Source organism: Microcebus murinus, chromosome 1 (genome assembly GCF_040939455.1).
Source record: "Microcebus murinus isolate Inina chromosome 1, M.murinus_Inina_mat1.0, whole genome shotgun sequence".
Lineage (NCBI taxonomy): Eukaryota > Metazoa > Chordata > Mammalia > Primates > Cheirogaleidae > Microcebus > Microcebus murinus.
The window spans coordinates 66728207-67183828 of NC_134104.1; the positions used below are offsets into that span (position 1 = coordinate 66728207).

General features: G+C 42.0%; 4 protein-coding genes and 1 long non-coding RNA gene across 8 annotated transcripts; 1 reads left to right on the forward strand and 4 right to left on the reverse strand.

Annotated features, from left to right (window-relative positions):
- Positions 1 to 365: 365 nt before the first annotated feature.
- On the reverse strand, positions 366 to 13876 carry MUC13 (mucin 13, cell surface associated). The gene is made up of 10 exons (XM_012780438.3): positions 13804 to 13876; positions 12461 to 12567; positions 10456 to 10508; positions 7300 to 7463; positions 6246 to 6365; positions 5772 to 5901; positions 5093 to 5130; positions 3453 to 3537; positions 1395 to 1593; positions 366 to 452 (listed from the first exon to the last, which is right to left on the reverse strand). The coding sequence occupies exons 2-9, from the start codon at positions 12539 to 12541 to the stop codon at positions 1395 to 1397; spliced, it is 870 nt and encodes a 289-aa protein (XP_012635892.3). The 5' UTR covers positions 12542 to 12567; positions 13804 to 13876; the 3' UTR covers positions 366 to 452.
- Positions 1509 to 5776, forward strand: LOC142870617 (uncharacterized). Of its 2 annotated transcripts, none has more exons than XR_012918979.1 (3): positions 1509 to 1640; positions 3379 to 3653; positions 5294 to 5776. It is a non-coding gene; the product is annotated as an uncharacterized LOC142870617 (long non-coding RNA). The 2 variants fall into 2 exon arrangements; XR_012918978.1 differs by lacking the exon at positions 5294 to 5776 and adding an exon at positions 4369 to 4680.
- Positions 13877 to 37202: 23326 nt separating the features above from the next.
- HEG1 (heart development protein with EGF like domains 1) lies at positions 37203 to 113819 on the reverse strand. The gene is made up of 18 exons (XM_012780436.3): positions 113483 to 113819; positions 88733 to 89026; positions 86716 to 87012; positions 80904 to 81242; positions 79662 to 79997; positions 76007 to 76270; positions 73935 to 75278; positions 71592 to 71708; positions 70846 to 70965; positions 67422 to 67525; positions 64731 to 64789; positions 64324 to 64484; positions 60480 to 60614; positions 55431 to 55473; positions 55274 to 55311; positions 45372 to 45459; positions 40550 to 40724; positions 37203 to 38194 (listed from the first exon to the last, which is right to left on the reverse strand). The coding sequence occupies exons 1-18, from the start codon at positions 113802 to 113804 to the stop codon at positions 38045 to 38047; spliced, it is 4386 nt and encodes a 1461-aa protein (XP_012635890.3). The 5' UTR covers positions 113805 to 113819; the 3' UTR covers positions 37203 to 38044.
- An 18897-nt stretch (positions 113820 to 132716) lies between these two features.
- SLC12A8 (solute carrier family 12 member 8) lies at positions 132717 to 257236 on the reverse strand. Its single transcript, XM_012780430.3, has 13 exons — positions 257101 to 257236; positions 239300 to 239446; positions 235369 to 235560; positions 227800 to 228031; positions 188202 to 188315; positions 174633 to 174720; positions 172881 to 172968; positions 165415 to 165561; positions 160136 to 160781; positions 144099 to 144196; positions 143428 to 143545; positions 137360 to 137420; positions 132717 to 133202 (listed from the first exon to the last, which is right to left on the reverse strand). Exons 1-13 carry the CDS (start codon positions 257140 to 257142, stop codon positions 133040 to 133042), a joined length of 2136 nt encoding a protein of 711 aa, XP_012635884.2. The 5' UTR covers positions 257143 to 257236; the 3' UTR covers positions 132717 to 133039.
- Positions 257237 to 268451: 11215 nt separating this feature from the next.
- On the reverse strand, positions 268452 to 402991 carry ZNF148 (zinc finger protein 148). 3 transcript variants are annotated; one of them, XM_012780425.2, is made up of 9 exons: positions 402768 to 402991; positions 363467 to 363547; positions 357076 to 357211; positions 346206 to 346554; positions 321332 to 321457; positions 311613 to 311736; positions 310210 to 310293; positions 277029 to 277147; positions 268452 to 276763 (listed from the first exon to the last, which is right to left on the reverse strand). In XM_012780425.2, exons 4-9 carry the CDS (start codon positions 346536 to 346538, stop codon positions 275165 to 275167), a joined length of 2385 nt encoding a protein of 794 aa, XP_012635879.1. In that variant the 5' UTR covers positions 346539 to 346554; positions 357076 to 357211; positions 363467 to 363547; positions 402768 to 402991; the 3' UTR covers positions 268452 to 275164. The 3 variants fall into 3 exon arrangements, with proteins under 3 accessions (XP_012635879.1, XP_012635880.1, XP_012635881.1); XM_012780426.3 differs by lacking the exon at positions 402768 to 402991 and adding an exon at positions 401900 to 402431; XM_012780427.3 differs by lacking the exon at positions 402768 to 402991 and adding an exon at positions 387308 to 387581.
- Positions 402992 to 455622: the final 52631 nt, after the last annotated feature.

Genomic DNA, 455622 nt, shown 5'->3' on the forward strand with positions numbered 1-455622 from the left:
ATGGTATCTCTTTTCATCCCCTGCGACCTCCGCAGCTGATGTATAAGAGTCTCCCCAGAGAATTATGTCACTCATCTGTAGCCTATCCCCTCAAGAGCAATAATCTCCCAAGAGTGAATGTGCTGGGGAACTTCTCTCTAGATCAGAAGTGGTTATTGTTGCTTCACCAGGAAAAAAAGCCCAACCATGGTCTTAGTACTTTGTACTGATTGGATAAAATCTGCTATCTTACAAGTGCTGCTAGCATCTGTGTGCATTCAGGTTCACAGATACTTATTGAGCAAGCAAGCTATATTCATTGCAAACATGCACAACTTCCATTTGGAGAGGCTGCAGATGTCGGAGGCCACACCGTCACTGGGGCTCACTTCTCCATCAGTCTTTCTGAACACTCAAAATAACAGCTTGTAGGTTAGGTTGGGGGCCATAGAGGGGTCCACATTTTTACCATTCTAGACAGAAAGGAAGTGAGAGATAAAACTCTTAGAAAAGAAATACTCCAACAGAAGTATATGAAAAAATTTAGATTCATAAATAATCATTATTAATTAACATTATTTGTCTTCAGCTTTCAACTCTGTTCTTCCTATCATTTCTCTCCTCACCTCTCTGTTGTTCCCTGTCTCTTCCTGGCCCCTTCCTCATCTTCCTTCACCGTCTTCCTTCTTTCCATCTCAGTTGCCTTGTCACTCTTCCCCCAAGAGTCGCTTACAGGCTTGCTCCTTTCAACATTTCATTCAAATCACACTAAGCAGTGCCAGCTATGACTATCCCATACAAACCCAGTGGGGACAAGCTATTCTCCACAAAAGTTATCCCAAGGGAAATAAGGCCTAACTCGCCTTGTGTCTTTAGCAATGGATCAAGTTGCCTTGAAACCTGGGAGGAGGAGAGGAGAGAGCTGCCTTCACACAGCCTGCTGGAAAAGGCCCCTACAGAACTGTGTTTATATTCAACGTCCTGCCCTGGGCCTGCCCAGGACTTTCGTCCTTAAACAGCCTGGGAAGTGTCACCACAATTCCTGGAATCATAGCCATAGAAGTCGATAATCTAAAGGGAACGTAAGGGCATCTAACTTAAGCTGCTTTTTTTTTTTCAACAGATGAGAAAATAGAATACCAGAGAAATTAAGTGATGTGTTTAAATGTCACATCCATGGATGGGGACCAAGCCATGGCTATTTACAATAGCAGGGAGCTTCCTCCTTGCTCTTTCTCTTTCATTTGAAAGGAGGGGGGGAGGAGAAAAGAATAGAAAAGAAAGGAAAAGAAAAGAAAAAGAAGAGAAAGAAAAAAGTCTTCGGGGCTCCTGGATTGAAGATACAACTGCCAGGTCCCTGTTCTGCCCTGAGGTATTTCACCCTGCAAAGCCACACACAAAACCCAGAGACTCACCTAATAGTCAGGGTGGGGTATATTTGACTGGACGTAAGGATTTGGTGTCAGGCTGTCTTTGGAGGTTGCTACCCTGATTTTAGGGAAGAGGCTCCCCTCTGCTCCTAGATTGCTGAAACCTGAAGGCCGCAGTTGCAGATTTTGAAAGTCTTCCTCAATCAAGTTCTGTTCTTCAATATTATTCTTTTTGTTCTTTGATCTGCAATCAGTAACAGGAATTAGGCAGAAAGTTCCTTGAAGTAAATGGTAAGGTTCTTTTTTCAAAAAATGTTTTGAAATTTTGAAATATTAACATTTCTGAACCAATTAAGAATAAGTCGCAGGCCTGATATCCCACTACCCCTAATACTTTGTTATTTTATTCAGTGCCGATTCCTTGAGTTGAAGGACAGTCCCCTCATGAGCTCCACGTAATGACAAAAGCAGGATGTTAATGCTGCTCCAGCATGACCATCTAAATCCACTGGACTTATTCATATTTTGCTAATAATGTTACTAAGTGTGCTTTTGAATTTATATGGAAATGATAATAGAAATCAAAGAGAGAAGATGACTTGTGATACAGTTTTTCATTCCATCAAAGTCAGCCTCCACAGAATCACCCCAGTGAGTAAAATGAGTTCAAGGTATAAAGGTCTTGAATGGAGAAATAGGGCTTCCTGGGACCTCTGTGGCCCTCAAGGATCTCAAGTGTAAATATTCAAAGCCAAGTGGAAGTACTTGCAGGTGAGGGAGGCATCTGCCCCCAAGTAACCCTGGTGAGGACCCTCCTTCCTTGCTGGCCCACAGGCCTGGGCCTGCCCCTGTAGTACCCTGGGCTTGGGAGGGAAGTGGGGCTGGCTGCTTCTGTGATGCCCACAGGGCACTCCCAGGGTGAGTCACCTGTGCCTCAGGCACAGCAGAAATGTCACTCTCCCTGGGACCCTGAGGGCCCACACCCTTGTCCAAGGTGACTGAGGAGAGGCTTTCCTTCCCTTTGAATTGGGCAAGAAAATTACAATTCTTGGTGTGTTCCCAAGAATCCCAAATCTGTAGCTGGGCTAAGAGCAAACCCGGCTGTGCAGCAGGAAGGAGGACCTGGACACATGGCTGTCCCAGTGTCTCAAGGTTCTATAACAACTCTTGAGAGCCCTGAAGACCCAGGACAGTCAGCTAGTCTCCCTAAGAAAGAGGAGACAGTCTTGATCCCGGAATGTTCTGACTCTTTTCCTGAAAAAGGGAACTTGGAGTGATGCAGACACTCATATTCCAGTTCTTAGCTTTGCTTCCTTATAATTCTCTGGAAAGTGTTAATATTATAGTGGACAAATACCTATTTTATTAAAATGTAATATATGAGCTAAATGTTAGAAAAAACTAGCTTGCTTTTTATGAAAGTGGATCCCCACGTGGCCCATTTTGAATAAAAAAGAGATAATAGCATTCACCTCCTTATTAATGGGGGAACATTAGCTTTCCTAAGTATGTGTTGCAAAAATGAATGGGCACTATTCCCCCTCCCTTCAGGGAAGAGACCTTAAGGCAACTTTAAGAGGTAACATTTCCACCCAGGGGAACCTGCTGAGGTTGATTTTAGACCCATTGCAGCAGGGTCCTGAGCAAGCAGGGGAGTGACCTGATAAAACTTGTTTCTGAGATCAGTGGAGTTAAACACTGTTAGCAAAGAGTTTTTAATAATGTAAGGAAATGGTTGCTATGTCATTTTATAGTGTTAAGCAAAAATAAACCTCAACAAACAATTTTAAAAGCACAAAGGATACAAAATTACATATATAATATTTTAAAAGATAGGAAAAAATCTGGAAGGATATATGTCAAAATGGTAGTTTCCTCAGGGGGGTGGGTTTTATGGGTGATTTTTTATTCTCTTCCTCTACACATTTCTCTATTTTCTCTATTTTCTTCCGTGATCATGTACCGTTTATATAATCGGAAGAAAATTAAGGTAAGAAAAGCTTCCCCTTATTTCCCTTCTCTTGCCCAGGAAGAGCTGGGGGTGTTTGGAAGCTAGAGTGTCATGCTGGAACCGGGACAGGGACACTTGCACCCCATACGTACGTTGCTGTGATGATCAAGGCAATCACCATGCTGAGTATAAGGACGCCAGCGATGACACCCACTATGGTGAGGATCAGCTGAAATTCTGGAAGGGAAAAGAAAAGAGGAGAGATGGCTCAGCGCCCAGCGGTCCACTGCCCAGGGACCCCCCACTGTGAGGATACTCAGGCTCTGGTCTCCGGCCCTCCAGGGCCAGGTGGGGTAGGTGGCTTATTTCCTTTAGCACCCTGTCCCCACACTCCTAGACTGTGTTTTCAGAACACCATCAGAAGGGGCAGGCTTGCCAGATTAATGACCGCAAATCCCAGGGAGGAGGCCGATAGAAGCAGGGTCTTCCTGAGCTTTGTGGGCAGTGGGCCCACAACCCAGGTCCACAGCTCCCTTACTGAGAAGCTAGGGGAATGGGTTGGAGTTAAACTGGTCACTAATAGAGGAGCCAGGTGACAGCTTGATGACATCAGAGAGGGAAGAGTCTGCAGTTCACTATCACCCATTCTCCTCCTCTGCTCTGACTAGGGCTATTGACTCTTGAAATGTGGCTGTGAGATGGCCGGTAAGTGTAACATACACACCGGATTCTAAAAAAATAAAAGTGAAATAATTTATTAATAATTCTTAGATTGATTACATGTTGAAATGATATTTTGGATATATTGGGTTAAATATAACATGTTCTTAAAATTGACTTCACTTGTATCTTTTTACTTTTAAAAATTTATTTGGAATTTTAAAAATTTCAAATGAGATAGATAGCTCACATGATATTTCTGTCAGACAACACTGCTCTACACCTTTTTGTTTCTCCCCGCTGTGTGACTCCCACAAAGGCCACCTCCAACCTCGATTCCCAGGGCCATAGACTGTGACATCTGGGAAAGACCTCAAAGTTCACTGGTTCAAACCTCTCATCTTACAGGTATGGAAACTGAAAGCCCAGAAGGAAGAAAAGACCTAGCAAATCCTTCCTTGCAAAAAAATACATTAGAAATGGAAGGCATCTCTCATTGCTCACTGTCTTAGTGGCTGGAGGGAAGGCTGACAGCAGTATTCCCTTTGACTTGGATCATTAATCTTTATTTACTTCATTATGTAAATTTTAAAATAGAAAATAATTTAAAAGTTAAAGTTAGTATTATCCCAGTCTAGTGGAGGTGGGGCATGGGAGGGAAAGAAACAACTGGATTTGCAGTAGCGCATCCCAAACCAGTAAATAGCTCTGAGACGAAAAGATTTGAGTATTTAAATGTCTGTTTTTTACGTCTGCTTTCCCACAACCACCAAAAATTTTTTAATGTCTTGGTCATTTATCGTTTCTAGTAGCAGATGATACATGTTTAAGCTAGTGTAGGAAATCAACGTAATGCTAGGACGCTCTTCTCTAGTCTGGAGCAAGTCCAGAGGCTCCAGCCCACTCCTTGGACCGAGTTCTATCATTTTCTATGACAGACCTGCTGCTGCCCGTAGCCTCAGGGTGAGCATGGGTGGCATGTCCCAGAACACAAACTGCGAGCAGATCATCTCTCCCTCTTTACGAAGGAAGCCAGAGACTTTGGGGGACTGGATAGGATTTTGAATGTGGTCAATGTTCATTTCTCAGATGTCTGATAACTTGTTTATAAGAGCAAGACTTCTATACTCACGGTCTTGGCAGTCGAGGCCACTGTAGCCAAATGCACACCTAAAATATAGTGAGTGAGAAGAAACCATGTTAACAAGCCCCTGTGGGGAGCATGTCAGAGTTCCCACCCCGATCTCCATTTCTTCTTTTCCATCCTTCTTTCATCCTGTCCTCCCCTGCTCCTCGTCTTTCTCTTGTCTTTCTTACCCTCCCATTCTTCCAGGAGAGCACCTTCCATGGGGCTCTGGGAGGATGAGTGGGGTGTACAATCCCATGTGGGCTCACTTGCTGCTGATGGAACATTCCACCCTCTGAGCTCCAGGAAGAGTCAGCAAATCGGGCGACGCTGAACCCAAGAGGCACGGGACCCTCTCAGGCCGTGACGCCACATGGCTCTGCCACTTACTTGCTGCCCTGCGAGCTGGAGCATGTTATTGCCATTCGGTTTCAGTTTCCCCACCTGAAAAGGGGGAACTAATACATTCCGGACGGTGTTGTTGTGTGATGGATGTCACCTAGTGTGGTTCCTGGCACGTGGAGAAGGCTCGAAAACTGTTCATGATGATGATGATGATGCTGTCTACCTACCGCCCCACGCCAGCTTACCAACTTCCTGACTGTAAACCCGTATGTGTGCTGCAAGCTCTGCCCTTTTCGCCTAGCTCCAGCTACGCAGAGACAAAAATGGTGATTTCTCTTACGGTTGGCAGTTCCCATCATCATCTTCCTTGTAGCCGGGCACGCACGCACACTCGGGGGCCCCACCTTCCTTCTTTATCAAGCACTGCCTGTGCTCTCCGGCGCAGTTGTCAGGACATTTTGGACTGGAGGCTTCAAAACAGAGTGATTTCTTTGTGAAGAAACAATCTCTTCCACCCCAAAGTGATATGTAACAGAATATAATTTCTTTTGCATTTCTTGTTCAAGGTACAGTGAGGTGCTCGTCTCCTCTGCACGTGACATGCCTCCCCCCCTCCCCCTGCCCCAGTAAGCTGCCTCACCAGCTCCTAGCCAAGGTGTCTCAGTCCCGGTCTGTACATCTAATGCCAAAATTCACATCACTCGGGCTCCGAAATACATGTAGATACTCAAGCAGTAAAGTTTGTATTTTGCAAATGCAAAAAGAGAGAAAATAGGAGTTGTGAAGAACGTTAAGAAGCAGGTGGAATACTTACCAAAGCAGAAAGCAACTTGTGGGTTAGGTCTTTCCCACTCGGGTTTGCATTTGCATGCCAAACTATTGACACAGCCATCTTCAGCCTCCTCACAACCATAATAACTACACCGATTTTGCCCTGGGAAGCACAAATAATTACAAAATATACTCAGCAAAACAGTATTAACAAAGCACCCCACTCCATTGTTGTTACGCTTTGCATTTTAATAAGTTTTGGGATTTAACAAATGAATATCTGAGATTCTGAAATCCATGCCTTTCCATATCCATGTCCTTTGGTGGGGCCCTTCCACGCTGTGCTTGGTCATGTGAATTGCTTTAGCCATTAGGATAGTCGTACATGTGATGTAAGCAGAGACTTGAGAAACAACTACTGCTCTTGGAACCCTTTGGACTGGGCTGCTGGAGGCTGAGAGACCACGTGGAACAGAGACAACCTGCCCAGCTGAGCCATCTGAGAGCAGTCAGCCTTCAGCTGACCCAGTTAGTGGCTGATGGTTAAGTGAGCCCCACAGAGATCAGTCAGCCTGGCCTAGATCAGCAGACTATCCGGTGAGCCCAGCCAAAATTCTAATCCATAGAATTATGGGGTTGCAATAAATCAATGGTGGTTGGTTTAGGCCACTAAGTTTTGGGGTGGTTTGTAGCACAGCAAATGCGAATTGTTACAGCTACACTGTGGGCTGTGTATCAGCCTAAAGGGGGAATTAGTATAAGTGAAACTTTCTACAATCATCTGTGAAACTATAACTTGCTGTAAAGCCCTCTTGCTTTTCCTTTCTTTATCTGTCCCTGTCCAGCAATGATTTGTGTGGTCAGTTCCTTCCAAGAGAAGAACAAAAGTCAGTTTGATGACTTGGAGATGGGTAGAAAGGAGTAGAAGGCAAGTGAGAGAGGAAAGGGCAGAAGAATGGATTGGTTAAAAGGAAATTTGGAGGCACCTGTCAAGGCACTTAGACAGTTCTTGCCCCCTTCTCACATAGAATGGAAAGGTTGACAAAAGGGGAGGTAGGTCTTTAGTTAAACTTTGAATAAAGTTATTTAATACTTACCAACATAATTTGTAAAGTTTGTGCCATTAGCTGCATTTTGAATTAAAATAGACACGCTCTCCTCAGTTTCACTTGTATTTAGTGGCAAAATGTTCACTATTGTTACAGTAACAACCTTGTCACTGGCGCGCATTTCAGATCTTGCTGATGGAGAAGCAGATATGCTAAAAATGAAATGAATCTGTCACTTGATAAATTGAACTGAAGGGTCAACAAATAGGTCTTATAACCTCCCATACTCCCCCAAATCCCAGCCCTCACCCTGACCCATGTCCTGTCTCCACAATTGGGGCCCACAATATGGAAGCCCGGGGCTACACAAAGGTGGCAATTTAAAGGCCCAGAGATTTCTATTCATTGTGTATTCAGGGAAACCTGTGGTAAACACAATGTCTTGTTGGATGCTTAGGGAAATTGTGAATAAATCATTTTTAGGATCTGGGAACCCGGAGCTAATCACAAGTAGAACAGTAATATCAGAAACAGTAAGTTGTCACTTTCTGCTGGACAGCAAGATTAGGTGTCCTGCTGAGCTGTGAAATCTCAGACTCCGTTCCTCCCTGTGCACGGGGAGAGCAGTGACCAACCATACAGAGCCTGGGTCATTCCCAGGAAGGGCCAGGAATTCAGTATCAGCTTTAAAGTGGGCACGTGATCCGGCCTGGACACACAACCCAGAGGAGGATTGAAACAAAGGGGGGACAGGGGTGTGCGTGGGAAACGTGGGCACATCACACCAAAGCAGATCATCAAATACCAGTGCCTGCTTGCAAGACATTGTAGTGGTCTCTCTTCCTCCCTAATCAGCACTGCCCCTTCCAGCCCTAAGTACGCTGCGCCAAGCTGTCATTATTTAATCGTCCAAAAGGAATCAGGTGATAAAACACTGAGGGAATAAAAAAGGGACTTTAAAATACTTTCCCGATTGGTGACTCTGTGCTTTTAAGCCTCAGACTATATTTTTGTTGTCCAGATTTTTTTCTATACTCCATTTTGAATATCTTCCGGAACCTGAAATCATAGCTAATCTATTTAGGAAGTGTTCACAGCTGTGCAGGGCCCTCAATTGAGAAAATCCAAAACGTGAACCCAATTCTATTTTTAGAAACAATTGCCTCAAAAAGGAGTCCAAAAACATGAAATAGGCTTCAGAATTTTAATTTACAAATTTTCTGCCATAATTCATTCATGACAGGATGGAGTGGGGGTGGCAGTGGAATGTACAGGGCAGTGAGAAAGGGGCACTTAATATAAATTATCCCATATTGGTTGAAGTCTATGGCATCATTTTGCACCAGGGCTGGGATAGAAAATGCCATCCATAATGCATTTGTTCAAAGAACCTATTAACTCATACTCTAATTCAAGGGGCAAGGCATTACACCTGTGAAACAGCTGAAGGACACAATGGAGCCACTATGTACTTGAGTATAAATGACTAAAGGGCTAGACTTGGAGTTATGATACAAGATCTAGGGCCAAGCCTGCCTCTGTCTTTTGTGGCCCAAGACCTGTCATAGTATCTCTGAGTCTCCTCCTCTGTCCAAAAAGAGGTTGGGAGAGAGAAATTCTGAGGGTCCTTCCAATTCCAACATTTTTACAGTAGCTAAAAGACCTTAGGGATTCAGAGGGGGAAATAACATTGGGTTGGCACCTAAGAAATTCCTTCCTAGGTGAGAACCAGGTCCACGGGCCCCACAGTTGTCTCTCCATGACCCTGAGCTCACAGGTAAAGGTTGACCTCTAAACACCCCAGACTCCTGTTTAGTAACTCCTTAAGAATAAAAGGAGTGCCATCGTTTTGGGGACCCCCCCCCAAATGATATTATAGGACCAGCTCTTCCTCTTACTGCCGGGTCTTATGTTCCAGAAAGAGAACAGATTGGTGTTGAAATTGACTATGTACCAGGCACTGTGTGCAAGGAACCTTCCAAAGCTTATCTCAGTTATTGCTCACAAGGGACCAGAGAAGTTGATCAGATTATCCTAATTACACAGATGAGGTAACAAAGGCTCAGAGAAGATAGAACTCCTGCCTGGTCACACAGCAGGTAGGTGCCAAGGCCAGGCTTCAAGCGCAGGTGTGGCTGACTCCACCCCACCTCACGGTTCCTGTTTCACCCCCTACACATGAACTGGCTGTGGTCCACTAAGCCAAACCTAATCCCCAGGAGCAGGTCCCAGCACTCCAGCAGCTGTAGGCCTCCTGCTTCAGAGCCTCTGCGTGGGGGCCCAGCCTCTCTGCTTGCTGCCTGCCCCTCACCAGGCAGACTTGCCTCTTGGCTGCCATCAGGCTCGCCCTTCACTTAAGACCAAGCTCAACACTCACCACCTTTAGGAGGCCTTTCGTGAAATTTTTAACATGTATATATGTGTGTGTGTGTTATATATTTTTTACATATATATTCTTTATCTTATTCCACAAAGGATTTGACATAGCTTATAAGGATACATATAATAGTAAAACTTAAAACACAAAGACTACATCAGGGCTGCTTTTGCTACGTAACTCCATTCATCTTAGAGCATTCTTTCCCCAGCCTCAGTACTCGTGTGTTCAGGTGCTTCAGAGAAGGCTGAGATGGAATCGCTAACTTCTCGAGAATCTTCTGCCTCTTTATGTCCCTAAATAGCACCCAGCACTTGTCATCACATATTGAAGTGCTTGATGAATGCTTGTTCTTACTAAAGAAAGAGCTCACCACTGGCCCTTCAGTAGCCAAGGGTGTGATTTGGATGTTCTCGTTCCCTTCACTCCCCTCATAGGAAGAGATGACTGTGAACCGTTCAATCTCTGGGCCTCCCGGAATGCACTTTCCAGGGGTTGACTAGGTGAGGTGTAGCTAAAGGTGAGGTGTAGATAAAACCAAACAAGCTGAGCCAGACAATGCACATGTGCACAAGTTGCTAAGTAGCCAATCACAGACAACATCTTGCCCTCCCCAGGCCACCCTTGCCCCTCCAGGCCAGAGTTGTTGTGACATCAGAGACAAGGCCAAGGCACACAGTCCTTTCTGCAGTGCTTAGCCTGACCACCCCTTCTTGATTTGTGACTTGCCATAGGGGCCTTGAGTGTTAACATGGGGAACTCAAGAGAAGACCAGAAGTTAGGCACACCTCTCCCCAAAGGACCCCATTGGTCCTTAGCATACTTACCTTACATTAAGAATTATAGTCTGCCCATAAGATGTGTTAAATATATTCTTAAACTGTGGAGGAGAACAGATTTAACAACAAGTTAAAAAATAATTTTAAAAAGTGATACTCTATCCAAATTTTGACATAAATTTCTAAATTCATTTATATAAATATACATGGTTCATCACAACAAATTACTTATTCTTAACATCCAGTCTAACACCTTTCAGTAATCTTTGCTATAAAATAGTAAGAGTCTGATATAAGTCAGAATTATCCAGAAAAAAGATGGAAACCTAAATCACTCAGCCAAATCAATTATCATATTCCTAAAAATAAGGTGATTAACTTATTAAGTTTGTCTTAAGTCTTGCAAATTCGTCGGTCTTATTTATATGTGTGTCTCATGCATTCATCAATTTACCCGAGGAGCATTTATTTAATTACCTACCTTGCCCAAGGCGTTAGGCTATGGGACTTGGAGAGGACAGAGACGGGCAGACCCAGCCCTGTGATCAAGCAGGGCAACCATATCATGAAGGCAAGAGAAGTGCCATAAAAAGACAAGAGCTACCACGGAAGCTCAAAGAAATGCTCTTCCAGTTGCAGAGAATGAGAGAGGGCTTCACACAGGAGATGGGCTGTAAGGCACTTCCGTAGGCAGTGCCAGGACAGGGAGTGGAAGAAGGAACAGCACATGCTAGTGTTCAGAGGCCGTGTGGCTCAGAAGGGGGCAGGCTGAATTGGGAAGAATACCTAAAGTCGAATTTTTCCACTTGTCAGCTTTTGTGTAAGTTAATTTCTTTGAATTTTGCTTTTCCTATTGGAAAACTTGAGATAGCAGTAACTCTCACCACGTAGGGCTATCATGTGTAGAAAATGAGACGGGGTATATGAGCCATGGCTTTGTGAGCGGGAAGGCTCTCCAGCACAGGCGGATCTCACTAGGCCGTGGTTGTGTTCTAAAAACAGAGACAACTCTAGATTCCTACAGGGGAGTGGGCAGAGGTAAAGCTGGGACCTCTGGCAGGTTTGAGGTGGAGGTGGGTTGGAGGCCCCAATTACAGCATAAGTCCTTTGACGCCAAGAACAGGGGTTTCTCATTCTTATGACACAATCTGCCCCCCACCCCCCCCATCCCATTCCCCCATCCCCACGCCATACCACTTAGCACAGGGCACTCCCCAGGAAATACTCAACAAAACTGGTTAATTGAGGACTGAGTGAATTAAATGTGAAAGATATGATCATGGCTCCGGACAGGTGTCTTCCTCTTTTGGGGCCTCAATCTCCACATTTATTAGATAAGAATGCTGAGCTGGGTTGGTACAACCTTTTCATAATCTATGACTTTTTATTGTTTTTCTGTCCATTGGGACTGACATTTTAAAAGATTGTGGCAACCAATAGCATTAAAAAGATGTTAAATTTAAATTAAAGAGAAATGTCTCTCTAAGTCTAGTCAAATTCAAATAAATGTGATGCCCTAGTAAGCCAGATCAGCCTTATAACAAGGATATGGGCCAGGCACGGTGGCTCACTCCTGTAATCCTAGCACTCTGGGAGGCCAAGGCGGGAGGATCACTTGAGCTCAGGGGTTCGAGACCAGCCAGAGCAAGAACGAGACCTTGTCTCTACTAAAAATAGGAAAAAATTAGCCAGGTGTAGTAGCACACACCTATAGTCCTAGCTACTTGGGAGGCTGAGGCAGGATGATCCCTCGAGCCCAGGAGTTTGAGGTTGCTGTGAGCTAGGCTGACGCCAAGACACTCTAACCCGGGCGACAGAGTGAGATTGTGTCTCAAAAAGAAGAAATTATTGGATTTAGAAGGTATAAGTTGAATTCCTTCACCTGGGGTGCTCAGGGCAGCTGCTGCTTACCATCCAGTAAGAGTGCATTTCAGCATGCGGAGCACTGGTATGACCGTACCGACGTGCACCACCGGAAGCCCCGCTCTACGCTCCGCAGCCCAGCGTCAGAACAAAGAATACTCACACAGAAGGAAAGCTGGAAAGTACTTACGAAGTGAACAACTTCAGTATGCAAGCCTTGATAGTTCTCAGAATGTTCTTCTTCCAAGCCAAGCGTTTCTGATACTTTCATTGAAATCTTCCCAGGGAACGTCTTTCCTGAAAGTCAAGCAGAATCTTTTCTGTACTACTCAAGGAGAGTCATTCCGGTTTGTTCTAATACATAAATTAATTTTTAGAATTCTCAACATTATATGATGACACTACAAGAAATCTGGAAATGTGAAAAGTGTTCTCCATTCCTAACACAACCATCTTCGTTTTGGTATATTTCTTCTAGCTCTTTCTTTCTATTCACATTGTTATAATCCTACATTTATGCCATGTTTCTTTTTTTATTTATTATGGCATAATAGACATTTTCCCAAATCATTGCCTACTCTTTATAACCATCATTTTTTCTTTTTTAAAGATGAGGTCTTACTATGTCACCCAGGCTGGAATGTGGTGGCTATTCACAGGGGTCATCATAGAGTACCACATCCTTCAACTCCTGGGCTCAAGCAATACTCTTGCCTCAGCCTCCCAAGTAGCTGGGACTACAGGTGCGTGCCACCATGCCCAACTTTTAAAAACCATCATTTTTAAAGGCTGCATAATATTCTAGGAAGTATACGTCTCCTTCAGTGATATAGTCATTTTTTTGTTGTTGGACTTAGCACTTTTAATTCTTTAAAAGGAAAAGAAAAATGTTGCAGTGAACACCTTCATGCACAAACCTTTCTTCTATATTTGGGGTCATTTACTTATAGTAGATCCCCAGAAGTGAGGTTATTCGCACTAAAAATATGAGCACTTCAGGGGCTTTTTGTATATCCCTAACTCCTGTTATCAATAAAATACATTTGTTTCTTGTACAATTGGTCTGCTCTGGCAGGGGGAATATTTCTCATTCATAAAGCAGAAAAGAGATTATAACAGAAGGTCAGGTCTTGAACCTTCATTGCACCCAGTGATCTAATCAAAAAGTATCATGCCAAGACAGTCTCAATTTGCTCCTAAGATCTATCTGTAGAGCCAAGAGGCTCTTATGTCTCTAAAAGTGGGGTTTGCTGTTATGGAGCAAGCAGATCCTGTGACAGGGAACTGAACCAAAGTCAGAAGCCCAGGCTCCCAGGCCTGGGTGGCTGTGTGATCTCAGGCATATCACCTTATTCTGCCTCAGTTTCCGCTGCTAATAGCACTTATCTCTACTTTGTTGGCCTTTGTTGCCTCTATATTTTCTTCTACTTGTAGTATTCTGAAATCTCTTTTTGTCATCGTTTTAAGTTTTCTATTCCACTTTTGGTATGAGATACAAAGAAAGCTGTGCCACACTCATCCCTTATGACTTACCTTTCAAACACTCAGGAGAGTGGTAGTAATACCCTTCTAAACACAGGCAGAAATGGCTATCATGCAGCTCAACACATGCAGAGCCACCTGCACAGGGATTATCTTGGCAAGGTCTCCTGGTACCTTAGATGGAGTAGAAAGAAATTAGAAATCCACAAAAATGACAACAAACAACACCTAGAAATCTATTTTTCAATCTTCATGCCTCCCTCCTGGGCAATGTCCACTCCTTGGCTGTGTTAACTCCAGAGCACACCCTTAGAAGAGCTAGAAGTAAATACATGCTTCCTTACGTCTGCAGGGAGTTTGTTGCTGAAATTTTGGAGGCAGGTCAGGAGTTCAAAGTCAGGTCAGTGTGCCAGAGCGAGATCCTGTCTCCAAAATCAAAGCAAAACAAAACAAAAGAAGAAAAATATGAAGGGTCACCCCTCTGACTTGGTGTAAACCAGTCTGCTAAGTAAAGTAAATGGCTTTTAAAAAACAGCCTCAGCCACATTGCAAGGATGATTTGGAAAATCTGAGAGAAGAGACTGAATGTAGCTCCTCTCTGGAGACCCCAGACAAGTAACTCTTGGTGTGCTTTCTCTTCAGCAACGCAGGGCAGACTTGTCCATTTGTTCTGAGGCCAGGGATTGAATAAGTCACAGGGAGTTACAGTTGAAAGGGGTTTTGGTGGCTATTTAGTTCAGTCACACCTTATTACGAAGGAGTTACTTGTAGCCAGGAGGGAAATGACTTGCCTCCCGCCCCACAGTTAGTGAGTGGGAGGGCCAGCACGCAAGAGAGTGCTCCGAGAGGCCTGGCTCTGAGAGAAGTGTCCGAGGAAGCAGAAATGCCTTTGAAAAGCTCCCCTTCCTGACTCCAGTAGAGCTGATGGTGTAGCTGTGTCCCATTTGAATGCACCTTCAGAGTGGCCCTTCCAAACAGGAAAGATTGGGGCCCTGAGTCTTAGATGCAGGCTCTGAACACCAGTTGCTTAACCATCTGTTTCTTAGGTCTATCCAAGAACACCGGGAAGCTATCAGAAGTAAGTATATGGGGACATCGACTTGCTCTTTGACTTTGGGCAAGTCACCTCCCTTACGGGGTTTCCGTTTACTCATCTGAGAGTGACAGGGTTTATCTAGACTCTCGGCCTCTAAAGTTTGAGGAACCTTCTAGACCAGGGGTTGGCAAACTGTGGGTCACAGGTTATGTCTGACCAACCTTCTGTTTTTGTAAATAAAATTTTATTGGAACATAGCCAGGTTCATTCATTTATATATTGATGATAGCTGCTTTCATGTAAAATAACAGGGTGCAATAGGTGCAACAGAGACCCTATGTGGACCACAAAGGCATTTGGCCTTTATTGATAAAGTTTGCCGACCCTTGTTCTAAACCAAGCTTGGGGAAATGAAGCAAGTGGTTTCTGTATTGATAATTTCTGCTTGAGATCAATTGGCATCTCCTAGATAGTATCCCCCAAACATCTGTCCTTTGGATAATGGTTCTGGCCATGCCTAGGACTCTTTGAGCCCTGCCATTATTTGGCTTTTTATCTCTCAGGCTCAAGTTCCATGACTTCGGCTCAAATTCCAAATTGTGATCAGCCACCATCTTAACCTCAGGGTAGAGCTGACTTTTTCCTTAGGTAGGCAAGACCCAGAGAGCAAGATCACTGGGGCTGGAGAGTCAGTGCTTATTTGGACCTAGTCTTCTCAGAGAAGCTGAAACTATTTCCAGAAATCCCCTAGGGAGAGGGAACCTGTAGAGGTAGCTTTGACAAAGTCCAAGTTCATATTAAATATTCCATATCTGGCAAAGAGCTTGAGGAAGGAAGGGTGGGAAGGAAAAGAGAACAGAATGGAATGGAGGGTAATCTCAGGGTCTCTGCCATCACTCCTAGCCTTTGTGACTCAGAGTTTACATCTACCCTTCCCATCCAAGGAGACCTTGGGCCTCTTCATACCCACTCTCTTACCCTACCAGAACATATTCACTTACCCTCCTCCACATTGTTATTTTCCTGCCTCAAAGTGAGGCATGTTTGAGGGAATCACTCTTACCTGTGGTACCAGGATTTGAAGTGCTGGTGGAAATCACTGGTGATTGAGAGTCCCTGGAAGTAATCACTAGGGAATTGTTGTTTGTGGTGGTGTTCGTTTCACTGCCACTTTGTGTTGGTAGAGGAGAGACAACTGACATACTATTTGTAGATGAAGCGGTGATCATGCTGTCTGTGGTTGACTCATTTTCTGCAGGAATGGGTGTAGGAGTTATGGAGGGACCGACTGCACTGGCTGGGGAGGGAGCAGAGGCAGTAGTTACAACAGCAGTTACAGGGGAAGAAGATATAACGGTAGTTTCAGGGGAACCAGTTCCAGTAGCTGTGGCAGTATTGATTGTAGAACTAGATGCAGGTTCAGTGCTTGGAGAACTAGATGCAGGTTCAGTGCTTGGAGAACTAGATGCAGGTTCAGTGCTTGGAGAACTAGATGCAGGTTCAGTGCTTGGAGAACTAGATGCAGGTTCAGTGCTTGAAAAGACAGTACTTGTGTCTTGGCCTGTGGCTGAAGGAACAAAAATAACAAGTTTCAGAAGACAGCACATTGAATAAATAATGGAAGTTACTATTACTTGATACTAAATAGCACCCAACTCATTCTTTTCCGGAAAAATGAATATATATGACTACTTATAAACACACAAAAAACCCCCACAATGAATGCAATTAAAAATTAAACATACAAAAATGGAAAAATGTTATTGAAAAATATGACAAATAAAGACTTAATATTTATTAAGTTGAATACCAAAAAGTGATGTCATTTATGCCTGTAGTTGCAGAACTGTTATTCTGGGTTTAATATGCTAGAGAGAGTCCTCAGGGAAGACAACTGAATGCCACAAGGTGGCGCTGTCACCACCCAGTTGTGGACTTCTACACTTAAAGCATAACTAACACTCCTGTCCAGGGAACATCTGTAGCTGCTCTATTCAAAGCCAGCTGAAAGTCACAGTAAAATGCCTTTCTTTCAGATGGAAGAGCTTCAATATTATAAGATTTTTTTTTCAGTAACTACTTTTGCAAAGGTCGTTGCACTCAATGTGCTATGCAAGGCATTGGCGGGGGCGGAGTGGGGTGGAGTGGGGTGGGTCGAGGGGACATGTTAAGGTCTACAAGAAGATACATCCTGCCCTTGGTTGCTAAGAATCTGAGGTGGAACTCATTTTTGAAATAGTAATTCCTTACACACACCTGTAAAACCCTTAACATTCCATAGAAAAAGAAATTTTTTTCCCCAACCACCAACCTTAATAGCCACCAAACTGGCAAGAGTAGTATATCTGAAGGGGGGAGTGGTTGATAAGTTGGGGACTGGTGGAGGGGAGGGAAGATCAAGATGCTCACGTTTTATTTCATACACATCTGTATTATTTGAATTTGTTACAATGAGTCTGCATTACTTGTATGACTTTTTAAATGCAGAAGAACAAAATAAAACTGCAGTTTGAAAATTGGATACCAGTGCAGACATGAGAAAAAAGTGTCTAGGGTAATTGGCTGTTGAGCCCCTACTACATGCCAGGCAGGATTCCCTGAACATCACACACTTTGTCTCATGTCACTTTCTTGGTTACTCTTTAGTATGAGGATTTTCCTCTATTATTACCTAGGGAGAAACTGAAAGGCAGAGACACCCACAGCTGGTAAGTGGTGACACACCATTTGAATCCTTGTGGCCTCACCACAAAGCCCGTGCTTTGCTCCCCGTATTCAGAGAGCTCTTTGCTTCTTGCCCCTGGGTTCTCTGGGCCAAGGAACATCCTCTCCACTCCCATAAGTCACCTTGAGACTCAATGGTTCCTCATGCCATGATCTCCATCCATCTCCCCATCCCTCCCAATCAAACTTCCCCTTTCCAGAGCCCTTCTTTTCTTCTATTTTACAGAAGTCAAGCCTTTTCTGATAGTAGGTCCTGAAAGTCATACAAACCTTACTAGTTCTTACTTGGTCCTGAAGGCATGGCCATGACATCTGCCCCCAGAGTGGGCAGAGAAGATCTGCTGAGTCCTGCCGCTACTACGAGGACAGTCTTCCCCAACCTTCCCCCTCACAGGAGCCTTGAACTCTTGGACTCAAGCGATCCTCTTGCCTCAGCCTCCCGAATAGCTAGGATGACAGGCGTGCACCCACCAGGCCAGCTAATTTCTTATTTTTTGTAGAGACAGGGTCTCACTATGTACCCAGACTGGCCTCAAGCAATCCTCCTTCCTCAGGCTTCCACAGCGCTGGGATTACAGGCATGAGTCACCGTGCTCAGCCTTACTAAGTTCTTATCTGGCCCAAAGTCTTAGTCCATAGACCCTTTCTGCTACTGCTCTCCCTTCCCCATCACAGTGTCAGACACAGCCAGTGTCTTTGGGCTGAGCTGGAGAGGAAACTTCATTTAGAAGATTAGAAGAATTAAAATTTAAAATGTTCCTTACCCAAGTTTACAAAAAGGAGAGCGAGAAGAATGAGATGAATGAAGGCTTTCATTGTGGCTGTTCTTGCTTGGTAATCCAAGGAGGAAATGATTTCTCTCCCCAGCTACCTTTAGTTTTAACTCTCTTTCAGGTACAAAGTCCAGTCATTATTTGACGTCAAAGCAGCGAAAGGCAATTAGTAGTTAGGATTAGGTCATGTACCATAGGTCTCTTCTGGGATTTTGAGATAGAAGAGGTGAACCTGGCCATATGGATTATTTTTCTAACTCAAAGTCCAAAATAACTTAGGGCATTCCACATGTCCTTGTAGAGTTGGTGGTGGGTGAGTTTGGTTAATCTCTTGATACCCCAGACATGCCCAAGCTGCCTCCCTTTAGGAGGTCCCCCTTCCTTTAAACACTCAATAAGAGTCTGCGCTCTACCCAACTTCATCTGAGTGCAGGAGCCCACTTCCCCCAGCTGCGGCTCTGAGGATCTCTGAAGAGTACTGACGGCCTTCCCCATACTGTCTGTTGCTTGACTTTGTCACCTTATGTCACAGACCACCACTCTGGGCCTCTCAGATGGTCACTTCCACCAACTTCATGATCACATCTCCAAGCTTCTGGGGCTCTCCACATATCACTCTGCCTGGACACAGTGCCCCAGTAATGCTCCCAAACACAGTCAACGTCAGATTGTGGCCTTTAACTTAGCTTCACTGAGGGCGTGGGGGTGGGCAGTCAAGGGGGGCGGAAAATACAGCACAGGAAAGGGACAGATTTGAAGCAGACAGTCCGACCCCTGCGTCCCTGGTTGGTCATGGGCCATGTCCCCCCCCACCTCCCAGTCCCCTTACTCACCCACTTGTTCCTCTCCCCATGTTTCAGGAACCAGCTTTATGCCCCTGTAAGGGTCTTCCTAATCCAGCCCTCCCTCCTTAAAGTCCAGGGCTCCGACCCTCCCTGAGTCCAGGCCCACGCAGAGGAATAAAGCCAATAACACCTGGTAAGTTATGGCCAGAGTTTTAACTCTGACCTTAGTGAAAACGAGAAGTTTTTAAAATATTTTTACCCATCATATTAGCTTCTTATTGTCCCAACGTCTCCGTTCAAGAATAGGAGTGGGGGTTTGTTCTTAGATAGCTGAGAGGTCCATTTAAATATTTTTCTGGAGCAAAGACGCTCTAAGGCCCATCAGGTTGCGCTGTGTTACTCTCAGCTTGAATGGCTCCTGGCACCAGGATTTAAACAAAGGTCTGTTTTTATTTATTTCTCTTTTCTTTTCAAACTAACTCTATTGAGATATGATTTATATCAATAAAGTGTGTCCATATAAAGTGTACAAGCTAGCAAGCTTCACTTGATGTATATACACCTGTAACCTCTGTTAGGACTGAGATACAGGACGTTCTGACAAACCTAGAAGTTTCCTCTTGCCCATTTGTGGTGAGGTCTCTCCCTCCACCTCAGCCCCAGGCAACAACTGACCCACTTCCTATCACTGTAGATTAGTTTGCACTTCCTAAAATTTTATATAAATGGAATCATAACAGATGTACTGTTTTTGTTTTGTTTTGCTTTTTGACCTGCTTTCTTTTACTGAGCAAAATCATTTTCAGATTCATCCATGTTATGTGCATTAATAATTTGTTTCTTCTTATTTCTGAACAGTATTTCATTGTATGGATGTACCATGGTTTATCAATATTATGAAGACTGACAATACTAAGTGTTGGCAAGGATAGGGAGCAACTAGAACTCATATATATTGCTGATGTGAACTTAAAATGGTATAACTTAGGAAAACCACTGGACAATTTATGAAAAAGTTAAACAAATATCATATAATGCACCCATTTCATTCTAAATGTATAGCCATTCTGTAGGGAAGGGGCTCCCAACGTACGATGAGTTGTATAATTATTTCATTCTATATTACAATGTAATAATAATAGAAATAACATGCACAATAAATGTAATGCACTTGAATCATCCCAAAACCATCCTCCCCTGCCACTGGGCCCCCCTTCACCTGCTGCTGCACCTCCTTCCATGGAAAAATTGTCTTCCATGAAGATGGTCCCTGGTGCCAAAAAGGTTGGGGACCCCGGCTACAGGACATGTAGTGGCATCTCACTTTGGTTTTAATTTGCACCTCCTGATGACAAATGAAGTTGAGCATCTTTTCATGTGCTTATTAGCCACTCATATCTCTTCTCTTATAAAGTACTTTTTCAAATAATTTGCCCATTTTTAAATTGAGTTGGTCGTCTTGTTTTCAAGTTGCAAGAGTTCTTTATATTTGTCTTGCAAATATTTTCTCCCTTTCTCCCATTTTTATACGGCCTTTTCAACCTACTGTGTTCGCTTTACAAAAGGCTAGCCAGGATCATGCCCGTCATGATAATATTATTCACTAAAGAGAAAATATAATTAGTAAGTAAATATATGGGGAAAATATTCAACTTTTTACTCATTTTACAAACATGTTACTGCTAAAACACAAATAAGATAATATTCTACAACTTTCAAACACGTGTACATTGATAATATCCAACTCTGATGAGGGGGCAAATAATTGAATATGCTCACAATGCTCCATTGCTTCAAAATGCAACTTGGCAACAGATAATTAAGAGCCATAAAAAGGTTCTTACCCTTTGCCTGAGAAATTTACTTCTTTCTGGGACTTTATCCTAAGGAATACTTTCAAATGAAGGAGAATTATATGTATAAATATGTTTGCTGCAGTATTACATAGAGTGTAAAACATTAAAAACAACTCATATTTTATAGAATAAAAAATTAAAATCAACAACAGAAGATTAAATTTCATGACTGGCCTTGCTGAGAGGTCTGACTGCATCACACAAAGTATCATGTTGAAACCATGCACCGCAATGAGGAAAAGTGCACGATCTACCATGATAGCATGTGGGAAGGGCAGGGTTCTCGGCATCTCTCTAATTATGTAAAAACAATGTGCCTTTATAAAGATAAATGCTACAAGGAAACATGGACAAGCAAATATGGTTTGGTTTGTTGGGCGGCAGGAATGTGTTGAGAACCCTCATGGAGATTTCCTCTTCTCACATTCACGATGCAAATGGCTTAAAGGTTCAAATGCCAACATATAGACTTGTTTTCATGGGAGAGGCGTTTCAAAACACCTTGGCCTTCAAAAGAAACAGGCATTCGGTTTTTCGAGTCTTGGCTTGTAAAATTTCATAGTTGCTTATCTACCCACCCTGAGTTTAGTCAGCTGTAAAAAAATATGTCTTTCACGTCCTGAGAGATGTTATGGGCATTTTAATTGTATTTTATTATCAATCTTCCAGAATAAAACTTTTGGAGAAGTTTTAGAAGGGGCTTTCCCCAGGAAGTAATTAGACTTCTCACTGACTTCCTCCTCCATTCCCCAAGCAGGATCAGGGGAGGTTTGACTGAGGTCAGAAAGCTCTCGTGGTAGCCACACATTGAAATTCAGATCAGGAAGTGAGAGGTTCTAGAAGGTACAACACCGCCCTCAGGGATGCTAGCACCAGGCCTGGACTTGTTGCTCTTTGCGAGGGAAATTAAGGACAACGGATAGGAGTTGGCTTGCACCTGTTTGGGGTCTGCAGTTGTTTCTGGTTTGCACCTTCCAACCTTCCCTGGTGCTGCTATTCCTAAAATGGGAGCTGATGCAACTAGGGCAACGGTTCTCAAAATGTGTTCCCCAGATCAGCAGCACCAGCAGGACTCGGGAACTCTGTAGAAATGCATATTCTCAGGCCCCAGCCCAGACCTACTGATCAGCAACCTGCATGTTGACAAGCCTCCAGCTGTCTGTGATGGTGCCCTGAGGGCCACCACGCTGGTGGCACACAAGACGATTTTACGTGTCCATGGACACTGCCTTAGGTAACGTAGGTTCACTTAGAAGGGAAGGTTATGCTTTCTCAAATTTATTTCAGTCATTCTGATTACACAAGGAAAAAACCTCATTTTATCGCTAGTCTGTCTTTAGCTGCGCTCCAATGCTTGCGTATTTCTCTTTACAAGGAAGAGAGATCGGGCCTTGGGCACAGAGCCATTGGCAATCAGAGATACCAACCTAGAATCTAATAATACTTTATTTTTATAGTATTTATTTTATGAGTACTTTATGGCAAAGGAAAATCATTTTTTTTTATTTGAGGCATTGACATCAAGTGTATTTTAAAATAAATTCATTTAGTTCTTAAAAAAAACAATTTCAAGAAAAATATGATGTAAGGAAGAGTAGAAGACGATATAGGGTTTGTCAAGGATTGTGAGTGTGACACGAAATTGACTACGGTTCGGGAAAACACTGTGCTCAGGCACCTCGCTCGGTGGATGGCAAGGAAGAGAGCTTCCAAAGTGTGGCAGTGGGGGAAGCAGACAGGGACGTCAACTGAAAAAGAAATAAGAATTTCCAACCACATGAAAAACATCACACTGGACTAGTAAAAGAGGAAATTGAACAAAGCCAAAGCTATTGTTCTCAATAAACTCTGAACTTTCTCTGATCAACTTTAATGCAGTAGCAGCCCATTCCTGGAAAGTACCCCCCTCCCCAAAGCTGACTGTCAGTCTTGGGAGAACATAATGATATTTAAATAGATCTTCAAGCTGGGCATGTTGATGCTCTAGCTACTTGAGGGGCTGAGATGGGAGGATCGCTTGAGCCCAGGAACTGGAGTCCAGCCTGAGCAAAATGGTGAGACCTTGTCTCCAAGTAAATAAATAAGTAAATATACGTAGACATTCAAAGATTAAACTCAACTTGCAACTATTCCAATAATCTTTAACCAGACAGTCTATGTTATTGTTATCGTTTCAAGTCACCTATCCAATGACTCTTTTAAGAGGAAATCTTTGGTTTGGCTTTCTCAGGAGCCCTTTTCTTCATGGCAAATTTGACTTTGACACATACTCATAAGGAACGCCTGAGAGCCTGCTGTAGCGCTAGGAATCCATTGGACACCGCGACATTGAGGCTATGTAACTGGCAAAGATGACGAGAATGACAATGCTTACTCTTGGCAATGGCGTGCGGGCCACGTACACTGTGGTTGGGGGTGGGTATGTGAACAGCCTTTGCAGGGAGAGAAATTTGGCAATATGTATCATAAAACTTGAAAAATGGACATATCCCTTTACTCAGCAATTCAATTCCAGGAATGTATCTAAGGAAATAGCTAGACATGCTCAAAGACGATTTGTACAAATAGAGCATCATTATTTTTCACAGAAAAAAATTTAAAACTATATAAATGTCTAAAAGTTGGGGCTTAGTCAAGACAGAATTGGTGAGTTCATGAGAGGAATATTACGTAGTCATTAAAACTCAGCTTATGGTTGATAACAAAGGAAAATTTCAATGATACTGTAGATGACTAAGTATAAATAAACTACAAACCAATACATATAGTGAGATGCTATACTTGGATGCCACCAGCCAATGTTGAATTTCTATTCCTTCCTTCATTCAAATGCTTTAGAGCAGCTACAAGTGACAGACACTGTTCTGGGCTCTGGGGATATTAATGGCAATGAACTAAAGACAGTATTCCTGCCATAATAATGCTGCACAAAGCGCTTTTACGAAGGACACATTCAGGGTATGTTGAGAACATGTATAACAGGAAAACCTTACCTTGAAACACTCTGCAATGTGCACCCAATAAGAACAGCACCCAGCAGAGGTGGGCACACAGTAGGCACTCAATAAATAGCCCTTGACTAACTTGTTCTGGGAGCAAATATCCCAATATCAGCAGTACCCTGGTCAGCAGCTGCCAAGCAGTCAGGACCAGAAACCACCCCACCCCTGAGGCCAGACCTGGCTTCCTAGCGAGACTCTCCCTGTCTATATGGTGACGCCTCTCCCTTGCAAGTTAGCCTTGCTCAAACAGAATTTGTATTTGCCTGTACTGTTTGCGCACTTCAAATCACCTCCCTGCCCCAGAAAGCTCCTTTAGCGTTAGGAGGTGGAGGGTGAGAAGGGGAAGGTGGGGCTGGGGCAATACTGTCTACAGGACTTCTCTCCAGAAGCGATCATGTCCTGGTTCCTGCTGAGTAAATAACCTGCCCTGTAAATATTTGTAGTGTCTTGAAAAATATCTCCATAGCTTCCAATAACGCCTTCTTAGAAGCTGATGTAATATGCAGGCTCATGAATTGAAAAAGTACCAACGGGGTACAGCCTGTGGGATGCTTGTCTCCCCTGAAAAAAACCTTAATTTTTCAATAGAAATGCCTTGAAACTCTTACAGAGCTGGTATCCCTGGGCAGCGTCCCCATATGGGCCAAGTATGGAGGAGAAAGAATTGTCGTCGTTTTCCCCAATACCCTAACCCAGGGGATTAAGAGTGAGCTGAATACCACATCATAGTCACTAGAATGGTTATCAACAAAATGGATAATTGCAAGTGTTGGTGAGCATGGGGAGAAATTGGAACTCTCATACATTGCTATTAATAGTAAGAATGCAGAATGGTACAGCCAATCTGCAAAACAGTACGACGGTTCCTCAAAAAGTTAGACGAAGAGTTACCATATGACCTAGCAATTCCATCCCTAAATATATACCCAAGAGAAATGAAAACACGCCCACACAAAAATTCATATATGAATGTTCATAGCAGCATTATTCATAATAGCCAAAAGGTAGAAACAACCCAATGTCCATCAACTGACAAGTGGATAAACAAACTGTAGTATGTCCATGCAATGGAACACAGATGCTCCTTGACTTACAATGGGGTTATGTTCCAATAAATCCATGATAATTTGAAAATATTTTAAGTAAAAAATGCACTTAATACTCCTAACCTACCAAACAACATAGCTTAGCTTAGTCTACCTTAAACATGTTCAGAAAACTTACATGCTTGGTCGACATCATCTAATAGAAAGCCTATTTTATAATAAAATATTGAATATCTCATATAATTTGTTGAACATTGTACTGAAAGTGAAAAACAGAATGACTGTATGAGTACTATTGTAAAGTCAAAAGATCGTAAGTTAAACCATTGAAAGTCAGAGAGCATTTGTATTATTTGACCATAAAAAGGAGTAAAGTATTTATACATGCTATAGCATGGATGAACCTTGAAAATACTATAATAAATTAAAGAAGCCAGACCACAAGCCAGTAAAAGACTACAATCCATTTATTTTTTTATTTTGAGACAGTCTCACTCTGTCACCCCAGGTAGAATGCAGTGGCATCATCATAGCTCACTGCAACCTCAAACTCCTGGGCTCATGTGATCTTCCTGCCTCTGCCTCCTGAGTAGCTGGGACTATAGGTGCATGCCACCATCCCTGGCTAATTTGTTCTATTTCTTTCCTTTTTTTTTGGTAGAGATGAGGTCTAGCTCTTGCTCAGGCTAGTCTCAAACTCCTGATCTCAAACAGTCCTCCAGCCACGGCCTCTCAGAGTGCTAGGATTACAGGTATGAGCCATTGGACCCAGCCTACAATCCATTTATTCATGTATTAGATGTCCAGAATAAGAAAACCTATAGAAACAAAAAAGTAGATTAGCACTTTCCTTGGGGGTACAGGGGATATGTGAGAATTGGGGTGTGATGGCTAAGAAGTACGACTTTCCTACTGATCTGATGGAAATGTTCTAAAATTGATTGTGGTAACGATTGTAGTGTTGCATTGAATTTACACTTGATCCTAGTCAAAAGGCCAAGAATCAATGATGCATTGAATTTAAAAAAGTGAATTGTATGGTCTATGAATTATATCTCAATAAAGCTGTTGCCAAAAAAAAATAATAAGAAGAAAAACATTTAAAAAAAAAAAGGTGAACTGGGATTGATTTAGTGGAAACCCCTCTGGGCATCCCTGCTGAAAAGCATCCTGAGGACTGACAGAGGAACGGGTGCTCTCTCTAACTCCCTAGAATGACCACAAGATTTGACCTCCATGAGGAAATCACAAACCACCATCCTGCAGAGCTCTTTCCTGGTGCTGGTTGAATATTACAAGACATCTATTGTCTCCTTTTTAACTCAACTCTGAGAGAAGTCAGTTCTATGAGCAAGTATTTACAGACTAAAAAGTTGGCTCATGGGTAAGTTAAGTCACAAGGGGTTATGTGTCAGAAATGGGACTGAATTCCAGGTTTCAAAGGCCATGCTCTACTCACCGTACCACACTGTTTCTATTTCATCAGCCACTTGCCTATGTCTGCCCCACATCCCTGCCTACGTCCTCTCGCCAGGCCTTCTCACGGTCGCTGGTGACTTCCACCTGCGTGATGGGGTTCTGTCTTGTCAGTCAGCATAGCTGGCTTGCTGGCCTGCCTCTCCCATACGCTCCTGTAGCTCACATGCTTTTATGACACACACTTCAGTGCCTACGTGTGCCCTGGAAAGCATAATAAACTGGATGATCTAGGCACTGGACTCTTATTCCAATCCTTCCATGAACCAGCTATGTAATCTTGGGACATTTTTTGCCCTGTATGATCTCTGGTTTCCTTATCTGTAAAATAGGAGTGGGGGTGAGCGATACCATCATTCCCAACCTCGTTTTTAGTTTCGGCCTTCCCTGAGTCAATCGATTTCCACCATGATTTACTACTCACATATCACCACATCCTCTTATCAGTAAGAGAAGCTATTGCTGCTGATAAGGACAGAGAGGCAGGGACCCTGAACCTTGTCTTAAGGTATGTGACGCAGTAGTCTATTAATAAACATACCATTCCTGAAATGACAATTGGTTGGCATATTCACAAGGACATTTAAGAAAAAATTAACAAAGTGGCCAAACTGATAGTCACCCAAATGCACAAACTAAAAAGGGTAGAGAATGGGTCATTATGGAATGGTGAGGGGCTGAAATGAAAGCCAGTTTTTACAAACATTTAATAAGCTTCTACTGTATGATAACAGAAGGGTAAGTACGATACAAAAAAAAAAAATAGATAAGTAAGACGGAGGTTTCTGCTTTTAGGAGTCCACAGTCTAGTGGTTGAGGACTGAGACGTTAATAATAGAAATTTAAGAATAATAAGAATTTAGGAATCAACAGTATCAAAGTCAGTGAGCCTTTTGACCTACCTGCCATCGTAGAGAAGTAGGCTGGGAAAATTGCTGTATGGTGATGCCTATCCAGCAGGAGACAGGCCCAGCAAACATTAATGGCGTCAGAGTTCCATTGTTATTGAAGGTGAACTTGACCTAGTTCTTTGGACATAGGCATAGTGTTGCTGGGTCAGTGTAAATCAACATTTTTATGGCTCTTAGTAAATTTTGACAGATTTCAAAAGATTTTATAATTCACTCAACCACCCATGATCTTTGTGAGAAAAACTTTTCTGCCACACTCTCATCAACATTGAGTTTTGTTAATTTAATAGGTGAAAGGGGGCCTGGGCACGGTGGCTCACGCCTGTAAACCTAGCACTCTGGGAGACTGAGGCGGGCGGATTGCTCGAGGTCAGGAGTTCAAAACCAGCCTGAGCAAAAGCGAGACCCCATCTCCATTAAAAATAGAAAGAAATCAACTGGTCTACTAAAAATATATAGAAAAAATTAGCCAGGCATGGTGGTGTTTGCCTGTAGTCCCAGCTACTCGGGAGGCTGAGGCAGAAGGATCACTTGAGCCCAGGAGTTTGAGGTTGCTGTGAGCTAGGCTGACACCATGGCACTCTAGCCCAGGCAAAAAATAGGTGAAAGGAATTTGGTTTGATTCACACTGGTCACAAGAGAGGCAGCTTGGAGTGGACAGATGCTGGTCTTTGGAGCCTGACAGTTACGGGTTCACGTCCAGCTTTGCCAAGTGACCTTGGTCAACAAACTACCCAACCCTTCTGATGCTCACGTTTCCTCATTTATAACATGGAGATTATGCTATTCAACAACTATGACTGCAAGGAGGAAATAAAAACCCATGGGCCCCAGCCGGTACCTTCCTTCCTCTTCAGCCATAAGTGAGGGCTAACATTATCATACACGTATCTACTTGCCTTTCCTCCTTTGTCCATCATCTGTGTGCGTCCTTTGTCCATGTATCTATTGGGACCTTTGTGGTTTTCTTTTCTTTTTCTTTTTATCACTAATTTGTATGAGTTTTTTAACACCAAGCAATGTTAGCCTTCTATCTGTCATATTTTCTGTGAATCCTTAGTTTGTTTTTAAAATAGTTTTCTTTGCACATGGTTTATATACATACATTTTTTTATAACATCAACTCTATTCCTATTTAAGCTAAGAACTGAGTAGTGTCTGTTTAAATTGGATGAGGGGTACCTTCTCTGAGATTTTAGAATTTTATATAAATATATTTTGATGAATTAGCAGAGGCTTTGAATAAGTAAGGAATCATTTACCATAATTTTCAAGTGTTCTTGGGATTCTTTTGGTCTGTGGATCACCAAGCTTTGCAAGGGATGTGTGGGAGGTGTAGGGGCTAGTGACCGCCTTGCCTGAGGCTGCTCTGCGTATCTGCCTGCCCTTCCTGCAGCTGGGGCCTCCCCCACCATGAAGAAGTCTGAGTTCAACCTGATTCTGCCTTCTTGAAAGGGACTCTTTTTTTTATTAAAGGGTGGGAGGTTGTAAGGAGGGGTGTTCAGTTGCCTTGCTTGTTTTTGTTGAGATGGAGTCTCACTCACTGCCCTGCTTAGAGTGCAGTGGCGTCATTGTAGCTCTCTGCAACCTCCACCTCCTGGGCTCTAAAAGATCCTCCTGCCTCAGCCTCCAGGGTAGCTGGGACTACAGGCACTTGCCACAACGCCCAGCTGGGTTTTTTCCCTGTTTCTTTTTGGTAGAGATGGGGTCTCACTTTTGCTTAGGCTGATCTCAAACTCCTGAGGTCAAGCGATCCTCCCACCTCGGCCTCCCAGAGTGCTAGCATTACAGGTGTGAGCCACCACACCCGGCCTAGAGGACGTTTTTATAACCCAAAAAAGTAGAAAGGACATTATCTCACAATGAGATAGCATTTAAATTGAATACATTTTGCTTTTTGAAAGACTCCCTTTTTATTTTTATACATTTTCCCTCAGCCCAGTAATAACTTCTTTCTGAATGAGCACACCTCCGCAGGCAGGACTTGCAAACTGTTGGTCTGGGTGACCTACTAAAAAGCCATCCAAGTGTCTCACTCTATGGTACTATATGAGTAATGGTAAAAGTTGCTTTTATTTTAAGATGATTATAACTCAGTCCCTTGATCTTTAGAAAAGAATTAGCCTCAATGCAAGACGTGAACCAGCCAACAAGGAAGTGAGGGATAGGATATTCCACGTTGAGAGTAATAATGCTGTAGAGACAGGAAAGGTGGACCTTGTTTCTTGATTACCCTACTAATCACCAGGCTAAATATAGATCAAGTTCTACACAGATTATAAAAATATGATGCATTGTCCAATACAGCTCATTTTACTGATGATAACAGTATCACGGTTCTGATGCCTTATAACAGGATTTGCACAACTCTCCAGTAAGCCGGAGAGAAGGGTAGAGGAATTAATATCCTAGTTTTTATGTATATGTAGCAAGAAGGCTGCTTCAAGTATGCCTAGCCCCGAGCCTAACACACACTCATGTCTGCTTCATCTCAGGACCAGAGCCCCAGATGGGTTCCATCATTTAGAAACACTTCAGAGACATCTATAATTTATCCCTTTAATATACCTCTAAATTAGGTATTATCATTACTTCTATGTTACAGAGGAGGAAACTAATGATAGGACTGGTTGAGAAATTCATCAAGGTCCCACAGCTAATAAGCAGTAGAGGTGAGTTTCAAATCTAGGTCATTCTGGTTCAAAAGTCCATCCATATCACAAAGCTTCACAGAACAGATTTGGCAAATATTAGCCAAGCAGTAAGTATTTCTTTTTTTTTCTTTATTTATTTCGGCATATTATGGGGGTACAGATTTTAAGGTTTCAATAAATGCCCATTTAAGCAGTAAGTATTTCTGATCTGAATTCTTGAGGAAAACGTTGACACCTTAATTGAAGAATTTTAATGATAATCGTAAATGTTCCAGCCATTGAACTAGTCATCAAGCAATTCACATGAATGGTAGTAGCTAATGTTATTTTTAGAGAGCTGTACTGGTCAGGGTCAGCTAAATAATGCTGCAGTAACAAGTGACTCCTCAATCTCAGTGCTTTACCACAACAAAATTTATTTCCCATTCATGTCCAACCCTGGTCAGTGAGGGCTATGTTCATCTTAGGCACTCCGGCCGTTCCATCCCAGCACATACTGCTGTGACTGCCGAGTTAAGAGAAGTGAATATCACACGCTGGCTCTTAAAGCATCTTCCCTGAAGTGACACATTTCACTTCCACTCACAATTTTTTGGCCAAAGCAAGTCATATGGCCACACTCCAAAGAGGTTGGGTAGTTCATCCCACCATAAGCCTGGAAGGAAGAAAGCTGGAACTATTTGTAAACAGCAGAAATCCCCTTCCCTACTTCCAGGCAACCACTCATCTATTTTTTGTCCCTATAGTTTTATCTTTTCCAAATGCAATCACATAGTATATAACATTTTGTGTCCAGTTCTCCTCACTTAGCACAACACTTTTGAGATTCATCCATATTGTTGCCTGTTGCAATAGTTTGTTCCTTTTAATTCCTGGTGGTATTTCATTACATGGTTGTTCCACAGTTCCTCCGGTGAAGGGCTTTCTAGTGTATCTTTAAAGTGTTTTCTTCACAAATGCCTGCTTGAGCTTAACTACAAGAGATCTTTGCTAAGGGTTCCTGTTCAGTTGTATGTCATAGCTATATATTTCTTCACCAACAGCTGGTCATCCGCTTGTGGCTCTAAGAGGGGCTAGATCTCTAGGACCTTTAATTTTAATATATTTATTTTTTTTGGCTGACTCATCTACCTATTTACTCACTCTTTGTTTTAGTGAATGCCTACTAGGTGCCAGGCACTGAGCATATAATGTTGAACAGGACAGTGTTGGTTCCTATCCCTGCAGAATTTATGATTTTGAACCCATTAATCCCTTCATGATGCTGGGAGCAAGTTAGAGAAGGATTAGTGTGGAAATGACAAGAACACTTTGACAACAAGTTCAAGGTCTTCAGGGGCAGTTACCAGCAAATCAGCATGGCAATGACATATTAATTCTGCAACTGTCTTTCCTTCTTTTGAGAACAGATGGGCCCTATTGAAGAGAACCAGTATATGTGTTGTTTTTTCATGGTTTATGAAGCGTTTTCATTTGAGTTCTCCCTTTTAATCCTCCCAACAATTCTATGAGGCAAAAATTATTGTCTCCACTTTACAGATCAAGACACTGAGGCTCAGAGAGCTGGGCATGACATCATGATCTGGGAAAAACAGCACAAAATTGTTGGAAAGTGTCATCATACCAGCTGATGGTGCTGCAAGTTTTTATGAGGTCAATAAAACTCGACAAAAATATCTTTATTCCTGGCACCTCTCTTGTATCTTTCTGACCTGATGTTCCTGCTCGCCGTGCCAGGTGGCTGCTGTGGTCCACTCCTGGGAATCGAAAGCTCTCGCAGCTGTTCAATATCCAGCGTGGGAGGACTCTGCCCCGGTCTGCATCGGGCCTCCCGCCTTCGAGTACTTCCCAAGCAACCAGAAAGCGGCTCACTGTACATTGCTGAATTTTTTTCAGTCCAGGAATCCAAAAATACTTTTTAGACCTTCCATAGCTGGCAAATCAAATCCGGAGGTGGGGATCAGCATTGCCAGGTCAGAGGCACAAGTAGGATGAGCACTCAGGCCAGCTCCTCGGGTGTATCGGAAGTTCCTCCTATTTCAGGTTAAAAACAATCAGCTGGGTGCAGCACTACTCACAAAAGCCAAGATACAGAAACGACCAAAGTACCCATCGACAGAGGAATGGATAAAGAAATTGCGGTACACATATGCAACAGACTGTTAATTCAGATTTTAAAAAGGAGATACTGCCATTTCCAACAGTAGGGTCAATAAGGAACAAGGACAACAAAGAGGACATTATGAAATACGCTAGTCACAGAAAGACAAACACTATATGATCTTACTCATATGTGGAATCTAAAAATAGTTGATGCATTTCCATAAAAAAAATAAAGTAAAAAGAAAAAAAGAAAAATATTTGAATACTGAGAAACACAGTGGAATGGTGGGAGAAGGAAATGGGGAAAAGTAGGAAAAAGGGTACAAATTTGCCATTTTGTAGGATGAATAATTCTAGAGAGCTAATGTATATAGCATGAGTACTATAGTTAATAATAGTTTATTATATACTGGAAAAAAAATTTTTTTGAGCAGAACCTCACTGTGTTGCCTGGGCTAGAGTGCCATGGCATCAGCCTAGCTCACAGCAACCTCAAACTCCTGGGCTTAAGCGATCCTCCTGCCTTAGCCTCCCAAGTAGCTGGGACTCCAGGTGTGTACCACCATGCCCAGCTAATTTTTTTTTTCTATGTTTAGTTGTCCAGCTAATTTCTTTCTATTTTTAGTAGAGACAGGGTCTTGCTCTTGCTGAGGCCAGTCTTGAACTCCTGACCTGAAGTGATCCTCCCACCTTGGCCTTCCAGAGTGTTAGGCTTATAGGTGTGAGTCACGGGGCCGGGCCTATACTAAAAATTTGCTAAGACAGTAGGTGTGAGGTGGTCTTGCCATACACAGACACACACACAAAGGTAACTATATGAGATGATGGCTATATTAATTTGCTTGACTACAGTAACCATTTCACTATGTATATTAAAACATTATGTTGTACAACTTAAACATACAATTTCAAAAATAAAATAAAAAAAACAAACCAAAAAACCGAGTGCCAGGGAAGAGAAGGGCTGGAAAGGATGTGATGTTTATAATGCGTGGCGAGATGAGCAGAGCAAGAAAGTGTTCAGTAAAGGGCTCCTGTTAAGACTGCAGCCGGGCTTGTTAGCAGGTGTCTTGGCAGGCTGAGTGGGAGGAGGAGCCAGGTCAGAACAGGAGAGGGCTGCTGGTCATCTCCATTCAGAAATGTCTGATGGGGCCAGGCGTGGTGGCTCACGCCTGTAATCCTAGCACTCTGGGAGGCCGAGGCTGGCAGATGGCTCAAGGTCAGGAGTTTGAGACCAGCCTGAGCAAGAGAGAGACCCCTGTCTCTACTAAAAATAGAAAGAAATTAATTGACCAACTAAAAAATATATGTATGTAAAATTAGCCAGACATGGTGGTGCGTGCCTGGTAGTCCCAGCTACTTGGGAGGCTGAGGCAGGAGGCTCGCTTGAGCTCAGGAGTTAGAGGTTGCTGTGAGCTAGGCTGACGCCACGGCACGCTAGCCTGGCAACAGAGTGAGACTCTGTCTCAAAAAAAAAACCCACAAAAAAACAAAAAAAGAAATGTCTGATGGGCTGCAACCCTGATCAAAGCTGCCAAAATATCACCTTCATGCTCCAAGCTGCCATTACTGGCCTCCTCCAGTGCCCAGGTTTTTGCCATAAATCATATGAGAGGCCCATTCGCCCCCACCGAGGCACCCAAGGAAGCAATTGACTTCCTTGGCCACTGCAAGTGTGAGGTCCATGGCCCGTTGTCTTCAAGTTCCACAGACCCTGCCCACCAAAGCACAGATATGCTTCTTTTCCTTTCTCCTCCAAGACATGAAGAGTTGGCATGGAGTGTTAGCAGGAGGCACTCAGGAGGAAATCTTCAGTGTCTGAACTGGTTATTTATGCTCTCCAATTCATGTAAACAAAAGCAGGTGTCACATCCGTGTCAGGCTGTGCATCATTTCGGTCTCTCCGTCCATCCACCCATCCATCTGTCCACCATCAAAAGTTTATTTCCTCACTGCTGGGCACTGAGGATGTGGAAATGACTTAGTCTCCACACTTGCCACGTGGAAATTCACTGTACAGTTCCACTGTTTAAGGAATGCCCTCCTGGAAAGTAACTTGCACTTTTCTAGTTTGCTCGTTATTAAGAGAAAAACACACAATGAAAATGATATTAATTTTATTGCATCATTTTACTGACTAGAACGCCAGACTTATAGTGGATATAAGTATAAAAATAACCAAATTCTTACAAATAATACTTTGCTGCTACAGTACTGAATAATTAGTGGAGGTTGCAATTATAATACAACTTTAAATAACATTCTCGTAATGGATTTAACACAATCCACCATGGGCTAAGGTTTAGAGGTTTACAAAGAGAAATCCAGGACAATGTGAAAACTCAAAAAGTTCATATTCCAGCTATATGCTTCATTTAACTGTAAATCCAGCAACACAGACACTAACAAAACTTAGAGCAACTCACAATGAAACAATCATTTTCTTTTTGGAACAGGCCAAGGTAATACAGAAAGGTGAGTGAATAGGATTAGCTTCCCAGGTAGAACTGGTTCCATCCACCCCTGCCCTATCCCATCCTCCCTAACCAAGAACTCTACACTGAAGTCTACCACAACCCCTCTCAAATAAAACCAGAATCTTTTATGCAAATTCCTTGAGATGTCCTCTTTGAAAATGCCCAGGGGACAAAGCCAATCTGGGACCAATCTCCTTTTATTTTTATTTTTTTCCCATCTTCTTTTAGACCTAAATGATCCCTTTGGTTTTCATGGGCTTTCTGTGAGCAGTTTACACCATATATGATGGAGTATAACACTATTGAAGATACTTTAGTACAACAAATTAATTGGCATTTACTACTTTAATGTTCCTACTATTTTAGTCAGTTCCCTTCCTTGGGAATTTGAGAAAAGAAGAAGAAGAAAAGGACACATACCCAAAGGCAAACACTATAAAACCATATCTCTGTTTCCAAAAACACTCGTGAGAACCTCAGAATGACACTTTGTCAAGAAGGAAATGAAATGTCCTTCCTAATACCTACAAAAGCTTTCAGATAGAAAAAACAGCTGACACTAAAGGTAATTTTAAATAAAATATAAAACACCAAACTACTGAACTTTGCATTTTTCCTCTGTGCAAAGAAGTGCTCTAGTCTTGAAGCCAGTGTATTTTAGAAATATGGATTGAAACCCTAGTTTGGAGTGTGTTTAGGTTACACTTAGCCAAGGGCAGGTGGGCTGTCCAGCTTTACCTCTCCAGGCAAAGCTAAACAGAGTCACAGGGTACCTGGGCACTTCGATAGTGGGCAACACGGCTTTCCCTTCCTCCCACCTTCCCCCAGCTGTAGGGTCCCACGGCTGGACCACGGCACTTCTGCACACATGAACGACCCATTCCAGGTGTGCCGGCTGACAACGAACACTGTGTCCGAGTGGAGAGACTGCCTGTGGTGTGTGTCCAGGTGTCCAGTCCTGCTCTGCAGCCCACGGGCTGCCAGCTGTTTCCCCGTGGCCCAGGCAGGACCCTGCTGGCGTCAGGAACCCTGAGCGGGAGCGAAGCCAACCTCTCCCTTCCTCGCCCAAGGCGGGCAGCGAGCACTGGGTCAGGCATGCCTTTCTCAAGCCTCGTTACAGCTTTCGCCACCCTCATAGGCCTCCTGGAAATAGCAGTCACTGTGTGAACCGACGTTGCAGGTGCCTCCCTTTTTCTCAGTTAAAACAACGACAGCAACAAAATAAAACACTCTTAATCCACTCCATATGGACACAACTCATGAACAGGAAAGCATTCTTGGAACTTATGAGACACTCTTTTCTGAACTTTGGGATCCTTCCCAAGAATGCTTTTGAGACAGAACACTCATTTCGTGGAGCTTAGAGCCCTGGGCCCGACAGAGGAGACGACTCGTCAGCTGCGATGTGTGCTGAGGGTAGGGACGGGTGTGCCAGGGGTAGCCTCCCTCCATGGCTCTTCCCACAGCTGTGGCTCGGGGGTGAGCAGGGCCGAGCCGCAAAGCAGGGCCATCTCACCAGGGACCCCAGTCCACTGGCTCAGGTGAGCGGATGCGGGAGCTTGGAGCTCTCCATTAGATGCAAGGCAGCTAGGCACAAAGGGGCCGTCGGTTGTACAGAGAGAGATGTGAGACCAAAGATTTAAAAGAGGTGATGCTTTGAAACTTTAAGTTAGCATCTGCTGACAAAAACAGAGTTGTTTTTATATTTACCTCATGAGATGAATGTAATTTAGCTACTAAAATGCACCGCACCTGACCAGTGCCCCTGCTATAGCAGGGTGACAGTGAGTTGTGGAGACCATGGGACACAAGTTCATATTTAAAACCAATGAGACAAGAATTGCATAAGAATGAGAACTGACATATGTTTTGAAGAGATTAGAGAACCTTGAAGAAACAGCCATGCCCAGGGCAGAATTGTCCCCCACGGCTGCACCGTTTCCAGAAATGCACGTGCCACAGCTCCCGGCTTCAGGGTGAGGACAATCCTTTTACCTCTGTGTTCCCTTCACTTCATCCAAAACTGCGCTGTTCCAAAAGCAGGCGAATGAACACGGTTCCACAGGACCCAAGTCACAGGCATCATAAATAAGACGCGTGGCATTTCCTTCCCAAAGGCAAACTCTCAGATCTCTGACTGGCCAGAGTCCTGTGTTCTCCAACGCTGACTTGAATTCTAACTCTGTTTCTGGTGAGCACTGCACAGTAGCATAGAGCAGTACAAATGACTGGGTGAGAAAAAATAAGTTATTTCTTCAATGAATAAATAGCTGTGAGTGGTTGAAAGTTTGCATGGAGTCTGTGAATGAGATGATGGATACAAGATGCCGCACTAGCAGGTAGGCAGGCTCACCTGCGGCTCTATCTCAGCCCCCTCCTCTTCCTTAGCATTCAGGCAGCTTCCCAAAGCACTGGTGATGCAAGAAATCTGACTTGCCTATTCAGCCTATTCCTCTAGCCACGTGCAGCTGCAGGGACTACATCAAGCTGCTCTTCCTGCATTCAGCTTTACATTTCTACTTCATACCCAGCAGCCTCTGGCTTCAACGATGGCGGCCAGGGTCCCACGCCCCAGTCAATGCCCTCTCGGATGAAAAGTGCACCGCTGTCTGCAGTGCCAGCTGCCAACCTGCCTGCTGGGCCTCACTGCGGGGCAGCTGGATGCATCTAACTAAAACTGAATGTAAGTTGTTTTGCCCCAATCCAGACTTGTTTGAAAAAATGAGATTTAACTGCAAATAGAAAAAAAAGTCTTAAATAAATGTGTCACCTTGACTAAAAAAAAAAAATAAGTTGGAGTGGTGTGCTGTGCCTCACAAATTTCAATTTCTCATTTTGTGGGTTGGCCTAGAAACTGTCGCATGAGACAACCTAGATACATATTAAAATACTGTACGTTCAGCGGCAGCCTCTTCAAACCTTAGTGGCATGTTCATTATCATCTGTTGTTTGACACACAGGTAGGGAAATAACTAATAAGCCGATATTTTGCTGTAAATCAATCACCAAATTGTGGCCTATGGGAGTGTCTCAGGAAAGGAAGCCTTCTTTCTGGAACAGTTGTGAAACAAATCCAAAAGGAAACCTCTCTACCCAATTTACTAAAGTGCAAACTAAGGAAAAGCGGGTCCTTGCAGTGATACCTAGTGGTCTGCCCTGGCTGTTGGTTGCCGGGTGCCAGCGCCTTGGTTCAGTCACTCAGAGACACTCTCTTGGTACTGGCCCACATTCACATTCACAGTAACAACGGAGGTGCCAAAGGAGCAGCCTGCGGTTCCACATCCATCTGTCCCCTCCACTGTAGCCAAGTCCCTCACACCTGTCCCCGTTTCTGCTTGCCACTCAAGTGTGCTCCGACAAGTCCTGGGAGCAGCCTCCTGGCGCAGTCCTCTGAGCCACCGAGGTCCCTGGTCACTGCTCAGAGCAATGGGCCCCTTTCTCTCCTGAACTTAAAAGTAGTCTCTTCTTCTGCTCTCGTCGCTGATGAAAGACGGGTTATACTGTCCGGGGAAGATGCATGAATGCCGGGATCCTGGCAATCCAGTGTAGGCTGGGTAGAGTCCATTTCGTTCAAGTTCAGGATTCCTCACACTTGTCGGCTGGATGCCAAAGAGAAAAGAAGAAAAGTCCATTTACTATTCTTGTGTTTAAATTTAAGCATTAAAGTCCAGTGACTTTAGACCGGCATAGCAAAAGACCTGAGTTTATCCTGTATCACGTTGTTCTACTAATTATTATCTTAATATTTTAAAGTAGCTTTCTCTGTGGAGCACAACTGGCTTTAAATCCTCCCCAGCATTTAATGAAAGGCTACTCTCCCTGCTACTGCGCAGAAGGCAACTGTCACAAATGGGGACTGACTTTTGCAAGGCCCCATGGCCACCTTGCTGGAGGTGGAGTTAGGATCCCAAACCCGGAGGCCAACAGCAAACGTTAGGTGTCTCTAACCAAATACTAGATTAGTGGGTCATGAACCACCTCTCTGATCTGCCAAAAAAATCTCCCTGGGAGTAACAGGGGCTACTTCCAGGAGGCCCTCAGGTGGTGGCACCAGCGGTTAATGCTTTCCTGGCAGAAATGAAACATGAGATCTTGCATATTACGAACGTGAACCCCGAGGGAGCCCAATGTGAGAATTACCCGCAGAGCTCACTGCAAGGAACAGCTGTCCAGTCAGGTGACAGCTCCATGCCCTGAGCTTAGCCTCTGCCTCTATTGCTGCTCAGCCTACTAGTTTCGAAATAAAGATGGCATTCATTTAAGTTCTTGGCAATATCTATTTAAGGCACCTCTTTAGCTAATGCCATGGAAACACCCAGTGCAGCTGGGTCCCGCTTGCTGCTAGGGATCACACTGCGCTGGGGCCAGGAGCCCCTGGCAAAGGATGTGTGTGTGCAGACGCACCTGGCTCAATACCTGCCTGGTTATAGCTTCAGTCTTACAGAAAAAGACCGTCCTGATAAACAGAAAAAAGCAAGGCCTATGCAGAAATACCAACGGAAACATTTTCCCTAGAACTAAGCTTATGGCTCTGTCTATGTTTATCTTTCCCCTTATTTATAACGTTTTCTTCTTCCTGCAGGTTCCAATTTTTCAAAGAGTCTATTGAAGCAAACATGTCCTTAACATAAGCAAACTCGCCCCTCCCATCCAAAGTCTGAATCCTCATGGTTAATTCCCATAGCAACCAAAGGGATTGTGGTTCCTGTAACAAGAGTCTAGTGCCATTAAGTCCCCCGGGGGCAAGGTTTCACATTTATTGCTATTCCTGAAACAGCTGCACACGGCGCGAGAGGTCACCTGACATCTGTTGATTTTTCAGCTCCGATACCCTCGCTGTGTTTGCTTCATGGCCGACCTGGTGTGATGTGAGATGAAGGGGCAGCACACAGGGACACAACGTGGGCTAAATCCAGTGTGGGTTCCAGGTGGTCTCCTGTCTCTACAAATGATGCAGTCCGGGCTGGACACAGCAAATTACCAAACACCTACTGAGCATATCATCTTCTGAACCTCTGAGAAGTGTGCAGGACGGAACTGAATCGTTCTCTTTATACCTTTTTCCAATCCCCCAGTTTTATTTTATTTTATTAATCTTTTTCTTTTCTTTTCCACTATTAAGCATCAGTGGCAAAATCCCCCAGTTTTAACTACCTAACCACACGAGGCAATCATGGCAGACAGGAGATAAAAATGAAAGGGCCAAGGGCAAAATAGCACTAAACTCTTTCTCTACCTTTCAAGTTCCAATCCTACAACTTAAATGCAAATTCAGTGACAAGAGCGTTATTGCTGCAACCCCATAAAGTAATGTGCCCTATGGAAATACCCACTGCACCTCTATATCTGTCGAAGGAGGAGAAGGGGGAGGCTTCTCCTAATGACTGACCCAGAGACCAGGTGAGGGAGAAGACGAGCATTTATTTACCAGTGAGGCTCAGAGGGCAGGGTTTAAATTTTGAGCCTGGAACAAAGAGTGGAACGGTCCTTTATACATTTACACACAGTTATAATACAGTTATCTCTATTCCTAGTGGGGGCAGGGTCCTGAGCAGGCAGTGGTCAGGCATGTACTTTGGCCTTGAGTTCTTATCTTTCTGGTGTAGGCCTGCTCTTTGTAAGTTACAGAAGTCATCAAGTAAGTTAGCAGTTTTACAACCTAAACCCAGAATTTTTACAACTTTAGTCCCTACTACAGAGTTTCCATAAATTTTTTTTCTATTTCACAGGGGCTGGGAAATAGAACACATCACCACTAGCACACATCACCACTGAAAACTACCATGCAAATAATCGTTAGCGTGTTGAATGTTAAAATATGTAAATAAGAGGCTCATGCCGCCATTCTCTGGAACGCTTAGCTAACTGTAATGCTTTTGCTACAACAGGACACAATCCTTTACTTCTCAGAGGCAAGCGGAGCCCTGAGGTTGCTGCGGCGCAGGGATACACACCGAGTAATACACATCCGTCATCTGGAGCAGGTTTTTGGTGCTTCCGTTCTCGTGCATCTCAATAGCTTCTCGGCCCCAGTCTTGAGAGCGTGGGTTCTTGGGGTACTCAGCGTAGGGGGACATTTGGAAATCTCCACTTTTGAAGATGAGTTTGCTTATATCATTTTTATTCTTTCTATGGGGTAAAAAATATTTGAAAAGTTTAATGGATAAGTTCCGTAACGAAGTGATATCTAAGAAAGCAACAGCGATTATTTTATAACATAAATTAGACTGAAAGCTACCGTTATTTTTTTTTTTTGTAGCTTCCCACTGGGAAGTGTTATTATTGTTGTTATTATTTTTAGTATTTCCCTAAAACAAGTGAAAATGCAGTTAGACGCAAAAAAAAGATGTGAAAAGTCTTCCAACCCCAAAGGGCCAGATTGTCAGCGGCAGGGGACAAGAGCAGCTGCGACGGAGCCGACTTAGAGCCGTGTGTGGGCAGAGACCACTGTGTCTGAGGGTGGCTGGGGGAACAAGTCTTAAATTCACAGACTGCTGGAGCCAGAAGGGCCCTTAGAGTTCTAGTCCAACGGTTCTCAACTCGCCCAAGTGGCAGAATCTACGTGGGAAGAGTCTGGGTCTCACCTGGATACACGGAATTAGGAGCTCTGGGGATGGGGCAGCCCTGGCTCAGTGAAGAGACCTGACTTGTCCCAGGGAGCCCTTTTGCTACTAGCAAAGCTGGGACTCGATCGCAGGCCTTCCAACTCCCAGGCAGTACCCCTTCTACTATAGGAAGCTACCTCACAAATCATAGAAGCAGGGCAGCTCGTTTGCAGAAAAGCCCACTTATTTATATATCTATACACATTCTCATTTCAGCAGGTCAGAGAACCCCTGCTTGTGAGATTTCACTGACTGGAAATTGTTGGAATATGTGTTCTTCACCTATCTGAAAACCTAGGACCAGAAATCTTATTTTATTTTTATTTTATCGTATTATGGGGGTACAAGTGTTAAGGTTACGTATATTGCCCATGCCCCCCTCCCCCCTCGAGTAAGAGCTTCAAGTATGTCCATCCCCCAAACGTTGCACATCTTACTTGTTGTGGTTGTATATACCCATCCCCTCCTCCCCCATCTTACCCTCCCGACACCTGATAAATGTTACTCCTATATGTCCACTTAGGTGTTGATCCGTTAATACCAATTTGCTAGTGAGTATATGTGGTGCTGGTTTCTCCATTCTTGAGATATTTCACTTAGTAGAATGGGTTCCAGCTCTATCCAGGAATATACAAGAGGTGAGTAGTACTCCATGGTATACATATACCACATTTTATTAATCCACTCATGAATTGATGGGCACTTGGGTTGTTTCCACAGCTTTGCAATTGTGAATTATACTGCTATAAACATTCAAGTGCAGGTGTCTTTTTCATAAAGTGACTTTTGATCTTTTGGGTAGATGCCCAGTAGTGTAATTGCTGGATCAAATGGTAGATCTACTTGTATCGCTTTGAGGCACCTCCATATTGCTTTCCACAGAGGTTGAACTAGTTTGCAGTCCCACCAGCAGTATAGGAGTGTTCCTCTCTCTCCGCATCCACGCCAGCATTTGTTGTTTCGGGACTTTTTGATAAAGGCCATTCTCACTGGAGTTACATGATATCTCATTGTGGTTTTGACTTGCATTTCCCTGATGATTAGAGATGTTGAATATTTTTTCATGTTTGTTGGCCATTATTCTGTCTTCTTTTGAGAAGTTTCTGTTCATGTACTTTGCCCATTTTTTGATAGGGTTGTTTGATTTTTTCTTGCTGATTTTCCTGAGTTCTAAATAGATTCTAGTTATCAGCCCTTTATCAGATGTGTAGCTTGCAAAAATTTTCTCCCATTCTGTGGGTGTCTGTTTGCTCTCTTGACAGTTTCTTTGGCTGTGCAGAAGCTTTTTAATTTGATCAGGTACCATTGGTTTATTTTTGTTGCTGTTATGTTGCCTTTGGGGTCTTCTTCCTAAATTCTTTACCTAGGCCAATGTCTAGAAGAGTATTTCCAACATTTTCCTCTAGAATTCTAATAGTTTCACACCTAAGGTTCAATTCAAGTCTGTTACCCAGTGTGAGTTGATTTTTGTGAGAGGTGAAAGGTGTGGGTCTTGTTTCAGTCTTCTACATGTGGCTATCCAGTTTTCCCAGCACCATTTATTGAATAATAATTCTTTTCCCCAGTGTATGTTTTTGTCTGCTTTGTCGAAGATTAGTTGGCTATATGAGGATGGTTTTATATCTGGGTTCTCTGTTCTGTTCCACTGGAAGGACCAGAAATTTTAAATTATATTGCCACTGGTAATATAATCTGAAGTTTTTTCCTTCTACCTCTCTTACCTATAAATAGATTTTCTAGGGCAGGCACAAAATGACTCAGGGTCATGAAACCAAATGTCCAGTATGTGGCTTCGGCATTGGCCCTTTGTAGACCTTTGGAGCAGACCCGGCACTGTGTTGCTTCCTGGAGGGGTGGGACCGTCCCATCTCAGTAACCCTCCTCTGAAGTAAGGTTCTTTCCCTAAGTGGCTGCCCCACCTGGCAGAGAACACGTAGCAAATACGAGGCTCATGTCCCTTTGAACACTTTGGTGTTGTCCCTCTAGGTAACTCCTCCTAGCCTCATGCTCAGAAGTTTATTTCCACTCAGTTTATCTTTGCTGATTTGATGGTAATTTAGTAAAGTATAGGCAAAGGCCTGCCTTCCCGACCAGGCAGTTAGGGCCTTCTTGGAGACAGAGGATATCTTAAAATGTCCTTCAAGTCAGTGGTGGAAGAGATAACTCACTATTTTGTTAGGTTCCCGCCATCTGTTATGTCCAGGTAATTCTGCGCTTTATTATCATCTAAAGCAGAGGTCATAATCTTCCCTTATCTGAATAGATAATCACAGGGGAGGGGGATCAATTCCCTCCTTTCTCCTCCTTCCCCAATAGAAAACTAATCCCACCGGCTTCCTGCAAGCCTAGAGCCAAGTGTCCTGCCATCCCACCCCATGTTGCTGGTGCAGCTTCCCTGCTGCTGAAATACTTCAGGCAACCCCTTTCATCTTTTGTATTCTGTCTGCTTCTCTTTCTCTCTATGCATAGCTTTACTGAGAAATAATTCACATACCATACGGTTCACCCACTGAATGATTTTTTAGCATATTCAGAGTTGTGCAACCATCATCACAATCAATTTTAGCACAGTTTCATCACCCCCAAAAGAAACCCCATATCCCTTAACTACCACCCCCTATGCTCCCCCTCTTCCTCCCACCATCCTCCACCCAAGCCCTAGGCAACCATTAATCTACTTTCCATCTCCATTAGATTTGTCTGTTTCAGATTTGTCTAATTCATATAAATGGAATCACACAATCAATAGGTGGTCTTTTGTGACTGGCTTGTTTCCCTTAGTACATTTTCAAGGTTCATTCATGTTGTAGCATGTATCAGCACTTCATTTTGTGGCTGAATAATATTCCATGTATGGATAGATCACATTCTGTTTACCCATTCATCAGCTGATAAGACATTGAGATTGTTTTCACCTTTTGGCGATTATGAATAATGTTGCTATGAACATTCATGTAACGTTTTTGTGTGGATATACATTTTCATTTCTCTTGGGTATATACCTAAGGGTGGAAGGGCTAGGTCAAATGGTGACTCTATATTTAACTTTCAAACTGTTTCGAAGTGGTCTCACCATTTTACATTCCCGCCAGTAGTATGTGAGGGTTCTAATTTTTCCATATCCTCACCAACAGTTGTTATTTTCTGGTGTTTGGTTTTTGTGAGCCATCCTAGTGAGTGTGAAGCGATATCTCATAGTGGTTTTGATTTGCATTTCCCTGATGACTAATGACAGTTGAGCATACTGTTATGTGTGCTATAGTTTAAATATGGTTTGCCTGTCCCCACCAAATCTCATGCTGAAATTTAATTCCCGGTGTGGATGTGTTGGGAGGTGGGCTAGTGGGAGGTGTCTGGATCATGAGGGCGGGTCTCTCATGAATACATTGATGCCTGCCCTTAGGGGTGAGTGAGTTGAGCTCTGTGAGCTCCTGAGAGCTGGTTGTTAGAAAGAGCCTCCCACTTCTCTTCCCCTCTCCCACCAGGAGGCTCCCCTTCGCCTCTACCATGAGGCAGCCTGAAGCTCTCACCAGATGCAAAAGTCCGATTTCAAACTTTCCAGCCATCAGACTCGTGACCCAAATAAACTTTCTTTCTTTATAAATGACCAAGCCTCAGGTATGCCTTTATTGCAACACTAAATGGACTAAGACAGTGTGCTCACTGGCCATTTGACCATCTTCTTTAGAGAAACATCTATTCAAGTCCTTTGCCCATTTTTAAAGTAGGCTGTCTTTTTATTATGGAGTTGTAAGAGCCCTTTTTATATTCTAGATACAAGTCCCTTTTTAGGCATATGATTTGCAAATAATCTCTTTCTTTCTGTGGATTGTCTTTTCACTTTCTTGATAGTGTCCTTTGGAGTACAAAAGTTTTTCATTTTGATGTCGCCCAATTTATCTCTTTTTTTATTTTGTTGCTTGTGCTTTTGAGCATTCTTTTTAAATAAAGAAAATAAAGTTCCATTTACTTCCCTTCTCTTTCCCCACATGTACCAACTATAATGAATGTCCCTTTTGTCTTTTTTTATAATGGTTTGGTCACACATCATGATTTAATACTGTAAACCACTTCAAGTATTCTTTAAAAGAGTTAAAATTCTTTAAAAGAGTTGACCCTCACATAGCACGGGCAAAGAAACAGGATTAGAGTTTGAATTCTCATCACTTACCTGCAGCAGGTGACTATCAGTGCAATGCCCAGGATAAGCAGAAGCCCTCCTCCTGCTGCTGCAATCACCACGGTGATAAGCTGATAGGCTAAACGTTTGAAACAAGCAAAAGATGTGGATTGTAAAAGGCAGTGAAGGAATAAGTGAACACTAGAGAATGGTCTCCCCTCCACTCTATAGCCACTAACCACCCTGTCTCCCTGGGGCCTCACTTCCCACTTCCTGGTCTCTGGCAAGGATCCTCATGGCTACTTCACATTCTCTCCCCCTTTTCAGCCCCTCCTAGAGTGGTGGCTCCTAAATTCCACCTTCAAGTCAGCTACTGATGACATTTTCACCAATCCATGGTTAAAAACAGAACAATAAAGATGAACAATGAGTTTTTCAAAAACTTAATTTGTTCCTTTTTAGTTAGCTGTTCTATAGTCTAAGATTTTTGTCTTTCCTACTTTTTTCTCTCACTTAAGATGGGTGCCTTTTTCATGTATAAATTATGCATCAGTAATAATTTGATTTTTAAAACTTGATTTTTAAAAAAGCAATGGAAAAAACACAGAACCTTTTCTTGGCCACGTCCCACCTTTTGGTGTTGACTGTGGTTTACTTTTTTGAATTGATGGAGACAGTAGATATAAAAATTCTTGATTCAGTTTTACGTCCTTACTTGATAAAATAAAAAGGAGGTAATCCTAGTTAGACTCCCTGGTTCTATAGGAAACATACTTGTCAGTTAAGTCCAGAGCCCAGAAATCACTGCATGAACCATGCTAGGGACTAAGTTTCTTCATAAACATACATTGAATTCAGTTAACAGAAATTAACCATGATATAATCAGGTATACATTATACGTAATAAGTAATATTAAAAGTTTTAATTAATCGGTTTCATACCTGTGTATTCTGGCAAAATCATATTTCAGTACATTCTATTAAAAATTCAGATTTTTTTGTTGTTGTGGATATATAATTAAAACTGTGTTCTTATAATATTCAGTATGCAAGGCCAATAAGCAGGTTTTGTCTAGTAGATTAAGACTGGACACATGCTTTCTAGGCCTTCAGCTAAACTCCAAGGATAAGGTACAGAGTTGATACTCTCACCCCCTTCTCACTCAACTTCGGGACCATCAGGTGTTTACTAGGAGTGAAGATGGGTAGCCGGCAGACTGGGGCAGACTGGGAGCAGACTGGGGCAGACTGGGGCAGACTGGGAGCAGACTGGGGCAGACTGGGGCAGACTGGGGCAGACTGGGAGCAGACTGGGGCAGACTGGGGCAGACTGGGAGCAGACTGGGGCAGCCTGGGGCAGACTGGGGCAGACCGGGCAGACTGGAGCAGACCGGGCAGACTAGGAGCAGACTGGGAGCAGACTGTGGCAGACTGAGGCAGACTGGGAGCAGACACAATCTAGGCTATCCTTTTATTTCAATAACTACCACAGAAACCTGATGCTGTGAAAACCACCAGTATTAAGATATACAGGAAACAAACTCAAGCCATGGAACAAACTTATTCTCTGCCTCACCTCATGACACATGCATTTGGAAGTTTCATTTAACAAAAGTGATGACAAAAGACAGATCTCTGGAACTTATACACTTTTCTTCATTGTCAGTGACCTGAACTACCATCATCTCTCATCAGGACAACCACAACTGCCCCCAACTCATCTCCCTGTGCCCAATCTTGTCCGCTTATTATAGAAAAAATATCTGATCTTGCCATTTCCCTGTTTAAAAAGGCTGCAATGGGTCCCTTTGTTCCTAGATGAAGACCAAAGTCTGCTTATTTCTCCACACCAAGTTAAACTTTCCCACTTCCAGCAAAACAAGCACGCATCTGTTATAGAAGTGACCCCGGCTGCAGGTGGATAAGGCTCCTTTTTGTTTGTGTGTGTATATGTGTGTGTATGTGTGTGTGTGTGTGTGTGTGTTTTGAGACATAGTCAGTGCTCTGTCACCTGGAGCTAGAGTGCCATGGTGTCAGCCTAGCTCACAGTAACCTTAAACTCCTGAGCTAAAGGGATCCTCCTGCCTCAGCCTCCTGAGTAGCAGGGACTACAGACATGTGCTACCATGTCCGGCTATTTTTTTCTATTTTTAGTCATCTGGCTAATTTTTCTTTTTTTAGTAGAGACAGGGTCTTGCTCTTGCTCAGGTTGGTCTTGAACTCCTGAGCTCAAGCAGTTCTCCCACCTCAGCCTCCCAGAGTGCTAGGATTACAGGTGTGAGCCACCGCGCCCAGCTCAGGCTCCTCTTTGGAACAGGCAGTTTTTTCTAAAAAGAGACACAGACAGTGTAGACCAGTGCTGCTAACTGTGGGCAAGGAGCAGTTTTTGTTTGCTTGGGCTTTTAGATATCCTCTTAAAATAAAGAAGATAAAGTCCCACTTGTTCCCCTCATCTTTCCCCACAGGAACAAACTATCATGAATTTTGCTTTCTCCTTTCGAAAAGGAGTTGACTGTGGACTGATACATTTATAAAATACTATTTTTTTAAAGGTTTCCAAGCTTGGATGTCACCGTCATGTCAAATAAATATAAACATTTCTAAGTGCTTACTCTCAGTTCCTGTGCAACCTTGTCCCAACAGCTCACTCTGAGTAGCGCTGGTGTGGGCTGGTGCTGTGCAAACTCTCGTGTGCGTCTCAGGCACCTGGAAGCCTTTTTGAAACACAGATTCCTGGTCCCCAATCTAAGAGATTTGGGTCAGTGGGTTTGGGCAGGGGCTCAGAAGTTGCCTTTCTAGCAGGCTTCCAGGGGACAGGGACGCTGCCAGCCTGCGCTCTAGACTGTGCGTAGCACTGGTGGAGGTTACACAAGAGAGAAAAAACACTGGCCAGAAACCAGGAGACCACCCAGCACACAAGCAGAAAGAGGATGGGAGGGAATCCACCAAAACGTTCACTGAAGTTAGTGCTGCCTTGGGTAATGGCTTACTAACTTTTACTTTCTCCTTTGTGCTTTTCTGTACACCCCAAATTTTATTTATGTTTTTACATATGCACATGCATACACACTCCTCCTCTAGAAATCGTGTGTGTATACATATTTTTAAAAGAGTTTATTTGATGTTATTTGGCAGCCACGTCACTGGAAACTTATATAAGCTTATGGACAACATCACCCACAGAGCTCTTTAAAATCATTCAACAACTGACCTTTTGAACTTAAGTACTGACTTAGATTTATTATGATGTAGAAGTACATGGGGTTTGAATCAATACCCACCATAATGTTTATTAGCTTCATAGGTGCTTTGAATATCTATTAGGGTGAGACAGAAGGCACTGTCACCTTAGGCTTATCTGTCCTATCCTTTCTGGTTTGAAAAGATTTTCCAGAATGAAGAACTCAGAATTCTTAGTCCTACTTTCTCTTTGATATTTGTTGACATTTCCATCTTTCTCAAGTAGTGGCTCTATGTTTCCCTTATTCTTCATAGCTTGACACTGTTGTCACCACTGTTAGCATTGTTCATCAAACCAACAACCCATTTCTGGGCCTTAGCCTTTCTTATGAGCTAATCTGTCTTTGCTGATATTCTTTTTTTTTTTTTTTTTTGAGACAGAGTCTCACTTTGTTGCCCAGGCTAGAGTGAGTGCTGTGGCGTCAGCCTGGCTCACAGCAACCTCAATCTCCAGGGCTCAGTGATCCTACTGCCTCAGCCTTCAGAGTAGCTGGGACTACAGGCATGCGCCACTATGCCCGGCTAATTTTTTGTATATATATATTTTTAGTTGGTCAATTAATTTATTTCTATTTTTGGTAGAGACGGGGTCTCGCTCAGGCTGGTTTCGAACTCCTGACCTTGAGCAATCCGCCCGCCTCGGCCTCCCAAAGTGCTAGGATTACAGGCGTGAGCCACCACGCCCGGCCTGCTGATATTCTTATTTGGATGAAATCTACTGGACTATCTGCTCAGCCAGCCCCATTCTGGGAACGGTGCATCCCTTATCACCTGCAGTTGGGGGAGGTCATGCTTGTACATATATGTAACACCATCCCCTGACCACGGCTGATTAGTCCAGGAATAAACACATAATCCAAACTGGATCAATTAGTTCCTTCCCAGGAATCTCCAACTGGGAAAGAGAGAGCCTTCTCTTTCAAAATGGCTGGACTTAGGACACACCCTCAACAGCTGCGTGGTGATCCTGTTTTCCATTGTGTGGTCTGGGCAGGAAAGAAAGGCTGTGTACAGACACACAGCAAAGGGCAGAGATGAGATATGAAGGCGGAGTCATGTTTACAAGGGCTTTGAAAAGAAGCTGCCCCCTCCAGTTGCTGAAGTTCCCTACAACTCCCTGAGTCCTGCCATTCCTGACGCTGGAATTCCACGACACACCCAGGATCCTTCCAGTAAACTCTCTTTGTTGCTTAAGCCAGTGAGGCTTCTTTACTTAGCAACCATTACACCTCCCACTACAACCCTGGGCTACATTATAGACCTTTCTAGGTAGCCACATTCCTTTTATTCTAAAATTCATTCAGGCCAGTAATCCTAGCACTCTGGGAGGCCGAGGCAGGAGGATCGCTTGAGGTCAGGAGTTCGAGACCAGCCTGAGCAAGAGTGAGACCCCATCTCTACTAAAAGTAGAAAAAAATTAGCTGGGCATGGTGACATGCACCCGTAGTCCCAGCTACTTGGGAGGCTGAAGCAGTAGGATCTCTTAAGCCCAGGAGTTTGAGGTTGCAGTGAGCTAGGCTGACGCCACAGCACTCCGGGTGGGGCAATAGAGAGAAACTGTTTCCAAAAAAAAATTATTTAGTTCTCTCCGTTTTTTCCCTCACTGAGCTCATTAGTAATGTGTGATTAGAATTTTGCCTTTTAAATATTTCCATCCCCCTTCCATCTCTGTTCATAGCATTCTTTTTTTTCATCTGTACCTTCTGAAACTTGCCTTTCTCAAGTCTATAGGTTGTATGGGGACATACCCAGTGCCCACTGTCTCCACTATGACAATTTCCCACACAACTCTGTCACTTTCTCTTGGGGTTCCGTCCCCTCCATCTAACCAAACAGCTTTCCTAGTAGGAGGATCAGACACAGGGCAGCGGTCCCTTCTCCCCTGTCCCTGCTTCCCTTCTGTTCTGACACAAGGGGAGGCCAGTCAAGACTGAGTAAAACGACCACTTTTAGCTGAATGAGATTTGCAGCTGACTTTTGGATAATTACTTCTCTCTCTTTCCTCCTAAGCAGTTTAGTGCCATCCTCCCGGATGTTTGTCCTGAGTGACGGCTGCCAACTCACAGCATTGCCACTGGTCTGAATCTTTTTATAGTTCAGTGGGACAACAGGGCAAACACAATTAAAAGATGCTTTATACACCTGCTGCCAGGCAGTGGGCTGGGCTGGAAGACAGTGTGGAATGGTGTTTAAGTGGAATGTTCTGGTTTCATCAGAAGAAGACTGTAAATGAGGAAGACAGGCTCTAAATCCTTGCTGGCCATGCTGGGAGGCTGGTGGGGAAGCAGTATGAAGGGACGTAGAACCTTTGGATAGAAAGCATGACCTACAGAAAGGACGTGCAGTGAATGTGAAAGAGGGATGGATAACAATGTCTACAGCCAGGAAAAAGTACTCTGGGAAAATTATGTGAGTTCTAGAATCACAAAGTGACAGTAGTCATAAAACAGAAAAATGACTTAGATGATGAGAATATTAAAAAACAAGATTTTAAAAGGTAATAAGAGGGGAATGGTTGAGCAATTATGTCCATAGAGTAGAATTCCACAGAATGATCAAAAGTGACTTAAAAATTATGCAAATGAAAACATTTCACAGTTTACTAGGCTTAAAAGCAGGTTGCAAAACAGTATATTCAGTGAGATCCAATTTCTCTTAAAAAGATACACACATACATAGCTTTAGAAAAATATATAATACCAATGCTTCTCACACTTTAACATGCATATAAATCTGCACATTAGCAAATTTATGGGTGAGTCTGGTTAAAATTTAGATTCTAATTCTGTAGGTCTGGGGTGAGGAGGCCTGAAATCACATATTTCCAACAAGCTGAGAGATGGTCCTGATACTGCGGGGCCCACGGACACACTCACTAGGAGGGAAACATGACTTTTAATGGCTGATGAGATTGTTTACTTCTATTCTTCTCTTCACATATAGCTATTTTTAAATTAATTTTGTTTAAAATAAGGAAAATTAATGGGCATGTATTATTTTGTTGTAAAACAAAATTAATTTATTTTAAAAAGAGAAAACAAGTGAAGCAAACCAAAGTGTCACGAAAGATATTATAAGACTGTGAGGAGGAACCGACATAAAATTCAGGCAACAGAGGAAAAGTGCAAGCCTAAGAAAAGGAGGGGAGGGACAAGCTGAGGAGATGGACTTGTCTGACAACAGATTTGTAAAAGAGTTCTGGGGCCTTGTGGTAAATGGTTTAAGACAGAATTGTTGGTATCTGGGGTATAAACAGAGAAATATTTTGCATGGGAAGAAAATAAAAGGCGAACAGGGATAAGACAGGTGCGGACCTGAGCTGCCAGGGCTGGGGCACTTCCTCGGGGACCAGACTTGAGAGAAGGGCTTGTCTCACCCTTTCTAGGGATTATTCTCCCTGAGGAGGGAGGACTAAAATCTGTGCACAAGCAGAAAGTTAGTAGGAACTTTTAGAAAGGCAGGATGCAAGTTATGCTGAATCCAGAATGTCCTGGAGTTGGATGACTACAAGGAATGTAGGAGTGAGAAAACCGCAAGCCCATGCGCTCGGCTGGACAAACCTGGCCTCTCCGCCTCCCTGGACTTGGGCAGAGTGTGTGCCCCAAGAAGCCTGTGTAGAGAAGAAGCATTTTTGCCTATGAAACATCTGCGTCACAGCCTGTGACAGCATCACAGGAAGGCACCTACTTTCATTGGCGGCAATGGCAGAAGTAACAGTGTGGGTGGTCAGAGACCCGCCATTTGCACAAAGCGTGGCATGATGAGTCACAGGCCCCCAAGGCGCTATCACATAGATGGGGTTGAGATTAAGGCATTCCCACCTCCTTAACCAACACCCAGGGCTGGGCCCAGACCTCAGAGAAAGGCAGGTGGCAAGTGCTAAATATTATCAGCCACTGCTAATTGCTTTGCAACACTAAAACTAATACAGCTATCAAAATCATAAAATGACATACATTCACATACCATCACAGAATCAACAGAAGTTTAACCAGAAGCTGCCATTTACAAAAGGTAGCCAGGAGCTAACCAGGCAGACAGGTGTCTGCCCTCTGCTGGACACAATGACAGTGACTTGGACACACAGAGGAAAAGGAAGGCTCAGGGATCAGAGAGAAAGCTTGGCTATTTCCAGGATTCCACAAACATAATGGGAAGGACTTTTTCCCCAACATGAGAACCTACAGAATAGTCAATGGATGTAAGAGCATAGCATCTCCAGACATAGTAGTGTTTAATGCTCTCTGGAGAAGGAATCACAATGTCACTTAGAATAACGCACTGTAGCTCGTGCCCCTTTCCTTCAACACCCCCGTCCTTTATTTTTTTATTTTTTGAGACAGAGTCTTATTCTGTAGCTCTGGGTAGAATGCAGTTGCATCATCACAGCTCACTGCGACGTCAAACTTCTGGGCTCAGGCAATCCTCCTGCCTCAGACTCCCATGTAGCTGGGACTACAGGTGCATGCCACCACGCCCGGCTAATTTTTTTCTATTTTTAGCAGAGACGGGGTCTCACTCTTGCTCAGGCTGGTCTTGAACTCCTGAGTTCAAGCAATCCTCCCGCCTCAGCCTCTCAGAGTGCTAGGATTACAGGCGTGAGCCACCGCGCCCAGCCTCTTTCAATCCTTTATAGACTCATTTTGCTTCTGTGGAACATTCTTCCGTTCATTGAGAAATATGAAGCACTTTTTAATAAAACTTATTTAGAGAGCCATTTGGCTAAAGCAGGTTTAAAGTACTACTGGCTCATTCTGTGAGAGGCCCCAGGAGGACCGAGCAGACAGAACAGATCACAACCCCAGGGCACACACAGAGAACAGGGCTGGCCGTGTCTCCACACTCCCCACCTGTCCCGCTCGCTCTCTCTGCCATGCGATAGGACTGCATTCGGGTAAGTTTCCTGTACGTATAATACAGCTCTGCTGTACTTTGAGCCTCCCTCCCTCCCTCACATTATTCTTAATCCATGCTCCAAGAAATTATCTAAGCCTCTCTGTCTTCAATACTTAGAATACTTTAGGATAAGGTTCTCAGGCTTGTGATGCAACCACTACTGTTAGCCCTAAAATCGTCCCTTCTGAAAGACTACCATACAGTCCTAGTAGCCAGCATTTTGGGAACTAGTCTCGAATATCTCAAATTTTTGTCTGATTATTCCGCCTCCTTTTCTACATTGAAAAGTTCCAGGTTTTTTTCAGTCTATTTTTGTGCGCAGGCTACTCTATTCTCAGACTAGTTTAAGAACTCTCTATGGCTCGGTTCTGGTTTTTTTTTTTTTTTTTTTTTTTGAGACAGAGTCTCGCTTTGTTGCCCAGGCTAGAGTGAGTGCCGTGGCGTCAGCCTAGCTCACAGCAACCTCAATCTCCTGGGCTCGAGTGATCCTTCTGCCTCAGCCTCCCGGGTAGCTTGGACTACAGGCATGCGCCACCATGCCCGGCTAATTTTTTATATATATATCAGTTGGCCAATTAATTTCTTTCTATTTATAGTAGAGACGGGGTCTCGCTCTTGCTCAGGCTGGTTTTGAACTCCTGACCTTGAGCAATCCGCCCGCCTCGGCCTCCCAAGAGCTAGGATTACAGGCGTGAGCCACAGCGCCCGGCCATCGGTTCTGGTTTTGAGTGAAGAACGAGATTCACACTAGAAAGTGAACACGCTCAATTCTACATGCCAGGCAGCCCCTTTAAAGCACAGCTATCCTCCTGAACACGAAAGCATGAAGACACTGAACCCAGCTGAGAAACTGGCTTGTCTAAATAGTGCTTTTTAGAAAATGACGTGTACTGCTATCCAGACTATTTTACATAAGCCAAATCTCCAAAACACCCAAACCTACCCTTTTAAGCATTTAATTTCTAAGGTGTCAATATAAGAAAATATCAGTGCAAGCCATCTTAAATGAGTCACAACTGCTTTTCTCAACTGAATTAGGTGTGAAACACACCACACAGACCCTCCAACACTCGCACTGGAGCAGATGACTCTCGAGTCTGTCTCTGGCCTTGGCCGTGGCTGGACTGGACTGGAAGTCTCTGAGCTGTCCCCACATTCCTCTCTGTCTGGTCTACCCTCCTCACTGCAGCCCGAACTGCTTTCCTTGATCAAACTGCATTCCTGCTCTAAGACTCCCACTAGCTCCCCAACAGTTACTGATGAGAGTCTAAACTCCTCAGCCTGGTGATCCAAACCCTAACAGTTCAGTCCCCACATAATCTGCCAGTCCTAGCCCTCCACTCTCCACCTCCTCTCCTTCTATACTCCAGCCACACCCACTTACAAACTGTCCCCAGAGCACCATGGGCCATGGCTGCCTCAGGACCTTTGTTTAGGTTGCTCCTTCTGCCTGGGATGTCCTTCTGCTCCCATACCTGCCAGTCAGAGTCCTCCCAAACCTCCCTCCAATTCTATCCCCTCCAAGAAGCAATGCCGGTTGACTTGCCACTCTCTGTGGGGCAGGTCCCTGCCTCACCCCTCCTGCATGATTTATCACAGTAATGCTCCACACATAGCAGGGCTCCTTAGGAATGTACATCTCCCCTCCTAGACGTTGAGCCCCTGGAGAGCCCCAATCAAGTCCTTGTCTTTGTTTTCCCCATGCCATCCTGCACAGGACCCAAGGAGACAGTAGGTGTGAACTGAGGGGACTGACACCCATGCACTGACACAGGCCAGCCCCTGCCCAGAACAACGCTCCACTTTTGCACACTTACGGTTTCCACAGTTGAGACCACCAAGGCCGAATGGGCAACTGCAAATCAAGAAAGAAAGAAAAAATATCTCAAAAGAAATAACTGAGGCAATTTACCCAAGTAATTCCTAAGTAAGCTTTGTAAGGAATTCATCAGAATAAATGAACATGGAGCCTACCTCATACAGGTTTCATTTTCAAGCCTATATCCATCTTCACACGCTGAAAGAAAGAAAGAAAACCCATGAATGTGTCTATTTACTTCCCATGGCCCAAATTCACAATTCATTAAGTGTCAGCCATCCTAAAAGTCCATAAGAATATTCTAGAACCAGAAGACTACAAATAGCTTTAGAATTATCTATAACCTGACCTACATACTGTTGCCAGCTCAACTCTTCACCTTATCAACAGACTTTTCTTAACCTCTTTGTAGTTCTCAATTTCCCATCTATAAAAAGAGGACAATAATATTACTATCTTCTAGTTTCTTGGAGGGTATTAAGTAAAATAAGACACGCAAAATGGCTGAGCATAAGCCTGGTACATGGCAACCACTAAATAAATGTTTGTAGCTGTGATTACTATCCAACAAATGCAATTCTTTTTGGAAGTTCTCTGTAGATGAAGACTGTCACCTGGGGAACATTGGTCCATACACACACAGACAAATGCTTCACCTTCTTTGACATAAATCAAGGGTTTAACCTGACCTTGGCCCTCTTCTATGAGGAGGTGGGAGCTGTGGGTGACACCCTCTGGGGCACGGTACCCAGGTTTTCGTGGGAGAATGCTCACCCTGTAGTCTGTGTGTGTGTTGGGGGGAATTCTGGACGTATCTAGATATGTGTTAATGGGCACTTTGCCCAAGAACATAACTCTGAGCCCTCTGGCGGTGCTGCTCACAGAACACCACTTCACTGAAGCAGCTGCAGCCCAGCCATTCCCCTGGATCAGCAGCTCCAAAATTTATGTGATCACAGAACATTTTCAACACTGCAATAAGAGGACAGAGGACCATGAGCTATAATGCATGCTTGGATGAAAGCAGATAATGGAAAACGGCCTTGTAGACAAATTCCTTGCTGCAAGGCATGATAATTTGATTCAGGATTAATGTACAATATACATTGCATAGAAGATCACAGATGAGAAAAGGTACAGAGCGTGGAGCCACCATCCCTGAACAGATGGCAGACACACCAGTGGCCAGTCATGAGGGCCAGTAGCGCAGGTAGCTGGCGGGGGGTCGGGGGAGGGGGGGATGGGGTTGGGGGAGGGGCGCATGCCGGGTAGCAGAGTCCCCAGGCCTCTCACAGACTTGCTGGAGTTTCCTATTGCAGACTTGTGCTTGATAACATTCACCATGTAGATGTGTTTAGTACTCTTCCTCCACTTTCTCAATGTTAGAAGCTAAATGTTTCTGGCATTATCTTACTGTCATAGGCCATCTATTAACCTATCACTAGAGCTTTGTGGAACACAGTTTGGAAAACACTGTTCCAAACAATCTGTAATTTATCTCACAGCAGATTTTCATAGAGCTATGAACCTTGGCTGCACCGTTTTGGCTCCACTGAATCACTTTTCCTGAGTTCCACGCTCTGGCATTAAGCGCTATTTGTTATAGAAAGCAGCCACGGGAAAGTCCCCACAGTATTTATTGCAGGATGTCACAGACCACGTTGCCACAATACCACTCAGCAACCTCGTGATGAGGATGCCCAGAGAAATGTCTCTCGGGCCCAGTGCCTGGAAATACAGGCATGTCCCCAAACAACCGTACTTTCTTCTATGGACCCAGATCCCCAATCTTCACAATCACGTTTCTTTCCTTGCCTCTGTTTCCAGGAAGCTCAGAACTTGAATGAGTGGCCTGCCCTTAGCCACACGCAGGACCTTAGGGTGTATCTTTCTGCATATTCACTTTCCTTGGGGCCTCAACAAAACAGCTTATTTGTCCTTCGACTCAATTTACCTTTTAAATATTTTAAAATCTTATTTTATTATGTGAATTTTTACTAAGTGCTTCAAATCCTTTATGCAACAAGGTGGAGTATAACTGTATCCCATTTGGGGAAGGAGCAACGAGGCCCCATCTCCCAATCTTTGACACCTCTGAGTTCTCTGCTGGCCTCACTCAGGTAGGGCCTTCTTTAAGGAAGCAGCTGAGCGCTCCTGCCTTTCCTTGGCAGGCAAGGAAAGCACCATGTCCCACAACCCTTCTCCCTCTGTGTGGCTCTGCCTCAGCATGAGGGTCATAGGAGTCTGAGAAGCCATCCCTAGATGGTCCATGGGTGGCTCAGGCTGCAGGGCAGCTACCCGGGGACTGGGTGATTCTCCAGTGACTCATCTCCACCCATCCCAGCACCAAGGCAGGCTGATGTCACACCAATCTGTTCTATTCTGAACACTCCTTCCTGGAAATGTTTTTACATCAAATCTACCCACCCAACATCAGTTCTCATCTGCTGGTGGGAGAGTTTTCCTCCTTGGCTGTCGTCCAGCTAGACACAAGGTCCATCTGTTGTCCTGCCTGCGAGCTGATGGGTTGGGCTGTTTTCATTTAGCTTCAGAAGTGGCTTGACTCCCTGATGTGATGTAATGATATTTCTCTGTGGTTAATGGGCTCATTCAGTCATTCATCTATGATGGCGTGCTACCGCGTGCCTGGCGCTGTTCTAGGGCAACCTTGTCAGCGAGCAGCTCCTGCGCTCCTTCGGATCTGACACTCGCCTCTCACCCTAGAGGGCCTCTGCCCACACAGCACTGAGGACGAAATGAATGTGACAACAGCTAGTATATATGCCCAAACTGTGCCTCCCTGCTGCTATGGGACACAAGCAAATTCAAGTCTTCTGAACTTAAAAAAAAAAAAGTAAATGGTAGCATAGTAAAAGCTCTTTGTTCCATTGCAGGAAACCAAGTCAAAACATGCCATTCTCTCCCTCCATTACTTGCTGCTATATAATCCATTTATCCATTCAATAGACATCTGTTGAACCCCACATGTGCTAAGCACTATTCTGGACAGTTCTGCCTGCTCTCAAAGCACCAGCAGTCTGGAAAGAAAGAGACATGCAAACAGATTGTTAGAATTCATCCCGTGACTGCCTGATGGAAGGAAGCTACGAGGCCTGTGGGAAGGACACCTACTTTAATTTTATATGCAGTTTTGAAAGTCTGGTAAAGACACTGGAAAGACATTTTATGTGAGGAACCAAACATGCAAGCACATGTGTGTGTGTATAACACAACAGAGAACAACATCAAGACTTTCTAATGCATAGCTTGAATTGCAGTGATTTATAAAAAACATACACACACCTCTATCCTTTATTTATACAGAGGATTGAGCCCTGGTTTGAGGTGTCCTAAGGGGCTATCATTTTAAATATCCCTGTGCTCCAACACCGACGGCCAGAAGATGTCACTGCTAAATCAGGACCGAGCCAACGGGGCTGAAGCCCAAGAAGCTCCAGAAGCCATTCATCAGAGGCCCGATGGCCGCAAATACTGCTGAGAATGGGCTTCCCAGGGCCTCGGCAACAAGCCCAAAAACTAATCAAGGTTTCCTTATGCTGCTTCTTGGGTCACTATTTTATAAACATAAAGCTGCTAGTGTCTGTGTCATTGCATTTGGTAAATCTTCGACAGCTCTGCTATTGCTATGTATAAGCCTGTAAGTGACAGGCTTATGAAATTGCTGACTTGGAAATAGAAGGAAGTGGCTCAGGCCAGGCAGAAGCAAAGGTAGCAGGATGATTCTTGAGGCACCATTCACAAGGACCACCGCACCACCGTGCTATGCTCCGGCCCACCTTGAGAGCCCTCCCGCCAGCTGCACAGCACCCCAACACGCATGGATTTTAGCCCAGTCACCCTCCTACATGAAGCTGAGTTCTACCCCCCTTCCTAAGAGGAGTGAGGAATACTTGGCATTAAACCAGATAAGCTAGGATTAGGAAGCATCCTCTCTTTGTAGCAAAGCAGTGGTCTGGCACGGCGCTGAGAAACGCTGTGTACCAGTCGCGGGTCAGCACTGGTGCCCAGGACAACATTGGCCTCCTCTTCAAAACCCATCCGAGGTCCCGCCTGGAGAGCAGACAACGTGCGCTTGAAAAGAACTTCGTGTCTAAAACCTAACAAAGCCAGAGGGTCTGAAGCTCAGGGTAACAGTGCTGCCCTGAAATGTGCTTTCATCGTCTGATGGAATGAGTCCTCTAATAGGAAGTCCTGACAGAAATAAGTGGCATGTCACTCCAGTATATGATTTTTACTCAGATTCCAGTAACATCCAGCGACATCTGTCACCAGCAAGGTTTTGACTGAGCAGGAAACCTGTGCCATCCACATTCTAATGGGGGCGATACTTAAAGCTACACAGCCTTTCTATCTCCAGTTGTTCTGGTGATCACAAACTGCCGTGGTCTTCTGTAAGCCAGGGCACACCATGCTCTGCACCTGAGTCGATCTGACTTTAAAGCAGTATGCTTGGACTGCACTCATCGAGCAGTTGTTATTTCAAACAGAATGACTTTAAACCTCACCTAAAAGACTGCAGAATTAGATTCCTGCTCTCAAACACTTCATGAAAACTTTAAAACTACAACTCATTAATTGAACAGCAGCCTGGGTAAACTACAAGCACAAACGTGGACAGCTTACAAAGTACCTCTATATACACTGCCTTCTTTAACCTCAGCATATCCAGTGAGGTATCATTATACCCATTTCACAGACTGGGACACTGGGGCTCAGAGAAATGAAGTGACTTGCTGAGACGACACAGGACCAGTACAGCAGAGCAGGCTCTGACTTGGGTCTTCCGAGCCTTGGTCAAACTCACTGTCTACTGAGTCACAGATGCCTCTAAGAGATGCGGGCCTGACTCCACGCTGGTATTTCCACTTTAAAAGATGAGCAGATAAGAGATAAAACTTTGGGAATTAAAACAATAATTTTCCTAACTTCCTCTAAGTGAAAACGGAGAAGGCATTGCTGCCAAGGCATTCCATCCTCTTTTCTCTTCCTTTGGACTTGACTGGCCAGCCCTGCAGTGCCCCAGTCAGAGATAATGCGGTTATTCCAAGGAGATAATGTATTCAATCCTGCCAGGGGCAAGGTAAGAAGAACCAGTCACCCCGCTTTAGGGGAGTCACAGCTAGAGCAGAGAGAAAGAGAGTGCTGGGCAGAGTCCCCGGACGGGGGACAGAACCCGTGGCTACCTCGGCAGGAGTGGTCCATCTTGTTGAACTGGAAGTAGCCCGACTTGCACTGGCACAGGGCCACGCCGTCCAGGTCGGTGCAGATGGAGGTCTCTCTGTCACACTCAGGGCTCTTCCGCTTGCACAAGCTGCCCGCTGGAGTGGAAAGACAAGGCAGTGAAATAAAGCAAAACCTCCTCCACTTCAAACCTAAGACACATGAACTTTCTATTTCAAGAGGCTCCGAGAACGGTTTTCCAAAAAGTCCTCTCGGAGGCCCATTCTGCACCGTATTCCGCCACTCTTTCCCCGGTCGGCACCGGACTTGCTAGTGAGAAAACCGTGCACAGTGTTCCCCATTGAAAACACCCTTGCAACACACTGTGGGCCAAGAACCAAAGTGGGAACAAACAGGGCACCGTCCCCTGCTCTGGCACTTGCTGCAAACACAGCCCTTGATGGTGTGGTGTCTTCTGTACCTTTGCACAAAAGGACTGCAGGGGGAAGATCAGCATAGACTCAGAAAATATGATGATGCTCTTAGGAGGCTGAGAGATGGAGCAAGAACCACCAGAGCTGACCAGACCTGTCTCAAATGACAGTGTCTCAGCTCTGTGCATCCGGGTCCCGAAAGGGACCAGGCACCGCTCTTTGTGGCCAGCAGCTTGCGTATGACGAGGAGGTATATGAAAGACAATCCGCTTGCCCAGCCCTGTAGGGTAATTATCTGGCTGTCCCCATCACTACATCGATGGTTTCCTGAGACTTCTTTATCTCTATGCCTTCAGCGCTTTGCATAGAGACCGGCTAGTACATGTGTCAGCCCTCTAGTCACCGGGCAACTACCAAGAGAAACAGAGGTGGGCAGAGAAGGAGCCTGTCTTTCAGCCTTGCTACCTTGTTCACTTTAGGGTTTATTCATTTCATGGGTGAAAAAGAATCATTTCATTGTTATCAAAACGCATCATTGTTGGGCACGTGGCTCTTTATGAAGATGTATACAGCAGACACAATGAGGGTGCATATATTACCATCTAAGATGGGCCCTACATGTAAATGGAGTACACAGACAATAGAACAAAAGTGTGAAGCCAACTGGACAGTGACCAGTAACTGCTTCACAGCCATGGCCAGAGCAAGGCAAGACAGGTACCTGCTGCTGCTGGGAGGACAGGGCAGGTTCAGAACGGGGAGGAGGCTGCACTGGGAAGGGCCATGTGTATGCCATGCGGGGAGGAATGACTGCTGGTTTTCCAGGCACGGTCTCCCCCTCTCACCTTAAGGAAGATACCAACCTATTCGGAAACCAGGAGCCAGCTCTTAACACTGCAAAACTGCCCCTGCCCAGGCAGGTTCTAGTGATGCGAGCTGACACCCCACACAGGGCTCCTGACGTGCACCCCCTTTTGTACATTCTGAGCCAGCAGAGAGCCTGGTTGCAGGAGGTAAGCTTAGGACACGGCTTCAGTTCTCAATGCCGAATTTCCTGCCTTTATCAGTGGAAGCTGGCATGCAAAATCAGGACTCCATTTGTGTGTGTGACAGAATTTCCTTTGTTTATTGTAAAAAGTTTGTATTTAGGGGAGAAAAATTAAAACTGGAAAATCTCACCAGGCAAACACTGCAAAACGGGCACCAGGGAGGTGGTGAACTTCCACAATCCCTCATCTACACGCTTTGAAGGCTCTGCCAGACCTCAAGCCTTAATAGAAAGAAATGCCTCCAGGACAAAAACCTGTCCAGGCTGACACTAGCCTTGTCCGGTGGCCAGCCTGAGTTGCCTGGTTTGATTAGATATTTTCTGGAAGCCAATCTCACGTTTTCCTTCCATCACTCTTCTGAAGCAAGCCTTTCCTGCACAGAAGCAGATCCACGCGAAAGCATCGAAAGCTGGCCCTGCCTCTGCCGTGGAAGGGCTGCTACCCTAAACATTCTCAAAGAACATTTTATCATCAGTCCACCAAACAGAAGCACAAATAATCCCATTTTCACATTAAGCCTGGCGATGTGATTTTTCTATACTCACAGTTCCCATGGTCTTTCCTGGGCATAACATCCGCCAAAGCAGACAATGAGAATCTAAGTAAATCTAAAGCTGAGACATTCTGGGGGGATTTCCAAAGGCTCTAAACCTCTGCAGATGACAAGAGCTGCAGTTCTCTGAAAGGCCAGGAAGTGGACATTTTGGGAATGAAAGGGAGACACCTCTCCTTTCCCTTGGCCTTGTCTAGAACAGCCCAGTGCTGCCCACACATTGAAAACTGTCAAGCCCAGCTCCCTGGCACTCAGAAAGGTTAGTGATAGACCACACTGGGTTTATTGGCAAAATCTCAAGAATTGGGAGGAAAAAGTGGGAAGTTAGCCTGTTTCCAGCCAGTATGCACAGCTGTCTTTGTTCTCAAGGGCTCTTAAAGGAGAAGTAAGAATGGGGACCTCCAGAGCAAGCAAGGATGACAGGAGCATTCCCAGAAGCCACATCCAAGCGGTCCAGAGAATGGAGGTCTGAGGGTGGGCAGGGCTGCTGTGAGCAGCCACTGTCAAATCCAAATATCTGGCCACTTGATTTGCAAGGCATGAATGTATTTACCAGAGACAAAAATGTAATCTGATACAATGCTGATCACATAGAAGGTACTCCATAACTATATAGTGAATTGAAAGGTACTCTTCCTACATCACTGGGGAGGAAAAATTGGTACCCTTGAATCCCTGGCAAGAGTAACAGAAAAGGAAAGAGCCTCAAAGTTTTGAGCATGATATAATGGGACATGAACTTGCTAATTAACTCACCCATCAATAGCAACTTCAACTCCAGAAAGTTTTACTCTTTTTTCCCAAATTAATAAGTGGCCCTTAAATGGACCAACCTCTGGTATTTATTCCAGAGTAAAAGGATAACTACCCGGCTCCCAAGCTCTGCAACATACAGGCCCACTCAAGAAGGCTCTCTAGACCAGCACTTCCAAAACCCCGACCCACTGGGAATGTTGTAGATTTACCAGCAGATATAGTGCCAGAACCTAACGCCTTCAACTTATAGCCAGCATCTGGATGCCAGATGGGGAGGTTCCAACTAGATCCTACAACCTTTGCCAGCCCGAGTTGTGTAGTAAAATGAGCCAACTTTGATCACGTATGATGCAGCAACTGGGACAAGCTCCCTTTGCAAAAAGCACTTCAGATTCCAGCACAGTCTTCCAATCCCACAGGAGCAACTTCCCCTCTAAGACCTGAATCTGCCTTCTGAACTTGCCTCTAATTCTCTTTCATTTGCCTCCCACTAGATGCATTGCAGAAGCTTTGGCAAAACAGACAAAGCAAGAATAAGAAAGGGAAAATCAACACTAACCACTGGGAGCACTCTGGCCCACCTTCCTCTAGTCCTGTTTCTGTGCATTTGTAATTTACAAACAAACAAACTAAAAACACTGTAGTGTGTGTAATACTGCACATGCTTTCTTACTCAATAGTACATCATGATCAAGGTTTTGGGGTCACTGACAAGTATGTACATTCTGTGGGTGCATTTCTCTCTCCCCAAAGACAGCAGGAAATTCTCAAGGGAAAGAAGAGGGATTTCTGCTTTGTTACATCAGCTCCCACAGACCTCCTCCTCCCACACCAACACTGGATAGAAGAAACAGAAGGAGCCACATGCCGAGGACCAGGGGCCTCAGGGCTGTGTGTGCACAGGACTCTGTGTGCCCGCACACATGCCCAAAGGAGCACACACATGAAGGCCTTCTGCCTAACACCTGTCTCAAAGGTAGGCTCTGTGATGAGCTTTCCTGGGCCCAAACGCTGGATGTCTAGGTTTGTGCCTAACTGCATGGGCAGGCGTCCTCCCAGAAGTCCTTTCTCTTACCTCTGAAGATCCGTCTCTGAGATCCCAGGAGCTGGCAGATCTCAGCGGAGGACCTGCAGGAGTTGACACATTTCTGTATCCCATCAGCCAGGTCAAACAGTGTCACATTGGAGGCCATGGAAAAGGTTGTTTGCAGTGAGATCGCCACCACGTTGGACTCCCTATGGGCAAAGTGCGTGGGTTTTTTAATGGTCCTAAAATGACATGTGGGTCCCAGGGCTTTTAGAAAATGAGTGTCACTGCCATTCTCCAGTGAGGGGATGGGACAGCAAGAATGTCCCGTGACCTTGGCCCTGGGTCACCCAGTGGCTTGGTCAAAACAGGGCCTAGTTTTGTTGCTATCACCCATGTTAGAAAAGCCGCCCTTTCCATACAGTGACTCACAAGCAAATGTAATTGTTACTTACCTAGAAGCATGAACTGTGGATCGGATATAACCAGGTAACGTGGAAAAACACACATTTAACTGAAAGGAAGAACAAGTCTGTTGTTAACTGTGAGTTAGACAAAAGCCTTGGACCTAGAACCAATTTCCTATTTTCAGGATTAAACAGGCATTTTGCAGCCATCAGGTTATCAGCAGGCGCTTCACACAGAAGTGGTGTCCTTTTATTTGTTCTCTTAAATGCCTTTCTGTTGTTCATGAGTACAAAGGGAAAGAGTTAGAGAGTAAATCAGTGCGGGAAATCTTAGCAGGAAATGATGTTCAGAACAGCACCCTTGGATGCTAAACATCTTCAAAGCAGCAGATCTCGTCTAAGGCCCAGGGTTTCAAAAAACTCAGAGGCAACTGTTTATTTGGACTTTGCATAGTGAACAAGCTTCCTTGAAATGGCTCAGTTCCTTTCAGCTGCCCCAGGTTTAATAGGCCCTACACAGACCCCTCGCAACCTTCCACAAGTTGACCTAACTCAAATACAGGTCTTCTTCAAAAAGCTCCTCTGTGGAAAATCACATTACGTGGTCAAGAGCCCTTTTGCTGAGGGCTCTCCCTGCGTTCGCCTTGGGCCCTGGGAGAATGCAGAAAAGCCCTCCACATCACAAAGCATCCTGCCTGCCTCCTTGCTCCCCTCCGTAATGGGGGCTCCAGGTTCCTCTATGGAGCAGAGGGTCTCAATGCCTTGTCCAATGCAGGCCCATCTGTCTCCAAAGCCTGCTGTGTCTCAGAGACATCCCACTCTCCAGGAGATGGAGACAAACGTGAGACATCATCAAACCCTTTTTGGCTTTGTATGGAATTATTTTATGGTCTAATAGCAAGGATTTATTATTGTTGTTCTATTATGAACTTGCTTTTCCAATTATTGGTAAAGAGTAACGTCTTGGGAAAGACCATTTCAGTGGCTTCCCCAGTCCCTGTTTAAATCTTCCCTATTTCTTGGAGGCTAGTGCATCACATCACCAATAAATTATACGTTGATGCTGGGCCAAAAATAACAAGTCAGGTAAGTCACTAAGCACTGTGCAATGGGAAGGGCTGCACCTCTGTACCACGACCTGAGAAGGAAATATCTACCTACCACAGGACCGAGAGGCAGCCGTGGTGGGGTGACAAGGTGAAGGATTAATAGACATAAACCCTGCTGGGTAATAGATAATTTAAACTTGCCCAAAGAGAGGTCAGGCCTTTGCCTTTGGCTCCTGAGAGGTAATCTCTAAGCCCTTGGAATGTCCTGCCTAATAAAAATGATGTGATTTATGGTGGGGGCCTTTGGTAACATACTATCAGCTCAACCCCTAGAGGGGACAGAGAAAGGTCAGCCATATGGGCAGTCAACCATGTCTACATGACAGAGCCCCAGTAAAGGTTCTAGATGCCAAGGCTCAGGTGAGCTTCCATGGTTGGCAACATATTGTCACACACTGTGGCCGAGAGGAGTTAGCACGGTCCATGACTCCATGGGGAGACAACTGGAAGCTCTGCATTTGGAACCTTCCTGGACTCTGCCCTGTGCACCTCTTTCCTTGGCTGATTTTAACCTGCAGACTTTCACTGTAATAAGCCGTAGCCATAAGCATAACAGCTTTCCATACCTTCTGTGACTCCTTCTAGTGCCTTACTGAAACTGAGCGTGGTCTTGGGGATCCCCGAACTTGCAATTGATGTCAGTAGTGAGGGTGGTCTAACGAGCTGTTCTCCAGCTTTGCACCTGCTCTGTGTGAACTCAGGCAGTGCCACTAACTTCCAGATCCGCCCAGTTTTCTATGTGCACAGGCGTTGGCAATACCTCCTACGGGAGTGCACCAATCAGCACAGCTCCCGTCACAGGGTGGACGCTCAGCAGATACAGAAATAGAATTGGAATCTGTATTTTACACAAATGAAATCCATAGCCCTACAGAAATGTATAACTCTTGCATGATATACTAACTCTTACCCATAAAGAACAAGTAAAATTGAAATCAGAAATCAATTAATCTCTAAAACTTATTTTAACGGCAAATTTCAATTTTCTGAATACCAAATCTCTGACTCCAGTAGCAGTCGAGAAGCAAAATTTATTATCTGCGCTTCCATTTTCATCTCTTCTTTCTTCCTCTCCATTTTTCTTTTTGTTTTTTTATTTTTCTAATAAAAAGCAAGTAAAGAGGGTAAGAAGCAGAATCAGGCCCCTCGATAAACTATGCGGTGGAGTCTGAAGCCCTAGATAATCAGGATTAACTGCTACACATTAGACATTCCCTTGAGGAAGAGTATCATTCTCCCCAAGCTCTGAAACAGAGGGAGAGAGTCACACATTGTGCCAACAACAGAGGGGGCGGAAGGATTTTCCAGGTCCTTCCTCTTCACCAACAGCTCTTACCGGTGCATGTCATCTATGTGTCTGTTTTGCACATGGAAAAGAAACACCAAGACACAGATAAAGACTGCACCTGAGGGCACATTTGAAGAAACACTTCTACTGGGTATCACTAGTTCTCAATACCTCTCTTCTATTTCTGAAAGGCTTTTTATTTTACCGTGAAGTTTCCCTTCCAACATAATAGAAGTGAAGAGTTCAGGAGATATAGCTGACCCCTAGGTGGTCCCCAACTTGGGATGAAATCTGTTCTAGAAAACAAAGGACTAGCATGAAGATGCCTTTCAGGAAACCTACCGTTTTGGTGATTTCTTTTTCAACTTCATGTAGATCTGAATGTTTTTCCACGGTAGTATTAAGAAAAGCTCTCTTTAATTTAAACTCTGTCACGAAGGTTCTAACTGAAAATGAAAATGTAGCCCGTTAGACCACACAACAGATGAGGCTGTGTGTTTGCAAATCTCTGGAGTATCCAGCTTTACTCCCCCTCACAGGACAATCTCTGTGCATTTCCTTCTCCTTGAGGAAGGAGTCTGTCTTTCCCTCTTGTAGGTTCCTCTCTAGCAAAGTGGTCATCTACTGGGCTGAGCTGAAAGCTCAGACTGAGCAGATCTTTGGAGGGGAGACTCCAAGAGTCTTCTGTGTATGTGCAAGGGCTGCCGAGAGAAGGAGCCTTCTTGACATCTCTGGAGTGTCCAGCAAAGCTGTGACAAAGGACAAAGAAAGCTGGTTTAAACAATATAATCCTAGGAGTGGGCAAGGGAGGTGTAGTGCCAGACACTAAAAATGCTCACCAGGCCTCTGTCTAAGGCTTCAGACAGAGGAAAGCTCTTGCTCTCCGTAGTCTTTAAGCAAGTTATACCCTCAATTTCAGGGGGTGCTTTGGTTTCCTAGAGCCATCCCCATCCAAACCCCATTCCTCTTGCTCAGCGTAAATGTCCTAATTCACCGATAAAAGAGTCTCCCAGCAGTTGTCTGCATCCTAAGAAAGATCACCCAGGCTCTCAAGGGCCAAAATTTAGCATTCAGGCTCACGTGTGTCTATCTTCAAAGCTCTTTTTGCCTCTATACTGTCTGTGCCCCAGGAAGTCTGATATTCTGAGGACTACCAGGGGGCTGTGGAGCAAGGTTCCAAACATTCGTCATGGGCCCATACTCCCGGGGCTGCCAGACTCCACAGATTATAAGCCATGTAATGAAAACAACCCATATTCAAGCCGCTGTTAGGTTCAGAAATGAAAGAAAGCAGCCCCATTGGCAAGGCCCATTTCACTCATAAAATAAAATCCTAGTTAACACCAATTTGTGCTGATTGGGCCCCAGGGGAATGGGACTTACAATGCAAAGGCAACCAAAAATTAGTGCAGCATGCTTTATATCTGCTCTTATCTTCCTTTATATTAAATTCTTATCTTTCCCTCTGGACAGAAAAAAAAAAAACCCCTACTCAAAACACAGAAGTCCATGAAGCTGCTCTTTCATGGAAAGCTTGCATGCTGAATTAAGAAAAAGGCCCACAAATGAGCCAGGGAAAACATTTAACATCTTATACTTACTGTCTAAAGCCCTTAATCCTTATTTAACATCTTTTTGCTTGTTCTACAGTTCAGTGAAGCCAGCTGCTTAGGACTCTTTCTGAGCAGCAGGGAGTTCTTTGAAAACATTCTTGGCCAAATGAAAGCATTTCAGCATGCTCTAATTTGCATGTTCCTCTGATGTTTATGAACAATGAAGCTAAATGACTTGAAAAGGGAGCGATGATTGTTAAAGATAGAGCTGCTCTCCTCCTGATCCCTGCTACCTGTGGGACACTGCATACAGGCTTCCAGAACACTCGCCCTTCTTCATTTTCACATCGCATGTATCTAGGTTTACACTCAGCCTCTCTGTATAGAAACACACCTTGTAAATGTCAGGTGCCCAGATCTCTTCTGAATCAGGTCAGCAAATGTGGCCTCTGCTTTCAGCGTGAATATGAGAATGCATCAGTCTCCTCCCCAAACCCTGCACTCTCTCTAGGCAGGGTATATTTGAAGACATTTACACCTTCATGCCTGCAGTTACATCATTTGGCTTTAAGTCAAATTTTTACTTCAAATGTACCTATTGATTTCCCTATGCTACCTAAACGATTTTCGGGAGGGGAAGATCCATAATTATAACTTTGCATTCAGAGTAGTTTATTGCTTTCATTGCTTTCAATTCTGGCCCAAAAGTTTGAAGACTAATGTTAAATGATACCTCCCATCTGGACAGTTCTTTACCACTTTCAGAGCTTGCTCAAATACACTGCTTTATTTGAGCCTCACAATATCCCTGTGGGATGCAGAACAGCTGGTAATCGGATTTTACAGCTGAGGAAACTGAGGCTCAGGAGCCATGTGCTGTGGTGGTGGCCCTGGAGCTGGAGGCAAGTCATTGGAGTCCTGGGCAAATGTACTTTCCACAATGCTTCAAAACAGAATCATTTCCATCTTCTCTGTTCTTAAACTGAAAACTCCTGGCTTATTTCTTATAGAGTTTGGCTAAATGGAGTAGGTTACCCAAATGCAAATATATTATTAGAGTAAGAGGAATTCTTGATTTTGAGTGATGTCTATGTTTCTAGATTCTCCTTTTTAAAATGATGTTTTAACTTGATCCTTGCATTTTAAACAATTTTCAAAATTCTACCATTATTTTAGGAGGGTACCAACCTTCTGAAAAAGTCACTTCAGTCTACAGGTAAATAGCACTTTCAAAAGACACAGATAATTGCTCTCTCAAAAATACTTACCAAACACTTTTTGTGTGGTAAGTATCGCTGGGCAATTTAAGATCATTCAAAGGTGAGTCATTTTACCTGCCAGTCTCCTTATTCAGCTTAGAAACTCTATTTTTCAGTTTTAATTTCTTCAACAAGTTAGATACTAAACTTGGCATTCCAACAAGGGTCATACCCTGCATGCAGGAAAGCTATTATGATTAACACATTATTGTGGAACAGGGAGAGCTGTGGGTTGGATACCAGGCCTCTCATCAACCAATTACATAAGCTTGGCCACTAAGCACCTTGTCGGGGCCTTGGTTTTCATTTCCTTCGTTTGTTTTTAACCTGTAAAATGGAGATTATATTTAAAATCAACCAGCTTTATGAATCTGTCAAATTAGGGAACAAAATATGACAAATTGTGTGGTATAATCATGCCAGCAGCTTTGTTAAAATTATCTGTCTGTGGACAAGAACATGAATATCATTTTCAAAAATTAAAAGAATGTGTGGATGTGGTAGGACAATCAGGATTTTGTTCTTTCTTTTCTCCCCCTGAACTGTTTTTCTTTACTATGTAATCAGAATATCCTTTTGATATATTTGTTTTCTAAGTGCAGGGTGGAATAGTTAGGCAAATAATGTTATGCACAAATGATGGCATATTACACAGTCATTAAAATGTTTGGATAATATTTTTAATAACACAGGAAAATGTTTAAGATATAAAGTTTCTACAAATATCATATGATTTCAACTATGTAAAAATATGGTGCACATCAAAAAATTGTAAAGTAAGGTGCTGTATCTCTGAATATTGGAATAACAGGCAATGTCTTCCATTTCCTTCTATATTCCTTAAGTTTATACCTTGGACAAATACTGATTTCGAGTAGGGAGAAAAACGGTAAATGTTACTTTGTAAAATATAGTGTGGTACAGAAAAATTCCAAGACAGACTAACTCTCTTACCCAAATTGCATATTCCTTTTTCCAACTGGTACCCAACTGGGCATCTGCAGATAAAGGATCCCTGAGTATTGTTGCACATGGCCAGGGGCGGGCAGGGGTTCGAGAGGCATTCGTTCACATCTGCAAAGGACAGAGAGCAAGACCACACTGAATCTGCAGCAGGCAGCAACACCATAATCTCGTGCAGTAAGTATTCACTAAGGACCAAATGGCTCTAGGTGAAGTGGGGCCTCAAGGATGAGTAGGAGACCACCCTGCCCTCAAGGGGCTGACCATCTACTGAGGGTGGAGGCAGCCATACAAACAACTACCTATAAATAGAAGGCAGGATTTCGATGCAAAGAGAAAATAGATTTTGATGAAGGGGAGAATTAAGGACTGTTTGAAATAACATCTGGACTATGACTAGGAGGACTTTGATAAACAGATTTGGGTGGGTGGGAGATTCTAGGCTGAGGCGCTCACACATTAAAGGCCGGGGGTAGGAAATGCAGGGGTCCTTAGGGAGCTGTGGGTGGTCCAGTGTGGCAGGAGTATAAAGAGCCGGAGGAATGGGGCCAGATTAGGAAGTCTGTGAGTGCCACACAGCAGTACCTGTCGCTATCCTGCAGACAATACACATGCATGCTAATTCTCAAGGACACGGGAAATTAACTAAAAAATCTTATTCTTCTACATTGTGGAGGAAAAAGGAGTTTATTGGATAACCCAATGTGTAGACCACAGGACACGACTCTTTCTCTTACCCACACTGCAGTCGTCCCCTTGCCAGGAAGGCGAGCACACACATCGGTAGCCACGACTGGCAGGGTCCACGATGCATTGGCCGTTATGAAGACAAGGGTTGGTGGCACAGCTGCTGACTAAAACACATTCCAGGAACGAAGCAGTTAACCACACAGGAGCTATAAAGGCAGCTCTCAGCAAATATTTAATTCCCCCATCTAATATTTGATGATTGTTTATTTCTGTTAACTTGCCCTGCAAGGCCACACTACTAAAATAGGAAGGGTTCCTGAGAGGTGCAGAGGACGAGTGCAGTGGGACGGGGCACTGGTACTACTTTGTGTCCATATGTAAGTGGCAGACAACTGCGTCCCTGAAGGCAAGAACTGACTCAAATCAAGTGCTGCTTACAGGTTGCTCAGTTCGGGACTGATGATTACACTGCCTTTGTGATACGTAGAAAATTCTACTTGAATTAAAAACACACATTAAGGCGCAATAGAATCTCTGATCAACTCACCCTTCCTGCTACAAGGTTTACGTGTGTGTGTGTGTGTGTGTACATGCACATTTTGTCTTTCCTCTTGGACTTTTTTTATCAAAACCATTGCATCCTTTATCCAAAACTTTTCCAAATTTAAATGGGCCTCCACATGCTGTCCATCCTTTAGAAAATGATCAGAGTTGAGCACTACAATGCCCTCTCTTTATATAACATAAAAATGGGCCCTACCTGAATTCATCTATGCCCTCATGACAAACACACTTCAGTGTCATCTTGGATTCCCAGCTCCCAAGGGCAGTGACCACAACTCTGTAGTGCTCTATATAAGTGGCAGCTTCACACTCCAGTTATGTAATAATTGCTTCATAAAGGTGAAAAGCTACAACATAACTGCATTATGTGCAAGGAGTAAATCAATGGTAGCACAAGAAAAAGAAGGTGGAAATCAAGAGTCCTCACTCAAAAAAAAAAAAAAAAAAAAAAACTCTGAAAACAAACAACCTAAACCTAAAGGCGGTATTCCTGTTCTTCACTGCTACTTTAAATATTACCTAAAATCACCTATGTAAGCACAGCACCTATATAATCAAATACTGTACCCATGGAACAAAAATATGTAACAGCCGGTGGATCTGCTCCTAATACTCGCTATAGTTATCACTGGAATGGCGATCAGGCTTTACAGAAGACTTGTGACTTCTTTTTTTTTTTTTTTTTTTTTTTCTCTTTTAGATAGAAGCTCGAGTGTGAAACTTGTGACTTCTGTTTCATCTAGTATTGGAACATACTTGCCCTCTTAAGATGAAGGCTGTGAGCTTTGAAGCAAGGCCCCCAAGCATCCCTGAAGAGGGGTGCACCTTCCCCTTCCCAGAGGTGCTCAGATCAGTATCACAAAGGGGCACTGTGGGGCTGGCAGTGAGTGGTAGAGCCCAGGTGACTGAGGCTGACTAGCGGGAACTGTGCCATCCCCTGAGCTCTCTGCTCTAGGCACTACAGAGCACCTTTCTTCTTTCCTTCTTCCTTAAGATGCCAGTCTCCATGTCACCCCTTCTCCAATAGCAGTTTTGCTTTCCTGGGTCTGGACAAGCCCAAAGTGCAATTTGAACATGACATCAAGAGATATACCATCCTACTTCCTTCTGCCATTCCTTCAGTGACAAAGGATCATTCGATGGCTTTCTTTCCTTGCGCCAGCAGCTTCAACATGGCTATAAAGATAACCCCTCAGTGCAATGTGAAGGCGCCCCAGTCATGCAGACGTGGGGGGAAAGGTGAGCTCATGTCTTCCTATTTCCTGGTCCTCCACCCCCATTCATCAACTAGCACCATACTCTCTGGGAGATAAGGAGCTTGGGCTTCCCTGGATCTGGAGAAGCCTTCTGACCCCAAGAAGGCCTTGGTGACTGCAGTGCCAGCTGACTGACTCAGGAGCGCTGGGCTCTGATCGGGAGCAGGCACCCAAATCCGTCCCTTGTCTCAGACAGGCCACCAGCTTCCTTACTTTGCCACCTACACCCCCCATCCTGCATCACTGCTCTAGCCTCAGAGGGGTTCCAGGCCTGCTTGGAAAAGCTCTTGCAACCCCAGGGCATTCAAAGCTACCCTGCACTATGAACTGACGTCACACACTGCCAAAGCATCCTTTCCTCTTTCTTCAGGAAGAATTATGTAACTGCAGGGCGAAAAAATTAGGTCCACTGTGACCTTCTTGTATGCTTTAAGTGTTTCAAGAGGAAGCATTTTAGGTCACAAAACACACTCTTTCAAGCACACACTCACAGGAACCCTGAGCCCCATGCAGCTCTCGTCCTGGGTGAGACCCAGCAGCCAACATGTGCTTGTGAGACTGCCATTTTACCTGAGGCCGAAGACGACAATGCTGTGGGGGACCAGGTGCTGCTCTGAACAGCAAAGGTGGCAGATTTAGGAGGCAACACTTCAGCCGTGGAAACATCTGTGGTTTGGGGAGAAGGAGACGTTCTGAGGAAATGTGAAGCCGGGCTATGCTCTTCTATAACGCCAAGCCTTGTGGTCGGTTCTTCTGCTGACGTGAGTACACTGGCCAGAGGGATCGATCCGGTGGTAGTGTCTACATGCACTTGGTTCCTCTTTGTGCTGACAGCGCTGTCTGTGGAGATTTGTGGCCCTAGGATTTCAGGATAGGTCGGCAAGAACTGCTTTCCAGCTGTAGTCTGCACAGCTACAGGGCCAGTGATCAGAGATGCTGTGCTTGATGGGGTGCCAGGAGTGGTCATGGGAGGTTGAGAGATCTCGAGAGCAGTGGCTGTCAAAGCTGGAGACACGGGGGCTAAGCTTGGGCTCGTGGCTGGAAGGGTTTGCTCTGTGGAGGACTCTGTTAAGGCTGGAGGTAAAGGGACCTCCGAAGGAGACCTCACTGTCACAGCTTTGGTGGGCTCGGTGGTCAGGGACACCACGCTCAGTGACTTTGACTCCGTAACAGTTTTCTCTTGGTGTGAGGCGCTCTGGTTCTTAGCGCCTGCTGTCTGGCTACTGTGGAGTGTTGCCACAGAGGCTGCCGCTGTCGACATCTGAACTGAAGTCAAAGGAGTCCCCCTTGCCCTGGGCAGGACTGAGGAAGAAGATGAATGCGTCAAGGTTGTTTGTGAGACAGAAAGTGGGGCAGGGGTAGACACTGCCAAGGATGTTAGCAAAGGTGAGGGTGAGGAAGACCAAGGTGGAGATGCGTCAGAAGTAGACTTCAGCAGGTACACAGAGGCCCTGGTTGATGGTAAGGCTGATGAGAACAACTGGTGGGACTGTGACACTGAGGGCAGAGGCAAAGGAGACCCTGAAGAAGAAGAAGAGTCACCAACCGACGGAGCATCAGTGTCTAGAACAACCAAAGTGTTTGGCATATTAATGGTGGATGTGTAGGATGGAAGGTTGGATGTACGCATGACCAGTGACTCAGTGGAAGGCTGAGTGTACCCCCCATCATAGGATGAGATGTTACTTCTTTCAGTCTGAGCATGAGAAGAGGAAGAATAGTCTGAATGTGAAGACGTTACGTAAGAGGTCGAGCTCTCCCTGATGTCCGAGGATGAAGTGTTATCTGTAATGGATAGTAATGTCCGTTCTCCTTTGGTGAAAGTAGATGAAATGTAAGTGTGGTCTGTGTGGCCACTGGAAGTCCTTTGTTCAGTGTCCGTGCCACTCACTTGATTGTAGCTAATTCCAGTGACTACAAAGGGAAAAGCCAAAGTCAGGTCAAGTAAACAAACAAGAAATCTCTGAAACACACAATATAAAACAGATTTTCAATGTCCTATCCATGAACTTAAGTGGGTGAAACTTTCTTTGGAGAGGTGGTTTCCAGTGGCGAGTGCTCTGAACAGAGACAGACAGTGTGGCCAAACAGGAGTGGTCAGTGTCTGCTCTGAGCCAACTGACCTCCTGTGAGAAGCAGCAGTGGCTTCTCACAGGAAATGGTAATAAAAGAGAAGTGGGGACCACAGGCCTAAAAATAGGGAATAGCTCCAAATTCCTTCCACATGCCTTTTTTGGTAAAAAACAAATTGGTATCTGAGAAGCTCTTAAGACCCCCAATAAAATAACTGTTATGCCTAAATGGAAAAAGGAAAACCCTCCTAACTTTCCATTCTGCATAATGAGGTATTTCTTTCCCAGGAGATTGGCCTTAGCCACAAAGTGGCTGGTCCCCTTTATTTTAATCCTCCCAGCAGACAGCTCCCAAATGCCTCAGGTGATTGTGGGGGTTGAATGGGTGGAGGGGGATTTTGGAGAGGGCTGTTTGCCTTCCTGAGGTGGGAGAACCTAGAAAGTTCTCCTCATAAAGAGCTTGTAAGACACTTTGTGGGTGGATCGCCAAATTAATCATACTAGGACTTTGAGTAAATGGGCAGATGAGGTGAAGGGACGCGTTAAGGGGCTCTGCGGAAGACACACCACCTCCGAGGGCGCGCGAGGCGGCCAGCGACTGCGACACCAGGCCCGCGCCATCGGTGGCGTTCTGGCGCGGAGTGGCGCTGTCCGGTCCGGCAGAGCTCCCCACCTCCGGCGAAGAGGCGCGGGTGCTGGCGTTGGTGGCGGCGAGAGACCGCAGCGTGCGCTCCGCGACTCCAGCCAGAGTGGCCGAGGTGTACGCGCTGCGAGGGGGAGCCCCGGGCGTCCCGTCCTCCACGTCGTCGTCATCGTCGCGGCTGTCTTCTGGGGCTGTAGGAGGAGTAGAAGGGGACAGTGAGGGATAAGTGCTGGGGTGGAGCGGCAGCACCGCACCGAGCCTCCCCCTGGGCTGTGGGGACAGGCGCTTCCCTGTGCTCTCCGCCCTTTGTCTGATGTGAGTTGCTGTCGCACATGAGCGGTGACTGAAACCTCAGCAGGCGCCGCCTATCAGCACATCTGTTGGGGCAACTGAATTTATGGGAAGGCTTATTGCCTCAGAAAACAGGATCCATACTGGATTTCCGCCTGGTGATATACACAAGAAATATTTGTGTCAGGGAAATCGGCAGGCAAAAGACTAACAACACTTTAGGCGCTTTAGAAGTTCGCACAGGGCCCCGTGGGGGCACAAGTCCTCCTTGGAAGCCCCTACTTCCTGGCAGGACCAGAGATCCGTGAACGCTCCTCATTCTCAGTCCATACATGGACAGAGAAACCCACATATGGTCAGGGGTGAAAGGTGGGCTTGTTTTTTATTTTACTTTCTCTTTTTTAAATGCATTTGTTTTATTTTATTGATGGGGTGAAACAGGGAAGTTGACACATGAATAAATATCCTTTTCCTCCTTTTTGGGGTATATATTTTGTGCTATAAACCTAAAGAATCTTAGAAATATCTTAGATCGTTAGATTATCAAATAAACCCCTTCTTTTCAGAAGTGACAAAAATGAGGTCCCATTCGTCTTGGCCTAAATACGTCATAATCTGGCTGTATGAGGAAATAGACTCTTCTCCGGTTCTTGTTCCTACACCCAGCCCAGACTAGCCCTTGATATCCTATGGGCACACTATTTTTTTTTTTTTTTTTTTGAGACAGAGTCTCACTTTGTTGCCCTGGCTAGAGTGCTGTGGTGTCAGCTTAGCTCACAGCAACCTCAAACTCCTGGGCTCAAGCGATCCTTCTGCCTCAGCCTCCCAAGTAGATGGGACTATAGGCATGCGCCACCATGCCCAGCTAATTTTTTCTATATGGGCACACTTTGATGGAAAACAGATGTAAAGTTGAGAGTTGGGTAAATTAATTTCAGGATGGGTGCCAATTAATGGAGTTACCGGAATGAGCATGGGGACAGGACACACAGTGACCTCAAGTAGCACTGAGAAACCCAGGAATAGAGACAGCCAGGCTGCAGAGCTTGCGAGACGTACAGAGAGAGCCCACCAGGAGATGCTTGGGAGCAGGTATATCTAAGCATGATTTCTCTAGTAAAAAGACAAAGGCCTCGGATAGGGAGATCTTACACGATCTGTTCAATAAAATTTAGGCAAACAGCCACAGCAGGGTTACAGGCTGAACAAAGTGGAGAGTCACGGCCTCCAAGCAGAAGGGCTGAATCTGAACACAGAAAAAAGAACAGACTGAGAGCTCTGAAAGGCTGGATTGCAGAATCAGTCAGCTTTGGGCGGTTCCAAGGAAACGAGATAAAGCTTTGTGTTAATCCACAGTGAGATGGTTTCAGGAATGAGGCTACTCCTTATCTACCTCTTTATAATTGCACTCCGAGAGCTGATCACAATGAAATCCCATTTTCCACAGGAACTGACTGAGTATTAACTGCAGAGAGGAAGGGTACTGTGATGCGAAAGGGAAAAGCTGCTGAACCTGAGATCCTGGTTTGAGAAGGTAAAAATCCTGAGCCTCACCGTGGGGAGGGTGGAAATTATTCCTTTTGTTTAGGAGATAGATAGTGTGTTTTCCAGGCACAGGCATAAAAGAGTATAAATAGCCCTTACCTGTATGTGTGGTATTCTCTCATGATAAACATATGCTTTTGTACATCACGTGGGTAGTAATAATATGCTAATCTTCCTCATCAAATAGGATTCTCATATGGGGGAAATGGAGCTGCTATTATTAGTGGTGGAGAGGTAAGAATTTAAACCTATTAAAAGCTTAAATGATAAGTTACTGCATTTTTGCTTTAGTCAGAATACATTTTACATTGATAAGCCTGCTGAGAATTATTTTTGAAAATTACCCAACAGCATTATTAAAACAGAACATCAAAAGAAAAGTTTTCTCAAATTGATAAATTGGACTTCATAAAAATTAAAAACTTTTGTGCTACAAATGATACCATCAAGAAAGTGAAAAGACAACCCACAAAACTGTCTGCAAATTATATATCTGATAAAGGACTAGGATTTAGAATATACAAGGGACTCTTACCACTCAATAATAAAAAGACAACCCATTTTAAAATAGTGAAAAGATTTGAATAGACATATTCAAAGAAGATATACAAATGGCCAATAAGCACATGAAAAGCTGCTCAGCATTGTTAGTCAGCTGGGAAATGCAAGTCAAAACCACAATGAGATACCCTTCACACCCACTAGAATGGCTATAATCAAAGAAGATGGACAAGTACAAGTGTGGGTAAAGATGTGGAGACACTGGAACACTTGTATGTTGCTGATTGGAATTTAAAATGGTGTAGTCATTTGGAAAACAGTTTGGCAGGTCCTTAAAAGGTTAAAAATAGAACCACCCTATAATCTGAAAACTCCAAAAGAACTGAAAATATATGTCCTGAATGTTCACAACTACATTATTCATAATAGCCAACAGGTGGGAACTACACAAACGTCCATCAATTGATAAAAGTATAAACAAAATGTGGTATATCCATACCATGGAATATTATTCAGTCATAAAAAGGAATGAAATAGTGATACATGCTACAACATAGATGAACTTTGAGAACACGATGCTAAGGGAAAGACATAAAAGATCACACATTGTATAATTTCATTTATAGCAAATATCTAGAATGGGCAAATCCACAGAAACAGAAAGTAAATTACTGGTTGCCAGGAGCTGGGAGGAGAGCAGAATGGGAAGTGACTGCTGATGAGTATGGGGTTTCTTTTTGGGGTAATGAAAATGTTCTGAAATTAGATAGCAGTGATGATTGCACAACTTGTGAATATACAAAAAAAACACTGAATTTACACTTTAAATGTACACATTCTATAGAATGTGAATTATAACTCAATAATGCTGCTAAAAGAAAGGGAGAATTTCTTTTAATGAATGCCCAGACAACTACTCAAAAGAAGGTGATATTTTCACCTTTCAGAAGCTCTGTGATTGAGGTCAGTATGGGGCTGTGGGTTGGGCTACAGGGCCAGAGAAGTCCCTGAGCTTTTGGGAAGAGGAGGCAGCAGCAACAGTTTCTTGGAGATGTACCAGAAAAAAAACTGGGGATATACAGGAATATCTGCATCAACCAGCTAGAAGAATGGCTTAGTGATAATGACACTAGAGGAGCCTGGAGAGTTACTTCGTCGGTGCCTGGTCTTAATGTGCCTCAGATGGCATAAGCATCTCAAGTCTCTCCCCGCTCTGTGGTACAGTTCTGTGAAATGAAAACTTACTCGAACGTTCTCCACGTGGTGCCGAAGAATCCAGGCTTTCTGAAGAAGACGTGGACAATGACTCTGAGTAACTGCTATGACCCAACACTGTGCTACTTCCTCTGGACTGGGGAGCAGAGTCCGAGACCTGGCTCAAAACGGAAGTGTTCACAACTTCGGGATACGAAGCAGAGCTTCCCGTGGCATCTGCAAATGTCCTGCTGTTGGTGAGGAACCAGCGTGCAGTGCTCTCTCCACTTCTGGTGGATGGGACTGACCCGGACATGGACTCAGTCTGAGACACAGCACTTCCATTTTCTGCCTCAGAGCTGCTGGCCGGTTGATGTCCTCCCAAGGCTGTAAGGTACCATTGGAAACAAATGCCATTACGTGGATATGAAAGAGATCCCTCAACAACTAAGCAGCCAGTCCTCTTAACTGAAAAGAGGAACTTTGCCAAGGAATCTTGTACAGTATTTATTGTGTGTATAATCTGACATGCACTATCATATTCTAAGTAATTACTTCAAAACTCTTGGGTGGTAGCAAAATAAAAGTTGGTGAACAGGGGACCTTTTGAACAGCATGTGCAAGTGGCAGAGTAACTTACAGGCTGTGTGTTTTATTCTTTCCCATAAAAAGTGGTCAAGGGAGTATGTCATTATGTCCAGCAAATATGAAGTGCATAAATATAGTGCCTAGGCAAAACACTTTTCCAAAACATTTTTAGTATTAATACAGATTATTCTAATTCCAAAGTATAGCAAAAAAAAAAAAAAATCAACTATAGGGAGTAAATCAAACCATGAATTTGGGAACTACATTGATATCTGCACAATTATGTGTAAAGATGATTTGTACACAAAACAATGGAAGCTAGGTTTAGAGAGTGGGCTGGCTCTCACTTTGAAGACAATGCTGTAGAGTGAAAAGAAGATGGAAACAACCACGAGAGCCCCGGGGCTGCAATCTCAACTCTGCTGAGTGAGCCAAATGGCCATGCATGCATTACTCAACCCCTCTGAGCCTCAGCTTCTTCACTGTAAAAAAGCAGGAGGAATAACACCCATCTGACTAACTTCACAATGTTCTCGTAAGGATGAGCATCCAAATGCAATCATGTGGTATGCCACATAAGGAGCTGGTGTCATCAAAGAGCGTGCTTTTCTTTGGAGATTACAAATGGTCTTGAAGACATTTCCCTGAGAAAATTCAACTCTTTTCATATGTCCCTAATAGATCAAGAAAAGATGGACTACTTACTTAGGGAATCATTTTGCCAATGTGAAGATGGAAGTCCCAGTTTATTTTCTGGGGAGGGCTCAATGGATTCCTCAGCACTTGAATTCCCAGTTACTTGACTGTTCCTTCTCGATTCCACTGCAGAGAGTGAAGAGTGCATTGAGGCTGAAGTTGTGGCAGTCTTAGAGTCCTCAGGGAAGCCCTTTGTCTCGTTTGTAGGTCCCAGACTGAGAGTTAAAGACCGGAGCATCCTTGGGACACTATCAGTGAATGTGGCGGCAACATGCGTACTCTTTGTCTGACTGACCGAGGAGCTCTGGAGACCAGTGGAGTTGTTAAGCTCCTCCATACTTCCAGAAGCTATAACAGAAGAAGATAATGCTTCAAAACTACTCAGGAGTTTAAGAAAACCAGGAATATATCTAGGTACAAATGATGTCTACTACATTTTGGTGGCTAAGTCTAAATACTGCAGAGCTAAGATAGATGCAAACATTTGTGTGTATTTACACATGTATGAGCAACCAGGACATACTCTCACTCTCTCCTCACTAGCTCTAACTGTCATAGAGCTAAGTGGAAATGCAGTGAGGTCTTCACCAGGCACAATGAAAACCTTATATTCAACTAAAAGGAAAATAGGAGAAAGCAAGGCAAATACTTACTTGCCTTGGTTTTTATAGAGGAAGATGAAAACTTCTGCTGAATTCTACATTATAGATTAAACAGGAGAGGCCATGGCGATAAGGTTTTTGTCACTGTTTTGTTTTATTTTGGCAGTGCAACGCTTTTGTCCAAATGCTATGATAGATTAAAATCTTATACATAAATGAATAAAAATGGGGCTGCTGCAGGATGCCCAGGCCCCAGGTCACCACTGAGGATGCCTAGGGTTTTACAGAATATAGTTGGGACACTAATGGCCTAGAACAATAATTCCCAGCCTTGTCACTATCAAAGGCTCCTTATTACTCCTCACTTCATGGCCACCATAAACTTTATGTTTTAAAAGACTATTCATCAAACTGCATTTATTAAGTAACAGAACTTCTAAGCCAGCAGGAAACATTCATGATTACCCCATGAATTTGATTTAATCCCATCCAAAAGCAAACAGGCTTCATTATTGTAGTTAGTCTCATTAAGCTTTAGAGTAGCTTTGAAATCTACATGCTCCAATGGGGCCCCAGGAGATCAAGCACTCCAGGAACAATTTTTCTAAGCAATGGATGGCAACCATTGGGTAATTGTCAAGAACCTCAAGAAGTGAATTATACACCATTGGTCAAAATGCATAGTCTGCTCTGCACAAGCATGGGTGGCTCACTCATGGCTGCCTTAAGCAAGAACTTTCCATAGCATACCCTGAGAACTGACCTCCAGAAGGGTATATTAAAATCTTCATTCCAAACAGGAATAAACTGCAGGAAAGCTTGGTGAATGGAAAGAAACATGGTGGGTAAGAAGACTAAAGGCAGTGTTTGGGTAAGAAGTGGTGGGTAAGAAAACAAAAGAGAGTGTTTTTTTCCTTTTTAAGCTAAAAATAATAAAAAGTACTCTACACCTATATAGTAAAAGCCTTTGAGCTATTAATTATGACCCAGAAAATGGAAAAAGGAGGTTGTCATTATAAATAGTTTCTTGAAGATCAGCCTTATATGCAATCTGACCAAAAGCGCAAATAAATTTTAAATATATATATAGAGAGAGTGTGCACACAGGAAACAAAAGTTTCCTCTTATTCTTGTGCAAAACCATAGAACCAGCTATACCTAAAACATAGCCTGAAGCTCTGGTCCCTGGACTTCAGTAAAGACAAAATGAAGATGCAGGCAATTCACAAAACTATTAATTGGAAGGAAAGAATAGAAAGACCTGGACACAAAAATAGAATCCTAGACCACCCAAACTCACCCTTACTTAAAAACAAAAAAACAAAACAAAACAAGCCAACAAAAAACACTTTAGTATTTAAAAAAAGGAAAGCATAGTAGATATGCCCCAAATCCTCACTCAACCACTTAGCCTCTCAGGCCTACCTTCATGAGAGTTATTATCTATTTCCACCAAATTCCAGCCTCATCAGATCAATAGATATTCTTTCAAAACAATTTTGTTCCCAGTAAACTGCATTATTTCACCCATTCAATGTACCCATCAAAACACAATGGTGATTATATCAGGTTCAGCCTGGATGACCCAGGCCTGTCCACCTCTGGTGGTTTTAGCAGAAATGGTCACAGAAATACAATCCCAAAAGTCACAAATGCTGAAAGTCATGACAGGAAAATGGCTGTTTTTCCCAGAATCTGAGAGCTCTGTAGAACACTACTTCTTCATCTCATTGTCTCATTTCATCCTTATCATCATTATAAAAAGCTACCGTTCATTTACTAACCAGGCATTGTGCTAAGTACTTTAAATACGAATCTCATTTAATCCTCATAGTAAAGCTATGAAATGTGTGTGAATACTTCTGTAGACTTGGAAGTAGAGGAAATGTTTGGTCAAATAATCTACAGTCACCACTTATATTACTCAGTGAGCACCTGCTAAATAAATCTAAGGGGAAATGTACCATGTTTTTAACCAAAAAACCAGCATGCCCTTCCGTGCTCATTTCTACTCCTGAAGGAACCATTCAAAAATGGAGGGACCATCCATCTGGGAACAGAAATAAGCCACGTTTCTATTCTTTATAACGGGAGGTGGAAAGAATGCCTACTCATCTGGTTAAAGTACAGAGGTCACTCTTCCAATCACTGGAAGCTGGGGTATACATCAGAATGTTCAACCTAGACTTGACTGCTATCCAGAACTTGCCAAAAGTACAGCTGAAGCAGCTGATATTTGAGAAACATATGCTAAATCTCCAATCTTCTGAGTTATTTATGGTCTCTCTCTTTACAAAGGGAAATCACCACAAAGCAATTTCCCTGGACCACATTAGCTTAGCTGTCCACAGAAATACTTTTACAAGTTGAGACCCATTATTATACCCTCAGCTACTATTGAGATCTATATGAAATATCACCTTTGAAAGAACATTAGCATAATTTCCACAAAGCAGCAATTGAAGGCATTTTCCATTATGATCCTCAACATTTCTTATTATAAATAGTGCTGTTGGAATTTACTGCCCCACGACACTTATGCCTATGGATGAATTGTGTGCTTGCTTTATCTGCCAACAATCGCATGCCACACCCAGTTTCCCTTTGTGCCCTGGTTTCCAGGAAGCTCAGTGCTAAATTTAGTGCTCAATTGTAGCCACTCTCACACAGTTCAACATACACATATCTCTTTCCACCTTTAAAAGAGAGCTTTTCCCCCTGTTTGTTGCTTTATTTCCACCCCCTCCCCCAATGATCAAATCATACATGGTCATTATAGAAAATATGGAAAGATATAAAGAGCTAGAAAAATCATTTCAAATGGTTTCTGATCTCTTTTTTTTAAATCTAATTTTGTTGCCTGGGCCTATATCTGTTTTAACACTGTAAGGCATACAATGTATTTTTGGAAGCAGCTAACTCCTGATACCCCAGCCTCAGGAGAGGCTGTACAGTTGTGCTGCAGGCGTGTTTCTGGGCAGCGGAGTGAGGAGTGGAAGGAGGCGCAGAACACGAAGGCTGGATGTGTGTGGAGTAGCAGACGCTGGAACTAGGAAGGGCCTTTCAGATCAACGGGTCAAATCCTCCTCGTCCCTGTGCCAGCCTCTTAGCTGTCATCCTCGTGTTCACCAGCGAGGAGCCTCACCAGTCTGATGGGTCTTGTGCCAGGCTTCTCACTGGGTCATGTTTACCAGTGGATGGCGGAGCCAAGTGCCAAAAGGCACGAGCCCCCACTGCCCTCCCTCTTCACTTCTGTCTTTGCAGAGCTGGCCCAGCAGGCCAGGTCGACTCCGGGTCTGCCTCTGGCGGGTCCTGCTGGCTCTTGCCAGAGTGCCAGAGCTCCTGTATCATGAAGTGAGAAAGGGACGGTGGCAGGTGCTAGCGCAGCTTTAACAATAAAGCACAACTTCGCTTCCCATGTGGCTTCAGGTCCTTGCGCAGTATCCTCTGCATCCCACGGCAGGAGGGGAGGCTGGAGGCTGGATTCAGATGTCCGTGGCTGCCTGGCGACAACCCCCTTTCACAGCACTCAGAGCCCTCTCCAGTATGTGAGAGGGTGGCGGGACTCTACCTAGAACAGCACACCCCATTCGCTAAAAAGGGAGATAAATGCTCCATAAAAGACACAAGGAATGGGAAAGATATGGTGGAACTCTCCAACAAGTAAAAGTATGAGGTTCTAAAAGGACAAATGCTCAAAGAGTTCAAGGGATATATATATATTTTTTTTTAGTGTTGAAAAATATAGGTGAATACAGAGTCAAGTGCAATAAAATTGGAAACATAGGATGATTTTCAAATTTACCACAGTAGTACGTTGAATTTAAATTATAAATATTAAATGACCCTAACCAGAATTAAAGTATAGCTTCCTAGAAAATGCTTCATTTCCACCCTTCAGTAAAGTTGATTGTAAATCACTGAACCACAGAACTTTGGAGCAGGAAAGGATCACAGCTTTTATCCAATCCAACCAATGTTTATGAATAATCTTAAAAAGCAATCTTCTAAAAACATAAATCATAGATTGTATCCATATGCAGTCAGCAGGAAACTGTATACAGAGCATACGGAAGAGGAATTGGCTGCTTTAAATAGACATTCCAGAAAGGACCTTTGGGTTCAGTTTTCGCTTTGATGACATAAACCCAAACTCTGAGACTTACAAAGTACTTCTAAAAAGCTCTGACCTATAAAAATTTTGAAATGGCAATTTCTGAAGCAATCTAACCTCTATGTCTCAAGAATATTTCCAACCTTCTCTACGCGGCTCCCTATCACGCAAGGAAGAAAACACAAGCAGCACACACAGACTCTGAATGGAACCTCAGAGAAGAGGAAAGATTAGCAGAGTTTCCAGCACTCTCTTTGGCCCAGGGCAGGAAGTCCCCTGTTTGGCCACATGCTAATCCTCATTTCTTATCAGCTGCACCTTGTCCTGGCATGGTGGGGGACCTAAGAGAATTAACAGACACAGCCTGTGTCCTAACGAAGATTACAATCTGTCTGGGCAGAGTCATTAGATGACCTGGTATGACAAGGTGTATATAGCACAGAGGACCAGAGAGTTGAAGAAAGGCTCATGGAAGTGGAATACTTGAGCTGAGACTCAACTGATGAGTAAGAATTAGAATGGCAGAGAGAAGAGACCGCTCCACCTGCAATTCCTAACATCATGCCCTGCAAACTCCTGCACTGTGTAGATTATTATTTTTTTTCAAAATGATGCCTAGAAAAATTTATACCCATGTTTCTTTGACATTGAAGGAAACATTTTTGCAATAATAAAGACATAAAAATCTAACTCCTAATCAAATGGTACAGTGCTCACCATTTCATGCACCCCAATGTGTGGCCTAATGTGTAAGAATATACACTAACAACGCTTAGTCTTTGTTGCATGTGTGTATGGGGGCGGGAGACAGGGAAGCAGGCAGTGGTGAACCAAAGGCCTAGGCCTAGGCCACAGAACAACTATTATTTTTCTTCTTATACCATTAAAGAAAACATATTTTAAATATGAACTTCAATACTGAAATGAACTGTGTAGGTTACGTGTACTTGTACCCCAAATGCTTGGCTTTAGAGGAATGACACCTTTGCTTAATGTCTTTTCCCTTTATCCTCTATGACCAGTAGGTAACTAGCCAGCTATCCACATCCATCTGTGTCCACTGTAAGTGACTTTGCAGTGGTAAGCTGGGGACAGGAGTACTTACAGGAGGAATGGTCCAAGGGAGGGGAGGAAGCTGGGGTCCTGGAGAAATGCAGCAGGGAGAGATCTGGTCCCAAGGAATTTCTCCTGGACAGCGTGGCTGGTTCTCTGGGCTCCAAGGCAGAGAGAGGGGACGGGCTCAAAACTGAGGTTGTAGCCACTTGGGTGTGCACAGTGACTTCTTCTGAGAGCCCTGTCCCCCTCTCCAGTGAGCCCTGGGATGGTCCACTCTTCGTGTGAAAAGGAGCAGTTCTTCCTTTGGACCCTGAGCTACCGGCCAGCAGGTGATGCCTTTCCAAGCCTGAAAGCAGACAGCAACAATTAAAATTCCACCAGCAGACCTCAAAATGTCTTCATGTGCTTTTAGTGAGCTCAACTTTGACTTCTATAAAATATATAGACATAAGAAGAAATTAGGAGCAGTAAGTCATGCAATGAAAAACGAACCCCTGAAAGGGGAACCACAAACCAAGACAAAGATTGTGTTCAGATCTCATAAAGACTTTGCATTTTGTAGTAAAATTAACAGGAAAGGGGCACATTGGTGCTAAATTTCAGACAACATAGAATCAGAGGTCAGTGTCTGATCATCATGATCCATTACCCACATCCCACAAAGCTGGTCCCAGAATTTATCTGAATTCAACATAAAATTCCCAACATCTAGATGACCAATAAAACCAGGCAACAGCAAGGTAGTTTGTGAGCTCTGTAGCTGTCACTCATGAATGCAATACGAAATACTTTCATATGTATCCTTTACAGAATCGAATCCCCCAACCAGACCTCCCTTCACTAGGACATGGAACCACGGTGTCATCTTCGACCACTTCATTCTCTACTGTCGGGCCATCACCACGTCCTGTCCACTTTCCTTTGTGAAGTCTCATTACCAATCCGTTCCTCTCCAGCCTGTGGCTGCCAGGCTATACCTCAGCACCTGCTGTCTGGATTTCTGTGTCTGCCTGAGTGGTTCCCTGACTCCCAGTTCCCTTCATCCTCCCACTCCATACAGACAGCTTGTACCTGCCTGCCAGGATGATCCTCCCCAAATTCATGTTAGTCATGTCCCTCCCTTGTTCAAAACCTTCAGTGAGTCTTCCCACTGCACTAGATCTAAACTGCCTGGTTTCCAAAGTCCTCCATGACTGTCCCTAACCCCATGCACACAACTGTCCCCCCTCCTCCTCCTCTACTCTGTGGGCAACTTATGCCTTCCCCAAGGCAGGCTGCTGGCCTTGCCACCCACAGAGGCCACACCTGTCTTTCTCTCCTCTGTACCTTCACTCACATTGCTCAGGCATTCCAATCCTCAGCCGCCTCTGCCACCTGGCTCAGATACACAGATGTGGGCTCTAATCCCAGTGATGCAACCTGTTTGCTGTTTGACCTACACACATTGGGTTAATTAACTTCTTTGAGCTTCTGCTTCCAAATTTCTAAAATGATGATATCATGACTTTGTGGGCTTGCATAAGGATTGAGAGGACAGACTTGGGAGTATGTAGTAGGTACCTAATCAGTGCTAGTTTTCTCTGTCTTCTCTTCCTCAATCAAATCGTACCCATCAAGCCCCAACCCCTTCTAGAAATTCTTTGTTAAAAACAGCAAACCACCAAGCTGTGAAGACCAGAGCAAGAACAACCATTTGAGCCACATCCACATAAACAAACCCCAAGCCTGGTTTCTTTCCCAGCAATGCATCCCACCAGACCTGGTGCCTCTGAGATAGCAGCGTGTGGCAGGATCCCTGGGGGACGGGGAGGTTTGGATTCCGATTGGCCATGGATCACAGATGCTGCAGGATCAGCCAGACTGCTCAGCAAATCTGCACTCTCACCTGGGCTGTACTTACAAGCAGGCCACAGATGGGGCCTAAGTCACAGGTGTGACCCACCCAGCCCAGGACCCTTGGATGGACACAATGGCTTCCAGAGCTAGGGGGAGGAGGAATGGCAGAAATTTTGTTTTCCAGGACTGAACAAACTTGAATGAAATGAGTGTCACCAGCACAAACTCACCCAAGGTGTTGCTCTGGGAAGTCAGGGCCGTTGCCCTCTCAGGCAAGCGCCCAACAGGTGAAATGGTGAAGTTTATTCTACTTGAAGAGTCATTTCTTCCTCCAGCATCTGCTGTTTCAGTTCGTAGAGTGAGGTTTTCTGGGGCATCCGAAGAAGCATGGTTCTTTCTAGAGGTCTGAACCATCACACCCTCTTTGGAGGCCACTGTCGAAGAGTCCTTTTGATTCTGATAGGAGGTGATGTTTTCTGTGCGGGGTTCAGTGTTGTTTTCTGGCCAATGGTTCCTTATGGTGGCTGAAATAAGAAAAGGCATCAGGGAGGAAAGAAAAGTAAGCCTTCAGAAAAGACACCATGAGATACATCGGTAGAGAGTGGATTTAAGTAAAATAATTTCATCTTTCTTTTCCTCTACATTAATTATTCTTGCAATTCAATGGAAGAAGTTATGAAGCAACAACACAATCTAGTGTGTGGAATAAATATGAAAATCCATAGAAAGAGACCAACATGGGGCTGAAGGAGGAGCATGTGAAACTCTGGCACCTGGGCAGGCTCGGAGAGGGGCATGGAGGAGGAAGGTCAGGTATGAGCAGAGGGGAGGGGGCACCTCAGAGGTGCCAAGGTTGTGAACCGTGCCTTCTGTGGAGGCAGAAAGGTAAAAGCTGGCAGCCCCTAATCCTGACACCTGCTCTTGCAGGCAGGAGGCGGAGCATGCTCAATTAGGGTACAACATGAAGGATTTGGCAATGTTACTAAAACTTTTCTAATATAAATAGGTTTGACTCAGTAATTCCATCTTCTTTGAATTTATCTAAAGGAAATATTCAATAATGTGGATGAAGATTTAGCTGCATAGATGTTCATTACAGCATTGTTTACAACAGCAGAAGGAAGGAAGGGAGGAAGGAAGGAGGTACGAATGAACTTAAAAATCCTACAGTAGGATATTAATTAAGTCAGTTACAGTATACAGTATTCACATGAAAGGACACTATGTGGTCATTAAAATGATGCTATAAAATAAAGCTATTCTACAGATATTGAATTAAAACAGCAGGCTTCAAAACAGAATTTAGATTTAATGATCTTATTTTGTGAAAAAATTAATAATAATAATAGCAAGCTGTACATGGTGGCACATGCCTTTACTCAGAACACTGAGGTGGGAGGATCACATGAGCCCAAGAGTTCAAGACCAGGCTGGGCAACATAGCAAGACCCCATCTCTAAAAACAATGACAATCTTAAAAAGAATAATAATAATAGTAAACGTGTGTGTGTGTGTGTGTGTGCGCACCAAACACTGAGGTAAGCACCTACATGTATTCATTTAATCCATACACAAAATCAGAGCTAGGTGCTCTTATTCTCCCCATTTAAGTAGGAAGCAAAGGAGGCATGGAGGGTAGGGGGAGGTCATGTACCTTGCCCAAGTCACAAGGTCAAACAGCAGGAGGGCCAGGACTACCCCAAGGAGTCTGCTCCAAACCCAAGCCCCTCCCTCTCAGCTGTGCTCAGCTGGGCAGATTAAACATAGGAGAGGAGTGTTATTTCCAAGTCAGGGGTGCTGAGGAAATGCTGTTCTTCAGTATGGACTGTTAAACTTGGGACTGAATGTGTTTATATTAGTCGGAAAATATATTTAAATGATAATTTACTTTCATAACATCCAAGATGATGGCAAAGAGGGTATTAGTTAAAAACATTCTGAGGATAAAGTTAAAGTTGGGGTAAAACTGGATGCTTAGGAAATCATCTATAACGTCACTTGTCAAGACAGGAGGTTCAGAGTTAGAACAGGTGGGTGGGAGGCCCCAAATCCAACCCAAGAAACCTGCCCTGTTACTCTGGGAAGTCTGTACACAGTGTGGCCACAGGCTATACGGCAAGGCTGGGCTTCTTCTGGGGCACTGGGCCCTGCAAGGCAACACTGAAATCCCACAGTATTCTACAGACGCTGTCCTCTCCATGCAAATCCACACTAAGATGGAAGCAAATATGAAACACGTGTGCTAATTGAGGGGCACTGAGTTTAATGAGTTCCCAGAGAGAGCAAGGATGAGGACAAGGACAATTTGAAATTATGGCTGATTACATGGCTTCTTGAAAAATCCATTTTTACTGTCCCCATTTGGGAATGATATTTCTCTTCCTGCTTAGAATTAGGGGCTATGGGCACTGTTGAGAAACCTCCATGGGGATGAATGAAATCATTTCTATTTATGAGTCAGGCAAAAATGGCAAACCATCTGACAAGTGGAGGCTGCAGACAGAACCTACAGTTTATATCTAAATCTCTCTCTCTCTCTCTCTCTCTCTCTCTCTCTCTCTCTCACGCACACACACACAGAACAAGTTATCTTTTAGATCAGTGCTGCCTAAGAAATAAAGTGAAGCACAAACACAATCCACAAATGTAACTTCAAATTTTCGAGTAGCCACATTTTTAAAATTAAAAAGGTGCCATTAACCTTAATAAATATTTTACTTAATTCAATATATCTAAAGTATTATCATTTCAATAGGTAATTGATATAAAAATATGAGATTTTCTATTCCTTTTTGGTATTAAGCCTTTAAAATCCAGTGAGTATTTTACTAGCCACATTTCAAGAGCGGCGTAAACACACATGGCTAGTGGCTGTTTCACCAGGCCTTGCAGGTATGTGTCAACGGGGCTGAACATTTCCCCACTCTGGCCCACTCCTAGCAGAAGCAATGGCTCACTTATCTGGGGTTCAGGGTGGTGATGATTATAAAAACTTCCATAAGAGATTCTGACAAACTTTCCTAAGGGAATCATTTCCTCCCCAAATCCCTTGAGAACTGCTGTTTTTGTGCCCCCTATTCTGTTTCCTGTGGGTGATAATTAACAGAGGCTTCCTGGAAGAGGAGGGACATTGCCCAGCATCTGGGCTTCTCCCAGGCCCAGGGCCAGACATGCAAGGCCCACACTCAGCTAGAAATGGGATGTGCAAGGGATGTTTCCAGGGGAGCCACAAAGTCCCTATGTTCGACTTGGGGCCCTGGGGTTACAGACAGCAGTGACCGGTGGGGCATGCTCCCGTTTGTTCTTCCTCACTGAGCTGCAAAGGCAGGCTGGCCTCCTCCTGGGAGGAGGTGAAAAGGTTTGAGGATGCTTTTTCTGTCCTCACAGTTAACTGGGCACAATGAGAGAAATCATTCTCAAAGGAAGCCAGAAAAAAAGCGATTGTAGGGAGATAGACGGGACTCAAAAACCTATGCACCAATGCTGGCAAGCCATGAGCAAAGGGAAGGTAATGAACTTAGCTCCATTATAGCTTAAGACAAGGGTGAGACTCAGCCATTGGTGAGAATGGCTGGGCCTCTGAAGAAGCAGCAATGTCTCATTCTTCAGGGCATAGGAGTGGAAGTCCCAGACCCCAGTCAGCTCAAGGAATTCCACTGCAGTCTCTAAGTGAAAAAAAAAAAAAAAAATGGCCACACACAGAAAGGACATGGCTCACAGTGGACCACGCTCTCTCCTTGGAGGGTTAACTGAAGATGTAAGAAAGAAAAAATGCACACTATAAAGAAAACTAAAAGGCAGACAATAGTCCTGCAGTATCCTCAATAACCCTGCCACTATAAACAACTAAAAGTGCTGAACAAAGTATTTTTTTAAAAAAATTCTAAATGCATTGCTGAGCTGGCAAGTAAGTATAGAATCAAGTCTTCTGAGGCCAAAAATGAACCATGAGCAGGAATTCAGAGAGTGAGCTAATGATGAAGCTGGGGGCACTTGTTCAACATTTATGACCTTGAACTTTGGTGCTGATGGCCACAGAGATCCAGGAGATGGAAGACAAACTCTCGAGGAGGGAGTCCAGAAGGAAACCACTATGTAAAGCTGGGATGCCAAAGGACCAAAGCAAATGGAAACAAACCTGCCCCACACAAGGAAATCTAGCCCTTTAATCTTGGTTTTAGGTGAAAGAAAAAAATAAATCTCACTGAAGAACCATAAAGCTAGCCCTTGTGTGGTTGTGCAGGACAAATTCACATTACATATATGGTCTAAACCTCAAGCTGAGGATGTATTTAACAGTGGTCCTGAACCTTGCAAATATACTAAAAACCACTGAATTATACACTTTAAAAGAATGAACTTTATAGTATGTAAATTATATCTCAAATATATACACACACACATCCTACTAATAATAGGCATAGGGGAGAAGTGGTCCAGGTGAATAGTACCTCCAAGTACCTGGTGGAAATATACAAATGTTCTCTAGATGAACATATCTTCAACCCAAATTTAAATTTAAATTATCATTTATCAATAAAATTCTAAGGAATAAGAGACAAGAGTCAAAATTCATAAAATATATAAGGAAACATGACATTCACGGGCAGAAGTCAGCAAATTAGGCAAGCAAAGACTTCAAATACTGGAATTATCAAAGAATGTAAATGTATAAAACTACATTAGAAAAAATAAGAGCAAAAGAGACTATAAATAATGACCAAAATATGTTAAAGAAACCTATATGGAAATTCTAGAAATGAAAAAATATGTTAATTGAAATTAAGAAATCCAACAGATGATAAGACATGGCTAATGTAAGAATTAGGAATTAGAAAACAGATGACAAGAGAATGACCAAAATGAGATTAAGAAAAAATATAAAATAGAGTTTAAGAGACAAGGAAGAGGCTGGGCATGGTGACTCACGGCTGTAATTCTAGCACTCTGGGAGGCCGAGGTGGGCGGATTGCTCTATGTTGGGAGTTCAAAACCAGCCTGAGCGAGAACCCATCTCTACTAAAAATAGAAAGAAATTAATTGACCAACTAAAAATATATATACAAAAAATTGGCTGGGCATGGTGGCACATGCCTGTAGTCCCTGCTACGTAGGAGGCTGAGGCAGAAGGATCGCTTGAGCCCATGAGATTGAGGTTGCTGTGAGCTAGACTGATGGCACGGCACTCACTCTAGCCTGGGCAACAAAGTGAGACTCTGTCTCAAAAAAAAAAAAAAAAAAAAAGAGAGACAAGGAAGATAGAGGGAGAAAGCCAAACACACACCTAATTAGAGCTCTAGGAGAAGACAGAGAAAAGAGAAGTGGCAATATTCAAAAAAGAAATGACTGAGAATTTTCCAGAATTGATAAAAAGCATGAATCTTCAGACCAAGAAAGCTCATCATATCCTTAGGAGGCTAAATAAAAAAGAAATATATACCCATATCATAGGGAAACTGCAGAAAACCACAGACTAAGACTAGGTCGTAAAAGCAACCAGAGGGGGAAAATATGACAAATCATCTACAGAAGAAGACAATTAGATTTACAGCTGACTTCTCAATGCAACAATGGAAGCCAAAAGACAGTGGGTAAGTATTTTCAATTAGATGAGAGAGAAAACTGGAATTGTATACTCAGCAAAACTATCTTTTAAAGACATCTTGAGACTATCAAATAAAAACATCTTTAGTCAAAATTGAGTTTATCATCCACCTCCACTAAAGAAAATTATAGCAAATTTATTTCAAACAGAAAAAAATCCTAGATGAAAGATATAAGATACCAGAAGATATAATGAGGAAAAAAAGTTAAATATGTGAATAAATCTAAAGAAGTAATGACAGTATTATCTCATTTGCAGGATTAATAAAACAAAATGGAACAAATCCTGGATAACAATAGTGCATAAGTATGGGGAGGGATGATTAGAACCATCAGTGGTTGCATAGAAGGGTAACTTTGAGTTGTGTGAAAATGCATTTAAAGTACCTCTCTAAATTTAATTAAATTAAAATGCATTTAAAGTAACTCTCTAAATCTAGAAATTGTGTATTACTTCCAAACTGGTAGGATTTAGGATGATATAAAATTTCCATAGAGAGAAATCAATAAATATTGTCTAAAAACAAAAACAAATCAATAAATAGGAACATGGGCACATTATTTAGAGAAGTAGAAAAAATTACTAAAAGAATCAGTTAAAAAGGTTGAAAGTGGTTGATTCTGGAGAACAGAAAATGATGATGATGGGTGGACAGGGTTCTTATAACAGCCTTATAGAACCTACCGGATCTTGAAACTATACATAAGTCTGATAAAAATAAAAACGAAACTTTTAAAAAGTTGGATGACAAACAGGAGTAAATGTCTGCAGTGCCTGATAAACTTCGGCACCCATAATAGATGAAGAACTCTTTCAAATCCCTAAGATGTACACAAAGAACATGAATGGGCAATTCACAAAAGGAAATAATACATGAAAGTATTGTTGGGAAGCAAAGAAGTACAAAACCAAACTAGAAAATACCTTTTAAATTATTTATTTATGGTTGCCTCTCAAATTGGTAAAGATCTGATGTCATTGTAGGTACTTTCATACAATGTGGGTAAGAATATAACTGCCACAGTCTTTCTGGCAAGAAATTTAGCAATCCATTGCAAAAGTCTTAAAAATAGGCATATATTTTGACCCAAGAATTCCATTTCTGGAAATTAGTTCTAAGGAAATTATTAAGGAAATGTGCAAAGTTTTAGGTATAAGGAAGTTTATTACAGCATTGTTTATAATAATGAAAATTGGAAACAACCTAAATTTCTACAATAGGGAGTTTGTTAATAATTATGGGACAACATTTCAAAGGGCTGACCAAAATATATCACTATATAACTTTAGTTATGTATCATGCTCACCATATATTGTTAAGTACAAACATAAATTATAAAATGATATATACTGTATGATCCCATGTTATTAAAAATATACTTAGGCCTGGTGTGGTGGCTCACACCTGTAACCCCAGGACTTTGGGAGGTCAAAGGAGTAGAACTGCTTGAGGCCAGGAATTTGAGACCAGCCTGAGCAACATGAGACTCCATCTCTACAATAAACAGAAAAATTAGCTGCGCATGGTGGCACGCACCTGTAGTCCCAGCTACTTCAGAGGCTGAGGCAGGTGGATCTCTTGAGCCCAGCAGTTTGAAATTGCAGTGAGCTATGATGATGCCACTGCACTCTAGCCCAGGGAACAGAGGGAAACCCTGTCTCAAAATAAATAAATAAATGTATACATACATATATGTATGTGTGTGTATATGTGTATGTGTGCACATGTGTTTCCTAAGAAAAAGAACAAAAATGGTTGGCATTTTGGTAAAAGGATTCCAGGTCTGGGAACCTGGAGAAGCCACTTTCTAATGGGCTTTCTTTGGTCCCCAGACTGCCCCTAAGGTAGGTGGAGTCTGTAAACCTTAAATATAAAGTTGGCTCATGCAAATTGCTAATAATGAAGTATGTAGGTTGGGACTCCAGCGACATTTCTGAAACATAACATAACATAAGCATGTGAATGGCTTTGGCTGCACAGTTGAAGGACTGATGAATTTACTTGTGTCTGGGCTGCTTGGCCCCTTACCACTCTGACTAAGTCGTGACCATAACCGGTCAAAGACAGGTGCCAGTGACTATTATCTCCAGAGCAGCTGGAGACAAGACACACCCTTGGTCAGTGCTGCCGCTGTTAGGCCCTGCTGACCTCAGACACCTGCCTTCTTGTGGTTACATCTCCACTGTCTTTCTCCTTATTCAGTGAGTGCCACAGTGGCCTGAGAAACTATTACCTTTAGTGTCCCCTCTTTACCTAGGGACCTCTCCCTGTCTTCCCCAGGGACGCAGGAGGCAACATTAAAAAGTTGTTTGTTTTACCCATACATTCTGAATCTGTGTTTCTATATAAAGGTTCTCTCACCTAGAAGGAAATGGAGCTTTCTGCTCTATGCCTGGATCTAGAAATTCAGTTCTTGCCAAGAGAGGCTTACTTGATAAGAGCGGGTAATGCGCAGACCATGGTTAAAGTCAGACTGTCTGCCTTAGACTTCCGGCTCCACCAGTTACATGCCCTATGACCTTAGGCAAGATACATTTCTCTGTGACTTGCTTCCCATTTGTAAAATGGGGATAATAACAGTACCTGCCTCACTGAGTTGTTGTGAAGATTAATAGAGCACAGACAGGTAAGAGCTTAGAATAGTACCTGGTACATGGCGAGTGCTATATATGTTACAGCTATCAGATGGATTTAGGATTATCAACTTTTAACAAGTAGATTTGTGGATGAACTTGGCAGGCACATACAATCTAGGCTCAGTCTCCTAATCCTTTTTCAGGTGGTGGATCAGAGCTGACACCAGAGCTGGCCCAGGCTCCCAGGCCCTCGTCGAAGCTAGAAGTCCACTCTGATTAAAAAACTGAGGCTAGCCCGGTGGCTCCTGGGCAGCTTGTGCCCCAGTGAGTTCCACTCCATGACACTCTCCTAGGAGGCACAGGGAGAACTTCGTGGACGCAGGGTAAGACCTGTGATCACCTCTGGCATGGCAAGCTCCTCATGTCACTGGCCTGGGGTCCCAAAAGAACAATATCCCTCTGCCCCCTACTGCACTCTGGTGCCCCTCTATTTCTTTTATTGCCTATGAACTCTTCCTTAGAAAAGGGACTAACAAACCACACAGGCTGGGGCAAGCGGCACCCCTAGCTCACCCCCTTCCCACTCAAGGTCTTGTTTGATCATGAACATCTAAGTGCTTCGTGTTGTATCTCAGGGAGGACAATGGGTCAAATGCTAAAATATTTGCTGAAGTCCAAAGATTAATCCTATTTGAAGCCCTGAGTCACTTGGGGCCCCTGCAGATAAATTCTGTTTGCAGTGTGGCTTCCTATTCAACACCTGTGTAAACCCCAAATAGGGGAGTAATTCAGAGAAACCACGTTACCACTGAATCCTACGAAGGGCTGAGTGGGGACCTACCACATGCAGGGGAAGGTATCAAAGAACCTGCTCTTGGTCTTGGAGGAGGAAATGGCCCTGGAGACATGGAAAGAACAGATGCCTCAGGCTTCGGGGCCTGGGCCAAGTGGGGAGTGAGAAGGGGCTCTGTCCCATCAGACGTTCACGGGGCATCCTCTGGGGCAGGAGCGGCACCTGGAGGCCCAGCAGAAGCTGATGTTGCTCACCTCACCCAGGCCAGCTCCCCAGATGGTCAGAGATAACTCTTCAAACTCCAACAACCACGACAACTGAGCCACACTAACCATCCTCATATTGGAGATTGAATATCCCATTTCTCAGGTACCTTTTGAGCTGGAAATATCATCCTTCCCTCTGCACTCAGCCCCCAGTGTCAGGCCATAATTTGCGCTTGTACCATGAATGGAGATTAAATTAACAAGAGAGTTTTATTGCTTTGCCTGGTTTTTTTTTTTTTTTTTATCCCTAGTTGACAACTTCCACTGCTGTAGCGTCTTAATGTTCCAAAACATCTGTTTGTGAACGAGTATCATCAGGGACGCTAGCACATCCCAGGAATAGGCTTTCCTAATTAGCAGCTGCTACAGAGTCGACTCCTTGCCACCCCCACCCCCACCCCCCACCCGCCGGTGATTTGGGGTTTTTCAACTTGCACTGTTTCTGAGCAGTGGAGTGGGAGTGCACAGCAAGTGTGCCCTGTCATCCGAAGAGGCAATTTCCTCCCAGTGGGCCACCCCACCCCCACACCTCTCCATGCACCGCTGCAGCGCGCCCAATGCCAAGTGCTGCCGGCTACAAGCTTGTGCTTCTGGGCACAAAGTGGAAAAGTGAGCCCTTATTTTCATTTCCCTCCATTTGGATTCAGGTCTCAGTAACATCTATTCAGTGCTCACCACATGCTAAACGTTTTCACATGCATTATCTCATCTGATGCTCATGACGGCCCTATCAAGTGGGCATTATTATCCTCACATGGCAAATGGGGAAACTGAGGGGCAGAAAGATTCAGTGATTGTTCCAGGCCCCACACTTAGCAGCAGCAGAGACACAGTCTGAACCTAGCTCTCGTCCCATCACACTCTAGCATATTCCGTGAGGCTTTCAGGTACTGGCGGGAAAGAGCACAGTCAAATGAGTCCCCCCCCCACCCAAAAGTCAAACCTCAGCCTTAAACACAACTGCACTGACCTTGTTTCTCCCTCAGAGAAATGCAACGGTGCCTATCACGTCGGCTTTGGAATCAGACAGGCTGCGTTTGACAACAGCTGCATGTTATTAGCTAGAAGACTGAGCAAGAGGACTTCTAAATCAGCCTCTAACTCAGAGATGATTTGTATGCATAAGGAAAAGAATGATAATAAAGAGAGAGTAGAGCCAGAACAGAGAACGAGTCTGAGGAATTAGAAAAGTCTGTTTTCGAAATGTGAAGTTTGGAGTGATGTCATAACTTCCAAGTGAAAACGTCCGGAAGGCATTCAAAGATTTGGCATTGTTGCTCAGGAGGAAGGACAGAAGACGGCATGTGAAGGGCAAATCAAGGGTTAAGGACTGATTTTAGGGAAAATTTGCATATGGAAGGAGGAGAAAGAGCCAGTGACAGGGAAAAAAGGATGGCAAAGGAATGACAGGAGGAAATTAAAAGCAGGAGCCAGTGAAAAGGAAGGCAGTGAGTGCCAAGAGGCAGTGGAGACCATGGACAAAAAGGCCATGCCCTAGTCAGTAAAATCTCTAGGCTTTTCCAGGGTGTCGTTTGGTAGATGGAAGGTGGAGGTCCCATTGCAAGGGGTAAGGCTCAGGAGGGAGAGGCTCTGGACCTGTAAGACGAGATCCCCAGCTGCAGAATCCCTGTCCCTGCCTCCCCTTAGAGCTCTCCCAGCATTCTCACCTTGGGGACTGGTGGGGTTGGTGCCTTGTATCCACACTGTTGTAGGTACTAGCAATAGACTCTTTTATACTTATAGAGTGGGTTTGTGATTTTTAAAGATTTTTCCTAAAATTCAATTGCTCATACAGGTAAGGGAGAAAATAGATTTTTTTTAAAAGAGAGACTTCCAGCTCCCTCCCTTTTTCATTCCCTGCTAGTATGATGGATGGACGGCGCAGACTGAAGAAGGGAAGATCAGAGGTACTTTCCATGAGAATGAAATTACGCTTCTATTCTGAGGTCAAATTAAGAAATCCCACACATTTTACAATCTGCAATGCAGTTTTTATAGGATAATTTGGGGGCTGGGGAGCTAAATTATCTTTTTAGATCCTGACATTCTGAGTGGCAGGCAGGAGGGTTAATTCTTGCTCTATTTTACAGAACTGAAAACTGAGGCTTGGTAATGAAGTCTCCGCCCCAGGTTGACCCAGAAAATAGGTGGCAGAGCAGAGACCAGAGCCCAGCTCTTTAATTCTGGTGTCTTTCCTAATTAACCCACTGAAATGGAAACCAGTGAGACTGAGAAGACAGAAGCGTAGCCGGCTCTTCCCAAACAAATTTATGGCGTGCGGCATGTGTCACTAGCTAACATCCATGCTGCTCTACATCATTCATTGTTGGCTGGGTTGTCTTTGACACCCCCATTCCTCCCCAGCAGTGACCACAACTACCCTTGGGACCATACCAATCAAGTAGTCTCAACTTCAAGAAGGAGAGAAACAGTTTCAAATCCACTAAACAATCGGTGAGTGCCATTTATGAATCCAAAAACTATTCACTTTCACACCTATTAGGCTGGCTGTTATCAAAAAAGAAGAAAAGAAAATAACAAGAGTTGGCGAGGATGTGGAGAGATTAGAACCTTTGCCCATTGCTGGTGAGAATGTAAAATGGCACAGCCGCTGTGGAAAACAGCATGACAGTTCCTCAAAAACTTAAACAGAGTTATCGGGTGATCCAGCAATTTCACTTCTGGGTGTATAGCCAAAAGAATTGAAAGCAGGGACTTAAGCAGACACTTGTACACCCACATTCATAGCAGCAGCATTATTCACAATAGCCAAATGATGAAAACAACCCAAGTGTCTATCAGTGGTGACTGTACAAACAAAATGTGGTCTATACATACAATACTATTCATAAGACTTAATATTATTCAGTCTTAAAAATGAGTGAAATTCTAACATATGCTACAACATGGGGAAACGCTGAAAACATCACAGTAAGTGAAATAAGCCAGACACAAAAGAACAAATATTGTATAATTCCACTTTTACAAGGTACCAAGAATAGGCAAAATCATAGAGATGGGAAGTAGAAAAAAGGTTGTCAGGGCTAGGGGCAGGGAGAGCTGGAGGGTTGTTACTCAATGAATTTCTATTTGGGATGACGAAAAATCTCTAGAAAAAGATGGTGGTGATGGTTGTAACAACACTGTTATTGTACTTAATACCACTAAATTGTATATTTAAAAATGGCTAAAATGGTAAATTTCATGTTATGTATATTTAACCACAATAAAAAATATATATTTACTGAGTGCTAACCACAGGCAAGACGTCGTGAGGGTTATGGAGGTTGAATCAGGTACAGAATCTGCCTCAAGTAGCTTGCTGCTTCCAGGAGAGCTGAACCTAAAATAAATCACTATGATGTCCCTGGGGTGTGAGAAGTGGCCCTGAGCAGCGGAGATTATGCCCTGGGAGTTTGGAAAGTGCAAGGCTGGGACTAGAAACCTGTGGCCTCCTCTAGCAGGCCTCTTGGCCTCAGGCCTTTCCCTCAAGCATCCTCCAAATGAGGGGGATTTCAGGCCGGATGGCCGGTGCTGGGGTATTCTCTGGCGCAGGCAGGAACCCCGGGGTGTGGGGGAAAGTGGCCGTAACCTCCCAGAAAGGCAGCCGCCCACTCGGTGAGGCCACTCTGGGCTGTGTTTTGAAACGCTGCTGCGGATGTAATGATTTTGGGTGGAGGACGTTTAGGAGCCAAATTAGTTTGTGTGAACAAAAGACTCAGCTCTGACTCTGGACTGTCCAGGCCTCTCAGGGACTTTCGTTTCCTTCCTTGTTCTTACTCTGAAAGGAGCAGCCCTAAGAAAAACCATACACAGTCAGAAGTGTTTGGACTTGAGGGCCAATGATCAGGTTTTAAAAAAGCTTCCCCGTGACAGCTCTAGTGATGAAGGGCATGAAGTCTGCAGCGCATATTCCCCTCCGCTCCCTGGGAGGGGCCGGCTTTGTTCTGCAGGCGTCCTCTGGGGAGAAAGGCCCAAGGGAGGGGCCGGCCTGCGCTGCTGAGTGGGTCAGCCTTCCAGAAATAGAGCTGGCCCTGAGCTGGCCTCTGGGCATGGAGTGGGGGATGCAGGAGTGAGAGATGAAAGACCTGGATGTGACCTCAAGCTCTTTGCTTTAAAAATAATTCTACAGGCTAAGAAAAAAAAAGAGAAAAAGCCCTAGGGTCAAAGGTCAGAAGATGCCCATTCAGTTAAATCTGTGAACACAAAGGCTTTCTGTGGGGGAGGGTCTCCCTTGTTTCTAGGGCGCACCTGACCTGGCTGCCTCCATTTTCTCTGCCCGTCCAGTCCTCTGAAGAGGTGGCTCTTTGGCCACGGGGCCAACTGCCCGCGCCCGGCCTGCTCGCCCCGGCCCAGGCAGGGCGCAGGAGGGGAGCAGGCCCGTGCCGCCCGCGTCTCCCGTGCTGTCACCATAACTGCGCTCACACCCGAGAGGAAGCAGGCGGCCGGGCTCCACCAAAGGAGACCAGCCAGGTTAGCGAAACAATGCAGGGGCAAGGAAAAACATCCTGGTTCTGAGGAGGAAGAGGGGGGAGCTCGGGGCCAGGAGGGGCAGGAAGGAGGGCCTGCGAGGGCGGCGGAACGCTCCCGCCAGCGACTCCCACAGTTCCACAGGTCATTTTCGCCACAAGCCAAGGCGAAGTGGCCCAGGACTCTGAGGAAATCACAGAAACATCGTCTGTCTGGACCGTTTGCGACCTCTGTCAGAAAAGGGACACAGCGGATGATGTCTGGGCACAGAGGCTCTGCGGCCGCCGCCGCTAGCGAGCCGGGGCCGGAGGGGGCCAGCAAGTAAAATCTAGTTAAAAGAGAGAAATTAAAAGTTTGCTGAATATGCTTTTTAAATTAAGATTGGGCAATCTGACGCTCTATTCAAATATAACCAATATTTTTTTAAAAACTCAGTTGTGTACCATAACCGGTTAAGAAAAAGAAATAGAAGAAGAAGAAAAGTAGGAGGCTAAAAAGAGAAATAAAAACAAAAAGAACTAAAGTTAGGGAACTTAAAAAAAAAACAAAACACTAGAGCAGGGTAATAAGTATTATTATTGTTATTATTGTAGGCACAACGTATGTAGCGTTTGCTCCACGCCAGGCACTGCGCCAGACATTTCACACGGGTCCTCTAGGTCCCTCCTCGTGACAGCCTTGTGAGGTGTCGTGTTATCATCCAGCTTTTCTGGTAAGGGAACTCTGGTGTAGAGAGATTAAGTGATTTGCTCAAGGTTACACAGCGAATAGGAGAATCAGACCCAAACCCAGGTCTGTCTGATTCCAAAGAAAATCCAATTTAAAAAAATACAGCAATTGGGAAAGAGTGCAAGCTAAGAAAGAGCAAAACTAAGATGGAGCTACAGCGAAATGGGAACTTGTGCTGAATGCAGAGGCCAGAAAGGCTGGAGGCAGCTTCCTCCACGTGGCCCGGCGACGCCTCACTAAGGACACTGGGATCCAAACCGCAGTTTCGTGACACAAACGGGATAGGACATCTTGATGTCCTATGGAGTCCACTGTCCAGATGTGGTTCGGTGTTCTGGCAGGATTCAGAAGAAAGGCAGGAAGAGAGGATGGGAGGCAGAGGAGAGAGAAGAGTTGACAGTGATTAATGTGAGTGAGAAAAGGTAAAAAAAGGTGGCAAGAGGCAAAGATGATTGCGGTTCTGACTGTGTGAATGGGAGATTAATAAGCAAGCAAAGAAAGGTCACGTTTGGGGGAGGGAGGAGTGACATGTTGGCGTGTATAACTATTACCTGTCGGTTTAAAGTGAAGCTCATTAAACACGTGAGAATGACTGGCAGATGGCAGAAGGCACAGAACTGGATTGTAGTTCTGGGACTCACCCACGCAGAGAAAACAGAGGAACCCACACGCCGTCTCCCTCCAAGCCTCTGCCCTGCAGTCCTCCCTACCTAGACCGTCCTGCTCCCTTCCCCTGGGCCTCCTGGCAAAATCTGATCTTTCCTCACAAGACGACTCTCTCCCTCTGGACTGTTGTTTTAGCTCGTTATACAATTCTAACTTATTTGATCACATTCCCAGGTCTGTGGCTCATAGGAGGCGCTCCATAAATGGTCATAAAACCGAGCTGAAGGTCAGAGGCCAAGGGTGGAGCTGTGAAGAACGTCCCACTTGGCGAGAGGGAGAGGAGGCAGAAAAGTTAGTCCTGGCAGCCAGAGACAGGTGAGAGAACAAGGAGATAGAGGACTGAAAAAGGCTGCTGACGTCCTCCCTTTCCCCACCTCCTCTGCAAAGTTCTGCTCTTCCATGTCTACCTAGTTCACGAAGCCCCGCCTCACTCCAAGTAATAACAATGCCCGGGTATTCGGGGAGTGTTAATGACTAACAGGCACACAGCACGCGAGTGTTCACAAAGCACATGCATGTGGTTTAGTTCAGCTCCTCTTTACCACAACACGATGAGACTGACGGCACAGTTACTATCTCCATTTTACAGACGTGGATGCAGATATAGAGGTCGGGTGACTTGGCCAAGGTCAGAATCAGTTCACTGTATTGTGACTGAAATCACTTGCTATGTCACATTCACAAGCATTTTCACAATCATCCTCCAAAGCCTTGTGAGGAGCAGGATAGTCATTATTATCCTCACTTTTAACATGAGGAAATTAAGGCCCAGGGACATTAGACAGCTGTCCAGTGTCACATAGCTGGAAAGCAGAAAGGGTTAAGAGCAAAAGTCCTCCGACCCCCTCAGAGCGTGCGAGCCCCGCTGGCGTCTCTCTCCCGTGACTCTGCCAACACTAGACAGCAGCACTCCATTACCACAAGGCACGACTACACTATAAATACTTCTTAACAAACCACAAGAATTCACCTACCCAAGTGGTCTGAGCCTCTTCAAAGAGCCCCATTTAAGACAATACTTATCCTAACAATGCTGTTATTGCTCAAACAACTTTCTACAATTTTCAACAGAGCCTGTAGAATATTCTCTTGAGTTTCCTGAATAATGATACATTTCCATCCCAGGATAATGAATTTGGATTATTTTGGAAACAAACAAAAATTCAAAGCCCAGTCTGATGAATGAAGCGGGAGACTGAGCTAGGCGACCCCATTCTGGATCGAGGAGGAGGTCTGATTGCAAAGAAACCCCAGCACATTGCTCATGGGACCCACACAGTCTCTGACGGTGGCTCCCGGCTCCCTCCAACACTCAAAGTGTGTGTGGATAACCCCAAAGGTTCTCATCGGATGGAGAACTCATTGACCACAGAGGTCCAAGTAATACTGATTTTCAAAGGCTTTGGATTTTGCAGTCACATACTGTTTTTATTCTATCCTAATCGCTTCAATGTGTTCATCGGTCTCCTCAGATGATCATATGTGAGGATTGCTGCACTTAGTTAGTATTTCTGACTTCACCTCTTCCAACCTGGCTCCTTCCGCTCTGTGTTTGAGGCTAAGGATGGAGAGAGTTCTAGGGACACCAAGGGGTGAGGTTGGTAGGGGTCCAGAATGGGGAGGACCAGGTAACAGAGGTCCCTGGAACATGGACTTGAGCCCTTTGCAGGGTGCTTGTCTCCTGTCCAATAAAATGCCTGGAGGGCCAGGTGGGAGTAGGGGATTGTCATCAACACAACAGCAGTGTAAACAGGCCTTGGTCTCAGTAGCATCATCATGGGTAGTACTGATGGGGCTCTCCTGCCTAGGCACTGAGCATTCTGCTTTATGGGGGTCATGCTGCATTTACAGTCTCTGAGCAGGGTTCTTTCTATCAAAAGCCCATTTGACAGATGAGAAACCAATAGCACAGAGAGGCTTAATGACCTACAAAGGTCCCACAGCTGGCAAGTGGCACTGTTGGGGTTTGAACTCAGGCTGTCTGACCCCCCAAGCTAGGAACCCTCCTCCCCAGGGCTGTGACTGCAAAGCCAGCAGGGCTCTCATCCACACCCAGGCAAAAGACAATCCTAGGAAAAGTCTCACCACACCACATGGCAGCAATAAATGTCACGATGGCCCAAGAGGCTGTAGGAGTGAAGCTTGTCCCCAAGTTGAAGCTGTTTCTATCTCCTCCTACCACTCAGGGAAGGAAAATAGAGTGGTTTTCAATTCTAGCCTAGCATGTGATAATCACTAGTCACGGCCTTGCACAAGGAACATCCCTCCAGATGACAACCAGGCGTCTCTCCATACTCTTGCCTTCCTCCAATTTGACTGCTTCAGTTCCAAAGTGGAACTCCAGGGCCACCCGTAGAGCTTGGCCTTGGCCTCTGCCCTCTTCTTGTCACGCATCTTCCTCCCTGGTCTTCATCTCCCAACTTATCAGAGACACTACGGAGAACTTGTCCTCTTATTAAATCCATCTGTGCCTCCAGCAGCCAAGTTCCTTCTCCACCCACACAGAGAGATGGGGACTCCTGTCACTCAAGATCTCCAGTGACGTCAGAGCCTCCCCCCAAGTCCCTCCCAGGAATTGGGACCACAGTCGTGCCTGCCTGCCATGCCATCTTACCTGCAAGCTTTCCTCAAAAACTTGTACATGACAAGAAAGCCAGACTGCTACCATGAAGTTCAAGTACCTCAGAGCTAAAATGTTAGGCAAAAGGAAACTGTCCATTTTTAATAGCCTCTGTGGACTTAGCAGATGGTCTTTCCAACTCCTTACGAGACCTTGTAACCAGAGCCGCACACCATGTGGTGGCACGGCTCCTGCCACAGCCCCTCCACAGCGCACAGAAGAAAATCTGACCTCCTTACTGTGGTGCTCATGTCCCCACGTGATCCAGCCACTGTGGCCCTCTTCCTTCCCAATCCTGAGACAAGGCAAGCTCAGTCCTGCCTTAGGGCACTTGCTCTGGCTACTCCCTCTGCCTGGAAGGCTCTTGCTGCTACAGGCAGGGGGACACCATGTGCCAAGTTTCCAAGACAGGAATGAGTGTGGCATGTATGAAAAACTGTCTAGCAAGTGGGAAGTAGAGCAAGAGAAGGCTAGAGAGGTGGCAGGTCCTGCGGACCTTGTATTCCAACTCAGAGGTCTGGATTTTATTCTAAGCACAATGCAAAGCTCTTGGGGAGTTTTAAGCCTGAGAGTGAGGTGACCCAAATTACACTTTAAGAAGATCACTCTGGCTGCTGTGAGCATGGATTAGAGGGAGAGTGTGAGTGGACACAGGAAGAAGAGAAAAGAGTAGTGGAGAGGAAGAGGGCGGAGACATGATATATTTTGGAAACAGAAACAACTGGAATTGCAGGGGGAAAAAGGGATGTAGAGGAGGAATAAAACAGAGGAATGGAAGGTGGCTTCCAGGCATCTGGTTTAAGTAAGTAGGTGGATGGTGTTGCCAATTCCTGACATGGGAGGAGTCGGGAGTCAATACAGGTTTCGGAGAGAGAATCAAAGATTCTGGTTCTCTGTGATTTTCCTCTTTCATTTCACTGTCAAACTTTGCCACAGGGAGGTCAGCGTCTGCTGTCTTCCATGCCTACACATGCAGGCAGGCTTCTCCCTGCACTCGTCAGAGTCCCTGCTAAACAGGTCAGAATCAGACCCAATAGCCTTTCCTCAGGCCTCATTCTCCCCATCTCCCTTTTCTTCTGAACTTGGATAGTACCCGGAGGAGAGGACAAGTTGAGACGGAAACACGCTCACTCACGTGTAACTTCACAGTCTGCTGCACACACTGCGCACTGCATTGAGCTCTTCTGCCAGTGCACGGCCAGGCCCCCCACCACCCCCACCTCTCACTGCGCCTTCAGGCCAGGCCGGCGCCTTGGCTGGCACCTCTTCCTCCCCACCGTCTACACTGGATGTTCTCCACCCAGGGAGCTGATTTCCTCTTCCTCCATGGCTTCCACTACTGCCCCCCAGGCTGAACCTGGCGCTGGCCCCTCGTTCAGTTCCACATTCTCAGCTGTCCACAGAATACTTCCACTGGGGCATGCTGCCGAATGTACACTGAAAGGCTGAAACTGAAGCAGTCATCCCCACAGCCATGCTGTCCCCAGCCTCCTGTCTTACTCTTTTAAACGGCCCTTGCATCTCTCCCTGCCAATGTCCACTACCCGCTTTCAACCCCATGCTCTGTCCTCAGTCTTTTCCTCCCAATGCATCAACATGGCACCCACCAGCAGCCCAGTATCCTGAAACTCCCAGGCTGTAGCAAGGGCAGACGCATGTGGCTCATCTGTGAGGCCACACGCCAAGCACAAATGAACAATGAACAAGCAAACCACACAGATCCCTCTGCAAAAGCCAGCAGGGTCCCATCAACATGGATGGGATGAAAACAAGCACCTTAAACAGGCCCCTAAAGTCCTCCAAAGTCAGCCCGACTCCTCCTTTCCATGCTTGTCATCAATGACCATAGTTCATTTGGAGCCTAACTAGTCTCAACTCCTCTCTTCCAGCCTTCCTGGCTGGTGATCACCTCCATTTCAAAAAGCCTTGAGCTTTTCAATATGTGGGATTTTGCTGATGCCAATAACCCCCCACCTCTCTGTCTCTGCACATTCCAGTCAACTTTCCAAAGCTTAATCAACTCCTCCCTTCCCGCTGAAGGCTCCCTGAACTATCCAGATCCTGGCAGCCCCTACCTCTGCACCCTGCAGCTCATCCCTACTCACACCTTTCCTCTGGTTGGCATGATCCCGTGGCATTTCTTCAGTTGCGAATCACTGATACACCATGATTTCACTTTTTACAATGTTGATGTCTGTGCTCCAACAAGACTGCATGCTCCCTGGGGGCGCACTGCAGCCTCCACCTCACCTGGCACAGTGCTTCCCACAGACGTCCTCGGTAAATGTCTCCTAATACCCAAATCAGTTAACTGTGTCACCAACAGAGATATCCACTGCAATCCAACAGAAGAGCGAAAAAACAGGATAGAAATGTCTTTGTTTCTGTCTACACAAGATGAATGGTGAGTGAGTAGAGGAGGGCCTAGACATTAAAAGAAAGTAATTTTTTTTATTTCAGTATATTATGGGGATGCAAATGTTTGTTTACATATATTGCCTTTGCCCCACCTGAGTCAGAGCTTCAAGCGTGTCCATCCCCCAGACAGTACACACCACACCCAGTAGGTGTGAATATACCCATCCCCTCCTCCCCCCACCCCATCTACCCAACACCCAGAAGAAAGTAATTTTACAGCAACTGAATGGGGTAGCACTTAACCTCTCCCCTGTTGAAAGGGTATTAATAACAACTGCCTCATAACATCAGCCACTGGCCCCAGTTCCCAGGAGAGAGCCCATTAAGAGAGCCAACAATTCATTTCGGTCTGGTTGATAATTAATGTAGCAGCCTCTGGCATCAACAACCTATGGATTGACATAGGAATGGGCATAATTTACAATCTCTGTATAAAATACCATTTTATACATGTACAAAGACTTATGGTCTTTTCTCAGGTAATTTCCAAAAAAAAATGTGGGGGATCTCCACACTGCAGGTTGTCCGCATGGCCACTGCTGTCTCCCCAACTCCTCCCCTATCCTGGTCCTGGCCTCTACTCTCTACAAAAAGGCAAGAGCAAGGAGCTGAGGAAGAGAGGAAAAACAATTTTGACCTGGAGAGGATGTTAAAGATCTAGGACAAGTGTCACTCCATTTTATAGTAAGAAAACTGAGACCAGGACATTGTGGAATGAGCAAATGGATTTGGTCTAAATCCATTTAAATCCTGCCTCCTTCATTTACTGTGTGATCTAACCTGTCCAGGTTTCCATATCCTCAACTATAAAGGGGAAATAATATCCTTCACAAGACTGTTTGGAGGGTTAATTGGGATAAGAAATGCAAAAGCGTTGACCACATACAGTGCTCAAATGCTAGGGAGTCAAAAGTGGGACCAAAACTAGTGTCCTTCCTTGTTGCCTCTCTAGCATTCTTGGAAGAGAGGGACATTCATAACAGCCGAAACCTCCTGTTCATACAAAAAGGACGCTTGGGACAGAGGGAAGCCACTGAAGAAGGCAGTAAGTGCCTAACGAAACCGCAGCTGCCATCTGTTCTTCGCTTTCTTTCCAAGTGTCCCTGGACAAGGACAAGTTAACTCCAGGAGCACTGTTTCCAGCCAGCTGGGCAGGGCTGCTACAGGCAAGAGGATCACTGGGAGGGCAGAGACTGCTTCCCCAGCCTCCAGGATTAGGATGCAGTAACTGCCCAGCTGGACAGCAGACACCTTGCAGCCTTCCAATATCCACCCATGCAGCTCTCGGGCAGAAAATATCAGTTTAGCATTTGCACACACGCCAAGGGTGGCAATAAAAGGGTTCTTGCAAGGTTAAAAGGATGTGGCTTTTAAACAAACGCTTACCACAGAGAGTCCCTTTCCCTACACCCCTCCTATTTGGGGCACCCTCCATCAAAGCAAGCAGGCTTCTCAGGAATCCCCCTCCACCATCACACAGCCTCAGCCAGTAGAGAGGTGGCCCTGTTCCTGGGGTAAACCCACTCTCCCCTCCCTAGGGGCTGCCTCTTGCCCAGCCCGGGGCTCCACTGCACCTTGTAATGTTCTTTTAGCAGCCAAGCTAAATGACGAAGTTGGCCCACAAAGCCAGAGCAATTCAGGCGACAGCTATTTAACAGCTCAGAAGGGGCTGGGCTCAGAGCACTTCCTTTCCTCTAGGGAGCTGCATTTTTCTAAGATTATTATTTCTTGGGCTGGCTGCTCAGCTACTTAGCGTCATTTCCCCTTTGGGTGGGAAAGTTCTTTCCTTCTGCATTGATTTTCATTATGATTTAAGCTTTTTTTCCCCCTCTCATCTGTAAATCTCACAATTACAGCATGGTCTATCTATCACAAAATCAAGGCATATAAACGTAACACCAGCTTAGAACTGTGGCTCAGAACCCCTGAGTAGTAGACAAATACATGCAGAAAAAGAAAACCTCTAGGTCTCAGCATCCTATCATCACTGGCTGAAGTCCCAGCCATAAACGTCAGAGGAACAGCCAGCAGGGTGGCAGGTGGGCAAAAAGGCTTAACAATGGCTATACAAACAGGGGGCTGTTCTCCAGGGCTGTACAGTCTAATACAGGCAAGCAGCCCACAAATAGAAACAAATGCTGTTACTTACCAGTGAGAACCTTGAACTCTGCCAGGGGTAAGAGAAGGGCTAGAACTGGACCATGGGGAATAAAAGGACATCTGTGGCCCCTGCTGCTGACACCAGTGTATTTGGAAGCCACAATGGCTGGCACTGACTACCAGCATCCCCGCAGCAAGAAGGAGCTGCAGGCAGCTTCTCTGTCAATCAATGGGGCATGTTATTTGTAAGACTCAGGGCTCATTACCAGCAGTAGCGCATACCTCCCCAAACATAAACGTTGATGCAGAGCCTGGAGGACCATCTGTCAGGGGTGCTGGAGAGGGCAGGCATCTGCATGGGACAGGGTGGACTAAAGGACCTCTGGAGGCCCTTTCTGCACTGAGACTTTGCTGCCTTGTGAATAAGTGATAGTACGTAGTGATACATGGTAGTCAATCAAAAAGGGCCAGAGACAATCCTCAGAGGCTCACTGAAATTACCTAATGCTGGTTTTCTTTTTTGTTGTTTCTTTTTTACCCCTAAGTGACACTGTTTGAAACAAGCCCGTACAAGAAACAAGCACAAGTCATGCCTAGATCCTTAGTCATTTTAGCAGCTTCCAGCAGTTTTCAACAGGTAATTGATATCATCACTTCTAATCTCATCTTTCTAACATCCCAGCCGAGATCGGGCCTTAGAGCAGCTGAAAAGCAGGCACTGGCTGGGCGGTCTCTCTGGGGGCACCGGCAGATCAGGAGAGCCCACCTTGGGTAAGAGATCTGTACTATGCTGGCTCTTCCTTAACTGCTTTCTGGAACTCTCACCTGCATTCCTCCCAGTGCCTCACCCATCTGCAGCCTCCATCACACTCACCTCCCCAAATGAATCAAACTGGAAAGGTCACAAAGCCAAGTACTAGCGGTGTCACCTGCCACACCTGTCACTTAAGGCCCCAGTTCTTACCTGCTGAGTCCCCTAAGCCAGTTGCCTCCGATGTCCCTCTCTGTAACACCTACCTCTCCATGATCTATGGGAGTCCCTAGCCATAAAGGAGACTCATGTGCCAGCCGCATCTGGCCAGGGTCCTGGCAAGTCAGCGTCCCTCCCACTTAAGCCCTAAGGACAAGATCTGGGCCCCTCAGCTGAGAAAGCCTGAATACCAGCCAGAGAAACCTGCCTTCGGTTCCTGGGTATTTCCTCTGAAATGTCCTTAGTTCCCTGCACTCCACTTTCTATTTAGAAAAACTCACGCTATAATATACAGCATTCCCCGGTTACTTCTCTGGTTTGAGAGTGTCAGGAAATGTTCTCTTTTATGTTTTTGAGTCCTTCCTGAGGAACTTAGCAAAACAACATATGCTGTAAGGAATCTAAAGTCAGAATCACTCTGGGTCGTGTCTCTTGTCTTTGGAAGCTTCTTTCTCCTCTCCGTTTTCTTATTGTTCCTCAGTTTCTCAATCTTATGCCAATGATTCAGAAATTCATAAGGATAAGGCATTTTGTAATGAATAGTGTTGAATACGTTGGAATTGGAGTTTTTACCAGGACACCGGATTTAAAAACAAACCAAACCAAAAAAATACTTGTTCTTATTTAATTCTAGGAAGCACCTCTAGGTTGGCTGAAGCAAGCTAATTCATATACTAAGTTTGTGTGATACAAGAAACTTAAGTGAATTGTGAATTAGGCAGACAAAATCTTCTCAGCCTTCACCTGAATGCCAAATCGATGTCCAGCGTTGCAAGCAAGCTAACTTCTCCTGGAAAACCCAGAGAGTGCGAATGCCCCGTGTCACTCACAGGAAGGCAAAGGCTAACACCACCAGGCTGCTGACTTAGTTCAAAGCACTTTCCACTTATTTTTACTTTCATTTTGTCACATCATCACTAGGAGGCTAGAAGAAACTGGGATCATCACTTCCATTTCACAGATGGAGAAAGTGAGATCAAAAGAGATATTTCCAAGGTCATAATGGTATTATGGTTAGAATTCCACTGAGTCCTTGGTATTTTCTTCCAGACCAAAAGAAGGAACTGCACACAAAGGTAGCAGAGAGAGGAGGTCCGTTCCCTGCTCTGACTGGGACAGGCTGTGGCTGTGCAGGGAGCAGCAGGTCACTGGGAAAGGAGAGGGAAATGGTAAGGGTCCCGTGTCAGCCTTTGCAGAACTGGGTTTAACCTTGCACCCTCCACCTCACCCCCAGTTCCTCTGCTTTTAGAGTTGAACCAGTGCAGCATTTTGTTTCAAACTACTTACATCCTTTGTCCTTTACAAAATCCTCAGTGCTAGAGCCCTTAAAAAATTAGTTACTTATATTTGAAATTCAGGTTCTGCACCTGGACTGTATCTGTGGGGAAAACAGAATGAAATTGGGGAAAGGCGGCCAGATGTTGTCACCTCCCAGGCAGGAGAGGTGTATTTGGAAGGTCTTTTTTCCCTTCCTTTTCTTATTTTTTAAGAGGGGTGGGAAGGGTACAGGGCACTTCGTGGGAGGAGATAAGTTTTCTTCCAAAGGGCGGACAGGGAAACGGGATGGTCACACCCCTCAGTCCCGCCACCAAGGAAAGAGTCCCTCCCTACCAGCCCACCCGCAGGGTCCCACCCGCGCCGGCCAAGCGGAGCCCCCACTCGGGGTGGCGCGGCGCGCAGGGGCCTACGGCTGGGGCTGCAGCCCGGGGCGCGCCCACGCCCCCAGCCCCACGCTCGCTCGGCGCCGCTCCCCGACTCTCACTCACCCGCGCTCCCGCCTTGGGCTGCGGGGCCCGAGGGTCCCCACCGTGTCGCGGCGCCCGGCCCGGGGGCCGTCTGGCTGGGGCCGGGGGTCGCGGGCCCGCGGCGCTCCCGGGGCGGTGGCGGCTGCGGCTGCGGCTCGCGCTCCGGGCCGCGCTCAGGCAGCGGCGCCGGCCCCGCGCGGGCGAGGGGCGCCGGGCGAGGCGCGCGGGGGCTCGGGGAGGGCGGCTGGCCCTGCGTCCCGGGGGCCGCCGGCGGCGGCAGCAGCAGCGGCAGCAGCAGCAGCAGGAGCGGCGGCGGCCACCGCGAGGCGCGCGGCGAGGCCATGGTGGCGGCGCCCGCCCGCGCTCACATGCCCGGCGCGCGGGGCGGGCGCGGGGCGGCCGCGGGTGCGAGGCGAGCGGGCGGCGGGTGCGGCGCGGGGCCGGGGCAGTGAGCGGAGTGCCGCTGCGAGCGCGCTCCCCGCCTCAAAAGTTGTGGGAGCCGCGGGAGGGCGGCCGGGGGCCGGGCGGGCGCGGTGCAGGCGGCCAGCGGCGCCGCTACATGCTAATTAGCCCGGGCGGGTCGCTGGCGGGCGGGCGGGCGGCTCCTCCTCGGGTTGACATCACCCGCCCTGCGCGGCAGGCCCGGGGGCGGGGAGAGGGCAGGAACCGCGCTGGGGCCGGGCGCCTGGAGAGCGGCCCGGCCTGGGACAGCGGGATGAGGTCAACACAGCCACGGCGCAACTTTTGTCACACACACACTCCCCATAGCATTGCTTTGCCTTTGGGAGAAAAACTAGAAAAACCGAGTCTTCCGAATCAGGAAACACTTTGCCAACTCCTAAATGCACAATGACGGGCAGGGGTGGGGGTGGGGGTGAGGGCGATGGGGAGGAAGCAGGTCCTGGGGGAACGTGATTGGTACTAACTAGATTATCCCAAGTGCTTTGGTAGGAAAGAGAAGAGGAGCCTGGTCCCCTGTCCTTACTGATTTGAAGGGCCTCGCCACCAACACCCCTTCTCCAGGCCCCAGGGCTGGTGATGAGCTTGCTTTTGCCAAGCCTAACACCTCACACTCTGGCCAAAGCGAGGATCCTTGTACTCCCCTACGCCCTTTCAAGCTTGGATTCCATTCCCATCAGACCACTGCCTTTGGCTCACACCAGAGTTCTGCAGAGATGTCACCGCCAGGACACCCAGACAGGCCGCAGGGAAAAGAAAACTGTGAATTCAGGCAGGCTAGGGCAAACTCCTAATCAGGAAGAGGGCTGCAGATTGCAAATTAAACAAAATGATGCATGGAGATCCCTGAATTTTAAATGGAAACTTTCCTGGGAGAGATTCAAAGGTTTAGTGTAAACAAATTTTCTTGTTAAATTAAGTTTTGTTTATGTCCATGTCCCCTCCCCTCTCAGTAAATAAATAATACAGTGTCTAAATTTTAGGACTGCAAGCCTCTTAGGTTTATAAGTGAAGAAAGATGGGCTCAAGTTGGGAAAATAACTTTTGAAAGATTCTGAAGCTAGACCCAAAGATTAAATGATTTATCTGTGCATGACCCTGTGGCATTATTAATTCTTGTCCTCTAATTCAGAATTTGCAATAATTCAGACAATGTCTCAACTGAAATGAATACTGGAGCTCCTTGGGGATTTCATCAGTTCTGTTGGGGACTAAATGCCTGTGAAAATACGAGTACGGACCTCACTTTCAGGCTTGTCTCCCCATCCCATATCTCTGCTCCTCTCTGTTTCTCTGTCTTCAGATCTCTATAACCCCATCCAGAGGAATGACCACATCATGGTGTCCAGGGCAGCTGCAGATGGGCCTGGGCCCACTTTCTGGTGACTCAGTACAAGTGAGTCATTTGGCAGAAACCGTAAGGAATGCTATGTATAAATAAGCTCACCTTAAATGAGGGAGTGAGGAGTAAAGATCTGGTTTTATTTTGTTTTGTTTTTAAAGAACTACAAAACAAACCCAACTTTTCAGTGCTCTCATCCAGAACTTCCAGGTCTCTCCAAGAAAGTACCAAAAAATAATCGCCCTATAAGTACTCGGTTTGCTCTCATGGCCCTCGCTCAACTTCTCTGGATGCTGCTCTCACATTAACAGGCAGTACTGCACAGCTGCCCAGACCCAGCCAGACAAGCCTCAGCAAGCCAAGACACTGTGCTCACAGGCTCTGGTCCCTGCCACTCCTTCCCTTCCACAGAGATCATTTCTCATAGCTCTGGTTGCCTCCCTGGGAAACCAGGAAGGTTTAAGGGTCGAATGACCCTTACAGGCTTCCTGTGTGAATTCAGAGATCCCATTACAGAATCTGCCTTTCCTACCAAGGCCCAAGGAACAAATATGCACCTGCTGCCTCCCCTCCCCTATAAGCACAGGTTTATCTCTCTCTAATTTTCTCTCCACCTTCTAAGAGAAATGACCAAGTTCAGGGTAACGGCCAGCTGGGTAGATGGGGAGACACAGGGAGAACCTGGGAAGATTATCATAGAGTAGATGGATCCCAGCACTTCTTCCTCTCCTCCTAGGGCAGAACTTGAGAAAGCCTCAAGAGAGAGTTGGAGGCAGTATTGAACCTCAGAGAGAATAGTCAACTTGGTCTTTGAGCCCTTGTTTCTTTTCCTGACCTCACCACTATTTAATTGTGCAATCTAGGCCTCATTTTCCTATCTGTAAAGCAAAGATGAGCAAAGATCTGACACAGCAGCAAGGAGGTTTGAAATAGATATCCCTCATCCAGGTACTAGTCAGGCCCAATCTTGCTTAGCTTCTGAGATCAGAAAAGATCGTGAACATTCAGGATGCTGTGGCCATAGATTAAAACATGTCTAAGGACTTTTGTAGTGTTTCCTTCCCAGGGATATGAAAATGTGGACAAGATTCTTGATCATCTCAGATGGCTTAAAAGATGTCCTGTCTGAAACTAAGAGGATATATCAGAAAGCTTCTCAGATCCATTCCAGCCCTGGCAATCTAATTGATCTAGAATGAAATAGGTGAGAAGCCAATTCAGAATAAATTCCTGGACTCAGTGAGTTAATAGGCAGGTACTGCTCCAGAGGTGGGAGTGGGGGCACTCCAAAGTGGTTGACAGTGAACTCGGTACAGAGCCCAGGGTCTTTGCCATTTGATACTTCATGTAGTCATAGTTTTTGTGAGGGCTTTCTTGCCTCTACTTGTGTTAGTTAGATTAGGCTTAGGCTAGGCTGTAGTAACAAACAGGCCCCCCAGATTGCAGTAGATTAACACCATAGATGTTAAATTCTTGTTCACTTAACAGCCTTAGACCCTGATGTCAGACCAATGGGACAGCTTCTCCACACAGTCTTTTCTGGATCCACACTATGGTGACTCAGCCATGCTCTAATGTATGGCTTCCAAAGTAGCTCTGGTATCCAAGACGTGAAAAGAACATGGAGATGTGAGAGAGAAAGGTGTTGGTGGGCCAGGCCTGGAAGTGGCATGCCTCACTTCCTCTACATGCCACTGCAGAGAACATGGTTACGTGACTCACCAAACTGCAAAGAAGGCTGGGAAATGTTGTCTAGCCACATAGGCAAAGAAGGGGAGAAGGGATTTGGGTAGACAGCTAAAAATCTCTGCCCTACTTCTTGACATCAGCAGAGTAGAGAAAGAAAGGGAGAGTAAAGGAGATTCATCTCTCTGGCTTCAGTTTTCTCCTTCATAAAGGTGTTGAATCAGATGATCTCTGAGGGCCCATCTACTATTAGGTTATTAACATAACATTGAGGGGTTGGAAGGGGCGATGAAATATCCTTCTGCACCAAAATAGACCAGCTGTGCGGGTCCTGCTGCAGCACACCCTCTACTTGCGAGCCTTCCTCTACCAACTGGTCTGACTTGACTGGTGGACCCTACAGAGAAGACCTTGGGTTTCCTCTAAGTTCTGTTTCTAAGCTGTTCTCATTCCTTGGCCAAGTCAAGTGATCTCTATTGACCTCAGTTCCCTTAGCTGTCTAGTGGCAAGAAAAATCATTACCCTTTGCTGCCTCTCGGGGTTGGTCTGAGGATATGATGAGATCACTGTCCAGAAGGCACCCGGAGCAATTCTGACAAGGGCTCTGCATGGTGCCTGCACTGCAGCCAGAGCTTTTATCACACTGCGTTCCAAACAGGACCCAAATTATGTCCAGTTCCTGAGGATGGTGCCACTGCAGGATTTGTGGCAGTGTAGGTTGGCATTGCCATGGCTGGGATACAGTGCTGACTGCATAGCAGTAATATCCCAGGATACTCAGGATTCTGGTGATGAGGGGTTCCTGAGGGCTGACACCTCAGTCAGCAGACACCTGGACTTGGCTTCATCTAGGGAAAGGTGAGCAGGCCCAGCACCACTGTCTCCTCTGAGGGTCAGGCCTGCTCCTCTGGTATGTGCTTATCACCCTGGTCCACCCTGGGTCTGATTACTCTTCCTCTCATCTGCTTGTCCCCTCCTACCCACCACCTGTGAGCTGCTTTCTGGAAAGTTCTGTGCCTTATTCATCTTTGTATTCCCAGAACCCAACTTAGGAATTTTTTTCTTTTATTCAGTCATTCAACAAATATTTACTAAGTGACTATTCTGTGCCTGGCACTTTGCTGGGTGTTTGGCGAGTATCTGGCATCATAGAGTTTAAAGGTTTGGGGGAGACAGACAGTAATAAAAAGAGCATAAATGTAAACTCATCACTGTGGAAGTGCCCTAGAATAGAGCACTCAGGAAGGTGTGCTGGGCTTCCCTGTGGACATGAGATTGAGCCATGACCTGACAGCTATGTAGGCTACTAACCAGGCAAGGGACGATGGAGACAGGAAGTGCAAAGGCTCTGAGGCAGGAGGGATTGGGATAAATGTTATATAAAGGACTGGAAGAAAACCAATGTAGCTGGAACAGAGAATGAGGAGTGTAGAAGGAGGTGAGGCTGGAGATTTAACCAAATCAGGCAGACCTAACAGCTCATTTTAAGGATTTTTACTTTTTTAAGAGTTTAGAGAAGACAATGGAAGGTTTTAAGTAGGAAAGGTGGAGTATGGTGAGCATGGAGAGGAGGAGGAGTAAAGGGTGAGGAGTGCTGTGGTTTATGATTGGAAATCATCATTCTAACTATGACAAGAGGAACAACTGAGAAGGAAATAAGAGTTGATGCTTGGACTCTTGGAGTCCATGAGGGAAATGATAACTAGCTCTTGGACAAGAATAATAGAAGTGAGTTCATAGGAGAATATGGAGTTGAGAGATTATAGGAGATAAAAAGCCAGAAGATATGTTGATGAGGAGGAGAGAGAGAGGGGTTAACGATTCTTTAGTTTCTCTTCAGGAGGCTGAGGTGGGAGGATCACTTGAGCCCAGGAGTTCAAGACCAGCCTGAGCAACATAGCAAAACCCTGTTTCCACAAAAAGAATGTTTTAATTATCCGGGCACAGTGGTGCACATCTGTAGTGCCAGCTACCAGGGAGGCAGAGGCAAGAGGATCATTTGAGCCCAGGAGTTTGAGGTTGCAGTAAGTTGCAATCATGCCACTGCACTCCAGCCTGGGTGACAGAGTGAGACCCCATCTCAAAAACGACAAAAAAAGATTTCTTGAGTTTCCGGTTTGCATGATTGGATGGATGGTGGTACCATTCTCAAGGAGAGGGAACAGGGCAAGCGAACTAGGTCTTTGAAGTCAAGGTGGTTGACTTGGTCTGGGACATAGGTCGGGGGTGACTTCAAGATATCCAAATGGCAATGTCAAGTATGCAATTGAATCTGCATCCTTGGAGCTGAGGGGAGAAGTTCAAGTTTAAGGTTCAGATTTGAAAACAAGGGATTGAGCTCACAGAGGGCAGAGAGTACTATAGTCAGAGAAGAGAACCTGAAGGTGAGCTCTGAGGAACACAACACGAAATGGCTGGGAGAGGAGGTGGAGGCAGGAAGAAGACCAGTAAGGAGCCACAGAGAGACAGGAGGAACCCAAGAGAAGGTCATGTCACCAGGGCAAAGGGAAGGAGATCCTGGTTCACCGTATGCAATGCTGCTGAAGGGTTACATAAGGTATAGACTGAAAATAGCCTTTGGTTTTAGCAACATGAAGTCACCGGTGACAGTAAGAAGCATAATATTGGTGGAGTGTTTGGGGAGCATTGGGAGGACTGAGAGGTGGAGATAACTTTTGAAGAGATATTGGCTGTGAAGGGGGAGGGTGAGTTAGGATAGTAAGTACAGGGGAAGAAGGAGTAGGGGAGTTTTGTTTTTAGGAAAGAATTTGAACTGGCTAGTGTCTGCGTGGGAGGAAGAAAGTCAAAGCTCTATGAACGATGGTGGACAGGTTAGGTCTCTGAGAAGCAGGAGGGGTTAGAGCCCAGGTGGAGGGACCGGCCTTTCGAGGAGGGAAAGAGGAGCATGGTACAGTGAGGGGGTCTGGACTTCTGCCTGAGGGCTTCAGTTTTCTTTGTAAAGTAGGGGACGAACTACACTGTTTGCTAAGACTGAAGGGCATGGGGGGCGGGCCTGAGGGATTTGACATTTTGGGGACCATGAATGATTACTTTCCTAGGGCTGCCATAACAAGTCACCACAAACGTGGTGGCTTAAAACAACAGAAACTTATCCTCCCGCTGTGCAGGGGGCTAGATCAAATTCTGAAATCAAGATGTCAGCAGATCCTTACTCCCTCTGTAGGTTCCAGGAGAAAATTCTTTCTTGCCTCTTCCTAGCCTCTGGTGATGGTCGGCAGTCCTTCGTGTCCCTTGGCTTATAGTCTCAGCCTCTATCATCACGTGGCCTTCTTCCCTCCATGTGCATGTGTCTTCACGTGGTCTTCTTATAAGGCCACCGTTTTTTGGATTTAGGGCCCACTATAATCCAGTACGATCTCATTTGAATTACATCTGCAAAGACTCTATTTTCAAATAAGGTCACATTCACAGATACCAGGGGTTATAGAACATGAACATGTCTTTGGGGGATATCATGCTACCCACCACAGCTAAGATGTTTAGAAATAGCTGTAGAGGCCGGGCGCGGTGGCTCACGCCTGTAATCCTAGCTCTCTGGGAGGCCGAGGCGGGCGGATTGCTCAAGGTCAGGAGTTCAAAACCAGCCTGAGCAAGAGCGAGACCCCGTCTCTACTATAAATAGAAAGAAACTAATGGGCCAACTGATATATATATAAAAAATTAGCCGGGCATGGTGGCGCATGCCTGTAGTCCCAGCTACTCGGGAGGCTGAGACAGAAGGATCGCTCGAGCCCAGGAGTTTGAGGTTGCTGTGAGCTAGGCTGACGCCACGGCACTCACACTAGCCTGGGCAACAAAGCGAGACTCTGTCTCAAAAAAATAAAAATAAAAAAAAAAGAAATAGCTGTAGACAGTGAGAGCAATCTCCTAGCACGCCCAGCTTGCCGTGGGCCCGCAGAGGCTGGCAAAGTGAACCAGCAGCAGAGCGTGTCCTGCAGCATTGCTGTTCCCCGCCTTGCTCCTCTCTGCTCACCCTCGCCCTTGGCCAGAGCCGGGCACCTCAGCCCTCTCCTGCTGGAGTAGGTTTCCCTCCCACCAGGAACAAGACTCCTGACCTCTCTTGACTCCTCCTCCCTTCTTGCCTCAAACTCCATCTCTGCGTCCCATTCGGTCCCTTTCTCTGCTCAGAGATACGTGAAGCACCTCTGCAGACAGGCACTGCTGAGCTAGCCCCACAGCGTCAGGGCTGTGATAAAAGAGACAGAATTCCAGCCCTCCATGGGACACTTGCTACATCTGCACTGTTTTGTTACAAGCTCCAGTAAGCACAGTGTCTTAGGACTGTCACCAAAGAACTAAAGGAATAAACTCATTTCCCTATTTTTTACTCTCTGGAAGAAAGAAGCCTTATTGTTGCCTTTCTGGAATGGCAGCAGTGGTCTTATTTTGCCCAGGCTGAGTTCGGGTGCTTGCTGGACACCAGGCCTAGGAGTCCTTGCTGCTTCTCCACCCGCTGGTGCTGGGCTCGGGGCCCCACAGGGCCAAGGTGAGAATGTAAACACTGCAGTCCCTCTGGAAACTGGCTGGGACCTCCTCCAAGGAGGAAGGGTTGCTCATGGCTTGGCCAGGCTCCCAAGCATCATGTACAGCAACCCTTAGCTCCAACTTACACAGCTTGGGGTGGGTCCTCGAATGACCTTCCGTTTCTTGTCTGCTCATCTGAGAGGACCATTCCATTCCAAACAACATTCCTCCGATAAAATCGGTTACACACTGTAAACGTCAATGAGCCAGGAACATTCTCCAGCGCAACAGGATTCTGATAACGAAGTCCTATTTTGCAAAACCTTCCAGCGTGAAACATCCTCCCCAGAGCAGCCAGGGAAATTCCTGGGATGCCACGACACTGGGCAAAGTGTCCAGGGCCCCAGGGAAGAAGCAGAAAGCCCAGAGATGAAGTTCCCATCATGGGCAGAGGGACCTGACTTTTCAGTCATCTTTTCATCCAAGTATTTGTTGACTGATTTCATTGAATCCATCAGTCAACAAATATTTGTTGATCACCTCCCAAGTGCCAGGTCCTGATGGAGTCACTGGGAATGCAATGTCTCCATGTGACTGCATATTTCCCCGACTTTCACAAAGCAGTGATAACTTCCTCTTTTCACATGGTCCACGGTCCACATTACCAATCAGGTGCAGTGTCTACACCTTCGCATCTAAACCAGACCCTCCCATCCTCTCCCTTGCCACGCCAACCCACCCACTTGCTCCACATCCCCTTGGGCTCCTGTGTGCCACTCTCTGTTTACAGGTGTCTCCTCCATGGGCCGGTTTCTGGTTATCTCGGTCTCTACTTTCCTCCAAGTGTCACTTTGTGTCACTGAATGCCTCCCAGCCCACCCACTCCTTGACCTCACCATCGGTCTCTCTCCTTTCTGTTCATGCTTTTTCTTCCAATCAGTTCATCCCCCAATTTTTTTTCCTTCCTTTTTCTGTTTCTTCTCCTTAATTGAGTATTTACACAGAAATAAATACATTTTTCTTAGATTTGTGGAATATATTTTCCCATTCTCTGGTTTTTATTTTTAAAATTGGTTGAAAAATATTTGTACTCTTTTGTGTTGTCTGAATTTCTTATAAGAGCATGTGCAATTATCTAAAACTTTTACTAAAATATGATGCCCATGGGAAAAAAGCACACATGTAGTGCCAAAAACGTGCCATGCAGAGCTCAATAAATTCCACTCCCTGAACATGTGTAGCCACATCTCTGATTGAAAGACACTCATGTTCCCTTCCAGGTATTCTCACCCACATGGGTCACCACTGCCCTGACTTCTTTCAGCATAGATTAGTGTCCTTTGATAAGAGACAAAATTCCTGGTTTTGTATTTTGTATAAATAAGATGCTGTAATATGGATAGTGTCTAGCTTCTAGCACTGAACATTCTGAGAGTGAACCTCATTCACCTGTTGCAGGGCACTAGACTCTTCATTCTCCTTGCTAGATAGCAGCAGTTGCGGGGCTATCCCACAATTTATTTTCCCTCCTGTTGTTAATGGACATTGAGTAGTTTCCATTAGCAGCCATTACAAATACTGCTGCAATTAACATTCATGTACATGCCTTTGGATGGCATGTATTACTGTTATAATCAGGAAAGAGAAAAAGAAAAACTATGTCTATTTGGAAAGATGGAGGTGGCCAAGTGGGGTGTTCTCTTAAAAGGCCTCTGGAGTAGGAGACAGAGCACACAAGTCCTTGTTCTGACTTCTCTATTCTATTCTCTAGTTCTACAACTTTGGGCCAATCAGTTAACCTCAGTGAGTCTCAGTTTTCTTACCTGCAAAACATGGCCAGTAATGCCTGCCATTGGTAGCTGTTGCCACTTCACAGGGTAACTGTGACAATCAAACATTAATAAGATATGGATATGAGAAAAAAAGTCTTCCTGTCATGCAAAAAATAAGATATTGCTATTATTTCTTTTATTAAAGAAAAATTAACAGCAACATTATGATGCTCTTGATTTACCTGTTTTAAAGTTTTGAAGCCATGGCTTTCCTTAGACAAATGATGTCCCCAATCCCTGACCCGCTTTGGCAATAAAAGAGAAATGTCTCAAAATGCCCTGTTTCCAATGTGGGAACACGGGGCCTGGACCATCTTTTGCCCCTTCCAGGTGGCCCTTGGCTCACGGCAGCTGGGGGCTCCTGGTCTAGACAAGCAACAGAAAAACCCACCGACTGTTTGAGTTGTAGGGACCGCAGGGGCAGGCCCAGGCCCCTCAAGGGGAGGGATGTGCCCACAGAGGACACACAGAAAGCCAGGTCTGGACTCATCTTTAGACACCAGCTCGTGCCCCGTCCACTACCACACGCTGTCACCCCTAGTAGGAGAGGACCTGACCAGCGTGTGGGACAGGAAACAGGCTCCACGTCTCAGAGCGGGTCTCAGACTCGGCGCTCTCTGCCAGCACGGCATCGTTTGTTGGTTTAGGGAAGCTGCTGCTGTCCACAAACTAGGAAGACAAGCCAGGCACCTTCCCACCCAAGTTCTTTCTCCTCATCCAACCCAAACAAACCTAGTGTTCTGAGGCTCACGCCTGAAGGGTGGCGTTTCCTCAGGCCTCACCAGCACAGTGTCTACAAGGGGACACCTCCAGCAGCCAGCCCCAGATCCTCCAGGAGCTCCCACAACCCTGCAGCCCTGCGCCCGGTGCCCTGGGGGATGCAAAGCTGCAGGGTCCTGCCCGTGGGGCACAGATGGGCAGGGAGAGAGGTACACCCCAGATAACAGGGAGCGACGCAGGGAGGGATCTGCAGCTCAGGAGGGCTCTGGCCATGAGCAACATGTGCAGAGGGGTTCTGAGGAGGAGCTCCTGAGAGCCCCCTGAGGAAATGGGGAATGAAAAAGAGCCTTGAGGGGGTAGGGGGGCAGGTATATACATACAAAATGAGTGAGATGTACACCATCTGGGGGATGGTCATGCTGGAAACTCAGACTTGTGAGGGGAGTGGGGGAAAGGGCATTTATTGAAACCCTAAAATCTGTACCCCCATAATATGCTGAAATAAAAAATAAATAAAAAAGAAAAAAGAAAAAGAGCCTTGAAAACTAGACATGAGGCTAGTGATTCTCAGCCCCGGCTGGACCTTAGAATTGCCAGGGGAGCTTTTGCAAAATGCCAGTGCCTGGAATCCACCCACTAAATCAGAATCTCCAGTCTTGGGGCCTGGGCATCAGGATTCTTTAATAGCTCCCCACGGGGCTGTAATGTGCAGCCACATCTGAAAAGCACTGCCTGAAACTTAAAGCAGTGGGACACAGAGCCTCAGCGTAGGCATTCAGCAGTGGAGGGACACGCTCAAATGGTCGCTCAGGAGACACTTACTGAGCACCTACCTATTGTGTACCAGCAGGCACTGTGCCAGGCTCTGGGTATGCAAAGATGAGGAAAATATATATGGTCCCTGCCCTTGACTAGCCAACAGATAGATTTATATGGTCTCTGCCCTTGACTAGCCAACGGGAGAAAAGACAGACCCGTAAGTACATCTAATATAAGGAAAATTATTTTATATAAGTATGAACCAAGTGCTTGCTCTAAGGACATTGAAATTTTCTGGGGAAAGCTTTCTTAGAGAGGTGACATTAGAACCCTTTCCTGAAAGATGTTTAGGAGTTTCCCAAGCAAAGAAAACAGAGGAGACCGTTCTAGATGGAAGAAACAAGTGCTGAGTCCTAACATAGGGAATACTGGGAGAGGCCAATGCCCAGGGACTGGACTCTGTTCAAGTTCTCAGTATTTGAAAAATGAGGTAGGGAGGGCAAATTAGAAAGGAGAGAGGCAGGGAGGGGGCCAGTTAGGAGTCACCGTAGTGTTTCAGATGTGAGGTGATGAAGGCTGTGCCCGAGGAACCACCAGTGGGACTGAGGAAGGGAGCAACACTAGAGAGATTTCCAAAAAAGGCAACGGGATTTGGAAACAGAACGGATAGAAAGGAAGAGAGCAAGGCAAAAGTGGCCCCATAGCAACTAATTTGAGACAGGAAGATAAGTCGGCACTAGCGAAGAGGAGGATGCTGGGTAGACTACTTAAATTTCAATGAACTCTGAGACCTCCAAGTGGAGACGTATCCAAAGGGCTCGCTGAAGGGCAGGAGTCAGACTGTAGAAGGCCAGGAGAGAGAGTGGGCTATCTAGGCATGAACCGTCCATACCAGGCATTTGCAGGGGAGGAAGAGACAACAGGGATGGCCCCTGAAAGGTCAGGCACTGTGGTATTTGCCAGGACTGACCTGTGTGTAGGTGGGGACAGGAAGAAGAAGGGGGACCAGGGGTGGCCGGGGAGTGAGGGCCATGGGGCGCAGAAGCGTGGCATCCAACAAAGGGAAAGCGTTCACCCTTAGGGAGGACAGGCACTTCTTAACCTAGAGACAGATGTTTGAGAAAACTCATCCCCAAGGGCATAGATCTTTTCTGAAGTGCACAGATCAAAATCTTCTAAAGCAGGGCTGAGTAAACTTTTTCTATAAAGGGCCAGACAGTAAATATTTTAGGCTTTGTGGGCCATGTGGCCTGTCTCAACAGAACTCTGTGCTGTGGCGTGCACACAGCCACAGACAATACATAAGCGAATGGGTGTGCTGTGTTCCAATAAAACTCTATTTTCAAAAACAGGCAGTGATTTTAAATGGTTAATTTTGTTATGTGGATTTCATCTCAGTGCAGACAGAAACAGGCCATGGGCTTGATGCGGCCCACGGGGCTGTGGTTTGCCAACACCTGCGGCAGGGCAGGGCGTGGGGCAGGAGGCGGGGCAGGGAAAGGAGGAGTGTTAGGGGTCCCACGAGAGAAGGCAAGGTCTGGGCTGCTTCCACGGGGACCGGGAACAGCGACCAGTGAATGAGCTGAGTTCAGATTTGGCCGTACCACTTACTAGCTATGAGGCCTTGAGTAAATTACTTATCCCAAGCCTCAGTGTCCTCATCTATAAAATGGGGGAGGTAACAGTCTTTGGGTCATTGCATTGCTCTGAGGATCAAATGAGACAATGAATATGCATCTAGCATAAGGTTCAATAAAAATTTTCTTATTTAGTTTTTCGGAATTGACTATGAATTTTAGGACTCCCGAAGTCACCATGAGCAGGGGGTCCAGGCAGGACATGGAGCCCAGGCACCTGGAGAGGTGAGACATAGCACAGTGAGCAGTGAATGAATGTGAAGGCCTAGGACATTACATACACTACTATAGACTTTGTAAACACTGTACATTAGGCTACCTGAGATTTATGAAAAAAATTTTCTTTCTTTAATAACTTAACCTTAGCTTACTATGGCCTTTTAACTTTATAAACTTTTTAATTTTTTTGAGTTTTTGACTCTTCTGTGTTAACACTTAGCTTAAAACACAAACACTATTTGTACAGCTATGCAAAAATCTTTTCTTTATATCCTTATTCTATAAGCTTTTTTATATTTTTAATTTTTTTATTTATTTAACATTTTAAACTCTTTTGTTCAAAACAAAGACAAACACATTAGCCTGGGCGTACACAGGCTCAGGCTCATCAATGTCACTGTCTTCCACCTCCACATCTTGTCCCACTGGAAGGTCTTCAGAGGCAATGACAGGCGTGGAGCTGGCATCTCCTGTGATAGCAATGCCTCCTGCTGGGACACCTCCTGAAGGACCAGCCTCAGGCTGTTTTATAGTTAACTCTTTTTTTTTTAATAAGTAAAAGGAGGACACTCTAAAATAACTATGAAAAGAATAGTATCGCAAATACATAAACCAGTAACAGTCGTTTATTAGCATTATCAAGTATTACATCCTTACATAACTGCTGTACTTTGATACGACTGGCAGTGCAGTAGGTTTACACCAGCATCACCACACACACACACACACACACACACACACACACACACACACACGTACGTGAGCAACGTGCGGTGCTGTGGCATTACAGCAGCTACCACGCCAGTAGGGGATAAGAATTTTTCAGCTCCACTATAATCTGATGGGATTATAAACCACTGTTGTATATGTGGTCTCTCATTGACTAAAACGTCATTATATGGCACATTTAGATTTATTATCTGAATAAATATTGTTCCTTCGAAAACAGCACCTTGGGAGGCCTCACACAATTATTCCAATGACACTGTCAATCCTCAAATGTGTTGTCCCGGGGTCTCACCTTTGAAATTTGCCTCCATCATCAGTTTATTCTATGGCCACACCTCATTTCTGACCCAAAGAAGATGAATTAGCTTGATTGGTCCCCTTATTCCCAGACTCGGGTCCAAATGAGTCCTGTAAGCACCAGAAATGCACTCTCAAAGGATTGCTGTGTATTAGAATATTCAAAGGCTCTGAAGAGAGTATTGAAAAATGGAATTCCATGCATGATTTGCAGAGTGGCAGAATACTTGGATGGAGTGTGATCTAGCCCAGGAGACAGCTCTGAAGGCACGAACCTACTCAGATCAGGAGACTGGCTCCTTTTCCATCAGTAGAGAACTGAACCCAGCTGTTCTCATCCTGCAGCGCAGTGGCAGGGACGGGCCAGAGGCCCACCACACCCAGTCGTCTTCTTCCTGAGCACACAGCTGGCCTGTGTTTCCCAGCCTGCCTTTCAACTAGGTAGACTAGGAGTCTAGTTCTGGCCAAGGAAATGCGGGAGAAAGTGATATGAGCCCTTTGGCCTGGGCCCCTAAAACCTCCCTGGGCTCCCCCAGGTGTCTGTCTCTTCTCTCACCTGCCAGCTGGACGCTGAGAATTCAGGGGAAGATGCTGAGGGCACAGAAGATGTTTAAGCTACTAAACTGAAGGAGCCCCGGTCCCTAAATGACAGTGTAAAGCAGAACCCCTCCCTCCTTTCCAACCTGTGTTAGAATGTAGCATGAGCTAGAAATACATTTACAGGGTCAAGGCACTGAGATCTGGGGGCTGCTTGTTACAGCAATAAGTCTCTGACTGTTACAAGCACACAGAGTCACACTGAGCTGCCCGTGTGAGAAGCGGCTTGATCAATATAGAAATTGACAAGCATTTGGAGCATTTGCCCTCGTGACTTTCAGTTTGGGGCTCATATTTGAAACCAGTGCTGTTTTCTCCATCATCAGCCTCTTAATACACATGGTATATGTCACATCTCGCAGATCAGAACTCATCGAGCCCTCCTGCTGACTGCTGGGTATGACTGCTAATCCTTGGAAACGCCACCTGCCCTCAGAGCTTCCCGAAGCCAATCTGATGTACACCACATGGCCCGTGTTTTAAGCCAGGCTTCACATTTGGTGAGTCCAGCTTTTTAATACAGCGCCTTCTCTTAACAGAAACAGGAGAGTGCACACACACACAAACACACACGTGCACTGGTGTGGTTTTTTTTTAACATAATAAAACAGAAAAATCTCAGCTGTCCATTATTTTAGAGACTTCCATTTAGAGAACCGCTCTGCCTCTTTTAGAGGGTGGCTGCAGACCCCTCACCTCAGTGAATGGTGGTGCCACTGCGTCCCCCTCCCCCAGCCCATCGGAGCCAGGGAACAGGGGCGGGGGCCAGCCTTGCTGCTGCGGGGCGGGCTGCATTCCCGGGAGCATAGCCAGGGAGGGACCCCTGATGCTGGTAGGTCTTTCTCGCCATCTGCTTTGCCTTTTGCTTGAATGTGACCTTCTCCCAAGAAGATACCTCGTCAAGGGTCAGGGGCCTAAGCCTCTCCTTCCTGCCTCAGACAGACAAACTGGCATCTGTTTCTGCTTGCGAGCCTCTCAAAGGAGCCCAGGTGCACCACCAAGGTGCATGGACGCTGAGCAGTGCTGAGTAGTGCAAACCGTGTGGAATAACCCCAAGCCCCTGCACCAACACCGCTGATCCCCACCTCTCAAGTGTCTTTGTGGACCTGGAGGGGACCAGGCACAAAAAAGAGTGCATTATTTGTTCTGGAGTACACCTTAGTTCAAGAGACCTGGAGAATGAGGTAGGTTTTTCTGGTGTTTAAGAAAAATTTCTAAGCCTCCAGGAAGGGAGGGAGAGGGCTGACTGGAGCAGAGATATAGGGAGGTGGCCAAATGAACCTGATAGGCTGAGGGGGTGGGACAGGGGCAGGCAGGGGGAACTCTCACTCTGATGCGGGCATGAAGGTTTCCTGCCCTCAGGGAGTAGGGCTCCACCATGCCCTACTGAAATTGCAGGTTGGCAGGTGCCAAGAAGCGCTGCAGTTCTCGTGGTTTGGGGTTTTTTATTCTTACTGTGTTGCTTGCAGTAAGCGACATGGAACCAGCAGGGGTGGTAGGAGAACATGTTTAAGACACTCCCCTGCACCCCTAGCGCACACCCCCTCTTTATCGCCTCCAAAAAAATGTGAGTTTCATTTTATTTAGTACTCACACTCCACGTGGAGGCAGGTAGGAATTATAATTCCCATTTTACAGAGAAGGAAACCAAAGCTCAAGGAGATGAAGACGCCTGCCCAAGATCACAGAGCTAGTAAGTGGTAGAGCCAGGGTTCCAACAGAGATTTCTTTCCTTCCTCCAATCCCATGAATGTGAGACTACACCCACCTACTCCCTCTAATGTGAACCCACTTAAAAGTAAAGGTAGGAAGAATTGTCCGGCTGAAGGTGAGCCTGCTCTCTCCGGCTTGGGTCCTTCTGCCTCCTGTGTCTTTGTCTATCTCATTCCCTCGGTTCAGAGCCTTCCTATACGCTCTCACCAATGGTCCACAACCTGCTTCCTCCAAGAAGATTCCTGGATTTCTTCCCCACTCGTCTTCCCAGCACTCGTGGATCCATCCAGCAGCGCCACCGTACACTTGCATTTACTGCACTCCAGCCCTCTCGTGTGTGCTGCTCCCCAGCCCGAGTCAGGTGTGGCTGGCAGAAGGATGCCCCTGCAAAGACAGCTGGGTCCTCATCCCCAGAACCTGTGAAGATGTCACTTACGGGGCAAAGGGGCTGTGCGGATGTGATCGGGTGAAGGATTTTGAGACGGGGAGGTCATGCTGGAGGAGCCACCAAAGCAGAAGAGGGAGGCAGGAGGGCGGGAGAGGGACATGTGATGCAGGAGCAGGGGGGGAGGAGGTGTGGCTGCTGACCGCTGGCTTTGGAGACAAAAAGAGCCTGAGCAAGGAATGCGAGCACTTCCAGAAGCAGGAACAAGTGAGAAACAGATGCCCACTAGACCTTTCAGAAGACTGCAGCCCTGTCCATGCCTTGACTTTAGCCCAGTGAGACCCATTTTAGATTTCTGACCTCTAGAAGTACAAAAAAATAGTGCGTGTTGTTTGAAGCCACTAAATGTGTGGTAGTTTGTTACAGCAGCAATAGGAAAGTGATACATCAGGACCGCGTGTGCCATTCATTTTGTTCCTGCCTCCACGCCGCCCCCACAACCCGCTCCAGCAGCTCCGGGCACAACTGGAGCTCTGCTTACTCCATGGGTTCCTCAGCCTCTGCCCCTGCTGGCCTAGTCTCAGCGGGGGACCTCAGCTCCCGCAGAGCAGGGAGAGCAGAAACAATAACGCACTTACCAGGGAAGGAGCAGATCTGAAGCTGGATTTTCCCTGGGCCTAGATCATGCAACCTTATTTTTTTTTTTTTTAATAAAGCCCTATGAAATTTTGAGGATGGATTTTTATCATTCTTCAGACTTCCCTCCTCATACTCTAGGTACACAGGGTGATGGTTCCTAGCCCTGAGTTTAAGAATGCTCTGGGACTGGGCTGTACTCATCCTGAAACTTTGAGGGAGATACCTTATAAGTCTGTGTATACCTGAATGGTCTGTGATAATGTTTTTATATTATAAAGCTCTGAGATTGGTGAGGTGTACAGACTCAGATGAGGTGGTTCCAGGTACCTATCTACAAAGTTATGAGTATAGTGTCTCCAGCCATGGATGGATGCATGATGGATGGATGGATGGATAGATAGGTAGATCAATGGATGGGTGGATGGATCAATGATGGGTGAGTGTGTAGATGGGGGATGGATCATCGGATGGATCAATCTTTAGACAGCTTGGCCTCAGGGGAGACATTCATGGTCCCAGGTGGTCTGATACAATCCTGACTCATTCAGATATTATCACCTACAACTGTGGACTCCTTGGTAAAACTTTTAGGCCAGGAATATGCCTCTCAGAAAATGTTGCTAGTCTCAGTGTCATATATACCAACTGTGCTGACATTTTGGAGCATCCTTTAGATAATTAAGAATGATCCAGTGTCTGAATGATCCAGTGACATGCATGTTTTGTCTTTCTGACAACCTATATATGCTACTGACCTTTGTCAATATACAGGCTACATATAACACCTCTTAATGTGCAACCTCAGATCCTCTCTGCCTCACCTGTCTCTGGGGCTGAGGCCACTTGTTCCACCTCAACTGCCACTGCAACAACCAGGTCTGGGTGGGCTCCAGCCAGTGTCTGTGTGCTGCAGAATCACTAGGCATTCGTGCATGTGCGAATCACAGTTGTAGGGGTGGTTAATGCCCACTGGAAGCTAACCTTTGATTATGAGAAACAGAAACCAGTAGATGAGCTCTGATCCTTTCCTACATCTGATGTTCCTGTAGGCTCTCAGAAGATCCTTTCCCTGGAGAGCAAGCATCTAGTTGCATGTGACATTCAGTGGTTGCTAACCCTCCCTCCTGCTTCACTCCTCCTCTCCCCCTCCTTCCTCCCTGATGCACTCTCCAACACAGCGGTAGCTCAGAAACTTCTGCTGCCCAGGGAACCCCGGCCAAGACCTGATTAATACTACTATTTACACACTCTAGCTGCAGTTAAATACAAAATTTTGGGAATTTCTCCTGTGGATATACTTTACGCTTGTACATATGTACAAGAGTATTCACTGCAGAACTGATTGTAATAGCAAAAGATTGGAAAGAATCCAAATGCTCATCATTGTGGAACTGGTGAAATAAGCTATAGCACATATACACAATGAAAAATAACAAGGAAACTGCATATGTATGGATATGGAAATGTCTCCAAGACAGATTGTTAAGGGGAAAAAGCAAGGTGCAGAACACGTGTAAAACATGCTACCTTTTGTGTATAAAAAGAGGCAGATAAGAATCCACATTCCTATTTGCTTGTATATTCATAAAGAAATGCAGGAAGTCTGCGTGAGAACAGTGGTCATCTCTGGGCCAGGGGACAGGAACTGAGCAGATGGGGAACAAGGATGGGAGGAGACTTTTCACTCTCTATGTGATTATATGTTGGGCTTTTGAAGCACATGAGTGTATTATTTATTAAAAAATAAATAAAATGATACAATATAAAATAAGCATTTATTGTGGCCCTCAGAACAAGCAATCCGGTTCTGGCTCTCCACACCTGATAGGTGGTCCTGGTGGCCCACGTGGAGCTCTTCAGACTGGGTGTGGTGTTGCAGAGCCACCGCCACTCCAATGTCACCCTGGGTGGGCCATGGTGCTCCAGACCACAGCGCAGGTTGGTCTGCGCTGTCCAGAGCAGCAGTGGGAAGGCGGGCCCTGAGGTTCCTGCCGAGGAGAAGCAGCTCCCCGACAGTTGCGGGACTTGGCTCCACTGTGCACAGGACAGCGCCCAAAGAGGCAGGTCCCAGCGCTGCGGCTAGTACTGAGGCATCAGCTGTTCCGGACTCACGAGGGAGGAGTGGTGGTAGCGGTCCCGGGTGGCAAAGTCCGCGTTCTCCTGGGTGAGCTGCGTCATCGCCATGTCAACCTTGGCCAGGGACGGTGCCAAAATTATCTGCTCCTGGGGGGACCGCAAGCTCCTACAGCAACAGACACACAGAGGACGGTGAGAGGAGAAGAACAAGTGGAGGCTGGAGAGGGGAGATGAGTCTACTCAGAATAGAGAAATTATTTGCAAAAATGTCAGTTGTCTTAATTATTCAACATGTATTTAGATGTTTAAAACATAATCATTGAAAGCTATATTTACAAGTTTATGAGCTAAAAAGTGTGAGAAATACTAAGTATCAAATAAAATGAGGAGAGTGCTATCTACTCTTCTTAAGTAGAAAAGTATGAAACTACCTACCTGATAGGAGGTAACCCACAAAGAGGGATTTTGCCTTCCAAGTGATGTCATGTTAGGGCTCTGTCTCTGTAGCTTCTCCTTTTCTTTCTTTTTTTTGAGACAGAATCTGGCTCTGTCACCCCAGGTAGAGTGCAGTGGCACATCGTAGCTCACTATAACCTCAAATTCCTGGGCTCAAGTGATCCTCCTACCTCAGCCTCCCAAGTAGAGCTGGGACAATAAGCGTGTGCCATGACACCTGGCTAATTTTTCTTTTCTTTTTTTTCTTTTTTTGTTTTTAGTAGAGACAGGGTCTCACTCTTGCTCAGGCTGGTCTTGAATCCCTGAGCTTGAGCGATCCTCCAGCCTTGGCCTCCCAAAGTGCTAGGATTACAGGTGTGAGCCACCATGCTAGGCCTTTCTTGCTTTTTTGTCAAATGAAATAACAGAATGGAAAGACTGCAAAACTGAGAAGAGTGAAAAGAGAAACCTTTTTGATTCATTGGAAAGACAGTTGTATGGGGAATGACTTCCAGAGCTAAGGTGTATGTGGCAAGCCACTAAGAGGGAAACTGCAGAGGCTTTTCCCACAAAGGTGGCCTCAAGACAAAGAGCAAGTCCATCTAGATCCCATTGTCACTGCAGTCTCTGCATACAGCTGGAGTTGGAATAAAGTGGTGAGGAAATGCTAGGATACAGGGAACGTGCTGGAGGCAGAATGGAGCGAGGAGAGCTCAGAGTGGCAGTCAGGGCAGCCACAGAAGACAGCCCCAGGCACTGCTCTGACCATAATAAGCTTAGTGGCCTCTGGAAGCCTCTCTGCCTCCTTTTGCCTCCATGTTCTTATCGCTCCACACTTCTTCCCGCCCCAGCAGTCTGTGTTAGGTCCTGAGTCACAACTTAGGCATGGATTCCTCTTAACAATTTTACTTTGAAAGAATCATCTACTTTACTAGTAGTTAAGGTTCAATTGTTTAAATAAGGAATATATTTGAGAATTTTTAAAAGGTGGAAATCTAATGTTCTAAATCTGTGGAAGTTAGCAGAAAGCTTCCACTGACTCTGGCAAAACGTCTTTCTTGCTCTTTGAGTTTGGATCACATGACCAAGGCTTTATAGCCATTTGTTGAGAACACATCTATTAATAAATCATATAGCTTGAGGGTTTCTGAGAACTCAATTAACTTCTATAAAGGTTGTGTCTCCAAAAAGAAAGGTTAGAAAGTGACAAAAATACCATACCAGTCAATGTGTAAATGTTTTTGCCAATGTATCATATCTTTTTATTTTGTTTTTGCTAATTCTTTTTTTTTTTTTTTTTTTAGGTGAAACCATGACATGCTTCTGAGTTTGGGGACATCATATACTTCACTGTCTAGTCTAGAACAGCTTAAAAATACTCATCTGAACAGTTGCTAGGGCTTCAGGAGAGAAAGCCTTCTCAACGTCAGGTTTAACTTCACACAGTTACTGGGGACGGTAGGTATATCAGAGAAAGTAACCCAGCCAGATTCTTCTACCCAAACACACTCTACATTTGTTGTCATCTTTGGTTTTGAAGGGTTTTTGGGGCTATAGTTGGTAGGGGTAAGGGGGCTCAAAACGACAAAGTAGGCCGGGCGCTGTGGCTCACGCCTGTAATCCTAGCTCTTGGGAGGCCGAGGCGGGCGGATTGCTCAAGGTCAGGAGTTCAAAACCAGCCTGAGCAAGAGCGAGACCCCGTCTCTACTATAAATAGAAAGAAATTAATTGGCCAACTGATATATATATAAAAAAAAAATTAGCCGGGCATGGTGGCACATGCCTGTAGTCCCAGCTACTTGGGAGGCTGAGGCAGAAGGATCACTCGAGCCCAGGAGTTTGAGGTTGCTGTGAGCTAGGCTGGCGCCATGGCACTCACTCTAGCCTGGGCAACAAAGCGAGACTCTGTCTCAAAAAAAAAAAAAAAAAAACGACAAAGTAGAAAATGCACATTGGTTAATAATGATTATTAATCAATAAATGTGATGAATAATAATACTTACTGTGATTATTAATCACAATAGTGACTTATTTTAAAATTCTCTATTTTTAAATAAATCACCATTTCTTAGTCCTTTCACTCTCCTGAGTAACCATCCCAAAATACCTCCCAGCAGCCACAGCAAGGCCAGCAAGTTTGATGCTGATGTAGCTGAGAACTCTGTCCCCCATTTCATAGCCCACAGAACCTGGGACTTATGTCATGAATGGTGTGGACTAGGTTCCATTCCAGCCAAAGTACTGTCCTTTTCTAAGAATAATCTCCTCCTAATACATTCTTCTTCCTGCAGAGCATTGCAGTGACCTTTGAGGTGAAATCCCAGGGATTCAGAGTACAGCATAAGGAGTGGTGACCCTCTATGGCCATTTTTAGGCTTTAAAACCAGAAATGACTAAAAATATCCCTGTAAACCAGGCAAGGCCAAATATTATCTCCCACACACCACTCGCAGCTGCAGAATCTGTGGGCAGCTTCTACACAGAATCTGTTTCCACTTAAACTCTACTTGCCCTCAGGACTAGGTTGCAGGGGAAAGGAGGTCAGTGTAGGTGTGTCGTGACCAGGGTCGCCCAACCTTGTGCCTCAGACTGATGAGAGGCAGAGCGGTCACCCACCCTGCTACAGCTCCACACAGGACACGGGGCGCAGCCAGCCCAGGCAGCTGACGGAGTTCTCTCCGCACGCCCTGCCGGGCCTCTCCCCCGTTGGCTTCTATAGTTCTTGCTCCTTCTTCTCTTCACCCCAAGCTCTAGCCCCACAGTCCTATTTCCTGTAGTGCCGGCAGTGCTTGTGAAGAGCTGTCTTAAAAAGGATTCTGGGGAACGGGAATTATTGTTTAATGGGGATAGAGCTTCAGTTTGGGGAAATGAAAGGCTTCTGGAGATGGGTAGTGGTGATGGTTGCACAATAACATGAACGTACTTAATGTCACTGAACTCTATAGTCAGAAATGGTTAAGATGGTAAATCTTACATTCTGTGTATTTTACCACAATAAAAAAAAATGAAGGGAAAAGAAAGGATTCTGAACTGGTATCTGGGATCAATGGGAAAGGGTCCCCCGATCCATAGCAGTGTCTGGGCTCGGGAGGTGGAAATACTGGCAAGTGCAAAGCTGACATGTAGTTTCAAAAACAAACCAAAAAAATAAAACCAAATAAACACTGGGTTGGGTTCTGCCTGGATTTTCCCTGTCCTGCAGAGTTGGCTCCGTGCTGATTTTCAAATGGACAGAGGGGTGGGAGCCATTCCCCCACATCCGGAGGCCTTACAAGGCGAGGAAGCATCAGCACTGCAGGACTCAGGGAGAAGGACAGGGACTGTGGCACCGAGAGATGTCGCCCTCGGAGATGTCGGCCATGAGACCTCCTCCTGCCCCGCAGGAAGGTTTGCTCCCTCGCCCTGGGTGTCTGGACACGGATCCCACAGAGATCTCTACTTTATCTCTGTGCTTGGCCTTGGCACAGTCACATCAACTATTAAATACCTCTGACTCGAGATGGAAGAATGTGTGTCCTGGCTTTACATTTCCTTTGGGCTTTAATCTTGTGCGTGATTGTGTAGTGATGCCAATGTGGCTTAGACTGTAAACTCACTGAGAGTGGCTCTCTTGACCTATCGCCCCGGCAATCAGATGTTAAATAAAGCTCACGATGACTGAGGATAAGAAGGAATGAGGACATGAGCCAGAGGGAGCGTCTGCTGAGCTGAAGCTGGGGGCTGGGTGGGGTGGGGGACAGAGAGGGGCAACATCTGAGTCTCCTGGCGGGTCCCAGTTGTCAGGCGCCCACACCACAAGCCAGGCCCAAGCCTGGTCAGGAATGGGGCACTCCTAGCACCTCCCTGGACGCTCATCCGTCCTGCTACTGGCCCCAGATTGGGACAGACCTGCAGGAGGGGATCAGAAGAGACCTCATCCACCGGAAAAAGCTGAAGTTGGAAGCTGATCCTGCAGAGAAGACATACACATACATATTCATGAAGGCTCTACATATGTATCTATAATTTCAGATTTAAGACAGTGAACTCCTACCCTGTGTACCACCCCCCACAGAATTAGCACAATTTTTTTTTCCTTTTTCAGTCTAACCAAACAACGTTCCTTGTAATACTCCGTAACAGCAGCCTACAATGGACTTTGCACCCAAGTGTACTTTTCAAAAATTTATTTCTAAACTCCAAACTCCCTCAAAAGAAACTAGATAAAGTGCTATGAAGAAAAATGCAGAGAACTTGCTCACTTCAGTCTTAGGAAAAAAAAATGTTTGATGATGTTTTCTCTTAGATTCACACTGATATGTGTTGGACACATGCTATAAAATCCCCTACTAGACCATACACTCCTTGAGAATAAGGAACATTTTTTTTCATCTTTGTAATCCTCAAGTACTTCACAGGATCTGGTACTTAGGAAGTTTCCAATAGGTGTGAAATGAATCAAATAGATCAACATGCAGGAATGTTAGAGCTGAATTTTGAAGTGAGACCGTTGTTGATACTAGCCAAATAATCTTGATACCAACTTGAATAGGGTTTATCAATCTTTTTTAGAAACCCGTCCCTAAGGTCAACAACATGCAGCTGATAATGTGGGTTTACTCAGTATCTTTTAGGGTTCTTATGGTTCAAGGGAGGATAAATTTTAGATCTGCTTTAATACCTGCAATTGCCAAGAAAAGATTCCTAATATATTTTGAGATTGTCAGAAGGAAGAAAATAAGCATAAGCATTTTATTAACTGACCCTACTTAAGTTTGATCATTTAGATTCTAATCACCTAAATTTTAGATAGACATTAGTATGAAATTTGATTTCATACTTTCCTGTGAATAGATTTCTGGTAAGTATTTAAATTTTTTAAGATCAAATTTTTCAAGAGAAATTCAGAAGCCATCACTGAAATAATTACTACATTAATGAAAATATATTCTATCCATGAAATTAGCTGATATAAAGATCTCTTCTAAGCATTACTGTATCTCTAAATCATTATTTTTAATGTGCATGGCTTGAAATGTTTCAAGTACATTTCAAAAATATACATCAGACTGTTCTAATTCTGAAGAACTTTTTTTTTTTTTTTTTTTTGAGACAGAGTCTCACTTTATTGCCCAGGCTAGAGTGAGTACCGTGGCGTCAGCCTGGCTCACAGCAACCTCAATCTCCTGGGCTCAGCGATCCTACTGCCTCAGCCTCCCGAGTAGCTGGGACTACAGGCATGCACCATCATGCCCGGCTAATTTTTTGTATATATATTTTTAGTTGGTCAATTAATTTCTTTTTATGTTTGGTAGAGACGGGGTCTCGCTCAGGCTGGTTTCGAACTCCTGACCTTGAGCCATCCGCCCGGCTCGGCCTCCCAAAGTGCTAGGATTACAGGCGTGAGCCACCACGCCCGGCCTAATTCTGAAGAACTTTTTTAGTTTGCCTAAATTATTACGGTCCATCTGATTTAGTTAGAACTTGAAACTAATTGATTTATTTTAAATTGGGGCATCAGAAAAATTTGCTGAAAAGGGCTTTGTAATGTATTTTTTAAACAGCTTGAGGAACAATTGATGTACAAAAAACTGTGTATTGACTACATTTTCTTATTTTCTGTAATCTTGATGCTCTGGCATTTCAGGCCTTTTCTTGCTCTGTCACCCAGGCTGTAGTGCAGTGGTGTCATCATAGCTCGCTGCAGCCTCTAACTCCTGGACTCAAATGATCCTCTTCAGCCTTCTGAGTAGCTGGGACTACAGATGTGGACCACCATATCCAGCTAATTTTTAAATCTTTTGTAAAGACAGGGTCTTGTCTAGGCTGGTCATGAACTTCTAGCCTCAAGCGATCCTCTCACCTCATCTTCCCAAAGTGCTAAGATTACAAGCATGAGCCACTGTGCCAGGCCTAAATGCATTTTCAACGTGGGATGTTTTTTACTTAATATAGGTTTATTGGTACATAACACCATCGTAAGTTGAGGAGCATCCGTATTTAAAGTGTACAGTTTGGTCTGTGTTGACCTATATACATATTCACTGTGAAACCATCATACAAGCAAGATAATGAACATATCTATCACCTCCAAAAGTTTCCCCAAGCCACTTCATAAGATCTGCCTCCCATGTATCCCCACCCCACCCCATCCAAAAGCATCCACTGATCTACAGTCACTGTAGGTTAATTTACATTTTCAATAACTATGCATATATTTTACAAAATAATATACTATGCACCCTTTTTGTGTGGTTTCTTTCACTTGGTATAATTATTTTAAGATTCACCCATGTATCAATAGCTCATTCTCTTTTACTATTACGTGTATTGTATGGATATACCACAATTTATTTATAGAGTCACCTGTGCATGGACATTTGGGTTGTGCCCAGTTTGGAGCTATTATAAATTATTATGTTATGATTATTCATGTACATGTTTTTGTATGGCAATATGCTTTCAGTTCTCTTGGGCAAATACCCAGGAGTGCAATGGCTGGGTCATATAGCAGGTATACATTTAACTTTTTAACAAACTGCCCAACCATTTTACAAAGTGGCTGTATCATTTTACATTCCCACCAGCAGTATATATAGTTCTAGTCGCTCTACGTCCTTGCCAATACATAGTATGGTTAGTATGTTTAATTTTAGTCATTCTAATAGGTGTTTAGTAGTACCCTACTGTGGTTTTAATTTCCCTAATGACTAATGCTATTGAGCATCTTTTCATGTGCATATTTGTCTTTCATGTGTCTTCTTTAGTGACGTTTATTTAAAACTTTTACCTGTTTGTTTTTTCTTTTCTTATTGGGTTTTGAGAGTTTTTATGTATTCTGAATGCAAGTCCTTTATCAGATGTATGATCTGCTAATATTTTTCTCATGGTCTCTGACTTGTCTTTACAGCGTTTTTGTTTTTTTTTTTTTTTGCTTGTCTTTTATATTATTAGTGTTTTTTTAAGATCAGAAGTCCTTAATTTTGATGAAGTCCAATTTATCAATTTTTTTTCCTGCTTCTGGTGTTATATCTAAGAAATCTTTGCCTAACTCACAGTCACTAAAATTTTCTCTTATATTTTCTTTTAGATATTTTATAGTTTTAGATTTTACATTTAGTTCTAATATCCATTTTAAGTTTTTTCATGGTATGATATATTAATTGAAGTTTACCTTTTGACTATGGATGTTCAATTGTTCCACTGTCATTTGTAGTAAACACTATTCTTTCCTCCCACTGAATTGCCTTTGCATCTTTTTTGAAAAGCAATTAACCATTTATGTATGGGTCAAATTCTGAACTGTCTACTGTCCATTGACTTACTTGTCTAGCTTGTTAGACAAGACATCACACTGTCTTGGTGCCTTGAGCTTTATAATCAATTTTAAAATCAGAAAGTGCAAGTCTTACAACTTTGTTCTTCTTTTACAAAGTTAGTTGAACTATTCTAGGTCCTTTGCATTTCCATATAACTATTTTAGAATCTGCTTGACAATTTCTACAAAAAGGGAAATTGAGATTTTGACTGGGATTGAGTTGAATTTATATAACAATTTGGAAACAATTGGCATTTTAAGAATATTGAGTCTTCCAATTAATGAATATCTCTTCATTTATTTCTTTAATTTAGTCTTTATTTCCTTGTTCAAAATGTTTTGTAGTTTTCCTTTTCTCATCTGTAAACATGGTAAATTACACTGATTAATCTCAGATGTTAAAACAACTTTTCATTGCTGAGACAAACCCACTTGGTCATGATGTATTATTCTTTTTATATATTATTAAATTCAATTTGTTAAAATTCTTTTAAGACTTTGTGCATCTATATTTATAAGATATGTCAGTATGTTGTTTTTCAAAGGGTTTAGGCCTAAAGTTTTCTTTGTGAGAAGGTTTCTAATGACCAATTTAATTTGTTAATAGATTACCCGAATAGCCCTATATCTATTTCTTCTTGAGTGAGCTTTGGTAGTCTGTACATTTCATGCAATTTGTCCAATTAATCTAAGTTGTCAAATTTATTGACATAAAGCTATTTATAATATTCCTTTATTTCATTTTTAATATCTGTAGAATCTCTAGTGATGTCATCTCATTCATTCTTGGTATTGGTAATTTGTGCCTCCTTTTATTCCGATCAGTTTGGCTAGAGGTTTATCAATTTTATTGATCTTCTCATGTAACCAGTTTATTGTTGCATTGGCATTCTCTATTTTTTTTTCGTTCTATATTTTTATGATTTCTATGCTGATCTTTATGGTTTCTTTTTTCTTCTTATTTTAGATTTAATTTGTACTTCTTTTTCTAGTTTCTTAAGTTGGAAGCTGGGGTCACTGATTTGAGAACTCTCTTCTTTCTTTTTTTTTTTTTTTGAGACAGAGTCTTGCTCTTGCTCTGCTGCTCAGACTGGCATGCAGTGGCACTATCATAGCTCACTGCAACCTCAAACTCTTGAGCTCAAATTGTCCTTCTGCCTCAGTCTCCCCAGTAGCTGGGACTGTAGGAGTGAGTAAACTATGCCTGGCTTCTTCTTTTCCAATATAAGCATTTGCTACTGTAGATTTCCTTTATATACTAAGTTAGCTATATCCTATAATTTTGATATGTTGTATTTTCATTTTTATTCAATTCAAAATGATTTATAATTTCATTTCTGCTTTCTTTTTTGAACCATGGGTTATTTGGTTTCTGTAGGTTTTTCTAATGTTATTTTGTATTCTTTAGTTTCTAAAAAGTTGGGTATTTTCTGATATTTTTCTGTTGTTTACTTTTAACTACTTCTCCTTTTGGTCAGAAAACATTGTTTGTTCTTAAATTGACTTGAATATCTTTTAACTTATTGAAACATTTTTTATGTCCTAGAATATGATCTATCCTGGTAAATGTTTCATGTATGCCTAAAAAGAACATATATTCTGCTCTTGTTGGGTGCAGTGTTCTATAAACGTCAGGTCAGGTTTGTTGCTAGCATTATTCAAGTCTTCTATAGCCTTACTGATTTTATGCCTACTTGTTTTATCAATTATTGGGAGAGAGATTTTGAAATTTCTGACTGTGATTGTGAACTTTTCTATTTCTTCTTGTAGTCTATCAGGTTTTGCTTTATGTAGTTCAATGTTCTGTTTTAAAGTGTCTGTTAAGCTTCATTGTGTCCTCCTGATGAATTTTCCCTTTATCTTTATAAAATGACCATCTTTATCCTTGTAACATTTTCTCTAAAATCACTTTGTCTGATGTTAACATAGCCACTCTAGCTTTCTTTTGATTAGTATTAGCCTGGTATATCTTTTTCCATCCTTTTACTTTTAACCTGTTTGTATCTTTATAGTTAAAAGAGGCAGCATATAATTGGATCATGCTTTTTTTATTCAATCTGACAATCTTTGACATTTGCTTTAGACCATCTATATTTAGTATGATTATTAATATGATTAGGTTTATATATATAAACCCTATATATGCCATATATATTAAACCATCTTGCTATTTTTTTGTTTGTCTCATATGTCCTTTAATATCTTTTTCTGCTTTATTGTGATTTGAGTACTTTCTCATTCAACTTCACCTCCTTTATTGGCTTAGCTATAATTCTTTGTTGTGTTATTTCAGTGGTTGATTTAGGGTTTATAGTATACACCCTAAACTTACCACAATCTATGTTTGGGTGATGTTATAGTACTTAATATATATTACAAGAAACTTATAACAGTATACTTCCATTTCATTCCTTAAAGCTAGCTCTTGTTCTATTGTCCATTTTATTTCTACATGTCTTATAAACCTTACAATAAGTTATGATTTTTCATTGTAATCATTTATGTGTATGTCACAGTTCTCTTTCCAGACTATAAACTACTTGAAATTGGGATTCATATCTGAGTCTGTGTTGGCATGTAATAGGTGTTCAAAACTTTTTTTTTCAATGAATGCTAAAGAGAAGGAGGGAAGTGGTGGCAAAATGGCTCTGCTGCTTACCAAGGGGAAGCCCTGGACTGGCCCGGCCAATGTAGAAATACACAATGGCAGCAACACCCATGCTAACCAGGGTATAGACCCACTGGATCACAAACATGATGAGAAGGGACCCAACAGCCTGTAGAAACAGAGTAGGAAAGGCAAGTCACCTAATGGCTTTCTGCATGGTAGGCAAGCCATAGGCTAGGGCCTTATGAAACAGTAGTCCCTCTCATAAATTTCTAATGAGTGTAAAAGTCTTAATAATTGACATTCACTCATAATTTAAAGAACCTCACTTAAGCAGATATTTGGGAAGATACCCTCCAAAAGTTACCCTTTAACCAAAGCTATCAACAAATAGATATTCTATCCTAACTCCTTGTCCCATTGCTCTCTACAAGAAATAAATAGGATGAAATTATGCTAATTTGGTGGGCCTAGAAATTTAGTAACACAGAGGTTATCAGAGGCTATTAATTATTTAAAAAGTAAATCACTGGTTAAAATAAGTGGTTCATTAAATAAATGTAATCTTGCCATTAATATGTCTCATCTAAATTCTAATGCAACAAGTAATTAAATTATATTGCTTCTAATTAAGCTCTCCTCTTTCCTTCCCCCACCAAGCTGACAAATCTCCACCTGAATTATGTCCTAAGGACAATCAAAATCAAGATGAAGTTACTCACCCCCAACAGGGAGACCCAGGGGTTACACATGTGGCTGTAGAAAGAAGTTGGTCTCCTCTGGATATCTTGTTCCTGGAGCCTGGACTTCAGGAAGAAATCTAAAAAATAAATTAGCCAAATCCTTGGCTATCAATTTGCTAACAGACTGTCTTCTGTTTTTATGAGCAAATATTTACGAGCTCCTCTTCCCCAATTTTGTAGCTTAGCTTAAGAGACAACTGCTAGTACTTGCTTTGGAGAAGGAAGAAAAAAGTGTTTAAGGCCTCCCACCAGCCAAGGATCTGAGAAAGAAGGCAAGGGAAGAGCAGAGAGGAGAAGAAAGCTCCTCTAAAACCCACTGCATGTCTGCCCAGGTCTGTTGCCTGGGGAATGGGAACTTGAGCTCTCCCGTCTTTTTTAGACATAAGTGGTAGAGGGGGAAATTGGGCATCAGGTGTTCTTGGCTCCCAGGTGTGACGACTCGGACCGTTGGGGCACACTGGTTTCTTTCTAACTGTGGGATGGTCTTTGCTACCTTCTGGCTATGAAGGTTGCTCAGGTTAGCCCTGTCTCGGGTGTAAACCATAAGTGATGAAGGAGAGAGAGAGAGGGAGGGAGAATAGCTCCTCCATTCCTTCTTCTGGCAGTTAAGGTGGCTGAGGGGAAAAGGCTCGGACAATAAACAAATGTGTGGCTCCGCCTTGTCCTCCACGGATTTCAGGCACATCCAAGCTTCTCAACTCTGCCTTCCTGGTTTACAGCTGGTTCCAGAAACGCTCAATTTAGCCATGAAAATGCATCTAGATTGTTTAACGATATGGTCTAATTACCATGAACACAACAATAGCATTTCAAACAAATGACATGTTGGATTAATTTTGCTGTATGTTTTTGCTTCATTTCAACACTAAACCTTCAGGTGTCCTCAGCCTTCATCGTTTGTTGCTCAGGAAACGTGGTTGACAGCTCCCTAACTGGCGCTTTCTCTGTTCTCCAATACCAAATTGCTGCTTTGGCCAAACTGCCTTGACTCCGCCAGCTCCTCCCTCTTCACTACGTGTCCAGACCTCGTCTCATATGCCAGTCTCCTCCCCCCTCTTAGTCACTTCTGAGATTTTCTTGGCCCCTAGAAGGTAGCTGGGTCCTGCTTCTCATGGATCCTCTAGCCCTCTGCTTGTCCAGCTCTTACTCACTGCTCAGATAGCACTTCCTCATAGAAATCAGCCCCACAACAAAATCTAAATGCATTCTCTCATGACCTGTTTCTTTTCCTTCATAGCACTTACCATTATTTGTAGGTGTATATTTATTTATGTGTCTTTATGCCCACTGGATAATGTGCTTTATGAGGGCAGGGTCCACACCCATCTTGAGTGTGGGGCTTGGCATGCAGTGGGCAGTATTCCTGGTCCAAGCCTTCCATCTTCTCTAGTCACTGTGGCTTCATGACCTGGCCCCTCTGAAGTGCAGGCCATCAGAGTAGTTCACGCCCTCTCCTTTATCATTAAAGTCCTTTACCAGCTTGTGGTCAGCCTCCCCCCCCCCCCCATTAAAGATTTCAGCCCCTGGCTCACCATCTTTCTATCACCACCCATCATCATTCTGGTGACTACACAGTGACTTCTACATAAACAACTCATTCAATGCCCTGCTTTTGCAGTTCCCTGAAATCCTCACTCCAACAATCTTTTCTTTTATTCATTTAAACCATCAACTCTCTTAGCCATACTTGAGGTTTGTCATTACCAATAAACTTACACTTCCTAAATCATAATTTTAAGCAATCTACTCTCATCCCACAACCTCCTTTAAAAAAATTATTTTTTAGCTCTTGTGCTCTTCTGTTCCTCACTCCAACTATTCATAGGTCTATAGAAGGACTGTCAGACAACTTGCCCTACTGTGTTCTTGCTTTCCATCACCTACCTCCTGTTTTCACTACTCTCTTACCAAGCTTAGGTCCCATGGTTATCAGCATTCCCTTGCATATGCGTCTGCTTTCACACTTCAGCATCCCTCAGCAGTCTCATACCCAGGCAACTAATTCTCCTACTGTCAGATATAACGCATCTACAAGCTCTCCTCTCCAAGAGAACTTCGTAGCCTCTCATGGCCAAATCTGCCGACTCACTTGCATCTGTACACTCTGTTCTGCCTTCCCTCCTTTTACAGCCGGTGAGCAGCCCTGCTCCTACCTAAGGCCTGTCCCTGCCCTTGTGCCCTGGATCCCAGCCCCTCTGGCCTGTTCAAGGACACTGCTCTCACATCATCAATTTTTCTGTCCCCTACTGAATCATTTCCATCAAACACACACTGTAATTTCTTCCACCTAAATGACTCTAGGTCACCCCCCCCCCGTTATTGCCCTATTTCTTTGTCTCCCTTACAGTAAACTTCCTCAAAAGAATTGCTATGCAATCTCTATGTCCTGTTATTTCCTCAACCCACTCTCAAGATTGTAGATACCATTCCACTAGAACTACTCTAACTAAAGTTGACAGTCATTTTGAATGTTTTCAAATTAAATGGTCAACTCCCAGTCCTCATCCCACTTGACCTTTCAGACAGCATCTGACACACACGGTCACTTCCTCCTTGAAATACTTTCCTCTCTAAAGCGCTTCACTTTACTGGTTTCTCTCCTATCTCACTGCCCACTTCTTCTCGGTCTCCTCTTGCTGGCTCACCTCCTCCTTCCAACCTGAAAATATTGCAGTATCCCAACATCTGGTCCTCAGCATTCTTCTTTTTTGCATATGTGCCCACTCCTAAGAGATCTCATCTAGTCCATGGCTTTACATACTGTTGATATGCTGATAACTCCAAGCTTACATCATCCTCGACCTCTCTCTTGAACTTAAGTTTTGAATATCTCATTGTTTTCTCAATATTTCCCTTTAGTTGACTAGGAAGCACCTCAAACTTAACATAATTAAAACAGAAATCTATCCCCCAAGTCTTCTTCATCTGAGTGACACCACCATGTACACAAACATGTAAGTGAATCCTGACTCCTCTCTTTCTCTCACACCTGCATCTATCCTATCAGTAATCCTGTTGATTCTACCATCAAAATATATCCTGAATATGATCACCCCTCACCAACTCCCTGGCTCTCATCCTTGTCTAAGCCACCTTCATCTTTCATCCACTTCCTACAGTAGGCTCCTGTGGTACAGACCACAGCTATGGTACTTTCCCAGGATTTCTTGCAGGTGGGTGTGGCCATGTGGCTAAATTCTCACTAACAGAAATGGTGAGTGCCACTTCTGGGCCAATGTCTTTAAGAGAACGGATGCCTCTCCTCCATGCACCTTCTCCTTCCTCTTCCTGAAATCTGGTAACTCAGTTTCAACTTTCTTTGCACATGACAAGGTCCTAGGGGAAGGTGAAATCGCACAAATGGAAAGAGCCCTGAGTCAATGTATGGAAGAGAGTTCCCATTGATTCGAAGCCCCCTTCCTAGGCTGTTAAAGCAAGTGAGAAATAAATTTACATTGTGTTTGAGCTACTGCACTTTTGGTTGCTACTACAGTTTAGCCTACCCTAATTAATACACCCCCAAATTGGCTTTGGTTCTCTATCGCTGTAAGACATTCCTCTCAAAGCCAGTGATGTTCTGGTAGGCCGAGGCGGGAAGATCACTCAAGGTCAGGAGTTTGAAACCAGCCTGAGCAAGAGCAAGACCCTGTCTCTACTAAAAAAATAGAAAGAAATTAATTGGCCAACTAAACATATATAGAAAAAATTAGCCAGGCATGGTGGCACATGCCTGTAGTCCCAGCTACTTGGGAGGCTGAAGCAGAAGGATCACTTGAGCCCAGGAGTTTGAGGTTGCTGTGAGCTAGGCTGACGCCATGGCACTCACTCTAGCCTGGGCAACAGAGTGAGACTCAGTCTCAAAAAAAAAAGCCAGTGATGTTCTTAAAGCCTGAATCTGATCACACTGCAGCACTAGCTAGAACCTTCGTGGCCTCTGTCACACACACAGTGGGCTGCATGGCCCTACACAGCACTGTCCCTCTTCCTCACTGGATTCCTCTCCGACCATTCTCCCTGGGCTCACTACTCTCCAGTCACCACCAGACCTCTGCTGTTCTTGGAACCTGCCCATTCAATTCCTATCTGTACCTTCATACATGTCATTTCCTTTACCTGGAACTTGTCACCTTTCTACATGGCTCACTGCTTCATGCAATTCAGTTCTCCATTAAAATATTCTCTTCCCAGCAAGTTCTTTTCAGATCTGATCTGAAATAGTGCCCCTTCCCCACCCTGGTCTCTCTCAATCCCATCACCCCACTTTATTATTCTTCATAACACTAATCACTATTGACATTACAGTATATATTTGCTTGTTTGTTGTGTATCTTCCCCTACTAGGATGTAAACTATGACAGCAAAGACCTTCTATTTCTATTCAGCATGTTCCCCCAGCACTTAGAATAGTGTCTGGAATATAGGAGATGCTCTATACCTGTGGTTGAATGAATAAATAAATCATCCTAGCCCCTAAGAAGTCTTTGTCCTCTCAACATCAATTCGCATTCATAATGTGCTTCCAACTATTATACTATCTTTTTTATATATTTATACCTGGAGGGCAAGGACCATCTTTTATATTCTAAATACCAGCTCTAGGCATTTAGAAGTTTGTATACAGGAAGTGCTTGGTAAAAATCTTCTTATTAATTGTGGATTAAAATAAAGTCTGCCAAGATTTATGATTGATCTAAATGGATGGCTCTATTGCTCTTTTTAAAGAAGGAATTGTTATGATTGCCATTAATTAAATTGCATAATTTTAACGTGCCCAATGTATGAAGTTTTTTAAATCACAGGCTTAGTAAAATATGGTTGGCCATTAAGAGAGAACACTGTTGGTTAAGAACTTATATTTTTGCCTCTCTGAGATTTGCCAAATGTTAAGTTCACCCCTTCACAACATTTGATCTTCTACAACATCAGTTATATTGAACCTAAAGGAATTGTGTGTGTGTTTTCTGAGAAACTTGAGAAGTGGTAGAAAGGGATTTGTTCACCAGGCAAGCACAATGTAGTTTTACACATCAGCAATGCAAGGGGGAATTTATGTGAGGATGCTCAATGGCTTAAAAGAGGTACAACACAGACAGACAATTATTCATAATTCCAAATAGCTGTGGTTTCAAAACCCGTCCAAAATGACTAAAGGAATTTTTTCTCTTGTCTAGGATTTTGCTGGAAGAAGCAATTCTTACAAACTTGTGGGGGATGGGAGGACAGTTTCTTATGCTTGAAATACTAGGCAGTAATAATCAGGAAGGCAACTTTCTTAAGCCTCTGGTCGTAAAACAAACAAAATCATGCATCGTGCATGTTAAAAAATATCAAATATAATAAACATAATGCATACTAGTAAATTGACTTTTAAAATTTAGTGATGTGTCTAACAAGTTCTATGTTCACAAAACTCATGCAGATATAAACACTTTAAGCATGAAGGGGGAAAACCAATTGAGTGAATTTTTAAAATCATGAATCGAGGTAATTCTATACAAATTATTTAAAATAAACATTAAACCCACTCTGAAAATCTAGTCCATGTCTTTGTCAGAATAAATAAACACATAATTCTAATTATAATGTATAAACTGGGAATGTGTAATGTTATAATCCACAAAGAATCATGTTTAAAATCCATGTGGTATTTTATCATGTTGATACTACAATTTGCTCAACCACTTTCCAAATACTGGGCATTTTAGTTATTCCTAATTTGTCAATAGCACAAACAATGCAGCTATGATAATCTGGTATACATTTTTTGGTTTGTCATTCAGTTTTGGGTTTTTTATTTTTAATATACAATTCCCCCAAATACATTTACTAAATCATGGCAATTAAACAGTTTTATATATCTTGTTACATCTCGAAAAGTCATTCTCCAGAAGGAATGAACCAGAGGGCTTTCCAGCTTTGGCAATATGAATAGGTCAGTGTATCTTCTTCACAAAACAATATGCATAAAACTAGACAAACTAGTCAAAAACAGCCACTTCAGGGCTCCAGAAATTTACCAAATGGAGACAACACATTGAGAAGCATTTATTTTTCAAAAACTGCTAGAGCTGAGACAGCAAGAGTCATGGTCTTCTAGCTGGGCTGCTCCCAGCCCTGCCCCAGTCCTCAGCAGTGTGGAGCCCGTCAGAAACCAGCAGTTTTGCTGTTGGGCGAGAGGTAGGTAAACTTGATTTGAAGCTGGGGGAAAAGCCTGTGGCTTTATAAGCTAAATATGGAGAGCACAATAGAAAAATGAACTGGGAGGTCGGGTGTGGTGGCTCACGCTTGTAATCCTAGCACTCTGGGAGGCCAAGGCGGGCAGATGGCTCAAGGTCAGGAGTTTGAAACCAGCCCGGTCAAGAGCAAGACCCCGTCTCTACTATAAATACAAAGAAATTAATTGGCCAACTAAAATATATTAAAAAAAAATTAGCCGGGCATGGTGGCGCATGCCCGTAGTCCCAGTTACTTGGGAGGCTGAGGCAGGAGGATCACCTGAGCCCAGGAGTTTGAGGTTGCTGTGAGCTAGGCTGACACCATGGCACTCTACCCAGGGCAACAGAGTGAGACTCTGTTTCAAAAAAAAGAAAAGAAAAGAAAAGAAAAATGAACAGGGAAAATCCTCAGCTTTGCTAGACTGAGGGTGCACACCCAGGTAGAGCGAGTAGTAGACCAACAGGAAGTTAATGGAGGAGATCTTGAAAATGAGGGAGCCGTAGAAGGACTAGATAACTTCGCCACATTTCCCTAGATGACTGGAAAACTATGCCTACACCTGGAGCAACCTGAGAGAGCATGGCAAAAAGTAAAGCCAGGGGAGACTGGAAACTAATGGGCTGCAACCTTGACTGTGAGTCCCAGGATCTTCGCACAGATCCATGGGCAGAGAGCAGAAGCCGTATGTGCTGTGCAGATATAGGGCAACCTCCCAGGAAGCCAAGCTAAAAAAAATAAAAATAAGAATAAAAAACTGACTAAAGACCTCAGCAGCCACAGGAAAGACAGATTCCACAGTTCAGATCCAGGAAATATTACTACAGCAAACAAATGAAAACTCAGAAATATACATCAAAATCCAGAGTTGCTATGATAGATCATGTGACATTGCCCAGTTGTCAAGCAAAAATTACAAGATATGCAAAGAAATAGGAAACTATGACCCATGCTCAGGGGGAAAAAAATCCATCAGAGGAAACTGATTGAGTAGGCCCAGATGTTGGATTTAGTAAGCAAAGACTTCAAAGCAGCTATTATAAACATGTTCAAAGAATTAAAGAAAACTATAACCTCAATTACTTAAGGAAAATAGGACGGCAATGATGTTAAAAATCAGTAATTGTCAACAGAGAAATATAAACTATAAAAACATGAAAATTCTACAATGAAAAGGCACAAAAAAATAAATTAAAAATTTACTAGATGGGCTCAATAGCAGATCTGAGATGGCAGAAGAAGGAATCAGTGAACTTGAAGATATGAATTATCCAAAGTGAAGAGCAGAGGGGGAAAGGTGGAAGACAAAGGAAGAAAGCCTCAGAGATGTGTGGGACAATGTCAAGTGCACCAACAAATGTGTAATGGGAGTCCCAGAGGGATAGGAGAAAAAGAAAGGGCAGAAAAATTATTTGAAGAAATAATGGCCAAAGACTTCCCAAATCTGATGAAAAACCTTAATCGACAGGTCCAAGAGGAATTAATCAACTGATGTTGCCTCCAGCGGTGTGCACATATACCTAGTTATCACAGATCTACTATTTTCTATTTAAATTCTTATAGCTTAATAGATATGCAATGATATCTTAAAGGTTGTGTAATTTGTGTTCATTTAACCAATACCATGGCCTAGTTCAAAACAGACATTCATAGCAAGCAGCATACACTTTGTGTAGTGGTTACGGGCACGGGTTCTAAAGTCAGATAGACCTGGGTTGAAATTCTGACTGTCTCACATCCTGAACAAGCGTCCAAGTTCTCTAAGCCTCAGTTTTATCATCTGTAAAAAGACGATAACAATGCCTAACTCTGGGCTTCGATGAAACAATCCATATTAAATGCTTAGTTCAGTGCCAAGCACATAGGACAGGCTGAATAAATGCTGGCTTTTTAGCTACTAACAATATTTAACACTTAACAATAAAAGCTTTTTTGTGGAATGGACATGAATGAGTCTGGGCATTGATTTTTCAAATGTAAACTGCATAACCATCTCTCTTGACCTCTTTTTAGTAAAATCTGGATTTTGACCTTCCTGTTTTTAAAAATAATATGCTTTGGAAGGTATGCTTTTATCAGTTGTGTTTGTCAGAATAATTGTTTCCTTCTGTGACACTGTGTTGTGCAAATGTTTTTTATTTCTATTTAATCAGATCCTTTTTGACTTTGATGATGTCTACAATTGTCAGAAATATCTCTCTTGCACAGCTGTTATGAATAAGGAATTTGTGTGTATATAAGGTATAAAATATAGCCCCGAGTTAATTTTTAAACCCATTTATTCTCAAGAATATTTATTCAATTGTGATTTGATTCTTACTATTTTATGGCATCTGGTTTGTCAAATATTAGGTTCTTATAATAGTTTAACTCTTTCTATTCTAGTGAATAGATTAAAAGCTGATCAATGTTTCAGTTTCTTAGCCATTATGTGTTCAATTGCTCATCAATTTAACTAGGCTTTACTAAGAGTTTGCTACATTCTGTGTGCTGTGTGGGAGGGTTTGATAAATACCAAGGTGAAAAGGCGTGGTTTGTGACTCAAGGAAGCTCACAGTCTTGTGGCAAAGGAATGAAACTAATACTTATTTTCCTTAAGAGAGACAAATAGGCTTGAAGACAAATGCGTAAACAAATGTGATATAAACATGGGATAATAGTTTATATTTCTAGTATGAATCCAATGTTCTGGTTGTGCAGTGGAGGAAATCAGGGAATCCTTCTCAGCAGGGGTGCAAGTAGGTCTTAAAAGTCAGATGGATTTTAAGTAAGCTGGAGTTTTCCAGATGGAGAAGGCAGGGGTTGCAATTCAAAGAGGCAGAACAGGATATATGAAAGCAGGTGGGAAGAAAGAACGTGATGTGTTTAGGACACCAGTTTGGGCAGAGCTGGAACGTACAGAGCATGGGTTGTCACGAGAAAAGTGGCTGGGAAGGTGAGTTAGGGCAGGGTCATGAAGAACCGTGCATATCACACAGACCTGGGACTTCAGATGGAAGGGATTAGATTCTAGCAAGGTTTCTAAGTGAGAGAGACATGACGAGAGTTTCATTTCAGAGAGACCATTCAGAGGGCAGTGTGCAGGAGAAATGGGATGGGGAGAGTCTCTAGGCAGGAGACTGACGAGTCTGGAGACTAAGCAAGAGTCCAGGTACAAGATGCTGAGGGTCTGCACCAAGGTGAAGGCAACAGGAGAACGGGGGGGATGCTCAATAACAGCTATGACATTTCTAAGACTGGGCAACTGGGTAGTAACCCGTCATTGATTAAACATCGCAGGCTGACCACAAGACCCTGAAGATCCACTACGAAGACAGAAAAGGAATCAAATAGGCATAAAGCCATGAACACAGAGAATGAGAGAGGAAAAATAAAACATGTCTTAGGAGATGGAAAGGGGGCGGTGGTGACAGACTGAGCAGAGCAGAGAAGGAGGAACTGTGGGACCCACAGAGAGGGGCCCACAAGGGGCAGCCCAATTCATCCTGGAAGACCTCAGCGAGGAGGAGGCCTGAGAAGCACCGCGTCCCATGCAGTGATGAGGTACAGGGACTTGGTGGCAAGTCGTCTATATTGATTGTATACCAAGATCCTTTCCTGTGCCCATGCAGCCAGGTAACAACCCTTTCTCTTGCCCAATCCCGTCCACAAGGGGGCTTTCCTCTGAGGAAACCAAACGGAGAGTGCCTAGACCTGGCTCACCAGGCACAGCAAAGGGGAGAGAAGTTGGAACTCAAAGCCAGGGAATTAAATGAACATCTGTATCTTAGACAGTGGGACCCCCAAATCTCTTATTTCACCCTGCTTCCAGAATGCAAGCGGCCATCTGTGCATGGGATTAAAGGACTCTTCTCTAGAGGAATTGAAGAGCCCCAAAGAAGAACCTGTAGACATTGCTACTTGGGGTCCTCCAGGGAAAAGGCTAGCTCACCCCTAACCATCCTACAGTGAGGCGCCCGTCAACAAGCCCTGCCCACGTGCACAGGCCTTCCAAACAGCTTTTTAGTACTTCACTTTGAAGTATGAAAAGAAATAAAAAGATCAACAGATATTTTAGTAAAAGCCTCCAAGAAAAAAGGGAGAAAAATGATTCTGAAGAAAACAGGAACAATGAAAGGAGCAGAAAAAGACTTTCAAGCGGGAGGATAAGTACTATTAACAGTATCAGAGAGATGCAACAAGCCATTGTACCCATAAAACACAAATGAACGAGGTTCAAATTAAGAAAAAAAAAAGACAAGGACACATCAGATTATAACCAAGAGCTCTTGGAAATTTGGATAATTGTGGCTTAAACTGATAGTTGCTACCCTAGCTCGTCTTCTTTCTTAAAAGAAAAAAAGAAACAACAACAACCATAATTTTCTTCTGAAGTAGCAACATGACCAGCTTTTAAAAATAACATTTCCCAGCCTCCCTTGTAGCTGGTTGTAATTGTGTGACTAAATTCCAGGCAATGAAATAGGAAAAATACAAAATGGGACTTTGGGGAAGGTTCCCCCAAATGACTCATTTTAGAGGTTCACCCTTTTGCCTTTCTTCCCTCTCTTTCTTCTGCTGCCTGGAATATGAATGTGATGGCAAGCCTCCTGCAGCCGCATCTTGGATCAGGGAACAATACGGTAAGGACAGTAGAGAAAATGACAGAAGGAGTATGGAGGCACTTGGGACCATGGAGTTGCCACAGCAGCCCTCGACTGCCCACCCTGGCTCCTTCTGTATGCGCTGGACTAAGCCACTATTATTTTATAATTTTGTTATTCACAATCGAACCTAATCACGACGGATACACAACCAACATTTTTAAAAGATCATTAGAAGAGTTGGGAGATGAAGCCCATGAAATATATCAGCAAGGAACAATAACAGCAACAAAAAAACCCACCAAATGAATGAACAATAGGAGAGAGAAAAGAAAAGAAAATTAGGGAACCATTTAAGAAGATATAACACAAGACAGCGAAACAGAGATAATGGAGTGGGGGTGGAGGCGGTGGAGGTGGCAGGGAATTATCAAAGAAAAAGCATAAATGTTGTGAATAACAAGAACAATAACAACAACAACAAAAAACACATGAAAACTGCCTGCTGTGGTGGAGGCTGACTGGAGCTGGCTGTGTCTGTGTGTGTCCGTGTCCTGGGATGGGGACAGGGTAGATGATCCGCATGTTACTTGTGTAACCCCCACTCCGCCAAAAAAAAAAAAAAGCAAATTTGGGTAAATAAATATAAAAGAAAGCTGAAAAAGTTGGAAAAGTTATTGTCTAAAAAATTTTAAAGGCCACGCGGTGGCTCACGCCTGTAATCCTAGCACTCTGGGAGGCCAAATCGGGAGGATCGCTCAAGGTCAGGAGTTTGAAACCAGCCTGAGCAAGAGCGAGACCCATCTCTACTAAAAATAGAAAAAAATTAATTGGCCAACTAATATATATAGAAAAAATTAGCTGAGCATGGTGGCACATGCCTGTAGTCCCAGCTACTCGGGAGGCTGAGGCAGGAGGATCGCTTGAGCCCAGGAGTTTGAGGTTGCTGTGAGCTAGGCTGACGCCACGGCACTCACTCTAGCCTGGGCAACAAAGCGAGACTCTGTCTCAAAAAAAAAAAAAAAAAAAATTTAAAAGCTAGGAATAAAGAAAAGAAAAATATAAACAATATCAACATGATGGATGATGGGAAGAGAGATCCCCAAAGATTCCAAGTCCTGTTCTTGGGAAACCAAAGGTATTAAGAAATCAATAGAGTAAATAAACATAAGTGTCTTTTGAACAAATGATGATAATATGCCATGAACTGAGCTGTATGATTTTCTCAACCCTCCACAGCTGAGGTTAACAACAACAAAAATACCAGGACCAAAGGACATGAGAATCTGGACACGGGAGCCAGCAATGCAGTCATCCCGCAGCTATCATCATGCTTCCAGAAAGTTCCTCAATTTCTTCAGATTTCCAGTTCCCAATTCCAAATATGAGGTCGGCCCATCTGACTAGCAGAGCCTTGGCACTGAGCAGGGGTGGGGAACCTTTTCATGCTGGAAGGCTGCATTAATTTAGCTGTAATCAACTAACGCTACATTCAAGAAACTTCAATTAGATATACTTAAAAATGCACATTATTTTGTAAAAATCTAACTACTATGTACTTAATAATTTTAAAAAATGAAAACTATTTGTTAAGTTTAATGTTAACTAACCTTTTAATGACCTTGCTGTGTCTGCTCTTTGTTGGGAAGCATTTGATTATTTGGTTGCAGCTTGGAGGTCCACAGTTTCAGTTGATCCTCTAGATGGGTATCCGTCATTTGTGACCTTAAGGGCATCTTGATTAGGGTTAAGTGGGAAAATGTAGATTTGTAGCAATACATGGTTGAAAAGCAAGAAAGCATTTTTCAGGCATGTTGCCAAAGGCATGGGTATTCTATTGCATTTTTCCATATTTCAATTGGATCTTTCTTAGCATCAAACAATGACTTTAAAATGTCATCTACAGAGAGCTCAATCAATTCCATCTGTGTGCCTTTAGGTGCCTTGGTGATATCAACTAGGTGAGGCTGAAATTCTAATGAGTATGATGTCATGATTCTCAAAGTCAGTGAACCATTCATTGTATTCTCCAATTGATAGGTCTATAACAGCTGTGTATTCTTCAAACGATTCACATATATTGTCCTGCTCATCAATGACCTTTGCTTACTGGGGAAAATATTCATCTGAAATTTCCTTTTAAAGAAGTGTTTTGAGAAAAGATAGCTTTTTTCAAAATGCTTGGATTTTTTGCCACATATCATATATAGACTCAGTTTTACCTTGTAAAGAAATATTCAAGTTGTTTTGATTTGACATTATATCACACAGAAAGGCTGCATTCCTATAGAAATCTTCTTTCAATAATTCACACTGACTGGTGATTCTGTTCTTCATAAAATGTAACTATCTGTTCTCACAGAGATAAAATTTTGGCTAACACCTATGCACTTTAGAATTATATGGCAAATCCACACTGAATACCTCATTTTTCAACTTTGGAGTGTTACAAAACTGATGATGCCACCTTGCATTTGCATGAATATAGTTAACAATATTTATAACTTGTTGCAAAGTGTCACTTAAAATAGTAGCTTTAGCACAGAGATTTTGCTGATGCAAGATACAATGAAAAGAAATGAGAGAATCTGGGTCTGTTAATACTTTTTTATCTGTACAACAAACCCTTCATGTTTTCCTGTCATGGAAGGTGCACTGCCTGTACATACATTCACTAAATTTACCAAATTCAGTCCAACTTCATGACATTTATCTTGAATGTTGTTGAAAATATCTATTTCCCGTGCTATTCTCAAGAGTGCCCAAAGTGAATAACTCTTCATAGCAAAGAAAATCTTCTGTTGTGACCTAAATGAAGTATTAACTCTGTGCCAAATCAGTAGTATCGGTTGATTCATCAAAGTGATTGAACAGTATATAGTTTCCTTTTGAAGCGAAGTACTGCATGAAGTTGTTCTGTTAAGTTGAAGGCTAGTTCATGCTGCGGATCAGTTATGATTCTTCTTGAAAGAGGCAGTCGTTTGTACTTTGAAACATTATCAGGGTCTAAGCATTCTACCACTTCGACAATGCATTCTTTCACAATTTCTACATAACCGGATGGCTTCCCTTCCCTCTCCCTCTACCCCGAGTATATAAGCTACTTTATAAGTTGCTTCAGTGGCATTATTTCCAGGTCTTACTGCTGCTTAAAAGAATTGTCTTTGCTTTCACTTTTCATCTTTTAATTTCTACAACACAAACTTTTGTGCCTCTCTCTCTCATTTAAAATATTTGTTGTCCTGATGAGTGTTATAATGCTGACGAGCATTGAATTTCTTTAATGTTGATATTGCAGTATCACAAAGCAAGCAAATCATATTATCTTTAGCAGAAACAAGATAATATTACAATTCCTACTCCTCATTAAAAAATCTGTTTTCATCCTTCATTGTTCTCTTGGACTCCTTTGACATGATGGGCTCTTAGGCAGACAGAATTAAAAAATACTGTCAAGCTGTGCAACTGTTCACAAATTCCACTTCCAACAGAAACACAGTGCACTGTTGTCAAAAACTGATAACAGACTGGCATAATCGACCCCCACAGACTCTTGCCAACCAGCCTTGTGCAATAGTGGCACCAGTCAGGCAGGGAATGTTAAAACTAAATCATGAGCATAGCAGCCATCAATTTAGCCCTATGGCTAAATAGTGCCGGTCAATCCGGGAGGATTATTTTGTTGAAACTTATTTTATCCTTTGGTATTTTAAATACATTCATTTAAAAAATAAAATAAAAATATATAAGATGAACAAAAATGTATTAATAAAAATAAAAGGATTTGCTCTGTAAAATTTGGATTCAGTCAAAAGATCAAACTTAAGGATCTAGCAGGCCACAGGTTCCCCACCCTGGTATTGTGCCTGAACTCTGGCTGCAGGAGAGGCCAGAAAACTGAGTATGTGGCATTTTCAGCTTTGAGTGTGGAAGGCTTGCCTTGCCTCTCACCAAGATTCATAACATTGGAAATTCTTCAAATACTAATATAAGGAGGCCATTCAATGCCGGCAGGCAACAACAATAACAAAAAAAAGACAAAAGTCTTCTACAATATTGTATCCAAGAACTCTCTTGTTCTCTGGATGTGACATGGAAGTGTAGTAGAGAGGGATTCTAAGACAACAGTGTCATAGTAGGCCCAGAGAACAGTCTGGAATGGAATAGGAGGATGGAAGCCATAGGACAGAGGGGGAAAATGAATATGATAGATTTCTGAAGAATTTGGACCATTTAGAAAATAACATTGAAAGGCATTTCACAAATCTGCCAGAGCGTTTAGAGAAAAATAATGACAGAAAACCAAGCAAATAAAAAATAGAGGCAAACAACAAAAAAAAAAAAAAAAAAAAAAAAAAAAATAGAGGCAATTATTAACTCCAGGAAACAGCAAAAGCTGGGCAAAAAATGAAATGCAATCATAGTGTAATATATGGCTCAGAATTAAGCAGTATTTACTTAGTCATGACAATATGAATGCTAGCTCTTAATTTAATCGGAAACTGTGGTTTAACTGCACTAGGGGAATAAGAAGTCAGAGTGGCATAAAAGAGTTAAATCCTCATTTACCATAACAGAAGTCAAAAGATGATATCTACAATTCACATATCAAGACGTAGCAGTACAAATATTTAGTAACAGAAAGGTTAACAGAAGAAACAACTTTTTGGTTGAAAGTAGGATTTTCCGGGAGTGGGGACTGGGGATGGAGACAGGTAAAAGGGGTGGTCTGGAAGAATAGGAGCTACTGTTTCTGATGATGGCACTTTTAATACCATTTGGCTTATTAAACTGTACACTTATCACTTCGATTAAAATAAAATAGTTTTAAAATTTTTAATTATGCTCTTACCATTAAAAACCTCCCATCAATTTAGCGAGGTAAAGAAAGAAAAACAGATCTATGAAAAAACACACAGCATTTGTTTTTAGACATCTCCTACGTCTCTTGTCTCTTCTTCTTTGCCCACATCTGTCTATATAGATATCCAGGGTAGCATAGCATAGCGGCCCAATTTCTGTTTAAAATTAATTACATTTAAGAGAGTAGAATTATGAATAACTCAGCTGCATCCTGAATATAATATTTTAAAATAAATATCAAACAAAATTAATAAGGATTTTAAACCTAGCCACAACTGAGTTGTGTCAACTGGGTAGGTGAGACAACCATGGATCACCCCCAAAGAGGAGCCCCCAGTGTGATTTCAAGGCACTCACCTTCTCCACTCGGCCCTGTCTGGTTACACAACTCAGAGACAACTTGTTCTCCATATGTGCCCTGAGGTTGAGTCCCTTCAGTCCTGGAAGGCTGCTTGTTCCAGCAGGACTCCTGCTCCTCCCAGGAAGCAGTGGGCAACCTGTCAGAGCCCTCAGTGGGGAAGGAAGCAGGGGACTTGAGGTCCAAGAGGAAGCTGTCTTGTAGGGCTTGCTTGGTGGCCTTCTTGTGTTTCCTCTTCTGACTCTCTGGGACCCTGCTACCCTCTCCTTGCCTGGGCTGGCCACTCTCGAGCCTCCTGGTCAGCTGGAGGAGCTGGTCCATGTCCTTGGTGAATTCTAGCAGCGTGCCCTCAGAGACGCTTTGGGCAGGGCCCTCAGAGCCATAGCTGGGAGCTTTCTCCAAGAGCAGGTGCTCGGAGCAGTGGAGAGCTTCTGGGTCCTCCCTGAGCACTGGCTCGGGCACCTGGGGGAGGCTGCAGGGACCCATGGACAGGGAGAAGTAAGAGTAGTCCACCGCGACGTACGTCAGCATGAAGTTGATGGTGACGATGGGGGCCAGAACATTCACCTGACCCACAAGGACAAAGGCCATGGTCACCAAGCTGGTCAAGCAGATGGCGGCTACAGGTGTTTTATTTGGCCCTTTCTGCAGAAACAAAAATGCAGGACTATGAAATTTCAGATAGAAAGTTTCAGAAATTTCAGAAGTTATATTAGAAACACAACTCATAATGGCTCAGACGCTTCTCCCCATGTATCTGTTCACCTATAAACTTGAGTTAATAATATCCAGCTCATGGGATTATTGCAAGATCATGCTAATGCATGTAAAATGCTTAACACAGTACCAATATACAGTAGGCTCCTAAAGTACCACAGGTATTAGTTGTATTAGTATTCATGACTACTCCATCTCGGAAAATGGCAGTGCCATCCTTCCAGCTGGTCAGCCAAGCAGGGAAGTCTTGACGCCTCTTCTCATTCTCTCCCTCCATCAGCAAACACTGCCAGCTTCACCCCAGGATAGAGGCGGAAGCCAACCGCCGCCCTCACCTCCTGCGCTGCTAGCCGTCCGCAGTGTAAGAGCAGCACATGAGCCACTGCCCGGTCTGGCCCCCACACGCCCCACGTGTTCCCCCAGGTGTGGTCCCCACATTGAGGGCCGGGGGAGCAGCAGCCACGGAAGCCACAGGTCGAAGATGGCAAACTCATCATCAGCCTGAGTCTTTGAGGTTCAGAGCCCCTAATGACCTGAAATACCTTCCCCAGAACTTCAGAGTAAAAATCTTAAAACAAAGAGTAAAATTACTCTAACAACAAAACTATCATGAATAAGGTAAATCTCAGAAACTAAAGAAAACTTTAAAAGAAGGGTCTCAGGTCAGCTGAAGACACTGGACACTCATAGGGTCCAGGCCAAGATTTTGATAAGGGTGGGCTGTGAAGTGCTAAAACAGGCAAATGTGAACTTCTCTTCACCAAGAGACACCAAAAAAAAAAAAAAAAAAAAAAGAAAGCAAAGCAAAGCAAAGCCAGACCACGGAATGGTTTGTGATTGCAACACAGATAACTGACAAAGAGTTTCCAGAATATACAAAGAATTCCCACAAAATAATCGGAAAAATACAAGCCATTTACAAAAATGAGTAAAAGATTTAACAAGTACTTTACCAAAGAATGTCTGTTAAACACATGAAAAGATGCCCAATCTCAATAGTAATTAGAGAAATGTAATTTTTTTTGAGTTTTTAAAAAATAGACTTTATTTTTTTAGAGCAGTTTTAGGTTTACAGAAAAATTGTAGAGAAAGTATGGATAGAGAAATGTAACCTAAAACTGCAGTGAGATACCATTAGACTCGCAAAAATCTAAAAATCTGATAATATCAAGTATTGGCAAAAAACATAGAGGAACAGGAACTCTTACCCACTGCTGATAGCAGCATAAATTAGCATAACCACTTTGGAAAAGACTTTGATGTTTGCAGTAGGCGAAGATACTATCCTTACAATTTAGCAGTCCCTGCAATGGGCGTGCAGTCTGGAGGGACGCCACACGTGTGCCAGGACGCTAGTACTACAGTGTCCATCATGCTACCCATAATAGTCCCAAGTAATAAACAAGCCGCTGCCACAAGCAAAAACAGGCATAAATCTCATACACACAATGTTGGGTGAAAAAAGCATGCCACAAAAAAATATACATATAACTTCATTTATTTAAGATTCAAATACAGGCAAAATTAAACTATTTTGTGTAGAGATACATAAGCAGGAAGTAAGCCAGGGGTTGCAAACTATGGCCCCGGGTCAAATCCGGCCTGGGCTAAGAATGGTTTTTACATTTTTAAACAGTTGGGTGAAGAAAGCAAAAGAAGAATCTTGGGACACATGAAATTTACATGAAATTCTAATTTGTGTCCAAAAATAAAGTATTAGGTGTTGTCTGTGGCGACTTTTGAGCTGCAACAGCAGAGCCGAGTAGCTGTGATAGGGAACAGATGGCCTGGAATGCCTAAAATACTCACTATTTGATGCTTTTCAGTAAAAGTTTGCAGACCCTTGAGTAAAACCATAAATAAAGCAAGGAAATCACAATCGCAGAGATCAGGCTAGGGACTTCTGGGGAAGGGCTCTCTGAGCAGGGAGGGGCGTGTGGAGGGCGCTTCAGGGGCCGGCAGTGTCCCTGGGTCACCAGGGTGTTCACTTACAGTTTTCCTTTAAACTGTTCATGTTTGTTTTATGTCTTTTTCTGTATATTGAATATATCTCCAAAAATTTTTTTAAAGTTTCTTCTCTTCCCCCATTAAAAAAGAAAATGAACTGAGAAAATTTAATCTTATGTAAAGAACCTTTGGAAAAAAGTTCCCAAAGTTAAATAAAAGACAGATGACAAACTAGGAAAAATATTTGTAATACATATACACAGTTAGTTTTCCTAACAAAAAGAGGACACCTAGCAATTGAGAAGAAAATAACTCATAATCACATAAAAAAACTAAAAACAGCTCTTAAATAGAAGAAAAGATGTTCAACTTAATTTGTGGCTAAGAGTAATACAAATCACATGTATCCTAAGATGCCATTTCCCATTATATACTAGCAACAATTCACATTTTTTAAATTTTTAATTATTATAGGTACATAATAATTGTATATATTTTGGAGTACACGTGATGTTTTGATACAGGCATATAATGTGTAATAGTCAAATCAGGAATCCATCACCTCAAGCATTGATCATTTCTTTGTGTTAGGAACATTCCAATTCTACTTTTTTAGTTATTTTAAAATATACCATAACTTGCTGATTATAGTCACTGGGCAACAATTCACATTTGACAGGTTCCTTGCCAACGCTGGGTAAGAGTGCGAATGGGTTATAAACAAGCTAACAACCTGTCAAATCAAATGCGTTCTAGCCTCCTTCCTTGGCAAATATCCCTTCATGATGACAAGGAAGCCCAGGTTCAAGGTTAGAATTCTTGTACTCCTCAGACTTCTCACTGAAAGACGGCCACGTGCAGCCACCCGCTCACAACCCAACTCCCTTCTCTTCCCAGACCATGCCATGGGGCGCCTCTCACTCCACCTGATCCCTCACCCTACAGCCTGCCTGGAAAGGAAGAGGCCCTTGCAGACCCTGGAAGTGGGCTGGGGGCCTCTGGGCAAGGAATTCCAAGACACAGCACACCTGGGATGTGGTCTAGGAGGAGAGGGCATGGGATACTGGTGGGCATGTCCCCTTGGCCTCACAAACTTCATATACCCGAAGGCCAGGGCAGTCTTGCAAAGCAGAATCTTTGGGCTCAAGTCTAAGAGTGGCATGGATGTGGGAAGACAGGCATGCTCATTCATTGCAGGTAGGAGTACAAATGATGCAAATCTCACGGAGCTGTTTTGGCGATATCCATTAAAATTAAAAATACAGTTTCCTTTCATTTAGTAATCCCACTTATGAAAATGTATCCAGCAGATATATCTAACTGCACATATACAAAATTTTATACACACACACACACACACACACACACACACACAAGATTATTCACTGCAGCATTGTTTGCTAGAAGCCACACAAGTGTTGATGTCTAGGGAACTGATTAAATAAATTATGGTATATCCACGCAACAGAAAAAGAATGAGAAAGTTCTCTCTGTGTTCAAATGAAAAGAGGTTTCTAGGCTATACAAAATGAAAATAAGTAAGGTATAGAACATGCATATTGAGCACTATCTTTTGCATAAAAATGGGAAAGAGAACAATTCATTTAAAAAACTAATAAAAACTGCTACTGAAAGGGTAGGGTTGGGGTGGAAAAATGTAGAAAGACTCAGGAGCAAACATTTATATTATTTTTAGCTTTGAACCCCATGCACATGTTACCTGATAAAAAAATAAAAGAATAGAAGAAAAATAAAACAAAAGGCATACTGCACAGGGAAGGTGCAGAGATGATGGTCCCTGCTTCTCCTAGCCCGTGCTGAGGATAAGAAGGGGAGGAAGGCAAGGGGAGAAATTAAGCGTGATTTGCAACTACATGTGCCCTAGACAATAGGGAGGCTAGAAACCAGAAAGGGGTCGGGGAGGGCCCCAGTGGTACCCCAGTAGGACAAAAGGAACCATGGCTTGCAGACCACATTACTGGGAAGTGGGGTTCTCTCTGTTCATTTCTCTTTTGTCATCCCCTAGGTTTTAGGAATATCTCTTTTGATCATTCCAGCCATGACTCAAGCAAGCTATGCTGTATCAGTTAAGGACTGGTTCATCATGGTTAACTAGGAGCCCAGAGGCCAGAGGGGTGGGAAATCATCAAACAGCACCCTCTAAAGGGAGAGGAGCCTCAAGGACAGAGTTAGAGCTGCAAGGACCAGCTCCCCTCTTAACCAAGATAATCTTTCTTCTATGCCAAACCTGGAGGATCCTAAATTCATTTCTATTAAAGGTTGGGGCTCTCCATTTCCTTGCTGCTCAGGGTCCAAGATGTTACCATGGCTGGTTGGCTAACCCAGTGCCAAGGGCTGGGTGGCCATGACATTGACAATGCTTCTTCTAGTTGGCCCCGGTCTAAGCCAACAAGAGGACAGGGCTGAAAGAAATGACCTCTGCATTCTTGTTGGTTCCAACCCAGAGAACTTGACAAGAGGCTCTAATCAGAAAAAAAAAACAAAAAAAATTTAAGCAATTTATGGGCCAACAATTGGGTTAGTGGCAAAAGGTGTTTCTCAAATAAATAAATAAATAAACAAATACGTAGGGCAGGGGTGGGGGGTCACTTACCCCTTGCCCCAGACAGGCAAGTGCAGGGATCACTTTCTCCTGCGCAATGCACTGCAGGATCCGGGGGGCTCCGTAGAGTCCTCCCATGCAGGAGGCCAGGGATGAGATGTACAAGCCCAAAAGGAACAGGAAGCCCACCAGGGACACCTACATGAGAGAGCACCTTTGTTATTCAAGCCCAGGACCTGCTCCCGCTCCTCTCTACAGCCCCAGCACAGCGGCTAACCATGCGCCAAGCTCTCTAGAGTCAGTCTCTGGGACGTAGTTCCCCCACCCCCAGCCCCACCCCACTCAGACCATTATTTCAGTTGACTCCACCGTCACATCTTGTATGGGCTACACAGAGGTCTTCAAATGGAAGTTGCACCAGACTCACCTGCAGGGCTTGTTACAACATAAATTTCTGGGCCCATCCTCCAAGTTTCTGATTCAGTAGTGTGGAGTAGGGGCCGAGAATTTGGATTTCTAGCAGGTTCCCAGGTGATGTTGGATGCTGATGGTCTGGGGGACCACACTTTGAGAACCACTGGCCAGCTACAACGCTATTTGACTTTTAGCCTCTAAGCTCTCCCCGCTCTGAATTACCCCCACAACCTCTGCCAGAGTGACCTCTCTAAACTCAAATCCGATCATAACACCCCGTTGCAAACATATCAAAAGCTCCCCAATGCCCTGACATGCGAAGCCCTTCCTAGCCTGGGACTTCTTTAGCCCCGCACCTTGCACCCTGCGAGTCTTTCATCAGCATGACTTCTCTGCCTGCTGGAACCTCTGTCCACACCCCCTAGTCTACTCATCATGTCTGTTAAACTCCTAGTTGTGCTTGAGGACTCAGCACAAACCTCCCATCCTCCTATCACAGCGACCACCATGGGCACACCTCGACGTGACATTAGGATGGCACCTCTCATTCTGTCTCCTTTACTCATCTAGAGGCTTCACTTAGGTAGGCCTCTGTCTTGTTCACGCTGGAATTCTTGGTGTCCAACATAGAAAGACAAATGCTAAAGGAATGAATGAGACCCAAGACCCACATGGCCCACAGGCACCAGCAGACAGAATGAGAGAGCGGATAGCTGGGCTCCTTGGTGTCAGCTGGCAGAAGATACCGATCACAGTCGGCAGCTATGTCCCCAGCTGTCAGTCATGAGTCTGCCTCACAGCCCTGAGCCGGACCTCATTGACACCCACAGGGGAGCCCCTCTGCTTTCTTGACTATCTGAGGTGCCCCTTCCCTTCTGGTTTACCTTAGGCATCGTGACCAGAGCTGTGCGTTCCAGGTGCTCATTTGTCCAATGAATCCAGATAGGTTAGATTTAATTTCCAACTTTATTGCTTACACCCTTCTAGATGCCTTGCCCCATTTTTTACTTCCATGCTTCGGCAATGCACTGGATCTGTGTCATCCAGCTGCATTGAACACAAGCCACTGGCTACGTCTCTCTCCTGCCTCATAAGGAGCCAGAATATCACTGGAATAATTTGACTGATGACTTCTGCATCAGTCAGGGATCTGGACTGGAAAAATCTTTTTTTGTTAAAGAATGTATCTGTGAGACACTGGAGGTTCAAGAAGCATCAGGCCGGGCGCGGTGGCTCACGCCTGTAATCCTAGCTCCTGGGAGGCCGAGGCGGGCGGATTGCTCAAGGTCAGGAGTTCAAAACTAGCCTGAGCAAGAGCGAGACCCCGTCTCTACTATAAATAGAAAGAAATCAATTGGCCAACTGATATATATATATATAAAAAATTAGCCGGGCATGGTGGCGCATGCCTGTAGTCCCAGCTACTCGGGAGGCTGAGGCAGAAGGATCACTCGAGCCCAGGAGTTTGAGGTTGCTGTGAGCTAGGCTGACGCCACGGCACTCACTCTAGCCTGGACAACAAAGTGAGACTCTGTCTCAAAAAAAAAAAAAAAAAAAAAAAAAAAAGAAGCATCAGGAGGCTAAAAGATCATGTTTGGAAAAGAGCAGGACCCAAGCCTGGAGGCACACCCAGACTCCTCCACAGGAACAGCTTGGCCAGGTGCCACCAGAGCCACTGCTGCCTTGGGGACGAACTCTCACCATCTTCTTATCTTTGCCTTATTCATTATAATTTGAGCAGCAATGGCCTAACCTAGGCCATGTGCCCTACCAGGGCTGCAAAGGGACAGGCAAGAGAGGTCTGATCCATTGGGCTTCTGTAACACAAAATGGGGGCACTCACTCCCTGAAGGACCATGCTTATGGTGGAATAGCCCCCAAATGGGCAGGGAGGTCAGAGGCTTGATGGACAACACGAGGGTCCACCACAGAGCCCATCTTGTCTTCCATTCCGTGTAGATTGCTTTCCCTAAGTGCATTCTCTCACCCTTGTCCCCAGCGACTCTCACCTCTTTTCTTCCATGTCGCAGATTTCTTGGGTTTGTCCTGCCTCCCACCCTTCACTTAACATTTTATTTCTACAAGAAATTAATGTCATCTAGCGTTTCCCATCACCTTGTGTGTTCCGATGGCATTTTGTTGTTTTCTATCCTGCAGGATAATTATGCCCATGGCTGATCTTGCCAGCACACCAAGAACTCCTTAAGGGTAGGTCTGTAACATGCCTCCCTGGCCCCCTCCCCATATACCTGACGCAGTCTGGCGAACAGTGTTCAGCAGCTGAATTAATGAAGCTTCGAGACTTCACTATGATGTGTGGCCTAGATGCCTTACAAATTATTGGATAAACTGGTCTCATCATTAATCCTCGACCCATTCTGAGATGCGATCATTCATCCAATACCTTTGCTCCTTTCTTCTCTACCAAATGCCTCCCATGATGACTGGTTTAAAAAATAAAACTCTATGATGAAATTTTATCAAAAGCTTTTTGAAAATTTATCTCAGTAGTTCTTCATTCTGGCTACACATAAGAACCACCCCAGAGATTCTGGTTTAATGAGTATGGAGTGGGGCAGACATGTGGTAGATTTTTCCAGGTGATTCTAATATGCAACCAGTGGGGAGGACCACAGGGCATAATGCTTTGTACTCACTGCATTTTCCCTCAAAAAGTCCTTTGGGAGAGTCAGGCATAGTATCTCCTTGGAGAAAGTTTACTGCTTCTTACTCAAAAGGTTATATATGTTTGTGTTAAAAAAAAAAAATTTTTTTTTCACTTAAAGCCTGCCCATTTTCTCAGAGTGGGAATGAGACTGCCCAGGCTGGTGTCCTTCTGGTGGTGTTGGATTGACCTCGGGAACTTGGTGAGTCTCTGGCACCATGAGTACGTGACACGGTGGCCCCTGTCTTTGGCCAGGCTTCCCACAGACCCGCCCTGGGCTTCCTCCTGGGGTCTGCAGGTCAGGCAGGCAATTGTCCAGCTATAAAAACTCACTTATGTCCAGTTTGTCAACTGTGTTTAGAATGGCCTACTCACCATTTTTTTTAAAAAAAAACTATTCAGTCTATTTTCTGAAAAATATTATTATATGAAATGATGGTCCTCATGTCTAGATAAATTATAAAACTCCATTCCTTCCCTCTCCTGCCTAAATCCTATCTCTCTTTCTGTTGGTCATCCATCCATCCATTTAGGAAGCATTGGCTGAGGACGAGTTATATTTCTGCATGGCACTAGGCACAGGGCAAGGCTTCATGGATACAACAGTAAACCATAGAGCTTTACCCCAGCCCTCCCAGAACTTAAGCATTTTCTCTATTCATATTGGACTAAAAACTTGCTAAATGTGCCAGGGGAAGTGGAAGTGAGGATTTACTTAAGCAGGTATGTGTTAACACTTTTTTTTTTAAGTGCCCTTCTGGCATACACTGGTTTGAGCCATCACCAAAAGCCCTCTATCTTTCCAAAATCCTATACAGGGTATGAACTACCTTAATTTCTTTTTAAGTAACTACTGATGAAAATTAATTCCATCTCTCTGCTCTTAGTCTCTTATTCCAGCTTCCATTTTGGGTTTCAGTCACTGAGGGACACCACCAATTCGCTGCCTGCTCAGGCTCAAAGGACTTGGTTTGAAATCATTGGCAAGGGACTGGTTCTGCCTCATCTAATCCCTGTGGCCCCTTGATATCCCTGAGGAGTACATCCTGAAACCCTCACAACCCCAGATGTATTGATAAGGCAATGTCTCAACAGTCCTTGGTTTTCGAGTTTTCTAACCCTCTCTCCATTCCCTACATTAACCAACATCTCAACTCTCAGTCAAGTTTCACCTCTCACTTTAAAGCCATTTCCCATAAAGAGACCAAGTCTGCTCCCTTCCTGAGAGGCACCAACGTGTCCATGCTGGAGAGCAGAGGACAGCCAGGCTGGCCTGACTGCAGGTGCTAAGTGGCTGGCAGAGCCCCTGGCCAGCTCCAAGCCCTGTCCCAACCCCATCTTGCCACGCACAGCTGTGTCATGGACTTTCAAAGTCCCTCTTGAATACAGAAAACCATGACTATTGACTCCAGGGATGATTAGAGTTTCCTCTGTGGGACTCCCCACTTTTTACAAGGATGCTTTTGGGGGCATTTTTCCTACTTAGTTTGCCCTTATTTTGCTAGTTAGGAAGCCCTAGGGCTCCTAAGGAATGGGTCTTTTTAATCTGCAATAAACATCTATTTTTCGGACAGTATACAAGTTTATTTTGAAACGCTTATTTGATCTATTTAATTTCATCCCTACTAATACTGCTCTTGACACAATTCCTTTCTCTGTAACTGAATAATATTGGGACAGACTATTTTGGCTTCTCCTATTCATTTAAACATGTTGGATCTGTGGGGGGAAAATGTGCTCCTAAAATAAATGTCGCTATCTGTAAGGGTGTGCCCGTAATGAGTGCGGAGGGGAGCTGAAATTTAATTAGCACCTACTATGTGCCAGCTATTGTGCTTTCATAGATGACCTCAGAGCCATTGCAACATACAAGGTTTTTAAGACAGCCTGACATTTCTGAAAGCTAGGACAAAGTTCCCCCAGGGTAGGGATAAGAAGTAAAAAGACACTTGGTAGAGAAACTGTGAGTTGAGGAGCCAGATAATTAGAAATAGATCAGAGAAGTTGCAGGAAACCAGAAAGAAACAGACTCACTGAGCAGCTGCAGATCAGTAGAGAGGAGCTCACTGTCCTCGCAGAGAGTAGAGGAGAGAAAGAGAGCAGCCACCGAGGAGCTTCCGTGACGACAGCAAGGGGGTCTGTCGGAGAAAGGCCCCATGGCAGTGTCCAGAGGCGATACGCAGGGCACATGGATGGACGGCAGAGGCCCAGGAAAGCTCAGAGACGGGCTGGCCATTGCTAAGACATGAAGCCATTGCTAAGACACGAAGAAGAACTGAGGCCATCGCTAAGACACAAAGCTGAGACAAACGCATTATTAAAGCACGTCAGCGTGGGATGTTGCGCCAGCGACCAGGTACAGAGACTCTGCACTTGCACATCCCCACCTCCCACGCTCCAGGTGCTGCAGTAGAAACATCTGTGGCCCAGCTCACCGTCCCAGCATGGTGCTTGCGACTGCAGGGAGTCAGTCCCAGGGAGGGACACCAGAGAGCAGCAAGGCAGAAAAGCTTTGTGAGGAAATCCTGCGTGGTCCCCTTTGGGAATCAGCAGAACACTAAGGTGCTGCTATTTTAAAGCTGTTGTGCTTGGTTCATCTACTTACTCCCCAGCTTGTTGGTCACTGAGAACCAAGAGCAGCAGCTTTTCCTTCTTTATAGCCCTAACAATTGCCTACTCCAGGAGACGGTCTCTTGTCCTCTCCAAAAACTAAATTTCCAGCTTTCACCCCAGTGTGTGGACAATCACACTCCCACATACTACTGCGGGGCCTGGTGTAGCAGGTGCCCCCAGTTGGCTAAGTGCTTGCCTACCTGTGTCACTGTCTGGGACAGGTAGCATTCCAAAGAAGTATCCCCTCTGTTCATGTGTCTATTTTAGGTGTGGAATTTCCACCCACAAAGGCTCTACTGTGCTGTCTCTGGGGATGTTTTTCCCGTATCATTGTGGCCTTCCTTGAACAGGAGCTGCTTCCCCCTGCCCCCCACCCCACACCTTTTCCCTGTAAAGCAGGGGAAGGAGAGGAGAGAGGTGCCCCAGCCCCGGGATGATTTGCCCCAATCCATGGAGATCAGAGTCTCTAAAGGTTGAAAAGATCTGTGAAGGAAACCGGCAGACAGGAACCAGCTTCAGAAGCAGGCAGAGCTGGCGGCCAGGGGCAAGTTGCAGACGAGCAGCAAGCAGTCCCCACGGCTCCCTGAGGCCCTCCACTCCTTTAATGCAGCCAAGCCTTTCATCCCACACCTAGAGAAAAGGCCCTTGGGAGATGAAAGTCCAGACAGAAGCATGTGTGTAGATATAAATTAAGGGACATAGATTCCTTCCCTGAGAGTAAACCTTGCTCTTGGGGGTCTGAGATCTTGGGTGCTGGAAGGTGAGTATCAGCTCTGTCACTACCAGAACTACACCCCCTTTTCAAACTGGCTTTCACACCAAGGTTAAGACCCCTGAAAACACATATCGCCTTTGCATGAATGTCTTCATGCCTTAAAAAGAAACCCGTGCTAATGTGAAAACCCAGCCCAAATGTATCTCTCAAAATTCAATTCAGAGTTTCCTACACTGGGTTGCCCTAGGCACTGACCCTCTATGAAGATCACAAAGCTTCCCAGCAAGAGAAAACGGAACCAACTCCTAAAACGTAAACAGCAATACTCAGGAGGGTGCAGTAAGAAAAACTCCCTAAGCAACTACATATCTCTGGAAAATGATGAGAATCTCAGGGTCCACCTTTTCCCCAGTAACTTAAGGGAAGGTAGGGGTTTTGGGGAATTTCCAGAAAAAAAAATCGGGAAATCTTATTCATGTGGGTTCTACTGATGCCAAATAAATGTCCTTGATGTCACGGGACCTCCAGTCTGCTGACAGAGGCTGCGGAACGCAAGGAATTCACTAATCTCCTGGCAGGGTGCGGACTCTAGAAACAAAGATGCTGTAGCCAAATCAACTTGGAGTTGCTGAGATTCTCAGGAAAGCCAGAGGGGTCAGGTCCCCAGGGACAAGGCGGGCCACCTGCCCCGCCTCCCTCTCCCTGGGCCTGCCTGCCCACTTCTATGTCGGCCAGCTGCCTCCTTCTTCTCGTTGCTTCTGAGCAGCACAGCCTGCTTGTGGGGGAAGGTGAAGCCATTGGCAAAAAACGAAGGCTTGTTTAGCTGGGAATCTGGGGTGACCAGATTCTTCTGTTTCTGTCCTGATTTCTGACATGAAGAGATGCCACCTGCATTGACGTGCCTCTCTGGGTATTGTCACAGGTTTTTAGGGATCCCTAAGCTGACCTTTCGATCTTAGGCCCCCCACCCGCACCCCTGCCACTCAGTCTGGGACTCAAAACTGTATGGGTTCCAGACAGGACTGCGAGGGGAAGGCGGCCATTTGCAGATGGGCATAAATCAATGACCCCGGCAGACTGAGTCCTTTAGATGGTGCAGGACTCGCTTACCTTTTCGGCTATCAGGAAGTCGTAACGAAGGGCCTCGCGGGTGCAGATGGCGCCAAGCAGGAAGACGAAGACAATGTACAAAAACCACCTGCAAAACCCAAGAGCAGGGCGGAGCTGCCCCCACCCCGCCTCCCCCAAGCCCGTCCCAGCCCCGCCCTCTCCCCCTTGGGTTCCCTCTGGGAACCGCCTCAAAACTAAAGAGAAAGGCCAATCTTGAAGCCTCCCTACAGCTGGCGTGGGAGCCAGCTTTTTTGTGCTATTTCTCCGCTAGCATATTTCTTAAAAAAAAAAAAAAAGTATTGTTTTGTCTCTTTCGTATATTAAAGAAAAAAACACACAAAGGGTGTTGGGCCTGAGGAAGTGGGAGGCCCAGCTGCGCCAGGCAGCCAGGATGCGGCCAGGGTGGCTGGGCAGCCCCTCGCCTGTCCTCTCCCACACAAGGACGAGCCGGCGGGCCCCAGGCCTCCTGCTCCTGCTCGTCTTTGGATCACAGGTAATAGAGAGAGAGCCAAGGCCTCCTGCTCCTGCTCGTCTTTGGATCACAGGTAATAGAGAGAGAGCCAAGGCCTCCTGCTCCTGCTCGTCTTTGGATCACAGGTAATAGAGAGAGAGCCAAGGCCCAAGATCCCTGCAACCCTGACCAAGTCACAAGATCCCTGCCATCTCCTCATTCCCACCTGGGCATGAGCAGATGGGCCAGAGGTTCCTCCAAGGAGCTGCCAGCTGTGGCCAGAAACAAGATGGGGTTCTCATACAGAACCCTCTTTTCTTTCCTTCCCAACATGCAACTCTATCTCTGTTGTCTTCATTTTCTTCCCAAAGCTATCGCCTTATTTTGCACAAAATACCCTGGTGCCACTTGTCTGTCTGGTAGCAACGGTGCCATTGCATTAAGATAAGAGCAAATTCAGTGTTTGTGAATCAGATACATTAGTAGTTTTTAAATATCACAGAATAATACAGGCACTCTTAACTGTTCAAGTCATTGTCATGCCTATGATCTCATTGCCTCTTCACACCAACCCAATAAAGGGCAGACAGACTTCTTCCCACAGTAACAAGAGAAAAACAGAAGATCCTAAAAGGTCAGAGGTGGACCCGCGGCTGCCTAACCTGCCAGCGTGGGCAGGACAGTGTCAACCAAAACCCAGCTGGCGGATGGCCGTGGGGAAGGCTAGTGGGGAAGGAGAGCTGGTCTCTGAGCTTCACTGTGTGCCACAACACACAGCACCTCCTCCCCCATCTGGGAAGCATACATACTGCCATTATCCCCACGTTACAGGACAGGAAACAGAGGCTCACAGAGTTGAATAAATTGTCCAAAGTGACACAGCCACTTGGCAGCAAAGCTGGGATGCAAACCTTCCTCCCTCCGACTGCAAAACTCTTCACCTTTATGCTCCCTCCAGTGATCCTGGAAACTCAATGGTTAAAAAAAACCCCAAGTTCAAGATGGGGGCGGAGGAGGAAAGGGGCGAGAGGCTGAAGAAGAAGGGAAGAAAGGGTTCGATCTGTGATCTGCGACAATGACACTCCTCCCGGGCAGCATTCCCAGGCCGGGCTATGAAAGGGCAATGTCTGAACCCACCAGACGTGGATTTTCCAGCCCACCGAGTGTTAAAGGGAGAATCAGAATATGAAATAGGTCGGTCACAGTCGGGGCACTCTTAGAACAAAAGAGGCAATCCCCTCCTGCCTGCGTTTTTTCTCTCCCACTCTCCGGCTCAGGCTGATTGCCACGAGGGAACTTACGAGATGCCAACAGCTGCTAGGGAGCCCAGGGGGATGCTGGCGGCGGGCTCCCTGAGGTCGCCCCCCATGTTGAAGCCAGCCATGACTCCTGAAAGACACCAGACAGGGTTTGGGGTGACACAGTGTACTTACCGCACAGATCACATCCCCCAGGGCTGCCCCTTCCCCTGCTTGGGCCCTCTCCTGGAAGCCATTCTACATCAAGCCCTCCCATCTGCAGCTCTGCTAACAAGCTGCTTTTCAGTCTCCCCTGGCAACTGGGGAGGCATCCCTGTGGCCCTGAAAGGGAGCTTTGTGGGTCGGGTGATGCTCAGGAAGAAACCCCTTCCAGTTCCTGAAGCATCTTACAGCCCGGTGCAAAGTAACCGGGATGAGGATGGCATCTTGCAAGCCACACCAAGGTCCTGACGCTGCACGCTGGGCCCTGCCTTCCCAGCTGGGCCATACCCTGGAGGGGCTCCGCAGATTGCCTTGCCACTGCTGCCTACTGAGTCCACCTGGGCTTCCAGTGTCCTTTGGGTCAGGTGCCAACCTCAAGGCTCCTGAGCTGCCAAAAGGCTCTCATCAAACTCCAAAAAACAATCCTGATGCTACCAACATTGAGTCACAAGCTACTTTTCATCCTCACCTCTATTCCTCAAGAACATTAATGAAAATAAATCAATCCATGATAATGAGGAACCAACCAGTGCTGGATGCTGAGGAGAAAAATATTGCCTCTTCCCGTACATACGAATGAATGAAGGTAGCAAGATAATGTGTTCTGGACATCAAACGAGGGTCCTGCCCACACTGAGGGTCTAACAACTCAAGGGATGGACTGATCTGGCTTCACAAAGGGGGTGCCTCTAGAATACAGCCTTGAAAAGAGGGACTTGAATGGGCTGAGGGACAGGAATGGGTCTATAACACCATCATTGAGGAACATTTTCAACCTATCAGTGTCTGTGTTAAGAGCTTTACATGCATTTTTTTATCTTGTTTAATTCTCACAACCACCATATCAGAAAAGTAGAATTATTTCCCCATTTTATAGAAAAGTGCTCAAAGAGGTTAATTAAAACAGCCTAAGGTCACACAATAAGTGGCAAAGCTAGGATTCAACCCTGGTTGTTATGACTCTGAAAATTATGCTTTTAATGCCTGTAATGCTTCGGGGAATCCAAGTGAAGTGGAGTGAAGTGAAAGTTTGGGGCCAGGAAGTTACCGTGGAGCTATCTCAAAGAGAACTCTGACTGTTGGACCAAGAATGGGGCCTGCAGATACTTTAACCCAGCAATTCCACTATTAGAATTTTACCCAAAGTAAATACAAGGATTTTACCCAAGGATACAAGTGAAGATTTAGCCCAAATTTTTTTTTTTTTGAGACAGAGTCTCACTTTGTTGCCCACGCTAGAGTGAGTGCCGTGGCGTCAGCCTCGCTCACAGCAACCTCAAACTCCTGGGCTTAAGCAATCCTCCTGCCTCAGCCTCTCAAGTAGCTGGGGCTACAGGCATGTGCCACCATGCCCGGCTAATTTTTTCTATATATATTAGTTTGCCAATTAATTTCTTTCTATTTATAGTAGAGACATGGTCTCACTCTTACTCAGGCTCCTAAGCAATTCTGAACTCCTGACCTCGAGCAATCCGCCCGCCTTGGCCTCCCAGAGTGCTAGGATTACAGGCGTGGCCCGGCCCCAAAATCTTTATAAATGCTTGTGTATAGTAGTAAAAATTATAAACACCCTAATGTCTAAAAATAAGGGATTGGCTAAATAAGTGATGATATATCTTTCAATACATACAAAGTCTCAGAATATTGTCAGGGATATGTTGTGACATAGAAAGACATTTAAAAGCTATTGTTTAGTTTTAAGAGACATATTAGAAAACAGGACAGATGGTATGATCCCATTGTTAAAAAAAAGATAGATGCATAGAAAAAGGAACTAGAACATGTTTTAAAACAGTAACAGTGTTATTTCTGGGTGATAGAAGAACAGATTGTTTTTTATTTGATTATTTATATTTTCTCAATTTGTACAATGATCATTTTGAAACGTGGGAAAACTAGTTTTTAAACAGTTTTTTGTTTAAAATGGCATGTTAGGCAATTTTCTTTCCTCTCATTCCCTTTCTCCCCAAGATCGTGTTAAAAGGGTAGTAAAGGGGGAAAACGAATAAATGACTATATGCAAAGAAAATTGGAGAGGGAGCTCTGAGTAGAGGAAAGGTTTCCATAAATGTCTGGAATATAGAAAATGGAGAAAATGATATGGAGTGGAAGAGAAGGAAAGAAAGCTTTGGGATGCTTCTCTAGGGGATCTGAACACCCTGCCTGGGGAGCCCAGGGCTGTTAGTGTGATGTCTGCACCCCAAATGAAGCCTGTTCGAGAATCAGCTGCACTCACCACGCTTCCCATCAAGGAAGGGTCCCAGCAGGGAAACAGACTGAAATACACTACATCAGGGGAACCCACGCCAGCCACCAAGGCTCACCAGATGTGTGATAAAAACCAGCAACAAATAAACAAACACGTGAGTAAATAGAAATGGAACAACCTGGGCTAGAAGAAACATAAACTGAGATACAGAAGAGAATTTTGAAGAAAGCACTAATTAATAGCTCCAGACACACCCAAGAAGAATATTCTACCTAGAAAATAAGATGCAGTGAAAAAAAAAATTCCAAGAATAAGAAAGAACTTTTGGAAATTAAAAATCTAATCACTAAAATTAAAAATGCAATAGATCTGAAATGTAAAGGTAAGTAAATATCCCAGTATTTAGAACAGTAAAATTAAAAGGTAGAAAATTTGAATGAAATAGAGGAGAAATATTGGAGTTATAACAACCTATAAGCTTTAATTAGTTTAATTTAAAAAATTTGAAAGGAGATTCAGGCAACTCCTTTTGAGCTGCTCATTAAATTTGTTAGGTAGGTAAGGAAAATAGTAGCAAATATTTATATACCAGTTAATAAATTTTAAGTTAATTCTATATTTATTATGTTTCTTGTCATCATAAAGGTGTTTCTAAGTGTTTGCTAAGAAGAGCAAAGAATTTCTAAATAATATGGAATAGTTTATCTTCATAGTTACAAAGACTGTTATTTGTAGCCTGAAGAGAAAAATATTTTTAATAGGTGAGTGTGTGTCAGAGATAGAAACTGTTTGTTTGCTTAAAATCGTAAACTACAGTATTCATAGGATTTTTCGCACTCACCTGCTAATAATCAACTTGCTATAGCTTTCCTGATAATGCTCTAAAAACTCAAATAGGAAAGGATTATGTAGATTCCCTTAAAATATGGACAAGAGCTAAAGCATTCCTTATAAAAATAAAGATATACATAAAATGGATGTATCTCTAAAACATTAATCTTAAAACATAACACAGAATCTCAATTTCCCACACCAACAGTAAGGAGTGAAGGGATGTAGTGTAGAGTTGATAAAATAACAGATATTTAAGTACATTCTTTAAAGTTATCAAGGTAATCATCAAAATAACTAAAAATAAAAATGTAACTGTCAAAAAATTGGGAAGAGGTTGGGGAGCACTAAGTCAGCTACACTCTATTTCCTAGCATGGAGCAGGTAGGTAATGTCTGACTTTGATTGATCCAATTATAGGTACAGTATATTGCTTGGTGACACACAGTTAGCTCCCAAAATACTAAAAATGATTAAAAGTGGTTGCTACTGTGGAGGGATATTTGGGGTAGTGAAGGGTGGAGCAGAAGACTATTGCTTCATATTTCAAACTCCTCTGCACTGTTTTATTTATTTATTTATTTATTTATTTATTTATTTATTTATTTATTTATATATTTTTGAGACAGTCTTACTCTGTTGACCGGGCTAGAGTGCCATGGGGTCAGCCTTGCTCACAACCAACCTTAAACTCCTGGGCTCAAGCAATCCTCCTGCCTCAGCCTCCCGAGTAGCTGGGACTACAGGTGCATGCCACCATACCCAGCTAATTTTTTTCTATTTTTAGTAGAGATGGGGTCTCGCTCTTGCTCAGGCTGGTCTCAAACTCCTGACCTCAAGCAATCCACCCGCCTCGACCTCCCAGAGTGTGTTTTATTTTTTGATCATGTACAGGTCTTACCTGGATCAAAAATAGGAATGTCCAGGGCCTGCCTTACCCTCCCCAGTGCCCCTGGGACCAGGCCCTATTGCTGAGGGTCTGCTCAGGGGCTGGGCACCTCTGCCTGCTGCCAGAACAATCTGATGCCGAGGGCATCCCTGGCTGTGTCTTCATGTTTATCAGACTCCAGCTCCATCCACTAACACCACCCCTTCCTGACCTCCCTAATTCTGACCCTCTGCCAAGGTTCCCACCTGTCACCAGGCTTCCTGGGTGCTGAGCCTCATCTGCCGGGACGCATGCCTCCCAGCCTCTGCAAGGGCCTCAGTTTGCCCCCCAGCCCTTGGCAGTGGCGTGCCCATTCATTCAGCTCTGGGAGATTACATACTGCTCTTTATTCCTCGCCATTTTAGTACCTCCTATAGTTTGTCTTGTCGTTTGTATGCCTTCCTTCAGATCACTTACAAAACTTGATACATGGAGACTCTTAAAAACCCCCCGGCTATATATGCTTCTATGGAGGAAAGTGACAGATTCATCCTAATTGCGTCCCATTTCCAGACACATTCTATATGCACAGAAATGTCCTTTCCTCTCCAACATTCTTTGCACAGGTCCTGTGTACCTGTGCCCACTGGCCTGGGCTGCAGTACACTGAGATCCTGCTCAGTGGGAGGAGAAAGGACTGATCCCAACACGGGCCACGCTCAGGAACGAGCCAGACCCAGACCTGGCCATTCAGGGACAGAGTGGAGAAGCCAGAAGGTACAGTCAGCGTCATGGACAGAGGGCCAGAGACAGGAGGAGATGGAGGCAACCTGTACTCCGGACAGGAAGCCTAGTGGGTGACTCCTGTGGGCAGTGTGGGTGACTGCGGTTCCGATGGCAAAGCGCACACTTGCCACATGGGCTTGGACATTGTGACTGTCACTTCCAGAGTTTTACCCTCATGTTACCACAAGATTCTTAGGTAGATGTTCCCTAGTTCTGGTGAATTATAAACGTCTTGCTTGATGTCTAGAAAAATCATTTTGATTCATTATAGTTTCACCCATCCTTGTCAAGTGTTATAGATATTCCCTAGTTTGCTTTCTTTCTCCTTTTAGTGCAATTTTAAAATATTATCATTAATGCTAGAGTTAAATTTAGGGTTGGTACAGTAGAACAAATATCATTTCCTGGGGCATTAGTGTTCAGATGTTTTACAAATAATTACATTTAAAAAAAAGTTTCACACTTGAGAAAAGGTTGGGAAAATCTTAATTATAAAGGTCTTTACTGCTGGACTTCCCAGTACCTGCAATGTGCCAATATTTACTGTCCATCTCTATGAAGAGAAATACAGCAGCATACAGTGTTTCCCAAAACTTTTTGAAAATTGAACACTTCTTTTTTTAAAAAAAGAAACACTTTGTTCATTATTAGAGTTCTAGACAGCACAGTTTGGGAAACACTAAGTATCCATTTTGTAATTACCATTCAGTCTTTGCACATTTCTTGGTAGGCTTCCAACAATCGTTTACAATAGCCATTTAGAATCAGCGATTCTTAAAGCTGGAAGGTGTCCTAGAGGTCATCTACTGCAACTTTTATTTTACAGATGAGGAAGCTGAGACCTACAGAGGGAAAGCAGTTTTGTTCAAGTTTTCAAGCTAATTGCTAGCAGAGCCAGCGCTAATCCTCAAGTTTCCTGATTCCAAGTAAGGGCTCTTTCCACTACATCATACAGCTTCTTCCTCTTCATTTCATTCTAACACCCATGCTTTTCTCAGATTTCTCTTTCTAAAGCAGAGTAATTGCATGACTAATTTGGGGTTACATCCCCCACAAGAAGGCCAAACTTATCAGTTATAACTGGCACCACGAGCGGTTTACACATGGGTACTTGCATCATCAGTTCCACATCACTAGTCTGTGCCTAGCTGATGGCATTTCCCCTCCTTGTGGCTTTAAACTGCCAGTTCCAGGAAGCAGTTAACCACCTTACCCAAAAGCATATTTTCTCCCGGTATCAGGATGATGATCTGGTCTGCACACTGTTACCAAGTGACTTAGGTAAACAGCTTCCTTAATATGGTGAAAACCTCCTGGCTTGGTCTTCCGTCCCAGTCCTAATGCCGTCAGGCATATGTTTATCGTCTCAGCTTTAATATGTGAGTATAATGGTAGGGCCGCCCTCGACCAGCTCAGGTTTAGGAAGCTGCACCTCCTGCGCCATCCTTAGCCTCCTGGACATTGGCATTATATCTACAGATGGCACCAGGTAAACAGGGGGCTTGGGGTTAGCACCGTGGTTCCAAAGTCTGGTCTGACAACAGACATGAACTCCAGGAAAGGAACCAATCCCTTATAGGTCTCGGAAATGCATCCTTAGCAGGCTGGGCAACACTGCCAGACCCTGTGAGCCACTGTACTCCAGCCTGGGCAACAGAGTGAGACCCTGTCTCAAAAAGTTAACAAAAAAAAAAAAAAAGTCCTTGGATAAAGTAACCAGTACAAATTCAAGTGACCACTTACCATCATCTGCAAGACAGCAGGCCATCTCCTTTCTCTGTGTGCCCCCTGAATCAACACGGCACACACAGATACAGGTCTTTACTTATTGCCAGTGGTCACAAACCTACTTCCCACCCCAATTTTCTCCTTGGTTCCTGAAAATGAGGATTAGTAAGAAAGAAAGCCTGACAGTTTTTCTAGGTTGTTCTGGTTCATGTCATTTCATTAAAGGACTAGTTACTCTTTCTCAAGGAACTTCCAAGCTTCCTCCTGGGGGACTTTTCAATCCAAATCTGTGTCCTTAGAAAGTCTTTTCTTTTTCCATTTATACCTTAATTGTTTCTCTGCTGCTTGTTTTCTTTTTTAAGTTCATAAATTTATGTTTTTCTCTTTTATTAAGGTAGACTACGCATGCACTAAAGTGCCTGAGTCTCATTTGCTGCCCTTCTTTTGGTTGAAAAAAGCTGAATCTATTACTGTTCGAAGGCAGTGTGGCTTTGAGCCTTGGTTTTCTCATCCACAAATGGGGATGATACTATTTACTTTGCAGGGCTACGGTGGAGTCAGAATAAACATTTATAAGGCACCCAGCATAGTGCCAAATAAGTGCCTACCCAGGAAAGATGGACTCCACCCCTCACTCAGAAATCCCTTGGGTTCCTAAAGACTAGTCTGCTTTTCCTGACCTTCCTCCCGGTTTCCAGACCCCTTCCCACACCTGGCTTATTGGTTTGTTTGTCTAACTGTTCCTACAGAAATCTTTCATCTCCTCTTGGAGGCAGAACTTGTGTATCCCCTAACCTCTCAATGTTTTGGAGATTCTGCTGGGACAGACAGTGTCAAATAATAGGACTTTCATGAGGGGAGCAATGGGGTTCACCACTTACTGTCTGGGTGCTGTTGCTAAAATAATCTTTCTGTGTCATTGTTTCTTCCTCTGCAAAATGGGCAAATAATAAAACCCGTGGAAGGACTCGGGTTCTACCGGGGCTGGAAATTTTTTACAAGCACAAAATTATGAATATGAAATTAGGAATAGGGCTTCGGAAGGAGCTCATGAAGGTGAGGGACCTTGAAGCCTAGGGCTGCACTAGCTCCATGGCATGTGTCTGAAGGAACCAGTGAGGCTGCGGAGACGTTTCAATGAAAGATTATATGTAAAGTACTCTCAGCACAGTGCTGGACACAACAGGCTATTATAATGATAATAATGATTACAGATGTTATAATAATTTTGATAAAATTTTAAATTCTATAAATAAAGTTACAAAAATAAATTGTGAATAATAATGATAAAGCTTCCTTCTTCTCTCCTGTTCCTGCTCACAAGTCCATCAGAATGAAGTGGGCAGTCCCGTCCTCAGGCTGTCCTTACTTGAGGCCACTATTCCTTAAGCCTAGGGACCCCATTCTGGTCTGAGACGTCCTTGTCCACTCACCCACAAGACACATAACTTCTGAGGAGATCCAGGGGATGGCTTGGGAGGGGAAGAAGGGGGGAGGTGGGCAGAGGGACCTCAGTGACCTCAGGACATCCTGATCCGGGCAACCGGGGCTGAGGAGCCAGGAGATAGCCAGCCAGTTCGAGGGGCCCAGCAAACTCCCACAGCTTCCCAAGGTCAAAGGGCATCACAGAAATAGCAGGGCCCCAGACAAGGAAGGTGACTGTGGACATTCTGGTAAAGGCTGTTGGTTTCCCACCACATTTTTATGCTGGGTGTGGTCAACCACAAGCCCAAATGGTGACTATGGCCAAAGAGGCCCTTATCCCTTCCAGTAAGAGTTTGGAATCTGAGGACAAGGGTCATATGACTTCATAGGACTGACATTATTCTCAGTGAATTTCCATTTCCTAGTTCTCCATGAACTGTGCTCCTGGGTTCCTAGAGTGGCTGCACTTGTGTGTGCGCGTGCGTGTGTGTGTGGGTGTGTGCATGTGTACGTGTGTGTGTGTGCAAACCCTGTAAGGAGAGGTGTTTCTCAGGGAAAGTTTGGTGGTGTAGGTTGGAGAAGGGAAGTGCTTTAAGAAACAAGGCAAGTGCAGAATCTACTCCAAGGCCCCCCCCATACCCTGCAGCCACCACCACAGGGTGTGGTAGAGGGGTGTGGTAGGGGGCAGGAGGACCGCTTCCTAAATCCAGAGCCACCACCGAAATCAAATCTCCAGCTGCTCTTCCCAGGAAGCCGCCTGGCCTGGGGATAAAATATCTGAAGTAACTTAAATAATATATCTCTGACGAGAGGTTGGAGGGCTGGGGGACAAAAGTGTTTGTTCTTCAGAACTCTCCCCTCGCCACAGCCTGGAGGTTCTCTTGTTCCAGAAGAGGATGGCGTTGGAGGGAGCTCCAGCCATGACTCACTCAGAGCTAATCCTTGGCAAATCCATCGCCATGGAAACTGCCAATCATCCATGCTTTTCATAGCTTAACCGAACATCTGCCAGGAGAGAGCAAGTAGCACTAATCATTCATCCTGCCTACCGTGTTTACACTTGGCCCCAGTAAACAGAGAGAGAACCAGAGAGAGAACCGGGGGAGGGCGACCTTCACAGTGGGATGACGGCCCAACTCTGGGTGACCTTCATCAGCTCTGTGTCCCTCCTTCCCCACTTGGTAAATAAAGGATTAGGTCAGTCATTCTTAACCTTGGTTGGCCCAGGGTGAGTGGGAGGAACAGGAAAGCACGTTCCAAGAGGGGTGGGGTACAGAAGCCTGTGTAGTTACAGTCTACTCAATATCAGAATTTTATATTTGGAATATTACAAAATATTAATAATATGCTCTTAATTTAAACTACAGAAAATAAATCTTGACTAATATTTTTAGGTAGCTCTATCTTTCTCAAAGGAAGGACAAAGACATCCTCCCAATCCAATGTAGATTTCCCAGTGTCTGTGGGATTTTTAGTATGATTTTATCAAAAAGGAATACAGGCTGGGCGCCGGTGGCTCACACCTGTAATCCTAGCACTCTTGGAGGCCAGGCGGGCGGATTGCTTGAGGTCAGGAGTTCGAGACCAGTCTAAGCAAGAGCGAGACCCTGTCTCTACTATAAATAGAAAGAAATTAATTGGCCGACTAATATATATAGAAAAAATTAGCCGGGCATGGTGGCGCATGCCTGTAGTCCCAGCTACTTGGGAGGCTGAGGCAGAAGGACTGCTTGAGCCCAGGAGTTTGAGGTTGCTGTGAGCTAGGCTGACGCCACAGCACTCACTCTAGCCTGGGCAACAAAGCAAGACTCTGTCTCAAAAAAAAAAAAAAAAAAAAAAAAGGAATACAGATTAAAAAGACAAAAAGCTGAGAGGTGCTGAACTAGCTAATGTCAAATATTGATCCAGCTCACACTGTGGGCTACTGGTTGGCATCTTCAAGCCTCAGGCCACAGTGAATTCCTGTCTGGAGGGAGAAGAACCAGAGGGGGAGGCTCACCGCCTCGTGCCCCCAAGCAGGCCAGGCCTGCCCCCTCTCGGGGCCCAGAGAGGCACAGGAGGAAAGCCACGGGGGCAGCATGGAGAGGGGACCTCAGGCTATGCTACTGAGATGATGTCCTGTGTGCCTGAGGACACCTGGGACAACTGCCTGTGGAGTCCCACCAGCCAAGGGTGCCCATAGCCCCCTGCTCAGGTGTAACCGCTAACCTGGCACCTCAGCCCGAGGGGTCTCGCTCAGTGGGGACTTGCTGCCAGGCTCCAGGGAACACTCAGACGGAAAGCCCCTTGAACATGTGTTCAATTTGGGTGTGGGTGAGGGGAGGGAGAGGGGATGGAAAATATTTTCAGATGTCAACTTTTTTTTATTCCCTTTATATTTTCCCCTTTCCTTTTCTGTCCATTCAAGAGGAAACTGACCTATATTTTATTGCCTTGGGGGAGATATGTGGCAGAGGAAGCAGACTGATCTGCACACTGTCTTGGCTTCTGTTTCTCAAAAGCCGAGGAGGTTAGGCAATTTGGGAGGATCAGGGAAATAGAACAGCAGCAGAGTGGGGAAAGCAGGGGGGATAAGAACAGAAACTACCACACAGTTTGTGGGGCCCTGCACAAATAAAAATACAGGGTCCCTTGTGCAAAAGGATTTTAGCAACAGCAGAGCATTAGAACCAGACTGGGGCTCTTCTCAGCACGGGGCCCAGGGTAAATGCATGGGTCACACTCCTGGGAAGCTGGTCCTAGATAGGCGTGTCCCCATATTTAAACAGAAGATTGGCCCTGGAGTTGAGGGTGGTGAGGGAATGGCTGCCCACAGGTTATGAAGCAATGGGGACCTGAGACCCACCTGGGCCCTGGGGGTGCTGGTGGGGATCCAGTAAGACCCCGAGAAGGAAGGTCTGGGAGGTACACAGGCCCGAAGCATAGGGTTCCCAAGCTCAGCGGACCTCTGGTCCCCTAAAGTGGCTCCAAGGCAGCACAAACCTAAAGGGTCCTGTAGACAGGACACTGATGAGGAATTGCCAGAGCCCTAACTTGGTGCCATGTAAGCCCCTGAGGCCCTGGGACTAGTGCCCAGTGTGGCGGGACCAGGTGGGGGCACCCTGAATGATTTATATTAGTTTTGAGTCATCCTGGCAGAATGAAGGCTTAGAGTCAGAGATTGATGCTCCTTTCATTTTATAAAAATGAGGGAGGTGGGCTATGTCTGGCAAAGCTGGATGTGTGGGCCAAGATTCCACCTGCCACGACTGAGCCCCAGTTCCGGCACATTGCCATGGCCAGGCCTCACAGCAGGTCAGGCAGGAAGAGGCTGCAGTGATCCCAGTGAGAGATGAAGCTCAGACCAGAGGGGTCAGGCGGTAGAGATGAAGAGAAGGAGAGAGAATTCAGTGATATTTAGGAGGTAAAATCGATAGGGCTTGGAGGGTACTGGGAAGAAAGAGAGAGGCATCATAAATAACCCCCTATCATGGCTTGAGCAATCGGCTGGGCAGAGGTGCCGTCACTGAGACCAGGAAGGAGGAGAACCGGTTGGGGGCTGGAGAGATGGTTTGGTTCTGAGCTTGTGGAGTCCGAGATACCCACGAGAAGAGGACTCATAGGCAACTGAAGGTATGATGTGGAGCTAGGAGGAGAAGCCTGGGCTGGAGCTACACGTGTGGGAGGCATCCGCTTTGAGCAGTGGGGATGGATGAGATTCCAAGGAAGATGGCGGAGAAAGAAGAGACGAGGGCCTAGGAATAGCCTGAAGAACCCCGACATTGGGGGCAGGAGGGAGACGAGGAGCCCGCTGCATTGTGGAAGGCACGAGAAAAGAAAGAGGAAGTGGGTTGTGGCTGAGAGGTCACATAAAGGGAGAAACTAAAAATGCCCACTGAATTTAGTAACAAGGAAGTCACCGGTGACCTTGGAAAGAACTGTGTCATTGGAGAGACAGGCTTGGGATTGCAGGAGAGTGGAGTTGAGCAGGGAGCCGTGTCGTGAGGCTGTGCCAAGGGGAGGAAAGGCCGCTGCTATAGGGAGAAGTGGGACTGAGGAAAGCTGATTAAAGGTTATTAAAGTTGTTAATTTTTTCCATTTTAACAGCTTTACCAAGGCATAACTAACTCACTAAGCTGTGTAAATTTAAAATGTAACCACCTGAACAACTTCAGCATACGAATGTATCTGGGAAGCCATCGCCATAAACAGGAATATATTTTTCATTTCCCCAAACTTCCTCCTGTCCCTTGGAAATCCCTCCCTTCTGCTCCCAGGCCCCCATTCCCAGACATTCACTGATCTGTTTTCTGCCACTTTAGCTTGCATTTTCTAAAATTTTGTATAAATGTTGTTTTATATCATTTTTTAAAGGTACTCTTTTTCCATCTGACTTCTTTCACTCAGCATAATTCATTTGAGATGAATCCATATGCTGTTGCATGTATCAATAGTTCATTCCTTTTTATTGCCGAGTAGCTCTCTACCGTATGGCCGTACTATGATTTGTTCGTCCACTCACCAGCTGATGAACATTTGAGCCATTTCCAGTTTGGGAAAATTAAGCTGCTTTGAACTTTCATCCACAAGCCTTTCTATGATTACACACACGCCTTTGACCTCTACAGTAGGGAACTAAGAGTGGAATGGCTGCATGTATGTCTAATTTTTAAGAAACTATCAAATTTTTTTCCAAAGTGGTCACTCTACCTATGTTCCCATCAGCAGCGTATGAGAGTTACGGTGTCTCCACATCCTTGCCAACATTCGTGTAGACAATCCTAATCTTAGATATTCTCATAGGTTCTCCTATCCTATCTGGGGAGAGGAGAATGAGTAAGGAAACGGACATGGGTAGGAAGGTAGAAGGGAAGGAGAGGGACACAGGGGACCACAGCAGACATACTCGAGGCCACCAACACTACCTTTGGGAGTATGTGCCCTGGGGACAAGCCCAGGCCCTGGCAGGTGCCATTTCCCGTGGACCGGTTGGTGAACTTATCAGCTTACTGTCTAAGGGACAGGGACCTAAGCATGAGGTGAGAATTCTACAGGGCGCTTGGCTTTGTAAGGCTCCTCCATGGCCACTGCAGGGCGGGAAAGTGGGGAAGGGGGTGGTAAGGAGGTTCACTCGTTGCCTATGGGATCCTGGTTTGGCCCACACCCAACACTGCAAGAAGAGGAGAGATAACAGCATTTCTCCCTGGCATAGGGGTGAAGGGAGTTTCTAGACCAAGAGTGCACTCGTTCCAGGTGTGAAGAGAGCAGCTCGTCCTGCTGAGGAATCCATCCTGTTTGGCACTAAGAGAAATATGTCCCCTCTATGAACCTGGCCAAGGGGTGTCAGTGTGTAAGTATAAGGAGGATCAAGAAATCCAGGAGGATTAAATCATGTTGGGGCCTGCAGGAGTTATGATCAAGTAAACTCTCTGTTAAAATAATAGCTTTTGAGTCAAAACTAAGCACATTTGTAAAGTAGGATGTACATACTGAGAGCACATGCAGGCCAATTATGGTGCTGAATTTTGGGAATCAAGCATTTATATGCCTAATTTCAGAGTAAAAAAGAACTCAGATACAATACCTGTAGCTGCTGGGAAGAAAACCCCAAAGACAGTGAAAAAAGACTCCCCAGGGCTGTAATCTGGCAGAGTGTTGTTCTGTAGCAGTTCTGGTGAATATCCAATAAAACCATGCTCTGAAATAATACAAAGGAGAGAAAAATGAGCCAAATGGAACAGTGGTTACCTTCAGGAATGGGAGCACTTTCATTTTTTGCTTTATAGACTTCCATATAGCTGAAATATTTTTCAATGAGCATGCATTTATGGGTTTGCTTTTCATTGTTAAAGAAATTCATTGATATTTGCAAGCTACTTCCTGGGTCAGAAACCTTCCATGGGTCCCCGGTAGCTAGAGAATCAAGTCTGAACTCCTTAAGGTGAATATCAAAGCCCTCCACAAGCTGGCCACAGCCCACCCTTTCCAGTTCCCCCTTCGCCTTTTCCTCCCCTCAACAGTCACTCTTTCGAAGCACACCCCTCACACCCATCCCTGTGACCCGACCTTCCAGATCCTTCTCCCACGTCGCTAAGCATGGATAGTGTGCTGACTCTTTAAGCCCAGCTCAAATGCTGCTCCCCTTGGGCTTTCCGACCACTCCCTAATTGGGATCTACTGCTCCCTCCTACCCGCTCCTGGCACTATGGCCACAGCAGGTCTTTCCCCAACCAGATTTTCTGAGGCAAGAAATCCAGTCTTACGCAGCTCTGTCCCCCAGAGCCATGCACTGCACTTGGTGCACAGTAGGTAGGTTGCAAATATGGGTCACACTGAAAAGAAGCCTTCTCTTAGATCTCTCAGCTTGTGGGCACATCTCGAGTCCATGCTTTCAATTTGACTTGTTCACAGACTACAGCAGGAACATCTCAGATCTGATTTCTTCAAAGTATTTTAAACATTTTTGTGCATTGACTTAAACAACGTTTTTCAAATGGTTTCAATCCTACAGGCTCGTCGTTTCTTTGTCAAAGGAGGTCACTTTGAACAGCATCCGTGAATGTGCCGGTGGGCTGTGGGGTTTTAAGACACAAGTCAAGTGTTCTTGGGCTCAGGAACACCCAGGATATTCAGCCTCTGCTTTTGAATCTCTCTGGGAATGAGCTGGTTTGCTCCTACTGACAATATAGCCCAAGAGAAGCCAACCCCTGCTCCCTTTCCCTGAAGGCCTGTGGGATGGGTGTTCAGCCACCACTCCACGGCCAACCCGAGGGTCAAGTACAGAATCTCCTGCAAGCCTCATCCCCCCCAGACTCAGTTACAGCTCGGGCTTCCAGCCACAAAAGAGAGCTCCTGCCACGCTGATGAGTCCAACGAGATTGCTCGCGCTTCTCTCAGCCTCCAAGATTCATAACTTCATAGGAAAAATATTTTCCAAAAAAAATAAATAAATAAAAGGAAAGCTCAGTGAAGCACAAGGGACCCTTGAGAGTCCAGACAGAACTTAAATCATTGTCAATTGCTTTCTTTAGCCTGCACACGGGACTTTTTCTGGCATATTAAATCCTGAGCACTGCACAGCATTTCTGAATGGTTTGGCACCTCCAGAGCTGGTCCTCCCCTCATTAACAAAAAAGCAATAATAGCTAAGGTAACTTTAGCTTATCCGCTGGCTGACCCCACCGGCGAGTCCTTCTGAGGAGAAAAGCAGGCCCGCCTGCCTTGGAAGCCAACCCAGCCAAGCAGGAAGGATGCACAGGTCGGACAGCACATCTGAGCTGAGGGCTGGGCGGGCGGGGCAGGCCAGCCATGCAGGACGTAGACGCTTTGTGAGGCGCGTTCTTCCTGACAGTCCCAAAGGTGGCCCTGACACGGGGGGCATGTGGTCACCAGGCCTGAAGGGCTTTGTCCTGATCAGCCTGAAGGTTCAGAGGGATTATAGGCCCAGTAGACGAGTCACCAGGAAGCCTTTTCTTTACCTCCTTCCCCTCAACAAGGCTTCGAGGATAGGCACTTGGCTCCCGCGTGGGGCTGGGGAAGAACCTGCCTCAGTCGCCCTCTCTTGCAGGGCCAGTGAGAAAGGCAGCCCTGACACGATCACAAGCACACTGTCACTCACACGCTCACGCTCCTGCTGGGCTGGCCGCTTCTGAGCTGGAGCCAAGTCCAGTTCTGAATCTTTCTCAGTGAAATAATCTGAACTTTGAACTCCATGGATAAAAATATTTTTCAATGCTTTATTTATAATAATGTAAAACTGGGGGAGGATCTAAATGTCTAACTATGAGGGACTGAGCTATTTTACATGTTTATAAAGAGTTTTTAGTATGATACAAAACTGTCCATGTTACATAGGATATAGATTATGTTAGAATACTAGATGTCATTTATAGTACAAATACAAAAAAATGTCTTTTTAAAAATGTTTAAATTTTTTGTAGAGATGGGGTCTCATTATGTTGCCCGGGCTGCTCTTGAACTCTGGCCTCAAGCACTCCTCTCATCTTGGCCTCCCAGAGTGCTAGCATTACAGGTACGAGCCACTGCACCTGGCCACATGTTTTAATTTATATTTGTAAGAAAAGTCTAGAAGAAAACATACCAAAATACTAACTGTGATTGTCTGCATAGTCCAATTATGAGCAATTCTTTTTCTTTATTTTTATTTCTACAAAACTTCCACATTTTTTAAATGAACATAATCTACTTGTCACCAAAAAAATAATACCTTTTAGGAAAACAAACAAAACATCCCACAACTGAAAGCTCACTCTCTCCAGGCAGCTTTTCTATATATGGGTATCTTTTCTCTCTCTTTCTTTCTTTCTTTCTTTCTTTCTTTCTTTCTTTCTTTCTTTCTTTCTTTCTTTCTTTCTTTCTTTCTTTTTCTTTCTCTCTCTCTCTCTCTCTCTTTCTTTTTTTCATTTCCATTTATACTCTACCTGTTTTCCCAAATGATTTGAGTGGCTTATGAGAAAAACATAAATAAGATAAGGCAAATAAAATAAGGACCAAGAGAAGAAAGAAATTGAACAAGTGAGAGAGGACCAGAACCCACTGTCATATTCCATGACCCACCTGAAGCCTCTGCCTAGGGCTTGGAGGTCCTGTTTAGACCAAGCCCACCCTGGCAGGACACTGCACCTGATGGCCCATCCCTCACATGTGCCACTTTCCAGTAGACAAGAAGGAGCCCCCACGACTGGCACAGCGGACCCTCATTTTCTCTGCCTTTACATTCCCAGGCCTTTATGACTTCCACCCTCCACCTGTCACCACCCCACCTCACGGTCCCCAGTCCTGAGCCAGCCTCATGGAGTCTTGCTCACTGGTCCCCACCCTGCTTGCTGGGGCCCAGGTCTCTGTCCCACACTCTAACCCTGGTGTTTCAGCCAAGACCTGGAGCCTATGCAGAGTGGCTGTCCAGGTAAGACACCAAGCCTCTGGCTGGCTGCCACTGGCTATCAGAGGGGTGGCATGAGGTCAGAGGGTCATGTCTGAGGCCCGCACTACCTGCCATTATTCCCTCCTACAGTGGCTCCTAATGCCTGCCTTGCTGGTGTTCAGACCAGAGGTTCCTAGTGCTGTTAGTCATGGCCCTGTTTGCGAGCCTGCTGAAAGCTGTGGTCCCTGTCCCCAGACAGCACATTCTGCATACCATTTGGAGGGGCCCAGTTCTCAGAAGCCTCTCTGGAGGCCATGGGCCCTGAGGTTCAAGGCCTCTACTCTAGGGACTCCCTCTGCACCTGAGACTGTCCTACCAGGTCCTTTCCAACCCTGATGGCCAACATGCCCGGCCTCAGAGCTGACAGCAGCCCTGAGAGTGACGGAGTCAATAACGTTTTTGTACTGCAGTCTTTGCCAGGCAACAAGAAGACTGTGTTCACAGAGACTATGCAGGTCCCCACAAGGACATCACAGGGCAACCTTGCTTCTGGAAATAATGCTGAGCACACATTAGCCAAGCACTTCCTGTGTGCCAGTCACCGAGCACCAGGTCCTCACAATGTCATGCTCGATCCTCACAGCCTCCCTGCAAGCTAAGGGAGGTGAGGAATCCTGTCCCAGGTCACGTAGGCAGACCTGCCTGTACTTCACCCACTGCCTCTCCCAGGGGCAGAGGCCTGGTCTCTCTCCAGGAGGTGGGTCCCCAGGCCCCAGTTATGTCCTTACAGAGTGATGCCCAGATTGTGGTTTCCCTCTCAGCCCCAGGAAACACTCTGGTAGAGATCTTGAGATAGAGAGAGAGTAGGTACCTCTCTCCGCTCCAGCTGTGCAGGGCAGGCTGCAGGGTGTCCTATCCACCCGGAGGTGTATGTGGCTGGCTGGGGCTTGCACAGTGGGGAGGGCACACAGCCCAGCCTGGTCCCCAGCTCTGTCTGCATTCACTTTTCCATCTCCCACGCTGTCCCTCCATAATTCATCCCCAAGCCGTTTCCTCAGGGATACCTAAAGCTCATTTCTTAACCTCAAAGTGGTCTCTCTGCCTCTGTGGGCCCTTCAGTTCCTCTGCTGGGAAAAGGAAGTCGCTGGGCTAGGGTCCTGTTATCTGACGTCTTCCAACTCTGAAAGGCCTGGGATGCCCGGGGCCTGCAGCTGCAGCGTGTGAATGTGTCTGGGTTTGACCCGAACATCTGTTTCTGCATCCATGGAATAAAAATACTTTGGTCCTGTTTGAGCTGTGTGCTCTCAGGAAGAGCAAAACCAGAGCTCCGGGTGGGTGTGGGGGTGGGTGAAGGAGAGAACAAATGACAAGACCCAGGCAGGAACGTGCAGAGGAAAGGTCCTTGAAGCCCTGTGTGCAGAAAGGTTTGATCTTTCCACCAAGAATTTGGGTAACTCGGGCTGCTTGTGATGTGGCCAGTGGGTTGTGGCTCTGGGTGGGGGCCCAAGGGGTGCTGGTGGGAGCCCACTGTCCTACCCTGGGCAAAGCTGCTGCTAAGAGTGACAAAGAGCTGCTGTGGCAGAGCCAGGCTGGGCCCCGAGGCCGCGCTCAGCCCCGCCCCCCAAGGTGGCCGCCTGGGAGCCCCGTGGGGCACCTGCGGTGTCGCCGCCCCCGCGTGGGGGTGCGGAAATCAGCGGAGGCAGTCGCGCAGCCATCGCCCCGCTAGCGGGTGTCCGATAGAGCCTGCTGACTACCTTAGAAAGCCAGGTTTCTAAAAACGATGCCAGCGCGGCTGCGGCTGCGGCAGGGGCTTCCGGCGCGCCGGCTTTCTCCAGGGTCGTCCCCGCCCGGCCAGTGGCCCCGACCAGCCCGACGGCGCTTTCCTGGGAACGGACAGCGGGGAGGCTGGTCCAACCGAGAACAGAAGGAGCGGAGGAAGGGCCGGCAAGGCGAGAGGAAGGAGGGAGGCCGCGGCCCCAGCGGCAGGCAGGGCGATCAGGGCCACGGGGCGCAGCGGCAGGACGAGGAGAGGAGCGGGCTTCGGGGAAGGGCGCGCCGCGACGCCGCCCGGGATGGGGCGCTGGGGACGGACGCGCAGGGCGGCGCGGCCGGGCGGGACTGGACCGGACCGCGGGCCTCGTGTGACGGCCGCGCGCTGCGCCCGCTCCTCCCGGCCCTCCGCGGGCGCCCGCCCCGGCCTTCACCGCGCCCGCCGGGGACACAGATCGGCAGCAAATCTGAAATGGCCTGACCGAGAGAGCTCAGCGGAAAGGGGGGACAGGGAGTGTCCACGGCCCCATCCTGCCACTTTAGTCACCCGCAAGAGTTCCTGCCCAAGCAGCGCCACCCTCACCCCGACACTTATGCAGATGCTGCCCAGCCCCAGGTGGGCTGAGACGGGACAAAGATGAGCCATTAAACCTGGCACACCCAGGCCTGCCTGGGTGGTAGGTGGAGTGTCTCCTCTGAAGTTTGGAGATGGCTCCTGGGAGCTGCGAAGGTTGAGGCAGCTGTAGGTTATCAGGAAGGAGAAGTCTCGGCGACGCCTATCCTCCCTGGGCATGGGGCACCGGGCCTTTTCCCGGCACAAGGACTCTAAAAATCTCTGGGGAGGAAGGCAAGAGCTGTGGCAAGACCAGGAATTAGGACACGTAGGTCCAGGTGCGGGTTCTGCCACAGACTGGGCACTCACAGTGGAACTGCGGGTGAGCCCTTTTCCCTAGAAGCTTTGAAACGAAACCCTGAGCCAGTCCGTCTGGGATGGGCCAGAAAGTCTACATTTCTAATGAGCTCCCAGGTGATGCCAAGCTCCCACCTGCAGACCACACTTCCAGTAGCTGGGTACTGAATGATTTTTCAGGACCCTTCTAATTCCGAAATCTATCTGACCAGAAGCCCACAGTCAGGACTCAGGATACATCGTCCAAATACACAGTTGATTTCCAATGGCAGATGTATCAATAAAGCCCCAGACTAGCTTCCAGAACGTGTCCCTACTCCCCTCTATCTGTGGTTGTCAATACAGTATGTGCTCCAGAACTGTGAAACAAGCTCACGGCCACGTTTTTCATCTGTTAATAAAACAAACCAGTTTCGGATGACAATGCCCACCACAAGTCTTACGTTGTTTTCGTTTTCTGCTGTTTTGGATCAGGAGTGCCACTGGTACCCTCCTTAGCACAGACAAGGAAAGCTCAAAGAGAGGGCAGGAGAGAGGAGGAAACCTTCATGAGCTAATTCATTGGCCCATTTTAACAACTGAGGAAACTGGCACGCAGAGTTGGAAGCCAGTTGTTCAAAAGGCATGGAGCACAGGAAAATGGATCAGCAACCCTAATTCAGAGTCCAGTTTGGAGCCCAGATAGTACCGAGTCCCAGTGTGCTGGGCTCTCCCATAGAACTGGGTCATTACAATCCCAGTTCAACTATAGGTGCTCTGTAAAGTGTTTTGAAATTGAACTGAATCCGGCTGCGTTGATTTGGATTGTATTGATCATGGCCTGGAGACAGGGAAGAGGAAATGATAGGCTTGGAAGAGGCCCCCAGGGAGTTCTGGGCAGTGAGCTGGAAGCCTTCCCCAGACCACAATCTCCTCCCTGGCTTCAGCCCTGGTGACTTTGGCTCTACCGAGGGTGGGGAGAGGATGTGAGCAGGGTTTCCAGCCCTGAGCCCCCACCCAGAGAGCAAATACACAGAGGAGGGCTGGGCATTCCAGCAGTGGCCAGAAGGGAAATGTGAAGTGGGCTGGGCCTGCCCCAAGGGCTGTGGGAGTCCCACCCAGCCCAGAGCCTCCCTGGCCTTAGGGAGGGCCTCCACCCTGCGGAGGACTGGCTGTCAGGAAACAGCTGGAAAAGCCCCCAGGGCTGGGCAACCACACATGGAATGAAGGGCTCAGGTTAGGGGGATGTCAGGGCAGTCCCCCACACCTGGGAGGGGAGTCACTGAAAGTGTCTCCTAACAAGAGCAGCTCCTGCCAAGCCCTGACCTAGGAGGACAGTCCTGAGCTCTTTCTGAGCAAGAGATTTCTGACTTGTGAAAGGAAAGATGAACCTTTTCCTCATGAAGAATCATTTCTAATATCTAAGAAGTTGTTCCATCTGCTAACATGGGCTCTATTTTAAATGCTTACTAAACCTTTTTTTATAATGGCCTTGGGGTCAGTTAATTGAGATGAGAAGAGATTTTTGCCTTGAGAGGCCTACAGCAGAAAAAGCTGTCAAATGTCCAAGAATATGAAAAGAGCTTGACAGGGCTCTCTCGGGGTTCCCCTTGGGCCGAGGAAATGAGGCACCTTGGGAGGAGGACAGTGATGGCCACTTACACTGAGCAAGAGTTTACACCGGGCACTGTTCCAAATGCTTTACTGTATTAACTCATTTAAGCCTCACAACCACCCTATGAGGGTAGAAGCATTTTTTCAGGTAAGGAAACTGAGGCACAGAGAGCCAGCTGGATTCAAACCTTATGCTGCTAGTGCTGGGGCTGGTGCTCAACCCAGGATGCAGGGAGTTTGGAGGGGAGCCAGGAGCTCTAGCTGGCCCGGCTGGCGCCCTGCAGAGGGAACTAAAGAGGCTCCACCCTGGCTCAGCCCACGGAGCCTCCACCCGCCCGCCCTAGCTGCTCTCAGCTCAAAGGAGCCCTGAGAAAGGAAAATCTGGCCTTCTTATCTCCTGGGGGAAAGGAATGCGCTCTCCCGCCAGGATAAGGGGCTGTTTTGATAGGAAGTCTCCACCCTGGCTGTGGGTTCCTCCCAGCCACCACTCACTCCTTCTGGCTATCCCGGGCTCTGGCATCCCACTTCCCATGCTTAAACTCCTGACCCTCAACATCCCCAAAATAATCCTAAGCCAAATCATGTGCCCCCACCCCAATCGGCTGCCCATGCACAACTCCATGCTGGTCAAGAGTTCTGACCTGGAGGGGGGGCACTCCCTGCCCCACTCATGCCTGGACAGCCTCTCCAGGCAGGCAGTGAGGGGGAAGGTGGGCGGGAGTGGCGCCTGCAGGGAGAGGTGTCAGCATCAACACTCAGGGTGTGGATGCAGGGCCATCCTCCTGCCAAGCACCAGACTGAAAACATTCAACACTCAGACTCCACCTCCATCCAGTTCTTTAGCCTTGGACAGCTCTCCCTCACTCTAAGTCCTGCCCAAAAAATATAGCAGAAGCTCTCTTAGAATCCCATGGCTAAAGATGTAGTATCATAGAACCACAGACAAACCCATTTTACAGATGGGAAGGCTGAGGCCCGAGAAAGGAGACCCCGCCCCACATCAGGAAAGTTAGCAGCTGGTCAGGTAAGACCAGAACACACTGTGGCCAAGCCTTTGTCCAATGTGTCCTGTGGGTCTGCACAGGCCCTGTGAGGGCGTTCTTCTCTGTTATTGCCTGGCTACCTGCCTGCTTTTCCACTACCGTATGAGCCAGGTGAGGGCAGGGACCATGCTGTCTTATTTCCTGGGGTATCTCTAGTACCTAGCCCCAGAGGACATGCCTAAAATAGAAAACACTATTAATAATAAACAAAGGAAACAACCCGCGTGTCCATCAACAGATGAATGAATAAATAAAATGTGGCATTATCCACACAATGGACTATGACTTAGCTATAAAAATGAATTTCTGATCCATGCTACATGAATGAACTTTGAAAGCATTATGCTAAGTGAAAGAAGCCAGACACAGAAGGACAAATATTACATGATTTCACTTATAGCAGCTCTCCCCTTATCCACAGGGCATATGTTCCAGGCCTCCCAGTGATGTCTGAAACCACGGATAGTACTCAATATGGTTTGGACGTTTGTCTGGATGTTTGTCGCCTCCAAATCTCATGTTGAAATTCAATCCCCACTGTTGGAAGTGGGGCCTGGTGGGAGGTGTTTGGGTCATGGGGGCAGATCCCTCACGGGTGGCCTGGTGCCCTCCCTGGGATAATGAGTGAGTGCTCCTTTATTAGTTCACAGAGAGCTGGAAGTTTAGAAGAACCCCGGCACCTCCTCCTCCCTCTCTTGCTCCTGCTCTCACCACGTAACACACCTGCTCCCCCTTCACCTTCCACCCTGATTGGAAGCTCCCTGAAGCCCTCAGATGCAGGTGCTGGCACCATGGTTCTGTACAGCCTACAGAACCCAGAGCCACATAAACCTCTTTTCTTTATAAATTACCCAGCCTCAGGCATTCCTTTATAGCAATGCAAAAAGGGCTAACACAGTACTGAACCCTAGACATACTATATTTTTCCTATATATCATACCTATGAAAAGGCTTAATTTATTAATTAGGTACAGTAAGAGAATAACAATAACTAATAATAAAATAGAACAATTATAACAACATACTATAATAAAAGTTATGTGAATGTGGTCTCTCTCTCTAAAGATATCTTGTTGTACTATACTCACCTATTTTTGGACTGTGGTTGATAACTGAAACCTTGGAAAGCAAAACTGTGCAAGGGGGGACTGCTCTATATGAAATATATGGAACAGGCAAATTCATAGAGGCGTAAAGTAGAATAGAGGTTACCCGGGGCAGAGGGGAGGAATGGGGAATTATTGCTCAATACATACGGAGTTTTGTTGGGGCTGATGACACAGTTTTGGAAGCAGATGGTTATGATGGTTGCACAACAGTGCTAAACTTCAGCAAAGTCAAGGGCACTGTTGACCCAGTCCCACTTTTAGTACATCTTGCATTCTAAAAACTCATGGTCACTGGACCCTGAGGCCTAGGAGGAGTGTTGAACACAGGGTCCCACTAAGCAAGAGCTGGCTTTGAAGGAGTGTGCTTTTAACCCCGGCTTCCCGGGACCAGTGCAATAGCACACTGGCCTTGTAGCCTTATGCTGTGCCCTGCTCCCGACTCTGCTCTCAGCCCTCACAGCCCCCTGGCTCTGAGAGGAGGAAACCAGAAGTGGCACCTGCCGGTGCCTCTGTGTGTCCCTGTGCAAGCCCTTGTGTGCCTTCTCTGCAGGTGCCCGTGGAGACAAAGGGTGTTGCACCGTCTCCCTATCAGATTAGACCTCCTCAAGGTCAAGGACGAGGGATGCTCCTCTTGGCTGGACTTGATTTTGGGGGTCCAGGAACCTCCCTTGTTATGCAAAGTATGCTCATGGAACCAGGAGTACCAGCCTGAGAGCTTCTCAGAAATGCAGACTCTCAGCTCTCTCCTCTCTCTTCTCACCCCCACCTACAGCATTGGAATCTTCATTTTATTAAGAACAAGAGTCCCAGATCTTGGAGTTTGAGAAGCACTGTCTTAGAGTATAACCCAGGGGCCTCCAGGACCTGTTCGTCCAGGACAAACAGTGATAATGATAATAATTATTTATTGAGAACCTACTTTGTGCCAGGTATGACACTAGACCTCCTATAAACATTTTCTCATTTTATGTTTTGGCAACCCAGCAAGGTAGACATTATTATCTGCTTTGCAGAAAGGAAGGGAGCAGGTCAGAGAGGTTACCTAACTCGACCAAGTCCATGTAGCAAATTATACCAGAGCTGAAGCTTGAAACCAGGGGTCTGACGACTGTAGTAAATATGATACAATCCTTCAAATTGGGCCAGCAGGTATGGCCACTTGCCAACTCTCTGCAGGGCCCGAAATTCACTGGCAAATGCAACCCTCAGTGAGGTATTCTAGAGGCTGCCCCGTTGCCTAGCACTGGGCTGGGCTGTGGGTACCCACGTGCTGGGCTTAGGCTAACCCTGTGGCACAGGCCTCAATATTCCTTCAGAGTGTGTCCCTGGAGATGAACTTGCATGCCCTGCCCCCAGAGCATTAAGGTCCAGGACTAGAGTGACACATGAGCTGGAGGGTGAGCAGGCCTGGCTCAGGAATCTCTAGCACTGGCCTCGTCTGGGCCCCGGAGTGAAGGTACAAGGGAGAAAAGCAGGGTGGAACCCACGGGTCCTCTTGACATTATTTAACTTTTGAATTTATGATCGGGGCATCATCTACAGCCAGCTCCAGGACGCAACACTCTCCTGCCAGCTCCACCTGCGGGTCAACTCCCTGACCCCAAGCCCCAAGCTAACACTCACAGGCTCCTTGGGCCACGAGCCCAGCCCAGCCTCACAGAGCTCCTCCTTTGGCGGATGCCAAACACCCACTCTTGGCCTGGGACTGTCCACCTGGCCCTCTGAGTCTGTAACTGGACGCCTCACTCCCCACCCAAGTGTGAGTGACTTGAGGGCACATCTCCCCTGACCCTGTGTCCCACACAGACCCACCGTCATGCCTCCCAACCCCATAGGTGCCCCAAAATGGCTGAGCCAGAAAGTGCCATCACTGGCCCTTCCAGAGCCACAAGGCAAGCATTCTGCAAACTCCCCCGCCGGAGGACGCCCTCCACACACACACGCAGTGAGAGGAACACAAGCCCGCCGGCAGAAGCCAGGGCACAGGCAGGATATGTCAGCCTGTTGCTCAGGGTGTCACCCTCTACTTCCTTGGAACTCCCAGCTGCTCAGGGCTGAGGTGGGTGAGGTAGTGTGAACTGGCCCTCCCCAGCTGGTGACCGCATGCGTCAAGCATCCACCCCGGGACACTGGCCAGGGCGCGAGCCAGTCAGGCCCCTCCTGCTCACAGAGCTGGAGCAGACACAGGGGTCGAAGCTGGGCAGCTCGAGCTGCCGCTTCCTTCTGCAGCCTTGCCAGTCCCCGGCCTCCCCAGCTGGGGCTCCTTTCTCTGGCGGTCGGAGCCAAAGCCAGCAGATGGAAAGAATCCAATGGACACATCCCAGCTTTGGGGTCGGGGGTAGGGGCTTGGAGCCAGGGGTCTAGGATTCTGGTCAGTCCTTCTTTCTTCATCAGAATCAAACTCAGACCAAGAGGTCGGCGTGGGGGGCACCTGCTCCTGACCCTCCCCTAGCTAGGGCTGAGTGGGGACTGCCGCCCACAGAAGACCTTCCACCCAGGGCCGGATCCAAGCAGCCAGGGAGTGGGGTACCTAAAGTATGGTTTTCTCACCAGACCAGAGAAATAGTACATGTGCAACTCACCTAATTTTAAAAACAAGAGCCACCAACATAAGCTGTTATTCCATAGATAGAACAAATAAAAGAACATGCTTTGCTTCCTATTCAGGCCAGTAAGGGAGAGGAGGAGGGAAACAGAAGGCAAGAAGGGACTGGGGGATGGTGAGCTGGGGACAGGGAGGGGGAAGACAGACTAGAAAAGTGGGGAGGAAAACAGAGAGAGAGACAAACAGAAGGGGAGAAAAGAGGAGAGAAAGCAGGCAGGTTGTGAGAAATGCCAGAGATCACAATTTGCTGTTGGCTTGGCCTGCAGAAGTTCAGAAACCCTTACCTGGATATGAGCCTTTGTTTACAATTCTTCCCTGTACTAAATCCTTTAAAATGCCTCTGTTCCAATCCTGAATCTTTCCCCTTTCAGGGTCAAGGATGCCTTTGAGAATCTGGCAGTAGCTCTGGACCCTCTTCTAGAAAAATACACTTATCCACATAAAATCATGCATGCACGTTCAGGGGCTCATGGACCCTATGTTAAAACTACCTATTCTGGAAACTCCACTCTGACTGGGAGGCGCATAACAGCCAAAACAGAAACGCCTCACCTGCCAGGAGACAACAAGACAAGGGATGTGTTGAGTCTTACTTGTGTTCAAACCATCATCACCAAGCTTCAATCATACCATTGGCTTCACTGATAGAATTTTGAGCCTAAGCACCTTTCCCTAGTTACTATCCCAACAGTGGTGCTAGAAGCAAGGCTGGTGGCCCCAAAAGCCACCTGTGTGTGTGGATGGTTATTATGCAATAAAAAGGCTGCCTTACCCTGAAATTCATCCTTTCCAGATTAATGGGATTATTCAGTCCCACATTTACAGTAGCTCCCAAATCGGAATGTGCAGAAGAATCACCAGTGTGCTTGTTTAAAATGCAGATTACTAGTCCAAAATTTGAGTCTGGAACAGACTGTTTTTCTGATGAGCCTCTAGGTGACTCTGATACAGGCATTCCCCACATCGAACTCAGAGACACAATGTTCTTTTAGCAAATTACAATCCTGGGAAGCGGAGCTTCTAGCCCAGCAGATCCGATGATTCCCACTCCTTGTAGTGTCCTCCTCGTACACCAGGGGGCAGGAGTAGGCACAACCACAGGAGTGCTGGGAGACACGTTTGGACCACTGCATCAGACAGGCTACCTTTGTAGGCTAAAAAAGAATGAACAGGTGAAACCTCCCAAGGGCCGTTAAGGCAGTAGCTCCCAGATATGACCAACCACACAAAAAAGACCTGGAATACTTCTTACAATCCACACTCCCAGGCTTCAGGCTATTAGAAAATAAACACACACACACACACACACACACACACACACACGACAAGTTTTTGCAGCAATTCTGATATACAAGGTGGTATCAGAACTTGTTTGTTTATCGCACTCACAGGCCCAAGTTATTTTGATCAAGATACCAGACCATTATTACAAAGATGCTTTGAAAAACTAAACTACCATTAAAATTATCCAGAAAAAAACAGTGAATATAATCAGGGTTTTCTTCTCCTTTTCTCTTCCCCTTCCTCCTCCTTTTCCTTTTTCACTGAAGAGACCAGTTGCAGAAGGCAGGCCACACAGGAGTGCCCGAATGGGTTCCAGATGGTGCAGCCCGACTGACTCTCGGCCCAACTGTCCTTCCCTTTACACTGGAGTGCCGCACAAATATAATCCCTGTCTAGCTGTGCAGTGACACGAGGATGGTTGAGAGGCGCTAGGTCAGGTGTAAAAGAAAGCCATGGGAAGGGAGGAGCAGCTCAATCTAGAAGGGACTGTGGAGCTATTTTCTGATTCTCTACAAGGTGGAACTTGCACACAAAAGGACACTATTATGTGCACAAACCAGTCCACACAGGGCTCGGCATCTGACGGGGCTGTGGGGGAGGTGTCACGAGAAATGCCGAAGAGGCAGCCCACGTCAGCCGCCTGGCAGAGCGGCGGCCACAGGGAAGGTTGGGCACAGGACGCAGATAGCTCCTCCACCAGTGTGAGAATGCCCACAATACGTTTGTCTAGACTCTTCCCTTTGCCAAAGCAAGCTTATTTATTATGGTTCCTGATTTCAAATATAAATTTTTTAAACATTCTGGTTTTTCTGAAATTTGGATGTCTTACAATCAACATGAAGATTTAATGTCAGGTGTTTTTGTCCACCTGAAAATTTGGCATCTTAAATTTTGCGGTATCTTAGAATCGAGGAAATAAGTTTCATTACCTCCTTTAATCTCTAAACAATCTGTGAGGCAGCATTATTATTATCTCTGTTTTCCAGGTGAGGAAACTGCTGCTTAGACAGGTGATTTCCCCAGGATCACGGAGTGAGGAAGTGGCAGAGCCAAGACTAAAATCCCCATTCCAGGATTTCTTCCTGGACAGTGGGAGAGCAGATTTGTTCCTACAGTAGGAACGTGGGATTGTGGCATGACTGCTCTGAGAGAACTGTGCTGAAAAGTGGCTTCCACCCCTAGTCACTGGGATGGAGAATACAAAAAGAGATTTTCCTTTTGCTCCAGATGACAATTTGAAAAAAATAGAAACATATACAGGGTTTGTTTGGTTGCTGTTGTTTGTTCTTTTATTGCTTTAGGAACTTAAGAAGGTGCCGTGCACAAACACTCACACGATGATCACATCTGGCATGTGTAAGTTTAAAATGGTGTTTGTTTGGACAGTAATTACAGATTTACTGTTTGGATGTATTATTTTTTTTACTTTTGAATGTTCTTCATTTCTGGCAATTGAGGTTATAAGGTGTCGTACTTTAAGAGATCTAGCATTTCAGTCTCTGCCAGTTTAAGAGGAGTCAGGCAGAAGTTTAACAGAAGAAATCATCACCAAAATAATAAAACCAAAAAGCTGTTCTCTACAATATCCAGTAAGTGCTCATTTGGAAAGCAGCCAGGAGTTAAAAAAGAGAACCTCCCCTCCCTCCAAAACTCAAAGAAAAAACAACTACTTTTGAAATATTATTTCTAATCCTTTAAAAAATGCCCTCCCAGGGAGGTATTTCTTTCCATTAGACAGATGAACAAACTCAGAAAGTTTTGGTGACTTGGCCACAGTTACACAGCTAGTAAGGAGCATGTGTTCTTATAGGACTAATCACAAAAGCACATATTGTTGTTCTTGATCCCCTGTTTCATGAATGCAGGGACCATCGCTATCTTACTCTCGTGGCTCCCCTGTGCTTCAGAAACTGCCCCCTTGGTGGGAGAGTGGGAGGAAGACAGAAGGGTGACAGGGAGGTGTGCGTGAAACCAGGCACTCTGTCCACCCCACACCCCAGACCACTTCTTGGGAGACTGTGCTCTGACAATCCATGTCATCAGCTGCATTCTCCTACGTTTTTCGTCTCACTTCCACAGCGGCTCAGATTATGTTTCTAGGACTGTGTCCATCTGCTTCACTGGATCCTGATCCACTCTGGTTTGTTTCCCGGGCAGTCACTCAGCGAAGTGTCACTGAGCGCCAGCCATGTGCTCGGTACTTTCTAAGAGGCTGGGATAAAAGGCAATAAGATGTGATTCCTGTGCTTGAGGCTCTTACAGCCTAAAAGACAATGCCCTGCATGGGACCTCCTACTCAGCAGGGTGTGCCTACAAAATCCAAGGTGTGGGGGCTTTTCTGCAGCTGCCCACCAAGCTCTCTTACCTACCACCAGCACTTCTTTCTGCTGTTCCTGATGCCTAGTTTGTCACTTTCAAAGACACCAAAGAGTGGCCCAAATTCAGATGCTCTGCTCAGTGGCAGGTGCCTGCTTACAACCCCCCCACACACACACCCCCACCACCCTCTGGCCAGGGCATGGCTCCCTGCTGGGAAGTATGGCAAGCAGGAGGAGGGAGGCAGGTGCTGTCACATGAGCTCTGCCCCTGTGGTGTGAAATGGCTGTGACTGCTGGAAGAACCCTCTCGGTATCACAGGTGAGGAAACGGAAGGTAAAGTTGCTCCCAAATCACTGTCAAGTTGGCTTCCAGAGTTCTTCCATGACACCCACTCTGCACACCAAGGGATGAAGGGTTAGATGGAGAAGGGACTGCAGCCCGCTGACTTCTAATACAGAATGAATTTTAAAGTCAAGTTTTATTCTGAGGCAACCAAGATGCACAGATGTTAGGGTCCTGGCTCAGAGTCCCATAGACAGTGGTAGAGAGGACTCTGGCTTTAAGTGTCCCGATGCAAAGTACTTTCACTTCACTATTTAGCAACTTCTCAAAATGCATTTTAAATACCATACCCTACATGTACTGTTTGGTTTATAATTCCATCAGTAAATAGCACGGTGGCTCCAGCGGCTAGGAGCAATGTGAGCTTGACGGTTAAGAAGAACATGGACCCTGAAGTCAGACAGCTCAAATTCTGGCTCCACTGCTTACCAGCTGTGTGACCTTGGGCAAAATAATCTCTCTGAACCTCAGCTTTCTCATCTGTGTCATAGGGACAGTAACAGCACAGGGGGCTGGATATAGTCACTCATGCCTAAAATCCTAGCACTTTGGGAGACAAAGGTGGAAGGATTGCTTGAGCCCAAGAGTTGAAGACCAGCCTGGGAAACATAGCAAGAGCTCATCCCTACAAAAAATTTTAAAAATTAACCAGATGTGGTGGCACACACTTGTGGTCCCAGCTACTTGGGAGGCTGAGGCAGGAGGATCACTTGAGCCCAAGAGTCTGAGGTTGCAGTGAGCTATGATGACACCATTGCACTCTAGCCCAGGTGACAGAGCAAGACCCTATCTCAAAAAAAAAAAAAAAAAAAAAACCCAAAATACAATGGACAATGCTTAGCACAATGCCTGGCAGACGGAGAATGCTTGGCAAACACTAATTATTACGGTAGCCCCCCCTTATTGAAGAAGGATACATTACAAGACCCCCAGTGGATGCCTGAAACTTATATCGCACCAAACCCTACACACATTAGGTTTTTCCTGTACATATATGCCTTTGATAAAGTTTCATTTGTAAATTGGGCACAGTAAGAGATTAATAACAATAGCTAATAATAAAATAGAATAATTATAACTATATACTGTCACAAAAATTATGTGAATATGGTCTCTTTCTCTCAAAGTATCTAACACTGTATCCGCCCTTCTTGTGATAATGTGAGACGGCAAAATGCCCACTTGATGAGAGGAAGTGAGGTGAATGACGTAGGCATTGTGACATAGTGTTGGGCTACTATTGAACTTGAGCACAAGCACTGTGTACTCCATCTGATAATGGAGCTGAGTACTAAGCAACGAAGGGGCAGGCCGAATGCGCAGCATGGATCCGCCAGACAAAGGGATGATTCACATCCTGGGCAGGGCGGAGCCGGACGGCCACAGATGTCATCACACTATTCAGAACGGCGCGCAATTTAAAATTTATGAACTGTTTATTTCTGGAATTTCCCATTTAATATTTTTGGACTGCTGTTGACTGTGGGCAACAGAAACCTCGTAAGGTGAAACCAAGGATGGGGAAGACTAGTGTATTACCTTCCTTGGCTACTAGACCATCTTTAATCCTTCAATTCAAGAAATGCAGAGCAATGTGAATTGACTGACACCTTTTTTCTCTTCTTAATAAATTATTCCACTTTACTTTCTCTATTTATAAACAGAAATATACTTAGTGTTTCAAAAAGTATTAATTTTGGCTGGGCATGGTGGCTCACACCTGTAATCCTAGCACTCTGGGAGGCCAAGGCAAGGATCACTCAAGGTCAGGAGTTCAAAACCAGCCTGAGCAAGCGGGAGACCCCTGTCTCTACTAAAAATAGAAAGAAATTAATTGGCCAACTAAAAATATATAGAAAAAGTTAGCCGGGCACGGTGCCGCATGCCTGTAGTCCCAGCTACTCGGGAGGCTGAGGCAGAAGGATTGCTTGAGCCTAGGAGTTGGAGGCTGCTATGAGCTAGGCTGACATCATGGCACTCTAGCCTGGCAACAGAGTGCGACTCTATCTAAAGAAAAAAAAGTATTAATTTTATCTGGGCCATTTGGTAAAGAGTGTCTGACAAGGGCACTGGGAGATTCTGATGCACCAACTGATGTAGACATTGGACATAAACATCTGATGGCCTATTATAAATAAATTTGAAAGTATTAAGAGCTGGGTGACAGTTTATGAACTGCTTTTCTTAATTATTATGTTTACTCTTGCAAAAAAAAAAATAAAACCTCAACTTCATAACCCAATATTTTAAAGTTTTCTGAAAAGTGACACAAATTCCCCGGAGAAGCAGGGGAAATTTCCTTCACATTCCTAGACCCTATGCTCAGGGTGAAAGAGACTGTTGTTTGGGCCACAGACTTGTGAGCCAGACATTATTTTCACATGCACATGATGGCCGCACACAGAGGTGACCCAGGCCCCGGCCAGGCAGAGACCCGAGCCCCGCCGGCTGCCTCGTCATGCTCTCTCGGTGCACGTGGGTGAGCTGCAGCCCTGTGTCCAGTGGGAGAGGCTATGTGTGAAAAAAAGGCTAAAAATACAAAGCACGCTAGAAACCATGCAAATGATGTAGTACAGAGTGAGAAGGCATTAGTCACTGAATCATGCATGCATGGATGGGGCTGGCCAAGATTTACCAGAAGAAGTGAAGTGTTTGAGCTCATGTGCCAGACACGGCGCCGGGTGCTCTCTGCACAGTATCTCAGGTGGCCGTCAGCGTGCGTGACCACTCGCACACAAGCCAGTGGCGTGGGCAGCATGAACATCTGCAGCGGGAGCTTGGAACCTTTTATTATTACTACCATTTCAGATCATAAGCTAACAAGAGAAAAAAAAAACAATCAACGGCCTCATTGCTTAAAATAAATTTTGCTTGCGTGTAAGGGGTGCATGTATGTTCCCCACGGTGGTGGTGGACGGCAGACAGGATGCGAGGCAGGGCGAGAAGGGTGGGAATGGAAAAACCAAAGTGGTATTTAGAAACGAACCAAGAGAATGAGATCACAAAATTGTTTCCCAAGTTGCATCTGGTCTTCATCGCCACCCCCCACCCCGAAGGCATCATCCAGGCTGTGTCCTCTCTCGGCTGGACAGTGGCACCCCTGCCCTGTGGCTCTCTCCACGTGTGCCCACCCCAACCCCAGGCAGGGCTCCAAAGACAACCCTGATTCGACCATTTCCCTACTTGAAAGAAAAATCTATCAGTCTTTTTACTCAGCTTTTCTGATTTCTGCATCTTTAAAATGCATGTTGAATTTTAAAGTTATTCCTGGTTGTTTTGTTTGTTTGTTTGCCTTTCTAACTAGAAAGACTAAGAAAATTCTCAAGCTCTGTCACCAAGCCTCTGTTTATATTACATCCCATCTGGGACTTCTGAATGTTGCTACATTCATTTTAACTCAAAAATACTATATGCAATGTGAGCTCAATTATGTTTTAAAACAAAAAAGGATAGAAAAAAGCCTGTAAGGAAATAGTCTTTAGACTTCATATTTTTAAATTAAGCATGTATTATTCTTAATAAAAATTAATTAAAATTATAATTTTGTATGAACTATCTCATCACAAATATTAATATAAATTGCAAGATACAAATATTGGAAGGAAATGTACTAATATAAATACAGATGCTTCTTGACTTAAGAAGAGGCCTCATCCTGATACACCCATTATAAGTGGAAAATATCATTAAGTCAAAAATGGATTTAATACCCTGATAAACCCATCATAAAGTCAAAAAAATCATAACTCAAACCATCATAAGTTGTCTCTGAATGATGAGACTATGCATGCATTTTTTCTTCCTTTTTAAAAAATTTTTCTGACTTTCTGGGATGAACATGTATTGTTTTATTATGGAAAAAGCAAACTTTATTCCATTTTTCAAATTGACTAGCTCCACCTGGCTCATGGGATGTACCTGACCTGTCTATACTTTTTCCTGTATAATCAAGGAACCCTTGATGCCTGCCATGCTTACAACACCTTTTGAGGACATGAGAATTTATTTCTACCCCAAGATCTCCTTGTGCCCTATGACCCTGCTTCCCTGGACACAGTCTCTGGACCAGAGATGGGCGCCTGAGCCAAAGGTGACCATGCAGAGGCTGGTCCCAGGGGAATTCACTGTCCAAGAGATTTCCCACGAGCCCCTGTCCAGCCAGGCCTCTCTCTGGGAGAGAATAGAGGAGAGACCCTTGGAGGGAGCAGCAGGGGACAGCAGGTGTCAGCTCTGTGATCTGAACAGAGACAAGTTCATGTTCTGTTCTTCACCAAGGGTGTGATACCAGCCAATCTTGGAAGCCCTGGAAGCAGTGGGCTCTACACAGCTGCAGAGAATGTCCTGAGCGTCCCTCTGTCTCCTCACATCAAGCACCATCTCCTCAGGGCATGACTCTTCCTGGAACCTGACCGGGCCTTATTCCCTTCCAGCCCTCCTCACCCCCACCCTGCTCAATGCCCTGAGGCCGATACATCCATCTTTCTGCACTCTCTGAAATATCCCATGCACTTTCTCACCTCTGAGCCTTCACACATTCTCTTCCCTTTCCATGGGATTACCTTCCCCAGTTCATCACCAGGTGAACTGTGTGTGACCTCCAGAGTGTACTCGTCACCCTCTCCTTGGAGACCTGCCTGACATCCCAGGTCAAGGTCCCTCCACCCTCCTCCACCAGCAGTGTGCGTATTTTCCTTCATAACATTTGACCAGGGAGTGGTGATTATTTGGTTAGGAGAGAGACTACTCCTTATTCCAGCTTTGGCTCTGCACATAGGAAAAGCTTTCTGGTTAATTGGTTAGAGTAGGGAAGAGAGGGAAATTGAGGCAGGGAAGGGACAATGAGAGACAGGATAAGGAGACCCAGGAACTGAGGAAGGACAAGGTAGCAATGCTCAGACAGGGAAAACATGCTAGCGAGACAAAACCTTAAGTGTACCATGGAAAGTCTTTTCAGGAATAAGTACATTTTCCCACTTAAGTCGAAAGTTTCACTTCTGCGCAGACCATTTCTCAGCTTATTTTTTGCCCTAGTGAGCCCTGATGCCCAATGGGCTTTCCCTGTTGTAAGTACCCTAGAATCCTCTTTAGACAAGCTTTTTCCTTAGACGCTATTCCTACATACTTCAAGCATGGAATCACTGTTTTCCCCGGAGTGATGCCTAAAACTTGTTTCTCTGTAGCCTGCAAAACCTCAAAAGTGGGGGAGGAAAGTTCTTAGTGTCGCTTTGAAAGGTTTTCACAATGCTAATTCACAGTTTCTGACTGTTATGATTAAGTGTCAACCCTTAAGGTTACACCTACTGAAGATAGCAAGCAGTTGCAAATATTTATCATGACACCAAGTCAGAAATCACACTGCAGCAATCCCACAAGAGAAATGCCTTCTAAAAATCTCTAATACAATACTGAGAAACCTTCTGTTTACGAAGCATTATTCGGGTTCCACAAATGGTCCCCAGAATTGGAGGTATCATCTACACAGTGGTTACAGTCCTCAACACAGGACTTTAGAGTTAGCAAGAGAGACATTGATCTTTCATGAAAAGATATACACATACCTCTTTATAGATGAAAAAAATGGTACTTTAGGGAGGAGAAAAAAGTCTCTAATTTTAAAAAATTTTCAACATGGTTAGCTTGTTATTTAAAAATATTAACACCAGACTTCTCAGTTAAGGTGGCAGACTGAATAGATGTTCCTAGTTTTGTTCCCTCTCCAAATCCCACTAATATACACCGCAGAAATTTTTTAAACGACCTAAATCCATAAGAACAGGATAACAGAAGAAGGGAAAACAGCAACAAAATTTGGAAGCCAAAAAGAAAATGTGCACAGATGTCAAGGGTAACCACCCAGGCTGGAGCAGTGTGACCAAGGACGTGCTGAGGGCTCTTGTGGCCAAGGTCCCTGCAGCCCCCAGACATAGTTTCTAATGGTGAGAAACTGTGAGGTCAGGACACTGGGATGAACCCATCTCAGGTTCGTGTGACCACGAGCTGACGAAGCTGCTGCTCTCCCCACCTTACCCTGCTTCACCCAGGAAGTGCTCTGCTTGGACCTACCTCTGAGGGCTAGAGGTAGGCAGTGGGAGCTTAGGAGCGGAATTACGGGGCGCTCACTCGGCAAGGCGTTCCCTTCACACGTCTGGGGCCCAACCCCTCCAGCTGCCCTGACACTTGCCTTCCCGTGCACAGCTTGTAACTCAGATTTCTCCTAAACAATACACAGAGTTGGTAACAACTTCTCTACAGACAGAAGCAGGGACATACATGAGCAGGTCAGACAGTGACTGCTTCTGTGGGGAGGAGCAGCCGTACAGGGAAGGTTCTCGCTCTGAGCCTGTGCACCCAGATGGCACCGTGATCCTTTAACCAGTACGTGTGTCGCACACATTCTTCCATAGTAAAGACATGTTCTACAGTAAAATAACTTAAGAGATTAATTCTAAATTTTAGAGGCGCTAATGTTATTCTCCAGGTTTAGGGGTGAACCCCGTCCCGTGTTCTTTTTCTTCAAAGTCTTGTACTTCATTTAACAGAGGAAAACATTATTTACCTTCATTTACCTTCATTAAGTCGCATCGCCATTTTGTAAGATTTCGGTATAGTGTCAGCAAAGACTTTGAGAATCTCCTTTGCATTTTTACAATTTCAGGCATAATTGTATCACCTCTTAAAAACTGACACGAAAACTAGATTAAATTAAGTCAAGGTTAGAAGTTCCACACTCTGGCTATGTCTGAGGTCTGGAGCCATCAGTCCCTCAAGAGGTGATGAAATGTAATGGGTGCAAGCTTGGGTGATCTGATTGTCAACTCTACTCATGGGAAACAGGTACTTACTTTCACCACCTCAATTTACCCATATATAAATGGGAATAATCATAGTATCTACTTCATTTTATAAGAGTTAATGAATTAAAATATGTAAAGCACAAAAAACAGTGCCTGGCATACAGAAGTACTCAATAAGGGCTAGCTGTTATTATTTGCACTATTATCGATAAGTGTCTGAATACACAATAACTGTCTTTCTGCAAGTGAAGTACTTTCCATCCAAAGGTACACAAGGGCCAGGTGTGGTGGCTCATGTCTATAATCCCAAAAGTATGGGAGGCTGAGGCAGGGAGGATCACTTGAGCCCAAGAGTCTGAGACTAGTCTGGACAACACAGCAAGACCCCATCTCTGCAAAAAATAAAAAAATTAGCCAGGCATGGTGGAATGTGCCTATAGTCCCAGCTACTTGGGAAGCTGAGGTAGGAGGATCGTTTGAACCCAGGAGTTCAAGGCTGCAGTGAGCTGTGGTCACACCACTGCCTCTAGCCAGGGAGACAGAGTGAGACTCTGCTTTAAAAAACACCTAAAAACCAGGTCCACTTGCTGGTTCAGTGGCCTTGCTGTAATCAGCCCTTCTCCTCCTGGTGCCCACAGCTATTTCCATCTCTCAGTCAGTCACTAATTGCAGATGCAAGTTTGGATGAAGCAGGTGGTATTTCTAAGAAGTCATTTAAGTCCTTTCACATTCAGGATTAAGGTAGGGGTCCCTAAAAGCAGCAAACTTAGCTTGCTGGTGGGCTGTCAAACAGCATAGCTGCCTCCTTCACCAGCCAGCATCCTAGGGGCCCCCTTGCAGTAGGTGAGTGATGACTCACTGCAGACATAGCTGGTCACATAGGTCTCAGGGGTACATGGTGGTACAGGGCAAGGAGCACTGGGAGAACTGGGTTCCAACAGTGGCTCTGTGTGACCCAGCAAAGGTCACTCAACCTCTCTGTGCCTAAGTTCCTCAGCCACAGAATCAGGCACATCATCCAGATTTCACATGCCCAGTTTCCAGGACTCTTAAATACCATATAATTAATGCAGGGGGAAAGGGAGGTCAGAGGAAGGGCAATGAGTCTACTAAAAACACAGCCTGTCATCCAAAGCTGACTTCAGTGTTAGTGCTGACTTGCCTGGGTTTCCCATCCCCTTGTCCAGGCAGGGCCCATAACAATGTTATCACTTTTTAAAACATATGCCTAAACTAGTTCCTATTCCAGACGATTGGCAGGTGCCCAGTTAATAGATTATTCCACCAGACAGTTGAATGCATTGGCCATTGATCAAACATGAGGTCACTGTAATCCTATGTGCTATAACTAGAAAAGCCTGACGAGAAACAATTGCCTCGTCCCTAGCAAATAGAAATCCATATTTCCACAACCCTAAATTTGTCCTTCTTGGTGTGTGGCTCAGGAGCAAAGGGAGATTTAGTTCAGGTCAAGTGGTTTTGCTCTTTTTGGCCCCCATATGTTGCGTATGTGACTGTCCATGCATGTTTCACATCAGCAAACCCCCAAGCAGATTCCAGCTGATCTACAGGAATTTCTGGCTACCACTGCCGGATCCTTGGTTTTTCTCCCAAACCTGCACAGTTGGAAAGAACAGATCAGGAGACTCCTTGTCCTAGCTATCTGATTCTTGTTTAATTTTACTCACATATGTTCAGTGGATATGGATAATATGAAGCACATGTACTTTTCTCAAAAAAAGAAAAAAGAAAGAGTCTAAGGAACACAGAGCCGTTATTACCAGAGGCTGTGACATCTTCCCAGCACACAGGCATTCACAGACAAAGCTATCCCTGCAGACCTGCTGCAGGTAAGACATGCACTCTAATTGTGCCACTGATTCATCCACACTCCTTTCAAGTATACAATGCCTCCCTGAGTAACTCCATGCCTTGCAAACAACAACAAAAAAAGAATCCAGGAGAAAAACTTTCAAAGCCCCAGTTTCTTTTGGGCTGCAACCCTTCCTTCCTTCCTTCTTCCCAAGAAGGTCTGACTGAACTTGCAACCTGCCCCGCCCTGGGCCGGGCGCTCCAGGCAGGCATTGTGCGATCCCTTGCCAACAGCAGCGTGTGCAGACAGAATACCTGAGAACCGCTGCCAAAACAGGAAGGTCGGCGCCTCTCTGGAGGGAGGCCTGGGGAGTGTCCGTCGCCCAGGCGATTGCGGAAAGAAGGGAAAGGGCTAGGGCTCCCCACACCTCCATCAAGGCTCCAGAGTCTTTCTCTTGTACTCTCTTCATTCAGTTTGACTCATTCTTCATTCACTCACTTAAACATACTGAGCAGCCACCCATAGCGAACCCTGTGCTGGTGTTTTGGGGGACACAGAGGTGATGGAGCTAAATCCTTGTCCTCAGGGCATTCTTGTGGTTGCCATAGGCCACTTGGGGGCAACCTGGCACCTGGAACTCCTGGAACCTCCAGTGGAACCACCGCTCTATAATCCCAGCCCTGATCCCACCAACAGGGTCCCTTAGACCACATCGCCACAAAAGCCAATGGAGGGTGTGCACAAGGGGACCGGGCAACGGACCCACCAGCCCAGCTCCATCTCAGCTCCATCTCTCCCTTAGCACCAGCAAGTGCTTCCAGATTCTGGTCCAGTTTCGGGTCTCAAGAATTTGTCTTATCACAGCCAGTTGGTAACTGGCATATGCTGAGCTTAGATCTAGCAAATGAATAAACTTTGCAAGACTAAGTCATCTATGCTGCCCACTTCCGGATCCTCCAGAAACCTGCTCATTACCAGGGTCTGCAATTTAACAAGTATCTAACTAGACAGTAACTAACTTATATATATAACGGAAAAATTTTTGGTTTACTAGGAGGTATGAGGGCAGCAACAGGAAGGACCCCAGGATGGACCAGAAACGCCCCTAACAGTAGCTCATCCCAAGAATCCAGCCACAGATAGAGAAAGCGAGAAAGGGGGAAAGAGATCAAATCCAGAAAATAAGAGGGGGGAGGGGGTAAGGAGTCAGAAAGAGATGGCAAGGAAGAAAAAAAATAAGATAGGAAAAGTCTAAAAGAGGCATGAAATTTTACTTGCTGCTTCCTGTTTCTTTTACTGTGGCCACAAATTCCAGTAGGTTTGCTGCCCCCACCAGGGGCCCTGGGATCCCTGAGTATTTCTGAATTAACACAACTTTTGAAGAACCATCCAAGAAAGTGGCAGCAATTCTCACCTGTGCTGGGGTCAGGTTGCCTGTGGCCAGCAAGGTGGCAGCCGAAGGCTGAGCAGCCTGCCACCCAACTGGCCTCACTCCTGTGTTCTCCAGGAAGAGGGTGCCACCTGAGGACCTGGAGAGAAGAGGCCCATCCTGCTTGGCACTCTTCCCCATCTGACTTGGGCCTTGGATTTGGTCCTGGCCGGCTGAGCTTGTCTCCAGCTTCTCTTCCTGGTTGCACTTGGGAAATGTGTTTCAACCACCTCGGTACCTGGTCCTCACAGTCCTCATCTCCTGCCTCCCCATCAAAGGCTCAGCTGTAACCCAGATAGTTCTAACCAGGTATGAGAGGGCCCCTTGATCTGAAAGGAGAAAGGTAGCAGCAAGAGATCTACCGCCTTTTTCCCAGGGCATGCCGGAGCCAGGGAGTGCCTGGGAGCACCAGGAAACAGCGCTATGGAGTCAGATGACTCTGGGTTCACATCTTGGCTGAGCCACTTACTGTGCAATTTTGGAAAAGTTGCATAACCTCTTTGGGACTTTGCCTTCCTTGCCTGCAAAATTGGAATAATCACCTCACCCACCCGACTGGGTTGTTTCAAGGATAAACAGAATGATATATGCAAAGTGGCTTACACAGAGTTGGTGCTCCATTACATTGCTTCTCCTGCATCCCTGCAGCCAAACAGCAGGTGTGTGCTGCACGGGTGCCCCGCAGCTGAGAACAGGCAACTGAGAGGTACAGAGGAAAGCAGAGTCCTTGCATTGGGGCTAAGACTTCCAGGCCCTGCCCTGAGCCTGCACCCTGAGTGACAGGGTTGACAGTCTTGTACCTGAGTTCTGCCAGCCTGCAAGCTGAGATGCCTGGCCTTATCCCATTTTGGTTTGTCCTTTAGTGCAGATGACAGAGCAGGGGCCACAGGGGGGGAGGGTGCCAGGCCAGGCATCCTAGCCTTGACTGCACACTGGGACCACCTGGAGTTCTTTAAAATACAGACCACAGCCCCGCCCCAGAGGTACTGACTTACAAGGATTGGGATTCCTTTTTTCCCACCATGAGGCTGCCTTGGTGATTCTGATATGCAGACAGGGCTAAGAACCCAAGGAATAAGAGGCTGTGCCCTCATTCATCAGCTACTCTGAGACTTTGCTTCTCTTTGCTGGACCGGGAAAGAGACTGGATACTGGGGCTTGGCTTCATGCAACTGACTTCAGGTCGCTGTTCCTGCAGCTGTGAGTGGGGAAAACAGCCCTGCCAGGAAAAGCCATTCCTGAGTTCCCGTGAGAGCGTATGCAAGAGCCCTTGCCGCACGGCACCCCGCCCCGCCCACAAGTGAAACATAAATGCCAGGACACCACAGACCGCTCCACACAAAGGAGTTCATGTCTCCTCCCAGGACCTTCATGGCAGACAGGAAGGGTTGAGCCAGCGGTCCCAGGACAGGGCTCTCCAGCCCTCAGAGGCCAGAAAACAAAGTGAGAATCATGACTCCACACAGAGGCGGCTCTGGGCACTGCCTAACTCACAGCGCTGGAGCACAGGCCCGCAAAGCCAGGCGAGATGCCGCCTACCGCGGGGGAAGGGACCCACGAGGAAGGCTCAGGGAGACGCCAGCCAGGAAGAAGATTCTACACAATCACAGTGGCAGTTAGACTGCTGTCCTCACGTTAGGAGGAGAAAGGGGTCCCTGGGAAGGGGGACCCGGGCAGATGTTCCACAGTGGGGGCGCTGGGGCGGAAGGGGCCACGCGGCCCGGCATCACCACCTTTCACTCTGCACGAGTATCTGCTGAGCAGCCACCGTGTGCCGGTGCAGGCTCGGAGTTCCCAGGGCGGCACAAACACGTGGGTGCTCATGACAGCCTGAACGGGGACAGCCACATGAGGAGAGTCTGGGTGTGCTCCTGGGTACGGAGTATTAATTTTTAGCTTGCCCACAAAACTCCAAATGCTTGGAATTTTGTCAGAGGTTTTTTTTTTTTTTTTTTTTTTTAATATACATATAAAAGTGAAAAATACTTCTTCTGGTGAATTAAATTCCTTCTTAACAAATATGGCTCCTCTGCTTCCAAATCAGCACACTGTCCCCACATGCTCAGCCCAGCCCAGGGCTTCACCCACTCCCACAGCACAAGTGACTTCATCTCCACCCCAACCGCACCACCGAGCCCCAGTCCATCTCCAAGCCATCTCTGCTTGGGCCGTGCTCATGCCCTCCCCTGGCCTCGCTGTCCCCCTACTCTGATCCGGCTGCCAAGGCCCTCCCGACCCTCAGGCCTGGTGTCAGCCTCCTCCCCACCCCATCTCTCTTCCTCCTGCCCTTTCCCACCCAGAGGCACCCGTCCCCATGGCTCTCCTGAGTCACCACTGCAGCCTCTCAAGTGACTCTCCTGCCTCCATTCTTCATCCCCATCCCAAGTCGTTTTCCATACTGGGGCCCGAGCCATAACGCTGATGTCAGGTCTCCTGCTGCCCCAAGACGAAGCCGAGCCCCTCAGTGAGGCCAACAAGGGCTATCACGAGCAGGCTGTGCCCGCCTCCCTGTCAGTCTCCTCACACCCTGAGCTCCCTCAGGTCTTTGCATGGCTGCTCCCCCTTCTTCTTCTGCTAACTCCTGCACTCAGCACTCAGCACAAACGCATCTCTCTGTCAGTGCCTCTCTGCACTGACAGCCCCAGGGAGCCCCAGGCGCCCTGTGCAAACCCCTTACCCACTTGTCACCATGTGGTAACTTGTCCATGTCTCCGTACACTAGGAGCAGTTAAAGTGAATGAAACGCCATGGCATGTAGTAACCTGGATAAATCTCAAAAATACATTGGGCAAGAGAAGCAAATCGCAAAATCGTTCGTTCATTCGCCCTTCAAATATTTAGCAAATGAAAAGACCCACGAAGTATGACAAAATGTATGTAAAATTCTCAAACACAAAACAATAGTAGACATCGTGGTCAAAAAATAAAAAAAACATGGGAGGACCAGCCTCAGGATAGGGGAGAGGAGGAGAGGAGGGGTAGGTAAAAGTAGGACTTAAACTGTATCTGCTAATGCTCTATTTACTTTTGTTTTAATAGATCTGTGAAGCAAAACTGGCACAATATTACCCATTACATTTGGCTGGTGAATACATGGGTATCTGCTATATTATTTTCCTGTATATTTGAAATATTCCATTGGTACATTTTTAAAACTTTTAACAAGGAACCAGAGTCTCAAATGCCCTCACTGACGTTCCGAGGGCCTACATGGGCCTGGCTGCCACGCCGTAGGAAGGTAACCGGGAGACATAAATATGATTTTTATCCTTGTTTTCACTGATGAGAAAACTGAGACTCAGAATATCTAAGATTGCTAGAGACCACACAGAAATCCTGGTTTTCAGACCATGTCTTCTTCATGTGCAATTCTTACGAACTACTTCATCCAAGAGCAAAAACTTAGGTCCAACAGAACGTGGTGAAGAGAATTCCAGAAGTGGAGGCAGGGCTGTATTTATAAATCAGTGAGCAGACACTTTTGGAGGGAGAGAATTGCTCAGAAAGGAGCAGAGTTGGAGATATAACTAAATGGGTAATTTCGGAATGGACCATGAAGCTCAGTGAATGAAAACCAAACGGGTTTGGATTCCATCCTATAGCAATAAAAAGCCACTGAAGATGTTTCAGCTGGAGAGAAACAGAAACAAAGCACTGTTTTTGGAAAAGTGACCTGGCTTTGCTGTACAGGTGTTGGTCGCCCTTAGGAGACAGTGGGGCCAACCGGAGGGAAGCTCCTCAAAGGATAAATTGATATTTGGAAGTCATCTGAGTGGCCAGAGAAGAAACGACATTGCAGATGGAAGGTGAGAGGCATGGAACTGAAAGGACAGGAGCGCCTAAGCTGGTTGGAGAAATAAAAGTCACTTTCCAAGTTTTCCAGGTGTAGGAAATGGTGACAGGCATTCAGAAGACAAGCTAATTATTTGTTCATTGATTATTTGGGGTAGGGGGTGGAGATCAGGGGAAGAAGAGGGTAAGTAAAGGGAGGAGGGGAAAATCGAGGACTTTAGCTTTGCTTGTCTTTAGTTCGGGGTGGTGCCCAGACAGCCAGGTAGAGAGCCAGCAGGAGTTGGTGATATAGGATCTAAGTTCCAGAAAGCTGTCAGGGCATAGGAGAGCCGCCAGGGCACAGGGGTGGTGGAAGGCTATCTGTCAGGAGAGGGGCAGAAAGTCATCACTGACAGCAGAGGACTGAGGCCTGGGGTCCCCCTTGTCCACATCAGGGGACAGGAAGACCAAGAAGAGAGCCAAGAGAGTATCCTGTCACAGAAGTAACAAGAGTAGATGGTTTCAAATCAGCATAGGTGGTCAACAGGACCAAAGGTGTCACATATAAGAAATGAGTAAATTCCCTGGATTTGGAGATGGAGGGTCACTGGGACCTCAGATAGAGCAATCTCGGGCAGCAGCAGTGGGAGAGTCGGGCATGTTTGCTCCACCCCCTTTATAGCTCCCGGGCAGTGACCTCGGCCTCACAGCCAAGCATGAGCCCCTCTCTCAGCCAGCAGAAGCAGCGCCCACCTGCTGGATTCAGCGTGAGCTGGACCCGTGCCTGGCCCTGCCGTGCACCAGTGGCAGAGTGCCACGGCAGGGCGCAGTGGGCCATGTGAGGGTACTACAGACAGAGGCCAGTCCACCGTCTTCCTAGAGAACCAAAAAATTAAGCTTGGAGATGCATGATTTCATTTTTAAATGCAGAACATAGAATTCAAATGTACCACATGTTACTTTATTTTCTAAAATGTATTTTCTCTATATTTGCCTGACTTCTATGGCAATAAGATCGTTTTGGCATGACACTCGTCTTACATAAACGAAAATATGAGCCAACAAAATGGCATTTTAGGAGCTTTAAGCCAAACAAATGCTTGAGAGTGTCTTGTTTAAATTAAGTTGTCATGCTATTTAGCTTTTTACAGTAATGAAGCTCCGTGTCTTCCCAGAGCCTTGTGCAATGAAGCTTGTTTTAGGAGGACAGGACGTGGAGAAAGGAAGAGGGGCCCAGGCTGCCACCCTGCCACTCTGCGGGCTATGGAGCCGGGAGGTGAGGAAATGGGGGCGATGAAGAAGACCCACTGTTACAGGAAGTTTGGAGATGAAATGGGAGACGTGACGCAGAGAGAGGATGGCAGAGGGAGACAGCTTGAGACAGAGGGACCCAGGGGAGGGAAGGATGTGCCGGGTGAAAAATATCAGACTAATGAAAGTCTGCGCCCTGGCTGTGAAGCCCCAGCCCCTTCTCCATCCTCTACCCTGCTCCCAGAACTGGGTAGCCAGGCATGTCCCTGGAAGGAGGCTGGAGAGCTCTGCTCTAGAGAACACCAACTGCACCATAGGAAAGACCTGCAGAAACTGACATTCAGGAGACTTCCAACAAAACATGCCACTTTGCTATAGGATCACCCTACAGTGATGCCTGTCCCCCACAACTGCCACCCACTGGGGCTGTGCGCAGAACTACTAATCAGCCCTGTGCTGCCTCCTCCATCAACATGGATGAACCACCAAGAGCCACCAGGTGTTTGAAGAGAGCTGGCAGAAATTAACAGGACGAACAAAACAAGATCATAGTAGGGGGAAAATCCTGGGGAAAAAACTGGGCAAACTAGAGAGCAAAGGAAAATTATGAACAAAAATAAAATTACCCTTATATTTTATAGCCTGAAAGAGTCAGAAGGAAGCATTATATCTGTGAAACAAGCACAGGATGTGATTTTAAAATTAACAATTGGGGAACAACCAAGAGCTCTTGGAAACGAAAGATAACCAAAACAAAAAATTCAGTAGAAACGCTGCTTAGAAAGTTGAAGAAATCTCCCACAAAGTAGGGAGGGGGAAAAAAGAGATGAACTATACAAGAGAAAAGATTAAGATATTAATAATAGTAACAGAATGTTCAAACCAGACGCTCCGGCAGCTTACTGATCGGAATTCAAGAAGAAAACAAATCAAAAACCAAAGAAAAGCGGTGCACGGTGGCGCATGCCTGTAATCCTAGCACCCGAGAAGGCTGAGGCAGGAGGATTGCTTGAGGCCAGGAGTTTGAGGTTGCTGTGAGCTAGGCTGACACCATGGCACTCTAGCCCAAGGTGACAGAGTGAGACTCCATCTCAAAAAAAAAAAGCGGCGTCACATTTCCTCCTGGTGGAGGTAGAGAGGGCATAACCTTCCCTCTATGGGGCCCCTTCAGGCCTCCCTGGGTATGGGGGCAGCCCGGAACAGGGGGAACCTGAGGAGTTCTTAATATCATAGTCTTGCTTGGCTCTGTACGAGCCTTGCACCTCTGAGGATTCTCCAATAAATAAAAGAAAGTTTTTACATACAGTAAAAAAAAGAAAGAAAGAAATAGAGAAAACAAACAAGAAGAAATTGTCAAATAAATTCAAAATCCCAAACTGAACATGTCCAGGCCAATGAATAAAAATTGTCATTATGAAATTTAGACCATCAAGGGTAAAGGGAAGATTCTTAGCACTTTGAGGAGAAACAAAGTCATCTGCCAAGAACAGAAGTCAGAACAGCACCAAACTCCTAGATGCCACTGAGTGCTAGATACAAAGACAAAGACACCATAACTTCAGAATTCTATGGGAAAGTTATTTTCTTTTTTTTTATTTCAGCATATTACCGGGGTACAATTGTTTAGGTTACATATATTGCCCTTGCCCCACCTGACTCAGAGTTTCAAGCATGTCCATCCCCCAAAGAGTACACACCGCACCCATTAGTAGTGTATATACCCATCCCCTCCTCCCCTCTCCCACCTGCCCGATACCCGATGAATGTTATTACTACATGTGCACTGAAGTGTTGATCAGTTAATACCAATTTGCTGGTGAGTACATGTGGTGCTTGTTTTTCCATTCTTGTGATACTTCACTTAGTAGAATGGGTTCCAGCTCTACCCAGGATCATACAAGAGATGCTAGATCACTATTTTTTTTGTGGCTCGGTAGAACTCCGTGGTATACATATACCACATTTTATTAATCCACTCATGTGTTGATGGGCACTTGGGTTGTTTCCACATCTTTGCAATTGTGAATTGTGCTGCTATAAACAGTTGAGTGCAGATGTCTTTTTTACAGAATGTCTCTTGTTCTTTTGGACAGATGCCCAGTAATAGGATTGCTGGATCAAATGGTAGTTCTACTTGTAGCTCTTTGAGGTATCTCCATATTGCTTTCCACAGAGGTTGTACTAGTTGGGAAAGTTATTTTCAATATAGATTTTGATATCTCCTGCCAATCTCATGTGAAGGTAGAAAAGGGACATTTTCTATCATAGACAGAAGATGATGATCTGGGATCCAGACAACAGGGATCCACACCTGGGAGCTGTGACAGCAAGAACCAGCACACAGCTGGGATCCAGGCTGGGGACTATCCATCCAGGGGAAGGAAGGCTGGAGACAAGCTCCAAGGAGAAAAATATAACATAAGGAGCACTGGGAAAATACCAGTGAGTATTGGAAAGCTCTAGGGAGCATTTTTTTAAAGCGGTAATAAAACCCTAGAAAATAAAAAAATAAAAATAATGAAGTAGAATGAGTTGAGTGGTGGCCCTTGAAAAATGCATTCATGTCCTAACCCAAAGACTGTGAATGTGGAAAAAGGGTCTTTGCAGAAATACTGAAATTAAGGATATCCAGGTAAGATCAGCCTGGAGCTACTCCCTGGGAGCCTTTGAAGGAAGTGCTGTCCTGCCTTGATTTCAGATTTCTAGAAGTGCCTTGATTTCAGACTTCTAGCCTCCAGAACTGGGAGAGCATGAATTTCTGTTGTTTTAAGCCACCACGGTTGTAGTAATTTGTTATGGCAGCCCTGGGAAACTAATACATGGAGTAAGTTTAATTTCAGGAAAAGCTGGAAGATATACAAGAAAGAAGCAATCAGAGTACAATTTGTCTCAAAAATGAATATTTTTATGTATAAGTATTACTTCCATTACATACAAAACTCAATTTTAAAAGGACAGATGATATATTACAAAAAAGTTTTCAACATATCTAAGTCTAGCACTAATAAAAGCTAAACAAATATTTGTTTTGTGTTGAATTAATTCTAAGGTAGAAGACCTTCTATAAATCATTAAAAAGACAACCTCATGGAAAAACAGGGAAAAATTATGGACAATTCAAAGAGAAGGCAATACAAGTGGCCATAAAAATATGAAAAAAAAAATCATCCTCATTAATGATTCCAGAAAAGCAAATTTAAAAAAAAAGATTACATTTTTGCCTATCACATGGCAGGAATTTAAAAGATTGAGTATATCCAACATTTTCCAAGGTTTGGGGAATCAGTGACTCTCGTCTACTGCTACTGGGAGTTCAGAATGGACTGACATTATTGGAGGACAATTTGGCAGAAAATTTAGAACGTGTTTCACCTTTATCCTATGCGTTCCATTTAAAAGCCTTGATCCCGCAGAAATGAGCTCCAACTTTGTGCAGGATTTCACATCAGCAATATTTGTATTATCATAGCAACAAACTGAGGGAAAATCTAATATCCACCAAAAAGTTAATTTTTAACTATAAAGTATTTTAAATCTATAATATGGAATACTATGCAGGTGTTTTAAAAACATGAGGGAATCCTAAATGGACTTACATCGAAGGATCCCATGATATAAGAGTAGGGGAAGGGAAAGTAGCCAAACAATGTAATGTAAAACATTTGTGTAATGTAATGACATGTAATGACATTTTTACAAAGAACTAGGCTGTTTGTGTTTATGTACATGCACATGTGCTTGCACGTGTATAGAAAATAAACTGGAAAGATATGTACCAATGTCTCTCTGAGGAGTAGGGGTGGGAGAAGGCAATGAGGGGAGAAAACTTCCACTTCATAAATTTTAAGATTTAAAAAATTTTTGCAATATAAGAACATTTATTTTGCCTTTAAAATAAAGAGAAACATAGAGTTTGACTTAAGTGTATTTAAGATTTTTTTTCTGGTTTTAAAATTCACTATTGTACTTTTAAAATGTGCCTGCAAACTCTTTGATACTTCTCCATTCAAAAGGTTGAAACTAATTCTCCTTCCTTTGATTGAGGGCCAGACTTAGTGACTCACTCTAATGCATAGATGACGTGGAAGTTCTGCTGTGTGGCTTCTGAGGCTAGATCATAAAAAAGGAAAGCTTTCATCTTTTCTCTCTCTTTCTCTGATTATTTGCTCTGGGGTAAGCCAGTCACCCTGTGTCTGGAGGTCACTAAAGGGGCACTCAGGAAAGGACCACACAGAGAGAAACTGAGGCCTCCTAACAACAAGTGATACCAGCTTGCCAGTGAGATCCTCTATCTCCAGTCAAGCCTTCAGATGACTGCAGCCGACTGTCACTAATGGACTCCCATGAGACACCCCAAGCCAGAACACCACCCAAGTCACCCCCAAATTCCTGGTGCACAGAAAGGGCCAGAGATAATAAATGTTCATTGTTGTTTTATGCCACTAAGTTTTGAGGAAATCTGTTTGACAGCAAGAGATAACTAATACATGTACCAATCTTCCCCTAGAAAGAAGTGGAGAAACTGAGTGAAAGAGGAAACTTTCATTTTTTATATTTTTACATTATACATTTCAGGATTGTTGGGATTTATTTCTAGTCTTTTATATTTAAAGAAAGGGAAAGAAATAGGTTAGTCTTAAATGTACTTACAATTTTTTTTTTTCTGATTTTAAAAGTAACACTAGTGAAAAGGGACAAAGTCAAAGGACAGACACTACCCAACTTCAGTACTTACTATAGGGCTACAATGATCAAGACAGTGTGGTATTGGAGAAAGAACGGAAAAATATACCAAAGGAACAGAAAAGAGAGCCCAGAAATAGACCCATAGGAATATAGTCAACTCTTACTTGACAAAGGCACAAAGGCAATTCAATGGAGACAGGATGGTCTTTTCAACAAATGGTGCTGGAACAACCAGACATCCACATGCAAGAAACCAAAAAAAATTAATCTACACACTCACCTTACAACCTTTACAAAAAATCAACTCAAAATGGATCATAGACTTAAAATGTGAAACATAAAACTTCTAAAAGATAACATAGGAGAAAATCCAGTTGACTTTAGGTTTAGCAATGAGTTTTTGGGTACAACACTCAAAGCACGAACCATGAAAAAATTCATAAGTTAGACTTCATTACAATTAAAAACTTCTGCTCTGCAAAAGATACTGTTAGGAAAATGAAAAGACAAACCACAGACTTGGGAGAAAATATTTACAAAACACATATCTGATAAAGGGCTTGTATCCAAAGTAGACAAAGAACACTTAAAACTCAACAGTAAGAAAACAAACAACCCAATTTTTTAAAAGGGCAAAAGATGTAGACAGACACCTCAGCAACGGTGATATACAGAAGGCAAATAAGCATACAAAAATACGCTCCATATCATTTGTCATTAGGGAATTGCAAATTAAAACAAGAATGAAATACTACTGCACACCTATTAGAATGGCAAAAAAAAAATCCAAGAAACAAAAAACAGACAATACCAAATGCGGGCAAGGATGTGGAGAAACAGAAACTCATTTGTTGCTGGTGGAAATGCACAATGATACAGCCACTTTAGGAGCCAGTTTGAGTTTTTTTACAAAGGTGAAAAAAAGTTTTACCATGTGATCCAACAATCACGTGTCTAGATTGTATTTATCCAAATAAGTTGAAAATGTATCCTCAGAAAAACTTGAACATAGATGTTTGTAACAGTTTTATTCATAATTGCCAAAAACTGGAAGCAACCAAGATGTCTTTCAGTAGGTGAATTAATAAATAAACTGTGATACATTCAGATAATGGAATAATATTCAGTGATAAAAGAAATGAGCTATTGAGCCACAAAAAGACATGGAGGGACCTTCTGTGTATATTCCTAAGTGAAAGAAGGCAATCTGAAAAGGCTACATACTATATGATTCCAACTATATGACATTCTGGAAAAGACAGAGGAGGGTGAGAAAGGGTATATAGGAACTTCTGTACTATCTGCTCAATTTTCTGTAAATCTAAAATTGCTCTAAAAACCAATCTATACTCATTTTTAAATGAGTTTTAAAAAAACTCTAATCAATTGAAGGAAGAATAGAAGATAATACAGCCATACATAGTCTCAATAGAAAGATAATCACAGTTAACACTTAGGCACAGTTCCTTCTAGTCTTTTTTCAAATGTCTATATATATTTTCTTTTTTTTGAGAGTTGAAATCATTCTGCTAAATTCATTCTGAAGGTTTACAGTTTGGTTTCAGTTGGATTTTTAACCGCAAAGAAAGTAGCCCATATAAGACATCAGTGATACCAAAAACAGATTCTAGAGGGGCCAGTTGCTATGGGAATGATTAAAAATAAATTTCATTTCACACTACACCCTGCTAATGTATTGACCAGAAGGAAAGAGAAATATTTGGAGTAACTTAAAAGAGTAGCCAAGAAAACTTCTAATCAAGAAGAAGGAAAATACATCAGCCTGGTGCAAGGTTTCCAAGAGGCCAGCAGTATCGCCCTGCAACTTAACTAATCCCGCTCTTTCAGCAACCACGCCAGTGGCAGGGAAAAGCACCTGGCAATCAAGGACCAGACTGGACTCTCTCTCTCCTTCACTGATAGTCTGACAGCCAAAGGCCAGTAAGTTTCCTTTAGTTTGTGGGCTATCTGTGCAGAGTGGTGCAGCACCAGGAAAAAAATCGCCCTTTCCCTCCAATAGAGACGCTCCAAATGTTTAGCAAGCTGCAAGGCCCTGGCTGCAGGTGGTCAGCAGCCACATTGCAGGTGGCCAACACCACATTGGCCCTTAGCACTGGAGTAGGTCCAGGCCACTGGGTGGGGCAGTCTAGGGGTTTTTGAAGAGGGACCAGGATGCCAGAAGGCAGGGAGTGACAATTTTCCAACAGAAGAAATTTTACATATGAGGAAGTAGTAAGGCCAGATCAGTGTGAACCAACTGAATTCTGACTTTCCTACAACCAACATTTTTATAAAAACCTGTTTAGACATAGCAGGGGCAGCCTCAGAGGGGAAAAGGACAGTTGCTGTCACAAAAAGACCACACGTGGTGTGAAAACAGAAATAGCTCAGCTTTAGCATCAAATGGATCTATTTTCAAATCCCAGCTCTGCCATTCATCACCACAAACTATATAATATTTTAGCCCCAGTTTCCTCATCTGTAAAATGGGTATAATTGTTCTTATCTCAAGAGGTTACAGTAAGGATTAATATAAGCCATGAAAAGTGCCAAGCACAGTGCCTGGCACATAGCGAGTACTCAGTGAAATGCAGTTGCCACGACAGCCGCCACCATCATCACAGGGTATTGTCTGTGCTGCAGATTTTTTAAAAAACACAGTTGGTCGCCTCAGCTCCCATTCCTCGTCCACATTCCAGTGTAGATGCCTGGTCATGACTGCCATATTAAAGACAGAATCCCTGCAGTAGTTATACCAGTAGTTATACCAAGTAGTTATCGTTTTTCTATAACATCCCAGGAATAGTTCTGTACTCCAGACAAAAGCAAAGACTTTTGATGCTGAACCAACTCAAACCACAAAGCTACAAAGTTATGGACACTCTGGTAATAGCCTCTCACTCATGGCATAAGAATTTAGGATTAGAGTTGCCAGGCATCCTGAAGGATGAGAAAAACCCAGGGTTAGATGAAACAGTGATTGGCTGCAAATATATGGTGCCATTTCCAAATGATACGAAACTATACCTGGCTGCTTATTTTCTTTGAGCTTACTTAATGGATTCATATTTTTATTTGGAAAAAAATTTAACATCGAAAACTATAAATAATCAAACATATATCTGTCCCCATCTCCCAGAAATGACAGTTGTTAACATTTGTTATATTTACATCAAGTCCTTTAAAAAAAACAAAAATGATATAAACTATGACAGATAAAATTAAAGTCTATTTTATTCCCTGCCCACATAACTATTTCTTGCCCACTCTCCCAATCACTGTTATGAATTTGATATTTATTCATCCAGTTCTGCCTTTTTGTTTTACCTACATTTTCTGGCTTTCTTTTCTTTAATTGAAAGTAAATAAAAAGAACACGTGGAAAATGTGCTAAGCGATGTCTGTGTGAAGAGGGGTTTCCAGGCCCACGAAACTGCACCACGACTCACCTGCACACGTGACCTCAGAACAGCCCACACTAACTAGAAGTAAAGCCTACGGGGGGGCGGTGGTAGTCTGCAAACGCACACCTATAAACATGTACACAGCAGGGCAAATCCATAAGGCAACACGGCTTACCTGGGTCCAGGTGGGTGAAGGAGCCCACCACAAAGTCCAGCGTGGACACGGCCAGCAGGAACAGCAGCAGCAGCTGGAGGCGGATTATCCACTTGACACCCGCGAGGTTAATCCCCAGCAAGGCCAGAAGCACCACAACTGAAATACCTCGCACAGCCCAGATATTCCTGAGGCCCAGCAAGTCTGAGATGGATTCAGCAAAGCCGGTGATGTACATGGCGCCTGCAACACACTGACGTGCAATTCCAGGTGGGAAGAGTCATCAAGAGAGAAGAGAACCAGGAGCCCACGGGCAGAGCCGCCCAACACTGAGAACCCTGCTCACCCGTCCACACACTCACTGGCAGCTGGCTCAGCAGCTGGGACCCAGCACGGGGTTAAACCAGCCCTTCCCTCCTGTGAGCCTGTCTCGGGCCTCATTTCTGCTCTGTATCTTCACCAGAGAATGATCGCCAAGCCCAAGCTGAGAGCTGGTAACTGAGATGAAAAGACTATGGGAGGAAGAGGCCAAAGAGGCCTTTGAATTTCTCTGTCCGAGTTATTCAAGAACTATTAATAAATATAGAATAAGAACACACCGGGGGAGGGGCCCATCTACAGAGCCATAAAAGGGCACTGCAGCAAACCACAGTTTTTGTCTCCATGTCTTTGTAGGTCAGTATTTTTAAAATTATCTAAAACTTGGAAATAGAAAAAAAAACCTTGGCACACCTTTTTCAATGTCCTATGTGACAAAGGCTACCCAAGGACTATCTAGGTGAATGTATTTAGTTTGACTTTACTATTTGCTATTGATTAAATGTATTAAATGTCCCAGTCTTAATGAAGTTACATGTTAACATATAGATTTTTTTTTAAGTAGAGATGCAAATAACCTCTGTCCAGTGGTATAGAAAACCCAAAAGATTAGTGTTTGTTGTCCTGTAAGACATGAACTGGTTTTGTATCTACCCCAGCAATCTTATCCTTACATTTCTTTATTAAGTTGCCTAATTATGAATTTATGACTTTGATCTCTACCCATCCAGTATCCTTCTCCATTGCTCTTTAATATCTTACTGGCTCCTGCATTAATTCAGGCATTAAATAAGCCTTTGGTACATATTTATTTTATATTTGCCTGAGAATCATAATTTCATCTTTTTGGAACTATTCAAAAGATCATTTCAAATTAAATAGCTAAAAATAACACATGCCTCACTTTCCATGATTTCTTAGACTCAGCCCCCTCCTCTCCTTGGATTTGTCCCTTCACTGTGCCCAGCTCCAGCTGGTCACTCTCACCATGGTAGCTCTGCCCTTGCCATTCTCCCAGGGAACAAATTCTATTAGGGCCTCATTCAAGTTCTTCCTTTCCTATGAAGCCTTTCCTCATCCCTCTTTTCTAATCAATATCATACTCACTGCCAGTGTCATGATATTCATTTAGATAATTATCTGATTCCATATTCAATTATCGTTTCACGCATATACATTTGTCTTTCCCCTCCTACAACCAAGGATGCAAACATCTTAAACAATTTTTATGCTGATTAAGCCTCTTAAAATACCCTGCATTTGCTAGGCACGCTGTAAGCATTCAATAAATACTTTGTGATATGCTGACCTTGTGAAAAGTGCTGTGAGAAGCAGGCACCACGAGGTCCCAGCCCTTTTGTATAAAGGCCAGAGGGTGATAATATGACTTCTGTATTTGAGGAGGCTGGTGAACAAGGCTGTTCTTCACTGAAATCAGCTCGCTTTGCAAGTAGGTGTGTAACGTTTTTGTCAGCATTACCCACATTTACACATTTAGCTTAAACTGTTATTCCAATATCCCAGAGTGATAAGCATTTCTATCCATCTTTGGGTAAGGGAAAAGCCCAAGAAATGTGGGGGGAATACAATCATCTCTGAGACAGACACAAAGAGAGAGAAGGAGGCGGGGAGAGACCTACGTTTTCCCACATTTGCCTCAGAACTCAAGAGTTGCCCCTGACTAAATACCAAATGTGATGGTGATAATGATGTTATTTCATCGGTATATGGCCAGGTCAATAGGACTCTCAAATGGTCAGATATATCTAAATTTTAAAAAACAAATGACAAAAATGTAGTCATGATTATCATTTATATGGGCACCACTTTCCCAGGTGTCTGACGTCTCTAACACATCGAGAATGAGGCCAGCACTTGAGTGTGACCATTCGCATCTGGAGTTTGCAACCCGATTTTCTCTTCTAGCAGCAGAACAGACTTTGTTCACATGAGGCAGGCCAAACTGCAAATGCTGCCTTTTGTTCCCAGTAACTCCAGCAATCTTATCCTTTCAGGTTTGTGCCTAACGTTGCTTTTTAGCCCAAAGATGCCAGCAAGAAGAAAAAGAAAAGCTCTTTAAGACGCTCCTAAGAGCATGGTGGTGAGGAGCGCAGGCTTTGAGGCCAGACTAAGGCCAAATCCTTGTGACTTGAGAAAGTGTTTTAACTTCTCTATGAAACACAGATAATAATAGTACTTACTTCAAAAGGTTACAGTGAGATTTAAATGAGATAATTTGTGCAAAGTCCTAGAACAATATTGGGCTCATGGAGTTGTAGAAACAATAGCACCGGCATTATCATTTATTACTTTGTTATTATCGCTATTGAAGAAGAGAAAATAGTAGTTAGCTATGAATATCAAAAAATACTTTGCTAATACTAAATAGATCCTGGTAATGGCACTGGGAATTTGCAATATAAGTCGTAAATAAGGATTCTTGAAACCAAAGAGATTTACTTTAAGGGAAAGCAAAAACAGTCTAAAATTAAACCATCTTTTCAAAGTCTAAGAGTTTGCGCATAAGAGGTGAGGGTATTTATGGAGAGTGGGAAAGTAAATGTGTTGTAGAGATTTCACAGTTGGTCAGTGGAGGAGCTAGTAAACAAGGTGTCTTGGTTGGGAAGTATAGAAAAAGTATAAAAGAAAAATATTAAGTTTAATTATGGCTTCTAAGGGTAGAATGTAACTGATAGCAGAATTATAAAAAGGGTAGAACTTCCAAATCAACAAAAATGCAAGAAAAATAAATGTGGCCCATATTGGCCAAGTGAGGAGAAAGAGGAAGCAAAACTTCAAATTATCTAGAAACTAATGAAAAGATAAATATTTTATTCTAAAACTTAAGAGGCACAACTAAATGTGTATTCAAAAAAAAAAAAGTAAGCCAGGCACAGTGGCAGGCACATGCCTATGATCCCATCTATTTGAGAGGCTGAGGCAGGAGGATCACTGGAGCCAAGGAGTTTGAATCCAACCTGGCCAACATAGTGAGACCCCATCTCTATAATAAATAAATAAATAAACAAAAGAAAAAAAAGTATAGTCTTAAATTTTTTATTAGTTAAAAAAGGAAGAAAAACAGAGGAAAAAATTTAACTTAAGAAACCATGAAAATATCAATGTAAAGAAAAAGAAAATAGAAGTATGTAAGGAAACATGAAATTAAATAGAAGAAAAATTAAAAAGAAAAAAATACAAAAAACGAAAACTGATCCTTTAAAAAAATCAATTAGATAGATAAGCCCCTGGAAGCCTGATTAAAAACAAAAGAGAAAATGTAAAAATGTAGCCTATTAGGAATAAAAAAGGAATAAAATTGCTCATACAGAGGAGAGTAAAAGAATGAACATAAAATTGTGCCATAAATTATGGTACATTAATATAATACGATATTAAGCAACCATTTAAAAACATTGGTTTAAAGCATCAACCAAGAGGAAATGTCTACGACTTAATGTCAAGCGAGAAATACAAGGCATGAAATAGAGTATGAAATTTATCCCCATTTTTATAAAAACAAGCAAAGCAAAAACGTTATAAAAACAAGCAAAAACATTATATACAAAACGTAGTAAGCGTATGTAAGCAGAGGGAAAGGTGTTTCCATTGGTCACCTCAAGGGTGTGGGGGAAACTCTACATTCTCTCCAATGTGTTAACTGGCTACAAAATATATCATTTTGTAATTGTCAAAGCCTTTTATAAAGGACAAAAATAAAAGCAAATATATTAACAGTACTATTATGTTCATGCAAAAACGAAATTGGAGTACATTATAGCTCAGCCCAGCGACATTTAAGGAAGCAGCCCAGCACTCAAGGCCTTCGCCTACACTCGGCTCACGACAGTCAACACAGGACTAGTCTGAGTGCCAGTCACCTCCTGGGCCAAGTGTGGACATTCAAGGCCTGCCAGGCCTTCCCCAGAGCAATCCGATTACCCTAGACGCATCTACTTTCCAAACTGAATACTGCTCTTACTTGGAAAACACTCCTGGCAATTTGTTTAACGTGTAAACATCTCCAGAGTTCATTCGATTTTAAAAGTATTTTTATTTCCTCCTAAAGTTTATAATCACAGGCATTCCTTTTCGTTTTTCCTTCTCTGCAGAGAAACTTCTAACTCCCTCTCACAAGAGGCAGGGTGTGTTGCCCACCATTCTAAAGAGAAGAGGTGGCCCATTTTCAGGGTGCCATACATCCAATTGCAAGGTATTTGCTTTAGCAAAGTTGCCCATTCACAATCATAGGCATTTTTCCTTCCATCTTTGGGTACCTACCAAGAGGACTAGAGCTGCCCCTCAATACCCCTCCCCTTCTGACACAAACTGCCTGATTTAAGGTCAAAGTTGGTGGATTAACACTATGTCCTGCATATATGTGTTCATTGCCATAACGAAAACTCCAGGCCTGTATCAGGTCTATAAAAACTTTCCAATCCTCCATTGCCTTTGTATGGAGTCCAGCACAGAGCATGTTAGCCACTAACAAATGCTTCTAGACTTCTCAGTGCAGGCTGAAGCTAGACATTTTGGTGTCCGGGGTAAGCAACCCTAAAGAAGCCCTCGGGCCCACACAGGTGCGTGCAGCAGGGAGTGAGGGTCTCTAGTCCATCCTCTCCTCCACTGGCCAGGGAGTCTGGTCCCACAGAGCATGTCTAACACCAAGGCCTCGAGGAGAGGAGGGGGGAGAGTTCTGGAGGGACAGGGCAATAACAAGGTCTTTTTTCTTTTTAAATTTTTTTTTATTTCAGCATATTATGGGGGTACAAATGTTAAGGTTATGTATGGGCAATAACAAGGTCTTGTAAGCACTTAAAATAATTATTTTAAGTGTGTGTATCTCCTAAACGTTGATGCTCTAGGACAAGGGTTGGCAAACTTTGGCCCACTGGCCAAATCTTGCTTGCTGCCTGTTTTGGTAAACAAAGTTTTATTGGGACACAGCTATGCCCATTTTTGTTTTTATGTTTTATTTTTATGCCTATGGCTGCGTTCACACTACAACGGCAGAGTTGGGTTGTTGCGACAGAGACATATGACCCACAAAATCCAAAATATTTACTATCTGGCCCTTTACAAAAGTTTGTCAACCTCTGCTTAGGGGCAAAACCAGGCAATCTGCTCTGGCAATCATTAAAAACAAACGCATGCACTCATGCCCGGGGAGGAGGGGTGGGGGGGGTTTAAGAACAGGACTAAGGGAGCTTTGGAAATGTCGACCACACCCTCGAAGAAGAAAGAGCTCAAATCCATAACCTGATCTGTCACCTTAAGAAACTAGAAAAAGAAGAGTAAACTAAACCCAAAGCAAGCAGAAAAAAGGAAATAATAAAGATTAGAGCAGAAATAAATAGAATAGAGACCAGAAAAAAAATAGAGAAAAATTAAAAAAGCCAAAAATTGGTGTGGTTTTTTTTTTTTGTTTTTTTTGCAGACAAACCTTTATCTAGATTGACACAAAAAAAGAAGACTCAAATTACTAAAATCAGTAATGAAAGGGGAGACATTACTACCAACCTTACAAAAATAAAAAGGATTATAAGGGAATCATAAACAATTAATATACCAATACATTAGATAACAGATAAAATGGACAAATTTGTAGAAAGACACAAAGTGACTGAAGAAGAAATAGAATATCAGAATGTGTCTAAATAAGCAAAGAAATTGAATTAGTAATCAAAAAAAAAAAAAAACTTCCTACAAAGAAAAGCCCAGGACCAGATGATTTCACTAAATTCTACCAAATGTTTAAAGGATGAACATCAATCCTTCACAAACTCTCCCCCACTGCAAAAAAAAAAAAAAAAAAACATAAAGAGGGAACACCTCCCAACTCATTCTATGAGCCCAGTCTTATCTTGACACCAAAACCAAGCAAAGACATCACAAGAAAATCACAGACCAACATCCCTCATGAATAGGTACACAAAAATCCTCAACAAAATACTAAAAAACCAAATTCATCAACATATCAAAAGGATTATACAGTAACCACACCTTGACCAGGGACTCAAGGCCCAGGTGAGCTTTAGGTGAAGTAGAGGCTCACTGAGACGCCCCCAGGGACCAAGGCAGATGGAAAAGCAGGCGACAAGCAGGGAGGCCGATTGGATGGACTCTCAGGCCATGGCTGCAATCTTATTTTCGAACATCTTTCCTCCCAAATCAGCCCACATGAGGGACATGCTCAATGATCCAGTCTTTATCCAGGGGCTTCAGCTTGGTCCTGCCTGTGCTTCTAGAGGCTAGTTTGTTATCTGCCCAGAGGGTGGGAAAATGAGGACTTTGTCCATCTTGCAGCCTGCTTGGCTTATACAAAACCCCAGGGTAGTAAAATGACCACTTATTACTCACCTCTCAAACCGCTATACTTAATGATCTTTCTCCAGCAAGGCAAGTGCTTTTTGAGAGTCCAGTGACACTGTCTACCTTCCCTGTATCTGTCCCAGACACACACACAGCCAGGCACGCACACACAGAGCCTAGTGCTGCTAGAGGATCAGGCGTATTTGTGCTGAAATTCCCTGCCCCTGCTGCCTAAAAATAAAGGAAACAATACTAGTGCTTTCTTTGAGGAGACTCTTGGACTCTTACTTAGACAAATTCTTTCCTTGAACTGTTTTTTCAACCACCCACCACCCTTCGTGCTATCATAAAAATGCCTTTTTCAGTCTAAGAAATGATTACAACGAAGTACTTCTTAATGTCTGTACTTTGTTTCCTCAGCACTAAGTCACTGTCCCAGTGTTTGAGCTAAATAAGCCTTAGGATTGCTGCGCACCTACCGGTTTGCTGAGCGCCTGTGTGCGCCCGGATAGAGCAGCTTCTCGTTAATATCCTCCTTCCCAGACGGAGTCCACACAGGGGCTTCCCGGCTCCCTGTGCAGGCCGCCCAAGCTATCAAATGCATCCGAGAGCTCCAGCTCACTGAGAAGTGCCTGCTTCTAGGAAAGTCTTTGGCACGGGCAAAATGCCCCCCCACCTTCAGCACAAAAGTGTCCCAGGGCCCAGGCCACCCGGCTGCCAGCTGGGCTCCAGCCACTGTCCTGCACAGCCCTTCCTATAACGGGCAGTGAGGATGGTGCTGGCCTCTGCAAGACAGGAGTGGCAGACGGAAAGAGCCCTGGACTGAGGGGTCAGGGCTCTGGCCTGTGGCTTGGCTCTGCCACTGAGACCCCCTCAGAGCCCTCGGCTGCTCACCTGTAACATGGGGTGATCGTCCCCACTCTCAAGGCAGGGGAAGGGCTCTGGGTGTGGCCGCCTTACCTGTCCAAACACGTAGAGCAGCCCAATCGTGCCACCTGTCTGCCTGCCGAGCACGGAGGAGATCATGGAGTAGACGCCGCCACTGCCCACGCCGCCACGCTCCCCGACACCGATGCCAGACAGTACGGTGACAAGGGCCACCAGGATCACAAAGGACACCAGAAACATGCCCACGAGCACTCCTGTGTTTCCCTGCAGCAAAACAGCAAGGTGCGAAGTCGAGGTTAGGAGAGATGGCCCCACCAGACAGGACCTCCCCTCATGCCCACAGCCCTGGGATTGGGGTGGGACACAGAGCGGGGCAACTGCAAAAGGACAAAGCAAGTGCCACAAGAGCTGAAGCCCAGAATAAGTTCTAAACGAAGGGAAGTGTCCTGGTTTCAAACTCTCCAATGACTCCCCGTGGCCTGTAGGGTAAAGTCACAGCTACCTGAGATGCTCAGGAGGCGCCTCCTACTCTGTCCCTCTGTGTCCTAGCATGCAGGGACGTGATCTCTCCCCACCACACTCTTCCCCATGCTGAGTCCCTCCTGGAATGCCTTTTCTGCTCGTTCTGCGGCTTTGCCAGGTTATTGCAATGCATCCTTTAAGACTCAGTGTCTGGGATTTCCTCCTGCAGGAAGCTGGCCCTGTAACCAGGCCTTGGGTCTCCCCCAGTACCCAGGGCTTAGTACTTTTCACAGTACTTCTCATGCTGAGTCTGCTTCCAAATCAGTTTCTACCTCTGGCTGTGAGCTCCAGGAGAGCAGGATCATGTTGTATCCCTTTCATGCTCTCAGGGCTTAGCACCACCTCCATATAATAGGTGCTCATTAAATGCTTACTGAGTGAATAACCAAACACACACATGCCCAGAGATGTACACCTGTAGACAGACACATTTCAATGTGGAAAGCAAGAGTCTTGGAGAGTACACCCCGCCTCAGAAGGGACACCATGCCATGTGCTCTACAATAGCAGGCACGGGTGGCTCCTGGTAGATGAGGCTCCATGGCATTGGGAGTGCTGGAGAGAGAATTGGGAGCAGGCAGAGCCAGCTTAAGAACTGAATGGCCTTCAAACCAGCTGGAAAAGTGTCCCGGGAGTCAGGGGTGCTCTGGTCCCCTGTTCAGGACATGTTCAGGGACTCCACTGCTGGTCTGGGGTGCAGAACGCGGACTGCAGGAGATCAGGGCTGGACAGCTTTTTGTTTTCCCTATTTCCACCCCCCAGATTTCTGCTACCCTATTCCTATCACCTCCTGCTAGTTCATACAAATACTCTCGGAAATATTTGCATTTTAACTCTTCCATTAACTGTGAACTTCATATGGACCAATTTTGGGTTTCCTTTACCCATAAAATCCCCTTCCACTGTAATATTCCCATACAGTAGGCCCATGAGGAGAAAGCCCTTTGCCCACTGTCTCCTCAGAGGCCACTGGGGACACACTGCTCACCTGGCTTGGGATTTACCCGCCAGAGGGCCAACCTGGTAGATTGGAAGAGCCAACACCCTGCATGGTGGCCAGGGAGAAATGGCTGCCGTGAGCTGCACCCTCCCCTTCCTCTGTAGATACCCATGTTTCCCCTCTCTTAGGATTTGTTCACTTATTTTTTTTTTTTTTTTTTTTTTGAGACAGAGTCTCACTTTGTTGTCCAGGCTAGAGTGAGTGCCATGGCGTCAGCCTAGCTCACAGCAACCTCAAACTCCTGGGCTCAAGCAATCCTCCTGCCTCAGCCTCCCGAGTAGCTGGGACTACAGGCATGCGCCACCATGCCCGGCTAATTTTTTTTATATATATATCAGTTGGCCAATTAATTTCTTTCTATTTATAGTAGAGACGGGGTCTCGCTCTTGCTCAGGCTGGTTTTGAACTCCTGACCTTGAGCAATCCGCCCGCCTCGGCCTCCCAAGAGCTAGGATTACAGGCGTGAGCCACAGCGCCCGGCCTGTTCACTTATTTTTTGGCTTGAAGTACTGTGGGCATCTTTATTAACTACGTCAAACTCCTTGGAGAATAAAACAGAATATAAATAAAATGTAGATTTATGAATGGCTCCACCAGGGTACAACGACGTAGCTGCAACACAGCAGTAGTCCCTACCACCTGCACAAATCTTTGACATTTGCCTCTGACCATCTGACCTAGAGTGGAGACAATAAGCAAGGAGAGGGGTCTCCCAGGGGACACTTGGGTCTAGAAAGGGCCATGTGTCCCCAGAGAGGTGAGGCTCTGAGTCCACTCTGCACGCTGAGTGTGAGCAAACACAGCAACCTGGCCTACCACAGCTTCACCTCTCGTGCTCAGGTTTCGCTTCTGTGAAATGGAGATGACAATGATATTTATCTTGTAGGTTGTCAGGAAATATTACATTTTTAGGAGGGTTAAATACATTTAAAGTGCTTTGAATGCCATCTGTCATATAAGTGCTTGATGAGTCTTAGCTGCCATTATTCCACAGCTTATAAATATTCTGCCTACTCAATTTCCTCTTTAATGGTGAGATGGGACTATAAGGATATCTGTGGGCCCTTGCAGAAAATGACTGCCAACAGGAATGTGGGAATGTGTACAAAAACTCAGCAATTGCCAGATGGTACACAACGCTGGCAGGATTTCTAGGTAGCGGTGGCAATGCACAGTCTGGTGGTGACACTTGGGGATGGAGAAGAACTCACGGGAGTGGATCAAAGGCCCGCCCACCCCCACCCCCACTGCCAGGTACAGAGAGGCTGTCGGGCTACAGGAGAGCGAGTATGACATCTGAGCATGTTTGTTACTTATTTTGCTGACTTTATATTTTTAATGAAATCATACATTACTGTCTTCTTCCTTTGTTCACCCTTTTCAGTTTTCTGCATATAATAATAAAATGTCTGGTACCGATGACATCTTGCCAGAACTGCCACCTTACCATTTTCCAAATTATAAGTATGCTACCAAATTATTCTTTTGAGTTAATATTTTCTACTTTAAAAATAGTTTTGGCATGACCTCTACTTATTTTAATTTTATGCCATCCCCTGGAAGCTCTATCTTATTTTTAACATTTCACATTTGCCTTTGTTTTCATGATCAAATATGATTTTTTTAGGTAAAACTAATGGCTGAGCTCAAAACTATAGATCATTTGGGGGCAAAAGGATGTATTTGTGTGGTAGATTGCCTCAAAGATAGCCTCCTGGAATCCCTGCCTCCTGGCATGGGTACTCTTGCATTATATAATCTCCTACCCTTTAGTTTAGGTTGGATCCAGTGACTCATTTTTTTTAGGTATGCAAATATTTTATTAGTTATTCAAAATGATCACATTAGTTGTAATTTATTGAATAGTTTTTGAAGTGCAAAATGAGACATGTGCACACTTTGATTTTAGGCCACTTGTTTTATCCATGCAGTCATTTTAGTCACTTTTAATGACTAGAATATTTGCATAATTCATGGGCTGCTGCTTCTGAGATTAGGATATAAAAAGACTGTGGCTCCTATCTTGGGCACTTGCTCTCCCTCTCTTAGATTGCTCACCTGGGGGTGGCTGGCTGCCATGTAATGCGCCAACCCAATGAGGAGGCCCACATGACAAGTACCAAGGCCTAGCAGCAACTGCTTAAGTGATCCTAGAAATAGATCCTCCCCATGTTGAGGCTTCAGATGAGACTACAGCCCTGACTGACAGCTTGCCTACAGCCTCCTGCGGGACCTTGAGCCAGAGGTGCCCAGCTAAGTCGAACCCAGATCCCTGAACTGTGGAAACTGTGAGATAATGCATGTGTTGCTTTAAACTGCTAAGTGTTGGGGCAATTTGCTTTGCAGCCATAGGTAACTAATACGACTTGTACTTTCACTTTGGAGATGGAACTGACACTTCTGGATGGCCAAGAGTGACAGAACTTCCCCTGTAGTGGGCCCACAAGAGCCTAGCCTCCAGGCCACCAGCTCAGCACTCACCACCAGCCAGCCAGTCCTCAAGAAAAGCACAACCCCAAAAATGTTGATCATGCAGGATGTGAAGACACCATCCCAGGTCCCAAACAGCACTGGCTCCCATACAAACAGCTGGATCTTCCACCAGGGCCAGGGCTGGGCCAGGGCCCCCTGAAAATAGAGCACACAGACGTCAGCTGAGGGGCAGTCAGGAGGGCCAGAGAGGGCAGGGGGAGGACACGAAGTGGAGAGTAGCAGAAACTCGTTGTCAACTAGCCTGGGTCTCGTTCCTTCTGGCCACTCAGGTGGACTACATTTCCCAGCCCCTTGGCGGGTGAGTGTGCCCACGGACTGCATGTAGAAGCAATAGTTGACACTTCTACCTGAGTGTGGGATTCTGGATTCCAGCCCAGCAGTCGTCATGAGCCCTTGTCATCCTCCAGTCCTGGGGGTGAAGGCAGCCTCCAGCAGTCACTAATCTTCAGATAACCTTACTTTATACGTTTTGCTGCTTCAGCCCTTCTAACACCTGTAGTAAACCCTGTGTATCTAATTCCCTCTGTTTAAAATACCTAGAGCAGTTTCCATTTTCCTGATGGAGCAGGCGATGTGGTGATCTGTAAGCCTCCTCCCCTCCCGACACCCCCACATGCTACAGCATCATCTGCCAGTTATTTACAATCAAAGGCTAGTTGGTCAAACAGATTCCTTGCTCATGTTTCCAATTCAAAAATAACAAAGGCACTTATAAACATTCAAATGGAAACTTTTAATAAAAAGACTAAAACTTTGTGGAAATACTAAAATGATCTTAAACAAAACCAGTAGCAACTCACACTGTGAATGTTCTTACACAGGTGTGGTAATTAATCTAAACTCAGGCATCTGTAGAACCTTCCAGAACCCTCGGGTACGACAGCAGTGACGAGTGGTTCTCAGCCGCGTGGGGTGGGTGAGGAGGGGTCAGTGTGACTGGTGAGCGCGTGTGGTCCAGAAACACAGTGAGAAGGCGGAAAAGTCAAGGGTGGCGGGAAAGTCTAAGATCCAGGGTCACAGGGGCTGGGCTCCTGTGGCTGAGCTCGGTGCATGCGCCTGGGATCAGGGCAAGGCCAAGGCCCGCCCAAAAGGGGAGGACCCCAGCTCCTCTTCCTCCCCTGGCATCGTAGACCCGCAGACCAAGAAAGGGCCTCAAGAAACAATCAGGGATCTCAACTGAGCCACGTGGGACAGATGGGCCGGGTCTTCCTCGGTGTCCCCCGTCGGTCCCCGACTGTCGTGTTCTCAGCTCCACCAAAGCTTCCTTTATCCATGTCTATTACTGTTTATCCGTCTTTCACAAACCACAGACGAGGAGAGCGCAGTCATCACGGCTCATTGTCCTTGAACAAATGGTACCAAGGGACCTGCTTGGTGAATGCAGGATTGTTTTCCAGGATCCTAATCGCAAAAGTCAGGACATGGCCCAACTTCCCGTCTCTGCTTGTGTTCAACTTCCTACCATGGCTTGTTACAGGCCTATTATTTGTTAGGCACAGTAGTAACAGCGACTGTCAGCAACAAAAAGAGGAATAGTGCAGAGACTGCTCTCAGCGCCCCCGCCGGCTCTCTCCCCGAGGCTCACAGCCCGGTGACTGGGCGCGGCGGGGCCCTGCGCGCGCGCGCTGAGGAAACAGCTCGCCACGCCACGATTCCTGGCTGCCCAAGTCTCGCGATGGCGGGACTTCCATCCAGCACTCCAGGTTACGCGAGCTGTGCTTTCCCTTGCACCACGCTTACCTAAAGGTTACCTGCCCTTTCTCCCCTAAATTTGAGTCTTTTGGGTTTCAAATTGAAATGGACTTTGCATAACTGTAAATACATTTGCTTTAGCCATAAGATGCCCTGGGTGATTTTAGAAACTTTCTCTTTTATCCGCACTGTCATCTTTCCACACTGCAGGCTGGTTTGTCCGTGTCTTGTTCACCTGGTGCAGGGAACACCATCCATTTCCTTGGTGTTGCTGGACTAGCAAATCAGCCTTAAGGGTGCACAGAGCAGGTAGAAACTCTAGGAAACCCTTTACCCTGAGAATGAAAGTATCACTGGTTTGAAATGGGTTTGGCGGCTGAGCACTGACACTCACGTCAGGATGTGTAGGGGCGTGTGCCTGCCCTTCTCACCAAGTGACAAAAGACTGTAACCACATCTTCCCACGGTCTGTTCATCAGAGACTGGGCAGGAAGAGCCTGGGTTTGACCTCCAGGATGCAACCCTGATGTTCTTAGAGAAACAGACACTACGCAAGCCTAGTGAGAGAGAGAAGGAAAAGGAAGAAACAAAAACACAGAGAAAAGGAGAGGATGAGATGGAAAACTCTAGAATCAAATGCCAAACAGTAATATAGAGACCCCAAGGAATATTTCTCAGGCCCTCCAGGAATGCCATGTTGCCTTCCAGGCATCCACGTAGAAGCGCCAGGTCAGGTGTCCCTGTCCTTCTCATCGCTCCTTTGTCCAGCCTCCCCTTGCATGGTGCCATTCAGTCTCTTGCTACTGCCCCGAGTTACCCTCTTTGGAGAGCACTGGCTGGACAGTGCGACCAGCTGCCGTGCTGTGACCACTGCAAGTGGTGGGAAGCTGGCCGCTCCACCACCCAGCCCTCACCGCGTCCTGCGGGCTCTCTGCAGTTCTCTTCAGCGCCTGCTCTGACAGGCCAAGGGGCAGAGCGGTCTGCAGTGTGAGCAGACATCCAACAGACAGACACTGGCCCACACACATACTTGGCTCTCCTGGGTGCTCACACCCAAATCCTTCCTCTATAGGAGGGTGAGGAATCCCCTCTCCTCTCAAATAGGCCTCCCATGAAGACCACAGCTGAGACGCTCCTTAGCACTGCCACGCAGCCGTCGCTGTGGCCTGGGCGGGTTGAGGTTAGGCCAGCTCTGGGCCACCTCGTTAAGCCCCAGGGGAGGGGTCTGGTCCCAACTGTGGGTAGCTCTCTTTAGAACCTAGTTGTCCTTGGATTTGGGCCCCAGACTCCCATTCAACGTGTGTTACACAGACACAGCAGGCTGGGGGTGATGGCAATAGGATGTGTGCCACGCCCAGCATGGGCCTGCTGGGAAGTAGAGGTGGAGGCTGAGGAGGACAAAACAGTGAGGAACAAATCAGTCCCTCAGAAAGGGCTCCACAAAACAAGCTCAAGGGCAAGGTTCCTCTCTTTCCTGAGGACCTCAGCCTGGCAGGGGCAAGCTTGGCAGGTCCCAGGGGTGCAGCAACTTGGCGCCCAGCCCTGGGGTGACCACCCCTCCTGCTGCCCAAGCCACCGGCACAAGAAGCCAGGCACCTGTCCCTCTGAGCCCAGGGGACTGCCCCCCACACTGGGAAAACCATGACTGCCATTAGGTGCTTTTAGTTCAGAGGAGTCTTTTTCCTGTGAATAGAGAATTTCTAAACCTGAGCAGAGGGTCGAGAAAGGCAGGGAAGTTGCCTCTGAGTAGGATACACTCTCCTTCCTGCACCCAGCAGGCTGAGCTGAGCAAGAGGCAGGACTGTCAGCATGATCCCATGCCCAGGGCTTTTTTGCCTCAAACAGCCACCTGCAAGGCCTTATGAACACATCCAAATGTAAGGTGATGCCTTTTGTTTCTTTGGGCAGCTGGAGGAAAAGAAACCAGGCGAGAAGCTCTGCTTCTGTCCACCCAAGTTAGGGGCAGGTCAAAGCCAGACATGGCCTGCTCTTCCAGACATCGTGCACCTGCAGACTGCGTCTACCTGGATTTCACACACGTGAACAGCAGCTTGCTTTCTGAAAGTTAATTATCTGATTATTAATTAAACATCAGAGAATATGCCCAAGCTGCTGTTGAACTGTGGTCTGGGGGCAGAGTGGGGAGCTTCGTTCCTTTTTCCTGGCCCTGAACAGGTACCACGTGCTGGGCCACAGTAACCAGGAGCCGGGCAGGGTTTCTGCATGGCTGTGGGCTCCCTGGGCCAGAGCTCACCTGTGGTACCTGCATAAAATGCAGAGGGCCACATACCTGTATCATGGGGTTTTTGTAAAGTTTAGATGAGATGATAATTGTGAAAGCTTTACATAAGCATGAAACACAACAGATGATTTTTAATGTGGGTGAGGATCTCTTCAGGGAAGTTGGAAGGAAGGCAAAGAAAAGTCTTATTGACTGTGCACTTACTATGTTCCCTAGCTAACTTGTCCTCATGTCTAAGGTGGAACGTTGCTCGATGGCCCAGCCCTGAACGCTGCCTCTCCAAGCCCCGCCCAGTGTGGAACGACCTCCAGGGGGAGCTCTGCCATCCCAGCTGCTGCCAGAAATGGCAATGGCCCTGCAGCAGAGGTGGCAAGGGCCCAGCGGAGTGGTCAAAGCCTGGTCTCCCTGCATTAGAATCGGGCAGCATCCTCCGTCTGTGTGGATTTAGTTGTTCCCTCAAACGGGAGGTCTTCTTGCAGTGTTGGTCTCTTCTGCTGCAGAACTAGTATGAGAGCCAGTATCTAAATCCAGTAGTCCCTGCATGGTTGGCCTGTGCTTTCTCCACGCCTGTGCCTCCGCATACTTGTCCAAGGCTGGGACTCTCCCAAGGGCACGGCCTGGTCACACAACGACACAGCCCCAGGAGTGGAAGACATGCAGACACTGTGAAACGTGGATGACAATGTGGAAACCCTGAGAGTTCTGCCTCCTGGGACCACACAGAAGCTCCGTCCCCAAGAGTTCTTCTGCCTGGGAACACAGAGCCCAGAGACACTCGTGCTCTGCACACCTGATACCATTCCACAAATGACAAACCCACTGCAGCAATGCCATGGCCACCTAAACAAGAGCTTCCCCTGCCCTTCCCAACCTCTTGGCAAAATGGCAGAGACTTTCCTGCAGGACTCAGGCTGTTGCTAGGACATCTACCTGGATTTAACATAAAGAGGAGCAACATGGACACCCTCTCCCACAAAACAAGCAAACCAGTTAAAAATCAATCGCAAAAAGTGTTTTCTTCTAGATGCTTCAGTGGACCCGCTAATATGACATCCATTTAAGAATTCTTATGTAGTATACCATCTGATATAGTTTAGATTTTTGGAACCATATTAATATTCTACATGCTCAAAATGAAACAAAATCAAATCAACAAGGATGAGAGGTAAAAATTAAAATAGAATGCAAAGAGCAACAAATTAACATAACTATATTTCAAATGATTGACATAATCACAGTTAAGTGGAAAAAGTAACTTTTTTTTTTTTAGAGACAGAATTTCACTCTGTTGCCAGGGCTGCAGTGTGATGGCATGATCTTATCTCCCTGTAGCCTTGAGCTTCTTGGCTCACGAGATCTTCCTGTCTCAGCCTTTCCAGTAGGCAGGACTACAGGTACATGTTACCACACCCAGCTAATTTTTTTGTTCTTTGTAGAAACAGGGTCTCACTATGTTGCCCAGGCTGGTCTTGAACTCTTGGTCTCAAGTGATCCTCCTGCCTCAGCCTCCAAAGTGCTAGGATTACAGGCATGAGCCACTGCACCTGGCCCAGAGTAACTGTTTTTCTTTTTTTTTTTCAGAATAACTTTTGAACATAGTATTGTGTGCTCTCAGTACAAAGACAAAATAACTACAAAATCAATACTAAATTTTAGATAGAAAGATTGTTTTTTTGTAGAGGTATGAGTTGCCAATTCTGAATCTGCTTTCTCTGAATTATAGGATTGAGCAAATAACTGAATATATTGAATGAACATCAAGTTGCTCACTGTTGGAGAAGGGAGTTCCAACTAAGGAAAGAGGAAAGAATAGGAGAATGACCCCCATGGTGATGAACTGGAGTTAGAGGTATCAGTTTGAATTTATGTTTTTAAATATATATATATAGAGAGAAATACATAAATGTACATTTGTATTCCTTCTCTCTGTCCACTTAAAGTGTCTATAAGCAAAGATATCCTGGTAGCAATGAATACATGTAGCACTCAGATTCCAGTTTCTAAATACCATTCCTCACTTTAAGGAACCAGGGCTCTTTGAGGAAGTCACAGATTCAGGGCTGGGCCAGAGAAAGTGCAAAATAAGTGGACTATCTTGTACCAGAAAGTAAGGAAGTGCTTAAAAAAATGACAAGGATACATCAAAAGGACACAGGAACCAGGTTGAAGGGGCTCCCTCTAGCCAAATCTGGCATAATTTGGTTACCAAAATAAATAATGGCAATAGAACATTCATGGAAAAGAATAAGAATCTCAGTCCATAGAGATATAAATAAATGAACTGATTAAAATATGAGCAAGAAGTTAAAGCCCTTTCTTACAGTGGAAAACCAACTAACATGTGGAAGGAATTATGGTGTTAGAAAAATCACCATTTTGCAGCTATCACAGTAATAATCGATTCTGCCAGAATCATCAATAGATGCTAAAGCTACTGGGTAAAAGATTAATGAGGAATAGGATATTTCCATAGTCACAAAGCATCCCCCAACATACTGCTACTGGAAGAAGAAAAAAAAAGGATCCCTTGGCCGGGTGCGGTGACTCATGCCTGTAATCCTAGCACTCTAGGAGGCTGAGGCGGGTGGATCGCTTGAGCTCAGGAGTTTGAGAGCAACCTAAGCAAGAGCAAGACCCCGTCTCTACCAAAAATAGAAAGAAGTTAATTGGACAGCTAAAAATATATAGAAAAAATTAGCCAGGCATGGTGGCGCATGCCTGTAGTCCCAGCTACTCAGGAGGCTGAGGCAGGAGAATCACTTGAGGCCAGGAGTTTGAGGTTGTTGTGAACTAGGCTGATGCCACAGCACTCTAGCCCAAGCAACAGAGTGAGACTCTGTCTCAAAAAAAAAAAAAAAAAAAAATCCCAACACATTATTTATTAATTACAAAGGATATTAGTAAAGTCAAAGTGGATTAACCTAGTGGATACCACCTTAAAGAAGTAACCAAAGTTAATATCATAGACCATGAGACAATTAGAAATCATGTACCTCCTGATATGATGCCTTGAAAAGAACACAACATTACTTGTATGGTATTTCTGCCAAAAATACATGCGCAAATCTAATTGTGAGGGATCGTGTCCCAAACTGAGGAACATTCTACAAAATAACTGGCCTGTATTCTTCAAAAAATGTCAAGGTCATGAAAGACAAAGAAAGGCCAAGGAACTGTTTCAGATTAAAGGAGGCTAGAGACATAGCAACTTAATGCAATGCATGATCCTGGACTAGATTTTAGACCAGGGGGCAGGGCAGGAGGGAGCTATAGGATATTAGTGGGATAACTGGCAAAAGTTTCATGTGGAGCTGCAGATTAGATAATAGGATTTCTCAATGTTAATTTTCCTGATCTTGATAAATATACTGTGGTTAGATAAAAGAAAATTCTTGATAGGAAATACACATTGAAGTATTTATGGTATTTGTGCATAAAGGAATATGATGTCTGCAAATTACTTTCAAATGGTTTAGAGGGGAAAAGAGAGAGAGAATGACTCAATGATAAAGCAAAAAGGCAAAATGTTAACATGTGGTAAATCTGAGTCAGGCAGTTAATCTGAATCAAGATATAGAGCTTTTTTTTGTACTATTGCAACTTTTCTATTGAGTGTGGAATTTTTAAAAAATAAAGCTTAAAAATAAATAAATATTTATTTACACACATTATGAATATATTTAATACCATTGAACTGTACCCTCCAAAGTGGATAAGATGGTAAACTTCACATTACGTGTATAATATGTTGAAACCTTTTATAAAATAAATGCATGCCTCAAAGTTTGTGTTTCTTTTTAAAAAATTTATAATTTGCTTTTGCTTTGTGTAGTGCTTTACTGATAACTGCCTAAAATAAAAGAGGAAAGTCACTCAAAAGGAGTCATAGCTTTCTGTTTTAAGTTAAATTCAACGAGCACTGCGATTTATGTTAGAGCAGGAGCATAACTATTTTTGGCTTAGTGAGGGTTGCTAGGCCACCATTGCTTCAAGTTAATCAGTAAGCACCTAAACCCTATAATCAGTGGCAGCAACCAGGGACGTGATTTACAGGCTACCTACAGATTAGGGGGGAAAAATCATAGAATTTTTACACAGAGGAGTGGTTTTTACCCAACTATCTTTTTTCTCTTTCTTTCTGCCTATTCATGTGGGGAAGAAAACATTCATATAAAAACAAAAACAAACAAAGGAACCGTCTCCTGAGAAGTGGTAATGCTAAAGTGTAATCCTTTGAGAAATGCATCACAGGCTGAAGAGCTGTTGCCTCTAAAGACTTCTCACGTCAAGCTATTCTAAATCACACCGCCATCACTACAACCACATCTTCTGATTAAGGTGTTAAAACTCACGAAGGAACAAAAATTTAGGAATTGTATTAAATCACACTTGATAATTATTGCAGGGCAGAAAGAGTTATTAACTTATACTCAAGTATGTGTATTTCTTTAAATCTTATTATAATTCATTGATATTTTTCTAGGAATATAGAACTATCTAGTGTTTAAACTATTATCCTGAAGAAATATATGGTGGTCAGAGAAAATACAAATGAATGGAAAGTAAGCTAAAACTCAGCAATCCACCCTTATAGGAAGCCGGGATGTTCAATCAGGCAGACCAGAGTATAAGCACCACCTAGTGACATCTTGCTCAAATTACAAGAATAGTACTTAGTCATTAATGCACCATCTAGAATTCTCCTTGCAAATCCCAAACTGTTAAATGATGGCAAAGATAGCATTTTTGCTATATCTGGCCATGGATGGAATGTACCCTATGGCAGTAAGATGCTTTGAAGTTACCTAGTCCATCTATTCATAGCTAGGCAAAAATGTATCAATCACTTTTTCTTGTTTTTTGGTTTTTTACATACACCATCTTACTCTATCACCTAGGCTGGAGTGCAGTGGTGTGATCATAGCTTGCTTGAACTCTTGGGCTCAAGCAATCCTCCTGCTGCAGCCCCCTGAGTAACTAGGACTACAGGCACATTGCCACCATCCCTGGCTAATTCAAAAAACAATTTTTTTTAGAGACAGGATCTTGCTATGTTGCCCAGATTGGTCTCAAACTCATGGGCTCAAACAATTCTCTCCCCTCAGCATCCCAAACACTGGGATTATAGGCATGAGCCACCACTCCCTGTTTTTTTATTTCTGTATCTTATGATGTTATGACAACTTTAAAATCTTGCTGACTAAGGAGATGAAAGACCTCTACAATGAAAACTACAAAACACTAATGAAGGAAATTGATTGAAGGAGACACAAACAAATGGAAAGACATTTCACGCTCATGGATCAGAAGAATTAATATTGTTAGAATTACCATACTACCTAAAGAAATCTACAGATTCAATACAATTCTTAACAAAGTATCAATGACATCCTTCACTGAAATAGAAAAAACAATCCTAAAATTCATATGGAACCAAAAAAGACACCGAATAGCCAAAGAAATACTGAGAAAAAAAGAACAAATTTGGAGGCATCACACTACCTGACTTCAAAATATACTGTAAAAGTATAGTAACCAAAACAGCATGATATTGGTATAAAAAGAGACATGTAGACCAATGGAACAAAATAGAGAACCCAGAAATAAATCCATGTATTTATAGTCAACTGATTTTTGACAAAGGTACCAAGAACATACATCGGAGAAAGGACACTCTCTTCACTAAATGGTGCTGGGAAAACTGAATATCCACATGCAGAAGAATAAAACTAGACTCCTATCTCTCACTGTACATAAAAGTCAACCCAAAATAGATTAAAGACTTAAACATAAAACCTGAAACTACAAAACTACTAGAAGAAAACATAGTAGAAATGCTTCAGAATGTTGGTGTGGGAAAAGATTTTAGGATTAAGACATGAAAAGTATAGATGACAAAAACAAAAATAGACAAATGGAATTACATCAAGGCCAAAAGCATCTGCACACCAAAGGAAACAATCAACAGAGTGAAGAACAACCTGTAGAATGGTAGAAAATATTTGCAAAGTGTTCATTCAACAATGGACTAATATCCAAAATATATAAGGAACTCAACTCAAAAGCAAAAAAACCAAATAATCCTATTAAAAAGTGCGCAAAGGATCTGAATAGACATTTCTCAAGAGGAGATATACAAATGGCCAAGTATATGAAAAAATGCTCCACATCACTAATTATCAGGGAAATACAAATCAAAACCAAAATGAGATATCATCTTATCACAGTTAGAATATCTAATATACAAAAGAGAAAAAATAACCAATGCTGGTGAGGTTGTGGAGAAAAGGGAACTCATACTCTTTCATGGGAATGTAAATTAGTAAAACCATTATGGAAAACAGAATGAAGGTTTCTCAAAAAACTAAAAATCGAATTATCATAAAATTCAGCAATCTCATTACTGGGTATTTATTCAAAGGAAAGGAAATCAGTATATCAATGGGATACCTACACTCCCATGTTTATTGCAGCACTATTCACAATAGCCAAGATATGGAGCAACCTAAGTGTCCATCAATGAATGAATGAATAAAGAAGATATATATATATACACACACACACACACACACACGCAACGAAATACTATTCAGCCATAAAAAGAATGAAATCTTGTCATTTGCAGCAACACAGATGGAATTGGAGGATATATATATATATATATATATATATATATATATATATATATATATGAAAGGGGAGAGTGAGGAAGGAGATTCAAATTCCTTTTTTTTGAGACAGATTCTCACTCTGTTGCCCTGGGTGGAGTACAGCGGTGTCATTGTAGCTCACTGCAGCCTCCAACTCTGGGCTCAAGCAATCCTCCTGCCTCAGCCTCCCAAGTAGCTGGGACTACAGGCACACACCACAATGCCTGACTAATTTTTGTTTTTAGTAGAGATGAGTCTTGTTTTTGCTCAGACTGGTCTTGAACTCCTGAGTTCTAGCAATCCTCCTGCCTCGGCCTCCCAGAGTGCTAGGATTACAGGTGTAAGCCATCATGCTCAGCTGGGAGGTCATTATGTTAAGTGAAATAAGCCAGATGCCGAAAGACAAATATTACATGTCTCACTCCTATGTGGGAGCTAAAAACTCTCATGGGAGTAGAGAGCAGAATGATGGTCACCTGAGGCTAGGAAGGAGAGGGGGAGATAAAGAGAGGTTGGTTAACGGGTATGAATATACCATTAGATAGAAGGAATAAGTTTTAGTGTCATAGCACAGTAGAGTGACTATAGTTAACAATAATTTATTATCTATTTCAAAATAGCTAAAAGAAAAGATTTGAAATGTTCCTAACACAAAGAAATGATAAACGTCTGAGGTGATGGATGTGCTAAATACCCTGATTTGATCATTACACATTGTATGATTTTATCAAAATACCACATGTGCCCCATAAATATGTACAATTATTATGTATCAATAAAAAAAACTTTTTAAATCTTACTGGCCTGGGAAAGACTGACTGTCCCAGGGCTAGCCAGTTCTTAGAGAGAGCAAAAGGCTCAGCCAGGAACACACCTTTCATATGCAAACCCACCAGTTTGAGTCTACACCTCCAACCTCCTCCTTGTCTAACTCTCACACACCAAGCCAATATTTCCCCTGACCTACATCATCCCAAGGTGCCAGGTGGCTGGAGGTCGCCCCTACAAACCAGAGCCCACGCGAAGTGTTCCAACTAGCCAGTCCTAAGCTGCCTGCTCACCCTGCCTTGCCTTCCTGCAGAAACCCCAGTAAAGGCTTTGGCCTAGGTTTCGCCTCATGCCTGTCTTTAGCCACCTGACCAACCCTGGTGCTTCCCTGTGGCCCGCGTGGCATAGCGTGTTCTCTCCTCTCAGGAAATGTAAGTAATAAAAATCTTTGAGTGGCATTGACTTCTCCATGTTGTCACTTAGGCACCTCCATCAATTAAAATTCTGAAGATACAGATGAGACATGGAATCCCACCTAATTCATTCCAGTGAAGGACATATTATTCCACTTTTTACAAATATGCAGCATTCTGGGCCCAGTTGTCACTTTCAGGCAAAGTAACAAACAGGGCTATAAAATGGAAAGGGGGGAAGAGGAGGAAGAGAAGAAAAGAATGTCAGTGTCTACATGAAATGCCTCAGACGCATCTCAGTCTTGAGAACAGCATCTACCATTTCTTCTCTCCCGAGCACTCGGGGATCAGGAGCCTCTTCTCTTTTGCTGTCTCTAAAAGTTGGTTCTGTCCACTTGCCAGAGGTAGTTTTATGATAAGCTAATAGCTTAAGTTTCAAGACCCTTCACTATCACTGTGTCCCTTCCAAAGATCACATCTAACTTTGTATTTGCAATTTGTATCCTTTTTACTAAAGAGAGCCCCTAAAAATTGTATAAGCTTCATGCCCTACAAAAACTGGGCAGGTGAGGTGGTCGTGGCCCTGGGACCCCTCCATGTGCTGTGAGCCCTGCTCTTCCACCTTCTGGGCCCCACTGTCCTTATCTGCAAAGGAGGGGCTGACAAGACCACCTTGTCTTAACTTCCCTTTTCCTTTCTCTTCAGTTGCATTCATTCCTTCACATACTAATAAAACAACACGCTATTGCCTGCATGCGGCTGCGAAGGCTCACGTTGCCTCTGAAAGACTCTAAAACAGTCCTGGAAAATGCACAGTAAAAATGCAAGTTGGGTCTTAACTGTACACTGGCTAATGAGCACTCAGAAAATAAAATAAGAGCAAAGCTTTTGCAATGAAGCCGGACGCCACTACTCAAAATTACATTACAACCTACAGATTGGTTTTGTTAAGATCAACGCAGCCCTGTATTATAGGGTCAGTAGCCTTGCTTCTAGCCTGGCTCTGCAGCTCTTTGCATGGGTCTCTGAGCAAGTCATTCAACACTTGGGTCCTCATGGACCCACTACTGAGGGAGATCAGGTCTCTGGGCTTGTTCCCTGACGCGCTGAGCAAGGGGTCTGGGCCACAGGATCCCTGAGGTCCCCTCTATCTCTTGGCAGGTTTGGTTCTATCTGCCTCTCTTGCTGGTGCTAATTCCCTTGTCACTATTGCCCCAAAACTTGATGGGACTCTTTCTCTTACCCCGAGGCTGACTTGGGTAAGCCACTGAATTGAGGAGGAAAAGAGAGAGAAAAAGAGCAAAGGAGGAGAGGACAGAGAAGGGAAGGGCAGGAAGCCAAGCAGTGCTGGGACACTGTGCAGACAGACAAGGAGCAGGTCACACCCTGCACCCAGGCTGGCCTCGGGACCTGGAAACACCTCCTCCTACACTTGGGCCAGACGCCGCAGTGCTGGTGGGCTGCCTGCTCCCTGGGTCTGCAGTGGCTTTTTCCTAGGGGTGATTCGCTCAGGCCAGCCAGACATTGGCCCACAGACCTCCTAGAAAAAGGTCTTCATTGCGCCCACTACTGCTGCAGCGCAAGTCTCTGAAGAAAGAGCTCGCATCATGTGTACTAGTTACTTCGTGTGTACTAGTTAATCTGCAGCTTTTGGTGGCTCGTTCTCATGCCACCACATGACACAGCTTCCCTTTTAAGTTTCTCTTGAGACCATCCAACCCTGAGAGAAGGGAGATGGAAGCCTCAGATTAGCTAGAGGCATCCTTTATTCCATAAGAACGAAGAGATTTCTCTTCTTTTCATGTTTGCTTTAATATCTCCAGGCAAGAACAGGCACTCCATAGATACCTGGTAAACGGAACTGAATTTCCTCCCTGTTCCCAATGCTAAAAGCATTTGACTGTGCTGGACTTCAGACCTCACACAGCTTGTCTACTTGCTGTTTCTTCCTGTCTGAAGCTCTCTGCTTTCTCCTGCAGATAGCTTGATCTTCATGAACCACCATGTTAGCTAAAGGCCTCTCTGTCCAGTACCTGGAAGATCCAAGCACACATCCGAGGCCCGTTAGCCTCCAGTCGCCGCCTTCTGGCACCAGCTGCTCCTTAGTCTCCAGCCCCAGGTGTCATAAACAGCCCACTCCACTGGGTTTCGCTGTGAAGTTTGCTTCCCCTAATCACTGAACATGCATTTTGTTTAGTGCTCATCAGGAGATAGGCACTGGGCCAGACCCTTCCACATATGGTATCTCATTTAAGCTCATAAAACCCCTGAAAATCAGGTACACTCACCCCATCTCACAGTGGTGGAAACACCCTGGGAGCCTTTGAGTTACTTGCCCAAGGGTCCAGCCTATCTAGTGGCACAGTCAGAATTTGGGACCTGGGTTCCCAAATTCAAATCTACTATCAAACCACACTTAACAAAGTGCCTTGGGACAGAGGCTCCTGGAATAAGACCCGGCTGGCCAGCAGTTCAGTAGGTCCTTAAATGCACACTCCAGACCTGCCTAGGCCCACAAAGAGTCCATGCTGCTTGATGGACTGTCCACCCAGCAGCTTCCCTGGAACAATGTCCCCCACTCTGCTGTTGGCCAGTGCTATGAGTCTGAATTTGAGACTCCTGCCTTGGCTCTTCTGCCTGACTTCCTATGCTGAGTCACGCATTTATTTGCCAACTGATCCTTCTGATCCCCTATACGTCTACCCCATGGGCTAAATACATAGTCCCCACCTAGTTTTATTATTAGCCAACATTTACTGAATTCTTACCATGAACCAAGCAAGCATGATACTAAATATTTACAAGAATTATTAACATCTCTTTTAATCTTTTAAATTCTCTAGGGCAAGTTCAATCATTGGGTAGCTATTTTATAGGTGAGGAAATGGAGGCTTAGCAAGGCTAAGTGACTTGCTCAAGGTCACAAAGTGTCAGAGCCAGTACTTGAACCCAGGCAGCACATGTACACGTGTACCGTTGACCACCACACCATTAACCCTCAGCCCCTTCTGAGCTCATCCACTTATTACTGACCAACCTACACACACACACACACACACACACACACACAGAGGGTTACCCCAACTGGTTCAAAAATGATTAAAACTAAACCAAGAATCATTTGCTCACCTCTCCACCTAACCTACAAGCATCTCCACTCCTGCCAGACTTCCTGTGAGCTACTTTCCAGTCACAGTGACCAAGAGAAGAGCAGATCAAGACTGCAGGGTTTGGCATGACACACACTAGCCTGTCTTCCCACTGGGCACTGCTTACTTAATCCCGTGTTCTATGGACCTCAAAGCTCTTAGCAGAATTGCTGACACCCTAAGACTGGAGTAAAGGTAAAAAAAGGTTCACAGGAAATTTCTTAAGGGTAAGCTACTCCTCGAGTTCAGCTTCAAACACATGAGCCCCCCAACATACCCTCTGTCCTCCCACAGGGGCCCTTGACTTGCCATCTGGGTGGCTTTGCTTGTGCCCTTGGAGCAGGAGGCATATAGCAAAAAGCATTAAAGCTCAGGCCTCGGCATCAAACACGCCTGGGTTCAAGGTGCTCCAGTTCATCTATCAAACCAAAGTAATCATATCTACCTCAGAATGTTGCTCTGAAGATTACATGAGGTGATGCATATTAAGTGCTCAGCATACAGTAAGTGCCCACTATTGAAAGCTATTATCATTTTCTTACCCTCCCACCTGGGACATGAGTCCCAAGTTCACCATATGTCCCACTTCCACCAAGGCTTAAAGACTTAATGCAAATGGCAGCCCCCCACCCCCACCCCTAGCCAGGCAAGTTCAGTTCAGTAAGACCAACATCCTTTGAGCATGTTCTATATACCAAGCACGCTGCCAGGTATCGGGGATACAAAAATAAACCAGACGACGTGCCCCTGAACTGAAGGAGTTCACAGCCCTGACAGAGATGGGAAGGAAACAGCTCCTGTCAGTGCCACATGGCGAGTGCAGTGGTGCAGGGTGCTGCAGGCGGGGGAGAGGTCGGCCAGGTCACAGAGGGCCTTGGGGACCAAGAAGAGGAGTTTGAACTGAATTCTGAAGGTGATGAGAAGCTATGGAAGGGCTTTAAGCAGAGCAGGTTTTTTGCTTTATAAAAGAATCATAGTAGCAATGTGAAGAAAGAAGTTAGGAGGGTATGAATAATGCAATCAAGAAAAGGCACCCCTGACCAGAAACTGCAGGGAGAGAGAGACATGGATGGACTGCAAATGTGCCTAGATAGTGACACCGAAGGCCTTGCCACTTGACAGTGGACATTGTCCAATCCCTCAGTGTTCAGATGTTGAGAGAGAAGGAGGTGACACAGAGGCCTTTGTATGCGTTACATTTTAAAAGTTAACTCTCTTAGGCCACTTCAGCCAATTTGACTTGCGCTGGAGCTACCTACTGTCTGTTCATGTGGTCAGTCCACTGAATGCCACTTAAATGCCAGGCACTGCCTTAGCTACTGGGAGGGTTTCAGTGACGCATCAGTCGAGTGAGAAGTATCAGCAAAGCCCAGGGAAGGACAAGCCCTGGGGAACGGTGGGGTTTGGCTGGAAGTCCTGCCAGGAAGAGGATGATGAAGGAACCAGACTCGACACTCAGGCGGGGTGAGACCGTACAGGGCCGAGGCGAGAGAGAGTTTGAACCTGGGTGGCGGACATGAGGGGCCACTGAAGGTTTAAACAGGGGAGAGGCACAGATTCTTCTCACAGAGAACCCAGAATGTCTTACTTGTCTCTCCTTGCGGAATCCCTGGGGCCTCACATTTTCCACCTGGGTTTCTTTTTCATGCTTAACGCCGTGCCCACTATTTAGGAGTAGTGTGCAAATAAATGCTGAGAGCACAAACACCCAGGTACAGTCTCACACACGCAAACAAAACACATGGGAAGCAAGCAAGAGACTGCTCCAACTAAACGTGAGACCCCTGACAAACCTAGATCTGAAGGTCCCAGGCCGTGACACCTGGGAACGAGCAGCTCTGGGAAAGAGTTCTGAAATATCTCTGAGGAGCTATTCTGAGTTTCCAGCCATTCATGTCTAAGCAGCCTGAATCCTTCCAGGGCTGGGTGTGAGAGGCTAAGGACTGAGGGGCAGGAACGTGGCCCTGGGCCTGGGCCAGCGGGGTAAAGGCGGCCAGTACTTTTTATAGAGCACTTAACACCTGTCAGCCGCTGTGCTGCATTTTACACATGTTTCCTGTGTGCATAAAAAGGGGGTAACTAGCCATTTTGGATTCCCTCTCCAAGCTTGGACCTCAACTTCCTCACCCTCTTCTGCCCCTTGGCTCAAGACACTTCTGGACCCAGCTCTCTTGCTACTGGAGTTGGTTCCCTCCTCTCGTGAGGGGCTCACTCACCCTGTTATTACATAATGCCGGCCAATGCCCCTGCCCCTCTCTGCAAAGCAGGAGGGAAATCCAAGGGGCAGTGAAATTGCAAGTTGAAGGCAAAGACCCTGGGCACAATTAGTTTTCTGATAACACCTAAGTACAGTCTTTTGTTTCTTAAGGAATCAACTCTCTTTCTGGGGCAATCCACCTCAATTGCTTGCCTACACGTTGAATATTTACTATCACTAACGATCAGTAGGGAGAGGATAAAGAAAAAGAAAAAGAAAAAAAAAATCTGGCAAACATCAGGGAATCCAGAAATCCATCTGGCTTCAGTACATATGAGTTTTTCAGAAATAAATTCACCTTCTTACATTGGTTTGATTCAGTATTAAAAAGAGTTTATGTTATCTGGGTCCTCACTCTGTTGATGGAGACCTCCAATGATGGCATGGTGGGTGGAGGGAAGCCTAAGATTCAAAATCCATCGCAAATAATGTCAAAGATTTTCTGTACACAAATGGTTAAGAGTTGGTTATAATGTTTTCTCAATTAAACTGGAATACCAAACTAAAGTTCAGAGATTATTTTAAATAGCACACTATAGTGTTTCCTTCTACTTAGCTCCCTGCCTGGTGACCCCTTGTCATGGGTCCCACCCCAGTTCCCCACATCTCCCAGCCTACCTGCTGAGCTGCCTCGTGGAAGAGTTCCTGCACCTGAGACATCTGGTCCAGGCTTGTGCAAACAGAGTCCTGGTGGTCTGGGAGGGTGCGGAGACCCCTCTGGAAGGCAAACAGAACCCTCAGTCAGGCTGTCTCCTCTGTTCTTCTCTCCTCACTGTCCACATTCCTCTACATCAGGCAAGGCCCTGGTGAGGAAGGGACCTTGTCTACTTCATCTAGAAACTCATCCTGGTCACCTCTTTGGTACACAAATAGATGTTCATTCCTCCAAGCCCACCTGCGCTCACATCTTGTTGTCCTGAGCCACAGCCGCTCCCAGCTCGCTTTCTTCCTGAACTCCTGCAGTGTGTGAGGGTCACAGCCAGCTGGCCAGCCCTGAGGACACAGTTTACACTCCTGTCCCACCCTTGCGTGCCTCCCGGACCCCTTGATCCCCACAAGGGCCCCCTTGGCTCAGGAGAACTGGCTGCAGACGGTGAGTGAATGTCAACTGGACATGAGCAGAGGGGAGAGGGGAGATTAGGGGCTGTCTTGGGAACCCCTCTGGAACAGGACAGAAAAGTGTAGGGGTGAAGGGGGCGGGTGAGAAAACATGGTGGGAGCATCATTGTTAGGGCCAGGTCTGGAGCCCACCGGCAGAGTCTCCCCCTGCAGCAGCAGGGACCTTGTGTCTGATCTGTGTGCTCCCTGTCTACAGCATAGTGCTGGAACGTGGATGGGCTCATGGCATTTTGGAAAGAGGAGGAGGAAGGGGAGGAAGAGGGAAGGGGAAAGGAGGCAGAGCTCATGGTCATGTGGGAGGAACACGACCCATGATAGTAGCAGCGATGGCAGGGACGAGAGAGCGCACCGAGGGGTCTTCGAAGAAAGAACTAGGGGGTGGGGAACAGGGCTTGCCCGGAGAGAAGCTGGGGAGACTGCAGGACCTGCCAAAAGCCGGGTGACAGGTGGTGGCTAAAAGGCCGGCTAAGTCCCGCGCTCCCAGAGCTGCGCCTGCCGCAGCCGCCCGCGGGACCTCAGACCCGCTCGGCCGCCCTTCCCCAGCGCCGACGCCGCGCGGGCCGGGCCCTCCGCGCCCCTGGCAGACCCGCGCGCCTCCCAAGCCTCCGACCTCGGGACAGCCGTTCGGAGTGCGGGCGCGCCAGGTGACCAGCGGAGGGGAGGATCTGCCTGAGCCAGGGTGGGGACAAAGGTGACCCCAAGCCTGACCCCTAATGCAGGCCAGAGCTCCTCCCGAGGACAGGAACGGTCCCCGAGACCCCTCTGCCCCCTCACCCTCCAACCTTCCGTCCTCACCTGCTCCGGGACCACGAGCTCCCAGCGCAGGGCCCGCCCTGTCCCCGCCCCGTCGCCACGTGGCTGACCCTCTCTGGGCAGGAGGTGCTCCCGCCCCAGCTCCGGCGCCCCGCCACGCCGGCACCCACCAGGTGGAGCGGGAGAGGCTGCGGACGCTCCCGCCCCGAGGGTCGGCCTGCACCCCTCCCGCCGCCCAGGAGGCTGGGCGCTCCCAGACCCCGACAGGTCCCGGGGAAAGGGACGAGAATCTTAACGCGGGGAGGCAGGGCAGGCATGGGGGGATGACAGGAGGCAGAGTCCGCAAGCCCACGGACTCGACCTGGCCAGCCGCTGCCGCTGCCCCCACACAATGCAACCCGCTGAGGTGCCCGGCCCCGGGATTAGGGAGCCAGCGTCAGGGGCCCACCCACTGCAGCTCCTTCTAAGGATTGCTGCCCAACGCGGAACACTGAGCGAGAAAGCCCGCGCGGGAAAGGCCGCAGCCCGCGGGCAGGTGCAGGAGAAGCGTCTGGACAAGCAGACTGAGACCCTGCACACCAGGGCGAATGGCTGCTGGACCAGGTGACCCCCAGACTCTCAGGGAGTAGAGCTGCTTTTGCCAAGAAAGCGCTCCCAGGCGTGCTGCGTAAGGGGGAGTTACCCTAACCACCTTCCCGGAGACCCAGAACCACCTTCCCTAGGGGTGAAGTAAGGTTTCCAGGGCCTCAAGTTGGAGGAAAAACTAAATTAACATACAGAGAGATTAAATTATCTCCATTTCCAATCTGGCATATTTCCTAAACCTTAAATAACTTGCTAGGCTTCCATGTGGGCTTCTGAGAAAGAGGAGGGCAGCTGGGAGTACTTCCCACACCCACAAGCCTTTGTGTGAAAATCCCTAAAAATAGAGGTTGTTCTTTTAAAAACAAAAGGGAAGGCAAAGCCATGGGAACACTGACAAAGCCCTAACCTTTCTCTTCTGCCCCAGCAAAGAAGCTGTGTGTGTGTGTGTGTGTAGATATAAAATATAAAATTTGCTATTTTTAACCATTTTTAGGCATACAATTCAGTGGCATTAATCACATTCACAATGTTGTACAACCATCACCACTATCTAGTTCTAAAACTTTCATCACCCTAAACAGAAGCCCTGTATCCATTAAGTAATAACTCCCCGTTTCTCCTACTCCCAGCCCACCTCTAATCTACTTTCTAGCTCTATGAATGTCCATATTTTAGATATTTTATACAAGTGGAATCATATAATATCTGTCCTTTTGTGCCGGGCTCATTTCACTTAACATAATGTCCTCAAGGTTCATCCACGTTGCAGCATGTATCAGAACTTCATTCCTGGCAAAGAAGTTTTTAATAACCCATCTCTGCAAGAGGGAAGGACCCCAGAATAAATTACAGATTAGCCATTTGTGAACAAAGGATAGATAGGTGGACAGGATGAGATGTTCCTGTTATTGGAATCCACCTGTGTGGATACCAAAATCCACAGATGCTCAAGTCCCTTATATAAAATGGCATAGTATTTGCATGTAACCTGTGCACATCTCCCATGTACTTTAAATCATACCTAGATTACTTATAATACCTAATCCAATGTAAATACTATCTACATAGTTGTTATACTATATTGTGTATGGCATAATGCCAAGAAAAAGTTTGTACATGTGCAATACAGGCATAATCATCCATTTTTTCCCAAATACTTTTGATCCACGTTTGGTTGAATCCACAAAAGCAGCACCTGTGGATACAGAGGGCTATTTGTCCTTTTGTTCATCTGTATGGCCAGCACAGTCATCTTTTTTATTTACTTTTGGGTCATACATGACACTTTTTTTTTTGCCTCAAGTTGGTTTCTTGTTTGCTATCACCTTCTGATGACCTTCTAAGCGTCACAGTGAACTTTGAAGAATCCACATTCAATTCCATATCAGCCTGAGTCAAAAACATTAGAAAAGGAAATGCACGCCTCTCTTCATAACCACCTACTTCCTGCCACCCATCGTTTTCTATGAGAAGTTCCCTTCAAAGCTTATAAGCATCTTCTAAGAACAAACATGTTTTCTTGCATGTTTTGCTCATTTGCAAAGAAAAAATGTGTATCCTTATTAATGTAGATTTATAACAATGACACTAACCTTAAACCCACTCTTGTGTTTCAAAATAGTATCCTGCATATCCTTTGAACAAAATATTTCCATTTTTAAGATATCACCCTATATGACCAGTATAAGGATGTTCATTGCATCATTAGTTTGTAATAGTTAAAAAATAAAGGATAACAACCAAAATGTCCATCAACAGAAGACTGCTAAATAAGTTAGCCACACTATGACAGCCAGCATTAGAAAGAATTGGATGTTTCCATATGTATACTATGGAACTCTGTTCATCATATAATAACAATGAATAAAAACAGCAAATCACAGAATAATGTGTAGTGTTATCATTTTTTAAAAAGCAGTATATATTTATGTCTGTATATCATTTGTATAGAAAAATACCCATCAATCTGTTAGTAGTGGTTATGTCTAGGGAATGGGATTCAGACAGTGAGTAAAATGGGAGAAGAAACCCATTTTGGTGTATAAATTCTCAATTTTTATTGACTTTGTTTCTTAAAATGAACATATGTTACTTGGGAGTCTGGGATGGGGGGAAATGAGTAAGAAAATTAAAAAGACAATCAATGTGGGGCAGATTGTATTTTCCAAAGATAGCTGCACTAATATGCCATCTCACATGCTCTTCGTACAATATGACGTTGAGATTCCTTCAGAGGGAAATGGAGTGTATGTTCCCTCCCCTTGAGCCTTAGTGGATCTTGTTAAGTGCCTCAACCAATACAAATGAAAAAAAAATGACACTGCTTGACTTCTTAGGCTAGGCCATAAAGACAATAGGAAGTCTGCCTGTCTTCCTCACTCTCGGCCCACTTACCCTCAGGATTCAGCCACCATGTTGTGAGGAAGCCCAGGCCACATGTGGGTGTTCTAGTCCATGGCCAGTAGCGCCTGCCAGACATGAGAGTGAAACAAGCCTTCAGATGATTCCAGCCTCCAGCTGAAGTTACAGATACTGTAGGAGCAGAGAAAAGCTGTGCTTGCTGGGCTCCGTCTGAATTCCTGACCCATAGAAACTTCGAGAGAGAATAAATTATTGTTGTTTTAAGCCACTGAGTTTTCAGGTAATTTGTTATGCATCATTAGATACCAAAGACACAGTGCATCCAACCAAGGAAAAAAATGTTTTGCTTCCTTTTGAAGTATTTTTATTTATTTCATTGAATTCACTGTCACTGCAGCCCAGTTATGTGAAAAATATTGTTATTAAACTCACCTTTTTTTTCCTATTCAGTAACAACTCAATCTCAAGTTGAAGCACACAATGAGCCTGCTGCTCTGTGGGTCCTACCCGGCTCAGTCTCAGACAGAAAGAAGCTGTTTCTTTTCTTTCCTTCCATGGTCGGATCTGAGAATTGCCTTCTGTGTAAAGGCAGAGAACCCATGTCTTGAATGATAACCTCATTTGTCAGAAAGTCTGAACCCTGGGCAGGGACCAGAGTTTACACATAGTCAACTGGAACAGAAATGTGAAAGCAGGTTGACAATCATGGTGTAAATACGCATGTACACAACATATCTCACAGCCTGGGCCTAGAACCCGAATCAGAAGTGCCTGGAGAGGTGGGTCAGCTAGTCTGACGTGTACTTTACAATCCCTGGCTGAACTTTACAATCGCCTAGGGGTCCTTTCAGAAAGTACCAATACGGGGGACCCGCCCCCAGAGATTCTGTCTTAATTACTTAATTGGTCTGGTATGGGGCCTGGGCATCAGTATTTTCTTTAAACTCCTCCGGTGATTCTAATGCACAGCCAAGGTTGAAATTATGAAATTTCTAGCCCAGCAGGGTTTCCCCCCTCTCCCAAGCATTGGAAAGATAAAATACAGCTTGGTAGTTGTGGTGTCTTACTGTAGTTACCATTTTCAGTGACAAGGAGAGGGTGTGAATATATCACTGAAGGAGCACAGGTAACTTACTACACACATATACATATATATATTTATACACTGTAGTGTATATATATATATACACTATATATATATATATATATATATATATAGTGTATATAAATTTTTTAGTTGGTCATGGTGATGCACTCTCCTAGGCATGCCTACCTATTTCTTAAAAAAAATCACAGGAATTTTGCACATGCTCAGAAAGGTTTGCTAGCTCTGAGGGTAGAACCAGGATTGAATCTAGGTCTGGTTCTAATACCAGGCTCTCTCCTCTACACAATGCAGCCTCCTTAATCCAGGTGAAAAGAGAAGACAGGAAAAGGTTTTCCTGGACTTTGAAGTGTGCTTCCCAGAGCCCCAGATCCACGGGGGAAGTCTGTCCCAAGGGCTGCCAGGCCTTGCTGGGCATTGGAAGGGATGAGTCAGGAGATGCAAACTTGGGCCAAGTATGAGCCCCGCACACAGTCTGAGGGCACCTGAGGAGGGGGGGACTCCACAGGGACCAGCCTGTTGCCCTGGCTCCTGGCAGGGCTGGGTGGAAAGGGAGGGGCCGCCACTGGGGACACCTGCTGTCAGGTGTCCCCAGCTCCTGTCAAGCAGGTTCTGCTCCAGGATCTAAGCCATTTGTTGACTCTGGGGGTTTGCCCTCTGGCAAGAGAAAGTCCTTCTCTCTCTGTCAGCCACCTGGCATCTGTCACTGGCCAGGGCCTGGTAGGTGCATAAGAACATATGTGATGCAGAAAAGAGCCTACAAAACAGAGTCCAGCTTATTTTATGACAGTGGCGGCCTTACTGGACTGGGACAACAATATGATATTAGCATCCAGCATTTACTTAAATATCATCTAGGGAAGACCCAATGTCAGACCTTCAAGAGCATAGATGAGAGAATTCAGGTCTGAATGTGAGTCCTAACTCTCACTTTTTATTATATGACCTTGATGTGTCTGAGCCTCAGTTTCCTTATTTGTAGCATGGAGTTAATGACAAGACCTGGCAAGCCTACCGGACAAAGTTGTTATACATTCTAGAATTTTCCTGGGGACTGAAATTCAGATCAGCTATTTTCAGAATTCTGCCCCATGCGCCATTTTGAAAATCACTTGACCAGTATTCTGGTCCCACTGCTGTTACCCACAAAGCCTCAAACTCCCTGGCAGTGATTCTTCTGCGGGGCCTGCAAGCTGACTCTTTGCACCCTGGGATATAACTCACAGGGCCTGGATTCTCTCCTTCAACCACGGTCACCAAATATCTGCTGATCGCCAAGCACCATGGCCAGCACTGAACACACAGTGGGGAGCAAGACTGCTCTGGACAGGTGGGGGAGACAATAATCAAATTCTCACACTGAGAAGCATAACATTACATAGCCATCTATGGTAGAAAAATCATACAGGGTGATCAGAGACTCTGAAATGGTTGAAATTACCTAAACAGGGAAATCAGGATAAGCTTTTCTGAGATGATGCTAGGGCTGAAATCTGGAGGATAGGGTGGGCGTGGGGAGTTTAATAGAGCATAGAGAGAAAATAGTGCCTTGCTGGCCAAAAACAGTACATCCAAGTATTTGGAGCTGAAAGCAGTCCTGCAGACAAAGAGCAGAGAGGACAAGAGGCTGACTGTGGGCAGGCTGGGATGTGGGCAGCAGATGACCATGCAGGGCCAAGGTAAGGTGCTTCGTGTTTATGCAAATAGCAACTGAGAAAAGCTTCTGAAGGGCTTCACATGGCTGTTATCTGGAGCAAAGACTGGAGGCCAATAAGAGTGGATGTGCACAAACTTGCAGGAACACAGGCAAGATCTGGAGGTGGCTTGGGCTGTGGTGGCAGTAAAGGGAGGTAGGGTCCCAAAGAACCTGAGAAATATTCACAAGCCCTGCCCCCTGCCCCCATGAGTTGCCAACCTGATTGATGAGCTCATAGAATACTTAATGAACCACATCTAGCAATGAGTAAGGCCTTCTTCCATTAATAGGCCACACATGTGGACATGTCCTTTTTTTGCTGCTTCTTTTCTTTGTTCCTATGAAACTGGGATAGGAAAAGAGCTGGGGCCCACTCACTCATTGATGAGTTCTGGTCATCCTAACTCTTTGTTCATTCTATTCTCATGAATTGAGATGCCCTGGCCAGCCAGGCGGTGGTAAGGTGCCAAGGAGAAGGAAATAGTTCTAGAGGCCTTTAGTCCCAACCACATCCTCTGGTCCACATTTATACTAGGGTTTGGGAAACAGGTGCAGCACAAAGGAAGTCCTTGTTTCCCCTAGCCATTGATTCTCGTGTGTCTCCTTTGAAAATCTTGTTTAGAAGACTATGGCAAGTGCAGGTTGGGGTTGAGTGCAGATATTTCCAGGCTCTTGGATCAGAGCATTAATGACATTCAATCTCCACCACCATTTCTAATACCTTCAAATAGCATTCCTAATGCCTATTTTACCCTGTAACACTGTTCATTTACTCATACCTGCTTATGGGTGAGGCAGCTTTATGCTCCTGTGAACTAGATGCTTTCAAGATTATAAACTAGGCCTGGCACAATGGCTCACACCTGTAATCCCAGCACTTTGGGAAGCTGAGGCAGGAGTTCAAGACCAGCCTGGGTAACAAACATAACCTGTCTCTATTTAATAAAAGAAGAAAAATTATCCAGGTGTGGTGGTGCCCGCCTGCAGTCCCAGCTACTGAGGAGGATGAGGTGGGAGGATCGATCACATGAGCAACAGTGCAAGACCCTGTATTAAAAAAAAAAAAGAACCCTTACAAACGAATCTAAGGGTCCCCAAATCGTCTCCTGATAGAGCAATTTATTTTGAATTTTTCTTAAATAGTGATACTAAAAAACACTTAAATAAACCTAACTGACATGAGAGGCAGGGCATCACATACCATCAATCAGTTGTTTTCATTTGATGTACACCTGCAATGGCACATATATATAGTCATTCAAGAGGAAGAAAGCAAAGGACATATAAAAAGGGAGAGAAATGGTCAAAGAAAAATAAATGTAAGGAAACAAATGAGAGAAAACCCACCACTTGCACACAGATATGCATTCCTTCCTCCTGCCTATTAGACCTGGCTGCAACACGCCAGCCTCACATCGGCCATGACTTTGCTTTTGCCTCGCAGGCCAGCCAGCTTCCTGTTCATGACTAACCAACAGCTTGGTAGTGAGAAACTGAGACTCCCACCTCGGTGTAGCCCCTTACTTTGGTGGGATGCTATTTCTTCCTATTGTTTGTTTCTCATTTGTTGCAATATACACCAGTGCTGTTTAGACCTTCTTGAAAATATTCTATTCCTTTCAGGGTCTCTGATAACGGAATCACACTTCTTTAAATCATGCTTTTTAAATTCTGTGTTCCTGAAGTTTAGGGCAAGGGCTGGGTAATATTCTGCAAGCTATTTGTCAGTGAACACAAATTCTGTGATAAGTAATCTTTTCCTTACAAAATTCCTATCACTTGTACCTCATTAACTAGTATTCATTACTGGTCAATTAAAGCCAGATAGTCCGACTCTCTCATATCTTCTTCAACCCTTTGAAAGATACTATATTGTCTGCAAGTCCGCTGTTACATGCTCTGCTTTGCATGAAATGAGGCTTCCAGCACTCCAACTCTGCTGTGGCTTGCCTTTGTGCCACTTCTAAAATCCAAACAAGAAAATGTGTTTACTGCTTTACAGTGTACAAATTACCTCAAATGACTTGACATTCATAGCAATTTTTATTAACCTCGTTTTGCAGATGAAAAAGGTAAGGCTCAGAAAGGAAAAGTGACTTGAACAAGGCTACACAGATAGATCAAGGCACAACAATGATTAAAAGTTGTTGTTGTTTTTTTTTGAGACATAGTCTCACTCTTGTTGTCTGGGCTAGAGTACTGTGGCATCAGCCTAGCTCACAGCAACCTCAAACTCCTGGGCTCAAGCAATCCTTCTGCCTCAGCCTCCTAAGTAGCTGGGACTACAGGCATGCGCCACCATGCCCAGCTAGTTTTTTCTATATATTTTTAGTTGGCCAATTAATTTCTATTTTTTTTTTTTTTTAGTAGAGACGGGGTCTCGCTCTTGCTCAGGCTGGTTTCGAACTCCTGACCATGACCGATCCTCCTGCCTCGGCCTCCCAGAGTGCTAGGATTACAGGCGTGAGCCACCCCGCCTGGCCAAAGGTCTCTTGACTTTTAAAAAAAGTCTCCTGCTCATCTTACTGCCCAATTTGCCTATGCAGTCTAGAGTATTAACAAACTACACCCCTACTGTCTCACAATCATCCTTCACAAAAAACACACACAGCTCATTTAAAGCTGTCCCATGCAGCACTGGTTACACTGCCTTGGAAATGCCTTCCTGAAGAGTATGTACTTTTACATACATATTACTAGACTCTGTGTATATACCCCCCTATGCCCACCCCATGCTTTGAGTGCCAGCTCAGCAAAATGCACACACAAACCACTGTCAAGTCCTCTTCTGTGAGGTCCTGAATTGTTGTGCATGTGTTTACTTTTCCATGTCCTCTTTCTTTCATTTCATTCTGTGCTCTAGCAATCAGTCTTAACCCTCACACTGTCATTGACAAAAGCTGCTAAGTGACGGTGCTGAAACTCTCATAAGGAAACAAAGGGGAAATTATCATATTGGAAGTTTAAAAGGTAAGTTTTAGTGGCCCAAACACCTTGAAGGAAATGGCCAAGGAAGAGAGAGTATCAGATAATTAGGATTAGTGGAAGTTATTTAACATGAAGAGTACTATCAACATAATCCTCATCTGGGAGGACTAAACAGTAGTGTATGGCTTCAAGGGATTGAAAATATTAATGTTTCCATGAAACTGTGCTAGAATGAGCAACTAGCCTTGATTCAGTTAGTTCTACTTCCAGGAAAGCATCCTTCATTCAGCATCCACTTCCAACCCTCCAATGGGGTACAGGTGATCCTCTAGTGTATTTTTACTGTCAGGTCCGTGAATCGCTAGAGAGAGAGTGAAGGTCATTTCCTTCAAAACAAAGTCTATGGTTCATTTCCACAGTTCAGGCTTGAATCCTATCCACGAGTTTGTTATTTTAGGTAGGAGATAATTTTGGACAATGTTCTCTATTTTCACTTGTTTTGGCCTCTATGTATTTTCTATCTTCTGGAAGTAATTTATTGAAATTATATTTTCTAGAAAAGTATCCTAAAACAGAGAACCACCGTTCTATCAATGTGTTGTGGTAATTAAACGTATTCAGCACAGTGCCCCAAACATCTTAACACTCAATGTTTAATAAAGTACAGTACTCCAACTAAACCACTATAAACACCCTTCACATGGTCAAATAAAGATGCTATTAGCCTCAACCATCTAATGTAGATAAATAATGCAAAATAAAATGCAGGGTAAAAAAAACTACACTCCCAGAAAGTAAAGATTCTAATCGACGGAAAACACATATTACTATCACAGATTATGTATTAATACTTCTTTGGCTCCTTTCCCCACCTTGACAGAAGCATTATATTAATAGTTTCAGAATCTTATCAAGAATGGAAAAAGCTAGGGAAAATTAAGGTGGTTACAACTTTAAAAGTTCACTTTAGTTAAGTAGGTAAATATGCAGATGCTCAAATGTTCTCTATTTTACAATTCATTCTAAACTTGAGTTTTCCCAGTCATTTGAAAATCATTTTGTAATGTCATTCCCATTTACAATATCGCATTTCACCTTGAAGCTCTTACACATAATGCATACGCATCTGCATGAGTGTGTGGGTAAAATATTTTATTGTGTTCTTTTTATATTTGAAAATGACAAAAGAACTAAAATTGAGACCCAAATTTTAGCTTTAGTTCACTTAAAGCTTTTTACCTCCACTGATTCTTTATCCATCATAAGGATATAATTTATTCTGACACCTTATCAGGTTCACCAAAGGGAGAAAAATAAAATAGCCAGAACTCTGAAAAAATTTGTTTAAATTCTATCCAAACATATAATCAGAAAATTTGTGCAGGAAAACTTCTCAATTAAGACTCAATGACAACACATTAATTCAAGTGACTTCAATTTTATTTTTTCTTATAATCTTCAGAAGATGGGAGAAGTATCATGTAGAGTATCTCCCCACCCCTCTCCCCACCATTCCTAATCATTCAAGAAAAACTGGGATCTAGGAAATGCGTTAGTAGACTATTGATGGTATTATTCTGTACAGTTGGTTAAAGCACCATGCTAATAAGGCCAAGGTCCTAGGATTGATCTCTGCAAGGGCCAATTAATTTAGATTTGTTCCATGGACCCAGACTGCACTCCTAACTGCAGACAGCTTCCTTACAATGCATCCCGCTGGTTACAAGATAGGGTACTGGCAAGGTGGTAGATGGATGAAAACATATCTATCTCCAATAATGAGAAAAAAAAAAAAAAATCCCATGTATGCTGCTACTAATGGTGGGTTAACAGAATCTTATCTGTAAAAAAAGAAAAAACCACATATTCTTAGCCCTATGTTAAACATATTTCAAGTCTAAAATACTAAATGACAGCAACATTTGACTCTAGTATTTTAGAACTGTCTAATAACATTCTACACAAAGCTATAGTAAAGGCCCTGAAAATTGTTACCCAATTTGTGTAACTGTTAATTCCACACAGACATCCTTTTCTCTTTAATATTAGCTACCTATGCACCACAGTTTTTGCATATTTACCATTAGTTATTTGGTTCAGAATCAGAATACTGTGAAAAATTCAGCTAGAAAATTATCCATAAAACTGTATTCTGTATTTTTTATTTTCAAACAGCCACATTTAAAATGCAGAAATTTGCAAATATAAGTTAGTCTAATAATTCAATTTAAAATAAAGCAAAACAACTTCCTTTAGTATCACAATACATAAAATGGTATTATAAACTCCAAATGGCAGGGTTAACTATGTGACAATCATGCCAAAAGCCGTGAAACTCATTAAACCTCTTATGAATAGTTCAGTTTAAAGAACATTTCTATGTTCCATGACTATGCATGAAACAAGCTTTCATTGTATTATAAAGGCTCAGCAATTCATCATGGCATAATATGGGGTCAAGCAAGATTTTTACAATAACAATAAAAATGTTATTTAAACAAAAAAAGTCCTCCCAATTGTTTAAAAACAATTCTGTTTGGAGGGCAAAATATACTTTAAAATATATTGACTTACCAAATTCAATTGTCAGGCAGCTGACTACTGATGTAAAAGTTTGTATTTAAAAATATCACAAATATCTTTTAACAGTGAAAATTTCAATGTAATAAGTTTCATTGCAAAGCAATTTTCACCTGAGTAGATTTTGAAATTTAGTGCTCATATTTCTGGGAAAGGAAGGGAGGGAAAGACCCACTTAGTATCTGATACTGAGTTTGCAGTTGATTCCTTCACACTGATTTCCTAGGGAGTTAAAGAAACAATCTGCTTTGACCTTCCCAAGACACATGATGCCCCCTTCTTTCCCTCGTAAATTTGCTCTGGCATTTAATGAACTCTTAGTACCCATCAAATATTTCCATTTAGCTACTCATTCAAGCATAGCAACCCAATTCATTCAGTTCTATACAACAGCATCTATATTATGTACATGTTTAATTATCAATAGGAAATAGAAAATAAAAATGTACAGTGATTGAGAAAAGGTCAGAAAGTGGGATAGGAAAAGTAATACTGTATAATCAGAATATCCTATTGTCCTACCAGTTTTCATGACAGGGTTTTTCCTTTAATAGTTGAGATACAAAGAAGGCATAGGGGATCCCAGGAAAATAACACTATATATCAGAAAATTCAACGTGCTTCACCATCAGGATTTCCATCACACATTTAATTTCTTCTGTACAATTTTTATAAACTTATTTTTCTTTTCAAAATCAGATTTTCAGATTAAATTCAGCACTACACAGTATGCCCTTGAAGTAAAATGAGGTTACCTGCTTTATTTGGATACCAAGTTCCCTTCCAGACAGCATTAAAATAAAGACAAGTAAGACTACACAGATAAAATCCAGTATAATTCAAACCCAACAATGAAAAATTTCCCCCATATTGTTGCAAAAGTCTTTCTACTGAAATGCTTTGCTACAATAATAAAAAGCATACATTACATATAAAAGATACCAGTGTACTAAAAAGTGACAGAAGTGGACTAGCAAATCCTTCAAAGCACATTATATAAATGACTAGCATTTAAAAACATTTTTCCTATAAAATGTAGGTCATATACATTTATAAATTGGCGGTTTTATTTCTAAAGCAGTGATGTGTGTGTTCAAATAGTTAGCTGTTCTGTACAGTATAATATCTACTCACTTCAAACTACAATAGGTTTGTCTTTCTTTGTATTGAAGTTGAATAAATTCATCTGATCAGCTGAGAAATCAAGCTTGAAAAATAAGTATCTAAAAATCAAAGTAGAAAGTTTAGAATTATTGAAATGTAGCTATGAAATATGAAGAGAAGAACTATCTATTTCACAATGGAGCTGAAGTCACCTCAAAACTTACAGGCTTGAATCTAAAACAGAAACAAATATTAAAATCCAAAGCAAACCATGAAGTTAGGTAGCAGTACAGAAGCAGGAAAAAAACAAAACAACAATACATCCCTTCCTTCAGTGTGATGGACACTAAGTTTTGCGGTCTTCCTCCATCTTGCAGAAGAGTGGTAAGGCCATTCAATGCTTAGTGAAAAGTGAGTACAGATGAAGTCAGATTTAGCCTGTCTCCCCTGCAACTTCAATTATGCTGTGTAAACAGTGTTACGTTCCAATAGGAGGAACAATGGAATTTGCTTATAAAAACTGATTAAAGATAATCATTATTAAATGAAATAAGGATAATTAATAACTCTGAAATGTTTTTAGAACTTTCCTGATGCTACTTGTAAAGTTAGCACTGCTATGTATTATTGCTTACATACAGTACAACATCATATGCCTTCTAACATAAAGCAGTACTGTGATTTGTTTGTACATATTTACAGATTCTTAAAAACAAGCTGTAAAAACATTACATACTTTCAGACAATACAAATTAGCACATTGGTACTCACTTCAAAACAAATGGAATGCATAACATTAATAAACATCATAAAGGAAGACTCACATAAAAGTCCTTGATTGTCAAGACACGTTTATATATAAACTCTAACTGTGCAGAATTAAAAGATTCAATCATAGGTACATCCTTATTTGATGAACCATATTTACAGCATGGTATTGCATAAAAAAATAAAATAATGTTTACAGGGTTTTACTTTTTTATCCATTGGATTAAAGAAAGCAACAAACATAACAAGAAATGTTTGTCTGCTTTAGTTTGTTTCCTACCAAAGTTTAAATGAAAAAAGGAAACATACGATTTTTATTTGCAGAATATAGCAAAAAGAACTGGAAAATTATTTCCCTGAAATAAAGCAATTTGAAACGGAAAAGGTTTAAATTAAATTGCAGACTCAAAATATTTCTCATTGATAATAGTGCTTCTTCAAGTAAATATACTGTGAAAAATGAGTTCTAATTTAAAATGTTCTAAGAAATGTAGTACTATAGTAATGCCTACTTTTAAAGTTTCCCGGCTTTATTTTTCAACAGCCCTTTAAAAACCCAAATTAATAAAATGAAAAAGAAGTGGTAAAAGATCTAACCTAGATGGCACTTTGCAAGTGTCTCTCATCTGTGGAAACAAAATCCTGCCCTGAGCACAAGGTCTCTTTTGCCTCTTAAGATAAGATGACCCGACTGCTGGCATCCTCAGCCAGACTAGGAAGATGGACTCCTACCTTATCGAGTACCACATTTGCATGTAGATCTAAAATATTTAAGAGCCACTCACTCAAATATTCAAACCCAAATGAAGTATGTGTGCAATAAGTTTTAAAAAAAATCTTTTAGAAGGTGTTCAAGAGATATTACCTCATCTAACATGATGTTTCCAATCTTCAAACATGAGAGTAGGTCCCAAGAGATAAAGCACACCTCATTCACATTGATCAAAATTTAAGGGTATACAAGCATGTTTTTATAGAATAATTTGCTCACTGCAAGAAATGAGAAACATGAATTGCAAAAGGATATTTCATATCCTCCATGTTTCTATCTAAAGCAGCACACAAGGCTACTTATTTTCTCTAATAATGCCCAGATAGAAATTAAATAACTTTCTGAACCAAAGTGGGGAAACCCAAAACTGTTGAGATGTTTATCATGTGATGATCATACAAGGTAACTCTGGTAGGCATTTAGAATTTCACAGTAAGAGAGTGATGACTATACTTAAACGGCAAGTCACTAAGTTATGCTGGCTGAGTATCACTTATCCCCAAAATGCTTACAACTTGGTAGAAAAGTCTGCCATTATGTAAAGAAATGGTTTAGGATAGGAATGTGACACCTGAAATTCTGCTTGCATAACTACCATTTCCCAAGGCCTTCCCTCCTAAGCTTACCCTAACTGCTCAGCAATAGAGTCACATTCTAAAAACTGTGCTGGTGATGTTAAAACAAAACAAAAAACTCCTAAGTGTATACCAAAAATTACATCAAGTTCTCAATGGAACAAATTTTTGATCAGGCTCCAAAAAAGTGAACTCAGGAAATGAATGCCTACTCTCATCAAAAGTACTATGCAAAAAATACAAATGCTTATCTAGGGTGAGCACAGTTCCATTTTTAACATCTCATCTGAATGAAGCCTTTATGCAATTATGTGATGCACAACACACACCAATCTTAAGAGTCAATAATGGCAGAACTTAAATATTTACTTCAAAGAAGTGTAAAATTCTTGAAAAATTTGGCAGCAAAGAAAGCTGTCAAATGGGAAAACTAGTATTTTAAGCAAAGCTAATAACTAAAGCTTAGAGAAAACCACATTAAACATAATTTATATACCTTATCATAAAAATACCAACATATTCAAAATAAGTGAATATTAATGAAGGATGTTAAGGGTGAATAGTTCTTTGCTCCCTTTCTTTATGAGAACAGTTTTGGGATAACATTAAATAAAAGAAAAAATAATTTAAATGGGTAACATATTTCATATTGAAACAAAGAATGCAGATGTACAGGGCCAGTATAAAAGTTAAAATGAAAATTAACAATAAAGTTTCAACTTCTGAGGATATTAATTTTAGATTTTCATTGGTGCTATGTCACTATGTGCATTGTGACAAAGATGGTGGAAATTTAAAGTACAAAAACAAAAAAGTTGGAGCAAATTAGAGGATAATAGAATCAATATAACTAATGTTATTTTCCAAAAATCAAAAGTGTCCAAAGTGTAACTCAAACCATCATTCTTCAGAGAAGTGTGTGTGTATAGATATATATATATAAAAAAGCACTATTTATTGTACCATGCTGTATTATTTTTAAGACAAAGTATAAAAAAAAAACATTCATGGTATAAGGATAAAGTCTGTAGTTTATTTAGATTTTAAAATGCAACAAAAAATTTCCGATCACTCATCTAGCTGAAAAAGAAATTGTAGTTACTGGAATTAGTAAACACTTTTGGTTTGTAAAATTGTTATGAGCAGTGTTCATTAAAAAGTAACTCAAGATAAAATAAGCAATTAAAATGCCCATTTCTTTAGTTTCTCTGGATACTGTTTAATTATCCAATCTATCAAGAATCTAGAAAGAGAAGGATTAAACCAGGTTTTACAGTTCCAAAGATACCCCAATTTCCTTTTATTGCCAAAAATTAAAACTGTCAATTATGAGATGATTATGACACAACCATATCAAACCTAAAAATCTAAATTTTTTTTACTTTGAGAAATCAAAAATACCAAATAGATTCTAAGTGCTCTATGTTAACTGAAGTGTATATGTAAAGTAAAATACAATTAAGCTTTAAAACATGGAATATACATTTTGTGTAAGCATTATGTTCTTGGGAATGTAATCTACAGAATATTTTTTTACTAAAACTTCAAAACCTTGATACCTGCACATGAAAAATCATAAAAAATATCTAGGTACAACTGTACAAAGAAACTGACACCAATATGCATACTTCCATAGAGAAGTGAATGCTTCAACAGTTGTGTATTTTGGTAAAAGTTTTGAAAGTATGCATATTTGAAAAGTAATTAGGCTTTTAAATAGTGGAGTCTTAGACTATCAGATTTTTATTACTTTTTTCTTCAAAAAAACACATGTCAATATAATGCAAAATGAAAATCAAGGGTATATGGCATATCATTCTTTTTAAAAGGTGGTTTCTTGGTTTCTTTTTCCCCCTATAGGACCCACTACTTTATTTAAGCCATAATCTCTTGACATTTAAACTTTTTAAGTTCACTCTGTAAAGTATACTCAGATTCCCTGCTGAAGTGCAATGACTATGCTGAAAAACTTAGAAACAGTATGAGTAAATTTCACACAATTACTAATCTCCTAAGAATGTACAACGTTATCAGTTAGGAAACAATTGTGCGAAAGTCTTTTTTTTTTCCTTTTTAACTTGGTGTAGGTGGAATAGCAAGTTTCTGATCTAAAACAAGTAATGCATTGCTTCTATAAAGGTGACAACATGTAAGGCAGTTCAAAGAATGCTGACTAACCAAACAAAATGCAGTTATTGGATTATCTTGCTATTCATATCAGCTTAACTTGTTATTACGCATTGCTCTTAAATCTGTACAGCACTCCATTTTACACAGAGTAACCCCACTCTTGATTAATCTGTTCTAAAGTGCCAGTATTATTTACACATTTTTTTTTAGCCAAAAGTCTGGCCAGTTGTGGCATCAGGTGAAGATGTCATCCCAGCTCTATTATCATTTACATTCACCAAGGGAAATTCTGAAAATTCAGCACTTGTCCCTGGTCCCCGAAGGTTCACCTGTCCATTGGCAGTGCTAAATTGAGTAGCTATTCCAGCTCTTGATCCATGATATGGAGCACGGAAGGGCTGTTCAAAGGAGCTCATTTGGTAAGCTTGGTGGACAGGCTGAGCCTCAGCTTTCTTCTGAGAAGTCACTTGATCCAAAAAGTCTTGTGTGGATGTGGCAGAAGCATGGTTTGTCTCATCACCTGAAAAGGGAAATGAGTGCTGTGAATCACCAACTATTAGTCCAAAGTGGGACTTATCTGGAGTTGTTCTTAGTGGAGAATTCATTCCTGATCGAAAGCTATTGATGGGCATGGCGGCATAGACTTGCTTGTCTATGGAAGAGAATGTTGGCGGATTTGGAAGGGTCTGGTTATCAGTCACAAAGTTAAGGCTCGGGCTATTCAAATAGGCATCATTTTGGCTAGTTCTGTCCAAAGCCTGCTGCAGAAACTTTGAATATTCCTGCAACATGTTGGCTTTATCTGATGAGGATGCTTGGGAGCTTGATCCAACATTCTCTGACTGGGTGACCTCAGGTACTTCTGAAGAATTTATTGATATGCTAGAAGACACTTCAGTATCTGCAACACTGAATGTTATCTCATGCTGTCCGTTAGCTTTATGGGAGTAATGATCCAACAGAGTCTGCAGAACCTCATCTGGAATAACATTTTTGTCATGATTATTCTTAATGTCCACATTCAGTGCCTGTGAATCTAATATGGATGCTGTAGTACTTTCATCAATGACACTTGCCACAGCTGCTTGTGTTACAGAAGGCTGAGAAGCTATGGTACCCACATTTAGTGCATACTCCCTGCTGTTGTTACTTGCTGCTTGAAGATACCGCTTCTTCTTCAAAAATTGCATGGCATCATCATAATTAGTACTACTATGCACAGGTTTACTGGGCCCCTCTTGCAAATTATCAACCTGATCAATGTCAGCATTGCCTTCTGAGTCCAGTAAAGCTTGTTTATCCACAAGTTCAAATGCATACTTTGAAACTTTGCTTTCTTCATATGTGGACAGAGGTGAAATTGTTTGATTTTGCTCCAAGGGCTGTTTCAGACTTCTCTTACTATTAATTTTTTTGAGAACTAATTTAGGTGGGTGTATTTCTCCTGATGCATCTTCTAAATGGGATCCCCCAACTGAAGAATGTGGCATTTCAACGGCATATTCTGCTACCATATACTCATCTTTTACTTTAGTACTTGAAGAATAAAGAGGCAAGTAATCATTTTTGTCTTTCTTCAGGTCAGATTTGTCCAAAGCACTCTCTTTGTCCATTCCTGATGATTTCTTCTCTGTTTTCTGCCTTTTCTTTTTTGGCAGTGAGTTATCTTTTGGTGATGTAGAAAAGCCAGAATCTTCCTCGGATGTCAGAAGGCCACCTTTGATGGCACATCTGTTTAGTTTTTTGTCATGATTTTCATGGCACATGCGTTTATGTTTCAACACACGATCTGTTCTGGAAAAATACTGTTGAATTCAGTGGTTGGTAGTGGATTTTTGTTTGTGTTTTGGGTCAACCAAGAAAAGAAAAAAAGAAATAAAATTAATATAAAGATATATAACAAATAATTCCAAACAAATTCACGGGACAATGTTCTATTATAAATCTAATCAATGAGAGTTAGAAAGTTCCTGAAACAGTTCTAGTAGTAAATAATATTTTCTCATATAATTTATTGGAATTAGTTTATAATTTAATTAGGATCGAAGAATTTCAAGCCATGTCTCTTACCTGTAAACAGTATTCACACTGGTAAGGTTTTTCTCCACTATGAGTTCTCTTATGCCTTTCCATATGATATTTTTGTATGAATCTCATACCACATTCATCACAGCGAAATGGTTTTTCACCTAGTACATGACATAGAAAGTTTAACACAAAACAATTGAAAAATAATGAATTGCTTTGCCATAAGAATCTCCAAAATAAAAGGCTTTTGAAAGTTATAATTTATTTGCCCTTTTTAAATAAAAAGGCTCCCCTATACTAAATATATTTTTCAGTTTAATTTATCAAGTATATTTTGCTTCATAAATATGAAAAGAATTAGCAATATGCTGTTGGAAAGAAAAGGCTAAAAGCAGGCATACTCAACTTTCTTGCCTTTTTGCTATATGTGTACATAACATGCTCTTTCCATGGAGACCAGTAGTCCCAAGAATGTATAACAACAAGACCATTGCTTCAGTAGAGTAGCTGATGTTTCTAATCTTTTTTCAATCATACAGAACAAGATTTTAGAACATATTTTGAAGGGAAAAAAAAAGTAACCCATGCATAGTCCAACACAATTCTTGGTATGGTTTTTTAACTCTTAATTTAGTTTTAAAACTTTTGTGGTTAGATGAAATATGAATCCTAGGAAAAAATTCTTAAAAATATAATAAATATTTAAAAAGTTTAGAGACTTAAGTTTCAAACGTAAGGCTTGTTTATATTGCACTTTTCTTTTTTTTCAACTCAAACCAGCATTTCTCGTATCATTTGGGGGAATGAATTAAACTGAGTACTGTTAGTTGGACACACAACTGCCTCCATCCCCATTTTTTAATCCCTTAAGGACTATAGCTATGAGGAACCATTACTATGGAGCTCTAAAATAGTTTTTACTGATACAATCATAGTCTAAGTAAACAGAGGGTATGACAAGAAAAGTTATCTTTAGCAATGCTGGTTTGGGGAACTACTGTTTTCTGTCTTTCCTACATTCAACATACTTTTATTGAATACTGCTCCTCTACCCATATAGCCCTGCTGTAGGTTAACCTGCTGTAGAAGGTTAAGTGTTAAGACATACTTGGGAAAACAAGATACACACATTATAAAAAGACAACTAATGAAACTATGTCCAGCTCTAGTTTACTTTTACATCTTTACATCCCACTATTTCCATTCTTAGCCAAACCAAACTACATTACCAACCATCTCATGCTTTCCTACTTTTGCCTTGATTCACGTTGCTTGTCAGTCAGGAATGCCCACTTCTGGGTGTTCAGATACTATATTCCCTTCAAGACCCAACTCAACTCTTTTGTGATACTTTGTCCTATTCTCCCAGGACAAAGAAGACACCTTTATCTTCCTTCAGTTCCAGAGGATTCCATCTGTTCCTCTCCTATGGCACTCATTACTTTCAACTAAATAATTATTCTGTACATCTCTATTCTTCTACTAGATTTTATTTCTTAAGATCAGAATCTAAGGCCGGGCGCTGTGGCTCACGCCTGTAATCCTAGCTCTTGGGAGGCCGAGGCGGGCGGATTGCTCAAGGTCAGGAGTTCAAAACCAGCCTGAGCAAGAGCGAGACCCCGTCTCTACTATAAATAGAAAGAAATTAATTGGCCAACTGATATATATATAAAAAAAAAAAAATTAGCCGGGCATGGTGGCGCATGCCTGTAGTCCCAGCTACTCGGGAGGCTGAGGCAGAAGGATCACTGGAGCCCAGGAGTTTGAGGTTGCTGTGAGCTAGGCTGACGCCACGGCACTCACTCTAGCCTGGACAACAAAGCGAGACTCTGTCTCAAAAAAAAAAAAAAAAAAGATCAGAATCTAGGCCTAAATCATATTTATGTAGCTCAAAGTACCTTGTACAATTCTTAAGTGCCAAATGAATGGCATAAATGAATATCACATATTAGTAGTAAAAATGTTACTATGAGCTAGTGTGATTTAGAAAATCTTCTTGGAAGTGTTGGAATTTAAGCCGAGTAGCTCTTAGATTATATGTGATTAGAGCCAAGGAAAGAAAATTTGGGGGGGGGGGGTACTATGAGAGGTCAAGGAGAAATTGTGTCTAAGAAGAGAATTTAATTTGGCAACAAGTAAATTATTTTAAACACTAAAGAATATAATTGCTAATGTAATTACTACAGAGGTACCAAATATTAGGGCAGAAGGGACTTTCCAGTGGCTTTCAAACTATGTTCTTGGGAGTTCCACAGAGGCCCCCAAAGGCTACTGTGCCAAAAGGCCCAAAGCTTGTCACCCAAAATTCAGTACAGAATAGCTCACTCTCCTATAACAGGGCTCCAAGTACGGGTTCCAAATGTTCAGAGACTATAAAGATAGCTTAACTTGGCCAAAAGGTTAAATAAATGAATAACTAATGAAGCAATGAAAGCTGGGAGAGAAGACCACTTATTTAAAAAGTTTAGAAGTAAAAGAAATGGAAAAAAGGAGATGAGAGGTAATAGTTAGGAGGGAATCTACTCAAGAATAAGTATTATTGGCCAGGCGCGGTGGCTCACGCCTGTAATCCTAGCTCTCTGGGAGGCCGAGGCGGGCGGATTGCTCAAGGTCAGGAGTTCAAAACCAGCCTGAGCAAGAGCGAGACCCCGTCTCTACTATAAATAGAAAGAAACTAATTGGCCAACTGATATACATATAAAAAAAAAAATTAGCCGGGCATGGTGGCGCATGCCTGTAGTCCCAGCTACTCGGGAGGCTGAGACAGAAGGATCGCTCGAGCCCAGGAGTTTGAGGTTGCTGTGAGCTAGGCTGACGCCATGGCACTCACTCTAGCCTGGGCAACAAAGCGAGACTCTGTCTCAAAAAAAAGAATAAGTATTATTAAGGATGAAGAGACTAAATTGTTTGAAGACTGAAAGCCAATGAAGAAAAGAAACTGAAAAGGAACACTGAACTGAAATTGAAATAGTACATAATCAAAAGAACAAGATCCCACAGGAACCAGGATGTGAAAGTAAGTAGATTACAGGTAATGTTGTTAAAAAGGAGAATTAAAAATAGATGCAAATTTTGAAAAGGAGACTGTAAATGACAGAGTTCATTAAGGTCAGAAGTTAAGTCATTTATCAAAAGTAAGAATGGGGCCGGGCATGGTGGTTCAGCCTGTAATCCTAGCTCTCCGGGAGGCCAAGGGAGGATTGCTTGAGCTCAGGAGTTGGAGACCAGCTGAGCAAGAGCGAGACCCTATCTCTACTAAAAATAATTAGCCAGGTGTGGTGGTATGTGCCTATAGTCCCAGCTACTCAGGAGGCTGAGGCAGAAGGATCCAGAGCCCAGGAGTTCAAGGTTGCTGTGAGCTAGGCTGACGCCACTGCACTCTAACCCATGCAACAAAGTGAGACTCTGTCTCCAAAAAAAAAAAAAAGTAAACAGGAAAATGTCTTCCTCCTGTCTTTGCCCCCACATAGGTAACTACATTTATCCATTTGTGTTTCTTTCTGGAGTTTCACACAACATAAGCAAAAATAAATAGTCTCTTTTCTATTATTCTTTTACAAAATAGCATATTTTATTCACTGTTCTTATCTCTTTTTTTCTCCAGCCAACAAAGTATCTTGGAGATTTTTTTCAGTAGAAAGAGCAATCTCATTCTTTATGACAGGTGGTATTTTCCACTGATGGAAACACAGACATATTACAATTTATTTAACCAATTCCCTAATATTTCCAAATATTTGTTATTACAATTTAATAATGGATAACTTTGCAAATACATTAACACATACCTTTGCAGGTACATTTGTGGCATAAATTCTCTGAAACAGAATTTCCGGACAAATAATAAACACATTTGTGATTTTGAAATATATTACCAAATTGGTTTCCACAGGAAACGCTACCAATCAGTGCCCCTAACAGCCATGTATGAGTGACTGTTTCCCTATAACATTACCATATACTACTATGTTGTCAAACTTTCTGATGACTGCACATTTAACAGATAAAAAAAAATCTCAGTACAAGGTTGAACCATTTTATATTTCATTTTTATGAAATATCTGTTCATCTCTTTCATTCATTCTTAATTTTTTTTTATAGATTGCTGGTCTTTTCCTTGATGACTTGTAAGAGTTTTATTAGGGAGGTTGGTCTTTTGTGTATAATGAGTTCCAGGACTTTATTTCCTGGCTTTTCCCCTCCTTGAATGGTAGGGGTGGAGTAGTAGTTTGCTCCTAGGGGTTTTAGTTTTTATGTAGTTGAATTTATCAATCTTTTCTTTTATAGATATCGGATTTTGAGTGTTACTTAGAAATGACTCCTCCACTTCGATGTGCCCATATTTTCACAGACACCTAAGTTTAAATTCTGTATTTCATTTTTCACATTAAATTTCTGATATATTTGGAGTTCATCTTGAGACAGAATGTGAGATACAGATAAAACTTGTTTTTTCCAGATGGCTATCCAGTTTCCCAACACTCTTTATTGACAAGTTCAGCTTTTCTCAATCACATTTCATCATTTATCAAAATCATACACTAATAAGTTCCATGGGTCTATTTCTAGACCTTCTATTCTGTTCCATTGGTGTGACTATTCATAAGCCAGAACCAAAATCATTAAGTCTTTAAAATGTCCTTTAGGCCAGGTGTGGTGGCTCATGCCTGTAATTCCAGGCAAGAGATCACTTGAGGCCAGGAATTCAAGACCAGCCTGGGCAACATAGCAAGATCCCATCTCAATAAAATAAAATAAAATATCATCTGGTAAGGCTAATCCTATCATTGTTCTTTTCCTGTGTTTTTCTGGTTTGTCTGGTTGGTCTAATTTCCACATAAACGTCAGAATTAGCTTATCTAGTAGTTGAGTAGGTGGGTCTATATATAATATAAATGTTTATAAACTGATATCCTTTATGATGTTGACCCTTTTTACCAGTGGAGGGGCTGGGAGGGGCAGGAAGATAAGTCTTCCCATTTGGCAAAATTTTGTTTTGTGTCCTCAACAGTGCTTTTAATGATGTTCTCATATGGGATTTTCTACATCTTGTTAAATTTATTCCTTATCTTTCTATTGTTGATGTTGTGAAAAGTGTTTTCATCCATTATACCTTCTACTCTTCCTGTGAGAGAGAGCAATGGAAGCTGGGAGAGAAGAGAGAAGAGAGAGAGAGAGAGAGAGAACACAAAGGGTATGGTTTTCATCTATTGTAATCAATACGCTGTAATTTCCGCCTGAATTTCTTTAGTTTTCCAAATCTATAATCATAGTGCTTGCAAAAAATGATTTTTTAACCTACAACATTTTTTCTCTTGTCTACTATTCTCAAACATTATGTTAAAAAGTAGTGGTGATAATAATGGGCTCTCTATTTTATTCCTGACTTAGGTACTTTTTTATGACTGATACTTATTTTTCCTAAGAAAACTATAAACACCTAAATGAAATTCCTTTTGGAGAAAATCCCTCTATTGCTTTTCCCCTTGAGGACCAGAACCTCTCTACTGGGAAAGGAATACAATCTATACAGCATGCAAATGATTTTAAGACTAACAGAAAAAGCTTACCTGAAAAGTACCAAGAAGTCTGTAATTTTTTTATATTCAATAAAGCAATACCACAGTAAGAAAAAATGACCTCAAGGTGTCCCGCAATGGTAATTTTCTAATACCCAAGGGTTCTGGAGTTTCTCTTCCAATAGTCATCCACTGTAACCATTTCTCCCACATTGATGTTTCTCCCTGGTAACTTTGATACTGCATACACTTATAGCTGTTTATGGGTAAGAATTCTTACTATAGTAAATGTGAGATTATAAGGGTAAGTTAAATGAGAGAGTTATAAGGACATAAGCTTTATGCATAATCTACTCACTGTGGTTTGACACAGCTAATTTTTGGCATTTTCAACTAACCCTCCTCTCCCTCTTTTCAAACCATTCCAATCTAGCTTCTGCAATTACCACCCCATCAAAATGGTTCTTGCAAATCACTTTCAAGTAACCAATACAACCAAATATCCTCAATTATCTTACTAGTCTCCTCAACAGCATTCAACTCAAATGATCCCTTTCTTTTTTTTTTTTTTTTTGAGACAGAGTCTCACTCTGTTGCCCGGGCTAGAGTGTCGTGGCATCATCAGCCTAGCTCGCAGCAACCTCAAACTCCCGGGCTCAAGCTATCCTTCTACCTCAGCCTCACAAGCAGCTGGGACTACAGGCACGCGCCACCATGCCCGCCTAATTTTTTCTATATATTTTTAGTTGGCCAATTAATTTTTTTCCATTTATAGTAGAGATGAGGTCTCGCTCTTGCTCAGGCTGGTTTCAAACTCCTGACCTTAAGCAATCTGCCCGCCTCAGCCTCCCAGAGTGCTAGGATTACAGGCATGAGCCACCGCGCCTATCCCCTTTCTTTTTATTGAAATTTGCTTTTCCCTTGGCTTCTACTATATTCGTACTACTACTACTTCAACCTGATTGCAACTTACCAGTGGTCTTTCCAGCTCACCTTCCTCCCTCCAAATGTGCAATGTTAATTCTTCAAGCCTTCTTCCTAAGCTTTCTGCTTATCTCTCATTCTGTATTTTCTTCTTTGGCATAAAGGGAAGCTCATCTATCCATAGCTTCAATTACTCTCAAATCAGAGTTCCACACCCACACATCCAAACTGCCTATTCAATACATCTACTTCTATGACACATGGATCTCAAACACATGTTATCCCACATGAAACTTGTGGTCTTCAACTCAAAGCTTAGGTCTTGAATGGCACTCCCTTTGCCACCTAGCTGTGTAAGCCAGAGGCCTATTCAACTTTTCTCTTCTTAATCCTCTCCCCATATTCAACCAATTAATAAGCACTACTGATTCTCCTTAATAAATACCTGTCAAATTTGTCCACTTCTCTCCATTTCCCACTGTCATCATCCAAAGTTCAAGACACTATCATCGCCTGGCCTGGATCATTATATACTAGGATCCACTCTTCTCTATTTAATACTACAGCCAGATTCTGTTAATGTAAGTAAATGTGATCATGTTTAAAGCCTAATTGATGGCCACCTTACATTCTCAGGATAAAAATTAAAAGCGGGTCCTCTATCATCCGGCCCCTGCCTTTCTCTTATGTCTGACCTTTCTTTATGATTCCCCCTTTGCTTTCTGAGCTCGCATCAAAGTGGCCTTCTTTCAGTTCCTAAAACTGTCATGCTTTTTCTCACCTCCGTGATCATTTTGTCCTAAAATTTCTCCACAAAACTTACCTAAATCAATTTTGTTATAACAGTGAATGTAAAGCGTTTTAATACTAAAGAAATGATATCTACTGTTGTTATTAATCAGAATGCAAGTGGAAATTATTTTAATAATGAAGGGTCTTCATAAAACTAGGTCAAAAATATTTATGATGATAGCTATGACAAAGTACATGGTCTTAGATACTTGACAACAGAAGGGACTGTCTATATTTAATAAGCCATAAAAAGGGTAGACAAACAAAATTTGTAAGAATAATAAATATTACACTAATCAAAAAAGACCATGTGCTATTATGCAATGCAATATAAAATAGTACTTAAGAGTGAAGGTTCTATATCCATACTATCTGGGTTTCAATGCTGGTCTAAGGATTTCTTAACTGTGAGAAAATGATTATTTTTTTAAACTCCTAAGACTTGATATTCTCATCTGCAAAATGGAAATATTAATAGAATATACCTCAGAAACAAATGTTACATAAGGTAACTCATTTTATAATGGTAATTTAAGAATGAGGCCTTGCACAGTATAATAGCTCACAATGTTAGTTATTATAACAAAAATGAAGAGGTTGATAACAAATGATTATATTTACATATTGATTATAATTATAACCCAGCGACTGAGCTATACATTCCAAATGAAAATATCCTCAAGCTGAACAATAAACTTGGGAAAAGGTAAAACAAGGAGAATTATCGAAATAAATGGACTAGTAACTACATACCCAATAATTCTGCTTAGAACTTCAGAGAATACCTTTGGCATACTGTCCTTCCAGGAGGTTAGAAAGATCATTTATCACTCATATACTATGTGAAAAATTACATTCTATAGGAAATCATGTGAGACTAAATTACAACCAATGAAGTAAAAATTAGGTTATTACACAAAACTGAGAAGTTGCCACAGTAACATGAAGTCATGTCAATGTCAGTTAAATCAAATTGGCAAAAAACTCAAAGACCTTAAGGTAATTTTGAAAGAAGTAATTTTTCTGGATAGCAAAATTTTAAAAACCCACCTTTCTAGCATAGAATAGTTTTCTATCCCTAGAATGGAAGACAGTGAGGAACTTCAACTCCTACATTTCAACCTTTAGAACACTGGCAATGCTTGCACATTGTAAAAAATAACAGGTTGGGGCTGGGCACAGTGGCTCATGCCTGTAATCCTAGCACTCTGGGAAGCCCAGGCAGGAAGATCACTCGAGGTCAGGAGTTCGAAACCAGCCTGAGCAAGAACGAGACCCTGTCTCTACTAAAAATAGAAAGAAATTAGCTGGACAACTAAAAATATATAGAAAAAATTAGCCAGGCATGGTGGCACATGCCTGTAGTCCCAGCTACTCATGAGGCTGAGGCAGAAGGATGGCTTAAGCCCAGGAGTTTGAGGTTGCTGTGAGCTAGGTTGACACCACGGCACTCTAGCCTGGGCAACAGCAACACTCTGTCTCTAAAAAATTAAAAATAAAAATAAAAACAACAGGCTGGGGCACCACCCCCACCCCCAAAGAAAGTAAAGAAAGAGTTTTTCCATTGTTCTTCGGGTTTTTTTCCTTTTGCATACCTATGAAATTATACGTTTATAAACACCATAATATTTAAAGTGGTCCAATTCTAGAGTTCCTTAGGATGAAACAGCCAATGAGAGGAGAGGAACTGTTTCTTGGCTTCTACAGATTAGGTTTTAGACTTCTATGTGAAGCAGACAACAATGAAGAATGATCAATGTCCTCTAGTAAGAGCAACATCCCAAGCAAGCTCTGTTTATAGTTTTAAAGATTTGAGAGTTGGTCTAGGAAACATACATGAAAAATACAAAACAACCAATGTCCTAATTCTGAAATAAGCTAAACACCACATAAATATGACGATTTCCATATCTCATTTTTCTATCAGCCAAGTTATATAGTAGGTACACAATGGTACTAGTATCTAAGCATATTAACACTAAATAATTAATGTCCTGATGATGGTACCTAGGCAGTACAAGATCCAAATTAAAGCAATATTAATTTATGGTAAATACCATCTAAATATGACATATGTAAAATTAGTAAAATGGTTGAGTATGTGGGCATTGGTGTGTCCTTATCAAAAAGAAATATGAATTAGAATTCCCAAACACAAGATAAATTCTAAACAGTGTTTAGCAAACACTATCCTGTTAATATTTTAAATTAGTCACATCTATTTCCGAACTTGATACAAATCCCCTAATTTTCAGCTACTTCAAAACAAGTGCCCTAGAAGTAGTAGTAGCTCAATAGTGATGACTACATTAAGCACGTAATAGGGTTACCAAATCAGATGACTTATTCAATGCCTTAAAAAGAAATTACTGTCTTCAGCTTATTTTCATCCTCTTCATAAAAGACTACAAATGCACAGCAGCTTTCTTCCCTTTTAAGAAAAAATTAATCAGCGTATGAAAAGATGAAGGACCAATCTCTCAAAAGCATCCTCTTTCATCACTAAAATCCTTTTCCTATGTAGAATCATGGTTCTTTGGCTTTTTGCCCACCCTTACCACATGTCTCTATTAATCTGCCACAATAAAATGACTTACTTTTTTTTATATTAACTGTTACTTACACTTTAATTTCACGTACACCGCATTTGATAAATATGGTTTAGGTGCTCTAATTTGAGCACAGAGCATTATTAACACTACTTTTATGCAAAGAATCCAGAAGTCTGACTCAGAATTAGTTATAATTTCAGCAGCTATCTTTTCTGGATTTAGTTGTCAATTAAATATCCAAAGAGTTAATAAATAAGTACCACAGGTTCTAGGAACATAAAGTGGTCTGTTACAAATGCTCTATTTTTAAAAGTGCCATCTTAAAAATGTAGGTGAAATGTGCATTCCAATCTGGAATACCTGTCTTATTTATACCCATCAGCTTAAAATTTTACTGAGCACCTTCATGTGGCAAGCACTTGCTGGGCACTCTTACATTTAAATCAACTCTATACTTGTACACCATACACAAAAATCAATTCGAAATGGATTAAAAACTTAAGCATAGACCCCAAACCATTTTCCTTGAAGAAAATGCAGAGGGAAAGCTCCTTGAGACATGTCTTGGCAATGATTTAGTGGATATGACATCAAAAGCATAAGCAACAGAAGCAAAATTAAATAAGTAGGACTACATCAAACTAAAAACTTTCTGTGTAGCAAAGGAAACAATCAACAAAATGAACAAGGAATCTGTGGAACAGGAAAAAATGTTTGAAAACATATATCCAAAAGGGCCTACTATCCAAAATATATAAGGAATTCATATAACTCAATAGCAAAATCCCCACAAATAGTCCAATTTAAAAAATGGACAAATAGGCAGGTATGCTGGCTCACATCTGTAATCTTAGCACATTAGGAGGCCGGGGCGGGAAAATCACTTGAGCCTAGGAGTTCAAGATCAGCAGCCTGGGCAATAGCGAGATCCCCCTCTCAACAAAAAAAAAAAAAGAAGAAGAAGAAGAAAAGAAAAACAAAAAATGGGCAATGCACCTGAATATGTATTTTTCTGACGGATATGTAAACGGGCAATAGTTACATGAAAATGTACTCAACATGACTAATCATCAGAGAAATGCAAATCAAAGCCTTATCACCTCAACCTGTCAGAACGGCTATTATTGAAAAGTCAAATGATAACAGTGTTGAATTTATAGAGAAAAGGGATCATTAAACACCATTGGCGAGGCTGTAAACTGGTATAGCCATTATGGAAAACAGTATGGAGCATCCTCAAAAAACTAAAAATAGAAGTACCATTATGATTTAGTAATCCCTCTTTTGAACATATGTCCAAAGGAACTGAAATCAATCTCAAAGAAATGTGCACTCTCATGTTTACTGCATTATTCATAATAGCCAAGATATGGAAACAACTTAAGTGTCCATCAACAGACAAATGAAGAGAAAGCATGTGCTTGTGTGTATATAACATACACTGAAACATGTATTTCAGTGTAACACACAATGTAATGTTAATCAGCCTTAAAAAAAGAAATCCTGCCATTTGCAACAACATGGAGGAACCTGGAGGATTTTTTTTAAGTGAAATGATCCAGACACAGAAACAAATACTGCATTATCTCACTTGTATGTGGAATCTGAAGAAGTACATCTCATAGAATGGTAGTTAACAGGAACTGGAGTGAGAGGAATAGGAGGATGCTGGTCAAAGGATACAAACTTTCAGATGTAAAATGAATAAATTCTGGAGATCTAATGTACAGCATAATAATTATAGTTAATAATAATGTATTGTATACTTGAAATTTGCTAAGAATAAAGCTTAAGAGTTCTTACAACATGCAAAAAATATAATTATGTGAGGTGAAGAATATGTTAATTAGTTTGTGATAATTACTTCACAATGTATACATATATCAAAACATCACATCGTATACCTTAAATATATACAATTTCTATTTGTCAATTATGCCTCAATAAAGCTGGGGAGGGGGAGAATATTTGCCTAAGGTCATGGTGCCGATAAACCAGGCCAGGGAATGAACCTTGGGTGGCCACCTTTCATCTCCAGAAAAACTGCTTGAGTACCATATTCATGTACCTCATAGTTTATCTCAGGGCAGCCCCAAAGTGCATGCTTTTTTTCAAATAATTTGTACCTTACCTGTAAGAAATTAGATAATACTATTTTCTATAGCAAGAAAAAAAAGTATAGACTAGTAATATATCAAGTGGCACCCCAGTCCTTAATTGGTTCACTTAGCAAGTATTACGTGTTTGTCAGTATCTGGTCTTCTTCCAGGAAAATTACGGTAGTTGCAATGGGTGGAACTCAGTTTTTCTCTTTTTTTTTTACACTAGTTGACTATTGGGTTAGTTTTTGCAAATGTATACATACCTTTGAAAGCACAAAGCACAAATTTTCCTGGTACTCTCTATAACCCCTTCTTCCTGCCCCTCTCTGTGATTTCGCCAATCCCTGCTCTCCAGGCAACCAATTACCCGTTTTCTGTCTCTATGGTTTATCTTAATTATTGTTATGGATCTTTTCAAACATACACAATAGTAGAGAAAAAAAATAAAGATCCCTCCTGTACCCATCACCCAGGTTCAGTAATTATCAGTACTAGGCAAATTTTATTTTATCTAACTATTCCCAGTATTTCTTTCTTCCTTACTTTCTTATTTTAACCAAGCTAACTTTTTACTGGAGTGTAAAAGTCATAAAAGAAAATAAACCTTAATCACAACTCACTGAATTTTCACAAAGCACACTGACTCATGTAACTAGCACCCATAATCAAGAAACAAAATATTACCAGCACCTCCTAAGTGCCTCTTAAAAGTCCCACCTGATCACTAACCTCTCAAAGATATCCACTTTCCAGACTTTTAATACCACAGATTAGTTTTCCCTTTTAATTAACTTTTTATCATGGAAAATCTAAAGCATATAAAAAGTACACAGATGGTACCCTCACTATATTTTTTAAATAAACTTATTAAAATGTAACATATGTACAGAAAAGTATACAAACCATAAATGTAGTCTGGGGAATTTTCTCAAAGTGAACACATCTGTGTAATTAGCATCCTAATCAAGACAGAGAACATTATGAAAACTGCAGAAGTACCTCTACCCCTCTCCATCAGGGATCACTATCCTGATTTCTCACACATAATCAATTTTGCCTTGTTATGAACTTCACAAGAAGAGAGTTATATGGTATATATTCTTTCGTGTCTGGCTTCTTTTTACACAATGTAATACATTTAAGATTTACCCACATCTGGGTCCAGTATTACATCCTATGAGTACACCATAATTTAGTCGTTCAATTATTGATGCAAATCTAGGCTGTTTCCAGTTTTTGGTTACTACTAACAATGCTGCTTTAACATTCTTATACATGCCTTTTGTTGAAAACACATATGCAATCATATAGAGCAAATAGCTAGGAGTGAAAATGACAGATCATAGAGTTTGTGTATGTTCAGCCTTGGTTGGCAGTTTACTAAAGTGGGTGTGTGGATTGGCAGACCTGCCAGCAGTATGGGAGTTCCAACTGTTCCACATCCTTGCAAGTACTTTGTATGGCCTGTATTTTTCATTTTAGCCATTCTTGGGTGTGTGCAAGTGGTATAAGATCACAATTTTAAGTAATTTTCCTGATGGCTGATGAAGTTGAGTACCTTTTCATATGTTTACTGACCATTTGGATATACTTTTTATGTTTGTGTGGCATTTAAGCATTCTGCTTTCTTTTCTATATTAGCTTATATTTTCTTTAATAGATTTATAAAAATTCTGTACATATTTGTCAGGCTTAGTTCTTCCCTTTCTTAATGTTATCTTTAATGAACAAAAGGTCTTAATGTAACCCAATTTATCAATTTTTTCCATTATAGTTAACACTTTGTATGTTCTGTTTAAGATTTTTGTCCCTCATTCCAAAGTTATGAAATTATTCTCTAATATTTTCTAATAGAGGTTTCATTATTTTACACCTTACATTTATATTTACAATACACCCAGAATTAATTTGTGTATGGTGTAAGAGAGAAAGTAAAATTAGTTTTTTCCCACAGACCCAGCAACATTCATCGAAACATCATCCTTTCACTACCACACTAAGGTGTCATTTTTACTGTAAATCAAGTGAATACGTGTAGGTTTGTTTCTGAACCAAATGATCTTGTCTCTCCCTGTGCCAATTATATACTACCTCAAATGATTTTAACTTTATATCTTGATATTCAGCTTGGCTCCTTACTTTTCCTATGTATTATTAAGTTTTAAAAATCAGTCTCGAAGTTCTCCCTGCCAACCTTCTCCTCTCTCTCTCTCTGACACACACACACACACCCCTCTTCTTGTATCTGATATTTTAATTGGAATTGCATTTTATCAATAGATCAGTTAGTAGGCTAGACTAACAATAGTCTTCTGATCAATGAACACATTACATCCCTCCATTTATTTAAGTCCTCCTTAGTATCTCTCAATAATGTCAGTTTAGAAGTCTTATACATCATGTCAGATTTACCCCTAGTTATTTGATACTTTTATATTGTAAGTGGTATTACAACTTTCATTTTCTATTTGTTGGCATACATAAAAATACCATTAATTTTTTAATTCTGACCTTGATAAATTCACTGTAAATTATCTGTATATTATTTTGGATTTTCTATGTATACAAAATAATTTAAGAATGATAGCTTCCTTCCTTCCCTTTTCTTTTTTTGTTCTGGCCCTCCTGCATGGACTAAGACACCTCCAACATAATGCTGAATAGAAGTGCTGATACCAGGCATCACTGTCTCATTCCCAATTTTAGGGAGAACCCTTTCAATATTTTACCATCAAGTATTTCGATAGGTGCTAAAGGTGTTTGGTGCATACTAAGATAAAGGAAGCTCCCTATTACTACTTGTTACTGAAGATCTTACTTCTTTAATCATAAAAAGATGTTATATTTCATCAAATGCTTTCTCTCTACTGAGATAAAATTTCCCTCCTTTTATTAGTTAGAGGTGAATTAGATTTCTTGAGCTGTGAATATTAAACCAATCTTGCATACTTGGAAAGCTGATATCGTGATAAATTATCTTTTTCACATATTGCTAGATCTGATGGCTAATATTTTGCATAAAATTCTTACACTATGTTGATAAGACAGAAGTAGGTCTACAATTTTCTTTTCTTGACATGTCCTTCTTGGGGTTTGGTATCAAGTTATGATGGTTTCATAAAACAAACAGAACAGTGCTTCCTCTTTTTCTGTTTTCTGGGAGAGTTTGAGTTAAGACTAGTATTTTCTTCCTTAAATGTTTAGAAGAATTCACTTGAGCCTGGAGATTTGTGAAAAAATTTTAAATTTAGATTCAATGTCTTTAGTACATACAGGACTATTCAGAAGATTATTTCCTCTTGTTTCAGTTTTGACAAATTGTATTATACTAGCAATATCTCATCTTATTTTTCAATGTTTTAAACAAAGTTGTAATATTTTCTCCTCTTTCTAATATCTGTATAGGATCTGCAGTGATGTATACGTTTATATTCCTGATAATGGTCAATTTATATTTGATAATGTGTTGAGGCTTGCTATATGGTCAAATATATGATCTCTTTTGACAAACATGATATGGATACACTTTAAAAGAATGCGTATTTGGTCACTGTTGAATGTATGGTCTATATATGTTATGCAGTCATGGTTGTGTTATTTAGATTTCCATCTCACGATATTTTTGTTTTGTACTATCAGCTATTGATAAAGATGTATCATAAGTAACACCACAAATTTGTCTACTTCTTTTCATTCTGTCAGTTTCTGATTAACAGAAGCACGTTTAAAAATATTTTTTACACTTTCTGGTGCAAACCTTTCACCGTTAGGAAATGGTTCCCTTCGTTTCTAAGTCTTAAAGTCTCTTTTGTCTGGTATTAGCTTAGCTATGCCTATACTTTGCTGTTAGTATTTATAGTTTTTTCCATCATTTTATGTTCCACATTACTGATCTTTATGTATAAGGTGTGTTTCTTGTAAGAAGCATGCCATAGGGTTTTGATCTAGTCAAACTCTTCATATCGAAGTAGTCAATTTACATTTAATGTGCTTTCTGATCTATTTTCAATAAAATCTAGTATCTTAGTGTTTGTTTCCTATCTGTCCCATCTGTTCTATGTTGTTTTTATTCTCCTCTACTGATTTATTATTAATCAAGTATCTTTTATTTTTTCACTTTTCTGCCCTGTTTAATTTGTTTCAATTTCTTTTACAATTCTTTTAGTGATTACACAGAAATGTATTATTACTGTAATATGAATTGTTACTTTTCCCACTTCTATAATAATACTAGGATCTTAGAACATTAATTACATTTACCTACCTTACTCCTTTTGCTATTGGCTGTTACACATGTTAATGCTACATATAATTTAAGCCCCATAGTTGCATTGTTATTGTTTGGTGTGTGAATATTAATTTATATTTAGCCACATATTTAATGTCTTGGCTACTCTTCCTTACTGTATTTCCATGTTTTCATGTGGGATCATTTTTCTTCAACCGAAGAAACACTTTATTTTTTTTGTGGGTGGAACTGTTGGCAACAAATATACTTAGTTTTTGTTCATCTAAAGACATTTTAGCCTCATTTTTGATGGATAGTTAGTTCCCTGAGGTACAGATTTTAGGTTAGCTTTCAGCATTGCAACCACTGTTCCTGCTGGTTCTTTGAGGGTAATTTGTCTTTTTTCCTTTGGTTGTTTTCACAATTTTCTTAGTCTTTAAGTTTTCAGATGTTTGAAATGATGTCTCCTTTTTTGTTTCGTTTAAAAAAAAAAATTCAACCTGCTTGGGATTAACAAGCCTTCTTGAATGTGGCTTGCTATTCTTCATCAGTTTTATAAAACTCACAATCATTATCTCTTCTAATGTTCATCTCATTCTTTTTCCTCTTTATCTGGGATTCCAATTATAAGTATGCTCAAGCCTTCTTTAATCAGAATTCCATAAAAATTAAGCCCTACTGCACTGTATGTAGTAAATTAACTTCTCTCCTGTGCATTTAGAATAGAACTAGTTACGTATCATCCTTGAGAGAAGGGAAGAATCCCATTTAGGAAAGGTTGTATCCTGTGTTTCTGGAAAAATGGTGTCAACACAGCCTGCTCAAGAGAGGGTTGCCACAGAATCTTCGATTTTTAAAAAATGCAATATCTGAGAAAGTGCAATGAAATGAGGTATGCCTATACATTTACCATATGATCCAGCAATTGCATTCTAAGGTATTTTCCCAACAAAATACTACTGAGCAATAAAAACGAATAAATTATTGATGAATCAACAACTACGGATGACTTTCAAACACACTGCTAAGTAGAAGAAGTCAGATTCAAAAGGCTACATGCTATATGATTCGATTTACATGATGCTCTGAGAGAGGCAAAACTACAGAGACAGAGAACATCAGTGTTTGTCACAGGATGTTAGTCAAGGGGCTGAGTTCAAAAAGGAGAGAATTTGGGGGAGTGGCAGAACTGTTCTGTATCATGACTGTGATGTAGTTACACAAATCCATATGTTCGTCAAAACTCAAACTAAAAATGATAAAGCTTACTGTATGTAAATTATGTTAAAAGAAATCTGAAGTCACCAAAACATTTTCCTTAAGATGAAAAAAATGAAGATTTAAACTATCTTTGTATGAATATCTATACAAAACACTGAGAAAAATCCTCAGCTGTTTTGCAAAATAAAATAAATCACTACTAGTCCACCTTCCTCCAAAAGATCAAAACTTCCCAACTTATTGGTAAGCAGATGTGGTACTAAAAACTTATTGAATTTCTCTTCTGATTACTTCCATTTTCTCAGTGACATGGGAAGTAGGCAATTGGTTGGAAGTGAGAGGGGAGGGGGAAATGTTGGCGGTTTACGGAAAAGAAAATGTATGAAATATTTGTTTGGGAGAAAAGTTGACAAGCTTTTTCTGAAATGGGCCAGAGAGTAAATATTTTAAGCTTTGAAAGGCCATACAATTTCTGTTACAACTACTCAACTCTGCTGTGCAGGGAGAAAACAGCCATGGACAATACATAAAGGAACTGGTATGGCTATGTTCCAATAAAATTTTAATTATAGTAACAGATGGCAGATGGAACTGGGCCACTGGCTGAACTATAAGTACTATGTATAAGAGGAGGCAAGGCAGGAGTTCAAGGCTGCAGCGAGCTATGATTATACCACTGCACTCTAGCTTGGGCAACAGAGTGAGACTCTGTCTCTAAAAAAAACAAGAGAGAGAGAAAAGTAGGGGGAGGGTGAGATAGAGAAGACAAGGTATGAATGTAAGCAAGGGAGTTATTATAATAAATTACAGAATTTAAACTGGGTAAGGAAAGTGAAGATATAGGCAAAATGAGAGACAGTGAAAAGGAGGTAGCATCACTGGTCTATAGGGCCTGGTGGAGACAGAGGATTGTTGAAACCTAAGTACTAAATGGCATGAGTAGGAATGATAGGAAGCAGTCCTTGGAAAATAAGAAATTGAAATCACAGGGAGATTGAACTTTGGCAGCCACTGGTCTAAGATATGACTAATGAGTGAAGTAGAAAGAATGACAAAATCATCAATAATGAGAGGTCTAAGAGCTGAGACGGTGAGACATTCAAAGCATAATCTTTGACAGGGGTTGACAAACTTCTTCTAGAAAGGGCCAGAAAGTAAATCTATTAGGCTTTGTGAATCAATAGGTAAAATAAAGGATATTGTATATATATTCATATAACAAGAGAGAAAATTTCCACAAATTTTTTATTAACAAAATTCTAACTATAATCATAATGTATAACTTTTTTGCCATACAGGTCCACTAATGAAAAGACTATAATTCTATTTCATTGGAGAAGTTAATATTTCACTAAATGGGGCTTCAAAGTACTGTTACCCATCATTAAAGTCAATTGCAAATGTTTATCTGTTAATATCTGCAATGAGATTGTATGTATTCCATCTTTGAAACTGTCTTGTAACAAAGACAGGTGGTGATATCGATCCGTGAAAATATAATTTTATTAAGCATTATTTACCACTTGAAAAGCACTTGCAGAATTCTATTAAATTCTTGATATTTGCCTTTTAGCATGTATTACATTTCAGATTAATCACTTCCAATTGAAGATTAGGTAGAGTTGCACAATTTAAATGGATTCTGAAATATGGAAATTTCCCTTGTACTTGCATCAAATTCCCAAAACTGATAAAATTGTAATCAGAGCTTGGAAAATATATCCACTGTGTTATCTGTGTAGGAATGGAGATTTGCTTCCTGTTCCAACCTATAACATGAGAAGTATATAAAGCAGCAGTTTGTGATTCAACATTAACTACTGTCAAAATAACTTTACTGCAGGTTTCACATATATGCACTGTTTTCCCTTATAATAATAGGTTGAATTTATCAAGAACATTCTCAAGTCTGCAGCAAAAGCTAATTTTTTTTTTTTTTTTTTTTTTTTGAGACAGAGTCTTGCTCTGTTGCCTGGGCTAGAGTGCCGTGGCGTCAGGCTAGCTCACAGCAACCCCATACTTCTGGGCTCAAGCAATCCTTCTGCCTCAGCCTCCTGAGTAGCTGGGACTACAGGCATGTGCCACCATGCCCAGCTAATTTTTTTCCTATATATTTTTAGTTGGCCGGCTAATTTCTTTCTATTTTTAGTAGAGACGGGGTGTTTCACTCTTGCTCAGGTTGGTTTTGAACTCCTGACCTTGAGCAATCCTCCCGCCTCTGCCTCGGCCTCAGCCTCCCAGAGTGCTAGGATTTCAGGTGTGAGCCACCACACCCAGCCAGCAAAAGCTTATTTCAAAGCCATTCTTCAGCAACTGAAAGCAGTTCTACTCATTCAAAAATACTTTAATCTTAGCTCTGCAGTCAAAATCTCCCAATAAAACTTTATCACTTCTAAGATATGAAACTGCTATATAGTAGTGATAAGTCAGGATGTTCAGCTTCTATGTCTGACAGAAATTCACTGAACTGATAATGGATAAGTCCAGTTTGTGTGAATAAAGTTCACTGTTGACACTATTGGTTCAATGACAGATAATATATTCAAATGTTTTCACAAAGTATTGCTCACGAATAATACAATGAGAAGCCACAAGCTTTAAATGTTTTACATTTTCTCCAGCTTTGTAAATTTATCCAGCCAAACTTCTATTCTGTTCCACACATATTTTCCCCACCACCAGTTGTAATACAACTTAGCAGATCCACTTCAGGTTATACTGAAATGACATTTTTTCAAGTTCTTTGAAAGTATTCTTTTAAAAAAAACTTCACTGATATTTAAGTGGCATACCATGTAATTTCATCCATTTTAAGTGTACAATTCCATTTTAAAAATATTCTTGCCTATAGCTGTTTTATACCGGCTAATGCTTTAGTAATTTCAAACTCAGTATTGACTTCTTGAATAAATAACAACAGAGTAATATATATTTGATCTCTGGCCCCAGGTCCTGACAAAGAGCTCCTTAAACCTTTGTAATTTCCTGAGTGATAGAGGTGATAGAAGCGTCTTTTGTTCTAATATTTGGTCTTTGACCCCAATTCCCTGAAGAGAGCTCCTAAAATCCTTGCAATTTCCTGAGTGACAGGAGTGATAGGAGAGTCTTTTGTTCCTAACACAGAGCTGCTAAATTCCTAGGAACTTCCTAGGTGATAGGAGTCTCTTTTCTTCTAATAAGGCAAGTCTTTGTTGGGAACCTAGACAGCTTCAGGATGGGGGCTGGTCACTAGATAGACAAGGCCTTGATAAGATGCCTAGAAATTTCAGCCCTACTCCCCCCAACCTCCAGAGAAAGGGGAGGGAATGGAGATTGAGTTAACACCTCATTATGCCTATGTTATTAAACCTCCATAAAAGCTCCTAAATGATGAGGTTCAGAGAGCTTCTAGACTGGTGAACATCCGTGTGCAAGAAGGGTGGAACACCTTGCTTCCACGAGACAGAAACTCCTGCACTTAGGACCCTTCCAGGCTTTGCCCTATGCACCCCTTCATCTGGCTGTTCATCTGTATCCTTTATAATAAAACAGTAAATATAAGATAAGTGCTTACCTGAGCTCTGTGAGCTGTTTTAACAAATTATCAAACCCAAGGAGTGGCTCGTGAGAATACCTAATTTATAACCAGTCAGTCAGAAGTATGGAAGGCCTGGACTTGCAATTAGTATCTGAAATGGGGCCAGTGTAATGGGACTGATCCCTTAATTTGCAGGATCTGATGCTAACTCCAGGTAGTTAGGATCAGAGTTTAATTAAATTGTAGGACATCCAGCTGGTGATCAGAGAGGTGGAGAATTCTTTGCTGGTGTGAGGGAAAAACCCACATGTCAGAAGTGGATACAAATAGATTATAGTAATGGATACCATCTGTCAACTCATCAAGAGCCAAGGAAACACATTTGAAATCATCTACCTCGCTTTTTAACTGACTACTGATGTTGCTCCCATGTAGGATTTTGTTTGAAAACTGGGGTTCCCCCCAAAAACTTTGAAAACCATTGCCCTCTGCTAGTTTCACTCCAAGTCTTTCTGTTTAAACTGCTATTAAATTTCATTTGAATTTATTCTTCCTTTGAAATGTCTTTCATATCCATTTCATTCAATTTTTAGTCTTAAAGTCTTGTTTAGGCCCTCAACATTTAATAAAATACAGAGTATGAAAGTGGTATTACTAAGAAATCTGATTATAAAAGCAATTGTTTCAATGAGACAAGGGGAAGAAAGATTGAGATTAATTTTAGAATTTACTTTCCAGCCAAGAAAAAAATTTTAATAGCTAATTAATTAGATCTAAAACCCAAACACCGCTGACCAAGTAAATCTAGACCATTACAGAAGGAGCAGCTTCAACTCTCAATTCAGCAGAGTAATGATTTAATGTAAACTTTACATTTATGCACAATATTCCAAGAACTGTCATGTAAAATGTAAAAAACAATGCTAACTTAACAGGATTCAAATACAAAATACTGGATGTGACGGAGATCTGGCTACAACATCAGTCACCCCATTAACTGCCAGGGTTGATTTGGCTCATCTGGCTGACTAGGCAGGTGTCCCCTTTCTCCCTCACCACTGCTTGTGCGTCCCTCCCAAAGCTGCACACACAGAAGACGACAACCTTCCCCAATAAAGGAGGACAGTTCTTCGTTTAAGGGTATATGAGTAGCTGCACTCCCCTGCTAGAATCCCCAAACAAGCTCTCAAATACAAAATATTACATAAAATCCAAGGAGGATAATGACCAAAAATGCTAATTATCTTGCTAAAACAGTCTGTTACTATTGCTCATTTATTTATTTTTGCTGTAATCTTTTTCTTTTCGGTATCAGAAAAAGCCTAGTTTATGTTCATTCGTCACTAAGCAAATTCTACTAAATAAGCTAGCAGATGTCTAGGCTATTAAAGCATAGCATCAAATATTGTTTTGGTAGCTAGCCTCTACCTATCTCTCCATGTAACAATAATTTTCTTCTCCTTTGTATGGCATCTCATCTCCTTAATAATAGTACCTCCTTAATAATGTCTCCTGGCCAGTCCCTACTATTTATTTTCATAGCTTCTGCATAGAGCAAACCTTTGCATTTGTCACTGAATCCTAACATTTTAAAATAATACCTTTCAGTTTCTGGTTCCTATGAGTCCACTGTCTATTTCCCACAATTATCACTTTAAAAAATAAATTGGCCAGGACTAGTGGCTCACACCTGTAATCCTAGCATACTGGGAGTCCAAAGCAGGAAGATCACTTGAGGTCAGGAGTTTGAGACCAGTCTGAGCAAAAGTGAGATCCCGTCTCTAACAAAAATAGAAAAAAATTATCTGGGCATGGTAGCACGTGCCTGTAGTCCCAGCTACTTGGGAAGCTAAGGCAGAAGGATCCCATTAGCCCAGAAGTTTGAGGTTGCAGTGAGCTATGATGATGCCACTGCACTCTACCCAGGGCAACAAAGTGAGATTCTGTTTCAAAAATAAATAACATAAAATAAAATTTAAAAAATGAAATGAAATAAAATATCTAATAAACAGGAACAGAAAACAAGATTTTTCTATAGGGATAAATTAGACTTTATCAAGACTCTAAAGTTATAGCTGATCAAGCTCCATGTCCTCCCCTCTATCCAATGACAAAGAGCTAAAAGGTAAATGCAGTGGGCGAGAACATCTGTGTTTGATTTCTAAGGATAAAGAGAGTTCCTGTATTATATAAGCAAAATAGGCCCATACAGAATACTATGTGAGCCAGAGAAACTAGGCAAGAGAAAGAAATAAAAGGCATCCAAATTGGAAAGGAAGAAGTCAAATTAGCCTTGTTCACAGATGAGATAATCTTATATTTAGAAGAATCTAAACCCAGTTATGACTTAGAATGACAAATGAATTCAGTCAAGTTTCAGGATACAAAATCAACACACAAAAATCAGTAGCGTTTACATGTATCAACAGTGAATGATCTGAAACTATGAAACTACTAGAAGAAAACTAGTAGGAAATGCTGTAGGACATTGATCTGGGCAAAGATTTTTTTGTGTAATACCTCAAAAACACAGGCAACCAATACAAAAATAGACAAATGGGATTATATCAAAGTCAAAAGTTTCTGCATAGCAAAGGAAACAATGGACAAAGTAGAAACAACCCAAAGAATGGGAGAAAATATTTGCAAACTACCTATCTGACAAGGAGGTAATAACCAGGATATATAAGGAGCTCATGGCTGGGCGAGGTGGCTCACGCCTGTAATCCTAGCACTTTGGGAGGCCAAGGCAGGCGGATTGCTCAAGGTAAGGAGTTCGAAACCAGCCTGAGCGAGACCCCGTCTCTACCAAAAATAGAAAGAAATTAATTGACCAACTAAAAATATATATATATACAAAAAATTGGCCGGGCATGGTGGCGCATGCCTGTAGTCCCAGCTACTCAGGAGGCTGAGGCAGGAGGATCGCTTGAGCTCAGGAGATTGAGGTTGCTGTGAGCGAGGCTGAAGCCATGGCACTCACTCTAGCCTGGGCAACAAAGTGAGACTCTGTCTCAAAAAAAAAAAAAAAAAAAAAAAAAGAGCTTAAATAACTCACTAGCAAAAAATCCAAATTATCAGATTTAAAAATGGGCAAAAGATCTGAATAGACATTTCTCAAAAGAGGACATACAAATGGCCCACAGGTATATTTAAAAATGCTCAACATTGGCCGGGCGCGGTGGCTCAAGCCTGTAATCCTAGCACTCTGGGAGGCCGAGGTGGGCGGATTGCTCGAGGTCAGGAGTTCGAAACCAGCCTGAGCAAGAGCAAGACCCCGTCTCTACTATAAATAGAAAGAAATTAATTGGCCAACTAATATATATATATAAAATTAGCCGGGCATGGTGGCGCATGCCTGTAGTCCCAGCTACTCGGGAAGCTGAGGCAGAAGGATTGCTTGAGCCCAGGAGTTTGAGGTTGCTGTGAGCTAGGCTGATGCCACGGCACTCACTCTAGCCTGTGCAACAAAGCGAGACTCTGTCTCAAAAAAAAAAAAAAAAAAAAAAATGCTCAACATTAGTAATCATCAGAGAGATTCAAATCAAAACTACAGTGAGATGTCATCTCATTCCAATAAAATGGTTTTAATCCAAAATATAGGCAATAATGGATGCTGGCAAGGATATGGAGAAAGAAGGACTCTAGCAACAATTATGTTGTTCTTTGTGTTTGCAGTCATTTTATTTCTTCACAAATGCATCTGTCTCTTTAAATTTAAAATAATTAATCTACAACCTGGTCAATTCACCCCTAGGTAATTAAAAGTTGACTGAATGTATTTTCTAGAATTAAAAATGCATACTGAAAGGACTTGCCAAGCAGTCCTTTAAGTACCCTTAGAAAAATCAAAATCAAAACAGGTGAAATGTGGGTGAAGAAGACAGTTAAGCCCTGTAATGACTTCACAAAGGGATAAAAATATGTGAGGAGAAAAAAAGTCAATAAACTTTTAATTAATTTATCTATCAGCTATTTTATACAGCTATGGATAGGAGATACAGAGTTTATCAGTTTAAAAAAAAAAGACAAAGTATTACAAGAAAAAAAGGACAAGAAGTACTAGCCACTGATGACCAATAATGGAAGCAGCATGGGCAATGAAGGTGATTAGATAAATTACCACCTATTAAATTCCAATGACATTGCAATGTCAGTCCTATGACCCAGCTTGCTTCCTAACAGCATCACCAAGTTAGACTCTCCCCAAAAGATCTACAGGAGAGTGAAACAAGTTCCAAAATATGTAGAAGCTGTTATTATTATTGTGGCTGCTTTCTAAGAAGAAAAGAATGTCATGACACTTGCATAAATTCAAATGGGGGTCGAATGAAAATGAAATTTAAACATTTTTGAAAAAAGTATAAACTCTTTAGAGATAGAATGTAAAGATCTTAAAAGTGTACACAAAAATAAGAATAATCTTGATAAGTAAATTTAGAATACTCTAAAGATTCTAAATTCTATTTCATCATGATTGTGTCCAAACTGAATAGTGCATTTTGTCAGCCATTCTTGTGTCAAAAGCACAAATAAAATACATGAATTTTTAAGCCTCAATGTCATTAAAATTCAAATAAACTTTATCAACAAATAGAAAAATTTTGTTGTTAGCCAATCCAAATGTCTGAAAATTTAATTCATGATTTAAAGACATGAATGTTGGTGCTCCACTCAACTGGATTCTGAAATCACATGCCTAACTGCTGTCAAAAAGACAGCTTCAAATATTGGAAAATCCTGAAGGTCTTCAGGTGTTTGAGTTCAAAGAAGTAACTGGGTGTTTTTCCAAGAGAATTGGTGTCAAAGGATTTGTAAAAGAAAGCATTAGAACTAGGCTCAATTGAATTAATGCTTCATCTATGTAGAATGCAAAATAATTTTTCAGGGGGCAAAAGAGAACCCCTATTAAAAGAGGACAAGCTAACAAGTAAAAGAGTAGAGAAATTTACCTTGTTTTGGACTGTTTTCTAAGGTTGTTGAAATAATTAAAAAAAGAAAAACCAAAGCATCAAAAATAAGAAAGTACTACCAAAACTAACTTTTAAAAAATTAGAAGTTCTGTGTGTTAAATTAAATTAGAGTTCTTTTCAACTATTTTGCTCAAAATTAATGTTTTCTATACTGCACAAAAGTGAAGAGGATCTAAAAGTCCAGGAAACATCACTTTTTTGGTTTCACTGTAATTGGTTTCCAAGTTTTACTACTCCTTAAACTGGCCAAAACTGAAGTAATATTAAAATCCTTGAAGCTTAACAATGTTGTTCCATTTGTTTTAAAAATAATTTTAAATGCATAAAGGTAAACTTGATTAATACATTTGCAATTATCTGAAAAATATTTTAAGGTAAAAATATTAAATATTTAAATTTTTTCATAGTAGTTATTAACAAAAAGTGACATATTTCCCTAATTTCCATCTTTCCTCAAAAAAAATCGTATTTTTCTAACATGGCAGTTAAATGTCTTAGGATTGTATAATGCTTTACAGAACATATTTGAAACCCCTTATTAGCTTAGCAACAAGGCTAGACAATCCAATTCCAAAATGAAACTTTCTAGACTTAACTCCTCATCTCCACTCTACTCATTCTTTCTACTCTGCTTAGAATGGTCATTTACATGTTGTGCATCTTGCCTTTGTTCACTTCATACTAGCTGAAATCTGCTCTTACCCCTACACTCACAGACTTCATTTTAGTCAAGCATATGAATTACTCACAGGCTACAGGTCAAGTCCAAGATTGGCTCCACTCTTATCTGAACAAAATAAAACCTTCTCTGGTTAAAACCAAAAATTGTTGTCAATTCAAAATTTCCTTGGTACTTTCAATAGCACATTGGTTAAAGGCATGAACTCTGAAAAGCTGTACTGTCATTAACCAGTTGTACACATTGGGGAAAGTTACTTAATCATTTTGAACCTGAGTTTCCTTATCTGTAAAACAAGTAATAATAGTACCCTCCTCACAGGATTGCTGTGAGGATAAAGTGAGATAATTTATGTATCAGGTTTAATACATTGCTTGGCAGGGAACAGGTACTCAATAAATTTACTTGACAATATCATTAGGCTAATGATGAATTCTTAGGAATTTCTAGCTTTCAAACTACCTTGAAGTAGTTAAGCTACCTTCTGGACCTTTAAGCTGGCACATATGACACACTGCTTCCCCTATTGTTGACCATCTGCAATTGTATGGATGCCTGCTTGTCTGCCTGAGTTTTAACCTGCTATCCTCTCTGTGTTTCTGCATTGATTATCTGCATTATCTGTTTACCTGTGCTTGCCCCAAAAGTCCCACCTTCAGTACACTGCAGGTTTGTCTTCTGCTCCTGGCTTCCATAGTGCCTTTTGCTCTACCACCTAGTTTCTGTGATGACACTTGACTCCCATGCAACACATGGACTGCAAAGTCCAAATCTAACTTACTCTTAGGGATACTTATGTTCTACCTCTTCCAGAAGGCCACTAATCTGAATCCTCTCTAGTCTATTTCAGATGAACTCTGAAAGCACAGCCTGTCCATACCACTTATATTGGAAATTTGATATACCCTTTGTCAAATTTTGAGTCGCATGATTCACGTGTTCACTCATTCAGTGATTATATGTAAGAATAAGATCACTTCAACAGAGTCTCAATATGTTAATCTAGAGACTTGTCAAAACAAATGGCAAATAAACGTTTTTGTATAGCCACTAAGAACTAATAAAAAACATTTTATATAGATTTGAAAGGGAAGGATACTCACACAAAATACATATACTTAAGTGAAAACTAGTCAACTTTCATTATAAAGTCTCTGATTTGCCATTTTTCAGTTCTAAGACAAAAAAATAAAATGGACTTGATCTTCTGGATGACTTCCCCTATCCCTCCTAAAATTTTTTTTTTAAAGTATGATGTACTTTTATGTATGATTTCTTTTGTCTTTACTGAGATGTTTGTTCTATAGTATTAAGCTTGTTTATGTTTTATGTATAACCAAATCCTTTTTAGTATGAGTTATGAACAGTTTTGCAGATGAAAAAAATTCTGGTTTCTGAAAGCTGTGTTAAACCAGAGAATGTCAGTCCCAGCAATCTATACTTCCTTGCTAAATCTTCCTTGGCAAGTTCTGTCCATGCCAGTGCTATCTGGCTTCAGCAATCACAAAGCCAAGAGCTCACAGTACAAGCAACATTCTCAGTAGCACAAATAGGATTCAGTTCCTTCACCCTCACAAATAAGAGTTAAACTCTAAGTTAAATTCTGTAACACCTTCTTTCAATAGCATTCTCTATTACAGCTGATAAACTATAAATTAGGACTTTGAAAAACATGAGAGGAAAACTAATTTTTATCAATGATCGAATCACACTGAAGGAAATAGAAAGGGTTCAGCTAAGTTAGTAAAGAGTGAATCAATTCTCTCTACCCTCACCCCACTAGCCCAACTGGTCTAAAAAAAAAAACCCAATAATGCTGTTATTATTCAGCTATTTAACATGATTGTGAATGAAAGCCATAGTCAACAAGAAAAGAGGACTGACATGTTTTTAGGCATAAATAATACTATCTTTGAAGACAGGTTTTCCATACTTTTTACTATATTTATATAGAGAGAACTGAATATATCTAAGAACTAAAGCCTTAAAAAACAAACTTTATGGGAAAAGAAACCCAGTTAACATGTATAATTCTGGGTTATTTGGTTTATTTTTAAAATTTCTTTTATTTGTGAGAGGAAGATCATATATAAAAGCTTCCCCATATGTAAAAGTGGTTTCATAACATTTTTACTAATTGAAATAAAAAATTATGAGGCTGGGCATGGTGGCTAAAGCCTATAATCCCGGTGCTTTGGGAGGGTGAGGTGAGAGGATCATTGTGGTCAGGAATTTGAGATCAGCCTGGGCAACATAGTGAGACCCATCTCTACAAAAATTGTAAATAAACAAATTTAGCCAGGTGTGGGGCATACACCTATAGTACCAGCTACTTGGGAGGCAGAGGAAGGAGGATTGCTAGAGCCCAGGAGATTGAGGCTGCGGTGAACTATGATTATGCCACCACACACCAGCCTGTCTCAAAAAAACAAAAACCCAAAACCAAATTATGAAAACTGTCACAACTATAAAAAGCAACCATAATTTATTATAACAGAATATCAGGACAGGTATTCTGTGCCTTACTATTTATAGGAATTTAGAAAAATAAAACTAAAAACTATCTAAGATTTTATTCTTCAATCCCCCTTTCAACTCCGTGGCAGTAAGACTGGCAGTTTCTTAAGAGTAAAATGATTACAAGGTGAGGAGAAAAGAACATAACTGAATATGTCATTCTAACATTTACTGTATATATGCATTTTACAAATGCAAAGGAAAAGGTACCTTAGACAAAAGTACCTGATCACAAAGGAAATCCGCCAGTGACAATGAATGTTTCACCTTGTTATGCACCTGAGCAGTAATTTTGGTCCTAAACAAAATTATCAGTTAGAATTATTATCTCCAACCTTAGCCTCAAGTCCCTACCTCCTTTCCCAGATCCCAAAACGTCACCTAAGGATCTATAATTTTCACAAAAAAGATATAAAAGCTCCCATAATTGCCCAAAATAGTGGTCCAGAGGATATTTACATTTTGACAGTTCTTGGTGCCTTAGTCTAAAAGCAGAAAGCTTTCAACAGAATTTCAGAGATCAGCCTCTGGATGAAAAAATACTCTCCCCTAAAATGGTATTTCATAGGCAAGCCCACATTTAGGAAATGGACCTAATTAATAATAGCTTGTCCAAGGCACATTAAAAATTGTTCCATTTGAAAACCAAATCAACTATGTCCTTGGTTTATAAAAGCCACAGAAGATTTCTTTATCATTGATCAGAGCTGCCAAGCAGGTAATGATTTTTAACCATGTTGCAAATGGAACAGAGAATGGGCTTGGGAGATCAGGGACTAGAAGAAGACAGTATAATGACCTAAAAGGATAAGACAGGCTGTTAGGAAAACAGAACCTAGCCGGCCCGGTGGCTCACGCCTGTAATCCTAGCACTCTGGGAGGCTGAGGCGGGCGGATTGCTCAAGGTTGGGAGTTCGAAACCAGCCTGAGCGAGACCCTATCTCTACCAAAAATAGAAAGAAATTAATTGACCAACTAAAATATATATACAAAAAAAATTAGCCAGGCGAGGTGGTGCATGCCTGTAGTCCCAGCTACTCGGGAAGCTGAGGCAGTAGGATCACTTGAGCCCAGGAGTTTGAGGTTGCTGCGAGCTAGGCTGACAACATGGCACTCACTCTAGGCTGGGCAACAAAGTGAGACTTGGTCTCAAAAAAAAGAAAAAAAAAAAAAGGAAAACAGAACCTCTAAGAGCTGACCACCTAACTGATTCTCACCACACAACCTTTGAGGGTCAGTTAGGTGACTATTATCTGCTTGACAATTTAAAAATGGATAGACATACAAAAAGTCTCTCTTATTGCCATAACTATTTAAATGTATTCTAAACTAAGAGCCTGCAAGAGAGAAAGACTTGACATAGGCAAACTTTAGGGCACTCACTTCCTCCAGAAAGAAAAGCCATTGAGAATATGAAAGAACAGCAAAAACAGAACAATAAATGATGGAGAAACTACTTGTGATTCTACATATATTTTCCCAAATAGATGTAACTTATAGGTAACTTGATTGCAAGACAAAAATATATTTTCTAAGTTTTAGTATCTTTAGAAAGAGACTATAAAAAGAATCAAGAACATGAAGTAAAGAAAGAAAAACTATCCCCTTATATCAGTTCCACCTAGGATGCAAAATGGGACAGAATTCAATCTCTCTTCAAAAGAAAAATTTTCTTTGTTAAGGAAACATAGTGACTGCTTTGCCTCTCAACTTCTTATCTTCTTCTAAACTATTCTCTATACGAGAACTCCAGCCTTAGCTTCCACCCCTTTTAGATGTTACTAAACACACAGGACAGCTTAGCCATAACTGGCTTAGTAGCAGAGCAAAACTCAAAAAGGCCAAAAGGTATTTTTCTGCTTCTAGTCCCATTCTGCGTAGTCCGTGATCTCACGTGTGTACTCTGGAGTCACAAAGACTTTAGATTATGTAAATTTAGAAAAGTTTCTTAACTTCTGTGTGCTTCCTACTACACCCTTATCTATAAAACGGGGATAATAATAGCTCCTGTTATTCAAGATTAATGTGGGGACTAAATGAACTATTCAACAAGACATTTAGCACAATTATCCGGTACTTAGTAAATCTTCAATAAACATTAACTACTCATTATATATACCCTGCCTAAATCCAAAATTTCGTCATGGTCTAATGCAGTTGCTTTCTAATCTGTGGGATTACAGCATTGTAACCAGCACATTAAAAAAAAAAAAAAATCACTAGAATAAAAGTATCAGAGTGCAATAAGGGTAAGTACTGCTTTGCAAATCTTTTTCTCAGACACACACCTACCCACCCACATATATATATTTCTTTTTCTTAATTTAGCCTTATGTGGCTTTTCCGTGATACCATCCTTAAGTAATTTTCAATGGACAGCACAGGTTTCTCTTCCTCGGGGCAAAACAATATTTTAAGCATTTTGTATAAAACTCTACAACACTTAATTACACTGTGCTTGTTTATATGTCTGTCTTTCCCATAAGAATGTAAATTCCAAAAAAACCACCTTATGTTATCTCCATTTCTGGTGCCTGAAAAATACTAGAGGCTCAGTAAAATTTTTGTTGTTCAATGAATAGATAACACATCAAAATCTAATAGGCATTAGCAACATACAAAAATATTTAACCACTATCATTATTATCCGATCAGGTTTTATTATTTTACTTACAGCTAAACTTAAATTTGTATTTAAATTTAAACACAAAATCCATAAAATTATCCTTTTTCCAACAGTGCCTAGTACTGCCCTTCTATCTGAAAGAGATGAATAAATGCCTACTTAAGAAACTGAAATGAATGATGTACAAAATGATCTTTAAAAAATAGAACATCAGCCTGGGCATGGTGGCTCCCGCCTCAAATCCTAACACTCTGGGAGGCTGAGGCGGGAAGATTGCTTGAGCTCAGGAGTTCAAGACCAACCTCAGCAAGAGCTAGATCCCATCTCTACTAAAAAGAGAAAAACTTAGCTGGGCAACTAAAAATGGAAAAATTTAGCCAGGCATGGTGGTGTTTGCCGGTAGTCCTAGTTACTCGGGAGGTTGAGGCAGGAGGATGGCTTCAGCCCAGGAGTTTGAGGTTGCTGTGAGCTAGGCTGATGCTACGGCACTGTAGCCCACGCAACAGAGCAAGACTCTGTCCCCCTGCCGCTGCCCGTCCCCCAAAACAGTAAAACATCAAGGCATTCAGCTGTGCTGCACAGCTGAAATTTTATTTAAGCAGACCAGCCACATTCATGCTTCTTTTTAGGGACAAAGAAAGTTGAAGCAGAGTTATAGGCAGAAAAGGTTCCTTCTATATGACAAACTGCCCAGTAACTCCTTATAACAGATACTGCAGGTACCATGACAACACATCTAAAGGAAAACACTTGAGTATTTAAAACAAAGAAATATGAAGAACTTTAATAATTTCAATAATTTTACATTATCACAATTCTCAATTCTATTTAAATATAAAAATCAAGTTCTACAAATTCACCAAATCAGATTTTATTCCATCACAAAAAGCAAAACACTGGAAATCAATTCTAAAGAAACACTTTTCGCCATGCTTAGTTAGAAGCAACAAAGATCAAAAGTTAACTATCTACTAAATCAAGTTATTTACAAAAGTTTTGACATTCGTCAAAAAAATACATATAAATAAATATTTGCTCTAAAATGAGACTTAGATTTTTAAGGTGTGGGTTCCTTTATACTGATCTTCTGGAATATTTATTTCTAAATCATTAACAACTTGACTGAGAAAATTTCCCCAACTTTTTAAGATTACATATCTATTGGTATGTTAGGCTATATATGAGAAAGAGAGAGAGTTATACCACTCACTCCCTCTTATAGCTCAGGCATTTTGCTTTCTTCCCCAGACTAATTAATATAAATAAGTTTACCTACTCTAAACTTGTTAAACACCTAAAGAAATAGCTATTTCAGAAAAGCTTCCTTCCTTTTGTCACTTTAAACATATTTTAAGTTATTACAAGACTCTACTTCAAAATAAATTATTGGGCTTGGACATTAAGGCCAAGTCTTAACAGTCAACATTGATTTACTAAAGGAAGAAAAAAGATAAACTGTGATTTACAATCTAAACCAATCAAAGTGGCAACAAGTTGTTGCTACTTATCAAAAATTCTTCGCTACATTGAAAATAGTCATTTTAATGATCCTAGTAAGGGTGGTAACACTCACCAGTATGAATCTTCTCATGTCTCTGTAGCAGGTACTTCTGTATGAAACGCATGTCACATTGACTACATTGAAATGGTTTTTCGCCTTAAAATAATTTCACATCCATAAATTAGTTATTGGATAAAACAACAGTTTTTAGTTACTGTTTCTGAGGAAAGATAAATCTTAAAAGCCCAAATTTTGGAAAATTCAAAATATCCACAAATCCTTTACATTGTTCATGAACTTAACAGAATTTTATTTCCTCTCAAATTTTCCCCCCAAATTTAAAAATGCATATTCTCACAAGCACATAAAAATGAGATTAAATTTGACCTATATCCTTCATGGAAATAAAAAAAGGAAATAAGTAAAACAATTTAAAATAGAATTTAAAAAATCATGGGATGAGAAAGGACTCTACAGGTTACCTATGTGTCTTAAATATCTGTCCTTCCTTTTTATCTGGAGGAAGAAGCACCCATCCTGTTCTCCATGGCTAAGCACCCCTTCCTTTATTCTTTCACCAATTTCCTTCAGAACCTTCAGAACTTTGTAAACATCCCTTTTTAAAATAATCCTGTCTCTTCAAACTTCCCCCCTCTGCTGAATCCTGTCCTTTTAAAGGAAGTATTTTTTGGTCTGTTCTATGCTGAGAAACCTTGTTTCAATCCTACAACATTCCTACCTCAGTACTGTCACTCCTTCTCTTTCACCACAACACCTTCTTAAAGAGTAGTCTACTCTAAGTCTCAAACTCTGCACCACCCACTTGTGGCTTAACCCTTATACTCTGCTTTCTGAAAAGCTACTTGTGATCTCCTTGCTATTGATTAAAGATTTTTTTCTCAGTTTTCTCTATCCCGAGGGTAGTGACATTATTGATCATGCCCTACTTGGAATTCTTTCTTCTTTCGGCCTCTGGGACACTATGTTTTCCTAGTTCATCAAACCTCCATTATTGCTCTTTTGCTCCTACAATTTATCTTAGACGTTTACTTTGTTTACCCAAAGGTCTGCAATCAGTCTTTAGTTCTGTTCTTCAAAACTTCATGATCTTAGCTATAATTTTTTGTATTTAATTTCCAAATCCATATTTCAAACTGTCTAGACATCTAGCACAAAAAAAGAATGTTGATAGGCTTTTAATAATACACTCCTTAATCATTTCTCTAACTAAAAGGAGCACATTAGCCAAATAAGTGTCCAATAAGGACTATTCTAGTTAATTTTACACATCCATGCTAATTGTTTTCTCACTTGAGAGTTTCCCTGGTTTCCTTATGACATTCTGGCCCATGAAATCTCTGATTTGGAATGCCAGGTCAGCTACACTCTTAGGAATGAATGATGTTTATAAGAAGATGAAAATAACAAAGATAATAATTTTAATGGCCATAAGCCCATTTTAATTCAAGAAATACCTGTATGAATGAAGACATGTCTCTGTAAGTGATAGTTCGTTCTAAAGGCAGCATTGCAGTGCTCACAAACGTGAGATTTAGGGGTTTTCAAACCAAGTGATCCATCCTCATTTATTGTAAGGATCTAGTTTAAAAAAAGGCAAAAACAAAAGAAATAAGTTTTTAAAACGTAATTAAATACTAATTTTTTAAGAAGATAATGCAAACAATGGTCACGAGATATAATGAAATATTTTTTCTTAAATCATCTTGAAAAGACTACTAGAATAATGTTATTATTAATTGTAGGAACGTACAATGTAACTCAGAACGGGAAAAATCACTAATAAAACCTTGGAAGCTGGTTAAGTAAGATCTTACCATTCTGCCTCCTCCCTTATAATGCCAACACCTAATGGAGTCCCTATGTGTTTTCTTTGCAAGGGTGAGCACAGGTCTATTTTCAATTTCAAATTTTTATATATACAGGGAAAAAGTCTTAAGTTTTACACATGACCTAAATATCAATAAATATGGGACAGGTTAAACAAATCATAGAAAATGAATACAATTTAATATTATCTGGCTATAAAATGAGAAAGCACTCTATATACTATGTAAAAAGAGAACCGGAATTTGTTAAGTAAAAAAAAAGCAAAGTTTAGAACTCAATGTATAATTTTGCTAATTTTTGTATATAAAAGAATACATATAAATATATTTGGCTTGTATATACATTAAAAACTACTTGAGAAGGATATATATAAAATGTATATAATCTTGATTATGATGGCTAGAGAACTAGGTAAAGTGGGAGGGAGACTTGGCACTGATTATATACTTAAAATATTTTGGGGGACTCGGTACAGTGGCTCCCACCTGTAATCCCAGTACTTTGGGAAGCCAAGGTGGGAGGATCACTGAAGGTCAGGAGTTTGAGAACAGCCTGCACAAGAGTGAGACCCCATCTCTTAAAAAAAAAATGGAAAAATTAGCCAGCAAGGTGGAGGGTGCCCATAGTTCCAGCTACTCTGGAGGCTGAAGCAGGAGGTTCACTTGAGCTCAGGAGTTTTGAGGTTGCAGTGAGCGATGATGATACTACTGCACTCTAGCCAGGGTAACAGAGCAAGACCCTGTCTCACACACACACACACACACACACACAAAAATGAACCATGGAAGTGCTTACTTATTACAAGAAGAAGAAAGAAGGGAGAAGGAAGAAGGAAGAAGAAGAGGAGAAACTAAGTTTTCAATAATAAAGTAGAATTTGAAGGCTGTTTCATTCCAGGATCTCCAAGGTTATTCTAGGGCAACTGAAGTGTTAAAACATATTCCTAAAAATAATTCTCAAATAAATAAATTAGAGGTGGGTATGGGGAAGGAAGATAGGAGACAAAGAAATCAACCTTATCTTCCTGGGCTTCTTGAGACTGAGAACATTGTGTGCCTGATCTGGATGGTACCAGAGAGAAACTCACCTTGGGCCTCGTGCATTCCAATCTATCTACAATGTGTTCAACATGAAACATTAAGCTGCCTCTCATCAGACATGTGGCAGAGTGAAAAAATAAACAATTTCTTTTTCATTATTGAGGAGAACAAAAAGATAGCAGAATATGACATGAAGATGCAAAGAAAACTAGGAGATAAAATCAGGAGGGCCATGGCCAGTGAGAGGGAAACAATGCTGGAAGTAGGGGCATACAGAATGGGAGCTAAGAAACTGTGTCCAACATACCGTGTTTCCCTGAAAATAAGACACTGTCTTATATTTATTTTTCCTCAAGAAGACACCCGAGGGCTTATTTTCAGGGGATGTGTTATTTTCCCCTCAAAGCCTCAGCTTGCAGCACGCACAGGATGGCCAGGACCTGATAGGGGGAGCCCTCTGGGATAGGAGCTGTCAAGATGGGGCAGATGAGAAGGGCTGCTCCTCGTCTTTACTGCTCCGTCACGAAATGCATGGGTTGTGCAGACACACTGCGCAGCCACGCCCATCACTAGGTCTTATTTTCGGGGTAAAGCTTATATTGCGCACACGCTTCGAAATCCTGCTAGGGCTTATTTTATGGGTAGGTCTTATTTTCAGGGAAACATGGTAGGGTAGAGAAATCTGGGAAGCATCTTGATTAATACAAAGGACTGTGAAAACACACAGCTATGACCCCTTCTTAAACCTAGAAAAGGAGAGCAAGTAAGGGGAAAGGCTTTAATCATTAAAAATATTTTTAACTTTAAATTCAGGAAGACAGTTCAGCCTATACTATATGCAAATCCATGGTAATTATTATACAAATTATACAGGGCATTTGGGTTCTGGGCAAACTGCCATGTGGTCAACAATGCTTCAAAGTCTATGCACCAAAGTCATAGAAGGGAAGGAAACATTTGGCAGGAGCATGGAAGTGGGTGTCACAGCTTCCTGAAGAGAGTCAGTGAAAATGAAAAGTTTCATCTCTGGCCAGTTCAAAGTTTTTTCAACTCCTTCAAGTCACATAATAATATGCACATTAACACTATGCAAAAAGAAAAAAACACAAAATCTTTCAAAATACAATTCAAAATATTTCTAATAAAAAACAAAAAGGTATTAAATATTTTGTATAAAATGGAACTAAAACAAGATAGTACCAGGTATTTTTTTTTCACATACATTGATAACAAGTAAGAAAATGCAAGTGCCAAAAAACATGGCAGTTTAATAGTTGCTATGTTTTCTGTGGCATAGCAACTGCAAGGAAAGGCTTTGTAAGGAACAAATCTGGCCCAAGTTGCTTAAATGTGAAACGGATGTAATCCTTGACTGTACAAAGCCCTTTTATAAAGTGTTTAGGAGTTCTAGGTCATTGTTTTCTGGCACTGGAGGTAATGCTGCCTTTGATTATGGAATCAAGTCTTAATTCAAGGTGAATTTTACAGATGAAACAGCTACCACTGCCTTGTGGATAAATACACAGAAAGATCTAGCATATTTATAAGTTCAAAGAAAAAAACTACCAAATTCTTGGACATTTTATATTTTCTTTTCTTAGGCCATGGTAACAAACATCTTTGTTTAAAGGACACAGAGTAAAATTCTCCTTGCCTCAGATGAACACCAATGGTCCTTGCAATTTGTACTCTGTTTTAAATATATCCACCTGATTTTGTCTGTTTTATTCACTACTATAGTCCTAGTGTTCAAAATGGTGTCCAGAGCACAGTGGAGACTCTATACCTGTCTGACACGGCTGCCTGCTATTCACACCAAACTTCCCTCACAGCTTATCACTTTTATTCTTTTAAAAGTTTGATAAAAGCAATACTTTTCAATTTTTCAGTCTTCAGAACAATGAGTACTGCCACAGAGAAGTGGGTATGTAAAGTACAAAGTCCCTTGGGCAGAACAGAAAAAGCACATTAATGCAGGCAAAATTTTCTTCTTGGTATAGACCTGGATTCTTTTCTTGTTCATGTCCTCTCAAGATCTTTTAGTAGTATGTGATTTACCAGGTAAGTGTGTTTGCCTTAGAGATCAGCAGTCTCATATGCTACTGGTACCATAAAATACTTCTGTTTTTCTTTTTTCCTCTCAACTTACAAACACCAATACAAATGAAGAATATAACGTTAAAAAATTTAAATTCTAGGATATCTGCTATAGCATCTCCAGATGCTTTATCTTGGCTCCTATCACTGCTACTTAAGGAGAAATATGGTATATTATGAAGACCAAGCAATCAGGCTTTACCAAATGGAGAAATTAGTAATTGCCAGGTGGTCCAAAGGTAGTGAGTTATCTCACTTGATTGTTCAGTTACAGATTAAACTCCTTGTTCTACTACTTTTCCCCCTCCTCACTACTGCACTTGACTAGTCTTAAAAAAAAGAAAAGAAGTTAGTAATTGCCTAAATAATACCCAACACATTTGATTTTTTTAAATCTGTTCAACAAATTTAAAACAGATTTTACAGAAAAAAAATGTCAATATCTACTGGAACTCCTAAGTTAATCTGCTTTCTCAGTGTCATAGTCCACTGTAGATATATTTTTTGAGAAAAATATGTTTCCAGCTAGCTACACACACACACACACACACACACACACACACACACACACACACACACAGTGAAAGTTATCTTAAAAAATACACCTGTTTTCATCAGGCAAAGCCCTAAGCTCTGCCTATTCATTTGAGAGAATTTTCACTCCTTATGGGTAAGTGCCACCTAATAACTAAAACCTGACACCTCTCAATAGAAAAGGTTCTGCTCTCTTAAAAAGGCAGACATGATTTTTCACATTCTATTTATGTACTACTAAAATTACTAAGGCATATTTTAAATTAATGACTACAGGTTTTATCACACATTCCTGTTATAAATCTATCGAAATCAACTCTTAAACCCAAAAGACAACATAGTTTAACTTTCTCACCTATTCTGAGACGTTTTACTGCAACTGAAGGTGGGAAGTGAGTTTTTATAATTCCCTTTATTATAATTATAATTCCAAATCAACTTAGAAATGGCAGAACAGTGCAACTCCAAAGACATACAACAAAATAACAAAGTTGTCTAGAGGAATAAGTATTCTGACATCTTGACCATCCTAGTTACTGCTAATATCCTATCCTCGCATTGTCACTTTCTTTCATTCTTCAGGATTTTTTATTGTCCCCCAATACTAGATTGTATTCATTACCAAATTTCATTTTAAAATAAAGCTTTAACAGCACCAGAACATGAAATTCACTGTGTCATAAGCATGGTATAACATAATGACCCTGAGTTTTAGAAAAGGTTATTTCTTTCCTGTTTCCTGAATATTAGGCAAAGAAGTATATGATATCTTCAAAAAAAATTGCATCAGGATTTTTTTAAGTTATGGTTCAGTTTTGTGAAAAAACAATTTACCTAGAACACATAACTCCCTGGGAAAATCAGATAAATAGAATACTAACATATTATTTTGTTAATTTTCTTCCTTCACATTTTCTCTTAAGTATTATTCCATATTTCCTGCTTTCATCCCTAGACTTCAAGGTAATACATAGTAGAAAGCATAACAAATGTCTGGTACATTTATTGCTCTGCACCACTTAATTAAATTTTCCTCATTTTATGTTTTTCAATTTTAAATCTTTTTGATACCAAAGTCTCAACTCTTTTCTGGGAACCAAGGGTATATAATAAATTGCTGGGAAGACAGTCTCTATATAATTTATCATCTATTTGTTGTATGGAATATGTTCTTCCTTCCTGAGTTCAACATAACTTTGAATAATCAATTTTTATTCAGACCACCTAAAATATCATAATACGCCCAGTTCCTTTCTTCAGCACCTGATAAGCAATACTGGCATAAAAAAGGCACTCAAATTATTTGCTAAATAAATGAAAAAGAAGATGCATTTCAGAATACAGAGACATAAAGTACCCTGCTCTCTCTTAATCGATCTTAAGGAGTTTGAAGAGATCTATAAAATATATAGAATACTGGATTAAGATAAAATTGTTTTATTTTACTGAAAAAAATTCTTAGAATTCATTAATGTTAGCAACAATCCTCATAAAACTCTTCTGAGGTGAAAAACATTATCTCCTAATTCATATAACAAGCCATTATCAAAGTCAGGTAGTAATATCTCATTTATCCAGAAATTTCTAGTATCTAGACTTAAATGTACATCATAATCACCTTTGCTCTTATAGATGGAAACCCCCTGAATATGGACCTCCAGGAACAGACCATGGGCATCTATGGAAAAAGCCCTATGGGTGATTAATGCAGAGCCAGGAGGGAGAACCACAGACCTGAACACTCTGAGACTGAATTAAGTCTATCTAGATTGTTCACACACTTCTAATAATATAATCTGTGGTCCTAATCCACAACAAAACAAAAACATAATCAAATGGGCAAAGGAAAGTGCTGTTAAATGGCCACACAGATATAGCAATGCAAAAATAAATAAATAGCATGTCATTAAGGAATGAGAATAAAGTAATTATAATTGGTAAAACACTTAAAGTAAAAAACAAACAAACAAAAGACTTAAAATCTAGCAGTCAGGAGTTTTCATGGTAATGGGGGAAAGAACTGTAAAATCTCAGTCCTCCCAAAAGGACTCACTGTAATACCTGATTAATTTTAACATTTATGTCAGCCCCAAGACATTAAAGGCTGAATTATGTTCAACTGCATTATATTTAAAACGAAAAAAGGATTTCCAAAAGACTGGTTAAAATAAAATGAAATCTGACATTTAAAAGGGCAAGCTTCTATTATGTAGAAAATTTACTTTCATAAAAAAGCTTATTCCATGGTAGTAGCATATATTTGGACCTAAATAATATCTCCTAGCTCAATTATCCTCTTCTTCATCAGACATGTTGCCAAGTTTATTTTGGCAATTTTCAAATATTAAAACCTACCTTAAAATGACTAAGCTTTTCCACTGCGCCTAAGTCCCCCGCCACCCCGCTCTGTCCCCCACATAAAGATGACTAGGCCTTGCCATATTTGTTCAGAAAGCAATTATTCCTTACAATCCACGGCAACTAGAGATGGCATAACAATACAATATTTCTTCTCACCATAAAGCTTATTGTGAAGAGAGCCACATTTATACGGATGGATATGAGATCTGATATTTTTACTAAAATTCCATCATATTATTTTATATTTCCTGTGCAGATCCCTAATCTGATACAATGGTGACACATAATCAAAATATTCATAATGGCAAAATTTAAGAAAGGTACTGGAGGAAAGTGAAGTCCTCTAAGCATAATAAATTATAATTCTTTATGAAACTTAAAATTGTTAAGGCATTTAAAGTAAGAAACACTACATTGTTTTATAAACATGAGAGAAACTTCTCTTTCTCTTCATATAAAAGGGCAGACCAAGATACTTTAAGAAAAGATCTAAGTGTAAATTTTTAAACACATACCTGAGAATATATAAAATAACTCACTGGTTATGTCTCAAAGTTTTAAGACTTCAAACATAAAAAACCATTCACCTGGAGATTGTAGACCAGTATGAAACACAGTCCACCACTCCCTGTCCCATTAAATTTAACATGCCAGGACAATTTTAAAATAACTGCTTTGCTATTCTTACACCCCCCATCTGCTGCACATTATTTCTAGTCACTTCATCTTCCTAAGACTTTCCTAAAAAGACTACCCTAAAATATTTTTTCATTCACGTCTGTAATCCTAGCAGTCTGGGAGGCCAAAGCGGGTGGATCGTTTGAGCTCAGGAGTTGAAGACCAGCCTGAGCAAGAGTGAGACCCTGTCTCTACTAAAAATAGAAAGAAATTAGCTGGAAATCTAAAAATATATACAAAAAAAATTAGCCAGGCATGGTGGCGCATGCCTGTAGTCCCAGCTACTCGGGAGGCTGAGGCAGGATTGCTTGAGCCCAGGAGTTTGAGTTTGCTGTGAGCTAGGCTGACGCCACGGCACTCTAGCCAGGGCAACAGAGTTAGACTCTGCCTCAAAAAAAAAAAAAAAATTTTTTTTTCATATACACTATACTCAAAATATGCCAAATCTGTCCTCTGGCCACTACATAGATATATAAATATTTAAATAATACCTTTAGAAATATTATAAAACAATACTTCATAAGTGAGTTCATCTTAAATTAGACAACCAAAACAGCTTAAGCCCTCTAAAAATCTGATCTATATTTAGAAACACCTAAGACATAACATCAAATAAAGATTCCAACACCCTACTAGAAGACAATAATTTGAAGATAAAATTTTAGTGAGAATTTCAGAAAGACATTATACTAAAGAACAGCACCAGAAAAAACATGGTAATAAAATATCCAGGAAAATGTAGAATTATACATATAATGTTGTTTTTAATGACTTGAAATAAATGAACCAGATTCCCCACAGATCAGCAGTGAACCCAAAGTAACATAATCACTATCACAAACAGTTTTAGAAATTATTTTTTTCCCTTAAATTCTGGAACTTGACTTATCCATTAATGTAAAGAACAACAAAAAAGTATCAATTACTGAGAAAAACATTAAGACTGGCAAGAAAAGAAAAAGAGGGCAGAAAGAAAGGAAGGAAGGAGGGGGGGAAGGAGATTTCACAAATATAAAATGCCAATGAAAAGCAGAAGTTTACTGTGACCAGAAACTAAAGAAATTCAAAATTAAACTACAATGAGACTCATCTTAAGCTATAAAAAGCAAAATCTGATATTCAAGGCCAGTGAGAGTGCAGACAGGTATACCTGAGGTCTACCGAAGATAGGAATGTAATTGGTACAATGTTTCCAGAAGGAGTAACATTATAAAGAAACCTTTTTAAAAGTTCACACCCTTTGATTCAACAGTGCACAAAGATAAATACATAAATATTTCAAGTGCATTATGATTTAAAATGGAAACAAAAATACAACTTTCCAACAAAATAATAATGACCAATACAATAATCATTAAATATAACATGATCTATTAAAAAATACATTATGCAGCTAATAAAATGTTTATAGAAACAATAACTTTAAGTATAAAAATAGCTTACATATACTTTAAATGCTAAAAATCAGGAAATTAAATTGATATTCATATCTGTATACCTATCCACACAAATTTGAAAAAAGACAGAAAGGGAAAAAGGCAGAAAATCAAAGTAGTAATGTAACCATGGTTTTAGTCTCTGTATTTTTCAAAACTTGCTACAGTAGGCATTCTTATGTAACTTAAAAGTAATGGTGTATGCTGGTAAATATTTAACAACCAGTTAAGGGAATCAGGCAGTAGGGAAGTATTTGCTGATTTCTGTGGTGTAAATATTCCTACCATGGATAATTATAAGTTACCAATGGTTTTAGCAACTGGCTTGCAAAATTTCTGAAAATTTAGCAATCAAGCCAGTACAAGCTGGCTCCAGCACACAAAAGTATACAAAATATATAATAAGTAATGATTATGATTTCAAATCACAAATACAAAAAAGCAGTCAACAACAAAAAAATCATGTTATAATATAATCTTTTTTAAAAAGCCTTCTTCATTCATTACATGAGAAGAAAGAAGATGAAAAATAACTATAAAGATGCAAATACACCGCAGAGGTTCAGAGAATTCCTAAGAATACAAAAATGCTATATATAGTCAACTATTACCATACTTAAAAATAAATAAATAAACAAAAACAAAAATAACAGGTAACTCCTGGCAGTATTTACTTGGCCATTTGTTTATTTACTAGTCCATTCATTCACCCATAAAATATTTACTGAGTATGTATTATGCCTCCTAGGCTCTTGGGATACAGCTGAGAATAAAATAGTCTTTGTCCTCATGGAGCTTACATCCTATTATAGGTATTTCACACTTTTTCCTGACGAATAACTGATATTAAGTTTTCCTGAAGCCTTAATATTAAGATAAGTAAAACTAATACGAATAAGAAACAAGGGCACTGTGTACCATGTTAGTTTTTAGAGAAAAGAGACATAAGAAAGGTTCACTTTTAGAAAAAAGGATGTAGTGAAAGAGAAATGAAAAAATTGAAAGCAATGGCCCACCACCTCCATGTAGGCATGCATCCTTTCCCTCCCTCTTGGTGAAGGGGTACAGCATGCCAACTTTACTAAACTATGTGCAACTTGCACACCTGCCTTAAGGTCTAGCCAGGCTCCTGCCTATGAGATTAGCCAATATTTTAAGATTAAGAGGTTAGCAACCACCACCTTAATTACGTTTTCTTACTTTTGCAGGAGAACGTTGTTTCCGTTTCTTCTTTTTCTGTAAGTCTACTGGCTCTCTGATCTGCTTTTTGTCTCTCATCAGCTGCTCAGATACATCAGTAAAAGTAATTTCCTGCTTTACACTTATCTGTTTAAAAAAAAAAGCCGATTTTAGAAATGAATAAAAAGTCCATTGTGACAAAAAAGCCATTGTTGACTCTTTTGCTAAATCTACATATAGGTGCTCCCAGAATGACTATGTGTGCGCCAACTAAAAAGAGTGGTACAGAATTCATAAATAGGCAATTGAGAAATAAGAATCAAGAGTATATAAACTAAGGGATAAACTAAGATTTTTTTTTTAAATCTACCTGAGAAAAAGATTAAAAATGTCATAGGGAAAGATGATCATAGAACCTAGCAGAATACAGTAAAAGTCAGGATACTGCAACATCAATTTCATTCTCACATTTAAGGAAACTGATGAAGTTAAAAGTACCAAAAAAAAAAAAGTCACGTTCCAAATATCAATAATATATTAGGAGATAAAGGGTATTTAAAGACATCTCTATGGGCTTTCTCTTTACTTGTAAAATACTCAGAAAACACAAAATTCTAAATGATGATCACATCAAAAGAAAGGTGAAGGCCGAGCATGTTGGCTCACTCCTGTAATCCTAGCACTCTGGGAGGCCAAGGCAGGAGGATCACTCAAGGTCAGGAGTTCAAAACCAGCCTGAGCAAGAGCAAGACCCCCGTCTCTACTAAAAATAGAAAGAAATTAATTGGCCAACTAAAAATATATAGAAATATTAGCTGGGCATGATGGTGCATGCCTGTAGTCCCAGCTACTCGGGAAGCTGAGGCAGGAGGATGGCTTGAGCCCAGGAGTTTGAGGTTGCTGTGAGCTAGGCTGACGCCACAGCACTCTAGCTGAGGCAACAGAACAAGACTCTGTCTCAACAAAAAATCAAGGTGAAGTTAAACTAACAACAAAAATTGAATTATCTTTATGCTCAACATTTTTGACAAGATCTTAGCCAGTATTTTCCTGGGTTCTACAACAAACCGTCACCAAACATGTGTTTATAGAATTGCATATGATTTTAGGCTACTACTCTGTACAAGACATGATGTTAACTACATAATAGAGAAATATGACAAAAATATTAAGATTTCAACAATGTTATCACATCCTTAGATCTTAGTTCTGAGTTGCTTGTCCTAAAACAAAACCAAAAACAAAAACCAAGGTTCTAAGATCACTAAGAGTAACCCTTATGTCTCATCAGATTTATTGGTGTTCATTCAATCATCCCCTCCTCACTGCTACATTTTCAGTCTACCTTAAAAAAAACCCACAAGAATCTTAAAACTAAGAAACTTTCAACAGGCTATATAAAATACAGCAAAACTCTTTGAGAATAATCCAAGAAGTACAATGTGCTAATGGCTATATTTTTAAAAAACACTAAAAACCAGGGTGTACAAGATTGTGAATATCTTACAGATTCATAATATAAAGTTAGAAGACAGTTGTATAGAAAGGGTTCATGAGGAAAACAGCCAGGGATTTCACAATGGCAGAATGAGGAGTGGAAGCTTTCATGAATTCCCAAAATGCAGGCAGTGAGAGAATCATAAATCAAGAACCTTGGCACAAAAACATGATATAAATGATTATTTAGCTAATACTTCTATCCAGTTATAGTGACCACTCTTATGGCTTCTTTTGGCATCAATTATTTAGAACACAGAATGGTAAAATCACCACCACCAAGGTTCTGCAAGTGGTATCTACTAAAATAGATACCTCTGAAGTGGTATCTGCCTCTGAAGTGGTATCTACTAAAAAGCAAGTACTTGGACTGGGTATGAGACAAGGAGAGATGACAGAACATCTAAGCAGCTGTGGAATTGCTCCATCCTAATTTGAAAAGGCACCAAAAAACAGCTTAAACAGTTCTGTCATCTTATAAATTGCAAAGAAACCACAGAAATGTAGTATGCAGCAAAAAGAAACAAAGGAACTCTTTTTAGCAAAAGTATCAAGTACAGACAGATTCATAAATAAGCTTTGTGGTTAATAGCTATTCATAAACCAAAGAAGAGCCTTTATATGCAAACAGTAAAAAGAATGATTAATATGTGTATATCTGAACCAGCTATTCCACATATATATGGAAAGTAAATCACATTAATACTATCATTTTCAATTATAAGGTATACTTTTAACATTATGAAAGCACAAATTCAAACCTAGAAGTATCTGTGGATCAAAGAATAGTGAATGTTAATAGACACATAGCAAGTTACATTTTCAGAATGCTCAAATAGGTTTATTATCCATAATGGAATTAAGTAATCTCCTTTCTATGTAACTTTTAACTTTAAAGAAAGTGTGTGGTTCATCCTAAAGTGCTGTGAAAAGATGCTGGTAAATCCAAAAACACAAAGAGATGGCATGATAATGATAAGAGAGAAGAAAGAATGAACTGCAAAAAGGCTAGAAAAACTTAAGCCTTTTTTGGCCCAAGCAAGATTACAATAATCTATAAAAATAAAAAAACTTTTTATTCATAGCAAAAGAGATAATTCATTCATAAACTATCTACCCTTTCCTTGAGAACTCTCTTTAAAAGAAAAACATATTCTCAGTGTTACTTCACACACAAAATAAACCCAAGTATAATTAATCAAAAGCAGGCATCAGCAGATGGGTAATGTTTGAAAAGACAGGTTTGTAGGATTTTTGAAACACATTCATTAGAGTATCAAGAAAAACCTAAGAAAGTATCAAGAATAGTCTAGGAAATATGTCAGATTTTTAAAAAACAAAAACAAATCTTCTGGTTTCTTCCCCATCATTTGAGCTGTACCATTTCACCCAGTCCTATTAACACCCTCATGCCTGTGTGAGGACCTGAATTTCAAAATGCTGCCCCCACTACCAGACCAGAAATACCATCACGACCACCAACCACCACCCTACCCATCCTGCCATAATCAGATTTGACTAAATCCAGACATTTATCATTCTAAAGCTCTAAGACACCTGCTCATCCACTGACCCAAGATACCTTTGGGCATCCCACTTTGAAACTACAGAAGCCACAAGACATGACTCCCTTTTCTTATCTACCTTCTATACTAATCTAATTTCCTCCCAACATACTCAGAAATAGAGTCCTATAGTATCATGTTTTCTTACCCCTTGCCACTGCCTTTGCTGGTCTTTCTTGCAAGTTCCAAAACAGATCTCTTAATTATCATGACATTTTTCTCATTTTCAATCTCTTCCTCTTTATCCTCCTGACTGTATTGAAAAAATCTTTCCTTTAATTCTAATCACTAACTCAAGCCCAGAATCCAGAATGACTTTCTTTTCCAAGACTTATTTAATTTCTGGCCTTAAGATAAATAGTCTTATTTAACTATTTCATGTATGCAAATATTGTCTTGATAGGTTAAAGTAAGATATTCTTTGTTGATATTTTCCATAATAGCTTTCAATTATTTATTCATTCAACAGCTATTAAGTGCCTGCTCTGTGCTAAATTCAGTCAGGCTAAAATATTATAACAAAAACATGTACTGAGATTCTAATACGTGCAAAGTATCATTCTAGATACTAAGAACACACTCTAAATATGAGATCGCCTTTTCAAAGGTCTTAAAATGTAGATGCAGAGTTTTGATGCATTACCAAAGAACCCAAACTACTAATTAAAGACAGCACATGTAACACTCTAACTAAATGAATGGTACACAGAATAAACACAAGAATTCAAAAGGAGAAATGAAGAAGGTTTGAAACATAGGCTTTATGGATGAAACAAGAGACTGAATCAGAGCTGCAAGTGTATCATATATATCCTCCCTTTTTCTTTTTTCTTCAAAATCTACTACTTTTCCCAACTTCTTTCTTCCAGACTCAATAATGTTAAGTGATATAACAAATAAATGTACCTAAAACAATGTTACCAGACATAGTATGTGATGAATAAATATTTCTTTTGGTTTGCAAATTTTGTGCTATCCCCTATCCCCACCTCCCAAACAAGAAGGTAACTGACTCCTTGGCATTTTGGACTCTTCCTCCTCTTCATTGTCAATATCCTCTACCTATATCCAGTGACATCCATTTCACATCAATTAATCTTACCAACATCACTGATGTAGAGTATTATCATCTCCTGATATATTCTTCCACAAATAAATACAAAACTTTTTGTCATTTTCCCAGTGAGGAATCTGCAATTCCATGCTGCTGCCAATGCTATCAATTATAAGCTCCCCAGCTAAGCTTTCATGATTTTATATGATCTATTTTACAGAAAAGTCCTTGGTCACTTCGCAGAAGGATATGTCCTTACCATCTCTCCTTTCCATTTCTGGAGCCATGTGTTCCTATTAATTTTCAATTTCAATTTTTAGTATTGTACTCATTCTCCCACCCGATTAAGTAAAAGAAAGGTGTCATTCTGCCTTCCTCTATACTCTGCTACTAATTCCATTCCCACCCATCTTCAAGGCTCTGCTTATTCACTGCCTCTCTTAAAAAGTCTCCCTGACTCCATCAGCTGTGTCTTCTCTTAAAAGCAGACTCAAATTTCCTCTATAAAATAAATTCTTGTGGACCAAAATTTTTTCAACTGCTATCCTTCTTCTTTTGGACATTTTGAAAGAATAATCTGTAGTCAGCAGAAAGAGATAAAATAGCTGTCCCTAAATTTAGAGAAATGGTTATTCTAAGAGTAAAAATAGTACAGAACCATATTTTTAAAAAGATGTATTTAACTGTCACTAGAAAGAACCTGTTTCAAAACACTGCCTAGGAAACACCCAAGTTGAATCAAGGTGACCAAAGTATAACAAGTATTTAAATGTAAAGAGAAAGATGTAACACAATTAACTGTACTGCATATTGTCTAAAGAAAGAATGCTAGCAATATTTGAGGGTATCACAGAGTCTGGAGTGTAGAGTCTAGAAAGGAGAAATATAAGAACAAGAGTATATAACTCTGTGTGTGTGCATATGTATCTATATTTCCTGTATGTGCTTGTGTATCCATCTTCCCAGGATGGATCTGGCAAGAGCAGTTAAATGTAACTAGCCAAAATGAAGACTACAAATTCCAAACTGACAAATCCACAGCACAGTGCAGGGAGGTGAAGCAGTACACTGATGCACAGACCTTTGTGAACCATATCCCTTCCCTTCTGCTAGACCCATAATTGTATGCAAGACTTTGAAAACAGCTACATTTGTTGGGGGAGAAAGTCCATAGCTGTCTTTTGATTTTGAAAAGTTTCAGGGATCCACAACTGGAAAAAAACATTCTGATCTACTTCTCAATTACATTTTTCAACTACAAATTTACCATATGGTTGCTATATCAACATCTTATTATTTAGATAAAGGGCTCAAATAAAGTTGCCTTACCTTAAACAGTGCTACCTATCTCTATCCTTCTTAGATATCCTATTCTTCCAATTTGCCTAAAATTAAAGAATATAAGTTTTCTCTTTTTCCTCATGGCAGTTCTAGATCCATCTTTCCAGTAATATATGCCTTTATTTTATGACAGTTTCAATAAATCTACAGCAGTGGTTCTCAAAGTGTAAGGACTCCTGACGGTCCCTGATACCCTTGTAGGTAGTCCATGAGATCAAAACTACTTTCATAATAATGCCTAGCTTTTTTTAACTCTCCTTCTCTCACAAGTATACAGTGGCATTTTACAAAAGCTACATGACATGTCCCCATGAACAGAATATATCACTACAGATATGAGAATCCAGTTAAATTAAGCCAAACAATAAGGAGTTTTGCAAAAATGTAAAGCAATTCCCTCCTCCCACTAAATTTTTTGTTTTAGAATATGGGGTTACTTTTTCACTAAAAATGTTATATGTTATATGCTAAGGGAATCCCAGCACTTTGGGAGGCTCAGGCAGGAGGACTGCTTGAGGTCAGGAGTTCCAGAATGGCCTGGACAACATAGCAAGATTTCATCTCTATTAAAAAAAAAAAAAAAAAAAAAAAAATTACTCCTAAAACATTGTGTTCTTGAAGGAAAAAAAATTAGTGAGTTTTATTGTTATTTTTAAATTAATAAACAAAACTTCAAATTCCTCAACTTTAATTTCTAGTATATTAAATGCTGGTATGCATAACCAATATAAGCAAAAGCTTTTAGGAGTTCTCATAATTTTTTAAGAGTATAAAGTGGTCCCAACCCCAAAACATCTGGAAACTGCTCATTTAGATACATCTTAACTATACTTTGCATCCCCTTCCTCTCTTCCACTCAATCTCTTCTAATACAGATGCCTGGCCTGGGCCCCAGCAACATGAAGAAATTAGTATAGATGCTATGTCCATGTGTGGGTTAATAGACATACATATATTTCCTAGCTTGATCAGCTGAGATCACCAAGAAGCAACGATACCCAATACAGCTAGCACCAAAACTTAGTTTCTAAATACCATTACCCAAATAAGAAACAGGCTAGGCAGGGTGGCTCACATCTGTAATCCCAACACTTAGGGAGGCCGAGGCAGGAGGACTGCTTCAGGCCAGGAGTTCAAGATTAGCCTAGGCAAAATAGAAAGACCACAGTTCTACAAAAAAACAAATCAGAGTTCTGTAGGAAGTGGCTGAGCCCAAAGCTGGGACAGGGAAAAACATAAGATGATCCTGGAAAATCATGGTGCCAGAAGCTAAAGTACTCAAAAAAGGATCAGAACACTTCAAAAGAATATGAGAGCCAGCCTGAAAGAGCTCCTAATGGCCAAAGCTGGAACAATATGAGCAAGAAACTAAGCAATGATAATACTGAATTATAACCATAGAATAAAATATCCATAGATACAAGTTACAACAGTAAAATAAAAAATAAAAATAAATGGAGAAGAAACAACTACCATGAACACAAACACAGAAGGAGTAAGGAAAATTAAAAATCACAATTAGGCAAACACCATAGTAATAAACTATTACAGGTAAGGTCTACCAATGAATATTAAAATGAGTGGGCGGCCATGCACGGTGGCTCATGTCTGTATCACAGTACTATGGGAGGCTGAGGCAGGAGGATTGCTTGAGCTCAGGAGTTCAAGACCAGCCTGAGAAAGAGCAAGACCCCATCTCTAATAAAAATAGAAAAAGTTAGCCAGGCATGGTGGCATGCACCTGTACTCCCAGGTACTCGGGAGGCTGAGCCGGGAAGATCACTTGAGTCCAGGAGTTTGAGGTTGCTGTGAGCTAGGCTGATGCTATGGCACTCTAGCCCAAGCAACAGACCAAGACTCTGTCTCAAAACAAAAACAAAAACAAAACAATAGGGGCAAAAAATTTCAGAAACAGGATATTTAAACACTCACAAAATATCTCCTCCAAGATATCTGTCAATTATCAAAGAAAAAATTGTAACTTTAAAATGGGGATATTAACTTATATCCCCTCAATATGATGCATTGAGAGTTCTCAAAAATGCAGAGCTTCAATCTAACCATAAGAAAACATCAGACAAACTCAAATTGAGTGATAATCCACAAAATAACTGACCAGCACTCAAAGTATCAAGGTCATAAAAGAAAAGAAAAAGTCTGAGCAATTGCCATAGGTTAGAGGAGACTAAGATGATACAATAACTAACTAAAATGTGGATCCTGAATTGAATTCTAGAACAGAAAAAGGACAATAGTGGGGAAAACAGATGAAATTCAAAATAAGGTCTATAGTTTAATAGTATTTTACCAATGTTAAATTCCTGGTTTTGACAACTATACTATATGGCTATATAAGCTTTATAACATTAGGAATAGTTGGGCATGGTGGCTCATGCCTATAATCCTAGCACTCTGGGAGGCAGAGGCAGGAGGATCGCTTGAGCTCAGGAGTTTGAGAACATCAGGGGAAGCTGGGTTAAGGGTTTATATGGACTCTACTACTTCTGCAACTTTAAGTTTAAAATTATTTCAAAATAAAAAGTTAAAAAACCCTTCTAGACTCTGATTTTTCTAAGTATAAAAATAGTCAACATTTATTGGTGTTTGCAAGTTTGTGATACCTCTTCCTCAGCATAGTAAACTAAGATTTATCTAGCATTTTCTGGGTTTCAGGCACTGTCCTAAGTGCTAAAGATACAATGGATGGGGAAGACACATGGTCTCTAGCCTGTACAGTCTATTGTATCTAATCCTACAGTAACCCTATGGTAAGTGTTTTCATCCCATTTTAAAAATAGAAAACCAAAGCCCAGTAAGGTTGTTAAGTCATTCGCCTAAAATCACATTAATTAAGAGAGAAAGCCAAAATTTAAATCTAAGTCTTCCAAATTCAGTGACTGAGATCCTAACTATTGAGATCTGTCATTTAAATTATATTTGTGTAATATACTTATATATTATATAAATTCTTATCCTGTTACTGACAAGGAACCTAGAATTTCAGGAAAATAAGAATCTTGCCCAAGCTATTAAGTGTCAAAACTAGATTTAAACCAAGATCTGATACCTTTCATTCCAGTGTTACTTCCACTACTGTAACTGCTTTTTAATAAATCGAAATTACTCAAACTTACTTAAAAATGATTTTTATACATATTGTATTTTTCCATATATTAACTATAGTTGCTTCAAGAATGTTAAAAGAATTTCTAGTGGTTCTGGAATGTCTAATGGATACTACTAAAGAGAAAGAAAATAAGTTTTTTAAAAAGGGGATAAAACACAAACAACATTTAGGTAAAGCATTAGAAGACTTCAGTTTCAATGCGATCTCTTCTAATTACCAGCTGGGAAAACTTGGCTTCCAGAAGCAGTATGACAAAACAAAAAAATCACGGGGGGAGGGGGGGTGTAAAAGAAATAAAAATCCAATTCCAGATAGTAATGCTAACAGTGTGAGGTTGAACTACTAAAATTTGGTTATTTGGAACTTTGTTCACCTACAAAAATAGAAGGAAAAAACCTCACAGGATTTCTGCAGAGTTAAATAAGATTATATATGTAAAACATAACTACAGTACACGGCAGTACACAGCAGATTCTTGATGCTACCATTATCATAATCATTTTCTCATCTGTTAATTGGTGGTAGTAATAATACCCATCTTACATTCAGAAAATCAAATGAGATTACATAAAGAGCAGTTTGAAAACCTTAAAGTCCTAAATAAATATGTATGGCTATAATTATACAATTGCAGATAAGCAATTGCTTGAATACAAAAAGGGTTATTACCAATTTCTACAGAATACCTCCACTTATACATCTTAACATTTAAAACTCAATGTGGCTAAAATAAATTTTTCTTTTCAAATTATATCCTCCTTCCAAATTCCCTGCCTTTCAATATATTATCCCAGTATCCCACCTAAATATTCTATATTTTAATTTTCTTCTCTACCTTCCATCCAAGACCAAGTCGAGTTGTTGGGGTTTTTTTCCTAAACACAATACACAAATCCAGAAAATACATTTCACATTTCCTTCTCTAGATCATTTATAAAGATATTAAGTTGAGACTCTCACATACTACATAGAGAAACGAAATTGGTCTTTTGTGGACCAATTGGCCAGCATATATTAACAGCCTTAAGAAACCTATACTGAAGAAATAGTCTCACATGACAATAATCCACATATAACATCACAAATATTATTTATAATAGTTTTAAAAAGTGCAAAAGCCTAATACCTAACAATAGTTAAGTTACAATACAACTATATGGCACTATACACTTATTAGAAATCTGACTTTTGAATAGTACTAATGACATAGAGAAATGCTCACGGTTTTTAAGAGTGATAAAAATAAATATGTAATAAACACATTTTTACAATTTTATACAAACACACAAATATATATGCAACAAATTTTATATAAACATACCAATAACCTATACAGGGAAACAAAAAAAGAAACACTAAAATGCTAACAATGGAATGTTAACAGAAACTTGAGAGTAATAAGATTGTACCATTTTTATTATCATTATAGTTTTTAAATTTTTACAGTCTTAAAAAGATACTAAGTCCAGTCTTAGTGCAAATCCCTAGTATCAAAGAAAATACTTATTATTACCTTATAATAACAAACTGAGTGTTCTAAAACTGAAACATTAAGACAGCAAAGTGAACTAAAAGAAAATCTCTATGGGTGAGTTAAAAAAAAAAAACAGACATCAAATAAACCTTGATCCCTGCCTCATATCATCAACAAAAATTAATTCCAAATGGACTGTCAATCTAAATGGGAACGGAAAACCATAACGCTTTTAAAAGTTAATTTAATAAAGGGAAATATCTTCACAAAGTTGAGGTAGACAAAAATTTCTTTAAAAGGACACATTATATACTAACCAAAAAGAAAATACTTATAAATTGACTCTTACTAATATTAACTCCTCTTTACCAAAAGAGTAAAAAGATAGGCCAGGGCCAGGTACATTGGCTCATGTTTGTCATCTTTATTTTTTTTTTATTTTGTAAATTCAAGATATTATTGGGGTATAAACATTTTGGTTACACAGAATGCGTTTGCCTCACCCAAGCCAGGGCTATAAGCATAAAAACGGGGGTCTCACTCTTGCTCAATCTGGTCTTGAACTCCTGACCTCAAGCAATCCTCTGCCTTAGCCTCCTGGAGTGTTAATATTACAGACGTGAACTACAGGTCAGGAGTTCAAGACCAGCCTGAGCAAGAGCGAGAACCCATCTCTACTAAAAATAGAAAAATTAGCCAGGCACAGTGGCACTTGTCTGTAGTCCCAGCTGCTTAGGAGGCTGAGGCAAGAGGATCAATTGAGCCCAGGAGTTTAAGGTTGCAGTGAGCTATAATGATGCCACTGCACTCTAGTCCGTGGCAACAAGTGAGACACTCTGGGCCGGGAGCGTGGCTCACGCCTGTAATCCTAGCACTCTGGGAGGCCGAGGCGGGCGGATTGCTCGAGGTCAGGAGTTCGAGACCAGCCTGAGCAAAAGTGAGACCCCGTCTCTACTATAAATAGAAAGAAATTAATTGGCCAACTAACATATATAGAAAAAACTAGCCGGGCATGGTGGCGCATGCCTGTAGTCCCAGCTACTTGGGAGACTGAGGCAGGAGGATCGCTTGAGCCCAGGAGTTTGAGGTTGCTGTGAGCGAGGCTGACGCCAGGACACTCACTCTAGCCTGGGCAACAAAGCGAGACTCTGTCTCAAAAAAAACAAGTGAGACACTCTCTTAAAAAAAAAAAAAAAAAAAGACAAGCCACAATCAGAAATTAACATTATAATACAACAAATAAAGAACTACTACAAATTTGTAAGAGAAAGAAACAACCTAATAGAAAAATGGGCAAAAGATGAACATCCACCTTACCAAAAAATAATATCCAAATTGTCAATAAACATGAAAAAAATAGTTAATTTCATTAGTTATCAGTGAAAGGAAACCTAAAATCACCTTGCAATTCCTCTACACAACCACCAAAATGGCTAAAATTAAAAGGACTGGCAATACCAAATAGCAAGGATATGGAGCAATTATAAATCGGCAAAACCAGTTAGAAAAACTTTGGCAGTAAGTACGAAAGCTGAACATACCCATACCCAGCAAATTCAATTCTAAGTATATAACCAACAGAAATGGGTACATACATGCACCACAAGGCATATCCAAAAATATTCATAACAGCACTTTTCATAACAGACCATATCTAGAAACATCTATATGCCTATAGCTAGAATGAATGATATTCACACAACCAATGATTCTACAGAAATGAGAATAAACTACTACTACATAGAACATGGCACAAGCAATGTAAAACAAATAAAGCAGACACTAGAGTACATACTGTATGAGAGTCTATTTATTTCAAATTCAAAATCAGGTAAAACTAATAGACTATGATAAAAGTGTTAGGGTAGTGGTAACCTTTAGGAATTAGAGGAGGGCTGTGACTAAAAAGGATAGAAGAGAAAGGCCTCTGGAATGCTAGTAATGGTCCACGAGATGTTCACTTTTTGGAAAATTCATCAAGAAGTACACTCACGGCCGGGCGCTGTGGCTCACGCCTGTAATCCTAGCTCTTGGGAGGCGGAGGCGGGCGGATTGCTCAAGGTCAGGAGTTCAAAACCAGCCTGAGCAAGAGCGAGACCTCGTCTCTACTATAAACAGAAAGAAATTAATTGGCCAACTGATATATATATAAAAAAAAAATTAGCCGGGCATAGTGGCGCATGCCTGTAGTCCCAGCTACTCGGGAGGCTGAGGCAGAAGGGATCACTCGAGCCCAGGAGTTTGAGGTTGCTGTGAGCTAGGCTGACGCCATGGCACTCACTCTAGCCTGGACAACAAAGTGAGACTCTGTCTCAAAAAAAAAAAAAGAAGTACACTCACAATTTGTGTACTTTTCTATATGAATGTTACATTTCAATAAAAATATACCTAAAGAAATAATGCTATAAACGTGCATACACAAACACACACACATACAAGCATGTTCCTTTCATCATCATTTCATTCAAACCAACCTGGTAATAAGATAAATGTCAATCAATAGGAGAGTGATTAAATAAATTATGGCATACCGTTTAATCAGTCATTAAAATTAATAAGGCAGTTTTTATGTAATAACATGGAAATCTCTACAAGACATGTCATTAAATGAATAATGCAAATTTCAAATGCATACAAATAGCATTATCCAATTTATATAAAACAAAATATTTATATATTTACATGAATACATATATATTATATACCCAAAACATATTATATAAACAAATATACATATGTACAACCAATATGTTTATTTATAATTGTAAAAATTTCCAGAATGATATCAACATTAGTAGTAATCTCTTTGGAATTAGAGCAGACAGGCTGGAAACAAAGAAATTTTACTTATCATTTTCTATCATTTTAATTTTCACAATGACTATATAGTCCTTTTATAATAAATCACATCATATAATTATGAAAAGACCAAAGTAGACATCTCTGAAACTGATCTAGCTGGGCTGACCCTATCATAACCTTGCCGTAAATGATTTCCAATTTGTGGGCTACTGACCTAAGAGCGTAACTCTCATTTGGAACCACTGTCTCACAATTCCACATGAAGCAGTTAGACACGAAAGATCAGACAGAACTATACTAAAAGTGTTAGAAGACGGGCTATGTTATTAAAGTCATCTAGAAAGAAATCTACTAACAATTTATGTCCACATAAGAGTCAAACAACTTTAAGGGCAGGAGAGGACACTGAAAAATAGACCATGCTAGGTTGGCTTCCTAAAACAATCTACTAGTAGAGACATTCTGATACATCTATTTACCAGGTGAGTTGAAATCAACAACATGACTCTCACCAGGAAAGACTATGAAGGAATAGTATCCAGTCTATGCTTTCTGCTCAAATATTGAGTCCTATTTGATAAGACACTTTTTTAAAGACTCATGTAGCATGTGAGTAAAATTTTGTGAAAAACATTATTAGTTACCATATATGCTCCTTAAAACAAGCTCAATTAATCTACTTCTGAAAATCACATTCAAAGAGTATGCTGAAGTAAAAAGGATTTGAATATATTTTTTAAAAATAAAAAAAGCACCTCTTGAAAAATATAGGCCCTCTAAAAGCTAATGCAATTACTTCAAAAGTTAAGGATCCAACAGGCAGTGAACATAACAACAATACCACTGAATCCCTCAAATGAACTTTAAAAGAACTGCAGTGATAATAAGCATTGGGTAAAACTTATAAATGACTTTCAAAAGATATACAATGTAATAGATGACAAACTGGGAGTTAGCCAAAGAGAGGAAGCAGCATACCTTGCCACTGCTATTTAAGCAAACAAATACAGATTTGTCACCTTCCAGATGATTCTGAAGGATCACTTGTCACCAATAAATGCAATCCAATTCTTCAATTAAAGTACAGTACAAAATGTGTATCAAAATAAAAAATACCTTAAAATCACTAAAATGAGTAAAATAATTCATTTTTCTTTTTTAATAGGAGGAAAGAAGTCACTAGTCCCTATCATCTGCGTATTAGGTTTTTATTGACCAGTGCTCCAGAGATGTGGAACAATCAGCTATATCATCCTCCTTAGAATAAGAATAGAATTTAAGGCAATTTTAAAACAAAACAGAGGTTTTATACCAATGGTCAAACATATTTTGTTTCCTAGGCCATTGAACAATTAATCATAAATACAAAATACATATAAAAGTAGCAATTTTATTCATGCAGCTTTATAGCACAGAAATTCATGACAAAAATAAAATGCTACACAAATGCCAATGCATATTTTTTCAGGACTTATACATATCTGAAGTATTTTATACTTTATTATATCATATGAGTAGAATATGATTTTTTTTTTTTTTCTTTTCTTTTTTTTTCAGACAGCAAGAAAGGCAAGAATATGATTTTTTAGATAGTCCCTAATTTATAATATCCCTTCACTCCTTGCAAGTGATACAATGCAATAGTTTTCTAGGAGGCAAATGTAGCATATATCATCATGAATCACAATTTCCTCCATTTTGTCAATACAGAACATAAGTCTTTCCTCTTAACATGTTTTCAATCAAACTGGAAAAATAAAGACCATAAAAATTTATGATTGCCTAAATCCCCCGTGTGGATTTGAGAAGAACAAAAAGGGTAAGTCAAAAATATTTTTGTAATTTCTGAAATAAATGTAGTTTCCAAGCTGAAAGGCTTTCTGGTGCAATGCTATCTAATAAAACATTCTGCAGTGATAAAAATGTTCTTTATTCTGTCCAATACAGAAACCATGAGCCACATGTGGCGACTGAGCACTTGACATGTCACTAGTATGACTAATGAACTGAAAAATTAATTTTATTTAACTTTAAATATCTAACATACTAGAAAGTCCTCATGAGTCCTGATGAGTAAACCGTAGACATTCAAAAGCTGGCCTATACTTTACTATCAAAAATGAAGGTCCACTGAGCTAAATCCAGGTAACTGATTTAGAGGGTCAAGATAAATTCTGAAAATTAGTAGTTATCACGAATGAAGAACTTTTACTTCACCTGTCACCAGACACTAAGGAGAGAATTTACATAGGCTACAGAACCTAAAATTAACAATTTAAGAAACTCAAAACTCAACTTTTTGTTTTGAATTAACAAAAAGGCAGGCATAATGGCTCACTCCTGTAATCTGAGCACTTTGGGAGGCCAAGAAGGGAGGACTGCTTGAGGCCAGGAGTTCAAGACAAGCTTGGGTAACACAGTGAGACCTCCTCTCTACAAAATAAAAAAATAGCTGGGTATGGTGACACATGCCTATAGTCCTAGCTACACAAGAGGCTGAAGCAGGAAGATCATGTAAGCCCAGAAGTTTGAGGATACAATGAGCTATGATCATGCTACTGCACTCCAGCTTGGCAGGGAGAGACCCTGTCTCTTAAAAAAAAATTAATATAAGATAAAGTTCTGGCTGGGCGCGGTGGCTCACGCCTGTAATCCTAGCACTCTGGGAGGCCAAGAGGTGGGCAGATTGCTCGAGGTAGGAGTTTGAAACCAGACTGCGCAAGAGCAAGACCCCATCTCTACTATAAATAGAAAGAAATTAATTGGCCAACTAATATATATAGAAAAAAATTAGCCGGACATGGTGGCGCATGCCTATAGTCCCAGCTACTCGGGTGGCTAAGGCAGCAGGATTGCTTGAGCCCAGGAGTTTGAGGTTGCTGTGAGCTAGGCTGATGCCACGGCACTCACTCTAGCCTGGGCAACAAAGCGAGACTGTCTCAAAAAAAAAAGATAAAGTTCTTTGTGGCTTCCAAATAAATAAGCAAATAAAAGATGAAAACCATTAACATGTTCAATACGAATTATTATTATTTTTCTTTTAGCAAAATCTAGAAAAAATGTGAATGAAAGCCTGTTAGCTTAAGTTTCTTCTACCCATTTGGGGACTTGGATCATGTTGTTCTAGGTCAATTTTCTCTCTTCAATTCAAAAATGTATATTCATGGTCCCAAGACCTGCCCTTTACCTCTCTGCCTTATCAACAAGAACACATAAATAAGTAAGAGATACGATTTCACATGTCTTTTATGTTCTACTATAAAGCAATGTTATGCAAACCCTAAATTCTGGCCATCTGGTACATGGCATTATATAATTTTTCATAATGGACTCAAATTTATCATTATCTATTAGGAATAATAGGACTCAATTATGGGTTACCACAGAAATCTAGTATCAAGCAGACATTAAAGAAGTTTTAGAATAAGGAATTGAGAAAAGTTCAAAATATGCTAAGTGAAAATAATAAATAAAAAGCAAAATGATCCTACATATGGTATACACATCAAAAAAGCATAAGGCACATATACCAAAATGTTAAGAGCGATTATATCTGGGCAATAGGAGTATGGTTGGGTATCATTTATTCCGGAGATACAACACCTACATTCACACAAAAACCTGCACATCAGTGTTCACAACAGCTTTATTTGTAAGAGCCAAAACCTGGCAACAACTAAATGTTCCCAGATGAGTGGAATACTATGAAATACTACTCCATTAAAAAAAAAAAAAAGGAACATATATTACTGATATACACAACAACTGGATAGCTCTTTCAAGAGCATTATATTGAGTGGAAAAGAGTCAATTTCAAAAGATCACATACTGTGTCAGTCCATTGGTATAACATTCTCAAAATTACAAAGTTACAGAGATGGACAACAGATTAGGGGTAGGCAAGGGTTAGGAATGGTGGGGGGAAGAGAAGAGGTGTGACTATAAAGAGGTAGCACTAGGGAGAACTTTATCATGATGCCTTATTTTGTATCTTGATTGCATTAGCAGTTGATTATACAAATCTACATCTGATAAAATACTCAACATTGGATATATTATAGCAATGTCAGTCAATTGCCTAATTTTGACACTTCAGTATAGTTTATATAAAATGTAACCACTGGGGGAAATTGGATGAAGGGTACATGGGACCTTGCTGTACTATTTTTGGAACATCCCATGAATCAATATAATTTTAAAATAAAAAAGTTTTTTAAAAAGTAAAAGGATAGATCTTGTCCCTTCCCCTTCCTGCTCTTCCTATCCCCTTACCCTCCATGAACCATTCAGTCTTAAAGCCATAATTTGGGGCAGAACAAGGTGTCAGATTCCAAACAGAATTAAGAGGGCATCTTCATGGGAGGGCTGCCCAATACAAGACATCAGAGGCCAAGCAGGGTGAGGAGGTTCTCCATACAGAAGGTCAGCTCAGCATGAGGTGTTAATGCCCAAGCAGCATAAGGAAAGGTCTACATTGTGGGGGATGGGCAGCCTGGAGGGGTGTCAAAAGCTGATTGTGGTGAAGAAGGTATCAAAGAATGGGTGTGGACCAGCATAGTGTATCAAAGTAAGAATGTGGTGAAGAGTGCTCCCACCTCCCCCACCCCCGCACATCTCATGTGGTGCTAAGACCCAGTTCAAGTTGTCAAAGCACATGCAAGAGGAGAGAGGCAGCCATACAGAGAGGATGGGGTGGTGGCAAGTACTGCAGTGGGGTATAGAAGCCTAGGGACATCTGCATTTGGGTGGGGAAGGGGTTATAAGTAAATATTTAAGGATAACAAAACCAGGTTTCTCATTATCAAATGTATTATATTCTCTGGTTGTTAGACTGTAATTGGAAGTAACAGTGTGAATTCATTGTTTTTAATATTGATAGATATGGAAATAATTATAGAAATCAATGTGTATACATATATACATATAAACATATGTAATTATATACATATATATAATTAGCTCTCTAGCTCTGTCCACACAGAGGCCTGGGAACACCTATATGCCAACTGCAGCACACTGAACACCCAGATCTTGGCTTCTAAATACCATTCCCCACTAAAATGAACCAGGGGTCCTTGGAGAAATGGCTGACTCCAGGACTGAGGCAGGAAAACTACAAGATAAGCCAACAACATCTTGTGCCAGAAAGCAAGGAAGTACTCAAAGATTGATGGGACATGCCAAAGAACACAGAGCCAGCTTAAAGAGGCTCCCAGTAGTCAAATCTTAAACTGAGCACTAAAATAATCATGGTAACAGATTTTAACCCAGTGAATAAAATTAAAACCCTACGTACATATTGATACACATAATTAATAAATTAAAAGTGTGATGAGGAATGAGATTAACTTTACAGTGGTGAAGGCTGGCAATATGCCACTTGAATCAACTGACCAAAGTGAACCATCATCAGAATGGAACAAATAAAAATCATGTGCCACCTGTTACAATGCAATAGGTAGAAAGAAAATGAAGCATTGCTTCTATCACATTCTTGCCAGGCGCCTGACTTAAATCTCATAAGGAGAAAAAAAATCAGATAAACCCAAACTAAGGGACATTCTACAAAAATGAAAAATATAAAGTCAAAAAGTGAGAAACTAACCCAAACTAATAAAAACAAAAGAGACATGACAATTAAATGCAATGTGTAATTTTCAAATGAGTCTTTTTGCAAACAAACTGTAACTGCTGGAGATTCCAACAGTCTCTCTCATTAACTGATAGAACAGGTAGATTGGTAGGTAGTACACTACAGAGTTGAAGATTACAACTAGACAACTTAACCTAATTGACACTTATAAAACAACCCACCCAACAACAGCTAGAATACATTCTTTTCAGGTAAACACAGAACATTCACCAATTAGAGGTGAATAGGCGCTAAAACAAGTCTCCATAAATTCAAAATGATTGAAATAAAATACAATGTATATTCTCTTAGCATAATGATTAAATATCAATTACAAAAAGATATGTAGAAAATTTCAAACTACTCAGAAAATAAGAACACTTCTAATTAACTCATGCATCAAAAAGAAATTACAAAGGAAGTATTGTCAATGGAATTAAAATGAAAACATAACAAAAGCAGTGCTGACAGAGAAGTTTAGAGCTTCAAATGTTGACATCAAAAATGAAGGTTAGAGTTACCTGCCCTTCCACTTTTAAAAGCTAAGAAAAGAAAAACAAACGAAAACCAAAGTAGTAGAAGGAAAGAAATAATAAAGAATAAAAATGAATGAAAATTAAAGTGAACAATAGTGAAAATCAACAAAAGCAAAACCTACATTCTTTGAAGAGGAGGAAAACTGACAAATCTCTACCTAATCAATAAAAAGACAAATTACCAGTATCAGGAATAAGAAAGAGAAATGAGGTCATTTGGACAATAAAAGAAAATATTATGAAGAACTTTGGTCAGTTAAACAATTAAAAAGAAATGGACATATTCCTTTAAAAATATAATTTAGCAAAACTTATTCAAGAAAAAATTTTTAAATTTGAACAGTCTGTTTTAAATTTTTATTTTAATAGCTAATGAATAGTAAATATAACATTAATAAAATAATATTTAAAATTTTATTTATGTTTTAAAATTTTTAAACTTTCATACAAAGAAAATGCAGACCTATATTATTAGTTTTACTGGTGAAACCTACCACACATATATGGTAAAAATAATACCAATCTTACAAAAAGTCTTTTGAAAAACAGGGTGAAATACTTCCTAACCCACTTGAGGCCAAAATACCTAAAAACAAAGATATTGCAAGAAAAGAAAACCACAGACTAATATTCCTCATGAATGTACACATAAAAATTTTAAATTTAATAAACTGAATCCAAAAACATAAAAAAGAAGCCACATCATGACCAAATGTGCTTTGTCCCAGTAATGCCAAGGTTGTTTAATATTTGATAATCAGTACAAATTTACCATATTTAGAGAATAAAGAAAGCATAATCAATCATATGATCATTTCAATACATGCAGAAAAAGCATCTCATAAAGTTAAATACCCATTCACACTTTAAAAAAAATCTCAGCAAACTAGGAAGAAGAAAACTTCTTCAACTTAATAAAAGTTATCTATGAAAAATCTAAACCTAACATTAATTTTTCTTTTTTTGAAACAGGATCTCATTCTGTTGCCCAGGTTAGAGTGCAGTGGTATCATCACAGCTCACTACAGTCTCAAATTCTTGGGCTCAACTGATCCTCCTGCCTCTTCCGAATAGCGAGGACTACAGATACAGGCCACTACACCTGGCTAATTTTTCTATTTTGTATAGAGATGAGGTCCTGTTACAGTGCCTAGGCAAGTCTCGAACTCCTGGCCTTAGCATAATTCTTAATAGTGAAAGACTGAATGCAGTCCCCTTAAGATCTGAAACAAAGCAAAGATGTCTACTCTGACCACTTCTATTCATCATTGTTCTATAGGCCCTAGACAGTGCAGTATGGAAAGAAAAAGAAATAAAAGGCTTTCAGATTGGAAAGGAAGAATTAAAACATATGGACAATAAATGTGATAGTGAAGAAACCTTCTATATCCTAGTAATAAACAATTAGGATTTGAAATTTAAAATATAGCATTTACAACAGCATCCAAAATAAGAAATATTTAGGGATAAATTTAACAAAATGTCTCTAATAACTCTACATTGAAAACTACAGAACAATGCTAAAATTAAAGAAAACCTAAATAAATGTACAGATATACCATATTCATAAATTGGAAGACATTATTATTTAGATGTTGGTTTTCATCAAATAGATATACAGAAATCAATGCAATCCCAAAGAAAACACAGCTGGCTCATTTGAAAGAAACTGAAAGGTTGACTCTATATATGAAAATGCAAAAGACCCAAAATAGTCACAACAATTCTGTAAAATAGTAACAAAACTAGATGACTTATACCACTTGATTTCAAGATTTACTACAAAAGAAAGCAATCAAAACAGTGTGGTATTGGCTGGGCATGGTGACTTATGCCTGTAATTCCAGTACTTTGGGAGGCCAAGGCTGGAGGATCACTTTGAGGCCAGGAATTTGAGACCAGCCTAAGCAAGATAGTGAGACTGTGTCTCTATGAAAAACAAAAAAATAAAAAAAATTAGGTGGGCATGGTGGCTCACACCTGTAGTCCCAGCTACTGGGGAGTTGAAGTGGAAGGATCACTTAAGCCTGGAAGTTCGAGGCTATGGTGAGCCATGATTGTGCCAATGCATTCTAATTTGGGCAACAGTTTTTTAGTCTCTAAAAAAAAAAAAAAAAATTAATAGAAAACTTAAAAAACAAAAACAATGTAGTACTCATTTAAAGATAGACACTAGATCAATCAAATGATGAAAAGCTCCCAAAAATAAGATTTGTACAAAAATGTACTAAAAGAAATGAAAAAAGACTTGTACAAAAATTTTCACAGCAAGGATTGCTTGAGCCCAGGTGAGGTTGCAGTAAGCTACGATACCACCACTGCACTCTAGCCAGGGTGATAGAATGAGAACGTTTCTCCCCCCCCAAAAAAAATGTATAGCAGCTTTACTTGATTAAAAACAAGAGGCAACACAAATAACCATAAAAAGAAAAATGGATACACAAATCTTAGGATATTAAAATGATAGAACATTATCCAACAAGGAAAGGAATGAACTACTGATAAACACAACCAACACGGATGAATCACAAAAACATTATACTGTACAAAAGAAGCCAGACACAAAAGAGTTACATGAAGTTCAAGGGACAATAAGCTACGAAGAAAAAAATCTGAACAACTGTTGTGGAGGGGATTAACAGGGAAGAAATACAAAGAAATTTTCTAGGATGACAGAAATATTCTGTATCTTGACAGGTTGTGGATTATACAAATTACGCATTTGTCAAAACTCTGAACTACAAACATAGGATCTGAGTATTTCACTTTAAACTTTTTCTCAACTAAAAACAATACGTGTGTTTTCGCTCAAAAAATATCTGATTGCCTACTATAGTCCAGGTATTAAGAACACAAAATTTGAAGGCAAGACACAGAAAAGAGACCTTTAAGTATTAAGACAGTCTTGCAAGCAAATAAACTCAAAGTTAGTTACCATAATGAAAATCACACAAAAGAGAAAGCATTTAATTGAAAAGTGAACAACAGATTGCCAAACAAATTATAGGCATATACAACATGTACAAAAGGAATAGGAAAAAAATCATAGTGGACCTAGACAACTTAAATAATTTAATATTCTTAAAGCATAAAGGGGGGGTAGAGGGGCTGAACTACTGTTAAAAAAAAAAAAGCTGGATAATAAGGGACCTGATTATGAAGGCTATTTCCTCCCATGCAAAACAGTACACTTTAGCTATCTGGCAGTGAGGAACTACTGAAGAAGTTTTAGAAGGGGAGTGAGAAGTATATATCTCATTTGGAAAGATTACTACAGAAACTCTCTGAAAAATCAGAAGGCATAGGCTACACTCAATTCAATAAAAAGGCTACTGCAACCTGCAGACTACTTCATCCAACAACAGCAGAATGCACATTCTTCTCCAGCTCACATACAACATTCATCAAGACAGACCACATTCTGGGCCATAAAACACACTCTGACAAATTTAAAAGAATAGCAATCAGTATCTGCTCTCAGGTCACAATGAAATTAAACTAGAAATTAGTAACAGAAAGATAGCTCAAATAGATCCCCAAATACTTGGAGATTAAACAACACACCTCTAAATAATGCATGGTGCAAAGAAAAAATCTTAACAGAAATTAACAGATATAATGAATTAAATAAAAATAAAAATACAACTATCAAAATCTGTTGGATGTACCTAAAGCAGTGATTAGAGAGGAATTTATAGTATTAAATACATATATTAGAAACAAAAAACTCTAAAACCAATAACTTAAGCTTCCTTCCAATTTAGGAAACTAGAAAAAGTGCAAACTAAGTCCAAAGTAAGCAGAAGAAAAGAAAGAATAAAAATTAAGAGCAGAAATCAATGTAAATGAAATGAAACAGCAAATTAAGAGAAAAAATTTAACAAAACCAAAAGCTGTTTCATATCAATAAAATAAATCTCTACTGGGGAGCAGGGGGAAATGGGGAGTTGTTCAATGGATACAGAGTTTCAATTCTGCAAGATGAAAAACTTCTACAGATCTGTTGTACAACAGTGTGACTATAGTTTACAGCTGTATACTTAAAAATGGTTAAGACAGTAAAAAATAAGAAAAGGTTTGAGAAAAAAGATAAAACAAAAATAATATCAGATTGGGCAGGTGGGAGGGGGGAGGGGGGCGGGTATATACATATATAATGAGTGAGACGTGCACCATCTGGGGGACGGTCATGCTGGAGACTCAGACTTGTGGGGGGAGGGGGAGGAATGGGCATTTATTGAAACCTTAAAATCTGTACCCCCATAATATGCCGAAATAAAAAAAATAAAAAAATAATAATATCAGAAATGAAAGAGGGGCCACCAATATAGACTCCAGGATATTAAAAGGATAATAAAAGCATACTGTGATCAACTTTGTGCCCATAAATTTGATAACTTTGATGAAATAGAACAGTTCCTTGAAAGATACAATCTGTCAAAATTCACAAAGATACAATCTTCAAAATTCAAGAAGAATTAGACAATCTGAATAGACCTATATCCATAAAAGAAACTGAATCAATAATTAACAACCTTCCAAAACAGAAAGCACTAGACCCAGAGGGGTTCACTGGTGAGTTCTACCAAACATATAAGGAAGAAATCATACCAATTCTCTATAATCTCTTCCAGAAAACAGCAGCAGAGGGAATACTTCCTAATTCATTCTATGACACTGGCATTACCCTAATACCAAAACCAGACACAGACAATATAAGGAAAGAAAACTACAGACCAATTATCTCTCATGAACCCAAAGTAAAAATCCTCAAAATATTACCAAACTGAATCCAACAATGTATAAAAGGAATTCACACAATGACCAAGCAGGATTTATTCCAAGTATACAAGGCTGGTTTAACATTCAAAAATCAACTAATATAATCCATCACATAAATAGGCTAAAGAAGAAAACGGTATTGCAACAGGCTAGGCAAAAGTTGGTGAGTACACATATTAGAACACAACTATAAGTAGTTATCCATTCATTCACACCATGTGTCAACACCTGGGATATAAAGGAAAGTAAGACAAAACTCCTGCCCTCAGAGTCTACAATCTATCCAGAGACAGACACTGAAGAAATAATCACAAGTTCTTATCACAGGGACTCAACAAGAAGTCAAAAGAAGTGGCAGGATGCTGCTGATAAAGCACTATCTATCAAAAAAACAGGGATGGGGTATGGCTAACGGGAATATTATAAGCAGGATATATGAAAATCCTAAAGCAAAAGAAAAAGTACAGCATTTTGAATGAACTGAAAGGAACACAGCTTTAATATTACAGAAAGAAGAGGTAAGAGTTACAAATTGGTCCTTGGGTAAAAATAAAGGTAGAAGGTGGCAAGAAAGATATGGATGCCTACAAAAAAAATATATCTTAAGGGATGTCTAGGGTAGACAGGAAGGAGAACAAGGCTGATATGCTTTAAAAAACTAAATAAAAAAAGCAAGTGGAGAATGCAAAGAGGACAGAGAATAGGGGTATATCAGGAAAAAAAAAATAAAGGCAGGAATTTCCAGGAGTTACAGAATTTGAAGGAAAAACCCCTGAGCACTGATCTTCTTCTAGTTATGTTTAAGCTTCAAACTTTCTACTCTTTAAAAAGAAACACAGAAGTAATCCTGCTAGATATAGAAACATTACCCTGGAAAAAATCAAGTTTCTAAAATAATATAATACAAAAACTTAATTTTGCCTTTCAAATATGATTTCTGTCAATATTATAGTATATCTGTTCTAGAACACTATTTAGCCTTTAAACATTTTCTGAAACTTCTTGAATGATTTGCAGTATTATTTACAACAAAACTAATTATATTTCTAACTATAAGTGTAATATCTTATAAAGGAATTACTTACAGGGACATTAAGTGCATACTGTAGTCCTTGAGGAAGTCTTTCATGTGTTTCCATCTGCTCTTCATCATTTTTCACTGTCTCCTCATGGACCATGAGTTCATCATGTGATATCATATCCTGCTGTCTCATTTCACTTTCTTGTAACACTTCATCTGCAGCAAGGATCTCCTGGTGAGGCATACCTCGATCTTGAAGTACTGACTCCTGCAGCTCTCCAGACACAGTAGACTGGCCAGACACTCCACCCATTACAACCATTGCCCTGGAAGACTGCATTTCGTCTATGCCGCCACATTTAAGAAACAATCCTTCCAGTTTGTCGTCAATGTTCATGCTTAAGTATAACTGCCTAGAAAGACCAAGTTTGGCAACAAAACATAATAAATTAGTTTTATATGCCTACATGACTTTTTTAAAATTTCAAATTATGAATTTGAAGATTCAAATAGAAAAGTTTTATTCATATAATTCACAATTGCCTCCAATTTAAAAATTACCAAGATAGGTTTCCAAAAGCTAGTAGAATAAAACACAAATTTTCATTTGATATTAAGACACAAAATCCTAAATCTATTTAATTATTGAAATATGAGACTGACATAAAGCAAACTAGGGAAAAGTATTTGTGACAGAAGCCAAAGGATCCATATCCTTTAATATATTAAAATGTCCTAAAAAAAAAAAAAAATGAATTCAAGAAGGAGTTGACAGAGAACATCATCAGGCAAATCATTAAAAAATCATTAAAGAAAACTTAGAAATAAATAGTCATTATAAACATACAAAATATAGTCACACTAGTAATCAAAGATATGACCATTAATTAAAACAGCAATACCATATTTTATCCACCAAACTGGTAACAACTCTTTTCAAAAATACATCCAATGTTGCAGTTTTTTAAAAAAAGACACCACCTACTGATAATGGGAGCATAAATTAGATCAACTATTTTCAAAGGCAACTTGGTAGTATGTATCAAAACCCATAAAAATGCACATGTGCTTTGATCCAATAATTCTACATTTAGGAATTATCCAGATGACATTAGAAATACATACAAAGATATACACAGAAAATCACTACAGCAGTGAATATAATAAAAACACCAGAAAGACACTAGGCTTTCCAGTTCTACAAAAGGAAAACTTGTTAAAATATGTTCAAAGTTACTTTTTCTAAACTGGACTATGGTGATCGCTGCCAAACCAGGTAAATTTACTAAAAATCATTGAATTGTACACTTAAAATGGGTAAATTTTATTTATGTAAATTATACCTTAATAAATTTAAAAAATAATATCAAAAGAGTGCCTTCTCTTTGGGTGTGGAGGAGTGTCACTAATAGGAAGCAGGAAAGGGGAATTCTAGGGACCTGGTGATGTTTTTTTCTTGAAAGGATGCTGGTTGCACAGGTGTGCTCACTTTGTGAAATTTCAAGATGTATGCTTATGATGTGTACTTTTTTTTCAGTTATACTTCAATAAAAAGTTAAAGTATGTTAAAAGTGAAAAAAATCCAAATAGTCATTAAAAAGTTTTCTTGAAAAATATTTGAAGATCTGGGAAAATATCCCAATATACTAAGGGAAATATGTGCATATATATATGTGTGTATGTGTATATGAATTTATACAGGTTTATCTAAAATGCTAACAACATTAACATGATCATTGGTGGTAAAATTACCAGGATTTTAAAACTTCATTTTTCTCTAATTTCAAAACTTCCTATAATAGGCCGGGCGCTGTGGCTCACGCCTGTAATCCTAGCTCTTGGGAGGCCGAGGCGGGCGGATTGCTCAAGGTCAGGAGTTCAAAACCAGCCTGAGCAAGAGCGAGACCCCGTCTCTACTATAAATAGAAAGAAATTAATTGGCCAACTGATATATATATATAAAATTAGCCGGGCATAGTGGCGCATGCCTGTAGTCCCAGCTACTCGGGAGGCTGAGGCAGAAGGATCACTCGAGCCCAGGAGTTTGAGGTTGCTGTGAGCTAGGCTGACGCCATGGCACTCACTCTAGCCTGGACAACAAAGCGAGACTCTGTCTCAAAAAAAAAAAAAAAAAAAAAAAAAAAAAACTTCCTATAATAAATTTTTATTACTTTTTACAAATGTTTTTAAATTGGTTAAAAGTATTGTTCACATTACTAATATAGTCTTAGTCAGACATGATTAAATAAACACAATAGATGGTGATAAGAAATTAAGAACTAGACACTATTAAATAATTACATTTTCTTATTTTCTCCATTATTACAGGAAAGACAGGCAAATTTTTTTAGGCAGTATTTCCACTTGGTTACTATAGGAAGTAATGTAACAATAATCATGAAATCCAAAAAACTTCATCTCAAAGAAGGTCAAAGTGTTGGCAGAAAGTTGTTTTTTAAAAAGTTTTATTATCTGATTGTGTGAAATAAATATATATTCACTACCCACTATAACGGACTTACAATTAGTAAAAGCATTAAGTGGGTTTTGATTTAGTCACCTCTTTCCCAAATTAATCATGTAGGTAATGACTACTGCCTTGATGACAGCTTTCAGCAGTCAAATGGTAAGTTAAACTCCAATACACTACTGAAATCAAAATACTCTTTCATTTATTAAGGCAAGTATCTGATTTTACTGTTGAAAATCTTTAATTAGCAGCAAACTTTAAATCTAAAGGTCAAGGATTTTAAATATATCACCAAATAATTACTCTGTTCAAATATTCCATTTATCACCTTTCTTAAAGAATGAACTATCCTACAACTAAATGATGTCTAAGTCTTTTAAGGTTAACATTTAATTATTCTAGCCATTTCTATGGAAATCCCTACAAATCAATTATTACTCACTTTTAAACTATTTACAGTTTTCTTAAGGAATGTGGAAAACCCCTCACTTAATAGTGACATATATACACAAAGCCATCCTTGTATTATGATTCTTTGTTGCTGCTGAAGCTGCTATTGCCACATACAATATTATTTTTAAAAAACTGGGAGCTTTTACAGAATATAGGATATGTAAAAGAAGAGGTTACTAAAAGAAAGACCAACTTAGAAAAAATAACCCAGGGCAGATCCTGTTTTGTTTGTTATTTTTAAAAAGCAGCCAAAGTTGAAGCTGACTTGTTGCTTTAATCCAAGGTCTACATTACCCTATAGCAGTGGTCCCCAACTCCAGTGTTTTTCATCATGCATCCCATTAATTTAAAATTTTTTAGCATAGCCTAATATGTGCATACTACTTAAGACTATACTCCTGTAGGGTTGTGCCAGTACATTATATATATTAACAAAAAACAGGTCAGGTGTGGTGGCTCACACCTGTAATTTTAGCACTTTGGGAGGCTGAGGCAGAAGAAATTCCTCATCAGCCCAGGAGTTTGAGGTTGCAGTGAGCTATGATGATGCCACTGCACTCTAGCCCAAGGTATAATAGTAGTACCTTGGAGACATAAAATATTCGGGGGAAAAACGTATAAAGTACCAGAGTGAGGGATTTAAAACAAGAAGACAGTACACCTCAATATAAAAGCAGTAAATTAAAAAGAAAGTGGAAATACTTCAAGTGGAAGACAAACTTGACCTCTTCAAAAATTTTCCTGAAAATATACCATATGCACAGGAAAAAAATTTTTTTTCTTCCATTTTACATAGTTACTTATTCCCGTGGCCACAAATAATTAAGCTATATATTTGAGGTTAAATTGGCTAGCCCAGAAACTATATTTCTCAAATACCCTGAAATTTCCCTGAAATACCAGAAAATACTAACATATCAACACAGATTCCAACATCAATGAACAAGGTTTTAATACTTGCAAAGCCCTAGAAATATCTATCACAATGAAAACTGCATGTATTCTTGACCTGGCAACTTCACTGCTATGGAGACATGGTACACAATCCTATGGGTTTATTCACAGAAGTTCACCACCAAAGGTATATGTATGTACAAGGATATGTGGTGCAACCCTTCAATGGGAAAAGACAAAGACTGGAAACAGTTTAAGCATCCACAGCTAGGAGACTTGTTACATTAATTATGAGTCAACCACCCAGTGGAATATATGCAGCCATTAAAAGGAACAGGGCTAGCTATGCTGGTTCTCCAAGAAATATCAAGTGAAAAAAATCAAGAAGAGAACCATGTAGATAGTTAAGATCCTTTCGACATTTTTTTAAAGACAGAGTCTCACTCTATCACTCAGGCTGGAGTTCAGTGGCGTCATCATAGCTCACTGCAAACTCAAACTCCTGGGCTTAAGGGATCCTCCTGCCTCGGCCTCCCAGAGTGCTAGGATTACCACCAAGCCTGGCCCATATAATTCCTTAAAAGGATAAATAGCTCCAAACAACAGTTATTCTGAAGAGAATTTTTTTTCCTATAAAGAAACTTGGTGGAATTTAGAAAGTGAAATAAGAAAGGATCTATAGCAAGAAGACTGATTTTAACTTTTTATTCTATTCCTTTTTCTAACTCTGTACTTGTATATTTTTCTTTTTTTGTTGTTTTAATGTTACAACAGGGTAACAGGGTATGGATAACAGGATTGAATCTAAATCTTGTTTTTGTTATTTATTTTAAAAGGCTGACTTAGTGTTATTTTTAAATGTGTTTTTTTAATTATTGATTTTTATTTTTTTATCTTTACTTTTATTTTTAAATTTTTTTTCTATCCTTTACAACTCCAACATTAAAGGCTTATTAAAATGTGTTTTAAAGACGAATAAAATGAGCCATAGCTATGTGGCATACCTCAACTTGTCTCTGAGCAGAGTAATATGGACAGGAAATGAAACAAAAAAGGAAATTTCACCAGGCTTATGGAAAAAGGGAAAAGGACAAAACTACATCAAAAAAAGAAAAAGATAAAGTAGGGAAAATACATTTTTAAATTATCCTTGCACCTCTCTTCTATGCCACATGATCGTTTTCATCTTCCCCCCTTACAACTCTCAGTCAAAGCTCTCACGTGTTTCACGACACATTCAAAAATCCAAATACAACAAAGAGCCCCATGCTCAAAAGTCAACACATGCTATATCCCTTCTCTAATATGTTCAGGAAGGATTAGCCAAGTGTAAAGAAAGAAAACTCATGTAATCAATCCACACTAATATGTGAGTAAATGTCTCTTCCTGCTAACCCATCAAAAAGCCAACTGCTTTCTGACCCAAATATAAGTACAATTAATAGAAACTCAGGGGTGAGGGATATCATACAGGAAAGAGGAGGAAAGAATGATGCTTCCTTTAATCATATCACTCACATGAAAGACTGCTCTGGAAGGGGAAAAAAAACTAAACAATTAATTTGTGTTCCCAGGAACCTCTGTCCAACTGGAGGAAAAGAAAATAGGTAGAGCCCACTCTGGGCTCCTTGTGAAGACCCTTTAAGTGGAGGAATCTTGGGCAGCTGACTCAACAGAGTACAAAATGGCAGAGCTGTTAAGAACCAAGATAGGATAAACAATGGTGTCCTAGAGCTAATTCAGCTAAAGATAGGATGGCAACCCTTATTCCGTGCTTCAAGTTACCCAGAGCAGAGAATGCTGAAACCTAGAACACAGTGGGAGAGAGAGAGGAAGGGGACCAGCTTGGGCCAATTTCTCCTATATCTCTCTTTAGCATGTCAAACTCTGTATTCTTTCCCTGCTTCCAAGATTTATTCTTCCCTCATCATCATTCTTCTGCAAGAGAAGCTTAAAGGTACAGATACAGGGGTATTTAGGTGGCTACAACATAGATTCTTAATCCATTTAATCCCCACCATCCTTTCCTTTCCTACTGACAAACATTTGGTTCAGTGTGTAGACGTAATCCTAACTGTAGCTTAGGTAACCTCTAGTCATTTAAGCCTAGTGGCAAGGCTGCACTTAACGAAAACATAAATTATCAGCCATCACTTTTCTCTTATAACCCAGAACAAACAGCTAACTACTCTTCTTGTCACCTTCTAATTTAAGGTTTCCAACCAACTACATGCACATAATTAGAAACTAAGCTTTAGAGATTTGTAAGTTGAAATAGAGTAAATAAGCTTTGAGTCAGGGCTTTTAATAAGGAATTAAGCACATGGGCTTTTAATACAAACATTTTCAACAACTATTTCCAAAACGTGGAGGACTGTTTGAATTTGTTTTCAGAGGACAAAGTTAACAGAAGCATAACATATGGACAAGTTGGGCATTATTATTCAATTTTAATCAAATGTACAAATCACTTTAAATGCTTGCTGAGGTTTTTACAGGAGTTTTATACAACTAATGAGAAAAATATCTTTCCAAATTAATATTTATGTCTGCATCATAAAATTCAAAGATTATGATAACCTAGAAAGGAAAGACAACTTATGTGTGTTGAAGATCTACTACATGTAAGACACTGTGCTGGGCACCTTTACATATGTTACCTTACTTAATACTTACAATAATCATTAAGACAAGTAACAGTATATCCCCATTTAACATACAAAGAACCTAGGGCTTACCTAAGGTTACATAGCTAGGAAGTAAACTGGGATTTCAAACCAGGCTTACCTGACTCAAGGCACTTTTTAGCATATCATACTACTTTCCAACTTGAAAAAGCCCTGAATACATAAAAAAGTCAGTTGAACTTACTCTCTTCTCACCACCTACTCTAAGGTCCCTGTATCACCATTGCTTAGGGCTCTGTAAAGCAACCAAACTCTCTTTAACGGACTATCCATCCCATGGGAGAAACTTTCTTTTTTTTTTTTTGATCAACAGACACATCAGGAGAGAGAAACTTTCTGACACAGACTCCCTTTTCCTTCAGGACAATTGGAAACTTTCTATTTTCTATTTTCCAACTTCCATCTATTAGTCATACCACAACTATTCTTTTTTTCATGGGTTTACATATATCTTTTTAAACTATTAATATCTTCCTTTGTTAAGACCTAATGTAAGAAAAGTCAGTGCTGATGATGTATTTGATCAAAAAAGGAGGGCTGTAAGTTTTAAAGTGAAAACAGATTTGAAGACCTATGCCATAGTTCTCCAAAATTCCTGAAGACTCCTAGCTGCCCTTCAGAATATACATGAATATCCATGTGCCACTTATCAACTTTAATTAATCTGCATACAACTGTGGAAAAAAATTAATATTTCTTATTAGATTCTGATTTTCTGTTTTATTTATTGAGTTTGGCAGTAATATTATGTTCCATAAGCTTTTATGAACAATGTGGAACTTCAACCAAATGAGTCAAAGCAGATTACAGCAAGCAAGCTGAGGAACCTAAATGTCACTGTTTTTTCTATCAAGAGTAATTTCCAACTTAAAATATTCTCACAAATTCAACAATATCACCCCTCTGCCCTGGAAGGAAAAAAATACCTAAACAATTGTTATTTGGAAGATGCCAGTTACATTAATTTGTATATTCACATTTCTAACTCATGTATGAGTCAGTGAGAAATTATACTTTAAAAATATCAGCATTAGAAATACAAATTACCAACCAACCTCAAAATCTGTATTGTATGATACATTAGATAATATGAGGAAACCCATGATCAATATGAGAATCTTTAACAAATTTTCCATTGATTATTCCTAAGAAATGTTCTATTCTCTATCATCCCTCAAAAGTATAGTTTTGATCTAAGCAGAAACTGCTTCACCTCTCATATAGAGGTATATCTGAAGAGGTATCTGAATGTAGAACGTCCCTAGACAAGAAATAGATTTTGTTTTTAATAACTACCATTTTCCATCTAATAAGCATATTTCGTAAGCCATGTTGATTTTTAAAGTGCTACTATTTCAAAACATCCTAATAGGAGCATCATTTGCAATAATGGCAACTGGACAAAATGGTCTGTCTGAACAATGTAGCAAAAGATATTTTAACATATATTTAATATCTACAGCTGCTAACACAATTATTAATCAGAGAATTTACAGGCTATGATCATTTTATACAATATGACAACTAAAAAAGCTATGAACATTTTTTAACCATAGAAAGATAATTTATAAATATTTAAGCCAAAGCTAACAGGCATTTCTACATAACAGTGAAGACCCCTTAAATAAAGCAGAATCTAAGCATATTTTGCATCACCAAAGTCTTCCAAAACAATGTGGCATCAAGAAAATAGTGGTATTTAGAAATATTCAAACATCAAATTTATGGCAATTCAAACTATTAAGAAGCAGCTATAGTTTACCTTTAAAAGGAAGAGGGAAAGGAAAAAGGGAAAAAAATAAAAAAGGTCCAAGCAAAACAGATCTTATATTCTGCCGGATCTAGTTATTGCATCCATTACATTGTATGCCAATATCAACAATTCAAACATTAATATTCAAAATACTGATTCTACGAAACTATGAATTTTCTATAGTCTTATATAATTAAAGAAATATTAAAAAAAATTCTTAAAATAAACTTTCCTGTATACTATGAATAAAGTCAAATACCTAATGATTTTGATTTTGGAAACAGGGTCTTGTTCTGTTGCCTGGGCTAGCATGCAATAGAGTTGTCATAGCTCACTGCAATCTCAAACTCCTAGGCTCAAGGGATCTTCCCACCTCAGCCTCCTGAGTATCTGGGACTACCAGAGCACACCACCACATCCAACTAATTTTTCTATTTTTTGTAAAGATGGGGGTCTCACTATATTTCTCAGGCTAGTCTCAAACTCCTGGCCTCAAGCCATCCTCCCACCTTGGCCTCCCAAAGTGCTGAGATTGCAGGCATGAGCCACCACACCCAGTCTTAATGGCTATTTTTAATATGTACTATATAGTAACCAAGACTCATTCTACAACAGAAAAAGTATTAACTATTTAAATCAATATCACTTTATTTTTCTAAATGGAAAGTAAATCTGACTCAAACCCTAATGTGAGGCCGGGCGCTGTGGCTCACGCCTGTAATCCTAGCTCTTGGGAGGCCGAGGCGGGCGGATTGCTCAAGGTCAGGAGTTCAAAACCAGCCTGAGCAAGAGCGAGACCCCGTCTCTACTATAAATAGAAAGAAATTAATTGGCCAACTGATATATATATAAAAAATTAGCCGGGCATGGTGGCACATGCCTGTAGTCCCAGCTACTCGGGAGGCTGAGGCAGAAGGATCACTCAAGCCCAGGAGTTTGAGGTTGCTGTGAGCTAGGCTGACGCCATGGCACTCACTCTAGCCTGGACAACAAAGTGAGACTCTGTCTCAAAAAAAAAAAAAAAAAACCTAATGTGACAGACAGCTGGCTGATTCCCCAGAATCTGTTCTCTCCTTACTCAATAATAATAATTAAATGACACACATAGCTGCCTAGGTAAGACTCATATTCCAGCCACCGTTGCAGCTGTTATGGCCATGTGACAAAATTATAGCCAGTAAGATATTTGTGAAAGTAATATACACAACCTCCTCTAAAGGAAAAGAAAATGGCTTTCACAATGGGAACCAAAATATATAAGCCACATATTAAGGATAACAGAGCAAGACAAAGGAGCCCTGGGTCATAACGATTCTGGAGCCTCCATATAATCTCAAGATAGTTTACATGTATTTTTCAAATAAATGTAAATATACTTCTACCTCTGTAAGCCTCTGTCACAGTAGCCAAGTATATATACTAACATATCAAATATAAATGATTGTTGATCTAAGATTGCTTCCATATAGTAATGCAGGTAAACATACAATATGTATAAATGTATAGTAACTGATATGTTTTTTCATATTTTAAAATTATATGGTACACACCATTAAATTTGATTAATAGGCCTAATTTTCTCAAGTATGAAAACAGAGTTTCCCTGAAAATTCTGGAAGATTTAATGGGGTATGTGTTAAGGATGGCGGTGAAAAATTTCTGCCTGTTGAGAAAAATAGTTAAACAACAAAACAACTAACTACTCACTTAAATTTCACTTAAAATTATATGATAAGGCCGGGCGCGGTGGCTCACGCCTGTAATCCTAGCACTCTGGGAGGCCGAGGCAGGCGGATTGCTCATGGTCAGGAGTTCAAAACCAGCCTGAGCAAGAGTGAGACCCCGTCTCTACTATAAATAGAAAGAAAACTAATTGGCCAACTAATATATATAGAAAAAATTAGCCGGGCATGGTGGCGCATGCCTGTAGTCCCAGCTACATGGGAGGCTGAGGCAGAAGGATTGCTTGAGCCAAGGAGTTTGAGGTTGCTGTGAGCCAGGCTGACACCACGGCACTCACTCTAGCCTGGGCAATAAAGTGAGACTCTGTCTCAAAAAAAAAAAAAAAAAAAAAAAAATTATATGATAAGCTACAAATATTTTTCTGTGGTAAACTAAACTTAGAATATAAAATGATATCATTATTCATCACTTTTCTCTTAAAATTGCTTTCTCAAGAAAAGAATAAATGTAAAAAAAAGTTCTGGCCCGGCACAGTGGCTCACACCTGTAATCCTAGCACTCTGGGAGGCCAATGCTGGCAGATTGCTCAAGGTCAGGAGTTCGAAAACAGCCTGAGCAAGAGCAAGACCCCATCTCTACTATAAATAGAAAGAAATTAATTGACCAACTAATATATATAGAAAAAATTAGCCGGGCATGGTGGCGCATGTCTGTAGTCCCAGCTACTCGGGAGGCTGAGGCAGTAGGACTGCTTGAGCCCAAGAGTTTGAGGTTGCTGTGAGCTAGGCTGACACCATGGCACTCACTCTAGCCTGGGCAACAAAGTGAGACTCTGTGTCAAAAAAAAAAAAAAAAAAAAAGTTCCTTCCAGATATAAATACCAAAACATAAAGAAACTGTTATATAAACTAAGCATAAAATTCTAGTAGCCAAGCAAAATGGTTTTGAAAATTTACTTACTCAAGATTATGAAAAAAATAAGTATTAAAATTACCTGAGACTAAGGTAAAAATGAAGACTTCAAGGAAGGGAATGCTGTAGAGTTGAAAAAGAAATCATGGTTGAGTTTCTACCTTTCATAGGCTTCAGAAACCTTCAGTATCACCTTAATCACTTACGCCAGCCAATTCCTACAATAAAACATACACACACCAAACAAAACACATTACTTATGAAGGGAAAAAATACAAATATAATATTTGCAAACTGGTATGAAAACTGAAGTGATCGCTCTTTGTAAATATAGTAAGCTATGACTGAATGACCAATGCACTGACTTGTTTTTAAGTCTGAAATTGAGAACATACAATATGGAAGGTAGTGAATGAGAAATAACCTTAGCTTTATAAAGAATACTCTGCCTAGATCTGGAGTCTTCAGCTCCAGAGACATGGGATAAGGAAGGAAACACAAAAGGGTACAGACCTAAAAGATGAGCAAAGAAAAAACAAAACTTAAGAAACCATTTAAAAACACATTCATATCTGCCTCGTAAAGTCTATGAAGTGAAGAAAGAAGAAACACAATGGCAGGCCTTACAACAGAACCTGCAGCATATAGAATGCATAGGTATTTGCAATAAAAAGGATTACAGGCCGGGCGCTGTGGCTCACGCCTGTAATCCTAGCTCTTGGGAGGCCGAGGCGGGCGGATTGCTCGAGGTCAGGAGTTCAAAACCAGCCTGAGCGAGACCCCGTCTCTACTATAAATAGAAAGAAATTAATTGGCCAACTGATATATATATATATAAAAAATTAGCCGGGCATGGTGGCGCATGCCTGTAGTCCCAGCTACCCGGGAGGCTGAGGCAGAAGGATCACTCGAGCCCAGGAGTTTGAGGTTGCTGTGAGCTAGGCTGACGCCACGGCACTCACTCTAGCCCGGGCAACAAAGCGAGACTCTGTCTCAAAAAAAAAAAAAAAAAAGGATTACAACTGTGAAATCAGATTAAATACCTGAATACAGAAACCTGCAAGGTCACCAATGACAGAAAAGCTAACAAAAAGATGGAAATGATCAGAAGAAGAATGTGTAATGTATCCAAAACGACAACAACAAGTATAGACTGTGCACAAGAAGAAACCTTCCTGGTAGTATTTCTGAGCATAGTTAACAGACTAACTACAAACAAAACATTACTTACACAAGGAAAAAACACTGTATGTTTGTTTTACTTCCATAATGGATTTTATGTAATTTCCTACCCTGAAAGTCCTTAAAAATATTAGTTCCTATCTATCAAAATTAGTTTGTATACATTTTTCACAGGAAGCTTGAAGACCAGATGATATATGAAAAATCCTGATTTTACACCAGTTTACAATGGTGCAAAGACAAAGAGAATAGTCTTTCCCACCTACAGCAAAGCCAATAATAATTTCTGAACTTCAGAAAGCAAAACATTCATTTTTCTGAAACATTGCAACATTGTTTCCATATTTTTAAAAGTTCAATTTCTGATACATCTATTTACATCTCAGTACCCTTCCATTTCAGAATTTTCCCAGATATTCAGGCATGTTTATTTTTCCAGATAAACTTTTGTTCAAAATAAAATGGATATGTTAAATATGTTACAAGGAACATGCATTTAAATTTTTTTAATTATGAAAACAATCAATCAATAAGAGATTTGCAATACAGAAAAATTATAGAAAAGAACCAAATGGAAATTCTGAATCTGAAATGGTACAGTAACAAAACATGTATCAGGCCGGGCCCTGTGGCTCACCCCTGTAATCCTAGCACTCTGGGAGGCTGAGGTGGGAGGATCGCTCAAGGTCAGGAGTTCAAAACCAGCCTGAGCAAGAGCGAGACCTTGTCTGTACTAAAAATAGAAGAAATTAATTGGCCAACTAAAACTATAGAAAAAATTAGCCAGGCATGGTGGTGCACGCCTGCAGTCCCAGCTACTTGGGAGGCTGAGGCAGAAAGATTGCTTGAGCCCAGGAGTTTGAGGTTACCGTGAGCTAGGCTGACATCACGGCACTCTAGCCATCCCCCCTCCGCAACAGAGTGATACTCTGTCTCAAAAAACATGTATCAGAAAGGCTCAACAGTAGATTCAAGGTGGCAGAAGAAAATCACTGAACTTAAAGATACATCAATAGAAATTATCCATTCTGAAGAACAGGGTGAAAAAAGATTGAAGAAGAATGAACATATCATCAAAGACATATGGAAAAACATCCAGATTACCAACATTTCTGGAGTACCAGAGGAGAGGAGAGTAAGAGCAGAAAAATATTTAATAAAATACTCACCAAAAACTTGCCAAATTTGATTTTTTCCAGACAATAAATCTACAGAGCTAAGAAGCACAATGAACTTCAATAGGGATAAACACCTATACATATCTTAGTCAAACTGTTGAAAGCAAACACAAGGAGACAAATCTTGAAAGCAGAAAGAGAAAAATGATTCAGCATGTGCAGTGAACCATCAATAAGATTAACAGCTAACTTCCACTCAGAAATAATAAGAGTCTAGAATACAGTGAGATCACATATTCAAAGAGCTAAAAGATAAGAGTTATCAACCTAGGTGGCAGCAAAACTATCCTCTGAAAATGAAGGAATAAAGATATTACTAGTCCCAGAAAGGAAAAAAAAAAAAGAATAAAAATATAAATATTAAAAAAAACAAAAGAAAAGAAAAACAAAAAAACAAAAAAGAACAAAAATATTAGTAGGTACACAAAGACTGAGAAAATTTTTGCTAGCAGATATGCCTTAAAAAAAAAAACACTAGAGGAAGCCCATCAAACTGAAAGGAAAAGACATCAGATTCAAATACACAGAAAGAAATGAAGGGCACCAGAAATGGTAAACATGTGGGTTAATCTAAAAGACTATAAATGTTTCTCATTTTTTCTCTTGCTTCTTTAAAAGACCTGACAATATGTAAAACAGCGATTATAGCACTATTACTGGGTTTATAACATATATAGATGTACATTACAACAATGGCATAATAGAGAAGAGAAAATGGAGCAGTTTCTATATTTTACTGATATTAAGCAAACTGTTAAAATGCATAATTCCAACAGCAACTACAAAGAAATTATCTTTAAAAACATACAACACAAAATCAATGAAGTAATTAAAATAGCACACTAGAAAATATTTAACAAAAAAGGTAGTAAAGGAGACACAGAGGAACAAAAACATATGAGATATATAAATTAAAAAAATAGGAAAATGACCAATGTAAATACAACCATATGTATAATTAAATGTGAATGATTTAAACAGCCTAATAAAAAGGCAGCCGGGCGCGGTGGCTCACGCCTGTAATCCTAGCACTCTGGGAGGCCGAGGCCGGCGGATTGCTCGAGGTCAGGAGTTCGAAACCAGCCTGAGCGAGACCCCGTCTCTACCATAAAAATAGAAAGAAATTAATTGGCCAACTAATGTATATAATATAAAAATCAGCCGGGCATAGTGGCGCATGCCTGTAGTCCCAGCTACTCGGGAGGCTGAGGCAGGAGGATCGCTTGAGCCCAGGAGTTTGAGGTTGCTGTGAGCTAGGCTGACACCACGGCACTCACTCTAGCCTAGGCAAGAAAGCGAGACTCTGTCTCAAAAAAAAAACAAAAAAACAAAAAAACAAAAAAAAAAAAGGCAGAGACTGTCAAATCGGACAAAAAAAAAGAAAGATGAAAAAGGATATACTATGAAAACAGTAACAGGAAAGAGAATTGGCTATATTAATATCAGACGAACAGACTTTAAAACAAATAGAGACAAAGACCACTGATTGCAGGACTCCTTTGGCATTGCAAAATCTCAGAATAACATGAAACCCTGAATTGTTGCAGTAAGTATCTTAATATTGGTAGCTTTAGATTCAGTGAACTATAGTATTTGAAAAAAAGTTATAGAAGTGTTATTACTTTTCCTGGTTTAAACTGTTTAAAAACTCAGTTTATGGCCAGGCGCGGTGGCTCACGCCTGTAATCCTAGCTCTCTGGGAGGCCGAGACGGGCGGATTGCTCGAGGTCAGGAGTTCGAAACCAGCCTGAGCAAGAGCCAGACCCCGTCTCTACTATAAATAGAAAGAAACTAATTGGCCAACTAATATATATAGAAAAAATTAGCCGGGCACGGTGGCTCATGCCTGTAGTCCCAGCTCCTTGGGAGGCTGAGACAGAAGGATCGCTTGAGCCCAGGAGTTTGAGGTTGCTGTGAGCCAGGCTGACGCCACGGCACTCACTCTAGCCTGGGCAACAAAGCGAGACTGTCTCAAAAAAAAAAAAAACACAACTCAGTTTATATTGAATAATTTTTTGAGTGTGTCACTAAGGGGAAAAAATATCAAACAACAAGTCAGGGGGTCATGTCATTCTAAGATATTATAATGTGGAAGGAAAACTAAGTCCTGCAATCAACTGTGAAGACCTTTTAGACCTAATATCCCACTCAATCACCCTAGCAATGAAGGAGAAAATCACTATATTCAATAATAACACATTAAAACTTTCGTAGGGCAAAAAAAAAAAAAAAAAAAAAGATCAGCAAAAATAATTTGCCTACCAAATAGTAAGAGGCTCACAAAGAAATGGTAAATATTTGAGGTGACAAATATGCTAATTAGCCTGTTTTGATCATTCTACAGTATAAACATGTATCAAGACATCACATTTGTACCCCATATATACAATTATTATTTGTCAATTAAAAGATGCTATACCCCATAGATATATAAAATTATTTGTCAATTAAAAACAAAACACAGAAAAAAAATAACAAGGGGGTCCTTTCCTTAATATACAAAGAGCCCCATAAAAGGGCAAAACACATGACTAAACAGATCACTGAAAATATACATTTGGTCAATAATAATGGGAAAATGCTCAAACTCACCCAAAATAAAAGCAAAGCAAAGCTAATCAACAAAAAACTGACAAATATTAAAAAGTTTGTGGCTGGGCGCAATGGTTCACACCTGTAATCCCAGCACTCTGGGAGGCCAAGGAGGGAAGATAGCTTGTGCTCAGGAGTTTGAGACCAGCGTGAGCAAGAGCAAGAGCAAGACCCTGTCTGTACTAAAAATAGAAAAAATTAGCCAAGTGTGGTAGCACATGCCTGTAGTCCCAGCAACTTGGGAGGATGAGACATGAGGATCACTTGCTTGGAGCCCAGGGCTTTGAGGTTGCTGTGAGCTAGGCTGACGCCATGGCACTCTAGTAAGGGCAACAGAGCAAGATTCTGTCTCAAAAAAAAAAAAGGTTTGACACTAGCCAGTTTTGTTAAAGAGATAAAAAGATCCTCTCTCTCACAGACTACTGATATTGGTCATTCTTTTTAGAGTTAGTCAATTTACCCACCAAACTGTTAAATGTACATACTCTGGCCCAGTATTTTTTACCTTAGCAATTTATGCTGAATATATATTTTAAAATATGTGCAAACATGAACCCAAGAACATTCACTACATTACCTTTTACAGTAGCAAAAGAACTAAAAACCTAAATGTCCACAAACAGGCGACTAGTTAAAATAATTACGATACATCCAAATACTAGAATACGATACAGAATAAAATAAAAAGGAATGATACACAAAGATATGGAAGTTTTTACCAAAAAAAAGCATGTTGCTGAATAATATATATGGTGTGATCTCATTTGTGTAAAGAATATATAAACACACATCTAAATGCTTGTACATGTATAAAAAGTATCTAGAAGGATATACAACGTTAAGTGAATGAGATAGGGAAAGCCTTTTTTTGATATTATTATAACACTGTCTACTGCTTAAGTGTGTACACCTTTTATATTAAACCTAGGTAAAGGGGTGAAAATGCTAAACAATTATCAGAAGATAAGGGAAAAGAAGGAAATCCTAAAATATGGCCACTAAAATTGCTAATATTTTCAATACGCAAGTTTTAAAAGTTCTCAAAACAAATTAAAAAATTCAGAGAAACTTCAGAATCTTTATGATCATTAATAACTGATATGTGCCACTAACAGATATGTGAATTCCTTGAAAACTGTTCAATATTAATTTTTTTCATGTTTGAAAGATAAAAGTATAGGTTTAATATATGCACCAAAAAAGGCTTCTTAACATAAGAGAAGTGCAGCCTAAAAAAGAGATACATAAGTTATCTAGTTAAGCGAGAGAAGATAATGGACTTTATCCTATAAAATGAAGAATGTTGATTCTTTTCAATGCATAGATGTTCATATCTACATACAGTGATATGCTATACGTAATACTCATGCTATATTTAAGAGGGTATAAAAGGAAAACAGATTGTCCAGTAAATGTAGAGTGTTACATTTGTATAGTTGTGAGTACACGTGTTCATGTGCAAGCACATGGGCCTCTAGCGCAGGTAAAAAATAAAGACTGAGTAAAACAACGTTGAATTACCTCTATAAAATATGTCTGGCAAATGCCCATCCCGCCAGATCACTTGGCTGAATCTCCAAGCTGCTGATTCCTCCCTCTATCCTACAAAAGTACAAAAGTACAGGTTATTCTCCAAAAGAATCAAGATTAAGCATAGTCTCAAAGTCAGGTAAATTTGTTTTATCTAAACACAGTAAATATAAAAAATTATTTCCATGGTAGATACTGTTGTGCTAAACAAAATTAGCAGCAACTAACACTTAGTCCAAATGCAATGACCCATCAACACTAAATAACATCACAAGGATAAGAAATGACTCAGACAAAAATTAGACTTTTTCAAATTTAACTTCTAGTTAGGGATTAAGATTTCTTTGAAATCAGGACAATAACCTTGAATTTATCCAAATGTGTTTCACTAAAATCATATGTTGATACTCTCCATTATTCAAATAATACTATTTCTTCATAAACTCCTACAATAACATTTCCCTCAGCAGAAAAATCTCAATATAGTAAGGATGTAGTTTTTGAAAATATAAAAATAATATTTTAAATTTCAAGGCAAATGTATTTAATAATGCTAAAATGATCCATCAATATTTTTAAACATCATGCTGTAATCAACCTTTTAGCAGAGACTAATACAGAAAATTTACATTCTATGTTAGTATTGCATTGATATTGGACACAGATCATTTTCTTCGTGTAACTGGGATATTTTCCCCAGGTATATGAAATGAAGATAATGAAAAATGAAAGCTAAATCATCAGAAACAAAGAATAGGCTAAATATAATTTTTTTCAAAAATAGATAAAGAATTTTATATAACACAACCCTAACACATTTTTAGGGCTCAATAAATATCTTGCACATCAATAAAAGCCATAAAGGTAATCGCAGAACAACGAAAGAAATTAAAAATCTCTAGAAAATAACTAAGCATGTTAATTCAAGTTCGTGTTTATATAATTTTATCAAGGAATTACAAACAGTACAGCCTTTACAAACAGTACAGCCTTTCCTAGTCCTTAGTAGCTTTGTTGCTAAACCAGTTACAAACAAAAGTTCTATTTTTAAATAATTTATTTCTACTAAGTTCCTAATTGCCTGCCTCAAAGTTTTATAGGCAAGCATTCAAAAGAGCATATATGCCCTTAATTACATAAAATTATTTTAAAGTATACACATATTTCGATAGCAACAGTGCCAAAAGGATAAGCCATAAAACTATACTATTGTATTAGACACTGTTAAAAAAAATAGGTAAAGCAAAACTGTGTTAAATTAAATTTGTCCTAAAGATGCCTCCCTAAGTAGCAAACTGCAATCTAACTTAGTGTTCAAACAAACTGCAACCTAATTTAAGAGTATATTCTTGTAACAAGGAGCTGAGTCTCAGCCAATCACAAGCTGCCAACTCATGAGACCATGTACATATAAGGCAAATGCCAAGCTGTACCCAATCAAGCCATTTTTGTATGTCACTTCCTTTTGTTGTCTATAAATACTGCCTACCCACATTGCTGGATGGAGCTCTCTGAAACTCCTGGTTCTGAGCACTGTTCCATTTGTCAGTATTTCTTTGCTCAAATAAACTCTGCTAAATTTAATTTGTCTAAAGTTTTTCTTTAACAACTGTATCTTCATTATATTGCTATTTACATTCTATTAGATTTTTATATATTCTTTATATATATTATTGTATTCAACATTTAGAAATGTTAAAACAGCTGCAGGAATAAGTTAAACAGAAAAAGCACTGCAAAATCTATATACCAGAAACATCTTTAAATCACACATTCTAATATTATGAGTCTTTTTTAAACATAACTTGATATATCTACTCCACAATCAAGACACTATTACATAACTCATCACATAAGATGGTAACACCAAAGACTGGACAATATTTCTGAAATATTAATATTCTGTTGAAAATATTTTCACAAAAAGCATACTCACCTTCTTTGTATCCCTTTTTATTGAAAGTGTTAAATTAATGCTGTCATACATCAAAGAATATAACTAGATGTGTCAAAAAATAAAATAGCGAAGCAAGAAGGAAAAGGGGACATGCCACACACAAAATAATATAACCTCAAAGTCTAAATTTATAAACAGAATTTATTTTATTTTATTTTTAGACATAAGGTCTTGCTTTGTCACCCAGCCTGGAGTGCAGTGGTATGATCAGAGATCACTGTAACCTCGAACTCCTGGGCTCAAGCAATCCTCCTGCCCCAGCCTCTCAAGTAGGTAGGACTACAGGAGCACACACTATGCCCAGTTATTTATTGATTGACTGATTGTAGTGACAGGGTCTGGCTGTGTTGCACAGGTTGGTCTTGGGTCTTGAACTCCTGGCCTCAAGTGATCCTCCCACCTCAGCCTCCCAAAATGCTGGTATTACATTACAGGTATGAGCCACTGCACCCAGCCATAAACAGAAATTTATGAATATCTTTCCTATTACATACAAACATTACTATGGAACCTCATAATTTCCTCTAAGCCAACTGTAACATAATCTTTCTCTGGAACCCTAATTCATTTATTAATAGCATCATTTCTCCTTCAAGTCTCTATCCCTAATTTACCTTTCCCACTCCTCTCAACCAATGGGAAGGAATCTACTAAACTGGAAACTGTGCAAGCACCAAAGGAATACAATTTCTTGGACATCTACCCAGCAGTCAGCTAAGATCTTCCTCTTTCCTTGCCCTACTCTCCCATTTGAGTAATCAGTGAATATTCCTGCTTAGCAATTCTTTTAAGATTTTGCTGACTAAATACTCTTTGATTATAATCACTTGTGCATACATAAACAGATTAAGGCTAAAAATATACAGATGCTCCTCAACTTATGATGGGGTTATGTCCCAATAAGTCATGGGTTTATGCCTATAGCTGAATGTCTGCATAGCTTCTGCATCATCAGAAAGTTGAAAAATCCTAAATCAAACCACTGGAAGTCAAACCATAGTTAAGGCAGGGACCACCTATATTTTAAGATAGGAGTTGTATTATATTTATGCTATCGATCAAGATAGTATTTGTTTTTAATCAGCCAATGACAGCAGATGTTAATAGACATACAATAATACAAATACACACTTTTTTTTTACATGATAAGAACTTTTATACTTATTCAGTAATTGAGGAAGTGTTCTACTAATACCAATTTTAATAACTATGGCACAGAAAGAAAATAAATGAAATATTTTTCAGGGGCCATTAACTACAATCCTTTCATTATTCAGTTTTGATAGACTGGCAATATTCCAATATACTGGCAATATTCCAATATAACTAGCAGGTGGTCTGATTTATTAAGGAAGCCAACATTTTTGGTCACGTGATATATGTACAATACATTATCTAAGATTCCTAAGACATGCATAAAATACCATGGTCCCTGCCTAAAGGAGTTCACAATTTAGTAAGGATGGGAAACACAGTTTGTGATAATAATGTAGTGTGGTAAATAATATTGCCCAAGCTGGTCTCGAACTCCTAGCCTCAAGTGATCCTCCCACTTTGGCCTCCCAAAGTGGTGGGATTACAGGTGTGAGCCACCACACCCTGCTGAAGCTGACCTTTTAATGTTGACTGCACATTGTAAGAATGCTTTGGACTTTGCTCAGTAGTGTTCCTAGGACACTGAAGATAATAACTCACATAATCTAAACAACAAACTTACAACATTGGTACTATTATAATTCACATTTTACAGATGAGAAAACTACAGGGGTGTTACACAATTTACCAAAGGATATCCAACTAGTGAGTGGCAGAACCTAACAGCTCATAATGGTTGACAGGGGCCCTACACTCACTGTTGTGCTATCCCCCATCTTATCACCACCACAACTACCCTCTTATCTTTCAGACTTCATCTTCTACTTTCCCCCTTGTTCACTCCTTTCCAGCCACACAGACCTAACTCATTTTCCAGAATCTCCAGCATGTTCCAGTAGGCCCTAAGGCCTACTGTACTGCCTGTACCTCCTTTTGGAATACTCTTCCCCTAGAGATCCCCATAACTAAATCCCTTACCTACTTCAATTTTTTGCTTAATTGTCACCTTATTAATAGATCTTTCCAGCCACACTAATCAAAACTGCAACCTGCCCCCACTTACACTCAGCCAATCCTCTTTTTAACTTGTTATACATTTTGCAGTACTTAACACCTCTTAACATATCTACATAACCTACTTATTCATGATGTTTATTCTTTTTCTGTTCCACTATTATTTTTATTATAATAAAATAAACTCCACAAAGGCAAGAATTGTTGTCTGTCTTATTCACGGATATATCCCAAGTGCCTAAAACTACTGCATTGCACATAATAGACACTTAATATTCTTTAAAATGTTTATATAAAGCTGGAATTTATCCCAGGAAGTCAGGCTCCAGGAGCTTAACCACCATACAATATTATCTCTCTAATTATGGAATCATAGATAATGAAACTAAGACGTGTAGAAAAGTCACCCAAGGTCACATTAACCTAATGAAACAGCAGAACATGGTCTCAAAACCAGCCTAGTAGGGTTTTGGCAAATTTCCCTATAAATTTCCCTAGAAGGCCTTAAAGATCTTAACAATAAAGAAATCCAACCTACTGATGATCTACAATATACTTTATGAAACACTGTATCAAATGTACTATGGTAATTCTCAACAATATAAATAGTTTAATTCAATCAAACTTTCCAGTCTTTGTTTTAAAATAACAGGAATAACTAATTTCAAAAGTATTCTTTCATGTGGGGGGGAGGGTGGGAATGGGCATTTATTGAAACCTTAAAATCTGTACCCCCATAATATGCCGGAAAAAAACCCAAAAAACAAAAGTACTCTTTCAAAAAACCTACAAAAACTACATGCACTTTTCTTTTTTTGAGTCAGAGTCTCACTCTGTTGCCCTTGGCTAGAGTGCCATGGCATTAGCCTAGCTCACAGCAACCTCAATCTCCTGGACTCAAGGGATCCTCCTGCCTCAGCCTCCCAAGTAGCTGGGGACTCCCGACGTACACCACCATCCCTGGCTATTTTTTTCTATTTTTAGTAGAGATGGGGTCTCACTCTTGCTCAGGCTGGTCTCTAACTCCTGAGCTCAAAGGATCTACCCGCCTCAGCCTCCCAGAGTGCTAGAATACATGCACTTTTCAACAGATAAGAAGAGCTGCTTTTGTTTTTTAAAATATTTCACATACTTCATGTTTGGTTCTGGGAACCTGGACAACTTCTATTGATACTATATTTTCAAAGTATATCTTTGGATGGTATAATATTAATACTTCCAATCTACCAAATTATGTTTTAACTGTCATCTTTGCCTAGAAAAGATTGCAAAAGATGAGGTTTTATGAATTAATGTAGCAGGATCCAGATAAAAGATGTGTTAGAAGAAACATCCACAAAAACTGTGTCAAGACCATTAATTTATAAGGCAATAAACAGAAATTCAATATAAAGAAGAATCTAATCAAATCTTAACTGCTCGATAATTATTTCATTATACCATGAACCTTAATTTTACTCCCAAATATGACCATTTTAGAAAAGCCGACAAAGAATGTAGTTCCTGGTTAATTAAGGTTATTTTTCCAAAAGCTTCATTTTTAAAGTTTCACTGAAATGTATAAGCTTACAAATTTTAATTGCTTATGCTTCCATGAGCACTGCCAAATAAAAAGGCTATCTCTGCCCTTTAAATGAAACCAAAAGCCCAAAGCAATGAAATGATAAATTATAGCATACATGGCATAAGAATCTGAAACAAAAAATGCTTAAAGTACTTTAGAATCTTTTATCACATTGTACACATTAGTCAAGATATATTTTTAAATTAGTTCTTTTATAATTTAATGAGGCTTTCTGAATGATTTTTTATTTTCTCAATGATATTAAAAAATAAAAAAAAAACCTCATTCCAGGCAAGAGATTTCTATGAATTTGGTTAGAATTTCTACACAGTGACAATGCAAAGAACAGATTTATGTGTTCTTTTAATTTACAATACTGCTTTGAAAATTAAAGTTATTAAGACTCCCTCTAAGGAGGTACATTTTACATATTTAAACTAAAAATGATATCTGAATAAGGTCTAATGGTATACTTTTGAAACCAGATCTATCCCAGGGAGGAATGACAGCCCAATAAATTCAAACCAACTACCCCAGAAATTACCTTACCCAGGTTTGTCTTCAACCATTTTCCATTTCTACTCTCATCAAAAATCAAGCCAAAATCTTAATAACATTGCCATTAATGTATTAATAGTTATTACACTTAGTTGAAACAGAAAATCCTACAGGGATAGTCAGATAACTTAAAAGATTGCTGAGCAAAGTGAGTAAAAATAAAAGCCACCAAGCAAACATTTTTACCTAGCCTTTATCTTTCAAATCAACTAACCAGTAAACTTTTATCAAATAAGAAACCAACTGTCCACCCATGTGAGAAAACACAACAGTATGCATCTTTATAAACGCTTTAGTCTATAAACCTCTAAAGAGATAGAAGCTTTAGTTCCGTATCACCCGTTTCTTGGAGAAATATCCCAAAAACTAATACTATCAACAGTGAGGATGCTACACTATCAAGCAACTATGTAATCCCTCCCCAGATCTACTACTAGAAATTAGATTTTAAAATTAATAAGCCACCAAAATCAGGCCGGGCGTGGTGGCTCACGCCTGTAATCCTAGCACTTTGGGAGGCCGAGGCGGGCGGATTGCTCAAGGTCAGGAGTTCGAAACCAGCCTGAGCGAGACCCCGTCTCTACCAAAAATAGAAATAAATTAATTGACCAACTAAAAATATATATACAAAAAATTAGCCGGGCATGGTGGCGCATGCCTGTAGTCCCAACTACTCGGAAGGCTGAGGCAGTAGGATCACTGAGCCCCGGAGACTGAGGTTGCTGTGAGCCAGGCTGACGCCACGGCACTCACTCTAGCCTGGGGAACAAAGTGAGACTCTGTCTCAAAAAAAAAAAAAAAAAAAAATAAGCCACCAAAATCAAGGAAAAGCTGTTTTATTTTTACGCGAATTTTTATTGAACATTAATTTTATAAATAATCATGACACATTATTTCACTATGATGACCAAGATTACCTAGGCAAATTTTCAAGCAATCCTCTCAAAGATGATACAAGCACATTCTGATACAGTATTTCAGAGTTTACAAAGTGCTTTCACATGTTACTTTCATTTGACGCCCCCCCTACAACTACCTGGGTAGGTATTATTGTTTGTCTCAATTCCATAGATGATGAAACCCAGGTTCAAGAGGTTAAGTACCCACAGTTACACAACATCTAAGTGGCAAGGCAAAGACTTCAACCGGATTCTATGCCTCCTAATAAATGTCTATTCTAAAATAACCCAACAGGAAAGGTCTTTTCCAAATCTAAATATATTGAACATTATTCTTAGCAATGTTCTAGAAGCAAGAAAATAAAATCTTCAAAATATAACACCAATACAAATAAAATTTGAAAATGAAAAGGCAATGAACAGAAAAACTTTATCCTATTTTTGTAACACAAAAATTATTGTAATGTAATATAACTAAGGAAACCTAGAAAATATTATAGAAATACCCATTTAGGGGGGAGTGGGGAGGATGAAGAGAAGTGGATTAAAGGGTACATACAATTAGAAGAAATAAATTCAACGTTGATAGAGCAGAGTGACCATAGTTAACAAAAATATACTGTACTCAGGTGATGCAACACTCAAAATACCCTGACTTGATCGCTACACATTATATATATATACAACAAAATTTCACATGCAACCCATACATTTGTACAAATTTAAAAAATAAAATTTAAAGTTAAAAAACCACCCATGTAAAAAATGAAAATTTAACACTTCATTTAAACTTGTCTTTAAAGTGTCAATTCTTGGTAAACAAAAAGATAATGTTAAAACACTATTTATCACAAGTCAAAGATAAGAGGGGACCAGTGGTTGTGGCTCATGCCTATAAGCCTATAATCCTATCACACTCTAGGAGGCCAAGGCAGCAGGGAGGCAGCAGGATCGCTTGGGATCAGGAGTCTGAGAACAGCCTGAGCAAAAGCGAGGACCACCCCCCCCATCTCTACTAAAAGCAGAAAATTTTTAATTTTTAAAAAAAGAAAAAATTATATAAAAAAATTTTAAAGAGGATATGAGGGAACTGGAATTATATTTAGTATGAAATATCTTAATAACATGCTTATTAATAACATGTTATTAAGTTGATATGAAATATCATTTAAAAACTTATAAATGGGCCACAAAATGCCATATTTTCTATTTCCAGCTCTTCTGACAATTTTCACCTTTATTTAATGCCACAGCCAGTCACTCTTATTGCTCAGAATTAAACTAGGCATTTGACAAAATGTGGAGTGTATCTAACCTTAAAAGAAATGTAGAGTCCCTGATCTAAGGGAATGGTTTTGTTTTGTTTTGAGACAGAGTCTCACTTTGTCACCAGGGCGAGTGCCATGGGGTCAGCCAGGCTCACAGCAACCTCAAACTCCTGGGCTCAAGCAATCCTCCTGCCTCAGTTTCCTCCAAGTAGCTGGGACTACAGACACGCACCACCACACCTGGCTTATTTTTACTATTTTTAGTAGAGACAGGGTCTCATTCTTGCTTAGGCTGGTCTCGAACTCCTGAACTAAAACAATCCTCCTGCCCAGAGTGCTAGGATTACAGGCGTGAGCCAGCACACCCAGCCGGGAATGGTTTTTAGTCTGTTTAGGAAGTGGAGATTTGCCATAATAGTCAATCAGAGAATACCTCAAGAAGTGGCTGCAAAGGAACCCAGTGATTACTCCATAATTCCATTAGGTGTATTAAGCATGAACTATTCATGAAACATGTTTATTGGTGAGATATTTTTTTAAATGGTTGAAGTCGATTTATCTAGTTAACTCATCACTTAGAAATACTAGCTTATTGCAGCATAATTCACGATTCCAAAGATCTGCAATGAACCCAAGTGCCCATCAATTCATGTGGATTAACATGTAGTATATGTACACCATGGAGTACTACTAAGCCATAAAAAAGGATGAATTAATGCCTTTTGCAGCAGTTTGGAAGGAACTGGAGACCATTATCCAAAGTGAAGTATCTCAAGAATGGAAAAACAAACACCACATGTAATCTCTAATAAACTGGAACTAACCAATGTGCACACGAGTGCACAGAGGGAAGTAAAACTCATTGTAAATCAAGCAGAAGGGGAGGAACAAAAACCCACCCAGAATTCATAAACTCACTTTAATTAACTAAATGACAAAATTGTTTATGTGACAAACGCAGAGTAAAACAGTATGCATTTATTCCCTAGCATCCTCTTGAACTAGACATGACTGACCTCACAAAAACTTCCTGGATGTCAGATATTGTGGTTTATGATTGAGGCACACATTTATACAATACTTAAAAGTTTACAAAGCACATACCCATATACTATTATTTTCAATATTGAAATAATCCATCAGATAGAGATAACACAGGCTCACAAAGGGACTTGAACTTCCAGACCAGATAAAGTGATCTAGATCTGTTTTTCTCTGCCCCTCCACACAAAGCACAACTACAAACCATGCAACAACTACAAACACAAGCAACAACTAAAAGAAAACCCTGAAATGTTGTAAGAAGGCAGAAAAACAATCTGGGACTGGAGAAACAAAAGAGCACCACAATGTTTTATGTCCCTATACCTAACAGAAGGCAGCAACCCAGATATGACATTTCCCAACCACCAACCTAGGAACAGAAGGCAGACCAGACAGTAACAATTCCTCCACCAAATCTAACGAGAATCCCCCTGGCAACATCAGACAAATGAGATCAACTGGAAACCCAGCTAGCAACGAAGGCTACCAGAAGCATTCTCCTTCTCTACTTGGCCTGAGATTTCTCTGTTTTCTGCCCAGAAATACAGAGGCAAGAAGGCAAAATGAGGTATCCAGCCACATAAAGTGGCTCAGTTTGGGCTAAGACTCTCCTCCCTTGCCCAAAAATACCAGGGCAGGGGGCAAGGGGAAGAAGAGACCAGTAGGTGGGTCCCACTAGAATCCTGTCCCATGTGGGGACAACTAGAAACCTAGCACGGGGAAACCCCTTCTACTTGCTGAGGCAGCACCAGCAGGGACCAGTGGGAGCCCCAGTAGGTTCAGACAAATCAAGTGGACTGCAAAGGTTCTAAAAATTACACTGCCATTGGAATAACCTACATGCTAAGCCTCAATAGGGTGACCGCCTGCTAAAATAAAAAAATGTTTAAATAGGGGCCCAAAGCCTTCTAATATAATACATAAAATGCCCATGATCCAATGGAAAATCACCCAAGAAAGTCACATGACTGAGAAAAGACAATAACTAAGGCCAACATAGAGATGAATCAGATGTTGAAATTATTTGACAAGAATTTCAAAGCAAATGTTTGAACAATCACTTAAATTCTCAATTTTTTTAAAAAGCCATAATAAAAATGCTTCAGCAATCAATTACACAGTCTCCTGAAATGAGTGAAAATATGAAAAATCTCAGCAAAGAGACAAAAGTTATAAAAAAGCAAAGGAAATTATAGAACTAAAAAATACAATAAATTTTTAAAACTTACTGGATGAGCTCAATACAGACAGAGATGACAGGGAGGGAAATCACTGAACTTGAGGACAGAAAAGTAGAATTCACCCAATCTGAACAACAGATGGGAAATAAACTGAAAAAAAATCAATTAATAGTTTTAGGGAACTTTTCGACAGTAACAAAAGAACCAACATTCACTATCATCAAAGTCCCATAAAGAGAGATGAAAGAGAGTCAGGCTGGAACAGTATTTGAAGAAATGATGGCTGAAACCTTCTCAAATCTGAAGAACACTAACTTGAAGATCCAAAAAGCTAAGCAAACCCAAAGAGGATAAATCTAAAGAAATCCACACTGACATATCATAATTAAACATTCAAAAACTAAAGACAAAGAAAAAACATCTCAAAAGCAGGCAAAAAGAAATGATACATTACCCACAATAGAACACCAATTCAAATGACACCAGACTTCTCATGTGAAGCCAGAGGCTAAAAATAAAAGTGGCACGGTATTTTTCAAATATTTAAAAAAAAAAAAAAAAAAATCTGCCAACCAATAATTCTATACCCAGTAAAACTACCCCTCAGAAGTAAGGGGGAAATAAAATGCATTCTCAAAAGAAGAAAAAGTAAAAGAATATGTCTCCAGCACATCTACCTATAAAGACTGGCTGAAAAAAATTTTCCAAACAGAAAGAAAATAATTTAACAAAAACAAGCAAAAAAAGGAACTTTGGAGTATCAAAGGAAGAAGAAACAAGAGAACAAATAGAAATACAGGTATATACAAGAGACTTTCTTTGCCTTCATTAGTTTTAGAATTCACATTTGATGATTTAAACAAAAAAGTGTAATACTATCTGATACTTACGGCAATTATAATTAAAAGTGGAAAAAGTAAAAGGTAAAATTGAAGTGAGGTTTCCACACTTCTACTGAAGTGGTAAAGTGTTAATACCAGTAGACTGTTATATGTCACATATGCTTATTGTATGTAATAACTAGAACAACCACTATTAAAACTATACCGAAAGATAGACTCAAAAAGCATTAGAAATAAATCAAAATGGAATCCAAAAAATTTTCTAGTAATCTGCAGGAAGGCAAAAAACAAACAGGAACAAAAATAGGAAATAAACAAAAATAATAAAATGGCAGACTTAAGCATGAATGTAGTAATAATTACTTTCAATGCAAATGGTCTAAAATAAACTAATCATAACACAAATTGGTAGAGATTTTTTTTTAATGGCCCAATTATATGTTGCTTACAAGGAATTCAAATTCAGCAACATAAGTAAGTTGAAAGTAAAAGAATAGAAAAGACAGGCTGGGCACGGTGCTAGGTTTACAGGCATTAATCCTAGCACTCTGGGAGGTCAAGGCCAGAGGAATGCTTAAGCTCAGGAGTCCAAGACCAGTCTGAGCAAGAGTGAGACCCATTTCTACTAAAAATAGAAAAATTAGGCAGGCATCATGGTGTGCACCTGTAGTCCCAGCTACTCAGGAGGCTGAGGCAAGAGGATTGCTTGAACCCAGGAGTTTGAGGTTGCAGTGAGCAACGATGATGCCACTGCACTCTACCCAGGGTGACAGAGTGAGACTCTTGTAACAAACAAAAAAAAAAAACACAAAATAATTATTTTAAAAGCAGAGTGGCTACATTAATAACACAACCAACAAAGTCTAACTGACACATATATAGACTATTTCACTAAACAATACCAGAACACTTTTTTTTTCAAGCACCCAAGGAACATTCACCAAGGCAAACCATATCCTGGGCCATTAAACAAACCTAAAAAAATTTTAAAGAACTGCAATAATAGAGTGTATTCTCTGATCATAATCTACGCAAACTAGAAAGCAATAACAGAAAGACAACAGGAAAATCTCTAAAGAGAGAAATAAAACAATACACTTCTAAAAAGTCCATGAGTCAAAGAGGAAGTCTCAAAGAAAATCTGAAAACATACACATAAAAATGAATGAAAATAAAAACATAACACACCAAAATATGTGGATTACAATTAATGCAGTAGTAAGAAGGAAATTTACAGCACTAAATGCTTACATTAGAATGAGGAAAGATCTCAAACCAATAACCTAATTATCCACCACAAGAAACTTAAAAAAAAAAAAAGCAAAATGAGCCCAAAGCAAGTAGAAGGAAGAAAATAATAAAAAGCAGACAGCAATAAAATAGAAAACAGTAAAACAGAGAAAATCAATGAAAATGATTGAAACAAAAAACATATGTTATATGTAGAAAACTCTAGCAAAACTAACAACAATAACAAAAAGACAGAGAAGACATACATCATCCCAGAAATGAAACAAGGGTTATTAGTACAGATACTATAGCAATTAAAAAGATAAGAAGGGATGACATTTTGAGCTAGATGATTTTTAAAAAAGGAAAAAAAGATAAGGGAATACTACAAACAACTTCATATTCTTAAATTTGACACCAATTTCTCAAAATCACGCTACCAAAATACAACTGAGATGAAACAGAAAATACAAAACAGCTCTGTAACCCTTAACGAAAACCAACTTCTTAATTTAAAAGTCTCCAAAAAAGAAATCCTCAGGCTCAGCTGGTGAATTTTACCAAACATTTAATGAAAAATTAGTACCAACTGTTCATAAACTCTTTCCAAAAACAGAGGACATAGTATTTCCCAACTCACTTTATGAGGTATTATTGATACCAAAACAAGACAAAAACATGACAAGAAAAATGACAAGCCAATAGTTCTTATGAATACAGACACAAAAATCCTCAACAAAATGTTAGCAAATCAAATCCACCAACACTTAAAAAGGATTGTATTTACGAAACCAGGACTAAGTAGGATTTATCTCAGAAATGTGAGGATGGTTTAACATATAAAAATCAATTAATATAATACAGCATATTCAATAGAAGGATCAATGACAAAGCTTTTATTATTGGCAGATAATCTCAATACACACAGAAAAACATTTGATGAAGTCAAACACCCTTACACAATAAAAACACCCAACATAGGCCAGGCATGGTGGCTCAAGCCTATAATCGTAGCACTCTGGGAGGCCAAGGCAGGTAGATCATTTGAGTTCAGGAGTTTGAGAGCAGCCTGAGAAAGAGCGAGGCACTGTCTCTACTAAAAATAGAAAAGAAATTAGCTGGACAACTAAAAATATATAGAAAAAATTAGCTGGGCATGGTGGCGCATGACTGCAATCCCAGCTACTCGGGAAGCTGAGGCAGAAGGATTGCTTAAGCCCAGGAGTTTGAGATTGCTGTGCTAGGCTGATGCCATGGCACTCTAGGCCGGGCAACAAAGTGAGACTCTGTCATTCATACATACACACATACATACATACATACACCAATAAACACCCAAAAACCAGAAATAGAAAGGAATTTCCTTAACCTGATAAAGGCCATCTGTGAAAAAATCCAGGGATAACATCATAATTAATGATGAAATACTCAATGTTTCTAACTAAGATCAGAAACAAGACAAAGATGTCTGCTCTTGCTACTTCTATTCAACACTGTAGTAGAGATTCTAACGGAGTAAATTAGGCATGAAAATGAAATAAAAGACATTAATATTGAAAAGGAACAAGTAAAACTATATATATTTACAGATGACATAATCTTACACATAGAAAAACCCACTAGAATAAGTTCAATAAGGTCGAACAAAAACAGTATACAAAAATCAACTTTATTTCTATACACTATCAATGAATAATACAAAAATGAAATAATCAATAACCTAATTATCTCATATATGCCACGTTAATAGTATCAAAAAGAATAAAGTATCTAGCAATAAATTTATCAAAATAGATATAAGACTTGTACACTGAAAACTGCAAAACATCACTGAAAGAAATTAATAAAGATCTCAATAGAAAGATGCCTGATGTTCATGGATTGGAAAACTTAATATAAAAATACTTCACCAAATCATCTGCAGATTCAATGCAACTTACATCAAAACTCGAGCAGCTTTTTTTTTCAAAAATGGAAAAACTGATCCTAAAATTCCTATAGAATTCCAAGGGACCTAGAATACCCAAAACAATCTTGAAAGCAAAGAAAGAAGTTAAGGGATACGTACTTTGTGATTACTACAAAGCTATAGTAATCAAGACACTGTGGTACTAGCATAACGATAAACATATAGATCAGAGAATACAATTGAGAGTCCAGAAATAAATACCTACATTTACAATCAACCAGTTTTTAAAAAATTTTTATTTATTTTATTTTTTATTTTTTGGGGGGGAGATGTCTATGTTGCCCAGCCTGGCCTCAAACTCCTTGGCTCAAGCAATCCTCCTGCCTCTGCCTTTCAAATAGCTGGGACTACAGTTTCGCACCACCACACACAGGTAAGTTTTCCTGACAGACAGGGGGCCAAGACAATGCAGTGGAGAAAGAAGTCTTTTCAAAAAATGCTATTAGGAACAAAGAATATCCATATGCAAAAGAATGAAGTTGAACTCCTTCCTCATACCATATACAAAACAAAGTCTAAATGGATTGAAGACCCATATGTAAGAGTTAACACTATAAAGCTGTCAGAAAAAATTACAGGAATAAATCTTTGTGACCTTGGATAAGGCCAAGCCTTCTTAGATATAACTGATAGCTTAACCAAGAAAAAATAGGTAAACTGACTTTGTCAAAATTTTAAACCATTACAATAGCATCAAAAATAAAATACTTTCAGCTACACTTTTGTTGTATAAAAATAATAAATAAAAAAAAATAAAATAAAATACTTAAAAACTTAATCAAGGAGGCAAACTGAAATCTATAAAACACTGATAAAACAAATTAAAGCCAACATAATAAATGCAAAGACATCCCATGTTCATGAACTGGAAGGCTTAATACTTAATAAATGTACATACTACCCAAAGTGATCTAGATTCATGCAATCTCTACCAAAATCCCAATGGCGTTTTTTTTACAAGAATAGAAAAAATAATCCTAAAATTCAATCAGACCAACGAAAAACTCCACATATAGCATAAACAATCTTGAGAAAGAACAACCAAGATAGAGGCCTCACTCTTTCTGATTTTAACACATATCACAAACCTAGTATACTTAAAAATAGTATGCTACTGGCAAAGACAGACATATAGAACAACATAACAGAATAGAAAGCCCAGAAATAAACCCATAAATACACAGTCAACTCATCTTCAACAAGGGTGCTGAGAATCCACAATGGAGAAAGGATCATCTCTTCAACAAATGATGCTGGGAAATCTGGATAGTCACATGAAAAGGAATTGAAATTTGACCCTTATCTTGCACCATAGATAAAAATCAACTCAAAATGGATTAGAGACTTAATAAGACCTGAAACTATAAAACTCCTAGAAGAAAACATAGAGGAAACGCTTCATGACATGGCAATGATTTCTTGGATATGACATCAAAAGCTTAGGCAACACGAGTAAAAATAGACAAGTGAGACTACATCAAACTAAAAAGCTTCTACAGAGCAAAGAAAACAGACAACATAGTGAAAAAGCAATCTATAGAACAGGAAAAAATATTTGCAAACCATATATCTGATAAAGGCTAACATCCAAAATATATAAGGAATTCTTACAACTCAACAGCAAAAAACCAAATAACCTGATTTAAAAATGGGCAAAGTACCTGAGTAAACATTTCTTCAAAAATGACATGCAAATGGTTAACAGGTACATGAAAAGATGGTCAGCATCCCTAATCATCAGGGAAATGTAAACCAAAACCACAAAAAGCTATCACCTCACACACGCTAGGATGGCCATTATCCAAAAAAATAAAAATAACAAGTTTTGGTGAAGATGTGGAAAAATTGGAAGCCTCATGCACTGTTGATGGGAATGCAAAATGGTCCAGCCACTATTTTAAAAAAGTATGGAAGTTCCCCAGAAAAACTAAAAATAGAACTGCCATATGTTTCAGCAATTTCACTTCTGCATATTTACCCAAAAGAATTGAAATTGGCTTCTCAAAGAAATATTTGCACCCGTGTTCACTGCAGCATTATTCACAATGGCCAAGATGTGAAAACAACCTAAACATCAATTGACAGATGAATAAATAAAATGTGGTATATACAATGGAATATTATTTAGTGTAGAAGTAAATTCTATTATACATGACAACATGGATGAACCTTGAGAATTTTATGCTAACTGAAAATGATACAGAAGGACCCATGATTCCACTTTTATGAGGCATCTAAGGTAGAGCAGTCAAATTCACAGAAGCAGAGAGTAGAAATAGAAAGGTGGTTGCCAGGAGAAAGGAGGAGATAGAAACGAGGAATTGCCATTCAATAGGTATAAATAAAGTTTCAGATACACAAAATGAAAAAGCTCTAGAGATCTGCTGTACAGCACCATACTTCCAATTAACAATACTGTACACTGAAAATTTTATTAAAAGGGTAAATGTCAGTTATTTTTTATCATAATAAAAAAAATTTTATGCCAGATGCAGTGGCTCACGTCTGTAATCCCAGCACTTTGGGAGGCCAAGGCAGAAGGATCATCACCTGAGGCCAGGAGTTCAAGATCAGCCTGGTCAACATAGCAAGACCTCACCTCTACAAAAAATGTTTTTCAAAAATTAGTTGGGTATGGCAATGCATGCCTGTAGTCGCAGCTACTGAGGAGACAGGACTGCTGAGCTCAGGAGTAAGAGGTTGCAGTAAGCTATGACTGTGCCACTGCACTCCAGCCTGGGTAACAGAGCAAGACTTCACTTCTAAAAATAAATAATAAATTTTTTTAAAAAATTTGAAACAGTGGTGTTTCAAAAGACACTGTCAAGAAAGTGAAAACAACCCAAAGAATGGGAGAAAATATTTACAAATCATTTATCTAACAGAAGCCTAATATCTAGGAATATATAAAGAACTCTTACAGCACAACAAAAAGACAACCTAGTTAAAAGATGGGCAAACTCAGCTACTTGGGAGGCTGAGGCAGGAGGATAACTTGAGCCCAGGAATTCGGAGTTACAATAAGCTATGACTGTGCCACTGCACAGCCTGGGCAACAGAGCAAGATCCTCTCTCCAAAAAAATGGCAAAGTATCTAAATAGATATTTCTCAAAAATATATATACAAATGGCCAAAAAGAACATGAAATGATGTTCACCATCATTAGCTATCAGAGACATGCAAATCAAAACCATGAAATAACCACTTCATACCCACTGGCATAGCTATAATCAGAAGGCAGTATCAACTGTTAACAAGGATGTGGGAGGCCAGGCGCTGTGGCTCACGCCTGTAATCCTAGCACTCTGGGAGGCCAACGCTGGAGGACTGCTCAAGGTCAGGAGTTCTAAACCAGCCTGAGCAAGAGAGAGACCCCCGTCTCTAGTATAAATAGAAAAAAATTAATTGGCCAACTAACATATATAGAAAAAATTAGCCGGGCATGGTGGCGCATGCCTGTAGTAGTCCCAGCTACTCTGGAGGCTGAGACAGCAGGATTGCTTGAGCCCAGGAGTTTGAGGTTGCTGTGAGCTAGGCTGACGCCATAGCACTCACTCTAGCTTGGGCAACAAAGCGAGACTCTGTCTCAAAAAAAAAAAAAAAAAAACAAGGATGTGAGGAAATTGGAAACTTCATATTGCTGGTGGAAATGTTAAATGGTAAAGCCACTTTGGAAAACTGTCTGGAAGGTCCTTAAATGATTAAACATAGAGGTACTATATAACTCAGCAATTCTACTACTAGGTATATACAAGAGAAAAGAAAACAAATGTTCACATAAAAACTTAATCATGAAGCATGTTCATAGCAGCATTATTCATAATAGCCAAAAAGTGAAAACAACCCAACAACTGATAGACAAAATGTGCTATGCCCATACAACAGATTACTATTCAGCAATAAAAAGAAATGAACTACTGACACACACTATATCATATAACATTATACTAAGTGAAAGAAATCAAACATAAAAGACCATTTACTTTATGATCCCATTAATATGAAATCTCCAGAATATGTAAATTTCTAGAGACAGAAAGATTAGTGGTTGCCAGGGACTGGGAAAAGAGAGAATGGAGAGTTACTGCTAAAGAATAGTTTCTTCTTAGGGTAATGAAAACGTTCTAAAATTGATTATGGTGATGACTGCACAACTCTGTGAATACGCTAAATACCGATAAACTGTACATTTTAAAGGGGTGTGCTGTATGGTATGTAAGTTATATCACTGTTAAAGAAAAACTATATGATGGCTGGAATTTGCTTCAAATTAATACAGAAGATCTAAGTAAATGAAGAGATATCCTGTGGTCAGGGACTGAAAGTTTCCATATAACAAAAAACTTCTTCTCAAACTTAACTGTAAGTTTATTCAATTCCCATCAAACTCCCAACAAGATTTTTTTTAGATATAGAGGATATTATTCAAAAATTTATAAGAAAAGGCTAAGAAGCCAGAAGAGCTAGAATAATCTGACAAAGAAGAATAAAGTAATGAGGAAGCTCTCTACCCAGTAAGATGTAGAGTATAGCAATAATAATCAAGACAGTGTGATACTTGAGCAAAAACAGACATATACATCAATGGAACAGAAGTGAACCCCAAAATAGACCAACACAAATACATTCAACTATTTTTTGACAAAAGAGTAAAAGCAATCCCAGTAGAGGAAGGATAGTCTTTCAATAAATGGTACTAGAAGAACTGGATGTCCAGAAGCTAAAAAAAAGACTCCTGACCTAAACTTCATAACCATATATAAAAATTAATTCAAAGTGAATCATGAATTAAAGCAGAAAACAGGCCGGGCGCGGTGGCTCACGCCTGTAGTCCTAGCTCTCTGGGAGGCCAGGGCAGGCGGATTGCTCGAGTTCAGGAGTTCGAAACCAGCCTGAGCAGAGCGAGACCCCGTCTCTACTATAAATGGAAAGAAATTAATTGGCCAACTAAAAATATATACAAAAAATGAGCCGGGCATGGTGGCGCATGCCTGTAGTCCCAGCTACTCGGGAGGCTGAGGCAGGAGGATTACTTGAGCCCAGGAGTTTGAGGTTGCTGTGAGCTAGGCTGACGCCACAGCACTCACTCTAGCCTGGACAAAAAGCAAGACTCTGTCTCAAAATAAATAAATAAATAAAGCAGAAAACATAAAACTATAGAACTTTTAGAAGAAAACACAGGAGAAATCCTTCAGGATCTAAGCAAAGGGTTCTTGGATTTGGCACCAAAAGCATGTTCCATAAAAGAAAATAAACTGGTCATCATCAAAATTAAAAATGTTTGCCCTGCAAAAGACCTTGTTCAGATGTAAAGATTGCTAAAAGAAAATGTTTGCAAATCATGTATCTGAAAAGGTCTTATATCTAGAATATATAAAGAACTCTCAAAACTCAACAATAAAAATCTAATATTCTGATTAGAAAATGAACAAAAGATATGGACACTTCACAAAAAAGGAAATGTGAATAGCATATAAGTACATAAGAAGACATATAATATCACTAGCCATTAGACAAATGCAACTTAAAACTATAATAAGATTATCACTATATAACTGTTAGAACAGCTAAAATTTTAAAATGGCAATACTAATAAATGCTGGCAAGGATCCAGAAAAAAATAGATCCCATATATTGCTGACAGCAATGTAAAATGGTGTGGCTACTCTCGAAAACAATTTGGAAGTTTCTTAAATAACAAAACATGTATTTGCCATACAACCCAGTAATCTCACTCTCAGACAGTTACCACAGAGAAACGAAAACTTTTGTTTGCACAAAATCATGTACACTAATGTTCATAAGCCCTTTATTGGTAATAGCAAAATCTTGGAACATACCAAAGTCCTTCAATAGCTGAACTGCTACACAAAGTATGTATTAATACATCGTCACATACCATTCTGGAAATGACAAAATTATAGATAGAGAACAGGTTGCCAGGGAACAAGGAGGAGTGCCGGGGTGGGATGGGATTATTAAGGATAGCCAGAAGGGGCTTCCTTTGCAGTGATGCAGCTGTTCTGGATCTTCATTGTGGTGGTAGTCACATGAATTCATATATGAGGTAAATTGCTTGGAATTACACACACACATACACACACTCACACACAAGTGCAGGTTAAAATAAAATAGTGAAAACTGAGTAAATTCAGTACTCTAGTTAACAGTAATATACCAATGTCTACTTCCTGGTTTTAATGTCTTACCAGAACTTTACAAGATGTCTAGGTAAAGGACACATAGGACTCTGTACTAATTTTGCCACTTACCATGAGTCTTACAATTTTTTCAAAATAAAGTTTTCTAAAACATAACATGAGAGAGGAGAAAGGGAGTTAAGTCAGAGATACAGATGAAACAAGACTGGCCACTGACCTCTAACTATGTAAACTAGGTCAAGGGTATATGAGGGTTCATAATACCATTCTATTTTTCATCTATTTAAATTTTCCATAATAAAAAAGTTAATAAAAATATAATAAAGTCATACACCAAAATATTAACAGCAGTTTCTCTTATTTTTCTTTTTGCTAATACGCATTTTAAGTTTTTCCCATAAAATAAATTTCTTATATAAAACAATTTTTAAAGAAGTCTTTGCACATATTGTCTTTTGTCTTCATTGTTTTATTCATTTTTTAAAAAGCTGGTACTACAGAAAAAATTTAAACATTAAAAAATCCCAGTGATATTTCTTTCTCTGATAATACACCATTTAAGTAATCTGAAAATATTTCATCAAAATATCTAGTTTGTATTTTACCCAATTACATTTCATCTGAAGGTTCCAATATCTCTTTCTAAAATTAACCAAAGGAACCTTCCTAGAACAGATTTACAATCAGCTCAATAACTCACCATTATAGTGATGCTCCACACAACAGAACAAATGTGTAAGTTCGACCTACCTTAAGATAGTTTAATAATTCCAGCTTGGTTTGCATTCAGAATTTTGCCTAAGTTATCATAACTAACTTTAAATTATTTTAAAATTGTATGTGTCTTTTTTGTGTTTCAAATACTTTTTTAAAATCAGGCATTTCCTAGCACTTTGGGAAGCTGAGGCAGGAAGATCACTTGAGCCCAGAAGTTAGAGGCTGCAGTGAGCTACGATAACACTGCACTCTAGCCCAGGCAAGAGAGTGAGACCCTATCTCAAAAAACAAACAAACAAATAAAAAAACAGAAGATGCTGAAAAGTTTACAATGGTTATAATACCATACTGAAGAAATCAACAAACAAGTGTGAATCTAAAAAAGTACCTGTAATTCACTGAAAAGTAATATTTCTCACAATGCAATTATTTTTAAATTTTGATTAATTTATGTATCAAGCAAAAATTATAAAATACACTTTTGCTCAGTAATGATTTAAATTAAAGAGGTAAATTAAAACTGAGATATATGTAACAAGAGATAAGTAACAAGAGACCTGATCTCTGCATCATCTGTGGGACCTTGTGTAAGTCACAATCTCTCTGAAATTCAGTTCTTCATCAACATACTGAAGGAATTAATTATACTTGTTAAATCTTCCAGCTCCAAAATCCTATGTTCTAATATATACTTCATAACCTCTGACCAATAATCATTCTGATGACAACTTTGGAAGATTTATAACATATATGATATGAAAATACCAATTACATTATAAATAACTTTCATAGGTTTAAATCATTTGGGAGAATGTTATTCTCAATATATTAGGTTAGAGTTTCTCAACATCAGCACTGCTGACATTTTGTACTGGATAATTTCATTGCTGTGGGGGCTGTCATGTGCATCATAAGATGTTTAGCATCTACCCACTAGATGCCAATAGAATCCCCCAGCATGACAACCAAAATGTCTCCAGATATTGACAAAATCACCTCTGGTTTGAGAACCAGTGTATTAGATTAAAAATTTCTTTTGTAGAGATGGGAAAGAGGAAGAAGAAACACTGTTTTTGCTTTGTGATATAGGAGGAAGGCTAGGAATGTTTTCTAACGAAACAAGAAGGTCCAATTGCAACTCATACACTATAAAAAGAAAAGGTGCCCTTTTGTATGAGGCCTACTGAAAACATTAACCAAGTATTGCATGTGGCTAATGTAGTAACAATAAGAATAAAAGTTTATAAAGCAGTGAGGGAAACCTACAGGTTTTCCATCCTTAACTTGTTAAGCATTCCCAATAAAGAGGTCCAATGGTTTTTAACAGAGATTAATGAAATTAACATAATTCATCTTCTCTCTAGCATTTGAGGAAGCTAAACATTTTCAAATTACTCCCTATTCTCTAACACGGAGAATATCCACAAGAAAAACAAATCCAGTCACAGTTATATACAGTAAACATCTATCTGTTTTAATCCTATGTAAATGTGGTACAAATCCCTTTAAACGTAACACTGAGGAATATCTTCATGTCCTTTACATTTTTAAAGAAAAGTCAAAGAAATCCAGTGTGGAAAAATTACATTTAAATGTTACAACAGAAAAGTAAATGTTCACACATTCACTTTTTGGCTCAGCCATATTTTCCACCAAACAAATACCCAGTTTCCTTAGTCTATTCTTGGATTGGTCACCAGACTGGGAATAAGAGACCCAGAGTCTATTCCCAACTGCAAAACAGACTGGTAATCTCAAGCAAATTATTCACTCAGGTTAAGGTTCTACACCCATATCATGCTGACAATACTGAAAATCTGCCCAGAAATAAGCACAGAGAAACCCAGGACTTCCTCCTGCACCCAAAGGACAACTGCAAACACATTTTTAGATTTAGCAACATTTAACATACTTGAAATTTCAAAACTGCATGCCTTCACCATTGCCCTCTATAAAATTAAGAAATGCTCTTTTATAAATCACGTCCTGTCCAATTTTGCAAAATTGTATATGTAAACTAAACAAATCATAATTATTACGTAAAACAAAAAAGCTGTTTTAAATTCAAGCTGTTGGGAAGAGCTTCAACATTTACATTTCCTAACTGTAGTTTTTAGTCTACTATACAAATAGTTCTTTTCTGGCACTGTAAAAAGTGCAGGAGAGCAAAAGTTTGCCCCATACCCTAATTCTGGAAAGCCCGTAGGATTGTTCTTACCACTAAACATGCAGGTTTTACTAGCCCAACTAATATAAGGACACAGGCGTACATTTTTTGCTCTTGATACCAAGTAAAAAACTGTTTGTCTAGCACACCAAGTTACCCGCTGACCTTTTCGCAGACATGAAACTGTAAACAAAACGCAGTCCAATAGAAGATTTGTAAAAACCGGGAGAAGAGGGGAAGAAGGGTGTCCGCTAGCCTCCGGCAGCCTCCGCTGTCAGGCAGACACTTGTTAGCTGCAGCGGAGAGGCCACTCACAAAGTTTGCCATCTCGCTGGGAGAAGGAACACTGACTCTGCGCCAGCAGGGCAGACCCGGAAGACGCGGTGTCTGGGAGCCCCGGCAGCGGCGGGGCCCCACCACACACCGAGGCCCTAGGCTCGCCAGCCACCCGGGCAGGAAAAGCCCCGGCTCCTCCGCACTCCTCAGCCGCCTCTCAACACACGGGCGGGCGGGAGCACGCGGGCGGGCGGGAGCACGCACGCGCGCGCGTGCACACCTCTAAATGCGCACACGCACACACGCGCGCACACAAAAGGAAGCCGCGGGAGCCACTACCTCCCTGCACACAAGCACGCACGCACACACGGAAGCCGTGGGAGCCGCGCGCGGAGGTCTGCTCCGGCGTTCAGCGAAAGCCCCTCCTCCCAGCCGCAGCCGCGAGGGCACTGAGGCCTGCTCACTCAAAGGAGCGCCCCCTCGGGGGGAGGTGAGTGCACAAGTCCCCACGGCCACTACGCAGCTCCACGCTGCTGCACCGCCAGCCGCCAAGCCGGCCACCGACAAAGTACTGTGCGGCTGGGCGGATCCGGGCTGCACTCGAGAAGCCCAGGGACTATAAGGGCTCCCTATTTCCCGGGTTTCTCAAGAAATAAAAATATTCCACTTAATTATCCTTGTAAAACTCCGCACCTCTCCAAACCATGGCCAGTTTAAGCCCCTTTCCTTACTGAACTAGTAATCATAAGTAGTATTCCAACATACCACATAGCAAGCCCTTGTAATATCACACAGCCTTACAATAAGAAATCTCTTTCAAAAACCTCTCCCTTAATCCTTCCTTACTCTTCTCCATACCTTACTCATTTTAGTTGCTGTATTTTTCCCAAAGAAAAGTCTACTCTAAACCGTCTTTCCGTTTTACTCTTTAGAAATTTACTTTTCTAGTATCTGTAGCAACAAGTTTCATAAATCCCTTCCATTACATCTCCCACTCTGCTATTCAAAATCTCACAACTTTTGTAATTTTTATCAGCTCCTACCAAAATATTTCATAAATAATTTTCTCAATCACTACATTTTTGTCTGTTCCCTCATTCCCTCAAAGCTAACACTTTCCAACTTAACACACAAATTTACCCCAAACTGCCCTCAAATTATGTGAACTTATTACAGAGAAGGCACCACAGTCACTAAAAAATTCATTTCCTAACCAAGCCCCCAACAATGATCTTTCCAAATATTCTCTAACAATTCATTTGAATTACTGACAACTCAAGACTACCAGGCCCATTTCCCTAACAACTAATTATCTAACCTAATCAAATGAACAAATTCTCTCCACCATTATATGTATCTACATATACACGTGTGTATGACAAGCACACATGAACAGGATCCTGCAGAACACCAAAGTGTGTGTTTCATTCTAATCCCTTAGATATTGGCTCTTCCTCAAATTTACAAGAAAAACTCCTACATGACAATCTAAATTATCAGGCATCCAACCCCTATGTTGTGAAGTCATTTATGGATGTCAAATCAATATACTTATCACTTAAAACATATCTCTTCCATCATTAGTCTAACTCACACAATCTACCCAAATATTCAGAACACACCTCAACTCAACAAGGCCCAGGTAGGGCAGGTCCTGGAAACAATCCTTGACCAAACGGTGCAGGTCTATTACTTCCTGTTACAGACAGCCATGTTTTTTGAATTGAGCAAAGTGACATCCCTAAGCCCTCTTAGGTCTTGGAAGCTCTAGGTCTCCATAGATCTCACATTAAATTTGATGAATGACTAGATATAGAAGTTAAGGGAGAAAAAAAGTGATGAATGCCCCAGGGCTAGATGCTGAAGCCAATAGTGAAGCAAAGCTACACTAGAAAGAAACACCAATATTATGTATTTTGTGCCCTGTCATATTTTTCTCACTGTCATTTCATGTTTCTGCCCTAAATATACTCTCTCTCTGAAATACAAACTAACATCAAAAACTCTGATCTGAACAGGGAGAGTAAGGAAAGTATTCTTTGCTCAGAGGTTGAAATAGTCATGTGAAGAATATAATACAAATACAAAAGGAGGGGAAAAGACAATATTGGTCCCTTAGTGGCTTAAAAATGTCAGTTGCCAGGACCACAGCAAGGGCCTGATGGACAATCTCTAAACCACAGTAAGGTAATAAGCACTTGAGAGTCAAGTCTTTGACAGTACAAGGGAAAACGTGATGGAAGACAAAGTTTGACAAATATGAATACTACTACAGAACTAGACAAGCTAAAGTTTGGGAGCAGAGATACAAGCCAAAGAATAAGGGGCTTGGTCCAGGTCTTAAATATCATAAATGAAAGTAAGTGTGTGGAAGATGATAAAGGTTTCAAACCATAAGGTTATAATGCTCAAGATTTTTTAAAAACTTAAAACTAGCAAAGTTTCAGTTTTAGCTATATTTTGTTTCTGGAATTGGCAAGACAGTTCCTTTGGAGATATTCAATAAATGATAAATTAGAACTAAACACAAGCCATGAAAGCATATTTAGAACTGTATATATCAGGAGTCACCTATATACAGGTAATAAATGAAATGGGAAGACAGAGCAAACCAGCTTCCTTAAAACACTAAGAAAATATATGAGATAAAAGTCATTATAGGCCGGGCGCTGTGGCTCACGCCTGTAATCCTAGCTCTTGGGAGGCCGAAGCGGGCGGATTGCTCAAGGTCAGGAGTTCAAAACCAGCCTGAGCAAGAGCGAGACCCCGTCTCTACTATAAATAGAAAGAAATTAATTGGCCAACTGATATATATATAAAAAATTAGCCGGGCATGGTGGCGCATGCCTGTAGTCCCAGCTACCCGGGAGGCTGAGGCAGAAGGATCACTTGAGCCCAGGAGTTTGAGGTTGCTGTGAGCTAGGCTGACGCCATGGCACTCACTCTAGCCTGGGCAACAAAGCGAGACTCTGTCTCAAAAAAAAAAAAAAAAAAAAAAAAAAGTCATTATAGACTTCAGGGAGTTGTCTTGGGCTAAAATAAAAAAAGAAAAAGAAAAAAAAAGTCATTATAGACAAAAAAGAAGAGAAAAAGGCCATTTTAGATCCCTTAAGACAGCAGTCCCCGGCCGGACGCGGTGGCTTACACCTGTAATCCTAGCACTCTGGGAGGCCCAGGTGGGCGGACTGCTCGAGGTCAGGAGTTCAAAACCAGCCTGAGCAAGAGTGAGACCCCGTCTCTACTATAAATAGAAAGAAATTAATTGGCCAACTAATATATATATAAAAAAAAAATAGCTGGGCATGGTGGTGCATGCCTGTAGTCCCAGCTACTCGGGAGGCTGAGGCAGGAGGATCACTTGAGCCCAGGAGTTTGAGGTTGCTGTGAGCTAGGCTGACATCAGAGCACTCACCCTAGCCTGGGCAACAAAGCAAGACTCTGTCTCAAAAGAAAAAGACAGCAGTCCCCAACCTTTTTGGCACCAGAGACCGGTTTCATGGAAGACAATTTTTCCTTGGACTAGGGGGTAGGGAGAATAGTTTCAGGATGATTCAAACACCTTACATTTATTGTGCAAACCTCTCCGCTAATGATAATCTGTATTTGCAGCTGCTCCCCAGCACTAGTATCACTGCTTCAGCCCCCCTTCAGACCACCAGGCATTAGATTCTCATAAGGAGTGCACAACCTAGATCCCTCCATGTACAGCAGGGTTCATGCTTCTATGAGAATCTAATGCTGCGGCTGAACTAGCAGGAGTGGGAGCTTCTGCAGTGACTGGAGTGATGGGGAACAAACTGCAAATATGGATGAAGCTTTGCTTGCTCCGCACCACTCACCCTCTTGCTGTGCAGCCTGGTATAGTTGGGGACCACAGTCTTAAGACATCTTCTTCCAACCATTCACCTCACTCTTTCCACTTTTTACCTAAACCTCTTTATATATAAAATTATTGCCAATTTTTTCAAATAGGAAGTTTGATGTGGTTTTAAAGCACTCAAGTAGAGATCAACAATCTCAATGTCTGTATTATTAATAGTATTTTTTAAAAAATAGATACATGATATACTACCACCTATTTAATATCCTGGGTGGCACAGACTGTTCTTATTTGCAGAGAAGGAATAGGCTCCTGGCATTAGTTATTTCCTAGGTACGTGGCATGTTTTCTCCATATTGTCTTTGCTGCAAGCTACTCCCCTCCTCTCTTCATTTTATTCTTATTCACATTCAAGTCAACTCCAACCTCCTCATTCCAGTCCATCTATTTATCAGCTTTTCTCAGCTTGTCCATGTACTATTGTCAATGTAACTGCCATACATCTTTTGCCTTGACTTCATCTTTAATACACCTCCACTTCATCTTTTCTTTTCAATGTCTCATTTCTAATCCACAAATATTTCTCAGCTGAATTTATATCAGTGTATTACAAATGAATGGTTATGAGTTTGCAAGAATAATATTATTTATTTTATAAAGAAAGAAACTGAAAGAACTGGTAAATGTAACAAATTCATCTATTTCTCTCAATCCCCACACCACAACAATTCAGATCACTATCATCTCTTGCCTGGATTTCTGTGACCACCTCATCTTACCTTAAGCTTGACTTTTCCTGGACAACCTCCTTCCTTCATGGCTAAGCTATATCATTCTCCTACTTATAAAAGAACTTACTGCTTCTTGTTCCCAGTGCCACTCCCACTGTTATCCTAATACCAAAAAAAATTCCTTTGCAGTTTTCTTTTTCTAAAACCTTCATCTGCACTTTACCTAGCCACACATATATACTGAAAACAGATCATCAACTGGAAGTGCTATACCACTTGGATTGTAACTTCAGCGATCCTCTTTTTTTTTAAAACCACAACCACTCGAGGTAACTGATGTGACTATTTGGTGACCACCCATTCAATCCCCTATTTACTTAGATCCATACCTGTTCCCATATATGCTTATAATATGTGTATATGAAAAGTAAACAAAGGTCTACCTCAAAAAAAAAAAAAAAAAACACAACCACTTTATGTTCTAGTTGTACACCTGCTCTTTACCTTTGTCTGGCTTCACTTGTCTCCCTACATAATTTAAACCTGTCTATCAGCCATTTTAACACTGCCCTCTCCAGAATATCATGACCTTCCATTATACTCACTACATATCCCCCCAGTGATAGACAATCCTCACCATCTGTTTTCTCCACACCCACGCACTGGGTGTTAAGCACCACCAGAATGCTATAAAATCTTCCACAACAGATTTATTCTAAATACAACTCTCTACCTCATTGACTAATCAAAATCATTTTCATATTTAAATCCTTAATCCCATCAAATACTCAATCTCTTCCATAAAATTCCCTCACATCACACCTTCTCACCTTCTCCACCTGTAATCAAATCCTCTTCACAGTTTCTAAAAAGCTGTATCTTCATCCATCTGTTACTTCTTGTCTACAGTTTTGGAATAAGAGTTGTTCCTCTTTCTTAAACTAAAATTCTTAATTCAATTCCTACTTTCATTGCTTCCATATTTATCCAACCTGCTCAGTAAACCCCCATGCATTCTGGTCTTTGAACCATTCTCTTGAAGACCACACACACAAAATATCTATGGACCAAATCCTATGGCTGACCACCCAAGTCCTTATCCTATCTTTGGCAATGACATTTGACTCACCTACCTTGGTTTATGTCACTGTACCACATGATTCTACTCTGATCTGTTTTTATTCTATTTCTAGTAACTACCACTCCTTTTCCTAGCCCAAATTGTGGGGATTTCCCCAAGTTCTGTCCTGGAGCTTCCTATAATTCTCTCCCATTCAGGGTCTCATCCCTTAGCACTGCTTCTACATTTTTATTGTTCATATGAAACTCTTTCCCCAGCTCCCAAAAATAATCTTTAACCCATCACCCTCTCCTACAATTTAATTTATTCCCGAAGAATCAGAATATATGATTTCTTTTTAACTAGATCTTTCAACTATTGTTTCAATTAACACCTCAATTATCAGTCCAAATAATTTCACAACCATCAGTACCCCACCAAATCCAGAATTAATAGCTTCAATTATCAACTCTATGTATGTATTCCCAAATCTCTATTGGACCTCCTTCCTCAACTCCAATCTAGTATTTTTGACTCTTGCTAGATAACTCCCCCTGGATATTTTCATTGGCACCTCACACACTAGTCAATATGTCTTAAAACACCAAAGTGGTTCTGCTAACTGGTACAATAATTTATCTTAATGGCACCACCATTCTCAGTCATCCCAATTAAAAGCCCTAAAGCTTCCCCTAACTTTTCTTTTTCTCCACTGTTTCCCAAAAACCCATTTGCCATCAAGCCCTTCCATTCTTTCTTTTGAGTTATATCTCTCTCTTTCCTTTTATTCACACTATCACTATCCCAACTTAGACTCTCAATACTTCATACTTTTGCCATAGACTTCTAACTTTGTCTCCCAGTAATCAGGTTCTCTTCAAAAAAGTAAGATTGCCAGATTAGTATTCTTAAATCCTCTCTTACTTCCAGACTCAAAAATTGTCAGTGGTTCCCACAAAGCATACAGACTCAAAACTCCTTAGACTTCTAAAAAATACAAACCATCCAATTGTCCAACAATCATGGTACGGATAAATGCACTGTGGTATATTCATATAATGGAATCTCACACAGCAATTAAAAAGAATGAACTATTGCTATATGCAACATGGATGAATCTCACAAATATGCTGGTTGAGCCCAAGAAACCAGACTTCCACTTACATGAAATTCAAAAGCATACACTACTCTGTTATGATAGAAGTCACAATAATAGTTACTTTTGGTTGGAGGAGATATCAACTTGGAAGTGACATATGAGGGAGCCTTCTGGGATGCTGGAAATATTCTATATATTGAACTGGATGGCAGCTATATAAACATATACCTAAGAAAAATTCATTAACCTGTACCCTTGAAATTACTTTATGGTATACATTTCAATAAGTAAATTCTCAAAAACTAGTTTAGTCTGAATTTTGAGATTTTGAGATTTTTCTACCTTTTGCTTTATTTCCCTCCGTTCTTCAACACAAACCCTAAATTACAGCTAATCTAGACCACTAACCCCTAAACATACCCAGAACTTTTCACTGTCACTCATAACACTCCCTTTTCTTGGTGCCAAATCTCACCGTCTTGCCTACTATATAATCCTATTTATCCTTCAAGGTCTAAATTGCACACCAATTTCTCTACAGAGCCAGCTCTGATCAAATCTGCCATAGTACCTGTGTCACTGACAGATGTGCATACATTTTTGTCCCTAGATAAATTCCTGAAGAATACAGACTGTGTCATATATAAACATATATCCTTCACACCCCCTACTATAGAAACCTTGCACACAGAAAGTATAAGAAAATATCCCCTGAATGAATAAATTCTGACAGTCCATCAAAAGCACCTGCATGGAGGAGGGGGGGAATGGGCATTTATTGAAACCTTAAAATCTGTACCCCCATAATATGCCGAAATAAAAAAAAAAAAGCACCTGCAATCTAACCTGTCCTTCTCATACCCATCCATCACTGTCTCTACTCATAACTCATTCCATAGTTTACATATTAAATCATTCAAAAAATAATTAAGCACTACATGAAAGAAACTATATCTACTCTAATGTACCCCACTAAACTACCAAAAATGTAATCCAATTTTGCTTGCTGCCATTTGAATATTTCCACAACTCGAAATTTCCAGTCATCTTCCCCTCCTCACTGCCTCCAATCACACCCTATTCCCTCATTCTAATCTTACTGCTACCAAAATTCAAGCCCTTCTTAGTTTCTGCAGTAGCTTCCTAATTGGTCCTCTTATCTCCAATCTTACTCTACCACCACACTGCCTCCAATCTATCCTGTAAGGTATAGCTACTGTCAGATTAAATTATCTAATATACAGTCCTTGGCTCAATTTTCTACTCAAAAAAGTTCAATAGCTATACATTAATGATAAATGCTAACATACTTTAGTCCTATATTAACATACTTTAATTCTCAAGTCCTCACAATAACCCTTGCCAGGAAGGTATAATGGTTATCAATTTCCTGATGAGAAAACAGACTCAGAAAAGAAGCAATTCTCCACAATCATAGAGTGGGTAAACAGGCCAAGACTAAAACCCAGCTTCTGTGTGCTTACTAAGCACATCATATCAAATACAAACTACTTAGCTTAGCTTTCAGGGCCATCAATTTTCTACCCAACCCCAACTGACTCTTCCTACCCTATATCATTTTATGCCTTATTCGTGAACTCTGTGTTCCAAACTACAGGTTGTGATCAATTATTTAGTTTGTCATGAAATCAGTTTAATGGGTGACTAGATTTGTTTTTCCCCTCAGGCAGCTTTTTTTCTTTTTAGTCAAACAGAATAGAATAGATAACATCCAAGTACATCCAACATGGTAAGGACATATTGTATTATGAAACTTTTTGCTTTACATATACACACAAACATAAATATATGCATATATTAGGTGATAACGTGACCACGTATTTCTTACTGTGGTTCATAACTTAAAAATTAAAAACTAACTCACCATTCCCCACATATCTTGGGCTTCTCACCTCCAAGCCTTTGCTTATGCTAATCCCCCAGGCTGGAAACCTCTCTTTCAGTTATCTCTGCCAGTCAGAATCCTACCCATCCCTCCAAAGACTAGCTAAAATTCTACTTCTATACCACTAAAATGTGGCCCCGGATTTCCCCCCAGTTGAATGCATTTTTGCCTTTTAACTTCAGTAACATTTGGTATTTTTCTTATGATAACATTTGTGATCATAGTGTAGGTATTTGTGTACAAGTCCAGACCCCCTACTAGAATCTAAATCCCAAAGGATTTACTCCTGACTGCAAATCATTATAGGCTTTTGCATATGACAAATGTGCATTATCTATTAAATAGAGAAAATTCGCTCTATCATTTTCTGAAATCCTGTTATAAGTCAACATAATTAAATAACTTCTCTTACATTCCAAACTTCTGTTAAATCTCATCCTCAGCCTTACCACCCTCCTCCTCAAAATAGTCCTTTCAAATAATCCTCTTTACCTTCTATCTTCTCATGCTTTCTTTAAACATAACCTGTCATATTTCAATAATCTTTTCCTTCTCTCAGAATCATCCTTTCTATCAGATATCATGTTTCCTTCCCCATCTGATTATCTTCCACCTTATTCCTAGTTCTCTAACATCCATACTAACGAATCTTATATTCTTTAAAGATTTTTCTCTCTTCATCTTCTTTTCAACCAGACTACCTCAAATTATTTCCATTCATTTCCAGTGCATATATGTTTGTTAGCCCCAGTAAATACTCTACAGAAAAAAAGGCAGGTTATAAATAAATAAATGAAAAAGAAACAGAAAACATACAGATAATTCAGAGCTCCTAATTATCTCAAACATCATCTCATTCATTCATTTATTCAACAGGCTTGTGTCTACTGGACACATACCCTCAGTTTTCCGCCTATTCTGTAATTCAGAAAGCAGTTTTGAAAAAAGCATGCAGGAAAATGCCAAGATAAAACGGCCAAGTTGACTCATGCTCTTCAGTTACAGACCAAATAATTTGTGGGGTGTAGGCTCAGAAAAGAACTATAGGTTACATTCGATATAGATGGAAACAGACCCCACAATTGTTTCAAGAAGTTCAACATCTACCCAACAAATGTGAATTTGAAAAGGAACAAACCAGTAGGAGTAGCTAAAATGAAACAGGGAGAAAGCATTCAGACAAAAATAGATCCAGACTCTAGGTTCATTCTAGGGCTGCAAGAGAAATTTGGAGCCATTTAGTTCCTCTCTGAGATCCCTAAGGAATTCTTTCAAATATCTAGCTAAAGTATGGTTCACGTAAATTCTTTTGCCAATGTTCATTTCTCCATTCCCTGAACTCCAACAGTATCTGTAAAACTCATTTGTGAACTTAATCATAAACCATCTTGTTGGAAGTAATGAAACTGTTAACAAACATACCCAGATTTATTTACATATTCAAATCAGTATGGTCCTCTTTAAAATAAGTTACCTTTGGAGGCTACCACTTATTTATTTATTCATTCCATCTATCCATCTGATGCATTCAACCAATATTTTAGTGCCTAACTACATGTGAACCTATCACCACTGTTCAAAATATTTCCCACTTCCTCTCTGGAAGTGTTTTCCAAAATCAGTTAATAAGTCAACCCAAGAAACTCATTCCTATATCTGAGACTGACTAAATTTAAAGCAAAACTATTCTTTATCTACTCTATTTGATACTGATGTTCAGTATTTCTAAAAATCAAATCTTTCAAAGTGAAAAGAGATGTCACCAATGAAATTATGCAGAATAAGATTATGCCTTGAATTATTTATAAATGTGCCACCCTGGAGGGACTGTGAACTCCTAAAGGATAGGGACCATGTTTTACTCACCTCTATAGGCCTCTTCCCCCAAAAGCACACAATAGGTACTCAATAAATTGGTAAATTGTATAGAATTATGCCAGAGGCTCAGAAGGTAATTCAGAAAAGGTGTTGCAAAAAAGTTCTGAACACTACTACTGAAAATAGCTTCCAAAATATAAAAATTCTCATCTGGAGATATAATTTTGATATTTGTTTTTTTAAAAATCTATTTTCTAAGGCCGGGCGCTGTAGCTCACGCCTGTAATCCTAGCTCTTGGGAGGCCGAGGCGGGCGGATTGCTCAAGGTCAGGAGTTCAAAACCAGCCTGAGCAAGAGCGAGACCCCGTCTCTACTATAAATAGAAAGAAATTAATTGGCCAACTGATATATATATAAAAAATTAGCCGGGCATGGTGGCACATGCCTGTAGTCCCAGCTACTCGGGAGGCTGAGGAAGAAGGATCACTCGAGCCCAGGAGTTTGAGGTTGCTGTGAGCTAGGCTGACGCCACGGCACTCACTCTAGCCTGGGCAACAAAGCGAGACTCTGTCTCAAAAAAAAAAAAAAAAAAAAATCTATTTTCTAAAATCTTACACTATTATTGAATTATTTCACATCTGTCTTTCTCTCCCAAAAGAATGTAAATACTATAAATTCCTTGAGGGGAGAACCTTCATCTAATATTTTTTATTATCTTAAAAATGAATTAAATCAAATCAGATAGAATGTTAAAACAGCTAAAAATCTCTAAACGGTCCTTTATGCCTCAGGTAAGAAAATCCAAATTAAACCAGTACCCTGATCCAAAACAGATTTTACTCCAGATTAAACTAGTCTCAGATTAGAAGAGATGCTTTGGTCTCACCCCTTCCATGTTTTTGCAGGAGTGTTACAATTCCATTTTAATCCATTCTGTCTTCTTCCCTTAAATCTAAAGGTACTCCCCAGTCAGATATTCCTTTTGTCCTTCACACTCTCAAACACACACACACAGACACACAGACACTCACACAAAATTCTGTCTACGGCACCCCCAGAATAGTCATACAATCCCACTATTATCACCAATAGTTAACACTACTTTCTACCAGTCATTCAACAGGTTTATTTATTAAATAGCATTTAAGAATCAAGTTGTTGTGAGTTTTTCCAGAAATCAAGGAAGTCTCAGCTCTAGAACAAGTTACAATCTACTATTTACAACACAAAAAGAGAATAATTCCCATAAGCAAATACAAAATTTGGCAGTCTATAATGTACACATGAATTCTGTTGCTAATGAAAAGGAGGACTTTCAAAAAGTACCATTACCTAAAGAAGACTTCCTAAAAGAAGTAGAGCAATATCTTTCTATTCTCCCAATATCCATCACACTGACTTGCATCTCAGCACACAAAAGTCAAAAGCATAATTTTATGACTCTTCCTATGCATGAGCAGTATAGTTTTCTTCCACCACATTCCCAACATATTCATGACTTAAACATGCTAATTTCCTTATAACTGCCACAAATTTCAGTCTCAGACCATGAGATAAATCTTCATATCAACTATGTCCAAAGGCCGTTACAATTCTTTAACTTTTCTTCTTCAGTCTCCCCACAAATCATCATAGCCCCATCGAACCCTGTCCTCCATCCTTCGACTCCCCTTCTCCCCTTCACATTTCCCCATCTCTTCTTTCCCACAAAAAAAAAGAAACACTCATGTCCATGCCAATCCATTCCTTCCTAAAAACATAAGAATTGCCATAGAAGTCTGGAAAGAGCATTTAAGGGTCACTTTAATATATTTCCAGATTTTCCACACTAAAACTATCCAGAAGACTGTCAAAGAACAATGCAACCCGGTAACTAGTTTCAAGATGAACAATTAAACAAGTACCCTACTCCAGAACAGATTTTACTCCAGATTAAACTAGTCTCAGATTAGAACAGACGCTTTGGTCTCACTCCTTCCATGTTTGTGCAGGATTGTTACAATTCCATTTTAATCCATTCTGTCTTCTTCTGTTAAATCATTGTCAACTCCTCCTCACATCTAACCAACAAATCTTATGCTGTAAATATGCTGTTTCCCACAACACAGTCTTTCCTATAGGTCCATCTACACTTCCCTTTATCATCTCACTAGTATTTCCAGTCTAATTTTAAATGCTCTCTCTACTTCAGGAAAGCCCTTTCTAGTCTAACTCCTCATCTAATACAAGGGAGAAGTCAAGAGACACAGCCTAGGGATACTGGACTCTACAATGAAGGTTGAAGCATATTATTTAAAGATACAAAGACATCGCATAAAAGAACTAATAACTATCAAAGGTTGGAAAAGATGAGGAGAAAGGGGAGTATGTCAATGACACAAATCCTTTTCATCACAGAAGTCTTGTGACTCCTTGACAATGTCATATTGATAAATCAAGAAACAATAGTATATGCCTATTACTTGGAGACCTAGAAAAAATCATAAAAACTATAAAAATTGATGCCTAGAAGTAGTAGCTAGCCTCTGGTAAGTTGGGACTGCAATGGACAGGTGAGAAGGTAAGACAGGGGCTATTACTTTTCATTATAAGTCCCTTCAGAACAATTTTTTAAATCACATACATGCATTACTTCATCATAACTTAAAGTGGAGAAAAACAATAAAGACATACTATATTTAAGGCATACTATATTTATTATATACTATATATTAAGACATACTATATTTATAAAAACAATAAAGACATACTATATTTAAGTGCATTCTATTTACAAAAAATGGAAAGAATAAATAATATTACAGTGCTGGTGAGGGGAAAGGAAGGAAAACTGGTTCTGTCAAACTGTGATGACAATAAAAATGGGTACATAATACTATGTAAGAAAGATTTTTAAAAGAATAAGTCTAAATGTACTGACAAAAAGTTTTACAAATTTTTAAAATAATCCTGTATTATTTCTATGAGAAAATTTGTGATAAAAGAAAGCCCCTCTCCATTTTAATGCTAAATTATCATCCTCCTTTAGAGATATTTGCTAAAGGAATGATTGAATTTTCCCTTCCCTCTCCAAATTTCATACTATCTCTCCCATTAATCACCTTACCCTCCACTTCCATAAAAAGATTTTTCATACTTAACATGCATATTACCATCTCCTCAGTTGAAGAAATATTACAAGGTAATATATATATAGTTTTTTCTTAATAACAAAAGGTGAATAACATCCAGGTAAATGTTTTAAGAGTATGGTTCTAGCCTAGAGTACCCTCTTGGAAATCTGGTCTGGTGTGAACTCTGCAAATCCAACAGAGAGAGCTTGGTTCATTTCCTGATGTAGAGATGCTAATCCTCCCTCCACCCTGGCTCTAGAATCATCCAGTCTCTTCAAGTTCCCCTAGACCTCATAACCAGTTCTGACCTCCTTGTAACCTAAGATCAAAACAGATATTCTAGATCCTACATTCTGCAAACCCCACACTTTGTTGGCTGGAACATTTTTCAATACTACCATACCTCAGTGAGACAGTACTCACTTTCACCAGAGAAGGACTCTCTAACAGCTCACATCAGGAACTATGAATGCCAAAAGATCTCCCACCATCCCCAGATTTATGGAACCAATCTAGCCAACTAATTTATATAGCTACAAACAGAGCCTCCAACGAAGGGCCGCCATGCATAAACCCCCCCTCCAACATTAATTATAGTCTTGTGTACTGCAATCCAGGCTGAATAATATAGCACTAGCTCTCCTGGACCAGATAAGCTGGGCAGTGAAGAAGAAAATCGCCAACTCAAGTAATTTCCATTACGGCATTTGCCAGGTCAGTGTTCACTCAGCCTCTGGTAAGTGACAATACTTCAAAATTACTAAAATCTAAATTTCATGGCCTAGAGAATCCCCACAGGCCAGGCCCTTTCTCAAGGTCTGTTTCAGAGGTTCTCATATTCATTCACCGGTACCAGTCTAAAATGTCTCGGACCAAACTACAAACTAAGGTCTAATTCTCAGTGACCCCACTCACAACCAAGACCCACACTTACCAGATGTCATACTGAAGAGCCCACACAGGTTGAGAACTAGGCCATCCTGGCCCATCTGGAATAACTCTTTAGTCCTTAGACCAATATTTATTATACTACATCTATCTGTTCTATTATGCATTCCCTGCATCCTCTCTAATATTTAGCACTCCGTCTTGCTTCAAACGGTACCCTATCTATTCACAGAAACTCCTATGTCCCTTCTTTCCTCTCCTTAGAAACGCTTCAGTTCTTTCCATAATGAAATACCTAACGTATCTGCACAATGAACACCCTCTAGAATCCTCAAGACTCCTCCACAGCCACCCCCTGCATTCCTCCACCTATCCGGCATCTTTCCTCCGGCCTCTCTCTCGGTTCACACTCCCACTATGTTTCCTGCAAGCAATCCCTTTTCTCCAAACCCTGCCCTTCCCTTCTCCCAAAGAGCACCTCAGGCAGCAACAGTGACTGAGGCCTGCGGTGCATAAAGCACTGCACCAGGCACGGCGGACAGAGATCTGGTGTCTCCTCAGCCTCTTCACACCGACACCCGGCACCCTCTGGCCTCCCCGTGCAAACATCCCACCTCCTTCCCTACCTCTGACACCCCCCGCAAGCCTCGCAGGCCGACTTCTCGCCTCCGCCACCCCCGTCATTATCCTTTCTCAACCCCTCAACCCACCATCCGCGCCCTGCTTCCTCACGTCCCCCAGCCAGCCCCTGCGTTTCCCTCGGCCTCCGCCGGTCCCCTGGCCACCCCCAGCCTCGCCGCGGCTCGCTCCCCCCGGGGTCAGGCCGTTACCGCCGCGCGCTCCCCCCGCGCGCCGCCCCCCTCCCCCTCCCCCGCCCTCCCCCGGGCCCGGGCCTGCCAGGCCGAGCGCTTTACCGCGGGCGGGCGCCGAGTCGCGCGGTCACCGACTGCAGGCGGCCGCAGTCCCAACCTTTCTAGGGGCCTTGAGAGGAGGGGAAGGGGGGAGGGGGGAGAACTTTTGCTGTGGCAGCTTCGGCAACAGCTCCCACCCCTGCGCCTTTCTCCTCTTCCTCCCCCTCCTCCTCCTCCTCCTCTTCCTCCTTCTCTTCCTCCTCCCAGAGCAGTAGAGACGCAGACATGCCGCAGCTAGAGCGCCGCCGCGGTCGCCGCCACTGCCGGCTCGGTGCATTGTGGGAAGCCCCGCACACGGGAAGAGCTCCGCGGCGCCCGCCCTCGCCTGGCGCGGCGACCTGGCTGGGAAGACCCAGCGTGGCTTATCTTCTAGCGCCTGCGTGTCACCCGCCCAGGGTGGCCAGGAAAGCTAGCCCCAAGCCGCGGGTCCCCCAGGCTGGGCCAGAGAGGAAAACGATTTGAAAAAGATTGGAACTCAGGAAATCTTTTCAAAAGGGGTTCCCCTCGCCTCAGCCTTAATGCCTAGCGCTTCAGAAGTGGAGGACGCGGGGGTCGGGAGCGTTTCAGCCTCGGGGAAATGGAAGGGTCGGGGACCTAGGTGAAATTTTATTTGCAAGAATTTCTTGGCTTTTTCGTTTATCCTCTCTTACCTAGCCCTCTCCCCCGCCAATTTCAGTCTTTGGCCTCTACCGCCGCAAATGCCACCTTTCCCGGAAGATCCAGCCCTGCGCCCTTGAAACTGGCAAACCCTGTTAGTGTTTGCAAACTGAGATGCAGGGTGCGAGCATAAAGATCAAGAGATCGGGCCCTGGACCTTGTTGGGCAGAGTCTTAACATAGTATTTTCTTCTCAGTTCACTTGGAGCCCAAACTGTGTCAGTCTGTATGGCAAAGACTTGGTAATGATCTTTATAGAGCTAGGATTGCACTGTTGTCTCATTCTTTGGGAGCCCTTTAAGTAACATTAGCCAAATTGTGACCTCCTTAATGGTGCCTTCATTCAACTAACATTTATCAGGCGCCCCAGGGTGCTTGTATATACTGCAATGGTTTGCAATTACTCATCGGTATGTCCCCACCCTGGGTCAGCCATGTAACACAAAAGATGTTTGGTGAATGTTGAGTGATTATGAGCAAGTTCTTGATGGAACTTGCTATGGGATGAAACACTTTTTCATTGCGATTTCTTCGTAATCTGAAGATTTTATTTAGCACCTGCCTCTCTGCAATATTTAAATATAACCTTTGAGGGGAGAGGAAAAAGAAAGGTCATTAAAATATCTATATAACCATTTCTGCAGTTCTCCTTCCCTTGTCCACACCCACCTTCCCACCTCTTGCCAACTGAATGTTCATTTGAATAGTGCTTTTGGCTAAACTCCAAACTCTGGCATTATGCACTTGTGATGACACTGAATTAGATTAGTGTCTGCAAGGTTAATGTTCCCCCAGGCATTAACCTTAGTAAATCGTGATGCCTGTTTAGAAATAGCTGAGACCCAGAGGTTCAGCTTAATTTAGACACAGGTAACTAAGAAGAGCAAGGATAAGCCACAGTTCCACAATCAACTCTCTGTGTGCTTTCTCCATTAAAAAATATAAATTTTAATAAGATGACAGTGCATATTCTGAATGTTAATTGCAACAAAACAGTGATACAAGCTACAGCAAGGGACAATTATCTGGAGGACAGCCTTCTGGCAACTTCTAGCACCTGCAATGGCATCAAATTCAGATGTTAAAATAAAAAACACTTCTGACAGCAAAGAAGCAGACTCTCAGTACTAGGCAATGGGAAAACTAATAACCAAAAAGGGCTGAAGGCCTAGAGATTACACCCAATGTGCTTAATTGATTGGTTACCATTAGGAATAGCTCTAGTTCTCTGTTCAGCACCATAACTAAGAAGCAGTAGAGAAACAACTGTCTAAAACCAGCTGAATAAAGAGCACTGTGGGGGTAGTGACAGCAGAAGTAATGGTGAGGAGCAAGTTTAGACCCTTTATAGGTTAAACTTTTGGAAACATTTCTCCGCCCCAGTTAGCCTCTGGACACTCCTCCTGCTCACTTCCCCAAACACCAGCCCTAGGCATTCAGCCTACTTTCCTTTCCTTTTTGTTTTTTAACTTTTTGTTTTGAAATGATCATAGACTCACAGGAAGTTGCAAGGATAGTACAAAGAGTTCCATTTACCCTTCACCCAGCTTCCCCCAATGGTGACACCTTACAAAGCTCTAGTAAAACATCAAAACAGAGTCAACCTAAATAACAGGCTCTCTGAAAGAAAATGATGTTTATTTGGGAATAGACCATTGCAGTGGGAATATGAGTGCCATAATAAACTATGGGCATATTTGGAGAGGTAAAGGAAGACAAAGGTTTTTAAAGGAAAAAATGAGGAGGATCACATAGCTGTTATTAAGATAATAATTATCCTTGACTACAAAGATCAATAATAAGGGTGACTCCAGTTCAAGGTTGGACAGCCAGTTGCTGGGCAGATGTCCTTGTGTAAGTATTTTTTGTGTAAGGTTGTGATGGCTTTTGTGCAGGGTTGTGGTTTTTGCTGAGTCTTTTGTGATAGTTTTTGTTATCAGGACCCATATTCATAGCCTTCCCCATCTCTATTCGTCAGAGTTTGGGGTTTTTTTTTAACATTTTTGCCTCCATTTTGATTCTGACAACTTTCTAACACCAGGAAACTGACAATGGCACATTACTGTTAACCAGACTACAGAACTTACTCAGTATTTTTTTAACCCTTATTCTTTGTATGTGTGTGTGTGTGTGTGTGTGTGTGTGTCAATGCAACTTTATCCCACATATAGATTCGTATAACCACTCTTCAATCAAGGCATAGAACTATTCCATCACCACAAAAGAACTCCTTCATATTATGTTTTATATTCACAAATCCCTCTCCTTACTCTACTCCCCCTAAATCTGTCCCTGTCCTCCAGTAACCACTAATCTGTTCTCCATCTTTTTTTTTTTTTTTTTTTTTTTGAGACAGAGTCTCGCTTTGTTGTCCAGGCTAGAGTGAGTGCCGTGGCGTCAGCCTCGCTCACAGCAACCTCAAACTCCTGGGCTCGAGCGATCCTTCTGCCTCAGCCTCCCAAGTAGCTGGGACTACGGGCATGCGCCACCATGCCCGGCTAATTTTTTTCATATACATATCAGTTGGCCAATTAATTTCTTTCTATTTATAGTAGAGATGGGGTCTCGCTCTTGCTCAGGCTGGTTTTGAACTCCTGACCTTGAGCAATCCACCCGCCTCGGCCTCCCAGAGAGCTAGGATTACATGCGTGAGCCACCGTGCCCGGCCTGTTCTCCATCTTTATAGCTTGGTCATTCCAAATATATAAGTGGAGTTATAAGGCATGTAACCATTTTTTTTTTAAAACAAAGCCTCTTTCTGTTGTCCTGGGTAGAGTGTAGTGGCATCATAATAGCTCACTGCAATGTCACACTCCTGGGCTCAAGCCATCTTCCTGCCTCTGCCTCCCAAGTAGTTGGGACTACAGGTACACACCAACACATCTGGCTAATTTTTCTATTTTAGTAGAGACAGGGTCTTGCTCACACTGGTCTTGAATTCCTCAGCTCAAGCGATCCTCCTGCCTCAGCCTCCCAGAGTGCTAGGATTACAGGCATGAGCCCCTGTACCCAACTGCATGTAACCTTTTGAGATTGGTGTTTTTACCTAAATATAAAACCCCAAAGAGCTCAAACCAGTCTAAAGGACACAGCTACTTCCAGCTGTTGGTTTCCAAGTGGGACTGCAAAGATTAGGAAATAAGAGAAATTAGTAATCTAAGTTTTGGGGTGAACTCTTCCATATACTAAATGTTGGTAACTCATTCCATGTTTTTAGAACACAAAAGCATGTCGGTGAACTTTACAAATAAAGACAAAAAAAAAAAAAGGCACATCAGATAAAATATGTGAGGGGCCAGACTCATGCCCTAGCTACCAATTTATCTTCTCTGATGTGGCCTGACCTGTAGAGAACGGGCCCCACAGCTCTAATGGGTGGGCTCTCGGTGTCTCCCAGGGCCCTTTTCCTCTCTTCTGGCTCTGGAATGTTTTATTCTGGTCTTGGCCCTCTGGCTTCTTTAGCAGAGGAATATGCTTCCATCTCTTGCCCTCAAAGACTTCACCAGGTCTTCAGACCCTCCTGTAGTAACCTTCTTTTTCCTTCCTTTTTTCTAGAATTCTCAAGCTCAGGAATATGTGGAAGTACTATGTTCTCTACCCATGCATGTAGCTGCCTGCAGCACTAGCCATTTGCCAAGGCTGGTTCTACCGTAAGGAGAAACCTACCTTCTAGCTGGGTTCCGTGGCTCATGCCTGAAGTCACAGCACTTTGTGAGGCTGGGGTGAGAGGATTGCTTGAGGCCAGGAGTTCGAGACCAGCCTGGACAACATAGCAAGATGCTGCCTCTACAAAAAAATTTATAAATTAGCTAGGTGTGGTGGTGTACACCTGTAGTCCCAGCTACTCAGGAGGCTTAGGCAAGAGGATCGCCTAAGCCCAGGGGTTCAAAATATAGTAAGCTATGATCACACTACTGCACTCCAATCTGGGCAACAGAGCAAGACTCCATCTCTTTCAAAAAAAGGGGGGGGGGTGAGAAACTTGGCTTCTTTTTGCAAAGCTCTAAATTCATAGCCTTGTCAGAGATTGGTACACAAGAGCCTGCCTCTCTATATCTTGTCACTCCTGCCATACCCACAAAAGCAAGGCTTTTCCTATTCCTAGGGGCCCTCTTTTACTGGGACACTTCCCCTTGAGTTCCTGCTTCAGATCCGAAGGGCACTTCCAGATCACTGATATATTCCAAAGCTAATGAATAGCCTACTCTCCTCTACTTAGGATATGGAGTGTGGATAAATTCTTGAGTCTGAGAGAACAAATAGCTCTCCGCCTCTCAGAAACATCTAAGGGAGGCACTGGGTTGCACCAAAGTTCATCAGCTATGAAATAACTATGGCTTGGAGGAATAAAAAGGAAGGCACCAGTGAAAGGTGGAGATACACAAGAACAAAAGAATGAGTGAAAATGAGGCCTTGGGCCAGGATATCAGCAGGCAAGGAAAAAATAAAACATCATTGTGATGATACTCTCTTAGGCCCTAAGGTTCGTCTGGTGATTAGGCCCACAGACTGCAGCTGAAGCCTCCTGGGTTTGAATCCTGACTCTACCGTTTACTAGTTTGTGACTTTAGTTACTGAAGCTCCTTGTGCTGTCTAGTGCACATCTAAGAAATGGGGGTAAGAAGAGTACATTCCTTTTAGGGTTATTATGAATATTAAATGTTAATATATGTAAAGTATTTAGAATACTATCTGGCACATAGTTGAATGTTCTATGTGGTGTTATAGTTGTTATTATCACTATTAAAAAGAACTTAAAGGTGGTACTAAATGAAATTTCCTAAAAGTAAAATTCAACAGGGAACAAAAGTCAGTTCTAACAAGTGGATTGGGGTGAGGGAAAGGATAGAAACTATATAAGAATAAAAAATAAAATAAAATAATATGGGAGATATGAGTTAGGTGGGAAGATATCTCCAAATGTTTACCATGAGAAATAAAAGGGATAGATGATTGCTAGGTGGCACTAGGAAAAACAATTAAGCTTCAGGAAAAAATATGTACCCTTATTCAGAGAATTTATTTCTGAGCATAATCTTTACTTGAACACTTTTAGAAAGCTGATGAAATTAGTCTATTATTATAAGGATGCTTGCTACTTTCTATCCAGAAAATACCAATAAATCAACTGCCTACCTCTTCTTTCCCAAAGTTTAACCAGAATGAAGACAAATTAACTACTCATATATTAAAGCTGTGGGTTTCTGTGAGCTAGAGATAATGGCCAGGCCGAGCATGGTGGCTCACGCCTGTAATCATAGCACTTTGGGAGGCCAAGGCAGGAGGATCACTTGAGGCCAGGAGTTTGAGACCAGCCTGGGCAACATAGTGCTATACCTGTCTACAGAAATAATAATAATAATAATAATAAATGTCAATTGGAAATTTTTATCAGTCTAGAGCTTTCAAAGGTTTCATTTGTTTCTTGCCTAGATAGTGTGATATAATGCAGAATGAATATTTTCTTTCTTGTTTTTACTATCTTCCTATAACTTGACAAGCATGTCAGAATCCTAGACTTATAAGAGTATGTAGATCAACACAGAGAAAAAAGATTAGTTCCCCCCGCCAAAATTGTCATCTTCCTACCTGCCAATGTTCACTTTAAATTAAATATTTGTGGGTTTTTTTTGGGGGGGGGGATTTTCTTTGAGACAGAGTCTCACTCTATTGCCTGGGCTAGAGTGCCCTGACATCAGCCTAGTCCACAGCAACCTCAAACTCCCGGGCTCAAGTGATCCTCCTGCCTCAGCTTCCTGAGTAGCTGGGACTACAGGCGCATGCCACCATGCCTGGCTAATTTTTTTCTATATATATATATATTTTTAGTTGTTCCTCAAATTTCTATTTTTAGTAGAGATGGGGTCTCACTCTTGCTCAGGCTGGTTTCAAACTCCTGACCTTGAGCGATCCTCCCACCTTGGCCTCCCAGAGCGCTAGGATTACAGGCGTGAGCCACTGCACCCAGCCTAAATTAAATATTTGTTAAAAACTCACGCGCTAGGCACTAAAAAGTTACCACAAGAGGGGTGAAAGAGGCACCGTGTGGCACTGAAGTCCACCTGCTGTGACATAACTGTGATTGGAGGGCTACAGGGGAAGACAAGAGGGAAAGGTCAAGATATACAAGGACACAAGAAGGAAGTGTTGGAGTTAAGGCTGTTTTACCTTTTTATTCCCCAATTGGTTTTTCATAAAGAAAACCATTTTACACTTTCTCAAGGAAGATTATGTGGCTACATAAAAACAAAAGTGCTAGGGTTCAAAGTAGACTTAGACATGGCCTAAGCTCATGAGAAACTCTAAACTACTGGAGGAGACAGATAAAAGGTGAGATGATTTCAGCATAATGTGCTGTGATAACATAGAAAGATGCCAACGGTGCTTTGGGTTCCCTCACTAATGGAGCCTATGTATGGACTGGCGTATCTTTCTGATACCAAAGCAATACTCTTCACCTTGTTTATACAACTAAAAACTTTATTTGAAATTCTGTTCAAATATCAAACGTTATGCAGAACTTTCTAAATATTTTCTTGAGAGAAGCATTTATTTCTTGATAATTAAAAAAATGTGGCCAGGCATGGTGGCTCACGCCTGTAATCCTAGCACTCTGGGAGGCCGAGGTGGGAGAATTGCTTGAGCTCAGGAGTTTGACACCAGCCTGAGCAAAAGTGAGACCTCATCTCTACCAAAAAGAAAAAGAAAAAAAAAAAATACACAAAACAACGAAACCCAGCTGGGCGTTGTAGTGCTCACCTGTAGTCCCAGATACCTGGGAGGCTGAGGTAGAAGGATCACTTACAGCCTAGAGTTGGAGCTTGCAGTGAGCTACCATGATATCACTGCACTCTACCCAGGGCAATTGAGTGACACTCTGCCTCAACAAAAGAAAAAAAAAAAGAAAACAAGTCAACTGATAATTTTAAAAATGTATATGCTTTGAGGCAAGTCCTTTCCAATACACGTACATCTTGAAATGATTGCATAATAATCCTCCACATTCCATGAACAAGATAAGAACCAGTAAGGTTGAAGAGCAAGTTGAAAATCAGGAGAAAGTCATCTACAGCTGTGGTAATAAATAATAGGATAGCATGTGTGATAAAGTAGATAACTTTCTGGTGAGAGGAGGCTGCTTGAACTTTTCTTTCTGCAATAGGTGTTTCCTAAAGGCAATCATTTTACACTTTCCCAAAGAAGATAATGCAGATACACAGGTTTCATTCTTCCTTATTTAAAAAAAAAAAAAAAAAAGGAGGGAGGTAGGGGACAACTCAGAAATCAGGTGATTTGGGGTTTTGTTTGTAAGAAAGTAAGTTTCAATATCACTGCTAAAGTCATTACCCATCTAGACTCAGGCCACATGTCATCTAAGTCTACAAGTGTCCACCCCTACTCCTCTAGCATGGACATATGTCATCCAAATAACTGATATTCACCAAAAGAGCCCCAAGTCTGCAAGGACTGTTACTATTTGGGGTGTTTTGTTTAAAAAACCAGGGAAGTTTGCTGTATATTTGGAAAGTTTCTATCTTTGTTGTTGTTGTTGTTGTTGCTTAACACAGGGTCTCACTCTGTGGCCCAGGCTGAAGTGCAGTGGCACCATCATAGCTTACTGCAACCTTCAACTCCTGGGTTCAAGGCATGCTCCCACCTCAGCCTCCCAAGTAGCTAGGACTACAGGCATGTGCCACCACACCTGGCTAATTTTTATTTTTTGTAGGGATAGAGGGTCTCACTATGATGCTCAGGTTGGTCTTGCACTCCTGGCCTTAAGTGATCCTCCTGCCTTGGCCTCCCAAAGAGCTAGGATTACAGGTGTGAGCAGCCCACCCCTGTCCTTTTCATGTTTTAATGTTTTGGTCTTTATAAGATTAAACATCAGTTATTTGGAAGTTCCATTTATCCCAAATACCACATTCTCCAAGATGCCAGATAGTAGAGCTATTAGAGAAAAGAAAAATAAAAGTCTTTGAGTACAGTTTAGTTACTGTAAAACCTTTATTGTATATCCCTATTACACACATTGCGGTAAGAAACACTGTTAACATCAGTCTTAAAAAATCACAGAAGCTGTATTCTAGAGCCTCAGAAAAGGGAGATGAGGGCATCAAAATCTGAATATATAGTACTGATATCATTAACTATATATGAAGTATGGATTGTAATATTAATCCAAATGTTTAATATCTACTTTATAGCTACTATACATCAAGAGAAACATGTACAGATATATATCCCCATTGTGCTGTGGCATTCCCTACAGATCCTGTCTTCTGTCACTGCAGGCTTATTTATGGAGGAACCAAAAGTCTCTTAGGCCACAGATCCACGTTTTGACCTCATTTATGACCACTTCCTGGGCAGAGAGAATAATGTCACAAAGAGCAGACATTGGAATTGGAGACCACCTTTCAAATACTTTTTTTTTTTTTAAAAAAAGAATGTTGCTAGGTAGAGGATCAGCCCTCGTCTCCTTCAGTCGCTGAACACTACTTTCTGAATGCCTAGTGTGTGTCAGGCCATGTGCTATTAGGAATGTTCTGTCCATTGAGAAATCCATACATTTGTTCTCTTATTCATCAAATTGTTACCAAATGTCTGGTACTATACCAAATACTACAGGTCCTGTAGTAAATAAAATACAACTCTACCCTAAAAGGAGCTTACACTCGTCAGTTGGAGAAGTAAAACATGTGAACAAGCTGCTTCACTTCGGAGTGATACACTCTAAGGTAGGGGTGAGCACAGGATGGTGGTGGCAGGGGGGCACGGGACAGCTTCCCCAAGGTGACATTTAAGCTGAGACCTGAATGGAGGTAGTACTGGTGGAGTTCTGAGCAGAGAAAGGAGAGGGTACTTGCAGGGTGTCTGTGCCCAAGAGAGTTCAGTGTGTTCAAGGACCTACCAGTTGTTTGGAATGAATGCATGCAGGAAGTGGTAAAAAAAAAAAAAAAAAAAAAAATCAGTACTGCAGTGGAAAGCACACAACAAGCTCCAGAGTGCCTCATGGGCTAGGTTGAGGCATCTGAACTTTATCCCAAGAACAGATTTCCCCAAAGTGTGGCTGAGTGGTAAGTAAAAAGATTTTAGAGGGTATACAAGACAACATTTTTTTATTTTGATAGGTAATGAATTTAATACGCATTAGAAAAAATATATATTTCATACATCCAACACATTACTTCTCATATTGCTTAAGATGAGGCTGGGTGACAAAGGTGATTCCACCGACAGACAAAATATTCAGCCCTCATTCGTACGTGAACAACCATGAGTGACTGATGTTTCAGCAAAACTGCCTGAGGCCAACAGATTGCCATCGAAATAACGTGACAAGACTTCCGGGTTAGAAAGAACACTCTGGTTGTGGAAAATAGATTAGGACAGTATTTGTCAAACTTCTGGCTAAGTCCTATTAGTGGATTCTGAAATCAAATTTAAAGTTATAACTGTCAGGATTTGTTCAGGGATACATAATAGAATATAATAAGTAATATCAGACAGCTTCACATGTAATCAGATGGCATCATACTTAATAATACTTTCAATTTTATATGTATATCTTCATGCATGTGTGTTTGCATGTGAGTCTTTACTGGGTCACAGTGTAAATGTGTTTCTCACTGTGGGTCAAGGTCAAGGAAAGTTTAAAAGCCACTGGAAATAGATCAGTTAGGAGACTGGTGCAGTATTTTGTTCATTTATTCAACTAGTATTTATTGAGCACATATTATGTAAAAGGCACTGTTTTAGGCACTGAGAATATAGCTGGTGAACCAACATTGATAATGTTTACACTTTGGTGAAACGTGGATACAATGAGCAATTAACTGAATTAATTGATAAGACAATTTAAGAGAGGGCAGGTTCTTAAAAGCAATAAATCCAAGGGAGAAATATAGGCCTCACACAGGCTGTTTTTTCACTCAGTTCCAAGCATTGAGAATAAGCATAGTGCCTGGAACACAGCAGCTGCTCAATAAGTATCTTATGAATGAATGAGGAATGTTGTTGGCTTGACTTAGGGGGTTGCAATAGAAATTAAGACAAGTAGATGAGTTCAAAATATATTTAAAAGGTAAACAAGGTTTAGTGAGAAAAATAGACTTGGGGACTGAGAGGTAAAAAGAAGAGGAATGATTTCTCTACACCCTATTCTAAACATAATAACCAGAGTGATTATGTGATTTCTCCACTCCAGGTCCTCCCACAGCTGCCTGTCTTGCTTGGTAAAAGCTCAAATCTTTATAATACCCAATAAGGCTTTACAAGACTTGGGCTTCGGTAACTCCTTGACCTCATCTCTAGCAATCTCCCCCAACAGTCTCTGTTCCAGCCACACTGGCCGTCTTCCTGCTTCTCAACCCCCCAGGTAAGGTCCTGGTCAAGGTTTTTGCACTAACTCTCCTTTCTTCTTGAAATGCTATTCTCCCAAATACTCATATGTCAGAGACCTCTCTTCCCTCAACTGTCTCCTTCTTGGAGAGGTCTATTATCACCACCCCATCTAATACTGCAACTCACATTCCATGATGTTCATTCCTCTGCCAGCTCAATTTTTTTCCCATATCACTTACTGCAATATATATGCTATATACTATATATATATATATATATATATATATATATATATATATATATGGCACTCTACCGTGCTATATCATTTGTTATCTTCATTGTCTCTCTCCCCATAGGGATATGCTCTCCCTGAGCATAGAGCACCATTTGGTACATTGTGGGTACATGATAATTCTTTGTTGAATAAACAAATAGATGACTCCTAGGTTTCTGGTTTGAGCAACTGGGTAATAGTGGCTCACTGAGGCAGGAAGCACAGGTGGCTATAGGATGTGATGGGAAGTGACAAGTTCAGTTTTGATGTGCTGAGTCTCAGTGTCTTATGAGACCAGCATCCAGATGGGAATGCCCTTTAGGCAGTTGAATATATGGATCTGGTGCTCAAAAGAACCAGAGATATAAGTTTGGGGGTCACTGGCATCAAGATGGCATTTGAATGAGTAACACTGGCAAGAAAATGTATGCAGAGACACAGAGAAGAACCTTGAGAAACAGCAGGAGGTAAGAGACAGCAAAAGCAGAAGAGCCCACGAAGAAAAGAGAGGACACAGGGAGTTAGATGGAAAAGCATTTGTGAAAGTCCAGGGGAAGTAGTTGTAAGAAGGAAGGTATATGTATTATCTATTGCTGTTTAAAAAGTACCCCAAGCCCCAAAAGCATGTATAACTATTATGTGTCAATTAAAAATAAATTTTTAAAAAATTACCCCCAAACTTAGTGGCTTAAAGCAAAACATTTATTATCTCACTGTCTGATAGTGAGATAATACACACTATTTCTCTATACTCTCACACAGAACATTTCAAACACCAGATGGAGGGCTTTTTCCACACCAACCAATTCTCTGACACCAATTGGAAGTCCTCAAATTAATTTCAATTCTCACACTATTGACCTGCATTTAGGATCAGATCGCACAAATTAAGGGCTGAATCCCACAAAACTGTGCCCAATTCTGATGCCAATCCCACGCCTGGGCCTCCTGTACTTCTGTCCACCAAGCTATAAATTAGGATTTCCCACAACCCTCTCCTCCATGTGATAACTGCTAAAATGGCCTCAGAACTCAAGGAAACACTACTTACGTTTACTGGTTTACTATAAAAGATCTTATAAAGCACACAGATGAACAGCCAGATAAACAGATACATAGGTGAGGTCTGGGAGGGCCTCAAGCGTAGGAAGTTCTGTCCTGATGGAGTTTGGGTCCAATACCCTCCTGGCACGTGAATTTGTTCACCAACTCAGAAGCTCATCAAACTTCTGTGCAGGAGTTTCTATAGAGCTTAATCCCTAGTTCTTTCCAGGAGGTCAGTAGGTAGAACTGAAAGTTCCAACCCTGTGTTATTAATAACTTGGTATTTCTGGTGACCAGTCCCACCAGGAGGCTATCTAGGGGCAAGTGACCACATTAGCATAAACTCCAATGTGATCAGAAAGGGGCTCATTATGAATAACCAAAGACACTTCAATCAGGAAATCCCAAGGGCTTTAGGAGCTCTGTGCCAGGAACCAGGGACTAAGACCAAAGACCTTTCTTGTTCCCACACACTTTTTCTGTGGGTATGGGATCCTGCACTGCTTAGCTGCGTCCTCTGTGTTAGGGTCTCTTACAAGGCTGTGGTCTCATCTGTAGGCTTGACTGGAAAGTGACCCTCTTCCAAACTGTCGGCTACTGTTCCAATGGTTGGCAGGATTCAGTGTCCGAGGTCTGTGGGAGGAACTGAGGGCCTCAGATCCTTGTCACATGGGTCTCTCCGAAGGGCACCTCCCCACATGGTGAGAGCATGGCTTCGTCAGAGCAAACATGCAAGAAGAGTCAGAGAAAGAGCACAAGCAAGTCCTTTAAAACCTCATCTTGGAAGTGCTATGTCATCATCACTTTTGTCTTATTCTATTCATTAGCAGCAAGTTACCAGGTTTAGCCCACACAAGGGGAAGGGATTACAAAAGGATGTGAACACCAGGAGGCGGGGATCGCCGGGCCGGGAGCCATTTTTGAGACCGCCTCCCCCAGAAGCCACGTGGGCAGTGTGGAAAGTCAGCGTGGCCGGGAGTCCAGGAGATTTGGCAATGAGAGGCAGCCATTTGTTATCTCAGAAAGAGCTGGCTTAGGAGAGTGTGGAGGCAAAAGCCAGACAGTGGTGGACTGAAGAGTGAGTCAGAATGGAAGCAGCAGAGACACCAGGCACAGACAAGACTGTCAAGATGCTTAGATATGAAGGGAAGGACGCAGATAGGGTGGCCGCAGGACGGAATAGGGTCAAAGCCAGATTGTGGGTTTTTTAAATTTTGGAAGAGATTTGAATGCATTTAAAAGTTATTGGATAGGTATGAGTAGAAAGGAAGAGATGAAAGACAATTTTTACAAGGTAGTAGGCCCGAACAAATGGAAGTATTAGGCAAAGGGGTAGGAAGAGAGGATGGGCACAAACGCAGGTCAATCTGTGGAAGTGGTGGTGTGGCAGGAGGTTTACGATGCTTTTCTTTCTTTCCTTTCTTTAGAGATAGGGTCTTGCTCTGCCATCCAGATTGGAGTGCGGTAACACGATCACAGCTCATTATGACTTGAATTCCTGCAGCCAAGTGATCCTCCCACCTCAGCCTCCTGAGTAGCTGTGACTATTGGCACATACCCAAATGCCCAGCTAATTTTTAAAAAAAATTTTGTAGTGACAGAATCTCACTGTGTTGCCTAGGCTGGTATCAAACTCTTGGCCTCAAGCAGTCCTCCTGTCTCGGCCTCCCAAGGTGTTGGGATTATAGGTGCGAGTCAGCCCAACCAGCCTTAAAGTTGAAATTATTAATTTTCTGACAATTTAAATCTTATTGAATATTTTTACAAGGCAAAACCATTAGAAACTCTAGTAACATTCATGTTTTCGTTACCTTTTGAGACATAACAAATCACTGCAAAACTTAATGACTTAAAATAACAATCTATTGCCGGGCGAGGTGGCTCACGCCTGTAATCCTAGCTCTCTGGGAGGCCGAGGCAGGCGGATTGCTCGAGGTCAGGAGTTCGAAACCAGCCTGAGCAAGAGCGAGACCCAGTCTCTACTATAAATGGAAAGAAATTAATTGGCCAACTAATACATATAGAAAAAATTAGCTGGGCATGGTGGTGCATGCCTGTAGTCCCAGCTACTTGGGAGGCTGAGGCAGGAGGATTGCTTGAGCCAGGAGTTTGAGGTTGCTGTGAGCTAGACTGACGCCATGGCACTCACTCTAGCCTGGGCAACAAAGCGAGACTCTGTCTCAAAAAAAAAAAAAACCAATCTATTATTTTTCACCATTCTGTAGATTAGCTGGTGGTTCTACTAGTCTCTCCTGGGCTCGTTCATGAGACTGTAGTCATGTGGTGACCCAGCTGGAGCTGGTGGGTCCAAGGTGACCTGGTCCAGATGTCTGGGGCCTTTGTGGGATGACCAGGTTGCTAGAAGCTCTCTGTCCACATGGTGCCCATCATTCAGGGGTCTGAACGAGGCTGCCCTCCTTACGTGGTGGCTGGATCCCCAGAGAAGGAAAGCAGAAGCTGGCGGGCCCAAGGCCCACCCCTGAACTGGCACAGTCACTTCTGCCACATTCTGTTGGTCAAGACAAGTCATAGGCGAGCCCAGATTCAAGTGGGGAGAAACGAGACAGGGAAGGGAAGGATTCTTGGCAGCCGTTTTTACAATTTACCACTGTCCGTCTGTTGCTATTGTAAGAAATTGGTTATTTACATCCCTTCACATATGTTATGCCTAGATATACATATTATTATAAAAATGTAAAATATTATGATATGTTAAATAATATGATATAGAATTAATAATAATAATACTGTGTAATATTATAGAACGTTCCTCAGCCATTCTGTACAACTGTTGAAGAGAAGCCAGAAATGGGTGTTCATCGTTCCTGGGAAACACCTTGTTATGCAATAACCTAATATCCTCACACAGTCTGAGGGGAAGACTTGGACAAGCTGATTGTCTAAATACTTACCTTGCTCAAATCCTCCCCCAGCTCTGATGCAGCGTCTGTCTACTGTCAGCAGCGTGAATTTGGAAGCAGTTGCCTTTTCCTTGAAGACATAGGTCTGGAGATGTTTTCCTGGGACCTGAATGGGGTTAGTGTAGTAATGTTCAAAGTTATGGGTCACACTGTACCTGTGCTGAGTACTGGATCCCAAGTGACAGAGGTGCCCAGGTGGTCTTCCATTAATTTACATCGTGTGAATTTGCATATGCAGGGATCATTAATGTGCACAATCTAGGACAGGACCCTGTTATCTAGGTCTAAATGTGCTAAGTATGTCCCCCTGCACAGGGAGTAACTGAGAGTGGATGAGAAATAATCCAGGGAGGGTGGTGAAGAGTAGCAACAGCAAGGAGGGAACTCTGGGAGTCAAAACAATGATTACAAAAGAGATAGAAGGAAACATCCACCAATAGGGTGTTATGGACTGAATGTTATGCCCCGCAAATGTTGAAATCTAACCCCCAAAGTGATGGCGTCTGCAGATGGGGCCTTTGAGAGGTGATTAGGTCCGGAGAGGGGAGCCCTCATGGGTGGGATTAGTGGTCTTAGAAGAGGAAGTCAGACAGCTGGCCCAGTATCTTTCCACCAAGTGAGCATTCAGCAAGAAATTGGCAGTCTGCAGGCTGGAAGAGGGCCCTCACCAGAACCTGACCATGTTGGCACCCCGATCTGAGACTTCCAGCCTTCAACAGTCCGAGAAATAAATTCTCTTGTTTATAAGTCACCCAGTCTATAGTGCTTCGTAATAGCAGCCCAACCTAAGACAAAGGGAAATGGTTAAATAAGTTATGCTGTGTTCATACTATGAAATAAGAACTCCTTTCTCTCTCTCATTCTTGCTCTTCTCTCTCTCTCTCCATTTTACATAAATATAATTATATATTTTTATATTATATATAATTTATATATGTTATGTAATAATTTTATATATATAAAATCTCTAAAGTAAATTGTAAAATAAAAGGGCAAGGTGTAGGACAATAGGCATCACATGATTTATATTATACACACACACACACATACACACGCATAACCACATTAACAAAAAATTCCAAGGTCACAGAGATCTACACTTATGTTTTCTTCTAAGAGTTTTATAGTTTTAGCTCTTACATTTAGATAATTGATCATTTGGAGTTAATTTTTGTATATGGTGATAGGTCATATAGTTATAATTCAATGAGATGACTATTGCAGACTACCAGGCACTTAGCAGGCTCTGAGTGACTGATAGCTAGTATTATTATTGTACAACTTATTTAAAGAAACCACCAAACATACAATAATCTTCGAATAAACTGTACATATTATGTGCAGTTTTTTGCAGAAAAAAAGCATAACTTAATCACCTCGCTTGATTGTCCACTTTGTTCACCATCCTTGGTAACTTCTGGTTGTTTCCAAGAGGATGAAGACTTGCCAGAGGTGGAGAATTTAAAGCAGAGGCAGTTCCCAAGGATGGCCCCAGCACCATGCTGGGCGATGAGGCACCTCTGGCAGAAGCATAACTCTTTCCAGGGTGACTGCATAAGAGACAAAAAGATGCATTTTGACGAGGACCTTTGTCATGAAAAGTTATAATTTCATCTTTGTGTTTCTATGTCAGGTGCATATACATTTCTTCACATGAGCTTTATGTAGAATTAATTAATTGCTGGGGATTCACCCAGTATCCAAATGCTCCAGATAAGTCAGTGCCCCAACTACCCAAAATGCCATATTTCCTCTTTGGGTCTTCGGTATTTCTAGTGTTTCCATGTGGGTCGTGTGTGTGTGTGTGTGTGTGTGTGTGTGTGTGTGTGTGTGTGTGTAGAATTAGTTGAAATCTCAGTGTTTTTAATGGGTGAAAGGAGCTACTTTGCCCCAGAGGTACATTTGGCAACATCTGGAGATATTTTTGGTTGTCACATCTGGGAGGAACTACTGGCATCTAGTGGGTATAGGCCAGGGATGCTGTTCAACATCCTAAACGCACTGGAAAGCCCCCCACAACAAAAAATTATCCACCCCCTGCTTGTCAATGCTGCTGAGGTTGAGAAACCCTGACTAAGAGATACGTGAGTTCTCTATGCTTGCACCTTGAACATACTGTGTGCAGCACACTAGGCTCTGGAATCAGACAGACCTGGGTTCTAATCCCAGCTCTGCTACTCACCACCTCTGTGACCTTGAGCAAGTTCCTTAGCCTTTCTGAGCCTTAGTTTATTCATCTAGTAATTGCTGTAATGTCTATACATATGTATATAAAAATAATATGATAAATATAATAATCATCTAATATATATTTAAAATCATCACATAAAGCATGTATAATATACAAAGTGTGACATAGTGACTGGCATATATTACTCAGTAAATATTAATTCATATTAACATAGGTAATAGCAGTATCTTGTTTTTATATTTATTTTTGTTCTGTTTTGCTTTTATTTATTTATTTATTTTGACACAAGGTCTCACTCTGTCACCCACGCTGGAGTGCAGTGGTGCAATCATAGCTCACTGTGACCTTGAACTCCTAGGCTCAAGTGACCCTCCTGCCTCAGCCTCCCAAGTAGCTAAGACTACAGGTGTATGCCAGAAAGCTCAGCTAATTTTTAAAATTATTTTGTAGGGATGGGGCTCCCAGGGTGTTGTCCAGGCTGGTTTTGAACTTCTGGCTTCAAGCAACACTCTGGCCTCAGTCCTACAAAGTTCTGGGATTACAGGCATGAGCCACCTTGCCCAGCCTGATAGCAATATCTTGATAAAAATAATAACTTAAGGGTTTTTTTTAAAGTCAAATTTATTAAGGTATAATTTACATAGAGTAAAATTTATCCATTTTAATTTTGGGGTTAAATGAATTTTGATAAATGTACACAATTGTGTAACCAACACCACAATCAAGATATCAGACAACTTCATTGCCTCCCAAAATTTCCTCATGCCCCTTTTAGAAAATCCCCATCGATTCCCAGCCACAGGCAACTACTGATCTGCTTTCTGTCCCTATAGTTTTTGGCCTTTTTCAAAATGTCACATAAACATGGTCATAAAGAAGGTTGGCCTTTGAGTCTGGCTTCTTGCACTTACATAATACTTTTGGGATTCATCCATGTCTTTGTATGTGTATGTGGCTTTGTTCCTTTTCGTTTAAGTAATATTCCATTGTTTGGATGTACCACAGTTTGTTTATGCATTCACTAGTGGATGGACTTTGGAGCTATTCACTGCCTAGGAGTGGGATTGCTGTGTCCTATGCTAAGTGTATGTTTAACTTTGTAAGAAACTGCCACACCATTTTCCAAAGTGACTGCCATTTTGCATTGTTGAGCCAAATCCTCATCAGCACTTGGTGCTGTCAGTTTTTGTTTTGTTTTGTATTTTAATTTTAGCTACTGTAGCAGGTATGTAGTGGTATCTTATTGTGTTTTTAATGAATTTTTAATTCATTTTCCCTAATAATTAGCAATGTTGAGCTCCTTTGTTTTGATTTCATTTTATTCCATATAGGCCATTTTGGGTGCTTTAAATGTCACAAAAACTATACTAGGTAGGTAGAAATAAACATGTTCGTACTGACAAGAATTAAATGTATGCCTTCCCTCCACCCCACCACCTCCCAAGCGACTGTTTCCCCTTTCCCATAAGAAGAGAAACGTCTGGTTTTGTGTACTCTCTAGCAGCCCAGGCTGCAGCCAATCTGCGTCATCCTCCCTGTGTAATTAGAGGCTGGAAGTGCCCACGTGTCTCATTTTAGGATCCTGTGGGCTACATTTGGCCCAGATTAGGTTATACTTTCGGCATTTCACTGCATATCTCTTCTTTTTCTCCTCAGTGTTCCATTTCTCTGAACACTTGTTCTTCAAAGAGCAAACACATCCGGGCGAGTGTGAAGAGTCTCGCTCCCTGAGGACAGTGGGGTGCTAGAGACCTCCGTCAGGCAATGATCTCAAAAGCAGGAAAGGAAAGAACCCAAAACCCACCATCCCTCGACGGCTCAGAGTCTTGGACTCAAACCCAGCAAGAGCATATTGCTTCACTTACTAAAATCGCCTATCCATAAAAATTCTGTTTGCTTTGCAAGTGGGCACTGGCCCTGCCCACATTGTCCACGTTTTCCTCTCCCTCTTCTCACAAGGAACCCAGCACCACCACTTTCCCTTGCTTCCAGGTATTGTTGCCAGATAAGATACAGGATACCAAGTTACATTTGAATTTCAGATCAATGGTAAATAATTTTTAGGATAAGTATATCCCATGCAAAATTTGGAGGCTCCCAAATATTGCCCAAATGGCAATGTTAGGGGAGCTAGTTTATTTATCTATTTTTTTATTTATTATTTTTTTTAATAATTTTTTTTTACTTTTTATTTTTATTTATTTTTATTTTTTTCTAGTTTATTTTTATTAAGGAAGTCAGTGCTTATTTGGAGAGAGAACAAGAACCTATTTGATTTCTTTTAGGTCTATGCTTGCTTGTTTTCAGAGGCAACTACTTATTTTCCCCACCACTGCGTCAGTCATGAGACTTCAGAAGCATAAAGGACCAGAGCTAGATGGCAGTGACCTACCTTTCAGGAACAATCCCTGTAAAAAAACAAAAAAGCAAAGCTCCTTCTGGGCTGGCTCTGTGTACAGTCAGATGAAAAGCTGCCTGCCTGGGCTGCTTGACACGGCAAGGCTAGGGTAGGAAGTGAGCTCGTCTTTATTAAAGGGTCTCTTAAACTCATTGCTGGAACCAGCCTGATATAAATTCATTCATTTAATTTTAATATTTTTTAGTTGTCTTTGCACTGGCTACCAAACCCTCTAAGGTGTGCTTCCTCTACAGGTAAGGGGCACAAGGAAATTCAGACCCTCTGGCCCCACAGGTAAGGTTTATAGGAAAATAAATGCAAAATATAATCAAAAGTAAATAGGACAAACGTTACTTAACATAAAAGAAGATATATTTATTGAATGCCTCCTTTGTGCCAAGTTCTCTATTTACATTACCTAAACGTGTCTAATTTTCCCTAGCTTCCTTGTGAATTGTGTGTTATGAGTCTCTGAATAGTTTAGTTATTTGTCCAATGCTAGTGGGTAAGTTGGATTTGAATTAGGATCAGTCTGATTCTGAAATCAGGGGTCCCCTTCCTAATCCACACAAGTCTGAAACCATGATGATGGAAAAGAAGGAAAGAGAAGCTTCCCAGTGAAAATGCTCAGTAGCATTTGGGAATCATCGCATTGGGTCAGCCGCTTGGCACAAGGCCTGTGATTCCACCAACCAAGCAGAACCCATCTGGACAGCTCCGACAGTGGCGCAAGGGACAGGTCTGCCATGGCCGTGAATTGTTTAAGAGGTGGCTTTGGGGCTTGAGTGAAGGGTCAGGACTGGAGATTGGTGTCCAAAAGTTATTGGCACAAAGGGGAGTAAAACCATCTTGTATTTGCCAGAGCAGGGAGGAGATCAGAAATTCAAGCAGGCAGAGAAATCTGATCTCATTTCTAGCCACCAAAGCACTATGACGTCACTGTGACTCTGAGGTAATGTCTGGGCCAGCCATGGCCAGGGCCTGGGACCTGTGTCCTCAGGTGTGAATGCCAACAACAAGAGCTAGCACTCGGCATACAACTTCCCAGGTGCCAGGCTCTGTTCGGAATGCTGTATATCCGTGACTTCATTTCATCTTTACAACAACCTTTTGGGATAAGTGCTCAAATTACCCCCCTTTCATAGATGAGGAAACTGAGGCAGAGAGAGGTTAAGTAACTTGCCCAAGATCCCACAATCAGTAGGGGCCTGAGCTGGGCTTCTTCACTGCAGGCCTCACTGCTGTGCGGTCTCTGCACGTGTCAGGAGGTGTGCACGGCTGCACGGCCTGGAGAAATGGCTGGGAGCACGCCTGGGATCCACTTACCAAAGGGGCGCACACCACAGAGGACAAAGTCAGTGGAGAAAGGCCGTGGAGAAAGGAGGAATGGAGCTGAGAAAGGCACTGACGCAGACAAAGAAGGATGGCCCCGAGGGGTGGGAAGGAGCCAGCCTTGTGCAGTACCAGGGGAGCAGGAGGAGGAGGAGGGTGATCCACAGCAAGTTGCAGTGTTGCAGGGACATCAGGGAGGGGCGCCTGAGCAAAGGCCATTGCAACTGGCAATTTGAAGTTGTGTTGATGAAGACACAGGTTATTCTATAAGGATACAGATTTGGCTGTGGCAATAAAAACCAAAATAAGAGTGTGAAGTGTATTTCCCTCCTGTAACAGGCCGGCATAAGCAGTTTAGGGCTAATATGGAAGCGCCTGGAAGCGCTGCATTGATGGGGGCCTATGTTCCCTCTATCTTCCAGCTCCGCCTTCTTCAGCACGAGGTTTCCATGTCAGGTCTAAAGTGACGGTCCCTGGCATCCCTCCACAGTCTAGCCAGAGTGAAGGTGAAAAGCACAACTGAAAAGCATGATCCTTCCTTTTAAGGGGATGACCCAGAATTTATATGCATGGCAACATCTAGATGCAAGGAGACTTGGAAAATGCAGTCTTTAGCTGAGCAGTCTGGTACCCAGATAAAGCTGATGGCTTCTATTTCTAAAGGAAGAAGATGACTGTCTACTCTCTACCATGGATGTCATTGGTCCCCTTTGCAGTTACAGTTGCATCGAGAGGACCTATGGAGCTTTCAAGGAGATGACGGAGTGAACAGAAGGAAAGAAGTACCATCTGAGAAGGCTGGTGGTCACCGGAAACACAGAGAGAAACTCATGGTAGTTTGGGAAGTAGCAGAACAGAGAGATGCTTTGTACAAGAGAGCGGGGAGGTAGGTATGTTTGCGGAGAGCAGGGAAAATCAAGAGGGAAGGGAGAGACCTGATGCTGGAGAGGCTGAGGACAGTCGATGGGGCGAGGCTCCAAAGACACTGGAATGAGAAGGGTTTGAGGGGCAGCTGGAGAAGTTAGCCCTGAAACAAGACAGAAGGAGAAGACGATGAGTAAAGACACAGAGCCATTTTAATGTGAAGAGTAGGAAGGTTTAGCAAGCCCTGGTTCAGGCGTCCCCAATCCCAGCCATGTAGGTGAGATCATCTGCCTCCATAGACTGTACTTCCCAATGTGAGGGCTGCGGGAGCTTATGAAATCTAACAGCGATGCTCCATCTGCATGACCGCCTGGGGCCCCCTGCCTCCCGGGAGGAGAGTAATGAATATGCAATAGCTCCCTCCTGAGAGTTAGAGCTCTCTGGCAGAGCTGCCTCTAACCTGGAAAGTCAAATAGACACTGTGGACGCAGAACTGTCCCTCAATAAATATTTGTTAAATAAATGAATGCTTGAATGTATAAATGAATGCACTGCATACTCCATGACTTTGGATAGTCGCACATGTTCAGAACATTTAAATTCCTCTTCAGGTAGCATAATTCCTTGCAGGCCAACATTCATTTCTACAGATTCTGTTTCCAAATCTGCTTCCTCCTTTTCTAAAACATGAGAATTAGATGTTCCCTGGAATTTCTGAGACGACGTGGGTTTCACTAGGTAGCATCCAGATCTGTGTTTGGATTGTCAGAGGAGGTTGTGAGGATCCACTCAAGCTAAATGTTGACATCCTCCAGTTTCAAATAATATCAGTAATAAGTTGGGGTTTTTGTTTTTGTTTTTTTTTTACTAAAAGGAAATATCCATTTGTGAAAGTCCTTTATATATTTGTTTCCAATTGCCGTAATGCCACATTATTTCAGATATCAGGCAGAGAGCTCAAAAATCCAGATACTTCAGACAAAGAAAACCAAACAACCTCCCCTCGCCCCCACCTCCCACCCTCAGTCTGTGTACTTGCTTCCCAGGTCTCTTGAGATCATTTCCAGAGAACGTGGTGACATTGGAAGGAGAAAAACAGATCAGATGTTGTCTTCTCAGCTATGAGCCATGCACAAAATCAGGAAGCCTTTTATTAAGTCATTGTGTGTGGTGTGTGCTGAGGACTAAACAAACAAAGTGACAAAGAGCTAGTGGCTAACCGGGCGAGGTGGCTCACGCCTGTAATCCTAGCAGTCTGGGAGGCCGAGGTAGGAGGATCGCTTGAGGTCAGGAGTTTGAGACCAGCTCTGAGCAAGAGCAAGACCCTGTCTCCACTAAAAATAGAAAAAATTAGCCAGGTGTGGTGATGTACGCCTGTATTCCCAGCTATTTGGGAGGCTGAGGCAAGAGGATCCCTTGAGCCCAGGAGTTTGAGGTTGCTGTGAGCTAGGCTGACGCCACTGCACTGTAGCCCAGGCAACAGAGCAAGACTCAAAACCAAAAATAGAAAACATTAAAAAAAAAAAAAAAAACAGGTAATGGCTGCAGCCACTTGAAGCCTTCCATGAGATGGTCCCCTCCCTGTGACCACTTGAGACCTTGGCCTCCCCTGAGCTTCCTTCTGAAAGAAGTCTATTCCACTGGTCACACACAGGACATCTTCGCTCCAGGGGAGAATCTCCAGGTTCCACTAGGACAACTGCAGAATGACAAGCAAGCAGAATGATGACACCACTTCTTGTTACAATTCCTCTTCCTGGCTCCAACACAAGGAAGCAGTGTGCCTGCTTTTATCCTCACCTTCAGACTGCCAGCTCTCTAAGCAGCCTTCACCTTCTGAAGGGCAGCGCTGCCTCTGATCTGCTACCCTTTGAAATCGCCCTGAACTTGTCTCTTTCCAGATAAGACATTCTCTGGAGCACTCTATATAGCCCTGACTCTCTAGCACAAGACAAAAACAGGTGCGCAAGGGAGCTAAAACAGCTGTCGTCTTCCTTCCGGGAGGGGAGTGGCTTTTGATGAATGTACTTGATGCATTATCTCTGCCTCCTCCCTGCTCCTCTAAGAACACCGAGCTTCCCAAAGTTCTGGACAGGGAAGCAGGTCACCAATACTAACATCCACTTTTGGTCTCAATCCTGCCCTGCCCTCTAGACTATTCTACCAGCTTTTGGCTGCAGACCACCTGGTGCCCCCATATCACGTTTGCTTGACATCAGAGCCTCTGACCTCTCAGCCAGCATCCCCAAGTGGCCAGCGGGGCTTTTCCTGCCCAGCACACAGGGAGCGCTTTCTCACCTTGCTTTGCATTTTTTTCTATGACCCCCTTCTTTTTCATACTACAAAGACACACTGAGCAGATCCCACGTTTTCAAGATGTTTACTAACAAAAATAAAAGGAGTAATTGTACTAAAATTACAAGGTAGCATTTGTGTCTAATCCTTGGTTACAAATTGGTACTAAACCTTGTTCGTCTTTTTCTGACCATGTGGTTATGGTCACCCAAGCTTTGTGCTTCTGCAAGGTCCGTCTCAGCCCATGCCAGAGTCCCCCTGCTGACCCGGCCAGGGCTGGCCTCCCTTTCTAATTACAGAGAAGCCGACCTGTGGTGCTTCTGTGTCTGAATCTTGCCCCAGCACTTCTTGGTGCATCTGATATTTCATACCCAGTGTTTGGTTCTGGGTGTCATATTTAAGAAGCACATTGACAGATTTAAGAGAACACCCAGGTGGTCAGGAGTCTGGAAACCATCCTACATCAAGAATGGTCAGAGAAACTGAGGACACTTCCAGAGAAGAGAGGACCGGTGGAGTGGACATGCTATCATAGGTGCTCCACCGCTGGCGTAGGGCCAAACCGGGACTGGTGAGACACATGCTGTTTTCAGCTCAGCAGAAAAGACACCTTTCTTACACTAATCCAGCTAAACTAAAGTGGTGCGACTGTTCTAGAAAAGTGGCAAGTGCCTCTTTACCTAAATTATTCTAGCAGAGATGTTCCAGAGGGGATTCTTCTGTTGGGTGGGAGGCTGGTCTTCCAACTCCATAATTGCCTGTTTCTACGAAGAAGACCCAGAAAGGGCCGAGAGGTTTTGGTGACTATAATCCTGCTAAGCCTTGCTGCCTGCTTGGCTCTAGACATCAGTCAGCTTTCACCTATTATTATTACCCTTTGAAATTCTGACATGCTCCCCAGGAATTTAAAACATTCCCTTCTGCCGAGTGATACAGCCTGCCAGCTTTAAACTTCAAAGCTGCTTTGGAAATAAAGGTTTGCTTTCACAGTTTTAAAGGTCTCTAGCCATAGGAAAAGTGACTTGAACTTTGGAAATTTGCTTTTGAAACTTAGACCTATTGACCCATTTACTGGCTAGCTTGAAAGTCCCTGTGGCATGTACCAGAGGCCTATTTAACTTACCTTTGCTCTCTGGAAGAAGAGGCCTGCCTCCAATCCAGAGCCATCTAGAGCAGCAGTTCCCACTCCAGCTGCACATTGGTGTCACTGGGAACTTTCAAAAGAAAAGTAACTGCCTACACCCCACACTTAGAGCTATGGATTTAACTGGGCTGGGTTTGGGCTTGGGCATGAATAATTTTTTAAATTTCCTGGACTATTCTAATGTGCAGCCAAGGGTGAGAAGCTCTCGAAGGATTAAGCTCACTATTTGACCCATGTTCCTCTCAGACATTGTTTCAGATCAAGCGACTTTACTTAGCTTCTTTACTTGACTTTACTTGGATTCATAGTACTATCGTATTCCAAAACATTATTCAGGAACAAACGGATAAATTCTTTGTATTCTGTTGTTTTGATCCTCAGTGGGCCTTGTGCCTCAGGTCTACCAGACCCAGCTGTGGTCGGTGGGCTCAGCCTGGGGTGGGGTTGAGGGGTGTTTTTACATCTCTAATGACAAAAATAGGATTTGAGGCTCAAGTTGAAATCATTTTCAGGTGTCTTGAGTTTCCCTTGGATGCTCCCTTGACAAGACGCAGCTTCCTTCTGCCTGGACAAAAACATCTTTCTCCAGGCGGGGCGCGGTGGCTCACGCCTGTAATCCTAGCACTCTGGGAGGTCGAGGCGGTTGGATCACTCAAGGTCAGGAGTTCGTAAACCAGCCTGAGCAGGAGCAAGACCCTGTCTCTACTAAAAATAGAAAGAAATTAATTGGCCAACTAAACATATATAGAAAAAATTAGCCGGGCATGGTGGCACATGCCTGTAGTCCCAGCTACTCGGGAGGCTGAGGCAGGAGGATCACTTGAGCCCAGGAGTTTGAGGTTGCTGTGAGCAAGGCTGACGCCACGTCACTCTAGCTTGGGCAACAGAGTGATGATACCCTGTCTAAAACAAACAAAAAAAAACACATCTTTCTCCGAAGCTTCCAAAGTCCCAGACAAGAGAGAGCAATCCTTTCATGAGGCTTTTTGACATGCTGATTCCAGCTTTTTGTGTTCCAGAATAGCTGTCAACTGGGACAATCGCACCCATGCCAACTATCGGAATATAACTGCCCACGGGGCCGATGAGCCAGCACACTCTACCCCTTTGGAGGATGCTAGACCCATGTCATCCAGGCACAAAAATAAACTCCTTGAAGGCACAGACCTCATGGGTCTTGCCCACCCTTGTAACTCCAAAGCTCAGAAACATGTGACACAAAGTGGATGCTCAAAAAATGTATTCAATGGATGAATGAATGAATCGAATGATAATCAGGTCCCAAATAGAATGCCAGAGACTACCAAGATCACTTAAAAAGTAAATAAATAAAAAATATTTATTTCACATTCTGGTTTCCCCAGAGCTTTATAGAAGAGCACAGATACCAGCAGAAGGCCTCATGGACATCCTCACTCGTTGACCTTGGGAGGAAGAGGATGGCTAGAACAAAGACAATCAGTCCCTAAGAAGCCTTGGAGCTCCTACATTGCCAGCCTAAGCTGCAGCATTGGTAGTGTCCTTCATCATCATCCCAGTCCCCTTGCATAGAGCTGCCTCCCAGAACCCAGGGAGTCCCTGCTATTGACTGTACTAAAGTCCCCACTAACCCACTCCCTCCAGGGAGAACCCCTCTCAAGTTTCTTTGTTTTGCACAGGTCTCAAGGCCGACCCCACACCCTTGCACATTTCCAGTTTTACCGAACATAGCACACCCTGTGCCGCCCAGCTGGGGGATGCATCACCAAGCCCTCCTCCCGCTCAGAGAAGGCAGCTTGGAAAAAATACATTTTTCTGCTACCTCAAAAAATTAGCACTAGGCTTGTCCAGCTCTGGCAGTGTTGGCAATCATCTGCTGGGGAAGTACATACATTTTTGTTATAAAAGCCAAGCAGCTGCATTAAGGAATTTTTAGTTTGAGCCTCGGTCAGCTTTCTGATGGAAGCAATGCACTTGATCTCAGGGTAGTATTGCCTGTGTCAACATGCACGTGGACAAAGCAGATGCTTGGACCCCAAAGTTAACGCGTGGAATCTCTTGTGTTTATCACATTCTCTCGCTGCGATTCAAAATGTGGGATTGGATGCTGGAGACCTCAGTGCTAGCTGCATGAGTGGCTCCGGAAAAAGTCCCCTGTGTGCATTATTTAGTCTCGGAAGATTGTTCCCTATGGACCACACCTCTAGGGACGTGCATCGGTTGAAGGGCTTGATGTCCAACAATAACCTGTGATGTGAGCAGCCTGATCTCCAACAATAATCTGTGATTGTTAACTGCAGGTTAATGTCTAAGAGCAGCAGCATTTAAATTTCTAATCAAGGGGCCATTGTGACTGATAATAATGACTGCTTATCCGCAGCTCTGAAATATGCGTTCTGTGTGTGGAAAGTGATCGCTTGTTTAGGAAACTTCACTCTGTTCCACGTTATTGCAGCCCCGGGGCGGCTCACTGCAGTGGGGTGGTAGATTAGGGACGAGAGGCAAGGCTGAGAGACAGACAGCACATTTCAAGTAGCATCTGGTTAGCAGCCGCCTGATGCAGCTTTTCTCAACTTCCCCCTAAAATACATGCAGACGCAGAGAAAGATTAAAAACTCTAAGTCATTCAGACGTTTAAAAAATATTCATCTGACAAGTGCTGAGCAAACAGTCACCGCTTTCAAGGAACTTATGGTCCAGTCAGGAAACAAAAATTCTGTATAGGTTGACTATTACTGCATAACAAATTATCCCAAACTTAGTGGCTTAAAACAACACACATTTATTATCTCAGTTTCTGTGGGACAGGAGTCCGGGCACATCTTAGGTAGGTTCCTTGACTCTGGAGTTCCCAAAAAGCCACGGGTATCTCAGAGCTCATCTAGGAAAGACACGCCTTCCTCCCTCCCTGCGGAGGTTGTTGGTAAGACTCGGGTCCACGGGGTCATTGGACTGAGGATCCCTTGTTCCTTGAGTTCTGGGCCTCCAAACATATCACAACATGGCAGTGTAAACCCGTAGGCAGGCAGGGACACTTCCTAATTCCCACCTATTCCCCCACGCACTGCTGGGATCTAGTGAGTATCTTAAATATTTAGTACCTACCCATCTGCATTTAGACTTTCTTCTCATTCCTTCCCTCATTGATTTATCCATTCAACAAATATTTTGGGGCTCTCTATGCGCCAAGCACTATGTTAGGTAGCGGGAATACAGCAGTGAGCAAAACAAATTTCCCATTCTCAGAGACTTTATGCTCCAATAGGGAAGACAGGTAATAAATAAATAAGAAATGTATAGGATAGCAAAGGATAAGTATTATAGCAAAAAATAAGGGGCGGTGAAGGGGAGAGGAAGTGCTGCAAATTGTGTGCCTGTGTGTGCACTGGCACACGCGTGCGATGGGAGGTTATCAGCTGACATTTGTGCAGACGAGTGAAGAAGACAGAGATCTTGGGGTGGGAGTATTCTCGGCATGTTCAGGGAGTGGCAGTGCAGTTGGTGGGGCTGAGCAAAGTCAGGGAAGCATAGGATAGCAAGATGTGGTCAGAGCGGTAGTTGGTGGGGAGCAGGGGCATTTACACACAAGAAGTGGAAGGGCTTTGTGAATCATTTAAGACTTTGGATGTTACTCTGATTTGGAGAAAAGGAGTAACATGATCCAAAGACCATTTGAGTTGCTACATTTGAGAAGTAACTTTCAATGGGGGCAACAATGAAAGCTCAGGAGACTTGGAAAATGATTGAAAACAATTAGGCAAAGGACACTGGTCTCTTATACCCAGCAAGGTAGCAGTGGAAGTGGTAAGAAGTGATTGGATTCTGGGTCTGTGTTAAAGGTAGAAAGATTGACATGGGATGTGAGAGAAAAAGAGGCATTAAAGCTTACTCCAAAGTTTTTGGCCTGAGCAAGTGGTGTCATTTATAGAAGAGAGAAACACTGGGGGAGGAGCAAGTTGGGGAAGGTGTGGAAATCAAGAATTCTGTTTCAGATACGTTAATTTGAGAGACTGTTAGAATTCCAAATGCACCTGTCAGGTGAGTAATTAGACAAATGATCTGGAGTTCAGGGATTGAAACTGGGCTAGAGATATAAATATGGGACTCATCAGTTTATAGATACCACTTAGAGCCTTGAAACTCATTGATTTCACTAGGAAGTTAGGATAGATAGAAAAGAGGTCTCGGGGTCCAGGACTGAAGCCCAGGACATGCCAACATTGAGAAGCAACAGGTGATGATGGGAAAGCAGCAAAGAAGGGGTTGATAAGGTAGGAAGAGAATGGAAAAAAAAAGCAGCGTGCAGGAAAACAAGTGGAGATAGTATTCCAAGGTATTAGATCTTCTCATATACATAGGAATCACTCTATAAGGTATATACACAATACCTTATTTACTTCTCCCATGGGAAATATAAAAAATTTTCAAGGTAATTTAAATGTTGACTGAAGAATATATTTGTGGTTGCGTGGGATCCCACCATAGGTCATGGAGTCCCCGAAGGACTCCAAAGTACTGGAAGGACAAGGTGGCAGTTTAATGGGGAGCCAAGTGTTAGGGGCTTATTTCATTGAATGTTTTTATAATTGTAATTTTAAAAGATTTTTATTATAGGGAATATCAGCTATATGACATTAACAGAATAGTATAATGGGCCTCTCTGTTCCCATCACCCAATTATCAATTCATAGGCAATCTTCTTTCTTTCTTTTTATTTTTTTATTTTTTTTGAGATAGCATCTTGCTCTGTCACCCAGGCTGGAGTGCCGTGGCATCATCAGAACTCACTGCAACCTTAAACTCCTGGGCTCAAGCAATCCTCCTACTTCAGCCTCCTAAGTAGCTGGGGCTACAGGCAAGCACCGCCACACCTAGCTAATTTAAAAATTTGTTTTTTATAGGCAGGGTCTCACAATGTTGCTCAGGCTGGTCTTGAACTCCTGGCCTCAAGCCATCCTCTTGCATTGGCCTCCCAAAGTGCTAGGATTACAGGTGTGAACTGCTGCACCCAGCCCATAATTTCTTAATATTACAAGAAATCCAGTCAGTGCTCAAAATGTTAATTGTTTGATAAATATTATAATTTTTAGCAGTTTGTTTGAATCACAAGCCAAATAAAGTCCATACATTGAGAATGGGGATATAGCTTTTAAGTCTCTACACAGTGTCCCCTTCTATCACTTTTTTTCTATAGTTTTTTTTCCCCCCCTGGGACATCATTTGTTGAAGAGAGCAGGTTGTTTGTCCTGTAGAGCTGTGGTCCCCAACTGCCAGGCCATGGACTGGAACCGGGCCACACAGCAGAAGGAGAGTGGTGGCGAGTGAGCAAAGCTTCATCTGTATTTACAGCTGCTCCCCATCACTCGCCATCCTCCCCCTCCCCTCTCACCCCCCAACTCCTGTCCATGGAAAATTTGTTCTCCATGAAACCGGTCCCTGGTGCCAAAAAGGTTGGGGACCACTGCTAGAGTTCCCACAGTCTGGATTTTGATGATTGGATCCTTGTATTGGCTGGTGGTGAAATGTTTAACTTTTTCCTCTACCTCTGAATCTCCCGTAAAATGGGAGTTGAATTGAGGGGCTTGATCAGGTTTCTTAGATATTTTTTGGCAAGACACTTTACAGGTGTTGCTGTTTTCTTACACCAGGAGTCTTTAATGTCTGGTTGTGTCTCTTTTTATTATGATGGTGGCTGTTGATGATCAAAGCCTAGATCCATTTCTATATCAGCAGTTGCAAAATGGTTCTATCTTTCCTTCATTTATTAACTGTAATACTTCTATAAAGAGAAACTTCCCACAATCCATATGTGGTTTCCCAGTGATACAGTTCATACAGGAAAGGAAACATAAATACTGGATTTCTTATCTTTATCAATTTTCAAAATAATAAGTTGGTATCTAACATCTTCCCACAGAAACCAATTAGGGCTTTTGTTTTGGGAGGGGCAATTATGAATGCATGGATTTAGTTATTTGATGTGTTTCAATCCATTTCAGTTATCTTCACTAATGCTCAAATTATCCATTGCTGGCCCTTCAGGCTGGTTCCTGAATCTTTTTGGTACATAATCCTCACTATCTGGTATGAGAAGATGTTCAGGTTTATCTTGTATATTTCCTACCCAGACCCAGAATCAGCCATCTCCCCTAGAAGCCCTGGTTTCTTTTAATGGAAAAAGAATTAAAGCTGTTATATACCATATGGGGTCACAGAATCAAAAAGCCAGGCAGTAGGTGTTGAAGGAGATGTCACTTCAGTGAGCAAAGCTGTACTAGAGTCCTCTAGAACTCAGAATTTGACTGGGAACCATTCACACCAACCTCCTCTCAAGCTGTTGATCTAAGAAAAGGATGCTATTATCTCCCAAGCAGACAGTGAGGGGCCACGCTGCAAAACTTCGTTTCATTCATTCCAAGTAAGTAAAAAAAGAGAAAAAAAATGGAGCCCATGAAAAAATGCTACTGAATAAGAAAAAGGACAAATCCCTTCCTGCCTGAACAACAAGAAAAAGGGGGAAATTACTGAAAATACAGACTACTGCAGGATATGAGAGGCAAATGTTGGGAAATTGCTTGGCATCTTCAAAAGACTGGACGGAGAGCTGCCTTTCATAAAACATGAGCAGTCAGCCATATGATGAAAACAAGCAGAGAAGAAAAAGAACAATAAATAGAAGGGTAGATGGATGAGATGAAGAATTCTAAGAGTAAAATTATATAACCAAACTCTACCTATACATATACAATACTGATGTGAAAATAATGGGAGACATCTTTCCACATGTCATTAACTATCTTTTCCCATGGTATTCCTATGACTGACTGCATGGGTAATTCAATATATGAAAAGTCATGCTTCATTTAACTTATCTCTTCATGATAGAAGTTAGGTATTTTCTTCTTTTTCTTTCTTTTTTTTTTTTTTTGTTTTGAGACATTGTCTTTCTCTGTTGCTTGGGCTAGAGTGCCATGGCATCAGCCTAGCTCACAGCAACCTCAAACTCCTGGGCTCAAGCGATCCTTCTGCCTCAGCCTCCCAAGTAGCTGTGACTACAGGCATGTACCACCATGCCCTGTTAATTTTTTCTATTTTTCATTTTCCAGCTAATTTTTTTCTATTTTCAGTAGAGACAGGGTCTCGTTCTTGCTCAGACTGGTCTCAAACTCCTGACCTCAAGCTATCCTCCTTCCCTGGCCTCCCAGGGTGCTAGGATTACAGGTATGAGCCAACACATCCGGCCTGAAATTAGGTATTTTCTAGATTTTTTTTTTTTTTTTGCCATTATGAGCAATAGGAAAAGGGCGTATCTTTGTACATCTGCCCATGAATTCAATAACCATTGAGCACCTAATGATTACCAGGCACAGCACTTGGTGCTGGGGACCATGGTGGTGAGAAGATGGATCCAGTTCCCATCTTCCTGGACCTTGTGGTCCAACAGGGTAATAAGACAATTAAATATGAAATTCCAATATTTTTGTGGTAAATGGGTAGAAAAAAGAAATATATGGTATTAATAGAGCACATAGCCAGGAAGCCTAACCTGAGAAAGTGGCGTTTAATCTGAGACCTGAAAATGAGAGGAGTTAAGCTGAGAAAAGAAAGGCAAAACAGTATTTTAAGGAGAGAGAACAGCATGTTCATAGACCTGAATGTGAGCAAGGCACACTCGAGATGAAAGAAATTCAGTGGCAGCTCACAGAGGGCCTTGCCGCTAAAGAATCTGAAGCATGGGAGTGTTTCAGTCAAATGTTTTGTTATAGAAGAAGAACTCGGGAGCACAACGGACATTGCATTATAGCCTACATGATTCAAGGTGAGGATGCCATTTAGGAAGTGATTCAATAGCCCAGGCAAGAAGGGAGGTGGGCTCATGGAGGTTATTGGCAGTGAGAATGTAAAGAAGCAAATAGACTTGAAAAGCACATTTAGGAGAGGCTGATTCATTTGGCGTGGGTGGTAGGGGAGAGGGAGTCAAAGCCCTGGCTCCCAAGTTTCCAACTTTAGCAAACCAGGTGGTGCCACTTACTAGTAACAGGAGAAAGATATGGGAGAAATTATGAGTTCAGTTGGTTGAGTCTGAGGTTCCTACAAAATTGCTAAATGGACATATCCCTTATGTGGTTAAATATACAGATCTGGAGCTCAGGAGAAAAGTCTGAACTGGAATTCTAGATTTGGGATCCATGGACATGCAGATTATAATTGAAACTTTGAGAATGATTGAGATCTTGCAGAAAGAATGTACTGAGGCAGAAGAGAAAGGCCCGAGGTCAGAACCCTGAGGAAGAGCACCAACACTGAAGGCACGGTCAAAGGGAAGAGACTCGTAGGAGTAGCCAGGCGGGTAGGAAGAAAACCAGAGAAAATGCAGATTTACAGAAGCCAGGAAAAGAGCTTGTGTCAAGAAGAAGGGCTTGGCTAACAGCATCAGATATTTCCAAGAGGCTACTAAAGACAAGGGATGAAAAGACTCCACTGGATTTAGTGACCACCTGTATGACCTTGGTCATGGTGACAAGTGCAGTGACATGTTAAGTTTGGTGGGGTGACCAGATTTCATGGTCTAGAGGCAGCTAACTGAAGACGAGGAATCATTCAGTCTCTTTTGACTTCTGACCCAATTTAAGAATCACTATCTTTTACTAGGCAAGTTTAACTCATCTACATTTATTTTTATCATGGTTTTATTTGCATTTGCTTCTTTCATTTTGTTTTATGCTTTCTAGTTTTATGTTCCCTTGCTCTTTCTTGTCTATTTTATTTTTTGCTGAGTAGACTATTGTACTTACCATTAGCTCCTGATATGAATTGGAGGACAGACAGCCCACTTTTAATTCTACTCAGGAGTGGAACCAGAACTTGAACCCAGGCAGTCCAGAGTCCACACTCTCAGCCACTGTGCTATACTGTGCCTGTCTTGTGACTCACAGCATCTTAACAGACATAGAAAATTAACTTACCCTTGAAAATAGTCATAACATATCGGCAATAATTCCACTTCTAGAAATCCATCCTAAAGAACTCATCAGAAAATTATGCACACGGGTACTCACTGCAGCATTTTTTATAACAGCAAAACAATGTAAGCTTACAAGAGATTTTCCTTTCTTAAAAAAAAAAAAAAACATCAATCAGCTGTTCCTCTTTAATGCTTGACTTGTCTTTGAGTCTGTTAATAGTTTTTGGTCTTACATCTGAATTTTGGTTGTAAATGTAATCACATTCTTTTAAAAAGTTGATTGAAAAAATATTTACATGAAAAAAGTGTGCCGCGCTTGCTTCCTGAGCTGGCTATTTATGAAACAGAACGGGACTTGACATATAGGGATGGGACGGCTCAGAGTCCAGCTGAAGGTGGCAGAAGGGACAGGCATTTTCTGGCACCAGAATGAAACATTTTAAAAGACTGGGAAATTTGGTTCTAAGATGTCTGGCAATGAAGCAGAAAGAAACACAATAAGTTACATAATTTTCATTGTCCAACAAGACAAAGAATTCTAAGTAATTCTTCTGCGGAGGCAGCTTTATCTGGGATCTCAAATTAAGCAGGAATTTATTGTGTGAATCCTCACGTAAAGGGTATTGAGAGGGCCACTAAGGGCTGTCTTTAAACAATTGATGAAGAAAGCCTGTTAAACCCACTCACCTGGATGCCTCTCTATGAACTTGCCATCAAAGCACACAGCGATGCATCAGCTCCTAACGGGGGGAGGTGTTTGTGCAACCGCAACCCCCCGGCTGAAAGGTGGGGTCTGGGGACCATCTCCTGGCCACACGGTTCAGCTGTGGGGCTCCACCTCCCACAGGCACTTCACACCCCCTGCTGCTCCAGCTTCCCCACGAAAGCTCTCTCTCGTGAACACAAGCTGGGGGCGGGCGAGAAGAGGTTGTAGCCCAAAAAGGCCAGCTGTAGGCTAAAAATTTCTTTGAAAATTTGCAATTTATATTTAAAACCCATGTGAATTTTACAGTCTGTTTCATAATGTGTTTATAGATAAAAATGTGTTTTCCCCTTTCAAACTTCTAACAAAATTGGTGCTCCAGGAGGACGAGCTATATTTATCCTATTTGAGTATCTCTTGGCAAGCTAGCTCGGACCTCCCCGCCCAGTCCCCCACCTCCACAGACATACCGTTATTGCAACCTGATGTTGGGCCAGTCCTCCCCGAGTTGTGAGGAGCTAACTGCGCCTTTCCAATATTAGATGTCTTGGAATAGAACATCATATATTCTTCTATCATATAGAGAAGAGGGTCTACCTAAGCTTTGGATGACAGGTGTTTTATAAAAAGGTGACACTAGGCTAGGCGTGGTGGCTCACGCCTGTAATCCTAGCACTCTGGGAGGCCGAGGCGGGCGGATTGCTCAAGGTCAGGAGTTCTAACTCAGCCTGAGCAGGAGTGAGACCCCATCTCTACTAAAAACAGAAAGAAATTAGCTGGAAAACTAAATATATATATATAAAATTAGCCGGGTATGGTGGTGCATGCCTGTAGTCCCAGCTACTCGCGAGGCTAAGGCAGGAGGATCGCTTGATCCCAGAAGTTTGAGGTTGCTGTGAGCTAGGCTGCAGCCACGACACTCTAACCCAGGTAACAGAGTGAGACTCTGACTCAAAAAAAAAAAAAAAAAAAAAGTTGACACTAGTTTGAGAACATTTATAAGGAGGACTTCCTGTACAGGCAGTAGAGAAAGCCACTGTTCTACACTGGTACAAACATTAGGGGTGACCACACTGGGCAAGTGCTGAGGGATCAAGGAAGATCTGTTATGCTCTAGCATTCATGGTTGCTAATGACTGACCTGGAGTTCCAGGAGAGAACATCTTGGGGTAGACACTTGGCTGGGCTGACCTCGCTAAAATAAACCTCTAAATGAGAGGTTTGAAACCCCCCGCCTGGCACAGACTCCCTGGGAGACCAAGCATGCTCTGAGAACTTCTGCACATTGAGTCGTTTATCCTGTAAGCTCAGCCCCCATTCAGTTGGCCCTTCCTCTGGCTAGGACTTTGGGTTTGAAAAGTCCAGGGTTGGTAAAAGCAGCTGTAAAGGGAGGGGTGGTGGTGTGCACATCCTTCTGGCTGGATTTGGGGCTGGGCAGGGCCCTTCACAGATGTTTGAGGTAGGATGGAAGGCTCACGATCATCTGGAAAAAGACATATTCTCCTGAAATTAGAGGTTACAATGTTCATGAACAAGACTCCCAGAGTGAGTGCAGGCCCTGGATATGATCAAAAGGGGCTCATTGGCCAGGCATGGTGGTCCACGCCTGTAATCCCAAGGTTTTGGGAGGCCGAGGTGGGAGAACTGCTTGAGGTCAGAGTTTGAGACCAGCCTGGGCAACATAGCAAGACTGTGTCTCTACAAAAAAATTAAAAAAAAAAATTTTTTAAGGGGCTCATTATGAATAACAAAAGACACTCCTATCACTCAGGAAATTCCAAGGATTTTAGATGCTCTGTGATAGGAACCTGGGCAAAGACTAAATATATTTTGTATTATACCATAGAACCCCATCCAGAAATCCTTGGGGTGGGTACAGTGACAGTCCAACGTCTGGGACTTCCCTGAAATGATGTCATTCCTGGGACGAATCCCCCTGGGAGGAGGAGGTGCTTCCCTAGGAAGGAGGCCTTCGCTGGATCATTAAATGAGGCTCCAGGCAGGCCAGAGTGGAGACTCCACTTCTTTCTATCAGCTTCATTGTCCTGACCTTGGACTTCCTTGTTAGCGGGCACCAAGGTGTCACCTATGTATCTGGAGGTCCAGATGAGAGAGAGGGTCCTCTGGACAGAGTCACAAAGCAAGCCCTGCCTTGTGAGCCATATTGCCACTTTCCTATCACTTATGTTCATTTCTCATCTGTACATCTTCAGCTTTTGGTGAAACCTTGCTTAAGTGGGCTGGCCTTGTCTCAGTGTGCAGATGATAAGAGAAGGGTTATCTATTCACCATGGGGACAGGCATCCAGCAAGGAAGCAGTGAGTGGGAGGCAGGGTCGCTGAAGAGAGACTCCCAGGTAGAGGACAAGGGTCCAGCTGCAAGCTAGGGCCACACCATCCAGCTGCCCTCTCCCCGCCAAGAGATTCTGCTCTCCTGACTAGACGTGGAAATTCTGGGTTGTACTTTATCAATGTATCTGGCACTTCCTGACTGCCAGCTACGCCCAATCTGCTTGGCCCCGCAACCTCAGCCGTGGACACAGCAGCCCAGGAATCCAGGCAATCCTAAGATGCTGGCCTGTGGGTGTGGACGCCCAAGGATGCGGCTGTGATGGACGTGTGCGCTCATTTCCAGACCTGACACCCAAGGGCTGAGAGGGTCTCTATCGGATTGACAGGAAGCCCTGCAGGGAAACGGAAATCCTTTCCACCTCTGAAGGCTTCCCCGGGATCTGGATGAACTTTCTGATGAGCCTTCCTCCCCCAGCAAAGAAAGGTCATAGGAACAAATAGCCCGAGTGGCACTTAGTGTGGCGCCTGCCTCACACCTGTGGCCTTTGGCTGGCTGGCTGGGCGGTGGTGGGTTCCAGCCGTGGGGAGGCGATGCCCAGGCCTGGGTCCACGGCTTACTGGGGCGCCATTCCTGGATTGTATCTGTATCATGAACAAACATGGTTTGTGACCTCATCACGTTAGTTTTTGTCTCCTGCTGCCCATTTAAACTTTCTTCAGGAAGAAGATTTTCTTCTGCTGAACACTCAGCAGGCCTCATGATTTCTCCTGCTCAGCTTCAGGTCACAGAGATCCTCTCAGCCACTTTAAGTGAGAAAGACGGTTTCCATTCAATAGTTATGTGAATCACTCTTCGGTCTTCGCATAAAACACTTGTAATTGGCTCGGCTGTCTCTGTGAAAGGGGTTCCAGTCGGCTTCTTTCTTCAGCCCAATCTCCTCCCCTCCCCGCTGCCTAGCACTGCGCCCATCGGCACCAGGTGAGGGCGACAGGTGATGTTTTGCAGCAACGGAGCCCCTGGAAGCCTCGCCCACCAGGTTTAGGTCCAGTAGAGAGCACCCCCCTCCTCCCCGAGTGGGGTAGGCTGGGGGTTTCAGCGTGGCGGCCACAGGTCTCTCCAAGGAAACGTCTCTGCAAATCATCCTCCCTCCCCACATTCAACCTCCTTTTTCCATTTCTGATCTGCCTGGGGAGTCCAAAAGATGTGAAACCGGTTCTTTTTACATTTCCTTTTAAAATTCAAGGTGTATGGAAATTCTGTCTCATGATCACTTAGATGTCATGTATCTTTCATATTAATTCCTCAGTTAAAGCTGAGGCCCAAAGAACCTCATGTTTAGATCCTGTGGCACTGAGTCCAGGATTGGCTAGACGTCGGGCAGAAGATGTATCGTGCGGAGCAATGATTTTTCAAATTTTTTAAATACAGAAAAATCGCAGCAGAATTTTATTTGAAGGCCCAGTTAAAGGCTATGCTCTACCTGGGGGAGGGGTAGGAGGCCCACCCCCAGCTGGACCTGGGGCCTCTTCCCTGCATCCCATAGTGAGCCCTGAAATGATATGAAGGCCCTGCGTTCTACAGAACACAATTTGAACACCGCCAGGGTAAGGCAAAGAATCTGAGCTTTCGAGCAGGTGAAACTCTCTGAACCTCAGTCTCTTCATCTGTAAATGTGGATGATGGTAATAAACAATCATACCTGCCTCTGCCTCTAGGTTGTTACCAGAACTCAATGAGACAATGAGCACAAGCTCATCTGTACTTAGTATGCCACAAATGTCTGCTCTCTTTTCCCTTTCATATTGACTTTCCCCCCTGCAGAATGTCATTGGGCAGAACAACTTGAAGCTCCTCTTCTAGATTGTCCAGACCACCCACAGCCTACCGCTCCCAGGAAGGAAGGGCGCAGGGCCCCCGCCCCCGACAGGCTGAAAGGCAAAGTGCATTGAGATCACAGAAATGCTGGGGTGAACCTGGGTCCTTTGAGCAGTCCCCCACCACAACCCAGGGCACCCCACCTTCACAGTCAATGTTGGGGGCTGCTAAGAGCTGCACATGCATTAGCTTACTTAACCCCCAAACAACGTCCTGGGGTAGAGACTATTACCCCCTTTTACAGGTCAGAAAACTGAGGCTCAGAGAGGTTAAACCAGTAACCCCCAAGTTTGGCTGACCAGCAGCATAACTGGGGAGCTCTTAAGATGCACATTCCTAGGCCCGGTCCCCAGACCTCAGTTCTGCAAGGTCCAAGGTCACGCACCTCCCCGGCAGGAAGACAGAGCTAGGACTAGGGTGAGGCAGGCAGGCAGCCAGGGAGCAAACTGTAAGGCAGCTTTGCTGTCAGGCACTGGCTGCCTGCCCGGCCTCCTTCCCACCTGCACCCTGTGGCCTCACCCCTACTCGCCCACCAGAACTGGGGTGCAGGTTTGTCTATACAGCGTCCTCACCCTCAGCCACAAAACTACTACAGCCCCAGGATGCCTCAGGGGAGAGATTCACGCATTTGAGCCTGACTCAGAGTCCCCTGGAGCAACTGTTAGACCCAGAGTGCTGGGCCCCACCTCAGGGTCCCGAGTCAGCAGGTCTGGGTGGGGCTGAGAACTTACCTTTCTAACAAGATGCCACAATTTGAGATTCACCACCTTAGGGGGGAAGGAGGAGCCAGCACCTACAGCAACAGCTCCCTTCTCTAGATTTCTTCTCTAAGGGTCTATGATGATGTGCTCAGCCTCAGACACTCCAGGCTGGAGTTAAGTCCCCCATCACTCACCTGCACCCAAGCACCTCGGTGCCAGGTGTGCTACACTGCGCCTGGTTTCAATAAGGAAAGACTACGCCAGGGGGAAGGGTCCAAGGTGTTCCAGCAGGCAGATCTCAGGACTTATCAGGGTCTGGACTAATAGGGACTTTGGCTTCTGACCACCCCGCGTTGACCCCATCCACCTGCATGGGGGCTTCTGGGACAGCGCTGCTGCCTTGGTGTTTGTCTTTGTGCTTCTGCAGCTGACTAGGAAAAGAAGAACCTGATTTTAAAATCACTAGGCTCTCATTGCTCCTTCCTTGAGTAATTGTCCTGAGAGTAGTTATAGACATTTGCACTAATTAGTTAATTTAATTTAATGTGCTCCTAGTTAGGGCCCCAAAAAGGAATCTACAAATTAATGGCAGCTCACATACCAATGAGTGGAATTCACACTCCCCAGACTTTCTGGCTTTGGGTTTTGTTTTTAAACAGCCTAAACCCATGGGCAGCACTGGATACTTCCTTCTAATCCTCAGAAATGGGTTTCTGATTCATTGAGCACCTAATTGCACAGCTCGTGAGGGAAGTTCCTAGTAAAAATGAAAATCCAGCATCCAGTGGGCCTGGGAGGGACCTCACTCGCCTCCGCCACTTGCAGACTCAGCCACCCACTCAGCTCTCTTTCATGCCCTGACTTAACCCACTGACCTCTGACCCTTGGCCCCTACCTCTTCCTCCCAATGTCCCCATTCTAACCTGGGCCCATTATGCTTTGGGAAAAGAGCTCTAAAATGGGTGTCAGGACGTGTGGCCTCACCCACCGACTAGCTGCAAGTACTTGGCACAGTCACCTGTCCTCTCTCAGGCGTCACTTTTCTCATCTGAATACATACGAGGGCCACGGGGGTGGGGGGTCTCCTGAAGGAAATGGAAGGTGCCACTAGGCAGAGGAACTTGGGGCAGGAAATGAGGTGGCCCTTGGGACTGGGAGAGGAAGGACTTGCTCTGGGGCTTTAGGAACTGGGCTTGGAGGCTTAGGGACGCGGTGAGCAGCTCTGGCCGTGGGGCGAGTTGGTCCTGGCTAGGCAGGGGAGGCTCAGCGAGTCACTGGGCTGTTTTGTTTTTGCTGGCAGAGGAGGTGAGGGGCAGCCCCCAGCTTCAGGGTGATGCCGAGAGCCCTTGGAGCTTCTCCTGAGCCGTGGGGAGAAATGGCCCAGGCTAACCGGGGCCGAGATTGTGCCCCACTGTGTGCACAGAAGTTCAAAGAGCTCAGTCTCAAATGGTTTGACGAAGATTCTGCCAACCAAGAGGGGGAAATCAGCAGGCAAAGCCATTGTGTTTGTAAGGGAACACTAAAAAAAGGGGGAGATGTTTTTTTTGTTTTTTTTTCTTTTTTTTTTTTCGGTAAGAAACATGTTTTTAATGGGGGAGATGTTTAAAGAATAAAACTTTTTTTAAAAAAAATCTCAAAATGTGATTGGGAGATTGAAGAAATGAGATTGGTTTGGGGGCTCTTAGATCAGAAAGAGGCGTGTCCTCTAACCCCTTGCCCCAGATTCTGACACACTCTCCCAGTTGAGGACCACCCTACAGCCTCGAAGACTGCCAGGGGTGTGGTAGCGCAGGGGGCAGAAAATCAGGGAGAATCGTTCAAGTGTAGGTGAGCTACAAAAAGGGAGATTTTCCCCTGAGGAATTATATTGATGAAGTCTAGGCTAGAAAGGTCCAAGTTCAAAGGTCTGTTTGATTTACTATCTTTTTCCCCGAGGAATGTGCCTGTTGGGTTAATGTTTATTTTATTGAATAATCTCGTTTTAGTTATGTCAATAAAAGTCAATGCTTATTTATAGGGGGAAAAAATGCAATGTTGTGGCTAATTTCAGACCACAAACCAGAGGTTGTTCCTCGGCCCGTTGGCTCTACTGCCACCTGGTGGTAGGTCCCTATAGAGCAGGTCTGCCTATTTGGGTTACAGGCCGGAGCCCAAGTTGGGGGTTGGCATCCTGGATCTGCTCACTCAGGAGCAGGGTGACTGAGTTCCTCTGTCAATTTCAATCTGCATATCTTAAAATAGAGACCATAATACTTACTTTTGGAGGTTGTGGTGATGATCAAATGAGTTAACATGTATGTAGTGCCTAGTGCATAATAAATGTTTCATAAACTGTAACTATTAGTCTTATTGGAAAAGAACCTGATATCTCCGTGGGGTGGTTTCCAGTGTTTTGCTGTGGAGTTCTTTTCTCATTGTTGCCATCACAGACTCAAGTGAAGCTGCAGAGGAGGTGTCCCCCCATGGGTGCCTGACACTCCTGGATCAAAGGCTGAGAGCGATGGAGAGGTGGGGGGATGGGCCAAACCTAACAGGTGAAATTTCACAGGCATAACACAAGTTCGAAATTACATATAAAGTCTGCCAAGTATCCATATGGATCCTTAACTAAAAATAAAAAAAAAAAAAATAAAGTCTGCCAAGTGGGTGGGGGAGGCTGCCAGGGTGACAAAAAAAAAAAAAAAAAAAAAAAAAAAGACCAAAACCACTGAAGGATTTTAGGAACATATAAAGCTCAGGCCCAGAGCCTGCTGGGTGACACAAGCACTCAAATTCTAATCTGATCGACAGCCATGAAGAAACAACATATACAAAAAGTCTTTCAAATGTTTGTACAAGCTAGGCGCGGTTGCTCACGCCTGTAATCCTAGCACTCTGGGAGGCCAAGGTAGGAGGATTGCTTGAGGGCAGGAGTTCGAGACCAGCCTGAGCAAGAGGGAGACCCCGTCTCTACTAAATATAGAGAAAAATTAGCCAGGCAACTAAAAATAGAAAAATTAGCCAGGCATGGTGGCGAGCACCTGTAGTCCCAGCTACTCAGGAGGCTGAGGCAGGAGGATTGCTTGAGCCCAGGAGTTTGAGGTTGCTGTGAGCTGGGCTGATGCCACTGCACTCTACCCAGGGCAACAGAGTGAGACACTATCTCCCAAAAAATAAATAAATAAGTAAAATAAAAATAAATAAAATGTTCGTACACTCTGACCTCATAATTCCATTATAAGAAATCTACCCAGAAGAGGAAATCATCAGATATAATTGATACAAAGATGCTTATTACCATGTGGTTTATAAAAGTGAAAAATTAGAAACAACAAATGTCCAATAACAAGAGGACAAATTAATTAAATTGTGGTTTATCCATACAGTCTCTAAAATTTTTCAAAGGAAAATGCACTTAATATGAGTTGGGGGGAGAGGTGGGAATCAGGCTATTATTAGAAATAAAGGACACATTGATAAAAGGCACAATTAAATAAAAAGATAAAAATTAAAAGCCTATCCATGGATGTGGCTGTCCTGCCTGGAAAAAAAAAAAATTAAAAGCCTATATGCACCTAATAAGATAGCTCCAAAATATATCATGCAAACATTAACAAAACTTATAAGGAGAACTTAGCGAGTACAACATTGACATTAGGAAATTTTAATATTCCTCCCCTAGTTATGGAGAGATCAAGTAGACCAAAAAAAGAAAAATACATAAGAAAAAAGACTTGAACACCATAATTTAATAGCTTAATATAATGGCCCTGCATAGAGCACTGCACCCTACAGCTGGAGAAGACACGTTCTTTTCAAACACACATGGGACAGTTGTAAAACTTAACAACACACACGCAAACCCGCAGTTTCAGTACCTGGTGCTAAATTCTAAGATAGAGAGTTTTGGGAGCCAGAGCCTCTTCAATTAGAAGCTCAGGGAAGATCTCCCAGAGGAGGTTATGACTAAGAAGAGATTGTGAGGATAAGTTATCCACTAAGAAGAGTTTGTGAGGATAAGTTATCCAGCTAAAGGAGGTGGGGCCGGGGACTGGGCTGTCCCAGGCAGGGGAGGCAGCAGGTCCAAGGGCCTCCAGGCAAACAAAAGAGGATGCACTCAGGGAACTGCAAATTGCTTCCCAGATTTCGCATCCCTTGTTCTCTTAGTCGCCTGCTTCTAGGCAGTGACCCTGTCATGAATATCCAGTGGCCCCACCAAAAGCTATGGTTCAGTTTCCATCTCTAACAGCAGACAGTGGTCTTCAGTTACCACCGAGACAGGGCATGTCCCCCAGAGAGGAACATGAGCTGGGCCCAAAAAGGAGCCAGAGCTCAGGTGTCAGGCAGGCTTGGGGAGCTCCCTGCAGGTGAGAAGGACACAGCACTCCTGAGGCTCTGCCAACTCCTACAGGAACCCTCTCCCTGTCTTTCATGGGTACCCCTAAAAAGCCTTGGGGCCTCCCTGCAGGCTGAGTTGAGCAAAGTGTAGTCCCCTACCTGGTCCAGCCCCGGCTCTGTGACCCAGCTCACACATGGCTTCCCTGGGGCTCAGGCCACCTGTTAACACAGCTATCACTGGCTTCCTGCTCACCATGCCAAGGTGTCACATACCCGAGCTCATGTTTAGGAGGGAACTCTAGAGGTGTTTGCAACAGTAACTGTCCAAAGCCCCTGGATATGTGAAATGGAGTGTTTATCCCAAACCTTCACTTTAGCCAGTTGCCTTCCTGTGTCCTCCCCAAGAGCCACTCTCAACGTAGCCTCTGTTCTGGTGTGGGACCTTGCTTTATCCCTCTGCAAGTCACCCTCCCTGGATGCTGAGCAAGCAGTGGAACATGACAACTAAGAGGCTTGGGCGAGCCACACAGACCCCTTAGCTCAGTAGATGTGCAGAGAGAACACATGAAGGAAGGAGCCATGTCCAGAAGTTGGAAATCTGCGCTCACTGGCTGTGTGACCATGAGCAGGTCACCTCCTTTCTCTGGTCCTCAGTTTCCTCATTTCTAAAATGAAAGGATATCACCTCTAAGCTCACTTCTAGCTGTTGGTTCAGGGATCCTATTATTACAAGAACTGGGTCTATTCCAATGGTCAATAAGTTTGTTTTGGGGGGGCTTGGAGGGAAACAGGGTCCATGTTGCCCAGGCTAGTCTCAAACTCCTGGGCTCAAGTGATCCTTCTGCCTCAGCCTCCCAAACTGCTGGGGTTACAGGTGTGAGCCACTGCACCTTGCCTACTTTCAGTAAGTTCTTAATCGGAGGACATCATCCTTTTCATAGTTTTGCTGGGGCTGCTGCAAGGTGGAAGGAAGCGGAGGTGGGTGTCCTCGAGCCACTGCTGGGCCTCAGCTAGGCATTAGACCTCACAAGGGGCTGCCACTGGGACTTGGGGCCACAGGCCAGTGTTCCGCAGTTATCCCACCTAATGCACACAGCAGCACGAGGGTGACACTGGCATTGGGGGGAGAATGTGAGAGAGCAAAATGCGGTGGCTCTCCTCTCTCTCTGCACACACACGCACATTCATACACTGTGAATCTAGGGTAGAATTATGTGACAAACATGGTTCTTGAGCATTTCTAGGGGTGTAAGGAAACAATGACACCCGAGTTCCCGTCCCGCAGGGGTGACCTGCAGCGTGCAGAGTGGAAGCGCCAGCGAGAGCAGCGCTCCGCGCCCGCCCACCTGGCCTGACCTGACGTCTGGAGGGCCCGCCTACGCCTGGCTGCTAAGTTTTGAGAGGGACCCTCCAAACCAGAGGCTTTCCGGTAACATCAGCTCAGGTGGGGAAGGATCTGGAAGGCACTTGAGTGATGGTTGAAGGAGCGGACAGGGGAGGAAGGTCACAACGGAGCACAAAAGGCGATGAACATATGGTTCAGGATAGAAACACAGAGTTGAATTCTACCAGAAAAAGTAGTAGAAGGAAGGGAGGTTAGTGACCATGGTCACACCTGTAAGGCTGGTGGCGGGCCCTCCTCTCTAGATCAGAAAAGAAAAGGCTCACAAGACCAGACCTGTCAAGGACCTGCCAAGGACGACTGCCCGCTGAAAACTACCACACCCCGATAAGAACGTTTTGGCTCCTGGATTCCGCAGATACCGCCAGCCCCTCCTATTTCTCAAAGACCTCCAAAGGTCGCCCCAGCTCTTCCCGCCAAAAGTCCCTACACCCTGTCCCAAATGGTATAAAAGGCCTCACCCCCTTCAAACGGTGGTGACTTCTGCCCCCCCCCTTGGGAGTGCTAAATAAAGGCTCGTTGTTTGTCCCCACTCTTTCTCTATTTCTTTTACCGCCAAAAAACCTTACATTTGGTGCCGAAACCCGGGATGTTTGGCCCCACTTTCTCTCTGTCTTTTCTTTTGGTCGCCACCAAAAAACCTTACAACAACCACATCCACTCATATAATTGCAGCCTTGGGTGTCTTTTCACTCAGCCTGGTCCTCTCGGTGACTCTGTTTCCAAGCAGGGTTCGCTTCCCAGCTGTCTGCTCATGTTCCCGGAACCGCTGCCCGCCCAGACCCTTCCCCAGAGCCTCAGACTGCACGTCCCGCTGCCCCTGGCCGCCTCCACCTGCATGTTCTCGTGCACGCCAAGCTCGACATGTCTTAAGGTGAACTCAGGCCACATGCATGGCCTGGGCACATACGGGGAAGAGCTTTAACTTTTAGGAGCTGTATTGGCTGCACCACCATGCCTGGAAGACAAGGAGAGACCTGGGGGTTTATAACGAAACTCCAGAACGGTGGTTCTTGTTTCCATTGCCTCTGTCCATAGAAGGAATGATGTGTCTGCAATTTGGTTGTTCATTGGAAGCACCTGGGAAATTTTCAAAACATGGATGTCCAGCCCCTGCCCAAAAATCCATAAATCAGAATCCCACTAATTTTTTTCCAGTGTTTTTATTGTGGTAAAATGCACATAACATAAAATTTAGCATCTTAACCATTTTCAAATGTACAGCTCAGTGGTATTACATACATTTGTACTGTTGTGCAAAGCCACCGTCCATCTCCAGAACTCTTCACTTTGTCAAACTGAAACCTACCCCCATTAAACAACTAGCCATTTCCCCACCCCCGGAACCCCTAGCCTTTGGCAACCACCATTCTTCTTTCTATAGCTATGATTTTTGACTGCTCCGGGTATCTCGTATAAATGGAACCACACGATATTTGTCTTTTTGCTGATTTATTTCACGTAGCATAATGTCTTCAAAGTTCATTACGTTCACAGAAATAGTCACAAAATTAATAAATTTTGGAAGGAGAACTTTATTTCTTATACAGGGTCACAGCCTGCAGGCTGAGCATCTGATAGACTGGGAAGTGCAGCCTCAGGCAGAGACAAAAAGCAGGAACTTTGAGGGAATTTATGCCAAACACGTTGGCTAAACATACATATTCAACAGGTTATATAGGAGGAGTTACAAATATTCACATAGTGGAGATGTGCACACGCGTAGTAAGAAAACATGCATGTTACATATATCCCATGCTCACTTTGGAGTGGAGACTTAACTTTTTGTTTGTTTTGAGATAGAGTCTTACTTTGTCGCCCAGGCTAGAGTGCAGTCACCATAGCTCACCACAACCTCAAAATCCAGGACTCACGCAATCCTTCCTGCTGCAGCCTCCCAAGTAGCTGGGACTACAGGTGCACACCACCACATCTGGCTAAATTTTTATATTTTGTAGAGACGGGGTCATGCTATGTTGCTCAGGCTGGTCTCTAACTCCTGGTTTCAAGTGATCCCCTTGCCTTGTGGCCGCCCCCCCCCCAAGTGCTGGGATTACAGACTTGCCATACATAACATTTAAATGCATTAATATTAGGCTCTATACTTAAAAAGGTCTTTTCAGGACACAAAGGCACTGGGTGGGCAGCTTCTGTAAACCATCCAGAACCAGTCCGTGGTCTGTGGTCTCTTATCAGCAGAAAGTTACTAAAGCCAGTCTCCTGTGCAATCAAAGCTGTGGTTATGGATTGTGGAACGGTGGGATTCCTTAGTATCTGGCAGTGGGTAAACTGCAATTGTTTTAATATTGCCTATCTTGAGGCTAGTGCTCATACAGCTGCTGCAGAAAAATAAAAAAAAACTTTGCAGCAGTTACTGAACATAGTTTATTCTTTAAGAGGTGACTTAACCCCTCCCTGCCCCGCATGGCCTTAGGTCTTGTTTATAATCTGTTACGTTACTGCTAGAGTCCATTTTGTCGGTCTTATGGTCTCTATTTTAACAGTCCACACTGCATCAAGTGTCAGGATTTCCTTCTTTTGTAAGGCTGAATGGCACCCCATTGTGTATATATACCACATTTTTTTGTCCGTTCATCTGGCAATAGACACTCGAGTTGCTTACACATTTTACCTATGGTGAATAATGCTGCTATGAACATGAGTGTAGAAGTATCTTTTCAAGACCCTGCTTTCAATTCTTTTGGGTACAAACCCAGAAGTTAAATTGCTGGATCATAGGGTAATTCTACTTTTAATACTTTGAAGAATACTGTTTTCCACAGCAGCTATACCATTTTTATATTCTCACCAATGGTGCACAAGGCTTCCAACTTCTCTGCATCCTCACCAACACTTATCTTCTCGTTGTTTTTTTAAAATAGTAGTTGTACTAATGGTTATGAGGTGGTATCTCACCATGGTTTTGATTTGCATTTTCCTAATGATTAGTGATGTTGAGCATCTTTTCATGTGCTTATTGGGCATTTGTATTCCTCCTTTGGAAAAATGTCTATTCAAGTCCTTTGCCCATTTTCCAATTGGGTTGTTTTGTTGTTGAGTTTTAGGAGTTCTTTATCTTCAGTAGTCCCCCTTATCCATAGGGGACATGTTCCAAGACCCCCAGTGGATGCCTGAAACCGAGGATAGTATCAACCCTCCTATGCTACATTTTCCTATACAGACACACTCATGATAAAATATAAAATTTAATTTATAAATTAAGCACAGTAAGATATTAACAATAACTAATAAAATAGAACAATTATGATATACTATCTTACTGTTATGCACATGGCCATAACTTTTGCAGTTTGAGGTGTGACAGTAAAAGTATTAATAGCATGAATTTCTTTTTCCTTCTTCACAATTTCTCAGATGAAAGATTTGTTCTTACCACAGATTTTAGTAACCTCAGCATATGACTTTTTCCCTTCCTTATTATTAAGTCAAAAGCTTTCATCTTTTCACTTCCAGGAAGCTCTTTACAGCTTCTCCTTGGTGTATCTGAATTTCCAGCATCAATACTCTTGCCCTTTGGGGCCACTATTAAGTATTAATACAATAAGGGTTCATTGAACACAAGCACTGTGATACCAAGACAGTTAATCTGACAACCGAGATGGCCAAGTGACTAATGGGCACAGGGAGCATTTGCAGCGTGACTACAAAGAGGTGATTCATGTTCTGGGCAGGATGGATTGGGAAAGCTTGAGACTTCATCATGGTGCTCAGAACAGCATGCAATTTAAAACTTACAGCCACAGGGAGTGCTGGCTCACACCTGTAATTTCAACTACTTGAGAGGATCGCATAAGGCTAAAAGTTCAAGACCAGCCTGGGCAACACAGCAAGCCCCGCCTCTAAAAAGATGAAGGTGGTGGTGTGCAGGCATGGTGGTATGCACCTGTCCCAGCTACTCGGGAGACTGAGGCAGGAAGATGGCTTTAGCCCAGCAGTTTGAGGTTGCAGTGAGCTATGATGATGCCACTGTACTCTAGCCTGAGTGACAGAGACCTGATCAATAAAAAAAATGTTTAAACGTATGAATTATTTCTGGAATTTTTCACTTACTATTTTTGGAATGCGGTTGTCTGTAACTGAAACTGCGGAAAGCAAAACTGTGTATAAGGGAGGACTACTCTATTCTGAATACTAATCCCTTACCATATATATCATTTGCAATTATCTTCTCCCATTCAGCGAATTGCCTTTAAGTCTTTTGATGCACAAATTTTTAAATTTTCATGAAGCCAAATTTGTCTATTTTTTCTTTTGTTGCCAGTGCCTTTGGTTCAATTCAAGAAATCATTGCCAAATCCAATGTCATGAAGACTTTGCTCTATGTTTTCCTCTAAGAGTTTTATAGTTTTAGGTCTTACATTTAGGTCTTTGATTCATTTTGAATTAATTTTTGTATATAGTGTTAGATAAGTGTATTAGGGTTCTCCAGAGAAACAGAACCAATAGGATGTATATAGATATATACGATGAGATTTATTATGGGAATTGGTTCATGTGATTATGGAGGCCAGGAAGTCCCAGGATTTGCCATCTGCGAGTTGGAGAACCAAGACTGCTGGTGGCCTAATTCAGTCCCAGTCTGAAGGCCCGAGAACCAGGTACTCCAATGTCGAAGGGCAGGAAAGGATGACAGTCTCAGCTCAAGGATAGAGAAAGAATGTGTTCTTCACCATTTTTGTTCTATCAAGGTAGGTTGGATGATGCCTGCCCACATTGGTGAGGGTGGGTCTTCTTTACTCAGTCTGTTGATTGAAATACTAATTTCTTCCGAAGCATCCTCACAAACATATCTGGAAATAATGTTTTAGCAGCTATCTGGGCATCAGTGGCCCAACCAAGTTGACACATAAAATTAATCATCACAATAAGGGTCCAATTTCCTTCTTTTGCATGTGGATATCTAGTTTTCCCAGCACCATTTGTTGAAAACACTGTCCTTTCCCCATTGAATGTCTTGGCACCCTTGTCAACACATATGTGAGAGTTTATTTCTGGACTCTCTATCTCATTGGTTTGTATGTGTGTTTTTATACCAGTACCATACTGTTTTGATTATTCTAGCTATGTAGTAACTTTAGAAATCAGGGAGTATGGGTCCTCCAGTTTTGTTCTTCTTTTTCAAGATTGTTTTGGCTATGTAGGGTCCCTGGAGATCCCATATGACTTTGGGATGGGTTTTTCGATTTCCGCAAAAAATATCATTGGATTTTTTTTTTTTTTTTGAGACAGAGTCTCACTTTGTTGCCCAGGCTAGAGTGAGTGCCGTGGCATCAGCCTAGCTCACAGCAACCTCAAACTCCTGGCTCAAGCAATCCTCCTGCCTCAGCCTCCCAAGTAGCTGGGACTACAGGCATGTGCCACCATGCCTGGCTTTTTTTTTTTTCTATATGTATTAGTTGGCCAATTAATTTCTTTCTATTTATAGTAGAGACGGGGTCTCGCTCTTGCTCAGGCTGGTTTCGAACTCCTGACCTCGAGCAATCCACCCGCCTCGGCCTCCCAGAGAGCTAGGATTACAGGCGTGAGCCACCGCGCCCGGCCATATCATTGGATTTTGATAGGGATTGCATTGAATGTGTAGATTGCTTTGGGATCTTAACAATATTAGAATCCCTGTAATTTTAACTAATGTCTTCAAAATTTGAATCCCACTAATGTTATCAAAGAAAATCAATCCACACCACCTATTATGCTAATTAACAAGCCATAAATTTCACCACTAAAAACTTATTTATAACATTTATTATGCTCAGTAGTAAAGATCAGGTGTTGGTTTTGAGGGACTGAATGCTTTGGCCCTGGTTACCACTCTTAACCAGAAAACACATTTACTTGCTCATTCCATGCCACCATTCTCTTAAAATTCTGGTCCTTTAGGAAGCATGATTAATTTGATGTTCCCAGATGGAATCTTCCCTTCATTTGGCCTCTCTGGCCATTAGGTGCTTGATTGCACAGTATTCGTTTTTATTCTCACAATTTTGTCCTTTCAGAGAAAACCTCCATCACTTTTTCTTTCCAACTTGGAAGCTCAGGAAGGAAAGGAAGGGTGGGGCAGCAAGCACAGTGGCTGACAGGAGCTAACAAGTCCCCACCAGCCCAGCCAACTTTCAACTAGTTCAAATCCTGCCCCTTAGCTTGTGTGTGGCCCTGAATTTCCTGCCTAAGACTTGGTTCTCCCGACAAGAAACTGTCATTTTGAAGCCTGGAGGCTTTGCTGTACATTTGATAGCTATATGATTTAGGAAGCAAGTACAATTCTACTAATTTAAAGCCTTTTATTACTTTACTTCTCTGGATTACTCAATCTTGAAATAAATTTCTAATTCTTCTTTTAGGAAAATTTTCTAGGAGAATCAGTAAATATTACCCATGGGGGGAGTATGCATATGACTCTAAAGAATGATTATAACGATATAAAAAGACTAACATTCCTTTTACATAGCTCTTTAGTTTCTATTCCTTTCCAAGCTGGGTATCTGTGTTTACTCTAAAGATGCTTGAATTTTAAGTACCCTCAGTTCCTTTTTGAATCCTATGTTGTAATCACTAGTGACTCATTTATCTATACTCAAGTTTTTAGATGTAAATGAAGGTAAAATATTACTTCAGTTAATTTTAATGCTTTATATCATACCAACTGCATCACTAATATACTATCAAGCTGAAATCTTCCTTCGTTACTAAATATTTACATTAATTATGAGTCATTTTTCTTTAGCTATTACTTGTATTTTCTTTCTCTTTTTATCTTTAGAGAACTCTTCAACCTTTTAAATAATTCATTTTGATTTCAGAATTTTAAATACTGAAAAGAGTTATTGAATAAAGATTATTTTCCTTATACTTATTCTAGACAGTAAAAAAAATATTTCCATCATAAAATTCCTTTAAGAGTTTTTTTAATAAGGAATGCTCAATTTTCCAACTCAACCTTAAATATACATATAACCAAGTACATGTTTGTATATTTTAGAGAAGTTAATGGAATTATTTTCCTTACTGATCTTTTAAAATATAGTTAACAATGGCCTCAAATTAAGTTCACTAGTAGAAAAAAATCTAATACATTTTACATTTAGTCTAGAGTTATGTTTTGAGAAGATTTTGATTTTTAAATGCTAGTGGACAGGTATATTA

What these genes read in the sequence shown, in the direction of transcription:
- HEG1 (XM_012780436.3), bottom strand. Translation starts at nt 113,804, where the DNA reads ATGGCCTCGCCGCGCGCCTCGCGGTGGCCGCCGCCGCTCCTGCTGCTG. An exon ending in CGCCTCGCGCGCCCTCGGAG is followed by an intron (nt 75,279 to 76,006) that starts GTGGTGTGTCTT and finishes TTCCCTTTGTAG; the next exon opens with TCACTGGAATTAGCTACAAT. An exon ending in GATGGACCACTCCTGCCGAG is followed by an intron (nt 55,474 to 60,479) that starts GTAGCCACGGGT and finishes TCTTTCTTTCAG; the next exon opens with CGTGTGAAGATGGATATAGG.
- SLC12A8 (XM_012780430.3), bottom strand. Translation starts at nt 257,142, where the DNA reads ATGTCTCAGGTGCAGGAACTCTTCCACGAGGCAGCTCAGCAG. An exon ending in CTAGCAGCTGTTGGCATCTC is followed by an intron (nt 172,969 to 174,632) that starts GTAAGTTCCCTC and finishes TGGGTTTTGCAG; the next exon opens with GTGGTTTTTGTACATTGTCT. An exon ending in CTTCTGATCCCCTCCTGCAG is followed by an intron (nt 133,203 to 137,359) that starts GTCTGTCCCAAT and finishes CTGTTGCTGTAG; the next exon opens with GAGCTTGCGGTCCCCCCAGG.
- ZNF148 (XM_012780425.2), bottom strand. Translation starts at nt 346,538, where the DNA reads ATGAACATTGACGACAAACTGGAAGGATTGTTTCTTAAATGTGGCGGC. An exon ending in AACAACGTTCTCCTGCAAAA is followed by an intron (nt 311,737 to 321,331) that starts GTAAGAAAACGT and finishes TTTTTAAACTAG; the next exon opens with ATCCTTACAATAAATGAGGA. An exon ending in AGTGTGAATACTGTTTACAG is followed by an intron (nt 276,764 to 277,028) that starts GTAAGAGACATG and finishes TGAATTCAACAG; the next exon opens with TATTTTTCCAGAACAGATCG.
- MUC13 (XM_012780438.3), bottom strand. Translation starts at nt 12,541, where the DNA reads ATGAAAGTATCAGAAACGCTTGGCTTGGAAGAAGAACATTCTGAGAAC. An exon ending in AAACTTTACAAATTATGTTG is followed by an intron (nt 6,366 to 7,299) that starts GTAAGTATTAAA and finishes TGTGCTTCCCAG; the next exon opens with GGCAAAATCGGTGTAGTTAT. An exon ending in GATGATGGGAACTGCCAACC is followed by an intron (nt 5,131 to 5,771) that starts GTAAGAGAAATC and finishes ACTATATTTTAG; the next exon opens with GTGTGCATTTGGCTACAGTG.